The following is a 576,716-nucleotide window of genomic DNA, read 5'->3' as shown; positions in this document are numbered from 1 at the left end:
GTCGGATATCTGATATTAAAAGCAAAATGCTAAATATGGAAGGGAGACTTCGGAGGAACAATATTAGTTTTGTGGGATTGCCAGAGAAGGAGGAAGGTACTGACTCTGAGAAATTCCTTGAGACCTGGCTGACAAAATCCTTTGGGGCTGAGTCTTTTACACCCTTTTTCACCGTTGAACGGACTCACAGGATCCCTTTTCATCCTCTTCCTCCGGGTGCACCACCACGCACGCTCATTGCAAAATTTCTGCATTACCGTGACCGGGTTGCTGTTCTGTCCTTGGTACGCACCAAAGGCCCCTTGTTATGGAACGGTTCCAAAGTCTCTACGTTTCCTGACTTTGCACTGGAAGTACAGAAGGACTGTGCACAATTTATTCCAATTAAAAGGTGTCTTAGAGAACTTAATTTGCAATATGCATTGCTTTTTCCCTCTAGGCTTCGGGTAGTGGCTGATGGGCAGATGAAATTCTTTGCCACTCCTCGTGAAGCTGCCCTTTGGCTGAACCGCTGGGTCCCAGCTAGAAGGGCCCTTGCGGCAGATCCTTAACGTTTTATTTTTATTTTGTCTTGGTTGCCTTTTCTTGCCAATTTATTTACAAATATTGCTGTGTTATGATATTCAGGATACATAATGTTGTTACTTGATAGTATTCTGGAAGGCTCGGGTGGTGTCTCCTCATTGTTCCTGTACGATGGTGGGGGACCTGCACCCAATGTCTTTTGGTCATAATATTTATTGCCTCTCTATGGCCCTCATTCAGAGTTGATCGCTCGCTAGCTGCTTTTAGCTGCAGTGCAAACGCTGAGCCGCCGCCCTCTGGGAGTGTATCTTAGCTTAGCAGAAGTGCGAACGAAAGGTTAGCAGAATAGTGCTGACATTTTTTGAAGCAGTTTCAGAGTAGCTGCAGACCTACTCCTTCCTTGCGATCACTTCAGTCTGTTTAGTTCCTGCTTTGACGTCACAAACACGCCCTGCTTTCAGCCAGCCACTCCCCCGTTTCCCCAGGCACGCCTGCGTTTTTACCTGACACGCCTGCGTTTTTCAGCACACTCCCGGAAAACGGCCAGTTACCACCCAGAAACACCCACTTCCTGTCAATCATTCAATGATCAGCAGTGCAACTGAATAGCGTCGCTAGACCTTGTGTGAAACTGCATAGTTTTTTGTGAAAGTACGTCGCACGTGCGCACTGCGGCCCGTACGCATGCGCAGAAATGCCGATTTTTTTCCTGATCGCTGCGCTGCGAACAATGGCAGCTAGCGATCAACTCGGAATGACCCCCTATGTTAGTTTAGTTTCGTTTTAATTTGTTTAGAGGGAATAACGTTTTTGGGATTAGGTATGCCACAGTTTGGTCGGGTATGCAGGGTGGGGGGTTGGGTTGGGTATTTTGTTGTTTGTCTTTTTTATTATTTGTACTATATGTGGTGTGGTCCATTTAAATATTTTAGGAGTTTGTATGTATGACCTGTGTAGGATTAGCGGGACTTATCTTCTATATTCTCCTATGTTGACTTATGGCCTCTAATCACCTTAGAGTTTTGTCCTGGAATGTCCGGGGGTTAAACGTTAAACGTGCTCTTGTGCTTAGGCAGTTTAAACAATATAGTGCGGATATTATTTGTCTCATGGAGACTCATCTGGTAGGAGCAAAGTCCTGGTCCTCAAAAAGCCATGGGTGGGATGGGCTTAGCACTCCACTCATACCTCCCACTCTCGTGGTGTATCGATTCTAGTGCGAAGGTCAGTCCCGTTTGTCCTTGATCAGGTACAAATAGACCAGTGGGGCCACTATGTTTTTATGAAATGCCAGTTATACTCAATGTCTTTCCTTTTATTTGCCGTTTATATTCCACCTCCTTTTTCATCAGATGTTCTCAAGAAGGCAGCGGACTTTATGGCACTTTACCCTAATGTTCCCATCATGTGTCTTGGTGACTTTAATAATGTAATTGACCCTGTTTAAGATAGAGTTAGAATGTCCTCTATCGCTCCCTTGCCACGACGGGGTGACTTTGCACTCTTGTTGGAGAGCTTGAGCCTGATAGATGCATGGAGAGCTCGTCACCCGGACGCGTGTCAGTATTCTTGTTTTTCCTCTACTTATTCGTCCTTCTCTAGGATAGACCTAGCTTTAACTACTAAATGTTTACTACCGAGAATAGTGAATGTCCAATATGCTACCAAGGGTATCTCGGATCACTCCTTGATAGTATTATGTTTAGATGTGGGTGATTCTAGAGGTCAGTTATTTTCGAAGTTCAATTCTTTTTGGTTAACGCAATTGGGCACTGGGGCAGAGCTGGAGGAGTTGTGGAGCAACGTTTTGGTAATGAATGAGGGCTCAGCATCCATTCCTATATTGTGGGACGCTTTCAAGGTCTATTTACATGGCACCCTGATTAAATCAGTGGCAGTTCTAAAATCGGGCTACAAATGACAGGAGCTGGAGGCTTCATGCAGGCAGTTGTAACTTCAGTATCTTACTGATGGTCTTTTCACTACTAAGGAGAGGTGGTTGCCTGCCCAGGCTGCATGGCGCGATTACCTGACAGATAAGGCTAAGTATCGTTTGTTTTATACTCAAGACTCATACTATGCAACGGGAGATAGACCTGGTAGTTTTATGGCGAAATTGGCGGGTGCTGATAGGGCCTCTACAACTGTAACTGCTATCCGCCCTTGTGACAATGTACTTAATTTTAAAACCCCTGATATTGTGGGATACTTTGTAACGTACTATTAGCAGCTCTATAGCTCTAGAGTAGCATACACTGCCTCGGAAATGTTAACATATTTGGCTGAGATCCCATTACCCACATTGTCCCCTGATGCAGTTGATTTTTTAGATTCTCCTTTGACACTTCTTGAGTTGGAAGCTGCAATTAACTCGTTTCCTGGAGGGAAAACGCCTGGGCTGGACAAAAAACATCTACCGTTTTATGGCCCTAAGCTTCTAAATTTGTTTATTGACTTATTTGAACGGAGGACCCTGCCTGATTCTATGGCGGAGGTCCTGATCCTTGTCCTCCTGAAGCCAGATAAGGACCCGGAAAAGGTGGAATTTTACCATCCGAATTCCCTGTTAACAACCGAGATTTTGGCTAAAATATTGGCGACCAGGTTAAGTTCTGTAATTCTGCAGGTGATCCATGAGGACCAATCAGGGTTTATGCCAGGCCGGTCCACCTTACCCAATCTACGATGGCTTTATACCCATCTCCAGTCCTCTCGCGAGGACTCCTGCTCCTCGGTTATTGTGTCTTTGGATGCTGCTAAGGCATTTGATTCGGTGGAGTGGGGGTTCTTGTGGGGGGCACTGGATCGGTTCGGCATTGGACCTAATTTTCAAAAATGGGTCCAGTTACTTTGCTCCCACAGCTCGGGTTTCCGCTAATGGCCATGTCTCCTCTGTCTTTCCCCTGTGGAGGGGGACGAGACAGGGATGCCCTCTGTCTCTGATCCTCTTTGCACTTGCCATAGAGCCGTTGGCTTGTATTGTTAGATCGTCCCCGCAGGTGTTGGGTTTCCAGCTCGGGGGCAGGACAGACAAAATTGCTCTGTATGCAGATGATATTCTTCTATTTATATCTGACTATTCTACTACTATGCCCCATGTTTTGGATATAATTAACATCTTTGGGGGATTTTCTGGTTTGTCTATTAATTGGGACAAGTCTAGTATCCTTCCATTTAGGGGTCTCTGTCCTGCTGACCCACCTGGGGGCTTGCCGCTTTGCTGGGTAGATTCTTTTAAATATTTGGGCATATGGGTAACTAATCAATCTTCACAATTTACTGTCTTGAACATCCATCCACAACTAGACTATCTGCAGTCGCATGTCAGAGTGTGGGGAATTTGCCACTTACTGTCACTGGTAGTAGGATTAATCTTACCAAAATGGTTGCTTTGCCTAAATTGCTTTATATTCTTCAACATTCCCCTGTCTACCTCCCCCAGAAACTATTTGCTAATATTGATGGTCTTTTATCTTCCCTAGTTTGGTCTAACCATAGAGCTAGGATCATATTGGATAACCTGACAAGACCTCGTGACTCGGGTGGTCTTGCTCTTCCTAAATTTAGGTTATACTATCTGGCAGCTCAGTTGTCTCATTTGATACCCTTGGTTACCGACACTAATAAGGATACGTTAATCTCCCGCCTATTATTGACTACTCATACGAATCTTTCCCCGCTGCAGCTATTATTGAGTGATAATGTTACTGTCCTCGTTATGCCCCTTGTTACACAGGCTATCATGGTATGGAGGCAAGCACATAGTATGTTGCAGGGGGTGGGTTGGGACCCTGACACTCCTTTAACTTACACTCATGCCTTTTCTGAATTTACTTCTTTACAATTGGGGTCAGTGTGGGGACACTGGGGTATTCATTCTATTGGTCACTTATATTTCTCGAGTACTTTTAAAACTTTTGAACGACTCCGAGTGGATTTTAACCTGCCCATATTTCACTTTTACCGTTATCTCCAGCTTCGTCATGCATGCTCTCCTCCCCGTTAAATCAGTGTCTACATGTATCCTCAGTACTGCTAGGTCCTCTTGTTGATTCCGTGGGTGGACATTGTGCCCTATACTATCTGTAGTTACAGGCTACTTCTCTTGAGGATGATCTTTGACTGTGTTTGTATACGTTCCTTCACTTACTGTGATATTGCTCTGTCTGTTCTCTCTACTTGTCTAATTTTGCTCGTTGATAAAATGTGACCACACCACTGTTATGTATATTTTTGTGTTGTATTTTTCTTTGTTTGTTTATGCGTACATACTATGGCTTCTATATTCTCCAGTACCATGTCATATGTTGTTCTTAAGGGCCCTACACGGCCTGATATGGCAGACGGGCGACCTGGCGGCGGAGGGGAGGTGACAGGGGGAGTGAAGTTTCTTCACTCCCACCGTCACCCAGCTCCATAGCAGTGCATGCAAATATGGATGAGATCGTCCATATTGGCCTGCATGCACAAACGATGGGGCACCAACGATGAACGAGCGCGGGGACGCACATCGTTCATCATTGCTGACTCCACACTGAACGATATGAACGAGTTCTCATTCATTAATGAACGAGAACGTTCCTATTGTTTAGTTCTATCGGTCAGTGTGTACTGTGTAGGGCCTATTTGTCTATTTGTCTTAAAACCAATAAAAATGTATTGAATAAAAAAACTAAAATAAAAAAAAATGGGACACAGCAGACCAGTTGAACTGTTTGACCAGCTCTACTACAGTTAAGGAAATGTAACATAACTTACTGGGTGTAAATGAATGTTTATTGTGCATAATATAACAATGTAGTGTGTGTATTTGTTTACAAAAACCATCAAATTGCTTTTAACTAAGAAAAAAGTAATTTTATCTAAATGCCAAGCTTACTATGAGATCACCTGAGCCAAAAGAATGCTGCTAAAGTTGTCTTTTACTAGTTTGTCTTATCTCTGGATCAGCTGTATGTATGCTATTGACTGCACAAACTGCTGTGATCCTTAATCCTGTGAGGCGCATTAACCATAGTAGAAAACAAGAAAAGGTGTGTTCAGGTTTAGCGTTATGGCCATATAAACCTGAAACAGTGGACAGAAATAACAAATATGCTCAATAAAATAAGAATACTACTGTATGCTAAAATGGATGAAGAGGAACTGTGGAATTCAGCAGAGCTTAAAGTGAAAATAAACCAAAGCAAATGAAATTGCACTGGAGTACAAGTATGTAAATTGTCTTCTGACATTTCTGGTGTAATGTAACACCAAACGTGACAGGCTTTTCATTTGTCCAGTGTCACTTTTTGTGTTCTTCCATTACCAGGCTGACCTCTTAGCACTGATGCACACACAGGGACATTTATAAAACTGGCACCTATTGTTCTGATAAGTCCAGGAAATAAATAACCAGTTTTGTTATGTCTTAAGGGGCGAGGGTTTGAATCCTGGCGGTCGGGATCCCGGAGGTCAGTATTCCGATACCGGGATTCCGGCCGTGGGGTGGGCTGCGCTCGCCACAGGTTCTATTCCCACTCTACGGGTGTCGTGGATCCCGACCGCCGGGATATTAACTACATTCCGTCTTAAGTCATATATTACTGAAATATGCGTAGAAATAAAAGTTATATTCAGCAGGCTTCAATACACCTCATGGACTCAGGGGCTAATTCAGTATGGATCGCTTGTGCGACACGTAGGACCCTGTGCAGCAGTCTCTGTCTGATTGACAGCAAGAGGCGTTTGGGGAGCGGACACAGACAACGTTTCTGTAAACAGGGCTGTGTCACCCCCGTTTTCCAGGAGTGGCAAGGCCAAGGTCTGTGTCTCAGATGCAGATTTCTTGGCCTCGCACGGCCCCTGCGATGGCCAGTCTGAGTAAGATGAGGTTTATTCAGCTGGCAACCAAAGAAAAAAGAAGAAAGAAGCATTTTCTTGGACGCACTCTACCACTAATTGTTTACTTAAAATGTCTATTCTTTATTAGATATACATTAAAATTTAAGGAATTGGTGAAATATTAAAATATAGTGTGAATAAGAAAAACAGAATGTGATAATAAAAACTACTCATTTCCGAATGGTGATCCCTCAAAGTATTATCTCAATAAAGGCTATATTACCTATGACATAGGGGTATATTTACTAAAAATCGTATTTTCCCGAATGAGGTTAAAGTTCAATCACGAATGACATTGAAAGTGTAAAACTGCAACTTTTTGAATTTATTACGACTAATTTACTAAACTGTCATATTCTGCATTTTCGTATTTACCGATGTCGATGTCATTCGTATTTTTTGGCAGTGTTTTACGGGAGTGAATTGTAAAACACTGCCGACTTTAACACAATGAATCTCGGCCGGATCTGTGAGATCCGTGCTGGGCTTCATTGTGCACCTTGGGTAAAAAATTAAACATTGTTAAAAATCTAAAAAAAAAATGCGTGGGAACTTTGTGGTCAGCGGTGAGGATACTTTCGGTCAACCGCTGACCACAAAGTTCCCACCATTGGTTACAATGGAGCGCATAGGCGCTACATTGTATCTCTGCCATGTGCTGCCTGACATACACTACAGGAGCACACAGCCAATCAGGAGGGTGCCACAACGTGGCGCTCCCTGATTGGCTGAAGGAACCCTCTTAGACAGAAGTCAGGGGGGGTTCCTGGCAGTCGGGGAAAGGGGTCCCATGTGAAAACATGGGGCCCCTTTCAGTGCGTGGTCGTGTATCCGTTTTTTTATTTTGCAAAGTATGTGGATTACAAATCGAACAGAGGAGGACCCATCTACACTGAATTATGTGAGTAAAATTTTTCCAACAGGTACCCCATGGATTCTACATGGAGAAGAGGACCGACCCTCGTGTGAACATAGGTAAGTATGTATGTTTGTATGCTGGCAGTCTGCGGCGAACATTGAGACTATCGGTTGTGATGTTGATCCCAGGCTGCAATGCGGTCACAGCGCTGGGATCGCAAATGCAGCAAGGAGGTGTTTAACACTTCCTACTGCATTAGCAATAGTAAGGATTGTATTTTGCCTGCGAGCAACTTTAGAAAAGCGATCCATGCTGGCCCCTCAGTTCCAGTTTAACAGCTCTGTTCTATATTGATTGGAACAGCAAGGCGCATAGGCCAAGAAGCCTATCATGTTCTCATACCATTCCGCCACTTAAGCATTCAGCAATGAAGGGGTGCTTTTAGAGGAGAGAGAAAGAGGGCTTGGAGCAGCCCAGTCACCTGCAACACATGACCATGCAACAAGCCCCCTCCTAGTGCGCACACAAACCATTTCTCAAACATAAAAAGTTGTACGGTATGATGTTATAAATCATGTGCAGCTCAGATCATTTGATATATTCTACCATTAGTGTTAAAGACTCTAGAAAAATGACTGGGTATAAGTGGCTCATGTACATGTGGATGCATTTTGTACCAAGATATGCAGGCTCATAATGAGTCATAAAATAATCAGCCATAAAAAATGGATTTTGCAGAGCTGGGCAAATCCAAAGATGACTCCAGCTGTGTAAGGGTAACATACAGTATGCACCTGTTTTATGTCAGGAGATGCATGCTGACAGTGGTAATACTAATGCTAAACCTACAATACACAGTTTGCACATAGAAGCATATTCAATTAACCGCAGGGTTTAACTCACAATAACTCACAGCTGTCGGTGCTGCCCAATTGGATTTGCTGGGAGAACCCTGCACGCTAATTACCAGCGGCAGGATTCTTCCTCACAGCCTCAGAATCTGTGAGGAAATATCCTGCATTTTACCGTGCAGGGAAACCCACTGATTCCGCATTTTACATGGAATCAATGGGTTAGTGCGCATTTACCCAGTGATTACCATGCAGGAAAAGGGTGTGGTATGGAAGGTAGATAGTAACTAGGTCGACTAGGTGACAGTGCACTAATTGGGGTTCCCGGTCACTCTACGAAGAAAACGACACCCCAAAAAATAAAAAAAAACTCATGTCGACCTTTTGAACTGTCGACCTAGACCATGTCGACCTAAAGACCCTGTCGACCTAAAGACCATGTCGACCTAGTTACTGTTGACCAATAGTGGTCGACCTAGACACTGTCGACCTAGTTACTGTCAACCTAGAAACCGGATCCCACAGGAAAAGGCTAATTCATTGAATAGCTTTTCCCCATGCAGCGCCATCAATTAGCTGCAGGGTTAACTCTGAAACTAACTGAACAGGCCCCAATATATTTATTTAATGAAGTCTCTTTGTCTGGATATTTATTAGGAAAGGGTGTCAGGAGACCGCCGGTCAGCATATCGACGCCGGGATCCCAGCAGCATACCGACGCCGGGATCCCGGCGGGGAGGGGCGAGTGCAGCAAGCCCCTTGCAGGCTCGCTGCGGTCGCCACGGGTTCTATTCCCACTCTATGGGTGTCGTGGACACCCACGAGTGGAAATAGTCCCTGTTGGTCGGCATGCCGACCATCGGGATAGTGAGGGGGCGGGATGTCTGTGGAGGTCATGTGACCGTCGGTCTCCCGACCACTGGTCACATGTATACCACCCATTAGGAAATAATAAGTCACAATTACCATTTAAGATACATTTATATACAGATGCAAAAACAACTTTAAAGTACTAATTAAGCATAATTAAATACAAATTTCTTTCCATTTATCATAACAATTAGAAGCTTGCTTTTCTGCAGCAGACCGATAGCCAATATCTAACACTAATAACAGGAGTAATAATATCAGTGGGAGGAATATATAGGCACTGAGCCAATCAGCAGAGTCTGCCGAACATCATCATCATTATCATCATCATCCGTATTTAGCACCCGCAAGGTACTTCGCCTCGCGCACATGCTTCTTTGTTGTGGTTTGCATGGAATGCATTTACGTGAACATCAACTTACTGTACTCGACCAATGGTAGCATCATGCCCCTCAAATGTCTGTTTCGCTTCTCTAAGGATGTTGAAGAGCAAAATTCATCTGAGTCTACATAGGCATTGCTACATAAGGATTTTATCTGTTCCTCTGCAATACAAAAAAAGAGATTTCAGTAAAAAAAGAAACAGCATTTATGCCCAGCTCCACATGGGGTTGGGTCTGATATGCCGTCGGTCAGAATACTGACCGCAGCATCCTGATGGTGAGAATCCTGGCAAGGACAAGGTAAGTAAGTATAGTAGACTTACCTTTCCCCAATGTACCCCTGCAGCCTAACCCTCCCCAGTGGTGTCCAAACTTAACCCCCCCACCCTTCTTGCAACCTAAACCTCCCCCCCCTCCCCCCCACACACACAGCAAACCCTCCCTGGAGGTGCCTAAACCTAATCCCTTCTCCCCGTAGCTTAAACCTAACCACCCCTCCCCGCAGCCTAACCCTGACCGGATCCCTCCACATCAGCACCTTAATGTGTATGGTGACACAGTGCTTTACTTAAATGATTTACCTCCTACAGAGTGTGTGTGTAGATAGATAGATAGATAGATAGATAGATAGATAGATAGATAGATAGATAGATAGATAGATAGATAGAGTGGTAGGTGAGCCGGCACTCCCTGCTATATGAATATACCAGTTACCTCCAGTCAGTGGTGCAAGTAGAAAAAATGTCTTATAGGTACTGTATGCGTGCGTCGAAGGCGCTCGCACCAAAAATGGGTGTGTCCAAATGCAGCATGGGGCGTGGCCTATTAAAATGGGGCGTGATACACATATGGGTGGTGGGCAGATACACGTTGCCCCACAGTGCCAGATATACATTGCCCCAGAGTGTCAGATATACATTGCCCCACAGTGTCAGATGCACATTGTCCCAGAGTGCCAGATACACAAATGCCCCCACAGTGCCAGATACACAAATGCCCCCACAGTGCCAGATACACAAATGCCCCCACAGTGCCAGATACACATTGCCCCACAGTGCCAGATACACAAATGCCCCCACAGTGCCAGATATACATTGCCCCACAGTGTCAGATACACATTGCCACAGAGTGCCAGATACACAAATGCCCCCACAGTGCCAGATACAGAAATGCCCCCACAGTGCCAGATACACATTGCCCCACAGTGCCAGATACACAAATGCCCCCACAATGCCAGATACACATATGCCCCCACAGTGCCAGATACACATTGCTCCACAGTGCCAGATACACATTGCCCCATAGTGCCAGATACACAAATGCCCCCACAGTGCCAGATACACATTGCTCCAGTGTCAGATATACATTGCCCCACAGTGCCAGATACACAAATGCCCCCACAGTGCCAGATACACAAATACCCCACAGTGTCAGATGCACATTGCCCCAGAGTGCCAGATACAGAAATGCCCCCACAGTGCCAGATACACATATGCCCCCACAGTGCCAGATACACATTGCCCCACAGTGCATATACACATATGCCTCCACAGTGCAAGATACACAAATGCCCCCACAGTGCCAGATACACATTGCCCCAAAGTGCCAGATACACATTGCCTCACAGTGCCAGATATACAAATTCCCCAGTGTCAGATACACATTGCCCCAGTGTCAGATATACATTGCCCCACAGTGCCAGATACACAAATGCCCCCACAATGCCAGATACACAAATACCCCACAGTGTCAGATGCACATTGCCCCAGAGTGCCAGATACAGAAATGCCCCCACAGTGCCAGATGCACATATGCCCCCACAGTGCCAGATACACATTGCCCCACAGTGCCATATACACATATGCCTCCACAGTGCCAGATACACAACTGCCCCCACAGTGCCAGATACACAAATGCCCCAGTGTCAGATGCACATTGCCCCAGAGTGCCAGATACAGAAATGCCCCCACAGTACCAGATACACATATGCCCCCACAGTGCCAGATACACATTGCCCCACAGTGCCAGATACACATTGCCCCACAGTTCGATACACAAATGCCTCCACAGTGCCAGATACACAAATGCCCCCACAGTGCCAGATATACATTGCCCCACAGTGTCAGATACACATTGTCCCAGAGTGCCAGACACAAATGCCCCCACAGTGCCAGATATACATTGCCCCACAGTGCAAGATATACAAATGTCCCTACAGTGTCAGATATACATTGCCCCACAGTGCCAGATAACACAAATGCCCCCACAGTGCCAGATATACATTGCCCCACAGTGCCAGATAACACAAATGCCCCCACAGTGCCAGATATACATTGCCCCACAGTGCCAGATAAACAAATGACCCCACAGTGTCAGATATACATTGTCCCACAGTGCCAGATACACAAATGCCCCCACAGTGCTATATATACATTGCCCCAGAGTGCCCCCCCTCCCCCCGCTGCCTCTGTTGCTGCTTTGTGAGGGGAGGAGAGCACAGTGCGCGCCTCTCCTGCCCCTCAATGCTCGTGAAGTCCGGTCTCCGGCGGTGGGTATCTCAAATGAGGCGCTGGTTCATTAACGAATCAGAGCTCGCGGACCGGCAGCCAATCAGGTCCGCGAGCTCTGATTGCCTAGTAAACCGGTGCCTTATTGAGTTTCACCCCGCCGCTGCCGCAGCCGGAGATCACAGAGAATTGAAGAGCAGGAGAGGCGCTGCGCTCTCCTCCCCTCACATAGCAGCCAGCAGGATGCAGGTATAGTGGACGGCCCGGCGGTACGGCGCACCGGCTGGGAATTTCTTACCGTACGCCGTACCGCACCGCACCGCTATACTTGCAGTACTGCCTGCAGTGCAGAGAGGAAACTATAGAGATCCAGACGGTGGCACTCAAATCGGCTTGAACTAAGTACACTCTGCGCCGCTGTAACTATACATAGCAACGTTTCAGAAATATCTTCCTCTTTTCAGGATACAGGTATCATGACAAAATATATTTCTCTAACGTCCTAGTGGATGCTGGGGACTCCGTCAGGACCATGGGGAATAGCGGGCTCCGCAGGAGACAGGGCACATCTAAAAAGCTTTTTAGGTCACATGGTGTGTACTGGCTCCTCCCCCTATGACCCTCCTCCAAGCCTCAGTTAGGTTTTTGTGCCCGTCCGAGAAGGGTGCAAACTGGATGGCTCTCTTAAGGAGCTATTTAGTAAAGTTTTTTTTTAGGTTTCTAATCAGTGATTCCTGCTGGCGACAGGATCACTGCAACGAGGGACTTAGGGGAGAGACTGGCAACTCACCTGCGTGCAGGAGGATTGAAGTCTTAGGCTACTGGACACTGAGCTCCAGAGGGAGTCGGAACACAGGTCAGCCTGGGGTTCGTCCCGGAGCCGCGCCGCCGATCCCCCTTACAGACGCTGAAGAAAGACGGCGGAACGGAGGTCCGGAAACAGGCGGCAGAAGACTTCACAGTCTTCAGAGAGGTAGCGCACAGCACTGCAGCTGTGCGCCATTGTTGTCACACGGCTCACTGACACGGTCACGGAGGGTGCAGGGCGCTGCTGGGGGCGCCCTGGGCAGCAATATAAATACCTATTTGGCAAATAAATACATCACATATAGCCATTAAGGCTATATGTATGTATTTTAACCCAGGCCAGTTATTAAAAAACCGGGAGGAAAAGCCCGCCGAAAAGGGGGCGGAGCTTATTCTCCTCAGCACTCAGCGCCATTTTCCTGATCAGCTCCGCTGGTGAGGAAGGCTCCCACTCTCCCCTGCACTGCACTACAGAAACAGGGTTAAAAGAGAAGGGGGGCATAAATTGGCGATATAATGATATATTAAGAGCGCATATATAGAAACAACACCTTCTAGGGTTGTTATATACATTATAGCGCTTTTGGTGTGTGCTGGCAAACTCTCCCTCTGTCTCCCCAAAGGGCTAGTGGGTCCTGTCCTCTATCAGAGCATTCCCTGTGTGTGTCCTGTATGTCGGTACGTGTGTGTCGACATGTATGAGGAAAATGTTGGTGAGGAGGCGGAGCAAATTGCCTGTAATGTTGATGTCACTCTCTAGGGAGTCGACACCGGAATGGATGGTCTACTTATGGAATTACGTGATAATGTCAACACGCTGCAAGACGGTTGACGACATGAGATGGCCGGCGGACAAATTAGTACCGGTCCAGGCGTCTCAGACACCGTCAGGGGCTTGTAAAAACGCCCATTTACCTCAGTCGGTCGACAGACACAGACATGGACACTGACCCCAGTGTCGACGGTGAAGAAACATACGTAATTTTCCTTTAGGGCCACGAGTTACATGTTAAGGGCAATGAAGGAGCTGTTACATATTTCTGATACTACAAGTACCACAAATAAGGGTATTTTGTAGGGTGTGAATAAACTACTTGTAGTTTTGCCTGAATCAGATAAATTAAATGAAGTGTGTGATGATACGTGGGGTTCCTCCGATAGAAAGTTATGGGCGGTATACCCTTTCCCGCCAGAAGTAAGGGCGAGTTGGGAAACACACCTTAGGGTGGATAAGGCGCTCACACGCTTATAAAAACATGGCGTTACCGTCTCTAGATACGGCCGCCCTCAAGAAGCCAGCTGATAGGAAGCTGAAAAATATCATGACAGTATATACACACATACTGGTGTTATACTACGACCAGCAATCGCCTCAGCCTGGATGTGCAGCGCTGAGGGGGCTTGGTCGGATTTCCTGACTGAAAATTTTGATACCCTTGACAGGGACAAGATTTTATTGACTATAGAGCATTTTAAGGATGCATTTCTATATATGCGTGATGCGCAGAGGGATATTTGCATTCTGGCATCAAGAGTAAATGTGATTTACATATCTGCCAGACGAAGACACGACAGTGGTCAGGTGAGGCAGATTCCAGACGGCATGTGGAAGTATTGCCGTATAAAGGGGCGGTCCATCGGACCTGGTGGCCATGGCAACAGCTGAAAAATCCACTTTTTGTTACCCCGAATCACATATCGGCAAAAAAGGACACAGTCTTTTCAGTCTCAGTCCTTTCGTCCCCATAGGGGCAGGCGGGCAAAGGCCAGTCATATCTGCCCAGGGGTAGAGGAAAGGGAAGAAGACTGCAGCAAGCAGCCCATTCCCAGGAACAGAAGCCCCTCACAGCTTCTGCCAAGTCCGCAGCATAACGCTGGGGCCGTACAAGCGGACTCAGGTGCGGTAGGGGGTCATCTCAAGAGTTTCAGTACGCAGGGGGCTCACTCGCAAGGGAACTCCGGGATCCTACATGTAGTATCCCAGGTGTACATTGGAAATTCGAGACATCTCCCCCTCACACAATTCACAGGCTGTATTCCCAGCAGGTGATAATCAAAGTACCCCTCTTACAACATGGAAGGGGGTAGTATCCCACACTATATTGTGGTACTGAAGCCAACCGGCTCGGTGAGATCTGAAATATTTGAACACTTACATACAAGCGTTCAAATCAAGATGGAGTCACTCAGAGCAGTGATAGCGAACCAGGAAGAAGGGGACGATATGGTGTCACTGGATATCAGGGACGCTTACCTACAGGTCCAAATTTGCCCTTCTCACCAAGGGTACTTCAGGTTCCTGGTACAGAACTGTCACTATCAGTTCAGACGCTGCCGTTTGGGTTGTCCACGGCGCCCCGGGTCTTTACCAAGGTAATGGCCGGAATGATGATTTTTCTTAAAAGGAAACATGGACGCTTTCCTGATAAGGGCAAGGTCCAGAGAACAGTTGGAGGTCGGAGTAGCACTATCTTAAGTAGTTCTACGTCAGCACGAGTGGATTCTAAATATTCCAAAATCGCAGCTTTTTCCGATGACACGTCTACTGTTCATAGGGATGATTCTGGACACAGTCCAGAAAAACGTGTTTCTCCCAGTGGAGAAAGCCAGGGAGTTCTCCGAGCTAATCGGGATCCTCCTAAAACCAGGAAAAGTGTCAGTGCATCATTGCACAAGAGTCCTGGTAAAAATGGTGGCTTATTACGAAGCAATTCCATTCGGCAGATTTCCCGCAAGAACTCTTCGGTGGGATCTGCTGGACAAATGGTCCGGATCGCCTCCTCAGATGCATCAGCGGATAACCCTATATCCAAGGACAAGGGTGTCTCTCCTGTGGTGATTACAGAGTGCTCATCTTCTAGAGGGCCGCAGATTTGGCATTCAGGATTGGATGCCGGTGACCACGGAGGCCAGCCTGAGAGGCTGGAGAACAGTCACACAGGGAAAAAATTTCCAGGGAAGTGTGATTAAGTCTGGAGAATTCTCTCTGCATAAATAAGCTTAGAGCAAATTTATAAGGCTCTAAACTTAGCAAGACCTCTGCTTCAAGGTCAGCCGGTATTGATCCAGTGGGATAACATCACGGCAGTCGCCCACGTAAACAGAAAGGGCGGCACAAGAAGCAGGAGGGCAGTGACAAAACTGCAAGGATTTTTCGCTAGGCGGAAAATCAGGTGATAGCACTGTCAGCAGTGTTCTTTCCGGGAGTGGACGACTGGGAAGCAGACTTCCTCAGCAGGCATGACCTCCACCCGGGAGAGTGGAAACTTCATAGGGAAGTTTTTCAGCATGATTGTGGACCGTTGGCAAAGACCAAAGGTGGACATGATAGCGTCCCGCCCGAAAAACGGGACAGGTATTCCGCCAGGTCATGAGACCTTCAGGCGATAGCTGTGGATGTTCTGGTAACACCGTGGGTGTACCAGTCAGTGTATGGGTTCCCTCCTCTGTTTCTCATAACCAAGGTATTGAGAATTATAAGACATAGAGGAGTATGAACTATACTAGTGGCTCCGGATGGGCCAAGAGGGACTTGGTACCCGGAGCTTCAAGAGATGCTCACAGAGGACTAAGGGCCTGGGGAGCTAAGAAGGGACTTGCTTCAGCAAGTACCATGTCTTTTCCAAGAATTACCGCGGCTGCGTTTGACGGCATGGCGGTTGAATACCGGATTCTGAAGGGAAAAAGGCATTCCATAAGAGGTCATACCTACCTTGGTCAAAGCCAGGAAGGAGGTGACCGCACAACGTCATCACCACATGTGGTGAAAATATGTTGCGTGGGTAAGGCCAGGAAGGCTCCACGAAGGAAATTCAACTAGGTCGATTCTGCACTTCCTGAAAACAGGAGTGTTTTGAGTCTCAAATTGGGGTTCATTAAGATTTAAATTTCGGCCCTGTAGATTTTCTTCCAGAAAAAATTGACTTCAGTTCCTGAAGTCCAGATTGTAAAGGGTGTATTCCATATACAGTTCTTTTGTGCCTCTAGGGGCACCGTGAGATCTCAGCATAGTGTTGGGATTCCTTAAAATCATATTGGTTTGAACCGCTCAAATCTGTGGATTTGAAATATCTCACATGGAAAGTGACCATGCTGTTGACCAATATCTCACATGGAAAGTGACCATGTTGTTAGTCCTGGCCTCGGCCAGGCGATTGTCAAAAAGAATGGGCGGTTTTGTTTTACAAAAGCCCATATTAGAATTTTCCATTTGAACAGGGCAGAACTGGGACTCGTCTCCAGTTTCTTCCTAAAGGGGTGTCAGCGTTGTCACCTGAAACAACCTATTGTGGTGCCTGCGGCTACTGGGGACTTGGAGGACTCCAAGTTACTAGACGTTGTCAGGGCCCTAAAAATATATATATATATATATATATATATAGTTAGGACGGCTGGAGTCAGAAAGTCTGACTTGCTGTTTATATTGTATGCACCCAACAAGCTGGGTGCTCCTGCTTCTAAGCAGTCTATTGCACGCTAGATTTGTAGTACAATTCAGCTTGCACATTCTGTGGCAGGCCTGCCACAGCCGAAATATGTAGATGCCCATTCCACAAGGAAGGTGGCCTCATCCTGGGCGGCTGCCCGAGGAGTCTCGGCATTATAACTTTGCCGAGCAGCTACGTGGTCAGGGGAGAACACGTTTGTAAAATTTTACAAATTTGATACTCTGGCTAAAGAGGACCTGGAGTTCTCTCATTCGGTGCTGCAGAGTCATCCGCACTCTCCCGCCCGTTTGGGAGCTTTGGTATAATCCCCATGGTCCTGACGGAGTCCCCAGCATCCACTAGGACGTTAGAGAAAATAAGAATTTACTTACCGATAATTCTATTTCTCGTAGTCCGTAGTGGATGCTGGGCGCCCATCCCAAGTGCGGATTGTCTGCAATGCTTGTACATAGTTATTGTTACAAAAATCGGGTTATTACTATTGTTGTGAGCCATTTTTTCAGAGGCTACTTCGTTTTGTTATCATACTGTTAACTGGGTTCAGATCACAAGTTGTACGGTGTGATTGGTGTGGCTGGTATGAGTCTTACCCGGGATTCAAGATCCTTCCTTATTGTGTACGCTCGTCCGGGCACAGTACCTAACTGAGGCTTGGAGGAGGGTCATAGGGGGAGGAGCCAGTACACACCATGTGACCTAAAAAGCTTTTTAGATGTGCCCTGTCTCCTGCGGAGCCCGCTATTCCCCATGGTCCTGACGGAGTCCCCAGCATCCACTACGGACTACGAGAAATAGAATTATCGGTAAGTAAATTCTTATTTTCTGAAACTTTGATATATAACAGCGGAGCAGAGTGTACTTATTTCAAGTCGCTTTGAGTGCCGCCGTCTGGCTCGGTAGATTATATATACCTGTATATATATATATCAAATCAATGTACTATTATATGTATGCGCACAGGTACTATTATACAATCTGTAGGTATCAATAGATAGGATGTCTATCCAACTGATATGACCACTTGATCACATGTAAGCACTCCTCAACGTTTAGAGTGGCAGCTATTAACAAGTTAGACAAAAATAATATACGATAAATGAAAGTAACCAGCGCCTATTAGTGCATCATATTCATATATAAAAAATTGTGTACTGGGAATATTGTGAGCCACTTAACTTAATGCTGTAGTCTTCGGTCATCTGACCTGCAGTGACACGTAGTAACATAAAATGCAAAAAAGAAAAAAATAGTGTGTACTGTTTTTACACCTGCATAAATTCATTCATTTTACTGTGCTAGTAAGAGTGTTACTGGGCCATATATTATATCCCATATGTATCACACTCCATAGACTTTAAGCATAAGAAAATAGGATTTTAATTACCGACCGGTAAATCCTTTTCTCATAGTCCATAGAGGCTGCTGGGGTCCACATTAGTACCATGGGGTATAGACGGGTCCCTTGGGATCCATGGGCACTTTAAGAGTTTAATAGTGTGGGATGGCTCCTCCCTCTATGCCCCTCCTACCAGACTCAGTCTAGAAACTGTGCCCGAGGAGACGGACATACTTCGAGAGAAGGAAATACACAGATAGTGGTGAGATTCACACCAGCTCACACCGAAATGAAAAACCATGCTGACCAGCATGCAACATGGAGAAAACATTCTAACTAGCATGTAACATGGAGAAACCATGCAAACCAGCATGCAACATGGAGAAACCATGCAAACCAGCATGCAACTTGAAGAAATAAAGCGAACCAGCATGAAACATGAATAAACCATGCCAACCGGCATGCAACATGAAGCAACCATGTTAACCAGCATGCAACATGAAGAAATCATGCTAAGCAGCACGCAACATGAAGAAACCATGCCAATCAGCAGGAACAGGAAGAAACCATGCCAATCAGCAGGAACAAGAAGAAACCATGCTAATCAGCAGGAAAAAGGAACAGCAACAGCTGAACCAATACTTAACCAAGTATCAATGCAGGAAACCGAAGCGCTGGGCGGGTGCCCAGCATCCTCTACGGACTACGAGAAAAGGATTTACCGGTAGGTAATTAAAATCCTATTTTCTCTTACGTCCCAGAGGATGCTGTGGTCCACATTAGTACCATGGGGATGTACCAAAGCTCCCAGTACGGGAGGGAGAGCGTGGAGGCTCCTGCAGAATTGATTGACCAAACGTTAGGTCCTCAGAGGCCAAATTATTAAACTTGTAGAACTTAGCAAATGTGTTCGACCCTGACCAAGTTGCTGCTCGGCAAAGTTGTAAAGCCGAGACATCCCGGGCAGCCGCCCAGGAAGAACACACGTTTACGAGATTTTGGACACGGCAAGCCTGCCGTAGTATAAGCATGCTGGATAGTACACCTGATCCAGCGAGAAATCGTCTGCTTAGAAACAGGCCACCCAACCTTGTTGGGATCATAAAGGACAAACAGAGTGTCCGACTTTCTGTGATGAGAAGTTCTCTTCACATAAATCTTCAAAACCCTTACGACATCCAAGGATTTTGAAGTAATTGAGGAGTCAGTAGCCAATGGCACCACAATAGGTTGGTTGATATGAAAAGTCGACACAACCTTAGGAAGAAATTACTGACGCGTGCTGAGCTCAGCTCTATCTTCATGGAAAATCAAGTAGGGGCTCTTGCAGGAAAATGCCCCCAATTCTGACACACGTCTAGTAGATGTTAATGCCAACAGTGTGACCACCTTCCAAGTAAGGAACTTGACATCAACCTCCTGTAAAGGCTGAAACCAATCCGACTGCAGGAACTGCAGCACCACATTAAGATACCAAGGTGCCGTAGGAGGCACAAAGAGAGGCTGAAAGTGCAGAACCCCTTTCAAGAAAGCCTGAACCTCAGGGAGGACAGCCAATTGTTTCTGGAAGAAAATGGACAAGGCCAAAATCTGGACTTTTATGGAGCCCAGGCACAGGCCCACATCCACTCCTGCTTGCTGGAAGAGGAGAAACCGTCCAAGTTGAAACTCCACCGTAGGAAACTTCTTGGAATCACACCAAAACACATACTTTTTCCAAATCCGATGGTAATGTTTTCACGTTACTCCTTTCCTAGCCTGTATCAAGGTAGGAATAACTTTGTTCGGAATGCCCTTCCGAGCTAAGATCTGGCGTTCAACCTCCATGCTGTCAAACGTAGCTGTGGTAAGTCTTGATAAGCGAACGGCCCCTGTTGCAGAAGGTCCTCTCGAAGATGAAGAGGCCTCAGATCTTCCAGCAGTAATTCCAGAAGATCCGCGTACCAAGCCCTTCTTGGCCAGTCTGGAGCAATGAGGATCGTCTGAACTCTTGTTCTTTTTATTAGTTTGAGAATCCTTGGGATTAGTGGAAGTGTAGGGAACACCTACACTGACTTGAACACCCACGGAGTCACCAGGGCGTCCACCGCCACTGCCTATGGGTCTCTCGACCTGGAACAGTACCTCCGAAGCTTGTTGAGGCGAGAGGCCATCATGCCTATCTGAGGTACACCCCATCAGCTTGTGACCTCTACAAATACCTCCGGATGGAGGCCCCATTCTCCTGGAAGGAGATTTTGTCTGCTGAGGAAGTCCGCTTCCCAGTTGTCCACTCCTGGAATAAAGATTGCTGACAGCGCCACTGCGTGATTTTCTGCCCAGAGGAGGATTGTTGTCACCCCTGACATTGCAGCTCTGTTCTTCGTTCCACCCTGTCAGTTTATGTAGGACACCGCCGTTACATTGTCCGACTGAACCTGAATGGCCAGATCTTGAAGAAGATGTGCCGCTAGTAGAAGGCCGTTAAACATGGCCCTTAGCTCCAGAATGTTTATTTGAAGGATGGAGTCCAGACTTGACCACTTTCCTTAGAAGTTTTCCCCTTGGGTGACAGCTCCCCAACCTCTGTCAAGAAGGTGAGAAGTTTGCAGCCACCAGAGGAACGAAATTCTGGTTTTCGGCAACAGGTGAATATTCTGGTGCATATGAAGATGAGATCCCTACCGTTTGACTAGGAGATACAGTTGGAAAGACCATGCAAGGAACCTTCCGTACTGTCGAGCCTCATAGGAGGCAACCATCTTTTACATAAGGGGAATGCACTGATGAACTGGTATCCGGGCTGGCTTCAGGACATCCCGGAACATTGACTGGATCACCAATGCTTTCTCCACTGGTAGAAACACCCTCTGCACTTCCATGTCGAGAATCATCTCCAGGAAGGAACGCCATTTGTCGGTTCCAAATTTGAAATTCGAAGCTTCAGGATCCACCCAAGATCCCGGGACAGTTGATTTTAGAGAGCAACACTCTGTAACAACATCTCCCTGGAGGATGTTAAGGTCGTCCAGATATGGAATTATGTCCACTCCTGGCCTGTGGAGTAGGAGCCCAATTGCCGCCATGGCCCTGATGAACACCACCAGTGTTGCGTAGAAGCTAAGTGCAGTGTTTGGAACTGGAAGTGATATAGTTGTAGTGCAACCTTAGATATGTCTAGAGAGACGGCCAGATTGGAATGTGAAGGTAAGCAACCCTGATATCCCGGGATACCAGGGATTCTCCTATATCTCGACCTGAGATCACTGCTCTCAGACTCCATCCTGAATTGAACCCCCACCAGTAGAGGTTCAATGACCTTAGGTTTGAATAGTAACCCCAGTTACGTAAATGAGGTTGAACTGGAATAATGACATTTGTAGAATAGCTTCCAGCAGTAACTGTGAGGTGGGAGTACTAGAAACTCCAGTCTGCACCCCTGGGCAGCTTAATGTTTCCCAGGAGACTAGGCAGGATATCACCTAGATGTTTTACTGAAAACTTTGTAGTCTCTCTCCCACCTGCATGATCCCCAGGCAGCGAGGTCCATTGTCAAAATGAAGGTTTTGAGAATACTGGACCCGAAACCATTCCTAGGAACCTGGCGGTGTAGGTCTTCTGGAATTCCCCTACCGTCCTCTAAAGGAAGTGGAGGGACCCTTGGGTCTATGTGTAAACATTGCGGTTTGAATAGATTGCAGTATAGGTGTCGGATCTAATTTCCTGGACTGCGCAGCTGCGAAGGAAAGATTTGTCCACTTACCCGCAGTTGGCTCGGATATTCCCGTATCCCGAATATCCCAGCAGGGCCTCACCCGTGTAGGGCTGATTCACCATAACTTACTTGGATTCTATATCCACTGTCTATTGGTGTAGCCACCGTCCCCTGCGTGTCGAAACTGCCAGAGCAGTGGTCCCTGCATTAAGCAGGCCAATCTCCTTCATGGCGTCCAGCCGTGAAGCCAGTAGAATTCTGTATATGACATAGAAACAAGTACATGTCACTCCACACATAGAATCTAAATCATCAAGTAAGGAGCCTGACCACGTTACAAAAATTTCCAGAGATCTATGCAATAGTGGGTCTCCGAGTCACACCTGCAGCAGTGCACAGTATTAGAGATTAGTATCAATCTGTGATCAGCCTTTATGGTGGTTGTACCAGGGACAGGTACTGTGTAACACAACATTTTTTGACAATTTAGACACTCGTTAGGGATGTGGATAAATAGTTCTGGGTGTACTCAGGTGTTCCCAAATAAGGAGTGTAACATCCTAAACAGTGGGAAGGCATTTATTATATATATAAATAATATTCCTCATCCCTAATAGCCTCAAACATATGTTGCCGCCCTCATATGTCATGCAGTATATGTGCAAGTTTACGCTTGCTAGGGTAAGTAATTGGGGTGAGAGGCATAGCTGTGGAATGTTAATCCCCAGACTACTCAAAACTGCGTCTTCTACCCAGTATGGGATATATTTGAAGACATAAACTTTAAAGTACACCATATGGAGGCCACCCCAGGGGGATCTGCCACTGAAGCCTGAGAGTTTGTACAGTTTTTGGCATGGTATAGACTCCCCAGGAGAAGATATACATTCTGCAGTACACAACAAAGTCCCTTAAATATGGTACAGTGGGTTACACACACACAGAAAAATGTCAACACAGTTTCCCCCCAGAATATCTTCAGAGAGTCACAGAGTACAAGAAGTCAGCCACAGCGCGCCCTTACAGGCTTTTGTTATGAAAAAAAACCCGCTAACCAGCTTAACCTTAACAGGGTGGCTAGTACATAATTTACTCCTCCCCCCATTGTTTATAACACCTTGTTCCCGCGGTGTATATATGTGGAGGACAGTGCTCCCTGTCAGCGTGTGTCTGCAGGGAGAAAATGGCACTTGTAATGGCGCGTCTTCCTGCACTTATTGTATTATACTGGCCTGAGGTAATTTGCAGCTAACAGTTGGATAAGTCCCTGGTAGCCTTCTGTGACCAGTGTAGGCAGAGCCGGCCTTAGGCATAGGCAAACTAGGCAAATGCCTAGGGCATTTGGTATGCTTAGGGGCACCAGCAGCTTCTGCTGATTAAAATGATATGCGGCATGCCTATATTCTGTGTGTGACTGCAGCTGTATCTGCATACGAAATGCTACGTTGCAGTGTAGTCCTGTGAATCACTGTAATGTAGCATTTCGTATGCAGATACAGCCGCAGTGGCACACAGAATATAGGCATGCTGCATATCAATTTAATCAGCAGAAGCTGCTTGTGCATCCTAGCCACATAGTCATGCAAATATTATGATGCATTTTCATAAACAAAAGGCGACCGACGTTAGCAGAGCTGCCAGCTGACTCATGCCAGGCATCTCCTGCAGAACTAGCGGCGGTGCTAGGGGGCACCAGCCAAAATCTTGCCTAGGGCATCATATTGGTTAGGGCCGGCTCTGAGTGTAGGGTGCTTGCGCTGGCTCAGGACGCCCCTCACAGCACCATACACAGTGTGCCTCTGAGCCCTACTGAGCGCAGCCTGTCAGAGCTGCGCTCCCACCCTTGTGCTGCCATTCCCACCGGTGACCCTCTTACCGGAGCGCCGGCGTCATACTCACCACTCCATCTTCTGGCTCTGTTAGGGGGTGGCGGCCGTGCTGCGGGAGTGAGCAGTCGCCTCGTGGGCTTGCAATCATTACCCTCAGGAGCTCAGTGTCCTGTCAGCGGAGATAGGAGCCATTAACCTCTAGGGTTGGATTCTACTCCCCACCTAAGTCCCACGAAGCAGGGAGGCTGTTGCCAGCAGCCTCCCTGTACCTAACTCTTTTAAAAAACAATAAAACTAGAAAAACTCCTAGGAGCTCCCCTAGCTGTGGGCGCGGCTCCACCGGGCACATTTTCTAAACTGAGTCTGGTAGGAGGGGCATAGAGGGAGGAGCCAGCCTACACTATTAAACTCTTAAAGTGCCCATGGCTCCCAAGGGACCCATCTATACCCCATGGTACTAATGTGGACCCCAGCATCCTCTAGGACGTAAGAGAAATAGTTTTATTAAAAAGAATAAAAATCCACAAAACTTGCTCATGTTTTATGCTCATGTTTCCTTTCGAATGTACTTCATTCCCAATGCTCCAGCTGTCCCCCCCCCCCCCTTCCCCCTCTTTCCCTTATCTTTTTTACGCTTTTATGAATATTATTCACTGCCCCCACCTTTTATTATAAACCAAAATATTTTCTAATATGGTTTATGTCTTTATTAGCTCACCTTGCTCACTGTTATATAACAGTTACATATTATAACATATTTCCTAATTATGTTATCTTTATACACTAGTGCACTTTATGATGTGAAGATCCAAAAGAGATGCCAATACAGCAGAAACGCACTGTATTTATTTTGAAATAATGACACAAGTATCACAAGAAATTGATTTATTTATTAAGCATTACATATTTAAAGATTAAGAACAGGAGGCTATACAAACTATAAATAATATGCTTCAACTATGCTGATCAATATTTACAAAGCGATTGCCTTAAAAAAAACGTAAACATATAGTCCTTTCCACAATAAAAGATGGATTACATTCCAAGTGTTGGAAAAAAGCTGCGGACCTGAAGTACCCAGCGGGAGCTTTGCGTTCCAAGTCTCCATATAGGAAGCCAAATATGCATTCCAGAGCCAGAGTAAAGCCAAGGACCGGAAGTATATAACGGAAGCCGTGCGTTTCAAGCCATTCCAAGGAAGGACTGCATGCGTTTCAGTGCTCTGATATACATTAACGAAGCACTCGAGTTTCCTTTTCTTAAGAACTCTTATATATATTTCTTTGGATAACGGATACCGAATGTCTTTTTTGCTTTATTATAACCTGAATTGATGTAATGAGATACATTTCTATAGTATTGCTATGAACGAATATTCCCATCAGCCCTAGACCGGAAATGATGTAATTTGCGTTTCACATGCGTTCCAAACTCGATTTTGTGTGTTTTGGACCGGTTATAAAGTTATTTTAAACTGTATTAGAATTTTGGATAATTGAGAAGTGATCAAATCATTGACCTTCCCTGTATTAGCCCCTTGTAATGGGATTTGTGTCATTTTTAGTGAGTTTAAGACAGGAAGTGATGTCACCTTGTTTATTCCACGTGCACCCTCCATCTTTGATTAGTACGAGTATAAATACACCTTAAATGTCCCTGCTCTTATTATCCCCATGAAGAAGTCTTAATTATTGAAGACGAAATGCGTTGGTCAACTACCCTGGACCCTCTTATTGATGACAAACAATGGTAAATGCTCGATCATTCCTGGAGATAATTATGTATCAGGTGCTGGAAGGGGGATGGGTCACAAACAAACAGAGGGGGGGGAGGGGGTTGCAAATCCTACCCCTACATTTCCCTTCAACACACTAAAAAAATACCTGTAACCATACCTGAACCTATCTGGTAATAGAAATTCAGAGAATTTGTTTATACATGTTTGCAAACACATGTTTAAGCTGCTGCACCACTTCATTGCTTCTCCGATGTCAGCAGTCCTAACACTACATAATAGCAGTGCCCACATAGGGCAATGTAATTTGTCACAGTAGGCCTCATGATAAAGGCCAGGGTCGGGCTGGCCCACAGGGAAACAGGGGAAACCACCGGTGGGCTCCACTACCTGTGGGCCCTCCTTCTCCTCTGGGGATCAGGTTCCAGACTTTATCTAGGTACACATGAGTTATGCATTATACATATGTTACATTGTACTTCACAAGAATATGGTTTATTATATATTTATCAAGGGGCACAGAACATGTACTCTGTAATGGTTAGCCAAACCTCTGAGGTGGCTGGCCGCACCCCCACTGGAGCCTGGCCACACCCTTAAGTATGGGCCCCTACAACAGCATTCCCCCGGTGGGCCCTTCATGCCACAGTCCGACACTGATAATGGCTATTACTAAAACACATCCAAACAGAGAGCTAACTTACCCAGGAGCCACCCCCAGGATCTCCCATTGGCACTACAAGGAACACCATGCCTTCCAAATACTGCTCCCATTCACTGCCTCTCGCACACAAGCAGACAAACAATGGTAAATGCTCGATCATTCCTGGAGATAATTATGTATCAAGTGCTGGAAAGGAGGAGGGGTCACAGACAGACAGAGGGGGGGGGGGGGTTGCAAATCCCACCCCTACATTTCCCTTCAGCACACTAAAAAATTACCTGTCACCATACCTGAACATATCTGGTAATAGAAATTCAGAGAATTGGTTTACACATGTTTGCAAACACGTTTAAGATGCTGCGCCAGTTCACGGCTTCTCCGATGTCAGCAGTCCTAACACTACATAATAGCAGTGCCCACATAGGGCCATGTAATTTGTCACAGTAGGCCTCATGATAAAGGCTATTACTAAAACACATCCAGACAGAGAGCTAACTTACCCAGGAGCCACCCCCAGGATCTCCCATTGGCACTACAAGAAACAGCATGCCTTCCAAATACTGCTCCCATTCAATGCCTCTCGCACACAAGCAGACAAACAATGGTACAGATAAGCTTTTATGTATTTTGTTCTTGTATGTTTGCTACCTGCTCAAAATTTGTGGATTTTTATTCTTTTTAATAAAACTGTGTGTTTCTTATGCTTAAACTTTGTGGAGTATGATACATATGGGATATATTATATGGCCCAGTAACACTCTTACTAGCACAGTAAAATGAATGAATTTATGCAGGTGTAAAAACAGTACACACTATTTTATTTCTTCTTTGCATTCTCTCGTTTTATGTTACCACGTGTCACTGCAGGTCAGATGACCGAAGACTACAGCATTAAATTAAGTGGCTCACAATATTCCCAGTACACAATTTTTTATATATGAATATGATGCACTAATAGGCGCTGGTTACTTTCATTTATCATATATATATATATATATATATATATATATATAAAATAGGATTTTAATACCTACCGGTAAATCCTTTTCTCTTAGTCCGTAGAGGATGCTGGGGATGCTTCAAGAACCATGGGGTATAGACGGGATTCGCAGGAGACATGGGCACACTACTAGACTTTGATTGGGTGTGAACTGGCTCCTCCCTCTATGCCCCTCCTCCAGACTCCAGTTATAGGAACTGTGCCTAGGGAGACGAACATTTCGAGAAAAAGGATTTATTTAATAATTTTAAAACTAAGGTGAGATACATACCAGCTCACACCACAAACACGCCATACAACATGGCATTTAACAACAACGCATGCAACGGCATGACCAACAACAGTCACAGACTGACTGAACTCAACTCAACATGAGCGTAACTACAACCAAACTGCAGATACAGCCGGCACTGGGATGGGCGCCCAGCATCCTCTACGGACTAAGAGAAAAGGATTTACCCGTAGGTATTAAAATCCTATTTTCTCCTTACGTCCTAGAGGATGCTGGGGTTGCTTCAAGAACCATGGGGTTTATACCAAAGCTCTAGAACGGGCGGGAGAGCGCGGATGACTCTGCAGCACCGATTGACCAAACAAGAGGTCCTCCTCAGCCAGGGTATCAAACTTGTAAAACTTCGCAAAGGTGTTTGATCCCGACCAAGTAGCGGCTCGGCAAAGTTGTAACGCCGAGACCCCATGGGCAGCCGCCCAGGATGAGCCCACCTTTCTGGTAGAATGGGCTTTCAACGATTTCGGTAACGGCAATCCTGCCGTAGAATGAGCCTGCTGAATTGTATTACAGATCCAGCGCGCAATAGTCTGCTTAGAAGCAGGAGCCCCAATCTTGTTGGAAGCCCACAGGACAAACAGAGCCTCTGTTTTCCTAATCTGAGCCGTTCTGGCGACATAGATTTTCAAAGCTCTGACCACATCGAGAGACTTCGATTCCGCCAAGGTGTCAGTAGCCACTGGGACCACAATAGACTGGTTTACGTGAAATGATGAAACCACTTTAGGCAGAAATTGCTGACGAGTTCTCAACTCCGCTCTATCAGCATGGAAGATTAAATAGGGGCTTTTGTGAGACAAAGCCGCTAACTCAGACACCCGCCTTGCGGACGCCAAGGCCAGCAACATGACTACTTTCCATGTAAGGAATTTTAACTGAACCTTACGCAAAGGTTCAAACCAGTGAGATTGCAGGAACTGCAATACCACATTCAGATCCCACGGTGCCACCGGAAGCACAAACAGAGGTTGGATGTGCAGCACGCTCTTCACGAAGGTCTGGACTTCTGGAAGGGAGGCCAATTCTTTCTGAAAGAAGATAGATAAGGCAGAAATTGTACTTTAATGGAGCCTAACCTCAGGCCCGCATCCACACCTGCTTGCAAAAAATGGAGCAAACGCCCTCTTGAAATTCTTCCGTAGGAGCCTTCTTGGATTCACACCAAGACACATATTTCCTCCAAATGCAGTGGTAATGCTTTGCCGTTACTTCTTTTCTAGCCTGAAGAAGAGTTGGAATGACTTCACTGGGAATACCCTTCCGGGCTAGGATTTGGCGTTCAACCGCCATGCCGTCAAACGCAGCTGCGGTAAGTCTTGATACACGCACGGCCCCTGTTGTAACAGGTCCTCCCGAACAGGAAGAGGCCAGGGATCTTCTATGAGCAACTCCTGAAGATCTGGATACCAGGCCCGTCTTGGCCAATCCGGAACAATGAGTATCGCCTGAACCCTTGTTCTTCTTATAATCTTTATCACCTTTGGAATGAGTGGAAGTGGAGGGAACACATATACCGACGGAAACACCCACGGTGTCACTAGGGCGAACACCACTATCGCTTGAGGGTCCCTTGACCTGGAACAATATCTCTGAAGTTTCTTGTTGAGGCGGAACGCCATCATGTCTACTTGAGGAATTCCCCAACGACTTGTCACTTCTGCAAAGACCTCTTGATGAAGACCCCACTCTCCTGGATGGAGATCGTGTCTGCTGAGGAAGTCTGCTTCCCAGTTGTTCACTCCTGGAATGAAGACCGCTGACAGAGCGCTGGCATGTCTTTCCGCCCAGCAAAGAACTTTCGTGGCCTCGGCCATCGCCGCTCTGCTCCTTGTTCCGCCCTGGCGGTTTATGTACGCCACTGCTGTTACGTTGTCTGACTGAATCAAGACGGGCAGACCGCGAAGAAGATGTTCTGCTTGCGTTGTAAATGGCCCTTAATTCCAGAATGTTTATGTGCAGACAAGCTTCCTGGCTTGACCACTTTCCCTGAAAATTCCTCCCCTGTGTGACTGCTCCCCAGCCCCGGAAGCTTGCATCTGTGGTCACCAGGATCCAATCCTGAATCCCGAACCTGCGTCCCTCCAGAAGGTGAGAACTGTGCAGCCACCAAAAAAGGGAGATTCTGGTCCTGGAAGATAGGATTATTTTCGGGTGCATGTCCAGTTGAGACCCGGACCACTTGTCCAACAGGTCCCACTGAAACACCCTGGCATGGAACCTGCCATACGGAATGGCCTCGTAGGCCGCCACCATCTTCCCCAGCAACCGAGTGCATTGAAGAACTGACACCTTTGCTGGTTTCAGACTCTTTTTTACCATGTTCTGTATTTCCAGAGCCTTTTCCACTGGAAGAAAAACTCTCTGCAATTCTGTATCCAGAATCATCCCCAGGAACGACAGCCGTGTCGTTGGAACCAACTGTGATTTTGGCAAATTTAGGAGCCAACCATGTTGCTGCAGAATCATCAGTGAAAGGGCAACATTTTTCAGCAATTGCTCCTTGGATCTCACCTTTATGAGGAGATCGTCCAAGTACGGATAATTGTGATTCCCTGCTTGCGCAGGAGAACCATAATTTCCGCCATTACTTTGGTGAAAATCCTCGGAGCCGTGGACAGACCAAACGGCAACGTCTGAAATTGGTAATGACAATCCTGCACAGCAAATCTCAGGTAAGCCTGATGTGGAGGATATATGGGGACGTGCAAGTAGGCATCCTTTATGTCAACCGACACCATAAAATCCCCCTTCTCCAGACTGGATATCACTGCTTTGAGAGATTCCATCTTGAATTTGAATTTTTTTAGAAAGAAATTGAGGGATTTTAGGTTCAGAATCGGTCTGACTGAGCCATCCGGCTTCGGGACCACGAACAGGCTCGAATAAAAGCCTTCCCCCTGTTGTGACGGGGGTACCGTGACAATTACTTGATTTTGACACAACTTTAGTATCGCAGCGCATACTACCTCCCTTTCTAGAAGAGAAGCTGGCAAGGCCGATTTGAAAATATTGATACTCCAATCTGTACCCTTGGGTTACTATTTCTAATATCCAAGGATCCAGGTCCGAGTGCACCCAGACCTGACTGAAAAGTTTGAGACGTGCCCCCACCGGTGCAGACTCCCGCAGAGGAGCCCCAGCGTCATGCGGTGGATTTGGTAGAAGCCGGATAGGACTTCTGCTCTTGGGAACTTGCCACAGCCTGTGACCTTTTTCCTCTTCCTCTCGCAGCAAGTAAGGAGGACCTTCGACCTTTTTTGAATTTATTGGGCCGAAAGGACTGCATCTGATAGCGGGGCGTTTTCTTCTGTTGCGCAGGAACATAAGGTAAAAATGACGACTTACCCGCGGTAGCCGTAGACACCAGGTCAGTGAGGTAACGTCGCCAAACAGGACACTACCGTTAAATGGTAACGACTCCATCGCCTTCTTAGAGTCAGCATCAGCATTCCATTGATGAATCCACAATGCTCTTCTTGCTAAAACTGTCATGGCATTGGCCCTTGATCCCAAAAGGCCAATATCCCTTACAGCTTCTTTTAAATATGTAGCAGCATCCCTGATATGACCCAGTGTCAAAAGATTGCTATCCCTGTCTAGGGTATCCATCTCAGATGACAAGTTATCTGCCCACTTTTCAATAGCGCTACTCACCCATGCCGAAGCAACAGCAGGCCTGAGTAGTGAACCCGTAGTGACATAAATGGATTTTAGTGTATTTTCCTGCTTACGATCCGCAGGCTCCTTTAGGGCTGCCGTGTCAGGAGACGGAAGCGCCACCTTTTTGGACAGACGTGATAAAGCTTTGTCTACCATGGGGGTTGACTCCCACTTTTTCCTGTCCCCAAATGGAAACGGATATGCCACTGGAATTCTTTTGGGAACCTGTATCTTCTTGTCAGGATTTTCCCAAGCCTTTTCAAAAAGAGCGTTCAGTTCATGAGAGGGAGGAAACGTTACCTCAGGTTTCTTTCCTTTATACATACAGACCCTAGTATCAGGAACAGCAGGGTTCTCTGTTATATGCAACACTTCTTTAATTGCCACAATCATGTACTGAATGCTTTTAGCCAGTTTTGGATTTAATCTGGCATCACTATAGTCGACACTGGAATCAGATTCCGTGTCGGTATCCGTCTCTGCTATCTGGGTAAATGCACATTTCTGTGACCCCGAAGGGGTCTGAGTTTGTGACAATGCATCCTCCATGGATTTCCTCCATGTCTGGTTCTTAGACTCAGATTTATCAAATCTCTTAGTCAACCGAGTCACATTTGCATTCAAAACACTCAACATATTTACCCACTCATCCGTCGGCGGTGCCGACACGGTCACTCTCACAGTATTTTGTCTCCACTCCAGCCTCCTCCTGGGAAGAGCACTCGGCCCCAGACATGTCGACACACATGTACCGACACCCACAACCACACTGGGGCTATAGGAGACAGACCCACAACAAAGCCTGTAAGAGAGACGCAGAGGGAGTTCTGCGAGCTCACAATCCAGCGCCCATCCCGGTACTGAAGCAAGTAAAAAGACTGCCCAGACCTGTTAGCGCTTATATATATATATATATATATATATCAAGTAGCACCAAATCACTTGTGCCCCCCCCCCCCCCAGTTTTGCACCCTGTTACTTGTACAGCAGTGTGGAGGTCAGGGCCGTGTTATGTGTGGGAGCATGGCGCGCTGCGCGGTACCTCAAACGCCGTCTTCTGCCGTCACTGAAGTCTTCTGATCTTCCTGTACTCACCCGGCTTCTGTCTTCTGGCTCTGTGAGGGGGGTGACGGCGCGGCTCCGGGGACAAGCAGCTAGGCGCACCAAGTGATCGAACCCTCTGGAGCTAATGGTGTCCAGTAGCCTAAGAAGCAGAGCCTTTGAACTCAGAGAAGTAGGTCTGCTTCTCTCCCCTCATTCCCACGATGCAGGGAGCCTGTTGCCAGCAGGTCTCCCTGAAAATAATAAACCTAACAAAAGTCTTTTTTCTGAGAAACTCTGTAGAGAGCTCCTCAGTGTGCATCCAGTCTCACTGGGCACAGAATCTAACTGGAGTCTGGAGGAGGGGCATAGAGGGAGGAGCCAGTTCACACCCAATCAAAGTCTTATAGTGTGCCTATGTCTCCTGCGGATCCCATCTGTACCCCATGGTTCTTGAAGCATCCCCAGCATCCTCTAGGACGTAAGGAGAAATATATATATATATATATATATATATATATATATAGATAGATATCCCTTTAGAACAGCGACCACCGGAGGTGTCAAAAGCCCAAGGGTTACTCCCACCCGCCGGAGGGGGGGGGGGGGGGTAGACTAAAAGAACAAAGAAAGGTCACTTTGAACAAAAGGAAGACCTAATTTTCAACTTGTCGAGTATAAGTTTAACTCCTAATGAATCTAGTGTCCTGAATATGGGACATAATGAGTTTAATTGGAAACTTAATCTCCACAAATTCTCTAGACAGATGATACTGAAGGAACATTTCCAATATTCAAGTCATCAAGATGATACCAACTTATTTAGCCCTTTCTTGAAATCCGCCTCTACATCTAATTTTGATCCAATTTCGACTAATCCATCCTTGAAGTCCTTCAATAGACTTTTAGATGATTCAGTGAATCGATATGTTGCCACTCCATGGCAGGTGCGCCCTAACCTTTCCAAAAGTGAATATAAGGCTTTAAAGGATCTTGAATCATATACAGATATTATCATCAGGCCCGCCGATAAGGGCAGGGCCCTAGTCATTCAAGACCTAAAAAAATATAGATCCAAAATAGACAACTGGCGGATCGTGAGGTCTATATGAAACTTGGAAATGACCCTACATCTGTATACCAGAAGGAACTATTTGGGATTCTTGAGGCAGCGCAGAAGGATAACAGACTTCCACCAAAGGTAGTAAAGGCTATGTGTGTACAGTATCCGGTGGTACCGGTACTGTATACGTTACCTAAGATTCATAAGGATCCATTGGATCCACCGGGCAGGCCTATCATATCTGCCCGTGATTCACTGCTTCAGCCTGTTTCTCAATTCTTGGACAGCATATTACAGCCTTTGCTGTGTAAACAAAGAACTTTCCTCAAAGACACTACATCTTTTTTGAACAAACTCTCAGAATTAGGGTCTTTACCACAAGGAACATTATTATGCTGTTTAGATGTATGCAGCCTATATACATCAATTCCGCATGAGGGCGGTATGGCAGCCATGAAGATTTTTCTGGAACAGAATCTTCCATCATCTACCATTGATCATGGACTTTTTTTTGACATTATTGGAACTTACCTTGAGACGGAACTATTTTTTGATTGACAGTTCTTTTTTTCTTCAATTAAGAGGGTGCGTCATGGGGTCTCCTGTGGCCCCCTCTTATGCGAATATTTATATGTTTCTTCAGGAGACATGTATGTTTTTTAGTGATCCCGACATTAGCAAACAGATATTGGCCCTCATTCCGAGTTGATCGCTCGCTAGCTGCTTTTAGCAGCAGTGCACACGCTAGGTCGCCGCCCTCTGGGAGTGTATCTTAGCTTAGCAGAAGTGCGAACGAAAGGTGCACTAGACCGCTGCCCTCTGGGAGTGTATCTTAGCTTAGCAGAAGTGCAAACGAAAGGTTAGCAGAACTGCGCGTGAAAAATGTCATGCCGTTTCTGAGTAGCTCCAGACCTACTATCTTGCGATGAATGCAGTCTGTTTAGTTCCTGGTTTGACGTCACAAACACGCCCTGCGTTTGGCCAGCCACTCCCTCGTTTCTCCAGCCACTCCTGCGTTTTTGCCTGGCACGCCTGCGTTTTTTTAGCACACTCCCTGAAAACTCAGAGTTGCCGCCCAGAAACACCCACTTCCTGTCAATCATACTACAAACACTCGAGCGACTGAAAAATGTTGCTCGAGCTTGGGTAAAACTACAAAGTTTTGTGTGAAAGTACTTAGCACATGCGCGCTGCGTACCATGCGCATGCGCAGAATTGCCACTTTTTCACTTAATCGCTCCGCTGCGAAAAACGTCAGAGAGCGAACAACTCGGAATGAGGGCCATTGTTTTTTACTCATTATATAGACGATGTATTCCTTTTGTGGACAGGGGGTGAACGGAGCTTCCTTAAATTAATGTATGATATCAATGGGTTAGATTCCCCTATTAAATTTACCTTCAGTAGTAGCACTAGTGGTGCTAATTTTTTAGACGTCAATGTGACAGTAGTTGATGGCAAGATTGAGACTAAGGTTTTTGTTAAAAAAAACCTGATAGGAACACACTTTTAAGGGCTTCGAGTCACCATCCACCGGCCCTTAAAAAAGGTCTATCTTTTTCCCAGATGATGCGGGTTGCCAGCATCAATAGTGACCCATTACTACTTCCTGAGGCTTTAGATCAGCAAGTAGTTAAGTTTACGGATAGAGGTTATAATCCTGTTATTTTACAGGAACAAAAACTGAAAGTTTTGGAAATGGATAGATCTACCAAACTCAACCCAGTCAAACGTAAATCTGAAAATATCATTCCTTGGGTGAGTGAGTATACTACGGCTAGCCCCATCATACGTAGGGCTACTATTGCACTCTGGCCTATCGTCAGCACAGACAAAGATCTCCCAGTTTTTAAGAAAGTTAGACCCATTGCTGCATATAAATGTGGCAGCAATCTTCGGGATAGATTGGTGCATGCAGATATTTCTGGGTTAGGTATTTCCAAACCGATTAATACTTATGTCATGCCTCCAGGATATTACAGGTGTAATAATTGTATTACTTGCAACTATATGATAGCCTGAAAACAATTTAAACATCCCCACTGTGATAAGATATATGACATTAGATTTCTTTTGACTGGTAATACCTCTTATGTGGTCTATGTGAAAGTACGTCCGTGTGGGCTTTATTATATTGGACAAACAATTCGTAAATTTAAAGAACGTATGAATGCTCACAGGTCTGCTATCAACATGACACTTAGAGGCAAGGATATTAATCAGCCAGTATCTCGACATTTTAAGGAAGCTGGACACCCCTAGGAGACACTGAAGTATTACATAATAGATCATGTACCTGAATCACTACGTCGAGGCGATCGGGCTAAGAAACTTCTTATTAAGGAATATGAGTGGATTATTAGGCTAGGGACCACTAAACCGTTAGGACTTAATGATAAAATGAATTGGAATAGCCTAATCTAAAGGTAAAGTTCATTCTAGTATGTGACTGGAGGTCCATTTGTCAGATTTTCCTGCTTTTTTGGTATTTTGGTATTTGTTTTGTAGGTTTGTTTATATTTTTATATATATTTTTTATGTATTGTTTATCTCTATGTATGTATAGATCTTTTTAAGTATGTTTTGTGTGTCTTATATATGTGTTACATATCCGTATTCTGTTCCTGCAGCCTTACGGACCCGTATACCTGCTGGTGACCACGGACTGAACCCTTGGGATGCAGGAAGCCGGCCGGTGGAACGCATGCTGAATCATTCCTATGGTGACGGTGGCCCTGTACCCGGAAGTGTGGCTACGGAGACTTCCGTAGGACGGGACTCTGGAGTGTGGCGGTGAGCGCGAAACATACCTGGTGGCAGATATTTAGGTCGGTGAGTATGTCTTTTTCGTTTGCTGTAGAACTTGTATTGGCCTGAGGATGGGGCTTTGGCCTCGAAAACGTTTGCTGGATGTTTTATTCAATACAATGAAACTTTGCATTTAAGACAGTCGCGGAGTGCCTTCAATGTTGGAATGTATATATATATATATATATATATATATAGTCCCATGAGCATCCGCACAAATCCGTAATTCAGAAGCCAACCAGATGGTGCTCAACTCCAAGGAATGGTGGGTTCCAATAAACAGTCATTTATGAAAGAGGGCACTCACCAATTTTTTTAAAAGGTCAAAGGTTATTTATTACCACATCATGAAGTCAGTCAACGTTTCGATCACATCCCAGTGATCTTTGTCTAGACATCAGCAAATTACTGTAGACAGCAGGACACCAAAGGCAGCATGTCCAGCCAGCTCATTAATGTGTGATATTTATACTCCCATCTATTAGAGAGCATCAGACACGCCCACATCCACTTCCTGTGTTGTAACAAACACACCAAACTACGAATACTGCTTGCTCAAATAGCTAGATACACATAGCAATGCAATAGGCACAGGATGGTAGCTGTATTAACCATAAAAAGTGAAGACAATAAGTCACAAGCAGCGCAAAACAAACCAAATGACATAAAACGCCAAACAGGAAGTATCCGTGCGTTCCAGCACCTGGAACGCATGCGGAAGGCGGAAGTGACCCGACTAAAGACGGACGTGACATCACGTCGCCATGGGAACCCGCGACTACCACTATACAAGCAAGGAATAGCTTAATAAACATGACTCATGCGTTCCAATACTTGGAACGCACACAAGGCGGAAATGACACACCATAGACAGGACGTGACATCACGTCGACATGGTGACCGACCTAAATAGAAAACGGACGGGCGGAACAGGCGCCCGTTTATGTAAAATATAAACATATAGATTCGGCACGACGCTCCACTGGAAGTAAACATGAAAAAATAATAGTACAAGAGGTTAATCACGGGCTTCACTGGACTGTAATGGGCATGTCTGATGTCTCTAATTTTGGCAACATACATAACAATATTCTATAACATGAGACCATGTAAAACATAACTTTTACTATTAACATTCTTCCTAACTTTGGTGACAAGCTCGCCTATTTTGGGCGTTATATAGATGATATTTTCATTTTGTGAAGGGTACCGAGAGTGAGTTCTGCAACATGGTCCAATTCCTTAATTGTATTGATAGTCCCATCCGTTTTACACATCAGATTGATTATGAATCTATGAATTTTCTAGATGTCACAATTTTCCGTGAACAGAACCGTTTGGGTTCCACGTTATATCGTAAACAGACTGATCGCAATACATTGCTGTTTGCCACCAGCCATCACTCTGAGAATCTCAAAGAAAGTATGCCGATTTCTCAATTTTTACGTGTATTACGCAACAACTCTTCTTCAGTATCTGCTGAGCAAGCCCCCTCTCCCTCAGACTCCAGTGCATGCGCACAGCGTCTATTCACCGCTGCTCTGTTAAGCAGGGCAGCGAGAGACAGAGACTCCCAACTGCCCCCCCCCACCCCCACCGCGGGTGGGACAGCGGGACAGTCCCCAAAAAACGGGACTGTCCCGCGAAAATCGGGACAGTTGGGAGGTATGCTGGTGTACCACCAGCATAACAAGTTGGAGTGCAGGGATGCATTTAATGTTTTTTTGGCTTGTTTGGGTGAGGTTTTGCAATTTTTTAATTTTTATTTTATTATATATGTGTGTTTGGTCCTGCTTGAGCACTGGGGTCCCAGCAGCATGTCATGTTGGGGTGCCTCTAATAGCTTTTTGGTATTTTTTTCATGTTTCTTTTTAAGTTTGGTCATGCTTCAGCACTGCTGCACCCCAACATGTCATGCTGCTGGCACATTTACTTGCTTTTTGCCAGTTTGGCCGTGGTTTTCTATGTGCGAATGTGTGTATGGTCCTGTTTGGGCACTGTGGTCCCAGCAGCATGACATGTGTGTTTGCATGTAATTATGTAATGTGGGTTAAATTTGTAAAAAAAACTTTTTATTTTTACACCAGAGATGTCCAGGGACAAGCGCCCCCGATCCCCCCCTTCCCCCCACCCCTCAGAAGAATTATCGCTGGACAGCAACGAGGAGTGGGAGCTGACCCAGGAGGAGGAGACGACCGAACAGGCATCCAGCGATCAGCCGCGGTCGTCAAGGGACCAAACGGAAAAGAGAAAGAAAAAGAAAAGGCCTAGACAGGTAATTACTGACAACACCTGCAGACACAATAGCATCCAACTTGACACACCCATGGGCTAGTTTGCGCACTGCCAGGCACACCTACAGGTATCTTTGCGCACTGCCAGGGATACTGACACACTTCCAGGGACATACAGATCATTGTTAGCATTAATTGCATGTTTTTTATCCCTAAAGGCAAGAAGCCAGCCAGAGGATCAGTCGGAGGAGGAAGCCTCTGGTAAAGACACAGGACAGAAGAATCCGCGTGGACCCAGATACACCGAGGCGGAAAACTGTGCCCTAGTGGATGGCATCGACAGGTCCTACGACGTTCTGTATGGACCAAGGGCACAGACCACAGCAGCTAAGACAAAGCGAAACATCTGGGATGCCATCGCGTGACAAGTCACTGCAGTATCTGGAAACCACCGGAGCACCAGAAACTGCATGAAGCGGCACAGTGATTGCCGTAGACAGACCAAGAAAAAGATGGGGATTCAGCGCCGACATGAGACAGCTACGGGATGTGATCCGGCTCTCAATTTGAAGTGGCTTCCCTGGGAGGAAGTTATAAAAAGGCGCATGAACCCTGTCATGGTCCAAGGAGTTCGCGGAGGTGTGGACTCCAGCCGTCCTGCTTGCTTTCACGAGGAGGAAGAAGAACCGCCCAGAAGACGGAAGACGGCGGGAGACAAGCAGTCCAAAAGGAGGCGTGATGGTAAAAATACATTCAGATGAGCTGTACTAAACAATTTTTTTTTTATTTGCTAATGTGTTTGTTCTTTCCCCCAGACATGCCTGCCCAGGGGACATCACCTGCGCGCAGGACATCGGCAGCGCGCGGACCATCACCTGCGCAGCAGGCATCGGCAGCAGCGCGCGGACCATCACCTGCGCAGCAAGCATCAGCAGCGCGCAGACCATCACCTGCGCGCCAGACATTGTCAGCGTGCAGACCATCATCTGCGTGACAGACATCATCATCAGCGCGCAGAAAGTCACCTGCGCGCCAGACATCGTCAGCGCGCAGACCATCACCTGCGCGTCAGACATCAGCGCGCAGAACGTCACCTGCGTACCAGACACTGTCGGCGACCACACCACCAGCTGGGCGCCAAACTACATCTCCTGCGCGCAGGGCATTACCAGCTCGTGATCTCTCCAGGAGCTCTGGGACTGTGACACAAGAGCCTCAAGAAGACACTACCCTTGTGGACCCATCACCTGAACTGTTTGAGTCGACAGGGTTAACTGATGAGACTTTTCTAGGGTTTGATGACAGCCGTGCAGACGCATCCAGCCATACCCAAGAAAAGTCTCCAGAAATGAGGACCAGTGAAGCTCCTGGAGCAGCGGCACCACAGGATGGAGAAGGTAAATTTTTTTTTTTTTTTAGGTGTGGCGGGTCACCATTTTTGTATAGTTAACTTTATTGTTGTGTTTTTTCTTTTGCAAACAGAGGTGCCACGGTCCAGCAGCGGATTTGCGTCAGGGATTGATCCCTACTTCAGGCCGGATCTATTACAGGATGAGTCGGACGACGAGGTTGAAGTGCAGCAGCCCGCTGTTTCTACATCCCTGTGTGAGTAATTATCTAACAAATTGTGAACCTTCAAACATATGTATGAATGTGTATTCTAATTTCTAATTTTCTTTTCAGCTGCACAAATGCAATTGGTGGCAGACATTCAGCAAGGGCAGGATCCCTCAAATGTTCAGAGGGTAAACACCCTGGCAGAGGAGATGAATGCCCGCCAGGATAATTACACGTTTGTCGTTGATACCAGACTGGACGCCATTGAGAAGACAATGGAGAAGATGGCAACGGTATGGTTGAAATGCAAAAGGCTCTTACCGACAGCACGGTAGAAATGCGAAAGACCAGGCAAGCAGATCACAGGGAGAATATGGACATCCTTCACGTTCTGGTCACATCCATCAACCAGCTGGTGGATAACACTGCATGCCAAGCACACAGCATTCAGAATATGTCGGAGAGCCAACGACATTCGGCAGCCAGCCACCAGATCATCGCAACAACGCTACAGATGATCTACGATGAGGTCCCAGAACCAGCTCATCAACACGCTGGTCAACCACCACATCCGCCACCGCAAGCCACACTGAAGCCTCCTGCCCTTGCTCCACCACAATCCTGCTATGGACACACAGCTGTACCAAGGATATACAGGGATGTACCCCACCTACCAGATGCCTCCACCACCAACACCGGCCGCAACATCTACACCAGCTCGGCCACCAAGGCCAACTCAATGCACTCCACAGCCACCCAGGACATCGTACTATTGTTTTAAATTTGTGTTGGCCTCCCCCACCCCCGACCGGGTACTACCAAGGAGCTATATGTCTAGACATACATGAAAGCTCCTTGTGGTTACATATATGATGGGCCAAAGAGCTATTCTGATACCACTTTATTTATTTTTAAAAAACCCTCCATTTTGAATTGGTGTAAATTTGGCTTTCACTGTTGTGTGAATTTACTATTCACTAGTATTTATTTTTGTCTTCTTCATAGGATTGGGTGAAAAATTGAAGTGGACGGCGTAGTTTGTGTTGTGCGTACCAAGGTGAGTAAAGCCATGTTTCAATGTATATATTCAAGAAACTTTGTCCCGCCTGCCCTTGGGGAACAACACAGTCCAGCAATGGGTCATGCTGGACTGCGTGGTTCCACAAGTGCAGGCGTGTCAAAGTGCTGAACACTGACACCACTCTGCCACTTTGGACTGCCTGCCCTTGGGGAACAACACAGTCCAGCAATGGGTCATGCTGGACTGTGTGGTTCCATAAGTGCAGGCGTGTCAAAGTGCTGAACACTGACACCACTCTGCCACTTTGGACCGCCTGTCCTTGGGGAACAACACAGTCCAGCAATGGGTCATGCTGGACTGCATGGTTCCACAAGTGCAGGCGTGTCAATGTGCTGAACACTAACACCACTCTGCCACTTTGGACCGCCTGCCCTTGGGGAACAACGCAGTCCAGCAATGGGTCATGCTGGACTGTGTGGTTCCATAAGTGCAGGCGTGTCAAAGTGCTGAACACTGACACCACTCTGCCACTTTGGACCGCCTGTCCTTGGGGAACAACACAGTCCAGCAATGGGTCATGCTGGACTGTGTGGTTCCATAAGTGCAGGCGTGTCAATGTGCTGAACACTGACACCACTCTGCCACTTTGGACTGCCTGTCCTTGGGGAACAACACAGTCCAGCAATGGGTCATGCTGGACTGTGTGGTTCCACAAGTGCAGGCGTGTCAAAGTGCTAAACACTGACACCACTCTGCCACTTTGGACCGCCTGTCCTTGGGGAACAACACAGTCCAGCAATGGGTCATGCCGGACTGTGTGGTTCCATAAGTGCAGGCGTGTCAAAGTGCTGAACACTTACACCACTCTGCCACTTTGGACCGCCTGTCCTTGGGGAACAACACAGTCCAGCAATGGGTCATGCTGGACTGTGTGGTTCCACAAATGTTCTTGGGAAAGGAATGTGAACATGACATCATTACAGTGTCTTTAATTAATATGGAATTTCTTTTTTTTTTAACAGATACTGTATCTACACAAGAAAAAGGAATTTATAAAGAACAAACACTTCTTTTTTGTTTTATTAGTTTATTTTTTTATTACAAAATAAAATTTAAGTGTAATATTCTGCAATAATTTGAGAAGTTTTGTGTGTTTTCTTTAAACTATTAGTACATGAAATGTAAAATAGGGCATTTCAGAGATGCGGTGGTATCGAAGGTATTGTGGTAGGTAGCCCATGGTACAGCAGGGGAACTGTCGTGTCACCTCACATCCACGCTGGTTAATGCAACTTGGGAAGGATACTCCGTAAGACCTGTGTAAGAGAATAGTATGAGGTTCCAGGTATTTGGAATAGTGTCATCCTTCGTGGAAAAGACAAGGTACCAGCAACATTTGCAAACAAACAGGTTACATCGGCCTTTGTCCCAAATGCAATCCTCCGGCACTTGAGAAACTACACATCCCAGCATGCCCTAACACAGCGTAAGCATTGCTGTGTCAGGGCATGATTTGATATGCAGTTTTGCAAATGACGGAGGGACACAGTTTGGACATACCTGGGTTACTTGGACAAGAGGGAGTTTTGGGCAATACATCTCACCTGAGGGGGGTGTCTGCTACATGGCGGAGGTTCAGGTCCACATCACAAGTAGGTTGCCCATGGTACAGCAGGGGAACTGTCGTGTCACCTCACATCCACGCTGGTTAATGCAACTTGGGAAGGATACTCCGCAAGACCTGTGGAAGAGAATAGTATGAGGTTCCAGGTATTTGGAATAGTGTCATCCTTCGTGGAAAAGACAAGGTATCAGCAACATTTGCAAACAAACAGGTTACATCAGCCTTAGTCCCAAATGCAATCCTCCCGCACTTGAGAAACTACACATCCCAGCATGCCCTAACACAGCGTAAGCATTGCTGTGTCAGGGCATGATTTGATATGCAGTTTTGCAAATGACGGAGGGGCGCAGTTTGGACATGCCTGGGTTACTTGGACAAGAGGGAGTTTTGGGCAATACATCTCACCTGAGGAGGGTGTCTGCTACATGGCGGAGGTTCAGGTCCACATCACAAGTAGGTCGCCCATGGTACAGCAGGGGAACTGTCGTGTCACCTCACATCCACGCTGGTTACTACAACTTGGGAAGGATACTCCGCAAGACCTGTGGAAGTGAAAAAGGATTAAGTACCAGGTAATTTGAGAGCGTTTCCTCCACCCTGGGAAAGAACAAGAGGTCCCAGCAACACTGCGCATACACACAGGTTACTCAGACAAGATGGAGTTTTGGCCATTACATCTCACCTGAAAGAGTGACTCTGTAACATGGCGGTGGTTCAGGTCCACATCACAAGTAGGATGTCCATGGTAGAGGGGGGTAAACTGGCCCAATAACTGCGGCAACCCAACAACAGGAAAAAACTGGGGGTAACAGGGCGTCAACAGGACGAAAATATTCCTGGAAAGGGCCGTCAACAGGACGTAAACTGTGCAACTCTGTAATACATAAATAAATAAAAAAATTTAGAATATGATAATCTCAGTTTCCAGAAAAATACAAATATTACAAGTATACTCACAGGCAGTGGGGAAAAAAGTGTTGATCAGTGTCCTTCGAGAATCATCTCCTTCATCCATACCCACCGGTGGAGCAGAAGAATGGTTCCAGAGTCGGAAAGCCCTGCGACAAAGAGTCACCGGCAAACGGTTTGCGACACATATGTTGTATAAAATATAACATGCATTTACCATGCCGCAAACCTTCGCCGGTGAGTACAAAAGAGCACCACCGGAAGTGTCTAAACATCTAAACCGGCTTTTAAGTACACAGAAGGCAAGCTCAATTACTCCCCTCGATGCAATGTGTGTCTCTTGGTACCGTTCTTCAGCTTCACCAACAGGATTAGACAATGGGGTCAAGAGCCAAGATTTGTTGGGATAACCCGCATCGCCTATGGGACAAAGAAAAACGGTGGGTAATATAAAAAAATAATAATAATAATAATAATAATAATAATAATAAAAAATACCTAACAGCCAGCCACTCTGCATTTTTCCTGTCTCGAAATCGTCAAATAGCAATGACTGGCTTAGGATGAAGGAGTAGTGAGATGACCCAGGAAATCCCACAAAAATATTGGTAAATTTCATATTGACATCACAGACCGCCTGTATATTCATGGAATGGAAGCATTTTCGGTTCTTCCGAATTCCGTGGCGACCTGATCTGCACGTGGGTACAGTCAATCGTGCCCAGAACATTGGGAAATTTGTGTTCGGTGAAAAAGCCTAATTGGATCTCATGCCATCCGCTGACTGTATGTGGAAATCTGATAAACTGGGTCGTCAATTTGCGGAAAGCCCTAATGACTTGGGTTATAAAACGCGACAGTGTCGGCTGTGAAAAACCGCATGTTTGAGACAAAGTAGGCTGGAATGTGCCTGACGCCAAAAAATTTAATGTAGCCAGCAGTTTTTGGAAACCACTGACTGTGCGATTGGTCTGTGCCCGAGGATCCAGGTCGGCCTCCAACAGATCGTACAGCGAATATATTTCGCGAGTCGATAAGCGATAATTTTGAATCACCTCGAACTCGCTGAGATCCTCCAGTTCACGCCTAGTGAGATACTGGCGTGGACGTGGAAATGAAACACGCACTACTGACTCACCCAATGCAGACATTTGCTGACCTTGATCCTGATGTTCAGCAGCCCTTTCTTCCTGCATACTTGCAGCCAGCATGAACATCACAATCTGGTCAGAAAAAGGCTCCATTATTGTAGTCAGTACAAAAATAGGATATAAATGTGGTAAAACGCAGGGATTGTCCTAAAAAAAGATTCCACAAGAGAGCTGACTGTAATGGCTCCTCTCCCTGAAGTCTCAAAAACAGGAGTGAGGAGAGAGGAGTGGCTTTGCAGCAGTGTATCCTGGGTAAAACTGTGGAATCATTGGTACATTTCCCTCAGCCGAGAGCAGGAAAAAATATTCTTTAAAAAAATCAATTAAATAATACTTCTGGGTCATAAATAGACAAAGCAGTAGATAATCCCTTCAAATATAAATATATATACTATTAGCAATCAAAAATGCACCAAAAAATACATGTTATTAAAAAATGTTATCAGCTCACGACAGAAAAATGAGGCGGAATGAAATTGACGAAATGACTGTCGAAAAGCACTGTTGTCGAATCGACATTCTTCAATTGAATATACTTTTGTCGAAAAGCCGCATTTTTACCATTGCAGACATGTCGAATTGAAAAAAAGTCGAATTGAAAAAAAGTCGAAAATTAAACGGCAGGTTTTTTGTCGAAAAGTACTGTATTGAATTGTTGAATCCAATTCGACAGGTTTATTTTGACGAAAATTACCCATTTTTCGACAATTTCATGAATTCGACCGCAATTGAATATACCCCTATCTCTAGATCTGTCATGTTTCGGGGCTGTCGCCAGGCAACACGGACTTTCAACTCCCTCCACAGATTTTCTATTGGGTTGAGGTCTGGAGACTGGCTAGGCCACTCCAGGACCTTGAAATGCTTCTTACGGAGCCACTCCTTAGTTGCCCGGGCGGTGTGTTTGGGGTCATTGTCATGCTGGAAGACCTAGCCACGTTCCATCTTAAATGCTCTTACTGAGGGAAGGAGGTTTTTGCCCAAAATCACACGATACATGGTCCCATTCATCCTCTCCTTAATACGGATCAGTCGTCCTGTCCCCTTTGCAGAAAAGCAGCCCCAAAGCATGATGTTTCCACCCCCATGCTTCACAGTGGGTATGGTGTTCTTGGGATGCCATTCATCATTCTTCTCCCTCCAAACACGGCGAGTGGAGTTTATACCAAAAAGTTCAATTTTGCTCTCATCTGACCACATTACATTCTCCCAATCCTCCTCTGGATCATCCAGATGGTCACTGGCAAACTTTAGACGGGCCTGGACATGTGCTGGCTTAAGCAGGGGGACCTTTTCGGGCGCTAGAGGATTTCAATCCATGACGACGTAGTGTGTTACTAATGGTAACCTTTGTGACTGTGGTCCCAGCTCTCTTGAGGTCATTGACCAGGTCCCCCTGTGTAGTTCTGGGCTGATTCCTCACCGTTCTCAAGATCACTGATACCCCACGAGGTGAGATCTTGCATGGAGCCCCAGGTCGAGGGAGATTGTCAGTGATCTTGTATTTTTTCCATTTTTTAATAATTGCGCCAACAGTTGATCTCTTCTCACCAAGCTGCTTACCTAATGTCGAGTAGCTCATCCCAGCCTTGTGCAGCTCTACAATTTTGTCCCTGGTGTCCTTAAACAGCTCTCTGGTCTTGGCCATGGTGGAGAGGTAGCAGTCTGACTGTTTGAGGGTGTGGACAGGTGTCTTTTATACAGATAACCAGTTCAAACAGGTGCCATTAATACAGGTAACGAGTGGAGGATAGAAGAGCTTCTTAAAGAAGAAGTAACAGGTCTGTGAGAGCCAGAAATCTTGCTGTTTGGTACTGTAGGTGTCCAAATATTTATTTTCCACAAGAATATGCAAGTAAATTGTTTAAAAATCATACAATGTGATTTCCTGGGGCATTTTCTTTCAGATTCTGTCTCTCACAGTTGAAGTGTACCTATGATGGAAATTACAGACCTCTCTCATCTTTTCAAGTGGGTCACCTTGCACAATCAGTGGCTGTCCAAATACTTTTTTGCCCCACTGTATATATATATATATATATATATATATAGAATGAGGGGATATATATGTATATACCCACACGATTTTGGGACCCCCTATCCCTCTCCAGTAGGCCACAAGCTCATAGCCCATCTCTCTCCAGCCTCACTCCTCACATCGCTGTTTGTTTGCAGCCGGTTGCCATGGTCCCCGAAGCCGGACGGGTGATGTCACTTCTGTCGTGAAGAGGGAGCCGTGACCGGAAGTGCCCGTTGCAGAAAGGCGGCCGGAGGGACCAGGGACTCGCTGACGCAAACGAGGAGGGGGTAAGGTCACTAATTTAGTTGTCTATTTATTGTCACTGTTTGCCACATTGCTTTGTCTGAAGAAGGGGAGAAGTCCCCGAAACATCACCACATTAAAGTACACCCTACGGGGTATTTATGCAACTATGCTGCAAGTCTCTGAGTGCAGCCCGTCATAGTGTGAGTATATATATATATATGTGTATATATATATATATATATATATATAATAGGATTTTAATACCTACTACCGGTAAATCCTTTTCTCTTAGTCCGTAGAGGATGCTGGGTCACATTCAGAACCATGGGGGGTATAGACGGGATCCGCAGGAGACATGGGCACTTTAAGACTTTCAAAGGGTGTGAACTGGCTCCTCCCTCTATGCCCCTCCTCCAGACTCCAGTTATAGGAACTGTGCCCAGGGAGACGGACATTTCGAGGAAAGGACTTATTGTTAAACCAAGGTGAGCATCTTACCAGCTCACACCTTAAGCATGCCGCAGAACGTGGCATTCAACAGAACACAAGCCAACTGCATGAACAATTGCTGCAACATGCTGACAAGGGGGGGAATTCCAAGTTGATCGCAGCAGGACATTTTTTTAGCAGTTGGGCAAAACCATGTGCACTGCAGGGGGGGCAGATATAACATTTGCAGAGAGAGTTAGATTTGGGTGGGTTATTTTGTTTCTGTGCAGGGTAAATACTGGCTGCTTTATTTTTATACTGCAATTTAGATTGCAGATTGAACTCACCACACCCAAATCTATCTCTCTCTGCACATGTTATATCTGCCTCCCCTGCAGTGCACATGGTTTTGCCCAACTGCTAAAAAATTTCCTGCTGCGATCAACTTGGAATTACCCCCAAGAACCGCAACACAACATGTGTGTAACCACAATTAATGCTGCAGATAAAGTACGCACCGGGACGGGCGCCCAGCATCCTCTACGGACTAAGAGAAAAGGATTTACCGGGAGGTATTAAAATCCTATTTTCTCATACGTCCTAGAGGATGCTGGGGTCACATTCAGAACCATGGGGTTATACCAAAGCTCTAGAACGGGCGGGAGAGTGCGGACGACTCTGCAGCACCGAATGACCAAACTTGAGGTCATCATCGGCCAAGGTATCAAACTTGTAAAACTTAGCAAATGTGTTTTCCAAGTAGCTGCTCGGCAAAGTTGCAATGCCGAGACCCCCCCATGCAGCCGCCCAGGACGAGCCCACCTTTCTAGTAGAATGGGCCTTCACCGATTTCGGTAACGGCAATCCTGCCGTGTAATGAGCATGCTGAATCGTACCACAGATCCAGCGCGCAATGGTCTGCTTGGAAGCAGGACACCCAACTTGTTGGGAGCATACAGAACAAACAGAGTCTCTGTTTTCCCAATCGGAGCCGTTCAGGCGACATAAAACTTCAAAGTTCTGACCACATCCAGAAACTTTGACTCAACGAAGGCGTCAGTGGCCACAAGCACCACAATAGGTTGGTTCATGTGGAAAGAAGAAACCCCCATTGGCAGATAATGTTGACTTGTTCTCAATTCTGCACTATCTTCATGGAAGATCAAACAAGGGCTCTTGTGAGACAAGGCCGCTAACTCAGACCTCCGCCTTGCAGATGCCAAGGCCAAATGGGATGACCACTTTCCAAGTGAGGAACTACAACTCCAGCTTATATAAAGGTTCAAATCAATGTGATTGAATGAACTGCAACCCACATTCAGATCCCATGGTGCCACTGGAGGCACAATGGAGGTTGGATGGGCAACACGCCTTCCACGAAAGTCTGAACTTCTGGAATGGAGGCCAATTGTTTCTGAAAGAAAACTGCTAAGGCTGAGACTGTACCTTAATTGAGCCCAATTTAGAACCGCATTCACACACCTGCTTGTAGAAAAATGGAGAAAACGTCCTAGCTGAAAACCTTCCGTAGGAGCCTTCATGTATTCACATCAAGAAACACATTTTCTCCAAATAGGGTGGTAATGTTTAGACGTTACCCATTTTGTGGCCAGAAAAATTGTGGGAATGACTTCACTGGAAATACCCTTATGGATAGGATTAGGTGTTCAACCGTCATGCCGTCAAACATATCTGCGGTAAGGATTGATATACGTACGGCCTCTGCTGTAACAGGTCCTCATGCAGGGGATAGGCCAGGGAACACCAATGAGTGCTTTCTGAAGATCTGGATATCAAGCCCTCCTTGGCCAGTCTGGGACAACGAGGGTCACTCATCTTTAGAACTTTTGGAATGAGAGGTAATGGAGGGAATACATATACCGACCGAAACACCGACGGTGTCACCAGTGCATCTACTGCCATTGCATGAAGGTCCCTCGACCTGGAACAATATCCCCGAAACTTCTTGTTGAGACGAGATGCCATCATGTCTACTTGAGGAACTCCCCAACGACTTGTCACCTCTGTGAAGACTTCTTGGTGGAGGCCCCACTCTCCTGGATGGAGATCGTGTTTGTTGAGGAAATCTGCTTCCCAGATGTCTACTCCTGGAATGAAGATCGCTGACAGAGCGCCTGTATGCTTTTTCCTCCCAGCGGAGAATCTGTGTGGCTTCTGCCACCGCCGCTCTGCGATTCATTCCGTCCTGACGGTTTCTACATGCTACTGCTGTTACATCGTCCGTCTGGATCAGTGCGGGTAGATCTTGAAGAAGATGTTCCGCTTGTAGAAGGCCATTGTAAATGGCTCTTAACTCCAGAATGTTTATGTGGAGACAAGTTTCCTGACTTGACCATTCCTTGGAATTTTTCCCCCCTGTGTGTCTGCTCTCCAGCCTCGGAGGCTTGCATCCGTGGTCACTAGGGTCCAGTCCTGGATCCCGAACCTGTGCCTCACTAGGAGGGGAGAGTTGTGCAGCCACCACAGGAGTGAGATTCTGGTCTTGGAAGACAGGATTATCCTCCGGAGCATGTGCAGGTGGGATCCGGACTCTAACAGGTCCCACTGGAATACTCTGGCCTGTAACCTGCCAAACTGTATGACCTCGTAGGCCGCAACCATCATCCCCAGCAACCGTATGCATTCATGGATAGACACACTTGCTGGTTTCCAAATTTATTTAACTAGTCTCTGGATCTCCGGAGCCCTTTCTACTGGAAGAAAAACTCTGTAGTTCTGTGTCCGGTATCATTTCCAGAAATGGCAATCTTGTCGTCGGTATCAAGTATGACTTTTGGAAGTTCATGACCCAACCCTGTTGTTGAAGAACTGTCAGGGATAGTGCAATGTTCTGCCCCAACCTGGCCTTGAAACACTCCTTTATTAGGAGAACTTCCAAGTACAGGATACTAGTGACTCCTTGCTTGGGAAGGAGAACCATCATTTTCGTCACTACCTTGGTGAGAATCCTTGGCGCCGTGGATAGACCAAACGGCAACATCTGAAATTGGTAATGACAATCCAGAATTGTAAATCTCAGGCAATCCTGACGTGGAGGATAAATGGGAACATGTATGTAGGCATCCAGTATGTCTACTGAAACCATGAAATCTCCTTCCTCAAGACTGGAGATCACTGACCTGAGAGATTTCATCTTGAATTTTAATTTCTTTAGGTAGAAATTGAGGGATTTCAGATTTAGGATTGGTCTGACCAAGACGTCTGGCTTTGGGACCACGAAGACGCTTGAATAAAAGCCTTCTCCTTGTTGTGACGGGGGAACCAGGACAATGACCTGATTCTGACACAATTTTTGTATTGCGTCGCATACTACCTCCCTGTCTGGAGGAGAATTGGTAAGGCCGATTTGAAAAATCAGTGAGGGGAAACGTCTCGAATCTCCAGTTTGTACCCTTGGGACACTATTTGTAACACCCACGGGTCCAGGTCCAAACTAATCCAGGACTGACCGAAGAGTTTTAGACGTGGCCCCACCGATGCAGGCTCCCGCAAGAGAGCCCCCGCGTCATGCGGTGGATTTGGCAGAAGCAGAGGATGATGTCTGCTCCTGTGATCTTGAATAGGCTGCGGACCTCTTCTCTCTTCTCCTTCCTCTACCCGCAAAGAAAGGGGAATCCTAACGTCTTGTGTATCTATTGGGCCGAAATGACTGCATCCGATACTGATGCGTCTTCCTCCGCTGTGAGGGAACATAGGGTAAGAAAGCTGACTTACCTGCGGCAGCTGCCGAGATCAAAATAACTAGGCTGTCACCAAACCTGGCTTCACCTTCATAGAGAAGAGACTTCATTTCTTCTTGGAGTCAGCATCAGCATTCCATTGGTGAATCCACAACGCCCTCCTAGCCGAGACCGCCATGGAATTGGCCAGTGAACCCAAGAGTCCTAACCCTTGCAGTCTCACGGAAGTATGCTGCAGTGTCCCTGATATGACCCAACGTAAGGAGTATCCCAACTCTCTCCAGGGTATCTATATCGGATGACAAGGTATCCGACCATTTTTGAATACTACTACTCACCCATGCGCATGTAACTGCAGGACTAAGTAACGTACGTATGTTACTAACCAGAATATAACGTAGGTTCCTGCATACGATCAGCTGGATTTGTGACAGGGCCCCTTGCAGAACAGGGGGTGACTCCCACTTTATTCTGTCCGTGGTGGGAAGGAATAAACAACCGGAATCCTCTTGGGGATTTGCAACCATCTTGTCAGGGCTGACCCAGACTTTCTCAAACAGAGCGTTCAGCACATGAGATGGAGGAACGTTACCTCAGCTTTCATTATAAATCTATATACATATACATATACACATACATATATATAAATATACATATATATACATACATACATACATAGACCCTTATGTCAGGAACAGCAGGGTTCTCAGTGACGTTAATACGTCCTTAATATCCACAATCATGTACTGAATGTTCTTTGCCAATAGTGGATCTAATCAGGAAACATTATGGTCGACACAGGAATCAGTATCCGTGTCGGTATCAGTGTGCAGTAACTGGGCAAATCAACATTTTTGCAAATTCGAAGGGTCTGAGGGAAAAGAAGCATAGTCATGAACATCACATTCTCCATAGATTTTCTCTACGTCTGTGTCTGGGACACAGATTTATCCAACCTTATTCTGATATGAATCATTATCATTCAAACTTTCACCCAGTCAGTTATGGGTGGTGCCGACATGGCCACCCCATACATGTCTGTGTCTCTAATATAGTTTCCTCTTGGGAAAAACATTCAGTCACCGACATGTTGACACACATGTACCAATTACCCACAGATACACTGGCTTATGGGGGACAGACCCACAGTAAATCCGTCAGAGGGAAACAGAGGACTTTTCAACTCACAACCCAGCGCCAAAAGTACAGTCTGGGAAATAATAACTTTATAGTGACAGACTTGTAGTGCTTTATATATTAATAACAAGCACCCATAACGCTGCGGCCCCCCCCCCTTCCCCCCCGTTTTGCACCCTGATCTTGTCAGCAGTGAAGGAAGGACCAACGTCGCTCTGAGGAGAGAATATGGCGCCGAGCAGTGTGCTGGTGAGGTGAGGAAGAAGACCCGCCGCCGTAAATGGCGCGCTTCTGTCCCACTCGTAAATAAATAATTAATTATGCTGGTGGGGTAAGGACAGTGCCGAGGCACTAATGTCCGCTTTTGCCAGCCTTTTGTGAGGATTTAATGCTGCCCAGGGCGCCCCCTCCCCGCGCCCTGCAGTGCCTGTGTTTGTGTGGGAGCATGGCGCGCAGTGTTCCGTTTGCTGCGCGGTACCTCAGAATGCCGTAACTGGAGAAGAAGTCTTATTTTCTTCTGCTACTCACCTGTCTTCTGACTTCTGGTTCTGTAAGGGGGAGACGGCAGGCTGCGGGAGTGAGCATCTAGGCGTACCCAGCGATCAGCACCCTCAGGAGCTAATGGTGTCCTGTCAGCTAGAAGCAGAGCCATTGAACTCACTAGAAGTTGGTCATACTTCTCTCCCCTAAGTCCCACGAAGCAGGGAGACTGTTGCCAGCAGCCTCCCTGAAAATAAAAAACCTAAGTCTTTTCAGAGAAACTCAGTAGAGCTCCCCTGTAGTGCATCCAGTCTCACTGGGCACAATTCTAAAACTGGAGTCTGGAGGAGGGGCATAGAGGGAGGAGCCAGTTCACACCCTTTGAAAGTCTTAAAGTGCCCATGTCTCCTGCGGATCCCGTCTATACCCCCCATGGTTCTGAATGTGACCCCAGCATCCTCTAGGACGTATGAGAAAATAAGAATTTACTTACCGATAATTCTATTTCTCATAGTCCGTAGTGGATGCTGGGAACTCCGTAAGGACCATGGGGAATAGCGGCTCCGCAGGAGTCTGGGCACAAAAGTAAAGCTTTAGGACTACCTGGTGTGCACTGGCTCCTCCCCCTATGACCCTCCTCCAAGCCTCAGTTAGGATACTGTGCCCGGACGAGCGTACACAATAAGGAAGGATTTATGAATCCCGGGTAAGACTCATACCAGCCACACCAATCACACCGTACAACCTGTGATCTGAACCCAGTTAACAGCATGATAACAGAGGAGCCTCTGGAAAGATGGCTCACAACCACAATAACCCGATTTTTGTAACAATTACTATGTACAAGTATTGCAGACAATCCGCACTTGGGATGGGCGCCCAGCATCCACTACGGACTATGAGAAATAGAATTATCGGTAAGTAAATTCTTATTTTCTCTGACGTCCTAGTGGATGCTGGGAACTCCGTAAGGACCATGGGGATTATACCAAAGCTCCCAAACGGGCGGGAGAGTGCGGATGACTCTGCAGCACCGAATGAGAGAACTCCAGGTCCTCCTCAGCCAGGGTATCAAATTTGTAGAATTTAGCAAACGTGTTTGCCCCTGACCAAGTAGCTGCTCGGCAAAGTTGTAAAGCCGAGACCCCTCGGGCAGCCGCCCAAGATGAGCCCACTTCCCGTGTGGAATGGGCTTTTACAGATTTTTGGCTGTGGCAGGCCTGCCACAGAATTTGCAAGCTGAATTGTACTACAAATCCAACGAGCAATAGTCTGCTTAGAAGCAGGAGCACCCAGCTTGTTGGGTGCATACAGGATAAACAGCGAGTCAGATTTTCTGACTCCAGCCGTCCTGGAAACATATATTTTCAGGGCCCTGACTACGTCCAGCAACTTGGAGTCCTCCAAGTCCCTAGTAGCCGCAGGTACCACAATAGGCTGGTTCAAGTGAAACGCTGAAACCACCTTAGGGAGAAATTGAGGATGAGTCCTCAATTCTGCCCTGTCCGTATGAAAAATTAGGTAAGGGCTTTTATATGACAAAGCCGCCAATTCTGAGACACGCCTGGCTGAAGCCAGGGCCAACAGTATTACCACTTTCCATGTGAGATATTTTAAGTCCACAGTGGTGAGTGGTTCAAACCAATGTGATTTTAGGAACCCCAAAACTACATTGAGATCCCAAGGTGCCACTGGAGGCACAAAAGGAGGCTGTATATGCAGTACCCCTTTGACAAACGTCTGAACCTCAGGAACTGAAGCCAGTTCTTTCTGGAAGAAAATCGACAGGGCCGAAATTTGAACCTTAATGGACCCTAATTTTAGGCCCATAGACAGTCCTGTTTGCAGGAAATGCAGGAAACGACCCAGTTGAAATTCCTCTGTAGGGGCCTTCCTGGCCTCGCACCACGCAACATATTTACGCCAAATGCGGTGATAATGTTTTGCGGTTACATCCTTCCTGTCTTTGATCAGGATAGGGATGACTTCATCCGGAATGCCTTTTTCCTTCAGGATCCGGCGTTCAACTGCCATGCCGTCAAACGCAGCCGCGGTAAGTCTTAGAACAGACAGGGTCCTTGCTGGAGCAGGTCCCTTCTTAGAGGTAGAGGCCACGGATCCTCCGTGAGCATCTCTTGAAGTTCCGGGTACCAAGTCCTTCTTGGCCAATCCGGAGCCACGAATATAGTGCTTACTCCTCTCCATCTTATAATTCTCAGTACCTTGGGTATGAGAGGCAGAGGAGGGAACACATACACTGACTGGTACACCCACGGTGTTACCAGAGCGTCTACAGCTATTGCCTGAGGGTCCCTTGACCTGGCGCAATACCTGTCGAGTGTTTTGTTGAGGCGGGACGCCATCATGTCCACCTTTGGTTTTTCCCAACGGTTTATAATCATGTGGAAGACTTCTGGGTGAAGTCCCACTCTCCCGGGTGGAGGTCGTGTCTGCTGAGGAAGTCTGCTTCCCAGTTGTCCACTCCCGGAATGAATACTGCTGACAGTGCTATCACATGATTTTTCGCCCAGCGAAGAATCCTTGCAGCTTCTGCCATTGACTGCTTCTTGTGCCACCCTGTCTGTTTACGTGGGTGACTGCCGTGATGTTGTCCGACTGGATCAACACCGGCTGACCTTGAAGCAGAGGTCTTGCTAAGCTTAGAGCATTGTAAATGGCCCTTAGCTCCAGGATATTTATGTGAAGTGATGTCTCCAGGCTTGACCATAAGCCCTGGAAATTTCTTCCCTGTGTGACTGCTCCCCAGCCTCGCAGGCTGGCCTCCGTGGTCACCAGGACCCAGTCCTGAATGCCGAATCTGCGGCCCTCTAGAAGATGAGCACTCTGCAACCACCACAGGAGGGACACCCTTGTCCTTGGTGACCGGGTTATCCGCTGATGCATCTTAAGATGCGACCCGGACCATTTGTCCAGCAGGTCCCACTGGAAAGTTCTTGCGTGGAATCTGCCGAATGGCTTTGCTTCGTAGGAAGCCACCATTTTTCCCAGAACCCTTGTGCATTGATGCACTGAGACTTGGCTCGGTTTTAGGAGGTTCCTGACTAGCTCGGATAACTCCCTGGCTTCCTCCTCCGGGAGAAACACCTGTTTCTGAACTGTGTCCAGAATCATCCCTAGGAACAGAAGACGAGTCGTCGGAACCAGCTGCAATTTTGGAATATTGAGAATCCAACCGTGCTGTCGCAACACTACCTGAGATAGTGCTACACCGACCTCCAACTGTTCCCTGGATCTTACCCTTATCAGAAGATCGTCCAAGTAAGGGATAACTAAAACTCCCTTCCTTCGAAGGAGTATCATCATTTCGGCCATTACCTTGGTAAAGACCCGGGGTGCCGCGGACAATCCAAACGGCAGCGTCTGAAACTGATAGTGACAGTTCTGTACCACAAACCTGAGGTACCCTTGGTGAGAAGGGTAAATTGGGACATGAAGGTAAGCATCCTTGATGTCCAGAGACACCATGTAGTCCCCTTCTCTTGAATTTGAACCTCTGTATGTAAGTGTTCAAAGATTTTAGATTTAAAATCGGTCTCACCGAGCCGTCCGGCTTCGGTACCACAACAGTGTGGAATAATACCCCTTTCCCTGTTGCAGGAGGGGTACCTTGATTATCACCTGCTGGGAATACAGCTTGTGAATGGCTTCCAAAACTGCCTCCCTGTCTGCTTGTAAAGCCCCAGCGTCATGCTGAGGGCTTGGCAGAGGCGGGAGAGGGCTTCTGTTCCTGGGAACTGGCTGATTTCTGCAGCCTTTTTCCTCTCCCTCTGTCACGGGGCAGAAATGAGGAACCTTTTTCCCACTTGCCCTTATGGGAACGAAAGGACTGCGCCTGATAATACGGCGTCTTCTTATGTTGAGAGGCGACCTGGGGTAAAAACGTGGATTTCCCAGCTGTTGCCGTGGCCACCAGGTCTGAAAGACCGACCCCAAATAACTCCTCCCCTTTATAAGGCAAAACTTCCATATGCCATTTGGAATCCGCATCACCTGACCACTGTCGTGTCCATAACCCTCTTCTGGCAGAAATGGACAGCGCACTTACTCTTGATGCCAGTCGGCAAAAATCCCGCTGTGCATCACACATATATAGAAATGCATCTTTTAAATGCTCTATAGGCAATAATACACTGTCCCTATCTAGGGTATCAATATTTTCAGTCAGGGAATCCGACCACGCCAACCCAGCACTGCACATCCAGGCTGAGGCGATTGCTGGTCGCAGTATAACACCAGTATGTGTGTAAATACCTTTTAGGATACCCTCCTGCTTTCTATTAGCAGGATCCTTAAGGGCGGCCATCTCAGGAGAGGGTAGAGCCCTTGTTTTGACAAGCGTGTGAGCGCTTTATCCACTCTAGGGGGTGTTTCCCAACGCACCCTAACCTCTGGCGGGAAAGGATATAATGCCAATAACTTTTTAGAAATTATCAGTTTTTTTATCGGGGGAAACCCACGCTTCATCACACACCTCATTTAATTTCTCAGATTCAGGAAAACTACAGGTAGTTTTTCCTCACCGAACATAATACCCCTATTGGTGGTACTCGTATTATCAGAAATGTGTAAAACATTTTTCATTGCCTCAATCATGTAACGTGTGGCCCTACTGGAAGTCATATTTGTCTCTTCACCGTCGACACTGGAGTCAGTATCCGTGTCGGCGTCTGTATCTGCCATCTGAGCTAACGGGCGCTTTAGAGCCCATGACGGCCTATGAGACGTCTGGACAGGCACAAGCTGAGTAGCCGGCTGTGTCAATCATTGTCTTTTGTAAAGAGCTGACACTGTCACGTAATTCCTTCCAACAGTTCATCCACTCAGGTGTCGACCCCCTAGGGGGTGACATCCCTATTACAGGCAATTTGCTCCGCCTCCACATCATTTTCCTCCTCATACATGTCGACACAAACGTACCGACACACAGCACACACACAGGGAATGCTCTGATAGAGGACAGGACCCCACTAGCCCTTTGGGGAGACAGAGGGAGAGTTTGCCAGCACACACCAGAGCGCTATATATATATACAGGGATAACCTTATATAAGTGTTTTTCCCCTTATAGCTGCTGTATTGTTAATACTGCGCCTAATTAGTGCCCCCCTCTCTTTTTTAACCCTTTCTGTAGTGTAGTGACTGCAGGGGAGAGCCAGGGAGCTTCCCTCCAACGGAGCTGTGAGGGAAAATGGCGCCAGTGTGCTGAGGAGATAGGCTCCGCCCCCTTCTCGGCGGCCTTTTCTCCCGTTTTTCAGTGTAATCTGGCAGGGGTTAAAATTCATCCATATAGCCATGGGGGCTATATGTGATGTATTTTCGCCAGCCAAGGTGTTTTTATTGCTGCTCAGGGCGCCCCCCCCCTAGCGCCCTGCACCCTCAGTGACCGAAGTGTGCTGAGGAGCAATGGCGCACAGCTGCAGTGCTGTGCGCTACCTTGGTGAAGACAGGATGTCTTCTGCCGCCGATTTTCCGGACCTCTTCTTGCTTCTGGCTCTGTAAGGGGGCCGGCGGCGCGGCTCTGGGACCGGACTCCATGGCTGGGCCTGTGTTCGATCCCTCTGGAGCTAATGGTGTCCAGTAGCCTAAGAAGCCCAATCCACTCTGCACGCAGGTGAGTTCGCTTCTTCTCCCCTTAGTCCCTCGATGCAGTGAGCCTGTTGCCAGCAGGTCTCACTGAAAATAAAAAAACTAAAACTAAACTTTTCACTAAGCAGCTCAGGAGAGCCCCTAGTGTGCACCCTTCTCGTTCGGGCACAAAAATCTAACAGAGGCTTGGAGGAGGGTCATAGGGGGAGGAGCCAGTGCACACCAGGTAGTCCTAAAGCTTTACTTTTGTGCCCAGACTCCTGCGGAGCCGCTATTCCCCATGGTCCTTACGGAGTTCCCAGCATCCACTAGGACGTCAGAGAAATATATATACCCACACGTTTTTGGGACCCCCTATCCCTCTCCAGTATGCCACTAGCTCATAGCCCATCTCTCTCCAGCCTCACTCCTCACTTACATCGCTCCAGCCTCATCTTCAGCTGTGTCTCTCCATCACCATCTGTCTTCAGTTTTATCCCCTACTGCGTCTCTCCATCTCCAGGCATCAACATATCACCTGTGCCGCTCAGCCACATTACCCACCCTGTGTATCTCAGCCTCCCCCATTCCCGTGTCTTCCAGCCCCCCATCCCCGTTTCTTGGTCTCCCTCTTCCTCAGTGTCTCCAAGCCATCCCGTCTCCTCTGTGACTTTCAACCTCCTCATCTCCAGTATCTCTCAGACTCCACCTACTCTCCAGTGCCTCTTAGCATCCCCCTCCTTCGAGGTCTCTAAAGGTGGGTACACACTGGCCGATATATCGGGCGTTCTCTTGAACGGGCAATATATTGCGGGTCCGTCGGCGAGTATGAGCGGCCGATATGTCTGTGAACTCCGTAGTTCACAGACATATCGCGTCAGCCCCGCAGCACAGCCGACGGCCAATATATCTACCGATATATTAGTGCGCCTCTGTGTATGTACGGGCGGTCCACATGCTGCGGCAGCCGGCGGTGATTGACAGCTGAACTGGGTGGGCGTGTGTCCACGCCCACCCAGTTCATGACGTCAGTCCCCGACGTATCGGGCAGTGTGTATGCTCAACACACTGCCCGATCCGTCCATAGATATATCTGCCGATCAATTGATCGGCAGATATATCTATCAGTGTGTACCCACCTTTAGCCTTACCTTGTGTTTCTCTACATCCCCCTCAGTCTCTCAGCCTGCCCTCCCCGCAAGTCTCTCAGGATTCCTCTCCCATGGTCTTTCAGACCTAGCATTCTCTGTATCCAGCACATCTTTTCGCATGTCCCAATTCTCCATGCCACTTCATTTCAATCCTCCTAACCCCCCACCCTCTGCTGCTGTAGTGCTGCTCCTGTGCTCCGTCTTCGCGCCCGCGTGCGGCTCATCTCCTCTCCTCTGCTAACGCTTCCTACAAGGGAAAAACAGACTCCACCCAGCTCCTCTGCTGCCCTGGACACAACGTCATGAAGTCACCCGCCTCACGCGCCCTGCTGCACTCCCTCCCCTCCAGCCAGTGTCGGACTGGGGCATGAAAGGCCCACGGGGGGAATGCAGTGGGAGGGGCCAATGCTAGGAGGCTTGGCGCGAGTGCATATACTGGGCCCCTTGATAAATATATATAGTAAATACTGCTAGTGCATGCATGATAATGTACCAGATTAATAACAGCAATGCACTGTACAAAATACACCATAGTCCTGTGCAGTATATAGTAACACATGCATAATGTATAACTCAAGAGCACAGTCTGGATCCTGATGCCTAGAGGAGGGCCCCCAGGCAGTGGGGCCCACTGGTGGTTTCCCCTGTACCCCTGTGGGCCAGTCCGACCCTGCCTCCAGCCTACCCTGAGCACCCTGTTGCTAAATATAGCCCTGTACAGGCAAGAGCCGGGGGACACAGGAGCTTGATTCATGACGGTTCAGGGCACCCAACAAGTGTCCCATAAAGCCAGGTTTTAGTATGCAGACAGATGACGTTTTTACAGTCTGCTTGAAGATTAGCTCATAGCCAGCACTGTTGACAAAACAAATATGTAATAGGCGTTTCATTATGTTTATTCTGTCAGGCGAATGTTATCGAGTACACAGTGCATGGAGGAGGCCATGGGGCTGGGCTGGGAAATTACAGCTAGAAAAGATCTTCTGGCAAGCAATTGTTAGAGAGAAGTTATGCTGGTTGTGTGTATAATAATATATACCCGGCTGTGAGCATGTATTATAATATATACCAGGCTGTATGCAGAGGCGGATTGGCCATAGGGTTTACAGGGAAGATTCCCGGTGGGCCGACGCACCCGTGGGGCCTGTTTTGAGGACATGTCATTTTTATAGACATAATGAATAAGATGCAAAATAATTTGCATATATGAAAATGACTTTGCCACTTAGCCTGTGATTGTAGATGATCTAGTGTATGCTTTGCTTGCTTGGCTGACATATGATTGAGTGAATAGTGACTGGAATATGGTTGGTGTAATAAGCAAGAAAATATATCTTTCTAAAAAATTATATAGTTTCCATAATTCTGAAGGTGTATCATATAATGTGCTCATAATATTTAATTTTATTTCTTTTTAACTCCCCCTTTGAAGCTGGACATGCCCACTATCTGGAAAGTCTTGGGGAAGGGTGCTGCTGCCATGGCCCATGGCTAGACCTTACACCTCTGGTGCTGCCCATGTGGGGCCATTAGTACAAATTTTTCCAGGGCCGCTTTTTGTTCCCAATCCGCCCCTGGCTGTATGTATAAAATATACCCAGCTGTGAGCGTGTCTAATAATATAGGGTGGTCTTCTATATGCCGGCATACCGACAACTATTCTCCCTCGTGGGGGTCCACAACCCCCCTGGAGGGAGAATAAAATAGTGTGGCGCGCGTAGCGCGCCACCGTGCCCGCAGCGTGGCGAGCGCAGCGAGCCCGCAAGGGGCTCCTTTGCGCTCGCCACGCTGTCGGTATGCAGGCGGTCGGGCTCCCGGCGCCGGTATGCTGGGCGTCGGGAGCCCGAGCGCCGGCATACCGTACGACACCCAATAATATATATATCCGACTGTGAGCATGTATAATAATATACAGGTTGAGTATCCCTTATCCAAAATGCTTGGGACCAGAGGTATTTTGGATATCGGATTTTTCCGTATTTTGGAATAATTGCATACTATAATGAGATATCATGGTGATGGGACCTAAATCTAAGCACAGAATGCATTTATGTTACATATACACCTTATACACACAGCCTGAAGGTAATTTTAGCCAATATTTTTTGTAACTTTGTGCATTGAACAAAGTGTATCTACATTCACACAATTCATTTATGTTTCATATACACCTTATACACACAGCCTGAAGGTCATTTAATACAATATTTTTAATAACTGTGTGTATTAAACAAAGTTTGTGTACATTGAGCCATCAAAAAACAAAGGTTTCTCTATCTCACTGTCACGCAAAAAAGTCCGTATTTCGGAATATTCCGTATTTCGGAATATTTGGATATGGGATACTCAACCTGTATACCTAACGGTGTGTATAATAATATATACCCGGCTGTGAGCATGTAGAATATATATCCGGCTGTGAGCATGTATAATAATATATACTCGGCTGTGTATAATATATACCCGGATGTGAGCGTGTATGATTAATATATACCCGACTGTGTTTATAATATATACCCGGCTGTGAGTGTGTCTAATAATATTATACCCGGCTATGAGTGTGTCTAATATGTACCCGGGTGTGTGTATAATAATATATATCATACACGCTAACAGCTGGGTACATAATACACACATATTATAATACATGTATAATATTTGCCCGGCTGTATGTATCTCCCATATATTAGCCCAACTCTGTGATTCTGTGCCTGGCCGTAACGCTGGGCGGAGTCACAGTGGTGGGTGGAGTTAGCAGCTCCTGCCCTGTCCCAGCACACCACTAGGAGAATGGAGCAGCAGCCATAGAATCCGCCCACCGTCCCCAGCCACCAGTGCATGGACGCCCCACAGTGCCAGGTAACCACGGACACCCCAATGCCACCCGCACAACACACCTCCAAACCCCCTCCTCCACCAGCTCCTACATCCAGCCATGGACTGCCCACCCACCCACCCATCCCGATGCCTGCATAACTCACTACACTGCCCAGCCTAACCCCACATCCAGTGGCAGGGACACGCACCATGGCCGCACCACACTGCACACCGCCCCTCCCGTCAGCCGCACCGCACACCGGCCCTCCCGTCAGCCGCACCGCACACCGGCCCTCCCGTCAGCCACACCGCACACCTTCCCCGCCACGGCCGCAGCACACACCGCCGATAACCCCCCCCTCCCTCGCCTCACCATCTGTCACTTTGCAGGCGCGCAGCGGGCACACAGTCCCGCAGCACACTGTCCACACCACGGCCGCACCCGCCCTCCCCACAACCCCAGCACAAACTGTCTCCCGACCGCGGACCACACTGTACCGCCGGGACCCGCTGCACTCACACATCCCCGCCACCCGCACCTGTCTGTGTGCAGGCGACAGGACTCTCGCCACTCCAGGCCCCAGCGCCACATACACAAAGTCTCTCCCCTCCCAGCACCATACACCCGCACCCAGCCATCCCGCCCCCCTATCAGCCCTCAGCCCCCCTATCAGCCATGACCCCCCTCAGCTATCTCCCCCCCCTGTCAGCCATCTACCCTCCCCCCTGTCAGCCATCTACCCTCCCCCCTGTCAGCCATTTACTCCCCCTGTCAGCCATCTACTCCCCCCGTCAGCCATCTACCCCCCCTGTCAGCCATCTACCCCCCCGTCAGCCATCACCCCCAACCCCCTATCAGCCATTCCGCCCCCGCTATCAGCCATCACCCCCCCCATCACCCATCAACGCCCCATCACCCCCACCACCTGTCACCCATCACCCCCACCCCGTCACCCATCACCCCCACCCCGTCACCCTCCTATCAGCCATCTGCCCCCCCTATCAGCCACCATCCCACCCTTTCAGCCATCACCCCCCCTGTCAGCCATCACCCCATCACACCCCCCCCCCCCCCTCAGCCATCACCGCCCCGGTCACCCATCACGCCCCTATCACCCCCACCACCCTTTCAGCCATCACCCCCACCACCCTTTCAGCCATCACCCCCCCTTCAGCCATCACCTCACCCCCCCCTTTCAGCCATAACCCCCCCATCAGTCATCGGCCCAACCTGTCAGCCATCACCCCCACCCCGTCAGCTGTCACCCCCGCCCCCCTATCAGCCATCACCCCCCCCCCGCAATATGCCATCGCCCCCCCCGTCAGCCATCACCCCCCCTGTCAGCCATCACCCCCACCCCCTGTCAGCCATCACCCCCGCCCCCCTATCAGCCATCACCCCCCCCCCTGTCAGCCATCACCCCCCCTGTCAGCCATCACCCCCCACCCCCGTCAGCCATCACCCCCCCCAATCTGCATCACCCTCCCATCTGCCATCCCCCCTCCCTCACCCCCACCCCGTCACCCATCACCCCCCCATCAGCCATCATCCCCCCCCTGTCAGCCATCCCCCCCCGCAGCCATCACCACCCCGGTCACCCATCACCCCCACCCCCCTATCAGCCATCACCCCCCCTTCAGCCATCACCCCCACCCCCCTATCAGCCATCGCCCCCCCCATCAGCCATCATCCCCCCCTGTCAGCCATCACCCCCCGTCAGCCATCACCCCCCCATCAGCCATCCCGCCCCCCTATCAGCCATCACCCCCCCCCCCCCCCGCAGCCATCACCGCCCTGGTCACCCATCACCACTACCCCCCTATCAGCCATCACCCCCCCTTCAGCCATCACCCCCACCACCCTTTCAGCCATCACCCCCCCTATCAGCCATCACCTCCCCTATCAGCCATCGACCCCCCCTATCAGCTATAACCCCATCACCCCCCCTGTCACCCATCACCCCCCCTGTCACCCATCACCCCCTATCAGCCATCACCCCCCCCATGTCACCCATCACCCCCGCCCCCCTATCATCCATCACCCCCCCCGCAATATGCCATTGGCCCCCCCTATCAGCCATCGGCCCACCCGTCAGCCGTCAACCCCCTGTCAGCCGTCACCCCCCCTGTCAGCCATCACCCCCCCCGTCAGCCATCACCCCCCCAATCTGCCATCACCCCCCCAATCTGCCATTGTCCCCCCCCCCCCGTCAGCCATCACCCCCCCTATCAGCCATCGGCTCCCCCTATCAGCTATAACCCCATCACCCCCCGTGTCAGCCATCACCCCCCTGTCACCCATCACCCCCGTCACCCATCACCCCCGTCCCCCTATCAGCCATCACCTCCCCCTATCAGCCATCGGACCCCCATATCAGCCATCGCCCCCCTATCAGCCATAACCCCATCACCCCCCCTGTCACCCATCACCCCCCGTCAGCCATCACCCCCCCAATCTGCCATCACACCCCCATCAGCCATCGTCCCCCCCTCAGCTATCACCCCCCCCCTCAGCCATGAGCCACCCCCCTATCAGCCACACCCCCCTCTATCAGGCCCCCCCATCAGCCATACACCCCCCTCTATCAGCCATTCCCCTCTTTCAGCCATACACCCCCCTCTATCAGCCATACATCCCCCCCTATCAGCCATCCCCCCCCACCCCCTTATCAGCCATCACCCCCCCCCATCATCCATCCACACACCCCTATCAGCCATCCCCCGAAGGCCATAAATGAGCATGCCTCCCTTTTGCTCACAACCCCGCTCACATCCCACTCATCTCAGGGTGGGGGGGCCCGCGGTGCTGCCTTTTACACCCACATATACCATGGTCTACTATACTTTTACACACACACACACACACACACACACACACACACACACACACACACACACACACACACAGCCTGCACACTCCTAACATAACACACGCACCCTACACCCCCCCAAACACAGACAATACACCTTCCCCATGTGTACACCACCAACACCCACCAACTTTCACACCTACCCCTATCACCCTCACACCAAAATAACATACACAAATCACACCCCCCCCCAACACACCTTCTTACACACACACACTCACCCAAACCCCTCTCCTACACACCCCACACACTCTAAGGTCATCCCACACCCACCATAACCCCATACCTGCCAACCACCCACCACAAATACAACACCCATCCAGCTTCTCCCCCCCAAAAAAAAACAACAACAACACAAAAATTCCTCTACCTTCACCTAATGCCCCCCCCCTTCCATGCACACACCCCTACCCCCCAAAAAAAACAAAAAAACAAAAAAAAAAACCACCCTCCACCCATCCATCACATATCAACACACTCCACCCATGCACACCTCCAACTCCATCCCCCTAACACCCACAACTCCATCACACACTGCACGTCCCGTCACCACCCTCACCCCTACACCAATACATACAGAGGCAGCCACCCACCCCCACGCTATTCCACAAGCACCATACATCACTACCCAACACTTTTTCTTAACCCACACACACACAAACGTACCCCTCCTACATAACACTCCAACACCCACATTCTCTTCCACACACTCCACAATCCTGCACAACACCACACTACCCCTATTACACACCTACCTCTCTCTATATACAACCCATGGATTCTGTAAACCCATCACCACAACAATTAGGCCACAACAGTACCCGTCTCACAACCACTTACCCACATGCCAATTGCTGCCCCCCCAACCTCCCAGCCACACACACCACAATACCCTCCACAAAGCAACCTATGCAGAAAACCCACAGCCATGCCACCTTCCAACAAACTCACCCTAAAGCACACACATACCACTCCACCAACTACTACACCTCCTAAACCCTCACCCACCCCTCATCCCTAGCCCAACTCATACACTGGCCACACCAGATCCACCGTCCAACCTCACTCTGCTCAGCCCCCCAAACACACCATTTTCTCTACACCACGCACAATGTACCCCTTCCACAACAAACTAAACACCAAACATTGTTCCTTCACCCCCCTCCACAATGCAGCATGCAATATATACACCTACCACGTACAAACTCTGACCCTCAACACGGATTATATCTGCCCATAACAACAACAACAGTTACCCCACAACACTACCCATCTACCCTACAAGCAACCACATGCACTACACACATTTACAGGCCCACTCCACACAATCAACTTAACACGCCCTACCACCACTCCAAAAACCTCACAACATTCTTCATCCTCCACAAACCCTATCACAAGAGACCACAACCCAAAACTCATAACTACTATGCCCCTACCCCTAATCCACCTACCTTTACACAAGTACAGCACCTATGCACCCCCTCGACCATGCCCAACACCCCCATTTAAAACCAACCATACACCAAACCATATACACACACACACACACACACACACACACACACACACACACACACACACACACACACACACACACACACACATTCTCCACACAGGACACCCACCACCACTGACTACAGCTACATAGACCTTTTTACACTACACCTCTACAATAACAACCCCATCCACATGTCCCCTTCTATAACCACACAAACACGCGCACAGCCTTCAGCATCACATTCCCTTTTGCCATACTACATCTACCCACAAACAAACCTCCCATTCCACCAACACAAACTATACAACTACTATTCTACACCTTCACTTTTCAGTAGAGATTACGGGGGCGTAGCCCCTTACGACGGTGTGAAGAGCGCCCGTAGGGCGCGATGAATCACCTAGTAATAATATACACACAGCCGGGTACATATTATACATGCTCACAGGCGGGTACATATTATACACACTCACAGCCGCGGATATATATCATTATACACAATCACAGCCATGTACATATTATACACGCTCACAGGCGGGTACATGTTATCATACACGCTTACAGCTGGGTACATATTATTATACACACTCACAGCCAGGTATATATTATTATACATATGGCCGCGTACATATTATACATGCTAACAGTCGGGTACATATTATACATGCTCACAGGCGGGTACATATTATACACACTCACAGCCGCGGATATATATCATTATACACAATCACAGCCATGTACATATTATACACGCTCACAGGCGGGTACATGTTATCATACACGCTTACAGCTGGGTACATATTATTATACACACTCACAGCCAGGTATATATTATTATACATATGGCCGCGTACATATTATACATGCTAACAGCCGGGTACATATTATACATGCTCACAGGCGGGTACATATTATCATACATTATCATAATAATATATACCTGACTGTGAGCTAGTATGATAATACATACCCGGCTGTGAGCCTATATAGCAGTAGACACCCACCACATATACTGTATAATGCATAGCCGTCCTTGTGTACAGCAGCAGCCATCCACCACATACTGTAAGTATATATTGTGTAATGCATAGCTGACCGTGTGTGTACAGCAGCAGCAGCCAACCCACCACATACATACTGTATAATGCATAGCCGGCAGTGTGTACAGCAGCAGCCACCCACCACAACTACATATATAATGCATAGCCGGCCGTGTGTACACTACATACAGAAGTACAGCAGGAAGTGAGAATCGAGTGCAGCAGCAGCAGCAGGCGGGGAGGAGAAGGAGTTCCCTGGCTGAGTGCGGCTGTTGTGCTGAGTGCCCGGCTATGTATGTACAGCGTGGCACTGCTGCTGCTGCTGCTAGTAGTGTGAAGGGAGATCCCGGGCCGCTGCTGCCATCTCTTCAGCTGCGCCCCCTGGCACCGCACCCTGGCATTTCCTCTGAGCTCACAGAGTATGACGCGGCTCCCACCAATCCCTCCTCGGGAAGAGGAAGTTTCTGAATAACGGTCAGAGTCGCTAAAGCCGGGAAGAAGCGCCCGGCACACGCACAGTCTGGTGCGGGCACTGCCAGGGCTGGGGAGGAAGTTCTGCTGCGCCCACCCTGCCCTGCTGCTACCGCTGCCTTGCGGACTGACCATGGGATGACATCGCTCTGCCCCGGAGCAGGATGACAGTATATTCACTGAATCTGAAAGTGTTCTGGCTGCTGGTGATCATCCTGCTGACTGGCATCTGGTGCCTGTTCCTGGCTCTGTGGAGAAGCAGCAATGAGGAGGAGACCGGGGGCTGCCAGGACAACACGCTCAGCAGCTGGCAGCTGCTCTTCAAGCTGGGCTTGGTGATGTTGGTGTGCTATGTGGTGATCAGAGGCTGCAGCCCAATCAAACAGTGCCAGCCTGATGGGAACCCCCTGAATGTGGGCAAGCAGCACCAACAGCAGCTCAGGAAACATCTGCTGGACTCCTTCTATGAGCAGCACATCAGGCTCTCCCCACATGTTCTTGGCCACAGCAAGGCACATGTCAGCCAGATAGTGGGTGAGCTAATCAAAGTGGGCAAAGCCAAGCAGCAGGATACGGGCATTACCTTCAGAGGGGACTTTGTACAGATCGGCAGTGCCTATGAGCAGCACAAAATCAACAGTCCAGACTTCTTTGACATCCTAGTGCCACTTAAGATGCCACAGAGTCTCAAGCTGGAGCCTGTTTTTGCAGAGGTGGGTAAGGAGTTAGTGCCCATGCTTCATGGCTCCATGGTTTGTGGGGTGGCGGCACCAAAAAAGTCAGAATGGGTTAAAACATACAAGCAGTTTAGTGATTGCTTCTGCATGGAGGCAGGCCTCAGGCACCAGCTGTCCTCCACTTCCGTCCTCAAGTGGTTTCACTGGAAGATACAGAGATGTCTCAACATAATCAGGTACCAGTTTCAGGAGAGGTGCCACATTACGCTTTCAGTGTTTGATGATAAACTCATCCTAAAAATCCTCCCAAGGTCAGACTATGTCTGCTGCCATATCTCCATGTCTGTGAGACTTATCCCGGCCTTTAACTTGGGAGACCCAGTCTACCTAATTGCCCAACCTTGGGGAAACATTTCCTGTCAGGAGACTTTACAGCTGGATCCATATTGGGGCATTAACTTCTCCAAATATGAGCAAAAGTTATTGAACTGGTTTAAGGATCAGGCCCCCTCCAACTCTTGTCACCTGAAGTGCCTACAGATCATGAAGAGTTTGAGGGACCTGACCGCAAAGACATTCCAGCCTTCCTTCTCTTCTCAGTGGAAAGCCGTTTTCTCATCCTACAACTTGAAAACAGCACTTTTTTACCTTTTCTTAAAAATTCCTTTTGAAAAGTGGGATGACTCATTACTGATGGAGAGGATGGCCGACTTCTTTACGTTCTTAAAGGAATGTTTGCAAAATGAGGCACTAATGCATTTCTTTCTTGGTAACAGCAATCTTCCTAATTTTATCAATCTGCCAAAAATGTTCAAAGAAGCGCCGCCAGTAAACCTACTTGACGGTTATGGACCTAACTTGTTGGATCAAGCCTGTTTCCAGCTCCTTAATCTATGGGTTCAAATGCCTTGGTTCCTGCGGATGAGTTCACCTCCAAAAATCTTTATCAGGGAGTCTATCCGGTGCAAACACACACATCTCTAAGCTACAGTATATACCAAAATAGAAGGCCAAGATGAATAATTCATTGCACAAAAAATGTATGTGAGCAGTTGTTTAAGCAGGCATTTCAGTCTTTTGCAATGTAGAATATGTTTAAGAATATTTGCTGTGATTATCTTCCTTTTTCCAGAATCCAAGTGCATGATTGTGCTATTAGGTCATAGACAAACTAACATTATTCATGCCAAAGAGATTATTAATACAGTTATCTGCACACTGTTGTAGTACTACATGCAATGCTGTGACACATATTTGTGTAGCATTTGTTGTAGAGTTAATTTCACAGTTAAACCGTGTTAATTTGATTATCTACCATGGTTATGAACCTTTTTTTTTATTTTTATAAGGGCCACCTAACACAAGAAAGAGATCTATCAACAGTGGAATGCAATTTTCAAACGGTGGGGCAGCCATTTTGTTTGCTGAATTGAGTCTATTAGTTCACTATACCTCAGTGATGATGGCACTTGTTGGTCAGCCAGCATAGTGTCTGCCTCCATTGTCTGTAGGTGACATTCATTTTAATATAAAAATTGTGGATGTGGCTCTGTCAATTACTTTTGACTTCTGCTCAGGTAATTCAGTCAGTCATTATTTCAGTTTTTGACAAACAGGCCGAATAAGCTGACTTTTCTAAGCAATTCTAATGCAAGGTCATTTGATAGCTATATTTAACTCTTTAATGACTGATGGTCTTAAAGACAGGGTTCATGTAAAGTTTATCAAACAACTGCATTAATGACACGTTAGCAAGTAACCTTGCATATAAAAAGAAAAGCTGGAAAGTACAGTCATTTAGCATTATGTAGTAATGTATTGAGCCTTGTGGATGATTTGCATTTAGATTGCTAGGATTACAGAATTTGGACTGAAATGTGAAGAAAGGCACAAAGATTAGTATCCGGATGATAGATATATACCGTGTCTAGATAGTCAAAAGTTCAACACCATATGGTCGACATGAATTAGGACGACAGGGTCAAAAAGTAAACAGTGCTCAAGGTCGACAGGTACAAAAGGTCGACATGACAATGATCAACACACATTTGGTGGACACAGGTTTTTTGGGGGGTTTGACATTTTTCAACTTTTCCTTGATTTACTATCCATGTGAACTACAATTGGCAGTAGTCACCTATGTGAAGAGGAGTGGGAGCGGAGCGAGGCACTTTGCCTGAAGCGTGGCAATCGAAGCAACCCTGCAAGGGTATAGGTTTGCACTAATTGTGGTCACATATGATGAAAAATAGAAAATGATACTCAAAATTTTATTTAAAAACTTTTTTTGTGTGTCGACCATTTCCATGTTGGCATTTTGACCATGTCAACCTTTTGAACTGTCTACCTTTTCCATGTCACCCTTTTGACATGTTGACCTATTGGGTCAACCTATTGACTATCTAATTCATGTAGATCTTGTATACCACGCCCAAACAGATCACGGGTGTGGATTGTTGGGTCGACAGTAACTAGGTCGACAACTATTGGTTGACAGTGACTAGGTCGGCACATGAAATAGGTCGACGCTGTCATTAACTTTTTTTATAAATAGTGTTGTTTTCTTCGTAAAGTGACCGGGAACCCCAATTAGTGCACCGTATCCCCTCATATGGCGAGCGACTTCGGGCAAGGTTACTATTCCCAATCATAGTCCACGTGGATCGTAAAGTATGAAAAAGTAAAAAAAGATTTTATTTTTTTTAAAAACCTCATGTCGACCTTTTCACGTGTCGGCATTTGCCATGTCAACGTAATGCATGTCGACCAATAGTGGTCAGCCTAATGAGTGTCGATCTAAGTGTTGTCAACCTAAAGACCGGTTACCACAGATCACACAGTCAGTATGCAAACCTAGAACAGCATTTTGCATCGGTGTAGGCTTAGAACAGGATTCCTGTTTCTTTAACTTGATTACTCAGCTTACAAAAGCTTGTCTATATGCATTTCTTCACATACCTGAAATTTCTATTTTTTTATTATTTATTTTTATAGTGCCAGCCATATTATGCAGAGTCGAACTGCAAAAGATGCAATACTGAATAGCAAAGCCGTGTCATGCCTTTAGGCAAGTGGCAAATAATCCAGTAGCATTTAATGCCCAGATGATGTAAAATTTGGGTTCGCCTTCCCTTAATGATGTTTTAAGTCCTCTTAGTGAAAACTATGGGGAGATTTATCAAACCTTTTAAATGGAGAAATGAAGTTGCCCATGGTAGCCAATAAGATTCAAGCTATCATATACTGTATCTAGTACATTCTATAAAATGAGTGCTAGAATCTGATTGGTTGTTGCTGGCAACTTCTCCATATGTCCTTTTTAGAGTATTTGCTAAATCTTACACTGCACATATCATAAACGTGAATGCAACTCAGAGCACTGTGCCATGGTACATGAAAAGTGTTTACATGTGCAGGCTTTATATAACCATAAATGCTTCTTGTTGTAACTTTCAGATATGTAATGCTTTGTAGCAAGAGCCCATAAGGTATGCAAAACCAGGCATTGCTGGAAACCATTGGAGTGGTAACAATTCGATCATACAACAATAATACAGCTAAAGGCAGCCTAAATTGCTTGTAGTCTTTTATATTAATAATTTTGTCTGTTTTATTTAAGGTGGGTACACACTAGGCGATGTGCCCTATGAGCGACGTCGCCTTGCGTGTTCCCTTCCCTGCCGGGGCGGTCGTCGTAGTGCGTACACACGATATCGCTCAGTGACATCATGCCGCGGCCGGGTATGCAACTTTTGGATGACAGTCCAAATTAAGCTGCATGCGGGTCCGACAGCGAGGATCGTTAACGACCTGTGGGGCCACGCATTGCTCGTCGTTCTGCAGTGTACACACTAGTCGATATGGTGAACAATGTCGCTCAGATAGGGCAAAATGGGCGACGTCATTTACTTTATCGGCAAGTGTGTGCCCACCTTATCACTTTTCCTGTTCTACAAATCTTTGCAAATATACACCATGTTATCTGTGATCTTTAAAATGGCTGCTTCCTTCTTCCCTGTCACTGTCACTTTCTGAACTATTAACTATACTGTAAGTGCATTTGCAAAACAGTGACCTCAGTAATGCCTATATATTTCATATAAGGGGCAATTCAGTAGTCTTTTATGCGGCAATACTTAATGGGAGCCTGACGGGGCAATGTAATTGTTTTTATGTGGCACTATTTAATGGGTGCCCAACAGAGCAATTCATTTATTTTTGGGATACCATTAATTATTATCATTATTATTATTACATTTTATTTATAAGGCGAAACATGTGTTTCACAGCACCGTACAAAGGACAGTACAGGGAGACAAAACTTAGCATTACAGTAAATAAATAACAAAAATAGAGTACAGGTAACAAAGAGCACCACAATTCTCAAAACGTAATACAGCTAAGATGTAAGTAACGAGGGAGTAATCATTGTACTACTTGGGGATGACGGCCTTTACCAGCAGAAGAAAAAGCGGGTAAAGATGGTCGCTGAGTAGAAGAAAAGCTGTGAGTGAAATGTGTCGAGAAGAGGGCTTTGACAACAAGAAGAAAGAGGGGCCTGCTCTGAAGAGCTAACAATCTAGTGGGAAGGGGCAACAGACAGATGACATGAGGTGCAAGCAAGTGGGAGGTAGCCTGTTGGCAGTATGTAAGCAAAGCAGAGATGTTCAAGGCATGAGGCAGGGGGATGGAGGAGCAGCCTCAGGACTAGGTTATGCATCGGAAGGGTACGCTTTGATGAATAGGTGGGTTTTTAGTGCCCGTTTGAAGCTTTGCAAGGTCGGGGAGAGTCTTATACCACTTTCATACCATCTGAGGTGTGTCGCACCTGGGAGCGTGACACGGGAGCTCCCAGTGTGCTACCCGCCTCAGTACCCCCTTTCACACCGCAGACTGCAACCCGGCAACATGCCGGGTTGGTGACATCGGTGGTGATGCGGCGTGGGCGGTTCTGGGAGATCACATGATCTCCAAGCGCCATTTGTCCACACACTGTGAACGGGAAACGGGTTGCACTGACCCGGCTCCCGTTCACACCGCACAGCGAGCTGGGTTGAACACGCGTTCAACCTTGCTCACTAGCAGGGTTGAAATACCGGGTCGCTCAACCCGGTATATTGCCCCTGGTACCTTTCACACCGCACAGGAACACGGGTTATGCGCGCTTATGTGCCAATAATCCATGTTCAAAGCTGCTGGTGTGAAAGGGGTATAATGGAGAGGGGGAGCGTATTCCACTGAAGGGGTGCAGCACGGGCAAAATCTTGAACTTGAGCATGGGAAGCAGTGACCAGGGCAGACGAGAGGCGACGGTCATTGGCCGTAGGGGGCGGGAGGGAGTATGAAGGGAGAGGAGGTTGGAGATGTAGGGAGCAGTGGAATTAGAGATGGACTTGTAAGTGAGGGTGAGGAGCGCTTGTCACGCCTTAAAAATACCAAGTTTAGCCCCGTAAAGCGACCAAACCCATCAAAAGTCTGGTTAGGGCGACCAAACTACAGGGTTATTGCCACCTCATGAGCCTTGTAGCAGAAATGTGTCCACCTGCGGCATTCGCACCCAAACGGAGCAAAAATTTAATTGCTCCATTAGACACCCAAATTTTAGGTTCCATGACAATAATTGTACTATTGCCACTGTTTTATTAAATAGACTTGTCAGATTACTGTTCTTTTCTATCAACCATTGCACCCAACAATAAACTGAAAGATAATAGTAGCGTAACATTATTTCTATATAAAATAGTTATATTTCTGTACTAAAGTGTAAAATAAGACACATTTTGCGTTTTTTTTTTTATTTTAGGGCATTTTTGTAAAACATTATGAAAGAAAATATCTTTTTCTCTGCATGTGTGTACTAATATATAAATATAAAAGTACATTACATGGGAACACAATTTTAAAAATATTTATTAATAAGACTAAAAATAGCACTTAATCAATTTTGATAAACATCAGGACTGAAAAAAAGATGATGCTATAATTGCTGTTGCCACTGACAACAGAGGAGCCTCTATTAAAATATTTTCTGAATGAAAGAAAACACAAGAAGTGTACGAATACATAAAAAGTTAACTTATTTGTTATGCATAAAGTTATATACTGTAATTGATACTTGCATTAACAAGCTTTTATGTTTCTTTGACCTATAACAAGTGCACCTTTCACTGGAGGCCGTGTCTTTTTTGTTGACTTAACCAATAGCCCAGGCCTGGCCAACCTGTGGCGGGTGTGGTATGGAGGGTCGACGGTAACTAGGTCGACAGTGTCTAGGTCGACCACAATAGGTCGACATAGTCTAGGTCAAAAGGTCGACATGAGTTTTTTTATGTTTTTTTGTGTCGTTTTATCCGTACAGTGATGGGGAACCCCAATAAGTGCACCGTGTCCCTTCGCTCACCATGCTTCAGGCAAGGTGCCTTGCTCCGCTACCGATGTGCCCGGCACAGGATACTATTCCCAATCGTAGTCCACGTGGATTGTTAAGTATGAAAAAGTTTTTAAAAAAAAAAGAGAAGTATGAAAAACTCATGTCGACCTTTTGACCTGTCGACCTAGAATATGTCAACCTAGAGACCCTGTCGACCTAGAAACCCTGTCGACCAATAGTAGTCGACCTAGAGACTGGATACCCCTGTGGCTCTCCAGCTGTTGTGAAACTACACGTCCCAGCATGCTCTGCTGCAGTTTTGCTATTAGGGAATGCTAAAATTGTAGTAAGGCATGCTGGGATGTGTAGTTTCCCAACAGCTGGAGAGCCACTGGTTGTCCAGTCCTGCAATAGCCATTATGAAACAATGTGTCTCAGGTTTCAGTGTTATCACATGGTCCTAGTGAATTCTCATGGATGTTCGCTTAGGGGTCTATTCAATGCATGTCGAATCCTCTCTGACGGAGAGGATCCGGCAATGCAGTATTCAATTTGCGGGCAAATCCGACTGGTTTTGCCCATTTGGATTGACATTGTCGAAAACGGGACTAAAACCTGTCGGATTTGGCCGCAAATCCGATAAAACATGTGGATCTGCGGCTAATCCGCCGATCCACATGTTTTCCGACAAGTCGGAAGCTGCCATCTTTTCGTCTAGACGGCAATTCCGACTTCAATTGAATTGGCCCCACAACCTACAAAAAACATTTGCCTTTACTATACTGTATGTTGGTGAATGGAGATAGGTACTTTTAGTATAATAGTGCAATGCCAACCGAGCAGTTACTATATTTATTCAATTTAGTGCAAATCTAGCCTTGCAACCAATCTGTCTATATGCTCTATTTGTTACCATTATACAGTATGACTATTTTAGGCACACATGGATTTGGCCATAATTAACAGATGCAATGTATTATCACTCAGGATGAGTACCAGCACCTTACGTGGGTATGTGTCATGAGCTATAACTGCAGACACAATCAGATTGTCATCATTTGACAATAATCGCACCAGAGGTCATTTTGCCATCTAGACCATAGATAGGACTCTCTTGATAAATCAATGCAGTGGCTCATGACACACGTGCAAATTGTATATATAATATTATGCTTTTTACCTTACAGAAATATATTCATAGGGAACTTGCTTGACTTACTTGTAGAGTTATGAACAAAGCCAGGACCAAGGCAGTAATCCATTATGTTTTAGAATAGCTAGGTTACGAAGGACCGGACTATATATATATATCAATTAACTCCAAATTTGCTGATGTGTTTAGACCAGAGGTTCCCAAACTGTGTGCCGTGGCTCCCTGGGGTGCCTCGGGACACTTGCAGGGGTGCCCTGGGTTGGTGGTCCAGGACTAATTCAAATAATTCATGGTCAATATAATAGGCAAAACCAGTGCTGGTGGCTGCCAGTCATAAAATATGTGGCCAAACAGAAGCAAATCTTGTCCCTCACCACACAACTGACACTAAGGATGACATATAAACGCGATCTACTTAATGTAATATTTCTCTATCGTCCTAAGTGGATGCTGGGGTTCCTGAAAGGACCATGGGGAATAGCGGCTCCGCAGGAGACAGGGCACAAAAAAGTAAAGCTTTACTAGGTCAGGTGGTGTGCACTGGCTCCTCCCCCTATGACCCTCCTCCAGACTCCAGTTAGATTTTGTGCCCGAACGAGAAGGGTGCAATCTAGGTGGCTCTCCTAAAGAGCTGCTTAGAGAAAGTTTAGTTTAGGTTTTTTTCTTTACAGTGAGTCCTGCTGGCAACAGGATCACTGCAACGTGGGACTTAGGGGGAAAGTAGTAAACTCACCTGCATGCAGAGTGGATTTGCTGCTTGGCTACTGGACACCATTAGCTCCAGAGGGATCGAACACAGGCCCAGCCGTGGAGTCCGGTCCCGGAGCCGCGCCGCCGACCCCCTTGCAGATGCTGAAGCGTGAAGAGGTCCGGAAACCGGCGGCTGAAGACTCCTCAGTCTTCATAAGGTAGCGCACAGCACTGCAGCTGTGCGCCATTTTCCTCTCAGCACACTTCACTGGGCAGTCACTGAGGGTGCAGAGCGCTGGGGGGGGGCGCTCTGAGAGGCAAATATAAACCTTATACAAGGCTAAAAATACCTCACATATAGCCCATAGGGGCTATATGGAGATATTTAACCCCTGCCTGACTGGAAAAATAGCGGGAGAAGAACCCGCCGAAAAAGGGGCGGGGCCTATCTCCTCAGCACACGGCGCCATTTTCTGTCACAGCTCCGCTGGTCAGAACGGCTCCCAGGTCTCTCCCCTGCACTGCACTACAGAAACAGGGTAAAACAGAGAGGGGGGGCACATTAATGGCTATATATATATATATTAAAGCAGCTATAAGGGAGCACTTAATATAAGGATATCCCTTGTATATATAGCGCTTTGTGGTGTGTGCTGGCAGACTCTCCCTCTGTCTCCCCAAAAGGGCTAGTGGGTCCTGTCTTCATTAGAGCATTCCCTGTGAGTTTGCGGTGTGTGTCGGTACGTGGTGTCGACATGTATGAGGACGATATTGGTGTGGAGGCGGAGCAATTGCCAAATATGCAGATGTCACCCCCCAGGGGGTCGACACCAGAATGGATGCCTTTATTTGTGGAATTACGTGATGGTTTATCTTCCCTTAAACAGTCAGTTGAGGACATGAGGCGGCCGGACAATCAATTAATGCCTGTCCAGGCGCCTCAAACACCGTCAGGGGCTGTAAAACGCCCTTTGCCTCAGTCGGTCGACACAGACCCAGACACGGGCACTGATTCCAGTGACGACGGTAGAAATTCAAACGTATTTTCCAGTAGGGCCACACGTTATATGATTTTGGCAATGAAGGAGACGTTACATTTAGCTGATACTACAGATACCGTAAAACAGGGTATTATGTATGGTGTGAAAAAACTACAAACAGTTTTTCCTGAATCAGAAGAATTAAATGACGTGTGTGATGAAGCGTGGGTTGCTCCTGATAAAAAGTTGATAATTTCAAAAAAGTTATTGGCATTATACCCTTTCCCGCCAGAGGTTAGGGCGCGCTGGGAAACACCCCCTAAGGTGGACAAGGCGCTCACACGCTTATCCAAACAAGTGGCGTTACCCTCTCCTGAGACGGCCGCACTTAAGGATCCATCAGATAGAAAGATGGAAGTTATTCAAAAGAATATATACACACATGCAGGTGTTATACTACGACCAGCTATAGCAACTGCCTGGATGTGCAGTGCTGGAGTAGTTTGGTCAGAATCCCTGATTGAAAATATTGATACCCTAGATAGGGACAATGTTTTACTGTCGTTAGAACAAATAAAGGATGCATTTATCTATATGCGTGATGCACAGAGGGATATTTGCACACTGGCATCTCGGGTGAGTGCTATGTCCATTTCAGCCAGAAGAGCCTTATGGACACGACAGTGGACAGGCGATGCGGATTCAAAACGTCACATGGAGGTTTTGCCGTATAAAGGGGAGGAGTTATTTGGAGTTGGTCTATCAGACTTGGTGGCCACGGCTACTGCCGGGAAATCCACTTTTTTACCTCAAGTCACTCCCCAACAGAGAAAGGCACCGACCTTTCAACCGCAGCCTTTTCGCTCCTACAAAAATAAGAGAGCAAAGGGCTTGTCGTACCTGCCACGAGGCAGAGGAAGAGGGAAGAGACACCAACAGGCAGCTCCTTCCCAGGAACAGAAGCCCTCCCCGGCTCCTGCAAAAACCTCAGCATGACGCTGGGGCCTCTCAAGCGGACTCGGGGACAGTGGGGGGCCGTCTCAAAAATTACAGCGCGCAGTGGGCTCACTCGCAGGTAGACCCCTGGATCCTGCAGATAATATCTCAGGGGTACAGGTTGGAATTAGAGACGGATCCTCCTCATCGTTTCCTGAAGTCTGCCTTACCAACCGTCTCTTCCGAAAGGGAGAGGGTGTTGGAAGCCATTCACAAGCTGTACGCTCAGCAGGTGATAGTCAAAGTACCCCTATTACAACAAGGAAAGGGGTATTATTCCACTCTATTTGTGGTACCGAAGCCGGATGGCTCGGTAAGGCCTATTCTAAATCTGAAGTCCTTGAACCTCTACATAAAAAAGTTCAAGTTCAAGATGGAGTCACTCAGAGCAGTGATAGCGAACCTGGAAGAAGGGGACTTTATGGTATCCTTGGACATCAAGGATGCGTATCTACACGTTCCGATTTACCCCGCACACCAGGGGTACCTCAGGTTCATTGTTCAAAACTGTCACTATCAGTTTCAGACGCTGCCGTTCGGATTGTCCACGGCGCCTCGGGTCTTTACCAAGGTAATGGCCGAGATGATGATTCTTCTTCGAAGAAAAGGCGTATTAGTTATCCCATACTTGGACGATCTCCTAATAAGGGCAAGGTCCAGAGAACAGCTGGAGACAGCTTTAGCACTATCTCAAGAGGTGCTAAGACAACACGGGTGGATTCTGAATATTCCAAAATCCCATTTAATCCCGACAACTCGTCTGCTGTTCCTAGGAATGATTCTGGACACGGTTCAGAAAAAGGTTTTCCTTCCAGAGGAAAAAGCCAAGGAGTTATCCGATCTGGTCAGGAACCTCCTAAAACCAGGGAAAGTGTCAGTACATCAATGCACAAGAGTCCTGGGAAAAATGGTGGCTTCTTACGAAGCAATTCCATTCGGCAGATTCCATGCAAGAATATTCCAAAGGGATCTGTTGGACAAATGGTCAGGGTCGCATCTGCAGATGCACCTGCGAATAACCCTGTCACCAAAGACAAGGGTGTCACTTCTGTGGTGGTTGCAGAAGGCTCACCTATTAGAAGGCCGCAGATTCGGCATTCAGGATTGGATCCTGGTGACCACGGACGCCAGCCTGAGAGGCTGGGGAGCAGTCACACAAGGAAGAAACTTCCAGGGAGTATGGACGAGTCTGGAAAAGTCTCTTCACATAAACATTCTGGAACTAAGAGCAATCTACAATGCTCTAAGCCAGGCGGAACTTCTCCTGCAAGGAAAGCCGGTGTTGATTCAGTCGGACAACATCACGGCGGTCGCCCATGTAAACAGGCAGGGCGGCACAAGAAGCAGGAGTGCAATGGCAGAAGCTGCCAAGATTCTTCGCTGGGCGGAGAATCACGTGATAGCACTGTCAGCAGTGTTCATCCCGGGCGTGGACAACTGGGAAGCAGACTTCCTCAGCAGACACGATCTTCATCCGGGAGAGTGGGGTCTACATCCAGAAGTCTTCAACATGTTAATAGACCGTTGGGAAAGACCAATTGTAGACATGATGGCGTCTCGCCTCAACAAGAAACTGGACAAATATTGCGCCAGGTCAAGAGATCCACAGGCAATAGCTGTGGACGCACTGGTAACTCCTTGGGTGTACCAGTCAGTGTATGTGTTTCCTCCTCTGCCGCTCATACCAAAGGTATTGAAGATCATACGGCAAAGAAGAGTAAGAACAATACTAGTGGTTCCGGATTGGCCGAGAAGGACTTGGTATCCGGAACTTCAAGAGATGCTCACGGACGAACCGTGGCCTCTACCTCTGAGAAGGGACCTGCTACAGCAGGGTCCCTGTCTTTTTCAAGACTTACCGCGGCTGCGTTTGACGGCATGGCGGTTGAACGCCAGATCCTAAAAGGGAAAGGCATTCCAGAAGAAGTCATTCCTACCTTGATTAAGGCACGGAAGGAAGTCACCGTGAAACATTATCACCGCATTTGGCGAAAATATGTAGCGTGGTGCGAGGATCGGAGGGTTCCGACGGAGGAATTCCAACTGGGTCGTTTCCTACATTTCCTGCAATCAGGATTATCTATGGGTCTCAAATTGGGATCCATTAAGGTTCAAATTTCGGCCCTGTCAATATTCTTCCAAAAAGAATTGGCCTCTGTCCCTGAGGTCCAGACTTTTGTCAAGGGAGTACTGCATATACAGCCTCCTGTGGTGCCTCCGGTGGCACCGTGGGATCTAAATGTAGTTTTAGATTTCCTCAAATCCCATTGGTTTGAACCATTGAAAAAGGTGGATTTGAAATATCTCACATTGAAAGTGACTATGTTACTAGCCCTGGCCTCTGCCAGGAGAGTATCTGAATTGGCGGCTTTATCTTATAAAAGTCCTTATCTAATCTTCCATTCGGATAGGGCAGAACTGCGGACTCGTCCGCATTTTCTCCCTAAAGAGGTATCAGCATTTCATCTGAACCAACCTATTGTGGTGCCTGCGGCCACTAGCGACTTGGAGGACTCCAAGTTGTTGGACGTTGTCAGAGCCTTAAAAATATACATTGCAAGGACGGCTGGAGTCAGAAAATCTGACTCGCTGTTTATATTGTATGCACCCAACAAGTTGGGCGCACCTGCTTCTAAGCAGTCGATTGCTCGTTGGATTTGTAACACAATTCAACTTGCACATTCTGTGGCAGGCCTGCCACAGCCTAAAACTGTAAAAGCCCACTCCACAAGGAAGGTGGGCTCATCTTGGGCGGCTGCCCGAGGGGTCTCGGCATTACAACTCTGCCGAGCAGCTACGTGGTCGGGGGAGAACACGTTTGTAAAATTTTACAAATTTGATACCCTGGCAAAGGAGGACCTGGAGTTCTCTCATTCGGTGCTGCAGAGTCATCCGCACTCTCCCGCCCGTTTGGGAGCTTTGGTATAATCCCCATGGTCCTTTCAGGAACCCCAGCATCCACTTAGGACGATAGAGAAAATAAGAATTTACTTACCGATAATTCTATTTCTCGGAGTCCGTAGTGGATGCTGGGCGCCCATCCCAAGTGCGGATTATCTGCAATACTTGTACATAGTTATTGTTAACTAATTCGGGTTATTGTTAAGGAGCCATCTTTAAGAGGCCCTTTCTGTTGTCATACTGTTAACTGGGTTTAGATCACAAGTTGTACGGTGTGATTGGTGTGGCTGGTATGAGTCTTACCCGGGATTCAAAATGCCTCCCTTATTGTGTATGCTCGTCCGGGCACAGTACCTAACTGGAGTCTGGAGGAGGGTCATAGGGGGAGGAGCCAGTGCACACCACCTGACCTAGTAAAGCTTTACTTTTTTGTGCCCTGTCTCCTGCGGAGCCGCTATTCCCCATGGTCCTTTCAGGAACCCCAGCATCCACTACGGACTCCGAGAAATAGAATTATCGGTAAGTAAATTCTTATTTTCTTTCTAAATTTCTCAATAAGAAATTTTTGGCCTAGGGGTGCCGTGAAAAAGATTCTGATATTCTAGGGCGCCGTGATTCAAAAAAGTTTGGAAACCACTGGTTTAGACATTACTTAAATTTTTAGCAGAGATCATTTACATCGGTCTGCTATTTTCTAACAGTAATATTTGCATTTTAAAATACCTCATTTTTATAAAAAGTTTCACATGACTAATATATTTTATGTAATATAGTAAATTTCCTATTTTTCTGTCAGATGAATTTCTCTAAATATATCTTTATATTTTCTGATCTTATATGTCACATATTTAAGGTTTTATGCAATGTTTTTATGCAATTGTAGGTTTACATTACAAGAGGTTCTCCGATCTATACAGTCAGTGCTATACTGTAAAAATTGAGTATTGTAAAATAAATATGTTTTACATGCTTCATCTTGCTGAGTAAACCAGGGGTACTTTGTTTAAAATTTATCATTTTGTAGCTATAGTTAGTTAGTGTTCTGCTTTTTTTTTTGTGAAAATGTGGCCACTGGGTGGCACTGTCCTATTTCTACAGCATGTTATATATTTTTTACAGAGCAGGTAATATGGAGGGTTCTACTCTTTTTGCAATCAATGTAAAACAGTACAGCCGTGTGAAAAGAGACTATGACAAACTGTGAAAATGCAGGACAGTATATGACTATTTTAAAATCCTGTCCAACACAATGCAGTCATATATACCTAAGTGTGCCAGTCGTCTCAGGGTCACATACATGGCTGATAGTACTGTATGTTCAGCCAGCCTTAGTAGAAGTTTAGATGTGCAATGTATGCATTTGCTGATTAAAAGGTCTGTGCTATTTAGGAACTGTGAACTGGTCATTTTCACATGTCTGATAAACAGACTAAAGTGGTCATTTAGCTTAAACACAAATATGTCCGGAACATTAAAACTAAACTTATAGTGCGGGGTTATGCAATTCTGATATTGGAAGGAGGGGGAGGGGGGGGGAAGGGGAACCGCTGTTCTGCCAAAAGAAATAAGACCAAAGATTACAAATGTTTTTAGTTCTAAAGACAATGTTACATGGTATAATGTATTTAAACACCTATTATTAAAGTTTATATATCTGTTTTTAGGTTATAATGCACTTTCATTGTTGTTTGTCTAAAATGTACAAAGATGACTGTACATTATTTACAACTGAAATAAAAAGTATTGATACAGTGTACATGTTCTTTATTTTACTAATGCCACGGAATCACTGATTTTTGTGAGAAAAATGTAATAAGGCCAATTTTAGTGATTGTATGTGACAAACTCTGATATTTCTTTTTTTGCGATTATGCTGCTGCAGTTTGTGAATGAGCCTAAAGGGGGGAGTTCAAATCTTATCGCACCCCCTAGAGGGCAGTATTCAAATGGCCCCCGTTATTGCGCTGATTGTGCCTATTACAGTTGGGTTTAGGTGCGCAAAGCACCTAAACGCAACTAACGTAATAGGCACGATTGTGAAAAGACCCTTTTAGGCGCTTTTTACACGCATTTCAGCTCGCTATCTGCCCGATGGCAGATACGGGCGACCTGACGGCGGGGGGGAAGGTGACGGAGGGGGGTAAAGTTTCTTCACTCCCCCCGTCACCCGAACCCATAGCCCTGCATGCTAATATGAACGAGATTGTCCATATTGGCCTGCATGCATAAGCGACCCGGCACGAACGATGAACGAGCCCCTCGCATCGTTCATCATTGGTGCCCGCGCATCGTTCATCGTTGGTGCCTACACACTGAAAGATATGAACTGTATCTCGTTCATTAATGAATGAGATCGTGCATATCTTTCACTTATATTTTTAAGTGTGTAGGGCCCTTTAGATTTGGGGGGGTTATATTGTTTCTGTGCAGGGGTAAATACTGGCTGCTGTAATTTTACACTGCGATTTAGATTTCAGTTTGAACACACCCCACCCAAATCTAACTCTCTCTGCACATGTTATATCTAATACCCCCCCCCCTACCCCCCCAGATAGGAATGATATGCCTTTGAGATATAGTGCATCTGCCATGCAGCACAGTCAATGCGATATAAGTGTGACAGACGTGTCTCGCAGATGTATTGCGTGTACAGATGAGCCAGTATACTTAACAATATATCGTTCTTCGGCTGTATGAGTGCTATATCGCATAGTAGGTATCAAGCAGTAGTTTTCATTTACATACTGTAGCTGGTTTCTTGTGCTAAAATCCAAACAGAATGCAACTGGTGTAAACTTCTGGGGAAATAGGGGGTAATTCAGACCTGATCGTTGCTGTGCGTTTTCGCACAGCGGGCGATCAGGCACAAACTGCGTATGCACCGCAATGCGCAGTCACGTCGCACGGGTACAAAGCGGATCGCCGCTCAGCGATGGGTTTGTGCGATGGATTCATTCGTACAGGCCATCGCAAGGAGATTGACAGGAAGAAGGCGTTTGTGGGTGTCAACTGACTGTTTTCAGGGAGTGTCTGGAAAAACGCGGGCGTGTCCATGCGTTAGCAGGGAGGGTTCCTGACGTCAATTCCGGTCCCGGACAGGCTGATGTGATCGCAGCTGCTGAGTAAGTCCTGGGCTGCGCAGAGACTGCACAAAATCTGTTTGTACAGCTCTGCTACACATGCGTTCGCCCACTTGCACAGCTAAAATACACTCCCCCTATAGGCGGCAACTATCCGATCGCAGCAGTGCAAAAATCACCTGCTAGCGATCAGGTCTGAATTAGGCCCATAGTGTGACATAGGGACACATTGGCCAGTATACCACACCCCATCTGCAAAACCCGAGCTGCTCCAATCAGCGCATTCTGTGAGGTCTGTTCATGAAGCAGTGAAAAGAGTGGAGAAGTGAGCCAGTGGAGAAGTTGCCCATGGCAACCAATCAGCTTCCAAGTAATATTTATTAAGTACATTCTATAAAATTATACGTAGCAGCTGATTGGTTGCTATGGGCAACTTCTCCACTGGCTCACTTCTCCACTCTTGTCACTGCTTCATGAATAGAGCCCTGTGTGGACAGAACTCTTGTGCAGATGAGACTTTGGTAAAGATTGGCATCATTGAGCAATATTACAATGTTAGTAAATGGCCTTCAAAATCTCAGAAATAGGGAATGTTATATTAATGCAGAGCCCCAACCAGATTTTGTTTTGAAAAAACAAAACCAAATCCTTATTACATGGGCAGTATAAACAATCCCACATTTAAATCCACTGACAGTTACAAGTAAACACAAAAGAAAAAGGTGCAATTTTCTCCTGGAATAAACCATGTTGTACAATGTGTTTATATTCTTTGTATTCAGGGAAACACTATCTGCTTCTATGTGTACATAGGGGGTCATTCCGAGTTGATCGCTCGCTGCCGTTTTTCGCAGCATAGCGATCAGACTAAAAACCGGCTGTTCTGCGCATGCGTATGGGCCGCAGGGTGCACGCGCCAAGTAATTTCACACAAAACTAAGCAATTTTACACGGGCAAGCGACGCTTTTCAGTCGCTCTGCTGATCGATGTGTGATTGACAGGAAGTGGGTGTTTCTGGGCGGAAACTGACCGTTTTCCCGAGAGTGTGCTATAAAAACCAGGCGTGTCAGGCTAAAATGCAGGAGTGGCTGGAGAAACGGGGGAGTGGCTGGCCGAACGCAGGGCGTGTGTGTGACGTCAAACCAGGAACTAAACAGTCTGCAGTGATCGCAATCTAGGAGTAGGTCTGGAGCTACTCAGAAACTGCAGGAAAAGATTTTCATGAAATTCTGTTAATCTTTCGTTCGCACTTCTGCTAAGCTAAGATGCACTCCCAGAGGGCGGCGGCCTAGCGTTTGCAATGCTGCTAAAAGCAGCTAGCGAGCGAACAACTCGGAATGAGGGCCATAGGGCCTAATTCAGACCTGATCGCAGCAGCAAATTTGTTTTCTAGTTGGCAAAGCCATGTGCACTGCAGGTGGGGCAGATATAACATGTGCTGAGAGAGTTAGATTTGGGTGGGGTGTGTTCAAACTGTATTTACCCTGCACAGAAATAAAATAACCCACCCAAATCTAACTCTCTCTGCACATGTTATATCTGCCACACCTGCAGTGCACATGGTTTTGCCCATTACAAATTTGCTGCTGCGATCAGGCCTGAATTAAGGTGTGTACACACAGTGAGATTTCTCATTTCGATTTTGACTATATAGTTAAAATCGCAAGGAAAGTTAGTGGAAATCGCAAGGTGTTAGGCACCTTGTGATACCGATTCGATCCCGATGCGCACTCCCGCGGGGTTCGGTATCACAAGGCTAGATAGACTGTGCAGGCAAGTCAATCTTGATTGTAAGCTCGCAAGAGCAGGGACTTCTTTCCTCATGTGCTTTTCCTTGTCTTACTTACACTTTCTCTTACATCCTAGAGGATGCTGGGGTCCATTTTAGTACCATGGGGTATAGACTGTTCCGCATGAGCCTTCTGCACTTTAAGACTTTTTAACAGTGTGAACTGGCTCCTCCCTCTATGCCCCTCCTCCAGACCTCAGTTTAGAAAATGTGCCTGGGAGACTGGATGCACACCAGTGGAGCTCTACAGAGTTCTGCTGGAAAAGACTTTGTTAGGTTTTTTATTTTACAGGGAAGCTGCTGGCAACAGCTTCCCTGCTTTGTGGGACTTAGGGGGGGAAGTAGGAGCCAACTTCTCAGTTAGTTTAATGGCTCTGCTTCCGCTGCCTGGCTGCTGCTCACTCCCACAGCACTGCCGCCACCCCCTAACAGCCAGAAGTCAGAAGGCTGGTGAGTATTTACCGGAGGCCTGCAAATAGGGGCCCTCCGGTCTTCATGGTGGCTTAAAGGTACCAGTGCAGCGCGGGACGCTGCACAGCAACATGTCTCTCAGCACAGGGTGCAGAGCGCGCTGGGGGGACACGCTCTGAGGGACATGACAAATCCGTACTCTCACTGGCAAAATGTACATACATGTGAGCCGCTGATGTACACTACCCCCGCCAGTATAAATATTACTGTGGCTGAACCGCGCCATTACAGGGGGCGGGACTTCACCTCAGAATTGCTTGTAACACTCAATTGGCGCCATTTTCTCCTCACAGAGACGCCGGAGCGCTGATCCTGCAGGCTGCTTCTCCTCACACATCGCAGATACAAGTACCAGGGTGTAATAGAAGGGGAGGGGAGCACATAATTTATTGAAGTCTGCGGGCTTCACATTGGATAAAAAAGCGCTGTTTTGGTATATATGTATATTCATTGTATGTAATACATATAGGGCACGTGGTGTGGACTGGCAATTCCCTCTGGGTCCCTCTGACAGACATTAGTGTAGGTCTGTCCCCATTAGCTCCTGTGTGTGTGTGTGTGTGTGTGTGTGTGTGTGTGTGTGTGTGTGTGTGTGTGTGTGTGTGTGGTGTGACTATACACGCGTGAAACATGTCTAGAGAAAGCTCTTCCCCAGAGGAACCCATGTTAGAGGCACAAGAGTGTTCTGAGCCTGTGTGGGTGAGAATGCTGCAGAGTAATATGGCTAAACAAGCGAAGAAATTCTCTGAGTCTGAAGAACAGACAAAGCATTGGAGACAGTCTGTGGAAGATGCTCTATTTGCTGATTCCTCCACATCATCCACTCGGGACCCCTCCAGTTCCCAGAAAAGGTCCCTGGCCCAAATTATGCAAAGGGACACTGACACAGATTCCGACACTGACGTCGACACTGGGGATTTGAGGGGGGTAGACCCCAAACTGGCTAAGAGCATTCAATGTAAGATAATCGCTGTAAAAGAGGTGTTGGAATTTCCTGACACATCACCTCCACCTGAGGAAAAAGATTATTTTAAATTAAATAAAAAACAGGTGGTGACTTTTCCTCCGTCTAAGGACTTAAATACATTTTTTGAGGAATCCTGGGCTAACCCGGAAAAGAAACTTGCTATCCCTAAAAGGTTACGGGTAGCGTACCCTTTCCCAGAAGAGGATAGGCGTAAGTGTGAGTCACCCCCAATGATAGACACCTCAGTTTCTAGGTTGTCAAAGAAAATCATTTTGCCTGCCCCAGGGTCAGCTTCATTAAAAGAACCTGCTGACCGCAAATTAGAGACGACTTTAAAGTCCATCTATGTTGCTACGGGTACGTTACTCAGGCCTACAATTGCTTCTGCGTGGGTAGGTAACGCAGTCGAAAAGTGGGCAGATAACTTAATTGTTAATATTGACACGGTCGATAAAGGTGACATGCTGCAAATTCTAGGTCATATCAAAGATTCTGCAGGTTATTTGGTTGAGGCTATGAAGGACGTAGGCTTATTGGGCTCACCTGCCTCTGCTATGGCGGTTTCAGCCCGCAGGGCACTCTGGATACGCCAATGGAATGCTGACGCAGAATCCAAAAGAAATATTGAGGTGCTCCCATACAATGGTGAGGCCCTCTTTGGAGAGAAATTAGATGCCATGATATCAACTACTACATCTGGCAAGTCAGCATTTCTGCCATCGGCAGCTACGCCGGCTAAAAAAGTAAATAATTCTCATACTATTCAGTCCTTTCGGCCCAACAAGTACAAAAAGGCTAAAAGTACCCCTTTTTTCACAGGAAAAGGGAGAGGAAAAGGTAGAAAACCTACAACACCCTCAGGCTCCCAAGAGCAGAAGTCAGCAACTACTTCTGCAAAAACCACAGCATGACGCTGGGGCTCCTCTGCGGGAGTGCGATCGGGTGGGGGCACGTCTACTATTTTTCAGCCAGGTCTGGCTGCGATCAGACCTGGATCCTTGGGTTTTACAGTTAATATCTCAAGGTTACAAGTTGGAATTTCAAGACCTTCCCCCATGCCGATTTTTCAAATCAGCCTTACCAGTTTCTGCTCAGGACAGCGCAAATGTCCTGAACGCAATACACAAATTATGTCAAGACAAAGTAATTGCCTTGGTTCCTGCCGAACAAAGGAATCAAGGCTTTTATTCAAGCCTGTTTGTAGTACCGAAGCCGGATGGCTCGGTCAGGCCGATTTTAAACCTAAAATCTCTGAATCTTTATTTAAAAAGATTCAAATTCAAGATGGAATCCTTGAGAGCGGTGATTTCCAGCTTGGAAGAAAAGGTATTTCTGGTGTCAGAGGACATCAAGGATGCTTACTTGCATGTCCCCATTTACCCGCCACATCAAGTATACCTGAGGTTTGCAGTTCAGGATTGCCACTACCAATTCCAGACATTACCGTTCGGGCTCTCCACAGCTCCAAGAATATTCACCAAGGTGATGGCGGAGATGATGGTTCTCCTTCGCAAACAAGGAGTCAACATAATTCCATACCTGGATGATCTCCTCATAAAAGCGAGATCCAGGGACAAGCTAATCCAGAACATAGAGTTATCCCTGACGGTACTTCAACAGCACGGTTGGATCATCAACTTTCCAAAATCTCAGTTGGAACCGACGATGAGGTTATCATCTTTGGGAATGATACTGGACACCGAGGTACAGAGAGTATTTCTACCGGTGGAAAAGGCTCAGTAGATCCAGAGCATGGTCACACAACTTTTGAGACCAAGAACAGTATCAATTCATCAGTGCATTCGCCTGTTGGGGAAAATGGTAGCGGCTTACAAGGCGCTACAATATGGCCGATTCCATGCCAGGGTCTTCCAATGGGACCTACTGGACAAGTGGTCCGGGTCGCATCTCCACATGCATCAAAAGATAATCTTTGTCAGCAAAAGCCAGAATTTCGCTCCTGTGGTGGCTACAAATGTCTCACCTCCTGGAGGGACGCAGGTTCGGGATTCAGACATGGATCCTGGTGACCACGGATGCAAGTCTCCGAGGATGGGGAGCTGTCACGCAAGGTGAAAGCTTCCAAGGAAGGTGGTCAAGTCAAGAAACTCGACTTCACATAAACATTCTGGAATTGAGAGCTGTGTACAACAGTCTGCATCAGGCGGCACACCTTTCTATAAGGTCGTCCCATACAGATCCAGTCAGACAATGTAACGGCAGTAGCTTACATAAACCGTCAAGGCGGAACAAAAAGCAGAGTGGCAATGGCAGAGGTGACAAAGATACTCCTCTGGGCAGAAAGACTTGCAAAAGCTCTGTCGGCAATTTTCATTCCGGGAGTGGACAACTGGGAAGCAGACTTCCTCAGCAGACACGATCTCCATCCAGGAGAATGGGCCTCCACCCAGAAGTCTTTGCGGAGGTGGCAAGTCGTTGGGGCGTTCCTCAAGTGGATATGATGGCATCACGCCTCAACAAGAAGCTTCAGAAATATTGTTCCAGGTCCAGAGACCCACAAGCAATAGCGATAGATGCACTGGTGACCCAGTGGGTGTTTCAGTCGGTGTATCTGTTCCCTCCACTTCCACTAATACCAAAAGTTCTCAAGATCATCAGAAGAACAAGGGTTCGAGCAATTCTCATTGCTCCAGATTGGCCAAGGAGAGCTTGGTATCCAGATCTTCAAGAGTTATTACTGGAAGATCCTCTGCCTCTTCCTCTTCACGAGGACCTGCTTCAGCAAGTGCCGTTAGTTTATCAGGACTTACCGCGGCTGCGTTTGACGGCATGGCTGTTGAGTGCCAGATCCTAGCCCATAAGAGTATTCCCAATGAAGACATTCCCACACTTATTCTGGCCAGGAAAGGGGTAACGTCCAAACATTACCATCGGATTTGGAGAAAATATGTATCTTGGTGTGAATCCAAGAAGTCTCCTGTGGTGGAGTTTCAATTAGGACGACTTCTCCTATTCCTACAGGCGGGTGTGGATGCTGGACTGAGATTAGGATCTATCAAGGTTCAGATTTCGGACTTGTCAGTTTTCTTTCAGAAACAATTGGCTTCTCTTCCTGAGGTCCAGACCTTCGTGAAAGGGGTTCTGCGCATCCAACCTCCCTTTGTGCCTCCTGCGGCGCCATGGGATCTTAATGCGGTGTTGCAGTTCCTTAAATCGGACTGGTTTGAGCCTCTACAAGAGGTAGGGTTGAAGTTTCTCACTTGGAAAGTGGTCATGCTGACGAGTGTCTGAGTTAGGAGCTCTGTCACACAAGAGTCCTTACTTAATATTTCATGAAGCTAGGGCTGAACTGAGAACACGTCAGCACTTTCTTCCAACGGTTGTGTCTTCTTTTCATATCAACCAACCAGTGGTGGTGCCAGTGGCTTCTGACACCTCAGTCGTCCCAAAGTCCTTGGATGTCGTCAGAGCGTTGAGGACTTATGTCGCAAGAACGGTTAGGATAAGGAAAACAGAATCTTTGTTTGTCCTCTATGACCCCAACAAGATTGGGGGTCCTGCTTCTAAGCAGACTATTGCGCGCTGGATCAGAGGTACCATTCAGCACGCTCATTCCACGGCAGGATTGCCGTTACCGATTTCAGTAAAAGCCCACTCTACATGGAAAGTGGGTTCGTCCTGGGCCGCTGCCTGGGGTGTCTCGGCATTGCAAATCTGCCGAGCTGCTACTTGGTCAGGTGCAAACACGTTTGCTAAGTTTTATAAGTTTGACACCTTGGCTGCTGATGACCTAACATTTGGTCAGTCAGTTCTACAGGAACATTAGCGCTTTCCCGCCCGTACTGCGAGCTTTGGTATATCCCCATGGTACTAAAATGGACCCCAGCATCCTCTAGGACATAAGAGAAAATAGGATTTTAATAACCTACCGGTAAATCCCTTTCTCGTAGTCCGTAGAGGATGCTGGGCGCCCGCCTAGTGCTCCATTTTTCCTGCTAATTACGGTTAAAAAAATGTTTACATACTTGTGTTTAGATGTTGACAGCTGTTGCTGTTACGTTATACATGCTGGTTGGCATAAGTTATGGTAAAGGCCATGTTAGCCGAAATGATTCTTGTATATGGTGTGAGCTGGTGTGAATCTCGCCACAAGTTTATTAGTAAATCCTCTCTCGAATATGTACGTCTCCTCGGGCACAGTTCCTATACAGAGGTCTGGATGAGGGGCATAGAGGGAGGAGCCAGTTCACACTGTTAAAAAGTCTTAAAGTGCCGAAGGCTCCTGCGGAACAGTCTATACCCCATGGTACTAAAATGGACCCAAGCATCCTCTACGGACTACAAGAAAAGGATTTACCGGTAGGTTATTAAAATCCTATTATCTTATACTCCATACTCCCTTTGATGGCACCTAACCCCGGGTTTTCTATACCTGTCCTATTTTGTCCTGTACTGTAAGTGCGGTTTTCTTGTTTGCTCATTTTATTATGTACTGTGTAATGGGCGCTGCGGATCCCTTGTGGCGCCATATAAATAAAGGATAATAATAATAATAATATCTAGTACGGAGTATAGTCAAAATTGGCACTTAGTCAAAATCATACATAAAACAAAATCTCAAGTACAGATAGATGTGCTATCTGGGCTCATGGGGAGTTCAAGGGAAATCGCATAGTCAAAATCGGGCATAGCAAGGATCTCACTGTGTTTACACACCATTAGGCCCATAGAACAAACACTGGACTGAAGCTAGAACACGTCCCTTCCAGTCATTGGCGTTTCTATAATGGGTGCAGTGTGTGCGAGGCACACGGGCCCCCAGGTCCAGGGGGGCCCACCCCGCACACACTGCACCCATTTGCTTAATACTTACCTCTCTGAAGTCCCCTGTCGAAACCATCCCTTTTTCGGCAGCGCAATAGAGTTTGAACACTAGGGGGAACAAACTCTATTGTGCCTGCTGAAAACCCCAGTAAGATGGCATGGCGGCCATTTTTACGGAGTTTTGCGCGAGCGCAGTAGCAAAATCTTCGGGAAAATGGGCGCGTGCCGTGTTCCCGGAGGTTTGCGCATGCGCTATAGAGTCTGGTCTCAGACTCTATTGCCGCTGCGGAGAAGGATGGCACCGCCGGGGGACACAGGAGAGGTAAGTATTAAATGCTTTGCCTCGGTCAGAGAGGAGGGGGCCCCTGAAGCAGAAGACTGCACACGAGCCTCCTCCTCTCTTAAAACGCCCCTGCTTCCAGTCTATAAATTGCTCTGCACATTTTAAATCTGCTCAATCTGTAGCGCAACATGGTTTTACTAGCAAGGTGCAAATTGCTCCTTTGCTCTCATTCCTGACTCATAATCAGGCCCAGCGTGTGTGTGTGTGTGTGTGTGTGTGTGTGTGTGTGTGTGTGTGTGTGTGTGTGTGTGTGTGTGTGTGTATTTTTCCATAGATAAAATAATCTTCATTCTTGTTTACTAACTCCTGATTAACCAGCCTTTGCAAGTAGCAATGTTCTAAATGTACCTGACCAAATTATTAGTGACAATTCTAATAGCATAATTCCCATTACCTGCATGGCCAGCTAAGTTGTCAAAGCAACTAACACTAATTGGCCTGGATCTGCAGAAAACAGGACTTAATTTGGTGTTATTTAGAAGCGTGAACAGTAAAGGGGGGTACACACGGGGAGATGTGTGCTGAGCGATCTATCACAGACCGCTCAGCACACATCTCTCCCCCCACTCAGCGCGATGTGTGCTGAGCGAGGAGGGGGCGCTCACTTCATATAGCGATGTGTGTGGCCGTGCATCGCTATCGCTATGGAGCATACACACGGAGCGATGGATGCTTCTTTTCTAAGCAATCTAGTCAGATTGCTTAGAAATTAAGCAAAAATTGCTCCGTGTGTTCCCCCCTTTAGAGTTTATTACTAGTTGTTGTTATGGGGAATTCAATTAGCCACTGTCATTTAAGTTAGTGAGCATTAAAAAGAGGTTCAGTGAAAAAGGGGTTGGAATTGAATAGCCCCAGGCAGTAAAGCTTGAGGCTACCACCCTTTTTCACCCCTCGTAAACGGGGTGAAATTTGGATTAAATATTTCCCTAAGTCTTCCAACTTCAGCACATGCTGACAATTCTAATGGGCCCTACACATTTAAAGATCCACCGCTGAGTTGGCGGGGGGCAGTGACGGGGGGAGAGAAGTTTCTTCACTCACCTCGTCACCCGGCTCCATTGAAGTGCAGGCAAATATGGACGAGATCGTCCATATTGGCCTGCATGCACAGCAGACGGGGAACCAGCGATAAATGAGTGCGGGGCCGCGCATCGTTCATCGCTGGTGACTCCACACTGAAAGACATGAACGTTATCTCGTTCAATAATGAACGAGATAATATCGGCCAGTGTGTAGGGCCTATAAGAACATATAGTGATTTGCTGACCCATCTGTGAACAATAATGTACATAGCTCCAGCAGCTGAAGCTGATCTAGATCAGTATTTAGATGTGAAGAAGTTTGCCTATCTATAATTCATATTAAGTACTAAAGTAGACAGACCCTTGCATCTTGTATTGACCTATTTTAGAAGTGCTCCATAATGAGAAATGTATCAAAAAGACAGGACAAAAAAAATATCTACGATAATAAGATTTTACTTACCGGTAAATCTATTTCTCGTAGTCCGTAGAGGATGCTGGGACTTCGTAAGGACCATGGGGAATAGACGGGCTCCGCAGGAGATAGGGCACTTTAAGAAAGCTTTGGATTCTGGGTGTGCACTGGCTCCTCCCTCTATGCCCCTCCTCCAGAGCTCAGTTAGGGAAACTGTGCCCAGAGAAGATGGACAGTACGAGGAAGGATTTTTGTAAATCTAAGGGCGAGATCCATACCAGCCACACCAATCACACCGTATAACTTGTGATAAACTACCCAGTTAACAGTATGAACAACAACATAGCCTCGGTTCAACCGATAAACTAACATAAACCTTATGTAAGCAATAACTATATACAAGTCTTGCAGAAGAAGTCCGCACTTGGGACGGGCGCCCAGCATCCTCTACGGACTACGAGAAATAGATTTACCGGTAAGTAAAATCTTATTTTCTCTAACGTCCTTGAGGATGCTGGGACTCCGTAAGGACCATGGGGATTATACCAAAGCTTCCAAACGGGCGGGAGAGTGCGGATGACTCTGCAGCACCGAATTGAGCAAACAGGAGGTCCTCCTCAGCCAGGTATCAAACTAATACCCCTTTCACACCGCAGCTTGTACCCGGTAACTTGCCGTTTTTACTGGCTTCCTAAACGGTTCGAGCAGAACCGTTTAAAGAACCGTTTCAAAAGCAGGTTTTGCGATGTGAAAGCAGCATAACAGAACTTTGCAAAGGTATTTGACCCCGACCAAGTAGCAGCTCGGCACAGCTGTAGTGCCGAGACCCCTCGGGCAGCCGCCCAAGAAGAGCCCACCTTCCTAGTGGAATGGGCCTAAACCGATTTAGGTAACGGCAATCCTGCTGTAGAATGCGCCAGCTGAATCATGTTACAGATCCAGCGAGCAATAGTCTGCTTTGAAGCAGGGCCGCCAACCTTGTTGGCTGTATACAGGACAAACAGTGCTTCTGTTTTACAGATCCTAGCCGTTCTGGCCACGTAAATTTTCAAAGCCCTGACCACATCAAGGGACTCGGAATCCTCCAAGTCACGCATAGCCACAGGCACGACAATAGGTTGGTTGAGACCACCTTTGGCAGTAATTGAGGACGGGTCCGCAATTTCACTCTATCTATATGGACAATCAGATAGGGCTTTTAGTGAGAAAAGCCTCCAATTCCGAAACTCGCCTAGCCGAAGCCAAGGCTAACAACATGACCACCTTCCAGGTGAAATATTTCAACACCACTGACTTAAGTGGTTCAAACCAATGTGACTTAAGGAACCGTAACACCATGTTAAGGTCCCAAGGCGCCACCGGCGGTACAAAAGGAGGCTAAAAATGCAGTACTCCCTACACAAACGTTTGTACTTCAGGAAGAGAAGCCAATTCTTTTTAGAAGAAAATGGATAAGGCCGAAATTTGAACCTTTATCGATCCTAATTTCAGGCCCAAGTTCGCTCCAGTTTGAAGGAAGTGAAGCAGACGGCCCAAAAGGAATTCCTCCATAGGAGCATTCCTGGCCTCACATCAGGAAACATATTTCCGCCATATTCAGTGATAATGTTTCAATGTCACTTCCTTCCTAGCCTTAATTAGGGTAGGAATGACCTCCTCCGGAATACCCATTACCGCTAGGATCCTGCGTTGTACCGCCATGCCGTCAAACGCAGCCGCGGTAAGTCTGGGAACAATGAGAATTGGTCTCACTCCTCTTTTTCTTATTATCCTCAACACCATGGGTATGAGAGGAAGAGGAGTAAACACAGAGACCGACCGGAACACCCACGGTGTCACTAGGGTGTCCACAGCTTACTGCCTGTGGGTCTCCTCACCTGGCGCAATAACTCTGCGGCTTTGTGTTGAGGCGGGACGCCATCATGTCTATCAGTGGCAGTCTCCACCGAATTGCAATCTGTGCTAAGACTTCCTGATGAAGTCCCCACTCTCCAGGACATAGGTCGTGTCCGCTGAGGAAGTCTGTTTCCCAGTCGTCCACTCCCGGAATGAACACTGCTGACAGTGCGCTTACATGATTCTCCGCCCAGCGAAGAATTCTGGTGGCTTCCACCATCGCCACTCTGCTCCTTGTGCCGCCTTGGCGGTTTACATGAGCTACTGCGGTGACGTTGTCTGACTGGATCAGAACCGGTTGGTCGCGAAGTAGGGTCTCCGCCTGACGTAGGGCGTTGTATATGGCCCTTAGTTCCAATAAGTGAAGACAAGTCTCTTGACTTGACCAAAGACCTTGGACATTTTATTTTTCCCTGTGTGACTGCTCCCCAACCTCGGAGGCTCGCGTCCGTGGTCACCAGGATCCAGTCCTGAATGCCGAACCTGCGGCCCTATAGAATGTGAGCACCCTCCAGCCACCACAGGAGAGATACCCTGGCCCTGGGGGAGAGGGTGATCAACTGATGAATCTGTAGATGTGGTCTCAACCAACCTATTGTCGTGCCTGTGTAGATGTGACCCGGACCACTTGTCCAGTAGGTCCCATTTGAAAGACCTCGCATGGAACCTGCCGAAGGGAATGATTTTCCCCGGACTCGGGTGCAGCGATGCCGACACCTGTCTTGGTTTCAATAAGTTCCTGACCAGAGTCATGAGTTCCTGGGCCTTCTCTATCTGAAGGTAAACCCCTTTCTGGTCCGTATCCAGAATCATACCCAAGAAGGGCAGACTAGTCATAGGAACCAACTGTGACTTCGGGATATTGAGAAACAAGCCATGTTGCTGTGACACCTTCAGCGAAAGTGACACGCTGTTCAACAACTGCTCTTTTGATCTCGCCTTATAGGAGATCGTCCAAGTATGGGATAACTGTGACTCCTAGCTTGCGTAGCAGCACCATCATTTCCGCCCATTACCCTGAAATTGGTAATGACAATACTGTACCGCAATTCTCAGGTACGCCTGATGGGGTGGATAAATGGGAACATGAAGGTATGCAGCCTTTATGTCTAGATACACCATCAAATCCCCCCTTTCCAGGCTGGCCATGATCGCTCTGAGCGATTCCACCTTAAATTTGAACCTTTTCCAGTATAGGTTCAGAGGTTTTAATTTTTAATAGGTCTGCCCGAACCGTACGTATTCGGGACTACAGCCAAGGTTGAGTAATAGCCCCTTCCTTGTTGCAGGAGGAGAACCTTGAGCACCACCTGTTGGAGATACAATGTGTGAATTGTATTTAATATAACTCCCCTGCTGGGGGAGAAGCCGGTAGGTCCGATAAGGAAAACCGGCGAGGAGGCACCTTTCGAATTCCTTTGTAACCCTGAGAACAATTTTTATTGCCCCGGGATCCACCTGTGAGTGAACTCAGATGTGGCTGAAAAGTCGAAGACGTGCTCCCCCTGGGACGGACTCCCTTAGCGGAGCTCCCGCATCCTGCGGTGGATGTAGTAGAGGCCGGGGAGGACTTCTGTTCCTGGGAACTAGCTGTGCCCCGTGCCCTTATCTCTGGTAAGAAAGGACGCTCCTCATACTTTCTTGTTATTCTGCAACCGAAAGGACTGCATTTGATAATGTCGTGCCTTCTTAGTCTGTGAGGGAATATAAGGCAAAAGATCAGAATTACCAGCTATAGCTGTGGAGACCAGGTCCGAGAGCCCTTCTCCACACAATTCCTCAGCCTTGTGAGGTAAACCCTCCATATGCCTCTTTTAGTCGGCATCACCTGTCCATTGCATGTTCCACAGGACAAGTCTAGCAGAAATCGACATAGCGTTGACTCTAGAACCCAGTAGACTAACGTCTCTGTGGGCATGTCATATATATAAGACAACATCTTTTACATATAAATACATATATATATATATATATATATATATATATATATATATATATATATACTAGGGACAATAACATGGCATCCTTATCTAGGGGTTAAACCACCGCTGATAAGGTATCTGACTACGCTGCTACAGCGCTATAAACCCATGCCGACACAATCGCCGGTCTGAGTAGTGTATCAGAATGTGTGTAAATGGACTTCAAAGTACTTTTACTGCATGCTATCTGCAGGATCCCTGAGGATAGCTGTAAAGTCAGCGCTACCTTTTTGGGTAAACGTGTCAATGCCTTGTACACCCTAGGGGAAGATTCCCATCTTATCCTGGCCCCATTAGGGAAAGGATATTCTCTGAGATTCTTTTTGGGAAGCTGCAGCTTCTTGTCTGGAGATTCCCGCTCTTTTCCTTCATGAGAGGAGGGAAATTTACCTCAGCTTTCTTCCCCTTAAACATGTGTACCCTCGTGTCAGGGACAGATGAGTCATCAGTGATATGCAAAACATCTTTTATTACAATAATCATATATTGAATACTTTTCTGCCAGTCTTGGCTGTACTTTGCATTATCGTAGTCGACACTGGAGTCAGACTCCGTGTCGATAACAGTGCCTATTATTTTGGATAGTAAGCGTTGTGAGACTCTGAAAGCATACTTGCCTACTTTTGAAAAAGCATTTCAGGGAGATTGTGAAAGTAACACCTATCAGCGCGGCCGCGTACTGCTACATCGGAGAGGCGTGTCATGAAAATGACTTACATCCAAATGTAAATGAGCCCCAAAGTCAGTAGGATCTATTTGTTGAAGAAAAGACACTGATATTTTGCAGGATTTGTTAGTGTATTGTGTTTTAAAAGATGTTCCATATACTGTAAGTGGCCATAGGGATCATTGTGCCTTACAACCAATGCAGGGAAATGGCACTAATGATCATATTTGAATGTATGTATCTCTGATTTATTTTCCCCCCAAGAATGTAATAGCTGCATAATGGGGGTAAGGTGCAATCAGGGAGATTGCTGGACTTTTCAGGGAGTGAGGGAGATTGCTGCTAACTCAGGGAGTCTCCTGCAGAATGAGGGACGGTAGGAAACTAAGGGGTATATTTACTAAGGTCCCGATTTTGACCGAGATTACGTTTTTTCTTCAAAGTGTCATCTCGGGAATTTACTAAGCAAAAATCACAGCAGTGATGAGGGCATTCGTAATATTTTTGAAGTCCTAGGAAAAAATTACGAATCAATACACCATCGGTCAAATACGCCTGCAATTTGGTAGAAATCGGTAATTTACTAAAAAGTGCAAATCACAAACACTGCCGACAATAGCCAAACACTGCCGTGCTGAAATACAGTTTGTGAAAAAGTGCTAAAAAAAACCAGACCTGCTTTTTTTCCCCGTGTTTGGATAGGCATGCACGGATCCATGAGATCCGTGCATGTTTTTCAGTGGGAAGGGGTGGGAAAGTGTTAATTTTTTTTTTTTTTTTAATGCGTGGGGTCCCCCCTCCTAAGCAAAACCAGCCTCGGGCTCTTTGAGCCGGCCCTGGTTGAAAAAATATGGGGGAAAAAATGATAGGGGTTCCCCCATATTTAAACAACCAGCACCGGGCTCTGCGCCTGGTCCTGGTTCCAAAAATACGGGGGACAAAAAGCGTAGGGGTCCCCCGTATTTCTGAAACCAGCACCGGGCTCCACTAGCCAGATACATAATGCCACAGCCGGGGGACACTTTTATCTAGGTCCCTGCGGCCCTGGCATTACATAACCAACTAGTCACCCCTGGCCGGGGTACCCTGGAGGAGTGGGGACCCCTTCAATCAAGGGGTCCCCCCCCTCCAGCCACCCAAGGGCCAGGGGTGAAGCCCGAGGCTGTCCCCCCCATCCAAGGGCTGCGGATGGGAGGCTGATAGCCTTTTTGTCAAAAAATGAATATTGTTTTTAGTAGCAGTACTACAAGTCCCAGCAAGCCCCCCCCGCAAGCTGGTACTTGGAGAACCACAAGTACCAGCATGCGGTGGAAAACCGGGCCCGCTGGTACCTGTAGTACTACTACTAAAAAAATACCCCAATAAAAACATAAGACACACACCTTGAAAGTAAAACTTTAATACATACATCCACACCTCCATATACACATACTTACCTATGTTCACACGAGGGTCGGTCCTCTTCTCCATGTAGAATCCATGGTGTACCTGTTGAAAAAATTATACTCACAAAATCCAGGGTTGATGGCTCCGCTTTTATTCCATTTGTAATCCAGGTACTTTGCAAAATAACAAAACGGACACCCGACCTCGCACTGAAAGGGGCCCCATGTTTTCACATGGGACCCCTTTCCCCGAATGCCAGGAACCCCCTCTGACTTATGTCTAAGACGGTTCCATCAGCCAATCAGGGAACGCCACGTTGTGGCATCCTCCTGATTGGCTGTGTGCTCCTGTACTGTATGACAGGCAGCACACGGCAGTGTTACAATGTAGCGCCTATGCGCTCCATTGTAACCAATGGTGGGAACTTTGTGGTTAGCGGTGAGGTTACTTTCGGTCAACCGCTGACCACAAAGTTCCCACCATTGGTTACAATGGAGCGCATAGGCGCTACATTGTAACACTGCCGTGTGCTGCCTATCATACAGTACAGGAGCACACAGCCAATCAGGAGGATGCCACAACGTGGCGTTCCCTGATTGGCTGATGGAACCGTCTTAGACATAAGTCAGAGGGGGTTTCTGGTATTCGGGGAAAGGGGTCCCATGTGAAAACATGGGGCCCCTTTCAGTGCGAGGTCGGGTGTCCATTTTGTTATTTTGCAAAGTACCTGGATTACAAATGGATTAAAAGCGGAGCCATCTACCCTGGATTTTGTGAGTATAATTTTTTCAACAGATACACCATGGATTCTACATGGAGAAGAGGACCGACCCTCGTGTGAACATAGGTAAGTATGTGTATATGGAGGTGTGGATGTATGTATTAAAGTTTTACTTTCAAGGTGTATGTCTTATGTTTTTATTGGGGCATTTTTTTAGTAGTAGTACTACAGGTACCAGCGGGCCCGGTTTTCCACTGCATGCTGGTACTTGTGGTTCTCCAAGTACCAGCTTGCGGGGGGGGGGGGGGCTTGCTGGGACTTGTAGTACTGCTACTAAAAACAATATTCATTTTTTGACAAAGGCTATCAGCCTCCCATCCGCAGCCCTTGGATGGGGGGGACAGCCTCGGGCTTCACCCCTGGCCCTTGGGTGGCTGGAGGGGGGGGACCCCTTGATTGAAGGGGTCCCCACTCCTCCAGGGTACCCCGGCCAGGGGTGACTAGTTGGTTATGTAATGCCAGGGCCGCAGGGACCTAGATAAAAGTGTCCCCCGGCTGTGGCATTATGTATCTGGCTAGTGGAGCCCGGTGCTGGTTTCAGAAATACGGGGGACCCCTACGCTTTTTGTCCCCCGTATTTTTGGAACCAGGACCAAGCGCAGAGCCCGGTGCTGGTTGTTTAAATATGGGGGAACCCCTGACATTTTCCCCCCCATATTTTTAAAACCAGGACCGGCTCAAAGAGCCCGAGGCTGGTTTGGCTTAGGAGGGGGGACCCCACGCAATTTTTTTTTTTATTTTAACACTGATTTCCATTTTTAAAAAGGTGCACAATGAAGCCCAGCACGGATCTCTCAGATCCGGCCGAGATTCATTGTATTAAAGTCGGCAGTGTTTTACAAGTCACTCACGTAAAACACTGCAAAAAAAAAAACGAATGACATCGACATCGGTAAATCCGAAAATGCAGAATACGACAGCTTAGTAAATTAGTCGTAATAAATTCAAAAAGTTGCAACTTTACACTTTCGATGTCATTCGTGATTGAACTTTGACCTCAGACGGGAAAATACGAATTTTAGTAAATATACCCCTATGTCTGAAGGTCTCTGTGACATAGGGGCAGACATGGGTAGATTCCCTGTCTGTTCTCTAATCTTTTGTAATAAGGTCATCTTAGCACTTAATTTCACATATCCAATCAGGTGTTGGCGTTGTCGACGGAGAGACCACGCACCCACACAGATTTGCTCCATCTCTTCCTTCGGAGAGCCTTTTACCGCAGACATGTCGACACACACGTACCGACACACTCCACACACACAGGGAATCTCTTATCTGAGGACAGGTTCCCCCCTAGGCCCTTTGGAGAGACAGAGAGAGAGAATGCCAGCACACACCCTAGCGCTATATAACCCAGGAAAAAACACAGAATGTTTACCCAGTAGCGCTGCTATAATGTATAATCGCCAAATATGTGCCCCCCCTCTACTTTAAAACCCTCTTCACCGTGTGTCAAGCAGGGGAGAGTCTGGGGAGTTTCCTCTCAGCGGTGCTGTGGAGAGAAAATGGCGCTGGTGAGTGCTGAGGGAGAAGCCCCGCCCCCTCGGCGACGGGCCTCTGTCCCACTCAAACTTACTAAAATATGGCGGGGGCTCTTTTATATACATGTACAGTACCCACCTGTACATGTATATATACTTTTTGCCATAAGAGAGGTGTTATATTGCTGCCCAGGGCGCCCCCCCTGCGCCCTGCACCCTTACAGTGACCGGAGTATGTGAGGTGTATGGGAGCAATGACGCACAGCTGCGGTGCTGTGCGTTACGTCAGTGAAGCTCTGAAGGCTTCTGCCGCCTGAGACGTCTTCTGACTTCGTTTCTTCTGGCTCTGTGAGGAGAACGGCGGCGCGGCTCTGGGGGTGGACGCCCAGTAAGAACCTGTGTTCACCCCCTCTGGAGCTAATGGTGTCCAGTAGCCGAGGAAGCAGAGCCTATCTTAGACAAGAAGGTCTGCCCCTCTCTCCTCAGTCCCTCGATGCAGGGAGCCTGTTGCCAGCAGTGCTCCCTGTAAAAATGTAGAAAAAATCCAAACAAAAATGCTTTCTAGGCAGAGAACTCAGGGAGCTCCCTGCAGTGCACCCATCTCGCTCTGGGCACAGTGTAAAACTGAGGTCTGGAGGAGGGGCATAGAGGGAGGAGCCAGTGCACACCCAGAATCCAAAGCTTTCTTAAAGTGCCCTATCTCCTGCGGAGCCCGTCTATTCCCCATGGTCCTTACGGAGTCCCAGCATCCTCAAGGACGTTAGAGAAATAAAGTTAACTACTGTGGTTAGACCTTGGCCACCTTCAAGTAAACGCGTCCTTAAAAAATTGTTGCTGAACCATTACACTGTAATTATATTGGAATATGCGAGGCAAGCAGTTAAATCTGGTTGTAGGCCCGTTAGTCTTGTTTGCTGTCCTGGTAATAGCTCTGCCATTTTACATTGGTTATAAAGGTGCATACACACTGAACTGGGGTTTTTGCCCAGCGTGTAAGCACAGCGATGATCGTGGACATCGTTGGCAGGAAAATAGCTCAGTGCATACCCACTGAGCTATTTTCGCTTTACCAGCACTGACCACGGGGGTGGGTGGGGGGGGCTGGGGGGGGAGGTAAAGCACTTTCCACAGTAGGAGACTGTGGAAAGTACTTCGCTCGGCTGTACAAACAGCCCGAAGAACGGCAGCTGCTAGCGATGAAGCGGAGGCGTGCATGACCGCTCATCGCTAGCCCATCCACACAGGACTTCGAGCTCAAAGTAGCTCAAAATGCCAAAAGTTAGCTACTTTGAGCTCAAAATCGCCCAATGTGTATGGGCCTTAAAGCCCCGTACACACGGGGAGAGATGTGTGCTGAGCGATCTAGCACAGACCCGCTCAGCACATGGCACGATGTGTGCTTAGCGAGGGGGAAGGATGGGTGGACGCTCATTTCACCTAGTGGTGAAATGAGCGACCTGCTAGATAGTGCCGGCGATAGCGACACACGTGCCGCACATGTCTATCGCTGTGGGGCATACACACGGAGAGATTAGAGATGAATGGGTTCGGTTTTACTTGGATTTACCCGAATCTCCTTATTGGCTCACGGACGTCTCGTGTTTTGGTTAGCCAATAACAAAAATCCAGAAAAAAATAACTTGCGATAATTCTGGCGTTAAGAACCGAGTAAATCCGCACCCGCTCATCTCTAGCAGAGATCCGTGCTTAACTTCTAAGCAATCTAGTCAGATTGCTTAGAATTTAAGCACGGATCTCTCCGTGTGTACCCCCTTTAATTCCCTGATACTTTCCCTGCCGTAGTTGATTACATTGTTACGTGTGTGAGGATGTTGGTCTCAAATTCTATAGGTTATTGATGAGAAGGAACAAAGTGATCCGTATCATTGTGAGTAGGGAGTTGGGTAGCTGGGATGTAACCGGAATCATGATGTTGCAGATTTCTGGAATTTGAGTTGTTATTCTAAAAGTTCTCAGTGCTAAAAATGGAGTAGTGAAAATAAGTTGTCAGTATGCCGCTAATACCATAAGAGCAAAGCAGGCAGGCATTCCTGTGTGTATACACCCCCACTGTGGGAATGAAGCAATAAATCAAGGTTTTGTGGCTGTAAATAAATGCAGCACCCTACAATACAGTTTCAGTGTTGCTGGTTCCGAGATACAAATTCAGCAATCACCCTATAATGTGCTATTACTTTATATCACATTGTGCAACACACAACTGTTTCATTCTATGACACAGCAGGATAAAACTGCTACTTTCCTTACAGTCTAACTTTAGTCCTTCATCCCCCATGGAACCTTGTGAATAGAAGTTAAACAGATACAGCTAAGGGTTGAGGGAACATTTCCAGTTTTGAATGAACATTGCTCATTGGAACCAAAATTAAGTAAATGACTCATTTCCTTCTCTTCTGAGCTTAATGGTTTAGAAATAAAAGGAAGTGATCCTGCAATAAGCAAGACACACTGAACACATGGCCACTCTTGTTACAGTGTTGTATGTGTGCTTCATGGGCCTAAGTTACAGATGTACATTAATTTGATATTAACCCCCACAGCTCCAATGTTTTTGGAACTGCACATCGACAGAAACTGCACTGCACGTGCGCAGATCCTGGGATACAATGTCACTCACACTGCCCCAAATGCTGCAGCATGATTAACATTATACCAGTGTTTGGGGGCGGCGACGGGCAAGATTACAGAAAACGGGGGCGTGCCAAAGCCAGTGGCTGCGTCCTTGGATGCAGCATCGCTGGCTGTAGCAGTGTGAATTTCCAGGGGGATGCAGTTAAAATGCTGGCTGTCAGGATCCCGGCGTTCAGGAGACTGACGCCGGAATCCCGACAGCTGGTGAAATACTGACAGATGAAATCCCGCCCACCACCCGTTATACCCACTTGGTTGTTGGGTCCACACCACCAACCGAGTGGGAATAGAACCTGTGGTGAGAAAAACAAGCCACAGGGCCTTAAGCGTGGCCAGCGCAGCAAGCCCGCGAGGGGACTCACTGCCAGGATTCTGGCAGACAGGATGCCGCTGTCGGTATACTGACAGCTGGCATCCCGTCTGCTGGTATATCATACCGAACCCTTTCCAGGCCATCCTGAAGAACTTGAGGTTACTCAGATGACTGGTGCACATGCAGATGATCCAGTGCTGCAACCTTCAATGCAGCAGCTGAGCAGAGAAGCCGGCAGGAGGCATTTCATTTAAAATAGGATTTTTAACAACATTGAAATTTCTTTAATATTAGTCCATCATTGAAATGCAGACAATTTAGATAGAGGGAATCAGAGAGATGTTACAAGGAAGAGTCATTACAGTCACTGAAATGTAGCAGTGAGTGAGAAAGTAGAGATGGTGAAATTGTATCCAGTATGTGTTTATATTCTTCTCAGGGTCAAACACAGACACTGGGAGATCCAGTTACCCACGGTAAACTACCGTGGTTAATTTTCTCGCTGGGGGCTATACAGTTAGCCCTGATAAACCGGCGGGGGCAGCAGCTTTTCTGGGATTTTGTTTCACCTGCAACCTAATAGGATAGCCCGAACAAAAATATTGGAGAAACAGCGGGAAAAATCGCAAAAAACATCCCAATGTATCTTCGCAGCTAACTGGACAACAATTTTTCATTAAAGTACACCTATAAGGGTTGATGTACAGCTGAACACAAGTCATGTGTAAGTACTACTCCCAAAATACATATTACAGGTTGAGTATCCCTTATCCAAAATGCTTGGGACCAGAGGTATTTTGGATATCGGATTTTTCCGTATTTTGGAATAATTGCATACCATAACGAGATATTATGGTGATGGGACCCAAGTCTAAGCACAGAATGCATTTATGTTACATATACACCTTATACACACAGCCTGAAGGTCATTTTAGCCAATATTTTTTTATAACTTTGTGCACTGAACAAAGTGTATCTACATTCACACAATTCATTTATGTTTCATATACACCTTATACACACAGCCTGAAGGTCATTTAATACAATATTTTTTAATAACTGTGTATTAAACAAAGTTTGTGTACATTGAGCCATCAAAAAACAAAGGTTTCACTATCTCACTATCACTCAAAAAGGTCCGTATTTCGGAATATTTGGATATGGGATACTCAACCTGTACAAGTTATGGCACAAATTACTACTCTCTAAATATAGGTCACCAAATATAAGGATATATTTTACAGAATACTTTTTATATTTTTAGATCATCTGTGTATTATCTATGGGAATGTGCACTACCTAGTAAAAAGATGTGTGATGATACGTTACACAGGCCGCATACGGGTATATCTGAGGTGATTTCTAATATCAGTAACTAATTACAACAGTATATACATTTTTCCCTACAGTAAACCTGTTTCCCTGCAAGGGGGGGGGGGGGGGGGCGTGTCCAGATATAACATGTACAGAGAGAGTTAGATTTGGGTGGGTTATATTGTTTCTGTGTTTGAACACACCCCACCCACATCTAGCTCTCTCTGCACCAGTTATATCTGCCCCACCCTGCAGTGCACATGGGCCCTCATTCCGAGTTGATCGCTCGCTAGCTGCTTTTAGCAGCACTGCAAACGCTAAGCCGCCACCCTCTGGGAGTGTATCTTAGCTTAGCAGAAATGCGAACAAAAGGTAGGCAGAACTGCAAAGGAAAAATGTCATGCCGTTTCTGAGTAGCTCCAGACCTAGTCCTATCTTGCGATGAATGCAGTCTGTTTAGTTCCTGGTTTGACGTCACAAACATGCCCTGCGTTCGGCCAGCCACTCCCCCGTTTCTCCAGCCACTCCTGCGTTTTTGCCTGGCACACCTGTGTTTTTTTAGCACACTCCCTAAAAACGCTGAGTTGCCGCCCAGAAACACCCACTTCCTGTCAATCATACTACAAATACTCGAGCGACTGAAAAACGTTGCTCGAGCTTGGCTAAAACTACAAAGTTTTGTGTGAAAGTACTTAGCGCATGCGCACTGCGTACCATGCGCATGCGCAGAATTGCCGTTTTTTCACTTGATCGCTGCTCTGCGAAAAACGGTAGCGAGCGACCAACTCGGAATGAGGGCCATGGTTTTGCCCAACTTCTAACATATTTGCTGCTGCGATCAACTCTGAATTAGGCCCATTATGGACTGAATTTTTTCAATGAGTTTAGACGCTAGCACTTTGCATCCAATCATCATTATTAAGTTTGTTTATTTCAATTCAGTGTGTTTTAGGATTTCTATCTTAGGGGGACATTTACTAAGCAGTGATAAGAGCAGAGAAGTGAACCAGTGGAGAAGTTGCCCATGGCAACCAATCAGCACTGAAGTAACATCTATAATTTGCATACTATAGAATGTTACAGAGCTGCTGATTGGTTGATGGGGCCACTTCTCCACTGGCTCACTTCTCCGCTCCTATCCTGCTTAGTAAATGTCCCCTTTATTTCTTTAAGGACTTTGTACTAAATGGGAGTTCACATAGACCAGTTTTCAGGTGCTAGTAGTGAATGTTTCCTATCACTGCCTTCATTTCCAGTGTTTCCTAAGCAATCTCGTGTATGGAGCCTCTAACAAGTTCTAAGTGGAAACAGTTGTTTTATATACCGTAAGTGCTCTGTATTCTTTGGTATATTTTATAGTGGTATACAAAGCAGTCTACTAATGCCTGGGCATCAACAGGAGATATTACCCACAAGCGAATAGCAATGACAAGAGCAGTTATCCGGAGGGGATGTAGTTAGGATCACGGCGGTCGGAATCCCGACCGCCAGAATGCCAGCAGCGTTGCCACAGCTATTTCCACTCCTGGGTGTCCAAGACACCCATGGAGTGGGAATAGATCCTGTGGCGAGCGCAGCGAGCCCGCAAGGGGCTTTGTTGTGTTTGCCCATCTGCCGTCATTCTGACCGCTGGGATCCTGGCGTCGGTATTCTGGCCGCCGGGATCCTGTACCCAACCCATCAGAAGACCATACAGCACTCCAAACTGACGCGTTATGGCCTTTATCAAGGCCTTGATAAAAACTGTGTAGGTCAAGGCTTAGATAAAGGTTGAAACACATCCGAGTTGAATGCTGGATGGTCTGATAACTGCTGTTGTCCCTGCTATTTACTTGTGGGCGTTGTATCCTGTTGATGCCTAGGCCTTAACCATCCTGTAAGGAGTGAACCACTCATGATTTGCGGTGATCAAGTTTGTTTCTGGTAGGCAGCCATCTTTTAAATGTTTTGTGTGTATTTTAATAAAATGTTATTTCTCTTACGTCCTAGAGGATGCTGGGGTCCATATTAGTACCACGGGGTATAGACGGGTCCACTAGGAGCCATTGGCACTTTAAGAGTTTAAGAGTGTGGGCTGGCTCCTCCCTCTATGCCCCTCCTACCATACTCAGTTTAGAAAATGTGCCCGGAGGAGCCGGTCACAGCTAGGGGAGCTCTACAGAGCTTTCTTAGTAAAAGTTTATTTTAGAGTTTATTATTTTACAGGGAGGCTGCTGGCAACAGCCTACCTGCATCGAGGGACTGAGGGGGAAAGCAGGGTCCGCCATGCGGGGTCTGAGCCACTGTCTCCGCTGACTGGACACTGAGCTCCAGAGGGGATAGATCGCTCCCCGCCGCAGGGGAACGCTCACCCCAGCAGCATGCAGCCACCACCTTGCAGAGCTGAAGTTTGTGGCGAGTAAGTCACCGACCCCCCTAGCAAGCGGGGGCCGGTGTGAAGACGGCACCATCAGGGTAGGAGCGCAGTACTAACTGTGCTCCGGGGGCTCATCGGTACTTAGGTGCGGTGCTGTGAGGAGCGCCCTGAGCCTGCGCCTTAACCCTACACTGACCAGAAAGCCTGTCGGGGTCTGCGGATCTCAGCCAGCAAAAAATCCTCAGGCCAGTATAATCTTGGAAGAGCGAGAAGACAGCGCCATTAAGGGGATGGAGCTTCTCAGAGCGGACCCAGCAGCGTTCAGCGCCATTTTCCTGCCTGCAGACACGCTGCCAGTGGAAGAGCAGTCCCTCCAGAGCACCTCCAGCTATCTGTACGGTACCAGGGGGTTGTAGAAGGGAGGGGAGGCTGTGTAAGACTGTGTCACCTATTAAGGGACTCAGTCAGCGCTGGTTAAGGGTCTCCCTATACCTATATAGCGCTGTGTGTGGATTGGCTCCAATCTCTGTGTCTCTCTGCCATTCTTGGGGGGGAAACTCTGTCTGCCCTGTACCCTGTGTGTATGTGTGGTGTACAAGCAAACATGTCTAGAGACTCTGTCTCATATGCTGCAGAGGATTTATCTTCTCAGGAAGATCCCATCCCATGTAATCAGGATTGTACTGTTGTAGCGCAGATCCCAGCTAGAGAACCGTAGTGGTTAGCCTCTCTTAGGGGGGCTATTTCTCAGATTTCTGAAAGGGTTGCAAGGACTGAGCATGCAACTCAGGTATTGCAGTCCTCTATGGCAGTATGGTCCGATACTGCCCCCTCGGGGCCACCTGCGATACATTCTCACAAACGTGCTCTTGCCCAGATTATGCAGGATAACACTGATACCAATTCTGACACAGCAGACGATGATGGGGATGTGTTGAGGGGGACGGCTTCACTTGCTAAGGGTGTGCAGTTGATGATTGAGGCCATGCAGGATGTGTTACATATTTCTGACACACCTCCTGAGCAAGTTGAGGAGGCCTTTTTCACGGACAGTAAGAAAGCCCCTCTCATCTTCCCGGCATCTAAGGAATTAAATGCTATATTTGAAAAAGCCTGGGAAAACCCAGAGAAAAAATTCCAGATCCCTAAAAGGGTCCTGGTTGCTTTTCCCTTCCCGGAAGACGATAGAAAAAAATGGGAGTCCCTGCCTATAGTTGACGCCTCTGTCTCCAGGCTGTCAAAACAGGTGGTCTTACCAGTCCCGGGATCTACCACGTTGAAGGACCCGGCAGATCGCATATTTGTTTTTATGTAACATACAGGATTCTGCAGGGTTCCTGGTACTGGGTTCCATGGCTGCGGGGATCTCCTCCATGTCCGTCTCGGCTCGCAGGGGTCTCTGGCTGCGCCAATGGTCTGGGGACGCAGAATCCAGGAAAAGTGTGGAGAGCCTACCCTATACAGGTCAGGCTCAGGGCCGGATTAACAATGGGGCGGATGGAGCTGCAGCTCCAGGCCCAGCATTGAAAATAGGCCCAGAGATCCCCTGCAATGCAGCCAGTGTTGACAGGAAAAACAATTCCTGTCACCACCAGCGCAGCTCACTCACCTCCCGGTCACTGCAAATAACATAACCCCGGCCCTGACACCAGCCGGCAAACAGAAGCCCCTCCTGCACCAGACAAACGGCACACTAAAGAACAACCTCCTAGACCTGGCTGTGGATGATGCTCCGACTCGTGTACTGCCATAATCCCCGCCCCCGGCCCCGTCTGAAGCCCCGCCCCCGGCCCCGTCTGAAGCCCCGTCCCCTGACCCATTCGAAGCTCCGGTGCCTGGACCCACTGGAAGCCCCGTCTGAAGCTCCGCCACCGGACCCGTCTGAAGCCCCGTACTCGGACCCGTTTGAAGCTCCGGCGCCCGGACCCACTGGAAGCCTCGCCTCCCAGACTTGTCTGAAGCTCAGCCCGTATGCTGTGAGTACTTTTGAACTGCTTTTTAAGCAGCTGTATTGGCAGCAGGGGCTAAGAGCTGGTGACCAGTGGGTATGTCCGGGAAGGAGGGGGGGGGGGGGGGGGTTAGGGGGTGAATAGTGGACATTATGTAGCATTATGTGACCCTATTTCTGCTCCTCCCACTGTCCTGCTTTTCTCCCTGCCCGATGCTCTCATACAGAGAAGCACTGTGACTGGACCGGGTGGTGGGGATTATGTACCTCCAGGTTAAATTCCGCCTAAATGGCCAGGAGGTTTTCCCCTAAATGGCCAGGATCGTCTCTGCCTCCTCCCCACCTGCGTCTCTGCCCTAACCCCACCCGTGTCTCTGCCCCCTCCCCACCCGTGTCTCTGCCCCCGCCCACACCCGCATCTCTGCACCCGCCACACCTGCATCTCTGCCCCCTCCTCACCTGTAACCCTGCCCCTTCCCTTCCTGTATCTCTGCCCCTTCCCCTTCGGTGTCTCTGCCCCCTCCTCATTTGTATCTCTGCCCTTTCCCCCCCCCTGTGTCTCTGCCCCCACCACACCTGCGTCTCTGGCCCCCTCCCCACCCATATCTCTGTCCCTTCCCCTCCTGTGTCTCTACCCCTTCTCCAACTGTTTCTCTGCCCCCTCCCAATCTGCATCTCTGCCCCCTCCGCACCTGTGTCTCTACCCCTCCCCCCCTGCGTCTCTGGCCCCCTCCCTACCCATATCTCTGCCCCTTCCCCTCCCGTGTCTCTGCCCCTTCCCCTCCTGTGTCTCTGCCCCTTCTCCACCTGTGTCTCTGACCCCACCACACCTGCATATCTGGCCCCCTCACCACCCGTAGCTCTGCCCCTCTACACCTGTATCTCTGCCCCCTCCATAGCTGTGTCTCTGCCCCTTCTCCACCTGCGTCTCTACCCCCTCCCCATCTGCGTCTCTACCACCTCTCCACCTGTATTTGGGATCCGGTCTCTAGGTCGACAGTAACTAGGTCGACACTGTCTAGGTCGACCACTATTGGTCGACAGTAACTATGTTGACAGGGTTTCTAGGTCGACAGGGTCTCTATTTCGACATGTTTTAGGTTGACAAGTCAAAAGGTCGACAGCAGTTTTTAAAATTTTTTCTTTTTCATACTTAACGATGCACGCAGACTACGATTGGGAATAGTAACCTGTGCTGAGCGCAGCGGTAGCGGAGCAAGGCACCCTGCCTGAAGCATGACAAGTGAAGCGAGCCATGTGAGGGGACACGTTACACTAACTGGGGTTCCTGTTCACTGTACGGAGAAAACAACACCAAAAAAACATACAAAAACTCATGTCAACCTTTTGACCTTTCGACCTAGACCATGTCAACCTTGAAACCCTGTCGACCAAGCATCCCTGTGGACCAATAGTGGTCGGCCTAGACACTATCGACATAGTTACTGTCGACCTTCGATACCACACCCCCTGTATCTCTGCCCCCTCCCCACTGGTGTCTCTGCCCCTTCACCACCTGTGCTTCCGCCCCTCACCACCTATGTCTCTGCCTTCTCTCTACTTGTGCTTCCGCCTCCCTCTTCACTTGTGTCTCTGCCACCTATACTTCCTGTGTGTCCACCCCTCTTACCACTTGTGCCTCGTTCCCAACTTGTGTCATTGCTACTTTCACATCTGTGCCTCTGCCTCTTTCTCCATGTGTATCTCTGCCTCCCTCCCCACCTGTGTCCCTTCCCCCTTCAGCACCTGTGCTTCCGCCCCTCTCACCAATTGTATCTCAGGGTATTTTTACGAAAAACATCCTGAGAATCGTGGTAACAGGATTCACAGGGATAGAGCTTTCTCACAAGCTCTGTTCCTGTTTGCGATAATTGATACATCCCTGCGATATATTCAATAATTGCAATGTGATTTTTGTCAAAATGTATCACATCTGCATCTCTGATGTGGATTGTGATAAATATGGCCCATAGTATGAAGATGTAGTGTAGTAGTGATATAGTGAAGTGAAGTAGTGTATGGAGGAAGTGCAGTGATGTACAGCAGTATGCCACCACCACCATGCCCACACAGCAAGAAATTATCTGTGGCGCCAATCACACCCACTGCACGGTAACAATAGGCCCTTCATAAATTTCAGCTCCAGGCCAATGTGGACCTTAATCCGGCACTGGTCAGGCTCAGTTTGTGGGGGGCACTGGATGCGTGGATTGCCACGGCTACTGCAGGTAAGTCTCCTTCTCTCCCCTCAGCTGCACCGGCTACGAAGAAGCCTTTTACTCCCACCACGTCACAGTCCTTTCGGCCCGTTCGGCCTAGAAAGAACAAGCCTTCTCACACCTTCTTTAGAGGTGGTCGTGCCAAAGCCAAAAAGCCTGCTCCCGCAGGTTCCCAGGACCAGAAGCCTGCTGCTGGTGTCGCAAAGTCCTCAGCATGACGGTGGACCGCACAGCCTGGAGGTAGGTCAGGTGGGAGCAAGACTCCGGCATTTCAGCCACGTCTGGGTGTCATCTGGCCTTCTGGCCTGGACCCTTGGATACAAGATATAGTGTCCAGGAAGTACAGGGTGGAGTTTCAAACTCTCCCACCTCACTGTTTCTTCAAATCAGGCTTGCCAGCTTTGCCAGTGGACAGAGCGATTCTTCTGGACGCTATCCAAAAATCGGTAGTGTCCGAGGTCATTGTTTCAGTTCCGCCTCATCAGTTGAACAAAGGTTACTATTTGAACCTTTTTGTGGTACCGGATGGTTCGGTAAGGCCAATTCTGAACTTGAAATCTTTGAACCCTTATCTCAGGGACTTCAAATTCAAGATGGAGTCTCTGAGAGCAGTTATCTCAGGACTGACGGAGGGGGAGTTCCTGGTGTTCCTGGACATCAAGGATGCGTACCTCCATATTCCCATTTGGTCGCCGCATCAGGCCTATCTCAGGTTTGCACTATTAGACGATCACTATCAGTTTCAGGCACTGCCGTTCGGTCTCTCCACGGCACCAAGTGACTTCACCAAGGTGATGGCAGAGATGATTGTTCTCCACAAGCAGGGGGTGAACATAATTCTGTATCTGGAGGATCTGCTGATCAAGGCATCGTCCAGAGAGAAGTTGTTAAGATCCATTGCTCTCACAACGCATCTGCTCAAGGAGCACGATTGGATCCTGAATCTTCCAAAGTCTCATCTGGAGCCAACAAGGAGGCTGTCTTTCCTGGGGATGATCCTCGACACGGAGGTGCAGAGGGTGTTTCTACCAGTGGAGAAAGCGTTGGTGATTCAAACAATGGTCCGGGATGTCTTGAAGCCTGGCCGGGTATCGGTTCATCAGTGCATCCGCCTTCTGGGGAAGATGGTTGCCTCCTCCGAGGCTCTGCAGTATGGAAGGTTTCATGCTCGATCCTTTCAGCTGGATCACTTGGACCAGTGGTCGGGATCTCACCTACATATGCACCAAAGGATACGTCTGTCACCGAAAGCCAGGATTTCGCTCCTCTGGTGGCTACAACTACCACACCTTCTGGAGGGCCGAAAGTTCGGAGTTCAGGACTGGATCCTTCTAACCATGGATGCAAGTTTAAGAGGTTGGGGAGCAGTCGCTCAGGGGGAAACCTTCCAAGGAAGGTGGTCAAGTCAAGAATCCCTTCTCCCGATAAACATCCTGGAGCTAAGAGCCGTATACAACAGCCTTCTTCAAGCAGCGCACCTTCTGCAGGATCGGGCTGTTCAGGTCCAGTCGGACAACGTGACCACAGTGGCCTACATAAACCGACAAGACAGAACGAAGAGCAGGGCTGCAATGTCAGAGGTGACAAGAATCCTCCTCTGGGCCGAAAGGCACGCGGTGGCGATGTCAGCAATCTTCTTTCCAGGAGTAGACAACTGGGAAGCGGACTTCCTCAGCAGACACGATCTCCATCCAGGAGAGTGGGGCCTCCACCCGGATGTGTTCGAGGAGGTAACCGGTTGGTGGGGGCTTCCTCACATAGACATGATGGCCTCCCGCCTCAACAAGAAGCTGCAGAGGTACTGTTCCAGGTCGAGAGACCCACAGGCAGTGGCGGTGGACGCACTAGTAGCACCGTGGGTGTTCACGTCAGTGTATGTGTTCCCTCCACTTCCTCTAATTCTAAAAGTTCTACAAATTATAAAAAAAACAAAGGTTCTGGCAATCCTCATTGCTCCGGACTGGCCAAGGAGGGCTTGGTACGTGAATCTGCTGGATCTACTGCTGGAAGATCTAAGGCCCCTACCTCTTCGAGAGGATCTTCTACTGCAGGGGCGATTCGCTTATCAAGACTTACCACGGCTACGTTTGACGGCATGGCGGTTGAGCGCCAGATCTTAGCTCGGAAATGTATTCGGAGCAAGGTTATTCTTACCCTGATACAGGCTAGGAAGGGGGTAACGTCTAAACATTACCATCAAGTTTGGAAAAGACATGTGTCTTGGTGTGAATCCAATTTCCGGCGGTGGAATTTCAACTTGGACGTTTTCTCCTTTTCCTGCAAGCAGGTGTGGATATGGGCCTGAGATTGGGCTCCATCAAGGTCCAGATCTCAGCTTTATCCATTTTCTTCCAAAAACAATTGGCTGTCCTCCCTGAGGTTCAGACCTTTTTGAAAGGGGTTCTGCACATCCAGCCTCCCTTTGTGGCGCCAACGGCACCTTGGGATCTTGATGTGGTATTACAGTTCCTGCAATCGGATTGGTTTGAGCCTCTACAGGAGGCTGAAATCAAATTTCTCACGTGGAAGGCGATCACTTTGTTGGCCTTAGCTTCTGCTCGACGCGTGTCGGAATTGGGGGCTTTGTCCTGTAAAAGTCCCTATCTGGTCTTCCATGAAGATAGGGCGGTACTCAGGACTCGTCCGCAGTTCCTTCCTAAGGTTGTGTCAGCTTTTCATATCAACCAACTTATTGTGGTGCCAGTGGCTACTGACTCCTCAATTGCTTCAAAGGCCTTGGATGTTGTGAGGGCTTTGAAGATTATGTGAAGAGGACTGCTCGTCATAGAAAATCTGACTATTTGTTTGTCCTCTATGATCCCAAGAAAATGAGGTGTCCTGCTTCTAAGCAGTCGATTTCACGCTGGATCAGGTTCACCATCCAGAATGCATATTCTATGGCAGGATTGCCGTGTCCAAAATCTGTTAAGGCCCACTCTAGTCGTAAGGTTGGCTCTTCCTGGGCGGCTGCCCGGGGTGACTAGGCTATACAGCTTTGCAGAGCAGCTACTTGGTCTAGGTCGAACACGTTTGCTAAGTTTTACAAGTTCGATACTTTGGCCTCTGATGACCTCAAATTTGTTCAAGCAGTTTTGCAGGAGCCTCCGTGCTCTCCCTCCCGTTCTGGGAGCTTTGGTACATCCCCGTGTTACTAATATGGACCCCAGCATCTTCTAGGACGTAAGAGAAAATAGGATGTTAATTACCTACCGGTAAATCCTTTTCTCGTAGTCCGTAGAGGATGCTGGGCGCCTGCCCAGCGCTTCGTTTTCCTGCAGTGGTTATTTAGTTCAGTACTGCCTGGTTCCTAGATAAATTCTGCGTTCTTTATTGTTTCAGTACTGTTTCAGCTGTTGCTGAGTTTTCCTGCATGTTGGCTGGATTTGCCTTGTTGTGTGAGCTGGTATGAATCTTGTCACTATCTGTGTATTTCCTTCTCTCGAAGTATGTTGTCTCCTCAGGCGCAGTTTCTAGACTGAGTCTGGTAGGAGGGGCATAGAGGGAGGAGCCAGCCCACACTGCTAAACTCTTAAAGTGCCAATGGCTCCTAGTGGACCCGTCTATACCCCGTGGTACTAATATGGACCCCAGCATCCTCTAGGACTACGAGAAAATGATTTACCGGTAGGTAATTTAAATTCTATTTTTTTAATTATTTATTTGCATATCAATTGTTATTGTAACCTAAAGGTTGTGGTCTAAAGTCACGTTTATTAGTGACCTGACACACCACACTGTATTATTTTTATTCTTTTTTTCTTTCTGGGATACTCCTGGTGAAAATGAATGAGAAGGAGGGTGTTCGTTGCATGAGAGGCACTGGACTATGGGGGTAATTCAGACCTGATCGCTAGGGTGCGTTTTTTGCATCCCTGCAGTCAGGTAGTCGCCGCCTACAGGGTCGCATGTGCAGGAGAGCTACAGAAACAGAAGTTTCTGAGCTGCATTGTAGGACGCAGCATTGCATCAAAGCACCCACCATCTACGGAGATCCCTGGCCTCTTTTCACCCCCTAAACGGCGGAGATATGCCTCCCTTTTTCCATACACGCAGAATGGGTCCTGCGCATGCACAAAGTGACGAAAATCTGTACTTTTTTTGCCGATGGTCTCAGGTGCAACTGCACCTGAATGACCTCCAGTGTGTGAATTGTCTTTTGTTTATATCTCACAACAACACATTGGCTATTATATACAATTACTTTTATGACAATCCTAGATTCCATTTAAGTGTAATACAGTTCTAAAATCTCAGGGCTAGTAGTTCCTGACCAGCCATATCATTTGCGGCAGGTGTTTATTATTTGCAAAAAATCCAACTAAAATTTTACCAGACAATAGGGGCTGGATGTAATAGGGTGCAATTTTTTCAGGTTAAAACGGAATTTGCATGCGATTATTGCCGATTTTTAGTAAAGGAAACGTGATTATTAGTAATAAAAACATGCGGTTTTTAGGTCATGTTTTTATTACTTAGAAGCATGCACAGATCAGGGAGATCCGTGCATGCTTCTGTCTGTAAATGTGAATAAAGTGTCAAAAGTTAAAAAAACAAAAACAAACAAGGTGTAGGTTCTCCCCAAAAGGATAACCAGCCCTGGGCTCTCGGAGCCGGTCCTGGTTGCAAAAATACAAGAAAAAAATTGACTGGGGTTCCCCCGTATTTAAGCAACCAGCATCGAGCTCTTGGACCGATCTGGTTCCAAAAGTACAGGGGATAAAAGAAGTAGGGTTACCCCGTATTTTTGAAACCAGCTCCGGGCTCCACTAGCCAGGGAGGGGATGCCACAGCCGGGGTACACTTTTATATAGATCCCTGCGGCCAAAGCATCACAAACCCCCCAGCTAGTCACCCCTGGCCGGGATTCCCTGGGGGAGTGGGGACCCCTTAAATACAGGGGTCAGGGATGAAGCCCGAGGCTCTCCCCTCCATCCGTGGGCTGTGGATGGAGGGCTAATAGCCATGAAAGAGTTAAATTTGAGTATTGTCTTTTGATGTAGAACTACAAGTCCCATTTAGCCTCCCCGCATGCTGGTACTTGAGGAACCACAATAAGTATATTTCATTAAAGATGTGAAAAGTTTGCTGTAGATATTTCCCAACAAAGTCACTTTAGAGCAAAACCATAGTGTTACTGTACTTGGAGCTAAATAAGAGATGGGAGGGGACAGAATAATAACTTTGCTATAATTATTCTTTTGTAACACATCCATGAGGTATGGAGAAACCAGGACCAAAGTGATCATGTGTAGATCGTGTGATCTTTTAAAAAGACACAACTTTCATGATAGATGCACTAGTGGAAGCGGTCACATATGTGGGCAAAACTATTGGGAGATCAAGTTTTTCATGTCAAACAGCTAAAGGGTGCACCGTCCAGAACCCAAGATGTATAAGAATGTCCGGATGCCCTATAAGTAAAATTCACAAAACTGCAAAGGGAGTGAAATGGGAGGGAAGAGAAGTAATCGGAAGTAGTCCCAAAGTGAAACTTGCAGTGGTCCCATATTTGGCATGTGGAGGCAATAACTGAGTGTGACGCATCAGAGGGGGCTTGCTTGTATTAGAGACTTCCACAACTGGTGTCAGAGGAATGTTTTTGCAGGAAGCGATCCACAAGTTTATCCATCATGCTACTTGCTTATTTGCAAACCAGGCTGTGGCTTGCCTTAGGGGTTTGCAAGATTATAGAGATGGATATCTCAAACCCCCCTAATAGAGGTAGCCTTGTTTTGATTAGAAAAACTTCTGGAGGTGTATATTCTCCCACATAAATTGGAGGGACCACCTATGTAACAGCACAGTAATGGATCTGGATGCCTTCAAAGGAAGGGTGTGAAAGAGTTAGAGCAGGCGGGACCAGGGACGGACTGGGGGCCGAAACTGGCCCTGGCATGCGCATGCGCACATGACAGGGGCGCACGCAATGCTAAAGAGGGCACGCGGACACTAGCAATGTGGGCATACCGTGAGTCACGGGACGTGGACTCACGGCACCCCCCATTTCCATGGAGACGGGGCGGGGGAGCGTCCATAACATAGAGGCTCTTTTTTTTTTTTTATTGAAGCATAAATGTAAATAGTGAATACAATAAAATATCAACATTACACATACAACAGTGAGATGTCATTCATTAATTATCAATCGATAGTAAAGAAAATAATGAATAATTGTGTGACAATCCTAAATTATGGGTTATACAAATTCAATTTAAATCCAATAGGGTGTGCGACCTTCACTCACCACTAGTGATAACCGAATCCGCTCATCACTACTCACCACATCCAAAAAAAGTCAGAGAAAACATATTATTCAAGAACAACTGGAGGGTCTCCTTCTAACATTCATAGCCCATACCATGAAGTCAGACGTGGGCTCCTATGGATTCCCCTGCATACTGAGATGGTTTGTGTTGCCATGTAACTTTCCCAAACTTTGAAGAATGGGCCAGCCCGTTTTTCTTTTTCAAACATAGGCCAATATTTACTAAAAATCCAAGTTTGGTCGATTTGTGTGTTTTTTTCTAAGTCCCAATCCGGAAATTCACTAAGCACCAGTCTCGGCAGTGTCTGGTCTCTTCGTAATGGTTTGAATGACAACGTCCCTAAATACGAATGAATAGACCATCGGTCAAACGCGGCTGTTATTTCATAGAATACGGGTATTCACTATTCATTCGTATTTGGGTGTTAGTCTCTGAGTGCTCAAATGCGGTCGTATTTTTTTGCGATTCGTTAAAAAAAGCGGCAAAAAAATAGACCTGCTTTTTTCAGTCGTGTTTATATGTGTTGCAAATAAAAAATCACTCACACCTGAATTAGGATGCCTATAAAAGGATGTTAGGCCCATTTCAATACACCTACACTCAGAAATGGCAGCAGGACTGTGGGCCAGTGATCTTTTGTGTGCTGTGGGATTCCTCAGACTCAGACATCAGCCTGTAAGTACCCAGGGCCAAGAAACTGAACATGGTCAGCAGGTTGTACAGGTTCCGCGGAGGCTGCGCAGGCCTCGTTTTTTTAGGGGGCGTTTAAACTTGAACGCATTGTCCGATAATAAGGTCATACAGATGTTCCGTCTAAATCGCAACAACATTTTCCGTCTGTATGACCTTGTCAAACTGGGCCTAGACCCTGAGACAGCACGCTCTCGCCCTGTCTCAGGCCTGCACAAACTCCTGGCTGTGTAGCACTTTATGGCTACTGGCAGCTTTCAGGCTGTGTCTGGGGGGGTGGTATTCATGTGACCGCCGGTCAGCTGACCGACAGTCACATGACCTCCTCCGTGAGCCCGACGGCTCACTATTCCGATGGTCGGCATGCCGACCAACAGGGACTATTTCCACTCGTGGGTGTCCACGACACCCATAGAGTGGGAATAGAACCCGTGGCGACCGCAGGTCGCCACCGAGCCCGCAGCGAGCCCGCAAGGGGCTTGCTGCACTCGCCCCTCCCCGCCGGGATCCCGGCATCGGTATGTTGCCGGGATCCCGGCGTCGGTAAGGTGACCGGCGGTCAGGAGACCGCCGGTCACCAGTAATACACCCGTCTGGGGATGTCATAGGAATCTCACAGCCCTCATTTTCAAGAATCTTAACACAGGTGATGTATACCTAACGACCTCTTCTGTTTTTTGTTTGTTTTAATTTCTCGGTGGCCAGTTCTGTCCTAAAATCTCAAGTTTATTGTTCTTTAAAATGTTCACACAGGTTTTGGCTGTTTTGCAGCCCCACATCGAGGCCTCAATCTGCTTCCCTACCCAGGAGTCTCAGTGGCATGCCGTCAGGGTAGATTTCTATGAGCTGGCTGGCATGCCCAATGTGCTTGGAGCCATAGATTGCACACACATTCAGCTGAGACCACCTAGGGGCAGGCAGCACATATATACAAACCGCCATTTTGAACACTCAACAAATGTGCAGGTGGTTTGTGATGCAAATCTCAAAATAATGAGTGTTGTTGCTGGTTACCCTGGGGGCTGCCATGACTCCTTCATCCTCAGTCAGTCGTCCCTCTTTGATAAGTTTGAGGACGGACAAATGCCAGATGGATGGCTGCTGGGTATGTAATTTGATATGTGTAGGCCTGCGTATACTTTGTCCAAATACAGGTGCAGATGTATTAACCTGTAGAAGGCATAAGGAAGTGAGAAACCAGTGATCTGTGCAAGGTGATAAAGGCACCAGCCAATCTGCTCCAATATGTAAATGAACACTTAGGAACAGATTGTCTGCTGCCTTTATTACCTTGCACATATCACTGGTTTTTCAATTCCTTATGCCTTCTACAGGTTAATACATCTGCCCCACAGTGTGTTACTTATGTGTTGCTGTATCTTAACATGAATCACGTTACTTTATCTGTCTTTTAGGTGATGGAGGATATGGCTGTTTCTCTTGGCTTCTAACTCCATTGTCCCGACCTGATACCCCTGCTGAACACAATTTCAATAATGCACTTAAGTCCACGCGGAATGTGATAGAAAGATGTTTTGGTGTGCTGAAATCTAGGTTTCGGTGTCTGGATAAGTCTGGTGGCCTTTTGTTGTATAGTCCCTCCAAGGTGACTCAAATTGTGTTCTGCTGTTGCTTTCTTCATAACATGTGTTTGCAACAACATCTGCCACATGTTGAGGAGGAGGAGGAAGAAAGCAGCCAGCAAGCAGAGGAATTAGAGACATCTGGTGATACTTTGAGTACTGATGTAGGGAGGCAGGTTAGGCAACAGATCATCAATCGCTATTTCTAAGGTAAGCTTGGTTTGCTTATTTCATTTGTTGTGTCTTCATAAATAGAGGTTTTTTTGTTTTTTTTTAAATCCATTACTCTGAATGTGTCTGTCTCCTTGACACATACAAACATACCCTCGCTATATGATAAACAAATGTCGCATGTGTATTGTGTGTATTTTTAATTTCAAAACAACAGATTATGAGTGGCATGCATTAAGTCTGGATAAGTGTTCGAAATATTGCAGTGCTAATTTCTTACAAGCCCACATCATCCATTTAGTATTTTACTTTATCATTGTGTGTAATGTCCTAATGCACAGGTTCACAAACTCGGCCCTCAGGACCACACACAGTGCATGTTTTTCTCGTAACCCAGTAGAAGCACAGGTGTATGAATTACTCACAGACATATGTTAAAAGGTTCACAGGTGGAGCTAATTATGTCACTTGTGATTCTGTGAGGAGACCTGCAAAACATGCACTGTGTGGGTTCCTGATGGGCGGGTTTGAGAACCCGTGTTCCCAAAAAACACTCCTCAACATATAATATGTTAGCCTTGAGGAATACATGTGTCCCTATGTGTGATGCACCATCATATTTAAGACTCACAAACTTACTGTAATCAGGAATAATTTATTTCCTAATGTTTGATGCTGTAAACTTGATGATGTGTAAGTAAATACACAGTTTGCCACACATATACATTATTATACACAGTTCTTTTTGTTCTTGGAAAAAGAACATATTTGTTTGTTTCAGCATCATGTGTAAAAACATGCTTAATAATTTTTCACACACACAAACATGTCCCAACAATACTGACATTCATTTGGACAATGTTTTTCAAACAAAACAAAGGCAACATATTACAAGCTTTTTACGCCACTCAATTGTGTTCATCTTGTAATGTTGTATAGATAAGATAGCTAATATATGTATCAATAACATTGTAATTTGGATTGTCTGCAGGCAAAGAGAATGATTGGAATCTAGAAAGAGTAATGATTAGAAAAAAATCAAGTGGTCAGTTTACTTCCTGCTAAAGACATTCTGCCTGGCTGGCAATTATTGTATCTGCAGGCAAAGAGAATGATTGGAATCTAGAAAGAGCAATGATTAGAAAAAAATCAAGTGGTCAGTTTACTTCCTGCTAACATGTATGTGTGGCTCCATCAACATTTTCCTCCTCCAATACCCAAAAAAAATGATAGGGAATAAATGTGCGTACTATTTTTAACAATTATTTTGGTCCACTTATAATTAATGATGGGTCAAAAAGGGTCAAGGAGCTAAGTGTGATATTTTGTAAAGCATCAAAAACACTTGCTAACTATTTTGAGTTACTTATCACAAATGTCTAACTTGTTTTTTTACGTTTTTTTTTGGTGGCTGCTTGTCCTGCCCTTTGCCTTTAGCACTGTCATGTTGGCGTGGTCTGGTGGACCGTGTTGGTGGTGATGAGACTGGGGTGATATTTGGAGTAGTCGTACCAGAACTGCTGGTTGTTTGCTGTTGGTGCATGCATCTGAGTGTTTCATTCAGGTTAGTGAGGGTGGCATTGAGTTCACGTGTAGCAGCATTTTGATTGTCTACTATTCTGAATAAACTTTCATTAATCTTTTGACTGTTTTGAAAAATGCTCATATAACTTTGCTGTTGTCTGTGCTGTTCTTCCATTAGTCTGTGCTGTTCTTCCATTATGCGCAGTAAGTTGCCCATGACCTGTGTAATGTCTGTACGCATGAGTTCCATGGTATTGCCTATTCTGGTTGTTTGCTCATTTTGTCGACTCAGATTTCTTGAGATTCTTCTGAGGTGAGATGGTAGGCTTGCAAACATTTGTGTCTGCTTACTCAGGCAATCTTCATTAGTGGCCTGCTGTCTAGCCCAAATAGTCCAAAACACCTGATCAGGGCCTTGTGTTCCTGGTGTTGTTTGGCTGTGTTGTGGTGGTGGTGTGCTTTGCTGTGGTGGTGTACTCACAGGTGCTGGGGGGATCATTCCTTGCATTAATGGCTGCATTTCTAAGATGTTTGTCTCCTCCATGTCACTGTGTTGATGTTGTTGCGGAGGGATGCTGTTCCCAGGACTCGAAGCTGAAATGTTAAACATATCTCCGTTAGCTATCCATATGTTTGTGAAATGAAAAAAAAAAAAAACACTACACATGAAACACATGTCATTCACTGTTGCTTTCAACTATTCTGCCTAGCAACATCATCACTCATAGCTTAAAAACATACATATGCCTGTTTGTGGAAAATGTGTCTGGTTACTTAATTGTGAAAGCAAACACTTTAGTTTAATTGTAGCTCACACATACTCCACCATAAAATAAACATTGAAATCCATAATGTGTTACCTTATAGCTTTGTTCAAACAAACATAGTAATGTTTTTGTATGTATTTTGCAATGTTACCTCAAGCACACATGACATTTTTTGAAAAACAAACTCACTTTTTACAAACAAACCAACATGCTTTTTTGTTGCAGCATCTTATACCCAATGTCATACTGTATGACTCAAGTGGACATATCTTTACTGGATGTGGACAAGGCCATTTAGTTTGGATTCCATTTCAGCTTTTACTTACTGCGGTAAGTATTTTTGTTTTGGATGTGTTTTGACTTAATGCGGTTATGACTGATTATGATTATGTTCTGACATTTTTCACTTTTCTTACAGTTTGATACTCACAATCAAGATGAGGAGAGTGTGGATGACGTCTTGGAGGTGTGTCCAAAATTTGGAGTGGGGGGACAGAACATACGGACGATAATCTTCGTGGCGGGGTAGCCTGCTGTGTTTGTGCCGGGACAGACGTCCTTGCTTTCTTTTCGGCCACAAATTTCTTGTGGTGATGTCTTACAGAAGAGCCACTTCTGCTGCTCCATACTTCTTTTGATGGACCTTTTAATGAAAGTGCAATTTTGTTATGGACATTCCTTTACAAGCATATATAATACAATGGACACTTTACCTGCTTCCGCAGCGTCATCATCATCAGATGTGTTAGGATTTACTGGCCGACGAGTAGTACTGCTTTTTTCAGACACTGTATAAAATGAGATATATTCATAAATCATGCTATTGTGTATAGATCCACCCATTATGCTTATAAACATTTTTACATTTATAAATGCTTGGTTTTTAATTCAAACAAACATAAGGACCAGAAATACAAAAAATTAAAAAAATTAAAAACCAAAATGTCAGGTCCGGGTGTTTTTGTGAATCCGTAAACCCTGAACCAACCACAGGTGTAGGTGCTAGTGGGAAATGAAAGCAGGGAGGACGAAGGAAGTTCCGTTTCATATTTTATTAGAAATAACAATTCAGTAAGGTGTTAAATGGCAAGTTGTTAATCATCATATTATACTGAAGTATTGCAGGAATGGCAGAAACAATATGCAGGATAACACTCAAAGATAAATAAAAGAAATGTTCATGAAACTGTATGCAAAACAAGCTGATGAATAAATGTAGAATTGTCCAAATATAAACAAGCTTTGATGCTGAACTGCAGAATGTGTTTAACTGGTTAATGCAGACATGAAGAAATAACTGTAAGGGTTCGCAATGGAGTTTTGAGAGTTAACTGAGAGACTGTGAAGAATTATCCTTGAAATGACAACATAACAAATAAAAAGTTCTGAATTGGGTTACTTGCGGGTTCCGGAGATCACTGTGAAACTGTAGTAGATGACAAGGTGATGAATGGGTTAAATGCAGAGTTGAACAAACGAACAGCTGAGAGAAACAGAATCCTCCAGACTTTGAATGATAGGCAGACTGACAAGGTAACCTCATGCAGGACACTGGGAATCCAACTATTTCCAATAGGAGTGCAATTAACTGACAGCACAGCAGAGAGCCGGTAGATCTTTCAGCAGTGAAGGCTGCAGACGGACCTCTGGGAACGGAGGCGATATCTGGACCACGGGAATCACACAGGAATGCATGGAGAGAGCTCAGAGCTAGAGCACAGCTTTGATACAACAAAGCACTGGCCCAGAGTGACATAATCCCAGCCTACTTAAAGGCAGCACAAGCACGGGATTGGCTTACACCTGCCCACAGGTGTTTTCACAAGTGCTCAGTATTAGCTATTTGGTCTCCAACATGGCCACCTCCTATACAGCAGACACACCGCAGTGCCTTAGGCCATTTGGTCCCCGCACTCACAGTTCCCAGACTCTGCATTACCTGTGCCATTGATCACGCCGTGTCCCCACACGGGCGCACAGCACCGCGAGCAACCGCACTGGCAACGGATGAACCCCAGAACCCGCAAAGGTGAGAGACCGGTTCGTGACAGTACCCCCTCTTCTACGGGTGGTCTCCGAACACCTTTGAACCTTGTCAGGATTTTTGGAGAAGTATTTCTGTACCAGTCTTGGAGCATGAACATCTTCAGAGAAAACCCAGGATCTCTCCTCCGGACCGTAACCCTTCCAGTCGACCAGAAACTGTAAACGTCCATATCGGGAACGTGAGTCCACAATCTCCTTAACTTCAAATTCCTCATTCTGCAAAGAGTGAACTTTAGGAGATTTGGACTGGGTAGTACGGAACTTATTGAGAATCAAAGGCTTCAGTAAAGATGTATGAAAGGCGTTAGGAATTCTCAAAGACGGTGGCAGCTTGACTTTGTATGACACAGGGTTGAGTACCTTTACAATGGGAAATGGACCAATAAACCTGGGAGCAAATTTCTTAGAAGGAACTTTGAACTTGAGATTGCGCGTAGAAATCCAAACTTGGTCTCCCACTTTGTAATTCGGTACAGCTTTACGTTTTCTATCTGCAAAAGATTTATAACGAGCGGAAGTTTTGACCAAGGACTTACGTACACAACTCCAGATGCTAGATAGACGTTGAAGCTCTTGATCTGCCGCTGGGACCTCTAGGGCTGGCAATGGATGAAACTCTGGCACACGAGGATGAAAGCCGAAGTTAATATAAAAGGGTGTAGATTCTGAAGATGAATGGAAGAGATTATTATGAGCAAATTCTGCCAATGGAAGGTAGTCAACCCAGTCATCCTGTGAGGACGATATATATAGCCGGAGAAATGTTTCAAGGTCTTGGTTGACTCTCTCAGTTTGTCCATCTGTCTGAGGATGATATGCAGAAGAAAAGTTCAACTTGACATTTAAAGATGAACAAAGCGACCTCCAAAACTTGGCCACAAACTGTGTTCCCCGATCAGAGATAATTTCTCGAGGAAGGCCATGCAACTTGAAGATTTCAGAGATGAACAATCTGGCTAGTAAAGGGGCTGATGGTAACCCAGTTAATGAAATGAAATGTGCCATTTTCGAAAATCGATCCACTATCACCCAAATGGTATTTCGCCCTTTTGATGGAGGTAGATCGGTCACGAAATCCATTGAGATATGAGTCCATGGTTGTTTGGGTATGGATAGTGGATGTAGTAGACCTGGTGGAGAACTTCTTGGACTCTTATGTTGGGCACATTTAGGACATGCTGCTATAAACTCTTGGACATCGGCTTTGAGACGTGGCCACCAATAAGACTGTTGAATAAATTTGAGAGTCTTTAGAACCCCAGGATGACCCATGAAGGAAGAAGAGTGAGCCCAGGTAAGCAGCCGTTTTCGAAGACTTGTGGCGACAAAGGTCTTGCCAAGCGGAGGAACTGGAGAGGTTCGAGTCATTAAAAAGGACGTAGGATTCACAATGGCTTGATTCGTGGTAGCATCGTTTAATTCAGAAGAAGCAAAGGACCGGGAAAGGGCATCTGCCTTTTTGTTCTGAGACCCTGGACGATAGGTGAGTTTGAAATCAAATCGTGAGAAGAAAAGCGCCCATCGAGCTTGTCGTGGATTCAAACACTGAGCTGACTGCAGATACAGAAGATTCTTATGATCAGTATAAACTGTAATGCGATGTTGTGCTCCTTCTAGAAGGTATCTCCACTCCTCAAATGCCAACTTGATGGCAAGTAACTCTTGCTCACCGATTGCATAATTACGTTCTGCCGGGAGGAACTTACGGGAGAAATATCCACAGGGATGGACCTTTTTATCTTCAAAGACTTGTGACAACACAGCTCCTACTGCTTCTGTAGATGCATCCACCTCTAGTAGAAAGGGACGATTCAAATCAGGCTGTCGAAGAATGGGGGCTGACCCAAAGGCTTGCTTTAAATCAGAGAAGGCTTTGATTGCTTCAGAAGACCAGTTCGTAGGATTTGCTCCCTTGCGAGTTAGGGCTGTGATGGGAGCAGCTAACGTAGAATAATTCTTGATGAATCTCCTATAGAAATTCGCAAAGCCAAGAAATCGCTGAATCCCCTTGAGAGTTGAAGGAGTGGACCAATCTCGGATAGCTTGTACCTTACCTGGATCCATACATAGCTCTGATCCAGAAATGATGTAACCAAGGAACGGTATGGAAGATACTTCAAAAGTGCACTTCTCTAACTTACAATAAAGTTGAATTTTTCCTCAGACGTGTCAGAACCTCTTTAACTTGGTGACGGTGAGACTTTAGATCCTTAGAGAATATTAGGATATCATCCAGGTACACTACTAGACACTTGTAGAGAAGATCACAAAAAAGTTCATTCACATAGCTTTGAAAAACTGCAGGTGCATTACAAAGACCAAAGGGCATTACGAGGTATTCGTAATGCCCATCCCGGGTATTAAAAGCAGTCTTCCACTCGTCCCCTGCACGGATGCGGATTAAATTGTAGGCCCCTCGGAGATCCAGTTTTGTAAACACAGTAGCTCCCTTTACCCGGTCAAATAATTCTGGAATTAAGGGTAATGGATACTTGTTTTTCACAGTGATCTCATTGAGTCCACGGTAATCTATGCATGGTCGTAACCCACCGTCCTTCTTCTTAACGAAAAAGAATCCGGCTCCTGCAGGTGAAGAAGATGGTCTGATAAATCCTTTGATTAGATTTTCCTGTATATAGTCAGACATAGCTTGCGTCTCTGGGATGGATAGCGGATAAATTCGTCCCCTAGGAGGGGTTTTGCCTGGAACCAGGACGATTGGGCAGTCCCATTCGCGGTGAGGAGGTAGAGAGTCTGCTGCTTGTTTACTGAAAACATCTGCAAAAGATTGATACACCGGAGGTAGGTCGGGAAGGCTAATTGACCGGAGAGGTACAATTGAGGCTAAACAGTCCTTGGTACAAGATTTACCCCACGAAAGGACTTCCATGGTTTGCCAATTGAGTTGAGGATTATGTTTCTGCAGCCAAGGTAAACCAGTATCACATCTTGAGAGGCTTTGGGAATCACGTAGAAGGAGAGGTATTCGGAATGGAGCACACCAACTTTCATCTTGAGACATACGGTTCGATGAGTAATTATACCATCTGGAATTCGACTTCCATCCACTGCTGTAACGGCAACTGCTGCTTCCAGAGGCATGGTTTGAACTTTAGACCGCATGACAAAGGCTGAGGAGATGAAGTTCTCGGCTGCCCCGGAATCTAGGAGAGCTGAAACCTTCACTGTAGAACTTGGAACTTCTAATTGAATAGACAAGGTCGGCTCTTTCCCAGAACGTGGTTCTAAAGTAACTCCTAGCTTAAGCTCCCTTGAATAAGCTAGGAGCGAGAGTTTTCCAGGCCGGAGTTTGCAGGATTTAACTAAATGTTCGGAGGACCCACAGTACATGCAGAGGTTACCCTGTCGACGATGAAGTCGTTCCTCCTCTGTGAGGCGAGAGCGCCTAATCTGCATAGGTTCTTCTGTTGTTACCGGCGACTGTGATGAAGAATCTTGTCGAGGCCTAGGATGATAACGTGGACTAGATCGCTCTGTCCTGGATTTCTCTAAAGATCGCTCTCTGTAGCGTAGGTCAAGTTTGTTACAGAGAGAAATCAATTCATCCAGTGTAGTAGGCACATCCCGGATGGTTAAATCATCCTTGATTTTCTCTGAAAGTCCATTCCAAAACGCGGCGATCAGGGCCTCCTCATTCCAATTTAACTCTGAAGACAACGTACGAAACTGAATAATATATTGACTGACAGGACGTAAACCTTGACGCAGACGGAGAATCTCTAAAGATGCTGAGGTGGTTCTGCCTGGTTCGTCAAAGATTCTCCGGAAGGATGATACGAACTCCTTGTAATTAGAGAGGATAGGATCACCTCTTTCCCATAATGGAGATGCCCACTCCAGAGCCTGACCGGAGAGGAGGGCAATAATATATGCAACCTTAGAACGAGCTGATGGGAAACTGACGGACAACAGTTCAAACTGGATCTCGCATTGATTCAGGAATCCTCTGCAAAGTTTTGGGGTTCCGTCAAACTTACTTGGAGAGGGTAACTGCAAACAGGACGTAGGTAGCGTCTCAGGAGAAGCTGTAGTGGTAACTGGGACAACTGGAGTTGGAATCTGGACTAGAGACGTTTTAATAGCTGTATGAAGAATCTCTAAACGGTCTGCCATAGTTTGCATAAACTGCACTATTTGTGTCTGTATAGACTCCTGGTTTTCCAGACGGGAAAGGATATCTGATGTAGCACCGCCTCCTGCGAATTGGTCACTTGACGGATCCATGTGGCCAGTGCTTACTGTCAGGTCCGGGTGTTTTTGTGAATCCGTAAACCCTGAACCAACCACAGGTGTAGGTGCTGGTGGGAAATGAAAGCAGGGAGGACGAAGGAAGTTCCGTTTCATATTTTATTAGAAATAACAATTCAGTAAGGTGTTAAATGGCAAGTTGTTAATCATCATATTATACTGAAGTATTGCAGGAATGGCAGAAACAATATGCAGGATAACACTCAAAGATAAATAAAAGAAATGTTCATGAAACTGTATGCAAAACAAGCTGATGAATAAATGTAGAATTGTCCAAATATAAACAAGCTTTGATGCTGAACTGCAGAATGTGTTTAACTGGTTAATGCAGACATGAAGAAATAACTGTAAGGGTTCGCAATGGAGTTTTGAGAGTTAACTGAGAGACTGTGAAGAATTATCCTTGAAATGACAACATAACAAATAAAAAGTTCTGAATTGGGTTACTTGCGGGTTCCGGAGATCACTGTGAAACTGTAGTAGATGACAAGGTGATGAATGGGTTAAATGCAGAGTTGAACAAACGAACAGCTGAGAGAAACAGAATCCTCCAGACTTTGAATGATAGGCAGACTGACAAGGTAACCTCATGCAGGACACTGGGAATCCAACTATTTCCAATAGGAGTGCAATTAACTGACAGCACAGCAGAGAGCCGGTAGATCTTTCAGCAGTGAAGGCTGCAGACGGACCTCTGGGAACGGAGGCGATATCTGGACCACGGGAATCACACAGGAATGCACGGAGAGAGCTCAGAGCTAGAGCACAGCTTTGATACAACAAAGCACTGGCCCAGAGTGACATAATCCCAGCCTACTTAAAGGCAGCACAAGCACGGGATTGGCTTACACCTGCCCACAGGTGTTTTCACAAGTGCTCAGTATTAGCTATTTGGTCTCCAACATGACCACCTCCTATACAGCAGACACACCGCAGTGCCTTAGGCCATTTGGTCCCCGCACTCACAGTTCCCAGACTCTGCATTACCTGTGCCATTGATCACGCCGTGTCCCCACACGGGCGCACAGCACCGCGAGCAACCGCACTGGCAACGGATGAACCCCAGAACCCGCAAAGGTGAGAGACCGGTTCGTGACACAAAACACATATGCACTATGGCAACATCAAGTCAGGCAAACATGTACAGGACACTGACATAGGCCACAAGTTCAAGGAAATGTTTTTTATTTTATAAAAAACACACAACTTCATTTTATATTGTTTTTAAAAATATTACAGATGCAATATCTAATTTGCTCTGTGATGTGGCACTCCAAAGACACATTACCACTATATGACCAAAAACAAAAATGCAGGAAATTTTTGAATTTCCAAAAATGCAGTATGGTGTCACGGTACAAATACAAGCAAAAAAAAATGACATAAAAAAAAAACAACAAAAAAAAAACATTTTCTAAAGATGACATTACACATGTAAGTGGTTTACAAACCACTTTCCAGTACTCCAGCCTCTAACATGACAACGACTTTAAAAAAAAAAAAAAACATGGATCACTTATATATAAAACATAGTCATAATTTTTTACGTAAAAAACGCCCAAAAGGAAAACATTATTGCAGGACAAATCAGAGACACACCAAGTCCAAACTACACATGCTAAATATCTGTCTGAAAAACACATGACATACAATAAAGTAAGATGTTACATTGGCTTTTAGCTAACACATGACCCAAAACAATGTATTTGCTGACACACACTTGAAGATGGGAGTAATATGCAACGTCACATGACACAGATTACAAAAACATTACATAAAACATTTTAAAAATAAAATAAAAAAATAATACACATGCTCACAATTCTTCCTTGGCCTATCTGAATCCTGGACATGGGTTGCAGAGACAACTTAAGGAGGTATTACACTCCGCATGGGCTCCTCATACTCCAGATAACTTGCAATATAGGGCTGGCCACCACCGGTTTGCCGAGCCGACTTGGCCTCCTTGGCCATTTTGGACTTGACACGTCGCTTTATGTCATAGTACCGTTTGCGGCATGTGTCCTCCGTCCGCTTGACCACCCCCTCACTATTGACAGCAGCAACTACTTTCGCCCACAACACCGTCTTCCTCCGTGTTGGCACCTTGGCGGACTCAGGGCCAAATAGCTGCCTCTGATACTTCATCAGCTCACGCACCAATGCCACATTTTCAGCAAAACTAAACTTAACATTCCGCCCAGTCTTAGTAGTGGTGCGTGGCTGCGGAGCACTCTGACTGTCACTGTCACTTGAGGCTGCTGCAGCAACCTCACCCACCTCCTCCACCTCACTAACCTCACTAACACTCACCTCCTCCACCTGACCGACCTCCTCCCCCTCACTCACACCCTCCACCTCTGAGTCACACATAATTGTGTGTCTAAACAGTTAACACAGGGGAAAAAAAAGACAAACAACACACTCCTCCACTACCACTACACAACTCACACACACACACACACACACACACACACACACACACACACACTGACAAGGGACTATAAAGAAAAATAACTTGGACTAAAAATGAGACAAAACCACAAAATACAAGACAACAAGAATGACAAGATGACTTTCAAACACAATACCACACTCAGAAATCGCTACCAACACTCCTCTTCAAACCACAAATTCACCTACCTCCACAGCACAACCTCCCTCCTCCTCACCACTAACTAAACCCACGAGGTGCGGACGGTTTGGGGCGTATTTATATGGTTGCGCAGAGACACTCCTACCATCTGAAACACAACCAATCACGAACGGGGATGAAAATCGAAACTGAAAGTGAAAATGCGGCCGCGGGAAAAAAAAACCCTGCCGCGTTTAACTTAGGGAAAAAACCAGCAAATCCAACAAAAACACGTACGCAAACGACAATGACGGCCGTAAATGTGCCAAAAAAAAAACGACTGCCATCGACATCGGAAAACACGAAAACCATAAAGGCGACTGCTTCGTAACTTTGCGTATATGGATTCAAAAAGTTGCATGAAAATGCACCCGATACAAAACGAGTTTAAACACTACACAAACCGAATCAAACACAAATATTAGTAAATATTGCCCATAGTTTCCACCCAATCCATTCTAAAGATATTATGCAGGTTTTCTTTGCATAGGGACTAGGTTGTATCCAGTTTTGTAATATTGTTTTTTTTAGCTGCTGAGCTTATGGCCAGTAGCAACTTTTTCCCTCCTTTAGCAATGCGTTGAGATTTTGGGGGGAATCCAAAAATTGTCCATTCTGGGGAAAAGGGGACATAGTTAATTAATGTAGTTTCTGCATCACGCTTGATTCTCAACCAAAATCCTCTGATTATTGGGCAATCCCAAAGGCAATGGTATAAATCTGCAAGGCCCCGGGCGCAAACCATCAGATGGAATCAGACCCATGAGGTACTGTCTGTTAGGTAAAAGATAGGTTCTGTGTATTATGTTGTAAAATAGTTCTTGGTACATACTAGAAGATAAAAGATTGCAAGACACTGTAAGAAAACATAAAAGGTCCTGGGTCAAGAGGGTCGGAAAGTGGACCAACCACTGACTCATCCCAAATTGTATGGCGTTATGGTCAACAGGGTTACCCAGGAATGCTTAGTGAGATGAAATCACTTTTTGCAAGAAGGCCCACGACGTATAAGATTATCTAAGGGGTTATCCCAATCTGGAACTTTAAATTCCCTTATCACAGAAGAGATATAGTGTTGTGCTTATAGAAATGCCACTGGGTAACTTTGGAGTATTTCAAATCTAGCCACCGCTTCTAAAAATGTTAGAGGTCTTTTATCTTGTAGATGGACCAAATGCCCAATCGATAGTATTCCTCCTAACGCCATAGAGTGAAGGGGTGGTCCGCCATGCCGCCTTGAAAGTCTGGGTTTTAGCAAAAGGGAAGTTGTAGGGAATACTAAGCGTTAAACCCATTTTTGTTTCTCAGAATATGCCAGACCTTCCTCGTACTCCAAAGAAGAGGGTTATCTTTGTATTATTGGCCCTCATTCCAAGTTGTTCGCTCGATAGCTGTTTTTAGCAGCATTGCAAACGCTAGGCCGCCGCCCACTGGGAGTGGATCTTAGCTTAGCAGAATTGCTAACGAAAGGTTAGCAGAACTGCTACTATATAATTCCCTGCAGTTTCTGAGTAGCTCCAGACCTACTCCTAGACTGCGATCACCTCAGTCCGTTTAGTTCCTGGTTTGACGTCACAAACACGCCCTGCATTCGGCCAGCCACTCCCCCGTTTCTCCAGTCACTCCTGCATTTTTACCTGGCACGCCTGCGTTTTTTAGCACACTCCCTGAAAACGGGCAGTTTCCGCCCAGAAACACCCACTACCTGTCAATCACACTGCGATCAATCAAGCGATGAAAAAACGTTGCTCGAGCATGTGTAAATCTACAAAGTTTTGTGTGAAAGTACTTAGCGCATGCGCAATGCGTACCATGCGCATGCGCATTTTTGCAGTTTTTTAATCGGCAGCGAGCGATCAACTCGGAATGACCACCATAGTCGGAATATCCTGATCACAGGTATGCAAAAAACTAAAAAGTGTTCAAATCACCTAGTAGTTGAGATTCAAGTAAGGAGTTTGCGTATACATTAGTGCCATGAATCCAATCAGTTAAATACCTCAAATGGGCTGCATGACTATAACGCACCACGTCAGGAAAATGAATTCCTCCATTGGCCCTAGTCTGGCATAGCTTGAGTAAACTAATGCGAGGTCTCTTCCCACGCCATATAAAGGGTTGAAATTGACTGTTAATTTGTATTACATCTTTTTGAGTAAGCAACAGGGGAGAACCTGCAGTAAGTAGAGTAATCTAGGGAAAGTGATTATTTTGATCAAATTTGCTCATCCGAGTTAGGAGAGTTAAATTATTCCATTCCTTTAGCTCATTAGAGATGTTTTGAATTGCTTTGGTAATATTGCATTTATATAAATCAGAAGGGTTTCTAGTTAAGGTTATACCTACTGTAGGTAAGTTAAAGAGGAAGAAGCCCACATTATGGGAAGCAAATGACTCCACTGAGGAATAGACCTACCCGGACCGAGCAACATCCCCACCGATTTGTCTGCGTTTATAACCAAGCAAGAGACGTCGTCGCCATAAGAGTGGATTTTATCCAAAATAAGTGGAACTGTTTTATGGGGGTTATTGATATACAAAAGGAGATCATCTGCGAACGCATACATTTTAATATCACATGAAACAATCTGCATGCCATGGAATTGTGGCCAGTTTTGAAGAATCCTTAATAGTGGATCAAGCGATAGATTGAATATCATGGGAGAAAGAGGGCATCCCTGATGAGTGCCTCTGTAAAGAGTCAATTTATTACTTCTCAAATCATTAATCAGAAGCGAAGTAGTGGGAGAGTGATAAAAAAAAAAAAATTAATCTTATGAAATCTGAGTCAATGTCCCTATGTTCTAATATAGAGAACAAATGTGGCCAACATGGGGATAATTTTCTCTGTAGCGAGAGGTTATGTATTCCCAAAATATTTAATTTCAGCCGACCTCCTTGAAAAATTATAATTACTCATCAGGAATGTCCTCCCCAGACTCCTGTAACTATTTCAGACCGTACCAATCCGTATACCCCTATTTAAATACATGCAACTTACCACCTCTCAGTTTATGTGGGCAAAAAAATCCCTTTAAGTTTGTCTTTATATTCTGCAGAGATCTGCGCAGGTAGTTGGCCTCGGTATTCCTAATTTCAAACATTACAGCGCTGCACTTTTAGCTCATTGTGTCCTGTTAATCAAAGAATATTAGAATATAGGCACAAATTGAGGCGGAGAGTCTAGGAGTTGTATTCCTCTCCTCCATCGCGTGACTCCCATCGATAATGGTGTGATTTAAACGGATAGATGCTATATGTACATGGAGATGGAATCCCTACTGTATACCTCTCCAGCCAGGATAGGTATTAGAAATGTATTGCTACCTAGTTTGCTTGGTTAGAGTACAAGTAGAAAATTAAAATCCTTGTCAATCCTCAGAAATGAGACTACATTTCAGTCTTATTTCCTTGCAGCACCACACAGCACTTACAGGGGGTCATTCCGAGTTGATCGCTCGCTGACGTTTTTCACAGCGCAGCGAACTGGTTACTACTGCGCATGCGTATGCACCACAATGCGCACGCGCATCGTACGGGTACAAAGCAGATCGTTGCTAGGCGATGGATTTAATGAAGATCCAATCGCACAGCCGATCGCAAGGAGATTGACAGGAAGAGGGCGTTTGTGGGTGTCAACTGACCGTTTTCAGGGAGTGTTTGGAAAAACGCAGGCGTGTCCAAGCGTTTGCAGGGCGGGTGTCTGACGTCAATTCCGGGACCAAAAAGACTGAAGTGATCTCAAGGGCTGAGCAAGTCCAGAGCTACTCAGTAACTGCAAAAAACTTTTTTGTCCTGCTCGGCTGCACGCACGTTTGCACACTTGCAAAGCGAAAATACACTCCCCTGTGGGCGGCGACTAGGGGTGGATCCAGAAGAAAATGATAGGGGGGCACCATGGAAGGGACAAGTACATTTGCGTGCGGCTTCGGTGCAGTGTGCAGGGGGCAGCGTGTGAGGGTCAGGGTGCAGGGGGCAGTGTGTGAGGTGCTGGGTACAGGGGGCAGTGTTTGACGGGCAGGGGGCAGCGTGTGAGGGGCAGTGGGCAGCGTGTGAGGGGCAGAGGGCAGTGTGAGGGGCAGGGTATAGGGGGCAGTGTGTGAGAGGCAGGGGGCAGCGTGTGAGGAGCAGGGGGCAGGGTGTGAGGGGCAGGGGGCAGCGTGTGAGGTGCAGGAGGCAGCATGTGAGGGGCAGGAGGCAGCATGTGAGGGACAGGGTGTGAGAGGCAGGGTGCAGTGTGTGAGGGGCAGTTGGCCCCCAGTAATAATGTCCCCCAGTAGATGCCCCCCAGTAATTATGTCCTCCAGTAGTTTGCCCCCAGTGGTAATGCCCCCCAGGAGTTTGCCCCCAATAGATGACCCCCTCAGTAGTAATGCCCAGAGTAGATGCCCCCCAGTAGTAATGCCCCCAGTAGATGCCACCAGTAATAATGTACCCCAGTAGTTTGCCCCCAGTAGCTGCCCCCCAGTAAAAATGTCCCCCAGTAGCTGCCCCCAGTAGTAATGCCCCCCAGGAGTTTGCCCCAATAGATGACCCCCCAGTAGTAATGCCCCCAGTAGATGCCCCCCAGTAATTATGCCCCCAGTAGTAAAACCCCCAGTAGCTGCCACCAGTAATAATGTCCCCCAGTAGTAATGCCCCCAATAGATGACCCCCCAGTAGTAATGCCCCCAGTAGATGCCTGCAGTAATAATGCCCCCAGTAGTTTGCACAAGTAGTAATGCCCCCCCAGTAGTAATGCCCCTTGTTGATGCCCCCCAGTAGTAAGGTCCCCCCGTAGTTTGCCCCCAGTAGATGCCCCCACTGCACTAAGGAAGAAAAAAACCATCATACTTACCGAGCCCCGTTCCCGCTTCCAGACCGCTTCAGTCCTCCTACTCTCTGGGCGTCCGCTCCTCAGTCAGCACAATGGGGGTAATTCTGAGTTGATCGCAGCAGGAACTTTGTTAGCAGTTGGGCAAAACCATGTGCACTGCAGGGGAGGCAGATATAACATGTGCAGAGAGAGACAGATTTGGGTGTGGTGAGTCCAATCTGCAATCTAAATTGCAGTGTAAAAATAAAGCAGTCAGTATTTACCCTGCACAGAAACAAAATAACCCACCCAAATCTAACTCTCTCTGCAAATGTTATATCTGCCCCCCCTACAGTGCACATGGTTTTGCCCAACTGCTAAAAAAATTTCCTGCTGCGATCAACTTGGAATTACCCCTATGAGAGAGACGTCATGACTGACGTCTCTCCCATTGCGCACGCTGCACAGTGACAGCGCCGGAAGCCGGAGCTCAGTAGTGAGCTCCTGTCTCCGGCTCACGGTGAGGAGAGACGGGTGGCCGCTGGTAACACAATCTCAGCGGGCGCCCGTCATCTCCCTGTGCGGCGCCGGGGACGCATAGGGTTGGGGCCACAAATGACAGGGGGAGCACGGGCCCGAGTGCCCGCCCCTGGATCCGCCACTGGCGGCAACTATGCGTTTGCACAGCTGAAAAAAGTAGCTAGCGAGCGATCAACTCGGAATGACCCCACAATGCAGATTGTATGTAAATTTCTGCTAAGACCTTGGGCCTAATTCAGAGTTGATCGCAGCAGCAAATTTGTTAGCAGTTAGGCAAAACCATGCGCACTGCAGGGGGGGGGGGGCAGATATAAGATGTGCAGAAAGAGTTAGGTTTGGGTGGGGTGTGTTCAAACTGAAATCTAAATTGCAGTGTAAAAATAAATCAGCCAGTATTTACCCTGACCAGAAACAAAATAACCCCCAAATCTAACTCTCTCTGCAAATGTTATATCTGCCATACCTGCAGTGCACATGGGGGGTAATTCCAAGTTGATCGCAGCAGGAAATTTTTTAGCAGTTGGACAAAACCATGTGCACTGCAGGGGGGGGGGGGGGGGGGGGCAGATATAACATTTGCAGAGAGAGTTAGATTTGGGTGGGTTATACTGTTTCTGTGCAGGGTAAATACTGGCTGCTTTATTTTTACACTGCAATTTAGATTTCAGTTTGAACACACCCCACTCAAATCTAACTCTCTCTGCAAATGTTATATCTACCACACCTGCAGTGCAAATGGTTTTTCCCAACTGCTAAAATATTTGCTGCTGCGATCAACTCAGAATTAGGCCCATGGTTTTGCCCAACTGCTAACAAATTTGCTGAATTACCCCCCCATGTTGTGACCCACAAATCTAGTTATTTATTATTGAAAACTCTATACATTATTAAGAAATACTGTCTACTCCAATATTGGACAAATACATGAGAATTACTACAGTGTTGGATTCTTTACATCCAATAACACCTTGACAGTAAATCTACTGGCACAATGCATCTATGAAATACCTACAGTATCTCTCTACTGATTAGATTACTGCGTATAAAACTCACCTCTAATGGTTTGGTGGTGTACTCAGAATGCGGTTAGCATACCAATCGTCAGGATCTTGGCTATCACAATACCGACACTGGAATCCCGACGGGGCACCATACTCACGCCGGTATACCGGCGAGGTACCGTAGGTGATTCTCCCTCTGTGGGTGTCCACAACTCCCATAGAGGGAGAATAGAACCTGTGGCAAACGTAGCTCGCCACGGAGCCCGCACGGAACTTCGTTGCACTCACCCCCTTGCCGGCATTCTACTGCTCGGGATGCCGATGTTGGTATACTGATATTCGGCATCCCGTGCGGCAGTAACTCAGACCAAACCCGTATACTCTTAGTTGGCTGTGCTCTCTACACATGATACTTTGCTTCTCCCCTACGAGCTGCCCTTCCTCTCCCGTACCTATTGTTTGCTTCATGGATTGTCTGTTCATACGTTCTCCATTCCCTTATCTCCTGTTTCCTCTTCTTCTTCTTCTTCTGTAGATAGTAAAAGTGCATTCACAAGTTGCTTCTACAGGATTGGATTTGTTCACTGTGTTTTAATGTGTATGGCAAGAAACATTGATTACATAAAAGATAAGGAACATTCATTATAAATCGATAATTACTACTGCAAGTGTTGGACAGGGCCAGGGATTCTGTTTTAGAGAGATTTATTTAATATCCTATTAACTGTAAGTTCTTCAGCTGAGCAAGGCTGGGGAGTGGGCATTTTAGCCAAATAAACATACAAAATAAATTATTTATAGATAGTAAAGGATAATATATATAGTTTTTCCATCTATTCCATTCATCAATACCCTTAAGCCTGGTAGACATTTTCCACTCGCCTGCTTCCCCATTGTCTCTCTAGCAGTAATGATTTTACAGATGTTACAAACACCTAGCATTAGCCATGACATCATTCTGCCACATCTGAAATATCATTGTGTACTGGATGAAATCAGTCATGTTGGAATATCTATTTATGCTAAACTCATTATTAAAAAAGTCTTATTTAACGTGTTTTGATAATTGGCAAGCTGTGAAGCCTATATTTGAGATGAGTAGTGGCTACCAACCCACCATGCATTTATGGTGGACAGTGGCCAATTCCTTTTTTATGTCATATTTTCCTGTCACATTAAGAAAGATGGTTGCTTATTCCTCAGTGTCATTTACAGGTAGGGACCTGGTGTGGTATGTGGTATATCGATCTGCATAAGGTTGACATGAGAATCTCGACATGCTTAGCATGTCTACACGAATGACATTTCAACATGATAGAATGTCCTCCTAATGTCCCTGGTGGTCCAGTGGTCACTTACCTGGTACCGGCGGCAGAGGTTACTCCAGTGTCTTCTTCCAGGTCCTGGCTGTCATGTTAGCAGCACTTCTGGCGCAGACAGCTGACTCAGCGGTGATCCAGTCAGTATTTTCACCCTATCCCTAAGCCTAAACCTTAGCTCTCTTCCTAGTGCTCAGCGGTGATCCAGTGGGTATTTTCACCCTATCCCTAAAACTAATCCCTAATCCTCTCCTTAGTACTCAGTGGCGACCCAATGAGTATTTCCCCCCTATCTCTAAACTTAATCCCTAACCCTTTCCCTAGTGCCTAACTGCAGCCTTTAGGCCTTGCACTCTGGGCAAACTAATGTACTGGGTCCCCAACCTAAACATTCATAGGAATAAATGAAAAATAATAATCATAAACTACCCCTCCTGCGGTCTAGTTCTGTCTTTCCACATACTTCCTTACGGAGAAAGACTTTCAGCCCTTTGATTGGTGGAGCTCCAGCCATTCACAGTCCGGCTGTAGGCTGGGAGGCAAGTAGAGAATGCTGTCTTACTGATTTTATTGCGTGTAATTCTCTACCTGCCTCCCAGAAACTCTGGGGGCACCATCCCAGGGGGGGGGGGGGGCAGATGCTGTTCAGCCCACCTCTGCTCAAAGGCTCCTAAAATCATGGGGTCCTGGGCAGCTGCCCAGTGGGCCTATATATTAAGTGTTTAACCCTAAACCCAAAACCTATCAGCAGGATTTTGAACATGGGGATTCTGGTGCCGGGATTCTGACCATCATTTCTGCGGAAGCAGCAGCACCAGCACAGGACTCCGGAGAGGTAAGTAATTGAACATGGGTGCAGAGTGTGCGGTGTGGGGCCCTCTGGACCCAGGTACCCGTGTACACCGCACACATTGCACCCATTATAGATACACCCATGAATCGCTAACACCTCCCAATACCAATATAGGGCTCCTGTTACCTACACAAAGTGGTCCATCTGTATGACTGACTGGTGAAGAGAGCCCACAGCAGCCTGGCCACGCCCATGTATAATAAAACGTGGACCTGTAAGACAAACTGATAGGCATGGGAGTGTATGATGCAAGCAACAGCATAAAGGCAGCATATCCTCACACCAAGTTTTGTGGTCTATGGCAGGGAATACTTCCCTCACAGCAGGGGCAGATTGGGGCTCTTAAACAGCCCTGGCATCACAGTCTGCGTGTGCTCAATTCAGACATGCACACGCACAACAAGGGAGCGTGGTCACATCTCATGGGCAGTGGTCACATCTCATGGAGGCCTGGCCTCACAGCACGCCACTGCGGGCACCAGGAAGTGGAGCTGCTCGGCCAGCCTCTATCTTTCTGTGTGCTGTGCAGCTGAACAGAGCTGCTTGGGCAGGCTTTTAGGCTAATGACCCTTCTGGCATTTTCCCGATGTGCCAGTTGGCCAATCCAGCCATGCCTCACAGACACTTTTCTCAAACAAGTGCTTAGGCCAGAGGATACAGAAACATTGTATAACCTACCAAAATTGAAATACCTGGCGGTGATCTCTGATTGAGTTGTGACCTGGCCTCTTATTGGGCTGCAGATCCAACTAGCCTTAATACACTATGTAATGTGAGACACACAGTGTGAGTTACCTGCCTGGCCTGAGCAGGTGGCTTTTTTTGCATATTTTAACCTGAAAAGGCATCTTAGTCACAATGTTATGCGACTGGGATGCACCAGGTGACTGTGCTGATTAATTTGATATGTCTGTACAAGAAGCACAATGGAACTCGGCATGAGGGGAAAAAACATGGCCCCTACATCATAGCACTCCATATGCAGATTCAGAGAGACATTCTGTCCCTCCTGGAGAGGGTCATGTTGGGAGGTATGCATGTTGGCATCTACAGTGTGTTATTGATCGACACACTTTAAATGATGATTTGGAAATTTTAGAGATCCATATCCATTAATGAAAGTTCTGCACAGGCACCTGTAGACACTGCCGGGACTTGTATAATGACAGTGTGCTGCTGTGAGATACAATCACTTCATTAGGCAGCACCATTGTACACTATTATTATTCCAGCATGACAAGTTTGCATGTAAACCTTGGCATTTCTTTCAGCTGTGCACAAACCCTCTGTTTGGTCTGATGTTATTTGACCCTGTTATTTTCCATTTTATTCGTCAGCAGCAGCTTCTCCTTTGTATGTGTAGCATGTCGGTTTGTCTCTGCATATGCAATGTCATTATTTTTGCCTTTGTAGACAGCTGTAATCAGGAAATGCATTTCATCATCTGAACATTTTGCAAAGACCAGAACAGGAGGTCAATGATTACAATTAACTATTTGTAGTCCTACAATCTGTCACTACAACAAAGACGCTTAACCAGTTTGTGTTCCAGCTTGAAATGTATTTTGAATACATCTGTGTTGATTATTCCTGCACTGAATACATGTCCATTTCTAAAGCAAGATGTTTCTAAGCCAGTGGGAATTCTCTATCTGGAATTTAACTGTCAATTATTATAATCTTAATGATGTAATTGGCTTAATGCAGGTTCTCACTCAATACAATTTGCCTCTACATTCCCAATTAAAATTACTGTTTTATATTAATAACTGTCTTTGATAGCAAATTATATTTATATCTAAGGGTACGTCCTGTCTGCTATTATATTGGAGTGTCGGTATTACAGTATTCAACAATTCAAATCCTAAAGGTGTGTACACACAGTGAGATATGTACTTACGATTTTGACTATATAGTCAGAATCGCAAGGAAAGATAGTGCATATCGCAAGGTGAAAGCCACCTTGCGATCCCAATTCAATCCCGATGCGCGGTCCCGCAGGGTCGGTATTGCCTAGATAGACTGTGCAGGCAAGTCAATTTTGACTATCTAGTATAAAAGTATAGTTAAAATTGGCACTTAGTCAAAATCGCACATAGCCAATATCGCAAGCACAGTCTATCTAGGCTTTGCGATACCGACCACAGTCCACATAGCATAATGAGAATCGAAAAGTCAACATCTCACCGTGTGTACACACCTTAAGATGTTCCCAAACTGCCTGTCAATTTACTTAAATGAGTTTATAACATAAAAAAAAGTCCATTAAAAGTAAAAAAAAAAAAAAAAAAAAAACCACTCTGGATGTACAGTAGATCTTCACAAAAAATAACCATAAAATGTGGGTATACAGTGAAATAGATTTCGCATTACAGCATTGTCCCAGTTTTGGATTAGGCCCCATACACACTGGATGATTTTTTTGAACTATGTGGACAATAACGACACATCGTTACGATAATCGTCTAGTCATAGGGGTTTCTATATGCACCCATATATACTGCTTAAAAACATAAAGGGAACACTAAAATAACACATCCTAGATCTGAATGAATGAAATATTCTTATTAAATACTTTGTTCTTTACATAGTTGAATGTGCTGACAACAAAATCACACAAAACTTATCAATGGAAAACAAATTTATTAACCCATAGAGGTCTGGATTTGGAGTCACACTCAAAATTAAAGTGGAAAAACACACTACAGGCTGATCCAACTTTGATGTAATGTCCTTAAAACAAGTCAAAATAAAGCTCAGTAGTGTGTGTGGCCTCCATGTGCCTGTATGACTTCCCTACAACGCCTGGGCATGCTCCTGATGAGGTGGTGGATGGTCTTCTGAGGGATCTCCTCCCAGACCTGGACTAAAGCATCCGCCAACTCCTGGACAGTCTGTGGTGCAACGTGCCGTTGGTGGATGGAGCGAGACATGATGTCCCAGATGTGCTCAATTGGATTCAGGTCTGGGGAACGGGCGGGCCAGTCCATAGCATCAATGCCTTCATCTTGCAGGAAAACTGACACACTCCAGTCACATGAGGTCTAGCATTGTCTTGCATTAGGAGGAACCCAGGGCCAACCGCACCAGCATATGGTCTCACAAGGGGTCTGAGGATCTCATCTCGGTACCTAATGGCAGTCAGGCTACCTCTGGCGAGCACATGGAGGGCTGTGCGGCCCCCCAAAGAAATGCCACCCCACACCATTACTGACCCACTACAGAACCTGCTTTCATCTGTGTAGAGCACAGGGCGCAAGTGGCGAATTTGCCAATCTTGGTGTTCTCTGGCAAATGCCAAACGTCCTGCACGGTGTTGGGCTGTAAGCACAACCCCCACCTGTGGACGTCGGGCCCTCATACCACCCTCATGGAGTCTGTTTCTGATCGTTTGAGTAGACACATGCACATTTGTGGCTTGCTGGAGGTCATTTTGCAGGGCTCTGGTAGTGCTCCTCCTGTTCCTCCTTGCACAAAGGCGGAGGTAGCGGTCCTGCTGCTGGGTTGTTGCCCTCCTACGGCCTCCTCCACGTCTCCTGATGTACTGGCCTGTCTCCTGGTAGCGCCTCCATGCTCTGGACACTACGCTGACAGATACAGCAAACCTTCTTGCCACAGCTCGCATTGATGTGCCATCCTGGATGAGCTGCACTACCGGAGCCACTTGTGTGGGTTGTAGACTCCGTCTCATGCTACCACTAGAGTGAAAGCACCGCCAGCTTTCAAAAGTGACTAAAACATCAGCCAGAAAGCATAGGAGCTGAGAAGTGGTCTGTGGTCACCACCTGCAGAACAACTCCTTTATTGGGGGTGTCTTGCTATTTGCCTATAATTTCCACCTATTGTCTATTCCATTTGCACAACAGCATGTGAAATTGATTGTCAATCAGTGTTGCTTCCTAAGTGGACAGTTTGATTTCACAGAAGTGTGATTGACTTGGAGTTACATTGTATTGTTTAAGTGTTCCCTTTATTTTTTTGAGCAGTGTAGTATACTTACCTCTCCGGAGTCCTGCGGTAGAGTCTCTGCAGTTTAGGCACAAATCACTTGTCAAATGGCCGCTGCGGCCATTTCCGAGTGATTTGCGCATGCGCACTGGAGATGTCCCCAGGAACAAGGCGCGGGCACCATGCTCCCGGAGACCTGCGCATGCGCAGTAGACTCTGGCATTATTTCAGAGTCTACTAGCTGCCGGAGAGGAGGGGGCCTGCAACGGAGGCTGCACGCTGGTCCCCTCCTCTCCTGAAACACCCCTGCGTCCAGTGTGTATGCACAACATCGTTAACAATATCACCTATCGTCCAAACATGCAGGTCAAAATGACGATATCGGCAGAAATTGCATGTTCGGGGTTGTGGCAGGATAATGTCACTGAACAATGAGCCTAATTCAGAGTTGATCACAGCAGCAAATTTGTTAGCAGTTGGGCAAAACCATGTGCTCTGCAGGTGGGGCAGATGTAACATGTGCAGAGAGAGTTAGATCTGGGTGGGTTATTTTGTTTCTGTGCAGGGTAAATACTGGCTGCTTTATTTTTACGCTGCAATTTAGATTTCAGTTTGAACACACCCCACCCAAATCTAACTCTCTCTGCACGTTATATCTGCCCCACCTGCAGTGCAAATGGGGGGGTCATTCCGAGTTGATCGCTAGCTGCTGTTGTTCGCAGCGCAGCGATCAGGCCAAAAATCGGCACTTCTGTGCATGCGTATGGACGTACTTTCACAAAAGCCAATGCAGTTTTGCACAAGCTCTAGCGACGCTTTTCAGTCAGACTGCTGATCGTTGAGTGATTGACAGGAAGTGGGTGTTTCTGGGTGGTAACTGACCGTTTTCGGGGAGTGTGTGTAAAAACGCAGGCGTGCCAGATAAAAACGCAGGAGTGGCTAGGGAAACGGGGGAGTGGCTGGCCGAACGCAGGGCGCGTCAAAACAGGAACTAAATAGTCTGAAGTCATCGCAAGGTAGGAGTAGGTCGGCAGCTACTCTGAAACTGCACAATCTTTTTTAGTAGCAATGCTGCGATCCTTTCGTTTGCTTAGAGTTTGCACTGCTGCTAAAAGCAGCTAGCGAGTGATCAACTCGGAATGAGGGCCATGGTTTTGCCCAATTGCTAACAAACTTGCTGCTGCGATCAACTCTGAAATAGGCCCAATATCATTAGCGATACTGTTCAGTGTGTATGCAGTATGGGCCTAAATCAGCATGGAATGTAAATGTCCGAAAAATCGCACATCTACAACCCATTACACTGACATGCAGGGGGACGCGCAGCACAGGTCAAGTCCACCCCGCATGCCAGGTCCTGACCCCACCCGCGCATAAACACAGCCGCCGTGGCCCGCCCCGCAAACGGTCCAGACACACCTGCATTGTCTGGACCGCGCCCCCCAATACTGCTTCGTCGCCCACAAAATGCAAATGCAACACCACCTCCCGCCCCGCGTACGCTTCTGCCTCTCAATCAAGCAGAGGCGTTCGCACATGTGAGATGTCTTTGCATCTTACAGTGTGCATACGCGCAGTGCAGCATGAACCCTATGTCATTTGCCCGGGAGTTCAAGGGTAAACACTGACGATATTGCTCATGGAACATATCGTCTAGTGCGTACCCAGCTTTAAGAGTGCTGTGAGTCACATATGTTACATTTTTTACAAGTAAAGAGAGAAGAGATAATCATTGATCACTGTGACCATAATCCATCTTGCTTCATCGGCATGTATTCTGTTGCTTCATCGGCATGTATTCTGTTGCTTCATCTGCATGTATTCTGGGCCAGTGACTCTCCATGGAGATCACTGATTCGTACGCAAGTATCTGTCTCTTTGTAGAGATGTGCCCTGTATCACAGAGCACATCAGAACAGTGGCGGAGTGCAGGGGATCTGCGTCCCCTGCAGGGTGCGGCGGTGGCCAGCGCAGGGGCGGTGTGTCTGTCAAAGTACATCGATGGGCAATGCCGCGGAAGCGGTGCTTCAAATTTGGCGCCGATTCGGCAGCCAATTGGAAGCACCGCCTGCGGCCTTTCAAAACTGACGCCCTCCGTGAGCCTTTCACGGCTTGCGGAACGGCAGCCAATGGGAAGCGACCGCAGCGGGCCAATCGGAGAGGCTTGAAGATGCGGGCGTTGGCGGAGAGGATGTCCAGCAGCAGAAGACTGAGACGCGGACCGGAGAGGCCACCAGTGTTGAAAGAAAAAGAGCTAACGAAGCTCATCCCTGGTGCTTCTCCCACCGGTACAGGTAGGCCCTCGGTGAGGGCACCTGTCACCACCCCCTTCCACCCTAGACCACTGGGTTGCCTGGCACTAGGCCTGTGGACACAAACAGGCAATAGGCCTGAAGGTCAGTTAGGAGTGGGGCCCAGTTCTTATAGTGATCTTGGCGCTAGGCTAAGATCACTTGCGGGACATACTGGGCGGGCACTAGTCCCGTGGCAAATATCAGGCAATTGGCCTGCACCTGCATTAGAGGGCATTAGTCCCTAGTTTAACTATTGCGCATTAGGAAATAAGATAACCCTGGGCATTATGTCCAGGTCACCCATCTGGCCCCAAGTTAGGCGGGCGCTAGGCCCATGGGTAAAGTCAGAGCTCTGGCCTGTGTGCAGTTAGGGGGCACTAGGCCCAGTATAAAGAGAGTGCCCCTTGCAAGGTTCTGGGCATTAGGCACAATTGAGCAGGGGAAGTGGGCAGGTTGTGCGGCACCCACTTCCAAGTGAATTAAAGTACGTTTCCCCTGTGTGAACGGTCCAGCTCCACACACGCAGCCCCATCAGCTTTAGGAGATAGGGATTTAAAGGGACAGGACATTGCTATTTCTTGTACTGTACTGTTGTGATTGTTTTTTTATGCAAATTGAGTTTTTATTAATAAAGAGATAACAGTATACAGCTCAATGGAATTGCATGTAATACAAGTATTCATATAGCAGAAGCTGTTGTTCCATTCGTAGACTAAGAATACAAAAAACAAAAGCAATGTATGACATCATTAGCCCACTTAGCTAAGGACAATCAGTATTATCTTCAAATATTAATAACAAGGAAAATAGGACATATAAGAAGCATACAGGACAGACAGAGAAAGGGAAAGGAAGAGAAAAAGAGAAAGAGGGAAGAACCGCCATCACCATCACAGCCCTAAGATGTCGTAGGGGAGGAGAGTAGCACAGAAGTTTCGTATTCCTGCATTCCTTTGAATTCCAGCCAGTCAAACCAGACGGCTGTGAATCGAGACACAGACTGTTCGGAAGAAGACGTCAAGTCTTCCATTGCCATATAATAATCGATTCTTTGGAACCACTTGGCAATGGGAGGCTGTACCTGAGATCTCCAGAAGCACGGAATGGTCGCCCTAGCAGCATTCATTAAATGTCGCAATGGAGAGTTTTTAAACTGGGATAATGGTAGGTCAATTAAATTAAGTTACCAAAACTCAGGTGTCTTAGGTATTGGGAGTCCTGTGATACGCCTGGTAATAGAATGAACCTGTTGCCAGAAGGAAGCCAGTCCCGGGCACCGCCACCATATATGGCAAGGAGTGCCACGAGACCGGCCACACCTCCAGCAGACATCCGAAACACTCGGAACCATGTGGTGGACCCGATCTGGACATCTATACCATCTCGAGACCACTTTGTATTGTGTCTCCAGAACTTGGAGTGAAGGAGAACTAGCAAATGTGAACTGAAAAATGCGCGACCATTGGTCAGAGGTCAACTCCCTACCCAGGTCCTCATGCCAAGCCGTAACGAATGCCAAAGGTCGAGCGGGAGTGCTCGCAAGGCAGTGTCTGTACAATAAAGATATTAGGTGTCGTGGCAAATTCTCAGAGAGACACAAGGATTCAAAAATCGTCGGTCTCCATCCCACCGCACGAGCTGGTGTCGCAGTAACGTAATGCCGAATTTGTAGGTAAGCCCAAAAAGAATTAGGTGGTAGACTAAAAGATCGTTGCAAGTCTGCGAAGGGATGGAATCCCGCCGAACCAATCAGGTCACTCAACCGAGAAATGCCAGCTTTAGCCCATACTGAGGACGGAGACATGGAGAGGGGGTTCGCGGGTAGGTCTGGGTTAAATAATAAAGGTGTCGGCAGCAAGGGGCTCGGACTAAAAGAGTCTAAGTACCTAAATTTCTTCCATATCTTAAGGGTCGAGTCTAGGGTGGGATGTTTTATGCGTGGGATTTTTCTAAGCCAGGGGAGAATAAATGAGTACCCGCAGCCGTTTCAGCTATTAATGGCCATTGCTTGGTATAGGGAGATCTGGACATATCAATAACTCTGGACAAATGCACAGCGTAATAATAGCTAATAAAATGAGGTAGTTGTAAACCACCTTCTCTACGAGTACGGATCAGTGTGAATTGGGAAAGTCGGTGCCCTCTCCGTCCCCAAATGAAACGACCGACAGATGACTGCAAAGTAGTGAAAAAGGAAGTAGGTACTGTTATAGGCAACGTTTGCAGCAAATACAGAACTTTAGGAAGGATCGTCATCTTTACCGTGTTAATCCTACCCAGCCAAGTAAGTTGAAGTGCAAACCATTTATTAAGATCCGTGGTAATCTTATGCAGTAAAGGAAGAAAATGTACCCGGTATAAATCAGTGAGGTCTTTAGTCAAGAGAACTCCTAAGTACTTTAGCTGAGTAGGATGCCACTGAAACGGGAACGAATCTCGAATTCCTTCAAGTACTCGTGCGGGCGTTGAAATATTCAAGGCAACAGACTTAGTGAAATTTACCTTGAAATTAGAAAGCAAGTTGAACCTATTGAATTCTTGCATAAGAGCTGGAAGTGAAGTTACCGGGTCCGTCAAAGTAGCCAAAAGGTCATCCGCATACAATGCCAATTTGTGTTTCCGCTTTCCAGCCCATACACCGTGAATATTCGGATTGGCCCGAATTGCTCTCGCAAGTGCCTCCATGCAGAGAACAAATATAAGCGGTGACAGGGGGCAGCCTTGCCTTGTTCCGTTTCGTATCATAAAGGGAGCAGAAAGGGCACCATTCACACGGAACCTAGCTGATGGTAACTTATAAAGAGTCAATATACGACTAAGACAGGTCGGACCCAGACCCATGTGATCAAGAAGACCTTCCATGAACTGCCAATCTATCCTGTCAAAGGCCTTCTCCGCGTCAGTGGACAGGAGGACCATATGGGAGGACCCGCTCTGAGCAAGGTGGATAAGATCTATAACTTTGGAAGTGTTATCTTTAGCCTCTCGTCCCAGTATAAATCCCACCTGGTCCCCATGAACCACCAGCGGGAGAAGGCGGCCCAAACGGCCCGCAAGCAGTTTAGCAAAGAGTTTAATGTCGCAATTGAGGAGGGAAATAGGTCGGTAGCTCGAGCACTGGGTGGGGTCCTTACCCTCTTTTGGGATTACAGTTATATGTGCTTCCAGGGTCTGCGGAGAAAAGCCTTTCTCGGCAGAGATGGAGTTGCACGCCTTCAAGAAGAGGGGCAACAAGGATTGCTTAAAGGCTTTATAGTATCTGACTGGGAAACCATCCGGGCCCGGACTCTATTCAGTCGGTGTAGCCGCCAAGGCTGTTTTCAGTTCTTCTATGGTAAAGGGTTGATCCAGAGCATCCAGATCTGATTCAGGGAGTTTTGGAAATTCAACTTCCGCTAGATATCTCTGTATCAATACCCTCAGATCAGAGGCAGCCTGAGGGGTTTGATCCTTTCTAAGATTATAGAGGGACTCATAATAATTTTGGAAGGAATGAGCAATCTGAGGCAATGTATATGCAGCACGTCCCCCCGGCTCATGGATAGAGCGAACATAAGACTGCAGTCTTTGGGTTCTTTATGCCCTAGCGAGCATAGCACCTGGTTTGTTGCCCCACAAATAAAATTTATGGCGACATTTGGTCATTCCTAATTTAGTTTTATCCCATAAAAATGTATTAAGGGCTTGACGAGCCTCAGTTAGTTCTAGAAAAACCCCTGCATCAAGGGAGGACTGGTGCGAGGCCTCTAAAGTCGCTATTTGTTCAATGAGCTGCAGCCTCTGTGCCATTCGCTCCTTCTTGAGCTGAGAGCCAAGCTGTATACATCTTCCCCGAAATACACATTTGTGTGCCTCCCAAATTGTAACTGCACTAACATCTGGGGTGTCATTTGTCGCAATATAGTCCGAGATGGCGGAGGTGAGCTTAGCCTTTAAACAAGGATCCTGGGTCAAGGAAGTATTAAACCTCCATGACCATGGTGTGGTGGGGGGCTGGTGAAAGCTCAACAGAGATATATACCGGGGCATGATCTGACCATGTGATGAGCCCAATTGCGCTTGAAGGAAATAAGTGTAAAAATCTATGCTCAACTAAGAAGTAGTCTGGGCATGAGTACATAGTGTGAGGAGAAGAAAAGAAAGTGTAATCCTTCCCTGTCGGATGTTGAGTTTAAAGGCTTTATAGTATCCGACTGAATCAACTGAAACTCACGAAGAAGTCGGCTCACGCGGCGGTGATCACGTGTCAACCGTCTAGTCAAGGAAGGAGAACAGTCTATCCCCGGGTCCAAGGACCAGTTAAAGTCGCCCCCCACAATCAGATGCCCTACTTTAATGGGTTCTATTTGTCGCAGTATTTTGGTGAAAAACTGTCTTTGGCGTTGATTAGGAGCGTATATATTAACAAGAGTATAAACCTGGTTATATATTGTGCATTTAACAACCTGGCACCGACCTTCTTCCAGAATTAGGTGAGAAACATCTGTGATCGGGACCCGACGTGCCATTAAGATCGCTACCCCCAGAGATTTATTGACGGACTTATTGTTACAAAAAACCTGCGGATAATAGTAATTTCCTAATTTAGGGGAGGCTCGATTTTTAAAATGGGTCTCCTGGAGAAAAGCAATGTCTATACGCTCCGCCCATAACTCCCGTAGCAGGGTGGACCGCTTTTCGGGGATATTAAGTCCCTTCACGTTGTAGGAACAGAGCCTAAGGTCAGAAGACATTAAGAAGGCTGAATTTGTTGTCTACAATGAGCAATAAAGGTAACATTGACTTACCGAAGATGCAAGGAAGGTACAGGGTCCGATCGCAATGGGTACCTCAGGCTGCAATGGAGATAGGCGGAGAGACCAAGAGAAAAGAGGAAGGAAGAAAGAGCAAGAAGAAGAACACAAGGAGAAAAACCAATACAGAGAACATAGAACTATATGACAATAATATTACGTCTTGTAGAATGGCAATTTCACCGCCGTTAAGTCGTAGGGAGGTCATACCCACAACTTAAGAGCCAAAACAGGCAGGCGGCCTAACCCAACTGGGGTACAGTAGCGACAACACAACCCCGGGACAAGAATAGAACAGTGCATAACCAAGGAGACTCCAAAAACAACCATCTGACTTCAGTATTATACATACAAGGGTCCCCCCATCTTGTAGTAAACGCAGCAGGAACAAGCATCTCCACATAAACAATTGAAAAATAAGATTTTACTCACCGGTAAATCTATTTCTCGTAGTCCGTAGTGGATGCTGGGAACTCCGTAAGGACCATGGGGAACAGCGGCTCCGCAGGAGACTGGGCACAACTAAAGAAAGCTTTAGGACTACCTGGTGTGCACTGGCTCCTCCCTCTATGACCCTCGTCCAGACCTCAGTTAGGATACTGTGCCTGGAAGAGCTGACACAATAAGGAAAGGATTTGGAATCCCGGGTAAGACTCATACCAGCCACACCAATCACACCGTATAACTCGTGATATTATACCCAGTTAACAGTATGAAATATATCTGAGCCTCACTAGCAGATGGCTCATAACAATAACCCTTTAGTTAGGCAATAACTATATACAAGTATTGCAGACAATCCGCACTTGGGACGGGCGCCCAGCATCCACTACGGACTACGAGAAATAGATTTACCGGTGAGTAAAATCTTATTTTCTCTGACGTCCTAGTGGATGCTGGGAACTCCGTAAGGACCATGGGGATTATACCAAAGCTCCCAAACGGGCGGGAGAGTGCGGATGACTCTGCAGCACCGAATGAGCAAACTCAAGGTCCTCCTCAGCCAGGGTATCAAACTTGTAGACTTTTGCAAAAATGTTTGAACCCGACCAAGTAACAGCTCGGCAAAGTTGTAAAGCCGAGACAAGAAGAGCCCACTTTCCTCGTGGAATGGGCTTTTACAGATTTAGGGTGCGGCAGTCCAGCCGCAGAATGTGCAAGTTGAATCGTGCTACAGATCCAGTGAGCAATAGTCTGCTTAGAAGCAGGAGCACCCAGCTTGTTGGGTGCATACAGGATAAATAGCGAGTCAGTTTTCCTGACTCCAGCCGTCCTGGAAACATATATTTTCAGGGCCCTGACTACGTCCAGTAACTTGGAGTCCTCCAAGTCCCACGTAGCCGCAGGCACCACAATAGGTTGGTTCACATGAAAAGCTGATACCACCTTAGGAAGGAATTGGGAACGAGTCCTCAATTCCGCCCTATCCATATGAAAATCAGATAAGGGCTTTTGCATGACAAAACCGCCAATTCTGATACACGCCTGGCCGACGCCAAGGCCAACCGCATGACCACTTTCCACGTGAGGTATTTTAGCTCTACGGATTTAAGTGGCTCAACCCAATGCGACTTCAGGAAATCCAACACCACGTTGAGATCCCACGGTGCCACTAGAGGCACAAACGGGGCTGAATATGCAGCACTCCCTTAACAAAAGTCTGAACTTCAGGCAGTGAAGCCAGTTCTTTTTGGAAGAAAATGTACAGAGCCGAAATCTGGACCTTAACGTAACCCAATTTTAGGCCCGTAGTCACTCCTGACTGTAGGAAGTGCAGAAATCGACCCAGTTGAAATTCCTCCGTTGGGACCTTCCTGGCCTCACACCAAGCAACATATTTTTGCCATATGCGGTGATAATATTTTGCGATCACATCTTTCCTAGCCTTAATCAGCGTAGGAATGACTTCCTCCGGAATGCCTTTTTCCCTTAGGATCCGGTGTTCAACCGCCATGCCGTCAAAGACAGCCGTGGTAAGTCTTGGAACAGGCAGGGCCCCTGCTGCAGCAGGTCCTGTCTGAGCGGCAGAGGCCATGGGTCCTCTGAGATCATTTCTTGAAGTTCTGGGTACCAAGCTCTTCTTGGCCAATCCGGAACCACGAGTATAGTTCTTACTCCTCTCCTTCTTAGTATTCTCAATACCTTGGGTATGAGAGGCAAAGGAAGGAACACATACACCGACTGGTACACCAACGGTGTTACCAGAGCGTCCACAGCTATCGCCTGAGGGTCCCTTGACCTGGCGCAATATCATTTTAGCTTTTTGTTGAAGCAGGACGCCATCATGTCCACCTGTGGCCTTTCCCAATGGTGTACAATCATTTTGAAGACTTCTGGATGAAGTCCCCACTCTCCCGGGTGGAGGTCGTGCCTGCTGAGAAAATCTGCTTCCCAGTTGTCCACTCCGGGAATGAACACTGCTGACAGTGCTAACACATGATTTTCCGCCCATCGGAAAATCCTTGTGGCTTCTGCCATCACCATCCTGCTTCTTGTGCCGCCCTGCTGGTTTACATGGGCGACCACCGTGATGTTGTCTGACTGGATCAGCACCGGCTGGTGTTGAAGCAGGGGTCTAGCCTGACTTAGGGCATTGTGAATGGCCCTTAGTCCCAGAATATTTGTGTAGGGAAGTCTCCTGACTTGACCATAGTCCTTGGAAGTTTCTTCCCTGTGTGACTGCCCCCCAGCCTCGAAGGCTGGCATCTGTGGTCACCAGGACCCAGTCCTGTATGCCGAATCTGCGGCCCTCTAGAAGATGAGCACTCTGCAGCCACCACAGCAGCGACACTCTGGCCCTTGGAGACAGGGTTATCAGCCGATGCATCGGAAGATGCGACCCGGACCACTTGTCCAACAGATCCCACTGGAAGATCCTTGCCTGGAACCTACCGAATGGAATTTCTTCGTAAGAAGCTACCATCTTTCCCAGGATTCGCATGCATTGATGCACCGACACCTGTATTTGTATTAGGAGGTCTCTGACTAGAGATGACAACTCCTTGGCCTTCTCCTCCGGGAGAAACCCTTTTTTCTTGTTCTGAGTCCAGAACCATACCCAGGAACAGTAGACGCGTCGTAGGAACCAGCTGCGACTTTGGACTATTCAGAATCCAGCCGTGCTGTTGTAGCACTTCCCAAGATAGTGCTACTCCGACGAACAACTGCTCCCTGGACCTCGCCTTTATAAGGAGATCGTCCAAGTACGGGATAATTATAACTCCCTTTTTTCGAAGGAGTATCATCATTTCGGCCATTACCTTGGTAAATACCCTCGGTGCCGGGGACAGACCAACGGCAACGTCTGGAATTGGTAATGACAGTCCTGTACAACAAATCTGAGGTACTCCTGGTGAGGAGGGTAAATGGGGACATGCAGGTAAGCATCCTTGATGTCCAGTGATACCATGTAATCCCCTTCGTCCAGGCTTGCAATAACAGCCCTGAGCGATTCCATTTTGAACTTGAACCTTCGTATATAAGTGTTCAAGGATTTAAATTTTAGAATGGGTCTCACCGAACCGTCTGGTTTCGGTACCACAAACATTGTGGAATAGTAACCCCGGCCCTGTTGAAGGAGGGGTACCGTGATTATCACCTGCTGGAAGTACAGCTTGTGAATTGCCGCCAGTACTACCTCTCCTCGAGGGCAGCCGGCAAGGCTGATTTGAGGTAACGGCGAGGGGGAGTCGCCCCGAAACTCCAGTTTGTATTAGAGATGAGCGCCGGAAATTTTTCGGGTTTTGTGTTTTGGTTTTGGGTTCGGTTCCGCGGCCGTGTTTTGGGTTCGACCGCGTTTTGGCAAAACCTCACCGAATTTTTTTTGTCGGATTCGGGTGTGTTTTGGATTCGGGTGTTTTTTTCAAAAAACCCTAAAAAACAGCTTAAATCATAGAATTTGGGGGTCATTTTGATCCCAAAGTATTATTAACCTCAAAAACCATAATTTCCACTCATTTTCAGTCTATTCTGAATACCTCACACCTCACAATATTATTTTTAGTCCTAAAATTTGCACCGAGGTCGCTGTGTGAGTAAGATAAGCGACCCTAGTGGCCGACACAAACACCGGGCCCATCTAGGAGTGGCACTGCAGTGTCACGCAGGATGTCCCTTCCAAAAAACCCTCCCCAAACAGCACATGACGCAAAGAAAAAAAGAGGCGCAATGAGGTAGCTGACTGTGTGAGTAAGATAAGCGACCCTAGTGGCCGACACAAACACCGGGCCCATCTAGGAGTGGCACTGCAGTGTCACGCAGGATGTCCCTTCCAAAAAACCCTCCCCAAACAGCACATGACGCAAAGAAAAAAAGAGGCGCAATGAGGTAGCTGACTGTATGAGTAAGATAAGCGACCCTAGTGGCCGACACAAACACCGGGCCCATCTAGGAGTGGCACTGCAGTGTCACGCAGGATGTCCCTTCCAAAAAACCCTCCCCAAACAGCACATGACGCAAAGAAAAAGAGAGGCGCAATGAGGTAGCTGACTGTGTGAGTAAGATAAGCGACCCTAGTGGCCGACACAAACACCGGGCCCATATAGGAGTGGCACTGCAGTGTCACGCAGGATGGCCCTTCCAAAAAACCCTCCCCAAACAGCACATGATGCAAAGAAAAATAAAAGAAAAAGAGGTGCAAGATGGAATTGTCCTTGGGCCCTCCCACCCACCCTTATGTTGTATAAACAAAACAGGACATGCACACTTTAACCAACCCATCATTTCAGTGACAGGGTCTGCCACACGACTGTGACTGATATGACGGGTTGGTTTGGACCCCCCCCCAAAAAAGAAGCAATTAATCTCTCCTTGCACAAACTGGCTCTACAGAGGCAAGATGTCCACCTCATCATCATCCTCCGATATATCACCGTGTACATCCCCCTCCTCACAGATTATCAATTCGTCCCCACTGGAATCCACCATCTCAGCTCCCTGTGTACTTTGTGGAGGCAATTGCTGCTGGTCAATGTCTCCGCGGAGGAATTGATTATAATTCATTTTAATGAACATCATCTTCTCCACATTTTCTGGATGTAACCTCGTACGCCGATTGCTGACAAGGTGAGCGGCGGCACTAAACACTCTTTCGGAGTACACACTTGTGGGAGGGCAACTTAGGTAGAATAAAGCCAGTTTGTGCAAGGGCCTCCAAATTGCCTCTTTTTCCTGCCAGTATAAGTACGGACTGTGTGACGTGCCTACTTGGATGCGGTCACTCATATAATCCTCCACCATTCTTTCAATGTTGAGAGAATCATATGCAGTGACAGTAGACGACATGTCCGTAATCGTTGTCAGGTCCTTCAGTCCGGACCAGATGTCAGCATCAGCAGTCGCTCCAGACTGCCCTGCATCACCGCCAGCGGGTGGGCTCGGAATTCTGAGCCTTTTCCTCGCACCCCCAGTTGCGGGAGAATGTGAAGGAGGAGATGTTGACAGGTCGCGTTCCGCTTGACTTGACAATTTTCTCACCAGCAGGTCTTTCAACCCCAGCAGACTTGTGTCTGCCGGAAAGAGAGATCCAAGGTAGGCTTTAAATCTAGGATCGAGCATGGTGGCCAAAATGTAGTGCTCTGATTTCAACAGATTGACCACCCGTGAATCCTTGTTAAGCGAATTAAGGGCTCCATCCACAAGTCCCACATGCCTAGCGGAATCGCTCCGTGTTAGCTCCTCCTTCAATGTCTCCAGCTTCTTCTGCAAAAGCCTGATGAGGGGAATGACCTGACTCAGGCTGGCAGTGTCTGAACTGACTTCACGTGTGGCAAGTTCAAAGGGCATCAGAACCTTGCACAACGTTGAAATCATTCTCCACTGCGCTTGAGACAGGTGCATTCCACCTCCTATATCGTGCTCAATTGTATAGGCTTGAATGGCCTTTTGCTGCTCCTCCAACCTCTGAAGCATATAGAGGGTTGAATTCCACCTCGTTACCACTTCTTGCTTCAGATGATGGCAGGGCAGGTTCAGTAGTTTTTGGTGGTGCTCCAGTCTTCTGTACGTGGTGCCTGTACGCCGAAAGTGTCCCGCAATTCTTCTGGCCACCGACAGCATCTCTTGCACGCCCCTGTCGTTTTTTTAAAAATTCTGCACCACCAAATTCAAGGTATGTGCAAAACATGGGACGTGCTGGAATTTGCCCATATTTAATGCACACACAATATTGCTGGCGTTGTCCGATGCCACAAATCCACAGGAGAGTCCAATTGGGGTAAGCCATTCCGCGATGATCTTCCTCAGTTGCCGTAAGAGGTTTTCAGCTGTGTGCGTATTCTGGAAACCGGTGATACAAAGCGTAGCCTGCCTAGGAAAGAGTTGGCGTTTGCGAGATGCTGCTACTGGTGCCGCCGCTGCTGTTCTTGCGGCGGGAGTCCATACATCTACCCAGTGGGCTGTCACAGTCATATAGTCCTGACCCTGCCCTGCTCCACTTGTCCACATGTCCGTGGTTAAGTGGACATTGGGTACAGCTGCATTTTTTAGGACACTGGTGACTCTTTTTCTGAGGTCTGTGTACATTTTCGGTATCGCCTGCCTAGAGAAATGGAACCTAGATGGTATTTGGTACCGGGGACACAGTACCTCCAACAAGTCTCTAGTTGGCTCTGCAGTAATGATGGATACCGGAACCACGTTTCTCACCACCCAGGATGCCAAGGCCTCAGTTATCCGCTTTGCAGTAGGATGACTGCTGTGATATTTCATCTTCCTCGCAAAGGACTGTTGAACAGTCAATTGCTTACTGGAAGTAGTACAAGTGGGCTTACGACTTCCCCTCTGGGATGACCATCGACTCCCAGCAGCAACAACAGCAGCGCCAGCAGCAGTAGGCGTTACACGCAAGGATGCATCGGAGGAATCCCAGGCAGGAGAGGAATCATCAGAATTGCCAGTGACATGGCCTGCAGGACTATTGGCATTCCTGGGGAAGGAGGAAATTGACACTGAGGGAGTTGGTGGGTTGGTTTGCGTGAGCTTGGTTACAAGAGGAAGGGATTTACTGGTCAGTGGACTGCTTCCGCTGTCGGCCAAAGTTTTTGAACTTGTCACTGACTTATTATGAATGCGCTGCAGGTGACGTATAAGGGAGGATGTTCCGAGGTGGTTAACGTCCTTACCCCTACTTATTACAGCTTGACAAAGGGAACACACGGCTTGACAAATGTTGTCCGCATTTCTGGTGAAATACTTCCACACCGAAGAGCTGATTTTTTTGGTATTTTCACCAGGCATGTCAACGGCCATATTCCTCCCACGGACAACAGGTGTCTCCCCGGGTGCCTGACTTAAACAAACCACCTCACCATCAGAATCCTCCTGGTCAATTTCCTCCCCAGCGCCAGCAACACCCATATCCTCCTCATCCTGGTGTACTTCAACACTGACATCTTCAATCTGACTATCAGGAACTGGACTGCGGGTGCTCCTTCCAGCACTTGCAGGGGGCGTGCAAATGGTGGAAGGCGCATGCTCTTCACGTCCAGTGTTGGGAAGGTCAGGCATCGCAACCGACACAATTGGACTCTCCTTGTGGATTTGGGATTTCGAAGAACGCACAGTTCTTTGCTGTGCTTTTTCCAGCTTGAGTCTTTTCATTTTTCTAGCGAGAGGCTGAGTGCTTCCATCCTCATGTGAAGCTGAACCACTAGCCATGAACATAGGCCAGGGCCTCAGCCGTTCCTTGCCACTCCGTGTGGTAAATGGCATATTGGCAAGTTTACGCTTCTCCGACGACAATTTTATTTTAGGTTTTGGAGTCCTTTTTTTACTGATATTTGGTGTTTTGGATTTGACATGCTCTGTACTATGACATTGGGCATCGGCCTTGGCAGACGACGTTGCTGGCATTTCATCGTCTCGGCCATGACTAGTGGCAGCAGCTTCAGCACGAGGTGGAAGTGGATCTTGATCTTTCCCTAATTTTGGAACCTCAACATTTTTGTTCTCCATATTTTAATAGGCACAACTAAAAGGCACCTCAGGTAAACAATGGAGATGGATGGATACTAGTATACAATTATGGATGGACTGCCGAGTGCCGACACAGAGGTAGCTACAGCCGTGGACTACCGTACTGTACTGTGTCTGCTGCTAATATAGACTGGTTGATAAAGAGATGTAGTATGTATGTATAAAGAAGAAAGAAAAAAAAACCACGGGTAGGTGGTATACAATTATGGACGGACTACCGAGTGCTGACACAGAGGTAGCTACAGCCGTGGACTACCGTACTGTACTGTGTCTGCTGCTAATATAGACTGGATGATAATGAGATGTAGTATGTATAAAGAAGAAAGAAAAAAAAACCACGGGTAGGTGGTATACAATTATGGATGGACTGCCGAGTGCCGACACAGAGGTAGCTACAGCCGTGGACTACCGTACTGTACTGTGTCTGCTGCTAATATAGACTGGATGATAATGAGATGTAGTATGTATAAAGAAGAAAGAAAAAAAACCACGGGTAGGTGGTATACAATTATGGATGGACTGCCGAGTGCCGACACAGAGGTAGCTACAGCCGTGGACTACCGTACTGTACTGTGTCTGCTGCTAATATAGACTGGATGATAATGAGATGTAGTATGTATAAAGAAGAAAAAAAAAACCACGGGTAGGTGGTATACAATTATGGATGGACTGCCGAGTGCCGACACAGAGGTAGCTACAGCCGTGGACTACCGTACTGTACTGTGTCTGCTGCTAATATAGACTGGATGATAATGAGATGTAGTATGTATAAAGAAGAAAGAAAAAAAAACCACGGGTAGGTGGTATACAATTATGGACGGACTGCCGAGTGCCGACACAGAGGTAGCTACAGCCGTGGACTACCGTACTGTACTGTGTCTGCTGCTAATATAGACTGGTTGATAATGAGATGTAGTATGTATAAAGAAGAAAGAAAAAAAAACCACGGGTAGGTGGTATACAATTATGGATGGACTGCCGAGTGCCGACACAGAGGTAGCTACAGCCGTGGACTACCGTACTGTACTGTGTCTGCTGCTAATATAGACTGGATGATAATGAGATGTAGTATGTATAAAGAAGAAAGAAAAAAAAAACACGGGTAGGTGGTATACAATTATGGATGGACTGCCGAGTGTCGACACAGAGGTAGCTACAGCCGTGGACTACCGTACTGTACTGTGTCTGCTGCTAATATAGACTGGATGATAATGAGATGTAGTATGTATAAAGAAGAAAGAAAAAAAAACCACGGGTAGGTGGTATACAATTATGGACGGACTGCCGAGTGCCGACACAGAGGTAGCTACAGCCGTGGACTACCGTACTGTACTGTGTCTGCTGCTAATATAGACTGGTTGATAATGAGATGTAGTATGTATAAAGAAGAAAGAAAAAAAAACCACGGGTAGGTGGTATACAATTATGGATGGACTGCCGAGTGCCGACACAGAGGTAGCTACAGCCGTGGACTACCGTACTGTACTGTGTCTGCTGCTAATATAGACTGGATGATAATGAGATGTAGTATGTATAAAGAAGAAAAAAAAAACCACGGGTAGGTGGTATACAATTATGGATGGACTGCCGAGTGCCGACACAGAGGTAGCTACAGCCGTGGACTACCGTACTGTACTGTGTCTGCTGCTAATATAGACTGGATGATAATGAGATGTAGTATGTATAAAGAAGAAAGAAAAAAAAAACCACGGGTAGGTGGTATACAATTATGGATGGACTGCCGAGTGCCGACACAGAGGTAGCTACAGCCGTGAACTACCGTACTGTGTCTGCTGCGACTGGATGATAAATAATGATATAAAAAATATATATATATCACTACTGCAGCCGGACAGGTATATATTATATAATGACGGACCTGCTGGACACTGTCTGTCAGCAGAATGAGTTTTTTTTATTTTTTATAAATCTGTTTATTTTGATTTTCATAGAGTATAAGGTCAAACAGGAACAAATCGGTAGCATTTGATGAAGTAAACAATTATATCATGTAGGTAGGTACATCAAACTGTATCGAAAAGAAAACATACAATCTTATCTGAGCATGGGAATAAAAGTAGTGAAAAAGGCATATGTTCCCGTGTTTCAGGTATGCACTATTTGTACCATAAAACCCTCAGGAAGATGTTCCTTAAAGCTAACCATTAAAACATCATTCAAAAATCAATTTGTTTTCACATGAAGATGAGAAAAAAGTACAGAGAGAGAAGAAAGAAGATGGGGTAGGGAAATACATTAGGGTAAATGGGGAAGGAGGGAAAGATGCTCCTGACAATTGAATCGAGGAAAAATAGCAGTGAATATATCAATCTCCTGGCAGGGTCTGGAGGAGGTCAACCCTAGGACTGAGTAGCCTAAACGGCATGGATGGTTATGAGGTAGATTCTTCTAATAGTTTCCTATGGAGAAACCATTCAGTTTGTTCAAAGACTTTAAATATCTGGGCTTGTGTGGACTGATCTCGTGACTCTATATAAAGAGACCCCACTTTTTGTAAAAAGTTTTAACCCCCACCTCTATATTGGCTTGGACCGATTTCCTATCATAGTATAGTATCTGTAGAAGTTTACCATGAACTTCCCCGAGTGTAGGGGGAGAGGGTGATAACCAGTGTGATAAAATAATTTTCTTTGAGACTGTTACCAAAATTGTGAGAAATGGTATAGTTCGCCGTTTCTCAGGTCCTAAATGCCATTCAGAGAAATTTGCACACAAACAAGATAGGGGTGTTGCTGTTACATGTATATTCAAAAGCTTATTAATGTAAGCCAGAAGTTTGTTCCAAAAACGTTTAATCCGACCACATTCCCAAAACATATGATAGAAGGAAGCCGTACGTATATGACATTTGGGACATTCCCCAGTTTCCGTGGGGTGAAACTTAGCATGTTGGCTCGGGGAAATATAGGCTCTCTGTAACGTACGGAGGTGGACCTCCTGTAAGTAAGGTGAGGCCAGGGCTTTCAAGCTAGAAACATAATGATCACTGAGTTGGTGATGGGCAGTCAGAGTAGGTATATCTTTACTCCATTGGTGAAGTAGTCTTTCCCATCTACAGTCTGTTGTGCTAGATGTCAGAATAGAGTATATTTGTCTAATGCGTGTCGGGCCTATTCTATGTGTTTTAAGCGAAAGCTGTAGTGGGTTAGTAGATAAGGGAGTTTCTTGTGAGGTAGTACTCCTGTGGGTAGCCAAGCCTAGATAGTGTCATGTCTGTAGATACATGAAAAAATGAGAGTGGGGTAGGCTATATTTCTCTTGGAGCGATGTGAAGGAGTACATGGATCCTCCCGGGTCAAATACTTTGGAAGAGTTTGAGAGTCCTTTCTCTTTCCAGAGTCGGTAATTTGAGTTAAGGAGGGACGGGGGGAAAGCTGGATTACCCCATAGCGGGATGCATATAGATTCCTCAGGATTGCATTTAAATTTCTTGTGTAAAGCGCGCCAGTTATAATAGATATCCCTAAAAAGGGGGTTAGCAAGGATGTGGGTCGGGATCAGTGAGGGTTTAGATAGGAGTAATGCCCCCGGGGAGTAAGGAGTGAATAGTGCCTCATCTAGAGCGGAGTCTGTATAGAGTTCCCTGTCAAACAGCCAGTCAGCAGCACATCTAAATAGGGATGCCATTGAGTAGGATGCGTAATCTGGAACACCAAATCCGCCTGCGGACTTGGGTGCCATCAGTTTATCCAAAGCAATGAACGCCTTCTTGCCTTTCCATAAAAACTTTGACATAATTTTCCGTAGATATTGAATATCATGTTTAGTAAGGCGGACTGGGAGCATCTGCATGAGGTAAAATATCTTTGGGAAAACAATACTTTGTAACACAGCTATTCTCCCTATCAAGGATAGAGGTAACAATTTCCAACCATCCAGTAGTGCGGTAATACGTGCAAGAACAGGGGTAAAATTTTCTTCATAAAGCCTGGAGAGGTTTGCTGGGATTTGAATCCCTAGGTATGTGATCTTAGTGAGGGCTATTTTGAATGAGAGATCTGGGAGTAGTGTGGAAATAGTACGTGAGGAGGGACCTAATGGTAAAAGTTCTGATTTGGCCACATTGACCCTATACCCCGCCCTAACTCCGAATGCCTGTATCATTCCAAGGATCTCTGGGATAGAGGTCGATGGATCTGAAACAAATAGTAGCATATCATCGGCAAAGAGGGCAAGGCGAAGGTCAATATCTCCTATTTGAATTCCTTTAATTACACTTGATTGGCGTAGGGCAATCGCCAGGGGTTCCAATGCTACTGCAAACAGTAAGGGTGACAGTGGGCACCCCTGCCTGGTACCTCTCTGAATCTCAAAGGGAGAAGAGAGAACTCCATTGCAGGATATCTGTGTTTGTGGGGCCGTGTAGAGAAGTTTTAGAAGATTTACAAAATCTACTGGGAAGCCAAATTGTAGGAGTGTGGAAAAAAGATGATCCCAGTTCACCATATCAAACGCTTTTTCCGCGTCGAGTGATAGAATAACTGGAAGGGAGGAAGGGGTATTTGAAGAGGAGGAGGAGACATAAATGGCAGAAAGAACTCTCCTTACATTGATCTCCGAGTGTCTGCCCCAAATAAACCCAGTTTGATCTTTATGTATGATATGAGGGAGTAATAATTTAATCCGGTTAGCTAAGATTTTAGTAAGTAGTTTGTAATCAAGATTTAAGAGTGAAATTGGGCGATATGACCCTGGTTGGGATAAGTCTCTACCAGGTTTAGGGAGGACTTTGAGGATGGCAGTGTTAAAGTGTTTAGGAAGAATATCAGAAGACAGAATCGCATTGAGGACGGACACCAGTGTGTCCCCTATTTGGGGTAAAAGAATTTTATAAAAGTCGGCACTAAAGCCATCAGGGCCCGGTGCCTTATCTCTGCCAAACTGTCCAATGACACTCCGGACTTCTTCCAATGAGATGGGCGCCAGCAATGGTGATGTCATGGAAGCCTGAAGCTGGGGAGCAGAAAGGTTATCCCAAAAGTTCTTGGGCCATGGTGACTGGGTGGGAGGAGTAGAAGGGGTGGAGTTTGAGGAAGAGGAATATAGATCCTCGTAAAATGTTTTCATAACATCAGAAATCTCCTGATTATTAGTAGTTAATGTGCCAGCAGGGGTATACAAAGGGTGAGTGACCATGGGAGGGCGGGAGCCCATGAGGAGTGTCGTCAGCAATTTGCCCGTTTTATTACCAAATTTGTAGAACCGATAGTTCACCGAGAATGAATACCTATTACCCATGGAGGACATGAATTCATCAAAGTGGGCTTTGGCTTCGATGTATATAAGGCGATTTTGAGGGGTCGGAAAGGATTTGTATTGCTGATAGGCTGTAGACAAGGGTCTCTGGAACTCCAAATATTGAGAGGCATATTTTTTATTGGTAGCTGAGACATAGGATATAATGTCTCCCCGGAGAACTGATTTTGCAGTCATCCAAAATAGAATTGGATTTTCCTCTAAATGTGACGCGTTGTTAGTTTTAAAGGCCTCCCAAGAGGATTCCAACCTTTGCTGGAATTTCAGGGAGTGAGCGAGATAGGAGGGGAATCTCCACAATCTGGGAGAGTGAGGTATGTCTGGGAAGTGGAGCGTTGCAGTGACTAGGGCATGGTCCGATAAGGAGATTGTCTCAATTTGTGAATCTGATACGTTCGGTAGTAGAGCATGGGACAGTAAAATATAGTCTATCCTAGATAGCGTGTGATGGGCCGCTGAGAGACATGTGTATTCCTTCTCTGTGGGATGTAAAGCTCTCCAGATATCTACCGTCTGTAGGCTGTCGGCTAATAGAGGGACCCCGAGTTTGGGTAGTGAAAGAGGTTTTGTTGGTGTGTGGGATCGGTCCAAATAGGGGGAAGAGATAAGGTTCAAATCGCCACAGAGTATTAAGGGGTCTGTGAGAAGGGGGGTTAGTTTGGCGAGTAAAGACTGAAAGAAATTTTTGGAATAAATGTTGGGTGCATATACGTTACATAGTGTGTAAACTCTACCATTAAGCTTAACAGACAGTATCACATAACGACCTTCAGGATCAGTGACTGTGGTCAGGATTTCAGTGGTCACAGAACGTTTCGCCAATATGACAACCCCTCTGGCTTTGGAATTGTAAGAGCTGAAACCTAAAACCCGCCAGTTCAGGGCATTCAATTTTGCCGTTTCCTCTGGAGTTAGGTGCGTTTCTTGTAGGAATGCCATGTCTATGTGCTGTTTACCTAAATATAGGAGTATTTTCTGTCTCTTTGCTGGGGAGTTAAAGCCCCCGACATTCCAAGATCCCACTATCAGGTTAGGCATAATTCAGAGGAAGGGGCAAAACAGAGGACCTGTAAACCATTCACATAAGGGGAATGAGCATCATCACCTGCCTGAGGACGGGGGGTGGGAAGGAGGGGGGAGGGAAGAGACAAAACAGGTGGGGAAAAGAGGAGATAGAAATAGAAAGTAGTATTATATAACAGGCCATACAATTGAAAAGAGGATACTGTGATAAATAGCCAATATTTCTGTGACCAGTGACCTCCGGTCAACGAGCATGGGCGACTACCAGTGGTGGCAATCTCGAACCCCGGCATTAAGCGGTGTGTACCAGCAGGAAAGGAGGAGCCCCTCCCCACCGCGATATACATAAACAAATCCCACCCAGAGACCCCTAGTAACTGAGCTATATTACCAAATGCTCCAAGAAGCAATATAATATTATGATATAATATATGCAATATGCAGTGAGCGGTATATAGTATACAACCTGTGGCTAATGTAGTGGAGACGGCTGTATAACATGAAAATGCAGCATAATGGGATATGTCCCGACCAACATAGCGCTTTTTCAATTTGTATCTGTAAAGTATGCGCTTAGGTTAGAATATTTCAAAAGGAAAAAGCAGAGAATCGGTCAAAACAACATCTAAGAGCAGTTAAAGTAATTGTGGAGTAGCGATAGCTACCATAGTGCCTGTGAGTCATTGTTGCTCTAACAAAATAGATCAAGGCAGTCTATGCCTAATGAGCTACTAAACTGCAGGTGAACATTCAGCAGGAAATGATCAATTTGTCGCTGAAGGGAGATCAGAAATGTCCGCGCTGTCTTCTCTGGATATATTACGGAGGTAGGCCGCTGCGTCAGCAGGTGTTAAGAAATCTTTGTGGGAGGTACCTTCGTAAATGCGATGGCGAGCGGGATATAACAGGCCAAACTTGCGGCCCTCTGAGACAAGTTGAGTGCAAATAGGGGAAAAAGCTTTGCGGGCCCGGGTCAGTTCCACTGAATAGTCCTGGAATATGAAGAGCTTGTTACCCTCCCACTGGATATCCCTCATTTTGCGAGACGCGGACCAGAATGCTACTTTATGAAGGTAGTTCAGACAGCGGAATAGAGTTACACGTGGGCGCGGTTTATTGGGGGTGGGCATAGGACCCACACGGTGAATTCTTTCAATTACTAAATCATTGCATTCCCGTTCTATATTCAAAATTGCGGGAAGGGTGACTCGGGCAAAATGAGCCAGTGCCGTGCCTTTAAGTGATTCCGGCAGTCCCACAATTCTGATATTATTTCTTCTTGCGCGATTTTCCATATCATCTAATTTATTCCATATCTGATAGTTCTCTGTAGTTAGAGATTTCACTGAGTGGTGCAGCCCTTCTATGTCATGTGTGGCAGCATGCAGTTGAGATTCAGTGTGTGTGACCCTCTGCTGTAAGTGCTGCAGCTGTGTTGTTATATCACTGACAGCCTGTGAAAGCAGGGGGGCCATAGTGGCTTTTATTGCTGCCACAACGTCTCCATATGTTACCGGAGCCTCCGGATCTCTGCATACCTGTGAGCCTGCATATTCAGTCCCCTCCGCCGCGGCTTTCTTAGAGGCAGGAGAGGTGACTTCAGGTCCGGCGCCAGGCGCCATATTGCTTCCCGCGCGGCGCTTCTCCAGTCTCGTGGATGCGCCAGCTGGGGCCTGTGTAGCCGCGGTTACGGGTGTCACGAAACGATCCATCGTGATCACGGGTCTCACCAGGGGTAATCTGGGCGGTGTGGAGGCTGTAGCAGCCTTGAAAAGGTTCAGTGCGGCGGGCTGTAGGACGGAGCTCCGGCGATGAGAGACTCACTCCATGGGTCCCGGAACCGGAAGTCTCCAGAATGAGTTTTTTATAGAATAAAAAAACACCACACAAGTCACACGACGAGTGTTTAACTTTTTCAGGCAATCACAATATAGTATACTATACTGGTGGTCAGTGTGGTCAGGTCACTGGTCAGTCACACTGGCAGTGGCACTCCTGCAGCAAAAGTGTGCACTGTTTAATTTTAATAATATGTACTCCTGGCTCCTGCTATAACCTATAACTGCTCCCCAGTCTCCCCCACAATTAAGCTGTGTGAGCACAGTCAGATATTATACATAGATGATGCAGCACACTGGGCTGAGCACAGATATGGTATGTGACTGAGTCACTGTGTATCGTTTTTTTCAGGCAGAGAACGGATTATATTAAATAAAACTGCACTGGTGGTCACTGGTCAGTGGTCAGTCACTAGTAAACTCTGCACTCTCTAGTACTCCTAAGCTCCAGTAAATCAAGTGTCTCTGTCTCAATCTCACTCTCTCTCTTCTAATCTAAATGGAGAGGACGCCAGCCACGTCCTCTCCCTATCAATCTCAATGCACGTGTAAAAATGGCGGCGACGCGCGGCTCCTTATATAGAATCCGAGTCTCGCGATAGAATCCGAGCCTCGCGAGAATCCGACAGCGTCATGATGACGTTCAGGCGCGCTCGGGTTAACCGAGCAAGGCGGGAAGATCCGAGTCGCTCGGATCCGTGTAAAAAAAGCTGAAGTTCGGGCGGGTTCGGATTCCGAGGAACCGAACCCGCTCATCTCTAGTTTGTATCCCTGTGATACTACTTGCAGAACCCAGGGATCCACCTGTGAGCGAGCCCACTGGTCGCTGAAGTTCCCGAGACGCGCCCCCACCGCACCTGGCTCCACCTGTGGAGCCCCAGCGTCATGCGGTGGACTCAGAGGAAGCGGGGGAAGATTTTTGATCCTGGGAACTGGCTGTCTGGTGCAGCTTTTTCCCTCTTCCCTTGTCTCTGTGCAGAAAGGAAGCGCCTTTAACCCGCTTGCTTTTCTGAAGCCGAAAGGACTGTACCTTATAATACGGTGCTTTCTTAGGCTGTGAGGAAACTTGAGGTAAATTTTTTCCTTCCCAGCTGTTGCCATGGATACGAGGTCCCAGAGACCATCCCCAAACAATTCCTCACCCTTATAAGGCAGAATCTTCATGTGCCTTCTAAAGTCAGCATCGCCTGTCCACTGCCGGGTCCATAATACCCTCCTGGCAGAATGGACATTGCATTAATTCTGGATGCCAGCCGGCAAATATCCCTCTGTGCATCCCTCATATATAAGACGACATCTTTAATATGCTCTATGGTTAGCAAATAGTATCCCTGTCCTGACAGGGTAATAGACCACGCTGCAGCAGCACTATCCATGCTGAGGCAATTGCAGGTCTCAGTATAGTACCTGAGTGTGTATATACAGACTTCAGGATAGCCTCCTGCTTTTTATCAGCAGGCTCCTTCAAAGTGGCCGTATTCTAAGACGGCAGTGCCACCTTTTTTGACAAACGTGTGAGCGCCTTATCCACCCTAGGGGATATCTCCCAACGTGACCTATCCTCTGGCGTGAAAGGGTACGCCATCAGTAACTTTATAGAAATTACCAATTTCTTATCGGGGGAACCCACGCTTCTTCACACACTTCATTCACTCATCTGATGGGGGAACAAAACACTGTCTGCTTTTTCTCCCCAAACATAAAACCCCTTTTTTTGTGGTACCTGGGTTAATGTCAGAAATGTGTAACACATTTTTAATTGCCGAGATCATGCAACGGATGTTCCTAGTGGATTGTGTATATGTCTCAACCTCGTCGACACTGGAGTCAGACTCCGTGTCGACATCTGTGTCTGCCATCTGAGGTAGCGGGCGTTTTTGAGCCCCTGATGGCCTTTGAGACGCCTGGGCAGGCGCGGGCTGAGAAGCCGGCTGTCCCACAGCTGTTACATCATCCAGCCTTTTATATAAGGAGTTGACACTGTCAGTTAATACCTTCCACCTATCCATCCACTCTGGTGTCGGCCCCACAGGGGGCGACATCACATTTATCGGCATCTGCTCCGCCTCCACATAAGCCTCCTCATCAACCATGTCGACACAGCCGTACCGACACACCGCACACACACAGGGAATGCTCTGACTGAGGACAGGACCCCACAAAGTCCTTTGGGGAGACAGAGAGAGAGTATGCCAGCACACACCAGAGCGCTATATAATGCAGGGATTCACACTACCCACAGTGATTTTTTTCCCTTATAGCTGCTATAATACACAGATTTGCGCCTAAATTTAGTGCCCCCCCCTCTCTTTTTAACCCTTTGAGCTTGAAAACTACAGGGGAGAGCCTGGGGAGCTGTCTTCCAGCTGCACTGTGAAGAAAAAATGGCGCCAGTGTGCTGAGGGAGATAGCCCCGCCCCTTTTTCGGCGGACTTTCTCCCGCTTTTTTATGGATCCTGGCAGGGGTATTTTTCACATATATAGCCTCTGGGACTATATATTGTGATTATTTTGCCAGCCAAGGTGTTAATATTGCTGCTCAGGGCGCCCCCCCCAAGCGCCCTGCACCCATCAGTGACCGGAGTGTGAGGTGTGCATGAGGAGCAATGGCGCACAGCTGCAGTGCTGTGCGCTACCTTGTTCAAGACCGAAGTCTTCTGCCGCCGATTTTCAGGACCATCTTCATGCTTCTGGCTCTGTAAGGGGGACGGCGACGCGGCTCCGGGACCGGACGATCGAGGTCGGGCGCTGTGTTCGATCCCTCTGGAGCTAATGGTGTCCAGTAGCCTAAGAAGCCCAAGCTAGCTGCAAGCAGGTAGGTTCGCTTCTTCTCCCCTTAGTCCCTCGTAGCAGTGAGTCTGTTGCCAGCATATCTCACTGAAAATAAAAAACCTAAAATAAACTTTCTTTTCTAGGAGCTCAGGAGAGCCCCTAGTGTGCATCCAGCTCAGTCGGGCACAAGATTCTAACTGAGGTCTGGAGGAGGGTCATAGAGGGAGGAGCCAGTGCACACCAGGTAGTCCTAAAGCTTTCTTTAGTTGTGCCCAGTCTCCTGCGGAGCCGCTATTCCCCATGGTCCTTACGGAGTTCCCAGCATCCACTAGGACGTCAGAGAAATAAAAAATAAAATAAAAATCTTATAGAAAGCCATAGAATGCAACAAATCCAAACAGCAGGAGTGTCAGGGAAAGGGAAGGTGTGGGAGCATGAAAAGGCAATATCACTAAGTGATTAAACTTTAAAGCAGAATCTCTGGTGTGGAGGAAGAGCAATGGCCTAGCGTTGTGCTCCAGGATTGGCTCTACCAGACATCGAAGGACCAAGCAGAGCCGCTTAAAACTAAACTTTATCAAACAACTTTATACCAAGGAGAAAGAAAAATGTTATAAATCAAGTCCCAGCCTCGCCATGATTCGGAGGTGACCGAGTCGAACCCCATTTCCTGTTGCTGACCGGGGTCCATGATGCCCGCGGGGCTGGAGGCTTCGGAGGATCAAAACGGTGATAAGATTGAGTCCAATCCGTTAAGGCAGGTTTAGGTATAGACTGTGCAGAACAAAAATTGTCCAAGTCGTCTGGCGTGTGCAGGAAAACCTGTCTTCCCTCAAAGGTGGCTTGTATATTAAAGGGAAAGCCCCATCGAAATCGTATACCCTTCTCTTTAAGAGCCTCTGTCAGGGGTTTGAGAGATCTACGTTGCTGGAGCGTAGACCATGACAAGTCCGGAAAGATCTGAATCACATTATTATCGAATTCCAAACTATCTAATTTGCGGGCTTTAGTAAGAATCTCCTCCTTTATGTGATAGTAGTGAAGACAACATATAACATCTCTGGGAGCCTCAGAAGAAAGACCTTTCGGCCGTAGTGCTCTGTGAGCCCTATCAAACAGTATGGTGTTGTCCGGTTTTGCATCCATGATCTCATTGAAGATCGTGGTAAGGGCGTCCGCAAACCCCGGACCTTGGACATCTTCCGGCAACCCCCTGACGCGTAAGTTGTTTCTCCGACCTCTGTTGTCAACGTCGTCCTGTCGACGCCAAAGAGTCCTCAGTTCCTGAGCCTGAAGTGCGACAGTATCACAGAGCTTCCGTTGAAATGAGGAAACTTCATCGACGTGGTCTTCCATATCTGAAACTCGGTGGGATATTTGGGAGATATCTGCCTGAAGTACGGAGATCTCAGATTTGACCGTGTCACGTATCTTTTGTTCCAGATCCAAAAAGTCTCTTTTGGTAGGCAGATCTTTTTTAGTAGGAAGTGAACGCAAGTAGGTCAAAACATCAGCCATAGAGGCTTCAGGCCCCTTGTCCAACGGTGAAGAGTCGGCTCCCGCCATCCCTCCGGTGTCGGCAGGAGAGCCAGAAACAGAGGATGATGAACGAGTGTCCTCGCTCTCAATGTCCGGTTGAAGATAGCGAAACAAATTAGATTGTAGGGACTTGTCACCAGATTTCTTAACTGCAGATGATTTACCTCCCCTCTTAGTTTTCCCCATCAGCAGATGTTATACATAATAATATACAGTGAAACAGAGGAAAGTCACATAGGTGGATCAGAAGCACTCCATATCCGACTTGTTGAGTCCCCGCTGCGGTATGAGTGTCCCGGGTTATGTCATCAGCCACTAGACCCCATTGTATGCGGGTGATTCAGGGGGTCATGGCGTGGAGCAAAGGCTAAATTCAAGGCATTAGAGCTGCAGGGGCTGTGAGACAAATTTGCAGGTATCAGTCATAAAATGCATATAAACACCAGGCACCACAGGGAGCAGCTGAAGGTGGATGCAGCTAAAGTATTGCAGCAGCACTGGGTGTGAAGTGAATTTATGGAGATAAGATAACACAAGCCAGGCTGCTGTGGGAGATCTCAGTCTCTATGTAGACAGTATGTGCTGGTAGATGAGGATTAAAATAGCCGCCGCAGCAAGGACAGGCAGGGAGTCACAGTGCTGTATCTGGGAATTGCAGGCCCTTAGGAGGATGCCCCCTGATGGAGAGGTACCTGAAGGTCCAAGGAAGGTCTCTGCTTCGTTGGGAGGGTGAGGGATGTCCACAAGGCGCCACACGGGGCCACACTGTAGTTCACTCTCAGCCGTGGGCAGGCCTCAGGGGGGCAATCGGACCCCAGGGGACAGCAGGAAAACGGCTTTTGGGGCAAAGTATGCTGGAGCCCTGCTGCTGCACGTCTGCCCAGGGTTACAGCCAGGCCACGCCCCCTGTTGTGATTGTTGTTTCCGTGCAGGGCAAAGTTGATTTAAAGTTTGTGCATAGTTTGTGTTGCACTACATACACCTGAGCTAGTTTGAGGGCTCTGTTAATGAAGCTAGTGTAGTGGACGCACACTAGGTCAGCTGTTGGCCCTGCACGGCTGTTGTTTGTTTTGCCTCCTTACAGGGACCTGTAAGTGAAGAGGAAGATCGGAGTACAGGATTGGCAACGGTGATCATCATCTGTGTGTGTCTGTCCCTGTGTCCATCTGTCTCCTGAGCGCCGAGTCGGTGGACCTTGCATGGCTGTGCGAGGTCCAGAGTACACCCCAATACGTGAATGCTGCTTGGGTGAAAATTGGGTGGCTGAGGCTTTATGCCGATGATGATATTCACCTAAGCAGGGCCGGACTGGGACCAAAAATAGGCCCTGGCATTGTTGAAGCACACAGGCCCACCTCGGTGTCAGCATCTGACTCCTCCCCTTACTTTTCCCGACTCCTCCTACTTCTTAGTCTATGCTCTTACAAATATAAATTAATATTATAACAACATACAAGTGTACATCATTCTGTATTAAAATACACACAACCATTGGTTGAAGTGGAAATGTTGAAGTGGAGGTATGGAAAAATAAAGGTTGTAACTAAGCGCGTGCGCTCCAGAAAAGGGGCGTGGACACGCACGCGCCCCATTCACTAGAATGAGAGCGTCTGTGTGCACTCCCGGCGGGGCTAAGCGGTGACCAATCAGACAGAGAGTGTCCCATAGAGGTACTGTGTGCGAAGGCGCGTGCGCCAAGAATATGGGTGTGGCCAATTAAAATGGGACGTGATACACAGACATATGCCCCCAATAGTGCAGTGCCAGATCCACAATTGCCCCCACAGTGCCAGGTATACAAATGCCCCCACAGTGCCAGGTATACAAATGCCCCACAGTGCCAGGTATACAAATGCCCCCACAGTGCCAGGTATACAAATGCCCCCACAGTGCCATATCCACAAATGCCCCACAGTGCCAGATCCACAAATGCCCCACAGTGCCAGATCCACAAATGCCCCCACAGTGCCAGATCCACAAATGCCCCACAGTGCCAGGTATACAAATGCCCCCACAGTGCCAGGTATACAAATGCCCCCACAGTGCCAGATCCACAAATGCCCCACAGTGCCAGGTATACAAATGCCCCCACAGTGCCAGGTATACAAATGCCCCCACAGTGCCAGCCAATTGCCCCCACAGTGCCAGGTAAACAAATGCCACCACAGTGCTAGGTAAACAATTGCCCCCACAGTGCCAGCCATTTGCCCCACAGTGCCAGGTATACAAATGCCCCCATAGTGCCACGTGATCAATTGCCCCCAGAGTGCCAGCCAATTGCCCCCACAGTGCCAGTTAAACAATTGCCCCCACAGTGCCAGCCAATTGCCCCCACAGTGCCAGGTATACAAATGCCCCCACAGTGCCAGGTGAACAATTGCCCCCACAGTGCCAGCCAATTGCCCCCACAGTGCCAGGTATACAAATGCCCCCACAGTGCCAATTGCCCCCTTACCGCTGCTGCTCCTCCGGCTGGGATGTGACTGTCAGCAGCTGAGAGCGCGCTAGCGCGGCTATGTCTGGCGGCGTGTAGCGGACTTCAAACCAGCCGCCGTTTCGTGAGCCAATCAGAGCTCGCGGACCGGCAGCGGCGGCTCCTGATTGGAGTATCTCACTGCTTACCTCGCGCTGCTCTTTCACCTTCAGGTCACGGTACCTTCATTGGACCTGGAACCTTCGCTTGGACCCGGACACGGCGATCCCCTTTCAGAAGCAGACGACGGCCGAGCTAGGAAGGAAAGGAAATCAATAAAGGGTCTCATGGGCCTCATGCCTCTGTGATGTCAACAGTTCCTAGTATAAACTAGGCTGCATTCTCATGAATATGGGCATGCCTCCCAACTGTCCCAATTAGAGGGATCAGTCTCGATTTTGAGGGCATTTTCCAAGTGTCTGGGAAAATGCAATTGATGCATGCACCTGCCATAGAGTGCATTCTGTTCAAAGGGAAGAGAAGAGGAAGGGGCGTGGTCCAGCATGTGGCCACACCCTGTGCACTTCGGTGAAAACAATTAGATATTTCTGTATATAATTTGAATAAATAACTACCCGTAGATCGAGGCAGCACTATTTTAATCAGTACACGTAATTTAATAACAAATGTGCATTTGAAAAACCATGCTAATTCCTCTATATTAACCATACAATATCATGGAATTACTCAGCAAAAGTCTCATTATAATTGGAAGAAAAATACAATTTAGATCATGTAATATATATTACAGCATCTAGCCGCCAGCCATTTTCCTTCATGAACATCATGCACCTACAAAGGTTTGAGGATTCATTAAAACAATAGACAATGGAACGTACACTACCCCAAGGGCACAGTTTAGAATAGACAAGCTTTGTATTTAAATTCTGTGGGGATGACCAAAGTTATCATCTAAAAGAAGAAATAATAGTAATTATGTATAGAGATAGTCTATTAAAAGCTTCACTTAAAAATAACCAGTTTTCTGACATGAGGCACCATTATAACCAACACTGGGTGTGCTGAATGGAGGAGGACATGGTATAATCAGATTTATCCATGTGTATGTGGTCTGGGCTGGATCCCATTACACCATTATGTGAAGATGCCTTGTGGACATGACAGCAAGCAGATGTTTTTAGATTCATACACACAGTTTGAATAAACTGGCAGTGAATAGGGCAACGTATGTTATTATGGATTAATACTGTAATGTACTTGACGTAGAAATAGTTGCATGTAAACTGGATGTTCAGGATAATTAGATTAAACCCTTTATTGTGTAAAGGTGTAATCGAAATCAGCTTGCTACAGTATATTTTTCATGCTGGGTAACTAGCCAATGGGATTCTGGGAGTGGGCTTATACGGGAAGGAGAACTAAAGCTGAGTGCTATTTGCTTTCAGAGTGCAATCACACAGCGCTGCTGACCCTGAGGTCACGTGTAAAATTAAAGGTGTGTTTAGATGTTTAAACAGCACTTGCTATGTGTTGTCTGCACTGCAGCGCAAGGGCAGCAGCCACCATTGATTGCTGGGCTGCACCCAACCACGTTCTACTGCAAAGAACGCTGTGGCCTGTGGGACTGTCCCGCCAAGTTTTGGATGATTGAAGGGTCTCACAGTAGAATAATGATCTTGTCACCCATAATTAATTATGCACCCATATGCGAATAACAGCAAAAATACCATGGGGTATATTTACTAAGCTCCCGATTTTGACCGATTTGGTGTTTTTTCATCAAAGTGTCATCTCGGGAATTTACTAAACTGAAATCTCGGCAGTGATGAGGGCATTCGTATTTTTTGGGAAGTCAAAGAAAGAAAATACGAATAAATACACCATCGGTCAAATACGCCTATTATTTTATACAACTCGGTAATTAACTAAAAATTTGAATTCACAATCACTGCCGGCAATAGCCAAACACTGCCGGGAAAAAATACATATCGTAAAAAAATCAGTTTTCAGATAGACCTGCTTTTTTTTACCGTGTTCTGATAGGCATGCACGGATCCGTGAGATCCGTGCATGTTTATCAGTGGGAAGGGGTGGGAAAGAGTTAAAAATCAGAAAAAAAATGCGTGTGGTCCCCCCCCCGCATGCTGGTACTTGTGGTTCTCCAAGTACCAGCTTGCGGGGGAGGCTTGCTGGGACTTGTAGTACTGCTACAAAAGACAATATTCTTTTTTTTACACACAAGGCTATCAGCCTCCCATCCGCCGCCCTTGGATGGGGGGGGGGACAGCCTCGGGCTTCACCCCTGGCCCTTGGGTGGCTGGAGGGGGGGACCCCTTGATTTAAGGGTACCTCTGCCAGGGGTGACTAGTTGGTGATTTAATGCCAGGGCCGCAGGGACCAATATAAAAGTGTCCCCCGGCTGTGGCATTATCTCTCTGACTAGTGGAGCCTGGTGCTGGTGTTAAAAATACGGGGGACCCCTACGCTGTTTGTACCAGGACCAGGCGCAGAGCCCGGTGCAGGTTGCTAAAATATGGGGGAACCCCTGTCAATTTTCCCCCCGTATTTTTACAACCAGGACCAGCTCAAAGAGCCCGAGGCTAGTTATGCTTAGGAGGGGGGACCCCACGCAATTTTTTTCTGAATTTTAAACACTTTAAACACTTTTTTAAAGGTACACAATGAAGCCCTGCACGGATCTCACAGATCCGGCCGGGATTCATTGTGTTAAGTTCGGCAGTGTTTTACTAATCACTCCCGTAAAACACTGGCCGAAATTACGAATGACATCGACATCGGAAAAAACGAAAATGCAGAATACGACAGCATAGTAAATGAGGCGTAAAAAATTAAAAAAGTCGCAAATTCACACATTCGATGTCATTCATGTTTAATCTCCCTCCAAATCCCGACAATTACGAATCTTAGTAAATTTACCCCCATGTGTCAATAGTCCTTGCTTGTGAAATACACTTTCTTTTTTTAAAGACTATTCTACACTCATTGGGGGTATCTAATTAGCCATGAATAAACATTAATTGCGAAAAACATAGGCAATTTTTCCACTTGGTTCTACTTATTTTTTTTCGTGATGTCCTATTAGCATTATCCGGAAAAAAATTTTCTATCGAATACACACAGGTTCACTGACACCTGAGTGTTTTCACTGGCCGCGAAAACTGACCTGCTTTCCGGGATTTGGTTTTACCTGTCTGAGGCAGATGAAACAAAATCCCAGATAAACCACGGCACCCGCCAGCTTATCAGGGCTAAGTGGATAACCCCCAGCAAGACAATTGGATACCCCCTGTTGTATGTATGTATGTATGTATGTATGTATGTATGTATGTATGTATGTATATATGTATGTATGTATGTATGTATCAGTTTCTTTTGCGCTTTTTCTCTGGCTTTCCATATTGATCTTCTATTACTTCACGTATCTTTTATTGGAATATTTCCTGTGTGGACATAATTTCAAAAGGTGTTTAAAAAGTTGGTGATTTACTATTCTCTTTTACCAGCACTTGTTGCCAAAATCACAGGCCCTAAGTAGGGAGTGATAAGTGGGACTTTAGCTGAAATGAGTGAGTTGGATACATACTGTAACTATGCCAAGAACGTGCACACAAGAATGCGTCTGCTTACTGTACATCCAGAGCATATACAGTCACCTGATAGCTAGTGCAAATTGTAGATGTGTCCAAAGTGTAACAGTCACAATCATCAAGTTTTTCCAGGTTCCTAACTCAGGGAGACCAAGGGACTCAAACACCAAACTAAAGTTTATAGAACTACAGAAGCTGTGAAAGAGCAAACACGTTTTGGTTGGCTTCCTGATGGTATTGCCCTTATTGTACATTTAAATGAGGTTCCTTTAGAATGACTCTCCTATTTGCTCCCTCCACTCTTGGAAATAACGGAATAAAGGGGGTAATTCAGAGTTGATTGCAGCAGTAAATTTGTTAGCAGTTGGGCAAAACCATGTGCACTGCAGGGGGGGGGGGGGGGGGGTAAGACAGATATAACATGTGCTGAGAGAGTTAGATTTGGGTGGGTTATACTGTTTCTGTGCAGGGTAAATACTGGCTGCTTTATTTTTACACTGAAATTTAGATTTCAGTTTGAACACACCCCACCCAAATCTAACTCCTTGTCTGATGAGGATGGCGTTCATACTGACCCCACAGATTGTGATTCCGACGCTTCTGATGGGGAATCTGTTTCACAGGTGGATGTTCCTGACTTGTTGGAAGCTATCAGGACCATTCTTCAAATTACTGATGACTCGGAGCCTGATGCTGCCCCTAAGAAACCAGACAGGTTTAAACGTTAGAAAGTGGTTAAACAAGTTTTACCTCATTCTGACCATTTAGTTGAAATACGTCAGGAATCCTGGGAAAATCCAGGAAAGAAATTCACGCCTCACAAGAAGATGCTGGCTCGCTATCCCCTCACAGCGGAGCTAAGTAAAAATTGGGAAACACCCCCGCCAGTGAATTCGCAGGTGGCGCGGCTGGTGGTATCCTCAGCTCTGCCGGTAACTACCGTCACGTCTCTGAAAGAACCGTCGGATAAGCATGTGGAGGGTTGTTTAAGGGCAATTTACACCCTAACTGGTGCTGCGCATAGGCCCACCATTGCAGCGACATGGGCTGCAGAGGCTGTTGAAGCGTGGGCTCAGGAGCTGGAGGCGGAGTTGCCTTCCAACGCTTCTGATCATGCTAGACAATGGCTGTCTTAAATTGTTACAGCTTCTCATTACATTAAGGAGGCAGCTTCTGATGCCGGTATTATGGCGGCCAAGGCTTCTACCATGTCCATTTTGGCTCGCCGGATTTCTCTGGTTACGGTCCTGGTCTGTGGATCTGAACTCCAAAAAAACCCTGGAGGTACTCCCCTTTAAGGGAGACATTCTTTTCTGAGAAGACCTCAACAAGATAGTGGCTGACTTAGCTTCTGCTAAAACAGCATGTCTACCTAGTACTGCTCCTTCGGTGCCGAAGGCTAAAAGTACTCCATTTCGCTCCTTTCGTCCTTCAGGGAAAGCAAAGGTCAGGCGTGCCCGAAACAGGTTCGCACTTCTAAACCCAATAAGCCCAAACTCAAACGGGCCTGGCTGCTCATCAGCCTGCTTCCAAAACTGACAAGCCTGCCGCATGATGGGGCGGGCCTCCCTCTGGGGGATCCCAGGGTGGGGGGCCGACTTCTAGGGTATACCCAGTAATGGTTGAAGACCACTTCCGATGCCTGGGTACGGGTAGTCATCACTCGAGGTTACGCCGTATCCTTCAAGAATCGTCCCCCTCTTTGATTTTGCCTGACAGATGTCCCTTCAGATCAGGTGAAGGCAAAAACTCTTCATTCGGTGGTACAGTCCCTCCTGAACACAGGAGTGGTAGTACAGGTGCCTCTGGCTCAGAGAGGCAAGGGGTACTATTCACCGCTGTTCCTAGTCCCGAAACTGAACGGGTCCTCCCGGCCCATTCTCAGCTTCAAGTCCTTGCACAAATTTGTGAGGGTCTCCAAGTTTCGTATGGAAACTCTTCACTCTATTGTTCTGGCATTGGAACCTGGGGATTATATGGTCTCCCTGGACATACAGGATGCTTACCTGCATATTCCCTGAGGTTTGCGGTTGGCAACCTCCATTACCAATTTCGGGCGTTACCTTTTGGTTTGACCACGGCTCCGCGAGTTTTCACCAAGGTCATGGCGGTAATGACGGCTGTGCTCCGCCATCAAGGGGTCAGGATCCTACCGTACCTGGACGACTTGTTGATCCTGGCAAATTCCCCAGAAATTCTCCTACGCCATCTGGATCTGACTATCCAGTGTCTGCAAGCCCACGGGTGGCTCATCAACTGGAAGAAATCTTCCCTGGTCCCTGCTCAGAGCATGGTGCACCTGGGTGCATTGTTGGACACCCACAACCAGCGGTTGTTCTTGTCTCAGGAGAAAGTCCTGAAGATTCAGGACAGGATTCGATGCTTCCTATCTCGTCTGCAAGTATCGATACATTCGGCAATGCAAGTGCTAGGTCTCATGGTGTCGGCTTTCGACATGGTGGAGTTTGCTCAATTCCATTCCCGCCCTCTGCAGAAGCGAATTCTTGCCAAGTGCGATGGCCTGCCTCACCGGATCAGGTCTCAAATGATCTCCTTGTCTCTGGAGGTCCGTCTGTCACTGACCTGGTGACTTCAGGACCAACGATTGAGCAGGGGTCATCCCTTTTGGATCTTCAACTGGGTCCTTCTGACAACGGATGCCAGTCTGAGAGGTTGGGGCGCGGTGTTGGAGCAACACTCCCTTCAGGGTCGGTAGACCAAGGAGGAGTCTCTCCTCCCGATAAACATTCTGGAATTGCGGGCAGTGTTCAACTCATTGAACTTGGCCCAGCATTTAATACAGAACAGACCTGTTCAAGTACAGTCGGACAACGCCACCACGGTGGCATACATCAATCATCAAGGCGGCACTCGAAGCCGCATGGCAATGAGGGAAGTATCACGGATTCATCAGTGGGCGGAACGCCATCTGCCAGCCATATCGGAAGTGTTCATTCCGGGGGTCCTAAACTGGGAAGCAGACTTTCTCAGTCATCAGGACGTACACGCCGGAGAGTGGAGCCTCCATCCAGAAGTGTTTCAACTCTTCGTGGACAGGTGGGGCCTTCCAGTTGTGGACCTAATAGCGTCTTGACACAATCACAAGGTTCCAGTCTTCGGAGCAAGGACAAGGGATCCTCAAGCAGCGTTCGTGGACGCACTGGCAATTCCATCGAACTTTCAGCTGCCATAAGGGTTCCCTCCGGTGTCACTCCTGCCCAGAGTAATAAGGAAGTTCAAGCAAGAAGGAGGAATCCTACTTCTGATCGCTCCTACGTGGCCCAGACGGCATTGGTTCTCAGACCTTCAGGGTCTCTCGATAGAGTGTCCTCTTCTACTTCCACAGCGCCCAGATCTCCTCATTCAGGGCCCTTGTGTATATCAGGATTTAGCCCGGTTGGCTTTGACGGCGTGGCTCTTGAAGCTTCCGTCTTGAGGGCCAAAGGATTTTCTGAGGCGGTCATTCAAACCATGTTGAAGGCCTGGAAACCGGCTTCTGCTCAGATTTACCAGATTTTCTTGAATTCTTACTTTGCTTGGTGCGCATCTAACAATCATGACGCTTACAAGTTTAGTACGGCCAAACTTTTGGCCTTTCTACAACAGTTTCTGTTGTCATTATGATTTTAAAAGAGTAAACACAGTTGTTTGACAATAAATGGCATCACCCAACCACTAACCATGAGTGAAAGAAAAGTTTGTGAGTTATCATTCATATTCTCTGACAAATGGCCAGAAAATCACAAATCCTGCTAGGGTATGTAAACTTATGAGCACAACTCAGCTCAGCTCAGCAATGTGGAAATCAAACTACTTAACAACGGTTTATCCTTTGTGCCGACCAACAAATTTGACGAATTAGGATGGCAAATCGAATTACATAAGTTTGCTCGCAAGCTTCGACTACAAGAATTTTTCCAACAGCACACCTCTTCATCTAACCCGGATCCCCATCAAGCATACATCAGTTCCATGCGCAAATCTCAATTTGACCCTGCGTCGTCCAATGCATCTATCAAGTCTTTTATCAGACTGGTAGATGATTCGGTAATTAGATATACAGCCACACCACCTGTGGCACACTACAATTTATCCAGATCCGAGTTTAGAGCCATGAAACAACTGGGTTCCTGCAGGGACATAGTCATCCGCCCCGCGGACAAAGGGGGCGGGATTGTCATAATGAATTTGGCAGACTATAAGTCTGAAATATACAGACAACTTTCAGACCAAACGGTTTATCAAGAATTAGCCCAGGATCCCACCAGGATTTTCAAGCAGGAGATCGATAGTATCTTGGATACAGCAGAAGAGACGGGTAAGATCTCCAAGAATTTATGCATGGCTCTTAAACAAGAATTTCCTGTGGTACCGGTATTGTTTACAGTGCCAAAAATACACAAGGACACAAAAAAGCCTCCAGGTAGGCCTATTATTTCTGCACATAAGTCACTTTTTCAACCTATTTCAATTTTTTTAGACAGTATATTACAACCATTAATTGGCCAACAACCCAGAATCATCAAGGACACCACTATGTTTTTGAACCAATTGATGGCGCTACCGGATATTCCAGCTGACACTCTAATTTGTACCATTGACATCTGTAGTCTTTATACTAGCATACCCCAGTCTGCAGGCCTTAGGGCCATGAAGGAATTTTTATTACATGCAGGCATGGATGCACTGGATCGGGACTTATTTCTTACTTTGTTAGAAATGACCCTCACAAGGAACTATTTTTTGTTTGACGGTAAATTTTACCGCCAAACCAGTGGGTGTGCGATGGGCAGCAATGTGTCGCCGTCCTTTGCCAATACCTTTATGTTGCAGGAGGAACAATCTATATTTTTTAATGATTTAAATATTTCCCAGCACATTTTTTACTACTCAAGGTATATAGATGACATATTTATTTTATGGACTGGCGGCCAATCTAGGTTTGACGCATTAATTGCCCACATCAATGAAAGGGATTCCCCCATTAAAGTCACAGCAGCCAGTGACTACGTCACATTGAATTATCTAGACGTGAGGGTCTCCATCGACAACAACAGCTTACTAACAGAAGTATTTTATAAGCCCACTGACAGGAACACATTACTTAGATATAACAGCCACCACCCTGGTGCTTTAAAGAAAGGGTTACCTAAATCCCAACTTATCAGGGCGGCAAGGATCACCAATGATCCCTCCAAATTGGATGGTGCGTTAACTAAAGTATCTACACGGTTCATTGAAAGAGGGTATGAGCGCAAGATGCTTCAGGCATACCAACAGGAAGTTAAAAACCTACGCAGAGAGGACCTATTGGTCCAAAAAACCAAGGAAGACTCACAGCTGATGCCATTTGTCACTAGGTACAATAGTGCCAGCCCTGTAGTGCCTAGGGCCCTACGAGGACTGTGGCCCATCATAGCCACTGATAAAGCTTTACCCTCGTTACACAAAAAAAAAAAAAAAAAAAAGACCCATGGTGTGCCACACCAGGGGCAGGAGCATCAAAGATCAAATTGTGCACACAGACATCACAGGATTTGGTATCCCCACGTCCACCACGTTTTTATCCAGACCCTCAGGATGTTACAAATGTTTGGGGTGCGAAACATGTAGGTTTATGACTGCTGGGCCCACGTTCACTTCTAGTGTAACCGGTAGATCATACAGTATCAGACATGTACTTACCTGCACGAGCACTTTTGTGATATATCTGATCACGTGCCCCTGTAATTTACAATATGTGGGCAAGACTATTCGCAGTGCCCGCGAACGTCTTGCTCTACATAGATCAGCTGTCAAATCTGCACTAGCGGGCAAAACGTCTGAGCAACCAGTAGCCCGCCACTACGCTGAACATGGTCACACAATGGGGGATCTGAGGTTCCAGATCATTGATCACTGCACAAAGAGCCTAAGGGGTGGTGACAGAGCGGGGGACTTGTTAAGAATGGAGGCCAGATGGATGTATCACTTGGCTACCATCAAGCCAAAAGGACTAAATGATAAAATACAATGGAGTGTTTTTTGAAAATGCTGCTTCATGTTGCCCTTTGTAGTTATACACATTATTTATATTATATACATTTATTATTATTATGTTTTATATAAAATGAGTTACAGAGCAAGTTGGCACCTCAGCGGGTAGTCTGTCAGTTACAGACACCACCTGTGGGACACCAGGTTACTGTATAATTACAAATATATGTATAATGTTTGTGCATAGTGCGGTGCTGTTTCCAGGTCTCCAGGTTACAATTGTACATCTGAATCATTTAGCAGTTCGTTTATACATTTAACATAAACTTATGCTGCTTTGCACTTTAATCTTTCTAAATTTCCAAGTCACTTCACTGTTTTTATGTTCACAGTGCCGACATTGGTACCGCCGTGACTGGATTACCCGCAACACTCTGGGTTGCCTTGGTTACGGAAACAGCTGCCCGGGAGGTCAGCGTCGCTGTAAGTGGTTGCCAGGTTACACGGACGTTCCATGTCACGACGCCGGACCATGTGACCGGCACTGGTTGATGACGTCACTCTAATGCACACAGGGAAGCGTGGTAGCGTCTTCCCCTGATTGATTGCCGCACGGCCCGCAGGCGGGTTTCATCTCACATAAAGGCAATTATTCTTCTCACTACTTCACTTCTCACTTGTTGTCCTTGAAGAAGGGGTGTTCGCGCCCCGAAACGTTGGATGTATTTTGTTTTGTGAAATGGATTAAAACTCTGTTCACCGTTTATTACGCTTGAGTCAGTCCTTGAGTGCCGCTGCTTGCCAGGATCCGTTGAATATACTATTATTACCAGAAGGCACCAGGGCATTAAATCCAAGGAAGGGTGAGTGCCGATCCGACTCTATATATATATATATATATATATATATATGTATATATATATATATATATATATATACACACACACACACACACACACACACACACACAGCACTGGGCAAAAGAAATACAAGCGAGTGCTTATCCATCATGCAGTACCATAATTGAATCGTCTCACCACACCTGCATAAAATGTTTTCACAGTACTGTATATATTTATATGCACCAGGAGCCATTTTGTTTTCACTGAAAGAGTGTCCACTGCTATAGGAAAAAAAAAATGTATTTATGTGTATGTGTATATATATATATACAGTATATATATATATATATATATATATATATATATACAGTACTGTGCAAACATTTTAGGCAGGTGTGGTAAGATACTTCAGTGATGGTACCACATGATGGATAAGTACCTGCCTGTATTTCTTTTGCTCAGTGGTGTGTGTGTGTGTGTGTGTGTGTGTGTGTGTGTGTGTGTGTGTGTGTGTGTGTGTGTGTGTAAATAATATGAGGTAAAGGCAAGAACACACTAGACGATTTTGAATTTGAACCAATAGAGATGAAGATTTCCCTTGAAATGTCCCCAGCAGCAGAATTAATGATATAGGGGGTCATTCCGAGTTGATCGCTAGCTGCCGTTTTTCGCTGCATAGCGATCAGTGGAAAAAACGGCTAATCTGTGCATGCGTATGCCCCGTAATGCGCACGCGCGTCGTACGGGTACAAAGTCCATTGTGGTTTTGCACTGGTTCTAGCGACGATTCCAATCGCATAGCCGGCCTCAAGGAGATTGACAGAAAGTGGGCGTTTCTGGGTGTCAACTGACCGTTTTCAGGGAGTGCTTAGAAAAACGCTGGTGTGGCAGAAAAATGCAGGCGTGGCTGGGCGTTCGCTGGGCGGGTGTGTGACGTCAAAAGCCGTCCCACCGTCATTAGAATCAACGCACACGAAGAGTAACTACAGGGCTGGTCTAGTTTTGCACAAAAAGGTTTTGCAGGCGCTCTGCTGCACAGGCGTTCGCACTTCTGCAAAGCGAAAATACACTCCCCAGTGGGCGGCGACAATGCGTTTGCACGGCTGCTAAAACCTGCTAGCGAGCGAACAATTCAGAATGACCCCCATAGAGCATACACACTGAACAATATAGTGAAATATATCGTTCAGTGACATCACCCCTCCCATCCCTGAACATGCAGTCAGGAAAGATATAGCCTAACTTGGACTGCATGTTCAGTTGATAAAGATAAGTGATAACGACCTATGTGAGCGTGAATCATTATCGTTATCGTGCATACAACTTGATGATATGCACGATAATATCTGTATTGTGCATATCGTCCACCTGACGATAGGGGCATCATAGTATTGGCTTTCTCTGGGATCAGTTATGTCATGCCCCTTCCCGACGTGGGCATGCGTCTAATGTCCATATTTGAAAATTGTGTGTGTGTGTGTGTGTGTGTGTGTGTGTGTTAGGGGAGGGGGGGGGGCACCAATTCTCATTCTGGCACAGGGCACCACAAAGTCTAGCTATGGCCCTGTGTAGAACAAATCACTATTTCTGTTCCATAGAATTATACTTTATCCACAAGGTGGCATTGTAAAGCCAATCTTTGGGACAAGACACCTTCCTCACTTCATCATTTCATTAGGCTTCTCATATTAATGGTACAGTTGCTCTTTATAATTTCATATATTTACATTGCAAATCAGCATAACATACATACTTTATGACACGTTTACTATTGACAATGACAAACAATCACATTTAAGTATAGGTACAGATGTGTCTTCATTCACCTAGCCTTAATACGCCATATGGAGTGATACGCCCACTGCGACTGAGCTACTCTGAGAGGTGTAGCGGAGTGTCTTTTTCTTTAAATGCTGCATCCTACTGGAATTGCAGATGCAGCAAAACACCACTCACAGGTGGTCATTCCAAGTTGATCGCTAGCTGCATTCGTTCGCTGTGCAGGCGTGCCAGGAAAAATGCAGACGTGGCTGGGCGAACGCAGGGAGTGTTTGTGACTTCAAAACAGGAATTGAATGGTCTGCAGTCATCGCCAGCGCTGAGTAGGTATTGCGCTACTCTAAAACTGCACAAAAAATCTTTGCCACCGCTCTGCGATCCTTTCGTTCACACTTCTGCTAAGCTAAAATTCACTCCCAGTGGGATGCGGCATAGCATTTGCACAGCTGCTAAAAACTGCTAGCGAGCGAACAACTCGGAATGACCACCACAGTGTACTAGAGATGCAGGGCTGCAACTTTAATTGCACAGGAATTAGTTTTAGACACGTACAAAGTCACAGATGAAGCACAAAGGAATTTGGCATGAGAAAAGCTTTCTATACAGATTCAGACTCATTCTCACACAGAGAATAACTTATTTAGGTGGTGATTCAGACCAGTTCGCTGGGCTGCTAAAATTGTTGTGCTGTGTTCAGATAGTCACCGCCCAAGTAGGGTGTATATTTGCCGTGCATGTGTGTGATCACATGTGTACGCCGAGCTGCTAAAAATCCCTCAGTCAGCAGACAGCTGCAAATCCGTTTGCACCTCACTCACCATTGAATTATTTTTCTACTGTGTGCAGTCTGTGCGCAGCCCAGGACTTACTCCTACAGTGCGATGAGAACAGGCTGATCGGGGCCGGAGCTGACGTCACACAGCCTCCCTAAAAACGCTTGGGCATGTCTGCGTTTTCCCTGTTACGGAAATGGTTAGTTACCACCCACAAACGGTCTCTTGCTGTCAATCAGAATGTAAATGGCTGTGCAATTGCATTTTTCGCACAAGCCAGTTGCTGACCGGCGATGCCTGTTGTTGTGTGCCGACGCACGTGCTTATTGCGGTTCATATGCATGAGCAGTCTATTGCTGATCGCCCGCTGTGCGAGAACGCACAGCAGTGATCAGGTCTGAATCGGACCCTTAGTCTACAGTATTTAGTGACTGATTTTGGGGTGGGGCCCCTTCACCTTGTGGGCCCCTGGACATTTGCCAGTCTAGCCACCCTATAGTTGGGCCACTAGCCAAGAGGGACTGTACAGAGCGAATGAAGCCACCGTGTATAAGGGCACATACATAGGTGTGCGCAGGGGGGGGTGCCTGGTGCGCACAGGCACCCCCTAATGGACTGACACCCGATCTCACATGCCTGATGCAGCAATAGCCGAGCAGGCTGATTACTGTCTCCTCTGCGCTGCACCCTATCAGGACTGCATTACTGACCGGATGCCTGGGTTAATCAAGGGTGCCACTCCCACCGGCTTTCAAACTCCCGGCTCCACCTCCATGTACAAAAACAGCGTGATGTGAGTACGTCATGTTGCTCGCATGCCCACCCACCACATGCCCACCTCTCTCCTTCTATGCTGTGCCAACGCCAGCCACTGATGAGGAGCAGCATGCAGCCAGTGTTCCTCTTAGGAAGACAAATTCAATACTGGTAGGCGGTCGGCAGCAGCATTGACACGTCACTCGTTTTTCCAGCAGCAGCAGTACTAGTCTGCGACTGTCAGTGAGTGACTGACTTGTAAGTAAGCTGCTGCAGCTTGCAGGGGAAAGAGAGAGGGAGCCAGACCAGGCTGAGGAGGAGCACTGTAATTGCAGTGAGTGCCATCAGGGGTGTTTGTTTGGTGCACACCACAACATCTGACAATGTATCTGCTTTATTAGGATTGGTACAAGGGTGGATATTTTATATTGCGCTGACCGTCAATAGATGGTGCTAGACACACCCCTCCAACGGTGCACCCCCTAATAAAATGTGCTGCGCACGCCTATGGGCACATATGTAGAGGGGATGCGGTCAAGATCCCGCCGGACGGAATCCCGGCGGTCGAAATACCAACACCGGGATCCCGACCGGCAAAATCCCAACATATTCTCCCTCTGTGGGTGTCCACGACACACATAGAGGGAGAATAAATTAGTGTGCCGAGCGTGGGGAGCGCAGCGAGACCGCAAGGGGCTGCGTTGCGCTCGCCCCCCTGTTGGGATTGTGCCAGTCAAGATCCCGGTGTCGGTATTCCAACCGCCGGGATCCCGTCCGGCGGGATTTCATACTGATCCCATGTAGAGAGATGATACTGAGCTATAATGCCATTTAAAAAAAAAATATTGTTTCAATTAAATATAATTGTTGAGATTAAATTAGACAACTTGTATTGCTTCATGTGATGTAGGGTGTTCCTTTTATTTTGTGTATCAGCATATCTACAAATGAATCTATTAAATATATGTACAGTAGTATGCTTTTAAGAATGTGTTAAGTTTAAACATAATTATTTAAACAAAGTACTAATTTGAAGACAATTATAAAAGCCAAGCAGTTTGACTTTAATGCATTTGAGAAGTCACATTACAATAGATGCCTCAGTTCTTTGCCATAAAGGGCTTCTAGAAAGTAAAATAATAATTTAAAATAATATTGGTGACCACTAAGTGGCGACAGTGAGTTTGTGCTGGAAAGATAGGCACAATTCAAAACAAAACAGGGAAAAGCAAGCAAATAAGACTTCTAATCAAAGCTGCAGAGCCTGTAAGTGACAGGGAGGAGGGAGCCATTCCCAGGAACAGGCTTAGCCAGTGGAGCAGCCCCCCCAAAATAATCCAGGGTGCATCTGATGTGACATCCAAGCCACAAGTAAGAGTAGCCTATCTGTTCAGAGGAAGTGTCACCATGAGGAAGAACAACCCAGCTCTGAACTGATCAACTAAACAAGTCACGTCTATTTTTCCCTTGTGTGTGTATTTTATTGAGGGCAAAGAGGAGACAGACAGAGGGAAACGCTATGAGCTGGCAAATTTGGGACCTGGAGGCACTTTGAGTGAAGATGGCGTACATACAGGTAGGTGTCATTCACACTTCTCTTGCACATTGCTGAAAATGAAGTATCAGGTTAGAACTTGTGCAGCTTCAGCCAATGAACAAGTCACTGGTGCACGCTGAAAAGGATGGGTTTGACTGGCAGGTAATCCACTGTACAATGGCACATAATATTATTATTACTTATATAGCGATGGCATATTTTGTTTCGCTTTACATTTAATAGATCAGTGTGATAAGACAGAAGGGATTGTGATGTACATGTCTTAAGGTGCATACACACTGGACGTTTTTGCTGTAGCAGTAGAACTTTATACCACAAATTTTACAGAGGGAATTGTAAAAGAAGTTTTACAGTCCAACAAAAATGCAAAGGTGTACCTATGAGTTATATAGAAATATAGGGAATGCTATATTCTTCTATAAATATAACACAAATATATAAAGCATATATGTATGTGTGTGTGTGTGTGTGTGTGTGTGTGTGTGTGTGTATATATATATATGTGTGTGTATATATATAAAAAAATATATACATACAGTATATATTAGCAACATAGTGATGATAAATATATATATATATATATATATATATGTATATATACACTGTGAATGTGTGAAAATATATATACATTCATACAGTATTTATTAGCATGATAGTTATAATAATAACAACTATATATATATATATATATATATATATATATATATATATATATATAATTATTACTAACTATGGTAGTTTTGATATAGAAATACTTTAGGATTGCAAATAATTTATCTGTCAGTAAACATTTTGGAAGGATATACAATGGTTACATATGGGAAGAGTAATGAAATGAGCTCTTGATGTTTGTCCTGTCTTGCAGCTTAGGTTGGTTTATTTTTCATCATGAGGTTAATTGGGATGTGACACAAATTGTCACCGGGCAGCGTATTACAGGCAGGGTTCTTATGGTTTGTGTCTGACTTGAAGTGAGTTTTGATGTGCCTCGGGTGGAGCTGAGAGCCTGATTGGCTGATGTATTGATGCACAGACAGCAGACATTATTTGCAAAGCAACAGTTGTTTATGCTGGGAGCAGATGTTGTTCACTTGCTGCAAATTGCCTGCACTTTGAGTGTCACGTTACCTCAGTTTTACTGTAACTAATAACCGATTATGTACAATAAACACAGTACATATGTTATCTCTGTTCATTCTGTCTGTCACATGGGGATTATCATTGTCAAATAATGTGCATTATGCTGTGACATTCTATCAATATCTACTGTACATCACTCACCTTAAACATAAATGTATTAGTTATTATTATGACACATTATAAACTTACTGAACACACATTATATATGTATGTTATATGTACATTGCCAGATTCTAGAACATCTTTTCTCACAAAAACAATTTCACATACTGTACATTTTCTATTATATCTGCTTACTGTAACCAGCGTGCAGATATACAATCTATTCTTTGTTTTCAGGACATGATCATGCAGCTATGAAGTAATGACCTTCTAGATTGTAAGCTCTGGGAAGCAAAGGGTTTCTTTTGTGTATCATATATGGATTCTGTATTGTCATAAATGTAATTGCTTTGTCTGGTCGTAGTGCTCTGGATTATGCTTATGTTGTATACTTATTATCATGACTACTACTAATAATTATATATACATTTGATATTGCTTGCTCTGTCTAAAAAATAGATGTGATGATTCCTGAGAAGATGCACATTGCTGTGCGTTCTATGGAATAAATACAGTATCATAAAGCAAAATGTTGGGCCTCTGCATGGCAAACACTATGGAAAAACACTTGTTGCGTTTGATGACCATTCCTTCCATATCCTACCTCTTTTATTCTTGACATAGTGGGGCAGATGTATTAACCTGGAAAAGGCATAAGGAAGTGATAAACCAGTGATAAATGCAAGGTGATAAACGCACCAGCCAATCAGCTCCAATATGTAAATTAACAGTTAGGATCTGATTGGCTGGTGCGTTTATGACCTTGCATTTATCACTGGTTTATCACTTCCTTATGCCTTCTCCAGGTTAATACATCTGCCCCAAGTGTCTTCAGTTTGTCATTCCCCTTTTTGACCCCACTGCATTTGTTCTGCACAGCCTTTCTTCTCCCTTTCTTACCCTACATTTCATGTCAGACCCCTTCAGTTATTCACCATTTTTGGCTTTACAACCATACCATAGTCCTTTTTGGCCTACCTGGACTGCATCCTGTGACCTTCACTGCCATCTCTGTACCACACCTCTCCTGCGTTTAATGGCCCTCATTCCGAGTCGTTCGCTCGGTATTTTTCATCGCATCGCAGTGAAATTCCGCATAGTGCGCATGCGCAATATTCGCACTGCGACTGCGCCAAGTATCTTTGCTATGAAGATAGTATTTTTACTCACGGCTTTTTCCTCGCTCCGGCGATCGTAATGTGATTGACAGGAAATGGGTGTTACTGGGCGGAAACACGGCGTTTTATGGGCGTGTGGCTGAAAACGCTACCGTTTCTGGAAAAAACGCAGGAGTGGCCGGAGAAACGGGGGAGTGGTTTGGCGAACGCTGGGTGTGTTTGTGACGTCAAACCAGGAACGACAAGCACTGAACTGATCGCACTGGCAGAGTAAGTGTGGAGCTACTCTAAAACTGCTAAGTAGTTTGTGATCGCAATATTGCGAATACATCGGTCGCAATTTTAAGATGCTAAGATACACTCCCAGTAGGCGTAGGCTTAGCGTGTGTAACTCTGCTAAATTCGCCTTGCGACCGATCAACTCGGAATGAGGGCCCATGTTCCCCCTGGACTGCTACTAATCCTTGGTACATTTTTAATGTGGAATATTCTTAGAGAACCTGACTTTCAGTGGTTTCTTTTGACCACTTCTCAACCCTTTTAATGACCCCCTAGAAAATCAATTTCGAGTAATCTTTGTAATTCTTTCTGTATTCCACCCACCTATTATGTTGCTCATCATCCCACCACATATGATACATCATCCTGGGAGTACTCCACTGATTTTATTTTCTATATCCCCTTCTGTTATTTTCCATTCTTTTTAAATTAAAGGTTACCAGTCATTCACTATCCATCTTTTATTTCCTACTTCCTGGGCTGTGATAGAAATGTTTAGAAAAGATGGGAGGTCCCAAGAAGATGGAAATAAATACAGTTTATGGCATATACAATACCCTGTAGCTCATTATTAGGCCTCCAAACTATAGTCTGTGGCAAAAGTTTACTGCAATAATCCCTTTTATTGCCACACTTTTTGTACACCACATCTTTCCTGCCATTCTGTCTAATGCCATTATTTTTATTTTCATGCTTCAAGTCCTACCAACTTTTCTGTACCACTCTTCACCATTATATTCTTTAACACTTCAACTCCCATTCTCCAGTGCTTTACCATCCATTGTGGACTCAACCTCTTCTATACTTAACCACTCCTTCTAGACCATGCTGCCAATATTCTAGACCATCCTTCATGTACACATGTCTCCTGTCCTTCTTCAAGCTTTTTATATCCCATTACTGCTGTTAGCCATTTTTTACCCCATCTCTAGTCCTTTGATTTGCTTCCTGGGCTCTGTTTTCACCATTCTACTGCATCACAACCCTTCCACTCTTAACTTTTGCTCATCGAATTCATCGTCATTGTTCATTGCCATTTTTCCTGTGGTATTATTAACAAATTTTACTGTGTTCTTTATCCCACATCTTCATTTCCTTTATCATACTTTCTGTACCTCTTCAATTTTTAAATATATTTTCCATGCACCACTTCATCAATCCCCCACAGACCATTTTTTTAGTCCACTGCACTCCATACTTTCTGTACCCACAGTACCCACAGTTCTTCTGTCTGTCATCATGCTTTTAGTACAGGTTCAGCATATTGCCAAAAACTCTACATCCCAACTCTCCCGTCCGTAATCCTCTGTTCTTGTGACTGTCTTTCAGTACTCCATTTTTTCATTCATTTACAATACTATCTGTTTCCAATCTTTTTAGCCTTCTGTCATACTTTCTGTACTGTTTCAGTTTCTAAACAAATTTTCTGTTGCACATCTTTTGAGTTCTTTTCAATAAATCATAACTCCTAACATTTGTAATGGCTGAGAAGCAGTTGACAAAACATACCTCCCTAATTGCCAAGCAAATTGGAACACTGCAGTCCCAATTGGTGAGGTTTGACAGATCCTCCCTAATTGCAAAAGAAATTGTAACACTGCAGTCCCAATTTGTGAGGTTTGACAGATCCTCCCTAATTGCCAAGCAAATAGGAACACTGCAGTCCCAACCAGTGATGTTTGACAGACCCCTCAAATAAGGACTGTCCTGAGGTATACTCCATCTCTTCTGTCCTCCACATTACTTTCTGTATACCACCTCTCCTGTCTTCCACATTACTTTCTGTACCCCATCTCTTCCGTCTTCTACCTTACTTTCTGTACTTCACCTCTTCTGTCTTCTACATTACCTTCTGTAACCCATCTCTTCTGTCTTCTACCTAACTTCCTGTACTGTCTCAATTCTGTCTACTACTTTACTTTCTGTACCCCACCTTTTCTGTCTTCCACATTACTTTCTGTACAACACCTTTTCTGTCTTCCACATTACTTTCTGTACCCCATCTCTTCTATATTCTACCTTACTTTCTGTGTTTCACCTCTTCTGTCTTCTGCCTTACCTTCTGTAACCCATCTCTTTTGTCTTCTACCTAACTTCCTGTACTGTCTCAATTCTGTCTACTACTTTACTTTCTGTACCCCACCTTTTCTGTCTTCTACCTTATTTCTGTAGCCAATCTCTTGTGTCTTCTACCATGCTTCCTGTATTCCATCTCTTCTGTCTTCCCCCTTACTTTCAAGACCCCCATCTCTTCTGTCTTCTAGCTTACTTTCTGTATTGCATCTCTTCTGTCTTCTCCCTTGCTTCCTGTGCCCAATCTCTTCTGTGTTCTACATTAATTTCTGTACCCCATCTCTTCTGTGTTCTACCTATCTTTCTGTACTCCATTTCTTCTGTCTTCTCATTTGCTTCCTGTACCCCATCTCTTCTGTCTTTCACCTTATTTCAGGACCCCATTTCTTCTGTCTTCTACCTTACTTTCTGTATTGCATCTCTTCTGTCTTCTCCCCTCCTTCCTGTGCACAGTCTCTTCTGTATTCTACCTTACTTTCTGTACCCCATCTCTTCTGTGTTCTACCTTAATTTCTGTACTCCATTTATTCTGTCTTCTCATTTGCTTCCTGTACACAATGATTCTTTTACCTTACTTTCTGTACCCCATGTCTTCTGTGTTCTACCTGACTTTCTGTACTCAATTTCTTCCTTCTTCTCATTTGCTTCCTGTACACAATCTCTTTTGTCTTCCACCTTACTTTCTGTACCTCATCTCTTCTGTCTTCTCCATTGCTTCCTGTACTCTACCTCTACATCCTTGTACCATAATTTCTGTACCCCAGCTGTTCTGACCTTCACTATCTGTTTTGTTCTCCTTTTCACCTCCCACCCTTAACTCCTCTGTACCATATATTATTCCTCCCACCCGGTTTCTCTCTATACATCTTCTTTTTCATCCCTACCCATTATTCTGCATATATATGAAGGATTCTGTGGTATAATCTAGCAAGCACATAGTTAGCCATTGCTACGCAACTATCTCACTGTAATCAAACATAATCTAATATATCAGTGGGTCTGGAATATCAGTGCAGCACACTCACAGTCCGCCTTTGCATTGATTACCAAAGACAATGATTGTAAGTATTCCTATATCATATAACCACCGAATATATTTTAATGTTTAATATTATCATGTGTCATGTATTTATTGTGTGCCTATTTTGTATTGATAACAATGAAAGAAGGTTGCCTTTTTTAGTAACTGATTAATACATACTACGTATATTTCTATATTTGAGATTGTGGGAGAACACTAATCGCTCTGATATGCTGGTGACTTGCATTAGTTTAGTCTGCAGATCATATAACTCATCCTATTACTATTATGCTTTTTAAAAGCTGTCTGCTGTTTGTCTCTGTAAGCAGAAAAAGGGTGTGGGTGATTGACAAGTGACTACTGGAAACAAGGTTTGCTGTCATTATAATAGTTAGCACCTTACAACATTTACTGTATGGGGGAAGGTGTAAAACCAGTTTTATATTTGAATTTGTGCTTTCTGTCATGATGAAAAGGGGATGTTGTCCTACAGGTAACAGCTAAGGGGAGGCTTTAATGAGTTAAAGCTGTGTTCTACATCATTACATTCATTTATCTGATGGTTTTTAGAGCAGGAGCCTTTGTAGTTTATAATGGAAAACCTGAGAACTAACGTTTATGCAAACAGAAAGTCAGGGGATTACAGAAAAAAAGTGGTAATAATCAGGTCATTAAATCCTAAATTATTTCAACCCCATGGACAGAGCTGAAACTGTTGCATTTATAAAATAATCTTACACACTGCCTTTGGTGTTGGAATAATTTAGGAATCTCTGAACTTCAAGCTCATTATGCAAATATTATGAATTACTTTCATCTAGGTACCATTGCTATTTCCCTGAGTATAAATGCAGGTAATTACTGTATACAGTATAGGTATAGGCTGTTATATTATCAATTTCTCTTAAAACTAGCCCCATAACTAATTCGGAAATAACTCCTAATTAGTTATTTCAGACTGTTAGTGTCTCACCTTTATCTATATGCTTTAACTGTGTATAATAATGTCTCTACCAGAAAAAGCAAGGTATTTAATAAACTTGTATTTGCACTTTATTTATAATTTGGTAGTTTTCACCATATTTATTTCATTAGAGTCTATGGAGGAGGCAGCGTGTTTAGGAAACAGTGAAAAATATGTGATAGCAGTGATTTCTCTAATATTTTCACTGCACTTAAATATGGAGAAATATAATAATACGTTTTCCTTCTTTTTATGCTGGAAAAATTCTATAATTATGTTTAATAAATGGAGTACTAAGGGGGGAATTCAATTAGCGCCAATAATTTAATTAATCAGGTGCAAAAAAAGGGAATTCTTTCCTGCATTTTTTTTTAGCTTAGGGCAATTCTATTAGAGCCCATTTTTGAATCAGAAAAAATATCTGTTGAGAAGAAACTTACTAATTATCAGGGATTTTTTTGAGACTGCTTTGGTCCCAAAAAAATCCCCAATATGTGCTGCCTGCAGCAACCTCCTCCTCCTGGTGCCCCGGCTAGGACTGTATTGCTCGCTTCCTACATTTTAAGGATCGCATCTTGCCCACACTGTCAGGCCGCGGCACTTACCGCTGCGGCGGTGGGTCCTGGGGTCCGTCCAGGCTCGGTCGGCTGTCTGCAGCGCTGGGCTGCGGGGGAGCGCGGCGCGGTCGTCGGCGGGTGTGACGGCTTCCTGGAAGGTAGGAGGGAGTACCTTGTGGCCGAAGCTTCCCTATGTGTCTGCAGTATGGGGGCGGCCATGTTGGAGACCAAAGTGCAGCACCAATGAGCGTGATGGGTGAGTGATCCTGATAACCTGCTGCCTATAAGTAGGCTGGGATTTTTGCATTCTGTGCCAGCGCTTTGTTGTAGTTACTCTGTGCCTTAGCTCTGTGCTCCCGCAGCTTTTTCTGTGCATCTCCGGTTAATTGGTCCCGTCTGGCTCTCCGAGTCCTCTGCCAACTCTTGCTGTACAACGCCCGTCAGCGCTCTCGTGTGCAGTCACAGTTGCCCGCTCTCCCACCAGTGCCTTCGGATTCTGCAGGATCCCCGTTGTAGTTCGCCAGCCTCCAGGTTTCACAGTTCTTCATCCTCTTTTTCAAATCATCCAGCAACCAGTCTTCACAGTTCTTCAGTCTTGCCACTGCATCATTCTGCAAACTCACTTCACAATTCTTCAGTCTCGTCCTTATATCAACCTACGAACACTCTTCACAGTTATGCAGCCTCGGCCTCATATCATTCAGTGACTTGCTTCCCAGCAGTTTCCCAGTCCTGAACTAACTAGCCCTAGCTCCCTGCAGTTTCATTCATATCTGTTGTTCTCAATAAATATATGAAAAGGAATTACCTTTGTCCTCCTTGTTTCCAGCTCTCATGGGCATTTGCTCCTTCGGTTGGACTGAGTCCAACGGATCCACAAACACCACCTGCCTTGACAGTAAGCACTGGCCCCATGGATCCGACAGGCGACCAGGCCTCCGGAGGCGATGCTATGGCCCACATTCTCTCACGTTTGGAGATTCAGGAATCTACTCAGTCGCAAATTGTGCAATTCATGCAGACCATGTCAGATCGGAAAGAGGCTCTTCACGTGACCATTAGGGCCCCACAGTCCCCGACTCCGGTAGCTTCTTCCTCTGCAGTGGTTTCTCCAGTGACAGTCTCAACATCTCGACTGCAGCTACCTCCACCAAGAAAGTTCGATGGCTCTCCGAAACTTTGTAGCAGATTCCTTAACCAGTGTGAAATCCAGTTTGAGCTCCAGTCTGCCAATTTCCCTTAGGCCCGCACCAAGATTGCATATATCATTTCTCTCCTCACTGGTCAAGCGTTGGAGTAGGCTTCTCCACTTTGGGAGAACCACCTCAGCGTCTCTTGAGATCCTTCGTCTTTGGCAGGGCTCGCGTCCCATCAGTCAGTATGTGATCCAGTTCTGTACTTTATCTTCTGAATTGAAGTGGAATGAGGAGGCCTTAATTGCTGCCTTTCGGAACAGCCTTTCAGACAGGATTAAGGACGACTTGACGGTTCTGGATGTGCCCACGAAACTAGATGATCTGATTTCTATTTGCAACAAACTGGATTTGCGGTATAGGGAACGTTGTCTGGAGAAATCCAAGCTGGAACGTCCAAGTCCTCATTTGCGGTTAAGACCTAGACAAGATCCCTCATCATCTCCATCCGTTCCAGCAACTGAAGAGCCGATGCAAATCGGTCTCTCTTGGCTTTCGGAGGAAGAACGTTCTCGTCGCCGCCAGGGGAACCTCTGTATGTATTGCGGTTCTTCAGATCACTTCGTGAAGTCCTGCAAACGCCGGCCGGAAAACTCCCGCTCCTAGCTTACTCCAGAGAGGTTAAGCTAGGAGTTACCTTGGAATCACGTACTGGAAAGGAGCCAACTTTTTCCATTTATTTGGAAGTTCCATCTTCTGTCCTTTTAGTCTCAGCTGTATTAGACTCCAGAGCAGCGCGGAACTTCATTTCTTCCACCTTCGTCCAGCAATTTAAGATTCGGACTGTGCCCTTGGAACAGGCAATCGCGGTTACGGCGGTGGACGATAGTCGAATCCCTGAAGGTATCATCACCTCTCAAACTACCTACTAGGGAGGCCAATCCCGGGCCGTTTTTTCAATCCCGGGATTCGGGATTGAAAAACGGTCAATCCCGGGATCCCGAGATTGCAGTAGGGACCAGTGAAGGTTGTAGGGAGCAGCGCTGGAGGGAGGGTGTAGGTAGTGGTGCGGGAGGTAGGGAGGGTGTAGGTAGTGGTGCGGGAGGTAGGGAGGGTGTAGGTAGCGGTGCGGGAGGTAGGGAGGGGGTAGGTAGCAGTGCGGGAGGGTAGGTGTAGGTAGTGGTGCGGAAGGGAGGATGTAGGTAGCGGCGCGGAAGGGTTGGTAGCGGCGCGAGAGGGAGGGTGGGTGTAAGTAATGACACTAACTGTTAGCCGTGCGGCCGCGGCAGCCATGGACTCACTGAACGCGGGAGCATTTCAAATGAAGCGCCGGCCGCCAGCCAACCAGAGCTGGCGGACCGGCGGCCAATCAGGGAAGCGGTCGCAGCAGTGGCTCCCGATTGGCTGCCGCTGCTGCAGCAGCTTCCCTGATTGGCTGCCGAGCCGCCAGCTCTGATTGGCTGGCGTCCGGCGCTACATTTGAAGTGCTCCCGCGTTCAGTGAGTCCATGGCTGCCGCGGCCGCCCGCCTAATAGTAAGTGTCATTACTTACACCCACCCTCCCGCACATGCGCACTGTAATACCTTGAATCCCAGGATTGGAAGCTCCAATCCCGGGATTCAAATCCCGGCATTTTTGGGCCCAAATCCAGGGATCCCGCCGATCCCGGGATTGGCCTCCCTACTACCTACCTTAGAATAAAAATGGGCGTATTACACTCTGAAAACATCTCTTTCCTCGTGATTCCCAAAGCTTCTCATGACATAATTCTCGGACTTCCTTGGTTACAAAAACACAATCCGAAACTTTGCTGGCGAACTATGGAGATCCAATCCTGGGGAGAATCCTGCACCGATACTTGTTTGGCCTCTGTTAAACCACTTTGTTCGCTTCATGTCTCTGGAATACCCACAGTTTACAGTCTTACCGGAACGTCTTCAGTAAACAAGGGGCAGATTCTTTACCACCTCACCGTGAATGGAATTGCCAGATTGATTTAATGCCAGGCAGGACTCCTCCCAGGGGTCGAATTTACCCGTTGTCAATCCCTGAGACTCAAGCTACAGCTGATTACATACAAGAGAATTTGGCCAAAGGGTTTATTAGACTGTCGTCATCTCCTGATGGATTCTTTTTTATCAAGAAAAAAAATGGAGACCTGCAACCATGCATTGACTACCGGGGTCTCAATGAGATCACTATCAAAAACCGGTATCCACTTCCGTTGATTCCTGAACTGTTTGATCGAGTGAAGGGGGCCACAGTTTTTACTAAACCATTTTTCAGAGTTATGTAATAAACTTTTCGGGACCTTCTCTATAATTGCTTGGTGGTGTACTTGGATGATATCCTAATATTCTCCAAAGATCTAGAGTCTCATTGTCTCCAAGTTAAGGAAGTTTTAGCTCATCTGAGGAAGAATCGTTTATTCTGTAAATTGGAGAAATGTACCTTCGAGGTAACATCCATTCCTTTTTTGGGTTTCATCATTTCCAGATCGGAGCTTCGAATGGATCCTGCCAAAGTTCAAGCATTTTATGACTGTCAGCTCCCACGTCCCTCAAAGGCATTTAACGCTTCCTTGGCTTCGCCAACTTCTACAGAAGTTTATTAAGGATTACTCCACCTTGGTGGCATCCATCACAGCCTTAACGCGTAAAGGAGCGGATCCCTCGAATTGGACCCCTGAAGCCAATAAAGCCTTCCTCGATTTGAAGCAAGCCTTCACGTCTGCTCCCATTCTTCGTCAACCTGACCTTAATCGTCCATTTCTCGTGGAAGTGGATTCTTCCACAGAGGCAGTTGGGGCTGTCTTATCCCAAGTTTACGAGGACAAGAAGATCCATCCTTGCGGTTATTACTCTTGAAGATTCCTGCCTGCTGAACGAAACTATGCCATCGGGGAACAGGAATTGCTAGCCATTAAATTAGCATTCGAAGAATGGAGATATCTTTTAGAAGGAGCTCAACATCCCATTACAGTATACACCGATCATAAAAATCTACTGTCTTCAGACGGCTCAATGTCTCAATCCGCGACAAGAGAGATGGGCTCTCTTTTTTACCTGGTTTAACTTCAAAGTCACTTATCGTCCTGGATCCTTGAATAAGAAAGCTAGTTCCGCCTCTGACAGTGCACCCCTTTCCCAGCACCATCACACCTCACCCATAGAAGTCCTTATTTTGGTGTTCCTACCCCCTATATTTTAAATAGGAACAGTGTGCCCATTCGGTGCACAGCCCAAAAAGGGGTGTGTTTTTGCTGGCAAGGGGCATGGCTACACAATAGTACCCCCAATTCAAATTACGCCACACAGTAGTGCAACTTTATTCACATTTTATCATGCGTTAGTGTCCCTAATTTACGTAACATAACACAGTAGTACGACTATACCTTATATACATTACTCCTCACAGTAGTGCCCCTTATTCACATTACAACACACTAAATTGCTCCTTATTCACATTACACCACACCGTAGTGCTCTTTATTTACATTAGACAATACAGTAGTGCCCTTTCTATACATTAAGCCACACAGTAGAGCACCGTATACACATAATGCCACACATTAGTAATGCATTTATACATATAATACCACACAGTAATGCCCCTTACACATATGACACACATTATTATTGTCCTTATAAACATAATGCGCCTAACGCATTATGACAACCTTTATTAATGCCCTTATACATATAATGTCCCTTACACATATGCCGCACATTATTATTGCCCTTATACACATAATGACACATATAATGTCCCTTACACATATGCTGCACATTATTAATGCCCTTATACACATAATGACACAAACAGTGCTCCTTACATATTTGCTGCACATTATTAATGCATTTTTACACATGAGACACATAATGCCCCTTACACATATGCCGAACACTATTGCACAACCAACCCACCTGCACAGAGCACTCACACGGCCGCTAACACTGTGACCTCTGCCTCTGCTTGAATACAGATATGTCCTCATAAATCTTGCCTCAATGCTAACGTCGGGCGCCTTTTTTTATGAAAACGCATCGTATTTGCATTGCTATGTGGCTAGGATGCACAAGCAGCTTCTGCTGATTAAAGTGATATGCAGCATGCCTATATACTGTGTGAGACTGTGGCTGTATCTGCATATGAAATGCTACACACAGAATATAGGCATGCTGCATATCATTTTAATCAGCAGAAGCTGCTGATGCCCCTAGACATACCAAATGCCCTAGGCAATTGCCTAGCTTGCCTATGCCTGGGACCGGCTCTGTGGACCATGATTTGTGGTTGGTGGCTCAGAGGCAGTGGTCAGACTACCTTTTTGATAACTCCAAATGTACTGTAGGTTGCTGTTCGCTCAACATATACAATATTCTCAAGCTGAGATAGGGGGTAGTCTGGCATTTTTAGCTAAGGAAGATGCTGGTAGCCATAACATTACTGTAATTCTAAATCCCCATGGTCAACCATGTAATTCCGGGCAGGATATTGCGGATGTTTTTTACCATTATTATTCTATGTACACCTCTAGAGTCTCCTATACTGTGGTGCAGCTTCAAGAATATCCCAGTAAACTATTTACTTCCTAGAGGCTCCTTTCACACTGGAGGAAGTGGAGGCTGCAGTCTCTTCATTCACAACCTCTAAGGCTCCTGGTTGTGGCGGGATTCCTGTAGAGGTCTATAGGAAGTTTTGAGACTTTTTCATTCCCAATTTACTAGAACTATTTAATTATTTGTATGAATGGGGCTCCATTCCCCCCTCTATATCTGAAACTATCATTATAGTATTGGCCAAGCCTGGGAAAGATCCCACTCTTTCTGAATTTTATAGGCCTAGTTCCCTATTATCCACAGATGTAAAGGTGCTAGCTAAAAATCTTGCAATGCACCAGAATTCGGTAATTACTTCTATTATCCACCCAGATCAGATGGGGATTATGCTGGGGAAGTCTACAGCTCAGAATCTTCGGAGATTGTTTTATCACTTGCAAGGGAGGGATTTGGTTGGGTCTGGGACTGCTTTTGGTTCTCATTTTGTAATGTGGATTCAGTTGCTGTACTTTTCCCCAGTGACCAGAGTCTCAATTAATGGTTATACTCGAGCCCTGTTTACGCTTGCTTAGGGAGGCTAATCCCAGATGTTTTTTTCAATCCTGGGACCTCAGATAATATTTGGGTGCTGAAGGGTGTTCCTTCCCTATGTCAGTTGTTTAGGGGAGTTTTTTTAAAGTAATTTTTACAGTTGAAGAGCAAATTTGATATATCTAATACAACTTTTTTTTAGATACTTGCAACTGTGGCATACGGTGAAGGCTCAGTTTGGCTGTACCTATTCTGCTATGTCACCATCCCCAGTTTAATTATTGGTTGGGAGTTTGGGCTCTAGGAGTCAAATTTTCATAGTTTATGCTACATACAATGCCAGACTCTTCCCAGGCCTCCTTGATCCAATCAAACTTAAATGGGAGACAGATATAGTTTTGTTCTCTAATGAGCACTGGGTATAAATCCTGGATTCTAGAAAATATACCACTTCCTGTGTTAGATATCAGTAGGTGTTTTTTACGTTCTCCACAGGGTATATCGTACACCAGTATCTTTACAACGAGCTGGCCTGTGGTCTTATGCTGCTTACCCCGTAATGTGGCATAGAAGACTGAGGCTGTTGGCACCTGTTTTGAGATTACCCTATGGTGTCCCCCTTCTGGGTCACAATGTGGGGTGATATTATATGTACGGCTTCCTCTCTTCCTCCATTATAACCTAGAATTTGTCTGTTTGTTTTAGATTTAGAGAAGACACATTCCCAGGTGCTTTACCGCTATACTTTATTCCTTACTACCATGGCTAAGATTATTGTGGTGAGGTCTTGGTTTGCACATAATCCTTCTGACCCTTATAAATGGAGAGCCTTAGTATGTGATGTGGCTAAACACGAAGGGCAGCTATTTAAAAGCTGCAACTCTTTATCTAAGTTCCATGATAAGTGGGATAGATGGTGTCTTTCCAGGATAGGTAGTGAAGAGGGCTCATCAATGGACTCCTAGACTATTTGTATTATTACAGTGTCCAGGTTGTGGTGGTGTGTCTCCTTGCCGGCTTTCAATACTTTAACACCTCGTCTCTTCCTGGGTTTTCTCTAAATTGTATTTGCACATTTGTTGTTTTCCTGACGGATGATTTACTGCGCACCCTGTAGTACCTGTAACTAGTTTCTAACTGCAATGCACTTTCTGCACTTATGTTCTGTGTACTTTGCTGACGATAAAATGGTTGTTGTTTGTTTTTGTTTTATATTATTTACTTCGAATATTAATAAAAACAATACCTGATTTTTTTGAAAAAAAAAGAGTTGGTGGGTGAAACCTTGCACTGGAACAAGGTCCTGGAACTCGGTCCTCAGGATCCCAAGCAGTCAGCGTTTTCCAGGTAACCCAGCAGCAGATGCACAGGCGTATTTATTACTCACTGACACACTTTAAAAGGTTCACAGGTGGAGCTAATTATTTCACCTGTGATTCTGTGAGGAGACCTGCAAAACGTGAACTGTTGGGGGTCCCTGAGGACCGAGTTTGGGAACCACTGCTCTATAGAAAGCACAGAAGTCTATAAAAGATATAAGAGATAATCGAGAATTAGTCGCTGACTAGCATGCAGTAAAGTATACAGCAGCGCACAAACTATTTTTATTGTAATATCTTTGGAATGGGCCCTAGCCATGAAATGTGTATATTCTACTTTAATCAGATCCTATAAATTTGCCTTTTATTATAACCCCCCTTCTTTTATTATTCATATAAATGAATAATCATGATGTTGTAAGTGGGCACTATATATTATATGTATAGTAGTACATGTTATTATAATTACATGCTCTCCACTGTGCATCTGCCCTGTGTGACGTCACCTTTCTGGTTTCAAATATCTGATATCACTGTTTTTTTAAATAACCTTGCCAATAAATCATTACAATCCTTCCCTTTTCACTGGCTCAGTCCGATGTTTTGATATGGTCTATGTTTAGTTTAATGCCAGCAAGCACCAGTGGGGATTTATGTGATAAAACAGTGTACATCAAGAGGAGTGTCTGTTCTTTTTTTTGTTTTTAACTTGTTGCAAACGCTACAGGCATACATCTGTGGCGTCTGATTCCCTGTCTCCCAGGAGAGGTGAGAGGGTCTGCAGCCGTGCCATTCTTTGCAGATGTTTCTATGGTTACAGACTCTGCTAATTTCTAAGTAAGATCTGGCCTCTGATGGAAGAAACAATACAGGGATCAACCATCCCCTCCCCCCCGTACTACTTGATGATGTACCGGGAAGACAAACTTGTCACTACAGGGTCACAGGTTATAGTGACAATTTCCCAACTCTGGGCTTCAATATATTCCAGGACACAAAATCCTTACTGAACCTCCCACCTGTTTTCATCTGATTACTTTCCTTGTCACTACTGCCTCCTCATTACCAGTTAAGCAGATTAAACCACAACATCATTTTTCTTTCTGTTTCATAAAAACTTTACTTCATTGATTATATTTTGCTTTCACAATAAGACAGGAGCTTTGCAATAATTGGTGTCATCTAATAAAATGCATAAATCATTTAATAATCTACGCTGGTGGTATTGATGTAAATAAACCATAATACAGATGTGAAAGTATAAATATACTGTACGATATTGTTACATTTTGAAAGATATATATTTTTTAATGGCATATCTTGTTATATGAATTAATTTGTGATGAATTTTAAATTTCTATAAAGTGCAAAGTTTGACTGTGAACTATAAAGTTTGTAAAAGAAATGTATATATTTATTAGGTTATTTAACTTCCTCTTTTTGAGCATGTATCACATTTTGGCAAGTAATTCAGAGTTGTTTTTCATTTGGCATTTTAACATTTCCAAGCTGATCATTAGCACCAAACAATAGGATTTATGTCTACTTTCACCACATACATCAATGGCCAAATGGGGAGAAATTCAAGACCTCATTGATGGAGCTGGTTAATGCCATCAGAATATAGTGGCACACAGGCAGGGCCAGTGCAAGGTTTGTAGGTGCTCTAAGGAAAGCTTCTCATTACCACCCACACTCCCTCAAGACACTCTTCCAAGCCATACACATAAAACCACACTCACGTTTACTAAAGTCTGTGACAATGGTGGCCGGGTGATAGGTTGACTGTAATAAGGTCGACAGTCAATAGGTCGATCACTATTGGCCGACATGCATTATGTCGACGTGGACAACACTGATTTCATGAAGTGGATATGTCTTTAGGATCATCTGGTTTTACTGTGTATCTATATGTTAATATGTGTGTTTTATATGTATTATGTAGATGTGATCCATTGGTGTGATACCCCCGTGAGGTTTATTATTATTGCATCTTTTTAATAAAGAACAGTTAATATGTACTATTAAGCGCCACCTGGATTCTTTTATATAATTTATATAACTGGTAATAAAATAAATAAACATAATAATAATTGTCTGTTTTCCAGGGGTTTTCCAGGTGGCTGATGATATACAGAGCAACACTAAATACTGCCCTCCCCTGTTACCTCGGGGGTAATTCAGACCTAATCGCTGGGCTGCTAATTTTGCTGTCCTGCGTTCAGATAGTCGCCGCCTCCAGGGGGAGTGTATATTCGCTGTGCAAGTGTGCTATCCTATGAGTACGTCAAGCTGCTAAAATCTACTTTGTGCAGTCTCTGCGCAGCCCAGGACTTACTCCTACAGTGCGATCACATCAGGCTGATCAGGGCCGGAGCTGACGTCCCACACCCTCCCTTAAAACGCTTGGGCACACCTGAGTTTTTCATGGACACTCCCAGTAATCGGTCAGTTACCACCCACAAACGGCCTCCTCCTGTCAATCACTTTGCGAACGCCCGGCGAACGGATTTTTCGTACCATCCCGTCTCTGACCGGCGATGCCCTTTGTTGCTGTCCAACGCGTGTGCGCAGAGCCGGCCATAGGCATAGGCAAACTAGGCAATTGCCTAGGGCAATTAAATATGCCTAGGGGCATCAGCAGCTTCTGCTGATTAAAATGATATGCAGCATGCCTATATTCTGTGTGTAGCATTTCATATGCAGATACAGCCACAGTCTCACACAGTATATAGGCATGCAGCATATCATTTTAATAAGCAGAAGCTGCTTGTGCATCCTAGCCACATAGCAATGCAAATAAGCTGCATTTTCATAAAAAAGGTGCCCAACGTTAGCATTGAGGCAAGATTTATGAGGAGACATCTGTATCCAAGCAGAGGCAGAGGTCACAGTGTTAGTGGCAGTGTGAGTGCTGTGTGCTGCATGTGAGTGGGTTGGTTGTGCAGTAGTGTTCGGAATATGTGTAAGGAGCATTATGTGTGTCATGTAAAAATGCATTGATAATGTGCAACATATGTGTAAGGGGCACTATGTGTGTCATTATGTGTATAAGGGCATTAATAATGTGCGGCATATGTGTAACAAGGTACTACTGTATGTGTGTCATTATGTGTATTTGGGCACTAATAATGTGCAGCAAATGTGTAGGGGGCACTATGTGTGTCATTATGTGTAAAAGCGCATTAATAAAGGTTGTCATAATGTGTAAGGCGCATTATGTTTATAAGGATATTAATAATGTGTCTCATATGTGTAAGGGGCATTACTCTGTGGCATTATGTGTATAAGGTGCTCTACTGTGTGGCGTTGCGTATAGAAAGGGCACTGCTGTGTCGTCTAATGTGAATAAAGAGCAATAGGGTGTGGTGTAATGTGAATAAGCAGCAATTCAGTGTGATGTAATGTGAATAAGGGGCTCTACTGTGAGGAGTAACATTTATAAGGTAAAGTGATACTACTGTGGGATGTAATATGAATTATGGACACTATCGCATGATAAAATGTGAATAAAGTTGCAGTACTGTGTGGCGTAATTGGAATTGGGGTTACTATTGTGTGGCCATGCCCCTTGCCAGCAAAAACACACCCCTTTTTGGCCTGAGCACCAAATGTGCAAACTGTTCCTATTTAAAATATAGGGGGTACAAACACTAAAATAAGGACTGCTATGGGTGAGGGGTGATGGTGCTGGGAAAGAGGTGCAAGGTCAGAGGCGGAACCAGCGGTGGTGTTAGGGGGCACCAGCCAAAATCTTGCCTAGGGCATCATATTGGTTAGGGCCGGCTCTGCGTGTGCGCATTGCGGTGCATATGCATGAGCAGTTAGTAACTGATTGCCCACTGTGCGAAAACGCACAGCAGCAATCAAATCTGAATCACCCCCCTTGTACAGTGTATACCCAGCTTAAGTCTCACTAAGGAAAGATTTTTATTCCAAGGGCGTAGCTACCATAGGTGCAGGGAGTGCAGTTGCTATGGGTCCCAGAGCTGAGAGGGGCCCATCTTTTCTGTCACAGTTACATGTGTTACACACATTTTTGATATATATGCTATTTGCTATAATGCGTAATATAACTATAGTCCTATTCTTCATATTGTGCCACTATAATGTGGCACAATATGAAGAATAGGGGTGGTCTTCAGTATGCCGACTGTCGGGATCCCGGCGCACAGTATACCGGCGCCAGAATCCCGACAGCCAGCATACCGACACTTTTTCTCCCTCGTGGGGGTCCACGACCCCCCTGGAGGGAGAATAAAAAGCGCGTAGGGCGCCACCGTGCCCGCAGCGTGGCGAGAGCAGCTAGCCCGCAAGGGGCTCATTTGCACTCTCCACGCTGTCGGGATGCCGGCGGTTGGGCTCCTGGCGCCAGTATGCTGGTCGCCGGGAGCCCGGCCGCCGGCATACCATACTACACCCGAAGAATAGGACTATATGCATAATATGAACTGTAATGTGACAGAATATGAACTGGGGACACTGTATGGCATAATATGAATTGAGGGTACTATGTAGCATAATGTGTACTGGCAGCCCTACAATGTGATATAATGTGACCTAGGGCACTACTATGGCTCATAATATAAACTAAGGCAATACTATGGGGCATAACATTAACTAGGGCACTACTATGGTTGAGCAAATGGACTTAGGCATTATTACGGGACATAACATTAACAATTGCTGAGGAGAGGTGACTCTCTAGAAGCATTGGGACAGGGGCCCCTTCAAAAACTGCTGTGGGGCCCACAAAGTTCTGGCTACACCCCTGTTTTATTCCTTTCCCAATAATGTACTGTACAAGTGAATTGAATCAAAGATGTCTTCCACAAACATTGTCTGTGACATAGAGAAGGTTACTGTGAGGCTCTTACCTGGACAACAGATGAGGCCTTTCTCTACCTGTTTTGCTTTCACTTATACACCTTAGACAGTGTGCGATAATCAATTGTTATATCGCGCCCGATCTCTTGTCTAAAGTGATGGGAGATCACAGGGTGATATTCAATTGATCCATGTTGTCGCGCATATTGCGCCCATAGCAGTTGGGTTTGGCTATGTAAGCAGTGGCGCACCCAGGGGGGTTTCCGAGCACCCAGAAACCCCCCTCCACCCAAAAAAATTTTTTATTTTTATTTTTTTTGCTGCATGAGTATTATTAATGGCTGTCTAACGTCCTCTGCAGCCTGCTGTCTTCCTGGTGGCACTTGTAAGTGCTTAATAAAAGTTTACTTTATTTTAATTATAGTACATATATATCCATGTGCTTACATATATACATACATACATATATACACACACACACACACACACACACACACACACACACACACACACGATATATATACATGTGTATATACAGTAGACGTGTACTGTATGTATGTATGTATGTATATATATATATATATATATGTATGCATGTTCAATATATATATATATATATATATATATATATATATATGTGTGTGTATATATGGTATATATATATATATGTGTAGATATGTATGTGTGTATATATATATATATACACATATATATATACACATATATATATATATATATATATATATATATATATATATGGAGGTGGATCGGCACTCCCACTGATGGCCATAGTAAGCATCGGTGCCCTCTTGAAACAAATACTTACAAATACGGAAAGGAGAAAGCGCCACTCTGCGTCTTTAAACAGGCAAAAAGTGTATTCAACAACACATCTACAGGTCCTGTAGATGTGTTGTTGAATGCACTTTTTGCCTGCTTCCTCCTTTCCGTATTTGTGTGTGTATCTCCTATATATTTGCCCAAGTCTGTGACTCTGTGCCCGAAACGCTGGGCGGAGTCACAGGCACAGATCTGGCCAGGAACAGTCCCCTCCCTCTCTCCGCCCAGTCCCCCCCCCCATCTCCGCCCAGTCCCCTGTCTCCCTTCTCCCCGTACACTCTCTGGTGACATCGCAGCCGCTGACTGTGAGCGGAACTCACACTACCTGCCTCACAGAGTAGCGGCTGCTGCAGAGTTCAGAGGGACATGCTGAGCACTGGCAGCTGCTCTCGCTCCCTCTCCCACCCGCGGCAACCACCCGTCACTTACCCGCGGTCGCGGGTGAAAAGGGGGCGTGGCTTCGTGGAAGGGGGCGTGGCTCCGCGTCCGGACCCCCGTTTTCGGCACAACTCGCCCCCCCTCCCACCCGCGGCTACCACCCGCATCTGCCCCCCACCCGCGGCATCCACCCGTCACTTACCCGCGGTCGCAGGGTAAAAGGGGGCGTGGCTTCGTGGAAGGGGGCGTGGCTCCGCGTCCCGATCCCTCGTTTTCGGCACAACTCGCCCCCCCTCCCACCCGCAGCAACCACCCGCATCTGCCCCCCACCCGCGGCATCCACCCGTCACTTACCCGCGGTCGCGGTGAAAAGGGGGCGTGGCTTCACGGAAGGGGGCGTGGCTCCGCGTCCCGACCCCCGTTTTCGGCACATTGTGGGTCGGGGCATACGGCCTTCACCCGGACACTGCTGAATCTGCAGTGCTGGCTTCTGGACTGTGACAGGAGCCGGCACTTTGGTGTCACCCCTCAGAGGGTAACACCCGGGTGCGGGCCGCACCCCCCGCACCCACGTTGTGGCGCCACTGCTCCCGCCCCCACCCGTAGCACAAACACCCGCCGCATCCACCCACCACCCGCGGCACTCCCGTCCCCTCCCCCACCCAGAGCACAAGCACCTGCGCCACCCACCCGCGGAACTCCCGCCCCCTCCCCCACCCGTAGCACCAACACCCGAGGCAACCAACCGCATTCGCCCCCCACCCGCGGCACTCCCACCCGCAGCACCAACACCCGTGCCACCTACCCGCGACACCCACCGCATCCACCCACCACCCGTGGCACTCCACCCCCTCCCCCATCCGCAGCACCAACACCCGCACCACCCGTGGCACTCTGCCCCCTCCCCCACCCACAGCACCAACACCCGCTGCCCTCCCCCTGCGGCACCCAACGCATCCCCCACATCCGCTCCCACCCGCGGCACTCACGCCCCCACCCGTAGCTCCCACACCTGCAGCACCCCCCGCCTCTCCCCCACCCGCTGCAACCCCGCCCCTCCCCCATACCCACCTCTCCCCCCTGCTGCACCCTTCACCCAACCCGCACCACCACCGCAACTGCCCCATCCTGCACCCACCCCTCCTGCACCCGCACCACCGCCCCAACCCTCGGAACCCCAGCAGCTGCCTCCCACCACCCAACTGCACCACCACTGCTCCAGCCCCTGCCCCCCCTCCGCACCTGTCCCTCCACCCCCAGCACCCCCCCTCCCCCATCCACGGCACTCCCACACCAGCTTCTCCCACAGCCCTCCCACACCCACATCACCCCTGCTCCCAACCCCCCACCCATGGCACCCCCGCCCCTCTCCTACGCACAGCACCCCTGCTCCCGCACCCCCACCCCTCCCCTACCTGTAGCACCTGCCCCTGCAACCGTGGCACCCTCAAACCCACCACCCCCCCAAATGCACCACACCGGCAAACTGCCCCCTCCCCCACCCGTGACACCCCCCCACTCCACCCCCTTACCCACCTCTCCCCCCGCTACACCCGGTTAACGGGGCGTAGCCCCTAACGACGGTGTGAAGAGCGCCCGTAGGGCGCGATGAATCACCTAGTATATATATATATATATATATATACATACACACACACACACACACACACACACACACACACACTAGTTTTATGGACCCAGCATATACTGGGTCACCTCAGTCCCCATCCCCGTGATTGGCTCCACCCAGTTCTGGAAACCCCCCCATGCAAATCCTGCGTTTGCCACTGGTAAAGCAGCTAAACCCGTCAAAACGAATGGGCGGGATCGTGAAAAGTACCGTTAGCGCATTTCAGGGGTAGCTAGCTTAGATGATATCGCACCACCAGCAGACACATTTGAAGTTTATCTACATTGCTGGACAAGTGAGCCATCTTATTGCTCAGTTACATGGCCCATTTATTTGCTTTGATATTCGTTCTTATATTAGACGGGGACGCCAAAGAGGGGGTGGTGGGTACAAAGTAACTGGGCCGGGACCTATCTGGGGGCCTTCCACAATCCAGAACCTGCCACAGAGATGCAGTTATGCTCCCAGCAGCATGTAAATAGGGCCCATTATATTCACAACCAGGTATGTGGGCACTCCCTCAGTATAACTTACTTTTATCCAGTTAATTGTTATTCTACTTTAATCCTGTCTATCGATACGGGTTTGGAATGGAAATCCTGACATAGGGTGTTAACCTTCCCCTCCCTTTTAGGTGCCTAACCCTCCCCTCCCCTCCCCCCCACAGCCTAAGACTAAGGAGGACATGTACTAAGCAGTGATAAAAGTGGAGAAGTGTGCCAGTGGAGAAGTTGCCCACCAATCAGCTGCTCTGTATACTGTATGTTTATAGTATGCAAATTATAAATGTTACGTCAATGCTGATTGGTTGCCACGGGAAACTTCTCCACTCGCTCACTTCTCCACTTTTATCACTGCTTAGTAAATGTCCCCCTAAACCCCCAGGTAGGGCCTAAACCTAACCCCCTATCCCGTACCCCATCCCGCATCCTATCCCTACCCCCCATAGTGCGCCTGCGCATGCGGGACGGCCGAGGGCCGTAGCAGGATAGCGATCACCTCTGCCTGATTGACAGGCAGAGGCGATCGATGGGCGGGAGGGGGCGAAACGGCGGCATTTGGCCGCCGTTTTGTAGGCACGGTTCGGCCAACGCAGGCGTGTCCAGACCGAACGGGGGGAGGGCCGCAGCGGCTGCATGAGGGCCGCAGCAGCTGCAGGCCAGGGAGCGAGGAGTAGCTCCCGGCCAGCTCGCTAAAGCTGCGCTGGTCGGGAGTTACTCCTGCAGTGCAAAGGCATCGCCGTTGTGCGATGCCTTTGCACTTCTGCAAGGGGGGCCGGACTGACATGCGGGGCGGACTAGCCCCATGCTGGGCGTCCCCCCGCATGTCAGGAAAGATGATCGTAGCTGTGCAAAATTTTGCACAGCTACGATCAACTCGGAATGACCCCCTGAGCAGGCCTGGCGCTACCCGCTCAGCGAAGGGATGCAGTGCAGGGAGGCGCTGGGACGGAGAGGCGCCTTCACTGCTCTGCATCTCTTCCCTGCTGCGCCGTCCTGGCCCCCCTGCTGCTGCTGCTGCTGTGTCTGTCACTGTATGACAGTCACTGGCAGCGGCTCCTGCAGCATGAAAAGCCTCCTCCCTCCCCTCCCCTCACCTGTGTGACAGCGGCTGTGTACGGGACGGAAGGGGGCGGAGCTACATGGGACGGAAGGGGGCGGAGCTAAACGGGACGGACGGAGGCGGAGCTACATGGACCAGGCTGATGTACAGATGGAGACTGGCTTAGGTAAATGTAGGGTGAGAGAGAAGTGTGTGTATATATGGTGGGTATGTGTATGTGTGTATATGGTGGGTGTGTGTGTATATATGGTGGGTGTGTATGTGTGTGTATATATGTGTGAATTGTGTGTGAGTGAGGTATGTCTGTGTATGCACATTTTATGGATGCTAGTACTGGGGGGACATTACGTATAATGACGCTACTACTGGGGGGGGGGCATTACATGTAAAGACGCAACTACTACTGGGGGGGCATTTTGTGAAACGACGCTACTACTGGGGGGGCCATTACGTATAAGGACGATACTACTACTAGGGGGGAATTAATTACGTATAAGGATGCTTCTACTACTGGGGGTGCACTACGTATACGGACGCTACTACTACAGGGGGGGCATTACGCGTAACGACGCTACTACTACTGGGGGGGCATTACGTATAAGGACGATACTACTACTAGGAGAGAATTACGTATAAGGACGCTTTTACTACTGGGGGTGCACTACGTATAAGGACGCTACTACTACTGGGGGGGGGCATTACGTATAAGGACGATACCACTACTGGGGGGGCATTATGTATAAAGATGCTTCTACTACTGGGGGTGCACTACGTATAAGGACACTACTACTACTGGGGGGGGGGCAGTGATCGCAAAAACGCGCTATAGCGCGTTTTTTACTCGTTTTTGAAGACATGGGACTCCAAATTACAAAGTGGGAGGGTCCCCGGGGACGTGCTCCTCATTCCGCCAATCTGTAAGGGGGATTTGTTTAACTGACACGCTGGCCTCGGGCTGAATGATATAAAGAGGAGGTGGAGCCAGTTTCCCCTCCTCTTTGGCGCCTGGCTGCTTGCGGAGGCCGGGTGACTCGGTGTCGGTGAGTGTATATTGCGGCTGGTGGATGGGGGATGGGGGTTTCCACAGGGACTCTGAGAGGTGCTGGCAATGTGCAGGGATCGGCGTCCGTGATCTAGTGGGTAAAGCTGGGCAAAGTGACTGGGGCTTCCCGCGGTGCCGTCTAAGGCAGTGACCGCGCTGCCGCTCTTGCCTTTGAGGTGTTCTCTCAAAGCAAGAGCGGCAGTGCTGCCACTGCCTCAGACGGCACCGCGGGAAGCCCCAGTCACTTTGCCCAGCTTTACCCACTAGATCACGGACGCCGATCCCTGCTGACGTGTGGTGCATTCCCGTGAGTCAGTCCGCTATGGCCACCCGGTGAAGTATTGGTGGCGGTATTATGTATAGCTGCGGCCGTGACGCGTGTTAGTCACGGCCGTGTGAGTGTCTGCCTGGGTTTGCTGAGGGGTCCGGGGTTCCCGCGGCGACAGTGCAGCTGGTGCCGGGAGTAAGAAGTGGTTGGTGACTACTAGCTTTATTGCAGCTGTAAAGGTTCCCTGGCTGGCGTCTTCGGAGGGAGGGGGGCTGGAGCTGTGGTCGGCTGTGTTTTTCCCCATCACCACAGGTGATGTGGTGATGGATTGCCTGATAGCTGGGGGGGTTAGGTGTTTTGTGGAGGGTTTCAGCTTTTAAATGCATTTATTACATGCCATGTTGTTTAGGTTGGCATTACCTAGCTAGCAGCAGGAGTATTTGTTTAGAAATGACAATTGATCAAGTCTTTATTTATTTTTTTTTATTTTTTTTAATATGGTAAGCCAGGTAAGGAAAGGTTTTAATTTTCTCCATAATATACTACTGAGGTCACTATCTGCTAACAGCCTCGGATTTACGTTCACATCATTAAATGTTAGTTGTCCTTGTGTAATGTGTATAACGTGCTGTACCTGGCGCAATGTGTATAACATGCTGTACCTGGCGCAATGTGTATAACGTGCTGTACCTGGCGCAATGTGTATAACGTGCTGTACCTGGCGCAATGTGTATAACGTGCTGTACCTGGCGCAATGTGTATAATGTGCTGTACCTGGCGCAATGTGTATAACGTGCTGTACCTGGCGCAATGTGTATAACGTGCTGTACCTGGCGCAATGTGTATAACGTGCTGGACCTGGCGCAATGTGTATAACGTGCTGGACCTGGCGCAGTGTGTATAGGAGGTTCTACCTGGTGCAATGTGTATAACGTGCTGTACCTGGTGCAGTGTGCATAGGAGGTTCTACCTGGTGCAATGTGTATAAGCGGCACTACTGTGTGGTGTAATGTGAATTGGCACTTATGTGGTCACGCCCCTTCCCCGTGAAGCCACGCCCCTAAAATTTTGTGGCGCGCCTTCGGCGCGCATTGCCTATGCTTTGCGGTCTGGGAGGTGGGACACCAATTCACTTTCTGCCTATGGCCACAAAATGTCTATTTACAGCTCTGGTGCAGGGTGTCCTGCATGCTACACAGCCCAGCAGCATTGTCGCCCCATCCTCCCCACCTTGCACCACTTTTGTAGTGTCCAAATAAGATTAAGATTAATTAAAACCTTCATTCCGATGGGACCCAGAAAAAGACCGGTAGGACCCCAATTTTCAAAAGTGAGGGGTCCCTGGGACCCACTTTTATTTGGGCTCAGCGCGATCACTGGGGGGCATTACGTATATGGACAATACTACTACGGGGGGCATTATGTATAAGGATGCTTCTACTACTGGGGGTGCACTACTTATAAGGATGCTACTACTACTGGGGGGGGCATTATGTATAAGGATGCTACTACTACTGGGGTGCATTACATACAAGGACGCTACTACTACGTGTGGGTCATTATGTATAAGATGAATAAGATTGTGCTACATTGTGGCGTAATTTTAAATGGGGGTACTATTGTGTGGCCATGCCCCTTACTTGTGAGACCACACTCCTTTTCCCGGCGCGTGCCAAAGGAATATGGGAGGGCGCAAATTTATAGTTTGCAGGGGGGCGCCGAACACCCTAGCACCGGCCCTGCCCCTGAGGGCGTAATTCAGCGTTGATCGCAGCAGCAAATTTGTTAGCAGTTGGGCAGAACCATGGGGGTCATTCCGAGTTGTTCGCTCGCAAGGCGATTTTAGCAGAGTTACACACGCTAAGCCTCCGCCTACTGGGAGTGAATCTTAGCTTCTTAAAATTGCGAACGATGTATTCGCAATATTGCGATTACAAACTACTTAGCAGTTTCAGAGTAGCTTCAGACTTACTCGGCATCTGCGATCAGTTCAGTGCTTGTCGTTCCTGGTTTGACGTCACAAACACACCCAGCGTTCGCCCAGACACTCCCCCGTTTCTCCAGCCACTCCCGCGTTTTTTCCGGAAACGGTAGCGTTTTTATCCACACGCCCATAAAACGCCGTGTTTCCGCCCAGTAACACCCATTTCCTGTCAATCACATTACGATCGCCGGAGCGAAGAAAAAGTCGTGAGTAAAAAAACTATCTTCATAGCAAAAATACTTGGCGCAGTCGCAGTGCGAACATTTCGCATGCGTACTAAGCAGAAAAACACTGCGATGCGAAGAAAAATACCGAGCGAACGACTCGGAATGACCCCCCATGTGCAGTGCAGGTGGAGCAGATGTAACATGTGCAGAGAGAGTTAGATTTGGGTGGGTTATTTTGTTTCTGTGCAGGGTAAATACTGGCTGCTTTATTTTTACACTGCAATTTAGATTTCTGTTTGAACACACCACACCCAAATCTAACTCTCTCTGCACATGTTATATCTGCCCACCCTGCAGTGCACATGGGGGGTCATTCGGACCTGATCACTCGCTAGATGTTTTTGCAGTCCTGCGTTCGCATAGTTGCTGTCCACTGAGGAGTGTATTTTAGCTGTGCAAGTGTGCAATCGCATCTGCAGCCGAGCGGTACGAAAAAACTTTGTGCAGTTTCTGAGTAGCCCAAGACTTACTCAGCCACTGCGATCACTTCAGCCTGTCTGGGGCCGGAATTAAAACCCATCGCACAGCAACGATCCGCTTTGTACACGTGCAACGCGCTTGCGCATTGTGGTGCAAACGCATGCACGGTTCTGACCTGATCGCAGCACTGCAAAAAACGCTAGCAAGCGATCAGGTCTGAATTACCCCCATGGTTTTGCCCAACTGCTAACAAATTTGCTGCTGCGATCAACTCTGAATTAGGCCCCATATGACAAAATATATAGTTGATGAGCTGTGCAAAGCTGTAAAGACCTGTCAGGCTTGGAATAACAAAAAATAGATATACTTATTGCCCCTGATAAGTGAGTGCTTAATGTGTACGGTAAGATGAAAAAGGGTTGTCACCTTGGCAAGAATATAATTTATAACAATTCGCACATAGCACTATAAGGATTTGTTCCTCACTGTTCCTCACCAAAACAATGGTTACATTATGCTTTGTTTTCACCAAGAATCTTCTTTTACATTTTGCTTTTAACAAGAACATTTTCTAGGGCTTTATTTTCTTCTCAGATGGCAATTAATATCTTTCTCATTTATGAACAGATTACATTTATTGGACAGACATAAAATGTAAAGCCAGAAGCTTACATGGTCCATTTGCCAGCACATAGCACCTGTGAATAGTTTGCTCATATGCTCTATGGCTGGGGTGGCCAACCAGTCAGAGGCAAAGAGCCCCAAAATATCTGTAGTCAAGTTAAAGAGCCGATAACATGCGCGCCCCAAAGGTGTGCAGAAATGGGGCGTGGCCTAGCTGGCTCAAGGCTACGCCCCATTTTTTGCACTTGCGCCTTCAGTATGATGTTTGTAGGAGCATGACAGTGTCCCCCCCATCCTCTCCCCCCCCATTTTTAATCAAGCAGGGTGTGAGCCCAGCACAGTGAACATAATACATAGGATGCACTGTGACAGGAGTAGGGACCCTGACTAAATATGTATAATTACTATTGCATACTTTGCAGCTGCTGGAACTCCGTGTCAGTGAGGATACAGAATGCAGGACACAGCACAACATGCTGTAATAAGACATTACTTTTCTGGTGAGCAAGTGCTGCTGCTGCTGCAATCAGGTCACTGTTCCTTACCTGCCGGGCGATGCCACTCACTGAGAGGGTGAATGGCTGGCCTCACAAGTACAATCCCACCTTGCACACTATCCCGGTACACAGAGACCTGCACTCACCGGATATCATCAATGTACTCAGCCTGCATCGCTTGGAGCTGGCCTGACCCAGCGCCCAAGCGCAGCAGAATGCCCCGGGACCGCTGCTCCACCACACACAGTGTTTGATGCAGCCGCTGGTACTGCCTTTCCTGCTTAATGAGAGGGGGGGGGGGGGAAGGAATGGGGGGGGGGGGAGATAGACTGCTCTCAAAGCCCCATAAGGAAGAAGAGCTGCACGCTGCCGCTCCCTATAGATACAGCTGAGCCAGACATCTCTATATAAAAGAGGAGCTGCCGCGGTAGCTCACTGTTGCAGCTGCCAGTTCGAAATTCTATAAGGATACATACTTACTGCGGCATCCTCTCCTCATGGCAGCGGCTCCGCATCTTATCATGCGATGTGACGTCACATTGCGCACAAAGCAAAGCAGTGCCGACACCTCCCAAGCCTCCTGTGAACGGCTGTCAGAGGAGGCAGGCTGATAGTGGTGCAGTGTGAGCCGCATCACATGAAGGAGAGAGCCGCAAGTGGCTCGAGAGCCGCTGGTTGGCCACCGCTGCTCTATGGGCCTGGTTCATGTTTTTACAGATATGTCCTCTTACATCCTTTCTCCGTACACTACAAGTCGCATTACACATAACGCGTGAGTGTCATATGACTCTGTAGAGCTGAGCATCTTTTTTTGTGTTTTTTTTCTGTGAAATTGTAATAGGGCACACAAGCAGCTTCTGCTGATTAAAATGTTATGCAGCATGCCTATACTCTGTGTGTGACATACATATGCATAGAAAATGCTATGCTGCAGTGTTTTCATGGAAAACACTGTAACGTGGCATTTCGGATGCAGATATAGCAGCAATTACACACAGAATGTAGGCATGCCGTATATAATTTTAATGAGCACAAGATCTGCTTGTGAGTCCTATTACATTACTTTGCATCTAAGACGCATTTTTGCAGGAAAAATGCAAACCGAGTCCCGCCACAGCATGCCGCAAACATCAAGGGCTGTTTAGTGTGACTGCAGCAAGGATGTAAGAGGACATATCTGTAAGTAAAGCAAAAAAGGAAGCAATTGGGCAAAACCAAGTTGCACTGCAGGTGGGGCAGGTGTAACATGTGCAGAGAGATAAATGTATTTGCTACCCTGGCATGACAACATGGTTTGTTCCAGACACTGGCTAATTCAAACGGCTACGATCAGCCACCCTGACATGCAGGGGTACGCCCAGCACAGGGCTAGTCCGCCCCGCATGTCTGGCCCTCCCCCTGCCGCACAGGTGAGATAGCATTGCTGCGGTGGTAGGCGACTTTTCTCCGCGTCCCGGGCAGGGCCGTCTTTTCGTATGGGCTCAATGGGCTCTTGCCCAAGGACCCCAGGAGTATAAGGGCCCTAGGCTGATAGCTGAGTGTCTCGTCTTTCCAGAGGTACCAGATTTTTGAAAATCGGTCCTAGGGAACCGGAGATATCCAACTTGAAAGCATTGCTCCCAATCCCAGCCTCTTAATTGCTCTTCCCAGCCAGATATCTCGAGTTCTGTCTGACTTAGACTTTTTCTGAGGGTATACTCCAAAAGCTGGGACTCTCCCCTTGTGGTGGATACTGTCAGCTTGTCTCTACTATGCCCAGAACCAGAGATATCAGCCTTCAATCAGCTGGTCCCTGATCCAGCTCCACATGCCTAATATGCAGTTTTATATTTTCGTTGGTGGATTGCTTTGGCTCCTGAACTCTGATCCCCAAATCCCCAGTACCTCCTGAAAGGTGTGCCCAGTACCTCCTGAAAGGTGTGCCCAGTACCTCCTGAAAGGTGTGACTCTTTAATTTTTTATTCCATTTAAAGCTAAGAAATCTACTTTCAGGAACTTGAGGTATCTGTAGTCAAGCAAGCTGCACTCCCACCAGAAAATTAAGCCCACTCCACTATCCACCCTTACCCTAAGTATTAAGCACCCCCTACCACCTGCGGCACATTAAAGCTGCCGCTGATATCACCCCCCACCCCTACCGCTGGAGGATGGGTAGGGGGCCCAGTGCTTTGCTGTGCCCAAGGGCCTACATTGCTCTTAAGACGGCCCTGGTCATCAGGTTGCAGCGACTGCGTGTGACGTCACGCAGCCGCCCGGCCCGCCCCCTCCCACCCAGTGAACGCCTCTGCCTGATTGACAGGCAGAGGCGATCGCTGGGCTGAGATGTCGACCACATCTCTGGCATGCATGCGCATGCGCAGTTCAGACCTGATCGCCCGCTGTGTGAAAACACACATCAGCGATCAGGTCTGAATTAGCCCCACAGCTACTTACTTTTTTGCTTTAATTACAAACATGAATTACTGTAGGCCCTATATTTGTTGCTCGTCGGGTTCATGGAGCATTATCATATAGAGTGCAAGGAAATAGTGTTTACATTGCCTGTAATTACTATTATTATACTATGTATATCCCATATTATAATGTATACTATTGCACTTTACAGATAATATTTATTCACTCACATACATTTTTTTTCCCACTTATAGAAGTTCTATAGTAATTAGACAGTCATTAGGTCGACATGCATTAGGTTGACAGGTCAAAAGGTTGACAGGGTTAGAATGTCGCGATGGAAAATGTCGACAGGTACAAAAGGTTGACAGGGTCAAAAGATCAACATAGAAATGGTCAACACAGGAAAGGTTGACACAAATTTGTAAAAAAATTTGGGTGTCATTTTCTATGTTTCATCATATGTGACCACAGTTATAGAAAACCTATACCTTCGCTGGCTCACTACGCTCGTCGCACCATTGCACCTGGCTCAGGTTACTATTCCCAATCATAGTCCATGTGAATGTAAAATCAAGCAAAGGTTGAAAAATATGTGAAAACCCCAAACATTGTGTTGACCATTGTCATAGCGACCTTTTGACCCTGTCAACCTTTTGTATAGTACATATCGACCTTACTACTGTCTACCTTTTACCTGTGGACCTTTTGACCATGTCTACCTATTGACTGTTAATCTGGACAGTGTAGATTTATCATCCGTATACCCACTAACACAAGGGTCAGCCCAGTTTTGTTAAAAGTCCTCTGTTGGAAACCCGGAGGGATCTCATGAGGACACGGGGGGACCATAAAGGGCCTGATTTCGGAGTTGGAGGCAGAGATGCCTGAGTCGGTGTCTTTATGTTAATACAGTTACAAGCCCTGCCTGGTGTACAAGCTTATGACTGAATGTGCAAGGACTAAGACGCCCACTTCAAGCTTCTACAGAATCTGCAATCAGACTTAATGCATACTGTTTATGCCACCATCGGGTGCACCATCAAAATTTGCAGAACTCCAATATGAGCTGCTGGGGGTCCATTTATCAACAAGTTTTAGCTATTTAGAACTTGTTGCATATGATAAATGGTGCTCCATCCAATCAGAACTTAACTGTCATGTGTTTGAAAAATGATAGTTGGAAGCTGATTGGTTGGAGCACCATTTATCATATGCAACAAGCTTATAATAGATATCAACTCATTGATAAATGGGCCCCTAAGTGTCTGGGTATGCAAACACTTTGGCCCTCATTCCGAGTTGTTCGCTCGCTAGCTGCTTTCAGCAGCCGTGCAAACGCTAGGCCGCCGCCCTCTGGGAGTGTATCTTAGCTTAGCAGAAGTACGAACGAAAGGATCGCAGCGCTGCTACAAAAAAAGATTGTGCAGTTTCTGAGCTGCTCGAGACCTACTCCTAGCTTGCGAACACTTCAGACTGTTTAGTTCCTGTTTTGACGTCACGAACACGCCCTGCGTTCGGCCAGCCACGCCTGCGTTTCCCCAGGCACGCCTGCGTTTATATCTGACACGCTTGCGTTTTTCCACACACTCCCCGAAAACGGTCAGTTACCTCCCAGAAACACCCACTTCCTGTCAATCACTCTGCGGCCAGCAGTGCGACTGAAAAGCGTCGCTAGACCTTGTGTGAAACTACTTCGGCTGTTGCGTAAGTACGTAGCGCGTGCGCATTGCGCCACATACGCATGCGCAGAAGTGCCGCTTTTTTACCTAATCGCTGCGCTGCGAACGAAAACAGCTAGCGAACAACTCGGAATGACCAACTTTATACAAAGACAAGGTTGCAGGTGCTTAATTCAAACAGTCAGGAGCAGTTCTAGGCACGGGCAAGTAGGGAGGGCAACCGGGGTGCTGCGGCCCGCCCACCCACCCACCCACCCACCAGCACCCCACATCCCGCTCCCTGGCTGCAGCAGGCACCGTGGACTGTGTGGGCGCAAGCTGCAGTCAGCGCCACTGTCAGACGCTAGAGGTCATAATTGACCTCTAGTGTCTGTGCAGCGCTGCTATGGGAGAGACGTCATCCTGAGATGGTGATAGCAAAAGAAAGATTGCAGCGGTACAGATATGTCCTCATACATCTTTGCTACATTCGCACCAGACAGTTCCTCTTGGCACGCCAGGTCCCACAACACTTGTATATCTGTGCGACTAAGTCTTTGGGCGGTATTCAATTGTTATATTGCGTGGTCGTGCTGATCATGCTCATTAGTGTCGGGTTTTGCCGCATAAAGCTAAACTAATGGGCGCAACATGAAAAGTCCCATGTGAGCGCTCCAATGGGTCACTTTTTTGCTTATTTCAGCTCGCCACCCCCACAGACTCTCGTCTTCAAAACACATATATAAGTGTCACATATCATATTAATCAGAGCAGTCTCCCCGAGCAACCTAGTCACAACAGACAATAAGGAAGTGTTCCGTGCGCAACAGCAGCTAGTAATGCTCAAACTCCTGTGAGGCTTCTTCCAACCCCTCACCACAAGTGCACAGAATATAGAAAAAATGGAGAATAAGACTTAACCAGCGCTTGTGTTTAGACGTCCAACTCTGACGTATTTCTTATATGTTCGTCCTCATAGTATACCATATGAAAGGAAAAAGATGTATATAGTATAACACCATTTATTTTACACAAAAACAAAACTGAATAAAATGCAGCATAAATCCTGGAGTATCTACAGGTGCAGTGGGTAATTACCAGATGTTCCAGAACTGTGATTAAACAGTTCTAAATGGGCATGAAGATATAACTGGTGGGATTCCGGATTTCCCCCAGTAGTCGGTTAGATGTTGCTACAGCCGAATCTCCACTCCACTGTGAACCTGTGATCGACTCCCTGGATCTCACCAAAATATTAGCATAACTTGGGGCGAACCTGGTGCCCATAGCTGTACCGATGTTTTGCAGATAAAATGAGTTGTTAAAAGAAAAATAGTTATTCTCTAAAATAAATAAAACACCCTTCTGAATAAAATCCTGTAATCCTTCATCCAGTTCACTTTTCTCTAGGGCTGTTGTCAAGGATTTCATACCTGCTTGATGCTCTATAATTGTATAGAGGGACCGGACATCAGCCGTAATTAACAAAAGTCCCTCTTCCCATTGTATTTCTGCAATTTCCTTTAAAAAATCTTTTGTATCCTTCAAATGTGATCTGTTTTTAAAAATCAAGGGTTGTAAATAGAAATCAATGAATTCCGAAAGGTGAGAGGTAATTGAACCTATCCCTGATACAATAGGGCGGCCTGGAGGCCTCAATGGGTCTTTGTGGACCTTGGGTAAAATATACAGGACTGGAATAATCGGTTCTTCTATACATAAAAATTTCTTCTCTCTTTCTATGAGGATGCCTTTCATGGTGGAATCCTCCACCATTTTGAACAACGCTTTATGTATGTTGTTTGTGGGATCTGACTTCAATTTCTTGTATGTTTCGCCCTCTTCAAGTTGTCTTAAAACTTCTTTTTCGTAATCCTCTCTTGTCATAATGACCACACCTCCCCCCTTATCCGCGGGTTTTATCACCAAATCATCATTATCTCTCAGGTTTTTCAACGCTTCCCGTTCTTTAAATGTGAGGTTTGGTTTGGGAACCTTCGTTTCCATTTCTTGTATGTCGTCAGACACTAGTTTTAAAAAGGTTTCAATAAAATTCCCCCGTACATTGTGACTAAGATGCATTTTCATAAAAAAAAAAAAGATACCTAATGCTAGTGGAGTTGAATGGGCCCTGACAGCTCTCTCACTCCAGGCATCTCCAGCTGTACATGTACTGGTGGAATCCTTGTTAAACACACTTTCAGGCTAACACCACATACTGAGTACTGCACTTCACATTGCATGTGGCACATGGACGGAGGAAGCGTACCACAGCTGTACTGAGTACTGCACTTCACGCTGCATGTTGCACATGGACGGAGGAAGCGTACCACAGCTGTACTGAGTACTGCACTTCACATTGCATGTGGCACATGGACAGAGGAAGCGTACCACAGCTGTACTGAGTACTGCACTTCACATTGCATGTGGCACATGGACAGAGGAAGCGTACCACAGCTGTACTGAGTACTGCACGTCACACTGCATGTGGCACATGGGCAGAGGAAGCGTACCACAGCTGTACTGAGTACTGCACTTCACGCTGCATGTGGCACATGGACGGAGGAAGCGTACCACAGCTGTACTGAGTACTGCACTTCACATTGCATGTGGCACATGGACAGAGGAAGCGTACCACAGCTGTACTGAGTACTGCACTTCACGCTGCATGTGGCACATGGACGGAGGAAGCGTACCACAGCTGTACTGAGTACTGCACTTCACATTGCATGTGGCACATGGACGGAGGAAGCGTACCACAGCTGTACTGAGTACTGCACTTCACATTGCATGTGGCACATGGACGGAGGAAGCGTACCACAGCTGTACTGAGTACCTCACTTCACGCTGCATGTGGCACATGGACGGAGGAAGCGTAGCACAGCTGTACTGAGTACTGCACTTCACATTGCATGTGGCACATGGACAGAGGAAGCGTACCACAGCTGTACTGAGTACTGCACTTCACGCTGCATGTGGCACATGGACGGAGGAAGCGTACCACAGTTGTACTGAGTACTGCACTTCACACTGCATGTGGCACATGGACAGAGGAAGCGTACCACAGCTGTACTGAGTACTGCACTTCACATTGCATGTGGTACATGGACAGAGGAAGCGTACCACAGCTGTACTGAGTACTGCACTTCACACTGCATGTGGCATATGGACAGAGGAAGCGTACCACAGCTGTACTGAGTACTGCACTTCACATTGCATGTGGCACATGGACAGAGGAAGCGTACCACAGCTGTACTGAGTACTGCACTGCACATTGCATGTGGCACATGGACAGAGGAAGCGTACCACAGCTGTACTGAGTACTGCACTGCACATTGCATGTGGCACATGGACGGAGGAAGCGTACCACAGCTGTACTGAGTACTGCACTTCACACTGCATGTGGCACATGGACGGAGGAAGCGTACCACAGCTGTACTGAGTACTGCACTTCACACTGCATGTGGCACATGGACAGAGGAAGCGTACCACAGCTGTACTGAGTACTGCACTTCACACTGCATGTGGCACATGGACAGAGGAAGCGTACCACAGCTGTACTGAGTACTGCACTGCACATTGCATGTGGCACATGGACAGAGGAAGCGTACCACAGCTGTACTGAGTACTGCACTTCACATTGCATGTGGCACATGGACAGAGGAAGCGTACCACAGCTGTACTGAGTACTGCACTGCACATTGCATGTGGCACATGGACAGAGGAAGCGTACCACAGCTGTACTGAGTACTGCACTGCACATTGCATGTGGCACATGGACGGAGGAAGCGTACCACAGCTGTACTGAGTACTGCACTTCACATTGCATGTGGCACATGGACAGAGGAAGCGTACCACAGCTGTACTGAGTACTGCACTTCACACTGCATGTGGCACATGGACAGAGGAAGCGTACCACAGCTGTACTGAGTACTGCACTTCACACTGCATGTGGCACATGGACAGAGGAAGCGTACCACAGCTGTACTGAGTACTGCACTGCACATTGCATGTGGCACATGGACAGAGGAAGCGTACCACAGCTGTACTGAGTACTGCACTTCACATTGCATGTGGCACATGGACAGAGGAAGCGTACCACAGCTGTACTGAGTACTGCACTGCACATTGCATGTGGCACATGGACAGAGGAAGCGTACCACAGCTGTACTGAGTACTGCACTGCACATTGCATGTGGCACATGGACGGAGGAAGCGTACCACAGCTGTACTGAGTACTGCACTTCACATTGCATGTGGCACATGGACAGAGGAAGCGTACCACAGCTGTACTGAGTACTGCACTTCACGCTGCATGTGGCACATGGACAGAGGAAGCGTAGCACAGCTGTACTGAGTACTGCACTTCACATTGCATGTGGCACATGGACAGAGGAAGCGTACCACAGCTGTCACATGGACGGAGGAAGCGTACCACAGCTGTACTGAGTACTGCACTTCACACTGCATGTGGCACATGGACAGAGGAAGCGTACCACAGCTGTACTGAGTACTGAACTTCACACTGCATGTGGCACATGGACAGAGGAAGCGTACCACAGCTGTACTGAGTACTGCACTTCATACTGCATGTGGCATATGGACAGAGGAAGCATACCACAGCTGTACTGAGTACTGCACTTCACACTGCATGTGGCATATGGACGGAGGAAGCGTACCACAGCTGTACTGAGTACTGCACTTCACATTGCATGTGGCACATGGACAGAGGAAGCGTACCACAGCTGTACTGAGTACTGCACTTCACACTGCATGTGGCACATGGACGGAGGAAGCGTACCACAGCTGTACTGAGTACTGCACTTCACACTGCATGTGGCACATGGACAGAGGAAGCGTACCACAGCTGTACTGAGTACTGCACTTCACATTGCATGTGGCACATGGACAGAGGAAGCGTACCACAGCTGTACTGAGTACTGCACTGCACATTGCATGTGGCACATGGACAGAGGAAGCGTACCACAGCTGTACTGAGTACTGCATGTGGCACATGGACAGAGGAAGTGTACCACAGCTGTACTGAGTACTGCACTTCACACTGCATGTGGCACATGGACAGAGGAATCGTACCACAGCTGTACTGAGTACTGCACTTCACATTGCATGTGGCACATGGACAGAGGAAGCGTACCACAGCTGTACTGAGTACTGCACTGCACATTGCATGTGGCACATGGACAGAGGAAGCGTACCACAGCTGTACTGAGTACTGCATGTGGCACATGGACAGAGGAAGTGTACCACAGCTGTACTGAGTACTGCACTTCACACTGCATGTGGCACATGGACAGAGGAATCGTACCACAGCTGTACTGAGTACTGCACTTCACACTGCATGTGGCACATGGACAGAGGAAGCGTACCACAGCTGTACTGAGTACTGCACGTCACACTGCATGTGGCACATGGGCAGAGGAAGCGTACCACAGCTGTACTGAGTACGGCACTTCACATTGCATGTGGCACATGGACAGGAAGCGTACCACAGCTGTACTGAGTACTGCACTTCACATTGCATGTGGCACATGGACAGAGGAAGCGTACCACAGCTGTACTGAGTACGGCACTTCACATTGCATGTGGCACATGGACAGAGGAGCGTACAACAGCTGTACTGAGTACGGCACTTCACATTGCATGTGGCACATGGACAGAGGAAGCGTACCACAGCTGTATTCAAGGATGACACTGCACAGAAGAAAACACACAGCACCCAAATGGGAAGCAGTTTACAGACACAAACAGAAGCAGTGGTGTAGTATAATAATTGTGTAATCAGATTGTTACAAGTTGCAGTCGCTCCTTGACCTTTAACAAATGTGTATTCAAAGACCAGGCAGCCCTCGCCAATCATGAAGTTAGATATTGAGAGACAAATGCAATATTTGGATCAGTCAGAGCAGCCATTCCTGAGGAATAACCGCATGAATTGTTCCGTTTTGAATAATCTTTTTAAAATACATCAAATAGTAATACTTGAATTATCGCCTCTGTTTAAATATGCATATTAATATCTAATCACAGTATACATTGTAATTTTAATTGGTCTGTTTTACTAACTTTACTAATACTGCTAACATTTGATAATTGTACATTCCAAACAGCAATAATTCTTACTTACATCCCACAGTACACTATTACTACAGACATCTCACATGTTCCTGTGGGAAATCTACCCTTTACCACAATAATAACATGTTTTGGGGTAGAGGTACAGCACTAAATAAGGAGTCTATTTACTAAAGCCCAGTACTCACGGGCCGATATAGGAGAGATGTGTGCTGAGCGAAGCGCTCAGCACACATCTCTCCTGCCGCTCAGCACAGCGCGATCTGTGCTGAGCGTGCGGGGGGAGACGGGGGGCCGCTCACTTCACCCAGTGGGTGAAGTGAGCGACCCGCTAGATTGGCCTGCATGCAGGCCAATCTAGCAGCGGCGATAGCGATGTGCGGGGCCGCGCATCGCTATCGCCGAGGGGGCTACACACGGAGCGATCATCCCGATATTCTAAGCAATCTAGTCAGATTGTTTAGAATATCGCTCCGTGAGTACCCCCCTTAAGCCTTGGATGGAGATAAAGTTGCTGGAGATAAAGTGTGACAGCTAGGAGCCGATTGGCTGGTACTTTTTCTCCAGTGACTTTATCTCCATCCAAGGCTTAAGGGGGGTACTCACGGAGAGATACATGCTTAAAATCAGATCACTCGTATGTATCCCCCACAGCGATAGCGATGTGCGGCCCCGCGCATCGCTATCGCCGGTGCTAGATTGGCCTGCATGCAGGCTCAATCTAGCACGTCGCTCATTTCACCCGCTGGGTGAAATGAGTGGCCCCCCCGTCCTCCCCCGCATCGCTCAGCACACATCGCGCTGCGCTGAGCGGCGGGAGAGATGTGTGCTGAACGGCAAAACTGTGCATGCGTATGCACCGCAGTGCGCACGCGCGGCGTACGGGTACAAAGAGCATCGTGGTTTTGCACAGGTTCTAGCGACGCTTTCAGTCGCACTGGCGAATGCAGGGAGATTGACAGGAAGTGGGAGTTTCTGGGTGTCAAGTGACCGTTTTCTGGGTGTGTTTGGAAAAACGCAGGCGTGGCCGGGCGTTTGCTGGGCGGGTATCTGACGTCATTACCGTGTCATTCGTCGCAGCAATCATCGTACAGAATAAGTAACTACAGGGTTGGTCTTGTTCTGCACAAAATGTGTTTGCTGCCGCTCGGCTGCACAGGCGTTCGCACTCCTGCAAAGCGAAAACACTCCCCTGTGGGCGGAGACTATGCGTTTGCACGGCTGCTAAAAGTACCTAGCGAGCGATCAACTCGGAATGAGGGCCATTGTTCCTATTTCAACTGACTTCAATAATCTGCCATCTTCAACTGGGCCTTCTACTCGAAAGCCTAATGAATTGCTTCTTTATCATCCTGATAGTGTTATCTACTTTAAAGAATTAGGTGTCTATTTACTAAAGTGGACGCAGATAAAGACCTGCCAGCCGGCTCCTGTCATTTTTAAAATCCAGCCTGTGACATGACAGTTAGGTGCTGGTTGTCTGGTACTTTTTCTCCGTCCACATTAACGCAGTTCAAGGCTTAGTAAATAGACACCATCATCTCAGACTGTTTCACTATTAGTAATCATCCTGATATCGTTCTAGCCACTCTTGGACATGCCCATAAGGCATTTCATTAACTTAGCATCCAGACACAAAAAGAAGAGATGCCCACACTTTCTATACCCCTTCACTTGTTGGACTGCAAACTAGTGATGAGCGGGTTCGGTTCGTCGGAATCCGAACCCCCCCGAACTTCACCTTTTTTTACATGGTTCCGAGCAGACTCGGATCCTCCCGCCTTGCTCGGTTAACCCGAGCGCGCCCGAACGTCATCATCCCGCGGTCGGATTCTCGCGAGATTCGTATTCTATATAAGGAGCCGCGCATCGCCGCCATTTTTCTCTCGTGCATTGGAGATGATCGTGAGAGGACGTGGCTCGCGTCCTCTCAGTTTCTATGTTCAGTGGGCTGCAAATATCTGTGCTCAGTGTGCTGCAAATATCTGTGCTCAGTGTGCTGCAAATATCTGTGCTCAGTGTGCTGCAAGTGCAAACATCTACGTTCTCTGCCTGAAAAACGCTCCATACCTGTGCTCAGTGTGCTAATTGCTTTATTGTGGGGACTGGGGACCAGCAGTATTATATAGTAGGAGGACAGTGCAGAGTTTTGCTGACCAGTGACCACCAGTATTATACGTTCTCTGCCTGAAAAACACTCCATATCTGTGCTGCATTGTAGTATATAGTAGGAGGACAGTGCAGAATTTTGCTGACCACCAGTATAACTATATATATAGCAGTATGGTACAGTAGTCCACTGCTCTACCTCTGTGTCGTCAAGTATACTATCCCATCCATACCTGTGGTGCATTTCAGTTTTGCACAGTTTGCTGACCACCAGTATATAATATATAGCAGTACGGTACAGTAGGCCACTGCTCTACCTACCTCTGTGTCGTCAAGTATACTATCCATCCATACCTGTGGTGCATTTCAGTTTTGCACAGTTTGCTGACCACCAGTATATAATATATAGCAGTACGGTACAGTAGGCCACGGCTCTACCTACCTCTGTGTCGTCAAGTATACTAACCATCCATACCTGTGGTGCATTTCAGTTTTGCACAGTTTGCTGACCACCAGTATATAATATATAGCAGTACGGTACAGTAGGCCACTGCTCTACCTACCTCTGTGTCGTCAACTATACTATCCATCCATACCTGTGGTGCATTTCAGTTTTGCACAGTTTGCTGACCACCAGTATATAATATATAGCAGTACGGTACAGTAGGCCACTGCTCTACCTACCTCTGTGTCGTCAAGTATACTATCCATCCATACCTGTGGTGCATTTCAGTTTTGCACAGTTTGCTGACCACCAGTATATAATATATAGCAGTATGGTACAGTAGGCCACTGCTCTACCTACCTCTGTGTCGTCAAGTATACTATCCATCCATACCTGTGGTGCATTTCAGTTTTGCACAGTTTGCTGACCACCAGTATATAATATATAGCAGTACGGTACAGTAGGCCACTGCTCCACCTACCTCTGTGTTGTCAAGTATACTATCCATCCATACCTGTGGTGCATTTCAGTTTTGCACAGTTTGCTGACCACCAGTATATAATATATAGCAGTACGGTACAGTAGGCCACTGCTCTACCTACCTCTGTGTCGTCAAGTATACTATCCATCCATACCTGTGGTGCATTTCAGTTTTGCACAGTTTGCTGACCACCAGTATATAATATATAGCAGTACGGTACAGTAGGCCACTGCTCTACCTACCTCTGTGTCGTCAAGTATACTATCCATCCATACCTGTGGTGCATTTCAGTTTTGCACAGTTTGCTGACCACCAGTATATAATATATAGCAGTACGGTACAGTAGGCCACTGCTCTACCTACCTCTGTGTCGTCAAGTATACTATCCATCCATACCTGTGGTGCATTTCAGTTTTGCACAGTTTGCTGACCACCAGTATATAATATATAGCAGTACGGTACAGTAGGCCACTGCTCTACCTACCTCTGTGTCTTCAAGTATACTATCCATCCATACCTGTGGTGCATTTCAGTTTTGCACAGTTTGCTGACCACCAGTATATAATATATAGCAGTACGGTACAGTAGGCCACGGCTCTACCTACCTCTGTGTCGTCAAGTATACTAACCATCCATACCTGTGGTGCATTTCAGTTTTGCACAGTTTGCTGACCACCAGTATATAATATATAGCAGTACGGTACAGTAGGCCACTGCTCTACCTACCTCTGTGTCGTCAAGTATACTATCCATCCATACCTGTGGTGCATTTCAGTTTTGCACAGTTTGCTGACCACCAGTATATAATATATAGCAGTACGGTACAGTAGGCCACTGCTCTACCTACCTCTGTGTCGTCAAGTATACTATCCATCCATACCTGTGGTGCATTTCAGTTTTGCACAGTTTGCTGACCACCAGTATATAATATATAGCAGTATGGTACAGTAGGCCACTGCTCTACCTACCTCTGTGTCGTCAAGTATACTATCCATCCATACCTGTGGTGCATTTCAGTTTTGCACAGTTTGCTGACCACCAGTATATAATATATAGCAGTACGGTACAGTAGGCCACTGCTCCACCTACCTCTGTGTTGTCAAGTATACTATCCATCCATACCTGTGGTGCATTTCAGTTTTGCACAGTTTGCTGACCACCAGTATATAATATATAGCAGTACGGTACAGTAGGCCACTGCTCTACCTACCTCTGTGTCGTCAAGTATACTATCCATCCATACCTGTGGTGCATTTCAGTTTTGCACAGTTTGCTGACCACCAGTATATAATATATAGCAGTACGGTACAGTAGGCCACTGCTCTACCTACCTCTGTGTCGTCAAGTATACTATCCATCCATACCTGTGGTGCATTTCAGTTTTGCACAGTTTGCTGACCACCAGTATATAATATATAGCAGTACGGTACAGTAGGCCACTGCTCTACCTACCTCTGTGTCGTCAAGTATACTATCCATCCATACCTGTGGTGCATTTCAGTTTTGCACAGTTTGCTGACCACCAGTATATAATATATAGCAGTACGGTACAGTAGGCCACTGCTCTACCTACCTCTGTGTCTTCAAGTATACTATCCATCCATACCTGTGGTGCATTTCAGTTTTGCACAGTTTGCTGACCACCAGTATATAATATGTAGCAGTACGGTACAGTAGGCCACTGCTCTACCTACCTCTGTGTCGTCAAGTATACTATCCATCCATACCTGTGGTGCATTTCAGTTTTGCACAGTTTGCTGACCACCAGTATATAATATATAGCAGTACGGTACAGTAGGCCACTGCTCTACCTACCTCTGTGTCGTCAAGTATACTATCCATCCATACCTGTGGTGCATTTCAGTTTTGCACAGTTTGCTGACCACCAGTATATAACATATAGCAGTACGGTACAGTAGGCCACTGCTCTACCTACCTCTGTGTCGTCAAGTATACTATCCATCCATACCTGTGGTGCATTTCAGTTTTGCATAGTTTGCTGACCACCAGTATATAATATATAGCAGTACGGTACAGTAGGCCACTGCTCTACCTACCTCTGTGTTGTCAAGTATACTATCCATCCATACCTGTGGTGCATTTCAGTTTTGCACAGTTTGCTGACCACCAGTATATAATATATAGCAGTACGGTACAGTAGGCCACTGCTCTACCTACCTCTGTGTCGTCAAGTATACTATCCATCCATACCTGTGGTGCATTTCAGTTTTGCACAGTTTGCTGACCACCAGTATATAATATATAGCAGTACGGTACAGTAAGCCACTGCTCTACCTACCTCTGTGTCGTCAAGTATACTATCCATCCATACCTGTGGTGCATTTCAGTTTTGCGCAGTTTGCTGACCACCAGTATATAATATATAGCAGTACGGTACAGTAGGCCACTGCTCTACCTACCTCTTTGTCGTCAAGTATACTATCCATCCATACCTGTGGTGCATTTCAGTATTGCACAGTTTGCTGACCACCAGTATATAATATATAGCAGTACAGTACAGTAGACCACTGCTCTACCTACCTCTGTGTCGTCAAGTATACTATCCATCCATACCTGTGGTGCATTTCAGTTTTGCACAGTTTGCTGACCACCAGTATATAATATATAGCAGTACGGTACAGTAGGCCACTGCTCTACCTACCTCTGTGTCGTCAAGTATACTATCCATCCATACCTGTGGTGCATTTAAGTTTTTGTGCGCAGTATATTTAGTAGTAGGCCATTGCTATTGATAAATATATTACTGGCATATAATTCCACACATTAAAAAATGGAGAACAAAAATGTGGAGGGTAAAATAGGGAAAGATCAAGATCCACTTCCACCTCATGCTGAAGCTGCTGCCACTAGTCATGGCCGAGACGATGAAATGCCATCAACGTCGTCTGCCAAGGCCGATGCCCAATGTCATAGTAGAGAGCATGTAAAATCCAAAAAAACAAATGTTCAGTAAAATGACCCAAAAATCAAAATTAAAATCGTCTGAGGAGAAGCGTAAACTTGCCAATATGCCATTTACAACACGGCAAAAGCACAGCACAGCAAAGAACTGTGCGTTCTTCTAAATCACAAATCCCCAAGGAGAGTCCAATTGTGTCGGTTGCGATGCCTGACCTTCCCAACACTGGACGGGAAGAGGTGGCGCCTTCCACCATTTGCACGCCCCCTGCAAGTGCTGGAAGGAGCACCCGCAGTCCAGTTCCTGATAGTCAAATTGAAGATGTCACTGTTGAAGTACACCAGGATGAGGATATGGGTGTTGCTGGCGCTGGGGAGGAAATTGACAAGGAGGATTCTGATGGTGAGGTGAGACACCTGTTGTCCGTGGGACGAATATGGCCATTGACATGCCTGGTCAAAATACAAAAAAAATCACCTCTTCGGTGTGGAATTATTTCAACAGAAATGCGGATAACTGGTGTCAAGCCGTGTGTTGCCTTTGTCAAGCTGTAATAAGTAGGGGTAAGGACGTTAACCACCTAGGAACATCCTCCCTTATACGTCACCTGGAGCGCATTCATCAGAAGTCATTGACAAGTTCAAAAACTTTGGGTGACAGCGGAAGCAGTCCACTGCCAACTAAATCCCTTCCTCTTGTAACCAAGCTCCTGCAAACCACAGCACCAACTCCCTCAGTGTCAATTTCCTCCTTAGACAGGAAATCCAATAGTCCTGCAGGCCATGTCACTGTCAAGTCTGACGAGTCATCTCCTGCCTGGGATTCCTCTGATGCATCCTTGAGTGTAACGCCTACTGCTTCTGTTGTTGCTGCTGGGAGTCGATCGTCATCCCAGAGGGGAAGTCGGAATACCACTTGTACTACTTCCAGTAAGCAATTAACTGTCCAACAGTCCTTTGCGAGGAAGATGAAATATCACAGCAGTCATCCTGCTGCAAAGCGGATAACTCAGGCCTTGGCAGCCTGGGTGGTTAGAAACGTGTTTCCGGTATCCACCGTTAATTCACAGGGAACTAGAGAATTGATTGAGGTACTGTGTCCTCGGTACCAAATACCATCTAGGTTCCATTTCTCTAGGCAGGCGATACCGAAAATGTACACAGACGTCAGAAAAAGAGTCACCAGTGTCCTAAAAAATGCAGTTGTACCCAATGTCCACTTAACCACGGACATGTGGACAAGTGGACAGGGCAGACTCAGGACTATATGACTGTGACAGCCCACTGGGTAGATGTATTGCCTCCCACAGCAAGAACAGCAGCGGCGGCACCAGTAGCAGCATCTCGCAAACGCCAACTCGTTCCTAGCAGGCTACACTTTGTATCACGGCTTTCCATAAAAGGCACACAGCTGACAACCTCTTACGGAAACTGAGGAACATCATCGCAGAATGGCTTACCCCAATTGGACTCTCCTGGGGATTTGTGACATCGGACAACGCCACCAATATTGTGCGTGCATTACATCTGGGCAAATTCCAGCACGTCCCATGTTTTGCACATACATTGAATTTGGTGGTGCAGAATTATTTAAAAAACGACAGGGGCATGCAAGAGATGCTGTCGATGGCCCGAAGAATTGCGGGCCACTTTCGGCATTCAGCCACCGCATGCCGAAGACTGGAGCACCAGCAAACAGTCCTGAACCTGCCCTGCCATCATCTGAAGCAAGAGGTGGTAACGAGGTGGAATTCAACCCTCTATATGCTTCAGAGGATGGAGGAGCAGCAAAAGGCCATTCAAGCCTATACAGCTACCTACGATATAGGCAAAGGATGGGGAATGCACCTGACTCAAGCGCAGTGGAGAATGATTTCAACGTTGTGCAAAGTTCTGCCACCCTTTGAACTTGCCACACGTGAAGTCAGTTCAGACACTGCCAACCTGAGTCAGGTCATTCCCCTCCACTAGGCATGTGGGACTTGTGGATGGAGCCCTTAATTCTGTTGAAATAAGAGCACTACATTTTGGCCACCGTGCTCGATCCTAGATTTAAAGCCTATGAGGTATCTCTCTTTCCGGCAGACACAAGTCTGCAGAGGTTCAAAGACCTGCTGGTGAGAGAATTGTCAAGTCAAGCGGAACGTGACCCGTCAACAGCTCCTCCTTCACATTCTCCCGCAACTGGGGCTGCGAGGAAAAGGCTAAGAATTCCGAGCCCACCCGCTGGCGGTGATGCAGGGCAGTCTGGAGCGAGTGCTGACATCTGGTCCGGACTGAAGGACCTGCCAACGATTACTGACATGTCGTCTACTGTCACTGCATATGATTCTGTCACCATTGAAAGAATGGTGGAGGAATATATGAGTGACCGCATCCAAGTAGGCACGTCAGACAGTCCGTACGTATACTGGCAGGAAAAAGAGGCAATTTGGAGGCCCTTGCACAAACTGGCTTTATTTTACCTAAGTTGCCCCCCCTCCAGTGTGTACTCCGAAACAGTGGTTAGTGCAGCCGCTCACCTTGTCAGCAATCGGCGTACGAGGTTACTTCCAGAAAATGTGGAAAAGATGATGTTCATCAAAATGAATTATAATCAATTCCTCCGTGGAGACATTCACCAGCAATTGCCTCCAGAAAGTACACAGGGACCTGAGATGGTGGATTCCAGTGGGGACGAATTAATAATCTGTGAGGAGGGGGATGTACGCAGTGAAAGGGGTGAGGAATCGGACGATGAGGAGGAGGTGGACATCTTGCCTCTGTAGAGCCAGTTTGTGCAAGGAGAGATTGATTGCTTCTTTTTTGGTGGGGGCCCAAACCAACCAGTCATTTCAGTCACAGTTGTGTGGCAGACCCTGTCGCTGAAATGATGGCTTTGTTAAAGTGTGCATGTCCTGTTTATACAACATAAGGGTGGGTGGGAGGGCCCAAAGACAATTCCATCTTGCACCTCTTTTTTCTTTCATTTTTCTTTGCATCATGTGCTGTTTGGGGACTATTTTTTGAAGTGCCATCCTGTCTGACACTGCAGTGCCACTCCTAGATGGGCCAGGTGTTTGTGTCGGCCACTTGGGTCGCTTAGCTTAGTCACACAGCTACCTCATTGCGCCTCTTTTTTTCTTTGCATCATGTGCTGTTTGGGGACTATTATTTTGAAGTACCATCCTGTCTGACACTGCAGTGCCACTCCTAGATGGGCCAGGTGTTTGTGTCGGCCACTTGGGTCGCTTAGCTTCGTCACACAGCTACCTCATTGTGCCTCTTTTTTTCTTTGCATCATGTGCTCTTTGGGGACAATTTTTTTTAATCTGCCATCCTGTCTGACACTGCAGTGCCACTCCTAGATGGGCCAGGTGTTTGTGTCGGCCACTTGGGTCGCTTAGTTTAGTCACACAGCTACCTCATTGCACCTCTTTTTTTCTATACATCATGTGCTGTTTGGGGGACTATTTTTTTTAAGTGCCATCCTGTCTGACACTGCAGTGCCACTCCTAGATGGGCCAGGTGTTTGTGTCGGCCACTTGGGTCGCTTAGCTTAGTCATCCAGCGACCTTGATGCAAATTTTAGGACTAAAAATAATATTGGGTCAGATGTATTAACCTGGAGAAAGCATAAGGAAGTGATAAACCAGTGATATGTGCAAGGTGATAAACACACCAGCCAATCAGCTCCTAACTGTTCATTTACATATTGGAGCTGATTGGCTGGTGCGTTTATCACCTTGCACTTATCACTGGTTTATCACTTCCTTATGCCTTCTCCACGTTAATACATCTGCCCCAATGTGAGGTGTGAGGTGTTCAGAATAGACTGGAAATGAGTGTAAATTATGGTTATTGAGGTTAATAATACTATGGGATCAAAATGACCCCCAAATTCTATGATTTAAGCTGTTTTTGAGGGGTTTTTGTAAAAAAACACCCGAATCCGACCAAAACACACCCGAATCCGACAAAAATATTTCAGGGAGGTTTTGCCAAATCGCGTCCGAATCCAAAACACGGCCGCGGAACCGAATCCAGAACCAAAACACAAAACCCGAAAAATTTCCGGTGCACATCACTACTGCAAACATAAACATATTGCCCGTCATTCAGGTGCGGTCGCTAGGGCGCCTTATGCTGCAAAGTACTGATGCTCAGTAATTTGCGCATGCGCAGGACCCGCTCTAAACGTGCGTGAATGGGTCCTGCAACGTTGCAAGCAACCCAGCATCAAACTCAGTAGCGGCTCTTGCCACGGACAAGCAGGCTTTTTGCCCGGGGCGCTGCTGTCCCGAGTGCGCCACTGCCATGCGGTGCGCCTGACGTCATCACGCACCACATGGCATTGTGGGAGCAGACGCTAGAGGTCATAATTGACCTCTAGTGTCTGTGCAGTGTGCGGCGCTATGGGAAAGACGTCATGACGTATCTCCCATAGATCCGAGGAGTGGCAGCCGGAAACGGAGGACAGCAGCAGTGGTCGGGTAGCAGGAGCGGGGCTGGTGAGTAATTTTTATTAAAATTTTTTTTAAGCGCCGCTACTAGGGGCACAGCAACAGGGGCACAACTACTGAGAGCACAGCAACAGGGGGCAAAACTACAGGGGCACAACTACTGAGGGCACAGCTACAGGGGGCAAATCTACTGGGGGCACAGCTACAGAGGGCATAACTGACCACGCCCCTTCCCTATGAAGCCACGCTCCTATTTTCTCTAACGTCCTAGTGGATGCTGGGGACTCCGAAAGGACCATGGGGATTAGCGGCTCCGCAGGAGACTGGGCACAAAGTAAAAGCTTTAGGACTAGCTGGTGTGCACTGGCTCCTCCCCCTATGACCCTCCTCCAAGCCTCAGTTAAGATTTTGTGCCCGAACGAGAAGGGTGCAATCTAGGTGGCTCTCCTGAGCTGCTTAGAGTAAAAGTTTAAATAGGTTTTTTTATTTTCAGTGAGACCTGCTGGCAACAGGCTCACTGCATCGAGGGACTAAGGGGAGAAGAAGCGAACTCACCTGCGTGCAGAGTGGATTGGGCTTCTTAGGCTACTGGACATTAACTCCAGAGGGACGATCACAGGCCCAGCCATGGATGGGTCCCGGAGCCGCGCCGCCGGCCCCCTTACAGAGCCAGAAGAGTGAAGAGGTCCGGAAAATCGGTGGCAGAAGACGTCCTGTCTTCAATAAGGTAGCGCACAGCACCGCAGCTGTGCGCCATTGCTCTCAGCACACTTCACACTCCGGTCACTGAGGGTGCAGGGCGCTGGGGGGGGGCGCCCTGGGACGCAATGAAAATACCTTAAATGGCTAAAAATACATCACATATAGCTCCTGGGCTATATGGATGTATTTAACCCCTGCCAGTTTTCCACAAAAAAGCGGGAGAAAGGCCGCCGAAAAAGGGGCGGAGCCTATCTCCTCAGCACACAAGCGCCATTTTTTCCTCACAGCTCCGTTGGAGGAAGGCTCCCTGACTCTCCCATGCAGTCCTGCACTACAGAAACAGGGTAAAACAAGAGAGGGGGGGCACTAAATTGGCATATTAATATATACAGCAGCTATATTAGGGAAAAACACTTATATAAGGTTATCCCTGTATATATATATAGCGCTCTGGTGTGTGCTGGCAAACTCTCCCTCTGTCTCCCCAAAGGGCTAGTGGGGTCCTGTCCTCTGTCAGAGCATTCCCTGTGTGTGTGCTGTGTGTCGGTACGCTGTGTCGACATGTATGAGGAGGAAAATGGTGTGGAGGCGGAGCAATTGCCTGTGTTAATGATGTCACCCCCTAGGGAGTCGACACCTGACTGGATGGTCTTATGGAAAGAATTACGTGATAGTGTCGGCACTTTACAAAAGACTGTTGACGACATGAGACAGCCGGCAAATCAGTTAATACCTGTACAGGCGTCTCAAACACCGTCAGGGGCTATAAAACGCCCGTTACCTCAGGTCGATACAGACACTGACACGGACACTGACTCCAGTGTCGACGGTGAGGAAACAAACGTATTTTCCAGTAGGGCCACACGTTACATGATCACGGCAATGAAGGAGGTTTTGAACATTTCTGATACTACAAGTACCACAAAAAAGGGTATTATGTGGGGTGTGAAAAAACTACCCGTAGTTTTTCCTGAATCAGATGAATTAAATGAGGTGTGTGATGAAGCGTGGGTTTCCCCCGATAAAAAACTGCTAATTTCTAAAAAATTATTGGCATTATACCCTTTCCCGCCAGAGGTAAGGGCGCGTTGGGAAACACCCCCTAGGGTAGATAAGGCGCTCACACGCTTATCAAAACAAGTGGCGTTACCGTCTCCTGATACGGCCGCCCTCAAGGAACCAGCTGATAGGAAGCTGGAAAATATCCTTAAAAGTATATACACACATACTGGTATTATACTGCGACCAGCAATCGCCTCAGCCTGGATGTGCAGTGCTGGGGTGGCTTGGTCGGATTCCCTGACTGAAAATATTGATACCCTGGACAGGGACAATATATTATTGACTATAGAGCATTTAAAGGATGCATTTCTATATATGCGAGATGCACAGAGGGATATTTGCACTCTGGCATCAAGAGTAAGTGCGATGTCCATTTCTGCCAGAAGAGGATTATGGACGCGACAGTGGTCAGGGGATGCGGATTCCAAACGGCATATGGAAGTATTGCCGTATAAAGGGGAGGAGTTATTTGGGGTCGGTCTATCGGACCTGGTGGCCACGGCAACGGCTGGAAAATCCACCTTTTTACCCCAAGTCACCTCGCAGCAGAAAAAGATACCGTCTTTTCAGGCTCAGTCCTTTCGTCCCCATAAGGGCAAGCAGGCAAAAGGCCACTCATATCTGCCCCGGGGTAGAGGAAGGGGATAAAGACTGCAGCAAACAGCCTCTTCCCACGAACAGAAGCCCTCCCCCGCTTCTGCCAAGTCCTCAGCATGACGCTGGGGCCTTACAAGCGGACTCAGGCACGGTGGGGGCCCGTCTCAAGAATTTCAGCGCGCAGTGGGCTCACTCGCAAGTGGACCCCTGGATCCTGCAGGTAGTATCTCAGGGGTACAAATTGGAATTCGAGACGTCTCCCCCTCGCCGGTTCCTGAAGTCTGCTTTACCAACGTCTCCCCCCGACAGGGAGGCGGTATTGAAAGCCATTCACAAGCTGTATTCCCAGCAGGTGATAATCAAGGTACCCCTCCTACAACAGGGAAAGGGGTATTATTCCACGCTGTTTGTGGTACCGAAGCCGGACGGCTCGGTGAGACCCATTTTAAATCTGAAATCCTTGAACACTTACATAAAAAGGTTCAAGTTCAAGATGGAGTCACTCAGAGCAGTGATAGCGAACCTGGAAGAAGGGGACTATATGGTGTCTCTGGACATCAAGGATGCTTACCTCCATGTCCCAATTTGCCCTCACCAAGGGTACCTCAGGTTTGTGGTACAGAACTGTCACTATCAGTTTCAGACGCTGACGTTTGGATTGTCCACGGCACCCCGGGTCTTCACCAAGGTAATGGCCGAAATGATGATTCTTCTTCGAAGAAAAGGCGTCTTAATTATCCCTTACTTGGACGATCTCCTGATAAGGGCAAGGTCCAGAGAACAGTTAGAGGTCGGAGTAGCACTATCTCAAGTAGTACTACGACAGCACGGATGGATTCTAAATATTCCAAAATCGCAGCTGATTCCGACGACACGTCTGCTGTTCCTAGGGATGATTCTGGACACAGTACAGAAAAAGGTGTTTCTCCCGGAGGAGAAAGCCAAGGAGTTATCCGACCTAGTCAGGAACCTCCTAAGACCAGGCCAAGTGTCAGTACATCAATGCACAAGGGTCCTGGGAAAGATGGTGGCTTCTTACGAAGCGATTCCATTCGGCAGATTCCACGCAAGAACTTTTCAGTGGGATCTGCTGGACAAATGGTCCGGATCGCATCTTCAAATGCATCAGCGGATAACCCTGTCTCCAAGGACAAGGGTGTCTCTCCTGTGGTGGTTACAGAGTGCTCATCTCCTAGAGGGCCGCAGATTCGGCATTCAGGATTGGGTCCTGGTGACCACGGATGCCAGCCTGAGAGGCTGGGGAGCAGTCACACAGGGAAGAAATTTCCAGGGCTTGTGGTCAAGCATGGAAACGTCACTTCACATAAATATCCTGGAACTAAGGGCCATTTACAATGCCCTAAGTCAGGCAAGACCTCTGCTTCAGGGTCAGACGGTGTTGATCCAGTCGGACAACATCACGGCAGTCGCCCACGTAAACAGACAGGGCGGCACAAGAAGCAGGAGGGCAATGATGGAAGTGGCAAGGATTCTTCGCTGGGCGGAGAATCATGTGATATCACTGTCAGCAGTGTTCATTCCGGGAGTGGACAACTGGGAAGCAGACTTCCTCAGCAGACACGATCTTCACCCGGGGGAGTGGGGACTTCACCCAGAAGTCTTCCACATGATTGTGAACCGTTGGGAAAAACCAAAGGTGGACATGATGGCGTCCCGCCTCAACAAAAAACTGGACAGATATTGCGCCAGGTCAAGGGACCCTCAGGCAATAGCTGTGGACGCTCTGGTAACACCGTGGGTGTACCAGTCAGTGTATGTGTTCCCTCCTCTTCCTCTCATACCAAAAGTACTGAGAATCATAAGAAGGAGAGGAGTAAAGACTATACTCGTGGCTCCGGATTGGCCAAGAAGGACTTGGTACCCGGAAATTCAAGAGATGCTCACGGAAGACCCGTGGCCTCTACCTCTAAGAAAGGACCTGCTCCAGCAGGGACCATGTCTGTTCCAAGACTTACCGCGGCTGCGTTTGACGGCATGGCGGTTGAACGCTGGATCCTGAAGGAAAAAGGCATTCCGGATGAAGTCATCCCTACCCTGATCAAAGCCAGGAAGGATGTAACCATACAACATTATCACCGTATTTGGCGTAAATATGTTGCGTGGTGCGAGGCCAGGAAGGCCCCTACAGAGGAATTTCAACTGGGTCGTTTCCTGCATTTCCTGCAAACAGGACTGTCTATGGGCCTCAAATTAGGGTCCATTAAGGTTCAAATTTCGGCCCTGTCAATATTCTTCCAAAAAGAACTGGCTTCTGTTCCTGAAGTTCAGACGTTTGTCAAGGGAGTACTGCATATACAGCCTCCTTTTGTGCCTCCAGTGGCACCTTGGGATCTCAATGTAGTTTTGGGATTCCTAAAATCACATTGGTTTGAACCACTCACCACTGTGGACTTAAAATATCTCACATGGAAAGTGGTAATGCTGTTAGCCCTGGCTTCAGCCAGGCGTGTCTCAGAATTGGCGGCTTTATCCTATAAAAGCCCTTACCTAATTTTTCATACGGACAGGGCAGAATTGAGGACTCGTCCTCAATTTCTCCCTAAGGTGGTTTCAGCATTTCACTTAAACCAGCCTATTGTGGTGCCTGCGGCTACTAGGGACTTGGAGGATTCCAAGTTGCTGGACGTAGTCAGGGCCCTGAAAATATATGTTTCCAGGACGGCTGGAGTCAGGAAATCTGATTCGCTGTTTATCCTGTATGCACCCAACAAGCTGGGTGCTCCTGCTTCTAAGCAGACGGTTGCTCGTTGGATTTGTAGTACAATTCAGCTTGCACATTCTGTGGCAGGCCTGCCACAGCCAAAATCTGTAAAAGCCCATTCCACACGGAAAGTGGGCTCATCTTGGGCGGCTGCCCGAGGGGTCTCGGCTTTACAACTTTGCCGAGCAGCTACTTGGTCAGGGGCAAACACGTTTGCTAAATTCTACAAATTTGATACCCTGGCTGAGGAGGACCTGGAGTTCTCTCATTCGGTGCTGCAGAGTCATCCGCACTCTCCCGCCCGTTTGGGAGCTTTGGTATAATCCCCATGGTCCTTTCGGAGTCCCCAGCATCCACTAGGACGTTAGAGAAAATAAGAATTTACTTACCGATAATTCTATTTCTCATAGTCCGTAGTGGATGCTGGGCGCCCATCCCAAGTGCGGATTGTCTGCATTACTTGTACATAGTTATTGTTACAAAAATCGGGTTATTGTTGTTGTGAGCCATCTTTTCAGAGGCTCCTTCTGTTATCATGCTGTTAACTGGGTTCAGATCACAAGTTGTACGGTGTGATTGGTGTGGCTGGTATGAGTCTTACCCGGGATTCAAAATCCTTCCTTATTGTGTACGCTCGTCCGGGCACAGTATCCTAACTGAGGCTTGGAGGAGGGTCATAGGGGGAGGAGCCAGTGCACACCAGCTAGTCCTAAAGCTTTTACTTTGTGCCCAGTCTCCTGCGGAGCCGCTATTCCCCATGGTCCTTTCGGAGTCCCCAGCATCCACTACGGACTATGAGAAATAGAATTATCGGTAAGTAAATTCTTATTTTTTCACGCACGCCTATGGCATGCACAATCCCTGTTTTTACCTGTTTGGGGGAGGGGCGCCAATGGAAACTTTCGGCCTGGGCGCCACAAGGTCTAGAACCGACCTTGATCAAACTGTCATTGATTGTGAAAATGGAGGCGTGTCACTGCCGTTTAGGGTGGAGGGAAGCGGTCAGGAATCTCTGTCAAAGGACCGAATTTTCCTGGCCTCTGTGATAGGTAGCTTGCGTGGCACCATGGGTGCTGTAAGCTGCCCGATGGTGGGTGTCTGATCCGATGCTGCGTCCTAGGACGTAGCTTGGATCATTACTGTAACAGGAGGCGTCTGCTTGTAATAGAAGCATCCTGCTACATAACCATACAGCACTATCACTGCTGCTTTCAAGGAAGCTGCAGTGATAGCAACTCCAACCGCACATGAATGACCCTTATTGTGACTGCACCCAGGGCAGTTGTAGACCAAGTAGCGCACAGGGCTAAACCCGACCCCCTGCGCCTTAACAAAAATGAACACACTGTATCTCAGTTTAACAATTGGTGGAGCAGTGCATGATGTGGGTCACTCGTATCAGTGTGATCTGTGCAGTGCTTCTTTTGCAAAAGTAGTGAAAGTGTTAAAAAGGTGTTAAAAAAAGTGTGTAGGATCCCACCCAAAACATTATCAGCAGTGGGATTTTTGGGCCAGTCCTGGTTCAGGAAATAGGGGGAAAGAATAGCGTGGGAGTCCCCCATATTTCAATAAGCCATCCCCGGGCTATTGAGCCGGTCCTGCTACTGGAAATACAGGGTAAAAATTGCATAGGGAACCCCCTTATTTCCAGACCAGCACCAGGCTCATTACTTGCAGAGGGGTAATGCCACAGCCATGGGACACAATTTATTGGTACCCCCGACCAAAGCATTCTCCCCACTAACTAGTCACCCCAGCCCTGGAATTCCTTGGAAAGTGGGGACCCCCTTAATAAAGGAGTCCCTCCTCCTGAAGATCCACCAGGGATAGGGTGAAGATCCTGGGCTGTGGGTGGCAAGTTGATTGACAGTCAAGCCACTCACAGCCAATCAGTGGCATGTTCCCACAGTAGCGACTGTTGATTGGCTGGTGGATTTGCAAGTGACAGAAGTCACGTGGGTTCCGCCACTTGTGCGGCTATGCTGTATGCACAGCATGTACATACAGCAAAGCTTGTGTCCGGCATGGATCAGGAGTGTTTGGCTGCAGGCAAATAGAACAAACATGGCAGACAAACACGATTATATACACCACCTGGAAACACCCTTCCGGAAAACATGGGATCATACTAAATTCCCATGTTTGATTTTGAAAAATTCACCCATGTCCGATCGATCAGCAACATGTTTAAACTCAGGTAAATACGTGTCAGACATGATTCTTAGTAAATTTGCCGTTTCAGATGTTCAGATGTTTTTGGACTTGCTTCTCCCTTGTTTGCACTCTCCCTTTAATTAGATACTTAAGGGAGTTCAATTTCTCAAGGAAATGTTGGAGGCTTGAACAGTTGTGATCCATAAGGAAGGTAAGGACTCGCAAAACTGTGCCAGATATAGGCAGGTTTCTTTAATCAATAATGCTGTTTTGATTTATGCCAAAATTGTGGCTAAACTCTGAAATCAATTTTTTCCATCCTTACTTCAGTATGATCAAGTTGGCTTGATCTAGGGATGACATGCATGGGAGAATACCAGATGAACTATAGATATTGTACAGTTTGTGAATTCCTAAAGATCTCTGACTGCATTTGAATGGATCTCCTGGTGATTCATGACCTCTACTCTACTCTCGAAAGTTGGGTGTTTCTGGGCACTTTCTGCATGGGGTGCTGGTCTTGTACTCTTGTCCTTTGGCACATATTCTATTTAATGGAACTCTCTTTGGTAGGGTTCAGATTGTAATATTACTAGACAAGAATGTTCATTAACTCCCTTGGTTGTTTGCTTTGGAGACTGAACCACTGGCAGCTCAGTGTGAACACATAATTCACTAGAGTGGAAAAATAGCAAAGCCAGGTACTAAAAATTCAGTATTTGCAGATGATATTCCTTTGACATTACCTCACCCTAGTATTTCCTAATACATTACTATGGCAATACCTCACAATATCAGTGAAATTTTAGGCTTTATATTCTTTCCAGATATAAAATGTTATATTGGGAACACATCCCTCAGTTCAGGCTTTATATTCTTTCCAGATATAAAATGTTATATTGGGAACACATCCCTCAGTTCAGAGCCGTATTGTAAGGGGAGGCGGTCAAGATCCCGCTGGACGGGATCCCATCGGTCGAAATACCGACGCCGGAATCCCGACCAGCACAATCCCGACATATTCTCCTTCCGTGGGTGTCCACGACACCGATAGAGGGAGAATATAATAGTGTGCCGAGCGTAGCGAGGCACCGTGCCCGCAGCATGGCGAGCGAAGCGAGCCCGCAAGGGGCCGCACTCCGCTCGTCACCCCTGTCGGGATTGTGTGGTCGGGATTCCGGCGTCGGCATTTCGACCGCCGGGATCCCGTCCAGCGGGATTTAGTACTGGTCCCATTGTAAGAGGGGCAATAGGGGCGGTCATCCCGGATCCCACCAATACATTAGGGGACCCCACACACTCTCAAGATATGCAAAATGGAACAGTCTTACATGCGCTGGGGTAGACGTTACAGTCTGTCAGTTCTGTGTCTGTTCCCGGAGGGGGCACTAGTGGGTCAGTGGTGGTGCGGTAGAGGAAACGAGGAGGCTGCAGTGAGTTCCTGCGCATGTGCGCAATTATGTTTTATTTAGCACACAGATATATAAACAGCAACTGGATCAAATGTCAGTACAGATGGTTCTCAGCGAGGAAGCTGACAGAGGTACAGGTAACAGTCACAGGTAATGAGCTGCCCTGGAAGCCAGTGTGATTAACAAACAGCGATGGTCGGCCTGGAAGCCGATGACAAACATCGATGGCCGGCCTGAAAGCCGATGGTAAACAGGATAATATGCAGAAGGTAAGTAATGCAACCAATGACAGTAAATACAGGAAAAAAGTAACTCCGGTATTCGGTCTGGAAACCGACAGCAATTAGAATCACACAGTCAGTTGATATGCACAAAGTCCACAGAGCCAAGCAAGGCTATTGCAGGAGACGGGTGGTCTTCTGTTTGCCGGCGGACGGGCTCCCGACTACCAGCATTCCGGCGCCGGAATCCCGAACGCCGGCATACCGCCATTTTTTCTCCCTCTTGGGGGTCCACGACCCCCTGGAGGGAGAATAGATAGCATGGCACACATAGCGCGCCACCGTGCCCGCAGCATGGCGAGCACATCGAGCCCGCAAGGGTCTCATTTGCGCTCGCCCAGCCGTCGGTATGCCGGCGGTCAGGTTTCCTGGCGCCGGTATGCTGGTCGCCGGGAGCCCGGCCGCCAGCATACCCTACTACACCCCAGGAGACAGTTGGTAATTACAAGCTGGTTGTTTTAAGTGCTGGATGCAATAGCACAGTGCTGAAGGAGAGAGTATTGACTGCATAGGAGAGGAAAGAGTTAAACATCTGGGGAGGGGTGGACCTAGCTGTGAGGAAAGTACAGCCTTCTTTAGGGGGAGGGTTTGCTATATATAGGGAAGGAGAGGCCATCTTAAGTCTCTTGGTGATTTGCTTTTGATTTGCAGTGTCTGGAGTCAGTGTCTCGGCACATGAGTCATGACTCATCTGTAGTGGAATGTGTTGCAGAGACTGCACATGAATCAGTGAGTTGCCAGTGCTGGAGGATCAGTGCTGGACTCATGGAGTTATTCAGCTGCAGTGATTGTACAGTGTATCTGGGGGAGGCAGCTGCTTATGCCCTGATTGTTAATAATATGTTAACACAGATTTACTGTTATGTTGATATATTATTAATAACCACTTATTGCATACTAGTTATAGAATATGACATTACTTTTGGCTGAGGAGAGAAAGCTTAACAGCCATGAAACACATCATTCATTCTGTAACTAAACCAAATAAAAACGTTTTTTGTTTTTTTTTTATCTTGCATACTTTGCTAATTGGATGATTTTAGGTGGCCTTGGATTTATTATATTATACACTAGCCTCCAGGGAGTTTGCCACCCACAATCACACTGAGCAGGATCAGTGAGCACTGAGCCGAGAGCCCTGTACCACAGGGGCTCCACCTCCTGCTGCATGAATCAGATTCATTCACTGAGTCACTGAGTCTACACAGTGTACAACTGTCTCCCTCACTGGCAGACTCAGGATGAATCATGATTCATGACATGGGTCAGGCACAGCAGCAGAGCACTCACTGACTGGTGAGTCGTGACTGCTCCCTCCCCCCTCCCACTGGGTGTCACCTGGTATAGCCTCTGGCCAATCACAGCTAAAGACAGCAGAACACACTGACTGAAGGACACAGGACACAGAGTTTCCTCCCTCTGTCTGAGAGAAGCTGCTGCTGCTGCTGTCTCCACTCATTACACAGTGAGTGACTCGAATCATTCACACTTCCTGATGATTCCAGTCACTGTGTTGAGACAGAGAGTCAGTAGCCATCTCTATTGTCAGCTCCCTGCATTTAGGTCACACATCAGTGCTCTGGCTGCCACTCGCCCACGACGGTCCGCCGGGACCCCAGCCCGTTACCGCTCATCGGGCGGTGGGGGCTGGTTCCGGGGGCGAGCTGGCTGGCCCTGGGGACGGCGTCCCGTCTCCTAGGGCCTCCTCGAGGGATCTGGCGGAAGCCGGGCCGGATGTGACTGGCGGGAGCGGCCGACGAGGAGGATCAGAGAGGGAGTCAGGCCGCCCGGAGGTGGGCGGGCAGCAGCCCTTGCCTCCGGGCATGGCCGGGGAAGCCCCAGTGCCGGGTGCCCGCGGGAGCGCGCCGCGCGCTCATCCAGGGACCGGAGACTGAGTTCGATGCCCAGCTCTTCCCCCTTGCCGGGGCCGGCTAGTGGTTCCAGGCGGGGGGAGGGCACTGGGCGGGGGACGTGGCCAGCCGAGCGAGGCCTGTCGCAGGGCCTCGCACGGCGTCATCCCCAAACGCTTAGGCTGAGAGAGCACGGACCGGAAGCGGTGGGACGCGCGCGCGGCGCCGCTCGCGCACGTGTGCGCGCAGCGGCGCCGCTTTCCTCCTTGTCTCCTCAGCCCTCTCCCCCGCAGCCGGAACACGGTGAGGAGCGGGGAGGGAGGGGGAGAAGCAGTGATCAACCAGGTTAAGCTAATGGAGCTCTTAATGCAGGAGCCCAGACAAGAGGCCTTGTGGTGACAGAGAGCAGTGGGGCGCGCGCCCACGCTCGCCTCTGGCGCCGCTAGCCGCGCACGTGTGTGCGCAGCAGCGCCGCCGGCCCTGCTGTCTCCCCTGCTATCTCCCAGGCAGCCGGAGTCCGGCGGGAGCCGGGGGGAGAGGGGAGACAGGGCAATTATGATCACTGGCAGGGCAGTGCGATACCAAGGAGAAGGGGTGCGGCAGCAAGAGGTCACCGGGTGCGCGAGCCCGTGTCCACTGAAAGCGCAGCAGTGCGCGCGCGCTCTGCTGCGCCGCGGGGTTCCCGGTCTTTTCAGATCACTCCCCCAGGGCCGGAATCTAGCGGCCTGCGGGGGAGGAGGGGGGACAGGGAATGGGTTAGTGGCCGCGGGGCTGCTGCACGCGCCGCAGGAGCTCGCGGCGGTCCCACCCCCCCCCCTCTGCGGCATCGGATAGTTCCGATACATGGGAAGAGGGGACAAATTCGGAGGCGAGGGCAGTGCGGGCGTCGACAGCGGTGCCTCCGCTTTCCCGCAAGGGCAGCGTGCGTCGGATGCCCGGCACACGCATGTCGGGCGGCGAGTGCGTGGTAGGCACGCGGGCCCCGGCGAAGGACCCAGGACCGCGTTTTGGGGCAGTCACGACCCCTCCGGAGCGCTGGCTCGGCCCTGGCCACAGCGGTGAAGGTGTTAGGGCCGCTAGCCGCAGCTGCCTCCCCTAGAACGGCTGTTCGTTCCGGCGGGCTGCGGGCTATGGCGGCGCAGCGGGTGGCACGCGCCTGCCGTGAGCTCGGGACGGTCGCCGCAGAATTACAACAGGGTCCAGGGCAGGACGCGGGGGAGCTCACGGCCGCAACGCCCCCAGCACTGAGGCCGCGGCATGTGCCGCGAGTGCTGGAGGGGTCCTCCGCTTCTTCCTCTTTTTCAAGGGAGCTCGGGGATGAGGCGATGGCAGATTTCGAGGAGGAAGGCAACAATTTGGACGCGCCGGAAGATTCCATGTCGGGGCAGTCAGGAATTCAGGGAACAACAGGAAGGTTTGCAGGTCATGGACTTCGGGTTCAAGGACGTTGAGGTTGGGCTCAAGGTCACCCGGGCTTCGCTACAGGCGGAGGAGCCCCGGAAGCCGGGGGCGGACGGGCACCACGCAGGGTCGTCCTCCCAGTGGTTCGGCGCGGACGGCGGATTGGCCAAGTCAGGTAGGTCGGCAGTCCGCGCAGGGGGGCGTGCCACCACAAAAGGAAAATGTTTCACGTTTAACAACGCGGCGTGTTCCTTCGGGGGATGACTTGGTCATCTCTCCAGTGGGGGTGGTTCCTAAGAAGACTCCAGGCGCCTTCCGGCTCATTTGAGTTCGCTTTTAGGTGTGTACTGCCGGAAGCTGTGAAGGGCGACTGCGGGGTGTGCCAGAACGCACCATTTCGTGCGTTTGTCCTCAGAGATTAAGAGGGATTTGGCAATATGGGCCTCGTTCCTCGAGGACTTCAACGGGGTGTGTATATGGCAGGCCCCAATGGCGGACAGCGCTAGGTTGCAGCTGTTCACCGACGCAGCGGGCGCCTCTGGATTCGGTTGCCATCTGGAGGGATCTTGGTGCGCGGCCTCGTGGCCGGCAGAATGGCATCGTGGGGGTTTCACGAAGGACCTTTTGCTTCTGGAGTTTTTCCCATTATGGTGGCGTTGGAGGTCTGGGGCGATCGGCTGGCTAATCGCAGCATTTTGTTTAGATGCGATTATCTGGGCGTGGTGCATGCGATTAATAACCAGAGGGCAAAGTCGTTGGTGGTTATGCGGGTGCTAGGGCAATTGCTTTTGACATGCTTGCATAGGAACCTGTGGTTCCGCGCGCAACATGTGCCCGGTTTGGAGAATGGGATTGTCGACGCTTTGTCGCGAGGACAGTGGGAGAGGTGTTGGTTGTTGGCACCTGAGGCCAACGAGCAAGGTTTTCATTGTCCCGGTTAGGTTTGGCAGGTGATCGGGCCGGACTGGAGGGTCTAGCGTTGCGGTCAGTAGCGCCAGCCACGCTCAAGGCTTACGAACAAGCTTGGAGTGAATGGGAGGAGTTTGTCCAAGGGCGTCAGCATCAAGGTAAGAGTAGGCATCGGCTGATGCTTTCTTTTATGTGGCAGCTTTACGTCTCCGGTAGGTCACGAGCAGTGGTATCGCGGTATTTGGCAGGCATCTCATTTTTCTGCAAGCTGCGAGGCGTCCCTGACGTAACAAAAAGCGAGGTTCTGCGGAAGGCAATGAAAGGGTGGGCGCGAGTTGCGCCGTCGCCACCGGATAGGAGGCGGCCCATCGATGCGGCTTTGTTGCCAGCCGTCATCGAGGCGGTAGGGCGAGTCGCGTCGTCCAGGTTTGAGACGCTTTTGTTTAGTTTGGCGTTCTCAATGGCTTACCACGGGGCCTTGCGAGTTTCTGAGTTGGTAGCGCCTTCCAAGAGAGCAGATTCGCGCATGCTGGTCGGGGACGTGGTAGTGGGTGAGAGGTCCTTGCTGTGCAGGTTGCGACGCTCCAAGACGGATCAAGTGGGGAGAGGGCGCTGGGTTACAATGGTTCCAGCGCTAGAGGAGAGCGTTTGCCCAGTTGGCTGGCAAGGCAATATGTGGTGGTGCGACCCGTTAAGGAGGGGTCTTGGCTGTTGCATTATGATGGGCTGCCAGTCACGAAATACCAGTTTCGTTGGATGCTGAGTCGTTGTTTGGCGGGCTTGGGCCTCCCACCCACTGCTTTCGGTACCCATTCCTTTCGCATAGGCGCAGCGACGTCGGCTGCTGCGGCGGGTTGCTCCAGAACTGAAATCCAAGCGGTGGGGCGATGGAAGTCGTCAAGTTACAGACGATATATTCGCCCCGTCACATGAGAGGTCGGTTTGCGCTTGGGGCTTTGTTTAAATGGCAATGTATTACGTTGTTCCAGTTCTGTGATTTTATGGTGTTGTGCGTCTGTTGGTGTTCCCCCTTTTATATCCTACTCAGGGATTAGCTACTCGCCGTTGCTGGCATGAGTCGGCAGCGGGGGTCTGGAGTTATTTGCGATTTTTTGCCTGACTTGACGGACTGAATTCTAATCTATAATTCGGCTAATTTGGTCTAATCAGAGTCCCTCAGCAGGTCTTTACGTTTCACCTCCAGCTGAGTTATTACATGTGTTTCCCATTTTATATCCCCCCCCCCCCTTTTTTATTTCGTTTGTTTTATTTGATCCTTCCCCTTTGTGTCTTTAATTGCGCTTTAAATTGGCAACGGAACATGGTGCAGTCGGCTAGGCCGTGACTGCTGCAATGGCGAGATCTAAAGTTTTCTTTTTTGGCAGATCCTTCAGTATAAACAATTAATAAGCCTCTTAGTAATCAATTCTACCCCTCTTTTTCCCTTCAGGATGGTTCGGAGACTATTTGCACATTTGGGTGGTTGGCCACTCTTACATTTACTGGGCGGCCAGGTTTGTGGCCTCGGAAGGGTCTCAGGCATTGCTAGGAACACAGGGTGTCAGATGGCTTGGCTGGCGAGGAATGATGTGGGGTGAGCTGAGGAGTAGGTTAGTGAGTCAGGCCAGCAAGCATGGAGTCCCTAGGGTTTTGGTTGTCCATCTAGGTGGCAACGACCTGGGGAAGAGGACATCCTTGGATCTGCGGTGGGCCATGATACAGGATCTGGCAAGTGTGACCGCGGCATGGACCAATTGTGTGTTGTTTTTTTCCATGATGGTGCCAAGATTGTGTTGGAGGGGTGTGGCGGATGGTCGCCAGATTGATGAGGCCCGGAAAAAGGTGAACGGAGCGGTGGCAAAGTGGGTGCTGTCCCACGGTGGGAGGGTGGTTCGCCACCCGAGGATACGGTTCAGAGACAGCCACCTTTTCCGGCGCGATGGAGTACATCTATCCAATGAGGGGATGATGTTTTTTCTGGAGGATCTAGGTTTCGCTTTGCAGGAGTTAGGGTAGGTTTATGGTGGCGGTGCGAAAGACTTTGGGGATGAGTCATTCGCTGTTGGCGGCAGTTTTGTATTGTAGGGAAAACTGTAGTGTTTTTTACAGTTTGTTGTGGTTTAGGTGCACTCACCTCCATCGACTTATGGCCGCTTGACCACCCGTCCGGGAAGGCAGCGGCAGGGCACCCAGGAGCGGTGGGTAGTCACTGTGGGGGTTGAGTTGTCACCTATTACCGGTTTATAGTAAGTTTTAGTAAATTTATAGGGTTAGTTATTTAAAGTTAATTCAGATTAATTGAGCCGTTCTTTTGGGCCGCCACCATATGCCAGCTGGAGCGGCATATTAAATTAATTTCTTTATTACAGGTTTCCTAATGGATAGGGACAAATAAATAGCTAGCAATTTTCTGCCAAAATTCAAGTCTCAGTGTCGTTATTTCTGGTTCTAGGTTATGAATGCTTTACTTTCAAAGAAAGGGGTCCACCAAATATCACTAAGATGTTTAGGAGAGAGTATTGACTGCATAGGAGAGGAAAGAGTTAAACATCTGGGGAGGGGTGGACCTAGCTGTGAGGAAAGTACAGCCTTCTTTAGGGGGAGGGTTTGCTATATATAGGGAAGGAGAGGCCATCTTAAGTCTCTTGGTGATTTGCTTTCCCACCCTCCCGCCCTGGTATTAAGAATTTGTGGCACGTGGGCTTTGGCTTTAAGTTGTTTGCTGTTTTCGTTGGCTATTTATTGGCGGAAAAGAACGGCAGTTTTGTATTGTAGGGAAAACTGTAGTGTTTTTTACAGTTTGTTGTGGTTTAGGTGCACTCACCTCCATCGACTTATGGCCGCTTGACCACCCGTCCGGGAAGGCAGCGGCAGGGCACCCAGGAGCGGTGGGTAGTCACTGTGGGGGTTGAGTTGTCACCTATTACCGGTTTATAGTAAGTTTTAGTAAATTTATAGGGTTAGTTATTTAAAGTTAATTCAGATTAATTGAGCCGTTCTTTTGGGCCGCCACCATATGCCAGCTGGAGCGGCATATTAAATTAATTTCTTTATTACAGGTTTCCTAATGGATAGGGACAAATAAATAGCTAGCAATTTTCTGCCAAAATTCAAGTCTCAGTGTCGTTATTTCTGGTTCTAGGTTATGAATGCTTTACTTTCAAAGAAAGGGGTCCACCAAATATCACTAAGATGTTTATGCAGATTAACAAACAACACACCATGAGAATGGTAAGGCAGCACCTGGAGAGAGTCTCTTACTGCATGTAGAAGTGGAAGCAGACTGTGGAAGGAGTTGTAGCAGAGCTGGATGGCTAGTGCCTGTAGTTTCACTGAGAAACTAGAGCTAGGAAATCACCGGAGATAGGAGACTGGAGCAAGGAGACGCTGTGCACTGGATGTGACGCATTGTTCAAGGCGATGAGACTGAGCCAATGTTCTGGATTTATACCCCTTGGTCAGCAGGCATTGGAAGCTTGGATCATGTGTGCAGACACAGCGCAGGATTGGGTGTTGCAGGTCAGCTGACCGCAAGTGTCATGGCGGCGCCCATGCTGTACAGATGGTGGGCACACAGCGGGGTACACGCTGGATGGACTTCAGGGGTACACAGTAACAATGATACTGTGCTCCGCGGACAGGGCATTCATGCAGCAACAAACTGGGGCCGTGACCTCCGGAGGCCTGCACACCAGCGCGCTGGTGAGATACCACTGAACTCTGATTCCTGACACAGTCCAAATTTCAAATCCAATGAATTTCTCTCAATGTTCCTTATGATGAATCATGGGGAAAAAAAGGAGAGAACATATATAGTGTAACAACGTCAGATGATAAAAATACACCCTGCGTGCTAGTTCCTTTCTGTCAAAAAGGTGTAAAGAGTCCTCTTCCAAATGAGATTCCACTCCCGATAAGACTCAGAAACCCAGAATCCTCTTCTATGGTCACCACACACTCAGTAATTGGAATAGTGGGATACTCACATGTATGCTTACTTTTTGTAAACAGCCACTGTGCCGATAAAGGTATCTTTAGCCCTTCTCTCCTTTTAGCATGGGAAAGTTGCATCCATATAATACAGGACAGTCAAGCAGTAAAAAATAAAAATGTATTAAAATTATTAAAAAACAATTAAAAAACAAACAAGAGGTCTGAATCACATTATGTTCAATCCAAATTACACAGAAGGGAACAGCAGATGTGACTCGGGTATATATATATAGGGATAGTCCCCTGTGTTTATGAACCCTTAGTGCCGTACCTCATAAAAAAAGACACTTTTTCTACGCATTTCAGCGCTCTGCTGCGCCTTTTTCAAGATGAGTGTCAAAAGGTGAAAAAAGGGGCCTCCATATATGGCCAAAGATACTGCCTCCAACCAAATCTGATTAGCAGAAAGGGTAACTGCGCTGTTTGCCAGGCACACCTGGCACACAGGTAGTTACGGCGCTGCCTTTGGCTCCTCCTTTCTGTTGTTGACGGCGGGGACTGTCTAATTGTGACAACAGATTCCCCATCGGATAGCCGCCCGGCTCCCTGTCCCTGCCAATACTGAGTGAACCAAGCCACCCTGGTAGGCAGCACACTTTTCAGCCACCCAGTGGGGGAGCGGGAACTCTTTCCTCAGGCTGGATGCAGGGGCCCTGATCCCAATGCTCCCCCTTCCCAATTCCAGACAGCAGGGAGAGAGAGTACTTATACTGTACTATTTGTTGGGGGCCCCCACAAGTTAGTAGCTCAGGGGCCCCCACAGGCCTTAATCCAGCTCTACCTCAGTTATACAGTATATTTCAATCAGACTTGACTGTGTGGAACCATCTAATCATTTTGTGCGTGGGCAGAATTATAGCACTAAAAATAAATGTTATTCCTAAATGGCTTTATCTCTTCTAAACTATCCCAATGGCTGTACCTCTTGTATTTTCAACTAAGGTTAGGGAATCACTACTTCGCTATATCTGGAATGGTATATCCCCCCAGAATATCTTCAAACATTCTTAAACAGCTATTCAGAAAGGTGCTAGGAGCCCTCCTGATGTGAAATTATCATATTTTTGCAAGTTGAAGCTTGTCAATTCTGTGGAGTATCCCCGTTCCTTTTGCCATCTGTTAGTAGATTTGTGGTTAGACTTTGGGATCAGTATTCCATAAATGAAACTTCTCTACTCGTAATTCCTCATCCTGCATCACCTGGCTCTCCCTCCAGGCATGTTTACACCCCGATTTATTGATTCGATCCAAGCTGGCCTTAAACAATGGCAAATGCAGGATTTCTAGAAGGTTGTTTCCAAATGCAATCCACAATCTCCCACTCTGCCGAACATTGGAACAAGTGCGCAAGTCTGAGGGAGTGGTAGAAGAACTTAGTACCGACCATGAGCATTTATGTAAACATTGGTCTTTTTATACATTGGATATTGTATGGAATACAGTATTAATATTTAACACTATAGATCAGTGGTTCTCAAACAGTGTGCCATGGCACCCTGGGGTGCCTTGGGGTACTTGCAGGGGTGCCCTGGGTTGGTGGTCCAGAACCAGTTCAAATTATTTACAGTCAATGTAATATACAAAACCAGTGCTTGTGGCTTCCAGTCATTAAATATGTGGACAAACAGAAGTGAATCCTGTGCCTTACCATATAACTGAACCTAAGGATGACATATAAACACTACTGAAGTAATTTAATATTTTTCTCTAACTTTCTGAGCAAGAAATGTTTGGCCTAGGGGTGCCATGGAAAAATTCTGATACTCTAGGGCGCCGTGACTCAAAAAAGTTTGGGATCCATTGCTATAGATTGTCTATAGTATAGGCTGTATCAAACATATTTAACTAATATAAATAAATGGTCAGAAAAAGGTTAAACATACCATAATAAATAAATACACAAACGTAATAGAACCAGTACTGCACTTTCATAGCACACATTCTCCTCCCACCTCATGGTAAGGCTCCTGTTTCTTCTACCTGGCAGCTACGCTCTGATCTGGTGCACTGATTGAGGACTCAGATCCACACACACAGCAAATCTGGAAGATGTAGCTGCTACCACTGGGCATGTGCAGCAGCTCTGCTCTGTCCCTTAAACTGCATGATGTGGTGGCAGCTCTAGCTCTCCATTGTTATTGCTGTCATAGTTTGAGCCACTTGCCAAGAGTAGGGGGGTTTTCGGGTCCTCCCTCCCCCCGCGTTTACCTCTGTTGAATTTCCAAGTGACTCTGCTGAGCAAACATTGGCCGTCTCTAAATGAGCCCCAACAACAGTTTCCCTCATGTCCTAGAATTCATCTACATTTTTTGTTTTCTCTTCTCTCCTCATCCACCCTAAGACCCTCAACTGTTTCTGATGAGTTATTCCACTCTCACATCTATTGTACCAAGCTTGAACCAAGATTTCTCTGCTTCAGAGCCATCTCTACACCACTTGGTGCCCTATGCCAAAAAGAGTGTTGGTGTGTGTGTCCTCATATGTTAAAAAGGGACAGGACACGCCTATAAAACTGAGGGGGATTATAATTAAATCATATGCCATTCCAGCATTATTGGCAGAGTACATAATATTTTAACATACACATTTTACAGTATTTTCAATGACTCACAGCAAAGCCAATGCACATTTCACTCCCTAAGAGCTTTGTGAACTCTATAACTGTCAAGGCCTTGAAAAAGCTCTTAGGGAATGACATGTGTATTGGTTTTGTTGTGTGTCATTGAAAGTATTTAAATGTGTATTTTGATAAATGAATAATGCGCTGAGTATTTTAAAATATTATGTACTATGCCAATAATGCTGGAATGGCATATAATTTAATGATATAGGTCAGAGGTTCTCAAACTCGGTCCTCGGGAGCCCACACAGTGCATGTTTTGCAGGTAACCCAGCAGGTGCACAGGTGTATTAATTACTCACTGACACATTTTAAAAGGTCCACAGGTGGAGCTAATTATTTCACTTGCGATTCTGTGAGGAGACCTGCAAAACATGCACTGTGTGGGCCCCCGAGGACCGAGTTTGAGAACCTCTGATATAGGTAATAGGTAATATGAGGCTATACCAAGAACAGTATCAGGACTTAAAAGTTTCCCCAATGCATTTAAATATTTCTGACTTTATATTTATCTAGTGGGAAGAACCCTGATAAATTATGTGAAGTCCAGTTTAAATTCCTGTTTGGGTTTTATATAAACCTGCAGTATGTGACACATTTGCATTGCTCTCACTTATGGGGCCAAATTCAAGGTTGATTGCGAAACAACATTTCTCATACGTCCTAGAGGATGCTGGGGACTCCAAAAGGACCATGGGGTATAGACGGGATCCGCAGGAGACATGGGCACTTTAAGACTTTAAATGGGCGTGAACTGGCTCCTCCCTCTATGCCCCTCCTCCAGACCTCAGTTAGATTATGTGCCCAGAGAGACTGGACACACACCAGGGGAGCTCTCCTGAGTTTCTCTGAAAAAATACTTTTTTTTTAGGTTTATTTTTTTTAGGGAGCACTGCTGGTAACAGGCTCCCTGCTTCGTAGGACTGAGGGGTGAGAAGCAGACCTACTTCTGTGAGTTAAAGGCTCTGCTTCTTAGGCTACTGGACACCATTAGCTCCAGAGGGTCTGATCACTTGGTATAGCCTAGCTGCTTGTTCCCGGAGCCGCGCCGTCCCCCCCCCTCACAGAGCCAGAAGAAAGAAGCCAGGTGAGTAACCAAAGCAAAGAAGATTTCATTACTGACGGCAGAAGGCTTTCGGAGGTACAGCGCAGCGGTCGCGCTGCGCGCCACTGCTCCCACACACAAGCGGCACTACATGGGTGCAGGGCGCAGGGGGGGCGCCCTGGGCAGCAATTATACCTCAAATTCAGCCTGGCAAAAGTAGTATACAGTGCATAGGCACTGTATACAGACCCCCGCCAGTATTTTAGAAAATAGCGGGACATAAGCGCGCCATGAAGGGGGCGGGGCTTGGTCCTTCCAGCTCTACTCAGCGACATTTTCTCTCCACTGTGAGCTACAGAGACGCTGGTCCTGGCCTCCTCCACTTCTGTCACAAGTAACAGGGTGCTAAACGGGGGGCGGGGGGGGGGCACAGCAAATTTTGGTGTTGATTATTATTTTAAACAGCGCTGACAGGTCTGGGGCATTATTATTTACTTTCAGACCAGGTTGGGCGCTGGGTGTGAGCTGGCAAACTCCCTCTGTGTTCCTCTGAAAGGACTTATTGTGGGTCTGTCCCCTATAGCCGGTGTGATAGTGGTGTCGGTACGAGTGTCGACATGTCTGAGGCTGAAGGCTCTTCCCAGGAGGAGGCTGGTGTGGGGACAGAACAGTGTGGGGGAGTGAATCTGTCGGCACCGCCGACTGCTGATTGGGTAATATGTTGAGTGCCTTTGTTAAATAAGAGATTGGATAAATCTGAGGCTCAGAACCAAACATGGAGACAATCCATGGAAGATGCTTTATCCCAAACGCGGTCTCCCTCAGGGTCACAGAAACGACCGTTTACCCAAATAGCAGGCACAGATACCGACACGGATTCGGATTCCAGTGTCGACTATGGTGATGCCAGGTTGAATCCTAAACTGGCTAAGAGCATTCAGTACATGATTGTGGCAATAAAAGAAGTGTTACATATCACGGAAGACCCTGCAGTTCCTGAGACAAGGGTCTGTATGTTTAAAGGAAAGAAACCTCCGGTAACATTTTCTCCCTCTCATGAACTGAACACTCTTTTTGAAAAGGCTTGGGAAAATCCTGACAAAAAGTTGCTTATTCCCAAGAGAATTATTATGGCATACCCGTTCCCCTCTGAGGATAGGAATAAGTGGGAGTCAACCCCCAATGTGGACAAGGCTCTAGCACGGCTGTCCAAGAAGGTGGCGCTTCCGTCCCCTGACACGGCGGCCATAATGGATCCTGCGGATTGTAAGCAGGAAACTACTTTTGAAATCTGTTTACACCACTACGGGTACGCTGCTCAGACCTGTCGTAGCATCGGCATTGGTGAGTAGTGCAGTTGAAAAGTGGGCAGATAACTTATCATCTGACTTGGACACCCTGGATAGGGATAGCATTCTTTTGACACTGGGTCATATCAGGGACGCGGCAGTCTATCTAAGGGAGGCTGCGAGAGATATTGGTCTCTTGCGATCAAGGGCCAATGCCATGGCAATCTCGGCTAGGAGAGCGTTATGGACTCATCAATGGAATGGTGATCCGGACTCTAAGAGGGCTATGGAGGCTCTGCCGTATAAAGGTGGTGTTTTGTTTGGTGAGGGCCTCGCGGACCTGGTATCTACAGCTACCGCGGGTAAGTCATCTTTTCTACCGTATGTCCCTCTTTATCAGATGCAGTCCTTTCGGTCTAATAAATTCAAAAAAGGACGAGGGTCTTCCTTCCTTGCTGCTAGAGGTAGGGGAAGAGGAAAAAAGTAGCCGGCTGTGGCAAGCTCCCAAGAGAAGAAGTCCTCCTCAGCTGCTGCCAAATCCACCGCATGATGCTGGGGCTCCACTGCTGGAGTCCGCACCGGTGGGGGCACGTCTTCAACTCCTCAGTCAGGTATGGGCTTGTTCGTCCCTGGATCCTTGGGTGCTATAAATAGTGGTCCAAGGATACAAACTGGAGTTTCAAGACGTGCCCCTTACCGATTTTTCAAATCGGACTTACTAGCTTCTCTTCCGGAAAGGGAGGTAGTATGCGCTGCGATACAAAAGCTGTGTCTACAGCAAGTTATTGTCACGGTCCCCCCGTCACAACCGGGAGAAGGTTTTCATTCAAGCCTGTTCGTGGTCCCGGATGGCTCAGTCAGACCGATTCTGAACCAAAAATCCCTAAATTTCTTTCTAAAAAAGTTCAAATTCAAGATGGAATCTCTCCGAGCAGTAATCTCCAGTCTGGAAGGGGGGGAATTTATGGCGTCAGTCGACATAAAAGATGCCTACTTGCATGTCCCAATATATGCTCCACATCAAGCTTTCCTGAGGTTTGCTGTTCAGGATTGTCATTACCAGTTTCAGACGTTGCCGTTTGGTCTTTCCACGGCTCCGAGGGTTTTCACCAAAGTAATGGCGGAAATGATGGTGATCCTGCGCAAGCAGGGTGTCACAATTATCCCGTACTTGGACAATCTCCTGATAAAGGCGAAATCAAAGGAGCAGTTAATAAGAAACGTTGCGATCTCCCTGACAGTCCTGCAACAACATGGTTGGCTCCTAAATTTGCCAATGTCACAGTTGGTTCCGACAACACGGCTCTCATTCTTGGGCATGATCCTGGACACGGAACTGCAGAGAGTGTTTCTCCCAGTAGAAAAAGCTCTGGAAATCCAGAACATGGTCAAGGAGATTCCGAAACCGGCAAGAGAGTCGATTCATCAATGCACGCGGGTGCTGGGGAAGATGGTGGCAGCATACGAAGCCACTCCGTTTGGCAGATTCCATGCCAGGGTGTTTCAGTGGGAGCTGTTGGACAAGTGGTCCGGGTCTCACCTGCACATGCACCGGAAAATAAGCCTATCCTCCAGGACCAGAGTATTTCTTCTGTGGTGGCTCCACAGTTCTCACCTCCTGGAGGGGCGCAGGTTCGGGACCCAGGACTGGGTCCTGGTGACCACAGATGCAAGTCTCCGAGGCTGGGGAGCAGTCACACAGGGGGAAAATTTCCAGGGAAAATGGTCAAGCCAGGAAGCTTGTCTGCACATAAACATTCTGGAATTGAGAGCCATCTACAACGGCCTTCTACAAGCGGAACATCTTCTTCGCGGTCTGCCCGTCCTGATTCAGTCGGACAACATTACAGCAGTGGCGTACATAAACCGCCAGGGTGGAACAAAGAGCAGAGCGGCAATGGCGGAGGCCACAAAAGTCCTCCGCTGGGCGGAAAAACATGCAAACGCTCTGTCAGCGGTCTTCATTCCGGGCGTGGACAACTGGGAAGCAGACTTCCTCAGCAGACACGATCTTCATCCAGGAGAGTGGGGTCTGCATCAAGAGGTCTTTGTAGAAGTGACAAGTCGTTGGGGAATTCCTCAAATAGACATGATGGTGTCTCGCCTCAACAAGAAGCTTCAGAGGTATTGTTCCAGGTCGAGGGACCCTCAAGCCAGTGCAGTGGACACCCTGTTGTCACCGTGGGTGTTTCAGTCGGTATATGTGTTCCCTCCGCTTCCACTCATTCCAAAGGTGATAAGGATCACAAGAAGAACAAGGGTTCAGGCGATACTCATTGTTCCAGATTGGCCACGGAGGGCCTGGTATCCGGATCTTCAGGAATTACTCATAGGAGATCCCTGGCCTCTTCCTCTGAGAGAGGACCTATTATAGCAAGGGGCGTTCGTGTTCCAAGACTTACCGCGGTTGCGTTTCTACTTAAAGCTAGAAAGGAAGTAACGGCGAAGCATTATCACCGTATTTGGAGAAAATATGTGTCTTGGTGTGAATCCAAGAAGGCTCCTACGGAAGAATTTCAGCTGGGTCGTTTCCTCCATTTCTTGCAAGCAGGTGTGGATGCGGGCCTAAAGTTGGGCTCCATTAAAGTGCAGATTTCGGCCTTATCGTTTTTCTTTCAAAAAGAATTGGCCGCCCTTCCAGAGGTTCAGACTTTCGTGAAGGGAGTGCTGCACATCCAGCCTCCATTTGTGCCCCCGGTTGCACCATGGGATCTTAATGTGGTGTTGCACTTTCTTATGTCACACTGGTTTGAACCTTTACAAAAGGTTGAGTTAAAATTTCTCACTTGGAAAGTCGTCATGCTTTTAGCCTTGGCGTCCGCAAGGCGGGTGTCGGAATTAGCGGCTTTGTCTCACAAGAGCCCCTATTTGATCTTCCGTGAGGATAGAGCGGAATTGAGAACTCGTCAACAATTTCTGCCAAAGGTGGTTTCTTCGTTTCACGTGGACCAACCTATTGTGGTGCCTGTGGCTACTGAAGCCTTGGCTGATTCAAAGTCCCTCGATGTAGTAAGAGCTTTGAAAGTTTATGTAGCCAGAACGGCTCGTATTAGGAAAACAGAGGCTCTGTTCATCCTGTATGCTCCCAACAAAATTGGGGCTCCTGCTTCTAAACAGACTATTGCACGCTGGATCTGTGATACGATTCGCCATGCTCATTCTACGGCTGGATTGCCGTTACCGGATTCGGTGAATGCACATTCTACTAGGAAGGTGGGCTCATCTTGGGCGGCTGCCCGAGGAGTCTCGGCAGTTCAAATTTGCCGAGCAGCTACTTGGTCGGGTTCAAACACTTTTGCTATGTTCTACAAGTTTGATACCCTGGCTGATGAGGACCTCATGTTTGCTCAATCGGTGCTGCAGAGGCGTCCGCACTCTCCCGCCCGGTCTGGAGCTTTGGTATAAACCCCATGGTCCTTTTGGAGTCCCCAGCATCCTCTAGGACGTATGAGAAAATAGGATTTTAATACCTTCCGGTAAATCCTTTTCTCTTAGTCAGTAGAGGATGCTGGGCGCCCGTCCCAGTGCGGACTCTGGCTGCAGTACTTGTTAATAGTTATTGCTTAGGTTACACGACGGTTGTGTTTCGGTTAAGATCAGCCTGTTGCTGATTTTGGTTCATGCCGTTAACTGGTGTTAGTTAAAACCCATGTTGTACAGTGTGTTGTGGTGTGAGCTGGTGTGTATCTCACCCTTGGTTTAACAAAAATCCTTTTCCTCGAAATGTCCATCTCCCTGGGCACAGTTCCTATAACTGAGGTCTGGAGTAGGGGCATAGAGGGAGGAGCCAGTTCACGCCCATTTAAAGTCTTAAACTGCCCATGTATCCTGCGGATCCCGTCTATACCCCATGGTCCTTTTGGAGTCCCCAGCATCCTCTACGGACTAAGAGAAAAGGATTTACCGGTAGATATTAAAATCCTATTTTTCCTCTAATGGGCAAAACCATGTGCACTGCAGGGGGGGGGGGGGGGGGATATAACATGTGCAGAGAGAGTTAGATTTGGGTTGGTTATTTGGTTTCTGTGCAGGGTAAATACTGGCTGCTTTATTTTTACACTGTAATTTCGATTTCAGTTTGAACACATCCCACCCAAATCTAACTCTCTCTGCACATGGTATATCTGCCCCCCCCCCTCCCCCCCCACAGTCCACATGGTTTTGCCCATTAGAGGAAAATGTTGTTGTGCAATCAACATTGAATTAGGCGGCCCATAATCTGTACTACAGGCTGTGAATGTGATACAAAACCTGAAGCTACAATAGCCTAGTAATGCTGAAGATTGGTAATTAGACACAGTTTGTTGCATACAAAGAGATACTAAGGGGGTATATTTACTAAAGTGTGGGGTTTTAGAAGTGAAGATGTTGCCCATATCAACCAATCAAATTCTAGAAGGTGCTAGATAAATGATAAGTAGAATCTAATTGGTTACTATGGTCAACATCCCCACTTCTAAAAACCTGCACTTTACTAAATATATTCCTAAATATTCTAATGAGTGTAGGTTGTCTTTTGTAAGCTTATCAGAGCACTTGATTTTCTGAGATACATCAGACGTTATCAATGTTATTTTTTGAAAACTCAGACACATATAAATTATAAACAAAGAAATAAAGATGAGACACAGCCTTGTTTTTAATAATCTTTTATTCATGTAACTTTTTCTTTAGCACACTATAATACTTTTCTGTCAATTGTTTTTTAACGCTTTGTTCCAATAGTCCTATCATAGGACATATTAAGCAATCAGTAATAAAAGCAATAAACAGCCTTTGACACATTCAGTATGGGTACAAAACAAATACCTTTTTAGCATACCCAATACGGAGTGTTTTTATAATTTATGTTGGTAAGGGAACCAATGCCCCCTTGTATAAACTGATTATCTCTTCTTTCCAAGTAAATATTGCCTGTAGATTTGAATCAGTGGCTAGCACCCAGTATATGCATAATTATAGGGGAACGTTAATGATCCATCCGTTCAGAAAGGAGATTAGTAAATTCCCTTTTGAATAGTTCTCATATTAACAATTTGTTGTATTTCTGGTGAAGGATTTTTTTGTATTGATTTATTGTGTGCTTTCATTGACATGACTGCGATATTCCCATATTAAGCCCATTGAATGGACCATTTTTTTATGACATTACTAGCCACCTCCCAGTCACCGCCTAGGAACACCCATCACTTTTCAGCCACCTTACTGACCCCTACAAGAAAAACAGTTTATAGGCTTTGAGCACTGGACAGCTATTTGTATCTATGTTAACTGTATGTGTATACCACCTCAAGATAATTTTGTATGATTAATACAATAGGGAAATTAAATTAACACCCACTCTATAAGGGTGCAAAATAGAGAAAGAAGTGGCAACAGTCAACATATTAAAAATAATTAGTAGCTTAGTAGCTCTTCCAACACACCCATGCGGTGGCTGCCCAGTGTCATTTTTGGTTTCGGAGTGACGCCAATAGCCCTGATCCCCAGCTCTCCTTTCTGTTCACTTTTAGAATCACTTTTTCGCTGCAAGATGGGTTTAAAGTTTTCCTTCTGTAATCAATGTTGCTATTCCAAGGCTTTTGAGTACACTACATTTTTTGTCTTCCCACCTTCATTTCTTTCAGTTATTTTAGTTCATTGATTTATGGTTATTTCAGTCAATTATTTCAGCTACCTGAATTATGGTTATTTCTGTCAGTCATTATAGTTCATTAAAATTTTCATCCAAACCCATCCAGTGGAATGCCCAGAACAGGCTCCCCGTGTCAGGGTTCTGCAAAGCTGCAAATATGTTCTGTGTACACCAACAGGAGGACCAACAGGGACTCCATACCCCTAGTATATCTTCTGGGATCCAATGTTACAACTCTGTGCTGTTTTCCTCAAAATGTATCCATTGGAAGGTTCAGAACAGACTCCCCGGTTTAAGGTTCTGCCCAGCATACAACAATGGAAGGTCCGAATGGGACCTCAACCCTCTAGTATATCTTCTGGAATCCAGTGTTACCACTCTGTGAAGTTTTCTTCCAAATCCATCCAGTGATAAGCCGAGAACAGGCTCCCTGTGTCAGTGTTCTGCCCAGCGTACACCAACGGTATTTCCAGCAAAGACCCCAACCCCCTAGTACTGTATGTCTTCTAGGATCCAGTGTTACCACTTTGTGAAGTTTTATTCCAAATCCATCTAGTGGAAGGCCCAGAAAAGGCTCCCTGGAACCTATTTCTGCGCGGTGCATTCCGCCAGAGGTCCAACCAACTCCCTAGTATGTCTTCTGGGATGCAATGTTTCTACTCAGTGAAGTTTTTTTCCAAGTCCATCCAGTAGCAGGCCCAGAACAGGCTCCATAGGTTAAAGTTCTGCCCAGCATACACAAGCGGGAGGTCCAGTTGGGACTCCAACCCCCTAGTATGTCTTCTGGAATCCAATGTTACCACTCTGTGAAGTTTTTTTCCAAATCCATCCAGTGGAAGGCCCAGTACAGGTTCCCTGGGTCAAAGTTCTGCACGGCGCATTCCTCCGTGAGGTCCAAACAACCCCTAGTATGTTCTGGGATCCAATGTTGCCACTCTGAAATTTTCTTCCAAATCCATCCAGTGAAAGGGCCAGAACAGGCTCCATGGGTCAAAGTTCTGCAATGCCCATTATACTGTGAGGTCTAACCGGGACCCTAACCCCCCGAAAACTTGTCCAGGATCCAACTGGACCAACTCGCATTGGTTTCATCCCTATCCGTGCAGAGGTGTACGAATGCATAACCGGTCAGACAAGCAAACAAACAAACAAAGAAAGAGAAAAATACATTTTATATACTGTATAACAGGGGTGGCCAAACAGTCGATCGCGATCGACTGGTCGATCGCGGACATGCGACCAGTCGATCGCGATCCGCTGCCCAGCCACCCGAAGCCGCGCCTCTCCTGCCTGCCGTCCTGCCCCTCAGTCTGGTCTCCGGCAGTGACGGCGGAGTGTATAGCTCAAATCAGGCGCCGGTTCGTTAGCCAATCAGAGCTCGCGAACCGGCGCCTGATTTGAGCTATACACGCTGCCGTCACCGCCGGAGATCAGACTGAGGGGCAGGATGGCAGGCAGGAGAAGCGCGCGCTGCGCTCTCCACACAGCACGGTGAGCACTGTGGGGGCATATCTGGCAATGTGGGGCATATGTGGCACTGTGGGGGCATATTTGGCACCGTGGGGGCATATCTGGCACTGCGGGCACATGGCACAGTGGCGGCATATGTGGCAATGTGGGGCATATGTGGCACTGTGGGGTCATATCTGGCACTGTGGGGGCATATCTGGCACTGCGGGCACATGGCACTGTGGGGGCATATCTGTAATCTGGCACTGGGGGCATATCTGGCACTGTGGGGGCATATCTGGCACTGCGGGCACATGGCACAATGGCGGCATATGTGGCAGTGTGGGGCATATCTGGCACTGTGGGGTCATATCTGGCACTGTTGGGGAATATCTGGCACTGTGGGGTCATATCTGGCACTGTGGGGGCATATCTGGCACTGTGGGGGCATATCTGGCACTGCGGGCACATGGCACAGTGGCGGCATATGTGGCAATGTGGGGCATATCTGGCACTGTGGGGTCATATATGGCACTGTGGGGGCATATCTGGCACTGTGTGGGCATATCTGGCACCGTGGGGGCATATCTGGCACTGGGGGCATATCTGGAACTGCGGGCACATGGCACTGTGGGGGCATATCTGTAATCTGGCACTGTGGGGGCATATCTGGCACTGTGGGGGCATATCTGGCACTGGGGGCATATCTGGAACTGCGGCCACATGGCACTGTGGGGGTATATCTGTAATCTGGCACTGTGGGGGCATATCTGGCACAATGGGGGCATATCTGGCCCTTCGGGCACATGGCACTGTGGGGGCATATCTGGCACTGTGGGGGCATATCTGGCACTGGGGGCATATCTGGAACTGCGGCCACATGGCACTGTGGGGGTATATCTGTAATCTGGCACTGTGGGGGCATATCTGGCACTATGGGGGCATATCTGGCACTGCGGGCACATGGCACTGTGGGGGCATATCTGGCACTGTGGGTGCATATCTGGCACTGGGGGCATATCTGGAACTGCGGCCACATGGCACTGTGGGGGTATATCTGTGATCTGGCACTGTGGGGGCATATCTGGCACTATGGGGGCATATCTGGCACTGCGGGCACATGGCACTGTGGGGGCATATCTGTAATCTGGCACTGTGGGGGCATATCTAGCAGTGTGGGCACATGGCACTGTGGGGGCATATCTGTATCTGGCACTGTGGGGGCATATCTGTATCTGGCACTGTGGGGGCATATCTGGCAATGTGGGGTCATATCTGTATCTGGCATTGTGGGGGCATATCTGGCACTGTGGGCACATGGCACTGTGGGGGCATATGTGTAACTGGCACTGTGGGGGCATATGTGTTTGTGGTTTTTACCTGTGGGGGCCAATGTGTTATTTCGTGTGAGACAGTCATTACACTCTGTGCAGCAAGGCTACGTCCCTTTTTTTGTTATACCACGCCCACTTTTTGTTATACCACACCCACTTTTTGTTATACCATGCCCCCTTTTTATATAAGGCCTAGGCAGGGCCAAGTATCTTGTGATTTCAGTGAATTAGATTTACCATGAAATAAGTTATGGGCGACACAGCATGGATTTCCATGAGCCGACATTAGCAATTATAGAACATATGTGACATCTATGATATAACAATATGGTTTATTCAGTTATCTGAGTTTATGTAAATATCTAATAGGTTTTCCCAATTATGCTATGGAAGTTTAGGTTTTCCGTCCTGTGTCGCTATATCTTCTTTCCCTATATATATATATATGTTTTTTAATAAGTATCCAGTGAGTTTTGTCTGTATACCATGACTGCCACGCTCCATGTATAGCGCCTATTTGTATTTGTATCTCTGAACATTCTTGCTAGGTGTGATTATACCAGCACGAATCGGCAAATGGACTGGTTCATATGACTTAAATATTTTTGTTCCCATTAGCAGATAAGGAATTGCATGAGTATGCATCTTTTAGATTTTACATCAATCTCGTGACCACCCAGTATTATCTAGAGATTTTATCCCCCTTAGTATTGGATCACCGTGGTTATTCCTCCCATTATAATGTCTATTGTGGTGTGCCAGATGAGGGAACCTTTCTTTGCACCTAATTGGCAGCATTAAGCTCCTGAATAGCGGAGCGGATTATGTCTATGGATGAAAACGAGTTTTGTTTTGTCCCGCAATGGTCTCCGTAGACTATGACACGAGTGAACATGGCACTTCCGGATTTTGAGCTGTGGAACGCATTGCGTTCCACCCGCGGCGCGATCAGGTATTAGACCGCACCGAGCTGTGTTAAGCAACTCGGATGGTCTCTATGGCTACACTGTAAGTAAGTTTGGCCAAGTGGAAATGTGCACATGTGGGATATTCACACTTAAGTGAGAAAAGTGTGGAGGGGAATTTACTATGGGCCGTCCCGGTACTTCCGGGGTAGGGGTATATAAGTCCGGTCTGTTTGCTTGTCAAAATTGTGGCTGTAGAGGGTGTCAGCATTTCTCACACTGTGGGTGAGTACTGAATCATACTTGAAGGAGCTGTTGGTAGACCTATATACTTTTGGCTATAGGAGGATGTATGAATTGTTTGTATTATTTTTACAGTGATTTCCTATGTTGTCTGAGTTGCCCCGTGATTGTGTGTCTAAGTAACCACACCAGTAAGTATTGCAGTCTATGTTGTCTCACTGGTGGTACTTGGAATATGGGGACTTATTGACTCTAATGGTGTATGTGGTTATGCACATGCAGTTGTGTATATGTGTGTGTATGTATATTTGTATATATATGCACTTATATATATATATATATGTGTGTGTATATATATATGTATATATGTTTTATCTAACTCATTTTTGCAGAATCCTGTTAGAAGTAAGCCTGACTAAACCATACAGCACATTTATTGTCTGAACATGACATATTGATTTTCTGAGTAAGTGGATGTTGTCATTAACACCCCCTGCACAACAGCTGTTGCACATTTCTGAGAAATCTATACCTCACATTGGTGTTAATTGATTAGTATCAGGAGCTGGTGTGCACACTTGGCAAGCATAGACAGAGGCGTGGTATTGTATTTGAACCACATTGGGTGTTAAGAAATTTCTGCATTTAAATACTGTTGGAGTGTGGTAGTCCATATATGTGTTTTGTGTTTGTTCCTTTAAGTGAGTTATTTTATTTATTTTTCTTTGTTCTTTTGTAGTAATCAATATATGATGCTTTCAAAATATTGTATGTAAATCGAAGCCTGTCTTGAGAAAGATCCCTGAATGAGGATCGAAACGTCGACCTAATGAGCCGAATATAGACTGAAATAAAGCTGTTGTGAACAAATTGAAGTCGCTGACTGTTTGAACTCGACGAGTGCACCTCCACACTGTTGGACTTTTGTTTAAATATTGTGGGTCTACCCTGTTAGGGAGATCTCCACTAGGGAGCACCTCACTGTTGTTTATTGTTCCGATGTGAGTGCAGGAACATACATGTTATATATATATATATATATATATATATATATATATATAAATATATATAGGAATACACAAAGTAATAAAAAATCACTGTATAAAGACCGGACGAGTGCCGCCTCATCCATTCGCATGGATATCTATATCTATATCTATATATATATATACAAAACACAATAGTATCTTTATCTCGCGCCAACCTGGGAGCAGCACTTCGGGAGAGATCTTTGTTGGAAGACCTCAAAACATACAGAATAAAATACAAATTCCCAAGTGCGCTAGGATGGAATGTATTTACACACTTCTTCAGGCGATAATTTCGTCAGAATGTAGACTGGAGGATGTTTAAAACTGGGTACCTATAACCGACACCCCTCACCAAAATAGTAACCCAAACAAGAGGCCAATCGGCCAATTAGTAAAAAGTTATTTTAATAACATGTAATTGAACATATGAGTTTTTACACAGTTCACAATATAAAATTATATGAATAAAATACAACCAAAAGAATACACAGCCAACACGTTTGCGAGATGGATCCTAGATACCCCTCACCTTTTGCAAGGTGCGAACTCGACAGGGAGTATCTTCACAAACTAGATTGTGATCCTTTGACTGACAAACCCAACGCGTTTCGTCTTATCGACTTCATCAGGGGCAACGAGTATAGAAAGAGGACTAATTTGCTCTCGATGGATTTGTATAAATAATCCTATCCTCAAAAGAGGATTATTCGAAATATGTCGGGACTTAATAAGTGGAGCTCTTATATTCGGACTCCTAAATGGATATTTCCAATTAAGTGATGATGTTTTATGGACTGCCTTAAAGATAGTTTTGGCGTAAAATCTTTGTCAGACCGCCTATAGGAATTATTGATTCTAGCCTCCTAGGAGTGCTGACAACCGTATATCGGCATTTTAGTAAACTACCTAAAAAATGGTATCCACCTTTAAGAACCGAGACTACTTCTAATTCAAATATTGACCTTCATACAGTAGAAAACTCCAGAATTAAATGGCTGGTTTGACAATCTCAAAAAGGTATAAATGATGTGGCTTCCTCAATAGGTCTCACAGAATGGATCCTGGAGACTTCCACATGCAGCTAAAGTTTTCCCAGGATCCATTCTGTGAGACCTATTGAGGAAGCCACATCATTTATACCTTTTTGAGATTGTCAAACCAGCCATTTAATTCTGGAGTTTTCTACTGTATGAAGGTCAATATTTGAATTAGAAGTAGTCTCGGTTCTTAAAGGTGGATACCATTTTTTAGGTAGTTTACTAAAATGCCGATATACGGTTGTCAGCACTCCTAGGAGGCTAGAATCAATAATTCCTATAGGCGGTCTGACAAAGATTTTACGCCAAAACTATCTTTAAGGCAGTCCATAAAACATCATCACTTAATTGGAAATATCCATTTAGGAGTCCGAATATAAGAGCTCCACTTATTAAGTCCCGACATATTTCGAATAATCCTCTTTTGAGGATAGGATTATTTATACAAATCCATCGAGAGCAAATTAGTCCTCTTTCTATACTCGTTGCCCCTGATGAAGTCGATAAGACGAAACGCGTTGGGTTTGTCAGTCAAAGGATCACAATCTAGTTTGTGAAGATACTCCCTGTCGAGCAAGCACCTTGCAAAAGGTGAGGGGTATCTAGGATCCATCTCGCAAACGTGTTGGCTGTGTATTCTTTTGGTTGTATTTTATTCATATAATTTTATATTGTGAACTGTGTAAAAACTCATATGTTCAATTACATGTTATTAAAATAACTTTTTACTAATTGGCCGATTGGCCTCTTGTTTGGGTGACTATTTTGGTGAGGGGTGTCGGTTATAGGTACCCAGTTTTAAACATCCTCCAGTCTACATTCTGACGAAATTATCGCCTGACGAAGTGTGTAAATACATTCCATCCTAGCGTACTTGGGAATTTGTATTTTATACTATATATATATATATATATATACAGACAGGGATGGTGTCCGGCACTCCAATGCAACTATAATCAGCCAGTCTGGGTGCCCTTCCAAAGTGCTGTATAGGATGGGGTGTAACGGACGGCACTCCAGCGTATAGATAAATGAACAGAAGACCAAAGTGGTAGCCACTTTGGTCTTCTGTTCATTTATCTATACGCTGGAGTGCCGTCCGTTACACCCCATCCTATATATATATATATATATATTGCATTGTAGATGTCCGCACTCCCAGCTATATCACAGTCATCAGTGGGGTGCACCTCAAGGAGGCCTATATAAACCTCCACATATACCAGGTTATCTTCAAGACCCTAATGAGGGTTTCAAATAGAGGGCACTCACCAATCAGTTTCCATAGATAAAAAGATTTATTTAGACCATTGAAGTCATCACATACATGTCGACGTTTCGGCTTCGCAGAGCCTTTCTCAAGACCACCACAGGAGACATCTGTTCAGCACGCCAGAGAGCAGCTCTGGCGTGCTGAACAGATGTCTCCTGTGGTGGTCTTGAGAAAGGCTCTGCGAAGCCGAAACATCGACATGTATGTGATGACTTCAATGGTCTAAATAAATCTTTTTATCTATGGAAACTGATTGGTGAGTGCCCTCTATTTGAGACCCTCATTAGGGTCTTGAAGATAACCTGGTATATATATATATATATATATGTGTGTGTGTGTGTGTGTGTGTGTGTGTGTGTGTGTGTGTGTGTGTGTGTGTGTGTGTGTGTTTGTGGCCCTGGCCCTAAAAAAGTGTGGTGTTTATTTTTTTTAATCCCTGCAAGTATTCTAAGTTGGATAATGATGTGTACTATGTGTACCAAGTTTGGTCAAGATCCATCAAGCCATGTAGGAGCCTATGAAGAACATACATACATACATACATACATACATACATACATACATATTTTCACTTTTAGTGTATTTATGCATGCTCCTAATGATGGGGTTTTGCTATACACCGAAATAGCAGAGCTGACCAGAGCTATCAGAACTGAGGGAATGGCTAACTACGATCCTGTGATGCTCATTTTGATAAGTATTTAACATGTATGATGCCATGAAAAATTATGCTATTGTGCCTCATTTCCCTCACAACGCACTTTATGTACTTTTGAATGCAAAGAACCTTATTATTTGATAAAGATTTTGTTAAAACTATGGATGTGCCGGCTTCTCTCTTCTCTTTTTCCTCTATCGGCAACATTATATGAGACCAGGCACTCCTTCCTGTCCAATGAAGTGTGTGCAGACTGTCTAAGACTGAGATATAGATATTCTGGCCAGAGCACACTGACATCACTATCTGTCCCTCTTAAGCGGCAGCAGAACCAGCAGCCAGAATGCGAGCAGGACAGTATGCAGTGCAGGCAGAGATACAGGAATATCATGTTTCATGAGCTACCGATGGAGCTTTCTGTCCAGAGGAGAGATAGAAGGGTGGAGAGAGCTGTAAGTGACACAGGGATCCCAGCTTCTCCTCTTCCCCACCTGGGTGTCTGAGTCCTGTGTAAACTGTTATGCAGCTAAACCATTTGGGTCTAGAGATAGAGACACACACAGGGAGTCCTCCTAAGTCCTGTCCCAGTGTGTTAGTAGTACAGAGGCTGCTGCTATTCTTGCATGTGACAAGATAAATTATTTTATTTTTCTATGTGTATTTTAAGGTTAAGTTGTCTTTGTTACACTATAAGAAAAGTTTATAAAATAGTTGTCTTTCAATTAGCTGGAGCTATAAAGAGTACCCAGGCATTATTAAACTATTAGTCAAAACTAATATACACCATTGGTTTAAATGTAAAATACGCAGTCTATACCTCCCACCATGACCCATTCCAGGAGGGACAAAATGCTCTCTACCTGGACTTCCTTCTTAATTTTTTGACTACAATCACCTGTGTTGAAACACCTTTCTTATCAATTAAATAGTTCACACAGGTGACGCCAATCATATATTAAGTGGTAAGTCCAGGCGTGTCATGGCCGTTCAGACCGCGTTTTCTGGGTGTGCATAAATTAGCAAGTGCAAACTCACTTGCTACTAAAGAGCCCTCTACGTCCCAGGAGAGCAGGTCAGCCTGCGCGTCTTCGGAGGTACTCAGAATCTGTGTGATGACTCGATCTGCGATGATGGTAATGAAGGTAGCAGTGGGGGTCCCAATACTCAGGTAAGCTTCTGCCCATATTAGCTTATAGTCACGATTGCGGACGAGAAGAAATAGCAACAGCAATTGCATCAGCAACCACATCTAAATGAGGCCCCATGTTTGTACTCTTTGATATTGGTGATCTTCTAATTAGGACTATACCCTGTTTTTAAAGTGTTTTTATTTTGCATATTTGTTTCTCTATATTTTTAGAGCATACCAATAAAAATGAATATTGATAGCATATTACTAACATTTGAGTGCCCCAGTATAGGTGGTCATTCCGAGTTGTTCGCTCGCTAGCTGCTTTTAGCAGCATTGCACACGCTAGGCCGCCACCCTCTGGAAGTGTATCTTAGCATAGCAGAATAGCGAACGAAAGGTTAGCAGAATTGCTACTAAATAATTCCTTGCAGTTTCTGAGTAGCTCCAGACCTACTCCTAGATTGCGATCACCTCAGTCCGTTTAGTTCCTGCTTTGACGTCACAAAAACGCCCTGCGTTCGGCCAGCCACTCCCCCGTTTCTCCAGACACGCCTGCGTTTTTTAGCACTCTCCCGGAAAATGCTCAGTTACCACCCAGAAACACCCCTTTCCTATCAATCACTCACCGATCAGCAGTGCGACTGAAAAGCGCCGCACGAACAACAGCAAAACTGCTACGTTTTTAGTTAAATAACTAAGCGCATGCACACTGCGTACTATGCGCATTTAGCAGCAAATCGCAGCATAGCGAAAATCGGCAACGAGCGAGCAGCCCGGAATGACCACCATAGAGTACTTTGACACATTTTTATTTCTTTTTTTGCTCCTCTCTGTTACCATCTGTCCCGTTTGTGCGTTCACTCTGTGTATCCCATGCACCATAGGGGTTTTCAGAATTTTTCGTGCATGCGCAGTAGCAAATAATCGCTCATCTAGAAGAAGATCGGCAGAAAATTTGGCTCTGAAAATTAGTGTCTCTACGTATGCATATTTTATACAAATAATAGAATATATAGCTATTTTACAAGATTTAAAAAAATCGAGTAATAATAATAATAATAATAAAAAAAAACACCAAAATATTGCATATCTAGGATGTACACAGAGACCCCTGTCTATAAAATAATGTTAGAATTGTATATTCTAACATTGTGGCTTGTGAACCATTTTTATTTTATATATGTTCTGTGTATGTATCTTAATATGTATTTTAATATACTTATATATTGTAACTACATAATTTAATCCACTGTTTTATCCAGTTATGATTTCACATAACGTTTAGGCCATCAAGATTACCCTGTTTCTCTTATGCTTAAATTGACTTTATGTTGGATGAGGTTTAAAGACAACATTTTAACTGTAATAAAAAAATCAAAACAAGGAAATAAGTAAAAATAGTACGTTTCTATTGTGAACACATTTAAGCTGTGAATCCAATCTTTTATCCAATTTTATTTATTTTTTTATTTTATTTTATATAATACAGGTTGAGTATCCCATATCCAAATATTCCGAAATACGGAATATTCCGAAATACGGACTTTTTTGAGCGAGAGTGAGATTGTGAAACCTTTGTTTTTTGATGGCTCAATGTACACAAACTTTGTTTAATACACAAAGTTATTAAAAATATTGTATTAAATGACCTTCAGGCTGTGTGTATAAGGTGTATATGAAACATAAATGAATTGTGTGAATGTACACACACTTTGTTTAATGCACAAAGTTATAAAAAATATTGGCTAAAATGACCTTCAGGCTGTGTGTATAAGGTGTATATGAAACATAAATGCATTCTGTGCTTAGATTTAGGTCCCATCACCATGATATCTCATTTTGGTATGCAATTATTCCAAAATACGGAAAAATCCCATATCCAAAATATCTCTGGTCCCAAGCATTTTGGATAAGGGAGACTCAACTTGTACTTGTTCTTTAAGCTTTGTTGTATAAGCGATATTGATAGAATGATGAGATTCTTATTTCAGGTTACTCATATATGAAATGTATTCAGTAGTAAATATGTAGAATACACCAGATGGAAGCTAGCTTGAGATGATTATGATTGCTGTATATTCGTATTGGACGTGTCTCTATATTAGATTTTCGGTTGTATATATGTTAAGACGCATGTATCTCATATTACAGATACTGTAGGCAAGTGAAAATGTACATATGCATATTTGCCAATGCCATTTGGGATCCAGTCATGTGACTGGCGCTCGGGATCCCGGCAGTCACCATGCCAACGCCAGGATCCTGAGCGATCAAAAGCCCTACAGCTGGCATGCTGACTAACAGGGACTATTTCCCCCCCCCTGCTGGCATTCTGCAGCCGGGATCCCAGGGTCGGTATGCTGACCGCCGGGATGCCCACCGCTGGTCACCCAGCCCCAACCCTGCCATTTCTATGTTAGAACTTTAGAAAAGTTGAGAATTAACGAGGCAGCTACCAGTCCGTTGAGAAAGTGGAAGCTCTGAGAACATACAGTAGAAACCTGTGTTCCATGGAGATTGGTCTGTGAGACTCATTAGTTAGAGGCACATGAGGAAATTTAATTGTAAATTATCCAGAAACACTGATCATTAGACTCTGATTATTAAAATACTAGGCACGAGAGTTAGAGTTTAATACCACTGTATGTCTTTGTGGTGAGTAACCAATAATGACCAATGATTGAAGTGGGATCTAAGGGCTCGACCAGACAAGCGGTTTATGATGCTTAGTAAGAATATGCCAGTGTGGCACTCCACAAGGAATGCAACATAAGGAAACAGCTCTGAGTAGTGCAGGTAGCATGATCTCTGATCTTCATGCCTGTACATCGCAGCTCTCATACAGTTCAAACAGCAGTGCACGATGTACGTGCCAGCATTTGGGGCTGGCGTGTTTTAGCTTCAACGATACCTATCCTATATTTTGAGCTGTGTGATCCATCTGGAATACTGGTCAGCTAAATGAGTCCTAATGATTCCATGAGAGCAGCAAATTATCTCACAAGATACAAGCCTACCAAAATTCATACACAGTAAAAAGACAGGGTATACGTTCTAGAAGAGAGCTGCAGTGATACGAAGCTAAATAAATTCATACTGGAGACTAATGTACTATAATAATGATAGAAATATAATAATAAATTGCACCAATATTTGATCATGCAAAAAGGAAAAATCACTAAATTGGTGTTGTTGTCTCTTTTATGTTTCTCCATTTGCTTCATTGCGGATATCAAAAAGGACAGTTGGAGCCAATAAATGAGGTGAGTGTATTTGACATTTCATTCTAAGATTCCATATTTGAATGTTATATATGGCAGCACTCCCATGAAAAGCCAGATTTTTATGTTACATAAAACAAAACTTTATAAGCATTTAGCCAGCAGAGTTTGGGGTCATTTGTTAAAAAAAAAAATTATGACAAAAAGGTTACACAAATAAATACATCTTGAAGGTAATTTATGAACTGTAAAATTTATTTGAGTATAAATACAATTAAAACTAACCACACACCTAAAGATGAGCTATCCAATTAGCCAACTAATTGAGCTGGTTGGAACGAAAATCTGTTAATGTATGGGAGAAAATTGCAATCAACCATTCACCCCAAACACTAGAAAACGGTAAAAAAAAATCTTACGTGGCCATGCTGCATTCGGCTGCATGGTATCATCAACGACATGCCCTTATTGATCTGCATGTACAGATGACAGGGGATGTCATGACTATTTGCGTGAGCACACATCATCTGCGATTTAGTCACAGTGCATACACACAGGATGATGTAAATGATAGTACGTTCTGAAATTATGGAATCAGGCATATCGTTCATATCATTCATAATATCATCTAGTGTGTACCCAGCATAACTTTTGCTGTTCCTGTGTTGGAAACAGGTCTCCTGCCAACAATAATAAAATCCCTAGAATGAAACAATCCTGGGAAGTATCTCACTAAAGCTGAGCAGCAAAGCATTTGTAGTTCCTCTATCACTTTGGTGGTTTCATCAGACTTACCATCCTTCTTGGGATTTTTTTCTTCTATGGATTTACTATTGCTAGCATGAGATCTATTTCCAACACATGAATTTTGCTTCTCCACCAATGGTAAAACTGCATTGCATACCAGACATCTCAGCAACCAATTAAGCTGCTGTTATTGGGACTCGTTTTTCTTTACAGGGCTGTCTATTCTACTTTTTGCTTGTTCCTGTCATTCATTGTAAAATTTTCATTTTTATACTAAAATACTGCCTTAAATAATGTATTACTAAATTGTATTTATTGCATGTGTCAATCGAATGTTTTTATTACCTTTCAATGTTCAAGTGAATAAGGCATCCCATTGAAAGTATAGAATGAGGCCTGATTTTCACCACCTCTGAAGACGTGTAAAATCTGAAGAAATGCTGAGCAGCTTCCCACAGTTCAACACTTTCCGTCACTTAAAGCTCATTGAAATAATGAAAATTGCTCAGCAAAATAAAATCCAATTTTTGCATGTTGCTGTAAAATGAGGGGTATAAGTGCTCTCAGCCTGTTCCTCCTGCTGCTATCATTAGAACATACAGTACACATTTTTTGTACCTTTGAATCATGTTACTTTGTTGTGCAAACTCCTTGCACGTATTTGTTCTGCAGAGACTGCACTTTTTAAATTACCTTTATGGTAATGAGAATATTCCACAAAAGAAGAAATCTGTAAAATAGTAAACATGGGGGGGTCATTCCTAGTTGATCGCTAGTGCCGTTGTTCTCTGCGTAGCGATCAGTGTAAAAATCGGCTAAACTGCGTGTACGTATGCACTACAATGCGCACGCGCGACGTACGGGTACAAAGAGAATTGTGATTTTGCACAGGTTCTAGCGACGTTTTCAGTCGCACTGGCGGCCGCAAGAAGATTGACAGGAAGGGGACGTTTCTGGGCGTCAACGGACCATTTTCTGGGAGTGTTTGGAAAAACGCAGGCATGCCAGGGAAAACGCAGGCGTGGCTAGGCGAACGCTGAGCGGGTGTGACGTCAAAAGCCATCCCTCCAACGTTACAATCAACGCACACGAAGAGTAAGTACAGGGCTGGTCTTATTTTGCACAAAATGTTTTTGCAGCCGCTCTGCTGCACAGGCGTTCGCACTTCTGCAAAGCGAAAATACACTCCCCGGTGGGCGGCGACAATGCGTTTGCACGGCTGCTAAAAACTGCTAGCGAGCGAACAACTCAGAATGACCCCCAATGTCTATTAAGTTACTATTATAACAAAAAAAATTGCAGTTTTGAGTCCACAAGTTTATTCTCCATCTGGTTCTTATTGCCAGACTTTATTCTTCAGCTGTACTATTTTTATGACCTGCAAGATTAAATAACATAACATGAGCAACATTAGGACAAACACAGCCAGTATAAAACCGGGGGGACATCTACACATACATTACTGGCAACTAGCAAGGGTTGGCCGTGGAGAATGATGGCAGGAATAACAGGAAGGGGACGGGTATCTCACATGAAGCTGGAAAACTTAAAAAAAACACTAGCAGCCAATCAGATTCCTTTTTAAGGAAAAGTTAGGTAAAGCAATACATCCCCTCAAGGCATGCAGGTAATATGCATTCTGGGTTGCCCATACAGAGATTGCCATAAACTCAGTGTACGTTACATTTATAAGCCGTTAACTTTCAGCAGCCAATGTCCTGAATGGACACAACAGGAAAAAACAGTTTGTGTTATGCAAGTATCCAACCCTGTCCGGAACGAATATGTGCTGTAATCCAAGGCTTAAATTCCAGAATTTCTAAGCAATGCTTAAACACAGCAATGAACTGGTATTGTGCTGCATCCACATGAACAAACCTTTGGGCACACTGCATCAACCTCAATTTCATATAGGTGGCATCCAGCACAAGCGGGCAAATATCTGGAGCTGTGTGAGCCTAGAGCATTTCAAGTGTGGCCAATCCCGTGATCAGGATCAGCGGGATCCTGGAATTTTGGCCTAAAATTGGCATCATTTGAATCCCGGGATTGGAGCTTCCAACCCAGGTTTTCGGGATTAGTGAGCACATGCGGGGTTTACTGTATTTTTTTAATGCCGGGCAGCCCTGAGCACCTGCTGCACACTACTCAGATGCTGCCCAGCTGACCCCGGCCGTGCTGCTGTACGCGGCGTGACATGATGTCTGAGGTCACGCTGTGCGGCCCCACACTAGCCACGCCTGCCCATACCACGCATAAGTGAGGAGGACTGCTGCAGCCAGAGAGAAGAGGGGCACAATTGGAGGAGGGTTCATCAGTCTGACGCCTGGCTGGGACTCGGAGTCAGTACTTGGGAGGGAGGCCATAAGGTTTGAGGGACAAGAGGAGGCGGTTGTCCTGATGCTGCGTGCCACAGTGCCACCACTGCCCAGCCCAATGTCCAGTGTTGCTCTGCCAAATGCCAGAGGTAAGCAAGCAAGCCCTTGGTCAGCCTGAGTCAGCCAGAGCCAAGAAGCTGCAGCCTGTCAGCGACAATTTGCTGAAGCTGAATGACTTCTGAACTGTGCTGCCGCGTGTGTCGTCAGTGTCAAGTGTCGATTGGTTGCTGCTGCCTGTTCCTGAGTGAGTCAGTGAATCATGTTTTCATTTTTGTCTAAATTGTGTGTGTATGGGGGGGGGGGGGGGGGCAGGGGCGCTGTATATTCAGTGACCAACTCAATCCCGGGTATCCCAGAATTGAGCAATTTTCAATCCCGAGTCCCAGAATTGAAAAAAACGACCCGGATTGGCTTCCCTATGCGTATCCAAAAGCCCCTTGTACAAGTGGTCTGTTTTGGGATGTATGAATGTTACATAAAGTCATATCATTTTAAGCAACATGTGATAACAAAGGAGGCTATTAGACACTGGATCATATTAAGTAAGGATTGCAAAATCTGCTTATAAGCAGAATTTGCAATCCTTTTGATCGCATGCTGAGGGCCGCCCATCGCAGGGCAAGGCCACCCAGCATGCTAACTGCCATCTCCCCCTGCGACCACACTGTAATTGCGGTCGCACTGCAATTTCAGCATGTAGAAAGTAGGGCAGCCTGCTGCCATCTTTTTGATCGCATCGGCTGCGTTTGACGTCACGCAGCCTCCCCGATCACGTCACACCACGCCCCCCATTCATCTGCCACCAACCCAGTTTCCCAGATGCCGTCCCCACAATGCTCCGTCTCCACCTGGGAAACGGAGTGCCCCCCCCCCCCCCCCCACCCGGCCCACGAGCATCTCTGCCTGATTGAGGGAGAGGGGGGGGGGTAAGGACACAGGTATGGTGGGAGCAGGGACACATGTGGGGAGGAGGCAGAGGCATAGATGTAGGGAAGGAGCAGAGGCAGGATTACTAAAGGGGACAGTGGGAGAGACTGTGTAGGAGAGAGGAGCAAAAGTTCCTCTGTGCACAGCAGCCGCAAACTCCCAATTCCATTCTTCAGTGCAGTACACACTATGGGGGTTATTCAGGTCGCATTGCATGCGCAGGTACCATTGTGTGTGGCTGCCAAAAGCGTTTGGGTCGCAGCGGGTGTAAACGCCTCTGCCTGATTGACAGGCTGAATGAAGAAAATTTAGAAATACAAGCAGTAGTGATACTACACAGTGTGTGTATATACAGGTATATATATATATATATACCACTCAAATATGCTCCGGTGCCATCTTAGTGGGAACGGCCTCCCACACATGCAGCAGTAGGGTAAGAAGCGGCACTCAGAGTCTCCAACAAATGGTGCAAACCAAGATAAAAAGCTTTATTGGATCAACGTTTCGGGGTTTCCCCCTTCGTCAAGATAACTTACAAACCCACAATGTAAAAAATATATACATGCCACCACCTATCCGATCACCTACCAGCTCCCGCCAACCGTCCCGGGCCCGGCCGCCCCATCCCCCCCCCCCCCCCCCTCCCGACGTCAGACGCGCCCTTACACGGCCGGCGTTGGGCCGCTGACAGGGAATCTGCACGTCACTATGTTGTCTAGGCAACACATAAACAGAGCGTAAAAACGTGTATTACATATAGTACACCATAGCATCAGGAACAGTACATAAAAAAATCAACATATATTAAATAGTGTGACTCGCTGGTTTACATACACTGCTCAAAAAAAATAAAGGAAACACTAAAATAACACAGCCTAGATCTGAATGAATGAAATATTCTTATTAAATACTTTGTTCTTTACATAGTTGAATGTGCTGACAACAAAATCACACAAAAATTATCAATGGAAATCAAATTTATTAACCCATGGAGGTCTGGATTTGGAGTCACACTCAAAATTAAAGTGGAAAAACACACTACAGGCTGATCCAACTTTGATGTAATGTCCTTAAAACAAGTCAAAATGAGGCTCAGTAGTGTGTGTGGCCCCCACGTGCCTGTATGACCTCCCTACAATGCCTGGGCATGCTCCTGATGAGGTGGCGGATGGTCTCCTGAGGGATCTCCTCCCAGACCTGGACTAAAGCATCCGCCAACTCCTGGACAGTCTGTGGTGCAACGTGGCATTGGTGGATGGAGCGAGACATGATGTCCCAGATGTGCTCAATTGGATTCAGGTCTGGGGAACGGGCGGGCCAGTCCATAGCATCAATGCCTTCGTCTTGCAGGAACTGCTGACACACTCCAGCCACATGAGGTCTAGCATTGTCTTGCATTAGGAGGAACCCAGGGCCAACCGCACCAGCATATGGTCTCACAAGGGGTCTGAGGATCTCATCTCGGTACCTAATGGCAGTCAGGCTACCTCTGGCGTGCACATGGAGGGCTGTGCGGCCCCCCAAAGAAATGCCACCCCACACCATTACTGACCCACTGCCAAACCGGTCATGCTGGAGGATATTGCAGGCAGCAGAATGTTCTCCTTGGCGTCTCCAGACTCTGTCACGTCTGTCACATGTGCTCAGTGAGAACCTGCTTTCATCTGTGAAGAGCACAGGGCGCCAGTGGCGAATTTGCCAATCTTGGTGTTCTCTGGCAAATGCCAAACGTCCTGCACGGTGTTGGGCTGTAAGCACAACCCCCACCTGTGTACATCTGGCCCTCATACCACCCTCATGGAGTCTGTTTCTGATCGTTTGAGTAGACACATGTACATTTGTGGCTTGCTGGAGGTCATTTTGCAGGGCTCTGGCAGTGCTCCTCCTGGTCCTCCTTGCACAAAGGCGGAGGTAGCGGTCCTGCTGCTGGGTTGTTGCCCTCCTACGGCCTCCTCCATGTCTCCTGATGTACTGGCCTGTCTCCTGGTAGCGCCTCCATGCTCTGGACACTACGCTGACAGACACAGCAAACCTTCTTGCCACAGCTCACATTGATGTGCCATCCTGGATGAGCTGCACTACCTGAGCCACTTGTGTGGGTTGTAGACTCCGCCAGCTTTCAAAAGTGACCAAAACATCAGCCAGAAAGCATAGGAGCTGAGAAGTGGTCTGTGGTCACCACCTGCAGAACAACTCCTTTATTGGGGGTGTCTTGCTAATTGCCTATTATTTCCACCTGTTGTCTATTCCATTTGCACAACAGCATGTGAAATTGATTGTCAATCAGTGTTGCTTTCTAAGTGGACAGTTTGATTTCACAGAAGTGTGATTGACTTGGAGTTACATTGTGTTGTTTAAGTGTTCCCTTTTTTTTTTTTTGAGCAGTGCATAATGCAAACTCTAGACCTAAAACATAAAAAACAAAACTAAACAATAATAAACGGAAACAAACCGTGTCATCATACCACAGAACTATGCATTTACACAGGGCTCATCGACAGGCTATTAAATCAGTAATAATGTAACAGCTCTGGCTGTGATAATCTAAATCAAATAACACTGCTCAACAGCCACACTTACCTACTATTGGTCGAAATAATATACCGTTTTGCAGAAAATGGATTTCAATACTTAACAAATGCTCAATGGACTTGATCGACTGGAAGGGCCATGGCCCTGAGGAACGTTCCTGGACCAATGCTTCTGATGTCCATGCTCCTACACTGGTTCGGAATTTCCATTCAAAGTTTCCTCTGAAGCCAAAGAAGTGTCCTGGGGCCACTCCTAAAGGGGGGGGGGGGGGGTCCTGTCACGATCCGGACTACTGGACATTATTTTTTTACCTTTCAGGTGTCTTCTGAGGCTGGCTCAGCGTCCCAGGGCCGGGTCTCAGTCATGATGTTATGTCCCTACTTCATATTCCTTCCCCGTTGGCTTGCAGGCGCTGTCATAAGAAGCTCTTAAATGGAATGGCGTTTCTGAATCATCATGGCCCTTCGCCGCCATTACTGGACTCTCAGCTTGTGGACGGCTCTGCATTACACATCCTGTCAGCTGCGGCCTCCGCCGCCTTTGCTGCGCTTCTAGCGTGTGGATGGATCCGTGTAACGTTTCCTGTCAGCCACGGCGCTTGCCGCGATTACCTTGTTAGTACACTACGGATCTGTGCAGCGCCTCTCACCTGCCGTAGCGTCTGTTGTTGGCACTGGGGAAATGCTGTGCAGTATTGTCATTCTCTGGGTCCTGCGGCCACTGCCGCCATTGCTGTGAAAGTCCATATAGTATACAAGCCAGGGTTCCCTCCAAGAATCAGTATGGGCGCAGCCATGTTGGTTCTGATCATGTGACACTGTTTCTACCAATCCACAGTCCTGCTGAGCTTGCCTAATTGCTGATCCAATCCCTGCACTGCTGAGGGTATAAAGGAACTGATCTTAGACCTGTAAATCGTCAGTGCTTTGGTTGTCATCACCTAGTGTATCCTGTCTCTGCTCTCTGTGACTCTAACTGTGTTCCAGGTATTCCAGCTCCTGAAGTCTCCAGTTCTACAGAGACCAGCGCCAATCATCACCCTGCGGTGCCTGCCTGACTTCCTTGTATCATCAGTGTTCTCTGAGAGTAGCAGTGATTCGAGTTAACACCAGCTTCCAGCATTGTGCTCCCAGTGGTGTTCACCTATCTACCGTCATCAGTATTCCTGACATTTACAGTACCAAGTCATCTGTTTCTCAACTCATCGATCTCTAGCATCACTTGTGTTATTTACTTCCATTATCCGTTTCATCCGGACCTGCACTTCATCCACAGTTCTTCACCATCCGTTTCATCCGGCAAAACCGGCAGTCTAAAGATATTAATTCTTCTACAGTGAATTCAGCCTCCGTATTCCATCTACTGATTAGTTCCAGTTACCATCTATTCTACAGCACCTAGGTGTTGGTAAGGACTGTCCATCTCCTTAAACTCCCAAGCTAGTCTTGTGCGGATACCACACCTAAGGAAACATTGCAGCTGTTGTTGTTCTTGGAATCATGTACTGTTTTTTAATCATCTTTCATTTCATCTTGTGCTAACTGCCGGTGTACCACCAGAACTGTGTCTAATAAATGAACATTTATTTTTATCTTTGTTGTCGTGGTCACATCTTCGGGCATTGGAGGTAGAAGTCCTCTATGTCTCGGAGTCCTATTCAGCCACCTAGATTCATCTGTACACCAGCCCCTACAACTGAGGTAGCCTCACACCAACACCAGCCCTCAGTTGTGACATCTACTTTGGTACACTGTTCCCAGATCTCTGTCAGTGGCAACAATGGGCCATATCTGTCTGGCTCTCTTACTCAGGTGGCCACTACTCAAATTAAACTGGGTGACCCGGGGCAATCTCCCTTTAAGCAATTTTTTAGGTTTCTGTTCTAGTAGTGCCCCGTGAGAGAATTTGCAAGCCTTAACTCTGGCTGACTCTAATATTTCGATGGGATAACCCCTTTGGAAGAACCTCTGTGTCATGGTGGTAAGCTGTTTATCCCTCATTTCCAAATTGCTGGTAATCCTACAGACATGGAGAAACTGTGAATAAGGTAGCCCCAAAGCTGTTTCTCTAGGGTGGGCACTGTCAAATTTAAGGATGTTGTTGCGATCCGTTGGCTTAGTATATAAGCTAGTAATGATTTGATTATTCTCCAAACGGATGCAAACATCCAAAAAGTTGATCTGCTCATTATCCATCACCATTGTAAACTTAATGGGACTGCTAGTGTTGTTATGTATATTGATCATCGACTCCAGCTGTTCCCCACATCCCTTCCAAAACACCAAGACATCATCTATATATCGCTGATACACAAAAAGATGATCACTGACACAAGGGTCCAAAAAGAACAATTCCCGTTCCACCTCCCACGTAAAGGTATTGACGAACGACGGTGCGACCGTCGACCCCATAGTGCACCCCGTGCGCTGGATATAAAAACCCTTATCAAAAAGAAAATAATTGTGGGACAGGGTGAAAGCAATCAATTCCAGGAAAAACTCAATATCCGGACCTGTATACAGACGGTTATTAGTGATCAGTCGCCTTACTGCTGCTAAACCTGCCCCATGAGGGATGCAGGTGTATAAGCTGGCGACATCAATAGATGCCAACACAACCCCATCAGGTACCATTTCCACAGAATGCAACAAACGTAAAAGGGAATAGGTATCCTTTAGATGCGTAAATGTATCCTGTATGCAGGGTTGGCGGTATGCATCACAAAAAAATTGCCAAGGGATCCCTGGCAGAAATAATAGGTCTGCCAGGGGGATTGTGGGAATCCTTGTGCAATTTGTGAATCGTATAGAATACTGGAACAACAGGAAAATCCCTGGTTAACATTTTTGCCACTGTATCAGATATAATATTGGCTGCAACTGCCCTAGATAATAAAGAGTCAATTTCTGACTTAAACTGTACTGTGGGGTCAGCTGTTAGACGGCCATAGGTACTTTGATCACTAAGCAGCCGAACACATTCCTACCGATACTTACAAGTGTCCATAACTGCAATGGCTCCACCCTTATCAACATTGCGTATAATGATATCCTCACGCTTACCCAGTGCTTTAAGGGCTCCAAATTAATCTCTGGACAAATTGGGGTGCAACTTTGTAGTAGATTCATTACCAGCTGATTCCAGTAATCGATGAAACGTCTTGATGGAGGTATTATGCGATATTGGGTCGAACGTTCATTTAGAGAGCTTTTGGACCTGCGTAGGAAGAGAGAATCCTTTGTGGTTGGACTGTGTCTTGAAATGTTCTTTTAATCTGATAGACCTAGAGAGCTTATAAGTGTCAATCTTCCACTGCAGAGGATTAAGAGAATTTGTGGGTATGTAGGATAGACCTTTACTCAATACCCTATCCTCTACTGGAGTGAGCGGCGTAGAGGATAAATAAAAAATTAGCAGCGATTCCCCCTCGGGGTTGGGAGTTTGTTGCTGCTCCTCGCCTGCCTCCTTGTTTGTCCGCCGCGTCTCATCTGGGTATTTCTCGTCCGGCTATGATGGCTCTTGTACGAACCCCTAAAGGGACCTCACGTTGCTGACGTGTACCTTCAAATGATGTCTCCTCTGGCTCGCTAGCTGATGTGCTGGATTGATGAAAACCCTGCAACCTACGCCTATTGGCTTGAATAAAAGGCTTTTTCTGTCTCTCTGAGTTGCCAAGCCATGCATATACCTTATGCTGCTCATAGTCCTGCTGTACCCGAGACAGTTTTTGTTTCTTGAATTTAATAAGATTGGTTTTATAAAGCTCCAATTCTGAGGTCATCTTATTCAACCATTCAGGTGGTGAATCTTGTTGTATTCCATGCTCCACTTTAAAGCTGGAGATTTGCTCTTTAGTGGATTGCAATTCACATGTAGATTCCTCAGTGGCTTATTTATCAATAATTTTTTGTTTTGTACCTGATCATTATAAATCTTATCATTGCTATTCATGGCAATAAAAAATTATTTAATGTATAAACATACACATGCATGGATAGAGGCTCTACTGCACATGGGGTTTTCACAGAGAAAATACCACCCACTTATCCCCCCCCCGCCCGCACACACACACCCCAGCTGTGGGCCCCCATAGCACGTGCACTACTAAATCATATATAGGAGAATGCTTTTTAAATGTATTTGGGGTGATCACATTACTGCCCAGTGGGAGTTTCATGGTTACACAATTATAGGGGGTGCTAAAGCTCCCACAGAGCTAGCTCATATGGCATCATGCATCTTCCACACTGACCCATCTCTGTTGAGCAAAAACTGTCTGATGCAATGTGCGGCAGTCAGGGCCCGTGAGCTGTAATGAGGCTGCCCCCATAGGTGTGTTGCTACCCGGAATCTGGTACAGTAGAGATAACTGGGAGATATGATACAGATGGTCCTGTGTAACCCATCTGTCACATTACTGTCTCAGGATATGTCCTGCTGACACATGGACAATGCTTAATGGTTTCTACCAGGTTATGGGGAGCTCCTCCTAAATATTAATTTGTGAATTTAGAAAAAGTTTATTCATATTTTATCACATTATAGTCTGTGGTTGGGTCCAAAATACCAATGGTCAGAAATCCAGTGTATCCCAATAAGTATTTTAACCCTATCACTAATCCTAGTACCTAACCCTAACCACAACCGCAGTACTTACCTTCAGGATCCGTCTGCATTCTGACTGTCGGGATTCCACTATCGGTATTGTGACCAAATCTCATAGTCTGTCTTCTCTGTCTGGCTTTGTAAACAGAGAAGATAAAGGATGAAACATTGTTCTATGCATTAATCAGTAATTTCTCAGAAAAATTTACTTTCTATACACATTACAGATCCTAACCCTGCCACAGCCAACTACTGAATACGGCTCTGCCTCTACCCAATTCACAATCTGATCACTGGGCAGATAAGTGGGCACCCTACACCCATCAGCTGCCTACTGGTAAACCTAAACAAAAAAGAGAAGACAGCAACTTATACAGACACCGCAGAACTTTACAGAACAAAGATTACTAGTAACATTTAATCATATTACCAATGAATTAAGCAACAGGTAGGGCCTCTATTTTGTAATATCTCTATGTTCTTGAAATGGCCTCCTGAACCTGTTTATCACCTATAAACTGGCAAATCAATATGAGGGCATTGGGTATTGAGAACTGAGGGCATTCACAACAGCCAGCAGAAGAGTCACAATCGTTCTCATAATGTGAACACGGCAGGAGTAGGGATTATAGAGCATTAACTGCTGGGCTGGATGGTATGACATTACATGAATCATCCATACAGTAAGGACGACCTGATTCATTATCAGCATTCACACACACTCAAGTTTATGTATCTATACATCTACGTATAACTTTGTTTCAATAACGTCACAGCAAATTTTTTCCCCTTTGGAGACTGGACTGGTTCCATCTGTACAACAAGTACCCCCAACACTTTGTTCAAAAAGTAAAATAGTATCTAAACAAGTGTGCAGACCAAAAGCTGCCTGTAAATCCTCCTTCTTTTAGCATCACCCAAAACTACCATATTACTAACAGGAAATTAGAAAAATAGGATGGGATCCAAAAGGCACTTACAATAAAGTTACAGTGTATGAAAGAATGAGAGTAAAAATAAAAATATATATTTAAAAATAAAATACATTGCTGTTGTATGCGGTGATCAGGATCCTTGAGCCATGTTAATTTTTCAACAAAGCTAATGTATTGGTTAGTCCAACACATGTAAAAGTGATAATAAAACCACATAGTGTAGTATGTCCAATAATGATTTTCCACTGTGCAGGGCTGTATGGTCAAGTGAATAGATTAGATGTGATCTGCCACCTACAGTATATTCTTAATCTGTGTTAAGGGTAACCCCCAACTTCTGCACACTTACAGCAGTATTACTTCCCAAACAGCAGATAAAGGTATCTCTTCCACAGGGATGCAGTCACCATCCCAGTGTCACGATCCTGACTGTATTTCTCATATTCTGGGGCTTACCTCAGCGTATCCTGTAACATGCATCTGTTCAGCTCATCAGGAAGACTGCAAATCTGTGTTTGCTTACCTTGATTAGCCACCTGAGTAGGAATTCCTCTAAGTAATCAGTAATCAGCTGTGTGCATTATTTTGATTCTTCACTGTGTGCATTCTGGAGTTTAGGCCTAAAAGTCAGCATCCTCTGTTCATTTGCAGAAGTTCAGGCTTCAGTGTTTTTTGGCCTGCTAAGCCTCACTCCACATCGGAGCCTAACCTGGAGTACTGACGTGACAGGGTCTGATCACCTGACCTGGAGCTATCCAATCCTGTGCCAGCCTGAGACTCTCTGAATCACCAATGACCAAGGACCCGGAAGTATAAGTAAAGAGACTTGTGCTACAGATTGTGCCAGTTCCTTGTGTCAGACAGCTTTGTGTGAGCTTAGTAGCTGAGCTCTCTAAAAGGTAACACTTTTACTTTGGTTCCTGTAAAACTCTGCTCTTTTGCTACCCAGTCTGGATTACAGTTGTGTTACCAGTTATATCCAGTATCAGTCTCATCTTAAAGCCACAGCCGCAGTATTCATCAGTCTCGTCTTAAAGACACAGCTGTAGTACTCTTCAGTCTCATCTTAAAGCCACAGCAGCAGTATTCATCAGTCTCATCTTAACGACACAGCTGCAGTACTCTTCAGTCTCGTCTTAAAGCCACAGCCGCAGTATTCATCAATCTCGTTTTAAAGCCATGGCCGCAGTATTCGTCAGTCTCGTCTTAAAGACACAGCTGCAGTATCCATCAGTCTCGTCTTAAAGACACTGATGCAGTATTCTTCAGTCTCGTCTTAAAGACTCAGTCACAGTCTTCAGTTCATCTTCATCCTTGTTTTAAAGTCAGCCACAGTCATTGTTCTACATGCAGTTGCGTTCCAGTTATACTGGTACCCAGCCCGGTTAACAGTGCGGTTTTCAGTCTCACCGGTAATCAGCCCGATTCTCAGTTTCACGGGTAACCAGTCCAGTTCAACGTCATCAGCTCTCATCTCAGTTCTGCGCAACTCCAGAGAACCTATTTCATAGTAACCTTGTGTACACAAACACCTACTCCTGTGACAGTTTATCCAGTACATTCTCACCAATACATTCACCATCCTGCTATCAACACCAAGTCCCTGGTGATCCAGTGGTCATGATACGGCTCCCCCTGCTGAGGCCTGGGTTCGACCCCCAGTCAGGGATTGCTCCTTACTACTTCATCTTACTAATTCCCACAGACCAGCCAAATATACACGTAGTCATAGTTACATAGTTACATAGTCAGTGAGGTTGAAAAGAGGCAAACTGCCCATCATCCTCCAGTTACCTGCATGGACTTCACATACACGCTGGGTTCACAAAAACCACAGTCATGACACCCGGCGGTCAGGATCCTGGTGGTCAGCCTTCCACGTACTGTATCTAGATAATGCTGTTAAACAGACTCCCATTCCAGTTATGGATAGATAAGCGGTTTACATAAAAGCAGAAAAAACACTATGTAGTTGTTACAATTCACCTGCCTAAACGTTTGGCAGGTGAAATACGAGAACAGGATAAATGCTGGAGTTGCAGGCAGATGCAGAGTGGCACAAAAATGGTTAACCAGACTTGACTGTAGAAAAGTGAAGTGTCTTGAGCGAGGTATAGCAGGATGTAATGCTTAGCAGACTATGGACTCTACCTTTAAGACTGGAATGTGCAGCACCATTTTTTAACACTGATGATAAACAGCAGATGAGTACAGTAGTTACACAGCTATGAGCCAGGGCTTGAATACAGGACCAGAATGTATCACAATCACTGTTGTAGGTAATGAATGTCCACAGAAGTCAAGGAATACTACTGTAATTACTTTATTGAAGCAGTGGTATGATTGTCCAGTATAAGATTTGCAGCAGAGTAATGAAATAGTTATAATCCACAAAACTCAGATTGCAGGACTTGCACAATTAATCAGAAATGCATGCAGGCATAGATGAAGTCCACAGTAATATGTAAACAAAATGAATGAATGCCTGGAGAATCCACAAAGCACAGTGAAAGTCCGTAAATACTTAGCCAAGGTGGTCCTGGAAACACAAACTGGCAAAAATAGGATTTTAATTACCTACTGGTAAATCCTTTTCTCATAGTCCATAGAGGATGCTAGGGTCCACATTAGTACCATGGGGTATAGACGGGTCCACTAGTAGCCACTGGCACTTTAAGAGTTTGAGAGTGTGGGCTGGCTCCTCCCTCTATGCCCCTCCTACCAGACTCAGTCTAGAAACTGTGCCGGAGGAGACGGACATCTTTGAGAGAAGGATTTTACACAGATAGTGGCGAGATTCATACCAGCTCACACATACAAGGCAAACCAAGCTAACTAGCTTGAAACTCAGCAACCGCTGAAACAGTACTTACCAAGTAACAATGCAGTACTCAACCAAAGTTGTACTGAACCAGATAACCACTGCAGGAAAACGAAGCGCTGGGCGGGCGCCCAGCATCCTCTACTGACTACGAGAAAAGGATTTACCGGTAGGTAATTAAAATCCTATTTTCTCTTACATCCTAGAGGATGCTGGGGTACACATTAGTACCATGGGGATGTACCAAAGTTCCCAGAACGGGAGGGAGAGCGCGGAGGCTCCTGCAGAACTGATTGACCAAACTTTTAGGTCCTCAAAGGCCAAAGTATCGAACTTATAGAACTTAGCAAACATATTCGACCCAGACCAAGTAGCCGCTCGGCAGAGTTGTAAAGCCGAGACGCCCCGGGCAGCCGCCCAGGAAGAACCTACCTTACGAGTAGAGTGGGCCTTAACAGATGTAGGACACGGCAAGCCTGCCGTAGAATACGCATGCTGGATAGTGAATCTGATCCAGCGAGAGATCGTCTGCTTAGAAGCAGGACACCCAATTTTATTGGAATCATACAGGACAAACAGAGAGTCCGATTTTCTGTGACGAGCAGTCCTCTTCACATAGATTTTTAGAGTCCTTACAACATCTAAGGACTTTAATGAAATTGAGGAGTCAGTTGCAACTGGCACCCCAATAGGTTGGTTGATATGAAGTGCCGACACAACCTTCGGAAGGAACTGTTGACGTGTCCTGAGCTCAACTCTATCTTCATGGAAGATCAAGTAGGGACTTTAACAGGACAAAGCCCCCGACACACGTCTAGCAGAAGCTAAGGCCAACAAAGTGACAGCCTTCTACGTGAGAAACTTGACCTCAACCTCCTGTAGATGCTCTTACCAGTCCGACTGGAGGAACTGCAACACCACGTTAAGATCCCAGGGCGCCGTAGGCGGTACAAAGGAAGGTTAGATGTGCAGAACTCCCTTCAAAAAAGTCTGAACCTCAGGGAGTGCAGCAAATTGTTTCTGGAAGAAAATGGATAAGGCCGAAATCTGTACCTTTACGGATCCCAACCTCAGGCCCATATCCACTCCTGCTTGCAGGAAGAGAAGAAAACGTCCCAGTTTAAACTCCACCGTAGGAAACTTCTTGGACTCGCACCAAGATACATATTTTTTCCAAATACGATGGTAATGTTTAGACGTTACTCCTTTCCTAGCCTGTATCAGGGTAGGAATAACCTTGTTCGGAATGCCCTTCCGAACTAATATCTGGCGCTCAACCTCCATGCCATCAAACGTAGCCGCGGAAAGTCTTGATAGGTGAACGGCCCCTGTTACAATAGGTCCTCCCGAAGAGGGAGAGGCCTCAGCTCTTCTAGCAGTAGATCCAGAAGATCCGCGTACCAAGTCCTTCTTGGCCAGTCCGGAGCAATAAGGATTGCTTGAACTCTTGTTCTCCTTATGAGCTTTAGAATTCTTGGAATGAGTGGAAGTGGAGGAAACATGTACACTGACTGGAACACCCACGGAGTCACCATGGCGTCCACCGCCACGGCTTGCGGGTCCCTCGACCTGGAACAATAACGCCAAAGCTTCTTGTTGAGACGAGAGGCCATCATGTCTATTTGAGGTTCAACCCAAAGATCTGTTACCTCCCTGAACACATCCGGATGGAGACCCCACTCCCCTGGATGGAGATCGTGTCTGCTGAGGAAGTCCGCTTCCCAGTTGTCTACTCCCGGAATGAAGATTGCTGACAGCGCCAACGCATGTTTTTTTGCCCAGAGGATGATTCTTGTTACCTCTGACATTGCAGCTCTGCTCTTTGTTCCGCCCTGTCGGGTTATGTAAGCCACTGTCGTTACATTGTCCGACTGCACTTGAATGGCCCGGTTTATCAGAAGATGGTCCGCTTGGAGAAGACCGTTGTAGGCGGCTCTTATTTCCAGAAAGTTTATCAGTAGGCCGGCTACCAGATTTGACCAACTTTCTTGGAAGGTTTCCCCTTGAGTGACTGCGTCCCAGCCACGGAGACTTGCATCCGTAGTTAGAAGGATCCAGTCCTGAATCCCGAACCTGTGGCCCTCCAGAAGGTGAAGTAATTGAAGCCACCAGAGGAGTGAAATCTTGGCCCTTGGCGACAGACGTATTCCCTGGTACATGTTTAGATGAGATCCCGACCACTTGTCCAGGAGATCCATTTGGAAGGGCCGAGCATGAAACCTTCCGTACTGCAGAGCTTCGTAAGAGGCCACCATCTTTCCCAGAAGGCGAATGCAATGATGAACCGGGACCCGGGCTGGCTTCAGGACAACCCGGACCATTGTTTGTATCACCAAAGCTTTCTCTTCAGGAAGAAACACTCTCTGCACTTCTGTGTCGAGGATCATTCCTAAAATGGACAACATCCTGGTCGGTTCCAAATGTGATTTCGGAAGGTTCAGGATCCAACCATGTTCTCTGAGCAGATGAGTCGTGAGAACAATAGACTGCAACAGTTTCTCCTTGGACGATGCCTTTATCAGCATATCGTCCAGATATGGGATTATATTCACCCCTTGTCTGCGGAGGAGAACCATCATCTCCGCCATCACCTTGGTGAACACCCTCGGTGCTGTGAAAAGGCCAATGGCAAGGCCTGGAATTGAAAATGACTGTCTAACAGTGCGAATCGGAGAAAAGCTTGATGCGGCGCCCAAATTGGAATGTGGAGGTACGCATCTTTGATATCCAGGGACACCAGGAATTCCCCCTCCTCCAGACCTGATATCACCGCCCTCAGAGACTCCATTTTGAACTTGAACTGCCTCAGAAAGGGGTTTAGCGATTTTAAGTTCAAAATGGGCCTGACCGAACAATCCGGTTTCGGTACCACAAAAAGGTTTGTATAGTAACCCTTGGTTTGCAAATGGAGTGGAACTGGTACAATGACCTGTGACTCCACTTTTGGATGGCTTCCTGTAAGACAGCCCTGTCTGCCAGCAGAGTTGGCAAGCCTGATTTGAAGAACCGGTGAGGTGGGAGATTTTGAAACTCCAGCCTGTACCCCTGGGACACAATGTCCTGTACCCAGGGATCCAGGCCGGACGACACCCAGACGTGGCTGAAATGCCTGAGTCTCGCCCCCACCAGCCCTGCCTCCAGGCCACGCGGTCCACTGTCATGCTGAGGACTAAAGCGTACCTGAAGCAGGCTTCTGTTCCTGGGAACCCGCGGCAGCAGGTTTCTTGGATCTCAGTCGTCCTCCCCTAAAGAAGGTGGTAGACGGCATGGCCTTTCTTGCTTTATCAGCCCGAAAGGACTGTGATACAGGAGGAGTAAAATGTTTCTTCGTAGCCGGTGCAGCTGAGGGAAGAAAAGGTAACTTACCCGCGGTAGCCGTGGAAATCCACGCATCCACGCCTCCCGAACTAGAGCCTGACCTGTGTAGGGTAGGGTCTCCACACCTCTCCTGGATTCCGCGTCGGCAGACCACTGGCGCAGCCAAAGTCCTCTGCGAGCTGAGACAGACATGGAAGATATCCCTGCAGCCATCGAACCCAGGTCTTTCATGGATTCCACCATAAATCCTGCAGAATCCTGAATGTTACGTAAAAACAGTTCAACATCACTTATATCCATTGTATCTAAATCTTCAAGTAACGTGCCTGACCACTTTACTATTGCTTTGGAAATCCATGCAAAGGCAATAGTAGGACGTAGTATCGCCCCTGAAGCCGTGTATATGGATTTGAGTGTAGCGTCAATTTTGCGATCAGACGGTTCTTTTAACACGGTAGATCCTGGGACAGGTAAAACCACCTTTTTTGAGAGTCTGGATATAGACGCGTCAACTATTGGTGGATTTTCCCATTTCTTTCTATCCTCCTCAGGGAAAAGGAAATCAACCAGAATCCTTCTAGGGATCTGAATTTTTTTCTCCGGGTTCTCCCAGGCCTTCTCAATAATAGCATTTAATTCTTTAGATGCAGGGAAAGTTAGCGAGGCTTTCTTATTGTCTGTGATGTAAGCCTCCTCAACCTGCTCAGGTGTTGTATCAGCAATATTCAACACATCTCTAATGGCCTCTATCATCAACTGCACCCCTTTTGCAGTACATCCCTATCACCGTCTGCCGTGTCAGAGTCAGTATCCGTGTCATCCTGCATTATTAGGGCAAGAGCACGTTTTTGGGAGAGTACGTCAGGGGGCCCCGAGGTAACAGAACCGGACCAAACAGCCATAGAGTTCTGTAAAACCTGAGTTGCAGACTAATTTTGTGCAACTCTATTAGAAATCTGAGAAATCATGGTTTTAAGAGAGGCTAACCACTCAGGCTCCCTTGCTGGGACCTGTGCTAACACAGTGCAATCCTGATTATATGGAATGGGATCCTCCTGAGAGTACATATTCTCTGCAGCATATGACACAGAGTCCCTGTACATACGTAGCTTAATGGAGACCACAAACACTCCACACACACACAGGGAAAGGCAGACAGTTTCCCCTCAAGAATGCCAAGAGAGACACAGAGATTGGAGCCTACCCACCCAGAGCGCTTTCTGGATAGATAGAGAACAGCCACTACCCAGCGCTGACTGTGTACCTTAATAGGTTACACAGTCTTTACACAGCCTCCCCCCCTTCTACAACCCCATGGTACCTTTATAAAATAGCTGGAGGTGATGAGGAAGGACAGCTCTCCCTTTCAGCGTCTCTGCAAGTAGGGAAAATGGTACTGAATGCTGCTGGGTCCGCTCTGAGGAGAAGTTTCTCCCCCTTTCATGGCGCTGCTTCCCGCTCTCTGTTCGAATTATACTGGCCTGAGGTATGTGCTGGCAGTGATCCGTGGTCCCTGACAGGATTGCCGACCAGAGTAGGGTATGGAGCGTAGTACTAACTGCGCTCCGAAGCTCAGCGGTACATAGTGCGGCGCTGTGAGGGGCGCCCCTCACAGCGCCGCACTATGTATCTCTGAGCTCCGGAGCGCAGTTAGTACTGTGCTCCATACCCTGTTGCCGCCATCTTCACACCGGCCCCCTGCTTGCTAGGGGGGTCAGTGACTAACTCGCCACAAGTCTTCTGGCTCTGTAAGAGGGGGGGGTCGGCATGCTGCCGGGGTGAGCGATCCCCTGTGGCGACGATCGATCAGTCCCCACAGGAGCTTAGTATTATGTCAGCGAAGTTAGTGACTCAGACCCCTTAGGGCGGACACTACTCCCCCCCTTAGTCCCACGAAGCAGGGAGGCTGTTGCCAGCAGCCTCCCTGTAAAATAATAAACTCTAAATAAAACTTTTACTAGGGAAACTCTGGAGAGCTCCACTAGTTTATGACCGGCTCCTCTGGGCACATTTTCTAAACTGAGTCTGGTAGGAGGGGCATAGAGGGAGGAGGCAGCCCACACTCTCAAACTCTTAAAGTGCCAATGGCTCCTAGTGGTCCCGTCTATACCCCATGGTACTAATGTGGACCCCAGCATCCTCTAGGACTTAAGAGAAAACAGGAATTGCTGGATAACATAAACCATCAGACCAGGCTTTTAGGCATGAACAGGAGCTTGGACTAAAGACACCAGGCAATTCAGATAGTTATGGCACTAAAATAATTATAATATAACCGGCGTGGGAGAACTCAGCTGGCTGGTTTAACCAGTGACAAAAGTAGTGATGAGCGGATTCGGTTTTACTTGGTTTGACTCGGTTCTCAAAACGGCATCTTATTGGCTCACGGATGTCACGTGTTTTGGATAGCCAATAAGATGCCGTTTTGAGAACTGAGTAAATCCGAGTAAAACCGAATCCGCTCATCACTAGAAAAAAGCCAGGCTGGGAGTGTTAACTTTAATTACAAACCCTGTGCATCTGCAGAGCTGCATGTACACAGAGAGCCTAAGTAACAGAACACACAGGAAAGACACTGAAGGATTGTTAATGTCAGCTGATACCAGGGGGTAAATTTACTAAGATGGGAGTTCTGTTTAAGATGGGATGTTGCCCATAGCAACCAATCAGATTCTATTTCTCATTTATCTAGCACCTTCTATAAGACAATACCTGGAATCCGATTGGTTGCTATGGGCAACATCCCATCTTAAATAGAACTCCCATCTTAGTAAATTTACCCCCAGGTGCATACTGAATAGTTAGTCAGCTGACCCCCGGTGCATTCTGAACAGAGGGGATACATGCACCAACAGAATCATAACAGTAGTACAACACTGCTATAAATAACAGTGCCAATGCCAACATCAGATTTAGTCGGCCACCACCTTTATATTCAATATGTGCTATGTCGAGCCCCCAAATCTATGCACTCACAGTAGTATTTCTTTCTGTAAATGGTTTCTAACCACCGTTGAGCGGACTCTCTTCCTGGTTTATCATGAAATATTCAAATAGTATAATACCGCTTTATTGTGACACAAAGCTAAAAATAAAACCAACTCTTGCATAACAATAAGCATGCAATCCTGAGCTAGAGAGACTGCATGCCTACCAGCCTGGAGGTAAAGTTCAGCGTGATAAGCCAGATGGATCAGCCTGGGCAGCAGTATACTCATTTCTCTGCCCTTCTTAACTGTGTTGATTTATGGAATCTTATATAACATATATTTATTATATCATATATTGATATAATGGTTTATGTATTTTAGATCTGCAAATATATTGTAATAGGCTTACAAATAGGTGGGCTCATAACAAAAGGGGTGATGTTTAGTACTGGTCCAATCACACAATATGTTATGCATGGACGTTCCTATTTAATACCTGTGATTGGCTCAGATTTAAGGAGCTATATCTCTACTGTCCAGGAAATATTTCCAGGCAAAGCCTAAATATACTTTACAGAGATATATAATCCTGGCTCATTGAACATATAAGTACTATACTTTATGACTACAAGTCAATTGTCCCAACTTGCAGAGCCTTATATAATATATGCAGATTTCATGTATAACTTTAGTGATTCCGAAAATGAGTTCAAGACTTGGAATACCAGCTCTATTTTGTCTAGTACATTTATTATAGGTGATACAAAATACAAGATAAGATAACACAATGATAATAAATCTTATAATTTATCTATACTTCCTTAACCATGGTACATACATAAAACACAAACAGTTTTACAAACTTAAACAATTAATACACATACTATACACTTGCAAGAATATGTGAGGGCATAATTCATAGCTACCGTCTTAGGATCCTGACTCCCTCTGGACTTCGTTCCTTCCTCCTCTCCTTCTAACTCTCTATCTATCAGACTGCCCCTTTTATCCTATATTCTACCAATTCAAAACTAGTATATCCCCACAGTTTCCAATGGAGTAGATAATTATAGGTTTTGACAGATTCCAAAGTGTCATAAAACGTTCTCTGCTAACTCCGTCCCACGGTGGTGAGCATGTAGGGAATTTGGGATCATAAAATTTGGTATTTCTTTATCCATCAGAGATCTACCTTTGTATGGATGTGTAAACGATCTATTTCGCCTAGGCCCTAGGGTGTTAGCATAAATAATTGTGACCTGTTTATAGTGGGTTTGATCCTATATTATCATTGCCTCTGGCCAGCAGTATAACTGGACAATAGGCCAGCTGGTTGATATATTTTCTAAAGGTATGAAGATCTTTGATTGTGAATTCCAATGTACCCTGTTCATACCAGTAACTGTTTGCATATTATGAGACCTGAGCTAGGTGACCTATTGACTTTATCCACCAAGTTATAATTATTTATTTGCTGTGTGTGAATCAAGTATACAGTATACATATATCTACATATCATGTAAACTTTGATTTAATTGTACTTGGTATAGCGCAGATCAGACGTTAATCCTTTGATTAATACAGATATGAATAATGGCATGGAAGGGATGAATTTGTGTAATGCTCAATGTATTGTGTATTCTGGCTATATGGCTTACACAGAGAAAACCTGTCTCTTACATAATAACCCATAATCTTGCAGTAAAACACGCAGAAATACATGCTACTAAATTCTCAAAACATAAGACTAATACATTCAAACCTATTTAAGTTATACCTTACAATAATATAGATATACACACACTCTTAACTGGTTAAAATCACATTGGGTAATAAATCATATTATTTAATTTACATAATTTGTTCTAACTTTGGTACCTACTAAATTATATTGTTATGTAATGGTCTATATGGCAACAGTCGCCCCCTTGTGGCCGTGAGAATTGATGATGATGGCCACACATACATTAACATAATAATTGCTTATATCTTGCATCTACCAGTTTTTCTAGCTTACTGCGTTCCTGCCTTATAAGGCGCTTAAGCCACAATATCAGTGAAATTAAAATGATTAGCAAGATTGTTTGACCGATCAGCAAGCCCTTTAAACCAATCTCCAGCCAGGTGTTTGTCATGGTTATTTCAAAATCTCCATCATGCAGTAATTTATTTAGTGTGGAATCTGCCTTCTCAACCATGTTATTAATTTGAACTATGTGTGTGTCTTTCCTATCCAGGAGTTTCTGTAAATCTAAGGTTAAACTATCTATGTGTATGTTGAACACAGGTATATATTCTCCAAGGTTTGAGATTTCTGGTTCACTATCTATATTTATGTCCTCTTCATAAACGGGGATTGGGGTGATAACCGTCTGACCAATGGTGGTATACTCATGTGGGCTAAAGTAGAAATTTGGGTTTGGCACTGGACATGACTTTTCCCCATACAAGAACTCTCCGTGATTTGTGACTATGCAGTACTGTCCATTCCTGTTGTATGTAACCTTCACCGCTGGAGTTCTCCATTTTGTTAGCTGCACTGGACAAGCAATGTCTCTGGCTGTATAGCTGGTTGATGTATTTGGCTTTGCACTGTGTTCAGGTCCTCCCATATCCATATCTTTGCTGGGAATGGTGGCAAGTTCATTTATATCTGTGATTAAGGTACTTGGTTTACTTGATTCTAGGCCGCAGATTGGCGTCTCAATTTCGAAAACGTTACAGCGACACAAGTATTGGTTTCCCTTGACTGCACAGCAAGCAGTATATGGAACTTTCCAGGTGTCGTCGACTCGGACCAGTAGTTCTGGTAGATCCAGCCGTTCTTTGTAAATGTCCTTTTCCAAATATCCAATGGAGTGAACTGTAGACAGTTTGTCAAATAAAGACTTGCTTGGGTCGAACACAGGTAGAGAAATGGTAAAGGAGACATATAGGATATCGCTGACTGCACAAGGTTGCTGCTTGTTGTAACAATGGGGTGAACCTCTATTTGGGTGGGGGGTCACAGTGCCTAAATTCCTAATTGTGGAGATGGGCAGAGGTCTGCAACCATCTCTTGGGGTATTTTCCCCATGCCCAATGTCAGATTGTGAGCAATACCAATTGGTCAGGTCATTATCTCTTAAAATGTCAGGTATTCTACCAGATTGTAGGTCTCTAATTACATGTGTGATTGCGTTGAGGACATAATTACCATATGCAGTGCATATTATTTCTTTCCCCACCTGATTTTGTCTGGCTTCTCTATTGTTCAGTTCAATGATTTCGTTTATCTTGGCTTGGGTCTCTGATAACAATCTTGCTATATCATGCATGTTATAAACAGTAAATTTTTCTTCACTGGCCAGACCCTCAATGCCCTGCAGGACAGGCTTCAAAACATATTGCCCCTCTTTCTGCTCAAAATTGCCTATGTGTCTGCGGATGACTTCCAAATCCGCCCTATTCCAAATTGACATCCCGGAACCAAACAGTCCAGGGATGGATCCAATGATCCCATCTAAGCTTTGTAATTTCCTGGATCTAAAAATACCTTTTTGGTTAGGGGTTGCCTGTCCTGTGTATGGGTCTTGAGTTCTGCTCTGGTGAGAAGCAACAATATCTACTAGTAAGGAAGCATAGAATAAAGAAACATTACTATTTACACAATAACCAAATTCCGCCATATTCCATTTTGATAGATTTAGGACTACTGGTACATGTATATATTGTACATTGTTTATCAAGGAACCAGGAATGGAGGTGGCAGTAAGGCCACTTGTGGGTCCTTCACTTGTTGGTGGGCACTCAGCTGTTTTAGTAGATGGCAGTGATTTAGCCTTTGTTGTTGTTGTGGTACTTGGGGGAGTAGGGTCTCTTTTCTGGGACACATTCAGTGTGATACTCCCAGGAACATAAGTCCTCTTTACTGTGGGTGGATTCCCATACATGGGAATGGGGATGATAAAACCATATATCCAGGTTCCTGTGTCTGTAGGGTTTGCATGGCTAAGCAATAGTGATCCATTTGGAAAAACATGTATTCTACCCATGTAATGTGGTGAGTTTCCTGCGTTTCCATTATCCCAGGCTTTAATTTCTTTGTCTGCTGGGCCCCACCAGGATACCTGTTTCCCTGTTGTGCCTTGTACTGACACTGGAAGGAGGATGGATTCTCCCTCTTTACAGTGAATCGGATTGGCTTCCACTCTAATTGAAATGTTGACCTCACTGGTACACTGGATCTGGAGGCTCACCACGAAGGACAGGACCAAAGTTGGGATTCTCATTTTTCTGTAAAACCAAAACAAAACAAAATAAAATTATAAGAAAGAAAGAGATGCGCTACTCAGTTGACCCTTCTCCTTTGTACAGTTTCATCTGATTGGCATGTACCCATTTGTCCTGCACTTTCTTTGCATCGTTGATTCTTAATTTGTATACTGAGGGACTCAGTCTGTTCACTATTGAAAATGGTCCTCTCCATTTCTTGCCCAGACCATGGTCTGTGGGTCGGAGTTCTAGAAACATGACCCTTTCTCCAACTTCCCAACAATTTTCTCTTACACCTTTGTCAAAATAAGCCTTTGCTTTTCTCTGTGCTTTCCCTAACTGCTGTGCTGCAAACAGATGAACCTCTGTGAGTGCTTTTTGCAGTTTTGTAAGGTACTGATCCATTGACAGTCTATCAATAGTAGGGGTGTGTAGATCTATCCAAATGTGCTCTGGCAATCTCATTTGCCTGCCTGTCATTAATTCAAAGGGGGTCAATCGGGTCGCTGATGAAGGTGTGGCCCTTATTGCCATTGCCACTAGGGGTAACAAATTATCCCAGTTCTTACCATTTATGCCAACAAACTTTCTCAACATAGTTTTGATCTGTCTGTTGGCACGTTCCACCTGTCCAGAAGATTCAGGATGAAAAGGGACATGGAAGCTTTGTTTTATTCCCAGCATTTCCAGGCATGTTTGCATCACATTACCTGTGAAATGTGAACCTTGGTCTGATTCAACCGATGTTGGAAGGCCCCACCGTGTGAATATCTGATCAACCAGAATTTTTGCTGTGCTCAGAGCTGTGTTACTTTTAGAGGGAAAAATTTCTACCCATTTTGAAAATAGGTCAGTCACAACCAACACGTATTTGTTATTTTTAGCTGTGGCAGGCAGAGGGCCCATGTAATCAATTTGTAAGGCATTCCAGGGACCTTCCCTTCTCTGGATTCTCAGTGGAGCATTTATCTTTCTAGGTGCTGGGTTAACTTGGGCACATACCACACAGTTGTCACAGTATTGCTGTACATCTTTTACCATATCTGGCCACCAACCTATTGTTTTTAGTCTCTGCTGTGTCTTTTCTACACCCTGGTGTCCACCTGTGGGGAGGTCGTGTACAAGATATATCATTTCATTCCTGTACTCTTTTGGGACTACCCATGTTGTATCTTCCCCATTGTGGATAAACATTTCCTTGTCCTCTGTTAGTGTTAGATTTGGTGTGTGTTTTGCCAATGTATTTCCCTCTGTTAAGTCCAACTCCTCATTCCTCAACTTTTGTATGATTTCTTTAATTTCAGGGTCCTGCATTTGGATCTCTGAAATGTCTGGTGCATTTATCATCTCTGGCCTTTTTGCCACTGCACATACAAGAGGGCACACTTTTGGCTCTGGGCTTGCTTTCGGTATCTGCCACAGCTCCCCCTCTTGTGCCCCTTGTTTGGCTAAAAGGTCAGACATTTCATTCTGTTCATGGTGTGGTGATGTAGTTGAATGCCCTTTGACTTTACAGACCCAGGGGACATGTGTTAGACTCTGTGCCAGGGAAACTATGTACTGGAGAAGGTCTGCATATTTAAGAGGGCTTCCATCAGATGAGGTATACTGATGAGTTTGCCAAAAGGGCAAAAATTCAGTAAGGGCATTACACACCCATGCTGAGTCTGAGTACAATGCGATTTCATGTTTGTGGTCTTGGAATAATTCAAGGGCATGTGCTACTGCTGCCAGCTCAGCGTACTGTGCAGATTTTACATTGCAAGATCGAAAAACAGATTGTGGTGTGGTTTGGGGATGCATTATGTACAGACCAAAACCTGCATGGGGTGACCCATGTACATAAAAACATGAACCATCTGTAAAGATCTGGGTGGTTTGTTCAGGGGCTGTAGCCTCCTGTGGCATTGCTCTAAACAAATGTTTTGAATGGTCAGCTGGGAGTAAGTCACATGTGTGTGTCAGTCCCTGGTATATTAGTCCATATGCACAGGTGGATGGACTGTTAGTTGCCTTCACTGTTATATCTCGATCCTGCAACAAAAGGGCCCAATGTGCTAACCTGGCATTAGAGACATTCCCATCTTTGATTCTGTCTGTGAGGAGGAACCTTGTTGGTGTGTGCGTGGAATGTAAGATGATAGGGTTCAGGCCTATCATGTATGTGAACTGTTTTACTGCCCAAAATGTGGCAAGAAGGTGTTTTTCACACACGGAGTATTTTAATTCCACTGGTGTCAGTAACTTTGATGCATAAGCTATGGGCCTTTGCTGTGCATGTATTTCCTGTGACAGGACTGCAGACATGGCTGTTTCTGTTGCTGCTGTCTCTAAGTGAAAGGGTAACTGTGGGTCTGGATTTGCATGGGCAGGGGCACTAGCTAGTGCTTCTTTTAATGTTTCTACTGCCTTTGTGTGACTGGGGGTCCATTCCCATTTTACATCCTTTTTGAGGAGAGAATAGAGAGGTGCAGATATTTGTGAAAAATCAGAAATGAAGGACCTAGAGTAATTTACCAACCCCAGGAAGGATCTCAGTGTAGGTATGCTGACAGGAAGGGGTAAACGAAGGATGGTTTTTACCTTATCTGCCGATATTGTTCTCCCATCAGCCGTAACACTGATCCCCAGGAAGGAAACAGATTCCAGTAAAATCTGAGCTTTAGATGGGTTACATTTCAAACCTGCGTCTTTGAGGATGCCAAGGAGTTCTCCCAGTAGCTGAAGATGCTCTTCCTTTGTCTCTGTTGCTAATAAGAGATCATCTACATACTGCAATAAATTCTTGTGGGAAGAAAAATCTGTTAAAATTTCTCTCATCGTAGTATGGAAAAATGATGGAGAATTATGGAAGCCCTGTGGAAGACACGTAAACGTGTATTGCTTTCCCAGAAATGTGAAGGCAAATTTGTATTGACACTCTTCAGATAGAGGCAGAGACCAAAACCCATTTGAAATGTCTAAAACTGTGAACCATTTATGCTCTGGGCTTAACATTTTTAGAATGTCTGGCATTGACGCAACAGTGGGTGCGCAGCTATGCGTAAGGCCATTAAGTTTGCGGTAGTCAATTGTGAGCCGCCAGGAACCATCCGGTTTCCGTACTGGCCATTTTGGCGCATTGTTAGTGGATACACATGGTCTGATTACACGCTGCTCTAACAGAGAGTCAATTGTTTCTTGAATGAAGCTTATGGCCTCCTGTGGGAAATTGTACTGCTTCTGTGGGGGAGGGTCAAGACCACTGACTTCAATCACCTTGTTTACCTTCCCACAGTCATGTTTGTGTTTAGCAAAAGCATCCTGAAACTGTTCAAGTAATGGTAATACCAAATCTTTGTCAGGATGATCAACATTAGCCTTAAGCACATCATATTTCGCATTATTGGGTTTTACAGCAGCAATTACATGGGAATCTGGTATAATTACAACCTCAGGTGTTACATTAGGAGAACTCTGCAGAAGTAAAAGGTTAGTCAGATCCAATATACACCCATTAGGGATCATAAAGTCAGACCCTAATAAATTAGTTTCACTTGGCAGTGAGGCTAATGCAAATGTGTGAATTGCAGATACATCTCCTATTTGTATTTGGAGAGGGTTTGACAGCACTGTATCTACCTTATTCCCTGCAAAGCTTTGGAGATGTATTGTTTTTCCTGCTGACAGAGGAGAGTGATGTGGCTGATCATCATGTAGGATTGATATGGCGGCACCGGTGTCTAGTAACATTGGCCCTCATTCCGAGTCGTTCGCTCGGTATTTTTCATCGCATCGCAGTGAAATTCCGCTTAGTACGCATGCGCAATATTCGCACTGCGACTGCGCCAAGTAATTTTACAATGGAGATAGTATTTTTACTCACGGCTTTTTCATCGCTCCAGCGATCGTAGTGTGAGTGACAGGAAATGGGTGTTACTGGGCGGAAACAGGCCGTTTTATGGGCGTGCGGGAAAAAACGCTACCGTTTCCGGAAAAAACGCAGGAGTGGCCGGGGAAACGGGGGAGTGTCTGGGCGAACGCTGGGTGTGTTTGTGACGTCAAAACAGGAACGACAAGCACTGAACTGATCGCAGATGCCGAGTAAGTGTGGAGCTACTCTGAAACTGCTAAGTAGTTTGTAATCGCAATATTGCGAATACATCGTTCGCAATTTTAAGATGCTAAGATACACTCCCAGTAGGCGGCGGCTTAGCGTGAGCAACTCTGCTAAAATCGCCTTGCGAGCGATCAACTCGGAATGAGGGCCATTGTGTGCTGGTGGCCCCTGACCAGAACCGAGACTTGAGGGCGCCCGCACCTATCTAAAGTGATTGGTGCAACTATCCTTGGGGCCACTGACTGTCAATTTTTCTCCTTTTGTGTGTCAGCTTGCTGCACTTTGTTTGCTTTTTCTAAATTCTCATACTTCTCTTTTATGGCCTGTAGCTGGTGTCTTAGCTCTGTGTAAGTGGGACCCTGGTGTTTAAACTCTGTGTCCTTTCCTCTGTTCCCAAAATGTTGTGAGTAACCCATGTGTCTATTCCAAGCTCCATCATTTGAATGTCCTTGGTATCCTCTACCACCACCTCTAAAAATGGATCTCTCTTTAAAAATTCCCCCTCTCCTTTGTGACCCTGTGTTCCATTGTGGGTTAAATGGTGTGTTTACCTCCCCTGGAATGTGGGGCCCTTCAACCACCATTGGTTTACCTTCTGACTGTAATGCTGCAACCCTCTTTATAACACATTTCTCATTCCTTTCTGCCATCTTACGTTGCTTACTGGCCTGTACTGCTTGAAAGGACCGCTGCATTAATCCCATTATTTTATCATAGCTATGCTTTACGGTATCTATCAAGTGTTCACACTTAGCTTTAATTGTGGGGTGCGAGTTATGCACCAACAAGTTTTTGAAATCTTTGCTGTTTTTCTGACTGTTGTCATTTTTGCTGTTTCCTGCACTGTATGCTGCCCACAATCTATTTGCATATATTAATGGGTTCTCCTCACTTTGCTGTTTGATTTCATATGCAACCATTGTGCCTGCTACTGAAGGGTTAATTATCTTTTGTAGCTCCTCTACAGTTTCTTCATATGTACCTTTACCTTCTTTAATCAAATCTGGCAAAGCACTCCAAGCAGCTAATGGAATTGTTAATTGCAGTACCTTAACCTGATCAGTGAGATTTCTAATTCCTAGAAGTTCACACCTCTGCTGAACATTAGCTGCATGGGAGGTGATGTGTTCTCCTGAACTCATTTTTCCAATCATATCTGCCACTCCCATAAGTGTTTTTATGGGTTGTGGGGGATGATTGGCACTAGGGGCCCTTGAGTGAATGGCCTCTCCTTCACTATTGAATCCCAATAGGGTGTTCCTACTCTCAGTGAGGAATGCTGGCTGTTTATGAGCCCTGTGTGCCTCAATTTCTGTCTGTACTTCTTCATCACTACTATCTGTGCCTATTAATATAGAGCACTCCCTATTCGCCGCTGATTCTGCAAACTCTCCCATTGCTATGGGTACCCTGAGGGTAGATTCAGTAGAATTCCCCTCTCCCTAGCAGTCCTCTCTGTCCTCATGATTTGTGTCCCATTGTTCTCTTTCATATGCATAGATAGGATATGGGGCAGTGGCTGCAGTTCCTATCCTAATGTTTGCAGCAATATGTCCTTTCAGAACAGATATCTCTTGCATAAGCTGCATCTCCCTGTCCATACAAGGGGCATGGTCAATCGCTTTCCCTTTCATACATTCTGTGAGCTGTCCCTGCATAACTTTATATGCACTTATTATCTCATCTCTCTGTTGTAACCTCTGTTAGAGCTCTCCTACATTCTGTGGATTCCCTCTGAGCATTTTTATGTTTCTGTAACACTTCATCCTGGGAGATTTTACCCATGTCATTAAGTGTTGTTAAAGTTTTAATTTGGATATTTAGCTGATCTATTTTTTCTTTGCTTTCTGTTTATTTTAAATTAGATTCTTCTCTACATTTTTGTAGGGTTTTAGCTAAACTGCTTAATTTAGCATCCATAGCCAAACAGGCTGCATACAAACCTGCAATGGCTATTCCTTTCTGTTTCCTTTTCTTTGATGATTTAATTTCATCATCAAACAAACCCTGGACATAGCTCCATGGGTTTTCTTTTAATTTGGCATCACAAGCAAAGTCTGTACACTTTTGCTTTGTGATGTATTTCACTACAAAGCTGTCTATATTTGACATTGTAGCCATTTTACAGATTTATTCCCTTTCGTTATATGTATTCTATCACTGAGAATTACAAATTTTAAGTATTTGGGAACAATATTTTCTATATTTTGCATGTGGTATCCTCCCTTATCTGTTCGCTAGCCTGATAAGTTAAACTCTAACACCCGTGTTTTTAATTTCTTACTTTAGGCCTTTTTTAAACAAAACAGTTTCTCTAGTCATTTGCAACCTATTCCACTGTGATCTTGTATTTTGCCCAGCGAGCTTATAGCCCTTGTGCTGCTCCTAAATATTGTATTTAGTCAAAATCGATACTGAATAATTCCAAGTCCCTTCCGTGGTCGCCAATGTTGATTTATGGAATCTTATATAACATATATTTATTATATCATATATTGATATAATGGTTTATGTATTTTAGATCTGCAAATATATTGTAATAGGCTTACAAATAGGTGGGCTCATAACAAAAGGGGTGATGTTTAGTACTGGTCCAATCACACAATATGTTATGCGTGGACGTTCCTATTTAATACCTGTGATTGGCTCAGATTTAAGGAGCTATATCTCTACTGTCCAGGAAATATTTCCAGGCAAAGCCTAAATATACTTTACAGAGATATATAATCCTGGCTCATTGAACATATAAGTACTATACTTTATGACTACAAGTCAATTGTCCCAACTTGCAGAGCCTTATATAATATATGCAGATTTCATGTATAACTTTAGTGATTCCTAAAATGAGTTCAAGACTTGGAATACCAGCTCTATTTTGTCTAGTACATTTATTATAGGTGATACAAAATACAAGATAAGATAACACAATGATAATAAATCTTATAATTTATCTATACTTCCTTAACCATGGTACATACATAAAACACAAACAGTTTTACAAACTTAAACAATTAATACACATACTATACACTTGCAAGAATATGTGAGGGCATAATTCATAGCTACCGTCTTAGGATCCTGACTCCCTCTGGACTTCGTTCCTTCCTCCTCTCCTTCTAACTCTCTATCTATCAGACTGCCCCTTTTATCCTATATTCTACCAATTCAAAACTAGTATATCCCCACAGTTTCCAATGGAGTAGATAATTATAGGTTTTGACAGATTCCAAAGTGTCATAAAACGTTCTCTGCTAACTCCGTCTCACGGTGGTGAGCATGTAGGGAATTTGGGATCATAAAATTTGGTATTTCTTTATCCATCAGAGATCTACCTTTGTATGGATGTGTAAACGATCTATTTCGCCTAGGCCCTAGGGTGTTAGCATAAATAATTGTGACCTGTTTATAGTGGGTTTGATCCTATATTATCATTGCCTCTGGCCAGCAGTATAACTGGACAATAGGCCAGCTGGTTGATATATTTTCTAAAGGTATGAAGATCTTTGATTGTGAATTCCAATGTACCCTGTTCATACCAGTAACTGTTTGCATATTATGAGACCTGAGCTAGGTGACCTATTGACTTTATCCACCAAGTTATAATTATTTATTTGCTGTGTGTGAATCAAGTATACAGTATACATATATCTACATATCATGTAAACTTTGATTTAATTGTACTTGGTATAGCGCAGATCAGACGTTAATCCTTTGATTAATACAGATATGAATAATGGCATGGAAGGGATGAATTTGTGTAATGCTCAATGTATTGTGTATTCTGGCTATATGGCTTACACAGAGAAAACCTGTCTCTTACATAATGACCCATAATCTTGCAGTAAAACACGCAGAAATACATGCTACTAAATTCTCAAAACATAAGACTAATACATTCAAACCTATTTAAGTTATACCTTACAATAATATAGATATACACACACTCTTAACTGGTTAAAATCACATTGGGTAATAAATCATATTATTTAATTTACATAATTTGTTCTAACTTTGGTACCTACTAAATTATATTGTTATGTAATGGTCTATATGGCAACAACTGGATCACAGCCCGTCGTCTCAAAGGGGGTCATTCCGACCCGTTCGCACACAGCGGTTTGTCGCTGCGGTGCAAACGGGTCCGGAATGTGCATGCACGGCGGACGCACTGCGCATGCGCGACGTTGCGGGTTACGTCAAGAAGAACGAACAAAGCGGTCGCAGAGCCGACCGCAAGAGTATTGACAGGAAGAAGGCGATCCTGGGCGGCACAAAGCGTTTCCAGACGTTTTTGGGGAGTGGAATTGAAAATGCAGACGTGTCCAGAAGAACGGAGGGCGGATGTCTGACGTCAAAGCCGGCCCCAGCATCGCTGAGATCGTCACACAGGGTAAGTATGTCCAGGGCTGGTCTTGTATTACTTTAAATTTTTTTAGCTTAGCAGGGCTGCACAAGCGATCGCAGCCCTGCTAAGCTAAAATACACTCCCCCATAGGCGTGTACAAGTTGATTGCAGCAGCAGCAAAAAGTTGCTGGCTGCAATCAACTCGGAATGACCACCAAAGTTCCAAAACATGCACCCTCTAACCAACACGATATCTATCGCACTCCCTCCATTTCCGACAGCAGAAGCAGCCCAAATTCAGATTTCCAATCCAGTGGGTTTCTGCACCTACTGTATGCATCTAGACTGAGGCATCCAGCCTTAATCCTGCCACCCAGTATTGCCAGTGTCTGTCAGCCTGCAACATTTCCTTAGTAAATTGCGTTAAAAAAAAAAATCTGTCTTGGTGATGCAGTTTAATACATAGGCATGTTAGAGTTACTGTGCTACCTAAGACTATACTGATCTTTCTCGGTCAAGGTGACTACAGAGGGCCTAATTCAGACCTGATCGCAGCAGCAAACTTGTCAGCTAATGGCCAAAACCATGTGGACTGCAGGGGGGGGCAGATATAACATGTGCAGAGAGAGTTAGATTTGGGTGTAGTGTGTTCATACTGAAATCTAAATTGCAGTGTTTACCCTGCACAGAAAGAAAATAATACACATAAATTTAACTCTCTCTGCACATGTTATATTTGCTCCCCCCCCCCCCCCCCCCCTGCAGTGCACATGGTTTTGCCCATTAGCTAACAAATTTGCTGCTGCGATCAGGTCTGAATTAGGCCCAGAGTTGGCACAACACTGTCCATGCTACATAATTATTGTGCTATAATTATTGCATTCTAATTAATAACCTCCTCATACTAAACCAATAAAATGGACTGACATCATCGGCAGGGCCGGTTCTAGACCTTGTGGCGCCCAGGGCGAAAGTTTCCTGTGCCCAGAGGCGGATTGGCTATAGGGTTTACTGGGAAGATTCCCGGTGGGCCGACGCACCCGCAGGGCCTGTTTTGTTTGAGGACATGTGGTCCTTTTTATAGACATAATGAATAAGATGCAAAATAATTTGCATATATGAAAATTACTTTGCCACTTAGCCTGTGATTGCAGATGATCTAGTGTATGCTCTGTCTGCCTGCTTGGCTGACATATAAGATTGAGTGAATAGTGACTGGGATACGGTTGGTGTAATAAGCAAGAAAATATATCTTTCTAAAGAATTATATAGTTTCCTAAATTCTGAAGGTGTATCATATAATGTGCTCATAATATTTAATTTTATTTATTTTTAACTTCCCCCTTGATGCTGGACATGCCCACTATCTGGAAAGTCTTGGGGGGGAGGGTGCTGCTGCCATGGCCAGACCTTACACCTCTAGTGCTGCCCATGTGGGGCCACTAGTACAAATATTTCCAGGGCCGCTTTTTGTTCCCAATCCGCCCCTGCCTGTGCCCCCCTCCCCCAGGTAAAATACAGTCGGTGCATGCCCCAAAACAGGGGCGTGGCTTCTTCATAGGGAATGGGCGTGGCTTCTTCATAGGGAAGGGGCGTGCCCACAGTTATACCCCTGTACTTGTGCCCTGCTGTAGCTGTGCCCCCAGTAGTTGTGCCCCCAGCAGCTGTGCCCCTAGTTAATTTCCCCCCAGTAGCTGTTCCCCCTGTAGCAGTGCCCCCTTTGGTAGTGCCCCCTGTAGTTGTGCCCCTTATAGTAGTGCACCCAGTAGCTGTGCCCCCAGTGCAGTGCCCCTTATAGTAGTGCCCCCAGTAGTTGTGCCCCTTGTAGCTGTGCCACCAGTTGATTTGCACCCTGTAGCAGTGCCCCAAGTATGTGCCCCCTGTAATTGTGTCCCCAGTAGCTGTGCCCCCTGTACTTGTGCCCCCCTGTAGATTTGCCCCAGTAGCTGTGCCCCTAGTAGTTCTACCCCCAGTACTTGTGCCCCCCTGTAGATCTGCCCCCAGTAGTTGTGCCCCCTGTACTTGTGCCCCCCTGTAGATTTGCCCTCAGTAGCTGTGCCCCCAGTAGTTGTGCCCCCTGTAGATTTGCCCCCAGTAGCTGTGCCCAGTGGTTGTTCCCCCAGTAACTGTTCCCCCTGTAGTTGTGCCCCCTGTAGCAGAGCCCCTTGTAGCAGTGCCCCCTGTAGCAGTGCCCCCAGTAGCTGTGCCCCTTGTAGCTGTGCCCCCAGTTGCTATTCCCCCTGTAGCATTGCCCCCAGTATGTGTCCCCTGTAGTTGTGCCCCGTGTAGATCTGCCCCATGTAGCTGTGCCCCCTGTAGTAGTGCCCCCATTAGTAGCGCCGCTGTGAAACCTTAAAAAAAAAGAAAACACACAATACTTACCAGCCTCGCTCCTGTTTCCGGATCGCTGCTGCTGCTGTCTCCGGGCGCCGGCTCCTCTCTATGGGAGAGACGTCATGACGTCTCTCCCATAGAAGCGCCGCACTGACACTAGGGGTCAATTTTGACCTCTATTGTCTGTCAGCGACGCCGGCTGCAGCGGGCGCACACAGCGCTCGCTGTAGCCGGGGAGCGGGGAGGGAGTGAGGGTAGATTAGCAGCGGCTCTTGCCACGGTGGCGGCTGCGCCCTCAGGGTAGCGGCGTCCCGGGCAAAAAGCCTGCTTGCCCGTGGCAAGAGCCGCTACTGATCATCGGTCACATATAATGTGTTATGTATGCCGATTTGTACTCTGAAGTCAGCATTTTGTACACTAGGTAAAATAAGCAATGATTATTGTAACACTGTGTTGTCCCTTCTCAGGCATAAATGATTGGTTATCAATTTTACTTTATATAATATATGTTATCATTGTAACAACTGCGGGAGTTGATGTATAAAATAAATGTACAGTATACTTACATAAAACTTGCGCGCGGCATGGCCATGTTCTGGCATTTGTATAACAACATGTTATGAAAGCAAAACAATACACACCACTGGGATATTTTTTCAATCATTGCGAAATGATTGCCGATGTAAGCTGTATTCTCAGCAGGCCTTTTAACATCGTGCTGTGTGTTTCCATCTTTTGGCACAGGGGTTCCTGTCCAAAATTTCAGATCTGCTGCTGTGCCGGTGGACGTGCAGGAACTGCTGTCAGAAGTGTTACGAGTGCAGCTGCTGCCAATCAAGTGAAGATGAAGTAGAGATCCTGGGGCCCTTTCCCGCACAAACACCACCCTGGCTGTTAGTATGGCACAGACAATGTTTTTCCTATCACTGCACTTTAGCTTTGGGTTTTAGGGAGAAAAAATAGAATCAACAAATTGTAGAATAAAAATATGATGCAGAAAGAGTTTTTCTTTGAGACAGCGTTCCACAGTGTTTTGGGATTGTATTGTTAGTTCTTATTTTTTTGTATTTTAGAAGAAAGGGGAGCCTTGTAGTGTAGGAAAACTCCATTATGAATCAACCTTATTGCGAGCACTTATACAGTCCTTGTAAGCTGAATCTAGTCATATAGCAAGTCAGGTACTGTTAGATACAGTGGGGCATACTCAGAGGTTGGAACAATTGGGATGCGGTCAAGATCCCGCCGGACGGAATCCCGGCGGTCGAAATACCGTCACCAGAATCCCGACCGGCACAATCCCGACATATTCTCCCTCCGTGGGTGTCCACGACACCTATAGAGGGAGAATAAATTAGTGTGCCAAGCGTAGCGAGGCACCGTGCCCGCAGTAGCGAGGCACCGTGCCCGCAGCGTGGCGAGCAGAGCGAGCCCACAAGGGGCTGCGTTCCGCTCGCCAACCCTGTCAGGATTGTGCTGGTCGGGAATCTGGTGTTGGTATTTCGACCGCCGGGATCCCGTCCAGCGGGATTTCGTACTGATCCCGAACAATTATGCTTTGAGGCTGACGCAACTATGAGTGATAAAGAGTCATATTCAACTCAGTTATATCTTCACTTGCAGTTTAAGTGGGTGGTAATTACTATTATTATTATTTTTATGATGATGATGATGATGATTGTTATCCATTATTTATATAGCACCACCAGGTGTCCACAGCGCCTTACAAATTACATAAACAAACAGAACAAGAAAAAAGTGACTCACAGCACAGAACGTTGCAGAACATGAGCAGTCATAATACCCAAATTAGCAGCAGATCTGCAGAACCCAAGTTACAGGCAGTAGGCAGTATGGAGAAGATGATGGTATAGACAGGCAGTAGGCAGTATGGAGAAGATGATGGTATAGACAGGCAGTAGGCAGTATGGAGAAGATGATGGCATAGACAGGCAGTAGGCAGTATGGAGAAGATGATGGTATAGACAGGCAGTAGGCAGTATGGAGAAGATGATGGTATAGACAGGCAGTAGGCAGTATGGAGAAGATGATGGTATAGACAGGCAGTAGGCAGTATGGAGACGATGATGGTATAGACAGGCAGTAGGCAGTATGGAGAAGATGATGGTATAGACAGGCAGTAGGCAGTATGGAGAAGATGATGGTATAGACAGGCAGTAGGCAGTATGGAGACGATGATGGTATAGACAGGCAGTAGGCAGTATGGAGAAGATGATGGTATAGACAGGCAGTAGGCAGTATGGAGAAGATGATGGTATAGACAGGCAGTAGGCAGTATGGAGAAGATGATGGTATAGACAGGCAGTAGGCAGTATGGAGAAGATGATGGTATAGACAGGCAGTAGGCAGTATGGAGAAGATGATGGTATAGACAGGCAGTAGGCAGTATGGAGAAGATGATGGTATAGACAGGCAGTAGGCAGTATGGAGAAGATGATGGTATAGACAGGCAGTAGGCAGTATGGAGAAGATGATGGTATAGACAGGCAGTAGGCAGTATGGAGAAGATGATGGTATAGACAGGCAGTAGGCAGTATGGAGAAGATGATGGTATAGACAGGCAGTAGGCAGTATGGAGAAGATGATGGTATAGACAGGCAGTAGGCAGTATGGAGAAGATGATGGTATAGACAGGCAGTAGGCAGTATGGAGAAGATGATGGTATAGACAGGCAGTAGGCAGTATGGAGACGATGATGGTATAGACAGGCAGTAGGCAGTATGGAGAAGATGATGGTATAGACAGGCAGTAGGCAGTATGGAGAAGATGATGGTATAGACAGGCAGTAGGCAGTATGGAGAAGATGATGGTATAGACAGGCAGTAGGCAGTATGGAGAAGATGATGGTATAGACAGGCAGTAGGCAGTATGGAGAAGATGATGGTATAGACAGGCAGTAGGCAGTATGGAGAAGATGATGGTATAGACAGGCAGTAGGCAGTATGGAGAAGATGATGGTATAGACAGGCAGTAGGCAGTATGGAGAAGATGATGGTATAGACAGGCAGTAGGCAGTATGGAGAAGATGATGGTATAGACAGGCAGTAGGCAGTATGGAGAAGATGATGGTATAGACAGGCAGTAGGCAGTATGGAGAAGATGATGGTATAGACAGGCAGTAGGCAGTATGGAGAAGATGATGGTATAGACAGGCAGTAGGCAGTATGGAGAAGATGATGGTATAGACAGGCAGTAGGCAGTATGGAGAAGATGATGGTATAGACAGGCAGTAGGCAGTATGGAGAAGATGATGGTATAGACAGGCAGTAGGCAGTATGGAGAAGATGATGGTATAGACAGGCAGTAGGCAGTATGGAGAAGATGATGGTATAGACAGGCAGTAGGCAGTATGGAGAAGATGATGGTATAGACAGGCAGTAGGCAGTATGGAGAAGATGATGGTATAGACAGGCAGTAGGCAGTATGGAGAAGATGATGGTATAGACAGTCACAGGCAGTAGGCAGTATGGAGAAGATGATGGTATAGAGAAGGCAAAGCACATGAGAGAAGAGGGCCCAGCTTGTGAGAGCTTACATTCTAAAGGGGAGGGGCAGTAAGATAATTAGGTGAGAGCCAGGTTATTGTGAGAAGGGAGGGGCAGTTAATTGGGTGTTCGCACATAGGCAATGATGATGCATCAACTCCCCACTTTACTAGGGAAGTGGGCGGGATCTTCACCACAACAGCTCTTAAACCATCATTCCCTTATATAAAGGAAATTATTGTTTGTTTGTTTGTTTGTTTTTTGTTATCCTGCTGTGTGTTCAGTTTTATTTGCAACTGGCCATTGTAGATATTAAGTGTTGTCAACAACTTAAAGTGTTCATATCTGATGTGTTGTTAACTTCTTACATGTCATGTCTACTGTACTAATAATATACGTAAAATAACGGATATCTTTCTAGTGTTCTATTAAAAAGTATAAAATATATAAATATTGTTTTTAAAAACAATTTTATTCATAGGATAAACAATCGCAGTGATGACAAGGAAGATTCTGATAATACAACTAGTGAGCCTCCTCAAACACCACAGGAAACGTCACCAGACAGGAGACGGTCATCTTCGGATACATCTAGATCTACATATAGCCTCACAAGACGCATTTCAAGTATGATTCTATACATATCATATGAGTACATGTATTCCTGAAGAAGAACGCCAGCCATCCATTTTATTTTTTGTTGATTAATGACAGATATTCTCCATTGAAAATACCTGCACCTACTGTAAAGCTTCTTCTTTTCTCACGACATAGGGAGGTTCGCATGTAAGCAGTGATCCAGTTACTGATTTTACAAGCTGCTACAGATGTGTCCACAAACAGCTATCCTCACATCCAGCCAAATAGCCCTGTTTAGTGCACTATGGACTTTGCAACTTAGCCGAGTCAAAACACTAATCCTAAGTAACTAGTACACTATAAAGTCATTTCATTGAGGAAAATGGTAGCACAACCTAGGGCAGTGGTTCTCAAACTGTGTGGCACCCTGGAGAGGAGACACTTGCTGGGGTGCCTTGGGTTTGTGGTCCAGGACCAATTCAAATTATTTATGGTCAATGTAATAGGCAAAACCAGTGCTAGTGGCTGCCAATCATAAAATATGTGGACAAACAGAAGCAAATCTTGTCCCTCACCACATAACTGAGCCTAAGGATGACCTATAAACACAATTTACTTCATATAATATTTATTTCTAAATTTCTCAATAAGAAACTTTTGGCCAGGGGTGCCATGAAAAAAAACGAGTTTTATGGTAAGAACTTACCCTTGTTAAAACTCTTTCTGCGAGGTACACTGGGCTCCACAAGTCTGGACAATGGGGTGTAGAGTAGGATCTTGATCCGAGGCACCAACAGGCTCAAAGCTTTGACTGTTCCCAGAATGCACAGCGCCGCCTCCTCTATAACCCCGCCTCCCAGCACAGGAGCTCAGTTTAGTTAACCAGCCCAATGCAGTAGCAGGAAAAGAGACGACAACGGTTAGTAGCCACATACACCACACTCTCATGACAAGAGAAGTGTCAGTGGCTAATGCCATATCAACCCAAAGAAGCTAAGTGCGTCAGGGTGGGCGCCTTGTGGAGCCCAATGTACCTCGCAGAAAGAGTTTTAACAAGGGTAAGTTCTTACCGTAAAACTCGTTTTCAGCTGCGGGGTACACTGGGTTCCACAAGTCTGGACAATGGGGATGTCCTAAAGCAGTTCCTTATGGGAGGGAACGCACTGTAGTGGGCAAAAGAACCCGGCGTCCAAAGAAAGCATCCTGGGAAGCGGCAGTATCGAAGGCATAGAACCTTATGAACGTGTTCCCGGAAGACCACGTAGCCGCCTTGCACAATTGGTCAAGGGTCGCACCACGTTGGGCCGCCCAAGAAGGTCCAACAGACCGAGTAGAATGGGCCGTAATGTGAACAGGAGCTGACAGACCAGCCTTCACAAAAGCATGCACAATCACCATTCTAATCCAGCCTGGCCAGGGTCTGCTTGTGAGCAGGCTAGCCACGTTTGTGAAATCCAAACAAAACAAAGAGAGAATCAGACTTTCGAATAGAAGCAGTTCTCTTCACATAGATACGGAGAGCCCGTACCACATCCAAAGACCGCTCTTTGGGAGACAAATCAGGAGAAACAAAAGCTGGAACCACAATCTCCTGATTAAGGTGGAACAAAGAAACCACCTTAGGTAAATATCCTGGACGAGTACTAAGAACCGCCCGGTCACGGTGAAAAATCAGATATGGGGAACTACAAGACAAGGCACCCAAATCCGACACTCTTCTAGCAGGGGCAATAGCCAGCAAGAACACCACCTTAAGGGAAAGCCACTTAAGGTCAGCTTGAACCAAGAGGTTCAAATGGAGGCTCCTGCAACGCCTCCAAAACCACCGACAAGTCCCAAGGAGCCACAGGCGGGACATAGGGAGGTTGGATACGCAACACACCCTGAGTGAAAGTATGAACATCAGGTAAAGTCGCAATTTTTCTCTGAAACCACACCGACAAGGCAGAAATATGAACCTTGAGGGAGGCCAGACGCAGGCCTAAATCTAGGCCCTGCTGTAGAAAAGCCAAAAGTTTGGCTGTACTAAACTTGGAAGCGTCATAATGGTTAGATGCGCACCAAACAAAGTAGGAATGCCAGACCCGATGGTAAATCCGAGCAGAGGCCGGTGTCCGGGCCCACAACATAGTTTTAATGACCTCTTCAGAAAAACCTTTAGCTCTTAAGACGGAAGCTTCAAGAGCCACGCCGTCAAAGACAGCCGGGCTAAGTCCTGGTAGACACAGGGGCCCTGAACGAGGAGGTCTGGGCGTTGTGGAAGTAGAAGTGGACGCTCTGACGATAGGCCTTGCAGGTCTGAGAACCAGTGCCGTCTGGGCCACGCCGGAGCTATGAGAAGCAGATTTCCTTTTTCTTGCTTGAACTTCCGAATTACCCTGGGCAGGAGTGACACCGGAGGGAACACGTACGGCAGCCGAAACCTCCACGGCACTGCCAGCACATCCACGAATGTTGCTTGAGGATCCCTTGTCCTTGCTCCGAAGACCGGAACCTTGTGATTGTGTCGAGACGCCATCAGATCCACATCTGGAAGATCCCACCTTTCCACGAGGAGTTGAAACACTTCTGGATGGAGGCCCCACTCGCCGGCATGCATGTCCTGACGACTGAGAAAGTCCGCTTCCCAATTGAGGACTCCCGGAATGAATATTGCCGATATTGCCGGTAGATGGCGTTCTGCCCAACGTAGAATCCGTGAGGCTTCCTTCATTGCCAAACGGCTTTGAGTGCCGCCTTGATGATTTATGTAAGCCACTGTGGTGGCGTTGTCCGACTGTACTTGAACAAGACGGCTCTGAATCAAATGCTGGGCTAGGTTCAACGCATTGAAGACCGCCCGCAATTCCAGAATGTTGATCGAGAGGAGAGATTCCTCCTTGGTCCACCGACCCTGCAAGGAGTGCTGCTCCAGCACTGCGCCCCAACCTCTTAGACTGGCATCTGTCGTCAACAGGACCCAGCTGGATATCAAGAAGGGACAGCCTCTACACAATTGTTGGTCCAGGAGCCACCAGAGCAGCGACAGACGGACCTCCGGAGTCAAAGAGATCATGTGAGACCTGATCCGGTGAGGCAGGCCGTCCCCCTTGGCTAGAATCAGCTTCTGGAGGGGGCGAGAATGGAATTGAGCATACTCCACCATGTCGAATGCTGACACCATGAGGCGCAGCACCTGCATTGCCGAATGTATCGACACTTGCGGACGAGAAAGTAAGCAACGAATCCTGTCCTGAAGTTTCAGGACTTTCTCCTGAGACAAGAACAACCTCTGGTTGTGAGTGTCCAACAGCGCTCCCAGATGCACCATGCTCTGAGCAGGGACCAGGGAGGATTTCTTCCAGTTGATGAGCCACCCGTGGGCTTGTAGAAACCGGACTGTCATATCCAGATGACGCAGGAGAAGATCTGGGGAATTTGCCAGGATTAACAAGTCGTGCAGATACGGCAGTATCCTGACCCCTTGACGGCGGAGTACCACCGTCATCACCGCCATAACTTTGGTGAAGACTCGCGGAGCCTTTGTTAAACCAAAAGGTAACGCCCAAAACTGGTAATGGAGGTTGCCAATAGCGAACCTCAGGTATTGTTGATGTGACACTGCTATAGGAATATGCAGATAAGCATCCTGTATGTCCAGGGAGACCATGTAGTCCCCATGTTCCAAGGCCAGAACTATAGAGCGAAGGGTTTCCATACGGAAATTGGAAACCTTCACAAATTTGTTCAGTGCCTTGAGGTTGAGAATGGGCCGGGAGGACCCATTCGGTTTCGGGACTAGAAACAGCGGAGAATAGTACCCCCGGCCCCTCTGAGCAAGAGGCACCTGTACTACGACTCCTGTATCCAGGAGGGTCTGTACCACCGAATGCAGAGTGTTTGCCTTTGTCTGGTCCGACGGGACGTCTGTCTGGCAAAATCGATGAGGGGTCGGTTTTTGAAGGCTATGGCGTAACCTCGAGTGACGACTTCCCGTACCCAGGCATCTGAAGTGGTCTTCAACCATTCCTGGGTATACCCTAGAAGCCGGCCCCCCAACCTGGGATCCCCCAGGGGGAGGCCCGCCCCGTCATGCGGCAGGCTTATCGGTCTTGGCTGCTGGCTGACGGGCAGCCCAGGCTCCTTTGGGCTTCGGCTTACCAGGTTTGGAAGTGCGGGCCTGCTTATGGTACGCCTGACCTTTTGCTTTACCTGAAGGACGAAAGGGGCGAAAGGACGTGCCTTTGGCCTTCGACACAGAAGGAGCTGTATTAGGCAGACAGGCAGTTTTGGCAGTAGCCAAGTCAGCCACTATCTTATTTAAGTCCTCCCCAAACAGAATATCCCTCTTGAAAGGGAGTACCTCCAGGGTTTTTCTAGAGTCCAGATCCACAGACCAGGATCTCAGCCACAATATCCTGCAAGCCAGGACTGACGTAGTAGAGGCCTTGGCTGCTAGGATACCGGCATCAGAAGCGGCCTCTTTAATATAGCGAGAAGCTGTGACAATATATGACAAGCATTGCCTAGCATGGTCAGAGGAGATTTCAGCCTCTAACTCCAAGGCCCATGCTTCAATAGCCTCTGCAACCCATGTAGCTGCAATAGTGGGCCTTTGTGCAGCACCCGTGAGGGTGTAAATCGCTTTTAGACAACCCTCGACACGTTTATCCGTAGGATCTTTTAGAGACGTGACGGTAGTGACAGGTAGAGCTGAGGAAACCACCATCCTAGCCACATGTGAGTCTACTGGAGGAGGCATTTCCCAATTCTTAGACAGCTCTGGCGCGAGGGGATAGCGAGCCAGCATCTTCTTTTGAGGCACTAACTTCGTACCCAGGCTTTGCCAGGGTTCCTGACGTATATCCACTAGGTAGTCAGAGTGAGGTAAAACTTGCTTAATCACCTTCTGACGCTTGAACCTATCTGGTTTCTTAGAAGGAACGGATGGCTCGGGATCATCCATAATCTGCAGAATTAATTTAATAGCCTCCAAAAGATCAGGAACATCCACATGTGAATTACCCTCCCCATCAGCCGTATCTGAGTCAGAACCTGTGGGGTCAGTGTATGTGCTGTCTTCATCAGACGAGGTGTCAGTGACAGCAGTGGATTGTGAGGAGACGAGCGCTCGCTTAGAGGACCTCTTGGACTTAGGCGAGCGTTGGTCAGACTTTTTAGTAGTCAGGGACTGGTTCAACTTCTTTAATTGAGCAGATAAATCGTCCGCCCACGGCGGGTTAGCTGCAGGGACCACATACGGTTGTACCAGCATTGGGGGTCCCATAGGGAGTGTTAGTTTATGAACTAGCGTATTCAGGAGCGTGGAAAAAGCGTCCCACGGAGGGTCAGTATGGGCCTCCGTTGCCACAGTCCCACTGGGGGGCAAGGAGCCCCCAGAACCAGAGCCCAGAGCTGCTATATTCTCCCCATATGTGCCTGTGGCTTCAGCAACACCAGCAGTGTGTTCCGCCCCAGAACCGTTACCCTCAGAAGCGGACATGATATAACTTGCAGTATGAGGTAACACAGTACAATTATTAGCAGCACTATATCCCTAAACCCAAACCCCTGCGCAGTGTAGTCAGCACCAGCAGAGATAAAGGAGAGATATGGTGACTAAATCACAGAGAAAAATACGTAATACAGTATATCTTTTTGAAAATCCTATATTAAATAACACCTGACGCACCAAGCCCCCTCAGGTTATAGAATATAGGGGTAGCAAGTTGAGTGAAAGACACGAGATGGACACCACTCAGCTATCAATGCACACACAAATAGTCACAGTTTGTACAATGCAGAGGTTATTACAGACAATAATACTGCACTGGACTAGCTTACACAGCTATATAGGCAATAGATATAACACTACACAGTAAGAAACTGGATGTATATCACAGGGTAATTGTACTATAAACCCCTGTCTAAATGCACTCTTTCTTACTAACACTGACTAAAAAGGCAGTTAGAATACTTAAGTGTCATGTAAAGTCACAGCACTGACAACCAGGCGGCTTTACATAGGAGGATTTGCCCAAGCAGTCCCAGGAGCAGTGAGCTGATAAGTAATGGCGCCGCAGACACTGACAGAGTGAGGAAAGACAGAGATGCAGCTCCAGGGCGGGAACACTTGCTGGAAATGGCGCCCTGGGGCTGGGGGAGGGGCTTCAGGTCTAAGCCTTATCCCCCTTGCTGGCAAAACCACCGGGTACTGTGGGCGATATTAAATTCGGTTTTAAGAGAAAACCTGACCTGCGCCCATGCCCTGGTGATCTAGTGGGATCGCCTGTATCCACAGTGTCCACCGCCAGCGCGCGTGGCCCGCCTCCCACTGACCGCGCCGGATCGCGATAAAGACCGGGTCCCGCGAGCGGGACCCATTATCACCTCCCGAAGCGCGGCCACGCGATCCTGGAGAGCCCCAGCCGTGTGTGCCTAACGTGAAGTAAACCGGAGCCTCCGCTGTAGGTACCCGGCAACCAGGGCTCGGGAGTGTACAGCGCCGCTGGGGAGAGCTGGAGCTGCAGCAGAGAATGTCAGAAGACATTACCCCTGCTGCTGCCCTTGAAGTCTACACTTTTTACCTCATAAAAAGCTTTTCTTAGGGCTGCCTGGAGCAGCCCCTCTGTTAAGTGCCTGCTTACTGCAGCACCAACTGACAAACTGAGCTCCTGTGCTGGGAGGCGGGGTTATAGAGGAGGCGGCGCTGTGCATTCTGGGAACAGTCAAAGCTTTGAGCCTGTTGGTGCATCGGATCAAGATCCTACTCTACACCTCATTGTCCAGACTTGTGGAGCCCAGTGTACCCCGCAGCAGAAATTCTGATACTGTAGGGCGCCGTGAACCACTGACCTAGGGTTAAAAGCTAAAAGACAGGTCCGATACGATAGACCAGTGACATTTATTTTTATGCTTACTGTGCAACTTTATACTATTTCCTTTGCTACTGAAATACTAACCCTATATACCTAGTGCACTATAATCAGAGTAAAACTCAAAATTGAGGAAAAAGTAATCTGCGGCTTTATACTACAGTAGTTCCTTTGTGTCACAAAAATGTATCCTATTTGTCTCATATACTGTAAGTGAACTAAGATGCAAAACTAGCAAAATATGAGGAGAAAGTGCAAAGCATGGGACTCACACCAGGCTTCACTCGCCATATGATGCAATAAGGATAAGTGTAGGAGGACACATCTGCATCTCAATATTTCAGGCCTCTCTACTTACATTGTAGTCCATGAGCAGCATCTAATAGAGATACCTCTCCTTAAGTGTAGATGTCCTAGAGGTCCCATAGAACCTTGGTGGTTGTACAGGTAAGGAGGTTTACTGACCACGAAAATTGTTTTGTCTCTTTAGATTTTTTTTTCCTTTTATATGATGTTGTATTGTTATGATATTAAGCTAGATTGTAATAAAATACAAGCTAATGGAGCCCATACATCTGTGACTGGTTGCCGCTATTACCCGTTCTGCTAACAGTTGGCTTAGGGGATCGGAGAAATTTTACATGTTGGATTTCCTTGACTCACCAATTCCAACCAAGAAATGGTTGAGATGGGCAAATCAGAAAGTTCTGACATGTTGAATTTCCATTATTCCAAAATAGATTGCTGATTATCAATGCCACTGATCATGGATTAGATCACCCATTGGCAGAACGGATTGGCAGAATGGGGAATCATGGCCATAGATGTATGGCCCGCATTAGCAGATCTTCATTTTTCCAAGTCATGATACCTGGGACCTTACTTAGTATCTCCCTAGACTGTCATCCTCCTGTTATTAATCTGTGCTGCTTGTGGGCCTAGGTCTTGAATTATCTCTGCATCTATTAAAAAAACATGATTCAGTATTTTGTGTTCTACAGGCTGTATAAGCGTATATCAACAATATGTTGTGTTGTTTATTACAACAATTGTATCTTCATTATCAGTAAATGTTATATATCATTATCTCCTAGGTTTAGAATCTAGAAGACCCAGTTCTCCATTAATTGATATTAAACCAATTGAGTTTGGTGCATTAGGAGCCAAAAAAGAAACCGTACAACCAACAGTACTAAGGAAAACCTATACCCCAGAGGACTATTTTAGGAAATTTGAACCACATTTATATCCAGTTGATTCCAGTAATGATGATGTAGACTCATTAACTGATGATGAAATTCTGACCAAGTATCAATTAGGTATGATGCATTTTAGTACTCAGTATGATCTACTGCACAACTATCTGATTGTCAGGGTAATAGAGGCCAGAGACTTGCCACCTCCCATATCTTATGATGGTTCTAGACAAGACATGGCTCATTCTAACCCATATGTGAAGATATGCCTATTGCCAGACCAAAAGAACTCTAAGCAAACCGGGGTGAAGCGTAAGACCCAGAATCCAGTATTTGAGGAGAGATATACTTTTGAAATCCCATTTTTAGAAGCCCAAAGAAGAACATTGCTCTTAACTGTGGTGGATTTTGACAAGTTCTCACGACATTGTGTTATTGGGAAAGTCTCCATGCCACTGAATGAGGTTGACCTTGTTAAAGGAGGACACTGGTGGAAGGCTATTATACCGAGCTCTCAGGTAAGATGAAGGACAATGTACATATTAAATAATACACTTTTCTTTTATTAATTATCCCTGAATTGTTGCTGGATATTTTTATCTACACAAATAAATTAGATGTTATATAATATACTGTATGTAGTACATTTTAAACAAAACAACTACATAACACAGGAGAGAGGAGTAGGATCAAAGAGTTGGTAGCAGTCAGCAAGAGCAGTACATCAACCATGCTTATAGGCAAATTGGAAGGTCTAGGTTTATTATTTCTTATCTGTAACTGAATAAATAAAAAAAAACCTCTCTTTTAATTATAAAATATTGAGGCCTAAATTTAAGTCTGGAGCTTACATATTGGTCTGATAATGTCAGTTATTACCTTTAAACGTAAGCTATATACTTTTTACGGACTAAGTACGCTATTGGCGCACAGAGTACCGTAAGGGTACGCACTAAGCGTAGCAGACGCTAGGCCGTGGGCGCGACGCAAGAGCGACACGTACGCTCACGGAATGATACACAGTAAACCTTAGTAATAACACACCGTAAGGGTATGCTTACACTTTAAACCTTGGCAATGTAATACTATAATGATGTAATGCTTATTAACCTTGATAATATAAAAAGCTGTTTGAGCGATTGAGATGCTAAGAAAACCCTTTACAGTAACTAGTGAATACGGAAGACCTTGTTTTGATTTAAAAACCTCTCAGGCTCTAACACCTTCGTGGATTGCTTTAGAGTAAAAAGGGGAAAACAATACAGCTTATACACTACAGAACTAACATAAAAATCTAAACAGAATAACAAGGAATAATATGAACAATAGCGAACGATCGCAAACACAAGCAAACAGAATGAGTACACAATGAGAACAAATGGCAAACACAGAGGATAACAAAATGGCTACAGAGAACTTACACACGTGGGAATGATTCGCAAGCGCGTCCTGGATCCAGCCCTCAGCCTTCAATGTGAAAACCTTGCAGAGAGAGTGAGTGACTGGACAGGCAATGGTGGTCTTTATATACACAACATACAGTAACAATACAATGGTCCCTATAATCTCATGGTTCATTGGACACAGGAATGTGTCTCTGCATTATAACAAAAGGTCATAGGTGGGTTCGAACAGGTGGGCTGTGTCTCTCCCCAACTGCTGTAGTGGGTGGTATCCTCAGGATTCCCGCCGCATGGATAATGAACAGCAAATACAGTAAATGTCTATAAACTACTTTTGTACATAACTATACGCAGGAGCGAGCAATCTCTTCCTAACCAACACCGAAATGTTACTATTAAAATACTCTACAGCTGGATACTAGAAACCACTGTTCAACCTTTATCTGACCCTTCCTATCATGCAAAGAGGAATTTCTCTGTCCAGGAACAGTTTAAACTAAACATACTTGCTGACATTGTTAAGGGGAATATTCACTATAAAACACACTATATGGGTTAAATATGCTATGATCGAGTCGCACGCTAGACGCTTACAAACTCTACCGTAAATGCGCATACACCGCGCGTGATCGCCGGAGCGATCTTCCGCAAATTGCGGATATGTGCACGCACGGCAGAGCGTGTACACGTGTAGCGGGCATGTGCATGGGGTTAGTACAAGGCATGTGATTCATGATATTTTTCGACTTTGACAGTCCACCCTTTGGCAGTCAACAATAACTGCCACTATCTAAACAATTTAAGCAGAAAAATATATATTACCATGAAATACCTTATTATGATTGGGAGTAGGGAGGAGAGGAGAAGGTGGGAAATGTATGACCTAGTGAGATAGTAAAAAGCATGTATGTATGAAATCCATGTCTGAGGGGTCATGTATCATCGTGCCGTACATGTTCTAAAAATAAGCTTCGAGGTATTGCGAAGTATACATTGAATCCTTCTTATCCCATATTAAGGGTCTGTAAGTGGGCTAACAAACTCTACCGAGCTCTTTTCGGCTTTTAGTTCCAACAAATGGGGTGCACATTAGTTGATGATACATGAAGGGGGAAAATATGTGAGTGCTAATATATGTGTCTATATCACCTGTCGACTATGTGTGCCACTACCTGAAGATAGAAGAGATGAAGATAAGAAACATGCGTTATAAATGCATTCGTACGATTATATATATATGGTCGTCCTTGGGCGTCTGTTGGAGTCTTGTTGAAGTCTTGTCCGGATTGCTGTATCTTTGCTGTGTGGCAAGCAAAGCTCTTCAAGTGTCCATAAAAATTAAAGTCTCTAAGGGTTCATCAATTGTCGGTGAAACAGTTCATCAATGGTCTGTGTAGAAGGGTCATCAAATTCTTCTTCCAAGTGGATGTCTTTGTACCTTGGAGAAAAACAAAGGAGAAACGGGTGAAAGAAACGGACCGTGGAATCACGTCTTATCACAGCATTGTCTCGATTGATGGGTCATAAATTAAACCAGATGTTGTTACAATGCCCTCGCTCCTCAAACTCATCAATTTGGTACTTCGCTTGCAATTCATTAAAATTTGAACACATCTGAATATCAAACCAATCATTATGACAACTCCTAGGATACATAAGAGGAATTTCCCTACAGCAACGATACATTTTGAGCCCATTCTCCTAAACCTGAGAACCAATTGCATGGGTTCAACCATGAAACCCAGCCGGCCAGTTCATTACCCACAGAAGCAAGGGTAAGGTTGTGTCTCCTTCGGAACTCCCACTTTAATTGCAAGATATCGTCCATCTTTTGATCTATGACCTCGGTTGGGTCCTCAGTGCTGTTTGTGATATACGTACAACACTTTACACCATACTGAGTTGCTAGGGTGACACAATACCCGCCTGTCACTACTGTGATGTAATTGAGAACCATCCTGTGCTGGATCAGTTCCGTTTTGTAAGCTTGCAATTCTCTCCCAGTATACCTAAAGGTGTCATCATACATCTCAGTGATATTGTCTATCAGGTTCGCTAGCGCGGTAATATACCTAAAATTTATACCTCCTCTGGCGGTACGGGTGATATCTAACGCGAGTAGGAGTTGAATCCCGGTGGATTCGTGGATCAAATCAGAGGCTGCATGCTCTGTCCTATCTATAAGGTGTCTCTTTACAATGTGTTCGTAATGGGTGTGAGTGTAAGGAGCTTGAGCATTGCGGTGAACGTCTTTCATTCTATCATGGGTAATAGTCATTACTTCCGGTAACACTCTTCCAATGTAACACAATCCCTCTGAGTTTGGGGCAAGCCACTTATACGCCTTCCTCCCACATATGAAATATGCATCATCGGGGAGGACATATGGGACAGAAAATGACATCACCATATTACAAACCTTCCAGGTGAAAAATCCTATCCCTAACTCTCTCATTTGTCTAGTACACGTATCAGGTTGTATGATATGTGCACAGTATCCTGGTGATACTTCTCCAACTCGCATGGGCCTACTTCCTAATGTGTACCTATATTGGAAATATCTTCCACTGTTGGCTATTTGGCGTATAAGCTCTGAGTCTATGGGCATTCTATCGGCTCTGTGTGAGAATGTCATGGTTTGGTTGTTCCATGTCACTTCCCAATTTCCCGGCTTTCGGGGATTGGAAATGTTAAAACATATTAAGGACCTATCCACATTAATCCACCCATTAATTCAAGTACCTCATCTATCGTTAAAGAGTATGGCACTAGTCCTGACTTTCTATGACCTTGAGGTACTTCTGAGCACACCCAGCATTCCGTTTGGTTTAAAACCTTACCCACTAATGAGTGATAGTCACTCAATGGATGACGGTCCATATTGATATTAATGCTGGACTGACATCTCTGGATGCACCCGTCCTCAACTATGTTGTCACAATTCCTACATATACAATTCTCTTCAGCTAACAATCCTTCACAATGTCTGTTAGTGTCATGGCTACCAGATCGTTTTCTGATACTCGCCTTTGCTCGGTGATTGTGTTGCTCTTGGAATTCTACGAATAAATCCTGGTCATCAGAACCCATTCCAGATCCTTTCTCGACCTCACTGGTACTCTCACCGAAACAGACTGCTCTGGTCAACAACAGGGTCAACAGGAAAACACGGACTGCAGTCTCTTGGGGCGAGTCCATCTTACAGGAGGAGAAAGAAAGAGTTGTAATGGGGGTACAGAAAATAATTGAAGGGAAAGAAACTTGTTACGATATTTCCGTTCACCATCAGGCTGTCACACCAACATGTCCATCGGTATCTCTGCACAGTCTCCCCCACCAGTATTTCCACTCTCCACCCTTTGTGTTTGGCCAGACACAACGATGCTGGTAAGATATACTGGGGTTGGGTAGACCTCTGAAAAGACCAAGTAGACATGTGACGTTTGAGCTGTCTGGTGAACGTCAGAGATGAAAAGGAAATATTTAAAGATAAATCACAGAGTTTACCTGGCCGCCCTTGTGTCTACAAGGAATGACCTACCAATTACATCGACTGTAACCTCAGGCTTACTATCAAGGCTAATAATCAACTTCACTGGCTGCAAATTACAGGTGCGGCCCAAAATTTTTCCTATATGATCCCTGATTACAATTACGTGTGTTATGTCGTTGTCTAGGGGGTTTATATACCTTATGTGGGTCTCTAAACATACAATTCCGTGCATAATGCCCTTCCCTCTGGCAGTTATAACATTTTATCACATTCGACTTACCCACAGGGGTCTGGGGCTTAAGCTGATGTGGCTTCGTTGTCAGGGCCTGTCTACTTATTGTCATTTGCTTACCGCCCTGTGACTCCCTGTGTCTTACGATGTTCCGATCATGCTCAATAGCGGTCTTTCTCAAAGCAGCCACCGACATACCTTTCCAGTTAGGTTGAGTGGTCTGTACCCTTGTTCTCAACTCTTCCTTTAAACCATCCATTAATACAGAAACCGCTACCTCTCTATACTCTACAATGTGAGGTGCAATTGTCTGTGCATAACATACAATACCGTACTTACCTGTGGACACGACCTCACCTGACCCTCCGTAAGGGGGCTTGACTACTGCCTTTACCGATTGGGCCGTGCCCACCTGGGTGTCTCGTATGATGGCTGCTGGAAAAAGTGCCGACATCGTGCTGGGCTCACTTTCTTGCTTGTGATCCTGAGGGAAGTTTAACATGGGGTGCAACTTGCACGGGTTAGAATTTGTACATTTATCAGTTTTACTTCTATCATTATTACATTTATTACGCTTACTATTATCATCATTAATACATTTATTAAGTGCACTATTATCATCATATCCCAGTATGCCATTCTCTGTAGCCATTGTTTCTCCAGTTGCCATCAGTTTCCTGCTAAGATTGGAACCAGCTGCTTGAGCTAATCCCCGTTGTATCTCACCTTCCTGTTGCCATAACTGTAAATAATCATAATGTCTAATCCGTTGCTTCCCGGATTTTATCAGACATATCCTTCTCCTTAAATTTTGCAAAACCTCAGGATTAAAACTGCCTACCCTGGGAAACTTCTCCCCATCGTTCACAGTCATACGTTCCCACTCATTGCATAAAACCTCGGCGTGTGATCCATATTTTTCACATTATGTACCTCGCCGACCCTGTTGGCCGCGGAATAATATCAACCTGAACCTTGGTTGATCGTCCCTTACTTGAGCAACTGGCCCCCATTCTTTGCAGGTATTGCCTTCTCAGCGAATTCCTACAAAAACCACGTTCTCAGAGGTAAGGCAACGGTGAAAGTCCAACGAGTGCCTTCACCCACTCTCACCCACGTCGACCAATATGCCCACACACTGCTTCAGCGCTGGCGTACTCAACCCAGGGCCCCTATGTAACCTCTATTTACTGGGGCGTGTGGGAGTATGCTACCCTCCCCAGTAAGTATCAGTTGCTGGAGAATTCGTGAGTGATCAGCGAACCTCCCTTAAAATAAAAAAAAACCTACACAAATCACGTCAAAGTGTACAAATAGTGTTTATGATCCCGCAAAGCGTATGCAAATTGCGTAATGGGTATCAAGGTAACCAACTAATGCACACAATTACATGCGGTACAGTCGCACTGCGTATAAGTAACTATTACTAATCCACAGAACGACCAGCGGAATCGGTTGTTTAGGCTGCGAAACCTTCAGCCGGAGCGTATTCTCAAAACGGGCCTATATGGGTACTGCGCCAACCCCCAGGGCTACGCTCACTACCTCTGACCTTTCTTAAGTCAGGGTCTTCAGAACTTCGTATAGGTACTTTTAACGGATTTCTGACTTTCGCGACCTCTTGGTCTGCTGTAACACTAATTGCTCCTTTTACCTTATTCACTGTTAACGTGAGATGGCCTTCTCCCACGCCACCACGTGTTCACTTCACGGGTATCCTTCTACGAGATCTCGAATTCCGGGGTTCACACCAAAGAAAACTTTACTTGCATACACACGCTCTTTCACTTCATATATACCGTATATACTCGAGTATAAGCCGACTTTTTCAGCACTTTTTTTTGTGCTGAAAAAGCCACCTCGGCTTATACTCGAGTCAGTGCAGGCAGAGGCAGAGCAGTGTGAAGGAGGGACATGGAGCGCACAGCGCGCGGCGCTCCTGTGTCCCTCCTGCATCTCCGGCGGCAGCAGCGGCGGTTCTATTACAGGAAATACCCGTTCGTGACCTCTGATCACGAACCGGCACTTCCTATAATAGACCCGCCGCGGCCGCCGAAGATGCAGGAGGGACACAGGAGAGCCGCGCACGCTGTGTGCTTCGTGTCCCTCCAGAAGACAGCGCGGGATCGACGGAGGGGTAAGTAACAGCACTGTGGGGCATACCTGGCACTTGGGGAGGGAACGTATCTGGCAGCACTGTGGGGGCATATCTGGCAGCACTGTGGGGGCATATCTGGCAGCACTGTGGGGGCATAACTGGCAGCACTGTGGGGGCATAACTGGCAGCACTGTGGGGGCATATCTGGCAGCACTGTGGGGGCATATCTGGCAGCACTGTGGGGGCATAACTGGCAGCACTGTGGGGGCATATCTGGCAGCACTGTGGGGGCATATCTGGCAGCACTGTGGGGGCATATCTGGCAGCACTGTGGGGGCATATCTGGCAGCACTGTGGGGGCATATCTGGCAGCACTGTGGGGGCATATCTGGCAGCACTGTGGGGGCATATCTGGCAGCACTGTGGGGGCATATCTGGCAGCACTGTGGGGGCATAACTGGCAGCACTGTGGGGGCATATCTGGCAGCACTGTGGGGGCATATCTGGCAGCACTGTGGGGGCATATCTGGCACTATGAGGGCATATCTGGCACTGAGGGCTGTGTACGGCTAGAGCTGCATTTCCCACCCTAGGCTTATACTCGAGTCAATAAGTTTTCCCAGGTTTTTGTGGTAGAATTAGGTGCCTCGGCTTATATTCGGGTCGACTTATACTCGAGTATATACGGTACTTTGATTTTTCTGTACAGAAAATTTCTTTCATTCAGGTAACACAGGCTAATCCCAGAGGTAATGCAACAAGAGGAGGATCTTTTTAAACTAAATTTTGGAAACTGAACAAATTTGTGCTATTATCTCGTGGCTTCCGTATCTACTACTAAAACAATGCTATCGTGTGATTTGCATTTAGTGGGCGTATCCGTACGCACGTTGCGTGATATACGCCACGTGTGTAGGCCTTTGCGTTGCGTACGCTGTCTCGCACTTGGTCAGAGACACGTGTACACAGGCCGGATACGTCCGCAATAACACAAATAACACGCTTCTATAAATGCAAACGATATTTAACTATAATCGTTTACCAAGCACCACACAGTATCTCCTGTATAACCTTTATAACTGGGTCAGGCTGCGTGCGTGTTTTACAATTACTCCCTTAAGTATTAGTTTTACTTTTAACTAAATAGCAACAAATTTTCTCAGCACGTGATCAATGCTAATGGCACACAAGAAGGTAGATATGCGGAATACACAAAATGCAGGTCTAAATTAATCTACTAATCAATGCTTCCAATAGTATGATTCATATTGGATAGCTATCTTGCAGAACATACATTGATATAAACACACACACATAATTATAATATTATATCTATGTACTATTCACTGGTCTCCGGAGACCCATTCACTCCTCTAATTTGCATATGAATGTGCCTTTGACTGTCTGTGAAGGTGGCCTTTCACTGCCAGGAAAAAAAGCTGTTGCACAGGTTAATTTGCATTTCAATGGCTTATCTTACAACAAGCAGAGTTTAACAGAATCCTAGGGGTAAAGAAGAAAAAAAAAACTTTGTTTTATATCTGTGTGTCGTTCTTACATCAAATATTAATCTTACTATTAACTTTTATTAAACCCCATCTGAATCTATTTGTAATTGACTATGGCATGGGTTAAATAAATGCATTGGTAACTCATAAATGGTGATTTATTTTTGACCAAGGACGGCTGATTATTCCTGAGCAGACTGAACATCAGCTATTTAGAAAAGAATTGACCTTCCCAAATTGGCCGCTGCTCCTCCCCCTTCCACATCCATGAGGGTTACACAAAATGGAGGACAGACCATGCGGCTTCCTTTGTCACAAAAAAAATCACCATGCAAGCCCCTGGAGTTATTTTTAGGCCTGAGTTAAAAAAAAAAAAACAACACTATATCAAGGCTTTTGCAGCAACTTTTAAATATACTTTTAAACCTACTTAAACAGATAAGCAATCCAATCTGAATCAAACACAATATGACTCATTTGAACCTTGTTTTGCAACAATATGGTCAGATATGCAGAGTACAGGTGTGTGCGTGTGTTACATGTGTTGCGTGCGCAGTTGGCACCAAACAGAAATTAAAACAGATTTAAAAGACAATAGCTTAACTTTCTTACCTTTCGGTTCCGGATCCCACCAGCATCCCTACAAACCAAGCGGAGCAGGCGCTTATCTAATCAGCACTTACCGTATCCCCGACCACCGAACGGCTAACAGGGGATACTACCTTCCTGCCCTTTGCTGATGGATAAAGTCTGCCTGGTTCCGCTAGGCTGTGGATATGAGGAGGCCCGGACGATTGCCCCCAATTGATAATGTCAGTTATTACCTTTAAACGTAAGCTATATACTTTTTACGGACTAAGTACGCTATTGGCGCACAGAGTACCGTAAGGGTACGCACTTAGCGTAGCAGACGCTAGGCCGTGGGCGCAACGCACGAGCGACGCACGAGCGACACGTACGCTCACGGAATGATACACAGTAAACCTTAGGATTCCCGCCGTATGGATAATGAACAGCAAATACAGTAAATGTCTATAAACTACTTTTGTACATAACTATACGCAGGAGCGAGCAATCTCTTCCTAACCAACACCGAAATGTTACTATTAAAATACTCTAAAGCTGGATACTAGACACCACCGTTCAACCTTTATCTGACCCTTCCTATCATGCAAAGAGGAATTTCTCTGTCCAGGAACAGTTTAAACTAAACATACTTGCTGACATTGTTAAGGGGAATATTCACTATAAAACACACTATATGGGTTAAATATGCTATGATCGAGTCGCACGCTAGACGCTTACAAACTCTACCGTAAATGCGCGTGATCGCCGGAGCGATCTTCCGCAAATTGCGGATATGTGCACGCACGGCAGAGCGTGTGCACGTGTAGCGGGCATGTGCATGGGGTTAGTACAAGGCATGTGATTCATGATATTTTTCTATTTTGACAGGTCATAACTGGTAAATCTTCAGAACTTTTGGCGTGCCAATTAAAACTGTTACACATTCCGCATTTGGCACGGGTGCAGTGATGTTGCTGACTTAGGGGGTCATTCCGAGTTGATCGCATGCTGCCGATTTTCGCAGCACAGTGATCAGGTAAAAAAATTGCAAAACTGTGCATGCGTATGCACCGTAATACGCATGCTCGTCGTACGGCTACAAACAGCATCGTTGCTGTGCAATGCTTCTAGCGACGATTCCATTCGCACAGCCGATCGCAAGGAGAGTGACAGGAAGAGGGCGTATATGGGTGTCAACTGACCATTTTCTGGGGGTGGTAGGGAAAGCGCAGGCGTTTGCAGGGCGGGTGTCTGACGTCAATTCCGGGACCAGACAGGCTGAAGTGATCGCAAGGGCTGAGTAAGTTCAGACCTACTCAGAAACTGCAAATAACTTTTTCGTACCGCTCGGCTGCACATGCGATCACACACTTGCAAAGCGACAATACACTCCCCCGTGGGCGGCGACTATGCGTTTGCATGACTGCAAAAAGTAGCTAGCGAGTGATCAACTCAGAATGAGGGCTTTAGTGATTCTAGTATAATAACACATCAGCAGTTTGACAAGAGTGAATATTGAAACATGAAGTGCAACAAACTAGTAATACCGTACTTGCAGTTTCAGAATGTCTTCCCTTTAAATATAGCTGGATCAAATGCTGAAATATATACCATATAGGCTTCCTCTAGAGCTTTATACTACAGTTAGGTAGCCCCCTACTAGTATTTTGTTGCAGATGGGTGGCCTTTTTGTTAGGGGTGGCGGTGGGGGGAGGGGGGGGTGGTTTGGGGGTACTTAAAATAACAAGTGTATTTGATGAGCACTTGTATATACTGTAAAATCTCATTACAGCAAAGTGCTAATATTTGGACTAGATAATAACAAAGTTTTGTTCATATTACAGAGCAAATAAAGTAATACTTTCCCTGTTTTAGGGATTAGTGAGCAGTATTCTTTTACCATTCTACTGCTACCACATACTGTGTTGCAAATATATGACCTTCCTGATCACATTTGAGGAAAAGAGCAGCTGAGCCTTGAGGCATTAAATATTAATAATAAAAAAATAGACTTTTCTTTAGTCCTTGCCTTGGTACAGTATGACTCATGGAAGCACTAGAATGTAGCCACATTGTAATACTATATTATATATGTGTTGTCTTCAGGTAGTTATTATATTATTGCAGTCTGCAAACGTGATGCTTTGGAGCTTCTGAAAGCCGCTATCTCTTATTACAAAAACGTATTTACTTTTATCTGCCAATTTATAAAATGGAAAATATGTAATATTTCACTTGGGAAGTGTGCCAAAATAGCAATATATCATTGTTCAGACTCAATTTTAACAAAATAATATGAATCTACTGGAATGTGACAAATTTTGTTATGGAAATATATGAGATAGGTGGGCACATTTTGTATTAAAAGGAGATTTAATAGAGAATTATTGCTATCACTATTTAGCAGATAATTTATCTCTATGAACTTTAGGCTATACTCACAAATTCCCTAAGACCATATAATTGATTACTATGTTTTCTGGAAATATCTAACAATTGCGGTATTTTGTGCTTTCTACCACACTGATATACGCTATATATTGAAAGAAATTACCAATTTAGAGATGACTGAAGGATGGGCTTATATTGTACCTGCAGACAAACAGAGATTTTGGCAGTTGGCATAGTTCACTTAAATTGTCAGATTCATATTTGTGGACAATTTAATATAAACAACATGGCTTATTAATGTACTGTCAATAAATATTTGTAGGGTTGACACTGCATACTTACATTTGAATCTGGTCATACTGTGGCCAATTCAGAGTTGAAAGCAAATCATCTGTTATGTACTGTACTTGATAATTGCTATCTAGAAGCTTCCTGATTACTTTTTCTTTACTTGTCTACTTCCCCACTCATTAGAAGGTTTAATACATTCCCCCTTAATGCTTATATTCACCAATAGGAATCTCTGTGGCCAGACCACCTCAATCCGTGCACTTGGTTCCATAAACATCATCATTATCAGTAAACACTGGGCTCGGTATGGTTTGGCGACATTCACAATGATAACAATGACATTGTCTGCCGGTTAATGTGGAGCACAGTATGCCGACACGGTAGTAATATTAGTTAAAGCACTGCAACCGTGTTGGCTCTATAACTTTAAGCATGATGGTAAAGCATGTTTAAAGTTAACTCATTGTCAACATTGTAAATGTTGCCAACCCATACCGATCCCAGTGCCTGGTAAAGCATCATGTTTAAAGGTATGATGCTGACCAGGTTACAGTGCTTTAATTAACATTAATACTGTGTCATTGTCATTGTTGCATGACATTGAATGTCTGCATATTAACTATGCTTGCACTAGTCCTCTCCTTGGTGCAAAAGTTATATTTAAAAACAGACCTATATATATGCATAATAACACAACTGTCTAGCCCGCAATTCCATTGGCACACCCTCACTGAACTTAGCCTATGTAAGGATGCCCTTTCCTGCCTAGACAGCCTACTCAGTCAGTGGGTAGGCATCTGAGATGCACTACTCTATTTCGCTCAATAGCGACACCCAGAATCACCCAGTGCGCCAAATAGAACCTGTCCGCACCGAAGACATGCCCACCTGAAAAGGGAACAAGGCATTGCTGGGAATGGGCATGGCTGTGTCACATCACTCTGGGGCTTGCCCAGCACTCCCGAAGATGCTGGGCTGCCGCCGAGACTCTCCTGCCGCCGAGACTCTCCCTGCACTGACGGCTCCTCTGCAATGATTAAGAGGCCGGCACTGCACAACAATGTCACAGTACAGCACAAGGTCTCGGTCACTGAGTTGGAGCTGACATTTTGGTGTCACACCCTCGGTTGGCGACACCCGGTGCATTCCACACACCCTACATCCTCCTACTGAAGAAACTGGCTTCGCTTATAGTTGCATATGATTGGTTCCAGAACAGTGTGAAAACACACAAGATATGCGCCGCAGGAGGACTTATGTTTGTCGCTGTATCATCCCCACGATAAGATCAATTGGAATTTCAAGTGCTTGGCTCATTCCAGGCACATAATCCTGAACATTGTGTTCTGCATGGATTCTGTTTTGCTCTTTGCACTGCATCACAAACAGGTGCGGCAGCATATGTCTCAGCTATGGCAATGAGGAGGTTTGTTGGCTATAGGGATTCCCGATACTGACCAGAGTGGTATCCAGGCAACTAATGTACAATTACAGGTTCTCTTACAAACAGCTGTTTCTGTTTTATGTTCATTATCAGCCAAATACTGCAATGTTTCTTACAAGTCTTAAGTTAGGATTTGTATATGTTACTAGATGTGTGGAAAGGGATATGCCATACAATAATAAATAAACATGAAAAAACTAATATTTGCATGTTCTTTAACTGTAAAGAGGTAACTATTATCAAAAGGTATCAGCTAGATATAATCACAACTTTACTTAGATAACATTTTGCACAAATTGTCTACATTTATACCATTGTATTGTGGGTTTTGCAGTTCTTGTATTGTGTTGCCTCTCTGCCTCAATCTCAAAGATTAGTTTGCAGCAAACAGTAGGTGCTTATGGGTCTATGTCCCAAGGTAAATATAGAGGGAAGAATGGAGAATTTTTCACTCTTTGTTCCATATTTGCCTTCCGTGGGTGTGGCTTGAGGGGGAGTTGGTATGGATTGGGGACGCCAATGCATGGTAATGAGATTGCATGGCGCTTGCTGTGCTGCTCCCTTCCCTACTTCCAATGCTGAGATGTTCTGTCATCTTCTAGGTGGTGGAAGTCAGCTCTTATACTGCCCAACATAGCAGGTCTATGAATAAGGACAAAAGGGCGGGGTCATGTCACAATAATCCCATGGTCACGTCACAAAGGGTTCATGACCACACTCCATGGGCCTATACCACAAATGCCCATTCATTGCCATGCTCAATAATAGCAGGTGCATGGCACACGTTCTTCATCGCTCTGTTATGCTATTGCAAATGTCCCACCTAAAGCTACATTGTATATAATAACTCAGTGTTACATTGGGCTCTATGAATTAGGGGAAGTCCATTTGGTTTTGATAATACCCCATCTTAAAAAATCTCAATGCTGGTTCTAAGTTGCCCTGTGCATGCCCCACCCCCTAAGCGTATAGCTTCATGATGTAGCACAGAGGGAATGAGACCGTAAAGCACCTGGATATGCAGCACCATGATGCTCCAGGTGGCTATACAGACTGCAGCGTATGTGCCTGGAGCATTTAAAGGGGCGCTGTCGCAGGGATACTGGATACCTAGACCTGCTCCAGGCACCCTGGTAGCCAGGAGCAAGAGCCATGGGGCAACGACAGTGCTGCCCACAGAACCATTTCCTCTGTGCCACAGCACTGCTCGCACACCCTTAGTTATGGCCCTGATTCCGCCAGCCCCCATATAGCACATGAGGGACCCATCTGATACTTAGAGAGTTAGATAGCTTGCCTCTTTCTGTACTCCCAAAGTAGCACATGCAAGCTGCCCATAGCACTTTACTAGAGAAACTGTATAAGTCCCAGAGGCAATAGAAGTGTCCACTTATTTACTTTAAGATGTCAGTCCAACTCGGCCCGACCCAGAAAAGACATGAATGTGGCATTGGTGTATGACAGGGGCACAAGTGGGAAAACTGTGCTTCCTCACATTTTGCTACAAGGGGCAAAACTAGGGTTGCCACCTCATCCCTTTGATTCTGGACACATATTAATTACACAGGTTCTGTGGCTAATTAAAACCAGGTGAAATGAAGCCTTGAAGTCAGCCAGCCATAGAATCTGTGTAATTAATATGTATCCAGAATTAAAGGGATGAGGTGACAACCCTAGGCACAGCACATTATGTGCATATTCCACATGTGGGCCCAGGGCTCAGCTCTGCTTTTAATGCCTCTAATCGCCCCTGGTGTGCTGCACCATGCACATGCAAGTAAATCACACATCAGATGAGACACGGGGATGGTGTGGAGGAGACCTTACCTCCAGATATTTGGTGAAAAGTGATCTGCAGTTGCAATAATGCTATGAGAGTGCCTGTGTTACAATTGTTGGGGGGGCTCTATTGGTGGGAAAACTGACGTCTAGGTGCTGCAGATGGCCTTCTACCACTGTTTTGGGGAAGCACTATTGAAGGACGAGTCCTTCAACACGGAGATCAATTGTGAGAGCCTGGTAATCAGATTCATTTAACTGAGGTTTCTAGAGGGGAAGGAAAGATTCACTAAGTAGAGGTTATCCAAACCTGACTGCCAGTTCAACTGTTTGTGCTCAGCCGAATCTGGGATATATTTCTATTGTACTGACCTTGTGCAGAGAAATGTGGTAAGAAGATACACAGTGTTCTATAGTTAAAAACAATAACATAAAACCAAGTAAAAACAAAAGTATTATTTTTGCCAGTGACAGTAACAATGTGATGTAACTGCCAACTCGGCACGATTATAGATTGCACACACAAGTGATACTGTGCGCATCACAGGTCCGTGGTGATTACTGTTCAAACAGATCATTAACTGAAACATCTTTGTCCATATGGTGAAGAGAATATTTGCTCATATAATTAGAGAAGCACAGATGGACAAAAATGGTGCCCAGTCTAGATCAGTGCTCACTTATGCGCCTTGTTTAATGCTTGTGAGTAAACTCTCCCTAACTATCATCATAGGAATTAATAATTCTAAAATTTAAAGCTAGTGATTGTCCAATAGAAACAAATTTCTGCATAGCAGACAGTATAGGTAACATGCACAGCACAACTGTGCATGTATACAAGTCCTTACTCTAATTTAGAATATTTTATTAATTTACTCTATGGGGGTATCCAATTAGCCGCGATAACGCGGTTTTGCAAATTTGCGATAACTCAGCGAAAAGTCTCCATAGGGTTCATCACAAATTTCTCTTCACCATGTCTGAGCAGGGGATAAGTAGTGTAAAATCCCTATTTTAAGTTAAAAATGTTGGGATTTGGGGGTAATTGGTCTATTTCCATTTTTTTTTAAGTCCGCTAAAATTATCCAAATATATACTTATACCCATTTTTAAGTACCCTAAATTTAATGGAAGCAATTATTTTGCTGGGGGAAAAAAAAATTCTATAATTTTTTTCACATTTAAAAAAAAAATGCATATAACAGCCATTCAATCCAATGTAATCACACCAAATAGTTTTATTGTGGCCACTAATAGACTTCTATAATGTTTTCCTATATTAGTTTGGCTTTTTGGAGGTACAGGGGGTCATTCCGAGTTGTTCGCTAGCTGAAAATGTTCGCTGTGCTACGATTAAGGAAAAAAACAGCACTTCTGCGCATGCATATGCGGCGCAGTGCGCACGTGCGACGTACTTTCACAACGGCCGATGTGGTTTCACACAAGGTCTAGCAAAGCTTTTCAGTCGCACTGCTGACCGCAGAGTGATTGACATGAAGTGGGCGTTTCTGGGTGTCAACTGACCGTTTTTAGGGAGTGTTAGAAAAAACGCAGGCGTGCCAGGAAAACGCAGGCGTGGCTGGCCGTACGCAGGGCATGTTTGTGACGTCAAATCCGTAACTGAATGGTCTGAAGTGATCGCAATCGCTGAGTAGGTCTGAAGCTACTCAGAAACTGCACAATATTTTTTTGTAGCCACTCTGCGATCCTTTCGTTCGCACTTCTGCTAAGCTAAGATACACTCCCAGAGGGCGGCGGCTTAGCGTTTGCACGGCTGCTAAAAACTGCTAGCGAGCGATCAACTCAGAATAAATCCCCACAGTATAGGCAGATTTCCCTATTTTGTCCTATACTTAGCTCTGGTTTAGCTGGCTAGAATTATCACATGGATCCTGTTCTCACCTTTTTGGAATAGGATAGGTGCGAAAAATCAATAAAAATGAGCAAAAGGCAATACTCCTGTTCAAGAGGCAAAGAACACCCATGTAGAAATCACAGGAAAAGTGTTGCTTGTTGAACAATAGGGGCAATAATGCCTACATAAAAAGGATATTACCTTCATAACTGTGCAGAAACTAAGAGAGCGCCAATAGGGGATGCTTAAAGATTTTTATTTATAGAGGATTGAACAGAACAGGGAGGAAGAGGGGGAAGGAGTGAATGCCTCTCCAGCGATGCACCTCAGCAGAACTTCTGTGGGTACATGAGCTTGGTTCCAGGGTTCCCAAGTTTTGTGGAATGATAGCGAGGAGTGCCAGAGTATGCTAGACAGGAGCTCCATTTCATTGGAAAAGCATATTTTATACCTGAGAGCATTAATGGATGGCGGGGGACTCAGACTTCAATGTACAGAGCCAGCTGGCAGCACTCATTATGTGACATACAACTTTATTGACATGTTTGGGGTTATGCCATGATAGCTTGAAATTAGGAACAAATTGATTATTTGGGGCAAGTCCAGTGGACAAATAGGGGAATATGTACAAATAAAGGTTCTGTGCTTACGCATCTTTTACAGTTTCTTAAATTATCTTTAGGGCTATATCTATTGCTGAGAGGTATATATGCACTTTCACATAAATGTATCCTTTCACAGGCCCTATGACATTCAGGGCAATTACAGCTAGTAGCTATGGAAAGACTGCTGCGGCATTGGGCAAAATGGTGGATTATACATAATTAAAATGAAATGGACAAATGATATTCCCAGGCATGGACATTACTTAGACATGCTTATATAATACAGGTATACTAGCTTTAACCTTTCTGTCATATAATTAAGGTAGGCTCTACTCACCCTAGAATCAGCCATTTTGTTAGCCAACCCAGTATTCATTAAAATGCAGCCCAGTGGTGTCATAGGATGGATATCACTTCAGCCCACAAAATGGCTGCAGCACCCTTTACAGTCATTTAAAAGAATAACTTTTTTACCCATCGTAGGGATGGGCTCCTTTAGAAGCCCGTCTCTGCATGTGTTATTTAGTACATTTGGTGGAAAGTTAATTTCTTATTGACGTGAATATAGCAGCAATAAAAAATTCTAATTATTGGGTTTGAAATCCGATTAGTAAATATGCCCCTTAATGAGGAATGTGAGAATAAATTCATTTGTCAGACTGCTACAACAAATATTCATGGTATAATTTTATTTGAGGACTGGCACTGTTATTGATCCCTATTTGTGTTTATACATTATCCCATATGTCTCTCTATAGGCAGAAATAGCAACAGCGCCATCTCCAGAGTCATGAATGGAAAAATACAAAGTAAACTTCTGTCCAAAGAACAGAAAGAAGCATACTGATAAAAGACTCAGCAACAGGCTGTGCAGTCAGAGCAGTAGCGGCTCTTGCCACGGGCAAGCAGGATTTTTGCCCGGGGCACCGCTGTCCCGTGGGCGCCGCCGCCGTGGCAAGAGCCGCTACTAACTAGGATGGCAGTGGCGATGGAGATGAAAAGGTCCTCTCCGCGAAGGGAATCTATACGCGCAGTGAGGTAGCATCTAGTTTCCCTTCGTGGAGGGGACCTTTCTGTGCGGCGCTATGGGAGAGACGTCATGACCCATAGATCAGAGGAGCGGCGGCGGCGGTGGAGATGGAGTGCAGTGGTCGGGAAGCAGGAACGGGGCTGGTAAGTATTTTTTCTTTTTTTACTAGAGGCACAGCTACTGGTGGGCACACTAAGGGGGGCACAACAACTGGGGCCACAACAACTGGGGCCACAACTAATGGGGGCACAGCTACTGGGGGCAGAGATGCAGGGGGCATAACAGCTACTGGGGGCACAACAGCTGCAGGGGGCATAATAGCTACTGGGGGCACAGCTGCAGGGGGCATAACAGCTACTGGGCACAGCTCTACAGGGTGCACAACTCTACAGGGGGAAAAACTACAGGGAGCAAAACTGACCATGCCCCTTTCCCATGAAGCCACGCCCCCATTTTTTTACGCGCGCCTGTGGCGCGCACTAACCCTGTTCCACCGTCGGGAGGTGCGCCAAAGGAAACTTTCACCCTGGGCGCCACAAGGTCTAGAACCAGCCCTGAGTCAGAGCCACGAAGGCTGCAGAAATGTTGTTAGACTAGTGATGTGTAATATTCTGCGGCCAGGAAACTAAAAAGGTTGGGTGAAAAGAGACAATGTAGAAAAGACATAAGAAACTCAATTATAATTTAAAAAGTCAATTGCTGAGTAGACAAAGTATATGTTTCTTGTTTTTGTGACATGAATATGTTTTAGTGACTAAAATCACTTATTTTGCCATAGACACATTATAAAAATACCACAGCTACATATGAACTATATTTACTTAGTGTTTAAAAAAGGATAATTAGAGAAATGTCAGGATAGATTTAGGAGAATATCCAATTACTGCGGTAATGATATCGCCCAGGACTATCCTATTGGCCTGATAAATCGGCTCACAGGGCTGGTTGCCGGATCACGGGGCAGAGTTCCAGCTCCCGGGCGTCCTCCCTGCTGCTGGAATAGAGGGAGTCGGCGTGGCTTATCAAGCGAAACAAAATCCCAGATAAGTGCCGGCGACTACGGCGACGAAAACACAGAGGTTTCACTGAACCTGTGTGTTTTCGGACCAAAAAACATCATTGAATACCCCATAATGTAGTTGGATACCCCATTAAAAAAAATATCGGTGAAACATCTGGAAAAATCGCTAAAAACTCCAGTTTTTCACTCCCAATGTTTCAGCGCACCTAATTGGATACCCTCTTTAAACTTGACTATTATTGCTTATAATTCATTTACATTGTCAGCATAATACCATTATATTTTGTAGCTCCGTTCGTGGTAATTATCATTATGTGGCTGGCAAAAGAAAAGATTTTCTGTTGATCACCATTTATTGCAGTGCTCTATTGCTGCAATCACAGAGCGTCCGAGTATGGGTCATTGGGTCGACAGTCATTAGGTTGACCACTATTGGTCAACATGCATTATGTCGACAGGGTCATTAGGTCGACATGGGCTTTTTTTACTGTTTTTGGTGTCGTTTTCTTCGTCAAGTGAGGGAGAACCCCAATTAGTGCACCGTGTCCTTTCGCAGGGCTCGCTTTGCTCGCCATGCTTCAGGCTAGGTGCCTCGCTCCGCTACCGCTGCACTCGGCACAGGTTACCATTCCCAATTGTAGTCCACGTGGATCGTAAAGTATGAAAAAGTCCAAAAATGTAAGATTTTTTTTAAAACATCATGTCGACCTTTTGAACTGTCAACCTAGTACATGTCGACCTAATGACCATGTCGACATAATGCATGTCTACCAATAGTGGTCAACCTAATGGCTGTCGACCTAAGTGGTGTCGACCTAATGACCGTATCCCGAGCCTCCAAGGCGGCCGGGATGCCGCTGTTGATGGCCAGGATCCAGCTGCGGGTAAATCACACTGAACCAGTGATAAACACTTATTAATGTTATTTTACATTTCCTAGTTGACCTGATGACTATTACATTACTAGTTAAATGCCCGTCAAAATGACGGACACCAGGGTTGGATCATACAGGGGAGGGGGTGTTTATTACTCACACAAGAGCTGCCGGGTTTCTAAAAGTCCTGCTGCTGGGAGCCGGGGCTCTGTCATGCTGAGTGTGTGTGTTAGTGAATCAGTGAGTGTCTGTGTGTGTTTAGCGTTAGCCTTTTATATATATAGATGCTGTATATCTGTAATGGGCAGGCTATAATGATGCTTCACTATATACACCAGTACTGGCACGTGTCTGGGGGTAGAGGACACCAGTAGCCACAAGCAGCTGACCAGAGGATCTGTGCATGGCCTGTGGGGGGTGTGGGAGGGGCGAGCACAGGACCCTGCCCCTCCATCAGCGCACAGAATATATAAAGCAGCTGAGCCAGTTATCTGCATCTTCCTTACCTGCATGATCTGTATCCTCAAGACCGACCTCTCCTCCTCCTCCCGGTCACCACACAGTGTCTCACCCCTTCCTGATGGACTGATTCATCTTCTCCCCCTGCCTGTAAGTGGCCACATGTGTCCCCAGTACCTCTGCTGTGAGTGATGCGGGACCGTGTGGTGGTTCCTGTATCCGTTTCTTGGTTACTGCTGCTGTACTTCTGATGAAGCTGCTGATACCGTAAGGAGGCGGGTAAATGTGTTAAGACGACACCTTATCCAAACACCATTTGTGCCGGAGCTCTCATTTACAGTAGTCTACAGCACCACCGATCATTCTGCATTGGTCTCTCAGAGATGTCTGCGTCCAAAGGTTAACAGCACCAGCAGCCGGGCAGACACAAGATTGGTGAGACCAAGGCTAATAACTGTCTGGTCAGACATAAATGAACTGCCTATTGTAATCCTGCCACTGGACTCCTGTTTGGACACTGATTACAGAGGAGTCTGTGAGTTAACTTGATTCAGCTGCAGCAGTGTTTACTGTTATCCACAGCAGTTGATTTAAATCCACTTGAAACAAAGTTTCCATCTGATGTGCTAAAGTGTGTCAATACTGAGTGATAAACCACAAGCTATTGGGCTACAAAGAGGAAACATTCCTGCTACAATTAATGTGGAATTGATATTGCTCTATATTTATATAACTCCTGCAGTTTAAATTATAGTGCTTATGGAAATGATGGAGAATGTACAATTTAAAAGCCGGACGGTGGATGTGACTTTCATGTATTTTATAAATATTGTATTTTAATAAATAGGTTATTAATTCCTGAGCGCTGCAATATTTCTTTTTTTTTTTTTGGATCTTCTTGATGCCGAGTCCCGGGATGGCAAGTAACCTGGGGTTGCAGCATAGTATATGAAGAGTAGGTGCAGAGTATGCGGTATATGGCAAGAACAGTATATGAAGAAGGGGGTGCCCTGTATACAGGGGGGCACTATCAGTAGCGGATCTTGCTACGGGCATGCAGGATTTTTCCCAGGGTGCTGCCTTCCGGAGGGCGCCGCCACCATGGCAAGATCTGCTACTGGTGGTGCATCCCCGGTGCTGTGCGATGCTGACTGTGCGGTGTGCAATGAATTCATGGCACACCCGCACTGCATTGTGGGAGCGGCACATAGACACTAAAGGTCATGACTGACCTCTAGTGTCTATGCGGTGCTATGGGAGTGACGTCATGATGTCTCTCCCATAGATCAGAGAAGCAGCGTCCGGACACGGACACGGAGAGTATTTTTTTTTTTTTGTAAGCGGCACAAACTAGGGGGCGTAACTCTAATGGGGGCAATACTACTTGGGGCACAAACTAGGGGGCACAACTCTACTGGGGGCCCAAACTAGGGGGCACAACAACTCTAATGGTGGCAATACTACTGGGGGCATAACTGACCACGCCCCTTCATGATGCCACACCCCTATTTTTTTCCACAAGAGCTAGATCCGGCCCTGGGCACTATATCTAGGGGTATGGGGCTGCAGTATATGGTGGGGGTGCAGTGTACATAGGGTGTGTGTGCTTGTGCATGTCCCGAACAGAGCTCCATTGGGTGCCCCCCAGTAGCAGGCAGCTGCACCACAGTGGTGGCTATATTGAAAAGATCTGCATCTCTCTCTCCACTTTCCCTATCTGCCCCTATCCCACTCTCTCTCTCCCCAGCCCCAATACTCAGCAAGTGTGAAACAGTCAGATCAGTAGTGTTAATATATATAGGAGGCTGTAACATCTCCCTGCTGTATCACTTTCACTTTCAACTGTAAATCATTTGTTCCATATTGTAGCCTCTAATGGCCGCTGATGCACATAACAGAGGTGATGAGAAGCCTTAGCCTATTAATATATTGGATGTACTATGGTTGATCACAAAAAAATGTCAGTGTTTAGAGTATATCACTGAGTCCAAATATCTGCACACAGGGCTGCCATCAATGGGGGACAGCAGATACATACTCTCCAACTGTACCTTTTTAATAGGTACAGTACCTTTTTTTTATGGTCTGTACCGATTTTTTGCTCTCCAAACTTCCATTAAAAGTATAGGAAAAGGGGCGTGGCCACGCCCCCTTTACCCGCGACCACGCCCCTTTTTCGGATTCGTACCGATTTTTGGTGGTCATTCCGAGTTGTTCGCTCGTTGCCGATTTTCTCTATATTGCGATTAGTCGCTTACTGCGCATGTGCAATGTTCACAGTGCGTCTGCGCCAAGTAAATTTGCTAAAAAGTTAGGTATTTTACTCACGGCATAACGAGGATTTTTCATCGTTCTGGTGATCGGAGTGTGATTGACAGGAAGTGGGTGTTTCTGGACGGAAACTGGCCGTTTTATGGGTGTGTGCGGAAAAACGCTGCAGTTTCTGGGAAAAACGCGGGAGTGGCTGGAGAAACGGGGGAGTGTCTGGGCGAACGCTGGGTGTGTTTGTGACGTCAAACCAGGAACGAAACTGACTGAACTGATCGCAGTGGCAGAGTAAGTCCCGAGCTACTCAGAAACTGCAAAGAAATTTCTATTCGCAATTATGCGAATCTTTCGTTCGCAATTCTGCTAAGCTAAGATTCACTCCCAGTAGGCGGCGGCTTAGCGTGTGCAATGCTGCTAAAAGCAGCTAGCGAGCGAACAACTCGGAATGAGGGCCCTTTGCGCATGCGCAGTAAGCGACTAATCGCAATATAGCGAAACTCGGCAACGAGCGAACAACTCGGAATGACCTTCTTTCTGTGTAAGATGTTGGAGGGTATGCAGATACATTAGTCCAGGGCGTTTTTATTTATCGGGCCCATTGGTAGATGGACGTACAGAGCCAGCAGAAGACGGAAGGACAGACCCAGTGGCGCCTTGGCTGTATTTTTAATTCAGTGCTGGCTGTGAGCCAATAGGAGCTCCGATTAGCTCACGGGCGGCATTGAATTCAACATATTGCCACTGGGTCTGGCCTTCCGTCTGCTACTGGCCCCGGCCCTCCATCTGCCAGTTGTCCCAATAAATTAACAGTCCTGCCACCCAGGCCCCCTCAATGCGCCCAGATTGGTAAGTGTGCGTGTGTGTGTCAGCATGTGTGTGTGTGTGTGGGGGGCTGCCTATTTTGTCTGTTGCAGGCCCCATAAATTCCGATGGCAGCCCTATATGCACACAACTGCCTTAGTTAACAGTGCCAGCTGCTTACTGCTTTAATATGTGGACATTCATGCCTCTCACAATAACTGTCAGTCCAAGACCTGCGATTATAAATTTGGGGTTCCAACCTGAAGTAGGAGTGTGTAGAATCGCGCCATGCCGCATTTAAATATTTAGGCCTCATCTGCTAAGGCTACCATGTTGGGGTTGTGATTGTGCCTCTATGGCAGACTCAGAACAACTTTTCGGCACCTGAGTTCCTCACAGTTGGTAGGTCTTCAGCAAGAACCTACTTTTCATTGTGTGTAATGTAACCCAGCCTGGTCCAAGCTTCTTTGATTGTACTTAAAAGGAAAGCCAGCATTGTGCACTGTATAGAGAGTCATTTAACAGCTGGGGGATATGCATCAAAGCTTGGAGACAGAGAAAATGGAGAGAGATGAAGCACTAACCAATCAGCTCATAACTGTCATTTATAAACACAGCTTGTAATTTGGCAATTAGATGCTGATTGGTTGGTACTTTATCTCTCTCCATGGTTTGATACATCTACCCCACAGTATGGGTAATGTGTCCCGTGCAGAGGCGGAACTACCGCCAGTGCAACCAGTGCGTTGCACTGGGGCCCGCCTCTGTCCAGGGGCCCAAAGCATGTAATGAGTCAAACTGACTCATTACATGCCGCTGTGCGCTGCGGGCAACCGCTGCCCGCAGCGCACAGCCGCCCGGAGAGGAGCAGCGATAGTGTACGGGGGAGAAGGAGGAGGAGGGAGCCGAAGGAGGGAGCCGCAGCAGCGCTTTACTACTGGTGGAGGCGCTGCTGCTGCTGCCCCTCTGCTTCACTATAGGCTGTCTTCCGAGAACAGCCTATAGTGAAGCAGAGGGGCAGCAGCAGCAGCGCCACCACCAATGACACAGCGCTGCTGCGGCTCCCTCCTCCACCTCCCTCCTCCTCTCCAGCCCGGGAATCGTCTGACGCTGCACCGAGGAGCCTGAGCCAGCGGAGAGGGTAAGTATAATTCTTTCTTTCTGTCTCTTTCTTTCTTTGTTGGGACTGCCTGCCGCTATGTGTAAAAATGGGGGACTGCCTGCCGCAATGTGTAAAAATGGGGGATTGCCTGCCGCAATGTGTAAAAAGGGGGAATCTGCCTGCCGCTATGTGTAAAAAGGGGGAATCTGCCTGCCGTAATGTGTAAAAAGGGGGACGCTGTCTGCCGTAATGTGTAACAAGGGCACGCTGTCTGCCGTAATGTGTAAAAAGGGGACGCTGTCTGCCGTTATGTGTAAAAAGTGCACGCTGTCTGCCGTAATGTGTAAAAAGGGGGACGCTGTCTGCCGTTATGTGTAAAAAGTGTGCGCTGTCTGCCGCTATGTGTAACAAGGGCACGCTGTCTGCCGTTATGTGTAAAAAGGGGACGATGTCTGCCGTTATGTGTAAAAAGTGCACGCTGTCTGCTGTAATGTGTAAAAAAGGGGACGCTGTCTTCCGTTATGTGTAAAAAGTGTGCGCTGTCTGCCGCTATGTTTAACAAGGACACGCTGTCTGCCGTTATGTGCAAAAAGTGTACGCTGTCTGCCGTTATGTGTAAAAAGTGTACGCTGTCTGCCGTTATGTGTAACAAGGGCACGCTGTCTGCCGTAATGTGTAAAAAGGGGGACGCTGTCTGCCGTAATGTGTAAAAAGGGGGACGCTGTCTGCCGTAATGTGTAAAAAGGGGTACGCTGTCTGCCGTAATGTGTAAAAAGGGGACGCTGTCTGCCGTAATGTGTAAAAAGAGGAATCTGTCCACTGTAAGGTATAAAAGGGTCTCTACCTGGTGTAGTGGTGCTACTGTGCGGCGTAATTTGAAGAATGGAGACTACTGTGCACCGTTTTATGAATTGGTATTATTTTGTGGCCACACCCCTTCCCCACGAAGCCACGCCACTATGTATTTTTGCGCGCGCACTGCCCCTGTTTTGCATGCAGGGGTGGGGCTCCGATGTCGTTTCTTGCACACAGTGCTAAAATGTCTAGTTACGGCACTGTTGCTAGGTATCCATTTCTCTGGCCCTGAGCAGGTCCCCCTCACCAGAATCTCTCCAGGGGCGAGGGGGTGGACTTGGATGGGATGTGGGGGGGCCCAAAGCATTTTGTCGCACCTGGGCCCACCGCTCGCTAGTTCCGCCACTGGTCCTGTGTATCTGCATATTGGAAAATATGCCACTGTCTGCTATTAAATATTATTCCAACTAAGGCTCTCAGCTTTCTGCTTTGGTATTGCCTGTGGATGTTACAGTATATTAGACAATGCATCTAGATTACTGTGTCTAGGTGCTGTTCGTCTTGCAGGAATGTTGCTGTAGCTCAGTTATTACAAGCAGCACGTTATTTCTGGATGAAATATTCTGAGTATCTCCATCAACATGTCATATTTTTATTATGGTGAGCGTGAGTCACGGAGCAAAGGCTGTTTGCATAATCATCATCCCTCATATTCCTTGTCGAAAATTGATTTTTTGGCTTGGTGCTTTCTGTTTAGATAAATATATTTTCAGTGTAGAGATTGTGTGTATAATTAGTTTTACACTCGCTTACTCATATTCTCAGCATGTTGCTGTGATTGTAATATTTTTTAACAATTGCTCTCAAATTACGGGCCTGATTCATATCCCGTTGCTGTTGCATTACATGTCGCAAAGGGGCAGATGTATTAACCTGGAGAAGGCATAAGGAAGTGATAAACCAGTGATATGTGCAAGGTGATAAAGGCAGCAGCCAATCAACTCCAATATGTAAATTAACAATTAGAATCTGTTTGGCTGCTGCCTTTATCACGTTGCACATATCACTGGTTTATCACTTCCTTATGCCTTCTCCAGGTTAATACATCTGCCCCAAAGTACCAATGTTCAGTACTTCGCGCATGTGCAGGACCCATAGTGAACAGCTTCATTGGATGAACTACAGCTGCAGACGTCAAATGACTGACCGTCTGCAGTCATTTGGGGGCAGGTAGGAATCCACGATGGCTTCCATTTCCCAAAACCGAGTAGTGCCCCCTTTGTTTTGGGGGAGTGCTGAGGCCAGGATCTCTGTCTTTCAACAGAGATTTCCTGGTATCTTGGTGGGAGCTCTGGAAGCCGACTTGTCTGACCCCATGGGTCATGCAGCTGCCGATGGTGTCACATGTGATACAATGCTGCGTAGGGAGCACTGTGATAATAATGATATCTGGAAATAGCATTATCCAGGCTTTCCTCCGATTCCTCAAGTTCTGCACAGCCTTTCCCACTTGCTGGCAGTGAAGGCTGAGCTCAGATCTAGGGGGTAATTCAGACCTGATTGCTAGGGTGCGTTTTTTGCATCCCTGCAATCAGGTAGTCGCCACCTACAGGGGTAGGGGGAATTCGCTGTGCAGGTGTGCGATCGCATGTGCAGGAGAGCTGCACAAACAGAAGTTTGTGCAGTCTCTGCACCGCCCAGGACTTATTCAGCCACTGCGATGATCGGGGCCCAGAGTTTACGTCATGATTCCTCCCACAAAACGCCGGGTCCCCTCTGCGTTTTTCCAGACACTCCATGAAAATGGTCACTTGCCACCAACAAACGCCCTCTTCCTGTCAATCTTCTTGCTATCTCCGGTGCAATCAGATTTTTTGCACCATCTCGTCGCTTCCCGGTGCTCCCCGTCACGCCTGTGCATTGCGGTGCATACGCATGCGCAGTTCAGACCTGATCACCCGCTGGGCGAAAACGTACAGCAGTGATTAGGTCTGAATTAGCCCCCTGGTCCCTGTGATCAGCCATGCGTGTCTTGATCACTGTGTTAAAAGTAATAATAAAAAATTTTTGGGGAAAAAAGCAATACCTGCACTCAGGGACTGATGATTGGTGATCTGGTGAGGACAGCCATGTCATCTGATCGCTGTGCTCCTCCTGTGTCCCCCACTGCAATAAAGTGATGCTGTGAAGCTGGCATCACCGGGGATCACAGCTGAGCACTGGATCAGATGACCGGCTGCCCTCCCGGATCACCGATCATCAGTATTGGCTGCAGGAAAGTGTAAGCGGAGGTGTATTTCAGTGTATTTTGAGCAGTTTGGCGGAGGATTTGCAGGGACAGAGCTTTTTCGCTTTCTCGCTTTCACAATTATTGCTTTTCTTTTTTGGGGCAAATTTATTACATCCCATCCTCATCTTAGATATAGATTGTGATAATATGCCCCAAATAATGAATAAGGACCTCATTCAGAGATGTATGCAGATCTTGCTTCCCGCAGCAAGATCTGCGTCCATCTACTCACATGTTGGTGGGCCGCCAAGCACAGGGCAAGGCCGTCCAGCATGTGTGTGGCGCCACCTCATGATGTGTCTGCAATTTAATTGCGGATGCATCGATCTGAGGTTGACCCCTGCCTGTGTAGCCTGGCTGCGCTGGCAGGCGGTCCGGCGTAATTTCTTTTTGGTGGAGGGGGGCGTCTGCTTTGTGTCATCACACAAATGCCCCAAAAACGATCTCGATACGTCCCCGTTTTGCCCAACACACCCCACAATGCCGAAACACCAGCCCCCAAACGCCCACCAGTGTCAATCACCTTGCGGTGATGCGGCCACAAGGTGTAGGGTCACGCACTGCGGCCAGTGCCTGCGTACAGACGCGCGGCTGTGTCCAGGTCTGAATAGACCACTATGTGCATGTAAATAAGGCCTGAATATGTGTAACTGTTCAATCACTGTGTTGTGTTGATTTTCTGAAAGTCCAGCCATAGACTGAGATACTGTATGTAATGCAGCTCTGGTACATTGTACAAATGATATACATGTTTCAATGGAAGAATTCTTGTTTGAAGAGTTTGTCTTTGTCATTTAATATAGGGGTAGGTGACACCTCTGTACCATTGGGGGTGCATCGGTTTAGAGCACTTGGGAAGTTTATATATAATTTTAGATATTTTGTCTGTTTATAACCAGAATTTAATGAATTTTTAGTTTATTGTATTTGCATAAGTTATTCTGTACTTAGAACCTACTACTATGTGTTTATCTGAATTCATATTGGTGAGAGCTGCCACAGGCTTTTTCTGCTGAATTCATATACATTACTATAAAGTATCAATCCATAAATTAATATTGTGGAAAATGCTAGAACGCTGAACAGTATTGCCAAACAATGCAATTACTCTGCCAGACATGGAAATAGCAAACAAGATGAAACTTGCATAATGTAAACATATATTCATTTTACAAATGACCATGTGATATTTGATACAGAGAAATGATTGTCTATGTAACCCTTAACTGTGTCCAACCAGAGATTGTGGCAGCTAAATCACACTCATAAGCAACCAGATGCATAGTCATGGCCAGTACTTATCCCAATGTCCAGCATGTATCCTGATACCCAGCACCAATCTCCATGTCCAGTACCTATCCTCATGTCCGGCAACTCTCCCCATGTCCACAGTCCAGCAACCCTCCCCATGTCTAGCAACTCTCCCCATGTCCAGCAATTATCCCCTTTTCCTGAAACTATCCCCATGTCCAGCATGTATTCCCATGTCCAATATCTATCCCTATGTACAGCACCTATACCCATGTACAACACCTATACCCATGTACAACACCTATTCCCATGTACAACACCTATTCCCATGTCAGCACGTATCCCCATGTACAACACTTATCTCCATGTCCCATGTCCACCACCTATCTCCATGTTATCCCCATGTACTGTGACTATCCTCATGTCAAACACCTATCCCCATGTCAAACATCTATCCCCCATATCTAGCACCTACACCATGTCCAAAACTATCCCTATATTTAGCACATATCCTCATGTCTAGCATGTATCCCCATGTCCAAAACCTATCCCCATGTTTAGCACCTATCCCCATGTCCTGCAACTATCCCCATGTCCAGCATCTATTCCCATGTCCAGCACAAATCCCCATACCCAGCACCTATCGCCATGTTGAACACTTATCCCCATGTCCAGTACCTATCCCCATGTCAAGCACCTATTCCTATGTACAGCTCTTATCCAAATGTCAAGCACGCATTCCCATGTCCAACACCTATGCCCATGTCCAGCACTTATCCCCATGTTCCGCACATATCCCTATGTCCAGCACATATCTCCATGTCCAACACATTTACCCATGTCCTGCAACTGTCCCCATTTCCAACACCTGTCTCTGTGTCCAACACCTATTCCCATGTACAGCACTTATCACCATGTCCAGCATCTATCCACATCTCCAGCATATATCTCCATGTCCAGCACCTATCTCTATGTCCAGCACATATCCCCATGTCCAGCACCTACAGTATTGCACTTTACACAACTAGCCGCATGTCTCGCGGCTATCCCCTGCTTTACAAGTTGCCACAAAGTGATGTCGGAAACATAACTGTTAAACTATTTCAATTTTTAGTCTTTCTTGAATTGGGGAATTGTATTCACATGTAGCAATGTAGCAACTATATTCCTCTCAACTTGACTAAGAGGTCTATGTATAAAGCCTTGTAGAAAGATAAAGAGGGTCATTTTTCAAATACAGCCTGTGACATGACAGGAGTTGATTGGCTGGTATTTTATCTCTGTCCTCTTTATCTCTCTCCAAGCCTTAGAACCCTTTATCCTGAGTCTGTCTTTGCCATGTCACAGTCTAGTGGGCTTAAGCACATCCCCAGTGGGATTGACAAACTCTAGTGGGTCTGCACCGTACACTATTGTATTGCTGTACGCACTGAAGGTAACTGCTTCCGAATTACACCCTAAAATGCCTTTGGAACAAGGGATAACAAAATAGAGCCCACAAGTGGTATGCAGCCCACCAGGCAATTATATCTGACCTGTTGCTTGTTATCCCTCCAATCTATTTTGCCTCTGTCACTTGATACTGCATATACATACATTAATACAGCATAGTATGTGACTACATTCTAGGCCACCGAAAGTGGAGCATGGCTGGAGTATTTATTCTGCCTGACCAGCTTCAGGCCAGCTGCCTGACTCAGTACTTTCTCCTAGTGACTGTGCCTCTCCACGTTCACAGTGCCACCAGGTCTTGCTCTGTAGCTCAGTAACAGAATGAGAGAGGGGCCCATTAGTCATAGTGTTATGATACCAGTACGTCTGACCAGAGGTGATATTATGACGGAGGTCAGAGTACTGGAATGGAATGCTGGTTACGGGAGCAGGAAAGCCTAGTAACCCCTGGCGCCCTAACTCCGTTGTCTCGCCCGTGTTATCAGAAATCCCTTGCGAGACTATGGTTGCTTGAGCCCATGGCAGCCGCGTTTGAAGGGCGGATTATGTCTGCCCAACTCCGATGCCCCCTCAGGTCTTAATGGGAGACAAAGGGAAATCCGAGACAGGGTGATAACAAGGGGCCCTCTGACTAAGCAACCAGGCCAGGGGCTACAAGCTAACTAACTTAAACCAGAAGTATGTGCGGACAAACCGCCAGGGAAAAGGACAACCAAAAATCCACGAATCCGTTTCTCCTATCCAGCACCGCTGGATACCAGAGTGGATTTTGTGGGAGCGAAATCCTCCGCAAAAGCTCCGAAACACAATATAACCAAATAATAAATAGTAAGCGGTCAAGCCGCAACACACGGCTACGCCGCGACTCACGAACACCACAGGATGTTAAAGGTGCTCGGTCAGGACTCCAGGAAAAGATGACAACTTCCGAGTATTGGACCACTGAGGACAGGAACGACCGGATAGACAGGACTGGAAAACTCTCTGCAACAGACACAGCAAACAGGAAGCTATTACCGGCGTCTGTGAGAAGTCCAGAGAGTGCTTTTAACTGGGAGCTCTCCAATCAGGAGCCAGACAGGGTAATTAACAATCATGCCGTGCAGCTGCATGCTGCACGGCCAGGATACCAATGAGGTGATTAATCTAGACCCAGCAACGGGGAACGCGGTCCGACAGTGGCGTCCCCGTTGCTAGGGTCTGAGCGGCTCCGTGCGCCCGGCGTCCAACGTTGCTAGGGAGCCGGCGGCTGTCCGCATGTGGCGTCCCTAGTTGCTAGGCGCCGGGCCGCACTGACGGGCGGACCCTCGGCGCCTAACAGTACCCCCCCCTTGAGGAGGGGTCAAGGAACCCCTAAGGCCAGGTTTCTGAGGAAATTCTCGAAAAAATGCCTTTTTGAGCCTCGGGGCATGGAGATCCTCATCCAGGACCCAAGACCTTTCTTCTGGACCATAACCTCTCCAATGTACCAAAAAATAAAGCCGACCCCGGGACAACTTGGAATCGAGAACCTTCTCCACCAAGAACTCCTGCTGACCCTGTACATCTATTGGTGATTTCCCCTGAGAGATCTTCCGAGGAAATCTACTGGAAGAAACGTATGGTTTCAACAAGGAGCAATGGAAAGTATTTCCAATCCGGAGAGTTCTTGGTAAACGTAACCGGAAAGCAACTGGATTGATTTTTTTTATAATATGAAATGGTCCAATAAATTTAGGGCCCAATCTGCCTGAGGTTTGTCGAAGTCTAATGTTGCGAGTCGACAACCACACCCTATCTCCAACTTTAAAAGTGCACGGCCGCCGGAGCCTGTCAGAAAAATTTTTCTCCCGAAATGCCGCTTTTCTGAGAGCAAGGTGCACTTTTCTCCAAATGAGTCTGAGATGAGCGGTCAAGGTAAGTGAGGAGACAGAGGAATGTTGAAAAAAGGAATTAGCTCTGGGGTGAAAACCAAAAACTGTAAAAAATGGAGACACATTGGTGGAGGAATGACAGGCATTGTTGTAAGCAAACTCCGCCAACGGAAGAAACTCGGACCAGTCATTTTGGAGTTTGGCCGAGTACAAACGCAAATATTGTTTTAATGATTGATTAACTCGCTCAGTCTGCCCGTTGGATTGGGGATGGTAGCCAGACGTTAAAGACAATTTCATCTTTAAAGAGGCACAAAAAGACTTCCAAAATTGTGCAATGAATTGTGGACCCCGATCAGAAACAATATCAGTGGGTAACCCATGGAGTCTGAAAACATGGCGGAGGAACAAAACTGCCAATCTCTGGGCAGATGGCAATCGGGGAAGAGCAATGAAATGGGCCATCTTGCTAAAACGGTCAACTACCACCCATATGACTCGGCATCCGGCTGACAGAGGGAGGTCCACCACAAAATCCATGGAAATATGAGACCATGGCCTGAGAGGAACATTCAAGGGCATAAGTTGACCGATAGGCAAGGAACGGGGAACTTTATGCTGTGCACAGACCTGACACGAAAAAACAAACTCCTTAATGTCTTTGGAAAGACCAGGCCACCATACTGAGCGGGAGACTAATTCCAAAGTCTTAGCAATCCCCGGATGCCCGGCAACTTTGCTATCATGAAACTCCGTCAAAACAGTTGCTCTCAAAAACTCAGGGACATAAAGACGACCAGCAGGAGTATTTCCAGGAGCTTGATGTTGAAGCTGCTTTAACTGGGTAAATAAATCTTGTGTGAGGCCTGCCCGAATGACTGAAGACGGAAGTATGGGAGTAACAGGACTGTTATCATGAACTGGAAGAAAACTGCGTGACAGGGCATCCGCCTTGGCATTCTTGGAACCTGGCCTGAAGGTGATAATAAACTTGAAACGAGTAAAAAATAAAGCCCAACGAGCTTGCCGGGCATTCAGCCATTTAGCTGATTCAATGTACTGAAGATTTTTGTGATCAGTCAAAACTGAAATGGTATGTGTTGCTCCCTCAAGCCAATGCCTCCACTCCTCGAAAGCCCATTTAATAGCCAGTAATTCCCGGTTACCAACATCGTAGTTGGATTCAGCAGATGAGAATTTCCTGGACATAAAGGCACAAGGATGTAATTCTAGAGAATCCGGATCCTTCTGAGATAGGATAGCCCCTACTCCAACCTCCGAGGCATCAACCTCAACAATGAAAGGCAATTCTGGGTTGGGATGTCTGAGGACCGGGGCTGAGACAAAGGCTTGTTTCAAGGCCTGAAAAGATAACTCAGCTTCACGTGACCAGTTGGTTGGATCCGCTCCCTTCTTAGTCAGTGCCACAATGGGAGCAACTAGGTCGGAGAAAGAGTGAATAAATCTTCTATAATAATTCGCAAACCCTAAAAAGCGCTGAATTGCTTTTAAGTTGGTGGGTTGCGCCCAACTAAGGATGGCTTGGAGCTTCTTCGGTTCCATACAGAATCCCCGAGGGGAAATAATGTACCCTAAAAAGGATACCTCCGTGACATGAAATTCACACTTCTCCAGCTTGGCATATAGGTGATTTTCACGTAATTTTTTTAGAACCTGACGCACCTGGGTAACGTGTTGTTCAATAGAGTCAGAATATATCAAGATATCGTCTAAATAGACTACTACGAATCTTCCAAGAAAATCACGGAGCACATCGTTAATGAGATCCTGGAAAACTGCCGGAGCGTTAGACAGGCCGAATGGCATAACCAGATACTCATAGTGACCCGACTGAGTACTGAATGCCGTTTTCCACTCATCCCCTGACTTGATTCGGATGAGGTTATATGCTCCTCTCAGGTCAATCTTAGAAAAAATCACAGCCGAACGTAGCTGATCAAAGAGGACAGAAATCAGCGGCAAAGGGTAAGTATTTTTTACTGAGATTTTATTCAAGGCTCTAAAGTCAATGCAAGGTCTGAGTGATCCATCCTTCTTCTCCACAAAGAAGAAGCCTGCACTTAAAGGGGATTTAGACGGCCTGATAAATCCTTTCCCTAGGCTTTCTTTAACATATTCATTCATGGCCACAGTTTCTGGTCCGGACAATGCATATAACCTTCCCTTAGGCAAAGTGGCACCAGGAATTAGCTCAATAGCACAATCATAAGGCCGATGGGGAGGCAGAATGTCCGCATTGCCCTTGGAAAATACATCAACAAAATCCTGGTATTCCACAGGAATGGGTGCGGGAATGACAGCAGCTATTCTGATGGGAAGCGTAATACATTCCTTATTACAGATGGTACCCCACTGTGAGATCTCCCCCGACTGCCAATCAATGATGGGATTATGAAAGGCCAGCCAAGGGTGACCCAGAACCACTGGAACTGCTGGGCAATGGGTAAGGAAAAATTCAATTTTTTCGGAATGAAGAGCTCCTACCGAAAATAGTACAGGAGGTGTACAGAGAGAAATAACCCCATTGGACAAGGGACTCCCATCTAAACCATGCATGGTGATACACCTACCCAAGGCTAACTGAGGAATACCTAAGGCCTTGGCCCACGTTAAGTCCATAAAGTTCCCTGCAGCTCCACTGTCAACAAAAGCCGACACCGAGGAACAGAGGCTACCAAAGGAAACTTTAGCTGGGACTAACAGTGAATTATTTGAGGAGATAAGCTGCAGACCAAAGTGAACCCCCTCACAATTCACTTGGTCGAGGCGTTTCCCGACTTGTTCGGACAATTACGGGCAAAATGTCCCTTACTCCCACAGTACAAACAAAGACCAGAATTTTGCCTTCTGGTTCTTTCTTCAGGAGACAGCTTGGAGAGACCTATCTGCATGGGCTCCTCTATGTCCACAGGAATGGAAAAAACACCAGGAGTAGACCCGACAGATGCTCCTTTTTCAGCCCTCCGCTCTCTGAGACGACGATCAATCTTAATAGAAAGCTCCATGAGTTTATCAAGAGTCTCAGGAGCGGGATACTGAAGGAGACTGTCTTTTATAGACTCAGATAAGCCGAGGCGAAACTGACTGCGCAGGGCTGGGTCATTCCATCCACAGTCGTTCGACCAACGGCGAAACTCCGTACAATAAATCTCTGCGGGATTCTTACCCTGTCTGAGAGCACGCAAATGACTCTCGGCGGATGCCTCTCTATCAGGGTCATCATACAATAGCCCTAAAGACCCCAGAAAGGCGTCTACAGACAACAATGCCGGATCGTCTGTTCTTAAACCAAAAGCCCAGGTCTGGGGATCCCCCTGAAGTAAAGAAATAATAATTCCGACCCGCTGAGATTCCGTACCTGAGGAGACTGGTCTTAAACGAAAATAAAGTTTACAAGACTCTTTAAAATTAAAAAACTGCTTTCTATCCCCAGAAAAACGGTCAGGCAAATGCATTTTTGGTTCAGGAACGACCCTCGGGGAAGTCCGTAACAGATCTTCCTGTGACCTCACCCGAAGGGATAGATCCTGAACCATCTGAGTAAGTTCTTGAATCTGACTAACTAGAAGCTGGCCAGGATTTGGCCCTACACCAGGGGGATTCATGAGGCCGACAAATCTTCCAAACTGAAATAAGGGAAAAAATCAAACCCTGTTTAATTTTAAATTTTAGTCTGGCCGGTAATAATGTTATGATACCAGTACGTCTGACCAGAGGTGATCTTATGACGGAGGTCAGAGTACTGGAATGGAATGCTGGTTACGGGAGCAGGAAAGCCTAGTAACCCCTGGCGCCCTAACTCCGTTGTCTCGCCCGTGTTATCAGAAATCCCCTGCGAGACTATGGTTGCTTGAGCCCATGGCAGGGCGGATTATGTCTGCCCAACTCCGATGCCCCCTCAGGTCTTAATGGGAGACAAAGGGAAATCCGAGACAGGGTGATAACAAGGGGCCCTCTGACTAAGCAACCAGGCCAGGGGCTACAAGCTAGCCCGCGTTTGAAGGGCGGATTATGTCTGCCCAACTCCGATGCCCCCTCAGGTCTTAATGGGAGACAAAGGGAAATCCGAGACAGGGTGATAACAAGGGGCCCTCTGACTAAGCAACCAGGCCAGGGGCTACAAGCTAACTAACTTAAACCAGAAGTATGTGCGGACAAACCGCCAGGGAAAAGGACAACCAAAAATCCACGAATCCGTTACTCCTATCCAGCACCGCTGGATACCAGAGTGGATTTTGTGGGAGCGGAATCCTCCGCAAAAGCTCCGAAACACAATATAACCAAATAATAAATAGTAAGCGGTCAAGCCGCAACACACAGCTACGCCGCGACTCACGAACACCACAGGATGTTAAAGGTGCTCGGTCAGGACTCCAGGAAAAGATGACAACTTCCGAGTATTGGACCACTGAGGACAGGAACGACCGGATAGACAGGACTGGAAAACTCTCTGCAACAGACACAGCAAACAGGAAGCTATTACCGGCGTCTGTGAGAAGTCCAGAGAGTGCTTTTAACTGGGAGCTCTCCAATCAGGAGCCAGACAGGGTAATTAACAATCATGCCGTGCAGCTGCATGCTGCACGGCCAGGATACCAATGAGGTGATTAATCTAGACCCAGCAACGGGGAACGCGGTCCGACAGTGGCGTCCCCGTTGCTAGGGTCTGAGCGGCTCCGTGCGCCCGGCGTCCAACGTTGCTAGGGAGCCGGCGGCTGTCCGCATGCGGCGTCCCTAGTTGCTAGGCGCCAGGCCGCACTGACGGGCGGACCCTCGGCGCCTAACACATAGTATGTCTTCCAGCTTTCTCCCCATGCAGTACCTGAACTCCTCCATCTCAGCTGGCAATCCCTGCACAGTACTTTTCTTAATCCTCCTGGAGACTCCTGTATGCTAACGGATTCAGTATGTTTTACCAGCGGACGGGTTGCCGGCTGTCAATATCCCCACAGCGGCATCCCGCACGCCAGAATAAGTAATTGCCTTTAGAATTAGCAGTGACCAGATCATTCACTATTTCAGTCAGTGCTGTTGCTATGGAGTGTTGGGAAAAAAAGCCTGACTGAAGTGGGTCCAGTAAGTTGTGTAAGTTAGGAAAGTGTGTGAGGTGAGTGTAGGTAAGTCTCTCAAGTAACTTGGAGGGCACGAGAGTTGAGAGATGGGACAGTAGTTTAAGAGTTTTTTCCAGAATGGGAGTAATCACTGCATGCTTGAACAGTGATGGAAAGATACCAGTAGACAGATAGAGATTACAGATTTTAGTTAAGGTTGGGATGAGGACAGAAGACGTTTGTGAGGGCATAGGATCAAGAGGAGAGGTAGTAGAGTAGGAGGAAGAGGAGAGTGTTGATAATAGAGGGTAATGTCTGTGTAGGGGGGGAGAGATAGGTAGGTGTGCGTGTGAGCAACCCCCTCCCCTCCAGTACAGCAATGTCACAGTAGAGCCCCTTATATATGTTACAACACAAAAGAGCCCCTTATACATATTACGTCAGGTAGAGCCCCTTATACACATTGTGCCAGGTACAGTCCCTTATAACCATTATATGCCAGGAAAAGCCCCTACATTATGCAGGAAGAGGCCCTACACCTCATTCCTCCTCCTTTCTCCATCACATCATTCCTCCTCCCGCAGGGTGTAGTGTCAGTGAACAGAGTGTGTGTGTATGAGCTGAGTGTAATGTCAGTAGACAGGGTATGTTTGTGATTAGGGCATAGTGTCAGTGGGGGGAGAGAGATGTGTGTGTGTCAGGAGGGGATGGGGGGGATAGTTGTGTGTGTGAGCAACACCCCCTACCCCTCCAGAGCAGCTATGGTTGGCTTACTTCATCTGTGCTGAGCAGCAGCAGGTTACAGTACTCGTAAGTCAGTGTAGACAGGAGAGGAGGAGGGGGCATGAGGGAGGGGGGTAATCAGGGGAGAGGTAGGTGTGTGTGTGTGTGTGTGTGTGTGTGTGTGTGTGTGTGTGTGTGTCAGGAGGGGGGGGTAGTTGTGTGTGTGAGCAACACCCCCTACCCCTCCAGAGCAGCTATGGTTGGCTTACTTCATCTGTGCTGAGCAGCAGCAGGTTACAGTACTCGTAAGTCAGTGTAGACAGGAGAGGAGGAGGGGGCATGAGGGAGGGGGGTAATCAGGGGAGAGGTGTGTGTGTGTGTGTGTGTGTGTGTGTGTGTGTGTGTGTGTGTGTGTGTGTGTGTGTGTGTGTGTGAGCAAACCAACCCTCCCCGAGCAGCTATGCTGTGGCATGCTTTAACTGTTCTGAACAACAGCAACCAACTCCATTACCCGTGAGTCAGTGTAGACAGGAGAGGAGGGAGAAGTAGTGGGTTGGTGGGAGGGGGGGGGGGGGTAGATGTGTGTTTGTGAGCAACCAGCTCCCCTGGTGCTGTGGCTAACTTTAACTGAGCAGAGCAGCAACAGCCGGCTCCAGTACCCGGAAGTCAGTTTTGACAGGAGAGTGGAGGGGGTGGGGAGGGGTGGCGGAGCAGAGCACACAGGGGGTTGGGGAGACTCATTAACTGGCCGTGCGTCCAGCAGAGAAGGAGCCAGGCACAACACTAATATTCTACATTACAGTGGGCAGTGCTGCAGCTGGCAGTGGTGGTGGCCAGTCGGGGTGGATGCAGACAGTGCGCCCACAGGGCAAAAGTGAGCTTAGCACTATCTACACCACCCTAGTTATGGTCCTGAAGTAGGCTCTACCTTGATCAGGAACAACCCAGTGCAGGGCCCTGGGGATCATCGATCCCTGATAGACTAATGAGAGACAGCGTAACAAAGCTGTGTGCTCAGGAAAGGAGGGTGTAACTAGCTTGTTATGCACAGAATGCTTCAATTAGTGCGCTACATAGTTCTGTACAAAACTACTAAAATAATCTATTTAGCAGAGATTATAGGTCAGTGAAACAATATGTTTTGTGACAAAAAGGTGAATATTTAACCTGTAATGTTATAAAATGGATGTTAGTGTGTGATGCATAGCAAGACACATTTGGGGTCATTCCGAGTTGATTGCTTGCTAGCTACTTTTTGCAGCCGCGCAAATGCATAGTCGCCGCCCACAGGGGAGTGTATTTTAGCTGTGCAAGTGTGCGAACGCTTGTGCAGCCGAGCAGTACAAAAACAGTTTGTGCAGTTTCTGAGTAGGTCTAAACGTACTCAGTCGCTGCGATCACTTCAGCCTCTCTGGTCCCGGAATTGACGTCAGACACCCGCCCTGCAAACGCTTGGACACGCCTGTGTTATTCCAACCATTCCCTGAAAACGGTCAGTTGACACCCACTAATGCCTTCTTCCTGTCAATCTTCTTATGATCGGCTGTGCGATTCTCCGTTAAATCCATCATCCAGCAAAGATCCGCTTTGTACCCGTATGACGCGCCTGCGCATTGCGGTACATACGCATGTGCAGTAGTGACCTGATCGCTGCGCTGCGAAAAACGTCAGCGTGCAATAAAGTCGGAATGATCCCCTTTGTACAGCCAGCATATCCTAGCTTACCCTTCATAACAGGAGTTATGGCGTTATTTGGTGACACTGTTCAGGTTATCAGGTGTGGGGCAGCGTGGTGCAGCATTTGTGCTGATAAAAATGGCATCATCATGCTCCTGCTCGCACAGTGCTTACAGAAATGGGCATATTATTGATAGGGTGATTTATGGTGTCATAGGACATACCACGCAACGCACTGGTCTGCTGGAGCACTGATTTGTGGGTCTACTGGGAATTCCAGGAGCTAATCAACTATAAACTTTGGTTTAGCCTAATATATATATATATAGGGCCTGATTCTGAGATGTATTCAAATGCCGTCGTAGCTGCTATTCAGTACACAGCGGCTGTGCGAAAATATGTCAATATTGCTGCCCCTGAGATTTACGTTGAGATGCCCCCTGGAGATGTCTGAGATCCGCCATTTGTGTATGAAGTCGCAACCATCGGACGCAGATTGCTCGATAGTCGACTGAGTAACCACGATCATCAAAAGAATGCTGAAGCCACTTTAACTACAGTATATATGGGATTGCAGTCACAGGCTGTGACTTTATCCCCAAACGGTTATGACACCACTCCCCCGTTACCTCCCACAACTGCTCCTGGGCTGCAATAGCAAAGACTCCACTGCTTACCACATTGATATTGGCCCTCATTCCGAGATGTTCGCTCGCTAGCAGATTTTAGCAGCATTGCACGCGCTAGGCCGCCGCCCTCTGGGATGTATCTTAGCTTAGCAGAATAGCGAACGAAAGATTAGCAGAACTGCTAATAAATAATTCCTTGCAGTTTCTGAATAGCTCTAGACCTACTCACAGATTGCGATCAGCTCAGTACGTTTAGTTCCTGGTTTGACGTCACAAACACGCCCTGCGTTCTGCCAGCCACTCCCCCGTTTCTCCAGACACTCCCACGTTTTTCCCTGACACGCCTGCGTTTTTTAGCACACTCCCAGAAAATGCTCAGTTACCACCCAGAAACGCCCCTTTCTTGTCAATCACTCACCAATCAGCAGTGCGACTGAAAAGCGCCGCAGGATCCACAGCAAATCTACTAAGTTTTTAGTTAAATAACTAAGCGCATGCGCCCTGCGTGCCTTGCGCATGCGTATTTTGCAACAAATCGCATCATAGCGAAAATCGGCAACGAGCGAACAACTCGGAAAGACCCCCATTGTGTCCATCTCTGAATCAGGTCCATAGTGTTGGTATGGCTACTACACAAACCACAAAGGACACAACTTAGTGACTCTGTATGTGGCTTGCTATCTAAGTACTGTATACCCGAGTTTATGGCATTTTGGAATATATTTTTTTCTACCTTGATCTGATTTTATATGATGTTAGGAATATCTGTAGATGAATAGATTCATCTGCTGCCTGTGATAAATTCTGCATATAATCTTCAGAGAGAGGAGTCTCTGAACTTTGTTTGGGTTTATTCCTAGAGGCCTCTTTGTGATTTGCAAAGTGCCAGACGTAATATGCAGTTTTTTCATCCAAAACCACAGGATTTAGTAGCCTGCACTTTGGAAGGTGAAAACTCTGAGAACATTTTTTGTGGGGTGGTTTGGACACCCTGTAAACGCATGTAGTTTAGACAAAACTGCAAGGTAACTGGATGGGAAACATCAGGTTTTGGTCCTCATTCATACCCCAAAAGATCTGCACCCCATGCCACAAAGTACCGATGTTCTGGGCCCTGCGACAACTGAAGCAATCCGGCATCTGACTGTCCGTGATTGACAGTGTGATGCCATCTGGGGGTGGAGAGGGGGCAGTGACAGCCTCCTTTTCTCCAAACGGAGTCGTGTAGCTGTCATTGCAGGGGAGATATGAGGCCACCATCTTTGTCTGAGAATGGAGATTTCCTGGCCTCTTGGTATCTCCTGCGGCACCCGGCTTGCGTGACCCCATGTGTCACACAGCTGTCTAATGGTGTTGCAGATGATCACACAGCCATCCGATGGTGTTGCAGATGATCCAATGCTGCGTCCATGGGTACAGCTCGGATCACTCTTGCACGCAGGAGGTGTGACGTCCCCTGCTGCATTACCATATTAGTGGTATCGCACCTGCTTCTATGTAAGCAGCAGCGACAGCTCCTCCAACCACATCTGAATGAGGGGCTTTATGTCTTCTAATGTCTAAAAGCCAAACTCATCATCAGACCAAGTCCTCCAGATGGGGTTGCCGAATATCTGAAAAATGTATCTGGCTTGTGCATCTAAAGAGTAGAAAGCCCGTGACTGATATAGAAGCTGAATTTTATTATGTGCTTATTGGTCTGGCTTATATATTTACTCATACCCTGTCCTTCCCTGATCTATCTGCCTGTTTCTGCATATTATAAGTACACTCATTTCAGCCTCTACACAGTCTCTGGTGATCCAAACTTCAACAGTGGTACATCAAACAGGCCTGCTACCTACAGAAGTGCTCCTGCAACGCTGTGCGCCCCTGGAGGAGATCTTGCTCCAATTCATCTGACAACACTGTTGTTTCACATGATAAGCAACTTGCTTCACAATGTCAATATTCTGTCAGCATTGACATTGTGAATGTTGATATTCTATACATGTCGACATTCAGGCCATTTTGGCATTCTGGTGTCATCATTATGAATTTTGACAAATGCTGCCATCTACACTTGTAAAACCTTTGTGCATTTTGTACAGGGAAAATGGCAGGTGCATATTTTGCACTTTTCAAATTGACCCTTGTTGCCCCTCTCATATTTGTGTATAGGATGATGTATCTAGCAAAGGATAATGTAAATAATAGCTTACTAGAAGTCATCTCCATTTATCTGTGTGTATAAACTTGGTCATACACATTGATCCAGGTCATACTTGCCTACTCTCATGTTTGTTTGTTTTTCGGGCAGTCCCCTGCACCCACGGAAGAGTGTCCGATCTCCCGCATCCTGGCTGCTTCCTAGTGATGTGGGCAGGATTAAGAGATTATACCTGAGATTCCCGCTCCATATAGATGGGGTGGGGCTACATAACTCAAATTCCTATCATTTAGCCCTGCCTCCTCTCAGCGGAGCCACGAATCGCTGCATTTTGCCATGACAGGGGTGTGGCTTTGCGACGAGACAGCCCCCTGAAGTGTCCTGCGGTGTCTCCTCTCTGTGCTTCTCCCAGAGAGGAGACCAGAAAAGGAGGTAAGTATGCTCGAGGTGGCTTCAAATATAATGTACTGCAATTTATTAATAATTCCGTGCTATAAAGTATAGAAATTATAGAAATAGATGTAGTTAGCATATAGAAGTCATTGTACATGTGCATCACAAAGCCGCATACTGTATCCTCAGCAACACTTGACAAATCTATGCACACAAGATGTTTTGCTCATGTATCGTCTTGTTTTAGAATGAAGTTGAACTGGGAGAGCTGCTTCTGTCTCTTAATTACCTGCCAAGTGCTGGGAGATTGAATGTGGATATTATCAGAGCAAAGCAGCTTCTTCAGACTGATATGAGCCAAGGATCCGGTAAGTCTGATTTGTTATGTCAAAAGAATTTATTTTACATGAAAATGATCTGGCATAAAAAAACAAGAGTGCAAGCAAGCACATCTACTGTGCATAATAAGGCAATATTGTATAGCAAATGGCTGAGGAGACCCATTAGGGCATCATGTATAAACAGTATAATACATAACACTGCTTGTTACACCACAGACGATAGGGTGAGATTATCAGAATGTTTTTATTTGTTGTACTAATGCACATGTATTCTGGCACAAAGCGTCTAACTGAGATGTAGAAGGAGGGGCTATCGTTACTACTTACATGGAAGCAGCAACGATAGCACTAGTATGATGATGCAGCAGGAGGCGTCACGCCTCCTGCTTGCATTAGTGATATGAGCTGTGTCCTAGGAAGCAGCATCGTATCATTTGTGATACCATCAGCTGACTGCGGGACTGATGGTCATTATTACGGTATCTAATTAAGTTTTTACCGGTCGAAATTGGACCCGCGACCAATACGATAATACATGGGATCGAGGATAAGTTCTCGATCACATGTGTTTTGGCGTCTCCGGCAGCTGCTTTTTGGAGATTATGCGCATGTGAAGCATAATACCTAATAAGTGGCGGCATTGGGGGAAAAGGACGGCAGCATCAGGGATAACAGTAATCCCCCAGCGATCCTAGTAGCAGCGGTAAAGTACTTCAACTGTGCATGCACATCTTTTCTAAATCCGCATTTTTTTTGTCTCAAGTCTTATGGGCACTACACACTGCACGACCCGCCGCCGAGCTGCCCGACCGCCGATACGACCCGGCGGCGGGCGGCAGGTGACGGGGGAGTGAAGTTTCTTCACTCCCTCTGTTACCCGGCTCCATATGCAAATATGGACGGCATGCACAAGAGACGGAGCAACAGCAATGAACGAGCACGGGGCCGGGCATCGTTCATCGTTGCTGCCTCCACTCTGAAAGATATGAACGGTATCTCGTTCTTTAATGAACGAGGTTGTTCATATCTTTCAGTAATATCGCCCAGTGTGTAGGGCCCATTAGTCTTGACACTGTCTGCGACTAGGGGTTAGAGGTCAGGACTGAAGAGGGCATTTAATCGTGGGGAGTGGGCATGAATGTGACTGGAAGGCTTTTTTTTAATTCCGACCATGGTGTAAGTGTAAAGTTGATAGTGATGATTACGAAGATTCTAAGGATGACTTCATTCGATTGGTTGCAAATGTGAAAAACACACCAATTTATCCAAATATATGACAACAGCTGGAGCAGGGCTTAAAAAAGACACTTTGCATGGCAAGAAGCCCTCGTTTTTCAAGAATAGAGAATAACTCATGCACAATTTGGGAAGCAGAAGGCTAAGCCTGCACGTATATTTATTAGTGTGGAGATGAAAACAAAAACTACGTATTTGTGTGTGCTTGGTAAAGTTAATCAGATGCCCCAACCATCATGCAATCCAGTTACAAACTCGCGCAAGAGAGAAGATACGGAAAAACGCTAATTTAAGGTTAAAATGTTGGGAAACAGCGCAGAATCCCCCCCACTCCCCCCCAAAAAATGACTAACTAGGCAATTGGAAGTTTGCAATTAGCTTAAATAGTCCAACAATTGCATGTCATTTTTGGGGGTTTAAGAAACAAAATTACCACGAATTACCCCAAAATCAACTTTTTTGTTGCTTGTGCACCCCAAATTTAATGACAGTGGGGGTCATTCCGAGTTGTTCGCTCGTTGCCGTTTTTCGCAACGGAGCGATTAAGGCGAAAATGCGCATGCGCATGGTACGCAGTGCGCATGTGCTAAGTATTTTAGCTCAAAACTTAGTAGATTTACTCACGTCCGAACAAAGAATTTCTATCGTTGAAGTGATCGGAGTGTGATTGACAGGAAGTGGGTGTTTCTAGGCAGAAACTGGCCGTTTTCTGGGAGTGTGCGGAAAAACGCAGGCGTGCCAGGATAAAACTCGGGAGTGTCTGGAGAAACGGGGGAGTGGCTGACCGAACGCAGGGCGTGTTTGTGACGTCAAACCAGGAACGAAACGGGCTGAGCTGATTGCAGTGTAGGAGTAAGTCTCGAGCTACTCAGAAACTGCTAAGAAAGTTCTATTCGCAATTCTGCTAATCTTTCGTTCGCAATTCTGCTAAGCTAAGATACACTCCCAGAGGGCGGCGGCCTAGCGTGTGCAATGCTGCTAAAATCTGCTAGCGAGCGAACAACTCGGAATGACCCCCCGTATTTGTTTTAATAATTTCTTTTTATATTTTTTTTTTACATTTTTGTAAAGTCACCTCAATGTACCCCTAAAGAATCTTTTTCCTACTTTGTTTTTGCATTTGTAATTTTTTCTGTATGAAAGTAAATAAAAAAGGTTGGACTTTATACTTTTTTTTTTTTAAAAAGGCACAAATCAGCTATTTGACACCATTAAAATATCTCCAGTAATTTCCTTATAACCACTAACAGCCTTCTGTATGAGTCTGCATCCAAAATTTGTCATTCTTGGGAAGTCCAGGAAAGTCACTTTTTCAAGCACTTCTCTCACATTGCATATGGCTGACAATTCGCACACCACTGCTGCTAGTAACACAAATAAGTATTTTTTATTGGATTGGACAATTCTCAGGAGTGCGCATTCATACGAATGTCTGAGAGTCTCATGAAACCACTCACACCTCACACCTAATAGGATTGACCACTTAGTATGCATTTAATTTAAGATGGTAAAAGAAAACACATGTATTATAATTTTCAAGTGCAAATTCACTTATGAAAACCTATGTGTAGAATCCTTGGAAAGGTAGATGAAAAAGAAAGCAAGACCCGCAAATGATTATATACACAGTCCAGAATAAGCTGGCATTCTGTATGAAAAAGTATGGTACCTGTGTGCCCCTGCTGCAATGGTAAGGTATCTAGGAGGTCATTCCGAGTTGTTCGCTCGCAAAGCGATTTTAGCAGAGTTGCTCACGCTAAGCCGCCGCCTACTGGGAGTGAATCTTAGCATCTTAAAAATGCGAACGATGTATTCGCAATATTGCGATTACACACCTCGTAGCAGTTTCTGAGTAGCTTCAGACTTACTCGGCATCTGCGATCAGTTCAGTGCTTGTCGTTCCTGGTTTGACGTCACAAACACACCCAGCGTTCGCCCAGACACTCCTCCGTTTCCCCGGCCACTCCTGCGTTTTTTCCGGAAACGGTAGCGTTTTTTCCCACACGCCCATAAAACGGCCTGTTTCCGCCCAGTAACACCCATTTCCTGTCAATCACATTACGATCGCCAGAACGATGAAAAAGCCGTGAGTAAAATTACTAAGTGCATAGCAAATTTACTTGGCGCAGTCGCAGTGCGAACATTGCGCATGCGCATTAAGCGGAAAATCGCTGCGATGCGAAGATTTTTACCGAGCGAACAACTCGGAATGAGGGCCCTAGTGTGGTAGATGAGAAACCAGGCATGACACTACAGGAATTTGAAAAAAAGTGTTTTTTATGTGCAAAAAGGCATATTAGCAGCAAAGAGCAGTACACAATGTGGGTTGGGTAGTGCCCTTTGCCGCTAATATTCACACACACATATATATATATATATGTATATATATATATATATATATATATATATAGTAATAATAATAATAATCCACACATTTGCTTGTAGTTCTCTTTACCTGCTGTTTCAATTAAAAAAAAGCCATAAAAAAAGAAAAGGAAAAAAAAGTTTAGATCATATTGCGTATAATGTTTTTAATGGTTTAAAAGACTTACGGTTTAAAAGAAGACTTACTGTATTTTCGTAAAACTGAAAGGGGTAGATTTACAAAAGCGTCTTAAACAGGCAAGTGGTAGTGATGTCCATTACAACCAATCAGATCCTGTTTATCATTTTCTAGAATGCAAAAGTGATTACACTCCCCCCCCCCCCCCACTCAAGTGCAATGGTGTGCTCCTGCAGCAGATAAGTGTTCGTGAAGGTGTAAAATGGGTAAAGGGGCACTGATTACATTATTTGCTAATAAAATGGCTTGCTGGAAGAATCTAACCAAGTTTGAAAAGGGGATCATCGTAGGTTGTGTGATGTCATATTTCCAGGACGACGCTGGACTAGTATACAGAAAATTCGGTAACCTGGATGTAGTGGCCAGCTCAGTGTCTAGATCTTATCCCCATTGAGATCCTATGGGACGAACTGGAGTTACAGGAGCGTTCTAGACCGACTCGACCTTCTTCAGTGTCGCAGTTGGTCACTGTACTTAAGGTGGAATAGCAGAACATACCACCTGCTTTTAACCAGGGACACGTGGACAGTTTGCCAAGAAGGGTGTCTGCAGTAATCACTGTACGTGGTGGATCTCCATAGTGCTGACGCCAGTATAATCTTGTTGATCTATTTGCTGTCAGTGTCCAATCACTTTTGTTTAAATAGTGTAGAATCTGAATGGTTGCAAACTGCATAAACAAATTTGTGACATAGACATTGCCCAAAAAGTGGCACAAAAGGCTCAGCACAGGGGTGAGAAAACCCTCAGCAGTGTAACGGTTAAATATATGAAGGGAAACTTGTCAACACTTATCAACATCAAATGCTTATTGAAGCATGAGCTTTCTTTAATCCTTGCTGTGAAACGACTGCTTGTGTATAAACGTACGTTTTTAACCTAAAATAGAATGTGTTTCTTTTAGATCCCTTTGTGAAAATTCAATTAGTCCATGGGCTAAAGTTAGCAAAAACCAAAAAGACATCTTGCATGAAAGGCACCATCGACCCATTCTACAATGAGTCCTTCAGCTTCAAGGTCCCACAAGAAGAGCTTGAGAATGCCAGCTTGGTATTTACAGGTAAGTGAACGTTACTGAGTATTTAGCTATTCATAAGAAAATAAAGGAAGTTTCATTATTGTAAGATCTCCGCAGGAAGACTTCTTCCAGGAACAGAACGTAACATCATTTCTGGATAATTATCTCTAGGATCCAGCAACCAAGTACACTAGTGACAGCAGGTCAAACTGTCCCAGACTACAGGGCTCAATGACTTCTGGGCTTGGAAGACTGTGATGAGTTCTGCTGTTACGTGTCAATCACAGAGTACAGTGCAGGAAAGCCTGTGGCTGTTATAGAAGCTGTCTGGTCACTCACTGCCAGATTTCATTATGATCATCATCATACTAAGCGCAGCTCATCCGGCAGTGTATTGTAGAGAACCATGGCACACACTGGCTTACTTTAGCCCAGACGAAGTAAGGGCCTGATTCAGGTATGTAAGCAATGCCGATATTTACACAGTTATACGATTATCAGCTGACTACGCATGCATCACGGTCGCACTGCGCACGTGCCAAGGAAACCTTGTGATGCTGCCTGCAGTGAGGATTTTTTCCCAAGGTGATTGACAGTTGGGACCTTTGGGAAAGGCACCTGCTATCTTGTCTGCAGAAAATATGGCGCCAGCATCTTAGTGCTTCGACCATTCTGCGCACCGCTGATGCGTGTTTGTATGCAGTTGCTGTGATTTGCTTAGCCACCACTGGGCGTCTCAATACATTTCCAGGTGGTGGCAGCATTACCATATTGTCACACATCTGCTGCATACATACAGGATCGCAGGGGATCGGTATGAGTTACTGATGGCCAAGATGCCGGGTGTCATTATACCGACGCTGGCATACCGGCCATCAGGATGCCGGCAGAGTGGCGATCACTAGTAAGCCCCTTGCAGGCTCCCTGCAGGTTATATTCTCCCTCTATGGGTGTTGTGGACACCCATAGAGGGAGAAAAGCCTGTGGCGCCAGCATTCCAGCGCCGGCATTGTACCGCTGTGCGGTACCGCATTGTGAGTGCCGAGATCCCATGCAGCTGTATGTTACCCGCATACTGATCAAAGTTGCGAATGCAGTAGCAACTACATCTGAATCAGGCCCTACAAGCCATAGATCTTGTCACAGTGCTTGCCGTGTTATACAATTTTATTGCAGCAAAATGTACCTGTGTATGGCGTTTTTATTGTCTACACACAGTGGAAGCAGTCATTTTAACAAACTGATCCTATTAATTCATTGGTAAACAATGACATCACTAAGGCATGGAATGATGTCACTAGCATACCTCCCATCCTTGGACAGATGGGAATCAGAACAGGCAGTTGAAATGGCAATGTCTTGATAACGATGTGGCCACATCTACAGCAGTACAATGCTTTTTAAGCCATAGATGACCTCCCCCCCACCCCTCCACCTTTCCTCTCTTAACACACATTCATTGCGCATGCATCAGCGGCAGGTGCATGTACATCACTGTAAGCCCAAGTGTAGCATGCTTGTGCCTGCACATATATCTCTCCAGAGGCGGGCTAGGCAAAGCACTACATTAACTCTTTAGCCAGTGTTGCTGTCAATATTTTCTTGATACATTGCATCCATTTTTTTTCTTCTTTTTTTTTTTACCTTTGCTCTAAGCAGTCACAGATACATAAATCAAGCTTTATCACTGTAAATGGACCTTATAGTAACTTCCTATTGGCTTCATTGCAGAATGGCAGCAAGTAGAGTTATTGTGTTGGAACAGACCAGCATGAAGCATATTGATAATGTCCATATTATCTTAAACCATAAAGCTATACCTTATAACACACTTTTACCATGGAGCCACTACGGCCGCTAAACTTAATATTCACTCTATATACCTTTTACGCTATTTGCGTAATGAGTCCCGAACCACGTACGGACTCTGCGTACAAACGCCGCGCTGAGGGTACAAAGTACACACAGCGCGTACACACTCAATTGACACACCTTAAACCTTATACAGATAATCAATACAATAATGAATACACTTTAAACCTTATGCAACAATGCAGTGTGATGCTATTACACTTTAAACCTTATGCAGCAATGCAGTGCAAGGATATTACACTTTACACCTTATGCAGCGCTGACGGTACAAAGTACCCGCAGCGCGCACACACCTTATTAATACACTTTTGAATCTTATACAGTTAGAAAAGAGGACACAACACCGATTTGTAGTCAAACACTGGGGGGGGTCATTCCGAGTTGTTCGCTCGGTAAATTTCTTCGCATCGCAGCGATTTTCCACTTAGCGCGCATGCGCAATGTTCGCACTGCGACTGCGCCAAGTAAATTTGCTATGCGGTTAGGAATTTTACTCACGGTTTTTTCTTCGTTCTGGTGATCGTACTGTGATTGACAGGAAGTGGGTGTTTCTGGGCGGAAACTGGCCGTTTTATGGGTGTGTGTGAAAAAACGCTACCGTTTCTGGGAAAAACGCGGGAGTGGCTGGAGAAATGGAGGAGTGTCTGGGCGAACGCTGGGTGTGTTTGTGACGTCAAACCAGGAACGACAAGCACTGAACTGATCGCAGATGCCGAGTAAGTTTCGAGTTACTCAGAAACTGCACAGAGATGTCTTATCGCAACATTGCGAATCTTTCGTTCGCAATTTTAAGAAGCTAAGATTCACTCCCAGTAGGCGGCGGCTTAGCGTGTGCAAAGCTGCTAAAAGCAGCTTGCGAGCGAACAACTCGGAATGACCCCCTGGGTTCCGACACCACAGAGTAATATATCTGAAAGGGGGTTAACAATACAATTCATACACTACAATACAACAGAGTAAATGGCTACAGTTAATGTACATACGTGAGAATATTCGCTTGCGCTTCCTGGTCCAGTCCTCCGTTAATCAAATAGATAACGTTTGTGAGTCTTTGTGTGACCAAGCCTGCTGCAGGCTCTCTTTATTCACTTCATCCAAAACATAACACAATGGATACTGTAATCCCTTTGTCCATTGGACACAGGGATGGTCATTTACAGTACAGGAGAGGTCATAGGTCTGTTTGAATAGGTGGGCGATGTCTTTCTTAACTGCTCTTGTGGGTGGTCTCCTCTGGATTCCCCCCGCATACGTAATATACAGTAAATACAGTTTATATCTATATTCTATTTCTCTAACGTCCTAGTGGATGCTGGGGACTCCGTCAGGACCATGGGGAATAGCGGGCTCCGCAGGAGACAGGGCACATCTAAAAAGCTTTTTAGGTCACATGGTGTGTACTGGCTCCTCCCCCTATGACCCTCCTCCAAGCCTCAGTTAGGTTTTTGTGCCCGTCCGAGAAGGGTGCAAACTGGATGGCTCTCTTAAGGAGCTATTTAGTAAAGTTTTTTTTTAGGTTTCTAATCAGTGATTCCTGCTGGCGACAGGATCACTGCAACGAGGGACTTAGGGGAGAGACTGGCAACTCACCTGCGTGCAGGAGGATTGAAGTCTTAGGCTACTGGACACTGAGCTCCAGAGGGAGTCGGAACACAGGTCAGCCTGGGGTTCGTCCCGGAGCCGCGCCGCCGATCCCCCTTACAGTCGCTGAAGAAAGACGGCGGAACGGAGGTCCGGAAACAGGCGGCAGAAGACTTCACAGTCTTCAGAGAGGTAGCGCACAGCACTGCAGCTGTGCGCCATTGTTGTCACACGGCTCACTGACACGGTCACGGAGGGTGCAGGGCGCTGCTGGGGGCGCCCTGGGCAGCAATATAAATACCTATTTGGCAAATAAATACATCACATATAGCCATTAAGGCTATATGTATGTATTTTAACCCAGGCCAGTTATTAAAAAACCGGGAGGAAAAGCCCGCCGAAAAGGGGGCGGAGCTTATTCTCCTCAGCACTCAGCGCCATTTTCCTGATCAGCTCCGCTGGTGAGGAAGGCTCCCACTCTCCCCTGCACTGCACTACAGAAACAGGGTTAAAAGAGAAGGGGGGCATAAATTGGCGATATAATGATATATTAAGAGCGCATATATAGAAACAACACCTTCTAGGGTTGTTATATACATTATAGCGCTTTTGGTGTGTGCTGGCAAACTCTCCCTCTGTCTCCCCAAAGGGCTAGTGGGTCCTGTCCTCTATCAGAGCATTCCCTGTGTGTGTGCTGTATGTCAGTACGTGTGTGTCGACATGTATGAGGAAAATGTTGGTGAGGAGGCGGAGCAAATTGCCTGTAATGTTGATGTCACTCTCTAGGGAGTCGACACCGGAATGGATGGTCTACTTATGGAATTACGTGATAATGTCAACACGCTGCAAGACGGTTGACGACATGAGATGGCCGGCGGACAAATTAGTACCGGTCCAGGCGTCTCAGACACCGTCAGGGGCTTGTAAAAACGTCCATTTACCTCAGTCGGTCGACAGACACAGACATGGACACTGACCCCAGTGTCGACGGTGAAGAAACATACGTAATTTTCCTTTAGGGCCACGAGTTACATGTTAAGGGCAATGAAGGAGCTGTTACATATTTCTGATACTACAAGTACCACAAATAAGGGTATTTTGTAGGGTGTGAATAAACTACTTGTAGTTTTGCCTGAATCAGATAAATTAAATGAAGTGTGTGATGATACGTGGGGTTCCTCCGATAGAAAGTTATGGGCGGTATACCCTTTCCCGCCAGAAGTAAGGGCGAGTTGGGAAACACACCTTAGGGTGGATAAGGCGCTCACACGCTTATAAAAACATGGCGTTACCGTCTCTAGATACGGCCGCCCTCAAGAAGCCAGCTGATAGGAAGCTGAAAAATATCATGACAGTATATACACACATACTGGTGTTATACTACGACCAGCAATCGCCTCAGCCTGGATGTGCAGCGCTGAGGGGGCTTGGTCGGATTTCCTGACTGAAAATTTTGATACCCTTGACAGGGACAAGATTTTATTGACTATAGAGCATTTTAAGGATGCATTTCTATATATGCGTGATGCGCAGAGGGATATTTGCATTCTGGCATCAAGAGTAAATGTGATTTACATATCTGCCAGACGAAGACACGACAGTGGTCAGGTGAGGCAGATTCCAGACGGCATGTGGAAGTATTGCCGTATAAAGGGGCGGTCCATCGGACCTGGTGGCCATGGCAACAGCTGAAAAATCCACTTTTTGTTACCCCGAATCACATATCGGCAAAAAAGGACACAGTCTTTTCAGTCTCAGTCCTTTCGTCCCCATAGGGGCAGGCGGGCAAAGGCCAGTCATATCTGCCCAGGGGTAGAGGAAAGGGAAGAAGACTGCAGCAAGCAGCCCATTCCCAGGAACAGAAGCCCCTCACAGCTTCTGCCAAGTCCGCAGCATAACGCTGGGGCCGTACAAGCGGACTCAGGTGCGGTAGGGGGTCATCTCAAGAGTTTTCAGTACGCAGGGGGCTCACTCGCAAGGGAACTCCGGGATCCTACATGTAGTATCCCAGGTGTACATTGGAAATTCGAGACATCTCCCCCTCACACAATTCACAGGCTGTATTCCCAGCAGGTGATAATCAAAGTACCCCTCTTACAACATGGAAGGGGGTAGTATTCCACACTATATTGTGGTACTGAAGCCAACCGGCTCGGTGAGATCTGAAATATTTGAACACTTACATACAAGCGTTCAAATCAAGATGGAGTCACTCAGAGCAGTGATAGCGAACCAGGAAGAAGGGGACGATATGGTGTCACTGGATATCAGGGACGCTTACCTACAGGTCCAAATTTGCCCTTCTCTCCAAGGGTACTTCAGGTTCCTGGTACAGAACTGTCACTATCAGTTCAGACGCTGCCGTTTGGGTTGTCCACGGCGCCCCGGGTCTTTACCAAGGTATTGGCCGGAATGATGATTTTTCTTAAAAGGAAACATGGACGCTTTCCTGATAAGGGCAAGGTCCAGAGAACAGTTGGAGGTCGGAGTAGCACTATCTTAAGTAGTTCTACGTCAGCACGAGTGGATTCTAAATATTCCAAAATCGCAGCTTTTTCCGATGACACGTCTACTGTTCATAGGGATGATTCTGGACACAGTCCAGAAAAACGTGTTTCTCCCAGTGGAAAAAGCCAGGGAGTTATCCGAGCTAATCGGGATCCTCCTAAAACCAGGAAAAGTGTCAGTGCATCATTGCACAAGAGTCCTGGTAAAAATGGTGGCTTATTACGAAGCAATTCCATTCGGCAGATTTCCCGCAAGAACTCTTCGGTGGGATCTGCTGGACAAATGGTCCGGATCGCATCCTCAGATGCATCAGCGGATAACCCTATATCCAAGGACAAGGGTGTCTCTCCTGTGGTGATTACAGAGTGCTCATCTTCTAGAGGGCCGCAGATTTGGCATTCAGGATTGGATGCCGGTGACCACGGAGGCCAGCCTGAGAGGCTGGAGAACAGTCACACAGGGAAAAAATTTCCAGGGAAGTGTGATTAAGTCTGGAGAATTCTCTCTGCATAAATAAGCTTAGAGCAAATTTATAAGGCTCTAAACTTAGCAAGACCTCTGCTTCAAGGTCAGCCGGTATTGATCCAGTGGGATAACATCACGGCAGTCGCCCACGTAAACAGAAAGGGCGGCACAAGAAGCGGGAGGGCAGTGACAAAACTGCAAGGACTTTTCGCTAGGCGGAAAATCATGTGATAGCACTGTCAGCAGTGTTCTTTCCGGGAGTGGACGACTGGGAAGCAGACTTCCTCAGCAGGCATGACCTCCACCCGGGAGAGTGGAAACTTCATAGGGAAGTTTTTCAGCATGATTGTGGATCGTTGGCAAAGACCAAAGGTGGACATGATAGCGTCCCGCCCGAAAAACGGGACAGGTATTCCGCCAGGTCATGAGACCTTCAGGCGATAGCTGTGGATGTTCTGGTAACACCGTGGGTGTACCAGTCAGTGTATGGGTTCCCTCCTCTGTTTCTCATAACCAAGGTATTGAGAATTATAAGACATAGAGGAGTATGAACTATACTAGTGGCTCCGGATGGGCCAAGAGGGACTTGGTACCCGGAGCTTCAAGAGATGCTCACAGAGGACTAAGGGCCTGGGGAGCTAAGAAGGGACTTGCTTCAGCAAGTACCATGTCTTTTCCAAGAATTACCGCGGCTGCGTTTGACGGCATGGCGGTTGAATACCGGATTCTGAAGGGAAAAAGGCATTCCATAAGAGGTCATACCTACCTTGGTCAAAGCCAGGAAGGAGGTGACCGCACAACGTCATCACCACATGTGGTGAAAATATGTTGCGTGGGTAAGGCCAGGAAGGCTCCACGAAGGAAATTCAACTAGGTCGATTCTGCACTTCCTGAAAACAGGAGTGTTTTGAGCCTCAAATTGGGGTTCATTAAGATTTAAATTTCGGCCCTGTAGATTTTCTTCCAGAAAAAATTGACTTCAGTTCCTGAAGTCCAGATTGTAAAGGGTGTATTCCATATACAGTTCTTTTGTGCCTCTAGGGGCACCGTGAGATCTCAACATAGTGTTGGGATTCCTTAAAATCATATTGGTTTGAACCGCTCAAATCTGTGGATTTGAAATATCTCACATGGAAAGTGACCATGCTGTTGACCAATATCTCACATGGAAAGTGACCATGTTGTTAGTCCTGGCCTCGGCCAGGCGATTGTCAAAAAGAATGGGCGGTTTTGTTTTACAAAAGCCCATATTAGAATTTTCCATTTGAACAGGGCAGAACTGGGACTCGTCTCCAGTTTCTTCCTAAAGGGGTGTCAGCGTTGTCACCTGAAACAACCTATTGTGGTGCCTGCGGCTACTGGGGACTTGGAGGACTCCAAGTTACTAGACGTTGTCAGGGCCCTAAAAAAAAATATATATATATATATATATATATATATATAGTTAGGACGGCTGGAGTCAGAAAGTCTGACTTGCTGTTTATATTGTATGCACCCAACAAGCTGGGTGCTCCTGCTTCTAAGCAGTCTATTGCACGCTAGATTTGTAGTACAATTCAGCTTGCACATTCTGTGGCAGGCCTGCCACAGCCGAAATATGTAGATGCCCATTCCACAAGGAAGGTGGCCTCATCCTGGGCGGCTGCCCGAGGAGTCTCGGCATTATAACTTTGCCGAGCAGCTACGTGGTCAGGGGAGAACACGTTTGTAAAATTTTACAAATTTGATACTCTGGCTAAAGAGGACCTGGAGTTCTCTCATTCGGTGCTGCAGAGTCATCCGCACTCTCCCGCCCGTTTGGGAGCTTTGGTATAATCCCCATGGTCCTGACGGAGTCCCCAGCATCCACTAGGACGTTAGAGAAAATAAGAATTTACTTACCGATAATTCTATTTCTCGTAGTCCGTAGTGGATGCTGGGCGCCCATCCCAAGTGCGGATTGTCTGCAATGCTTGTACATAGTTATTGTTACAAAAATCGGGTTATTACTATTGTTGTGAGCCATTTTTTCAGAGGCTACTTCGTTTTGTTATCATACTGTTAACTGGGTTCAGATCACAAGTTGTACGGTGTGATTGGTGTGGCTGGTATGAGTCTTACCCGGGATTCAAGATCCTTCCTTATTGTGTACGCTCGTCCGGGCACAGTACCTAACTGAGGCTTGGAGGAGGGTCATAGGGGGAGGAGCCAGTACACACCATGTGACCTAAAAAGCTTTTTAGATGTGCCCTGTCTCCTGCGGAGCCCGCTATTCCCCATGGTCCTGACGGAGTCCCCAGCATCCACTACGGACTACGAGAAATAGAATTATCGGTAAGTAAATTCTTATTTTCTGCACATAACTATCAGCAGGAACATGCGATCTTCCGCAGACCAACACCGGAATGTTTCCCTTAAAATACCCTACAGCTGGATACCAAACATCACCTTATAACCTTAGTCTATCCCCTCTTATCCTGCAAAGGTGAATCCCTTTGTTCTGCAACCATTTAAACAGCTATAACTTTCTGATGTGGTGTAAGGAGACTATGTGTACATTGTGCATTATTTGGATTAAATATGTAATGTGTTTTGATAGCTCTCCATGCGTTCACAAACTCCGCCGTAAATACCCATACCACGCGCAGGACCGCGGGAGCGACCATACGCAAATTGCGAGTATGTGCACGCACGGCAGAACAAGTACACGCGCAGAGGCCATCTGTGTGTGGTTTGTACGTGATGTGTGTACTGCAATATTTTCCGACTTTGACAATATAGACAGACAGCAATGTCACTGATAAGTTCCATTTGCTGGTTAAGCTGCATACTGTACAACATGAATTCTGTCCACGATCCTCATACTCACATTTCCTTCTGATACATTTTTGATGGCTATGCAAGTTGCTGGTAATAATTTAATGTTATGGAATCCCAACTGTGGGTCTGATTCATAAAGGATTGCAAATGCAAAGTTACATGCAGCAGCTTTGCCTTTGCAATCCTATGCAATGCAAAGGCAGGAGGAAGTGCATATTGCCTAATACCTGCACTTGTTCATCCGAGACGGCAGGCTAAGTAAGCTTCAGTTTACTCAGCCTTGCCATCGCCGACAGGACTGCGAGGCCAAGGAGTCCTTGGCCTCTCCACTCGCGGAAAATGGGGGTGATACGCTCCCATTTTCCCCAACACCGGCTGCCCCCATCCCTCCCCGTGAACGCCTCCACCTATCAATCAGCCAGAGGCATTCACATATCTGTGCCACGTTCTCAGGACCCAGTCCTGCGTGTGTGCAGGACTCAAACAGCAGGGATTTGAAAAGAGGATTGCGTATGTGATCCATAATAAATCAGGCCCTGTATCCCCACTGTAAGGCACTTTGCAGACAGAGCTGTGTCATTAGGTTGTCTCAGGTTACAAGGTGATACACATGTAGCTGATGAGCCATTTAATGCAACAGGCAGAAGAGCACGCTGTGAAGACTTTGTCCTACAGATGCCACAGGGGCAGGGCCGGTGCAAGGTTTCTCAGCACCCTAGGCAAATAGTCAGCACCACCCCCCCTGCCAAAATACAGAGCCCTCAGGTAAAACTTAGGGATAGGATATTAGGGTTGTTTTAGCAGTTTGTGTTAAGGCAGAGGATCCCAAACGCGGTGCTCAAGGCACCCCAACAGTTCAGGTTTTAGGTATATCCATGGCTCTGCACAGATGGATAAATCAAATTGACTAAGGTGCTAATTAAGTTACCTCTGGCCAAGCATGGATACATTTAAAACGTGTGTGTGCGTGTGTGTGTGTGTGTGTGTGTGTGTGTGTGTGTGTGTGTGTGTGTGTGTGTGTAGGTGTGTGTGTGTGCGCGTGCGTTTACACACACAGTGGTCGAAGTGGAAATTTTGAAGTGGAGGTATGGAAAAGTGCGTGGCCACTCAATAGGGGGCAGGCCTTCAGTGTAGTTTACCACCCCTTATACACATTTTGCACCACAATAGTAGGACCCCTTATACTTTCTAGTACTGGTGCCCCTTTCACATTATACCACACACTTTGAGCCAAAAATCACATTATACCACACGGTATGAGCCGAAATTCACTTTATAGCACACGGTATGAGCCGAAAATCACATTACAGCACACGGTATGAGCCGAAAATCACATTATAGCACACGGTATGAGCCGAAAATCACATTATAGCACACGGTATGAGCCGAAATTTACATTATAGCACACGGTATAAGCCGAAAATCACATTATAGCACACATTTACATTATAGCACACGGTATGAGCCGAAAATCACATTATAGTACACGGTATGAGCCGAAAATCACATTATAGCACACGGTATGAGCCGAAAATCACATTATAGCACACGGTATGAGCCGAAAATCACATTATAGCACACGGTATGAGCCGAAAATCACATTATAGCACACGGTATGAGCCGAAAATCACATTACAGCACACGGTATGAGCCGAAAATCACATTATAGCACACGGTATGAGCCGAAAATCACATTATAGCACACGGTATGAGCCGAAAATCACATTATAGCACACAGTATGAGACGAAATTCACATTATGCCACATAGAATGAGCCGAAATTCACATTATGCCACACACATAGCCACATATCTACATACTCACCGGCACATACAGTATACACACATGCATATATATATTTACACACACAGCCACATTTACACACATACACTGTCCCTACCCTGACACTCTCCTCCATCAGTTACCCTCTGCTCACCAGTTGCCGGGTAGCCGGGGGTGTCAGCATACGGAAGCCAGGCAGCTGTGCTGTGGAGCGGGAGCCGGCCATCGGAGTTGTTATCAAAGAAAGAGAAAGCCGGGCAGCGGAGCTGTCAGGGGGGCAGGAGCCGGAGCCTTGGCGTAATCATGCTGCATGCGGGAGCCGAACCTTGCAGCCGCACTTGTCAGGGCTCAGGGACGAGTGCCGGGCACTGTACTATTTCAAATCTGCCGCGGACCGGCAGCCAATCAGGAGCTGATGCTACTGATTGGCTGCCGGTCTGCGGCAGATTTGAAATAGTAGCGCCACGGTCAGCTTGCTGCGGCGGGGGACAGTGTTCGAAGAAGTGCCGGTATACCAAACCATAGTATACCGGCCCACTTCAGGCACTGTAATATATATATATAGAACAGAATTGATACTGCGGCAGTCGGAGTCGTTTAAAACGAGCAAAGTGCAGTCAAAAAAAATGTACATCACATAGTCCAATGTTTTGGGGTGTCTAACCCCTTTTTCACACCTTGACAAAGGGGTTAGGCACCCCGAAATGTTGGACTATGTGATGTACATTTTTTTGACTATACTTTTCTCGTTTTAAACGACTCCGAGTGCCGCAGTATCAATTCAATATACTATCTTCCTCACTGAGGGCACCGGGGCCAATCAACATCCAAAACGGAGTGCCGGGCTGATTGTAATATATATATATATATATATATATAAAAAATATGGAATACATATATCTTGGCACTTAGGATGCCAAAATACCGTCAGCGGCATCCCAGAGATTAAAATCCTGACACTTACTAATTAAGTAAACTAACCCTGATCCCTAACCCCCCCCCCAAACCCTAATACACCTTTCCCGCAGCCTGACCCTAATTGTCCCCCCTCCCCCCCAGCTTACTCCTAACCCTAACCACCCCCTTCCTGCAGCCTAAACCTCCCCAGGTGTGCCTAACCCTCCCCCCACAGCCTATACCTAACCTAAACGTCCCACACGGCGGTCACGGTGTAAGAGGGTATGGCTCAATCCCGGCTGCACGGAGGACACAGGTGCAGGCCAGGGAGAGCAGACGCCGGACGCTGCCAGGAAGCAATGTATGGCGCGGCGATTGGCTGTCCCTCCCTGCACTGCTACTCACTTCTCGGCAGCATGAGGATGAGTTGCGAGGTGAGGACTGGCGGAGGGAGGCGGACAGGGGCGGAGGGAGGCGGACGGAGGGCGGGGGTGGGAAAGCCCTCTCCACGTCGGGTGAAGGTACCGCCGAACCCCCCCCCCCGGCTCGAGCAGCTTTGTTGTCTCCGGCGCAAGAGGGGGAGGTGGTAATAGCTTATCTGACACACCGAGTTAACGGGTAGCGGTTGCCTGACATCCCAATTTTTTATTTTTTATTTCTCTAACGTCCTAGTGGATGCTGGGGACTCCGTCAGGACCATGGGGAATAGCGGCTCCGCAGGAGACAGGGCACAAAAGCAAGCTTTTAGGATCACATGGTGTGTACTGGCTCCTCCCCCTATGACCCTCCTCCAAGCCTCAGTTAGGTTTTTGTGCCCGGCCGAGAAGGGTGCAATCTAGGTGGCTCTCTTAAAGAGTTGCTTAGAAAAAGTTTTTAGGTTCTTTATTTTCAGTGAGTCCTGCTGGCAACAGGCTCACTGCATCGAGGGACTTAGGGGAGAGATTTTCAACTCACCTGCGTGCAGGATGGATTGGATTCTTAGGCTACTGGACATAGCTCCAGAGGGAGTCGGAACACAGGGCTCGCCCTGGGGTTCGTCCCGGAGCCGCGCCGCCGACCCCCCTTGCAGATGCTGAAGATGAAGAGGTCCGGAACCAGGCGGCAGAAGACTCTCAGTCTTCATCAGGTAGCGCACAGCACTGCAGCTGTGCGCCATTGTTGTCATCACACTTCACACAGCGGTCACGGAGGGTGCAGGGCGCTGGGGGGGGGCGCCCTGGGCAGCAATGTATAATACCTGTATGGCGAAAAATACATCACATATAGCCCTTGAGGCTATATGGATGTATTTAACCCCTGCCAGATATCTAAAACTCCGGAGAAGAAGCCCGCCGAAAAGGGGGCGGGGCCTATTCTCCTCAGCACACAGCGCCATTTTCCCTCACAGAAAGGCTGGTGGGAAGGCTCCCATGATCTCCCCTGCACTGCACTACAGAAACAGGGTTAAAACAGAGAGGGGGGGCACTGATTTGGCGATATGTATATATATTAAAATGCTATAAAAGGAACACTTATATAAAGGTTGTCCCTGGATAATTATAGCGTTTTGGTGTGTGCTGGCAAACTCTCCCTCTGTCTCCCCAAAGGGCTAGTGGGTCCTGTCCTCTATCAGAGCATTCCCTATGTGTGTGCTGTATGTCGGTACGTGTGTGTCGACATGTATGAGGAAAATATTGGTGAGGAGGCGGAGCAAATTGCCTGTAATGGTGATGTCACTCTCTAGGGAGTCGACACCGGAATGGATGGCTTATTTATGGAAATTACGTGACAATGTCAACACGCTGCAAGCCGGTTGACGACATGAGAGGGCCGGCGAACAAATTAGTATCTGTCCAGGCGTCTCAAACACCGTCAGGGGCTGTAAAATGCCCATTTACCTCAGTCGGTCGACACAGACCCAGACACGGACACTGATTTCAGTGTCGACGGTGAAGAAACAAACGTATTTTCTTTTAGGGCCACACGTTAAGGGCAATGAAGGAGGTGTTACATATTTCTGATACTCCAAGTACCACAAAAAAGGGTATTATGTGTGAGGTGAAAAAACTACCTGTAGTTTTTCCTGAATCAGATAAATTAAATGAAGTGTGTGATGATGCGTGGGTTTCCCCCGATAGAAAATTATTGGCGGTATACCCTTTCCCGCCAGAAGTTAAGGCGCGGTGGGAAACACCCCTCAGGGTGGATAAGGCGCTCACACGCTTATCAGAACAAGTGGCGGTACCATCTACGGATAGGGCCGTACTTAAGGAGCCAGCTGATAGGAGGCTGAAAAATATCCTAAAAAGTATACACACACATGCTGGTGTTATACTGCGACCAGCGATCGCCTCAGCCTGGATGTGCAGAGCTGAGGTGGCTTGGTCGGATTCCCTGACTAAAAATATTGATACCTTTGACAGGGACAGTATTTTATTGACTATAGAGCATTTAAAGGATGCATTTCTATATATGCGAGATGCGCAGAGGGATATTTGCACTCTGGCATCAAGAGTAAATGCGATGTCCATATCTGCAAGAAGATGTTTATGGACACGACAGTGGTCAGGTGATGCAGATTCCAAACGGCACAAAGATGTATTGCCGTATAAAGGGGAGGAGTTATTTGGGGTCGGTCCATGGGACCTGGTGGCCAGGGCAACTGCTGGAAAATCCACCGTTTTTTACCCTAAGTCACATCTCTGCAGAAAAAGACACCGTCTTTTCAGCCTCAGTCCTTTCGTCCCTATAAGAGTCATATCTGCCCAGGGATAGAGGAAAGGGAAGAAGACTGCAGCAGGCAGCCCATTCCCAGGAACAGAAGCCCTCCACCGCTTCTACCAAGTTCTCAGCATGACGCTGGGACCGTACAGGACCCCTGGATCCTACAAGTAGTATCCAAGGGGTACAGATTGGAATGTCGAGAGGTTTCCCCCCTCGCAGGTTCCTGTAGTCTGCTGTACCAATGTCTCCCTCCGACAGGGAGGCAGTATTGAAAACAATTCACAAGCTGTATTCCCAGCAGGTGATAATAAAATTACCCCTCCGACAACAAGGAAAGGGGTATTACTCCACACTATATGGTGGTACTGAAGGCTAGGTGAGACCTATTCTAAATCTGAAAAATTTGAACACTTGCAAGGGTTCAAATCCAGATGGAGTCACTCAGAGCAGTGATAGCAAAGAAGGGGACTATATGGTGTCCCGGGACATCAGGGATGCTTACCTCCATGTCCCAAAATTTGCCTTTTCTCACCAAGGGTACCTCAGGTTCGTGGTACAGAACTGTCACTATCAGTTTCAAGACGATGCCGTTGGATTGTCCAAGGCACCCCGGGTCCTTACCAAGGTAATGACCGAAAGGAGGATTCGTCTTCAAAGAAAATGGACGACCTCCTGATAAGAACAAGGTCCAGAGAACAGTTGGAGGTCGGAGTAGCACTATCTCAAGTAGTTCTACGACAGCACGGGTGGATTCTAAATATTCCAAAACCGCAGTTGTTCCGACGACACGTCTGCTGGTCCTAGGGATGATTCTGGACACAGTCCAGGAAAAGGTGTTTCTCCCAGAGGAGAAAGCCAGGGAGTTATCCGAGCTAATCGGGATCCTCCTAAAACCAGGAAAAGTGTCAGTGCATCATTGCACAAGAGTCCTGGTAAAAATGGTGGCTTATTACGAAGCGCTTCCATTCGGCAGATTTCACGCAAGAACTCTTCAGTGGGATCTGCTGGACAAATGGTCCGGATCGCATCTTCAGATGCATCAGCGGATAACCCTATATCCAAGGACAAGGGTGTCTCTCCTGTGGTGATTACAGAGTGCTCATCTTCTAGAGGGCCGCAGATTCGGCATTCAGGATTGGATGCTGGTGACCACGGAGGCCAGCCTGAGAGGCTGGGGAGCAGTCACACAAGGAGTGTGATCAAGTCTGGAGAATTCTCTCCACATAAATATACTGGAGCTAAGAGCAAATTTATAATGCTCTAAGCTTAGCAAGACCTCTGCTTCAAGGTCAGCCGGTATTGATCCAGTGGGATAACATCACGGCAGTCGCCCACGTAAACAGAAAGGGCGGCACAAGAAGCAGGAGGGCAGTGGCAAAACTGCAAGGATTTTTCGCTAGGCGGAAAATCATGTGATAGCACTGTCAGCAGTGTTCATTCCGGGAGTGGACGACTGGGAAGCAGACTTCCTCAGCAGGCACGACTTCCACCCGGGAGAGTGGGAACTTCATCGGGAAGTTTTCCGCATGATTGTGAACCGTTGGGAAAGACCAAAGGTGGACATGATGGCGTCCCGCCCGAACAAAAAATGGGACAGGTATTGCGCCAGGTCACGAGACCTTCAGGCGATAGCTGTGGACGTCCTGGTAACACCGTGGGTGTAACAGTCGGTGTATGTGTTCCCTCCTCTGCTTCTCATAACCAAGGTATTGAGAATTATAAGACATAGAGGAGTAAGAACTATACTCGTGGCTCCGGATTGGCCAAGAGGGACTTGGTAACCGGAACTTCAAGAGATGCTCACAGAGGACTAATGGCCTCGGGAGCTAAGAAGGGATTTGCTTTCAGCAAGTACCATGGCCCTCATTCCGAGTTGATCGGTCGCAAGGCGAATTTAGCAGAGTTACACACGCTAAGCCGCCGCCTACTGGGAGTGAATCTTAGCTTCTTAAAATTGCGACCGATGTATTCGCAATATTGCGATTACTAACTACTTAGCAGTTTCAGAGTAGCTTCAGACTTACTCTGCCTGTGCGATCAGTTCAGTGCTTGTCGTTCCTGGTTGACGTCACAAACACACCCAGCGTTCGCCCAGGCACTCCCACCGTTTCTCCGGCCACTCCTGCGTTTTTTCCGGAAACGGTAGCGTTTTCAGCCACACGCCCCTGAAACGCCGTGTTTCCGCCCAGTAACACCCATTTCCTGTCAATCACATTACGATCGCCGGAGCGATGAAAAAGCCGTGAGTAAAATTACTTTCTACATAGCAAAGTTACTTGGCGCAGTCGCAGTGCGAACATTGCGCATGCGTACTAAGCGGATTTTCATTGCGATGCGATGAAAAATACCGAGCGAACAACTCGGAATGAGGGCCCATGTCTGTTCCAAGAGGAACCGTGGCATCGGCCTTTAAGAAAGGACCTGCTCCAGCAGGGACCTTGTCTGTTCCAAGACTTACCGCGACTGCGTTTGACGGCATGGCGGTTTGAACGCCGGATCCTAAGGGAAAAGGCATTCCGGAAGAGGTCATACCTACCCTGGTCAAAGCCAGGAAGGAGGTGACCGCACAACGTTATCACCACATGTGGTAAAAATATGTTGCGTGGGTGAGGCCAGGAAGGCCCCACGAAAAAATTTCAACTAGGTCGATTTCTGCACTTCCTGCAAACAGGAGTGTCTATGAGCCTCAAATTGGGGTCCATTAAGGTTCAAGTTTCGGCCCTATAGATTTTCTTCCAGAAAGAATTGGCTTCAGTTCCTGAAGTCCAGACGTTTGTCAAGGGAGTATTGCATATACAGCCCTTGTGTGCCTCCAGTGGCACCGTGGGATCTCAACGTAGTGTTGGGATTCCTCAAATCATATTGGTTTGAACCACTCAAATCTGTGGATTTGAAATATCTCACATGGAAAGTGACCATGCTGTTGGCCCTGGCCTCGGCCAGGCGATTGTCAAAATTGGCGGCTTTGTCTTACAAAAGCCCATATTTGATTTTCCATTCGGGACAGGGCAGAACTGCGGACTCGTCCCCAGTTTCTTCCTAAGGTGGTGTCAGCGTTTCACCTGAAACAACCTATTGTGGTGCCTGCGGCTACTAGGGACTTGGAGGACTCCAAGTTGCTAGACGTTGTCAGGGCCCTGAAAATATATATATATATATAATTCCAGGACGGCTGGAGTCAGAAAGTCTGACTTGCTGTTTATATTGTAGGCACCCAAAAAGCTGGGTGCTCCTGCTTCTAAGCAGACTATTGCTCGTTGGATTTGTAGTACAATTCAGCTTGCACATTCTGTGGCAGGCCTGCCACAGCCAAAATCTGTAAATGCCCATTCCACAAGGAAGGTGGGCTCATCTTGGGCGGCTGCCCGAGGGGTCTCGGCTTTACAACTTTGCCGAGCAGCTACTTGGTCAGGGGCAAACACGTTTGCTAAATTCTACAAATTTGATACCCTGGCTGAGGAGGACCTGGAGTTCTCTCATTCGGTGCTGCAGAGTCATCCGCACTCTCCCGCCCGTTTGGGAGCTTTGGTATAATCCCCATGGTCCTGACGGAGTCCCCAGCATCCACTAGGACGTTAGAGAAAATAAGATTTTACTTACCGATAAATCTATTTCTCATAGTCCGTAGTGGATACTGGGCGCCCATCCCAAGTGCGGATTGTCTGCATTACTTGTACATAGTTATTGTTACAAAAAAATCGGGTTATTATTGTTGTGAGCCATCTTTTTTAGAGGCTACTTCATTGTTATCATACTGTTAACTGGGTTCAAATCACAAGTTGTACGGTGTGATTGGTGTGGCTGGTATGAGTCTTACCCGGGATTCAAGATCCTTCCTTATTGTGTACGCTCGTCCGGGCACAGTACCTAACTGAGGCTTGGAGGAGGGTCATAGGGGGAGGAGCCAGTACACACCATGTGATCCTAAAAGCTTGCTTTTGTGCCCTGTCTCCTGCGGAGCCGCTATTCCCCATGGTCCTGACGGAGTCCCCAGCATCCACTACGGACTATGAGAAATAGATTTATCGGTAAGTAAAATCTTATTTTTGCTGCACCCAGCGCCGCCTTTCAAGTGCTGCCGCCCATAGGCAGCTGCCTAAAGCTGCCTAATGGTGGCGCCGGCCCTGCACAGGGGCTGAGCGATAAGTCTGCATTCAGCATTATAATGACTCCGCAAACATTACGGTACAGCTGATGGGTAATTTCAGAGTTGCCCTTTAAGCTGTGAGATAGCTGAAAGTATTAAGAGCTTGTTAATATTCCCACCATGTAGATTCGTGTGACTAAACCACTGGTTGTAACTTCAATTAATGGATTTCTTAATGCAAAATCCTTTTAATGTGCTCTGACTAGGTGAAGCCAGGTTATTACTATGAAAAGTCACTCAATTTCTTTCCGGCTTTTTGCCTAAATATTAGGGATTGTCTATTAGGGATCTAAACACTAAAGGGGGCTAAACACATAGCGATTTTTGCTTACTTTCTAAGCAATCTGATTAGATTACTTAGAAGTTAAGAACAGATCGCACCGCGTGTATGCCACATAGCGATAGTGATGCGTGGCCCCGCCTGTCCCTTTCACATTCAGTCAAGATCTGGCTAGATCGCCAGGCTCTCGTTGAGCCTTGCGGTCTAGTAAGGATCGGGTTAGCTCACATCGCACTGAGCCCGAACAGTATGTGTGTACCCCCCTTTAGAGACATCAGGCTAATGGAAGCAATAGGAAAAAAAAATCATACTTATCACCGGAGTCATATCGATAACTAGGCTCCAGTGTCTTAGTGGTATGCGATACAGGTAAACAAACTCATCACTCATCACTCATCACTGACTGACTCATCACTAATTCTTACTTCCCGATGTGTTAGAAAGATGAAATTTAAAATAAGTATTCTTCAGGTGGAAAATAGGAAAACTACGTAATTAGAATTGTAATAAACCTCCGCTAAGGGGATGAAAAGGGGGTTGACATAATGACGTCATTACCGATGCGCGGCTTGCGTTACGTGAACGATAATGCAGAAATGGACAATTGGATCAGAATTTTGATTGCACCTCCAGTGTGTAGAATTTAATAAACTATAAAAATGGTCCTGTCACTTTTTACTGCATCTGCTGCGGGTGCTCCTCAGGTAACGCCAAGAACCATGGATTAATATTTACTTACATTAAGACGTCTCTGATTTACATCTCTTTAGATTTACCAAATTTTGAACACTCATTTATATTTACGACCGTGAACACCAGAAACTCCCATGCAAAGAACGAGTAGAACCGCCAGTTTTATTTATAAACAGTTTCTTACATAGTCCAGCAAACTTTGTTGCGCTTTACAACTGGAAACAGCAGTGATAAAACATCTCTGGGTAATAACAGACAGTCATAGAGGTAGGAAGGCCCTGCTCACAAGCTCGCAATCTATACTGCAATAGGTATTGATACACAAGGATAGGTGTTATCTATTGCATAATGGTCCACCAGATTGCAAAAGTTCTTGGAGGGCTGTATAATATTGTCACACAGCAATGTTGGCCTAAGGTCAGGAGCAGGGCCGGTTTTACGCACACGCTGGGTACACAGCTGAGTAGGGCACAGCATAGAGGAGGGCTCCCTACTCAGCTGTGCCAGCGACATGTGTAACTTCAGCCCTGCTATGCCCCCTGTGCACTGCAGCGCCTGCCCAGAGACTCACCGAGCAGGCAGTGGTGTTGGCGCCACTGCGCCGTGTCCGCTCCGGCAGCGCACCTGGCTACAGTAATTTGAAGTACTGTATCGAAAAATAAACTACCACTCCCAGAAGCCCTTGCTGCCGGACAGCAAGGGCTGCTGGGAGTGGTAGTTTATTTTTATATTGTTCACAGTACTGTACATGCAAAATAAACTACCACTCCCAGAAGCCCTTGCTGTCTGGCTGCTAGGAGCGGTAGTTCTTTTGAGATTCTTCATAGTACTGTAGCCGGGTGTGCTGCCCAACACGGAGCGATGGCGCCATCACCATTGCCTGCTCGATGAGATTCCGGGCAGGGCCTGCAAAGAGGGCATATAGTTTAATGTGCAAGAGGCACTTTTACAGTGGGCAAAATATGTAAGATGCACTTTTACAGTGGGCAAAATCTGTAAGGGGCACTAAAACCGGGCTTTTTCCATGAGACATGCCCCCTTGATTTTAAAAAAATTGGCCTCTGCCCGGCCCTGGTCAGGAGGATGGGATAGTGAATAAAGAGAAGATATGTGTGGACTGTACAGTGGGGATGTAATTGGATAGGAAAGTTTCTGAAGGTTATGTGGGCGGTTATGGAATTTGATAGGCTTGGCTGAAGAGGTGAGTTTTCAGGAAACGCTAAAAGTTTGGAGACTAGAGGAGAGTCTTATTGTGCATGGGAGGACATTCCCCAGAGTAGGTGCAGCCCGAAGAAGGTCCTGCAATCATGCATAAAAGCGTAGATCTTGATCTCAAATCTATTAATGCCCAATAGTGTCTTTATTTCATTCTTGTTTACTCGGAATGCCTGAAAGTCTCCTGAGTTTCCTGAACCCCAGGAAAAATGCCATTTTCCTAAATCCCGCTTCTCTTTCTTGTGAAGTGGCCTTTATTCATTGTTTTGCATCATTAGTTCCTAACCATCTATGTTTTCGGGCCTAATTTTGATTGCCATTGCAAGATTGTGAGGGTTGCCACCATCGCTTGCTAAATTCCCATGAATTCTGTTTTTCTTTCGCTGTTTGGTGATGTCATACACCACAATGAGGAACACTAACGTAGCGGCAGTCCTTAGTTGCACATATGCAAACTAGCTCTCTCATTTGTGCATGTGCATGGCTCAATCCATGGAATGGGTTTTCAAATGATGGTTACATGCAATCTTTAGGCAAGTAATGATGGTAGCATAATGAAACAATTGCATGCTGCAATTTGCGGGGTGGCCGGGCCTGATGATATGATAACCTGAATCGTGTCATTGCACAATGAGGAGCTGAACTGTGATTATGTAAATCAAGTTATTGCTCTTGCCCTTGGTCCTCCCCACTAGTATCTCCTGGAGAGGAAGTTCAAGAGGGTATGGGTCATAGGGTCGACATGCATTATGTCGACAGTCATTAGGTCGACCAATATCGTTCGACAGTGACTAGGTCGACACCCGGAATAGGTCGACAAAGTCATTAGGTCGACATGAACATGGTTGACATAGAAAAAGGTCGACATGAGTTTTTTTACTTTTTTGGGTGTCGTTTTATTCGTAAAGTGATGGGGAACCCCAATCAGTGCACTGTGTCCCCTCGCATGGCTCGCGAGGTGCCTTGCTGTGCTCGGCACAGGTTACTATTCCCAATCGTAGTCCACGTAAAGCAGGGGTGGGGAACCTTTTTTCTACCGAGGGCCATTTGGATATTTATAAAATCCTTCGGGGGCCATACAAAAATTTTCAACTTAAAAAATTACCCTGCCCCCCAGTAGGTCTGCCCCTTAGAGTTACTGTGTGTGCGCGCCGGAGGCGCGCACGCGCCAAAAAAATGGGTGTGGCCAGTTAAAATGGGACGTGATACACATATGCCCCCAATAGTGCGGTGCCAGATCCACAATTGCCCCCACAGTGCCAGGTATACAAATGCCCCCACAGTGCCAGGTATACAAATGCCCCCCACAGTGCCAGGTATACAAATGCCCGCACAGTGCCAGGTATACAAATGCCCCCCACAGTGCCAGGTATACAAATGCCCCCCACAGTGCCAGGTATACAGATGTCCCCACAGTGCCAGGTATACAGATACCCCCACAGTGCCAGGTATACAAATGCCCCTCACAGTGCCAGGTATACAAATGCCCCTCACAGTGCCAGGTATACAAATGCCCCTCACAGTGCCAGGTATACAGATGCCCCTCACAGTGCCAGGTATACAGATGCCCCCACAGTGCCAGGTATACAGATGCCCCCACAGTGCCAGGTATACAAATGCCCCCCACAGTGCCAGGTATACAAATACCCCCCACAGTGCCAGGTATACAAATGCCCCTCACAGTGCCAGGTATACAAATGCCCCTCACAGTGCCAGGTATACAAATGCCCCTCACAGTGCCAGGTATACAAATGCCCCCCACAGTGCCAGGTATACAAATACCCCCCACAGTGCCAAGTATACAGCCCCCACAGTGCCAGGTATACAGATTCCCCCACAGTGCCAGGTATACAAATGCCCCCCACAGTGCCAGGTATACAAATACCCCCCACAGTGCCAGGTATACAGACCCCACAGTGCCAGGTATACAAATGCCCTCCCCTCTCCCCTCCGTGCTGCTTACCGTGGACGCGACGGAGGAGAGCGAGGCTGTCGGGTGAAAGCGGCGGCGTGTAGTACTTCAAATCAGCCGCCGGTTCGAGAGCCAATCAGAGCTCGCGGACTGGCAGCCGCGGCTCCTGATTGGCTGCCGGTCCGCGAGCTCTGATTGGCTCACGGACCGGCGGCTGGTTTGAAGTACTACACGCCGCTGGTCCCATTCTACAGCCGCGCTCTCCTCCGTCTCCCTGCTCTGACAGCTGAGACACGCTGCCGCCCGACTGAGCGGCAGCGTGTCTCACTGACACAACCAGGTGGGCCGGACCAAACGGCTTCGCGGGCCGTATACGGCCCGCGGGCCGTATACGGCCCGCGGGCCGGAGGTTCCCCACCCCTGACGTAAAGTATGAAAAAGTAAAAAAAGAAGGAAAAAATAAGAATTTACTTACCGATAATTCTATTTCTCGGAGTCCGTAGTGGATGCTGGGGTTCCTGAAAGGACCATGGGGGATAGCGGCTCCGCAGGAGACAGGGCACAAAAAGTAAAGCTTTAGGATCAGGTGGTGTGCACTGGCTCCTCCCCCTATGACCCTCCTCCAAGCCTCAGTTAGGATACTGTGCCCGGACGAGCGTACACAATAAGGAAGGATTTTGAATCCCGGGTAAGACTCATACCAGCCACACCAATCACACTGTACAACCTGTGATCTGAACCCAGTTAACAGTATGATAACAGCGGAGCCTCTGAAAAGATGGCTCACAACAATAATAACCCGATTTTTGTAACTATGTACAAGTATTGCAGATAATCCGCACTTGGGATGGGCGCCCAGCATCCACTACGGACTCCGAGAAATAGAATTATCGGTAAGTAAATTCTTATTTTCTCTATCGTCCTAGTGGATGCTGGGGTTCCTGAAAGGACCATGGGGATAATACCAAAGCTCCCAAACGGGCGGGAGAGTGCGGATGACTCTGCAGCACCGAATGAGAGAACTCCAGGTCCTCCTTAGCCAGGGTATCAAATTTGTAGGATTTTACCAACGTGTTTGCCCCTGACTAAATAGCCGCTCGGCAAAGTTGTAAAGCCGAGACCCCTCGGGCAGCCGCCCAAGATAAGCCCACCTTCCTTGTGGAATGGGCATTTACATATTTTGGCTGTGGCAGGCCTGCCACAGAATGTGCAAGCTGAATTGTATTACACATCCAACTAGCAATAGTCTGCTTAGAAGCAAGAGCACCCAGTTTGTTGGGTGCATACAGGATAACAGCAAGTCAGTTTTCCTGACTCCAGCCGTCCTGGAACCTATATTTACAGGGCCCTGACAACATCTAGCAACCTGGAGTCCTCCAAGTCCCTAGTAGGCGCAAGGCACCAAAATAAGCTGGTTCAGGTGAAACACTGACACCACCTTAGGGAGAGAACTGGGGACGAGTCCGCAGCTCTGCCCTGTCCAAATGGACAACCAGATATGGGCTTTTTTGAGAAAAAAAAAAAAACCACCAATTTGACACTCGCCTGGTCCAGGCCAGGGCCAAGAGCATGGTCACTTTTCATGTGAGATGCTTCAAATCCACAGATTTGACTGGTTTTAAACCAATGTGATTTGAGGAATCCCAGAACTACGTTGAGATCCCACAGTGCCACTGGAGGCACAAAAGGGGGTTGTATATGCAATACTCCCTTGACAAACTTCTGGACTTCAGGAACTGAAGCCACTTCTTTCTGGAAGAAAATCGACAGGGCCGAAATTTGAACCTTAATGGACCCCAATTTGAGGCCCATAGACACTCCTGTTTGCAGGAAATGCAGGAATCGACCGAGTTGACATTTCTTCGTGGGGCCTTTCTGGCCTCACACCACGCAACATATTTTTGCCACATGTGGTGATAATGTTGTGCGGTCACCTCCTTTCTGGCTTTGACCAGGGTAGGAATGACCTCTTCCGGAATGCCTTTTTTCCTTAGGATCCGGCGTTCCACCGCCATGCCGTCAAACGCAACTGCGGTAAGTCTTGGAACAGACATGGTACTTGCTGAAACAAGTCCCTTCTTAGCGGCAGAGGCCATAAGTCCTCTGTGAGCATCTCTTGAAGTTCCGGGTACCAAGTCCTTCTTGGCCAATCCGGAGCCATGAGTATAGTTCTTACTCCTCTACGTCTTATAAGTCTCAGTACCTTAGGTATGAGAAGCAGAGGATGGAACACATACACCGACTGGTACATCCATGGTGTTACCAGAACGTCCACAGCTATTGCCTGAGGGTCTCTTAACCTGGCGCAATACCTGTCCCGTTTTTTGTTCAGACGGGACGCCATCATGTCCACCTTTGGTATTTCCCAACGGTTTACAATCATGTGGAAAACTTCCCGATGAAGTTTCCATTCTGCCGGGTGGAGGTCGTGCCTGCTGAGGAAGTCTGCTTCCCAGTTTCCATTCCCGGAATGAAACACTGCTGACAGTGCTATCACATGATTTTCCGCCCAGCGAAAAGTCCTTGCAGTTTTTGCCATTGCCCTCCTGCTTCTTGTGCCGCCCTGTCTATTTACGTGGGCGACTGCCGTGATGTTTTTCCCACTGGATCAATACCGGCTGACCTTGAAGCAGAGGTCTTGCTAAGCTTAGAGTATTATAAATTTACCCTTAGCTCCAGTATATTTATGTGGAGAAAAGTCTCCAGACTTGATCACACTCCCTGGAAATTTTTTCCTTGTGTGACTGCTCCCCAGCCTCTCGGGCTGGCCTCCGTGGTCACCAGCATCCAATCCTGAATGCCGAATCTGCGGCCCTCTAGAAGATGAGCACTCTGTAACCACCACAGGAGAGACACCCTTGTCCTTGGATATAGGGTTATCCGCTGATGCATCTGAAGATGCGATCCGGACCATTTGTCCAGCAGATCCCACTGAAAAATTCTTGCGTGAAATCTGCCGAATGGAATTGCTTCGTAGGAAGTCACCATCTTTACCAGGACCCTTGTGCAATGATGCACTGATTTTAGGAGGTTTCTGACTAGCTCGGATAACTCCCTGGCTTTCTCTTCCGGGAGAAAACACCTTTTTCTGGACTGTGTCCAGAATCATCCCTAGGCACAGCAGACTTGTCGTCGGGATCAGCTGCGATTTTGGAATATTTAGAATCCACCCGTGCTGTTGTAGCAGTATCCGAGATAGTGCTACTCCGACCTCCAACTGTTCCCTGGACTTTGCCCTTATCAGGAGATCGTCCAAGTAAGGGATAATTAAGACGCCTTTTCTTCGAAGAAGAATCATCATTTCGGCCATTACCTTGGTAAAGACCCGGGGTGCCGTGGACAATCCAAACGGCAGCGTCTGAAACTGATAGTGACAGTTCTGTACCACGAACCTGAGGTACCCTTAGTGAGAAGGGCAAATTTTGGACATGGAGGTAAGCATCCCTGATGTCTCGGGACACTATATAGTCCCCTTCTTCCTGGTTCGTTATCACTGCTCTGAGTGACTCCATCTTGATTTGAACCTTTGTAAGTGTTCAAATTTTTTTTTTTTTTTTTTTTTTTTAGATTTAGAATAGGTCTCACCTAGCCTTCTGGCTTCAGTACCACAATATAATGTGGAATAATACCCCTTTTCTTGTTGTAGGAGGGGTAATTTGATTATCACCTGCTGGGAATACAGCTTGTGAATTGTTTCCCATACTGCCTCCTTGTCGGAGGGAGACCTTGGTAAACCAGACTTCAGGAGCCTGCGAAGGGGAAACGTCTCGACATTCCAATCTGTACCCCTGGGATACTACATGTAGGATCCAGGGGTCCTGTACGGTCCCAGCGTCATGCTGAGAGCTTGGCAGAAGCGGTGGAACGCTTCTGTTCCTGGGAATGGGCTGCCTGCTGCAGTCTTCTTCCCTTTCCTCTATCCCTGGGCAGATATGACTCTTATAGGGACGAAAGGACTGAGACTGAAAAGACGGTGTCTTTTTCTGCAGAGATGTGACTTAGGGTAAAAACGGTGGATTTTCCAGCAGTTGCCGTGGCCACCAGGTCCGATGGACCGACCCCAAATAACTCCTCTTCCTTTATACGGCAATACACCTTTGTGCCGTTTGGAATCTGCATCACCTGACCACTGTCGTGTCCATAAACATCTGCTGGCAGATATGGACATCGCACTTACTCTTGATGCCAGAGTGCAAATATCCCTCTGTGCATCTCGCATATATAGAAAATGCATCCTTTAAATGCTCTATAGTCAATAAAATACTGTCCCTGTCAAGGGTATCAATATTTTTAGTCAGGGAATCCGACCAAGCCACCCCAGCTCTGCACATCCAGGCTGAGGCGATCGCTGGTCGCAGTATAACACCAGTATGTGTGTATATACTTTTTATGATATTTTCCAGCCTCCTGTCAGCTGGCTCCTTGAGGACGGCCCTATCTATAGACGGTACCGCCACTTGTTTTGATAAGCGTGTGAGCGCCTTATCCACCCTAAGGGGTGTTTCCCAACGCGCCCTAACTTCTGGCGGGAAAGGGTATACCGCCCATAATTTTCTATCGGGGGGAACCCACGCATCATCACACACTTCATTTAATTTATCTGATTCAGGAAAAACTACGGTAGTTTTTTCACATCCCACATAATACCCTCTTTTGTGGTACTTGTAGTATCAGAAATATGTAACACCTCCTTCATTGCCCTTAACGTGTGGCCCTAATAAGGAATACGTTTGTTTATTCACCGTCGACACTGGATTCAGTGTCCGTGTCCGTGTCTGTGTCGACCGACTAAAGTAAACGGGCGTTTTAAAACCCCTGACGGTGTTTCTGAGACGTCTGGACCGGTACTAATTGTTTGTCGGCCGTCTCATGTCGTCAACCGACCTTGCAGCGTGTTGACATTATCACGTAATTCCCTAAATAAGCCATCCATTCCGGTGTCGACTCCCTAGAGAGTGACATCACCATTACAGGCAATTGCTCCGCCTCCTCACCAACATCGTCCTCATACATGTCGACACACACGTACCGACACACAGCACACACACAGGGAATGCTCTGATAGAGGACAGGACCCACTAGCCCTTTGGAGAGACAGAGGGAGAGTTTGCCAGCACACACCAAAAACGCTATAATTCTATAGGGACAACCTTATATAAGTGTTTTCCCTTATAGCATCTTTTATATATTTCTAACGCCAAATTAGTGCCCCCCCTCTCTGTTTTAACCCTGTTTCTGTAGTGCAGTGCAGGGGAGAGCCTGGGAGCCTTCCCTCCAGCCTTTCTGTGAGGGAAAATGGCGCTGTGTGCTGAGGAGATAGGCCCCGCCCCTTTTTCGGCGGCCTCGTCTCCCGCTCTTTAATGGATTCTGGCAGGGGTTAAATATCTCCATATAGCCCCCGGAGGCTATATGTGAGGTATTTTTAGCCAAAAAAGGTTTTCATTTGCCTCCCAGGGCGCCCCCCTCCCAGCGCCCTGCACCCTCAGTGACTGCCGTGTGAAGTGTGCTGAGAGGAAATGGCGCACAGCTGCAGTGCTGTGCGCTACCTTAAGAAGACTGAGGAGTCTTCTGCCGCCGATTCTGGACCTCTTCTCGTTTCAGCATCTGCAAGGGGGCCGGCGGCGAGGCTCCGGTGACCATCCAGGCTGGCCCTGTGATCGTCCCTCTGGAGCTAATGTCCAGTAGCCAAAGAAGCCAATCCATCCTGCACGCAGGTGAGTTCACTTCTTCTCCCCTAAGTCCCTCGTTGCAGTGATCCTGTTGCCAGCAGGACTCACTGTAAAATAAAAAACCTAAGCTAAACTTTTCTAAGCAGCTCTTTAGGAGAGCCACCTAGATTGCACCCTTCTCGGCCGGGCACAAAAATCTAACTGAGGCTTGGAGGAGGGTCATAGGGGGAGGAGCCAGTGCACACCACCTGATCCTAAAGCTTTACTTTTTGTGCCCTGTCTCCTGCGGAGCCGCTATCCCCCATGGTCCTTTCAGGAACCCCAGCATCCACTAGGACGATAGAGAAAAATGCATGTCGACCATTTTCCATGTCGACCTAGTGCATGTCGACCTAGTGACCATGTCGTCCTGATGCATGTCGACCAATAGTAGTCGACTGAATGACTGTCGACCTAAGTGTGGTGGAACTAATGACCGTATACCGTTCAAGAAGTGGAGAAGATTAGATTGCATTGAGTAGTTGTTCTATAAATAGAAAACATTTCTACCATGTACAATGTAGATCATACTTACCTACTCTCCCGGAAGCTGCGGGAGGCTCACGTTTTTTGGGGTAGCCCCCCGCACCCCCGGAAGAGTAGGCAGGTCTCCCGCATCCTGCTCGCACCCTAGTGATGCGAGCAGGATGGAGAGATAATCTCCCGTTTTCGCGGGTCCGTCGGGTGGGGAAGGGGTTAAAATGACGCAAATTGCGTCATTTTAGCCCTGCCCCCTTCCCACGAACCCGAGAAACGCGGCATTTGCCGATGTAGGGCAGGGCTTGGTGATGTCACCATCCGGCCTCGCCCCCCCGAAGACTCCTGCAGCGTCTCCTCCCCGTTTTCTCCCGGAGAGGAGAACTCAAATGTAGGCAAGTATGATGTAGATACAGTACTTATATCTACATTTCTTCCAAAAATTAGTGAATACTTTTCCTTACTACAGTACTTGAGAAATGTCTGTGAGCAAGCAGGCCAATCAGAAGTTGCAATGTCCATGATTTTGGCTTCCCATTCTGCTCATACCTCACCCCAAATTGTCAAACCACCTGGGTTTAATCTGTGGCTGAAATAGATCAGAACTTCTGCCTGAAGCAGTCATTGGGACTCCACCCATGCACCTGATGATACTTCAGCTTCAAGTTGTATTATCTCCTTAGTCTCTGTGTTAGCATGCCACAGCCAGCAGTATTGTTAGAAATAAATAATACACTTTTCCCCCCTATATACTGTATATTTATGAAACATAACATTTAGCATATTTTATCCTGGAGAAAAACATGGAAGAGGACAACATTGTAGCTGTTTTTTCTTTTATTTATATTCTGGCGTTTTGCCTCTAGTTTTAATCGTTATTTTCTTTCATCTGCTAAAACGACTTTTCCACCTATTTATTTATTTTTTGCTAAATCAGAAATTTCAAAGAAAAGTACTGATTATTGTTGGTGAAGGGCCGTGTGTTCGCTAATATGGCAAAATCCACCGTTTGAAAGTCGCTCACCAGCTAGGATCTTACAAAAGCGACCTGGAATGAAAGAGGCTTAGTACATTACTCAGCGCATTGGTAGCCAGCATGGGGTTCTAGGAATAAAAATTCAGTTCTTCACATTAAGGGGTTTATTGTGTATAACCCATGGTGATTAAAGTCTTGTGTTCTGTTCCTCTTCCCTTAATGCAGTCCTCTTTTCAGAATAGGAAATACATCATGTATTTCCTGCTGTTATCCTTTATAAATTCTTATTAAATATTTAACAGCAACCTGAGGCTTAGCTGAATTCATTATGTCAGTGTTGCCAGCTCTAGGCAACCTGCATCACTAGATTTCCATCTAAAGCTGAATATATATTCATTATCGTCACTTTACAGTGATATACTGTAACATGTGATTTACTAAATGTAGAATGCGTTCACATAGAGTATTTAATACTGAAGTGATACTCCTTCTTTCTGCATGTAACATACATAAGGGCAAACTCCCATTATGCTTTTGGCAACACTCCCCTTCCCCTGTAGAAAGGAATCTGGGCAGTGGTGCAAGTAGAAAAAAATTCTTAGTGGAACTGAAAATGGGTGTGGCCACATGAATGTGGGGGCGTAATACACATATGACCCAAATAGTGCCAGATATGCGCCCACAGTGCCATATATGCCCAAACAGTGCCAGATATGCCCCCACAGTGCTAGATATGCCCCCCTCAGTGCTAGCTATGCCCCCACAGTACTAGATATGCCCCCACGTTGCCAGATACAAATGCCCCCACAATGCTAGATACACATATTCCCCCACAGTGCCAGATATGCCCCCACGTTGCAAGATACACATGCCTACATAGTGCCAGATATGACCCCACAGTGTCAGATATGCCCCCCAGCAGTGCAACTCTCTGTTGTTACCGCTGCTGCCTCTGGCCGGCACTGGCTGCTGCTGCTGCTGTCCGGGAGAGGAGAGAGGAGAGCGGTCTCTCCTGCCCTCAGTCTGGTCTCCTCCTGCGGCGGCATCCTGTATTTCAGATCTGGCGCCGGTCTGCGAGCCAATCAGATTGGCTCACAAACCGGCATTTGTGTAATACACGCCACCACTGCCGCTGCCCTCAAAGGGGGAGAAGCCACCAGTCACCAGACTGACTGACAGCAGGCAGGAGAGGAAAGGCGCATGCTGCGCTCTCCTCTATCCGACACTGTACATGCAAGGTGGCAGCCCAGCGGTACTGCGTACCAGCTGGGAATTTCTTACTGGTACGCCGTACCGCCATACTTGCAGCACTGAATCTGGGTAACCTATTAGTGAGATTGCTGTCCCAGTTGGACGTGGGCATAGTGCAAAGAGTAAAACAAATGATAAAGGAAACTATACAATGACTGGAGGGAGTACTTACAGTTTAGATTATTGTTTTAGAAATCATGAGTAACAGTGTGGCTCCAGGAAGGAGAATTGGTAATCTCTGTGCTTCTAACATATTTGTGTAGCAGTAGGAGAATGGGGGTGAGAGTCCGCCAAGTGGCAGCATGTGGTACTTTCACCACTATGCTGGTTAGGGGAAAATATGTAAACTGTACAAAAAGTTACTGTGTATATGGTGGAGCGCTATAGGGGAAAAAAGAATAGTTAGTAATACCAGTATGTTTATAGCTCTTTTAAGACAATTTGATTAATATCCGGAATTTGATTGAGAAGCAGTGTATTAGGATTCCGTGCATATGCCTTATGGGATGTTTGCAGTAGGTAGTTATTGGCTAACTGTCCCTAACTATACCTTGCTTATGCGGTTGATTCTTATTCCCACGGCTGGTTTCCAAGTCTCTGCTCTCATGCGAGCACTTCCGGTCGCGGCGGCGTAGAACTTTTGGTGTGATGAATGTTATAGCACCCATTCATCACATCACTGGTAACTCTATACTGCTACACTTGCTGTAACTGCAGTACACACACTTTACTGTTATTAAATCTGCACCCATAGGTGCACCAGTATCCTGATTCACCACTAGAAGACTGAGGTGTAAGGGCAACAAAGTTAGATGTTATGGACAATTATACCATCCCCAGCCAGAAAGAAAAAAAAAATATTCTCTTTCAAATTGGTTACGTAAGACAAAATAATAATGGAAGCATGTCAAGTTCTAGACTCGGTGGCGCCCAGGGCAAGGGAAAGTTTCCTTTGCCCCCCAATGCAAAACAGGGGTAGTGTGTGTCAAAATAGAGGTGTGGCTTCATGGGGAAGGGGCGTGACCACATAATAGTACCAATTCACGTTACGCCGCACAGTAGTGTCAGTCAGTCAGGGATATGCGGTGAGGTAAATGGCTCAGGAGGCATTGGCTTGTACCAAAGCCAGATTTACACACAATATATGAGCCGAAGGGTGCATGTGGGCATAGGCCCTCATTCTGAGTTGATCGCTAGCTGCCGTTGTTAGCAGCGCAGCGATCAGGCAAAAAATCGGCACTTCTGCGCATGCGTATTGTGCGCACTGCGCATGCGCAAAGTACTTTTACAAAAGCCGATGCAGTTTCACACAAGGTCTAGCGATGCTTTTCAGTCGCACTGTTGACCGCTGAGTGATTGACAGGAATGGGGCGTTTCTTGGAGGTAACTGACCGTTTTCCGGGAGTGTGCTGAAAAACGCAGGCGTGTCAGATACAAATGCAGGCGTGCCTGGGGAAATGCGGGCGTGGCTGGCCGAATGCAGGGCGTGTTTGTGATGTCAAAGCAGGAACTAAACTGTCTGCAGTGATCGCAATGTAGGAGTAGGTCTGCAGCTAAACTGCATGAAAAAAATTAGACGCCGTTCTGCGATCCTTTCGTTCGCACTTCTGCTAAGCTACACTCTCAAAGGGCCGGCGGCTTAGCGTTTGCACTGCTGCTAAAAGCAACTAGCGAGCGATCAACTCGGAATGAGGGCCATTATGCACAGGTGCAGTAGTATATAATGTTGGAAATTTGGTGAGGTTTGAGCAGAGATGTACGGAAAAGGTATGACAGGAAAGGCTCTGCATCACCCTACCGCATGTCACTGCTGTCAGTCACATTACACCACACCACACAGTAGTACCCCTTATACACATTACGCCAGGTAGAGCCCCTTATATAGCACAGGAAAAACAAAAAAACACAGGAAAAAAACCTGATTCATGCCCTTTACATTTTTTGTAATTTTTCCTCCTTATCGTAATGCTCCTTACACATTATGGCACACACCAAAATGCCCATTACACATTAATCCACACACCATAATGCCCATTACACATTATGCCACGCACCGTAATTGCCATTACGCATTATGCAACACACTGTAATGCCCATTCCACATTATGCCACACACCATAACACCCATTACACGTTATGCCACACACCACAATGCCCATTATGCATTATGCCACATACCGTAATGCTGATTACACGTTATGCCACCCACCATAATGCCCATTACACGTTATGCCACACACCGTAATGCCCATTACAGGTTATTCCACACACCGTAATGCCTATTACAATTTATGCCACACACCGTAATGTACATTATATGTTATGCCACTCACCATAATGCCTATTCCATGTTATGCCACACATTGTAATGCCCATTCCACAGAAAATACACCGTAATGCCCATTCCACATTATGCCACACACCGTAATGCCCATTACATACAGTATTATGCCATACACTGTAATACCCATTACACATCATGCCACATACAATTATTCCTGTGACACCATTTTATGGCCCACACACAAAAACGTCCCTTACAAATTATGCCGCAGAGTAATGCTTTTAATTACTTTTTAATTACCTGCTCATTGCCAGGGGTCTAATACTGGTTGCCGAGGGTTTCCTGCTCTGGGTTCCAAGCTCATTGCCAGGGGTTTAATGCTTGTTGACAGCGGTCTCATGCTCGTTGCCAAGGGCTTCATGCTCATTTTTAGGGGTTTCATGCTCTGGGTTCCACACTCATTGCCAGGGGTTCTGCTTGTTGCCAGGGGTTTCATGCTCATTGCCGGGGGTCTCATGCTTGTTGCCAGGGGTTTATTGCTTGTTGCCACGGGATTTCCTGTTCATGGCCACAGGGTTTCCTGCATGTTGCCACGGGGCTCATATTTCCCCCGCACCCCGGCTGCAGCAGGTGCCGTGGGCTGCGTGGGCACCCGCTGTCGCCGACACCATTAAGGGAGACAGCCGGACTCTAGAGGTCCCACTTGACCTCTGCCATCTGTTTCCCTGCTCTCCTCCAGACGCTAGAAGTCAAGTGAGACCTGACTGTCTCCCTCAATGGTGTCGGCTGCAGTGGGCGCTCACGCAGCCCACGGCACCTACTGCAGCCGGGGTGTGAGCAGGTGCCTGCGGGGTGACTGCGGCCATGCCCTCAGGCTGCAGCACTCCGGGCGCCCACCCTGCTTGCCCACACCTAAAACCACTCCTGCATAGAAGCATATGTTCCAGGATCAGAATGATCACATTTATAGACTGACCCAAGGAGCTGAAGGAGCATGTACTGGTTTCATTATTCATACACACTGGTTCACATTTATATTTACTAATATAGGTCTCTCACATACTTGCATTAATGCTAGTTAATTAATGTCAGACACTAACACATGTCCCCTCAGGGAAGGCCTCCCAGCATTTACCGATGGTATCTATCACTGCTGATTTTCTGTGGTCCAGCCATTGGACACATACGAGAAGAGATGTAAGTGGAGCTGAGTGATGAAGTACACGGTGCACTCTGCTATTTATAGTGTTGTGTATGTTCCATATCGCACAGCAAGCAGCACAATGACAGGACTCCAAGTTCCATGGAACTCACAGTCCTGCTTAATGCAAAGATTCAGTATCTTGGTTACATTGCAGTCTGTTTTCATTAAACACCTCATCACTTTACCAGCATGATAACTGGAAGTGTCTCTGATACAGACAGCTCTAGTGCTAAGTCGCAAAAAAGCCATTCAGTGTTCGGTGCTGTTATTGGAGATTTAGAACAACAGTCATTCATGTAGTATATATTTTTATATGGATTCGGTATGAAATCCCGACTGTCAGAATCCTAGGGGTCAGGAGACCGACGCCAGAATCCCAACAGTCGGAATCCCAACCTTGAGCGCAATGAGGCCCTTCGTGGGCTCTCTGTGCACCCACGATTCGGGCTATTATATTCCCCCACGTTTGGTGGTGTGGACCACCACTCAAGTGGGATTACCAGCCGCCGGTGGGGATTTCAACCGCAAGCATTTTCCCTACTGTGGGGATTCTGGCGTTGGTATTTCGACAGCCAGCATTTTCCCTGCTGTCGGGATTCCGGCACCGGTATTTTGACCGCTGGGATCCCGTTGTTCGGTAAATTAACTTCGTCACTTGCAGAGCTTGACCACTTTCCTTGTGAATTCGGCTGTATAAGGTCTTGATGACACAATATAATGAGTGGGCGGGAGCCATGATAACATAAAATGCGTTGCCACACTGCTCTCACTTCCTATTTGGCTCTCCCCTGTTTGAGCTCTTGGAGGGAACATTTTAAAAGTATGGTACATACCTTCACATACACAATAATCTAAATGCAGAGAAGAATTACAGTGAGAGAAGAGCATAAGTTCATATCACCATCCCTATTTGGTTATATAGAGGGCACACGCTCAATGTGTGTCAGACACTTACACAGACCCTTGTTGCATACCTCATAGGACTCTTATGTTGTACCCTCTCTCCTTACCCACAACCCTCAGCAATTTCCCATTAGGCACGTGAGGCACGTGCCTAGGGGCAGCACTTGTTTTGGGGGTGACACTTGGATGCTTGTGTTAGTACTATCAGCCAAAAAAGTGCCAGTAACTGCAAAATATTTCCACTGTACTGTATATACATATGCCATCTTGCGTGGGGTGTAAATGGGTAGGACATGCACATTCTGCCCCTGTAAGCTGTCCTACTTAATTAATATGTTTACATCATTAAAAATAAAAAATATGTCATAGTGGCTTTTTATTATTCTGTTAAATTGGGTATCCTAAAATCAATAAAAATAATAAAATTAATCAGGCGAGGGCATCTGTTACTGTTGTGACTAGGGGCACCCTAAACCCTAAATCCACTCCTGTCTCCACTCTATTACTCTCCAAGGCTTAGTACATCTGCTCCAGTCTTTTTGGAAAGATGATTATGTGGGAGGTGTGCACTGAGGAGATGGAAAGTGTAGCAGCCTCCAACTCCCACCCTCAAGTCAAGGAGAATAGTCAGCGGATGGAAAAATGGTAGGTTGACAAGCAATAGACAACAGCGCCTCCTGCTGGTTGCTGTGTGATAGTGCAAGATGCCTACAGTTCTAGGTCTCCCATCCAGAGCACTGATAGGGGTTTTTGCTTCTTACAGTAGCTTCCCATCTAAGGCAGAACCAGGCCCTGCTTGGGCACCAGAACTGTAGGCAAACACAGCTTCTCATTTGGTAATTTTCAACTTTCATTATGCAGCATGATTCACGTCCATACATTATTATGTTGAAAATATTTGTTGTTTTGAAAAATAAATTCCAGTGTTTATAATGGGACAATGAGATGCAAATACTAGTACACTAACCCTTCTGATGCATTAACAGTACAAAAGTATGTGATTCACAGTGTTTATTTTTAAAAGTGGCTCCACATACACTCAGTAGCATGATACTGGACGTAATAGGGGGGGCAGTGTCAGACTGGGCCATAGGGGCAAAGCCCCCCCCCCCCCCCCAGTGGGTCTCACTGCCTGAGGGCCAACACCCTCCTCTAGAGGCTTTACTTGAATCATACATATATTACATTATACTGCACAGGACAAGGGTGTATTCACGACAGTGCATCGGTGTTATTAATCTGCTACATTATCATACAAGTTGTAGGAGTATGTAATATATACGCCCCTAAGAATGGGCCCCTACCACTGCAATTCCCCGATGGGCGCTTCATGCCCCAGTCCAACACTGATAGGGGTAGATGTACTAAGCCTTAGAGAGTGAAGAAGTAGCAGCTAATCAGCTCCTAACTGCCATGTTATAGGCTGTCTGAAAAATGACAGTTAGGAGCTGTCTGGTTGGCAGTTTATCTCTCTCAACTCAGTGGTGAGTTTCCCATTACTAGGCACATGAGGCACGTGCCTAGGGGCGGCACTTGTTTGGGGGCGGCACTTGGATGCTTGCATTGGTACTGTTAGCCCAAAAAGTACCAGTAACTGCAAAATATTTCTAGTAAACTGTATAGACATATGCCGTCTTGAATGGGGCTTAAATGGGTAGGACATGCACATACTGACCCTCTAAGCTGTCCTACTTAATAAATATTAGAGATGAGCAGGTTCGGTTCACAGAGAAACTACCCCCCCCCCTCCCTGAACAACACGTTCTGAGCCCGGGCCCGAGTCCGGCTCGGGACTTCACGCCAGACTTGGAAACCAGAAGGAGGCAAAACGTCATCATCCCGCTGTCAGATTCTTGCGAGTTTTGGATTATATATAAACAGCTGCGCGTCACTGCCATTTTCACTCCGGACTTGGAGAGTGAGGGAAACAGACCTCTGTCTCCCTGTGGGTGGTGGCGTTGGCTGGGGTTAGTGTGTGCTCTGTAGGGGTGCTGCTGCAGTCACTGTGGTGTACCTGTGCTGTGTTAGGGGTGCTGTCCTGGCTTCACTGGTGTTTCATGTGCTATTACGTGTGCTGCAGCTGTACATGGGTATAGCTGTCCTCCTGTATGCTGTAAAATATAGGGGGTGCTGCAATTCACTGGCCTTGTATGCTGTAAAAATTTAGTGGTGCAGTTGTTAAAAATTAAAAGCACACTGGTCCTGTATGCTGTAAAAATATAGGGGTGCTGCTGTTAAAATAACATTACACTGGCCCTGTATTATGTAAAAATTCAGGGGTGCAGTTGCTAAAAATTAAAAGCACACTGCTCTTGTATGCTGTAAAATATAGGGGTGCTGCTGTTAAAATAACATTACACTGGCCCTGTATGCTGTAAAAATTGAGGTGTGCAGTTGTCAAAAATTAAATGCACACTGGTCCTGTATGCTGTAAATATATAGGGATGCTGCTGTTAAAATAACATTACACTGGCCCTGTATGTTGTAAAAATTCAAGGGTACAGTTATTAAAAATTAAAAGCACACTGCTCCTGTATGCTGTAAAAATATAGGGGTGCTGCTGTTAAAATAACATTACACTGGCCCTGTATTCTGTAAAAATTCAAGGGTGCAGTTGTTAAAAATTAAAAGCACACTGGTCCTGTATGCTGTAAAAATATAGGGGTGCTGCTGTTAAATTAACACTACACTGGCCCTGTATGCTGTAAAAATTCAGGTGTGTAGCTGTTAAAAATTAAAAGCACACTGCTCTTGTATGCTGTAAAATATAGGGGTGCTGCTCTTAAAATAACATTACACTGGCCCTGTATGCTGTAAAAATTCAAGGGTGCAGTTGTTAAAATAAAAGTACACTGGTCCTGTATGCTGTAAGAATACAGGGGTGCTATGAAAATAAAGGGGTACTAATCTGTGTGCTGTAATAATAAAGGGGTGCTGTCCTGTGAAATGGAGAACAACAATTTGGAGGAAAAATTAGTGGAAGATTAGGAACCACTTCCAGTTCCTAGTACTAGTGCTGAAGCTGCTGCTGCCACCAGTCATGACATTGACAATGCAATTCCATCAACGTCGTCTGCTAAGGCCGATGCCCAATGTCATAGAGGGCATGTAAAATCCAAGAAGCAAAAATTAATAATCAGAAAGGAAAAAAAAAGAAATTATCTGACAAGAGACGTAAAATTGGCAATATGCCATTCACGACACAAAGTGGCAAGGAAAGGCTAAGGCCTTAGCCTATGTTCATGACTAGTGGCTCAGCTTCTCATGAGGATGAAAGCCCTCCGCTCTCTCAAAAAATAAAAAAAATTAAGCTTGTTAAAGCACAGGAAACAAAAACTGTGCGTTCAGAGATATCACAAATCCCCAAGGAGAGTCCAAGTGTGTCTGCGGTTGCAATGTCTAGGCCTGACCTTCCCAAGATCTTATGGAAAAAGAAGGCTCCTGCCACCATTTGCACACCCCCTGCAAGTGCTGGGCAGAGCACCCCCAGTCCAGTTATTGAGATTGAGGATGTCACTGTAGAAGCACACCAAGATGAGGAGGATATTGGTGTAGCTGGTGCTGAGGAGGAAGTTGACGATGAGGATTCTGATGATGATGTAGTTTGTTTGAATAAGGCAACAGTGGAGACAGTTGTTGTCCGTGGGATGAGAGAGCCCATTGTCATGCCTGGGCAAAATACCAAAAAAGCCACCTCTTCGGTGTGGAATTATTTCTCCACAAATCTGGACAACAGGTGTCAAGCCATGTGTTGCCTTTGTCAATCCTTAATAAGTAGGGGTAAGGACGTTAACCACCTAGGAACATCCTCCCTTATATGTCACCTGCAGCGCATTCATCAGAAGTCATTATCAAGTTCAGAAACTTTGGGTAATAGTGTAAGCAGTCCACTGACACCTAAATCCCTTCTTCCTCTTGTACCCAAGCTCCTGCAAGCCACACCACCAACTGCCTCAATGTCAATTTCCTCCTCAGTCAGGAACGTAAGTAGTCCTACAGGCCATGTCACTGGCATGACTGATGAGTCCTCTCCTAACCGGGATTCCTCCGGAGGATCCTTGAGTGGTACTCCTACTGCTGCTGCTGCCGCTGCTGTTTTTGCTGCTGGGAGTCGATCGTCATCCCAGAGGGGAAGTCGAAAGACCACTTGTACTACTTCAACTAAGCAATTGACTGTCCAGCAGTACTTTGCGAGGAAGATGAAATATGACAGCAGTCATCTTGTTGCAAAGCGCGTTACTGAGACCATAACAACTATGCTGGTATTAGACGTGAGTCCAGTATTCCCCATTAGTGCCGTGGGATTTAGACAGTTGATGGATGTACTATGTCCTCGGTACCAAATCCGTCTATATTCCACTTCACTAGGAAAGCGATTCACGGACTGTACAGGTACATTAAGAAAAGTGTCCCCAGTGTCCTGAAAAATGCGGTTGTACACAGTATCCACTTAACCACGGACATGTGGACAAGTGGAGCAGGGCAAACTAAGGACTATATGACTGTGACAGCCCACTGATTAGATGTATTGCCTCCTGCAGCAACAACAGCAGCGGCACCAGTAGCAGCATCTAACAAACGCCAACTCGTTCCTAGGCAGGCTATGCTGTGTATCACTGGTTTCCATAAGAGGCACACCGCTGACAACCTCTTACGGAAAATGAGGAACGTCATCGCACAATGGCTTACCCCACTTAGACTCTCCTGGGGATTTGTGATATCGGACAACGCCACCAATATTGTGCGTGCATTACATCTGGGCAAATTCCAGCACGCCCCATGTTTTGCACATACAATTAATTTGGTGGTGCAGAATTTTTTGAAAAATTACAGGGGCGTGCAGGAGATGCTATCGGTGGGCTGAAAAATTGCGGGCCACTTTCAACATTCAGCCACTGCGTGCCGAAGACTGGAGCACCAGCAAACACTACGGAACCTGCCCTGCCATCACCTGAAGCAAGAGGTGGTAACGAGGTGGAATTCAACACTCTATATGCTTCAGAAGATGGAGGAGCAGCAAAAGGCCATTCAACAACCAAAAGTAGAGTAGTCCACAGGTGCTGCTAAAAAATAATTAATTATATCAGTCCTTGATGTTTTTTCCAGAATATTATAGATTCTTATGGGACAGGAACCTTCATGGTTTGAACCCCTTTTAGACCTCGCCTTTGTAGAAAGGATTCGCACCTTTGGACTGACCTCCTCTCAATAAGATACATGCATCAAAAGGTTTCTTTCAATTCCTCCCATACACTTTCACTTCAAATGTACTGATGACCATCCCGTCCCTCACAAAGGGCACTCACCTCGTTACGGTTCCCTATGTTCCTTGAAAGGTTTCTTTTACTTCCTCCTAATGCCAGGATACGGACTCTAATCCACCACACTGATTGATATATGGATAATAAAAGCCAGTGAATATTCAAAAGGAGAACATTTATTGCACATCACAAAGGTACATCCGTCATAGTAGAAAACCATCAAAACAATTAAAAAACATTAAAAAAACGATACCCTGGATAAAGTATGAATTTGCTCCACCATACATCCCTAAGGAACCAAGCACTATATTTTTCCTTTGTTTAAAAATAAGGATAAAAAAAAATAAGTCTCTCGCAAAGACAGAGTACTGGTCCTAACAGGGAATAAAAAAGTGGAAAAGCCAATCAAACCTGGGGTACAGGTAGCACCTACGCGTTTCGGATTAACTATCCTTCCTCAGGGTGTATCATGGAGCAAACCCAGTCGGCCATTTACACCTCCTGGCCTGCCCATGCAATCTTGACATCCAATCAAAATCCATTCATTCAGAAACCTTATACCAAAATCTCTTTATGAAGTTTTTATCCACATATTCATTTCATATCTTCAAATATAAAAACAATGAAAAAATACATCTAATATCAAGCTCCATAAGTTAATTGTTAAACATTAATATGTGTGTTGGATTCTTGGAACGTTCTTCTTCCTGCAGTGTCCCATATTGATAACTATAAGCGATTCGGAATCACACACCACAAATTATTTTTGTGAAATGTAGCTGATGGCTTCCGTTTTGGTTACCCATAACGCTTTTCGTTTCAGTCAAACTTTATTCATCCGTCCTGTATTAATCCCAAACGTCCTTAGTGGCCTTGCATCTCTGTCCCTCCCATCGCAGGCTCCATCCTGTATTGGCCACCGGAAGTCACAACTACATATTTCCGGCCGCTGGAACGCACTTGTGGAATCTCTGGCTTTCCCGGAAGTTTCCATCACGTGTTTCCGGTATATGGAACGCAAACGGGAAATCCCATTTTTCTCAATGGAACACATCGCATCATTCCGTACTCCAACCATTACCATAGAAACGGGCTCATGTAAAAGAACAAATAACAATCCATTAATAATGCAATTCGCTTTCAATGCAGGAATGCACAATAATGTAATAGGATTAAAAAGGCAGGAATATATAAACGTAGGTACCAAAAACCACTATTTCTACAAAGGCCCCACCATTGAACATGATTATTCCTTAATATTATGGGAAAGAAAAAAACAATACACTCCTCATTGTAAGAACCACTTCATTTAGAAATATACATTAAGTCCCCTGGGATCCAAGGTCCGTAATTCATAAATAGCCCGCATTTCGGTCTTAGCTAATTTCGTTTCTCCATCGTTGGTACTCCAGTTGGATACGATAGATTTTATCCCACAAAAACTAACTAGATGTTCAATACTGCAGTTATGCATCTTTTTAAAATGTAAAGAAACATTATGGGTTTCCACACCCTTCTTTATGTTACGAATGTTGTCTGCCATACGTGTTTTCAACATGCGGGTGGTACGTCCCACATATTGAGCACCGCACAAGCACTCTAAAAGGTATATAGATTTTTTAGTATTGCAGGTCACAAAATCACTAATTTTATAAGTTTTGCCAGTTTGGGTTGATCTGTATTGGGTAATTTTACTTTGTTTGCTTACACAAGTGCGGCACATAATACAAGTGCCGCATCTGTAAAAGCACTTTGATACATTTCTGGGGAGCATTCTCACACTTCTTACCACGCTTTCTTTTATATTTCTTGCTCTTCTATATATAAAGCTGGGTGTTTCAGATATATACTCCATTAACAATGGATCCCTACTTAAATGGGACCAATGACGTTTAATTATTTGTTCGACTTGTCTGTGTTCGACATTATGTGACGTTCGTAACATAAAGAAGGGTGTGGAAACCCATAATGTTTCTTTACATTTTAAAAAGATGCATAACTGCAGTATTGAACATCTAGCTAGTTTTTGTAGGATAAAATCTATAGTATCCAACTGGAGAACCAACGATGGAGAAACGAAATTAGCTAAGACTAAAATGCGGGCTATTTATGAATTACGGACCCTGGATCCCAGGAGACTTAATGTAGATTTCGAAATGAAGTGGAGTTTATTGTTTTTTTCTTTCCCATAATATTAAGGAATAATCATGTTCAATGGTGGGGCCTTTGTAGAACAAGTGGTTTTTGGTACCTACGTTTATATATTACATTATTGTGCATTCCTGCATTGTTATTCGTTACAATGAAACAAAATGAAAAGCGTTATGGGTAACCAAAACGGAAGTCATCAGCTACATATCAGAAGAGTAATTTGTGGTGTGTGATTCCGGATCGGTAATAGTTATCAATATGGGACACTGCAGGAAAAAGAACATTCCAAGAATCCAACACACATATTAATGATTACCAATTAACTTATGGAGCTTGATATTAGATGTATTTTTTCATTGTTTTTATATTTGAAGATATGAAATGAATTGTTTTTTATTGAACATAGGAATATGTGAATAAAAACTTCATAAAGAGGTTTTGGTATAAGGTTTCGAATTTTGATTGGATTTCAAGATTGCATGGGCAGGTCAGGAGGTATAAATGGCCGACTGGGTTTGCTCCATGATACACCCTGAGGAAGAATCGTAAATCCGAAACGCGTTGGTGCTACCTGTACCCCAGGTTTGATTGGCTTTTCCACTTTTTCATTCCCTGTTAGGACTAGAGATGAGCTGGTTCGGTTCTACTCGGATTTACCCGAATCTCCTTATTGCTATCGGACGTCACGTGTTTTGGTTAGCCAATAAGAAAAATCCAAAAAATAAGAAATGGCGATAATTCTGGCGTAAAGAACAAAGTAAATCCGAACCCACTCATCTCTAGTTAGGACCGGTACTCTGTCTTTGCGAGAGACTTTTTTTTTTTTAATCCTTATTTTTAGACAAAGGTAAAATATAGTGCTTGGTTCCTCAGGGATGTGGAGCAAATTAATAATTTATCTGGGGTATCGTTTTTTAATGTTTTTTAATTGTTTTTATGGTTTTTTACTGTGATGTATGTACTTTTGTGATGTGCAATAAATGTTCTCCTTTTGGATATCCACTGGCTTTTATTATCCATATATCAATCAGTGTGGTGGATTAGAGTCTGTATCCTGGCATTAGGAGGAAGTAAAAGAAACCTTTTAAGGAACATAGGGAACCATAACGAGGTGAGTGCCCTTTGTGAAGGACAGGACAGTCATCAGTACATTTGAAGTGAAGGTGTATGGGAGGAATTGAAAGAAACCTTTTGATGTACATATCTTATTGAGAGGAGGTCAGTCCAAAGGTGCAAATTCTTTCTACAAAGGCGAGGTCTGAAGGGGGGTTCAATCCACGAAGGTTCCTGTCCCATAAGAATATATAATATTCCGGAAAGAACATCAAGGACTGATATAATTAATATTTTTTTTAGCAGCGCCTGTGGACTACTCTACTTTTGTTTGGTGTATCGTTCAAGGAGTTGTGCTCTTGAGAGTTTGGTACCGGGCTGCAGCTAGGGCGCGAGTTACTTTTTCTTTTTTTTTGTTAAAAAAGGCCATTCAAGCCTATACACCCACCTACGATATAGGCAAAGGAGGGGGAATGCATCTGACTCAAGCGCAGTGGAGAATGATTTATGTCTTGTGCAAGGTTCTCCAACCCTTCGAACTTGCCACACATGAAGTCAGTTCAGACACTGCTAGCTTGAGTCAGGTCATTTCCCTCATCAGGCTTTTGCAAAAGCAGATTGAGAAATTGAAGGAGGAGCTAAGACGGAGCGATTAGCTAAGTATGTGGGACTTGTGGATGGAGCCCTTCATTCGATTGTCAGTGATTGGCATAGGCATTGGCATCTCCAAGATGATGTTCATCAAATTGAATTATTAATTCCTCCAGGAAGACATTTACCAGCAATTGCCTCCAGAAAGTACACAGGGACCTATGATGGTGGATTCCAGTGGGGACGAATGAGGCTGTACTGTACACACTAAAAGGGGTGAGGAATCAGAGGATGAGTACATCTTGCCTCTGTAGAGCCAGTTTGTGCAAGGAGAGATTAATTGCTTCTTTTTTGGAGGGGGGATTTATTTGCATCTTTTTTTGTGGGGGCCCAAACAAACCAATCATTTCAGCCACAGTTGTGTGGCAGACCCTGACACTGAAATGTTTGGTTTGTTAAAGTGTGCATGTCCTGTTTATACAACATAAGGGTGGGTGGGAGGGCCCAAGGACAATTCCATCTTGCACCTCTTTTTTTTTCTTTGCATTATGTGCTCTTTGGGGCCTAGTTTTTAAAACATCCTGTCTGCCACTGCAGTGCCACTCCTAGATGGGCCAGGTGTTTGTGCCACCCACTTGTGTCACTTAGCTTAGTCATCCAACGACCTCGGTGCACCTCTTTTTTTTTCTTTGCATTATGTGCTTTTTGGGGCCTAGTTTGTAAAACTGCCATCCTGTCTGCCAGTGCAGTTCCACTCTTAGATGGGCCAGGTGTTTGTGCCACCCACTTGTGTAGCTTAGCTTAGTCATCCAGCTACCTCTGTGCAACCTTTTGGCCTAAAAACAATATTGTGAGGTGTTCAGAATAGACTGGAAATTAGTGGAAATTAATGTTATTGAGGTTAATAATACCATAGGATCAAAATTACCCCCAAATTCTGTGATTTTAGCTGTTTTATGTTTTTTTTTCCAAAAATCATCCAGATCCAAAACCCAAAAGGGTGGTTTTGGCAAAACCAATCCAGATCCAAAACAATAGCGGGGATCCAGATCCAACACCAAAATACAATGTTTTACCTACAGTATATTGAAACATGGCTCAGAGCAATGCAGGATTTCTGGAGGGGTGTTTCCAAATGTTTAATTTTACAGCTATTGTCACCAGCCCATGAAGGATGCATACTTGGCATGTTACATGTTATAATCTGCCCCAAACAACATGTAGTTTATATAATACAGTACTTCAGACATATGCAGGACCAATGATCATGGTAAGCCACTTACCAAAATCTCTGTCTGGTGTAATGATTGAGTATTCAGATCCACAGACACACACAGCAGACTTGGTTGGGAAATATGCTGCCACAGGGCATGTGCAGCAGCTCCATTCTGCTCTTTATACTGCACGTAGTAGCCGCTGGTTAGGATGTGGGGTAGAGAGGTTTCCAGGCAACTGGAATCCCCCCTTTCTCCCTGCATTTGCCTATGTGGCTGGAACCACCTCCTGATCAAGTAGTAGAAATATTTCCATTTCATGCTGTATGACTGTGGACAATAGAAAGAGAACTTCTCCGAAACACAACTGGGTAAACGATCAGTATGCCTTCTCAATCTTAGTAAATGGCCCTGCATACTTTTGGAAAATAGCACAGTATTACTATGTCTGGCACAGTAGCACACTGTGAATATAAAACCAGGCACAGTGGGTAAAGGAGGGAACTGGCAATTATACATGAGACCAGGAACGGGCAATCTTCAGCACTCAAGCTGTTTGTGAATTACATCTCCTATCATGCAGATGGCTGAGGTTATCCATGGCTGCCCTTCATTTATATATTGTTCAATGTTACAAGCAACAATATGCAATAAGAGTCATTTGAATGTTGGCTACATTTGTTCCTTCAAATTCTGGACAGCCAGGTGCCCATGGGAGCTGTAATTGGCCACACTCCACTAAATAGAGAAAATATATTTATTTCTTTGTTCTATTATATTTCCTTGAAATAGTCACTGCCGTAACAAAACAAGGACATATGCCTGGCATGAAAATTCAGGAGCTTTGCAAACATGATATTTGTAATTTACAGAGGCGGTAGCATATCATCTAAGCTCATGTCTCCCCCAAGATAGCTCAGCTCCTGCGGCACATTATAATTCAATTACAAAGACTCTTAAGAACGTACAATGCAAAGTGGCAGATGTGCCTTCCGTGCAGATACACTGTACTTGATTCTGTACTTGTGATTCTGAGTGTGCCAGACCTATTATTCCAAGGCATAGCTACAGTATGATGTTCCTGATAATGAGACGTTGTAACAGCTGGGTGGGTCCTGTCACCATAATGATAAATAGGCAATGGTCTCCAGACTCTCCACCTATCTACAAAATTTCAAAAGGGCTCTCAAGACCAACTTCTTTATCAAATGTCCTTTTATTATATGGTTCAACATATGGTGCCACAAGGGGTCATAGTAAGGAACATGGGGGCAGATGTATTAAGCCTGGAGAATCGATAAAGAAGTGATAAAGCAGTGATAACTGCAAGGTAATAATGCACCAGCCAATCATTACGGATTTTAAAAAAATGACATTTAGGAGCTGATTGGCTGGTGCGTTATCACCTTGCACTTATCACTGCTTTATCATTTCTTTATCCCTTATCCAGGCTTAATACATCTGCCCCCATGTTCCTTACTATGACCCCTTGTGGCGCCATATGTTGAACCATATAACTAAAGGACAATAATAACAATAATAATAATAATAATAATAATCAGCATCATCGTCATCATAATTATGAATGTACCTTTTTCCACTATTTAAACTTAGATATTAGTATTTCTTTTATTAATAATAATAATAATAATAATAATAATAATGGTATTTATATAGCACTTTTCTCCTAGTAGGGATCAAAGTGCTTTACATTTGCCTTTATAGCACAAAATACAAAATAAGCTTAACAGTAGATATTGGTAAAATGTCTGAGTAAATTAGAGATGAGCGGGTTCGGTTCGATCCGAAACCCCCAGAACTTCACATGTTTTACACGGGTCCGAGGCAGCCTCGGATCTTCCCACCTTGCTCAGTTAACCCAAACGAGGCCAAACGTCATCATCCCACTGTCGGATTCTCGCGAGATTCGTATTCCATATAAAGAACCGCGCGTCGCTGCCATTTTTACTTGTGCATTGTAGATTGAGCGGAGAGGACGTGGCTATGTTCTCTGCCTGAAAAGCTCAATATCTGTGCTCAGTGTGCTGCATTGTGGTGACCACCAGTATATTATAGTAGTACAGTACAGTAGGCCATTGCTGTATCTTGCAGCTCTGTGTCAGACTCAGTTCTAGTATCCTGATCAGTGCTCAATATCTGCTGCATTGTTGTGACCAGTATATAGTAGTACAGTGCTGCATTGTGGTGACCACCAGTATATACTAGTACAGTACATTAGGCCATTGCTGTATCTTGCAGCTCTGTGTCACTTCTAGTATCCATATCTGTGCTGCATTGTTGTGACCAGTATATAGTAGTACAGTGCAGCATTGTGGTGACCACCAGTATATAGTAGTACAGTACAGTAGGCCATTGCTGTTTCTTGCTGCTCTGTGTCACTTCTAGTATCCTGATCAGTGCTCAATATCTGCTGCATTGTTGTGACCAGTATATAGTAGTACAGTGCAGCATTGTGGTGAACACCAGTATATAGTAGTACAGTACAGTAGGCCATTGCTATTGATATTTCTCTTACGTCCTAGAGGATGCTGGGAACTCCGTAAGGACCATCGGGTATAGACGGGCTCCGCAGGAGACATGGGCACTCTAAAGACTTTAGATGGGTGTGCACTGGCTCCTCGCTCTATGCCCCTCCTCCAGACCTCAGTTAGATCCTGTGCCCAGAGGAGACTGGATGCACTGCAGGGGAGCTCTACTGAGTTTCTCTGAAAAATACTTTTTGTTAGGTTTTTTATTTTCAGGGAGCACTGCTGGCAACAGGCTCCCTGCATCGTGGGACTGAGGGGAGAGAAGCAGACCTACTTAAATGATAGGCTCTGCTTCTTAGGCTACTGGACACTATTAGCTCCAGAGGGTCGGAATGCAGGTCTCACCCTCGCCGTTCATCCCGGAGCCGCACCGCCGTCCGCCTCACAGAGCCGGAAGATAGAAGCCGGGTGAGTATGAGAAGAAAGAAGATTTCAAAGGCGGCAGAAAATCAAGCACTTGCTGAAGTGCTTGGTTTGTTAAACTGTGCATGTCCTTTTTAATATCAAACATAAAGGTGGGTGGGAGGGCCCAAAGACAATTCCATCTTGCACCACTTTTAATTTCTGCCACTACTGTGTGGCAATGTTTCAGAAATGTGCTATAAACTGCTGTGTGTGCTGCTATAAATTGCTGTGTGTGTGTGCCGCTGTTCTGACGCTTAGTAACCAGCCAGGTCGCTGCAGCCTTTGGCCTAAGCTGGATGCAAACAATATTTATTTGGCGCAGTGAGTATATTTTTATAAAAGCGCTGTACTGACTGGGATTTTATTCCAGTGTCCGGTGGCGCTGGGTGTGTGCTGGCATACTCTCTCTCTGTCTCTCCAAAGGGCCTTATTGGGGGATTGTCTCCATATATATATATATATATATATATATATATATCTATCTATCCCTGAGTGTGTGGGGGTGTCGGTACGTGTGTGTCGGCATGTCTGAAGCAGAAGGTTCATCTAAGGAGGAGGTGGAGCAGATGATTGTGATGTCTCCGTCGGCGACGCCGACACCTGATTGGCTGGATATCTGGAATGTTTTAAATGCAAATGTGTCTTTATTACATAAGAGAATGGACAAAGCAGAGTCCAGAGAAAAGACAGGGAGTCAATCCATGGCTTTAGCTGTATCACAGGGCCCTCCAGGGTCTCAGAAACGTCCCCTGTCCCAAGTAGCAGACACTGATACCGACACGGATTCTGACTCCAGTGTCGACTACGATGATGCGAGGTTACACCCAAGGGTGGCCAAAAGTATTCATTATATGATTATTGCAATAAAAGATGTTTTGCATATCACAGATGACCCCTCTGTCCCTGACACAAGGGTATGCATGTTTAAGGAAAAGAAACCTGAGGTAACCTTTCCCCCATCTCATGAGCTGAAAGCATTATTTGAAAAGGCTTGGGAAACTCCAGACAATAAACTGCAGATTCCCAAGAGAATTCTTATGGCGTATCCTTTCCCTGCACAGGACAGGTTACGGTGGGAATCCTCGCCCAGGGTGCACAAGGCTTTAACGCGCTTGTCCAAAAAAGGTGGCGCTACCGTCTCCAGACACGGCAGCCCTCAAGGATCCTGCTGATCGCAGACAGGAAACTACCTTAAAATCAATTTATGCACATACGGGTGCCTTGCTCAGACCGGCAATAGCGTCGGCTTGGGTTTGTAGCGCAGTAGCAGCTTGGGCAGATAACTTGTCATCTGACATTGATACCCTAGATAGGGATAGCATTTTATTGACCTTGGGTCACATTAAGGACGCAGCCTTATATATGAGAGACGCTGCGAGAAACGTTGGGCTGTTAGGTTCAAGAGCCAACGCCATGGCAATTTCTGCTAGGCAAGCCCTGTGGACCCTCCAATGGACGGGTGATGCCGACTCAAAGAGACATATGGAAGATTTGCCTTGCAAGGGTGAGGTTTTATTTGGGGAAGGTCTTGCGGACCTGGTTTCCACAGCTACCGCGGGTAAATCTACTTTTTTACCTTATGTCCCCCCACAGCAAAAGAAAACACCACAATATCAGATGCAGTCCTTTTGGTCGCATAAGTCCAGAAGAGGTCGGGCTCTTCCTTCCTCGCCAGAGGTAAAGGTAGAGGGAAAAGAATGCCTGCTACGGCTAGTTCCCAGGAGCAGAAGTCCTCCCCGGCTTCTACTAAATCCACCGCATGACGCTGGGGCTCCGCTGAGGGAGTCCGCGCCGGTGGGGGCACGTCTTCAACTCTTCAGCCACGTCTGGGTTCAGTCAGACGTGGATCCTTGGGCGATGGAAATTGTATCCCAAGGCTACAAGCTGGAATTCGAAGTGGTGCCTCCTCGCCGATTTTTCAAATCGGCTTTACCAGCTTCTCCCCCAGAGAGGGAGATACTTTTAGCTGCAATTCAAAAACTGTGTCAACAACAAGTGATTATCAAGGTTCCCCTAGGTCAACAGGGGAAGGGATACTATTCAACCCTGTTTGTGGTCCCGAATCCGGATGGCTCGGTCAGACCCATTCTAAATCTAAAATCCCTAAACCTGTACTTGAAAAAGTTCAAATTCAAGATGGAATCGCTCCGGGCAGTTATCTCCAGCCTGGAAGGGGGGGATTTTATGGTGTCACTAGACATAAAGGATGCATACCTTCATGTCCCCATATATCCCCCTCATCAGGCGTACCTGAGATTCGCTGTACAGGACTGTCATTACCAGTTTCAGACGTTGCTGTTTGGGCTTTCCACGGCCCGAGGATTTTCGCCAAGGTAATGGCGGAAATGATGGTGCTCCTGCGCAGGCAGGGAGTCACAATTATCCCGTACTTGGACGATCTCCTGATAAAAGCGAGATCGAGAGATCAATTGCAGAAAAGCATGTCGCTCTCCCTGAGAGTGCTGCAGCAGCATGGCTGGATTCTAAATCTACCAAAGTCACAGTTGGTTCCAACGACTCGGCTATCTTTCTAAGGCATGATTCTGGACACGGAACTAAAGAGGGTTTTTTTCCCCGATGGAAAAAGCCCAGGAACTCCAGAGACCTGTTAAAACCGAAAAGAGTGTCAGTCCATCAATGCACTCGAGTACTAGGAAAAATGGTGGCGACCTACGAGGCCATCACCTTCGGCAGGTTCCATGCGAGGACGGTTCAGTGGGACCTTCTGGACAAGTGGTCCGGGTCCCATCTTCAAATACATCAGAAAATAACCCTGTCCCCCAGGGCCAGGGTGTCTCTCTTGTGGTGGCTGCAGAGTGCTCACCTTCTAGAGCAGAGGTTCTCAAACTCGGTCCTCGGGAGCCCACACAGTGCATGTTTTGCAGGTAACCCAGCAGGTGCACAGGTGTATTAATTACTCACTGACACATTTTAAAAGGTCCACAGGTGGAGCTAATTCTTTCACTTGCGATTCTGTGAGGAGACCTGCAAAACATGCACTGTGTGGGCCCCCGAGGACCGAGTTTGAGAACCTCTGTTCTAGAGGGTCGCAGGTTCGGCATTCAGAACTGGGTTCTGGTGACCACGGACGTGAGCCTCCGAGGATGGGGAGCAGTCACACAAGGAAGAAACTTCCAGGGACTATGGTCAAGCCAGGAGGCTTGTCTACACATCAACGTACTGGAATTGAGGGCCATATACTACGTCCTGCGTCAGGCGGAGAATCTTCTTCGCGACATACCGGTTCTGATTCAGTCAGACAACGTCACAGCCGTGGCGTAAGCGCTCTGTCAGCAGTCTTCATTCCGGGAGTGGACAACTGGGAAGCAGACTTCCTCAGCAGACACGATCTCCATCCAGGAGAGTGGGGACTTCATCGGGAAGTTTTTGCAGAGATAACAAGTCAGTGGGGACTTCCACAAATAAAAATGATGGCGTCATGCCTCAACAAGAAGCTTCGGAGGTATTGTGCCAGGTCAAGGGACCCTCAGGCAGTAGCGGTGGACGCCCTGGTGACACCATGGGAGTTTCAGTCGGTCTATGTGTTCCCCCCTCTTCCGCTTATCTCAAAAATACTGAGAATCATAAGACGAAAAAGAGTGCAGACAATACTCATTGTTCCAGATTGGCCTCAAAGGGCCTGGTATTCAGATCTTCAGGAAATGCTCACAGTAGATCCGTGGCCTCTTCCTCTCAGGGAAGACCTGTTACAGCAGGGTCCCTGCGTGTTCCAAGACTTACCGCGGTTACGTTTGACGGCATGGCGGTTGAACACCAAATCCTAGCGGGGAAAGGTATTCCGAAGGAAGTCATCCCTACTCTGATTAAGGCTAGGAAGGAGGTGACGGCGAAACATTATCACCGCATCTGGAGGAAGTATGTATCTTGGTGTGAAGCCAAGAATGCTCCTACTGAAGATTTCCATCTGGGACGTTTTCTCCACTTTCTACAGACAGGAGTGGATATGGGCCTAAAGTTAGGCTCCATTAAGGTACAGATTTCGGCCCTATCAATTTTCTTTCAGAAGGAATTGGCTTCTCTTCCAGAAGTCCAGACTTTTTTGTAAAGGGAGTGCTGCATATCCAGCCTCCTTTTGTGCCCCCAGACCTTAACGTGGTGTTACAGTTCCTAAAGTCTCACTGGTTTGAGCCTCTTCAAACAGTTGAATTAAAATTTCTCACTTGGAAGGTGGTCATGTTGTTGGCCTTGGCATCTGCAAGGCGGGTGTCCGAATTGGCGGCTTTGTCTCACAAGAGCCCCTATCTGATTTTCCATGTGGATAGAGCAGAATTGAGGACTCGTCCATTTTTGCCTAAGGTGGTTTCATCTTTTCATATGAACCAACCTATTGTGGTGCCTGTGGCTACGGGTGACTTGGAGGATTCCAAGTCCCTTGATGTAGTCAGGGCCTTAAAAAATTATGTAGCCAGGATGGCTCGGGTTAGGAAAACAGAGGCACTGTTTGTCCTGTATGCAACCAACAAGGTTGGCGCTCCTGCTTCTATGCAGACTATTGCCCGCTGGATCTGTAACACGATTCAGCAGGCTCATTCTACGGCTGGATTGCCATTACCAAATTCGGTAAAGGCCCATTCCACTAGGAAGGTGGGCTCTTCTTGGGCGGCTGCCCGAGGTGTCTCGGCATTACAGCTTTGCCGAGCGGCGACTTGGTCGGGTTCAAACACTTTTGCTAAATTCTACAAGTTTGATACCTTGGCTGAGGAGGACCTCATGTTTGCTCAATCGGTGCTGCAGAGTCATCCGCACTCTCCCGCCCGGTCTGGAGCTTTGGTATAATCCCCATGGTCCTTACGGAGTCCCCAGCATCCTCTGGGACGTAAGAGAAAATAAGATTTTAAACCTACCGGTAAATCTTTTTCTCCTAGTCCGTAGAGGATGCTGAGCGCCCGTCCCAGTGCAGACTAAATTCTGCAAGACTTGTATATAGTTATTGCTTACATAAGGGTTATGTTACAGTTTTGATCAGTCTCTGGCTGATGCTGTTTTGTTTCATACTGTTAACTGGTTCCTATGTTCCAAGTTGTACGGTGTGGATGGTGTGGGCTGGTATGTATCTTGCCCTTAGATTAACAAAAATCCTTTCCTCGTACTGTCCGTCTCCTCTGGGCACAGTTCTCTAACTGAAGTCTGGAGGAGGGGCATAGATGGAGGAGCCAGTGCACCCCCATCTAAAGTCTTTAGAGGCCCATGTCTCCTGCGGAGTCCATCTATACCCCATGGTCCTTACGGAGTCCCCAGCATCCTCTACAGACTTGGAGAAAAAGATTTACCGGTAGGTTTAAAATCTTATTATTACTGGCATATAATTCCACACATTAAAAAATGGAGAACAAAAATGTGGAGGGTAAAATAGGGAAAGATCAAGCTGCACTTCCACCTAGTGCTGAAGCTGCTGCCACTAGTCATGGCAGAGACGATTCAATGCCATCAACGTCGTCTGCCAAGGCCGATGCCCAATGTCATAGTAGAGAGCATGTAAAATCCAAAAAACAAAAGTTCAGTAAAATGACCAAAAAAAATCTAAATTAAAAGTGTCTGAGGAGAAGCGTAAACTTGCCAATATGCCATTTACAACACGGAATGGCAAGGAACGGCTGAGGCCCTGACCTATGTTCATGGCTAGTGGTTCAGCTTCACATGAGGATGGAAGCACTCATCCTCCCGCTAGAAAAATGAAAAGAGTTAAGCTGGCAAAAGCCCAGCAAAGAACTGTGCGTTCTTCTAAATCACAAATCCCCAAGGAGAGTCCAATTGTGTCGGTTGCGATGCCTGACCTTCCCAACACTGGACGGGAAGAGGTGGCTCCTTCCACCATTTGCACACCCCCTGCAAGTGCACGAAGGAGCACCCACAGTCCAGTTCCTGATATTCAAATTGAAGATGTCACTGTTGAAGTACACCAGGATGAGGATATGGGTGTTGCTGGCGCTGAGGAGGAAATTGACAAGGGGGAATCTGATGGAGAGGTGGTTTGTTTAAGTCAGGCACCCGGGGAGACACCTGTTGTCCGTGGGATGAATAAGGCCATTGACATGCCTGGTCAAAGTACCAAAGAAATCACCTCTTCGGTGTGGAATTATTTCAACAGAAATGCGGACAACTGGTGTCAAGCCGTGTGTTGCCTTTGTCAAGCTGTAATAAGCAGGGGTAAGGACGTTAACCACCTAGGAACATCCTCCCTTATACGTCACCAGGAGCGCATTCATCAGAAGTCATTGACAAGTTCAAAAACTTTGGGTGACAGTGGAAGCAGTCCACTGACAACTAAATCCCTTCTTCCTCTTGTACCCAAGCTCCTGCAAACCACACCACCAACTCCCTCAGTGTCAATTTCCTCCTTAGACAGGAAAGCCAATAGTCCTGCAGGCCATGTCACTGGCAAGTCTGACGAGTCCTCTCCTGGATCCTTGAGTGTAACGCCTACTTTTCCTGGCTCTGCTGTTGTTACTGCTGGGAGTCGATCATCATCCCAGAGGGGAAGTCGGAAGACCACTTGTACTACTTCCAGTAAGCAATTGACTGTCCAACAGTCCTTTGCGAGGAAGATGAAATATCACAGCAGTCATCCTGTTGCAAAGCGGATAACTCAGGCCTTGACAGCTGTGTTGGTGTTAGACGTGCGTCCGGTATCCGCCGTTAGTTCACAGGGACTTAGAGAATTTCTTGAGGTAGTGTGTCCCCGGTACCAAATGCCATCTAGGTTCCACTTCTCTAGGCAGGTGATACCGAGAATGTACACAGACGTCAGAAAAAGAGTCACCAGTGTCCTAAAAAATGCAGTTGTACCCATTGTCCACTTAACCACGGACATGTGGACAAGTGGAGCAGGGCAGACTAAGGACTATATGACTGTGACAGCCCACTGGGTAGATGTATTGCCTCCCGCAGCAACAACAGCAGCAGCGGCACCAGTAGCAGCATCTTGCATACGCCAACTCGTTCCTAGGCAGGCTACGCTTTGTATCACCGCTTTCCATAAGAGGCACATAGCTGACAACCTCTTACGGAAACTGAGGAACATCATCGCAGATTGGCTTACCCCAATTGTACTCTCCTGGGGATTTGTGACATCGGACAACACCACCAATATTGTGCGTGCATTACATGTGGGCAAATTCCAGCACGTCCCATGTTTTGCACATACAATGAATTTGGTGGTGCAGAATTTTTTTAAAAACGACAGGGGCGTGCAAGAGATGCTGTCGGTGGCCCGAAGAATTGCGGGCCACTTTCGGCATTCAGCCACCGCGTGCCGAAGACTGGAGCACCAGCAAACACTCCTGATCCTGCCCCGCCATCAGTTGAAGCAAGAGGTGGTAACGAGGTGAAATTCAACCCTCTATATGCTTCAGAGGATGGAGGAACAGCAAAAGGCCATTCAAGCCTATACATCTGCTTACGATATAGGCAAAGGAGGGGGAATGCACCTGACTCAAGCGCAGTGGAGAATGATTTCAACGTTGTGCAAGGTTCTGCAACCCTTTGAACTTGCCACACGTGAAGTCAGTTCAGACACTGCCAGCCTGAGTCAGGTCATTCCCCTCATCAGGCTTTTGCAGAAGCAGCTGGAGAGATTGAAGGAGGAGCTAAAACGGAGCGATTCCGCTAGGCATGTGGGACTTGTGGATGGAGCCCTTCATTCGCTTAACCAAGATTCACGGGTGGTCAATCTGTTGAAATCAGAGCACTACATTTTGGCCACCATGCTCGATCCTAGGTTTAAAGCCTATGTTGTATCTCTCTTTCCGGCAGACACAAGTCTGCAGATGTTCACAGACCTGCTGGTGAGACACTTGTCAAGTCAAGCGGAACGTGACCCACCAACAGCTCCTCCTTCATTTTCTACCGCCACTGGAGCTGCCAGGAAAAGGATCAGATTTCCAAAACCACACGCTGGCGGTGATGCAGGGCAGTCAGGAGCGAAAACTGACATCTGGTCCGGACTGAAGGACCTGCCAACGATTACTGACATGTCGTCTACTGTCACTGCATATGACTCTGTCACTATTGAAAGAATGGTGGAGGATTATATGAGTGACAGCATCCAAGTAGGCACGTCAGACAGTCCGTACGTATACTGGCAGGAAAAATAGGCAATTTGGAGGTCCTTGCACAAACTGGCTTTATTTTACCTAAGTTGCCCCCCCCTCCAATGTGTACTCCGAAAGAGTGTTTAGTGCAGCCGGTCACCTTGTCAGCGATCGGCGTACGAGGTTACTTCCAATAAATGTGGAGAAGATGATGTTCATCAAAATGAATTATAATCAATTCCTCCGTGGAGACATTTACCAGCAATTGCCTCCAGAAAGTACACAGGGACCTGTGATGGTGGATTCCAGTGGGGACGAATTAATACTCTGTGAGGAGGGGGATGTACACAGTGAAAGGGGTAAGGAATCGGAGGATGATGATGAGGTCGACATCTTGCCTCTGTAGAGCCAGTTTGAACAAGGAGAGATTGATTGCTTCTTTTTTGGTGGGGGCCCAAACCAACCAGTCATTTCAGCCACAGTCGTGTGGCAGACCCTGTCGCTGAAATGATGGGTTTGTTAAAGTGTGCATGTCCTGTTTATACAACATAAGGGTGGGTGGGAGGGCCCAAGGACAATTCCATCTTGCACCTCTTTTTTTATTTATCTTTGCGTCATGTGATGTTTAGGGCCAATTTTTTGAAGTTCCATCCTGTCTACCACTGCAGTGCCACTCCTAGATGGGCCAGGTGTTTGTGCCGCCCACTTGGGTCGCTTAGCTTAGTCATCCAGCGACCTCGGTGCAAATTTTAGGACTAAAAATAATATTGTGAGGTGTGAGGTGTTCAGAATAGACTGGAAATGAGTGGAAATTATGGTTATTGAAGTTAATAATACTATACGATCAAAATTACCCCCATATTCTATGATTTAAGCTGTTTTTGAAAAAAAAACCACCTGAATCCAAAACACACCCGAATCCGACAAAAAATGTTAAGGGAGGTTTTGCCAAAACGCGTCTGAATCCAAAACACGGCCGCTGAACCGAATCCAAAACCAAAACATAAAACCCGAAAAATTTCCGGTGCACATCTCTAGAGTAAATAGGTAAGCATTGTATCTATTTTTGAAGGATTCTAATGTGAAGGCTTCTCAAACTATGCGGGAAGGTGAATTCCATAGAGTCATAGAGCCACAAAGCTGAAAGCTCGACTTCCAGATAAATCACGGGACATTCTAGGTACTGTTAATAGTCCTTCATCTGCAGATCACAGTAATCTAGTGGGACAGTAAGGAGTCAGACGATGCCTCGGGCCCTGGTCAAGTAGGGCTTTGAAAACCAAATAAGTTTTTGCACTGAAGTATCACATGTTCCATAAAATACACATTAATTAAGGACAAAGTCCCCCCCCCAAAAAACAAAAACAAAAAAAACAAAAAATGAATTATATACACCATGAACAATAAAAACATTCTTACATATAGTAGTATATCATAGCCGAAAACATATATCGACAGTAAATAAATAAGCAATGTAAAATGTCTTCAATGGAGATAATTATAATATGTAGATTGGACAAACAGATTCAAATATACAAAAAACAAACAAATTAAAAGGTGTCCTCTGCCTCCCCTACACGCAGCCTTTAGGGGAGTCCCTATTGCTGGTTAAAAAGAAAAGGGGCTATCTTTCCAGCTCAAAATAGAATAGGAGGATCACCGCTGACCTCACAAGTGAAATACCAAGTGGTATAGTGTAGACTTTTATATATTTGGCCTTTAATTTCAGGTGAATGGATACTTATGTAACTCTCCCACATGTCAAAAAACTTTTCAGTGTGAGGTTTTTTTTTTTTTGCAAGAAGCACCACTATGTCAAGCTAGGTGGGAGAATTTAAATGGCTACAGAGAGTGCATGTATGTTTTATTAAATTTATATTTTCACAATTTGTGTGTCTTGTCTTTATTTTAATATTTATTTCTCTAACGTCTTAAGTGGATGCTGGGGACTCCGTAAGGACCATGGGGAATAGCGGCTCCGCAAGAGACTGGGCACATCTAAAGAAAGCTTTAGGACTATCTGGTGTGCACTGGCTCCTCCCCCTATGACCCTCCTCCAAGCCTCAGTTAGATCTCTGTGCCCGAACGAGAAGGGTGCACACTAGGGGCTCTCCTGAGCTTCTTAGTGAAAGTTTTAGATTAGGTTTTTTATTTTCAGTGAGACCTGCTGGCAACAGGCTCACTGCATCGAGGGACTAAGGGGAGAAGAAGCGAACTCACCTGCGTGCAGAGTGGATTGGGCTTCTTAGGCTACTGGACATTAGCTCCAGAGGGACGATCACAGGCCCAGCTTGGATGGGTCCCAGAGCCGCGCCGCCGGCCCCCTTACAGAGCCAGAAGGCAGAAGAGGTCCGGAAAATCGGCGGCAGAAGACGTCCTGTCTTCAACAAGGTAGCGCACAGCACTGCAGCTGTGCGCCATTGCTCTCAGCACACTTCACACTTCGGTCACTGAGGGTGCAGGGCGCTGGGGGGGGCGCCCTGAGACGCAATAAAAACACCTTGGATGGCAAAAAAATGCATCACATATAGCTCCTGGGCTATATGGATGCATTTAACCCCTGCCAGAATCCATAAAAAAGCAGGAGAAAAGTCCGCGAAAAAGAGGCGGAGCCTATCTCCTCAGCACACTGGCGCCATTTTCCCTCACAGCTCCGTTGGAGGGAAGCTCCCTGTCTCTCCCCTGCAGTCACTACACTACAGAAAGGGTTAAAAAAAAGAGAGGGGGGCACTAATTAGGCGCAGTATTAACTATACAGCAGCTATAAGGGGAAAAACACTTATATAAGGTTATCCCTGTATATATATAGCGCTCTGGTGTGTGCTGGCAAACTCTCCCTCTGTCTCCCCAAAGGGCTAGTGGGGTCCTGTCCTCTATCAGAGCATTCCCTGTGTGTGTGCTGTATGTCGGTACTTTTGTGTCGACATGTATGAGGAGAAAAATGATGTGGAGACGGAGCAGATTGCCTGTAATAGTGATGTCACCCCCTAGGGGGTCGACACCTGAGTGGATGAACTGTTGGAAGGAATTACGTGACAGTGTCAGCTCTGTATAAAAGACAGTGGTTGACATGAGACAGCCGGCTACTCAGCTTGTGCCTGTCCAGACGTCTCATAGGCCGTCAGGGGCTCTAAAGCGCCCGTTACCTCAGATGGCAGATATAGACGCCGACACGGATACTGACTTCAGTGTCGACGGTGAAGAGACGAATGTGACTTCCAGTAGGGCCACACGTTACATGATTGAGGCAATGAAAAATGTTTTACACATTTCTGATAATACGAGTACCACCAAAAAAGGGGTATTATGTTCGGTGAGGAAAAACTACCTGTAGTTTTCCTGAATCTGAGAAATTAAATGAGGTGTGTGATGATGCGTGGGTTTCCCCCGATAACAACTGATAATTTCTAAAATGTTATTGACATTATATCCTTTCCCGCCAGAGGTTAGGGTGCGTTGGGAAACACCCCCTAGGGGGGATAAAGCGCTCACACGCTTGTAAGGGCTCTACCTTCGCCTGAGATGGCCGCCCTTAAGGATCCTGCTGATAGAAAGCAGGAGGGTATCCTAAAAGGTATTTACACACATACTGGTGTTATACTGCGACCAGCAATCGCCTCAGCCTGGATGTGCAGTGCTGGGTTGGCGTGGTCGGATTCCCTGACTGAAAATATTGATACCCTAGATAGGGACAGTATATTTTTGCCTATAGAGCATTTAAAAGATGCATTTTTATATATGCGTGATGCACAGCGGAATATTTGCCGACTGGCATCAAGTCTAAGCGCGTTGTCCATTTCTACCAGTAGAGGGTTATGGACACGTCAGTGGTCAGGTGATGCGTATTCCAAACGGCATTTGGAAGTATTGCTTTATTAAGGGAGGAGTTATTTGGGGTCGGTCTTTCAGACCTGGTGGCCACGGCAACAGCTGGGAATTCCACGTTTGTACCCCAGGTCGCCTCTCAACATGAGAAGACGCCGTATTATCAGGCGCAGTCTTTTCGTGGACAAGCGGGCAAAAGGTTCCTCATTTCTGCCCCGTGACAGAGGGAGAGGAAAAAGGCTGCAGAAATCAGCCAGTTCCCAGGAACAGAAACCCTCTCCCGCCTCTGCCAAGCCCTCAGTATACGCTGGGGCTTTACAAGCAGAATCAGGCACGGTGGGGGGCCCGTCTCAATGAATTTCAGCGCGCAGTGGGCTCACTCGCAAGTAGACCCCTGGATCCTTCAGGTGATATCTCAGGGGTACAAATTAGAATTCGAGACGTCTCCCCCTCGCCGTTTCCTAAAGTCGGCTTTACCGATGTCTCCTTCTGACAGGGAGACAGTTTTGGAAACCATTCACAAGCTGTATTCCCAGCAGGTGATAATCAAGATACCCCTCCTGCAACAGGGAACGGGGTATTATTCCACACTGTTGTGGTACCGAAGCCGGACGGCTCGGTGAGACCGATTCTAAATCTAAAATCTTTGAACACTTACATACAGAGGTTCAAATTCAAGATTGAGTCACTCAGAGCAGTGATTGCGAACCTGGAAGAAGGGGACTACATGATGTCTCGGGACATCAAGGATGCTTACCTTCATGTCAAAATTTACCCTTCTCACCAAGGGTACCTCAGGTTTATGGTACAGAACTGTCACTATCAGTTCAGACGCTGCTGTATGGATGGTCCACGGCACCCCGGGTCTTTACCAAGGTAATGGCCGAAATGATGATATTCCTTCGAAGGAAGTGAATTTTAGTTATCCCTTCCTTGGACAATTCCCTGATAAGGGTAAGATCCAGGGAACAGTTGGAGGTCGGTGTAGCACTATCTCAGGTAGTGTTGCGGCAGCACGATTGGATTCTCAATATTCCAAAATCGCACCTGGTTCCGACGACGTGTCTTCTGTTCCTAGGGATGATCCTGGACACAGTCCAGAAAAAGGTGTTTCTCCCGGAGGAGAAAGCCAGGGAGTTATCCGAGCTAGTCAGGAACCTCCTAAAACCGAGCCAAGTCTCAGTGCATCAATGCACAAGGGTTCTGGGTAAAATGGTGGCTTCCTACGAAGCAATCCCATTCTGCAGATTCCACGCAAGAACTTTCCAGTGGGACCTGCTGGACAAATGGTCCGGATCGCATCTTCAGATGCATCAGCGGATAACCCTGTCACCAAGGACAAGGGTGTCCCTCCTGTGGTGGTTGCAGAGTGCTCATCTTCTAGAGGGCCGCAGATTAGGCATTCAGGACTGGGTCCTGGTGACCACGGATGCCAGCCTGCGAGGCTGGGGAGCAGTCACACAGGGAAGGAATATCCAGGGCTTATGGTCAAGCCTGGAGACATCACTTCACATAAATATCCTGAAGCTAAGGGACATTTACAATGCTCTAAGCTTAGCAAGACCTCTGCTTCAAGGTCAGCCGGTGTTGATCCAGTCGGACAACATCACGGCAGTCACCCACGTAAACAGACAGGGTGGCACAAGAAGCAGGAGGGCAATGGCAGAAGCTGCAAGGATTCTTCGCTGGGCGGAAAATCATGTGATAGCACTGTCGGCAGTATTCATTCCGGGAGTGGACAACTGGGAAGCAGACTTCTTCAGCACAACCTCCACCCGGGAGAGTGGGGACTTCACCCAGAAGTCTTCCACATGATTAAAAACTCGACAGGTATTGCGCCAGGACCAGGGACCCTCAGACAATAAGCTGTAGACGCTCTGGTAACACCGTGGGTGTACCAGTCAGGGTATGTGTTCCCTCCTCTGCCTCTCATACCCAAGGTACTGAGATTGATAAGATGGAGAGGAGTAAGCACTATATTCGTGGTTCCGGATTGGCCAAGAAGGACTTGGTAACCGGAACTTCAAGAGATGCTCACGGAGGATCCGTGGCCTCTACCTCTAAGAAGGGACCTGCTCCAGCAAGGACCCTGTCTGTTCCAAGACTTACCGCGGCTGCGTTTGACGGCATGGCGGTTGAACGCCGGATCCTGAAGGAAAAAAGGCATTCCGGATGAAGTCATCCCTATCCTGATCAAAGCCAGGAAGGATGTAACCGCAAAAACATTATCACCGCAATTGGCGAAAATATGTTGCGTGGTGCGAGGCCAGTAAGGCCCGACGGAGGAAATTCAACTGGGTCGATTCCTACATTTCCTGCAAACAGGAGTGTCTATGGGCCTGAAATTGGGGTCCATTAAGGTTCAAATTTCGGCCCTGTCAATTTTCTTCCAAAAAGAACTAGCTTCAGTCCCTGAAGTTCAGACGTTTGTAAAAGGGGTACTGCATATACAGCCTCCTTTTGTGCCTCCAGTGGCACTTTGGGATCTCAATGTAGTTTTGGGTTCCAAAAGTCACATTGGTTTGAACCACTTAAATCTGTGGAGTTAAAATATCTCACATGGAAAGTGGTCATGCTGTTGGCCCTGGCCTGGGCCAGGCGCGTGTCAGAATTGGCGGCTTTATCCTGAAAAAGCCCTTATCTGATTTTCCATTCGGACAGGGCGGAATTGAGGACTCGTCCTCAGTTTCTCCCCAAGGTGGTTTCAGCGTCTCACCTGAACCAACCTATTGGTGGTGCCTGCGGCTACTAGGGACTTGGAGGCCTCCAAGTTGCTAGACGTTGTCAGTGCCCTGAAAATATATGTTTCCAGGACGGCTGGAGTCAGGAAATCTGACTCGCTGTTTATCCTGTGTGCACCCAACAAGCTGGGTGCTCCTGCTTCTAAGCAGACTATTGCTCGTTGGATTTGTAGTACAATTCAGCTTGCACATTCTGTGGCAGGCCTGCCACAGCCAAAAATCTGTAAATGCCCACTCCACAAGGAAGGTGGGCTCATCTTGGGCGGCTGCCCGAGGGGTCTCGGCTTTACAACTTTGCCGAGCAGCTACTTGGTCAGGAGCAAATACGTTTGTAAAATTCTACAAAATTGATATCCTGGCTGAGGAGGACCTGGAGTTCTCTCATTTGGTGCTGCAGAGTCATCCGCACTCTCCCGCCCATTTGGGAGCTTTGGTATAATCCCCATGGTCCTTACGGAGTCCCCAGCATCCACTTAGGACGTTAGAGAAAATAAGAATTTACTTACCGATAATTCTATTTCTCATAGTCCGTAGTGGATGCTGGGCGCCCATCCCAAGTGCGGATTGTCTGCAATACTTGTACATAGTTATTGTTACAAAAATCGGGTTATTATTGTTGTGAGCCATCTTTCAGAGGCTCCTCTGTTATCATGCTGTTAACTGGGTTCAGATCACAGGTTATACGGTGTGATTGGTGTGGCTGGTATGAGTCTTACCCGGGATTCAAAATCCTTCCTTATTGTGTACGCTCGTCCGGGCACAGTATCCTAACTGAGGCTTGGAGGAGGGTCATAGGGGGAGGAGCCAGTGCACACCAGATAGTCCTAAAGCTTTCTTTAGATGTGCCCAGTCTCCTGCGGAGCCGCTATTCCCCATGGTCCTTACGGAGTCCCCAGCATCCACTACGGACTATGAGAAATAGAATTATCGGTAAGTAAATTCTTATTTTTACAGTAGGACTACAGGTTCGGGCCCTTTAATGCTCCGCATGAAGGTACTTGTGGTTCTCCAAGTACCAACATGCAGGGGAGTCTTGTAGTCCTACTGTTAAAGACAATATTATTTCTAACTTCTAGACATCAAAGCTATCAACCCAGCACCCACCATACGGGTGCCGAAAATAGCCTTGGGCTTCAGCCCTGGCTTTGGGTGCCCTACAGGGGAGGGGACCCTTTTATTGGGAGGGCCCCTGCTCCCCAAAGAATCCCCAACCAGGGCTAACTAGTTTGGGAGGGTAATACTTTGGCTGTGTGGACCAATATAAGCATTTCCCCAGGCTGTGGCAATACCTCTCTAGCTATTGGAGCCTAGTGCTCGTTTAAATAATATGGGAGACTCCTACTTCTCCCCCCCCCCCCCCCCCCCCCACACACATATTTTTGGAAACAGGACCGGTTCGAGAGCCCGATGCTGGTTGTTAAAATACAGGGGACCACAGTTATGTTCTCCTCTGTATTTGTTCAGCCAGGTCCAGCTCAAAGAGCCCGAGACAGGTTATGCTTTGGGGGGGACCTCAAATTGTTTTTGTTTTTTTACTTTTAACCTTAAGCGTTTACTGACAGAAGCATGCACATATCTCACTGATCTGAACATACTTCTGTCAAACTCACACGTTGCAATGAAACTCACATTACAATGCAATAGTTTTCATACGAGAAAAACTCGCTCGCACTTGCGCAATGTAATAGCCTCGAATATAAAAACTTGCAGGATGTTACATTGGCCAAATTTTGGGACAAACCGGAACATTTTAATATGTGAAAAGATGCGAGTTTGTCCCGCACAAAAAAATTGAAACCTATTACATTTGACCCCTTGTACAGAGTGTCCTCCTTCATCGTTGCTGCAGTCATATTAAACAGTGCTTCTAGTTGCACCTAGTCGTGAGTGCGTTTACCAAAGCCGGGTATATTTTTTGTGCATTTTTCATTGAAGATGTGAATTATTCATTTTGCCAGAATATGATACACAGCAGACTACTGATTAAAATTATATGTGGCATATCTACTGTATATTCTGTGTGTGTGACTGCGGCTGTATCTGCATACAAAATGCTACGTTACAGTGATTTCCTGGAAAACACTGTAACGTAGCATTTCTTATGCAGTTTCAGACGCACACAGAATGTAGGCATGGCGCATATCATTTTAATCAGCAGAGTCTGCGTGTGCATCTTATTCACATACCGATGTGAATAAGACACATTTTCAACAGAAAAGATACCAGACGTTAGCAGAGTTGCACAGGAGCTGCCGGCTCACTGATGCCAGTTATCTTGCAGTGCATGGCGTGCTGATGCAAGATGTATGAGGACACATCTGTATATACAGGTGTGTCCTCATACATCTCTGCTGCAGTCACGCCAAACAGCACCCTGTTGGCATGCCAGGTCCCGTGACACTCTGCAAGCATCTTTTTTGTGTCTTTCTTGTTAAAAATACTCCTTAGACGCAACGTGATGTGACCAAGACACACCAGGAGACTGTGCTGACTAATGTGTGACATTGGTATATGTGACACTTGTATATCTGCATGCAAGTGAGTCTCTTAATCTGTATACGAAATGCTACGATGCAGCCGCTGACTCAGATATTACAAGTGTCTCTTATCAAATTTGTAAGCACAGTCTCTTAGTGCAATTAATAAACATTACAACATGTTTGAGATACATTTTCGGCAAAAAAGACGCCCAACGCTAGTGGAGTTGCATGGGACCTGTCGGCTCACTCCTACCTGGTATCCCCCGCTGCATGTCGTATTGAGGTAAGATGTATGGAGACCCATCTGTACTTTGTATATATTTAATTTGCTGTATTTACAGTATGATTCAGTGTCTATTATTTTTATCGGTTTCATTGTTGAATTCTTTCAGGTGCTTGTTTTGTATCTTATGGTATTATTTGGTGTATATTACAATTTAGGAGATGAATAATTAATATGTCATAATTGAATAATTGGGTGTACCTTTTCTGTATACAGTACACTACTGGTGGAACTATGTTGAGATTGTGAACAACCTTCTAGAAAAGTATAATCAATTAGGCTACAACATGTCACTCAAAATCCACTTTCCAGCGGTGTTTCTAGAGAGGAGGGGACCCGTGTGCAAACTCCGTGTGTGGGCCCCCTCCTCTCCTGTAGCCGTCACCGCCGTTGTTAGCTCTCTCAGCGCTGAGATTCTGGCACAGTGCCAGAGTCTACAGCGCATGCGCAGGACTCCGAGAAATGGCTGCCACGCCATTTTTTCGGAGTCCTGCGCATGCGCTGTAGACTCTGGCACTGTGCCGGAGTCTCTAGCGCTCAGTGCACTAGCAGCGGCGGTGACGGCTACAGGAGAGGAGGCGGCCCACACACAGTCACCGATGGACGCAGGAAAGGTAAGTATAGAAGAAATGTGTGCGGTGTGGGCCCCCTCTGGACCCAGGAGCCCGTGTGCACCGCACACAGTGCAGCCATTATAGACGCACCAGTGCCACTTTCTCTATCAGACAGATGTCCCAAAAGACGAGTACAAGCGACAAGCAAAGAGAAATTAATAGGATACTAAATGAGTTTCTTTCGGATGCTGTATGTTGTTTTGTTATGTGTTCTTATTTGCTCTTGATTGAATTGAAAACTGTTATTTATATTGTATCAATAAAATATCAAATTGTTTTATATTACTGAAGTACATATAGGGGTATATGCAATTGCGGTCGAATTCCCGAAATTGGCGAAAAACTGGACTTTTTCGCCCAAAAAAAAAAAATCGTCAATGCAATTCAGTACTTTCCGTCAAAAAAACGGACTTTCAAAATTCGACTTTTTGAAATTCGACTTTTGTCAAATTCGACTTTTCTGCAATGATACAAGTGCTGCAATTCGACCAAAGTATATTCAATTGAAGTTTGGAAATTCGACAACAGTGCTTTCAGACAGTAAATTCATCATTTTCAATCCGCCACACTTTGGTGGGTGAAACTAATAAAAAAAAATTAAAACATGTTTTTTTTTGGTGTTTTTTTTATTGGTAATAGCATATCTATTTATATTAGAAGGGATTAGGTACTTGGTTTGTCTTTTTTGGAGGCACAAGTATTTTTTATATATTTTTAAAAATAATATTTTTTTTTAATATATTTTTTTAGATGGAATGGTAAAATCCCGGTAAAAAATGGCGTGGGGTCCCCCCTCCAAAGCATAACCAGCCTCGGGCTCTTCGAGCCGGTCCTGGTTCTAAAAATCCGGAGGGAAAAATGACAGGGGATCCCCCGTATTTTTAAAACCAGCACCGGGCTCTGCGCCTGGTGCTGGTGCAAAAAATACGGGGGACAAAAAGAGTAGGGGTCCCCCGTATTTTATACACCAGCATCGGGCTCCACCAGCTGGACAGATAATGCCACAGCCGGGGGTCACTTTTATACAGCGCCCTGCGGCCGTGGCATTAAATATCCAACTAGTCACCCCTGGCCGGGGTACCCTGGGGGAGTGGGGACCCCTTCAATCAATTTTTTTGGGGGGTTTTCCCGTTTTTTCCCGTTTTTAAAAAACCGGATCAAAATCCGTCAAATCGGCCGTTTTTCGGCCGCGGGACTGTCGAATCCGTTTTTTATTGCATATGGTCAATTTCGACACCCACTTGCCGAAATTAGCCTGTCGAATTGTGTCGAGTTGAAAAACGGCCGATAATTTGCCGCTAATTGCATATACCCCATAGTGTAAGTAGTATAGCTCAAAAACTAGGGCTAATAAAAACACACGCTCCCCCCCGGCTTACTCTACTGCTGTGTGTAAAGCCGGGAAGGAGAGCACAGCGCTCACCTCTCCTGTGTCCCTCCGGTGGCGGCGGCGTGTCTCTTAAATGTGGCGCCGGTTTGTGAGCCAATCAGAGCTCGCGGACCGGAAGCCAGTCAGAAGCGGCAGCTGCTAGTCCGCGAGCTCTGACTGGCTCATGAACCGGCGCCTCATTTGAGAGACATGCCGCCGGAGACACAGGAGGGACAAAGGAGAGGCAAGGGCTGCACTCTCCTCCCTGGCCTCACACACAGCACAGCGCTCGGTACTGCTGAATGGAAGTTTTTCAGAATCAATATGTAGGCCCATCACAGGTGCATGAAAGGGAGGGTTAATCTAAACAAGAACAAATTCCCCTAGCACACTGCGGGATCAGTACTAAATCCCGCTGGACGGGATCCCGGCGGTCAAAATACCGACGCCGGAATCCCGACCACACAATCCCGACAGGGGTGGTGAGCAGAATGCAGCCCCTTGCTGGCTTTCTTCGCTTGTCACGCTGCGGGCACGGTGCCTCGCTACGCTCGGCACACTATTATATTCTCCCTCTGGGTGTCGTGGACACCCACGGAGGGAGAATATGTCGGGATTGTGCCGGTCGGGATTCCAGCGTCGGTATTTTGTCCGCCGGGATTCCGTCCGGCGGGATCTTGACCGCATCCCCACACTGCAACAGGCCACCAAAAAAGACTACATAATAATAAAATTCAGAGCTCTCAGTTACACAATTTGACCCTTGTATTGCCATTTTGTAGGATCCTGAGGTGCCTCCAGGTGAGTTGCAATGTGTGTACCTGAAAACGCTGCATTTTATTATTGTGTAGGATGCAAGTCTCTTTTGCTGGCCCACTAAAGTGTGCTGGGGGAATGTCTGTCTTTTGACTAACGTCACTTGTCAGGTTTGTTGATGCTTTATTTGCTGAGGTGCCTTATTTGATGGAAAAATTTTTTTCTAAACTCTGTATATTCCTCAGACTTTATTTTGAAAGTGACACGAGCTGTGACTACTGTTGTATGAATAAGACATCTGCCTCTTATCCTTGTATTGAATGTTAATCATTAATCCTGGTGAGGGCAGCAAAGTTCTTGTTTGTAAAAAAAAAGCTAAAACATATTTATAGAGACTCTCAGAGCTGCAAGTTAGACGGAGTCCTAATTTATAATCCTATGAACCTATGAAAATAAGTGCCCACCTATTAAACCTGCAAAACAATCCCCAGGAGAAAAAATTACAGTTAGTGATTAGAAATAAACTAAGTCAGAAGATATATAAATATTCAGAAGTAATATAACATTTGAAGTATTTTAGGTGTATTTTGCCAAAAACATCCAAAACATTATTTCTGCTTACTGTGTTCGGTCACTTTGTGCTTGGGCTTGTGTCACACCAGCAGCTGTATGACAATTTGGACATGTGAATACAAATAGGGTTAGATTTTTATGTGACCTTTTCACTTTTCTCACGCTGCACTTATCCCATAAATCTAGTTGCAAAAAGCATTTTTACCAGGTGTCTCCAATGACCACAAAGTGATTGAGTACAGTAAAGTGTGTGGCTGATGGGTAGGCAACCCATGGGCATATAAGGAAGCACATAGAGGTGTGCTGATTTTTGTAAATTACTTTTACTATGGGGGTCATTCTGACCCGTTCGCTCGCTGCGTTTTAACACAGCAGAGCTGCGCATGCGCCGGCGCTGTAGTGCGCCGGCGCATGCCAGACGGCCGAAGGCCGTAGCAGGGATACGATCGCCTCTGCCTGATTGACAGGCAGAGGCGATCGCTGGGCGGGAGGGGGCGGTCTTGTGGGTTTGGTCTGGCCAACGTAGGCATGGCCGGACCAAACTGAGGGTGGGCCGTAGCGGCTGCGTGACATCACACGCAGCCGCTACGGGCCGGGGAGCGATGAGTAGCTCCCGGCCAGCACGCTAATGCTGCGCTGGCCGGGAGCTACTCTTGAAGTGCAAAGGCATCGCCGCTGTGCGATGCCTTTACACTTCTGCGAGGGGGGGCCGGACTGACATGCGGGGCGGGATAGCCCTGTGCTGGGCATCCCCCCGCATGTCAGGGAAGATCGTAGCTGTGCTAAATGTAGCACAGCTCCGATCAACTCGGAATGACCCCCTATGTGCTTCCTCCTAAGGATGGTCAAGGAAGGTCGTTCTTTTGCAAAAGTTCAATTTTGTCCTATACATTGTGATTTTGGGATCGATCCTAGAGTGTATCAATAGGATTTATCCAGAAAACTTGAAGGTGGCAGCAATGTTTTACTCTTAATCTTCGGCATCTCTATTGTTACTGTGCACATGTGACATTTTTGTTTATTTTTCAAATGCACTTGCACAACTTTTTCTATCTAGGCAACTGTGCATGCATGAAAATAATATCAGTCCTGTAAAAAATGTATATCATTTGACCGATGTTTACAAGTATTAAATACAATGAGGCCTATCTCATATCAGTCAGAAAGATTGGTCACACAATACGGTGGGGACGGCAGGATTATTAGCTGGAGTAATTTGTAACTGAAGAACTGACTTTCTGCTTTGCTGTGCAGAGCGGCAGTGATCACAGGCTCCCCCACCAACTGCCAAGTTCCCCCTGCCTGCGGGACACTGCAACCCGCAGGAGGGACAGCGGCGAATAGCAGTTGGGAGGTATGTAAGTAGCTGAGTAAATGTATGTGCACTGCCAGAGGGGACACAGGGCCTAAGGGGGATCGTATCCCTCTTCGCAACCTCGACCTCTCTGAAAACTTTCAGTTTTTGTAGTTTTCTGAATATAGGGTGGCCACACTGGACCCCTAATAATGAATGGGCTTGTAATTTGGAAACTAGTGTCCGCATGTGTAACGGCCCCCAAAGTGACCATGAATCAGTCCCCAAATCATACCTGCCTCTTCATTTTATACCTAGTATATGTGTATCCGATAGATATAAAAGTATTATATTATTCACAATCACATACATTTAGATACAGAATAGTTCATTAGTGAGTCAGAATGGTTCTATTACAGGACTTCTGAATGTGACATACTGTATTTGTGGAAAGGTGAAGAAAGACATAGAAAAAGGTAGGTATGAAAAAAGGAGTGTTAACAAGTAATTTGGATGTAATGGTGCCCACACACACTATCAGCAATGACTGGTAATCTTTCTAATGCGGCATTGTAATGTTGCTCTTTTGCTTTAATGAGCAATTAATAAAGGTTATATACAGTATGACAGGTGCAACGTACAGTAAATTTAGCTTCTTAAATATACAGCTGTAATCTGTTATCCTTATTAAATGAATATTGTGGCTGACTGGCAGGAGTATACTGCTAATAGCTGACCTATAAAAAACACATACAATATATTGGTATTGGAGAGCTGCACTACTCATCTGTAATCTGTGGCTTGCTTCAGAGTTGGATGCAGCGTCGCTGACGGACGCAAGTGTTTTAAGTTTGGGTGTGTGTCCCGTGCGAATTTGGATACAGAGAAGTAGAATTTTAATGGGTGTTTCTAGTTGTTGTCTCTGTACGCATTTCAGCAGCTGCAGCGTAAATTTGCAGCCGCACTGCATAAAAAGACGCAGTCGCGCCCGCATTTGCGTCCACCTTTGAATGAGGCCCTTCGTCACTATTGTGCTGATATTAATTTTGAATGCATTTGATTTCAAATTCTCAGGCGTTTTAATGTATTCATTAAAATACCATAATTGTGTGCATAGGCAAAGTTGCAAAGATTCTAAGATGCATGCAGGGCTGCACCAGGTTTCATCAGGCAACATCAGGTACACTTGCACACAATTTTTTAAATATTTGTTTTGATAGTGAAATACAATTTGATGCATTTGTTATGGGGTTTGAATAACATTTTAAAACCTCTTTGATACAGCAGGCATAATCTCATGTGTTTAAAAAAAAAATATGATTAAAAAATGCTCACAAAAGCACATAAATATATGCACAATGAATGTAAAAAGCACCTATCAGCTTCATGGTGAATCTTCAAATAGCCAATCAGAAGCGGCTTGTCAGCCATTATCAGCACATATATTTTTGCACCGGCCCTCAGACAGCCACAGTTGATACGGCAGCTAGCAGGTGCATATGCAGCTCGAACATGCCCATACTGTAGTGGGGGAGTGGTAGTTTAAAGGGCCCTAGACACTGAGCGATTTGGGTGATTTGAATGATGAACGATATGAACTATTTTTTCAGTAACGATTTTTTGCATACACACTGAACGATTTGTATGAACGATTTCAACGATCTGACATTGCAAACATCAATATCGTCCAAACTGGCTTGCAATGACAAACAATGATATACCAACGATGAACGACTGTGGGGACGCGCATCGTTCATCGTCGGTGCCTCCAGACTGAACGATTTGGACGATATATCCTTCATTTTTGAACGATATCTTTCATATCGTTCTAAAATGTGGTTCAATGTGTAGGGCCCTTAACATACGCTGGGTCTCCCAGCCCCAACCCTTGAGACTACCACTTCCCTCCCATATCCTTCCTCTCCTAGCATGAAGTCAGTGATACAACTACTCTATGTATACGCTCCAACTGCTTTCTGTGCGTTCACACAACCAACATGCAGTACACACACTGCAACACAGTATAGCTGCTTTCTAACAGTGTTGTGCGGTTCTCTCCAAGCATAGAAACCATGATTATTTGAGTTTCTCTCATTTTTTTACATTTGGGTAGGCTAAAAATGATAGCTGTGTAGAAACCTAGGGAGTCATTCAGACTTGGTCGCTTGCTAGGGTTTTTTTTGCACTGCTGCAAACAGATAGTCGCCGCCCATGGGGGAGTGTATTTTCGCTTTGCAAGTGTGCGATTGCATGTGCAGCCGGGCGGTACAAAAAAGTTTTGTGCAGTTTCTGAGTAGCTCAGAACTTACTCAGCGGCTGCGATCACTTCAGCCTGCCCGGGGCCGGAATTGACGTCAGACACCCGCCCTGCAAAGGCTTGGACACACCTGCGTTTTTCCAAACACTCCCAGAAAACGTTCAGTTGACACCCACAAACGCCTTCTTCCTGTCAATCTCCTTGTGATCGGCTGTGTGAACGGATTCTTTGTACAGTCCATCGCTGGCCAACGATCCGCTTTGTATTTGTACGACGCGCCTGCGCATTGCGGTGCATACGCATGCGCAGTTCTGACCTGATCGCAGTTTTAGATCCTATATCTGGTTTACAGTTAGGATTTACAGTATACAGTATATACACAAGAGTAAAGGAGAAAATTCTTGCTGTAGGAGATAGGGATTCTCCATATTATTTATCATGTATTCTAGCAATTGCTGGGGCTCCCCATGCAAAGCATAGCAACACTAGTTATTGCATATTTAATAAATAATACTAGAGATGAGCGGGTTCGGTTCCCTGAGAACCGAACCCCCCCGAACTTCACTACCCGAGCCCGGATCCGAGCCCGGCTCGGGTTTTCCCGCCTGATTCGGAAACCAGAACGAGGCAAAACGTCATCATCCCGCTGTCGGATTCTCACGGGTTTTGGATTCCATATAAGGACCCGCGCGTTGCCAACATTTTCACTCCAGTCCCGGAGAGTGTAACGAGAGGACGTGTCTCCGTCCTCAGTGTCTGTGCGGGAGGGAAAGTGGGGTGGCGATTCCAGTGCTGTCTTGTGCTGCTCAGTCCAGTGTAGTGTCTTATGCTGCATCATTCTAGTCACAGTGGTGGTGTCCTCTGCTGCCATATGTCCAGTGTAGTTGTATAAGTCCAGTACAGTGGTGCTGTGTTGTCCTCAATCAGTACAGTGGTAGTGTCTTGTGCTGCATCAGTCCAAACACAGTGGAGGTGTCCTCTGCTGCCATATGTCCAGTGCTGCTGTATAAGTCCAGTCCAGTGGTGCTGTGTTGTGCTGCATCAGTCCAGTGGTGGTGTCTTGTGCTGCATCAGTCCAGTCATAGTGGTGGTGTCCTCTGCTGCCATATGTCCAGTGCTGCTGTATAAGTCCAGTGGTACTGCTGTATATGTCCAGTGATACTGTCGTATAAATCCAGTCCAGTGGTACTGATGTAAGTCCAGTGGTACTGCCGTATATGTCCAGTGATTCTGCCCTATATGTCCAGTGGTACTTCTGTATAAATCCAGTGGTACTGGCGTATCAATCCAGTCCAGTGATAATGCCATATATGTCCAGTGATACTGCCGTATATGTCCAGTGGTACTGCCATAAAAATACAGTGATACTGTCGTATATGTCCAGTGGTACTGCCATATAATTCCAGTGATACTGCCGTATATGTCCAGTGGTACTGCCATATAAATCCAGTGATACTGCCGTATATGTCCAGTGGTACTGCCGTATAAATCTAGTGATACGGCCGTATATGTCCAGTGGTACTGCCGTATAATTCCAGTGATACTGCCGTATATGTCCAGTGGTACTGCCGCATAAATCCAGTGGTACTGGCGTATAAGTCCAGTGGTACTGCCTTATAATTCCAGTGATACTGCCATATAATTCCAGTGATAGTTCCATATAAATCCAGTCCAGTGGTACTGGCTTAAAATCCAGTGGTACTGCCGTATAATTCCAGTGGTAATGGCATATAAATCCAGTGGTACTGCCGTATAATTACAGTGATACTGCTGTATAATTCCAGTGATACTGCCGTATAAATCCAGTCCAGTGGTACTGCCATATAATTCCAGTGATACTGCCCTATAAATCCAGTCCAGTGGTACTGCCATATAAATCCAGTGGTACTGCCGTATAATTCCAGTTGTATTGCCTTAAAATTCCAGCGGTAATGGCGTATAAGTCCAGTGGTACTGCCGTATAAATCCAGTGATACCACCATATAATTCCAGTGATACTGCCATATAAATCCAGTCCGGTGGTACTACCGTATAATTCCAGTGATACTGCCGTATAATTCCAGTGGTACTGCCGTATAAATCCAGTGGTACTGCCGTATAATTCCAGTGATACTGCCGTATAATTCCAGTGATACTGCCGTATAAATTCAGTCCAGTGGTACTGCCGTATAAGTCCAGTGGTACTGCCATATAATTCCAGGTGATACTGCCGTATAATTCCAGTGGTACTGGCGTATAAGTCCAGTGATACATCCATAGAAATCCAGTCCAATGGACTGCCGTATAAGTCCAGTGGTACTGCCGTATAATTCCAGTGATACTGCCGTATAATTCCAGTGGTACTGCTGTATAAGTCCAGTGGTACTGTCCTGTGCTGTATATTATTTACTCCATTTAAAGGGGTTATTAATATTTGATCCAAATAACTTTTACAGGGTTTGCCCTGTGTGGTGTAGGTATACGCTGTCCTGTGCCGCATATTATGTTATATAACTCCAGAATAATAATGGAGAACAAAAATTTGGAGGATACAATAGGGAAAGATCAAAACCCACTTCCTCCTGGTGCTGAAGCTGCTGCCATTAGTCATGACATAGATGATGAAATGCCATCAACGTCGTCTGCCAAGGCTGATGCCCAATGTGATAGTAGAGGGCATTTAAAATCCAAAAAGCCAAAGTTCAGTAAAAAGACCCCCAAAAATTAATTTAAATGGTCTGAGGAGAAACGCCAACTTGCCAATATGCCATTTACGACACAGAGTGGCAAGGAACGGCTAAGGCCCTGGCCTATGTTCATGACTAGTGGTTCAGCTTCACATGACGATGGAAGCCCTCATCCTCCCGCTAGAAAAATGATAAGAGTTAAGCTGGCAAAAGCACAGCAAAGAACTGTGCGTTCTAAATGGTATCACAAATCCCCAAGGAGAGTCCAAGTGTGTCGGCGTTTGCGATGCCTGACCTTCCCAACACTGGACGGGAAGAGGTGGCTCCTTCCACCATTTGCACACCCTCTGAAAGTGCTGGAAGTAGCACCCACAGTCCAGTTTCTGATATTCAAATTGAAGATGTCACTGTTGAAGTACACCAGGATGAGGATATGGGTGTTGCTGGCACTGAGGAGGAAGTTGACGATGAGGATTCTGATGGTGATGTGGTTTGTTTAATACATTCACCGGGGGAGGCAGTTTTTGTCCGTGGGATGAATAAGCTCATTGTGATGCATGGGCAAAATACCAAAAAAGCCACCTCTTCGGTGTGGAATTATTTCTCCACAAATCCGGACAACAGGTGTCAAACCGTGTGTTGCCTCTGTCAATCCATAATAAGTAGGGATAAGGATGTTAACCACCTAGGAACATCCTCCCTTATACGTCACCTGCTGGGCATTCATCAGAAGTCAGTGTCAAGTTCTGAAACTTTGGGTAAGAGCGTAAGCAGTCCACTGACACCTAAATCCCTTCTTCCTCTTGTACCCAAGCTCCTGCAAGCCACACCACCAACTCCGTCAACGTCAACTTCCTCCTCAGTCAGGAACGTCAGTAGTCCTGCAGGCCATGTCACTGGTAAGACGAGGAGTCCTCTTCTACCCGGGATTCCTCCGGAGGATCCTTGAGTGGTACGCCTACTGCTGCTGTTGCTGCTGTTGTTGCTGCTGGGAGTCAATCGTCATCCCAGAGGGGAAGTCGGAAGACCACTTGTACTACTTCAAGTAAGCAATTGACTGTCCAACAGTCCTTTGCGAGGAAGATGAACTATGACAGCAGTCATCCTGTTGCAAAGCGGATAACTGAGGCCTTGACACTTATGTTGGTGTTAGACGTGCGTCCGGTATCCAGCATTAGTTCAGAAGGACTTAGAGAATTGATGGAGGTAGTATGTCCCCGGTACCAAATCCCATATAGATTCCACTTCACTAGGCAGGCGATACCGAGAATGTACAGAGACGTCAGAAAAAGTGTCTTCTGTTTCCTAAAAAATGCAGTTGTACCCACTGTCCACTTAACCACGGGCATGTGGACAAGTGGAACAGGGCAGACTAAGGACTATATGACTGTGACAGCCCACTGGGTAGATGTATTGCCTCCCGCAGCAACAACATCAGCGGCACCAGTAGCAGCATCTCGCAAACGCCAACTCATTCCTAGGCAGGCTACGCTATGTATCACCACTTTCCGTAAGAGGCAAACCGCTGACAACCTCTTATGGTAACTGAGGGACATCATCGGACAATGGCTTACCCCACTTAGACTCTCCTGGGAATTTGTGATATCGGACAACGCCACCAATATTGTGCGTGCATTACATCTGGGCAAATTCCAGCACGTCCCATGTTTTGCACATACAATTAATTTGGTGGTGCAGAATTTTTTTTAAAATGACAGGGGCGTGCAGGAGATGCTGTCGGTGGCCCGAAAAATTACGGGCCACTTTCGACATTCAGCCACCGCGTGCCGAAGACTGGAGCGCTAGCAAACACTCCTGATCCTGCCCTGCCATCACCTGAAGCAAGAGGTGGTAACGAGGTGGAATTCAACACTCTATATGCTTCAGAGCATGGAGGAGCAGCAAAAGGCCATTCAAGCCTATACATCCACCTACGATATAGGCAAAGGAGGGGGAATGCATCTGACTCAAGCGCAGTGGAGAATGATTTATGTCCTGTGCAAGGTTCTCCAACCCTTCGAACTTGCCACACGTGAAGTCAGTTCAGACACTGCCAGCTTGAGTTAGGTCATTCCCCTCATCAGGCTTTTGCAGAAGCAGCTGGAGAGATTGAAGGAAGAGCTAAAACGGAACAATTCCGCTAGGCATGTGGGACTTGTGGATGGAGCCCTTCATTCGCTTAACCAGGATTCAAGGGTGGTTAATCTGTTGAAATCAGAGCACTACATTTTGGCCACCATGCTCAATCCTAGGTTTAACGCCTACGTTGTATCTCTCTTTTTGGCAGACACAAATCTTCAGAGGTTCAAAGACCTGCTGGTGAGAAAATTCTCAACTCAAGCGAAACATGACCCGTCAATAGCTCCTCTTTCATTTTCTCCCATAACTGGGGCTGCGAGGAAAAGGATAAGATTTCCTAGCCCACCCGCTGGCGGTGATGCAGGGCAGTCAGGAGTGAGTGCTGACATCTGGTCTGGACTGAAGGAACTGCCAACGATTACTGACATGTCTACTGTCACTGCATATGATTCTGTCACTATTGAAGGAATGGTGGACGATTATATGAGTGACAGCATCCAAGTAGACATGTCAGACAGTCCGTACGTATACTGGCAGGAAAAAGGCAATTTGGATGCCCTTGCACAAACTAGCTTTATTTTACCTAAGTTGCCCCCCCTCCAGTGTGTACTCTGAAAAGAGTGTTTTGTGCAGACGGTAACCTTGTCAGCGATCGGCGTAGGAGGTTACTTCCACAAAATGTGGAAAAGATGATGTTCATCAAAATGAATTAGAAATTCCTCCAGGAAGACCTTTACCAGCAATTGCCTCCAGAAAGTACACAGGGACCTGTGATGGTGGATTCCAGTGGGAACAAATTAATACTCTGTGAGGAGGAGGATGAACACACTGAAAGGGGTGAGGAATCGGAGGATGAGGATGAGGTTGACATCTTGCCTTTGTAGAGCCAGTTTGTGCAAGGAGAGATTGCTTCTTTTTTGGTGGGGGCCCAAACAAACCAGTCATTTCAGCCACAGTCATGTGGCAGAACCTGTCGCAGGCGTTTCATGATCGTTTTCGGGGAGTGTACCTTCTGATGGCTGCATGATCATACGTGTAAATACATGGCATCTGAGTCACTACTGCTGTGGCCAGTCTGCATAGCCATAGACCAACCTTTAGCTTTGATGCTCTCTATAATTGCGTTTGAGTTTGTGATGGCTCCGATGGCGTCTCTGTTCATTCCTGGGCAGTAACTTCACTTGCAACATTAGCTGCTCCATAGCCTAGACAATCGCAATTGCATTTGTGTACAAACATGAACTAGGCCTAGGCCAGGCGTAGGCTTAATGACAGTTAGTTACACTTGTTTTATATGCCTCTCAGTCAGACCTAACATCCAGCTGGAGCTGCTAAAGGTAGATGTGTACCCTCATAACTTTGCTAATGATTTGTGCTGGGTGGTTTGAGGAGCAATAATAAATAAAAAGCAGAAGAATACTATAATAAGGTGCAGTGATCAGGGGTGCACACTCCGGCCCTACCACCTGCCCCAGAGATCTCTATCCTGTCTGTGGGACACAGGCTAAAGTGCTGCTGATACATGGGCATCATCTTCCAGAGGTGAGCTGAGGTAATCCCAGAATGTAGCCTCTGCAGGTCTCATCAGTTTCTCAGAATAGCTATAAGTACTAATGTATACTCGTATATAAGTATGCCAATAATCATGACCTCACTGGTGGAAAATATCCTTATGAGATTAAGTCCAGCTCATAGGAGCTAATGACAAGTAATGTAATATTAAAGGATATTTTTAGATTATTACATTTATGTTTCATATGCACAATTTTCCAGTGAATTGCAGAGCTGGTGACACTAATACATAGCTCTCTCTCTCACCGGCTAGAGGCACCTCTATTGTTCCATAATATTTTCCTGAGTGTTTGGCTATGAATCCAGTTCTTATTATAGCCATCAATTTATATCCAAATAATCCGGGACAGCGACCTGTGTTTGAAAAAGGTGTTTTTTTGCTGAAAAATTGCTGTGTTTAATAAAATCAGATGCTATTACTGTACGCTCCCCTTTTATGTCTGTCTATCCACATGTTACATTGTGTCCCGAATATCAAAGAGGGTCTAAAATCCTTTATGATCTTTTTACTGGATCTCCTTAAGGCAGATACCCTAATTCCTGTTTGTGCGCACATGCCTAGCAGCTGCATTTTACCAGCCTACGGACTTGGTAATTATCGCGTGTGAAGCTGCCACTCATCGCAATATCCTGCGCAGTTGCATACACATATGCAGCATCGTCGCAAATAATGAGGAACATTGACTCATCATGTGAGTCTATTGACACCCAGACGGGGTGCGTCAGTAGTGACGCTGGTGCCATGTTTCTCTACAGTCATTATCGCTGCGATACACACCCCAAAAATGACCGTGACACGCCGGCGATTTTGCTGACATTCCCTGTTACCTCCCCCAAATGGTCCCTTCCTGTTAATCGCTCAGCATTTAAATCCGCACTGTGAGCAGAATCACACAGGTACTTTGGTGCCTGCGCAGTGCAATCGTGGCACATATGCAGTCTGCTGGTAATTACTCAGTTGCGTAGGCATTGGCATTGCGTACAAACATTAATTAGGCACAGGGTGTCCCAGACTCCCCCATTACAGTCCAGATATCCATGCTTGAGTCCAGATAGGTAAATCAAATTGATTGAGGTACTAATTAAATTACCTTTGCTCAATCATGGTTAGCCTTAAAACCTGGCCTGCAGTGGCAAAGTTTGGTAATCTCTGCCTTAAGCTTATGACTTATAAAGCATACATGAAAAACCAGGTAGACAAATACTTTACCATTTACAGTGCTACAGATTGCAGCCATTTATACTTAAAGTGACGCAGCAGACTCTGAAATTAAAGTACATTTCATAGCTTGTTGTACATGATATACAAATCCAATATGACAGGGATTCTCAATTATTCATGGTTTAATACATACAGCACTGGAAGAGACATTACATCATTGACGCCTATTAAAACAGTCTTTTTGGTTTAGGTGTTATCATTAGACTTAGATCTGGTCCCAAGTGGAGCTTTTATTCATTTGATTAGTTTGATTTTGTAAAGCATATAAACCCATGGTGCTTATACAGTGTAATTTTTGGGGGGCATTTGGGAAATCTTCCTAATTAACGTCACAGAGTGAAGGTCCAGAGCATAGCAATGTGTGGTTTGTAATAATTCAATAATAGGTCATTTTTCTGACAAAGTGATTACTTAGAAATGCTTTCAATCCTATTGTACTAGGCTGGGTTTTATGAAGTTTTAGTTAACTCATTCCCTACTTAGCTGGTGCCAGAGAAAGAAAAGTTGTGGAAATACTAAAGGAAGACATTTGGTCTTTCCCACTGAGAGTCTTTATCAAGCTATAGATAGGATTGTGTTGACCCAATGATTTGACAAAACCTTGAAAACTGGGAACACGTGTGTTGTCACATTAATGTTTTCCATTGATTGTTAATCCAGAACAAATGGATAATTGTTGAAAATTAATCCTATTGCTATTACAAATTACTGACTCCCCATGGCTTATCTACATAGGGCTGGCAAGACATCTCGTGGGTGCTAGAGAAGGGGGAATGGCCTAGCACAGAGTGTAGCTACTAACCACTCTGAAATGTATTCCTTGCGAAAATTGTGTGTGCTGCTGCGAAGCAAAGGAGGTGTTAGTAAATTGCTATGGCAGGCTCAGGTCCTCCTAAACAAATCCAGGAAATCATTTTTCACTGCCCCCTATTTTAGCACCCATCTCATTCACTTTGTGTAGTTTTAAAGCCAAAAGCAGACCTCCTAGAGGCCTGTAGCCATTGCTGTTATACCAGGCAGCTGTAACAGGAGAAATAAAAAGTAGAGTAGATATTGGGGGGTTTGACTGGAGTTGGGGATCCGCTGGAAGAAGGTTAATCCAATCTATTGCTAAAATTACTCCTCAAGATAAGTAAAGTTACTACAGATAATTCTGCAAATCTTGAGGTGGAAAGTTGATAAAAATTGTTTGAGTGGTACATAAGATAAAGGGATGTTGTTTACAGTGACATTGGTTACTGTAACTTCATATAAAAATATATATATTTTATGTATTAGCTTTTGCAGACCTTTTATTATTTCACGTTTACTACAATTTTTAGAACAGAAAACAAATAACTGTCAATTTGGGATTTAATCAATAGCTTTTTACATTTTTGACTGTGAGAAATACTGGAAAGCATATGTGGGATGATCCCAAAGCAATAGGGTAGGGAAGGGTATGAAAAAGAAAAAATGTACACCAAGGCCCAATATCCCAGAATGAGTAAGGATCTGGGAGATTTCTGAACAGGGTCAGTCTGGCCCATGGTTCACAGTAGCTATAGTAGGGTTATACACTGCATCAAATGGAGCATCTTATTAAAACTCAAATTCTCTGCTTAAAATACGCACTTATATTTTCTATGCCATTGACTTGGATTAACTTGTTGACTGGGTAGATAGATGTAGAATATTGGTGCAAGAGCCTGATATTCCTCATCTACACGTGCTTCTGAGACACAATGCGCATCCATTCCGATGGTTGACATTGGTGGATGCAAATCAGAATTGCATGGAAAGCCATGTAGTTCCGATAGGTGTTCCTGGGCGGTAAAGGGTGGTGGCTGGTGTTGGTGGAAGTGTCGGGGGCATGTCAATGTCAGGGACTATGTTGAAAGTCACAGCCGCTAGTGCCATAGCATACACCTCTGAGTCACCCCCTGAGTTTCTTCCAGGGAGCTTCCATTGTAGAATATGAGCCACTAATTTAATGAGAAAAGGAAAAATGGGAAGTGCACTATCACATTTTAGAATAAAGTAATTGGATTTGGGGGGAGCATCGTGCCAAGGGCCCCTACAGCAGAAAGTAAAAGGTGATTGCATCAGTGATCGATTGACGTTACAGATGTCAGGGACAGGCTCCTATCAGAGCCCCTGTCCCTGGATGTGTTTCATAATACATCCAAGGCAAAACATCATTATTTATTGTTGTGAATAGAGGCGATAAGAAATTATAATTAGGTTTTATTGCCCATTTAAAAGATTGTCATTACATCTATCAGTCAGCAATGGCTCTAATTGAAAAATACCTGCTATAAATGAATGTTTTTTTTACCAATATCAAGGAAAATCCATTCTATGTTTTTAGCTAAACAAGGAATTGGAAATGAAGATTTTTTGTTGAATGTTGCTAGCAAGTTTCTTGTCATTAACAGACATGAAAGGGTATGGGGGATTTATAAGGAACAACAACACTACGTGAGTTTACACACCCTTGTATGGAGAAACAGAGCTATAATTTAGTCCATCAAAATAGCATTAGTTAACTGATTGCTGTTGTTGTTTATTAAAACATTTGTTGTATTATGGGATTGGCCAGGTTGCAGATGGTCAATTTATAATATGTATTTCAGTATGAAGAACCTGGAATCCAAGTTTAAAAGTATTTATACTATTGGATAATCCTTTCTGAATCAATCATGCAGGTCATTAAATATAGTAAATAGAAAAACTGTCTGCATTGCCTGTAGCATTAATGGGCATGCTGTCAGCTGTCCATGGTGCCTAAATAGAGCAGTGAGGTGCTATCAGTGCACAGTATGGAATTGTCCAGCGCAGAGATTCAGATTTAGGTAACAAGCAGGGTACCAGGCTCCCTCAGTATTTGATTTATATGCGAGACAGAATTCTTTAAGAATTCTTAAAGTGGTCACCACCTATTAATTACAGAGGAAGGCATTTTAAGTGTGTGTTACTGACATTGATCCTCATTGGGGCAGTGTTAATTTTGACAAGGATTTTCAAATTAATTTTAGTCTTAGTCACTTACTTAGAATTATAGTTGGCTTAGTAGACTTTTTCTTTTGCTTCGTTTTAGTCAAGATTTAGTCAGTGGTTGTCTGTTTTAATTTTAGTATTATGTTAGTCAGTGTTTAAGTCATAATGTTTGCAAATAGTTTAATGATGCTGTAATGGATGAGAATTTTGTATACCTTTATGTATTCAGTAATCTAGGCTAAGTAGGCTGGGAATGTGTTACATACTTAGTATGACTTACTGTAATGCTCCCATATATCATATGCAAATTAATGCCTTAAGTTTCTTAGAACAAATAAGTGCAATACACAATCCTATTTCCTTCACATCAGGTGATATTTATTTTCCACAAATATCTAGAACACATAATAGTTCTTCAAAAATGTAAAACCCTATTTCCAGTGTTAATTTTAACAAGGATTTTAAATTTAGTCGTAGTCGCTTTTTTCCCTTTGTTTTAGTTAAGATTTAGTCAGTGGATCTCAGTTTTTATTTTAGTCTAATTTTAGTCCTGAAATAAACTGTAGTCGACAAATACTTTTAGTAAAAATTTTCATCAACAAAATTAACACTGCATTGGGGGATCTTATTTACCAAACATTTAGTTGACAGTTCCTGTAATTGTAACACTTCCACACGTCTCCTTCATCTCACTGTTCCTTTCTATCTCAACATTGTTATCACTCTTTAGAGCACTCCATTCTCCAAATCAGCGGCGCATAACAGGGCGGCAGTGAGCTCTGTGCCTGGCCCCGCACCCCAAGGCACATGACATGGCGTAGAGGGGGTATGGCATTGGGAAGTGCAGCACTACCCGGAGTGTCCTGATGATGCTCTGAGTGTCATCCTAATGATTTCCCTCATAATAAAACACCAACCCTCTCATCCATGGATCTCCTCATTCTCATGAAGATCATTTAACCTTTGCATTGTAGGTGAATATCTCATCCTCAGCACAATAATATCAATCTCTCCAATTAACCTGTCACAATCATTAACTCCTTTACCATTCTCCTCATCATTAATTAATCTCATAATCATTAACACCTTCAGCCTCATTATAATACATTCATCCCGTCACTTTTCAATACCCACATAATAAATATATATTACTGAAATACATTGACTCTCTCAATCATAACCTTCCTCGGCCTCATAAATGTATAATTATCTCCATTATTATCATTAGCACATGTCAGTTCCCCTTTATGTTCTTCCCAGTTGCTGAAGTTCCGGAGACAGGGAAACAGCTTCTGGCACAGCATGCTGAGAAAAGGGGTCTCTCTCTGTGTCCATTGAGAGGGTGGAGCTACCAGAAAAAAGGCAGGTGGCCCCATGCTGTAACAATAGCATACCTTTCGGCGGGTCAGTCCCAAATTGAAGGCTCTACCCCACTGTCACGATTGGGACTGCATTGTCCCAATCGCAGGGCAATTGGGTAAGTATGTCTGTCCACAGCTGTTGTACATAGCTTTTCAGCACTGGCCAAGCGGATGTGGCCATGCCCGGCAGTGATGCAGACATGCTGCAATATACTCATCTCCAATGTTTAGAATTATCACAATAGGATGCACAGCCCTTACCTCAGGGACTTAAGTTCATCCCAGTTGCGCGGAGGAGAGTTGGAGTTTGGTGCCCCCCCCCCCCTTCCCCCACCAAAATAAATAGCTAAAAAAAATATGGTATGGTGTGTGTGCGTGTGCTCTCAGCCGGTCTACAGCAGGAACTGGACCTGCAGTGAATTTGTAGGGCTCCAGCTACACTGTGATTCAGCTATCTACAGCATACAGAATCAGCGTTCACTGGCGGGTAACTTTTCATAGTCCAGCAGCAGCGGTGGGTGCACCATCACTTGCTGCAGTGCAGGCTGAGCGGTATCATGCGGGAGCTGTCCTGTCCCCTATTGCAGGTGTTAGCAGGGCTCCTGGAACAGAGCCGATTACTCTGCAACAGCAGGCGTGCTGCGGCGCACCATTGGAAGAGCAGCGGTCACACTTGGATCCTGCTGTGAACCACACAGGTGCTGCTGTACATGCAGGTGCCCCTTCAGGACTGGGAGCCTGGAGGCAGGCATCTCCATTGCCTCTGGGAGTTATGCCCCTGCCTTCCCTTCAAAAATACAGTGAAAAAAGTAGAAGGAATTAAGCTGTCCGGTTATATTTTTTCTCTCTCTTTTTTATAAATAGTAAAATAAAAATTCCTTGTCCTGGCATACACATAAATACATACTGATACGTTTATTGGCTTTTGACAAAGTCTGACAAAAGTTACCTGGTGTATGGATGTTTACTCTTCACTGGGGCAGTGGCTGATGTAGAATGATCAAATATTCTCTTTAAAGTGATGTGTAATAGGTTGGCATAATAATTACAAAATAAAACATAAAATATTGTTCTCAGACTCAATATGTTACATAAATGGGAAAGGTTCCTAAACCTACTTGATTTAAAGCAAATGGCAACTTTTTTTCAGAGAATTCTTCACGGTCAAAGCAGTAAAAATGTAAAATGAGCTGTGAGTGCGTTAGGGGGGGATGGGGGTGGTGGTGCTGCAATTATATCAACCAATTTCCTGCCCTCCGCTATTTAAGGGATGATTTGCAGCATTTTACAGCAGGAGATGAGACCACGGTGATGCGATTCAAACCCCCAGGCCGCTCGCCCACTTCAGTCAGGAAGCGAATAGCTTGTGGCATACTAAAATAAAACACATAAAACACACATTTTTATGGAAAAAATATGTTCATTAAACTTGTTTTGGTCATGTCAATGACATCTTTATTTCCTTAGGCAAAGTGTTGTTATGGATGTTTACATTATAATGTACTCAGTATCTTCCGATAAAATACAGAAATCATTGCAGTGTTATATTCAGTTTCAAAACAAAGTTGGTAGATTGTTGATATGCAACACGGTCTTGGATAATATGATATATCTCAAAATAATATGTTCTTTTGCAGTTTATGGACACAACATGAAAAGCAGCAATGACTTTGTTGGAAGGATAGTGATTGGTCAGTATTCATCGGGATCCCCTGAATCCAACCATTGGCGGCGCATGTTGAATTCCCATAGGACAGCAGTGGAGCAGTGGCACAGTCTGAGATCCCGGGCTGAGTGTGACAGAGTCTCCCCAGCTTCACTAGAGGTGACGTGAGGCCCAAAGGCAGTGATGACACAACGCTTACTTGCAAGGAACCACAGGATTGGGAGCAACTATCTCAGCTGCTTCTGATTAAATGGCAGCATTTAGCCTATGTGCCTCAGCCAAAATTCATGATGCAAATCATTTGTTAAATGTTGGTCTAATCAGCTGTGTGAAATGTCTCACAATATGCTGATTATTCTTAGAATTGCCATGGCATTGCACGTCCATTACAGTTTCCATTCCATCTACCATAAAATGACACAGATCTAGAGCGATTTCAGATATCTGAACTCTTGTGTAATATTAGCTAGTAGCACTAAGGTGAGCTTGCAATAAGCTTACTGAACACTGCAGTCCATGCAAACTATCATATTCCATTTTGAGGGAGGTATTGGTATCTGTGGTCTAATTTGTGAATGTGCTCAAACACCTAAAAATACAAAAAGAGTGAAAAAATATGTTGCACCTATATGAAATACAGTTTTGTCCTTATACATGTTGAATTCTATACCTGTTAATGTGTGTGAGTATGTTTGTGTATAAACACATATCTATATTTATACATTTGTTTATACAGTACAAATTACAAAATCATATTTATAGATATTGATTTAAATATATAATATTATACCCAGGTACCTATATTATATATATATATACATATATATATGTGTGTTAAATCAGTATATTAAGAACAGAGTATATGTAATTAAAAGTTCCTGCAGACTACTGTAATACAGTTATCAGGAATAGTTTATGAAGTTGCCCAGAGAAAACTTTAACGATGGTGGGTTGTAGCTTATTGCTGCAGCCAGGACTGAATGAGATGTTCTAGTGCATTCACCGAAAGATGAGGGAAGAGGCTGTTCATTCTACTATAAACATTTCAATAATAGCCTCTAACAACTGCAAAATACTGTGTTGTATATTTCATAAGAAGTCTAGTCTAAGAATGTATATTTATTAAAAAATAAATATATATTTGTGCCATCAATATCTTGTAAGTGTGCAATTAATTACATAGATACAATTTTTATTGACTAAGTTTAATGCTTTTTGAGCTGTAATTGCGGATAAGGATGTTTATATGCCTTATTTATTGTATTAACAGTTTCTTATATAGTGCAGCATATTCCACCATGGTGTTGGAAGTGGAGCATTTAGCTTCTGGCCTTGATGCCTCTGGTCTCGTCTTTCTTTGTTGAGCTCCATGGTGCCAATATCACAATTCCAGGGCTTTTTCCTTTGTAAAAGTCCCATTGTTTTGTCTGAGAAAATGCATTGAAAGCAGTGCCACCAAGAATAAAGACTGGAATCTAGTATCATAGGGGGTTTCCATTTCATACAGATGAAACTTGCTTTTTCTGGACAAAATGCATAGTGAAGCACTTCACACGCAGCAGAAAATGTGCTAGATTTTGTGGTACTACACCGACCCACTCCATAAAATGGCTATTATAGTGCAGTAAGGTTTGTAGCCACTTGGATGTGCCATTTGACCAGAATGTGCTCCATTGGTAAATATATATATATATATTTACAAAACCACCTCTTCCTCTTTATATTACTTTGGTTTGTGTTACTTTCAAATAGACGGGGCCCTTACTGCTCAGTTTCCCAGATTCCCAGATAGCGGAAAGTGAAAAGGCCCCTGACTGAGTCAGGGGCCTAGAAAGTGGTTCGCTGCTTTGTTGCCTAAATGTATCCTGAGGTGGTCCTCTTTTACATATAAGTTAAACGTCCCTGGTTGGAAAAATGGAGTATTTTAAACCACATCCCCAGTGTGTCCAAGTAATGTGCCTTAAACACAATTATGCCCCCATTCTGGACTGTTGTGAGGTACAGTATGACGAGTGTAGTATGGTATGCCGGCGGTCGGGCTCCCGGCGACCAGCATACCGGCGCCGGGAGCCCGACCGCCGGCATACCAACAGCGTGGCGAGCGTAAATGAGTCCCTTGCGGGCTCGCTGCGCTCGCCACGCTGCGGGCATGGTGGCGCGCTACGCGTGCCACGCTATTTTATTCTCCCTCCAGGGGGGTCATGGACCCCCACGAGGGAGAAAAAGTGTTGGTATGTTGGCTGTCGGGATTCCGGCGCCGGTATACTGTGCGCCGAGATCCCGACAGTCGGCATACTGAAGACCACCCCAGTATGACATAGACCCTTTGCCAATGTGAAGGGTGAAGTATTTTGTCTTTTGTGTAAACAACCTATACTTATGGATAAGTCTCTTTTTATGGCATTCTAAGAAATTACTCCTTTACATGTCCCCCAGCTTAGTGTAATCGCAAGCGACCACTACAGGTAGGAAATTACGCAGTTACTGATCCTATTTCTGTCACTCATGGTGATAGCACCTTCTTGACAAAATAAATAGGCCAGCTTATTATATAGATCTTATTTATATAATGCAAAGTCTCTATGCTTTTTGATACAGTTATCTGCTCCTGACCCTCCCTCTTCATTTTTTATTGCAGTTACCTAGCCTGAAGTAATCAATAGATCATTATAAGTGTTCCTTTCATTAATTAATTTAGCCCAGGTAACTGCAACTTACTGTAAGTGTGATGTTTAGGAACACAGCATGTTGTGGAAGAGGTTTTGTTTCCATCAAGAGAATGGATTAAAAAAAGTGACCTTGTATTGACATTGTCTTTTGACTGTCTTTAACATTTACTATAAAAAAACTCTTCATTTGGCGAATAGACATTACAGTACTGATAATGCGAAAGGATAAACTTTGCGCTCACTTCATGTGGTTATATGCTGTGGGCAGCAATTAGCAGATGAAGCTACCCCTTATAGACTTCAAATATATTATTACATTTACGATAAGTTCTGCAATTGCGCCTGAAGTGTGTAAGATATATAATGAAAAACAGTGATTTAGTGAAAGCAAGAAAACTTTACTGGATAAGCACACAAAAATAAATATTAAATATGGGGGGGCAAGAAAAAAATGTGTTGGGGGGGAAATAAAAAAATATACAATAAGAGTAAAAAATGGGTAAACACAATATTGGAAAGGAATTCATCTGGATCGTGTCCATTTAGAGGGTGGCGTCCCACCACTCTGTTTTGTGGGTATACAAGACTATACCAACAAAACAGAGTGGTGGGACACCACCCAAGTGGACACAATCCAGATGAATTCCTTTCCAATATTGCGTTTACCCATTTTTTACTCATATTGTATATTTTTTTCATTCCCCCCCCACACATTATTTTCTTGCCCCCCCCCCCATATTTAATATTTCTTTTTGTGTGCTTATCCAGTAAAGTTTTCTTGCTTTCACTAAATCATTTTTTTTTTTCATTATATAGCTTACACACTTCAGGCGCAATTGCAGAACTTATCGTAAAAGATATTACAGTACTGTATATCGCCATCCCCATAACACTATATAATTTTCATACATAAAAACAAGAAAATAAGAATGAAGACATTGACACATTTCAAATAAAGTATGAGTGAAGGTTCACATAAAGAAGATCTATATAAATTATCCACTGAGTATGCTCCTAATTTACAGATACTTCCATTAGTGGTGAATGTGACCACTGAAAAACACAAGTTATTGCTTAAAATGAAATATGAACCAAGAAACAATGCAGAAGGACGACGTTTCCACAGTATATTCAAGTTGGTAATCGTTTAGTTATACCTGACATATATTACTGTACATGTATAGGTCTCACAGAATTTTTTAAATGACAAATTGGGAACATATGTAATTTGTAAAAGTCCCCTTGGGCCATAAAATTAGCAACATATTCTGTCAAAGAGGTTAAAATGGTTATAGGAATCTATTACGTGTCCAATAATGTAGATTCATCATCAGATTTTTCATGCAACCAAAATAAATATTGTACATTACAGATCTGGGGCAGAAAAAAGGGAAATATTCTACAAAAATGTATATGCTACCTCCTAGATTTGCATCTTAGGCTGTGAATTTGTAAGAATACTAAGTATCATCCATATTTTGAAAAACTATAATATGTCCATCTGTAAGCTTTATTTAAATAGGGAAGCATACATTATAGATGAGGACCACTATAGTCCTCTATGCTGGGTAGTTTTTTGCACGGTGCACAGCAGTTGCTCACATATTGGCCCTCATTCCGAGTTGATCGGTCGCAAGGCGAATTTAGCAGAGTTACACACGCTAAGCCGCCGCCTACTGGGAGTGAATCTTAGCTTCTTAAAATTGCGACCGATGTATTCGCAATATTGCGATTACTAACTACTTAGCAGTTTCAGAGTAGCTCCAGACTTACTCTGCCTGTGCGATCATTTCAGTGCTTGTCGTTCCTGGTTGACGTCACAAACACACCCAGCGTTCGCCCAGGCACTCCCACCGTTTCCCCGGCCACTCCTGCGTTTTTTCCGGAAACGGTAGCGTTTTCAGTCACACGCCCCTGAAACGCCGTGTTTCCGCCCAGTAACACCCATTTCCTGTCAATCACATTACGATCGCCGGAGCGAAGAAAAAGCCGTGAGTAAAAATACTTTCTTCATAGTAAAGTTACTTGGCGCAGTCGCAGTGCGAACATTGCGCATGCGTACTACGCGGATTTTCACTGCGATGCGATGAAAAATACCGAGCGAACAACTCGGAATGAGGGCCATAGTCCCAATAATCAGAAATGCTTCAGGTGATCTTCAGAGACTGTACAAAGAAGGGAAACTAAAATGGAGCATGACCTACATCACAAAACATACCCAGAAAGACTAAAAAATCTCAATATGTATAGTTTGGAGCAGAGAAGGGAAAGGGGGGACATGATAGAAACTTTCAAAAATATCAAGGGTTTTAACAAGGTCCAGGAGGGAAACATTCTCCAAATGAAGAGAAGTATTAGAACACGAGGGCATGCACTGAAACTGGAGGGAAGGAAATTACTTCACAGAAAGGGTAGTGGACAGGTGGAATAGCCTCCCATCAGAGGTGGTAGAGGCTAAGGACCTGATTCAGAGATGGACGCAGATTGCTGTATACGCAGTAAGATCTGCGTCCATCTCCACACATGCTGGGGGTCACCCAGAACAGGGCAAAGCCGCCCAGCATGTGTGGTGCCGCCTCCCGATGCAATAGTGGATGCATCAAATTAAGTTTGACCCCTGGCTGCGCTGTCAGACGGTCAGCCACCATTTTTTTAATCAGATCGGCTGCGTGTGATGTCATGCAGCCGTACCGAATACATTCACTGGCACGCCCCCATTAGGCTCACCGTGCTCACTAAACACCGCGTCAGCGCCCTCCCAACGTCTGCCGCTGTCAATCACCTGCTGCGCATTTGCGTAGACCACCGAAGGCAGCCGCAGCTTACAGAAGCGCAGCTGCATTTGGGTCTGAATGACCTCCTAAGACAGTAGAGCAATATAAACATGCACGGGATAGACATAAGGATATCCTTACAAAGAAATAAGGATCAAATAAGATTTGAGATACAAATATGGTTATAAAGGGGCAGACTAGATGGGCCAAGTGGTTCTTATATGTCATCAAATTCTATGTTTCTATCTTGCAATTCAATGACACCAGCAACTATGGAATAAAATGAAAAAGAAAAGTAATGTAGCGTAAATCTGTCATGCTGAATGAGGAGAATAAGTGACTACACCAATAGGAAGAAGAGCTGGTCTATAGAAGTCCCCAAATGTATGTGTCCTTTTGCCAATAAGCATTTCTATATATACCACACATACTAATGTGTTAGCTTGATAGAAGGTAATCCACCAATATGGACAAAACACCAAACAGTTGGACCAAAGTTCCTATACAAAGGACTTTACCAAACTCAAACTTGTATCATTTCCTTAAGGTATCTTTGACACCTATCCTGTAGGAATGATCTCTCAGGATGGAACAGCAGCATTTGTCAGAATATCTTGAAAATGCCTAGAAAGCTCATAGGGTAATATGTTTAAAAACTTTTAATGTATATATAAAACATATAAAATATATGGCAAAAGTCACTTCCTACCAGAAATTTGATAACATGCAAAGAAACACTTTGACTGAGATGGAACTTGGGTTATAAGTCCGTGTGATGCCATCCACTGAATGCCCTTGCTGGAAAGATAGTCTGCTCACCACTTGACTGACGCATTTCGATTTCAATGAAATCTTTATCAAGGTGAGTGGCTACAGCCCAGCCCAGTATTTTACTCCGTGGACCGGAAATCAAACACCAGCTTCAGAACTCCTTAGTGCACAAGAGCAATAAAGTTAAAAGTGCACATGATGTTACTCCGTTCAAACTACTCTGATTGGAAGGTGGATGAGTTTTGCATATCATGGTCACTATGGCCACGATTGTCATAGCAACCTGCACATATTATCTGCCCTTAGCCTGCTTATTATATACAGTAACAAGGTTGATTTGAACAAAAGGTAAGGATGTCGACATGTACATAAGGTTGACATGTCATATGTCTACATTGACAGTGATGACACTGGCATAATGGTGCATTGCCAGAATATTGACATTGTGAATGTTGACAAAAGGGCAGCCTAACCCTAATCTAACTTTCACCTGAATTGCAGCTTAATCCCAAACTCTAAAATAACGTGTCAACATTGTGGCTGCATAGTGCATACCATATTACAGTGTGAATTCACTTCACCATCGCTTGCTTCTCTGGATTATATACGGTCAGTGAGCCAATATATCAGTTTATTATTCTGACTCTTTTCTCTTTCTCTCTAAGGGGTCTATTTACTAAGCCTTGGGTGGAAATAAATCCGATGGAGATAAAGTCCCAGCCAATCAGCTCCTAACTGCCATGTCATAGGCTGGGTTTGAAAAATGACAGTTAAGAGCTGATTGATTGGTACTTTGTCGCCGTTGGATTTATCTCCATCCAGGGCTTAGTAAATAGACTACTGTCTCACCAATTTGCAACCATTGTGAGGTGAGGTAGAAGCCACACGTTAAGGGACAGACTCTATTAGCTGCTAAGTTGGCCGTGTGAGTTTTTACCATGGGAAACACTTTCGGCCTGGCCTTCTTACTATTCAATTAGAATCCTTGTCATAAGTTAATGGGGGTTTCAATGGGTGAAATGTAATTTAATGTAACAATGTCAGGACACAGTGCATTACCTTGGAATGCTCGCCCAAGGTATAAGAATGTATTTAGAGGTGTTTAAACAGTAGAATATATTCAATAAAGAAAGTTTTTTTTCATGTAACTTCCTCGGAAAAGCAGAAAAAATTGTGTCATTATGTGGGACATATATGTTGAAGTGTTTTATTAATGGCAAATGGATCATCTAAATGTACAGTACCGCAAAATACTCTAAACCCTCTGATTTGCTGAAATACACATGCAGACACATCATGTTTCCTTCAGAAGCAAAAGTTGTAAAAATTATCCATTGGACATTTTTTAAATACCTCTAATACTTTGCTTATGGCCATTAACAGCCTTCGGCTATCTCACTTGACACTTTTTGGGGGGTTCAGGATTACTTAGTCACCCGGAGCAATGACGTGACTTGTCATTCCTAAATGAATCGACAAGTGATCATTTTGGCAAAAATATCACAAAAACAAAATGGGACCTCAAAGTATGGAACTTGCAATTTGCCCCGGTGTGTGGGTGTGGTATAGAAGGTCTTCACTGTCTAGATAGACAGTCATTAGGTCAACCCCATATGGTGGACATGCATTAGGTCCACAGGGTCAAAAGGTAGACTGTGTGTAAGGTCGATAGGTACAAAATGTCGACATGACAATGGCATACACAAAAAAGGGTCAAGTTTTTATTTTATTTTTTGGGTGTCATCTTGTATGTTTCACCATATCTAAGCATTAGTGGAAACGTTACCCTGGCGGGCTCGCTTCACTTGCCGTGCTGTGCTCACTACAAGTTACTATTCCTAGTTGTAGTCCATGTGGATAGTAAGTCAAGCAGAAGTTGGAAAAACATGCAACCCCCCACAAAACTTGTGTCGACCATTGTCATGTTGACCTTTTGAGCATATGGAGCTTGTGTACTTGTCGACCTAATGTATGTTGACCATATGGGGTCGACCTATTGACTGTCTAAATAGATTCTGTTGACCTATATATTGGAGCCTCTATGTGCTACCACTTTGTATTTTTATTTAGTGTTTAAAGCATTTATGCCCTTATTTATCAATGAGTGATACATTTCACTGTAAGTGATAAATTGCACAAGCCAATCTTCTCCTAACTGTCATTTTTCAAACTTAGGGTTGTATTCATGAAGCAGTGAAAACAGTGGAGAAACAGACCAGTGGAAAAGTTGTCTATAGCAACCAATCAGCATCCCCCTTTCATTTTATAGAATGTGCTTGGTAAAGGCTACCTTCAAGCTGATTTGTTGTTGGTGCAATTTATCACTCACAGTGAAATTTATCACTTATTGATAAATAAGGGCAAAAAAAATAAAATAAAAAAATCATTGTGGTACAAGGAATTTCACGTTTTGCAACAGGGGCACCCTAATAAATGTTCTGCGGAGCAGTTCTGGCCTCAATACTGAATACCCTATATGCTATTAATCCCAGTAGTAGTGTGACTTTAGTGGTTAAGAAAACTGAATACAGCATGATGGTTTTACATTATATTAGCATATTTACATTTTAGAAATAAAACATCTGCAACAGAAATCCTTTGAGACCTTTATTACTTCTAAAGAAGGGCTGCTAATCTGTGCACAGATGTTATTGGCTTAAATATGAGGATATCTTATAACAAACAATATTATAATACAGTATGTATAATTATTTCTCTGTAGGATTAATTGAACACCGAAGGGAATATCACAACTTTTACATTGATTTTATGGTCCTCTCACTTAGGGGGGATTCAAGGTGAGTATAATATATTTGTTTTTGCCTGGCCACCTTGCACTACATGTTTTTTTATTCTCACATGGCTGGAAGTATACCATGTGTTTTTACAGGAGTTAAGCCAGCAGCACATTTATTGATTTAAAAATAACTTGTTAAAGAACAATGCACATTATATTCTTTTCTATGTTTTGTCCATTCTGTGCCCGGGACATCTTTATGAGTTTCAACATATGTGGAATGGCACTGGAAAATGCCTTCAGCAATAGGAGCTGCAAACTTGGATTGTTTTATTTAAAATCCACTGTTCCCTAAATACAACATACTGTATCACCTCTTCTGTGTAGACCTGCATCAGGGAATGGCCAAATGACCTTCTGATAATAATGAATTTGCCGTACCTCAAGGTCTATAAATGTAACTTCCTGTGACACATTGCCAGTTTATTGAGCCTATCTTTGAGAACCGATATTTTGCAGCTCACTGGCTACTTTCCTATGTTTTGACATTTGCCTTTTGAACGACCGACTCTCTGGAATGAACCTGGGCTCTCACAGAAAAAACACCCACTATGAATTTTATCTTCTTGCTCTTGATAACTAGTTCTCTGTTATTATTTGAATCTTCAGACTTACAAACAGTATCCTCTTAAATGTATATCTTTTCACAGCAGACTCTTTTGTATCTGGAGCATAATTCTTGAGATCTGTGAAAAGACAAGGATCAACAGAAAATAAGAATTTACTCACCGGTAATTCTATTTCTCGTAGTCCGTAGTGGATGCTGGGTACTCCGTAAGGACCATGGGGAATAGACGGGCTCCGCAGGAGACTGGGCACTCTTAAAAGAAAGATTAGGTACTATATCTGGTGTGCACTGGCTCCTCCCTCTATGCCCCTCCTCCAGACCTCAGTTAGGATACTGTGCCCGGAAGAGCTGACACAACAAGGAAAGGATTTGGAATCCAGGGTAAGACTCATACCAGCCACACCAATCACACCGTACAACTCGTGATAACTATACCCAGTTAACAGTATGAACAACAACTGAGCCTCACGAACAGATGGCTCATAACAATAACCCTTTAGTTAAGCAATAACTATATACACGTATTGCAGAAAGTCTGCACTTGGGACGGGCTCCCAGCATCCACTACGGACTACGAGAAATAGAATTACCGGTGATTAAATTCTTATTTTCTCTGACGTCCTAGTGGATGCTGGGTACTCCGTAAGGACCATGGGGATTATACGAAAGCTCCCAAACGGGCGGGAGAGTGCGGATGACTCTGCAGCACCGAATGAGCAAACTCAAGGTCCTCCTCAGCCAGGGTATCAAACTTGCAGAATTTTGCAAAAGTGTTTGATCCCGACCAAGTAGCAGCTCGGCAAAGTTGTAAAGCCAAGACCCCTCGGGCAGCCGCCCAAGAGGAGCCCACCTTCCTCGTGGAATGGGCTTTTACTGATTTAGGATGCGGCAGTCCAGCCGCAGAATGTGCAAGTTGAATCATGCTACAGATCCAGCGAGCAATAGTCTGCTTTGAAGCAGGAGCACCCAGCTTGTTGGGTGCATGCAGGATAAACAGCGAGTCAGTTTTCCTGACTCTAGCCGTCCTGGAAACATAGATTTTCAGGGCCCGGACTACGTCCAGCAACTTGGAATCCACCAAGTCCCGAGTAGCCGCAGGCACCACAATAGGTTGGTTCAAATGAAACGCTGATACCACCTTTGGGAGAAATTGGGGACGAGTCCTCAATTCTGCCCTGTCCATATGGAAAATCAGATATGGGCTTTTACAGGACAAAGCCGCCAATTCTGACACACGCCTAGCTGAGGCCAAGGCCAACAGCATGACTACCTTCCACGTGAGATACTTCAACTCCACGGTCTGAAGTGGCTCAAACCAATGTGATTTTAGGAAATCCAACACAACGTTGAGATCCCAAGGTGCCACTGGAGGCACAAAAGGGGGCTGAATATGCAGCACTCCCTTAACAAACGTCTGAACTTCAGGCAGTGAAGCCAGTTCTTTTTGAAAGAAAATAGACAGGGCCGAAATCTGGACTTTAATGGATCCCAATTTTAGGCCCTTAGTCACTCCTGACTGTAGGAAGTGCAGAAATCGACCCAGCTGAAATTCCTCTGTTGGGGCCTTCCTGGCCTCACACCAAGCAACATATTTTCGCCATATGCGGTGATAATGTTTTTCTGTCACATCCTTCCTAGCTTTAATCAGCGTAGGAATGACTTCATCTGGAATGCCCTTTTCCATTAGGATCCGGCGTTCAACCACCATGCCGTCAACCGCAGCCGCGGTAAGTCTTGGAACAGACAGGGCCCCTGCTGTAGCAGGTCCTGTCGGAGCGGCAGAGGCCAAGGGTCCTCTGAGATCATTTCTTGTAGTTCCGGGTACCAAGTTCTTCTTGGCCAGTCCGGAACGATGAGTATAGTTCTTACTCCTCTCTTTCTTATTATCCTCAATACCTTTGGTATGAGAGGAAGAGGAGGGAACACATAAGCCGATTGGTACACCCACGGTGTCACTAGTGCGTCCACAGCTATCGCCTGAGGGTCCCTTGACCTGGCGCAATATCTTTTTAGCTTTTTGTTGAGGCGGGACGCCATCATGTCCACCTGTGGCCTTTCCCAACGATTTACAATCAGCTTGAAGACTTCTGGATGAAGTCCCCACTCTCCCGGGTGGAGGTCGTGCCTGCTGAGGAAGTCTGCTTCCCAGTTGTCCACTCCCGGAATGAACACCGCTGACAGTGCTAGCACGTGATTCTCCGCCCATCGAAGAATCCTTGTGGCTTCTGCCATTGCCATCCTGCTTCTTGTGTCGCCCTGTCGGTTTACATGGGCGACCGCCGTGATGTTGTCTGACTGAATCAGCACCGATTGGTTTTGAAGCAGGGGTTCTGCTTGACTCAGGGCATAGTAAATGGCCCTTAGTTCCAGAATATTTATGTGTAGGGAAGACTCCTGACTCGACCACTGTCCTTGGAAGTTTCTTCCCTGAGTGACTGCCCCCCAACCTCGGAGGCTTGCATCCGTGGTCACCAGGACCCAGTCCTGAATGCCGAATCTGCGGCCCTCGAGAAGATGAGCACTCTGCAGCCATCACAGCAGAGACACCCTGGCCCTCGGGGACAGGGTGATCAACCGATGCATCTGAAGATGCGATCCGGACCACTTGTCTAACAGATCCCACTGAAAGATCCTTGCATGGAACCTGCCGAAAGGAATTGCTTCGTAAGAAGCTACCATCTTTCCCAGGACTCGCGTGCAGTGATGCACCGACACCTGTTTTGGTTTCAGGAGGTCCCTGACCAGAGATGACAATTCCTGGGCCTTCTCCTCCGGGAGAAACACCTTCTTCTGTTCTGTGTCCAGAATCATGCCCAAGAACAGCAGACGCGTCGTAGGAATCAGCTGCGACTTTGGGATATTCAGAATCCAGCCGTGCTGTTGTAGCACTTCCCGAGATAGTGCTACTCCGACTAACAACTGCTCCTTGGACCTTGCCTTTATAAGGAGATCGTCCAAGTACGGGATAATTATAACTCCCTTCTTTCGAAGGAGTATCATCATTTCGGCCATTACCTTGGTAAATACCCTCGGTGCCGTGGACAGACCAAACGGCAACGTCTGGAATTGGTAATGACAGTCCTGTACCACAAACCTGAGGTACTCCTGGTGAGGTGGGTAAATGGGGACATGTAGGTAAGCATCCTTGATGTCCAGTGACACCATAAAATCCCCCTCTTCCAGGCTTGCAATAACCGCCCTGAGCGATTCCATTTTGAACTTGAACTTCCTTATATAAGTGTTCAAGGATTTCAAATTTAGAATGGATCTCACCGAACCGTCTGGTTTCGGTACCACAAACATTGTGGAATAGTAACCCCGTCCCTGTTGAAGGAGGGGAACTTTGATTATCACCCGCTGAAGGTACAGCTTGTGAATTGCCGCCAGTACTACCTCCCTTTCCTTGGGAGCAGCTGGCAAGGCTGATTTGAGGTAACGGCGAGGGGGAGACGCCTCGAACTCCAGCTTGTATCCCTGAGATACCACTTGTAGAACCCAGAGATCCACCTGTGAGCGAACACACTGGTCGCTGAAGTTCCGGAGACGCGCCCCCACCGCACCTGGCTCCACTTGTGGAGCCCCAGCGTCATGCGGTGGACTTAGTGGAAGCAGGGGAGGATTTTTGTTCCTGGGAACTGGCTGTCTGGTGCAGCTTTTTCCCTCTACCCCTGCCTCTGGGCAGAAAGGACGCGCCTCTGACCCGCTTGCCTTTCTGAGGCCGAAAGGACTGTACTTGATAATACGGTGCTTTCTTAGGCTGTGAGGGAACCTGAGGTAAAAATGTCGACTTTCCAGCTGTTGCTGTGGATACGAGGTACGAGAGACCATCCCCAAACAATTCCTCACCCTTATAAGGCAAAACCTCCATGTGCCTTTTAGAATCAGCATCACCTGTCCACTGCCGAGTCCATAACACTCTCCTGGCAGAAATGGACATTGCATTAATTCTAGATGCCAGCCGGCAAATGTCCCTCTGTGCATCCCTCATATATAAGACGACGTCTTTAATATGCTCTATGGTTAGCAAAATAGTATCCCTGTCAAGGGAATCAATGTTACCTGACAGGGTATCAGACCAAGCTGCTGCAGCACTACACATCCATGCTGAAGCAATTGCAGGTCTCAGTATAGTACCTGAGTGTGTATACACAAACTTCAGGATAGCCTCCTGCTTTCTATCTGCAGGCTCCTTTAAAGCGGCAGTGTCCTGAGACGGCAGTGCCACCTTTTTTGATAAGCGTGTGAGCGCCTTGTCCACCCTAGGGGATGTTTCCCAACGTAACCTGTCCGTTGGCGGGAAAGGGTACGCCATTAGTAACCTCTTAGAAATCACTAATTTCTTATCTGGGGAACACCATGCTTCTTCACACAATTCATTTAACTCATCAGATGGGAGAAAAGTCACTGGCTGCTTTTTCTCCCCAAACATAATACCCTTTTTAGTGATAACCGGGTTAATGTCAGAAATGTGCAACACATTTTTCATTGCCGTAATCATGCATCGGATGGCCCTTGTGGACTGTACATTTGTCTCATCCTCGTCTACACTGGAGTCAGACTCCGTGTCGACATCTGTGTCTGCCATCTGAGGTAGCGGGCGTTTTTGAGCCCCTGATGGCCTCTGAGACGCCTGGGCAGGCGCGGGCTGAGATGCCGGCTGTCCCAAAGCTGTTACGTCATCAAACCTTTTATGCAAGGAGTTGACACTGTCGGTTAATACCTTCCACATATCCATCCACTCTGGTGTCGGCCCCGCAGGGGGCGACATCACACTTATCGGCTCCTGCTCCGCCTCCATGTAAGCGTCCTCAGCAAACATGTTGACACAGCCGTACCGACACACCGCACACACACAGGGAATGCTCTGACTGAGGACAGGACCCCACAAAGTCCTTTGGGGAAACAGAGAGAGAGTATGCCAGCACACACCAGAGCGCTATATAACAGAGGGATTTACACTAACACAAAGTGAATTTTCCCCCAATAGCTGCTTATATCACCTTTTGCGCCTAAATTTATGTGCCCCCCCCTCTCTTTTCTACCCTTCTTGTAGTGTATACTGCAGGGGAGAGCCTGGGGAGCGTCCTTCCAGCGGAGCTGTGAAGAGAAAATGGCGCCGGTGTGCTGAGGGAGATAGCCGCGCCCCCTCCGCGGCGGGCTTCTCCCGCTTTTTTAATAATATTAATGGTGGGGGATTAGGCACATATACAGTCTATAACTGTATTATGTACACATTTGCCAAAAAGGTATACTTATTGCAGCCCAGGGCGCCCCCCCCCCCCCCAGCGCCCTGCACCCACCAGTGACCGGAGCGTGTGGTGTGCTGTGGGAGCAATGGCGCACAGCTGCAGTGCTGTGCGCTACCTTATTGAAGACCTGAGTCTTCAGCCGCCGATTTTCTCCTGGTTCTTCCGTCTTCTGGCTCTGCAAGGGGGACGGCGGCGCGGCTCCGGGAACGGACGATCGAGGTCGGGCCCTGTGTTCGATCCCTCTGGAGCTAATGGTGTCCAGTAGCCTTAGAAGCATAAGCTAGCTGCAAGCAGGTAGGTTTGCTTCTCTCCCCTCAGTCCCTCGTAGCAGTGAGTCTGTTGCCAGCAGATCTCACTGAAAATAAAAAACCTAACAAATACTTTCTTTTCTAGTAAGCTAGGTGCATCCAGCTCTGGCCGGGCACAGATTCTAACTGAGGTCTGGAGGAGGGGCATAGAGGGAGGAGCCAGTGCACACCAGATATAGTACCTAATCTTTCTTTTAAGAGTGCCCAGTCTCCTGCGGAGCCCGTCTATTCCCCATGGTCCTTACGGAGTACCCAGCATCCACTAGGACGTCAGAGAAACTAACATAACTCGCTGCTTCACACACATCCAAACACACATATACACTCATGGATGCCATCAGGGGGGTACTGCAGGGACTTTTGTCCTGGACCCCGACAGACAGGGGGCCTGGGCTGCTTCTGAAACTGTGGATGGGTGTGTAACTTTATATAAGTGTCCTCAACAAAATAGCTACCACCATGAAGGAGACAAAACAACTGAAAAAATGGACTGACAAACACATAGGAACACAATGAAACATCACAGTTAACAGTAGTCAAAAATAATGCAACATTATGTCTGCAGAAACACAGCAGACCAACTATCAAACTGGGAAACGCCGGCTGCCTGACAGCATAGATGCGAGAGGAAGGTGGAGAGGACAGGAGCATATATGTGTGAGAGGTAGGTGGCTGAGGGATGTGTGTGCGAGAGGGAGGTGGATGAGGCAGGGCTGGAGTATATGTGTGAGAGGTAGGTGGCTGAGGGATGTGTGTGCGAGAGGGAGGTGGATGAGGCAGGGCTGGAGTATATGTGTGAGAGGTAGGTGGCTGAGGGATGTGTGTGCGAGAGGGAGGTGGATGAGGCAGGGCTGGAGTATATGTGTGAGAGGTAGGTGGCTGAGGGATGTGTGTGCGAGAGGGAGGTGGATGAGGCAGGGCTGGAGTATATGTGTGAGAGGGAGGTAGCTGAGGGATATGTGTGCGAGAGGGAGGTGGATGAGGCAGGGCTGGAGTATATGTGTGAGAGGGAGGTAGCTGAGGGATATGTGTGCGAGAGGGAGGTGGATGAGGCAGGGCTGGAGTATATGTGTGAGAGGTAGGTGGCTGAGGGATGTGTGTGCGAGAGGGAGGTGGATGAGGCAGGGCTGGAGTATATGTGTGAGAGGTAGGTGGCTGAGGGATGTGTGTGCGAGAGGGAGGTGGATGAGGCAGGGCTGGAGTATATGTGTGAGAGGGAGGTAGCTGAGAGATGTGTGTGCGAGAGGGAGGTGGATGAGGCAGGGCTGGAGTATATGTGTGAGAGGTAGGTGGCTGAGAGATGTGTGTGCGAGAGGGAGGTGGATGAGGCAGGGCTGGAGTATATGTGTGAGAGGGAGGTGTCTGGGGCAGGAGCATATCTGCATGAAAAGTACAGATGGAGCCATCTTTATCTTGGCCTTTAATAGGATTAACTGAGCCAGGGCAGTCAGACTTAATCCCCTGCTGTAATGACTTAATCCCCTGGTGTATTGTTCTCTCTGTATTGTATTGCAGCTGAGAACAATAGATGAAGGGTTTATGCTAATAAGCCATGGTGTGCCTAGGCGCAGCAGAGAAGGCTAGATGAGTGTGGCTGGGGTATAGGTGTGTGAGAGGGAGGTGGATGGGGCAGGGCTGGGTATAAAATAATAATAATTTTATTTATATAGCGCTCTTTATCCAACAGGACTCAAGGCGCTTATATATATGTGCGAGAGAAGTGGAGCTGCCATTAGAGTATTTACTGTATGTACAGATGCAGCAGCATCATGTAAGCTGCGACTAGTCGCACCTGCAATGTTTGCTATGGGCTGTGTGCGTGTGTGCATGCACGTGCATATATTTGCACATGTTGCGCATAGACTTTCTATGGTGCGATCATGGGTGCGACTTGTGCGCAGCACAGCACACTTAAGGGTCTATTTACTAAACCTTGGATGGAGATAAACTCGCTGGAGATGAAGTACCAGCCAATCGGCTCCCAAAAGTCATTTTTCAAACACAGCCTGTGGCATGGCAGTTTGGAGCCGATTGGCTGGTACGTTATCTCCAACGACTTTATCTCCATCCAAGGCTTAGTAAATAGACCCCATAGTCATTGCCTTGATTAGTATACATGTGCTTACACATCACAGCAATGATGGCGGCTGCTACGTCTGTATACTAAGGTGACTGAGGCAGGGCAGGGTATCATATCATTTATATAATAGATGAACATGTTATAATAACACCCACCCCCACAGCCCAAACTTTGACAATTTTTTTTAAACTGGTTTACACACCATTTTTTGCCCCACCCCTGCTGTAGCTCCACCCACAGTATCCACAGCTCCGACCCCCTATTTTGTCAGTCCCAGGCCACACAATTTCTGATGGCAGCCCTGGATACACCACTATCACAGAACTTCAAGTTCTAGCCAGGTAGACACTGCTCGGAATGCAGACGCTGGCATCCTGACATGGATAAAAATACCGGTAGTCCTCAGTGGTATGCCGCGGTGAGTGGGGGGTGGTGTGGTTTAGAGGAAGGTTAGGTTTAGGCTGCGTGAGGAGTCTTAGGGTTATGCTGCAGGGTAGGTAGGGTTACGGTTAGGCTGTGAGGAGGCCCTCCCCCCTCCTCACAGCCTAACCGTAACCCTACCTACCCCGCAGCATAAGCCTAAGGGGGTTAGGGTTAGGCACCCCCAGGGAAGCTTAGGCTGCAGGGGATGGAGGGTTAGGCTGCAGGGAGGGGGGTTAGGTTTAGGCACCACCGGGGAGGGTTAGGTTTAGACTGAATGCGGGGGGTGGGTTAGACGGAGGAAAGGGAGGGTTAGGGGGTTAAGAGGGGAGGGTAAACATACTTACCTGACCCCTGTCAGGATCCTCTGCATCAGGATGCCGCTGTCGGTCATATGACCACTGGCATCCCATCTGCCAGCATATAGTAATTATTTCTGTAAGAATATTGGTTAGCTTTCTTATTCTGTGAAAGAGTTGCCTGAACAGTATTGAAATGATCTAGAAATCAAATTGCAACTCATTTTCATATGACAGCGCTTGGTTTATACAGTACTTGCCTTAGCCGTACAAGTACAATATACTGTACAATGCAGTACTGGAAATTAATAATGCACATTGCAATCAAGGGGTTAAGTGATCAACAAGAATGCTTTTAGCTGCTGTGTTTGTGTACTTATTATTATTATCTGGAGAACACTATAATACTAATTGCATTCCTATGAACACATTGTAGTTATGTCATTCAATTTATTAGTAATAATCAGCTGCCTTTAATTGTATTGCACATTTTGCATTGCATTTCTATATAAGTAACTCCCTTGTCTAAGCTTCATCATCAATTTCAATTTCAGATCTGAAATTCCGGATGATTTTCTCTATAGTAAACTGGAGCTTCTTGTACAAGTTTGGTTATGAGAGAGACAGTAATATCTCTATCAATTGCTTGTGACAGTTTTAAAAGTTTTTAGGACATATGGTAATATAAGGTATAATCTATTATTTGCGCCACTAACGCTTGTTCTAAACCTTTGTTGAAAAATGGGCACAATAGATGCTGATGTTCTGTATCTACTGCGATCACAAATGCACTAATGGCTGATATTGCCATGGTTACTCCTCTTTTATATTACACATTTATACAATTTAACTTCTAAAATAAAACATGCAACAACAGGAGTTGGCTTCAAATCACATTTTATTTGATATAATTATGGTATAAATATATTGCTTAGTCAGTATGGTGGTGGACAACGTTGAACATGAAACCTGTTTCATGCATGCAAAAACTCAGTCATTGGTGTACAACTCTCCCATATAAGACACACTCAGATGACCAGTGTCAAATGCCCTAATGGGACGTAATCATTGGTTAAGGAGATCGTTACCACTAAACAAAATATCAACTCAAATAAAAAGGTTCTTACTGCCAACTGCAAAGCCACACCACCGCCACCATACCATGCTAAACGAACTCCGACATAACCTTCAAAATCCTTTCTTGTCTATAAGTATACCATCAGGCCTATACAGATGAGCATCCTTGAATTAGAACAGCCTATGCTCCACCACACAACCATTCAGGGATATCACACAATGAGACACCACCTACGGAAATAACCTTCTTTTTAGCTTCATCCATCGCCTGGTCAGGTTTCTTGGAACACCATACTTGGTGAGTCACAGTAGTATATCTGCTGTTTATCTGTACATCTGCAGAAGGTCCATTGGGACAGCAATTAAAAAATTATTTATAGTAGTCCAACACAAATCCAACAACATGTGCTTGCACAAATTATTGCCACCTAAGTGACAGACCGAAATATTGGGTACTCCATACTACCATACCGCAGCCAGCACATCAGAGCCCCTCACAACATTCCATAAAATCCTAACCATTTTCCTTCCTGAGCCTGAGGAAAAAGACAGGAGTCATGGGCTATAGGTGTTAAAAAAGCTCAGAAACGTCAGCTAACTATTGTTTTCTAAATGGAAAGGAACAACCTGTAATATATGCACACCGGAGAAATGACTGCGTCAGATGACGCTGACTCTTACTTCTATTATATAATGCTGATGGATAAAGCTTCCATTTACCCCAGGACAGGCATCACCAACCAGCGTGGCATGATGCCCAATGTGACAAAATTTAACCCAATTAAACTTTGACAGGGAATTTGCAATGCTATTCTCAACCCCAGGGATGTATCTGACCTAAAAAGTAATACAGACTGAGGGGGACATGTACTAAGCAGTGATAAAAATGGAAAAGTCAGCCAGTGGAGAAGTGGCCCAAGGCAACCAATCAGCTGCTCTGTATACTTCTATAGCTTGCAAATTCTAAATGTTACATCAATGCTGATTGGTTGACATGGGCAACTTCTCCTCTGGCTCACTTTTCCACTTTTATCTCTGCTTAGTACATGTTCCCCTTTGTCTCTCTTACCCAAAAATCCAAAACATTCCAAAATCCAAACATTTTTGAGCACAACTGATAAATGACTGCTTTGCTTACTGATGGTTCAGTGTACATAAACTTTGTTTCATGCTCAAAATTCTTAAAATGATTGTATAAAATAACCTTCAGGCTGTTTGTATAATGTATATATGAAACCTAAATGCATTCTGTGTTTAGACTTGGGTCCAATTCCCAAGATATCTCATTATGGTATGCAAATATTCCAAAACCCAGAAAAATCAGAAATCCAAAATACTTTTGGATATCACGCCAAAAAAAGTGTCCTAGCACAATGGAAGTGTTCCCCCCACTTTCGATAAATGACAGTTGGATAAAGCTTGAGCAAAAGGAGATTCCTCGTCAAGCAATCTGATGAGGGGGTAACAGGCGAAAGGCTAACTCAACATCAAACTTTGCCAAAATTCACCTGGACATGTCTTGTTGTTCCAATATCAACCCTTATACTTATTAACTACATTAGTTTGATTATTTATACCGCTTTTGTACAGTTAGGTTATATATCAACAATAGCATGTGTTTAATATATTTTTACTGCTGTCTAAATATCCCCACCTGGACATTCAATATCATTTGTATGAGTTAATTAATCCTATTGTGCTCCCCTTCTAGTTGGTTATTTAATCCTATTGTGCTCCCCTTCTAGTTGGTTATTTAATCCTATTGTGCTCCCCTTCTAGTTGGTTCTTGCACCATTTAGAAAAAAACACTGTAGTATATTTGGATAGCAAAAGGCTACAATAATTACCTAAGTTTACATTAGTAAATGGCCTCCTGTTGTTTTTTTATTTGATTACATAATAAATTGCATTCAGCAGTTGAGGTATGTGTGCGTGTGTGTTTTGCCCATAGCAACCAATCAGCTTGTTATTTATCTAGCACAGTCTATAAAATGAGAGTTGCAAGTGGATTGGTTGTTATGGGAATCTTCACATCTGTATCTCTTTCGAAGGTTTGATACATTTCCCTCACGGAGACAAGAATTGGAAGAGAAAAAAATTCAGCCAATTATAGAGATAAGGGGTTTGGATTCCTTGGAACCTGACCCTTCTTGAACTTACAGGATCCAAGTCTTCCTAAGCCGCAGCTCGGGTTTTCCAGCCAGACTCGGATTCCACTTTGAAGCAAAATCGCATCCTCCTGGCATTGGATCCTTGAGGGTTTTGGATTCTATATAGGGTGCCGCTGTTAGGACTTGGTGCCATTTCACTCTCAGGCATGCTGCTATATGTTGCACTGTACTCTGCTGTGTTGGCTGTGCCCACTGCCCAGACTTACAAGTGGCTGTGCGTTATATATAGTCAGTGTATAGTGGGCATGCTGCTCTATGCTGTGCTGTACTCTGCTGTACATTGGCTGTACTGTGTACATCTAAAGTGGCTGTTCACAATCAGCACTACATTGTGTATTATAAATATTTTTCTATTGTTTGTACTATTTGGTACGATTTACCTTAGTGCGCTTTGTTCACGTGCACATATAAGCCCTGTGACTCCACACAGTTTAAACCTAGCTGCAAGTTAAAAAATGTAAAATAATTACATCTATAGATCTATTGTTTGTACTGTTTGGTGTGCTTGACCCTAGTGCACTTTGTTCACGTGTATATATAAGCCCTGTGACTTCTCGCAGTTTGAACTGAGCTGCAAGTTTTAAAAAAATTAAATTATAATACATATATAGATCTATTGTTTCTACTGTTTGGTGTGCTTTACCCTAGTGTGCTTTTTTCACATGCATCTATATCCCTGTGACTCTACGCAGTGATCTGCAAATTGAAAAATGGATAACGATAAAATGGATAACGATCAGTTTAGATGAGGGCCACCAAATACTATCTTTGCAACTGTTGCCACCAGTCATGCACCACCTTTTATTTCTGCCACTGCTGTGTGGCAACATTTTGTAGATGTGCTATAAGCTGCCATGTGATTGTGCTGCTGCTCTGTCACCTAGTAACCAGCCAGCTCGCTGCATCCTTTGGCCTAAAGCAGATGAAAACAATATTGTGAGCTATGAGGTGGTCAAAATTGATTGAAAATAAGTGGAAATTAATGTTATTGAGGTTAATAGTACTCTAGGAACAAAAATGCCCAAATTATGTGATTTTAGTTGTTTTTTTTAAATAAAACCAAAACCAGTCACGAATGAAAACCAAAACCGGATGACAAATTAGAGCCAAAACCAGCAAAAAAGGTCCGGCACATATATCTGCTTATTAATTGATAACAATCCAAGAACTGCATAGCACAGCCCACTACTTAGTGCAGTTCAACTATGCAAACCCAGCTACAACATTTGCCTTGTGGGTGGTATCCATCCTATGGGTGCCCTTATAACTTTCCACCATATATATTAAACATTATATACCTGGAAAGGTGGATTATCTGCCCCCATGATGGTAGTCCAGACTTCTCAAATGATCTTCATGAAGGTGCTTATTTATCTTGTCCACACGAACAAATACAGGAATCTGTATTGTACTGATATGTACACCCAACTGCACCCGTGCTAGTGATTAGCCATACTTTCAACTACAACTACAAAGAAATAGGCTCAAGCACTAAAGCCATGGTTTTATATAACATAAGCAAGCCACATCCCTGGCACTAGCTATATGTCCACCACTCAAGCCAGGGTTATGACAGCCTTCTGTTATGCTAAATTAGAGTCAGTCAATCTCTCTATTCAAAAACAGCCTATAATATGACAGACATTACTGTTTGGTACTGAATTTCTCTTTACCTTATCTCTCTCCAAGCTTTGATACTGTAAATCTCCCCCTATGTCATAACTCCAACATTAATAATTCTTGTTCTCCCACCTTATTTCAAAGGTTTACGTCACTAGTTACTATCAATATTAAGTTTGCTATTTGGTGTGTGGATGTCTCCAGACCAGTGTCGGAGTTATTAGCAGCTGGAGCACTGTTGTGCTGTAAACTGGGTGGTTGGAAAAAATTTTATTAACAGTTTCTTATATAGCGCAGCAAATCCATTGCGCTTTACAATTGGACAAAGTTCCTTCTCATAGAGGGGGAGATGTACTAAGCCTTGAGAAGTGATACATTTCACAGTGATAAAGTACCAGCCAATCAGCTCCTAACTTCCATGCTACAGACTGAGTTTGAAAAATGCCAATTAGGAGCTGATTGGTTGGTACTTTATCACCGTGAAATGTATCACTTTTCAAGGCTTAGTACATCTCCCCCACTATTGTCGATGCCACTTTACCCCAGGAGGGACTATGGGTTACTAAACTAGGCCCAGGTAGTTGACTAGACTCAGATCAGAGGCGCGGAGTGTTCCCCCATCAGTGGCCTTCTCCAGAGAACCCCGCAAGGGTATTTGGGTTTCACTGCTCCTGACAGGCCAGGTGCAGCCCCCTGTCTCGGTTACCCGGGCTAGCACTATAAAGGAACTGAGCTGAGGGATCTGGTAAAGGACTGTTGGAAAGTGTAGCAGACAGTGGCTCAATGAGCTTGCTCTGGTGGCTGTAGTTATCGGGCTTGCACCAGTGGCTGAAAATATTGGACTTGCAGTGATGGCTGAGGAATATCTGACTCGCACCGATGGTCAATGAGCATCGGCCTTGCACCGATGGTCAAGAAGTATCGAACTTGCACCGATGGTCAAGAAGTATCGGACTTGCACTGAAGGCTGAGGAAAATCAGACATGCATCGGTGCCTGAGGAATATCGGACTTGCACCAATGGCTGCGGAATATTGGACTTCCACCGATGGTCAAGGATTATCGGTCTTGCACCAATGGTCAAGGAGTGTCGGACTTGCACCGATGGTCACCATGATAAGATCTCATAGCAACACAGGATGGCAACTGGAAAAATTGAAGAGCGCATATACTGTATAAAGCTCACACACAGAGCTGTGTTCATTTCAAAATTGCAGGGTGGAAAATAGAATTGTGGCTGTAACAGGATAAGTGTAATTTCCAAGCTAGGGTGTTACCCAAAAAAAGGTGGATAGCTATAGGCCCATTTATTTCCTTATTGTAGACTTAGAGCTTTCCGCAAAAATCTTGGAGAATACATTTGGGTCTGTCATATATTGGGCTGCCCATAACCACCCCAACTAAATGAGCTATTTCGAGCAGACGAGGGACAGGGAATACCAGACCATCATTGACTTCATTCATATTGCAAATTGTAAGGCTCTGTTGGTGGCTCTTGCCTGTAACAGGTTTTATGGCCTTTATTCAGCAGATCCTGGTTAGAATCAAAGGAATCTTTTGTAATGGCTTGGATGCTCTATATTATAACCCATCCACCTCAGTGCTTGCCAATTGCTTCTCTTCTGCTCCATTTCCGAACTGAATGGTAGACTGTGTTTCTGTTGTCATGTAACTGCTTGCAGCTTTGTTTGCAGAAATTCTGATGTATCAAACATCGAGGTTGTGGCTTAAAAGCAGAAAGTAGTCTTATATGCCGATGGCATTCTATTATCTATTACCAAACCGCATCTCACACTTCCTAATCTGTTTAAGGAAATCCAAATATAGAGGGGGAGATGGATCAAACTATGGAGAGAGAGAAAGCGTAGAGAGATAAAGTACCAACCAATTAGCTTCTGCCATGTTACAGGCTGTGTTGACAGTTAAGAGATGATTAGTTTGTACTTTATCTCTTTCCATACTTTCATAAATTTGACTTAAATACACCAACTGATGAGTTACTCATGTTTAGAACTATGTAGATTCAAAATAAAAAAATATTATCGGCGCATCTACTTAACTAAATCTTACCCTCACCTATATCCTATATACTGTCAACTTTTCTTGGCTAATAGATTCTATCAACTTGGATGTGGAAACATACACCAAGATCACCATATATTGGACTAGTCATATTGTGGCCTTTAAATTAAACGCCCTTCCTAAACCCTTATATTTATGGCAGACCCTACCAGGTAGGGTCACCATTAGGGCCCCTCAATGACATTCAGCACTCCTTCTCAAATTTAATTTTGGCAGACAGGAAGCCTAGGGTAAATATGAGAAAGCTATACAAAAAAGCTATACAAATCTCACAAAGGAGGATCTGGATACTCTAACATTATAAATATTATAATATTGCACATAAGGCCCGGTATATTTTGTGGCACCTTCTTTCCGCATCTGAGGTTGATCTCATACATTCTTTCTCATTATACATGTAGGGCCATCATAACAGCATTGTAGGCCCTAGACAAAACCATGCACTGGGGCCCCTGCACACCCATTCACAGTAATACAATAAAAAAAATCATAACTTGCCCCTCTTGTGGTCCTGCGTAGTCTTTCCACATTCTACCATACAGTGAATGGCTGTCAGCAGCCATCCACCATTCAGCATGTTGACAGACATTCACTATCTGGCTACAGGCTCGGAGGCAAGTAGAGAATGCTGCCCTGCTGCTATGAATATGTGTAATTCACAATCAGAGGTTTCTCTACCTACCTCCCACAAAGCTACCGAGGCACAAGCTTGCCAATGTTCAAAAGCCAATAGAATTGTTGAGCCCTGGGCAGCAGCTCAGTGAGACAATACATTAAGATGGCCCTGCATACATGTGGAGTGAGTCTAAGCTAAACCATTGTATGTGAGGTTGAGTCCCACGTTGAATTTTTTGATGATGATTTGGGATCTCTGCACTAAAATCCATTAAATGAGGTCACGTCACATCACCTCCGTTTAGTCTTGTTATGGAACAGCCAGACTTTCACTTTTGGATTGATGTACAACAGCTTCAATAACTGGACCCATCATAAGGTGATCCATCCTTTAAACGTTGCACGGTTAAGATCTTTCCAGGAGTTTGAGGACATCTGTTCCCGTTATCCAATAGTAGCTTTTAACAATACAGAGTAAACACTTTTATCATTCTCAGCGCCCACTGGAGAGAACTAGTCAATGTTATATTAAAGAAAAAACACATCTGGACCTACAGGAAAACTGTCCCCCCGGCAAGTTAAAAGTGGGAACTTTTATTTTCTTTAACTGGCATAGACTGGCTCCTCCACCACAAAAATGGCTGAATTTTGATGTCAATTATAAATTAGGTACCGTGGCATTCTACACACCATGGGCTAGATGCATCATCGCTTGGAAAGTGATAAATTGGAAAGTGAAAAAGTACCAGCCAATCAGCTCCTAACTGCCATTTTTCAAACAAAGCCTGTGACATGGCAGTTAGGACCTGATTGGCTGGTGCTTTTTTACGCTCCATTTTATCACTTTCAAAGCGATGATGCATCTAGCCCCATATATCTAATTTGTACACCTGCAATGCAAAGGTTGGTTCTTATTCACATACTTAGAGGTCTTAGATGCTACCACGTTGCATTCATGGAGAAAGAGGCATGTATATTTGCTCATATGCATAATTGTATGTAACTTGCAGTGTGCCCATTCCCTATCTGTATACTTGGCTTGATGGAAACACCGACACCACACCTGCTATCTGTACATAACCTGTACTGCTGTATATGGCCTCCTCTTATGGTGCGCATTTTATCGAATCCACTACGGTCCGGACTACTTGCAAACAGATGGAGGACTGTACACAAGCCAGAGCTATGGGACTTTGTCTATCAGGTTTAGAGGTAACCCCTGTAGTAACTGGGAACAATAAATGTACCCCAATCCCCCTCCTACAATTGTACAGGACTTTTCCTAGGATTCCCCTTATTATACAGGGCGAACTACAGTAAGCAGCTTGGTAAGTTCATAAGCCCAGTAAACTCTCTAATTGCCTGTAGTAGGTAACTAAGGACAATTTGTGATGCACACTTTGTCTAATGCAAGTTCATGTAATGCTGGATCAATTTAATACAGTACCATTTAAACTAATTATATGCAGTGGAGTGTCATGTGCAGCATCAGCAAATCTGTCAGTTCAGCTTTCAGCATTTATCAAGCACCTGGATGCTGCTGCTGCTCTCTCTTCTTTGTATTTCAGGTTGTTCCTGGTAATTGGGATACTAGCTGCACAGCTAATGTGGAGTAACTTGTTAACTAATATTAGTCATGTTTTTCTGGTTATTCTTATGACTTACCTCTGCTTCAGTTTGTGAAACTACAGGTCACAGCTAGGTCCTGCATAGTTCTCTCCCACTGCCTCAGCTCCTGCATTCAGCAACTGACTCCACAGGTGTCTGCATTCTGTAATTACAGCTGCTCAGTCTGCACTGCAGCTGCATGATATATTAATTACTGGGGGGCCTGTCTGGTGCTCTCAGCTAATTGGTCCAGCTTGTTCTTTTAAGCCTCTCAATCCCAAGATGATTTGCCAGTTATAGCTCATGCTTCCTGTGTTCAGCTCCATGGTTCATGTCTCTGGTTCCAGCTATCTGTCCAATGGGTTTTGCCTTGTTCCTGCATTGAATTCCAGCTTCACCATGTTGCTGACGAACTTAGTCTGCCGACTACCATTACCCTGTCTCCAAGTGTCTGCACCCTAGTCCGTCCGTGTACCGCTACCTCCTGTGTCTCTCCTAGAGTTCCTGCTGTTGTCCCATCTCCACGGCCCCAGTATACCATCTGGCTGTGTGCACCCTGCCACCTTCTCCAGTTCCTGCTTGTTCCTGCATACCCCTGTGGTTTGTCACATACATCTGGACTATCATACAACACCTCTGACATAATTCTAGTCCAGTTCAGGTATCAAGTGACCAAGACTGGGGGCCGCGACCTGCACGTCGGGAGCCGCGAAGCCCATATCCCCTTGCGTGGTTCCCTGGTGAAAACTTCCTGGCGTGTTAGACTCCGCGCCTCTGTTCTGGGTAACGTCAACCACTTGGTACCTGACCCCACGTTCCAGATTCTGCACCAAGTCTCTGACATTCAACCAGTCCCTGACATTGATCCAAAATTCCAGATTCTGCACCAAGTCTCTGACATGGAGACTGAAACTAATATTTTATATATTAACATCTGTTGCTATTTTATACCTTTTTATACTTGAGGGCTTTGTTATCTACTTGTATCATACAATATTACTGATCAGTGATAATTTTGTAAATGAAATTTTGATGATAAGTAATCGTTGATAACAGTCAGAGGCGGATTGGCCATAGGGTATACAGGGAAGATTCCCGGTGGGCCGACGCACCCACAGGCCCTGTTTTGTTTGAGGACATGTGGTCCTATTTATAGACATAATGAATAAGATGCCAAACAATTTGCATATATGAAAATGACTTTGCCACTTAGCCTGTGATTGCAGATAATCTAGTGTATGCTCTGTCTGCCTGCTTGGCTGACATATAAGATTGAGTGAATAGTGATTGGGATACGGTTGGTGTAATAAGCAAGAAAATATATCTTTCTAAAGAATTATATAGTTTCCTAAATTCTAAAGGTGTATCATATAATGTGCTTATAACATTTAATTTTATTTCCTTTTAACTTCCCCTTGATGCTGGACATCCCTACTATCTGGAAAGTCTTGGGGGTAGGGTGCTGCTGCCATGGCCCATGGCTAGACCTTACACCTCTGGTGCTGCCCAAGTGGGGCCACTAGTACAAATTTTTCCAGGGCCACTTTTTGTTCCCAATCCGCCCTTGATAACAGTTTTATTTCAGGACTAAGATTTGACTAAAATGAAAACTGAAATTCACTGACTAAATCTTGACTAAAACAAGGCCAAAAAAATGGCGAAAACCATGGTTCCCAAACTTTTTTGAATCACTGCGCCCTAGACTGTCAGAATTTTTCTCACAGCATTTTTTTCTTATTAAGAAATTTAGAAAGCAATATTAAATTAAGTAATATATGTCATCCTTAGGTTCAATTACTGTGGTGAGGGACAAGATTTGCTTCAATTTGACTACATATTTTATGATTGGAAGCCACAAGCACTGGTTTTGTCTATTACATTGACCATAAATAATTTCAGTTGGTCCTGGACCACCAATCCAAGGCACCCCTGCATGTGTCTTTAGGCACCCCATGGTACCTAACCACACAGTTTGAGAACACTAGACTAAGACTAAAACTACATTTAAAATCCTTGTCAAAATTAACACTGGAAGTAGTGTTTACAGCTTGAAAGAACAATTATGTGTTCTAGATATTTGTAGAAAATAAAAATAACTAGCTGTGAAGCAAATATGATTGTGTACTGCACTTGTTTCTTATGACAAACTTAAAGCATTAATTTGTATATGATATATGGGAGTATTACGGTAAGTAAGACTCGGTACGTAACACATCATCAGTCTACTGAGCCTAGATATCTAAACAAATACAGTAGTTGCAGGTATGCAAACTTCTCATGGGAATGTTAGACAAATATTTTTCAGCAACATCCATTACAATATCATTATACTACTGTATTTGCAAAAGTTATGACTAAAACATTGATTAAAATTAGACTAAAATGAAAACTGAGATTCACTGACTAAATCTTTAGTAAAACAGAGCAAAAAAAAAAAAAGGGACTAAAATATGACTTTAAAACAACTACAATTTTAAGTATGCGACTAAGACTAATACTAAATTTAAAATCATTCTCAAAATTAAAACTGCTGCATATGCAAAGGGACTGTCTTATATGCTCATTTGTATATTGTATTTAAAATAATCCTCCACCATTCTATGGATATTTACCATATCAGATTGGGTCACGGCAGAGGTGTCACAAACGTTGGGCAATTCTTTGAGATCTGACCAGATATTAAAATATTGTGGGTCTATTTACTAAGCCTTGGATCGAGATAAAGTACCAGCCAATCAGCTCCTAACTGTCAGTTTTCAAACCCAGCCTGTGACATGTCAGTTAGACAGTGATTGGCTGGTACTTTATCTCCGTCCACTTTATCTCCTTATATGAAGGAGATAAGTACTGGTACCGGTACTGAAGTGAGCATTGTATCCAAGGTATTATCCCAATCACCTTCATGTAAGCAGAGGGATATGTGCAAAATGAGGGGATCTTTTCAGATGCTTGGGCATCTTTTAGATTTTGTATCGAAGAAGGTACCAATGTTCGTCAAACCCTCAGGCCATAACTTAGTAAATTTAATTGCTTGCTTCACACCTTGAAACTCCGGGATTCCTAAAAATAGCAAGAATATTGATTCATGGGCAGTGTCGGACTGGGGCATGCAGGGCCCACCGGGGGGAATGCAGTGATAGGGGCCCATACTTATGGGTGTGACCAGCCTACAAAGGGGGTGTGGCCAGCCTCCACAGAGGCTTGAAATGCACAATAGTCTTGTGCAGTGTAATGCAACATATCTACCATGTATAATACAAGTGCGCAGTCTGGACCTGATCCCTAGAAGAAGGAGTGGGCACTCAGGCAGTGGGGCCTACCGGTGGTTTCCCTGGTACCCCTGTGAGCCAGTCCGACCCTGTTCATGGGAATTAAGGTTACGTTTGTGTCTAAGTGTATGCCAGAAATTCCTTGTTGACCATAACAAAGGATTCATTTGTAATTGTTCTGGAATCTCGTACATGTGTAAAAATCCTATAAGACTACAGTCCTCCAAAAATTGCCCCTCAATCGATGTGTTCACGTAGAGATCTTGACCATGCAACCAATCGCGCAGAAACCACAATATGGCTGCATGATTGTAGTTTAGGATGTTTGGAAAGTTGATGCCACCATGGATTTTTAGTTGCTGTGATGTTATCAACCCTATACGCGGGTATTTAGATCCCAAAATAAACTTTCTAAAGTAAGAATTCAATCATCGTAAGTTTTTTTGAGTTAGCAAGAGAGGCAACGCCTGGACTATGGGGGTAATTCAGGCCTTATCGCTAGGCTGCGTTTTCATACAGCGGGCGATCAGGTCTAAACTGTGCATGCGTATGCACCGCAATGCGCTGGCGCGTTGCACGGGTACAAAGCGGATCGCCGCTCAGCGATGGGTTTGTGCGAAGGATCCATTCGCACGGACATTCGCAAGGAGATTGACAGGAAGACGGCGTTTGTGGGTGTCAACTGACCGTTTTCTGGGAGTGTTTGAAAAAATGCAGGCGTGTCCAAGTGTTTATAGGGCGGGTGTCTGACGTCAATTCCTGTCCTGAACAGGCTGAAGCCATTGCAGTGGCTGATAAGTCCTGGGATGCGCAGAGACTGCACAAAATCTGTTTGTACAGCTCTGCTACACATGCGTTCACACACAGCTAAAATACACTCCCCTGTAGGTGGCGACTATCTGATCGCAGCAGTGCAAAAATCACCTGCTAGCGATCATGTCTGAATTAGGCCCTATATCACCATTTTAATCAGGTTAGCTCTGCCACTATGGGGGGTACTCACGGAGCGATATTCTAAGCAATCTGACTAGATTGCTTAGAATTTGAGCATTATCGCTCCGTGTGTACTCCCTACAGCGATAGCGATGCGCAGCCCCGCGCATCGCTATCGCTGGTGCTAGATTGGCCATGCAGGCCAATCTAGCGGGTCGCTCACTTCACCCGTTGGGTAAAATGAGCGCCCCCCCGTCTCCCCCCGCACGCTCAGCACAGATTGCGCTGTGCTGAGCGGCGGGAGAGATGTGTGCTGAACGGTTCGCTCAGCACACATCTCTCCCGCATCGGCTCATCTATATGGGCCTTAAGATAGCAGGAAGTGTCATTAGTTGTTTTTTTTTTAAATATAGAAGATACCTGTGAAGACCCGGAGTTTTAGAGTCTAAACTCACAAAGTATACCCTGTGACTTCTGGTTCACGTCAGGCAGACAGGAGACAGATAAAGATAAAACAATATATTTATTAGAGATTATGGGGGTCATTCCGAGTTGATCACATGGTAGCAGTTTTTTGCAGCTGTGCGATCAGATAGTCGCCGCCTATGGGGGAGTGTACTTTAGCTTAGCAAGGGTGCGAACGCTTTTGCAGGGGAGCTGTGCACAAACTGTTTGTGCAGTTTCTGAGTAGCTCTGAACTTACTCAGTCACTGCGATCACTTCTGCCTGTCTTGTCCCGGAATTGACGTCAGACGCCGGCCCTGCAAACACCGCGTCACGCCAGCATTTGCCTCACCACTCCCAGAAAACGGTCAGTTGCCTCCCAGTTACGCCTTCCTGCTGTCAATCTTCTAGCGTTCACTGCTGCAAATTCTTCCATCGTAGGTGCCGTCGCTGCCTGGTGACGGCCGTCACCGGGCAACGATGCGCCAGCGCATTGGCGGCCGTGTGCATGCGCAGTTCGGACTCATTCGCACAGCTGCAAAAAAAAAAGCAGCGTGCGAACAGGTCGGAATGACCCCCTTAGTTAATATAAGCTCTCTAAATCAGATATAAGATAAACACATAATAAATTAAACTAAAACAACAGGTCCCAATAAACACCAGTTTACCGTCAGACTCCCCAGCACTCTCCCACACTGTTTTGTCCGGATGCAATATAATTGTGCAGGATCACAGGAGTTTGATTAAGTTTCTGTATAGCAGAGTCAACAAGTCTGTGAGACCACAATTGTAGCATACACCAGGCAGAGCAAACCCTATATTTTAAATAGGAACAGTGCACACATTCGGCGCACAGCTTAAAAAGGGGTGTGTTCTTGCTGGGAAGGGGCATGGCCACACAAAAGTACCCGCAATTAAAATTGCGCCACACAGTAGTGCAACGTTATCCACATTTTATCATGCAATTGTGTCCCTTATTCACGTTACATCACACAGTAGTACCCCTTTACCTTATATACATTACTCCTCACAGTAGTGCCCCTTATTCACATTACATCACACTGAATTGCTCCTTATTACACCACACCATATTGCTCTTTATTCACATTAGACCACACAGTAGTGCCCTTTCTATACATTACGCCACACAGTAGAGCACCTTGTACACATAATGCTACACATTAGTAATGCATTTATACACATAATACCACACAGTAATGCCCCTTACACATATGACACACATTATTAATGTAGTTATAAACATAATGCGCCTTACACATTATGCCAACCTTTATTAATGCCCTTATACACATAATGTCCCTTACACATATGCTGCACATTATTAATGCCCTTATACACATAGTGACACACATAGTGCCCCTTACACATATGCTGCGCATTATTAATGCATTTATACACATGACACACATAATGCCTTTTACACATATTCCGAACACTACTGCACAACCAACCCACCCGCACACAGCACTCACATGGCTGCTAACACTGTGACCTCTGCCTCTGCTTGGATACAGATGTGTCCTCATACATCTTGCCTCAATATGCCATGCAGCAGGAGATGCCTGGCGTGAGTCAGCTGGCAGCTCTTCTAACGTTGGGGGCCTTTTTTGATGAAAATGCATCTTATTTGCATTACTATGTGGCTAGGATGCACAAGCAGCTTCCCTGATTAAAATGATATGCGGCATGCCTATATTCTGTGTGCGACTGTGGCTGTATCTGCATACAAAATGCTACATTACAGTGATTTCCAGGAATACACTGTAATGTAGCATTTCGTATGCAGGAACAGCCACAGTCACACACATAATATAGGCATCCCGCATATCATTTTAATCAGCAGAAGCTGCTTGTGCCCCTAGACATACCAAATGCCCTAGGCATATGCCTAGTTTGCCTATGCATAGGGTCGGCTCTGCTGGTCCATACAATGGCCCTCATTCCGAGTTGAACGCTCGCTAGCTACTTTTAGCAGCCGTGCAAACACATAGTCGCCGCCCACGGGGGAGTGTATTTTCACTTTGCAAATGTGAGAACGTGTGTGCAGCCGAGCGGGACAAAAAAGAATTTTTGCAGTTTCTGAGTAGCTCTGGACTTACTCAGCCCTTGCGATCACTTCAGTCTTATTGGTCCCGGAATTGACGTCAGACACCCGCCCTGCAAACGCTTGGACACACCTGCATTTTTCCAAACACTCCCTGAAAACGGTCAGTTGACACCCACAAACGCCCTCTTCCTGTTAATCTCCTTGCGATCGGCTGTGCGAGTGGATTCTTTGTTAAATCCATCGCCCAGCACCGATCCTCTTTGTACCTGTATGCCGTGCCTGCGCATTGTGGTGCATACGCATGCGCAGTAGTAACCTGTTCACTGCGCTGCGAAAAACGGCAGCGAGCGATCAACTTGGAATGACGCCCAATGTTCAGAATTACTGTGAATGTCATATCCAAATAGTGTAATAAAAAGTTTTATTGAAAAACAAACATTTATTGAATATTGACTTAGCTCTTCAGCGATTAATCCAAATGATGAAACAGTTCTTAGGATAGGTAAGAACAGAGGAGTAAGATTGCACAATAACACAGAAACCAAAAAAACAGTTGTCCTCTCTACCACCTCAAGGTCATTAATGACTTGTGTTAATTACAGCCGGCCCCACCACCTTCCATTAAAAAAATTGCTCTGTGTCAGTGGGCCTAATTCAGACCTGGTCACACATAGGCTCTTTTTTGCACTGCTGCGACCAGGTAATCGCCGCCTATAGGGGAGGGGGTAATCGCTGTGCAGGGGTGCGATCAGCTGTGCAGTCAGCTGCACAAACAAAAGTTTGTGCAGCTTCTGCACAGCCCAGGATTTACTCAGCCACTGTGATAATCCATGGAAGAAGCCGACGTCAGGAACCCTCCCTGGAAACGGCCGGGCACGCCTGCGTTTTCCTGGACACTCCCTGAAATGGTGAACGGCCTCTTCCTGTCAATCTTCTTGCGTTCGCCGCTGCAAATGATTTCTTTGTTAGTTCCGTCGCTCCGTGGCGACGGCCGTCGCCGGAAACCGACACGCCTGCGCATTGTGGCCCACGCAGATGCACTGTTCAGACCCGATCGCATGGCTGCGAAAAAAGGCAGCGTGCGATCGGGTCTGAATGACCCCCAATGTTAGATGGGTTAAATAAGTTATTGAAGCTCCTGAGTGTGCACACATGGAGAGACATAGGTAGGTTCACATACAAAACAAGTGCTAATGAACCATTACTATAGAGGTGGGGCTGTAGTCTGCAATCTAATAGCCAGTACTCACGGAGAGATTTTATCCAGGGATGTGTGCTGAGCGATCTAGCACAGACCACTCAGCACACATCTCTCCCCTGCTCATCACTCGATGTGTGCTGAGCGAGGGGGGGTGGGCGAGGGGTCATTGTGGCATGCTCATTTCACCCAGCAGTGAAATGAGCGATCTCACTAGATCTGGTCTGCATGCAGGCCAATCTAGTACCGGCTATAGCGACGTACGGGGCCGCTCATCACTATTGCTATGGGGCATACACATGGAGAGATCCGTGCTTAATTTCTAAGCAATCTAGTCAGATTACTTAGAAATTAAGCACGGATATCTCTGTATGTACCCATTTTAAGTGACTGCATGCTGCTTTCTCACTCATTCTGCCCATTTACAGTGCTTGAACAGTTTATCTAATCCAGCTGCCCCTCAATTGCTATCCTTTTACCTCACTCTTGGAATGAATATTCATATATTGGGGATAATGATATTAAAGTTTCGATCTTTGTCTGATTCCAATTCGGTACAAGCAATGGTTCAAATTGCATTGTTTGCATTGCTTACCCTGGGGCACATGTATTAAGCCTATAGAAATGATAAAGTGGAAAGTGATAACGCACCAGCCAGTCAGCTCCTACCCGTCATTTTTCAAACCCAGCCTGTAACTTGACAGTTAGGAGCTGATTGGCTGGTATTGTCATACCTTCCACTTTATCACTTCTCCAAGCTTAATACATCTGCCCCAGTGTGTTAGAGAAGTGTTCTGCTGCATTCCGTGAATGAAGAGGGTTTCCTCTATGTACACATGAAATAGGATTGTGTAAAAATATAAACTGATCAATCCAGACCCTTTCATTGTCCATCCTCACTGCACTCTACAATAATTGATAATGAGCTGCATATGTGTTACAATGTAGAGAAAAAGGGGGTCCTGGCAGTGCTGCTATGCCGAATAGGCTGCATGGCCCCTACTTTCTCAATGGTGACAGAAGGAGGGGATTAAAGAAAATGCTTCTCCTGGATGGGAGCATCAGGAGGTGGTGTTATGAGACAATCCCTCTAAGTACGTGCCTGTATGGTTATTGGAACTTTCATTCAAGTCATTGTGGGCTTGAAACATGTTTCAAACTAAAGTGATTGTGTTACATTCAAATTCCTTTTCACAAAAGGCTTGGGGCCAAAGGTCATTCCTCTTAAACTAAACCATGGACCCAACGGAGATGTGGTATTTTACTGTGCAGGAGTTGGTAAAACACTGGGAGAATTTTGTCCAGCCTATCCCACAAGTGGTTGACAGTTCTTATGTTAGGGGTGTGTTCTGCATGAAGATCACATCTGCTTTAGGAAACTTAAATGTGCAAAGCAAAGGCTTCCAAGTCTGACTCCAAGAGGGTTTGACATCTCACTAAAGCTGTCTTACAAACCTGAAAATGAGACACTGTCTGCCTGCTCCAGCACAATGGGACGTGTTCACAATCCTTGCATTATTTACACTCACAGCACAAGCTTTTCCCCAGACAGAGATTAAACTCAGTCAAGGTGAGTGCACTTCATTTGGACATTCCATTTTTCTCATAACATCTATATAGATCACATATGAAAAACAAATAACTATTAAAACTAAGATATACCGACACATGCAGCACATTATTTCCTGTTACCATGTGTTGTCATAACATTTAATGATCCACTGCATATGTTTTAAAGGGTGTTACCATACATATAAAAAATAAAGAAGTCTTTCTGTCCATTAGGATAAAGTTCCTTTGGTTCACGTTTACTAGACAGAAGGATCTCGGATTGGCATCTGCTGTCACTAGTGATTATTGTAGTGATAATTGTGACATAATTATTTTTACAGATGAAAAGATGGTGCCTACTGTATATGTCATAATGTTACTTGTATGCAGAATCAACATATTATGTTATTAATATTCTATTATCAAATGATAGATAGAATGTAGAATCTATATTTATATGGCATAAATCAGGTAAAGGGTTGCCTTTATTTCGTAGATAAATGGATCTGACTGGTTGATATACAGTAGGTTTTAGGACAGTTAGTATATTTGGCACTATGCTATTAATTCTGTCTTGAAGTGCACTGAAGTGTACATTATTTGTAAAGCACTAGAAGTGTAGTATACTACTATGTTTTAAAGCTGACATCATATCACATAAACAGGAAACAGTGTAAAGATATCCCTATTGAAGGTCCTGATAAGATAATTAGGAAATACAGATATCAGGGCAGTCAGTATTAGATGGGTGCTGTGGGAGTTAGAACCTTTCCTTCTAGTCTAGCATTAGAGCCCTTACCCTGACATCACTTGTGCTGACTCACAGACATAAAGTAGCACTTTTCCAGCTAGAAAGCATTCATAGCACTTATATCACTCAGTGCTGGCACAGGGAACAGAATAGGGAACGGTCATACCTGGTCACACAGTAAATGTGCATGAGTGTGCGTGCTCCTGTGTAACAGGTGATGAGCGTTCCCTATTCTGTTCCCTGTGTCAGTACTAAGTGATAGGATGGCTATGAATGCCTTCTATGAATGCTGTACATCACAAAATTCTCCAAGTTGCCTTTAATTCTCCAAAGGTTTCTTGGAAACCAGAATATGCGATATGTTTGTAAAGTGCAGGGTATGCAGATAACATTGCTATTCAAGTGCCACCAAGATAGGATTTCCCAGGCTGTTATCTCAGAGCAGGAACAGCTGGACTTAATCAGTATACTATGTCTAGGTATGGCTCCTCATATGGACATAAATTACTTCTTCTGCTACTGTGCCCTTGAATATAAGAATCCAGGTTGATTCCCCATAGAGAAACATTTATTAAGCGCTATTTGCAGAAAATCTTTAGAAAAGTGCAGTTTTTGGATGACTTGCGTATTAAATATCTCTCTGATGTTTCAAAAAGACCAGAAGTCCCCACAGGATTCTATAGTATTCTATGGCAACTGCTATATTTTTATTTATTACCAGTTATTTATATAGTGCACACATATTCCGCAGCGCTTTACAGAGAATACTTGGCCATTCACATCAGCCCGTGCCCCAGTGGAGCTTACAATCTATATTCCCTATAACATGTTTAATTTTGTTGGGAGCCAAAAAACCTACCAGTATATTTTTGGAAACCCACGCAAGCACAGGGGAGAATATAGTATACATCTGTACAGTCAGGGCCACAATGGGAATTGAACCCATGACCTTAGTGGTGTGATGCAGTAATGCTAACCATTACACCATCCATGCTGCCCATGGCAAATGTAGCTTTTTATGGCTTTAGTCATTGTAGCCTATAAGGAACAAATTCGGATCCCTATACAGTAATGACAGCTTGCACAGTAGCACTGCCTGGTCTGAACTTGGAAGTAAAGTGATCACATTTACATTAATTTTTAGACTTCGCAGGAACCAGTATCTCTGCATGAAGATTTTTTATACATAGTCCCATTAGATATTTACTGATTGCCATAATATACAGTGATAATTTTAATTATCACGGTTCAAATAAGGGGCCTTATTCATTAGCAGACTCAACTGATATGTGATTGCATTTCCACATTTTCAGGACTGCACATGCGTGTGGGGGCAGGGAGATGCGATCACATCTCTGTAATGCGAACGCCTTGGGACTGCCCTTATATACACTGTAATGCTTCTGACACATTATGCTACATACCCCAATGCCGTGATACATTATACCACACACCGTAATGCCTGTGATACATCATGCTACACACTGCAATGCCCGGAGATACATTATACCACACACCTCAATGCCCCTGACACATTATACCACACACTGCAATGCCCGTGATACAGTATGCCACAAAATGTAATGCCTGTAACACATTATGCCACACACCGCAATGCCAATTATATATTATGCCACACAGTGCAATACCCATGATACATTATGCCACACACTGTAATGGCTATGTAACATTATGCCACATACTGCAATGCCTGTTATACATTATGCCACACACAGCAATGCCCATGATACATGCCCCACAGTAAGGCTTCAAATTACTTTTAAATTACCAGCTCATTGCCAAGGATTTCCTGCTCTGGGTTCCATGCTTGTTGCCAGGGGTTTCATGCTCTGGGTTTCATGCTTGTTGCCAGGGGTTTCATGCTCTGGGTTCCATGCTCGTTGCCAGGGGTTTCATGCTGTGAGTGTATTGCTCGTTGCTATGGGTTTCCAGCTCTGGGTGTCATGCTCATTGCCAGGGGTGTGATGTTAAATGCCAGGGGCATAAATGCCTGGGGAATTTCATGCTCTGCGTGTTATACTTATTGCCAGAGGTGTAATGCTCAGATGTTAGAGGTCAAGGTTGACCTATAGCATCTGTCTCCTCCAAAGCAGCAGCCATTTTAGGAGGGACATTTAGCAGATTTACATGCGGATGGCTAGTCCACATGGAAATCTGCTGCTTAAACAGCGGCGGCGCCCCCCAAGCCTCCGATGTGGCTGTGGGGGCTGTAGTTATGCCAGTGGCCAGACCGCAGAGCCCCTTATAAATATATTAAGAAAATCCAAAGGGGGGAGCAGCAGCAGCAGCACCATCTCTGCAGACAAATCCCCTGTGGCAGCTCTGGAGTCGAGGGGATCACACAGGGGACTCAATAGCCCGAGCTGCGCCAGCACCATGGAGAGATGGAAGCAGAGCATGAGCAGCGGGGAAAGGAGAGAGCAGCGGACAGGCAGAGCCAGGGACAACACTGCGTCCCCACATCATGGTTTCTCTTAAATACAATCAGTGGCCATGGTAACAGGCCGATGGTTGGCTGAGCCAGTGACATAGCTGCAAGTACTATTGGGCTGATTAGATACTGGCCCAAAAGCATTCACAGCAGCTGCGGCCTGGTGGGCACATGGCACCCTGCCCCCCAACCCAGCCTGCAACTGGTTCTTGTGCAAATCATCATGAAACTGGCTGCTGTATCATCTTCCCTGTGATTCCTGTCTGCAGTGCCAGGTGCCGCAGGACTCTAGAGGGGTAGGTATACTTATAAAGGTGCAAGGTGTGGACTTCCCTGGACCCAGGGGCCCATGTGCACTGCACACCTTGCACCAATTATAGATACACAAATGGATATGTGGTATTATTCAGCAGTGGGCTGGGACGGGTGGTCTTCAGTATGCCAACTGATGGGATCCCGGCGCACAGTATACCGGCGTCGGGAATTCCGACAGCCGGCATACCGACAGCTATTCTCCCTCGTGGGGGTCCACGACCCCCCTGGAGGGAGAATAAAATAGCGTGGCGAGCGCAGCGAGACCGCAAGGGGCTCATTTGCGCTCGCCACACTGTCGGTAAGCCGGCGGTCGGGCTCCCGGCGCCGGTATGCTGGTCGCCGGGAGCCCGACCGCCGGCATACCATAGTGAACCCGGCTGGGACATAATTAAGCAATTTCACATAATTTGCAGCATGGAGCTCTGCTTATTTCACTAGGGAAGTTGGCAGGGTGGGTTGCCTGGTCTTCAGGGAGTTTGTGAGATCTTCCCAAAAATCCCAGGGAAGTATGCTGTTAGAGGTTTTTGCTTTTCCCATTTGTGCAGAGCTTCACAAGTCCAAGCTACACAACATTACATCTTTACACCATAACTCAACAGATTGTATTTTATCTCTATTTATTATTATTATTATTATTATTAATAATAATATTTTTTTTTAAATGTTATCTGGTAAGTATATAGATAGCAGACACTATAGACCTCCTTCAACACCGCTAGAAAGTGCTTAGGAAAAGGTTCAGTATGATTTACTAACAGTCGAGATGTCGGCCATCAGTACACCAACAACGGCATCCCTGCTGTCAGTATGCCGGCAGCCCAGGCAAGCGCACCTTGTGGGCTCAGTATCTCGCCGCAGGTTCTATTCCCACTCTATGGGTATCGTGGATACCCACGAGTGGGAATAGCCCCTGTGCACCGGGATTCTGACTGTCGGTATTTTAAGCTGTCGGGATTCTTGTATCAGTATCCTGACCGCCGGGATCCCACCTACCAGCAAAGTAACTGCGTCCCTCAGGTAACACCACCTTGTAAATCCTGCGTTTGCCCCTGGAGATGATTTCTGAAGCATGACAGATGCTCAGCAAAGCCTTCGTGTTGCACTAGTGCATCTAGGTATTCACCCTGCGCACTTTAAGGGACACGCCTATTCAGGGACCGCAGGAGAAGCCTCTGCTAACTAGACGCGTGTTTCAGTGTTGGAGAGACAGAACAGCCTGTAGAGTGAACTACATAAAAGTGTAAACTTCCCTATATGGCCAGGGCCGTCTTAACAGTAGTGTAGGCCCCTGGGCACAGCAACGCACTGGGCCCCCTACCCATCTTCCAGTGTTAGGGGTGCTATCAGCGACAGCTTTGATGTCCCGTGGGCGGTAGGGGGTGTTCTATCTTCCGCTCAGCATGTAGGACCTGGAGCAGTAATTTCTACTAATTACTCCTTTACTGCACAGATAGGGCAGGAGGTAGAGCACTAAACTGTAGAAGGGTGCATTGGGCTGAATGAAGGGGCCCTGGTACATGACTTCCAGGGTGCTAGGGGGTGTTTAATACGTAGGGGAGGGGTGGATAGTGGAATGGGCTTAATATTCATCATTTTCTGGTGGGAGGGCAGCTTGCTTGACTGCAGATATCTCAAGTTCCTGGAAATTGATTTCGTAGCATTGAATGGGATAAAAAAAAGCTATAGAGCCTCCCTTTCAGGAGGTACTGGGGACTTGGGGATCAGAGTTCAGGAGCCAGAGCAATCCACCAATAAAAATATAAAACTGCATATCAGGCGTGTGGATCTGGAGCAGGGACCACCTGCTTGATGGCTGATATCTCTGGTTCTGGGCATAGTAGAGACAAGCTGCCAGTGTCCACTGAAAGAGGAGAGCCCCAACCTTTGCAGTATACCATCAGAAACTCTCTAAGTTAGACAGAACCTGAGATATCTGGCTGGGAAGAGCAATTAACAGGCTTGGATGGGGACCACTGCTTTGAAGTCAGATATCTCCGGTTCCCCAGGGCCGATTTTCAAAAATCTGGTACCCCTAGAAAGAGGGGACCCTCAGCTATCAGCCTAGGGCCCTTACAGTCCTGGGGCCCTTGGGCAAGAGCCCATTGAGCCCATACGTAAAGACGGCCCTGTATATGGCAGACATTTACTGCAGCTCTTTCAGTCAAACTTTAAATGACATCACCTAATAATATAGGCTGACCATATTATCCCTTTACCAAATACAAAAAAACTCTTTCGGGACCTCTAAATTGCGCAAAGATCACAAGGCAGCCTACTAGATACTCGCAATCTCCAAGGTACCCCTCCAAAGTACCTAAAGTCTATTATAGGAAAAGAATCAGATAGTGGAAAAAGTATTCCCTCAGGCGCCCACCACAATTAACCAAAATAATGAAAGGAGTAATACATCCATTATTTTGTAGAGGAGATCCAGAACACAACTGAAATCCGTCTTCACTTATCAATATCTCACGAATACAGGAGAATATGTAAAAAAAGAAATCATAACGTGTAGTACAATCACAATTTAATAATATGACACTGACACACATTAAACACAAATCCACAAAAAAAGCTCTCCAAAAATTTTGCTGAAAGCAGGAAGCCAGAATAATTACCAGCAAATAATGAGAACTGTTTTTTGTCAGCTCTCAAAATAGCAGTTTGTAATACAGTCACCAAGCGTCTCTCCGGAAAAGGCCACTGGAACTGGTGTTTGGCAATCAATACAGCTTTCCAGGTCTTTTGGCAACAGCAGCTTTGGAATCCGGTCTGTCCCTTAGATACCAACGCGTTTCTACCAGCAATGCTGCAGGTCTTTCTCAAGGTGAAGTAAGGGACAGTGTTCTAATCCGTATATTTATTTAAATGTCCACCAATAGAAATCCTAATACTCTATTACACATATGCCCCCAGCAGTGCCAGATACACATATATCCCCAGCAGTGCAGTGCCAGATACACATTATATGCCCCCACAGTGCCAGATACACATAATATGCCCCCACAGTGCCAGATACACATAATATGCCCCCACAGTGCCAGATACACATGTTATGCCCCCAGCAGTGCAGTGCCAGATACACATAATATGCCCCCAACAGTGCAGTGCCAGATACACATAATATGCCGATACAGTGTCAGATACACATTATATGCCCCCACAGTTTCAGATGCACATTATATGCCCCCTAATTGTCAGATACACATTATATGACACCACATTGTCAGATACACATTATATGCCCCCACATTGTCAGATACACATTATATGCCCCCATCAGTGCAGTGCCACATACACATAATATGCCCCCAGTGTCAGATACACATAATATGCCCCCACTGTGCCAGATACACATTATATGCCCCCACATTGTCAGGTACACATTATATGCTCCCAGCAGTGCAGGGCAAGATACACATAATATGCCCCCAGTGTCAGATACACATAATATGCCCCCACTGTGCCATATACACATTATATGCCCCCACATTGTCAGATACACATTATATGCCCCCAGCAGTGCAGTGCAAGATACACATAATATGCCCCCGGCAGTGCAGTGCCAGGTACACATAATATGCCCCTGTGTCAGATACACATTATATGCCTGCAGTGTCAGATACACATTCTATGCCCCCACAGTGCCAGATACACATAATATGCCCCTACAGTGCCAGACACACATAATATGCCCCCACATTGTCAGATACACATTATTTGCCCCCACATTGTCAGATACACGTTATATGTCCCCACAGTGCCAGACACACATAATATGCACCAACAGTGTTGGATACACATAATATGCCCCCACAGTGCCAGATACACATAATATGCCCCCACAGTGTCAGATACACATAATATGCCCCCACAGTGCCAGATACACATAATATGTCCCAGCCGTGCCAGATACACATAATATGCCCCCTCAGTGTCAGATACACATAATATGCCCCCACAGTGTCAGATACACTTAATATGCAACCACAGTGCCAGATACACGTTCCCTCTCACAATGTCAGATACACATGCCCACCACAGTGCCAGATACACGCACCCCCCACAGTGTCAGATACACGTGCTCCCACAGTGTCAGATACACGTGCCCACCACAATGCCAGATATACATGCCCCCCACAGCGCCAGATACACATGCCCACCACAGTGTGTCGGATACACGTGCCCACCACAGTGCTGGATACACGTGCCACCCACAGTGCCAGATATACGTGCCCACCACAGTACCAGATTCACATGCCCACCGCATTGCCAGATCCACATGCCCCCCACAGTGCCAGATACATGTGCCCACCACAGTGCCAGATATATACGTGCACCCCACAGTGCCAGATACACATGCCCCCCACAGTGCCAGATACACGTGCCCACCACAGTGCCAGATCCACATGCCCACCACAGTGCCAGATACACACGGCCCCCACAGTGCCAGATACATGTGCCCACCACAGTGCCAGATACATGTGCCCACCACAGTGGCAGATCCACATGCCCACCACAGTGCAAGATACACGTGCCCCCCACAGATTCCAGATCCACATGCCCACCACAGTGTCAGATACACATGCCCACCAACAGTACCATATACACATGCCCCACACAGTGCCAGAAACACGTGCCCACCACAGTGCTAGATCCACATGCCCAGTGCTTAAAGTGGTCCTAGAGAGGTGGTGGAACTCACCTCCCCCTAACCCCCGGCGCCCATGCAATAAAGGTATTACAATGCCCACAGTAGTAGTGATCCTTATGCAATGTCCACTGCACTGGTAGTGCCCACAGAGGAAGTGCCCCTTATATAGACTTAGAGCCCATAGCAATGGTGCCCCTTATGCAATGCCCCCAGTAGTAGTGCCCCTTATGTCCCCAGGAGTGATGCCCTTTATGAAGTGCCCCCTTTACAATGCCCTCATTAGCAGTGCCCCCATTAGTAATGCCCTTAATGGTAATGCCCCTGTGTAGCATTGCCCCCGGTAGTAATGTCGCCTGTAGTAATGCCTCCAGTCGTTTAGCCCCTGTAGTTTAGCCCCATGTAGTTTGCCCCAAGTAGTAATACCCCCTGTAGTTTAGCCCCTGTAGTTATGCCCCAGTAGTAAAGCCCCCAGTAGTAATGCCCCTGTAGTTATGCCCCCAGAAGTAATGCGCTCTTGTAGTTATGCCCCCAGTAGTAATGCGCCCCTGTAGTTATGCCCCCAGTAGTAATGCACCCCTGTAGTTATGCCCCCAGTAGTAATGCACCCCTGTAGTTTAGCTCCATGTAATTTGCCCCAGTAGTAATGCCCCCAGTAGTTTGCCCCCTTGTAGTTAGCCCCCAGTAGTTAGCCCCATGTAGTTTGCCCCAAGAAATAATGACCCAAGTAGTTTAGACCCCTTGTAGTTTGCCCCCTTGTAGTTTAGCCCCCAGTAGTAATGCCCCCCTGTAGTTTGCCCCCTTGTAGTTTACCCCCCCCCCCCCCTGTAGTTTAGCCCCCCTGTAGTTATGCCCCCAGTACTAGTCACACATGTTTTAAAAAAACCCCACCATACTTACCAAGCCCTGCTCCCGCGTCTGACCACTGTGATCCTGCTGGCGTCCGGCTCCCCAGCACTATGAGAGAGACGTCATGACAGATTCGGAAGCCGGAGCTCAGTAGTGAGCTCCTGCTGCCAGCTTCCGCTGTGCAGGGAAAGCTGGGCACCGCTGGTAACACAATCTCCGCGGCGCCCGGCATCTCCCTGCGGCGCCGGCACACATCGGGTGAGGTGAGCCAGAGGAGACGGAACTGTGTTCCGTCTCTAAGTGGAACTGACGTAACGCAGTTCTGCCCCATACTGGCTCACTTTAAACCCTGCACATGCCCCCTGTAGAGCTGCTCACCGCTATCGGCCTTCCTGCTGCTCCCGCGCTGCCGCTGCCTCCGCCGCTGCTCTCTGTGTGAGGGGAGGAGAGCACAGCATGTGCCTCTCCTGCCCTTCACTCCAGACTCTGGCGGCACCCTGCCTGAAGCTGCGGGTCCGTCAGCCAGACAAAGCTCGCGGTCTGGCAGCGCGAGTTCTGATTGGCTAACGGACCAGCGGCTAATTTAAAATTGTGGCCGGCTACTGACCACCCTTAGGAGTCGGCGCCCTGTGCGGCAGCTCCTAAGGAACGTGCCTGGAGCTGGCCCTGGTTCTGTGGCTGGCTGACTACAAGCCTGCATTTCACCTGGTTTTAAGCAGCCACAGAACCTGTGTAATTCATGAGTGTCCCAGGTTAAAGGGATAATATGGTCAGCCTACAAATATCAAGGTTGGGGTATATTCAATTGAAGTCGAATTACGGCGTGGATTCGTCAGTTTTTGGATTCGACACTATTCGACAGCCGAAACCCTCTACCCGGGACACTGAATTCTACATATTACATTAAAAACGGATTCGACACGCCCTCTGTCGAAAAACGGACCAATCGATTTAGACTTCCCGCCGTTTGGAATCCTATATAGGGCTTGTTTGCTGCGTGCTCAGCAGCCATTTTGTGAACCTGCAAAGCAGAGTGAAGCTGCAGAGTGATCAATCTGGTCAGAAAAAGGCTCCATTATTGTAGTCAGTGTAAAAAAATAGGATATATATGTTGTAAAACGCAGGGATTGTCCTTAAAAAACGATTCCACAAGAGAGCTGACTGTAATGGCTGCTCCTCTCCCTGGAGTCTCAAAAATGGCAGTGAGGAGAGAGGAGTGGCTTTGGAGAAGTGTATCCTGGGTAAAACTGTGGAATCATGGGTACATTTCCCTCAGCCGAGTACAGGAAAAAATATTCTTTTAAAAAATCGATTATATAATACTGTGGGTCATAAATAGAAAAACCAAATAGATAATCCCTTCAAATATAAATAGATATGCTATTAGAAATCAAAAAAGCACCCCAAAAAAAAGTATTTAAGATTTCTTATCAGCTCACGACAGAGAAAGTAGGCGCAATGAAATTGACGAAATGACTGTCGAAAAGCACTGATGTCGAATCGACATTCTTCAATTGAATATACTTTCGTCGAAATGACGCATTTTTAACATTATAAACATGAAATTGTCGAATAGTAAAAAGTCGAAACTGAAACGACAGTTTTTTTGTCGATAAGTGCCATATTGAATTTTTTGGTCGAAAAAGCTCAGTTTTTCTTTCTTTTTTTAAACATTACATTTTTATTGAAGAGTTTACACACAGAAATGGGGAACAGAAAAAAGAGATAAGGGAAACACAGGGGAAGTCCGGAATGGTTACCATATGCAAATACAAACAACGCACAGTCGGATGAATATACAATTGGCTACATTAGGCGTACAGATACAAGAAAAGGAGAAAGCACTAAGAAAAGACATGGAGAAAAAAAAAAAGAAAAAGAAAAAAAAGCAATAAGGACCAAAATACAATAAACATAGAAACATAGAAAATATCTGGTATCACAGCATTCTCGTAGAGGTCAATCTAGGAAGGGCCAAGCACAGACATATCAATTGGAGAGCTGTAAACGGTTAGCCTACCTTCTCTACTCCTATAATCGGACCATCCTAACCATTTCAAGTGGATAGAGTTAGCCGAGGAGGAATATTTAGCCTCCGCTGTTTCAAAAATGAAAATGTTTGTGAATCTTATTTTGGATGAACGCTAAGGTGGGAATATTCTCAGATTTCCACAATTGTGCTATACCAGCTTTAGTGGCTATCAAGATATGCCCCAAGACGTAGCGATCACCTGCGGAGAGGCGATCTACGTACAAATGACATAGCGCTAGAGCTGGGTCCATGGGGATGCTGAGCCCTAACACCATGCTAGCCATATTTAAAACTTCTCTCCATAGTGGTTGTATACGAGGCCATGCCCAGAAGATATGAAAGATATCTCCCGTAGAGCCGCATTTCCTCAAACATGATTTAGATTGTGAAGGCCAGATTCTGTGTTGTCTTTCAGGGGTGAAGTAGGCCCTCTGTATAAGCTTGTAGAACATTTCGGAGTGGTTAACACATTTGGAGACTTTAAAACAAGATCTAAATATACTATCCCAATCTGCATCAGTAAAGGACCTATTCAAATCTCTTTCCCAGAAAGTCTGAGCTTTTAATTTTGTCTGTGTGCCGTTTGTCAATTGAAATTGATACCACCACGTAATCCCATATTTATGCGAGGACGTCTCCAATCGGCTTATAATATAAGCCGGAAGAGAAGGTTTGTGGAGATGTGAGGGAGTAAATGAGTGTAACCAACTTCTCACCTGCAGGTATTTGAAAAAATCCTGAGTCCGAATCCCAAATCTCTCTTGCAATTGAGAAAAGGACATCAAGACGTCTCCTACAAATAAATCGCCCACAGTGGAGAGCCCCTTCCGAATCCACTCCTCTAGGGAAACATTAGGAATCAATGACATAAGGGCAGTTAACGACAGGCAGGGGGCGGGTAAATTAATTTAATAGACTTGCAGGATCCGGCCCTACTCCGAGCAGCAGACAGTGGTAACCAAAACAAATCAGGGAGAGAAACAGCGTCCAAGCATGAAGCTTCCAGAATAACCCAAGGTTTCAGACTCGAGGTGTCAAACCAGTCTCTAGACTGACTTATCAGACATGCAGCATGGTACTTTTCTATATCTGGGAAAGCTACCCCACCAAACAATTTGGGCAGAATAAGAATTTTTTTAGCAATTTTCGGTCTAGAGCCTCCCCACACATATCTGATCAGGACCTGGTTAAATTTATTATGGAAGAGTCTGGGAAGGGGCCTTGGTATGGCGCGAAACAGGTACATTAATTTCGGCAATAAGACCATCTTGGCAGCAGCAATCCTACCCAACCAAGACACTTCCTGTAGCATCCACTCCCCAGTCAGCTCCGTAAACGCTTTTAAAAACGGGGCATAATTACACTCAATCAAGTTATCTTCTCTGGTTAAGTTAATCCCTAGATATCTCAAGGAGTAGGACTTCCAGGCATATTTGTACAAATCCTTCAACCTAGAGCCCACAGTCGGAGGTATATTGAGTGGGAGGGCTTCAGTTTTATTTGTATTTAATTTATAAAAAGAAACATCTGAATAGCTTTGAAGGACGTCATGCAGAACTGGCAAGGAAGCCTCAGGGTCAGAAAGACATAGCAGAATATCGTCCACAAACAAGCTAATTTTGTGAGAAATGCCCCCTATAACAGGGCCACTAATCGCGTCCCGGGATCTAATGCAAGCAGCCAAGGGTTCTATCGCCAACGCAAAAATAAGAGGGGATAGCGGGCAGCCCTGACGCGTGCCGTTAGAGATATTGAAGGGTGATGAAAGGCATCCGTTAACAAAGACCCGCGCACTGGGTGAGGGATAGAGAGCCAGGATAGAGTCTAAGATCCTTCCAGAGAAGCCAAATTTGTCCAGAGTTAATCTCATAAAATCCCAGTTCAATCTATCGAACGCCTTTTCGGCGTCCAGAGACAAAACTAGGAGGGGTTCTCTTCTACAGGCAGAATGCTCAATCACATTAATCACCCTACGCGTATTATCCGGGGCCTGTCAGTTTAAAACAAAGCCCACTTGATCAGGGTTGATAAGAGAGGGGAGCAGGGAACTGATACGGTTGGCAATTAAGTTGGCATAAATTTTTAGATCCGTATTTAATAAAGCAATTGGTCTAAAATTTTGGACGGAGGTAGGGTTTTTTCCCAGTTTGGGAATGGTGATGAATTGATTTGAGCTTCCAGCATCCCTTTGGGGAAGTGGCCTGCTTCTAAGGCTTCATTAAACACCAACAAGAGCACCGGGGCCAAGCTTTCCTTAAAGGATTTATAGAAACCAGAAGGATAACCGTCGGGTCCCGGGGCCTTATCCACTGGAAGGGAGTCAATAGCCTTTTCAACTTCGGCTAAAGTCCAAGGCACATATAGAGAGCTACAAGACTCCGACGACAGCGAGGGGAGAGGAAAGTTGCTCAGAAAATTCTGAACATCTACGCCTGTAGGTTGAAAAGTAGAAGAATCCCCCTTCAAGTTGTATAATTTAGAGTAATAGGATGCAAAGACATTTGCAATTTCGTCAGGATCGTAGACTCCTTTACCCCTATCCGAGTGGACAATATGAATTTTTTCTTTAGCCTTCCTACCCCTCAGCTTCCTTGCCAGTAGTCTACCAGCCCTGTTAACATAAACATAAAATTTTTGGTTCAGTCTATGTAGGTTGCGTTGGACCTCCGCTAGATAGAAAACATTCACCGCCTCCCTTGCTTCTTTCAATGACTTAAGGAGGGCTTTATCGTGTGGATGTGACTTGTGAGAACTCTCCAGGGAAGCGACTGTAAGCTCAGCTTGTTCAAATTTTTTACGAGATGCCCTTTTAAGTTTAGCCGCTGTTTGAATCGCCGTCCCTCGTGCCGCTGCTTTGAGGGCGCACCAGAATGTGAAGATAGACGTCTCCTGAGGAGAGTTCTCAGAAAGATAATAATCCATGGTGGATTGGATCGCCTGCGTAGTCTCCGGCTGAAGAAGACTGAGTTTACCTAAACGCCAGGGGGCCGGGGTAACCTTTCTACTATTTATATCCCATTCGATGAATAGTGGGGAGTGATCCGACCAGGACATGGGGAGAATGGAGATTTTACGGATGGACTGTAGAGTCCACTTATCTGCTAATGCTAGATCTATTCTAGAATAGGATGCATGCACTGGGGAGTAAAATGTGTAATCTCTGTCCATTGGATGCTAAACGCGCCAGAGGTCTAAAAGATCATATTCCGCCAGTAGCTGGCTAAAGCCCTTTGCATTCCTATGGAGCTGACTGGAGAGCGAGGGCCGCTTGCAAGAGTTATCAACTAAAGGGTCCAGAGTCAAATTAAAGTCCCCCATTAAGAGTAAAGCGCCCTTAGCCAATTGTTGCACCTTAGCGCAGAGTTTCCTGCAAAATGCTAGTTGCTTGGTGTTAGGAGCAGAGCAAGAAACTAATGTCACCTCTTTATTTTCAAGAGTACCAACCAGAATTAGAATTCTCCCCTCAGGGTTGCAATATTGCGAAGTGAGGGAAAACGCGCAGTGCTGAGATATCAAGATTGCCACCCCCGCCTTCTTTGCTGGCCCATTAGCCAAATAGCAATGGGGGAATCTCCCATTAGTAAACCGTGGAGGGGCAGATTTAATAAAATGAGTCTCTTGGACGGCTAAGATTTGAGCTTTAAATTTATGGAAATAATTAAGCGCTAATCTCCTCTTATGTGGGGAATTAAGACCCTTTGCATTTATAGAAACAATGTTAACCATATTGTAAAACTGTTGGGGATTGCGTAGCTATCAACAACCAACTGGCAGGTAGAAAGTGTGTGTAACATACCCGGACAAAAGGAGAGGAAAAGGGAAAGAAAGGACAAAAAAGATGAAGGATAACAGGAAGAAGAAATAGAACATTAACCCCTCACGGGGGCACATTCGGACGCCTAACCATGGCGACTCAGGGTTAAACGGTGGGGGGTGTTAGGAATATTTGTGTTTTGTTTTGCCTTGCATTACCTCATTCCTGCCTCTAGGGGTCTCACTTGTTGCCTCAGGTCTGAATGGCAGTTGCACACTGCCTCTGCAGGGTAATTACCTGATTGTGTGCACCTGGAGCCCAACACCCTGCTGCTATTTAACTCCAGCTCACAGGCACTTAGTTGCAGATCATTGCGGTTCCGTATGGAGTGAGACTGGGCTCTCTCCAGTAACCCTGTCCAGATTCTGCCTTATTTGCTTCTTGGAGACTTCCCTGCAGTTTTCTAAAACGCATGTGCCTTGCTTCTGGACTTCTTACCCTGCCAGTTCAACATCTACATTTCTGGACTATTATTTGCAGTTTGTTTCCATTCCTGCCTGATCACTTCATTTTTGGTATGTTATTTTTCCCCTGCTTGATTTAAACCCGGATTTCTTCATGTTTATTTTGCATCTATGTTTAACCTGAAATATTCCATTTATCGTGTTTTGTTCCATGTAATCAAGCATCCAGTTTATATTTATTTTTACCACCACTTTTTCCACAATAAACTTTACTTAATTTTCACCTGGCTTCAGCTGACATCTTTCCAAGCACGCACACACAGAGAACTCTAGAAATCGTTACAGAATGATCTGCCAAAATAAACGTGTGCAGGAGTTTTGTTTTGATTCAGCTGAATCTCATAAAATGGCTTCACTTCAGAAAGGTTCCCTGCCTCTCAAGTTTTTGAGTTCTGCATTGCTGGTGGATTTCAGAGAGAAACTGGAGGGTATTCAAATCCTATCTTCAGAGATACTGTCTGCTCTGCCTGAAGATTCAGTAAGGTTACCTGCTCCCTTTAAGGAGACGCAGGAAAAAAGGGGAAAAGATCAGTCTGGTACTCTCAATTCTGGCTGCTGTTTTTCTAGCGTAAGCAAAGGCAAGTTTTGGAGTTTTCCATGACCCAGTCTCTCTGAGGAAGAAAGGAGACATAGAAGGGATAAGAAGCTCTGTTTTTATTGCGGCAGGTCGGGACATTTTATTCAGTTATGTCCTGCTCGCAAACATAAAAAGAGCTTTCCTCATTCTGCCATAGTGCCAAATTCTGCTCAGTTATGCCACTGTGGTGCTCAAATTTCGAAAAGGAGGGGTGTCCGGCCAAGCGACCCCAGGAGGGGTGTCCGGCCAAGCGACCCCAGGAGGGGTGTCCGGCCAAGCGACCCCAGGAGGGGTGTCCGGCCAAGCGACCCCAGGAGGGGTGTCCGGCCCAGCGACCCCAGGAGGGGTGTCCGGCCCAGCGACCCCAGGAGGGGTGTCCGGCCCTGCGACCCCAGGAGGGGTGTCCGGCCCTGCGACCCCAGGAGGGGTGTCCGGCCCTGCGACCCCAGGAGGGGTGTCCGGCCCTGCGACTCCAGGAGGGGTGTCCGGCCCTGCGACCCCAGGAGGGGTGTCCGGCCCTGCGACCCCAGGAGGGGTGTCCGGCCCTGCGACCCCAGGAGGGGTGTCGGGCCCTGCTGCCCTTGCCTTCGGGCATGAGGTCCCTGCTGCCCTTGCCTTTGGGCATGAGGTCCCTGCTGCCCTTGCCTTTGGGCATGAGGTCCCTGCTGCCCTTGCCTTTGGGCATGAGGTCCCTGCTGCCCTTGCCTTCGGGCATGAGGTCCCTGCTGCCCTTGCCTTCGGGCATGAGGTCCCTGCTGCCCTTGCCTTCGGGCATGAGGTCCCTGCTGCCCTTGCCTTCGGGCATGAGGTCCCTGCTGCCCTTGCCTCACGGCATGAGGTCCCCGTTGCCCTTGCCTCACGGCATGAGGTCCCCGTTGCCCTTGCCTCACGGCATGAGGTCCCCGTTGCCCTTGCCTCACGGCATGAGGTCCCCGTTGCCCTTGCCTCACGGCATGAGGTCCGAGAGGTGCCCGCTTCGCCAGAGGTCCGAGAGGTGCCCGCTTCGCCAGAGGTCCGAGAGGTGCCCGCTTCGCCAGAGGTCCGAGAGGTGCCCGCTTCGCCAGAGGTCCGAGAGGTGCCCGCCTTGCCAGAGGTCCGAGAGGTGCCCGCCTTGCCAGAGGTCCGAGAGGTGCCCGCCTTGCCAGAGGTCCGAGAGGTGCCCGCCTTGCCAGAGGTCCGAGAGGTGCTCGCCTTGCCAGAGGTCCGAGAGGTGCCCGCCTTGCCAGAGGTCCGAGAGGTGCTCGCCTTGCCAGAGGTCCGAGAGGTGCCCGCCTTGCCAGAGGTCCACGCCTTGCCAGAGGTCCGAGAGGTGCCCGCCTTGCCAGAGGTCCGAGAGGTGTCCACCTTGCCAGAGGTCCGCCTGTCCAGCCCCAGGAGGGGGTTCCGCCTGTCCAGCCCCAGGAGGGGGTTCCGCCTGTCCAGCCCCAGGAGGGGGTTCCGCCTGTCCAGCCCCAGGAGGGGGTTCCGCCTGCCCAGCCCCAGGAGGGGGTTCCGCCTGCCCAGCCCCAGGAGGGGGTTCCGCCTGCCCAGCCCCAGGAGGGGTGTCCGGCCCTGCGACCCCAGGAGGGGTGTCCGGCCCTGCGACCCCAGGAGGGGTGTCCGGCCCTGCGACCCCAGGAGGGGTGTCCGGCCCTGCGACCCCAGGAGGGGTGTCCGGCCCTGCGACCCCAGGAGGGGTGTCCGGCCCTGCGACCCCAGGAGGGGTGTCGGGCCCTGCTGCCCTTGCCTTCGGGCATGAGGTCCCTGCTGCCCTTGCCTTTGGGCATGAGGTCCCTGCTGCCCTTGCCTTTGGGCATGAGGTCCCTGCTGCCCTTGCCTTCGGGCATGAGGTCCCTGCTGCCCTTGCCTTCGGGCATGAGGTCCCTGCTGCCCTTGCCTTCGGGCATGAGGTCCCTGCTGCCCTTGCCTTCGGGCATGAGGTCCCTGCTGCCCTTGCCTTCGGGCATGAGGTCCCTGCTGCCCTTGCCTTCGGGCATGAGGTCCCTGCTGCCCTTGCCTTCGGGCATGAGGTCCCTGCTGCCCTTGCCTCACGGCATGAGGTCCCTGCTGCCCTTGCCTCACGGCATGAGGTCCCCGTTGCCCTTGCCTCACGGCATGAGGTCCCCGTTGCCCTTGCCTCACGGCATGAGGTCCCCGTTGCCCTTGCCTCACGGCATGAGGTCCCCGTTGCCCTTGCCTCACGGCATGAGGTCCCCGTTGCCCTTGCCTCACGGCATGAGGTCCCCGTTGCCCTTGCCTCACGGCATGAGGTCCCCGTTGCCCTTGCCTCACGGCATGAGGTCCCCGTTGCCCTTGCCTCACGGCATGAGGTCCGAGAGGTGCCCGCTTTGCCAGAGGTCCGAGAGGTGCCCGCTTCGCCAGAGGTCCGAGAGGTGCCCGCTTCGCCAGAGGTCCGAGAGGTGCCCGCTTCGCCAGAGGTCCGAGAGGTGCCCGCCTTGCCAGAGGTCCGAGAGGTGCCCGCCTTGCCAGAGGTCCGAGAGGTGCCCGCCTTGCCAGAGGTCCGAGAGGTGCCCGCCTTGCCAGAGGTCCGAGAGGTGCTCGCCTTGCCAGAGGTCCGAGAGGTGCACGCCTTGCCAGAGGTCCGAGAGGTGCCCGCCTTGCCAGAGGTCCGAGAGGTGCCCGCCTTGCCAGAGGTCCGAGAGGTGTCCACCTTGCCAGAGGTCCGGCCAAGGCCTGTCCAGCCCCAGGAGGGGGCTCTGCCTGTCCAGCCCCAGGAGGGGGCTCTGCCTGTCCAGCCCCAGGAGGGGGCTCTGCCTGTCCAGCCCCAGGAGGGGGTTCTGCCTGTCCAGCCCCAGGAGGGGGTTCTGCCTGTCCAGCCCCAGGAGGGGGTTCCGCCTGTCCAGCCCCAGGAGGGGGTTCCGCCTGCCCAGCTCCAGGAGGGGGTTCCGCCTGCCCAGCCCCAGGAGGGGGTTCCGCCTGCCCAGCCCCAGGAGGGGGTTCCGCCTGCCCAGCCCCAGGAGGGGGTTCTGCCTGTCCAGCCCCAGGAGGGGGTTCCGCCTGTCCAACACCAGATAGAGGTGCCTGCCATGCCCGAGATCCAAGATTTGCCCGAGGATCTGCCTTACTTTTATGGAAATATCTCTCACTGTTTAGCTCTCTTCAGATATTATCTGAGTTTTGATGACTTGTCCCCTATTGATATCATTGCTAACGTATGTATGAGATTCAGAGGGAGGGCCTTGAAGTGGGTAAATGGTCTTATAGATAAGGGAGATCCAGTGTTACAAGATTTGCCCGGTTTCCTCAAGGCTGTGACCGAAAGATTCAGTCCACCAACTGTCCTCACGCTCCTAGATGAATCTACTAAGGTGTGCCCCTCTGAGAACCTGCCTTTGCAGTCTGGGGAGCACCCTCAGTTTTTCATATGTGGGCAGGTATCTCTAGGTGTTCACGCAGATTGCTCGGCAAGTTTAACATCTACAAGTTTACCATCCGCTCTTGATTCCATCCAGGAAAATAAGAGGTCAGTTCTACCGCTGGGTGGTGGCTCCGACTCTGAGAGTGAGCTTCTGGATGATCCGAGACTCGTTTTTGATGGACCTGTATTGCCTAATAGTGTCTTTGTGACACCTTCAAATAGGGTTAGGCAACCCAGAAAGAAAAAAGGAAAAAAGAAGAGAAGGTGAACTTTGAGGCGTCTGGAATCCGCCTGTTTAAGGGGGGGATAATGTTAGGAATATTTGTGTTTTGTTTTGCCTTGCATTACCTCATTCCTGCCTCTAGGGGTCTCACTTGTTGCCTCAGGTCTGAATGGCAGTTGCACACTGCCTCTGCAGGGTAATTACCTGATTGTGTGCACCTGGAGCCCAACACCCTGCTGCTATTTAACTCCAGCTCACAGGCACTTAGTTGCAGATCATTGCGGTTCCGTATGGAGTGAGACTGGGCTCTCTCCAGTAACCCTGTCCAGATTCTGCCTTATTTGCTTCTTGGAGACTTCCCTGCAGTTTGCTAAAACGCATGTGCCTTGCTTCTGGACTTCTTACCCTGCCAGTTCAACATCTACATTTCTGGACTATTATTTGCAGTTTGTTTCCATTCCTGCCTGATCACTTCATTTTTGGTATGTTATTTTTCCCCTGCTTGATTTAAACCCGGATTTCTTCATGTTTATTTTGCATCTATGTTTAACCTGAAATATTCCATTTATCGTGTTTTGTTCCATGTAATCAAGCATCCAGTTTATATTTATTTTTACCACCACTTTTTCCACAATAAACTTTACTTAATTTTCACCTGGCTTCAGCTGACATCTTTCCAAGCACGCACACACAGAGAACTCTAGAAATCGTTACAGGGGGTAGTGGTCAATCCGCCCGCACCCGAACCAAACTTAAACTAAATGTAGTTCCTCGGCACCTCATCTGGTCCCCCGACAGCCACTGGGATTAAAGGAAACTCAGGTAGAATTCCCAGCCAACAAAGAAATGTGGGTGGCAGTCAGGGCAGCAGAGATATACAGTAAACAGTTAATCGGCGGTGAGGAGGCAACACTGAAAAACAATCTAATAGCACTCAAATATCACATAAACACCCTCCTCAAACAATCGCCAAGGAGCTGGTACAACGTAGGAAATACGACATGACAAACCGATTAGAAAAACATGAAATCAATGCAAGTGTAGTAAATCAAACAATACTCAAAGTTCTACAGCCGAAGAGGCCCAGTCCCGCTGAAGGCCCCGTTCGGGAGAGGTGTGTGTAGGAGAACTTGCAGAGTTCCACGATGCTAGGATCTTTTTACCCTCCTCGACGTTCGTTATAACAACTGTGGAACCTTCTCGAGAGATAAGCAACTTAGTAGGAAATCCCCATCTGTATAGAATGTTCTCTTTACGTAGCACTGAAGTGATGGGGTAAAGAGAGCGCCGTTTCGCTAAAGTAGCAGGGGACAAGTCTTCGAATATCTGAAGTGAGCCCAAAGCCTCCGACGCAGCATCGGAGAGTCTAGCAGCTTTCAAGATTGCCTCCTTCACATGGAAATAGTGTAACCTCATAAGGACATCCCGGGGGACACCATCAGGAGCGTTCCTGGCTTTAGGGAGCCTATGGATATGATCGAGTAGGAAGTCCACGGAGCGGTACGAAGGAAGGAGTTTGCTGAAGAGGTCAACTGCAAAATCGTTTAGAGCGCTATTAGCGACAGCTTCCGGAACACCACGTAGCTTTATGTTATTACGTCTCGATCTGTCCTCTATATCCGAGAGTTTGTCCCTGAGCGCCGTGACCTCATTTTGGAGCAGTTCATGTGAAGAGATCAGGTCGTTGTGCGACGACACCACTTCACCCATTTTTGTTTCTAGGTGATCAGTGCGGCCACCAATCTCGTCAATAGATCTCTGGCATTCCTTCATAGTCGCTCTAAATTCTACCGCGACTTCATCCTTAAATTGTGTTAGGAGATGCTTTATAGCGCCCACCGTAAGCGAGTCGCTGTCGTCAATGGAGCTGGTATGTGCAGTGGCAGGGGCGGACGCATCTCTAAGTGGTGAGGGCACGAGAACAGCAGGCTTAGAGGCGCCACCCCGTGCATCCTTTGCTTTAGCGGCCTGAGGAGAAGGTTTAAAGAACGCCACCTGGGAAACAGTTTTAGCGGCCTTATATTTCTTGGGAGGCATTACAACGCTGAACGACAAAGGTAGAGGAACTGGAAGCAAGAGGCGTCTGGAATATCAATCGAGGAAGGATCCACAGAAAAGTCGAGTTGTCATATCATGTCATAGGAGCATTCGGGCATAGGCGGAGTTATCTCAGAGCGGTCACATCATAATATCGTGGTCATTCAACCATGGGGACATCACGGCCGATCGTCTCGGCGGGTGCCGGGAAATCTGCGGTCCTATGAAGTCTGCAGAGCAATATGTATTATATATGCAGCACACTGTGTGAGAAATGTATGCTATTACATCCAGAGGCCACTAGATGGGGCAGTTACAGTAGAAGATAATAGTGCCAAGTAAAAGGCTATTTCTCCCCACAAAAGTAAATGCACAAATCCCTCAACAGGGGCCCCAGAGTAAGAGCAGGGGGAGAACAGTGCCAGAGGGCCACCAGTCCTGGTGTAGCCCTAATCCAGAGACCCCCGCAGTTATACAGGCACACTGCTACCTCAGATCCAGCTCCTCCAGTAGAAATAAAGATGGCCGCCGCGTCTCCCTGGGCTTCAGATCCACCTCTGTCCCCCGCTGCCAGCCATCTCCCCGACCTGCTGCCTCAGGGGGTGTCCACCCTGGGGGTCAGGGGAAGGCTTCTGGATGGTCCGAAGCGCGTGTGTGGGGTCCATGCCGCTTCCCGGCGCCGCATTCCCGCCGTGGAGCTCAAATCGCGGGCGCCGGGAGTACGCAAGTCCCCGGCTTCCGGGGGTGTATAGGCCGCAACCTGCGAGAGCAGTGAAAACTGCTCCCTGGCTCCGTGGCAATCACAGCAGGGCTGAGGAGGCCTACAGGGAGGGAAGGGGAGCCCCCAGAGAGAGAATACAGGGGTTGAGCACTCAGAATAGGGTGTTAAAGAACTCTGGAGAGAGGAGGCCAGCAGAGACACGTCTGCTCTCTTCTCCAGCCAAGCCACGCCCAAAAGCTCAGTTTTTCAACAATTTCAGAAATTCAACATCAATTGAATATACCCCTAAGCCTCATTTACTGCTTATATTAACTATCAGATTGCTTTTGATCGGCAGATTGGATCAGGAAATCAGGTAAATACAGTATGGCCAGCATAACTTGTACTGGGATCTGCCTGTTTGGGCTTCATAAATGAAGTGAATATACATTGTTTTACATGCACACAATATGTAATCACATGTACCAGTGTTACTTTGATGGAGTAGAGATAATAAAATAATGGATTGTTTGTTTTTAAAACAAAGAATCATTTTTTTTTATTCTTTTCCCCTCAGCATTTACAGATGTTGGCCAGTCATTTGAGTGCCCCCTGTTTTGGACAGAGTACAGTGGGAACTGCTACAGATTCTTCCCAATGAATAAAACATGGGCAGAAGCCGACTTTTATTGTGCTGAGTTTTCACTCGGCAAGACATCTGCCAAATTAGCTTCTATCCACAGGTACTGTATATAGCTACTCCTCTGCAGGAGCCAAAACATGAGCCTCCTTTATTACCTTCACCTCATAACAGCTAGCTAAATAAACAGCCATTACTGTGCATTATAAACCCGAGCCTTGTTCTGCAGAAGCATTCATTCCTTGATTTCCTCCCGCCTCACAGTTGAGGCTATTCTATTTTTACTTGACTTACACTTATTAATCCTAGTATGAAGTTTGTTGTTTCTGTACAGCACTGAATTCTGTATAAGTGTGGAAAACAATATGCGATTTTTGTTATATGTTTCATATGGTTTTTGTACATTTTACATTTACAGATTTGGTTAAAAACATAATTGTTCTAATGAAACAGCAATAGATATGTGCTCATGTGTTTATGTCATGGGGACGGATGGAATGAAGCCCGAGCTGGCTGGAGGTGTGGGTTCCCGGCCGAACTCTGACTTTTTTTTAAAGCGCCAATCATTTACAATGCATGGTTTTGCCTTGTACATGATTGCGACTTTAAAAAAAACATTTGTACGACCGGGAGCAGTCAGAACTCCGATAATCCAATGATCTGCAACCAATACTGCATCTTTGTAAACAGTCGCTGACATCTGCGAGGTTGCCGGTGGACGGTTCTATACATTTCCAAGTGGCTACAGCATTAGCGTATATTTAGCTGCGCACAAATTGGCAGCTGCGAATGCATTGATATACATCTCTGAGTCAGACACATAGTACACATTTAATATGTTTAGCAGCACATAATAAAATACATGGTGGCCCAAGACAATATTTTTTGTTGAAAGCCTGGTGATGGTTTATCAGTTTTGTGGGACTGCAGGTATTAATATAGTTTTTAATTGCACTAAAATAGATTTGCAATTTGTCTATGGCATTTAAAAATAGTAACTAACAACATACAGTATATTGTATAATGTAATATAATGGGCGGGATGTACTAAAGAAAAAATGCGGTAAAACCCCCGTTTTTTGGGGGTTTTACCTCATTTTCAAATGCAATAACCCCCAGCCACCAGCTCTACGATTCGTGGGATGATACCCTATAGAAGCCTATGGGCTTCTTACCGCATCCAGCCGCCGCATCCCGCCGCCTCCGCTGACCTGTGACGCTCACGCCAACCTCCTCCATCCTTTTCCTCCCCCCCCGCCCCCCCGGTATCCCGGGCAGCCCATGGTCCCAGAACCTAAACTCCTCCTCCCCCAGCAACACAGCCAGAGGTCCTTCCGGCTGCAGGGAGGAGGAGAAGGAGCCCGGGACTGACAACTAAAGCACACCTTCTCACGGGTATCGCAGGGAACCTCTGTCACCAAATTGCGATGTTAATCACATATTTTAGTACATATGCGATTAGCATCGCTGCGGTGGGCTGCGGTGGGCTGCGAGGGGCGGCGATATATTTGAATACATCCCGCCCAATGGGGGTAATTCTAAGTTGATCGCAGCAGGAACTTTGTTAGCAGTTGGGCAAAACCATGTGCACTGCAGGGGAGGCAGATATAACATGTGCAGAGAGAGTTAGATTTGGGTGTGGTGAGTTCAATCAGCAATCTAAATTGCAGTGTAAAAATAAAGCAGCCAGTATTTACCCTGCACAGAAACAAAATAACCCACCCAAATCTAACTCTCTCTGCACATGTTATATCTGCCCCCCCTGCAGTGCACATGGTTTTGCCCAACTGCTAAAAAATGTCCTGCTGCGATCAACTTGGAATTACCCCCAATGTGTGGGAAAATACTTTAACATTTGCGATGTAATATACTTTTCATTTAGCAAATATAAAATATTACACTAACTCTCTATACATTATACACATAATACTTTATTTATATTAGTCAGTGATTTTGCAGCCCAAACATCAGGGACGTGTGGTGAGGTAAATGGCTCAGGAGGCACTGGCTAGTACCAGAGCCAGATTTACACACAATAGTGTATATGAGGCGAAGGGTGCATGTGGGCAATACACACAGGTGCAGAGGTATAATCTCCTAGGAAAGTTAGGCAGGGGAGACACTGCCTCACCTGCCATAGACTCTCAACTTCAGAGTTTTGACTATACAAATGATTAGAATAATACAAAGAAGATATTTCAAACATATTTGTATTTTTCATATATTTTATACAGTCAAAACTCTGCCGCAAACGTTAGTATAACAGGAAAGGCTCTGCCTAAGTATACTTCTGAGTAGGGGTAGGGGTAGTGTAGGCAAATATACATTTTTATATCCTAGGGCAGTGGTTCCCAAACTGTGTGCCGTGTCTCCCTGGGATGCCTCAGGACACTTGCAGGAGTGCCTTGGATTGGTGGTCAAGGACCAATTTAAAGTCAATGTAATAAGCAAAACCAGTGCTGGTGGCTGCCAATCATAAACTATGTGGACAAACAGAAGCAATTCCTGTCCCAAACCACACAATTGAACCTATAAAACACAATTTACTTCATTTAATATTTATTCTAAATCTCTCAATAAAAAACTTTTGGCCTAGGGGTGCCGTGAAAAAAATTCTGATACTCTAGGGCAGGGCTGGCCAAACCGGTCCTCGAGATCTACCAACAGTTCATGTTTTCCAGGCCTCCTGGAAATCTGTAGAATTGTCAGTTAGGAATGAATGCAGCACATCTTAATTAGTAATGACTACACCTGTGAACCAGCTAGGTGGTCTGGAAAATGTGTACTGTTGGTAGATCTCGAGGACTGGTTTGGCCAGCCCTGCTCTAGGGCGCCGTGATTCAAAAAAATTTGGCAACCACTGGCATAGGGTATAACATTGGGAAAAGCTACATGTGGCACTTACATGCAGAAGCCACCACTGGAGGTTCCCATCTTAATGCAATACTTCCTAAAAGTCTTCTATTTTCCTTCTTTTCAGCTGGGATGAAAATATTTTTGTATTTGATCTTGTGAACAGCCAAGTCCCGGGAATACCCACAGATATCTGGATAGGATTAAGTGATAGAAGACAGGTAAGGGTCATATTACACATGGACAGAACACACATTATGTTCATGTCTTATTTTACACAAAAACATAATGTATAAATGTGAATGTGTTATAGTTACAAGTTCATGATAATGGGGGTAATTCCAAGTTGATCGCAGCAGAATTTTTTTTTAGCAGTTGGGCAAAACCATGTGCACTGCAGGGAAGGCAGATATAATATGTGCAGAGAGAGTTAGATTTGAGTGTGGTGTGTTCAATCTGCAATCTAATTTGCAGTGTAAAAATAAAGCAGCCAGTATCTACCCTGCACAGAAACAACATAACCAGTGGCGGAAGTCCCGGAGGCAAATGAGTCATTTGCCGCTGGGCTCCAGCCCTCAGGGGGGCACAGATGAGCAGACCCTGCAACACAGGCGCGGGTTGAGCTAGGAGGCGAGCAACTACGCTCCCGGGGCTGGCCATATCCTATATACACAGCTAGCAATGCCCGTCTGAAGCCCCGCCCCCATGACAGCTGGCCCCGCCCCCGACCTGCACAAACTCACTGTATAGGATGGTGAACTGCTTTCTGCAGATCACCACAGGGATCCCTGGCACTTAGGATTGTTGCCCTACTCACTCTTACATGCAGGTCGGGTCCCCACTCTCTGGGATCACAACGGATCCCTTTCAGCTCTGCGTCTACAGCTGCCTGGCCCGCTCTCCTCCACTCCTCCCTCCTGCTCCCATTTCCAGGGCATAGTGTGCAGCTCTGCACTCAGTGCACTGTACACACACAGAAGATACCATTGCAAGTGGGACAGCGCTGCAGGGCACAGAGGTATATCCCTTCTCTGCTGTACAGTATGTTTCACTGTCCTCCTTACCATTCCTGCCTCTGTCCCTTCCCCATACTGTATATGTGCACTGCCCCCTCCCCATATCTGTCCCTCTGCCCCCCTCACTTCTGTCCCTCTGACCACTCCCTGTCTGTGAGCCCCTGCCCAGTGCCCATTCATCAATTCTGTGCCTATGCCCTCTCTTTATGTGTGCTTTTGCCCTTTCCCATCTAATCTTTGCCCCCTCCCCATATCCATGACTCTACCCCCTCACTTATGTTGCTCTAACCACTCCCTGTCTGTGTGCCCCTGCCCCATATTTGTACCTATACCCTCTCTGTATATGTGCTTTTGCCCTTTCTCATGTAATACTTAAATCTTCTGTATTATGTGCATTGTGTGAGCTCTAGTTGGCGCCGCGGATGGCTGCCTCGGTGCTGCTCTGCCAAGCAGCCTTAGTTTTTAGTCTTAAATGTATAATATGTCTACTGTACAGTTGCATATGTGCAGTATGAACTCATATGTCTAATGTTTGTAATGTATGCTACGTTTTTTCCTCCATGTTGCTGCTTGGCGATGCATTGTACCACAAAGAATTCCTAGTGTACGTCAGTACACCTGGCCAATAAAACTGATTCTGAAAACTGATTCTGATCTTTCCTTTGCCCCCTCCCCATATCCTTGACTCTGCTCCCCTTATATCTGTGCCTCTGTCCCCATCACTTCTGTTCCTCTGTTGCCCCTCATCTGTGCCTCTTCTCCCTCCCTATCTGCCCCTGACCCCTGTTTACCACTGCCCCTTTATCCATGTTTGCCTCTGCTGCCTCACCCAATGGCTTTTCTGGCTGCCGATCAGCCACTGGTGGGGAGGGGCACCACCGTCAATTTCGCCTCCGGGCGCCAGGTATAAACTTACGCCCCTGAACATAACCCACTCAAATCTAACTCTCTCTGCAAATGTTATATCTGTCACACCTGCAGTGCACATGGTTTTGCCCAACTGCCTACAAACTTGCTGCTGCGATCAACTCAGAATTACCCCCAATGTACAATAGGCTGACATTTACATAGTTTATAAGACAGGCAAGAAATGTGCAACTGTCCATCTGTGGGTGAAATATATTTTAAAAGGAAATCTAGAACCATTATATATTGTAAGAAAACTGTCTGATCTTTAAGCAACTCTCATATGGGGCGGGATGTACTAATGTACATCGCCGCCCTGCGCCACGATGCTGATCGCATATGTACTAACATATGCGATCAGCATTGCGGAGGATAGCTCTTCCGATAAGAGCTGTCCTCCGCGATGCGCAGCGACAGCCTGACTTCCAGGATTCGGCCCCAGAAGTCAGTCTGCGCTTGCGCGGGGTGACGGGGGCGGCCACAGGGCATGCTGGGAGGGATCCGATCGGATCCCTCACACAGCGCCGCGGAGAGAAGCCCATAGGCTTCTATGGACGTACGCCAGCTAAAGCGTACCCCGCCGCGGCGCTGTCCTGCCGGCCGGGGGTTAGTACATCAGGAAAATGCGGTAAACACGGAGTTTACAGCATTTTCCGCTTAGTACATCCCGCCCATGGTCCATTAGTCTTTGCTAGTTCTTCTTAGACCTTTAATCCCTTTCACTAATTCCAACCATATTCTACTCCCAAGGCCACCCTTATAATGAAAACAGTAAGTTTCATCCCTATGTATGGGAAGCACAGTACTGCACACTATTACTGATTCACAGCGCTGCACTCATGAGCACAATTCTGACCAGAGCTGAATAAGTGTGGGGTTTGTATGTTCTCCCCATGTTTTGTGGATTTCCTCCATGTGCTTCAGTTTCTTTCCACTCTCCAAAAAGATCCTGATTGGTTAGGAAGCAGCAGTGATAGCACCTCCAACCACATCTGAATCAGGCCCTATATGTGTTGAAAATGTAGAATATCCTTTTGTGGCACTGAGATGCTGAGTGAGTGTGTTGACTTGTCTTCTCAATGACAGGAAGGTGAGTTTGAGTGGACTGATGGAACGGCCCATGACTATAGTTATTGGGATGGAAATCAACCAGATGATGCTAGCAACAGCAGTCCAGAAGATGAGGACTGTGTACAGATATGGTACAGATACTACAGTGGTAAGTACTACGGCTGTGTGTACAGATATGGTACAGATACTACAGTGGTAAGTACTACGGCTGTGGAGCTCCTGCTTTTTATGTCATTTAAAAACATATTCCATGCATCTTAATAGCGTTTCTTTAGTATTGGGAATATTGAGGAGGAAATTTAAATAATGTAAAGAAGTAGTTACTTGCAAAGGTAAGTAGATGTGAAATAAGAGCTCAAATACCATTGCAGACATTATTTACCTTCCGTATTGATAAGAAATATAGAAGAGTCTGTAGGTAGAAGAGGAGGGAGAGGAAATATGGGCAAGGGGGAAATCCAGCCCCTGAAAGAAGTGGTATGCTAGCTGCAATCTATATAATCCCATTATATTAAACTACCATCAATATGCTCCCAGTAGTTTTGGTTGAATTAATTAATAAAGGGATCATTGCCCAGAAGCAAGGAGCCACTTACACATTTGCCGACCTTCTGGGGGGGAAACGGGGGGTGCGGGGTGCAGTCAGGCCGTCTCAGAGGGGTCAAGCAGAGTGCGTGCAGCATCGGATTAAACACATGGAGGCTCCCAGGCAGTCAAAATCTCGCCCCCCTCGCAAATTATCTCCTAATTCATTTTTAGTTATTTTACCAACCAACAGTCTACGATCTGGAAAACTGTAATGTGAATCTGATGTCGGTGGTTTATGTACTTTAAGTTGTTAATGGGTGCATTGCATTAATACAGTATTTTCTCTATAGGGTCTTTAATGTAAAGTTTTTGTTTCTTTGAGTTGATTCATTTTTTCTATCGTTTGTAAACACTTTAAGAAAGTTTGATTGAAACTTTCTTTCAAAATCACATCAATATTTTTTTGGTCCGTTGTCGAGGGCCCCTAAAAGACCCTGCGACAACGGTGCCTACTCAATGGTGCTTATTTGGTAATTTGGCACTGTGTGCGTGACTTGATAAGGTGGTGGCGCTGGGGCGTGATGTGGCTAAGGAGGCTGTGCAATTGCGCCATTGTGGCCATGCCTCTATTATATAATACCAAGATACGCCCCCACTTTACCGGCATTGTAAAGTGGGGGCGTGGCTTTGGTGACGTGGTATTGCACGAATCGTATCATCGTCCACCTGGTCTGACCACTTTACTCCATAAGCAGACGACAGCGTGGCGGGTGAAGGCCAGATCTAGTAGACTTGCCAACTTCTCTGGGCAACCAGAAGTGCCACTACATTTTCAGGTGGCCCAGCAGCCATTTCAGGAGGGTAGGCAAGTATTGCTACTTATATAGAAATTCATAAAAGTTAATGCAAACAAAAATTATCTGATATATATAAATTCTCTGTGGTCACCCCTTGGATAGTTTCTGGGGAAACTTAATTCATTTAAACAGTTGGATTTCCTTCAGAATATTGTTAATGAATAGGCCACACAGTATTTAGCAGCTTCATATCTCCTAAGCATTATCATATGCACACCACCAAGTGTCCTTCTTTCAGAGGTACCAGCCCTCCCTTTGCCCTTCTTACATCTTTGTATTTGGTCAGATGTACAGATCTTTATAGATAAAACCCCCATTCACTCCTGGGGGTAGATTTATTAAAACTTCTAAAACAGACAAGTGGTGGTGTTGTGTGAAGCGGGTGGTATTCATGTGACTGGCGGTCGGGAGACTGACAGTCACATGACCTCCTCCACCATCCCGACCCCTCACTATCCCGACCGCAGGTCGCCACCGAGCCCGTAAGTGGCTTGCTGCACTCGCCCCTCCCCGCCGGGATCCCGGCGTCGGTATGCTGCCGGGATCCCGGCGTCGGTAAGCTGAGCGGCGGTCTCCTGACCGCCGGTCAGCCGTACTACACCCGTGTGAAGCAACCAATCAGATTCTGTCTATAATTTTCTAGAATGCAATAGAGAAATGATCGCTAGAATCTGACTGGTTGCTATGGGCAACACCACCACTCATCTGTTTTAGAAGCTTTGGTAAATCCCCCTCCACCCACCCCTGAACTGCCCATTTGTCTTCTAATTTCAGTATCATGGTATCATATGTTTTTAATTTGAGTGATATAAGTTGTGGCAAAGCTGTAATTTCTGTGAGCCTGGATGTGAGGAACTGCTGAGATGCGTGTAGAAAAGTTAATCTGTAACATTCCCTCTGACCTTTTCAAATGATGGGAAGTATAGATGTGACCTAAGGCACTTACGGGGGTATTTACTAAGCCTTGAATGGTGATAAAGTGGTTGGAGATAAAGTACCAGCCAATAAGCTCCTAACTGCCATGTCTCAGGCTGGATTTGAAAAATGTCAGTTAGGAGCTGATTGGCTGATACTTTATCTCTGTCCACTTTATCTCTATTCAAGAATTAATAAATAGACCTCTAAGGGGTTATTTATAAAGAAGTGGTGATAAAGGTGGATTTCCTATCACCATAACAAAAAAAAATAACCTATTGCTGCTATTGATAAATTGCAGCAATAGGTAATTTTTTTTCGTTATGGTGATAGGAAATCCACCTTTATCACCATGTATAGAAAAGTAGATAACAATGTGTATAAAAAATGTAAATATTGAAAAAAATACTGACAATTGTAAATGTTTATTCAAATAATAAAGCATTTTTATAATTTATCTCACTTTATTATCATTATCCTGAGGTGGTGATTACAGAACAAGTACTGTGGCTTGTCTTTGCAAAGTTATCACTGATGAAACCCAAAATATTACTGAACATTTCTATAGGCCTAAATTGCAGCTTTTTAAGCACCAATTCTCCAGAGCTTTCACCACTGGATTCAAAAAAGCAATGGTAATACATGCAAAATAAGCCTGATTTTGCAATTATTATTATTGGCTTTTTAAGTCCAGTGGTGAAAGCCACCAAGATTCAGTGGCTGTTTAGTAAATATTCCAAGACTGCTTTCTGTCAGTAAATACTGTATCTGTCAGTAAATAGCCTCAAGATGGGTGTGATTCGGGATCCCGGTGGTCGTTATGCCGGCGTCACATAACCAACCATGAGAATGCCAAAAAGTGGACAGAGTAATTATTTTACGCCTCCCCTGCCCCTCACCCCTAACTCTAACTCGCCTGGGAATGGCGGCTAGGGCTAAGACCCAGGGGGTAGTGGCAAGGGCTAAGACTCTGGGGGGTGGCGACTACGGATAACCCCCTTCCCCCCAGTGCCTAACCATAAACCCTCCCCAATCCTAACAGCGGGCCTGATACTTACCATCAGGATGTCAGCGCTCAGTGGATTCTGAGTGGTATCGGGATTCCAGCAATGGTCACATAACCGCCGGAATCCCCAGTGCTGGGATGTTAACTGCTTCCCCTCAAGACAACTTAGACTGTTCCCACTTTAGGAGAAGCAGATTTCCTAACATTGCCAATACCAAAATGTACTACATGAAAATAATTTACTAAAACATATGGTTTAATGGGGCATGACCTAATCTCTAACCCTATAACCGAATTCTGATTTTTTTAAGTAAGCTCCCATACAATTTAATGTGTACAGCTGTTGTCCATATGTCTTTAGTGTCTTCTCGACAGATATGGTTAATGCTACTAGATTATATGTACAGATGCAATCTTACAGGCTACCTCATATATCTCAGTGCAGTCTTGTGATGATTGAGTACTAAAATGTTTCATGTGTATCATAAAGGGTAATGGATACATAGTAAAATATAACGAACAGTCTTTTATAGGGATGGGGATAAGCCACAGACTCTTAAGGGGCGTACACACGAAGAGATTTCTCCCAGAGATGTGTGCTGAGCGATCTAGCACAGACCGCTCAACACACAGCGCGATGTGTGCTGAGCGAGGGAGGGGGGTGCGTGCTGTCCCGCTGCAGCGCTCTCAGCGTTCTGAGTATATCCAAAGTGTGTCTCTCCACAGAGTTTTACTTCCACTCAGCATTCTCATACTCAGACTGAATAACAAGTTCCCTTTCAAAACTCAGACATGGGGGCAGCCATGTTGGATGCGGTCACCTGATCGATTTCAGCCATTACGATTGCTGCTCTCAGCCAGCTGATCGCAGGAGACAATCTCTGCTCCCTAGCAAGTATAAGAGGGGCAATCTTGGGAAGTCAAAAACTGCCAGTGCAATGATATTCGCAGCCTAGCTGTGTTTCTTTAGTTAGCTCCTGCAAAATTGTTTCCTATTCAGGGACTCCAGTGCAGATTTCCATCCTACTAGACCACCTCGTTCCAATCGGTTCCAGTCCGACACTCGCTCCAATCGTTTCCAGTCTAATACTAGCTCCATCAGTTCCAGTCCGATACTCTCTCCATTGGTTCCAGTCTGATAAGTCTTTCCATCGGTTCCAGTCTGAAAATCTTCCCAACGGTTCCAGTCCAATTATTGCTCCATCAGTTCTAGGCTGATATCTATATTCACAGTTCCAGGTAGTCACCAGCATCTCTGTTCTCAGTCCAGCATTCCAAGTCTCTGGATCTCAATTAGTAAATATACTCCTCAGTCTCCTGTCTCGTTACTCCTCATACTCTATCTAGTGCTAGCCCCTTGACTAGCACCAGTCAGGGGTCTGCGACCTGCATGTTGGGCGCAGCAAAGCCCAAACTAAATGCACATGTGCGGAAGACACGAGGGGGTTCTGTAGATAGAAGTCGAGTGATAACAGACAAGGACACTTTACTTCCTCCTGACCGCCGGGAAGGGCTCTTATCGGAGCCTGTGTCCTGGCGATTCTAATTGCTACATTCAAGCAGAACAAGAATCCTTATTGCTGAGATTTGCAATGATAAGGATCCAAGGGTTACATGCCCCTGTGTGACTATAGGGCATATGCCCTTGTGTGACTATAGGGCATACTCGTTCCCTAAAAAGACCCTCCTTTGTCACGTACACAAGGGGCAGTTGATGTGGCCCTATCAGGTAAGCGCGATAGTTCCCTCATTCAATTGTGCTGCCTAGCTTGTGACAGTTGGGAGATACGCAACACCAGATTTTGGTGAACAAGATAATAATAAATGTAGCCATACCATATAAATGTCACTGTAGCAAAATTCCACAACTCTATAGATTGTAAGCTTGCGAGCAGGGCCTTCCTACCTCTATGACTGTTTGTTATCACCCAGTTTGTTATATCATTGTTATTTCCAATTGTAAACCGCAACAGAATTTTCTGCGCTATATAAGAAACTGTTAATAAATAAATAAAGAAATAAACTTATGGATATTTATGAAATCTTGGCGAGAGATAAAGTGGATGCAGATAAAGTAACAACAAATCGGCTTCTTTCATATTTCTGGCCCAGTCCTTATGACAGAAGTTGATTGGTTGGTACTTTATCGCTCTCCGTTTTATCTCTCTCTGATATTTGCTAAATCCCAAATCATTGTGGGGCTGTTGCAGCACCTTCCTGGCAGAACCCCAAACAGGCCCATGTACTTTGCATACTCCCACAACCCACTTGGTGCCCCTGAGGTCGCCTACCACTGATCTCAGATTTACCTTTACTACATATTTCAGACTACACTGCTCTCCCCCTGTAAGAGCGACATCTGCATTAGTTTATCATTAATAGAAGCTTATCTAGAAACCGCTGGTTATCAATCCCCATGCCAGGTCATGTAGTCTGCATACATGAAACCAGCACACGCCTAAAGAAATCCCCCTCAGTGAGATGCTGATGTATTACTTCGTAACCCTTTCACTACCAGGTAGTAAAAGTGCTGCATGTAATAGATATAGTACAGTATATAGCAGAGGTAAGATCTTCCTCTTGTCATCTCTATCTGCTTAGTATATCAGAGGGCTGCCTTCCATAACATTCCAAGCATCACAATTGTAAGCTTGCTGCTGTTGAGGGTGACATTATGTGTCTGTGCCAATGCAATCTGCATCTGAGGGTGGATGCTTGATTCTTCCCTATTAGCATATTCCATCTAAAGGTTACTCATTTGCATACCTCCTGTCAGGCTCCAGGAGCTCAGAATCATGTCTCTATTTTTTAGATTGCTTCACTTATTCCCCTTTCTGTCACTAAGGCAATTAAAACAGTAATATGAATTTATCATAACAAGGCTTGTGGGGTTTATGCATCTCCAGCACAGCAGCTGCTTAAGAAAGGACACGCATAATTATATCACAGCAAAACAAGATACGTTTGCGCTTTTTAATGTTTAGAATGAGTGTTATTTATTATTAAAGTATGGTATCTGGAAGGGGAAAGACCAGAAGTTACTGTTGAGGGAAGAAAAATCCAATACAGAGTATTGGAAGTAGGGGCAATATATTCATCTGCCTGTAAAATAGGATTGCAGTGAGCTGACCCTGGATAAATAGGTTGTAGGAAAATAAATACACGTAAGTCTACATTCATCAGCAGCGCTGTGTACATCAGACACCATGCGGCACCCGGGACTCAGCATAAGGCATGATCACAGTTTTACTAAGCCTGCCCCCAGACTCTTGAGAAACTAGTCAATAGGAGTCTGGGGGCGGGCTTAGAAGGACTGTGTTGTGTTATGCTGAGTCCCGGGTGCCGCATGGCACCTGATGCACACAGTGCTGCCGATCCCCGGGGGAACCAGCATGCACATATATTCAAATACTAATACTAGTGTCTGGCGCTATTGATAATAATTATGTTAAAACAGTTGTGGATGGGTGTCTAGATCTATACTCACACCCAATCCACACAAGACAATCTAAACTTGCTCACGCAACTCATGCAATCTGAATAGCCGCAAACAGGGTATAGTGGCCTGTGGATGTGGCCAACACAATCTCACCTGATTGAAACCAGGTGTACCAAAAGCAAAACTGAATAACCCCTTGCGCTAATTAATTGAAGGCAACATGACATGAAAACACAGAAGTTAATTAATTAAGATAATTTTAATGTCTATAAAATCAATCATATATGAGTTAACTAGACACAATCATAAAAAATTGAGTTAATTAGTATGCGCATACAAAAATAAAAAAGCTAAATGCTAGACCTACTATTTGAGCATAAGAGGTGGATCATATAGCTACTTGTGACCACAAATGACTGATTCAATAATCATAGGTAGACAGTGTCCTGAATTTTCTTCTCAAAAAAGGACAGTCCCATTAGATGTGCTCATATAAATTTGTTTAAGTAAATACCAAATGTTAGGTTGAACCAAATAATCAAATGTGGATGGTTCTTTTACATGTGATAAAGCTATCCAGACAACATGGAGGAAATAGGTACAGTATATCACCCAGGGCTTGGTGCACGGCAAGCACCTATAGAAGAAAAGCTCCCGTCTGCCACCTGTTGGACTGTCCTTTTTTGAGAAGAAAATTCAGGACACTGTCAACCTATGATTATTGAATCAGTCATTTGTGGTCACAAGTAGCTATATGATCCACCTCTTATGCTCAAATAGTAGGTCTAGCATTTAGCTTTTTTATTTTTGTATGCGCATGCTAATTAACTCAATTTTTTATGATTGTGTCTAGTTAACTCATATATGATTGATTTTATAGACATTAAAATTATCTTAATTAATTAACTTGTGTGTTTTCATGTCATGTTGCCTTCAATTAATTAGCGCAAGGGGTTATTCAGTTATGCACATATATTCATACTTGCCTACCTGACCCTCTCCATGAGGGAGAAAATGCTCTGTTCCTGGACTTTCCTTGTAATGTATGATTGACATCACCTGTGGTGAGCCAGTTAGTTGATAAGAAAGGTGTTTCACCACAGGTGATGGCAATCATACATTACCAGGAAAGTCCAGGAACAGAGCATTTTCTCCCTCATGGAGAGGGTCAGGTAGGCAAGTATGCATATGTTACATACATCAGAACATGTATGATTATATGTGCTATGCAGTTTCCCCCTGCACTATGTGGTCAGCGCTGCAGCCGCCGCTGTTCAGGAGTTTGCTCTGGTTCCTCCAACTGATTTTCCAATTCTGATTACACTAAAGCAGTCGTTCTCAAACTCGGTCCTCAGGACCCCACACAGTGCATGTTTTGCAGGTAACCCAGTAGGTGCACAGGTGTATTAATTACTCACTGACACATTTTAAGAGGTCCACATGTGATTTCACTTGTGATTCTGTGAGGAGACCTGCAAAACATGCACTGTGTGTGGTCCTGAGGACAGAGTTTGAGAACCTGTGCACTAAAGGATTACCAAACCTTGGATTATATTACATAGCTCTCACTATTAAACAGACCCTCCAACATGAACCGCCCCACTAGGTACAAAATGCTCTGTTTCTGGACTTCCCTCTTAATTTATGATTTCTATCACCTGTGTTGAACTAGTTAAATGATAAGAAAGATGTTTCTTCACAGGTGATGGCAATAATAAATTAAGAGGGAAGTCCAGAAACAGAGCATTTTGTACCTAGTGGGGCGGGTCATGTTGGAGGGTATGTATTACATACCTCCCAACCAGACCCTCTCCAGGAGGGACAGAATGCTCTGCTCCTGGACTTCCCTCTTAATATATGATTGCCATCACCTGTGCTGTAACACCTTTCTTATCCATTCACCTGTTCAACACAGGTACCGGCAATCACACATTAAGAGAAAAGTCCAGGAGCAGAGCATTCTGTCCTTCCCGGTGAGGGTCATGTTGGGAGGTATGTTATTATTCATAAATATATGCATTACCAGTTAAAGGTTTTAGAAGACCCTAATTTTCACAAATTTGAAATGTTTGCACTTTAATTTCTCAGTATACTCTTTTGGAGATAAAAAAAAGAAATCATAGAAACATTTCATTTGTAAAATGTAACGTCATTTTTTGATGCATCAAAATAATCACCTGTTACAGATATATTACCGACTTATACGATTTCGGAATTCTGCCTACAATGGACATCACATATTTTTTGTGACATTCCCACGGATGTGTTGCACTTATAGGTTGCTTTGCTTTCATCCTTCTGCCCTATTCATCCCAAATTACTGTAGCTCAGTCTGGAGTCTGTACTGGCCATTTCATGCATTGAAGCCTACTGTCTTGTTCTGTTCCTTAAAGGTAGTTCTGACGGGATCAGTATGATTCACTGAGGATCAGGATGCCAGCCGTCAGTATACCGACAACAGCATCCCATTCGCTAGTATGCCGGCAGCGGTGCAAGCGCAGAGAGTCCCCTTGCAGGCTCGCTGCGCTCACCACAGTTTCTACTCCTGCTCTATGGGTGTCGTGGACACCCACGAGTGGGAATAGCCCACTCGTATCCTGACTGCCGGGATCCCGACTACCGGCAAATCAACTGCATACCGTTCTGACATATGGTATTGCATGGCACTGTAAGAAGCTGTGGTAGTCCTTTTGATTCTGAATGCTAGTTACCCTGTGTAAGTCGCCAACTTGGGACCCAGAAAACAAGCCCCAGACCATCACACTTCCTCTGTATGTTTGGCAGTAGGTGTCAAAGGGTTTTATTTAATAAGCGACATCTTGTAAAATTGCTTGTAAAAATATGTTTAAACCCGTTTTACTGGGCTAAGCAGTCGGATCATATGTATTGTCACTGAGTACTGTTAGCGGGAACCTGCTATATTTCTGATTCCATTAATTGGCAGGATCAGTATGGATGACCGCCGGACGGGATGCCGGTGGTCAAAATACCGACATCGGAATACCTAAAGGTGAAATCCTGACAGGGGTGAGTATGCTTTGCTAACCCCTCTTCCCTACCTCCTAACCCTAACCCTCCCTCCCCACAGCCTAAACCTAACTTCCCCCTTAGTGCCTAACCCTAACCTCCTGCTGGTGGTGCCTAATCCTTACCCCCCCCTGCCCGGCAGCCTAAACCTAACCCTCCGCCCCTTTGAGCCTAAACCTAACCTCCTACCCCCTGCAGCCTAACCGTAACACCCCTTGAGTTGCCTAAACCTGACCCCTCCACGCCCGACACTAACCTGAGCGCTGCGCTACTTACAACTGTTGGTATCCCGGCTGTCGGAGTTCCGGTGCCAGTCTTCTTAACCAGTCTGGATTCCGATGTCTGCGTACTGATGGGTGTCGGGATCCCGAAGACGGTATTTTGACTTCCGGGATTCCAACCTTAACCGCATACCTTAATTGGCACGTGGTCACCTCAGGGTCATGCTTATGTAGTGGTTAAAGTGGGGATGGGACGACGTGGAGGAACTGAGTTCCACCACGTGTAATGGTAGGGGGAACTAGTTCCACCACCTCCATTTCCCTGCACAGTAATTACAACAGAAACACCTGCCCCATCACCTACATCAATAGATGATGTAGGCTGTGCTAGTGTTGCTGATGAGCTGCAGCCATCCCCCACCCCCTTTCCTCAAGTCCTGGTGGCTCCATGGTCCTCCTCCATTTACAAGCCACCCTTCCTGGTACTCACACGCACTGTGGGGGTCATTCCGACCTGTTCGCACGCTGCTGTTTTTCACAGCGCAGTGATTAGGTCACTACTGCGCATGCATATGCACCGCAATGCGCAGGCGTGTTGTGTGGTTACAAAGCGGATCGTTACTGAGCGATGAATTTAACGAAGAATCCATTCGCACAGCCGATCACAAGGAGATTGACAGAAAGAAGGCGTTTATGGGTGTCAACTGACCGTTTGCTGGGAGTGTTTGGGAAAACACAGGCATGTCCAAGCATTTGCAGGGCGTGGTGTCTGACGTCAATTCCGGGACCAGACAGGCTGAAGTGATCGCAGCGGCTGAGCAAGTTCAGACCTACTCAGAAACTGCACAAAATGTTTTTGCAGAGCTCGGCTGCACAGGCGTTCGCACCCTTGCAAAGACAAAATACACTCCCTTATAGGCAGTGACTATCTGATCACAGCTCTGCAAAAAGTAGCCAGCGAACGATCAACACAGAATGACCCCCTGTGTCTGTTGGACAGCATTCATCCACTCCTTAGGTCCCAGTGGCTTCCTTTTCCAGCACGGCGTATGTGATGTCATGCTGTCACCACTGCTGAAGTGAAGAGGAGCCGTGAAGAAGAGCAGCCTCTGTGCATCTTGAAGACAAGATGAGAGGGGGCTGGAGGGACAAGAGAGGTGGGGAAGCTGCTGGAGGGATACAGGGCATTGCGCTGCTGGAGGGGCACAGGCGGTGAACTGCTAGAGTGACATAAGGGGCACACTGTGGGCATTATGTGTATAAGCAGCACTACTGTGTCATTATGTGTAAGGGGCACTACTATTGTGGGCATTGTGTGTAAGGGGCATTACTACTGTGGGCATTCTGTATATAAGCGACACTACTACTGTGGGCATTTTGTATATAAGCGGCACTTCTGTGGGCATTATGTGTATAAGGGACACTACAGTGGTCATTATGTGTAAGGGACACTACAACTGTGGCCATTATGTGTAAGGGGCACAACTACGGTGGGTACTGTATGTAAGGGGCACTACTGTGTGGCATAACATATATAGAGGGTACCATTGTGTAGTGCAATGTGCATAAAGGGCACTACTGAGTGATGTAACCTGAATAAGTGGCATTACTATGTGGTTTAATATGAATCAGGGGCACTGCATACGGTGTAATGCGAATAAGATTGTGCTACTATGTTGTGCAGTTTGAATTGGGTGTACTATTAAGTGACCATGCTGCTTCTTTGTAATATCAGCGTCCCTTTATAAAGTATGGAAAGTAGGGCACTAATTTATACAGTAGTTTGCAGGGGAGTACCGAAAACACTAGCACTGGCAATGGCTCCGCTAAATGTGAGGGGGAGGGGGGTAACTTCTCTTTATAGTTTAGCAGTCCTTACATTAAATAATGTCAAATATGTTTACTTAGTGAAATCCTTAGAAGTATGTAGTTAGTTACCACCAGTATTATTCACGTGGCTGCAGCAAAGACCTCAGACTAGCATGGATTTTCCCATGTGGGCACTGTAGAAGGTAATGTGCCGAGCATATGGATAAAGCAGGTGATGACATATGTTATTTTGTTGAAAAAAAAAAAAATGGCAATGATACTGAAATAAGGAACAAATGCCAACTTGAACTCACCTCTGTGCCCAGCTAAGTGTCTCTCCAGTCCATAAAGTAGCTGCGGTAAGGAGCTTGGAGTTCCAGCACAGAGGTTTAAATTATAATAATGATGAGCGTAAAACTTTCAGTTTCATAAATAAAAAAAAGGTGTCGGCATTGGCTAGCACTATAGGAAAAGCGCTGGATGCTTTGCTCCTACAAACATTTGCAAACATGTCAGGTCTGGTTAAAGTGAACTTGTGTGCATCAAATGAAAGTATCTACAAGTTTTGTAAATATGTAGGACCCTATTCAGTAAGAGTTGCAGATTCTGCTGAAAAGCAGAATCTGCAACTGCTTCTGTAGCATGCTGGGGGTCGCCCAGCGCAGGGCAAAGGCCACCCAGCATGCTAATTGGCGGCCAGCGATGCGATTGCAAAAACAATTGCGATCGCATCACTGTGGCAGAATTTAAGAATGACCCCCCTGCAGACACAGCTAGGTTGCGTATGCAGTCAGCCGTCGCCATTTTTCGGGTTGCAGCGGCAGCGTGTGATGTCACGCAATTGCCCTGAAAACGATCCGCCCCCTTTTCGCAACCACATTGCTGCAACACTGCCCCCTGCTGTCAATCACATTGTGGACACATCCTACGGGGATGCGACCGCAATGTGAGTACTCGTGCATGCGCACAGCGCCCACTGCGTATGTGCAGTTTAGCAAAGATCGCTTTTGAGATTTTTGCTAAACAGCAATCCAAGATGAATGAGGGCCTTAATGCCAAACTTGCTAAAGTGATGCTTGTTCTAAACATTTGCTGATGTTTAGAGTTTACAATACATATGACTCCTTTATTACCTTTCCCTCCCCTTATATAATTCCTGTACTGTGGATTATCCCCTATTTTCCACTCCAGATGCTGGCTCCAAGCACCAATACTCTCCACAATATCTGTCCCGTGATTGTGTACCTTTGCATCTTCATCTCTAAATTCTTTCCTTACGTTAGTCCAGACCAACAGTCAATCTCTCACTTGCTGATCTTTACCTTCCTGGCAAGTGTGCCTGCCTGACCCCCTTTAATTTCTTACCTGTCATTTCCAGAAGATCCTGAATTTTAACTAGGAATAATGTCATTCCAATTTATACTTTTCAAATAACAGTTTCCAATAAAACAGCAGACAACACCATGAGTTTCAGAATCTAATTATGAATTGCCCATCCTCCCCTGACCTCTCCCCTGCTCTCCTCACTCGTATCTCCAACTGTCTCTCTGCTATCTCCTCCTAGACGTCCCAGCGTTTTCTTAAACTTAACATGTCTAAGACTGAGCTGATCATCTTCCCTCCCTCCCACATAACCTCACTTCTCACAATTTCATTGCACAACTATCTCCTCTAGCCCCCAAGTGCGATGTCTTGGAGTAATCCTTGACTCCTCGCTCTCCATCAAACCACACATTCAGTACCTCTCACAAACCTGCCATTTCCATCTCAAAAACATCTCCAGGATCAGACCCTTTCTTACCCAGGACACTACTAAGACCCTCATCCACTCACTGGTCATCTCCAGATTGGACTACTGCAATCTCCTCCTATCTGGCCTCCCTCAAAAATGCCTCTCTCCACTCCAATCTATCCTCAATGCTGCTGCCCATCTCATCTTCTTCACCAAACGTACTACATCCACATCCCCTCTCTTGCAGGACCTTCACTGGCTCCCCTTCCCATTCAGAATCCAATTCAAGCTTCTCACACTCGCCTACAAAGCCCTTACCCACTCTTCTCCCTCTTACATCTCTGACCTTATCTCTCTTTACATTCCCAACATCCTCTTTGCTCTGCTAATGCACGCTGTCTCTCCTGCAACTGATTACCTCCTCCATCTACTACCTACAAGATTTTGCAGGTGCTGCTCCCTATCTCTGGAATGTTCTACCTCTCCCCATCCGACTCTCCACCTCTCTACAAAACTTCAAACGGGCTCTCAAGACCCACTTCTTCACCAAACCCAGCCAACTCTTCTCCTAACCCTCTTGTCTATGCTCACTGTCTACCCCTTCTATGTCACCCCAGTCTACGAAAAGCTTACTTCTTCTGAGCTTGGTCTTTTGGCTGCGTTAGCTGTTAAAATAAGGGCTCGTACTATACCTATGGATCCCTCTCTGGTAATGGCCGCTTGCACATGTGTGGTTGGATCTGAACCTGGAAGTAAAGTGATTGCGCAAGCTCCCTGCAAGTCTTTGTAAATACATTGTCCCAATACATAATTCCGTATATATTATACAGTATGAGACATTTTATTTATCACGTCATTTATGTGGACAATGATAACTTGTCCCCTTAGGGGAGATTAATCAAAGCTTGGAGAGAGAGAAAATGGAAGCTTTGATAAATCAACCCCTTAATGTTTTATTTTCTGCTTCTGTAACTAAGGGTCTGATTCATATACATCCTGTGTCTTTGTATGCAGTGGCTGAGCTAAAATATGCTAATGCTGTAGGAAGTGCCTTGTGTTGGCTTCCGTGATCCGCTGTTAGAAGACGCAGCATCAGATCACTCTGCATTAGCATCGGTCATCTGAGTATCCCTCAGGTTACCCAGGAATGCCAGTGTTTTCATGCAGTGGGGGCCCGTGTACACAGCCACTGAACTTAGCACACCCAGAAAATGATGCTGACGCGCCCCCATTTTCTGTAATGCTGGCTATCGCTGTCCCTTCCCTGCCCCCAAATGACTGACATGCTGCGGCTTGGGTGGAACTGCGACCTTAGTCACAGACAGAGGCCTGCACATGCTCAGTACATATTCTGACATATGCATATCATATGTACATGCAGATCTCAGAACATTGGTGATGTACTGTATGCAAACCATTGGGTTTACGTTCATCTCTGAATCTGACCCTATGACATATTTGTTGTGCTGTATACCTTTTTAAGTTAAATATTACCCCATTATCCATGTTTCTATTTTCACATTTTATGACATATAATACAGTTATGTAAGTCATCTCATTCTAGTAGATGTGCTGTGTCACAAGTCTATTTACTAAGCCTTGGATGGAGATAAAGTTGAACTGAGATAAAGTCCCAGCCAATCACCTTCTAACTGGCATGTCACAGGCTGTGTTTGAAAAATGACAGTTAGGAGCTGATTGGCTTGGACTTTATCTCAAGTTTGGCAGCCATCTTGAGGTCGGGAATTGGGAAGGTAGTCATGTGACATATCAAGTAGATGCAGAATTTCATAATAAAAACAATGATGTTCTTAATTTTAATGTATCTTTATTCATTCTCGAGTTTTAAGTGAGTTTTCTTTTGCAGGTACTATGGGGGTCATTCCGAGTTGCGAGCTAGTTTTAGCAGCCGTGCAAACGCTATGCCGCCGCCCACTGGGGAGTGTATTTTAGCTTAGCATGTGCAGGCGAGCTCTGCAAAAACAGTTTGTGCAGTTTCAGAGTAGCTCTGAACCTACTCAGCGCTTGCGATCACTTCAGCCTATTCGTGTCCGGAGTTGATGTCATACACCCGCCCAGCGACCACCCAGCCACGCCTGCATCTTTTCAGACACGCCTGCATTTTTGCAAACACTCCCTGAAAACGGTCAGTTGACATCCAGAAACGCCCCCTTCCTGTCAATCTTCTTGCGGCCGTCAGTGTGACTGAAAACTTCTAGAACCTGTGCAAAACAACAAATGGCTTTGTACCCGTACGTCACGCGTGTACATAGTGGTGCATATGCATGTGCAGAAATGCCTATTTTTAGACTGATCACTGCGTTGCGAACAACGGCAGCTAGCAATCAACTCGGAATGACCTCCTTTATGCAAAAACTTGAGAATTAATAAAGATATGTTAAAATGAAGACACCATTTTTTTAATGAAATTCTGCATCTGTTTGATATGCCACATGACTACCTTCCCAATTAGAAAATTAGAGTTGTATCCAAGATGGTCAATTTCAAGATGGCCACCATGCTGATGACATACCCTAATTTTTTTTTTACCCCACTCCCTTATCACATGTGTAGACACTGGATTAATATTTCCTTACTCATTTTCTTTTAATAATGGTGTTTCCACACTTATGGACCACCATGTATATACTGCGTGTAGATATATATTGTGACATGGAACACATACACCAGGTAATAGTTCCACAGTGCAGGTTTATTGTCCACAGCTTTTCCAAAAGTACGTAATTAACAGATGAACATTAGCATTTACTAGGAAGTCGCAGGTTACAGAATAATTCACAGCAGTTCTTTGCATACAAAGTGTAAATTCTCAACAGACCATTGATCCACTACACCTAACAGTAGCCACCTCGCTGTCCTATCACCTGGGCGACTAATTCACCATCAGGACCACTGTCTATTGTGTCTGAAACCATTTTAACAGCAGGCTGACAGGTGTCTGCTATTCATGCTTGCTATTGCTCAGACTGGATCAAACTGAATATCTGGACTGGACACACCCTGCTGTTCCACATCCACGGAAGGCATGTTTATGTTGTCCCTGTCACAATGTCTGTCTATCTATCTATCTATCTATCTATCTATCTATCTATCTATCTATCTATCTATCTATCTATCTGTCTATCTAAAATATATCTATATCTATATATATATATATATATATATATATATACATATATTAGAGATGAGCGGGTTCGGTTCGTTGAGATCCGAACCCCCCCGAACTTCACCTAATTTACACGGGTCCGAGGCATACTCGGATCTTCCCGCCTTGCTCGGTTAACCCGAACGAGGCCGAACGTCATCATCCCGCTGTCGGATTCTCGCGAGATTCGTATTCTATATAAAGAGCCGCGCGTCGCCGCCATTTTCACTCGTGCATTGGAGATTGAACGGAGAGGACGTGGCTGCGTTCTCTCCCTGAAAAGCTCCGTATCTGTGATCAGTGTGATGCAAATATCTGTGCTCAGTGTGCTGCAAATATCTGTGCTCAGTGTGCTGCAAATATCTACGTTCTGTGCCTGAAAACGCTCCATATCTGTGCTCAGTGTGCTGCAAATATCTGTGCTCAGTGTGCTGCATTGTGGGGACCACCAGTATATAATTATAGTAGTACAGTACAGTAGGCCATTGCTGTATCTTGCAGCTCTGTGTCAAGTATACCATCCATATCTCTGCTGCAGTATATAGTAGGACAGTACAGCATTTTGGTGATCAGCAGTACACATATAGTACAGTACAGTAGGTCATTGCTGTATCTTGCAGCTCTGTGTAACTTCTAGTATCCTGATCAGTGCTCAATATCTGCTGCATTGTTGTGACCATTATGTATACAGTACTGTGCGATGTGTGTTATACACCTGGTGATTTTATACATCCTGTAATTTGTACTGAGCGATGTGTAAAATACACCTGGGGATTATACACCCTGTATTCTGTACTGTGCAATGTTTGTGATACACCTGGTGATTATACACCCTGTATACTGTACTGAGCGATGTGTGAGATTCACCTGGAGATTATATACCCTATATACTGTACTGTGCGATGTGTGTTATACACTTGGTGATTATACATCCTGTAATCTGTACTGAGCGATGTGTGAGATACACCTGGGGATTATACACCCTATATACTGTACTGTGCGATGTGTGTGATACACCTGGTAATTAATTATACACCCTGTATACTGTACTGTGCGACGTGTGTTATACACCTGGTGATTATACATTCTGTAATCTGTACTGAGCGATGTATGAGATACCCCTGGGGATTATACACCCTATATACTGTACTGAGTGATGTGTGAGATACACCTGGGGATTATACACCCTGTATACTGTACTGTGCGACGTGTATTATACACCTGGTGATTATACATCCTGTAATCTGTACTGAGCAATGTGTGAGATACACCTGGGGATTATACACCCTATATACTGTACTGTGTGATGTGTGAGATACACTGGGGATTATACACCCTATATACTGTACTGTGCAATGTGTGTGATATACCTGGTAATTAATTATACACCCTGTATACTGTACTGTGCGACGTGTATTATACACCTGGTGATTATACATCCTGTAATCTGTACTGAGCGATGTGTGAGATACACCTGGGGATTATACACCCTATATACTGTACTGAGTGATGTGTGAGATACACCTGGGGATTATACACCCTGTATGCTGTACTGTGCAACGTGTGTTATACACCTGGTGATTATACATCCTGTAATCTGTACTGAGCGATGTGTGAGATACACCTGGTAATATCTGTGCTCAGTGTGCTGCATTGTGGGGACCACCAGTATATAATTATAGTAGTACAGTACAGTAGGTCATTGCTGTATCTTGCAGCTCTGTGTCACTGCAAGTATCCATTCCATATCTGTGCTGCATTGTTGTGAGCAGCATATAGTAGGACAGTGCAGCATTTTGGTGACCAGCAGTATACATATAGTACAGTACAGTAGGCCATTGCTGTTGATAATGTCGATTATCTTTACAGGAATAAAAGCTATACCTTAAACACACCTTAAATACACTTTAAACCTTTAGCCGCTGTGGCCGCTATACTTAATTCACACTACGCACCTTTTACGCTATTAGCGTAATAGGGTTCCGTAGTGTACGGACATCGCGTACACACGCCGCGCTGACGGTACAAAGTACTCGCAGCGCATACACACCCAGAGATACACTTGAAACCTTCACAGTAATGCAATGCAATGATATTACACTCTAAACCTTATGCAGCAATGCAGTGTGATGCTATTACACTTTAAACCTTATGCAGCAATGCAGTGAGATGCTATTACACTTTAAACCTTATCAGGGCAATGAGCACCAGACACCAATTGTGATTAACCGCTGGGTTCCGACACCACAGTGGATTATTTCTGGAAGGGGGTTTACAATACAAATTATACACTACAATACAAGACAATATATATAACAGAATAATGGCTACAGTCAATGTACATACGTGAGAATATTCGCGTGCGCTTCCTGATCCAGTCCTCCGTAATCAAATAGATAACGTTGTGAGTCTTGTGGCTGGCCGGCCTGCAGCAGGCTTTATTTATACAAGTCTTCCAAAAGCAATACAAAGGATACTGTTCCCTTTGTCCATTGGACACAGGGATGCACTTTTACAGTACAGGAGAGGTCATAGGTTGATTTGAAAAGGTAGGCGATGTCTTTCTCAACTGTTCTTGTGGGTGGTCTCCTCTGGATTCCCGCCACATACATAATATACAGTAAATACAGTTTATATCTATATTCTGCTTCTGCACATAACTATCCGCAGGAACATGCGATCTTCCGCAGACCAACACCGGAATGTTTCCCTTAAAATACCCTACAGCTGGATACCAAATATCACCTTATAACCTTAGTCTGTCCCCTCTTATCCTGTAAAGGTGAATCCCTTTGTTCTGCAACCATTTAAACAGCTATAACTTTCTGATGTGGTGCAAGGAGACTATGTGTACATTGTGCACTATTTGGATTAAATATGTAATGTGTTCTAATGGCCCTCCATACGTACACAAACTCTGCCATAAATACCCATACCACGCGCCGATGCGCAGGACCGCGGGAGCGACCATACGCAAAGTGCGTACATGTGCACGCACTGCAGAACAAGTGCACGCGCAGTGGGCATGTGTGTGCAGTATATACGTGCTGTGTGTTCTGCAGTATTTTTCGACTTTGTGGTGACCACCAGTATATAGTAGTACAGTATAGTAGGCCTTTGCTGTATCTTACAGCTCTGTGTCACTTCTAGTATCCTGATCAGTGCTTAATATCTGTGCTCAGTGTCAGTGCTGCATTGTGGTGACCAGTATACTACAGTACAATAGTCCAGTGCTGTTCTCGCTGCTCAGTGTCAGTTCTCCGTAGTATCATCAGTGATCAGTATAATCAGTTCTCAGTATAATCAGTGCGCTGTTAGACGTGCGCCCGTTTTCCGCCATTAGTGCAGTGGGATTTAGACAATTGATGAAGTTATTGTGTCCCCGGTACAAAATCCCATCTAGATTCCACTTCACTAGGCAGGCGATAGCGAGATTTTACCAATTAATATATCAGTGATTTATAATTATTAATTACAGTGATCTTGCCAAATATTTTCAGTGATTTTGTCATTTTCTTTCAGTGATTTGCACCAATAATACCATTGATTAGAACGAATAATTCCAGTGATTTTGTCATTTTCTTCCAGTGATTTGGACCAATAATACCATTGATTAGAACAAATAATTCCAGTGATTTTGTAATTTTCTTCCAGTGATTTGGACCAATAATACAATTGATTAGAATGAATAATTCCTGTGATATTGAGGTGTTTGTGTCGCTTAGCTTAGCCGTCCAGCGACCACAGTGCACCTCTTTTTCTCTTTTCTTTGCATCATATGCTGTTTGGGGCCAATTTTTTTAAGTGCCATCCTGTCTGACACTGCAGTGCCACTCCTAGATGGCCCAGGTGTTTGTGCCGGCCACTTGGGTCGATTAGCTTAGTCATCCAGCGACCTCGGTGCAAATTTTAGGACTAAAAATAATATTGTGAGGTGTTCAGAATAGACTGGAAATTAGTGGAAATTGTGGTTATTGAGGTTAATAATACTATAGGATCAAAATTACCCCCAAATTCTATGATTTAAGCTGTTTTTGAGGGGTTTTTGAAAAAAAACACCCGAATCCAAAATACACCCGAATCCGACAAAAAAATTTCAGGGAGGTTTTGCCAAAACACGTCCGAATCGTAAACACGGCCACGGAACTGAATCCAAAACCAAAACACAAAACCCCAAAAATTTCCAGTCCACATCTCTTAGCTCATCTAGATATATATATATATATATATATATATATATATATATTGAGAATGCTGATTTTTATACAAAACTAAAAGCAACACTTTAAAAAGACATTTCATACACTTTAAATGAAGCCGCTGCGGCCGCTATACTTAATCCGCAACCTACGGACTTTTTACACCGTCAGCGTACAGAGTCCCGTACCGAGTACGGACTTTGCGTACAAATGCCGCGCTGGCTGTACAAAGTACACACAGCGCGTACACACCCAACGATACACCGTGAACCCTTAACAGCTATGCAATGCGATAATAATATACTTTAAACCTTATCAGGGAAAGGAAGACACGACACCAGATTGTAAGTAAACTACTGGGTTCCGACACCACAGCGTATTATTACTGAAAGGGGGTTACAATAACAAAGCAATACAATACAAAAGAATAATGGCTACAGTCAATGATACATACTTGTTTGGATTTCGCCGCGCTACCCAGTCTGGTCCTCGGTCATCTAGATAGATAACTTTGTGAGTCTTGTGTGACCAGGCCTGCAGCAGGCATCTTTTTTACAATCTTCCAAAACTTAACACAATGGACACTGTAATCTCTTTGTCCATTGGACACAGGGATGGTCATTTACAGTACAGGAGAGGTCATAGGTCGGTTTGAATAGGTGGGCGATGTCTGTTCAAGATGCACTTGTGGGTGGTCTCCTCTGGGTTCCCGCCGCATACTTAATGTACAGTAAATACAGTTTATATCTATATTCTGCTCCTGCACATAACTATTCGCAGGAACATGCGATCTTCTTCAAACCAACACCGGAATATTACCCTTACAATACCCTACGGCTGGATACCAAACACCACCTTATAACCTTGTTCTGTCCCCTCCTATCCTGTAAAGGTGAATCCCTTTGTTCTGTTACCATTTAAACTGTTGTAACTTACTGATGTGGTGCAGGGAGACTATGGGGTATATTTACTAAGGTCCCGATTTTGACCGAGATGCCGTTTTTTCTTCAAAGTGTCATTTCGGTAATTTACTAAGCAAAAATCTCGGCAGTGATGAGGGCATTCGTAATATTTTGGAAGTCCTAGGAAAAAATCACGAATCAATACACCATCGGTCAAATATGCCTGCAATTTGGTAGAAATCGGTAATTTACTAAAAAGTGCAAATCACAAACACTGCCGACAATAGCCAAACACTGCCGTGCAGAAATACAATTCGTGAAAAAGTGCTAAAAAAAAACAGACCTGCTTTTTTATCCCGTGTTTGGATAGGCATGCAGGGATCCATGAGATCCGTGCATGTTTATCAGTGGGAAGGGGATGGGAAAGTGTGTATTTTTTTATAAAAAATTGCGTGGGGTCCCCCCTCCTAAGCAAAACCAGCCTCGGGCTCTTTGAGCCGGTCCTGGTTGCAAAAATATGGGGGGAAAATGATAGAGGTTCCCCCATATTTAAACAACCAGCACCGGGCTCTGCGCTTGGTCCTGGTTCCAAAAATACGGGGGACAAAAAGCGTAGGGGTCCCTCGTATTTCTGAAACCAGCACCGGGCTCCACTAGCCAGATACATAATGCCACAGCCGGGGGACACTTTTATATAGCTCCCGGCGGCCCTGGCATTACATAACCAACTAGTCACCCCTGGCCGGGGTACCCTGGAGGAGTGGGGACCCCTTCAATCAAGGGGTCCCCCCCCTCCAGCCACCCAAGGACCAGGGGTGAAGCCCGAGGCTGTCCCCCCCATCCAAGGGCTGCGGATGGGAGGCTGATAGCCATTGTGTAAATAAATGAATATTGTTTTTAGTAGCAGTACTACAAGTCCCAGCAAGCCTCCCCCGCAAGCTGGTACTTGGAGAACCACAAGTACCAGCATGCGGAGGAAAACCAGGCCCGCTGGTACCTGTAGTACTACTACTAAAAAAATACCCCAATTAAAACATAAGACACACACCTTGAAAGTATAACTTTAATACATACATACACACCTCCATATACACATACTTACCTTATGTTCACACGAGGGTCGGTCCTCTTCTCCATGTAGAATCCATGGTGTACCTGTGGAAAAAATTATACTCACATACTCCAGTGTAGAAGCCTCTTCTTCTTGTAATCCATTTGTAATCCAGGTACTTGTCAAAATAAAAAAACGGACACCCGACCTCGCACTGAAAGGGGCCCCATGTTTTCACATGGGACCCCTTTCCCCGAATGCCAGAAACCCCCTCTGACTTATGTCTAAGAGGGTTTCTTCAGCCAATCAGGGAGCGCCACGTTGTGGCACCCTCCTGATTGGCTGTGTGCTCCTGTACTATATGACAGGCGGCACACGGCAGTGTTACAATGTAGCGCCTATGCGCTCCATTGTAACCAATGGTGGGAACTTTGTGGTTAGCGGTGAGGTTACTTTCGGTCACCCGCTGACCACAAAGTTCCCACCATTGGTTATAATGGAGCGCATAGGCGCTACATTGTAACACTGCCGTGTGCCGCCTGTCATACAGTACAGGAGCACACAGCCAATCAGGAGGATGCCACAACGTGGCGTTCCCTGATTGGCTGATGGAACCCACTAAGACATAAGTCAGAGGGGGTTCCTGGCATTCGGGGAAAGGGGTCCCATGTGAAAACATGGGTCCCCTTTCAGTGCGAGGTCGGGTGTCCGTTTTTTTATTTTGACAAGTACCTGGATTACAACTGGATTAAAAGAAGAAGAGGCTTCTACACTGGATTTTGTGAGTATAATTTTTTCCACAGGTACACCATGGATTCTACATGGAGAAGAGGACCGACCCTCGTGTGAACATAAGGTAAGTATGTGTATATGGAGGTGTGTATGTATGTATTAAAGTTATACTTTCAAGGTGTGTGTCTTATGTTTTTATTGGGGTATTTTTTTAGTAGTAGTACTACAGGTACCAGCGGGCCCGGTTTTCCTCCGCATGCTGGTACTTGTGGTTCTCCAAGTACCAGCTTGCGGGGGAGGCTTGCTGGGACTTGTAGTACTGCTACTAAAAACAATACTCATTTTTTTTACACAACGTCTATCAGCCTCCCATCCGCAGCCCATGGATGGGAGGGACAGCCTCGGGCTTCACCCCTGGTCCTTGGGTGGCTGGAGGGGGGGGGGACCCCTTGATTGAAGGGGTCCCCACTCCTCCAGGGTACCCCGGCCAGGGGTGACTAGTTGGTTATGTAATGCCAGGGCCGCCGGGAGCTATATAAAAGTGTCCCCAGGCTGTGGCATTATGTATCTGGCTAGTGAGCCCGGTGCTGGTTTCAGAAATACGGGGGACCCCTACGCTTTTTGTCCCCCGTATTTTTGGAACCAGGACCAGGCGCAGAGCCCGGTGCTGGTTGTTTAAATATGGGGGAACCTCTATCATTTTTTCCCCCATATTTTTGCAACCAGGATCGGCTCAAAGAGCCCGAGGCTGGTTTTGCTTAGGAGGGGGGACCCCACGCATTTTTTTTTTTAAATTTAACACTGATTTTTTTTTTTTTTTAAAGTGCACAATGAAGCCCAGCACGGTTCTCTCAGATCCGGCCGAGATTCATTGTATTAAAGTCGGCAGTGTTTTACAAGTCGCTCACGTAAAACACTGCCTAAAAAAACGAATTACATCGACATCGGTAAAACCGAAAATGCAGAATACGGCAGCTTAGTAAATTAGTTGTACTAAATTCAAAAAGTTGCATATTTACACTTTCGATGTCATTCGTGATTGAACTTTGACCTCAAACGGAAAATTACGAATCTTAGTAAATTTACCCCTATGTGTACATTGTGCACTATTTGGATTAAATATGTAATGTGTTTTGATAGCTTTCCATGCGTTCACAAACTCTACCATAAATACCCATACCACGCGCAGGACCGCGGGAGCGACCATACGCAAATTGCGGATATGTGCATGCACGGCAGAACAAGTACACGCGCGGAGGCCATCTGTGTGTAGTTTGTACGTGATGTGTGTACTGCAATATTTTTCGACTTTGACAATATATATATATATATATATATATATAAAAGCAGGACTGGAAGATTACATAGTCAGAACTACAGTGTGATCTATACAGGCAGCAATCAGATTTGACAGTTTCTTGAAACATACAAATATATATGTCCAGTTTAGGCACAAATGACGGCTTATGAAACATGTGGATGCACATTGCCATGTTAGTGATAGATTTGCAAAGGATCAGTGGTACGTGGTATGATTTCAGAGATAAAGCATTGGAGGCACATCTTCACCTAGGTAATTGCTAAGGGGCCATAAATTCCAGTTACATGTTTGGGAATGTTTTCTCTACATTATTAGTTGTAATATGTGACAAGTGAGACATTTAATGCAAGAACACATTTCTCTTCAGTCAAGCACCACTGGCTGCTGTTTCAGCTGATTCCAGTAGAAATGTCAAAATATGATCTTACATATCTACCAATATTTAAAAACAAACCATTTGTTGAGAAGGAGGGGTATTTGCTTGATGTATTCTATCCAATGATCGCTGCTTTGCCCAATACAATTCTGTATACAGATTTAGGGGCTAATTCAGACTGGATCGCTGCAGCAGCAGCGATCGCAGTCTGAATCTTTTTGTGGAGTGCGCCCGCGCAGCGGCCGCACTGCAAGTGCGCACCCCGGGTGCCCAATGAGATGCTATCTGCATCATTGGACTGTGATTGCCTCAGCCTGATTGACAGGCAGAGGAGGTCGCAGGGCAGGAGGGGGCGTGCCAAGATGGGACGTGGTCCGGACAACGGAGGCGTGTCTGGACCATTGGGTGTGCAGGCCGCGGCAGCTGCGTGATGTCACACGCAGCCGCTGCGGCCAGTAGCTCTCTGCCAGAGCACAGGAGCTGCAGGAAGCTACTTATCAGGTACAAAAGCATCGCCGATGTGCGATGCTTTTGTACCTGTGCGGGAAAGGTAGGGCCTGGCACGCGGGGTGGACTAGCCCTGTGCTGGGCGTCCCCCTGCTTGTCAGAGTAACTGATCATAGATGTGTTAAATGTAGCACATCAATGATCAACTCTGAATTACCCCCTTAAAGCACATCACCTGCCCAACATGAACTGTCTCTGGGATCACAAAAGAATTCTATATTATGCAGCTACACAACATGATCTAACACTGTATACAGTAGAGCATTTCACATACCCACAATTACAGAACTTGATTTTAATATAACACTCTCACGCACTATACAAACACAAGGCCTAATTCAGATGTGGATGGAGTAACTATGGGGGTGATTCAGACCTGATGGCTGGGCTGCAGACTTTGCTCTCCTGCATTCGGATAGTCACCGCCTCCAGGGGGAGTGTAAATTTGCAGTGCAAGTGTGCGATCCCATGTGTACGCTGAGCTGCAAAAATCTACTTTGTGCAGTCTCTGCGCAGCCCAGGACTTACTCCTACAGTGCGATGAGAAGAGGTTGATCGGGGCTGGCGCTGACGTCACACATCCTCCCTGAAAACGCTTGGGCATGCCTGTGTTTTTCTGGACACTCCCAGTAAACGGTCAGTTACCACTCACGAATGGCCTTCTCCTGTCAATCACCTTGCAAACGCCTGTGCGATCAGAATTTTCGCACCATCCCGTTGCTGACCGGCGATGCCCTTTGTTGCTGTCCGACGTGCGTGCGCATTGCGGTGCATACGCATGCTCAGTTAGTACCTGATCGCCTGCTGTGTGAAAACGCACAGCAGCGATCAGGTCTGAATCACCCCCTATGGCTTACATAGAAGCAGCAGTGATAGCACTAATATGGTAATGCAGTAGGAAGCATCATGCCCCCTGCTTGCATTACTGATCTGTGCTGCGAGCTAGCATGCAGTATTAGATAATCTCTGACACCATTGGCTGGCCGCCGCAGGTGTTGCCAAGAGGCCAGGAAATCTCCATCCTCTGAGGAGATCCTGGCCTCGTTCCTTCCCCACAATGCCGACGACAGGCATCCATTTTGAGAAATGGAGGCCATAGCCGCCCCCACTCCACCCCAGTGGTGCAAGTAGAAAAAATGTCTTATAGGTACTGTGTACGCGTGCCAAAAAATGGGCATGGCCAAATGCCACATGAGATGTGGCCAATGAAAATGGGGGCGTGATACACATATGGGGGGTTGGGACAAATACACATATGACCCCACTAGTGCCACATACACATTGCCCCACAGTGCCAGATATACATATGCCCCCAATGTGCCAGATACACAAATGACCCACTGTGCCAGATATACATTGCACCACTGTGCCAGATATACATTGCCCCACTGTGCCAGATACACAAATGCCCCAAAGTGACAGATATACAATGCCCCCAGAGTGCCAGATATACATTGCCCCCACAGTGCCAGATATAATGTACATTACCCCCACAGTGCAAGATATACAATGCCCCCACAGTGCCAGATATACATTGCTCCCACAGTGCCAGATATACATTGCTCCCACAGTGCCAGATATACAATGCCCCCCTGTGCCAGATATACATTGTCCCTCTGTTGCAGATATACAATGCCCCCACAGTGCCAGATATACATTGCCCCCTGTGTCAAATATACATTGCACCCACAGTGGCAGATATACATTGCCCCCCTGTGCCAGATATACATAGCTCCCACAGTGCCAGATATACAATGCCCCCCTGTGCCAGATATACATTGTCCCACTGTTGCAGATATACAATGCCCCCACAGTGCCAGATATACATTGCCCCCACAGTGCCAGATATACATTGCCCCCCTGTGTCAAATATACATTGCACTCACAGTGGCAGATATACATTGGCCCCCTGTGCCAGACATACAATGCCCCCACAGTGCCAGATACACATTGCCCCCCTCAGAGCCTGCCCTAGGCATAGGCAAACTAGGCAATTGCCTAGGGCACCTGGTATGCCTAGGGGCACAAGCAGCTTCTGCTGATTAAAATGATCTGCGGCATGCCTATATTCTGTGTGCAGCATTTCGTATGCAGATACAGCCACAGTCACACACAGTATATAGGCATGCCGCATATCACTTTAATCAGCAGAAGCTGCTTGTGCATCCTAGCCACATAGCAATGCAAATAAGATGCATTTTCATAAAAAATAGGCACCCGATGTTAGCAGAGCTGCCAGTTGACTCACGCCAGGAACTATATGTGTCATTACGTGTATAAGGGCATTAATAATGTGTAACATATGTATAAGTGGCACTATGTGTGTCATTATGTGTATAAGGGCACTAATAATGTGCAGCATATGTGTAAGGGACTTTATGTGTGTCATTACGTATATAAGGGCATTAACAATGTGTGGCATATGTGTAAGGGAAATTATATGTATAAGGGCATTAATAAGGGTTGGCACAATGTGTAAGGCGCATTATGTTTTTAAGGACATTAATAATGTGTGTCATATGTGTAAGGGGCATTACTGTGTGGTATTATGTGTATAAATGCATTACCAATGTGTGGCATTATGTGTATAAGGTGCTCTACTGTGTGGTGTAACGTATAGAAAGGGCACTACTGTGTGGTCTAATATGAATAAAGAGCAATATGGTGTGGTGTAATGTGAATAAGGAGCAATATGGTCTGGTGTAATGAGAAGAAAGAGCAATATGGTGTGGTGTAATGTGAATAAAGAGCAATTCAGTATGATGTTATGTGAATGAGGGGCACTACTGTGAGGAGTAACGTATATAAGGTAAAGTGGTACTACTGTGTGATGTAATGTGAATAAGGGACACTATCGCATGATAAATTGTGAATAAACTTGCACTACTGTGAGGCATAAGTTGAATTGGGGGTACTATTGTGTGGCCATGCCCCTTGCTAGCAAAAACACATACCTTTTTGGGCTGTGCGCCGAATGTGCACACTGTTCTTATTTAAATTACAGGGGGTAGGAAAAAAAAAAAAAGGGCTGCTATGGGTGGGGGGTGATGGTGCTGGGAAAGGGGTGCAGGGTCAGAGGCGGAACTAGCGATGGTGCTAGGGGGCAACACCAAAATCTTGCCTAAGGCATCATATTGGTTAGGGCCGGCTCTGGCCCCCCTATGCCAGATATACATTGTCCCACTGTGCCAGATATACAATGCCCCCACAGTGCCAGATATACATTGCCTACACAGTGCCAGAAATACATTGCCCCCCTCACCGCTGGCTCTGTTTCTTCTACGTGAGGGGAGGAGAGTGCAGCGCCTCTCCTGCCCCTCAATGCTCCAGAAATCCGGTGATGTCTCCAGCGGCGGGGTATCGCAAATGAGGCGTTGGTTCATTAGCTCTGATTGGCTAGCAAACTGTTGCCTTATTCAGATTGACCCCGCCACCGCCGCTGGAGAGTGAGACGGTGAGATCAGGCATCACAGAGAATTGAGGGGCAGGAGAGGCGCTGCGCTCTCCTCCCTTCACACAGAATGAAGCCAGCGGGATGCATTATGATGGACGGCTCGGCGATACGGCGTACCAGCTAGGAATTTCTTACCTGTACGCCGTACCGCCCCATACCGCCATACTTGCAGCGCTGATACACATACACACACTTATTAGTATAGTTATATTTAGGGCTACAGCTGCTGCTGTACTTGGAATCACCATCTCCACTAGTTGATTACATTGTAAATACCAGTGGGCATGGTGAGTTGAAGTATAGCAGCAGCTGCAGCACCAAATATAACTATCCTAATTAGTGTGTATGTGTGTGTATATATATATATATACACACACTGCCCCAGGCCGCTGACACTGTTTTAATAGTGTTTACTAGACTAGTACAGACAGTACACTGTACCTCAGGCAGTCAGGCTGCTCCCATCCGGGAGATGAGGTGCTCCTAATGCAGCGCGGCTCCCCCTGAGTGACCCCTGCAAGTTGCCGACTTGCCGCTGCTCAAGCCGCCTCACGCGCCCAGCCAGCCCCCAGGGTCCTCTGCGCACCCGCCGCCCCAGCCGCGGGAGGGTGATGACATCACAATCACGCTCCCAGCAGGCTGGGAAGGGGAGGCACCAATACGGAGGCGCACAGTGGCAGCAGCGGTACCCGCCCACAGCGGCAACTGGTGAGCGCATCAGCACAGTCACAGTGAGCGGCGGCCCGGCGGGGTGGGTACGCCGTACCCGCGGCTAAATTCTTAAGGGTACGCCGTACCCGCCCACTTGCACCGCTGCTCCACCCCCAAATGATATCAGACTGTCACTGACAGTTTGATGCTGTACTGCATCCGGCGTCGCAGACCCGCACTGCACAGATCCGGCGCATGCATAAAGTACTGAACATCGATACTTTGTGATATGCTCCACACCCTGAATAAAGCCCACAGAACATTACATCTTCCAACATGATCTAATTTTGGTGTGAGTTCCTTAGCCTTTGTCCTATCACAGAAGGTGTTGTAGTAGACTGTACAGTGAGCTTGATTCTGATTTTCAAGCAAAGGAAAAAGGCAAGCAACTGGGCAAAACCATGTTGCAATGCAGGTAGGGCAGATGAAACGTGTGCGGAGAGAGTTAAGCGGGGTACTGACGGGAGAGATGTGTGCTGAGCGACCTTAACACAGACCGCTCAGCACACATCCCCCCCCCCCTCAGCACAGCGCGATGTGCTGAGCGAGTGTGGGGGTGGGTGGGGGGGTTTTGACGACGGGGGGCCGCTCACTTCACACAGCGCTGAAGTGAGCGACCCGCTAGATTGAGCCTGCATGCAGGCTCAATCTAGCACTGGCGATAGCCCCGCGCATCGCTATCGCTGCGGGGCATACACACGGCAGATCCGTGCTTAAAAACTAAGCATAGTCAGATTGCTTAGATTTTAAACATGGATGTCTCCGTGTGTACCCCCCTTTAGATTTGGGTGAGGTGTGTTCAAACTGAAATCTAAATTGCAGTGTGAAAATATAGCTGTCTAACATTTGAGGGCTACATGCAAAAGCATCCAGTATTTACCCTGCACAGAATAAATATAAATGTATTTGCGCCTCTTGCATGGAAACATGGTTTGCTCCAGACACAAAGTTACATCATTTTTTTGCTTTACTTACAAATCTGAATCAGGCCCAGTTTCTCTTATTGGTTGTTTGTCTCTTCATTCGGAGTGTTTATTGTCTTGCGTTAGAAGCCCAGCTGTAGTAAGCAATCAGGGGTTAGTTAGGCTGACCATATTATCCCTTTAACCTGGGACACTCATGAATTACACAGGTTCTGTGGCTGGCTGACTACAAGCTTGCATTTCACCTGGTTTTAAGCAGCCGCAGAACCTGTGTAATTCATGAGTGTCCCAGGTTAAAGGGATAATATGGTCAGCCTAGGTTAGTATAATATAGCACGCTCAAGCATTTTATGTCCTGACCTTCTCTATTTCTGCATACCACCCACCAGTCCCGACTTCAAGGGACCGTCCAGATTTTAGGGAACTGTTCAGCCGTCAGAATGTCAATCGCAATTTGCTATATGTTGGCAGGTATTTCCATAAAATGCAGAGTCACCATAAATGGTATTTTTATGTGAAAGCTCCAAACGAGGTGCATGTCCAGAATCACCATCGCCCGATGTTGGGAGGTACGCTTTCACATTAGTCTCTGATCTGGCATTCAGCTTTCCCAGACCTGCAATCCCCTGTTGAACAATTCACAATGGAAATGATTATAATTGTATTCTATTACACTCTATGCAGAAATGTTTGCCTAACCAACATATCCTGACCACTGGGCTGATTTTCAGGGGTTGTAGCTTATTGTTTGCCTGAACCTCGTCATTCCCAGCAAAAAATGCAACATGATGTACAGTATTATATAGCTTCTTGTTTTAGTTGAATGTCAGTTGTATAACGTTATATTGTACATTCAATCATTTTATAGTTATCTGTTTTTCTCCCGCCAGCTTTACGTTCCTGGAATGACAACAGCTGCAACCGAGAATTTCCTTTTGTCTGCAAGGTTCAATCTATGACACACATGTGACTCCTCTATTGATACACATGTGACTCCTCTATTGATGGTCATCTGAACTTTGGACAATTGTTTACCCTACATAATCCTCACAATTTGACGGAAAGAAGCGATTTTAATACAGAATGTTTATATCACTGTTTGTTTTTTTACATTTTTATTAGACTAAGGTAATGTTGGGTAGAGGAAAATAGAAAGGTGGTAAGAGGTTGTAACAATGTATAGATAAATTATCATCACAGTACAGGTTTGAATCAAGCAAAAGCAGTAATTTTTCACATTTATGAAATATCATATGCACATAAATTGTAAATAATAAAGAAAACTTATACAAAGATTTATGTTCCGCAATCATTCAGAGTAATAATGTCAAAGGGGTCTTCCAAGGGAGCAATAAGTGGGGATAAGGACAGGGAGAGTAGGGTCACTACACAAAGGCCAAAAACATACATAATAAACATGATACTTAATACAGGGGTGGATTATTTTTAATTAAAAACAAAAGTAATGATAGCACAGTTTGATTCACAACCTTTTTAAAAGAAATATGCACACAAAGATACACATTGTGTAGTGTACACTGTGTGTGTCCTGCCAAATCCTACCTCTATGGGTATATATGCATATAAGAGGTGCCAGTTACAATCAATGCTGCACTTACTGACACAACATTCATCAGAGTAACCAGAGACTCTGCCTAGTTTGAGCTTTCTGGCCGGCAGTTGTCCAGCCCTTATCAGATATAAATAAAAAAGAATTTCCTCCTTCCTCATGTGCAAGCTTATATGATCTAATAATTTAGTACAGTTAGATATAATTAAGCAGTAATGTGATACTCTGAATAAGTGGAAGGTAATGTTTTCTATTGATGCTTCTGTCATGGTGTTGCTTGGCCGCACTCCATCCTTGAGCATGCAGTCACCGCTGTCTTTCCCAAACCAGAGAGGCTGAAAGGCAGGAGTTCTCATCCCAACACAGCAAATGACACACCCAGAGGTGGATTGGGATGGAAAACCAGCCCAGGAAATTTATGGACGCAGACCTAATGGGGGCGGGGTCTGATAAAGAGGAGGTCTTTGTTGTGGGGGCAGGATACTTCCTCATAGGGCCTGATTGGATGCAATTGCGGCCTTCCTTGTGACTTTTGCTGCAGTTGTGTCTGAGACCAGGGGAGGATTGAGAACTAAAAGTGGCCATGTAAAATTAAGCAGAAGTGGCCGAACATGGGCAGTATGACTGCATGGCAGAGTTGCTGTACTGCAGAGATGGAATAACAGAATTAATGGGGACAATGCAGTGTTCTGAGTGCAGTGGGCTGCCTGTCATGTGGGGGAGGGGCCACATGACAGCACACAAAACAAGCCCCACAGACATGTCAACCTACCAGGAATCTTCCTGGTGAGCCCTACGGCCAATCTGCCCCTGGACACAACCAAGGAGACCAAAATTGACTTTAATTGTATTGCCAATGAAGGATGGAAAATGTATTTAAATTACATCTAATAACCTCAAATCTTTTACTTTGTTACTTTTACTCTGAAAATCAGCAAAACGATAATTTAATTTTCAAACAGTAGCATACTGTAGTTTAAACAACATAACACACATATATTAGATTACTTATTGACATAGAACAGTGCAGCTTATAATCATAGTTAAACAAACACTAATTATTTTTCCTACAGCAGATCTGACTTTAGTACTGATTATCCAAAATGTATCTACGTCTGTATTTTTATGAACTACAATATATGTATGCTAACATTACAACCTCAAAAATCTACATTTGTAACCATTTCTGTGGTAATATTGGGCCTAATTCAGACCTGATTGCTCCTCTGCATTTTTGCAGAGGTCTGCGATCAGATAGCCTCCACCCATAGAAAGTGAAAACCCACCCCGTGCAAGTGTGAAAACTTCACCAGACAGCGGAAATCTGCATATCCATTCGCAACTCACTATCCATCGAATGATTTTTCCAGTCTGTGCAGTCACACACCCTCCCTTAAAACGCTTGGGAACGCCTGCGTTTTTCCTGACACCCCCAGAAAACTGACAGTTACCACCCACAAACTTCCTCTTCCAATCAATCACCTTGGATACGCCTAGCGATCGAAATTTTCACACCATTCTGTAGCTGTTTGGGCTTGCGCATTGCGATGCATATGCATGCGCAGTCATTCGATAATCTGCCGTTGTGCAATTTTGCAAAACAGTGATCAGGTCTGAATTAAGCCCATGGTCAGCCATCTATAAAATAATTAGTCTCTATTCACTAAGCAAACTAATTCTTGTACGTTGCAACTGAAGTTAGTGCACATTAAATAAGGAAATACACTGAAATCTGCTCCATTAATTTATAAGCTTGGGTGACCTTATAAATGAATAGGTAATATACTTGAGCCCAGAGCTGGCCCTAACCAATATGATGCCCTAGGCAAGATTTTGGCTGGTGCCCCCTAGCACCACCGCTGGTTCTGCAGGAGATGCCAGACATGAGTCAGCTGGCAGCTCTGCTAACGTTGGGCGCCTTTTGTTTATGAAAATGCGTCTTATTTGCATTACTATGTGGCTAGGACACAGAAGCAGCTTCTGCTGATTAAAATGATAAGCAGTATGCTTATAATTCTGTGTGCGACTGCAGCTGTATCTGCATATAAAATGCTACATTACAGTGATTTCCAGGAATACACTGCAACGTAGCATTTTGTATGCAGATACAGCCGTAGTCACACACAGAATATAGGCATGCCGCATATCATTTTAATCATCAGACGCTGCTGGTGCCCCATAGCATACCAAATGCCCTATGCATTTGCCTCGTTTGCCTATGCCTAAGGCCGGCTCTGCTTGAGCCACTGTAAGAAAAGAATCACTGCGCTGATACGTACCTTTCTTGTAACATTTTTGATAAAGACTGATACATTTTTTTCCACTTTATTAAAATTGTATACTTTATATTACAAAAAACGCACAAATAAAAAAAATCTTAACTTCTGGTGCATCTTATGCACCTAAAGAGTATGCACTTATTAATTTATTTACTATATTATTTGGTCCCAGGACTTTATGGGGAGTAAATGCTCACACTATGGGGGTAATTCAGACCTGATCGCTGCTGAGCATTTTTGCACAGTGGGAGATCAGGTCCAAACTGAGCACCGCAGTGCGCAGGAGCGTTGCACGGGTACAAAGCTGATGGCCGCTCAGCGATGGGTTTGTGTGACGAATCCATTCGCACAGGCGATCGCAAGGAGATTGACAGGAAGAAGGCGTTTGTGGGTGTCAACTGATCGTTTTCAGGGAGTGTCTGGAAAAATGCGGGCGTGTCCATGCATTTGCAGGGAGGGTTCCTGACGTCAATTCCGTTCCCGGACAGACTGATGTAATCGCAGCGGCTGAGTAAGTCCTGGGCTGCGCAGAGACTGCACAAAATCTGTTTGTACAGCTCTGCTACACATGTGTTCGCACACTTGGACAGCTAAAATACACTCCCCCACCCCCGGCGACTATCTGATCGCAGCAGTGCAAAAATCGCTTGCTAGTGATCAGGTCTGAATTAGACCCTATGTGCAAAACCAAGTGCATATACTGATGTCCTTGAGAATTGTTTATTGTATGTTTATGTCAACAATTATATTTTTTGTGTGAGAGTGTGTTTGTTGTAATATAATTAATTTAAGACATTAGAATAATTTGAGTTTTTACACGAAAGATCAGCGCAGTTATTATTTTTCTATGGTTCACACTGTATGTGAGGATGGATATTACACATTTTTTGTTCATTGCTGCAGAAATATACCTTATTGTCTTTGATGATACTCAGAAGCTTGGCTATCTATTTAGAAACTGACTATTTATGAATGCAGATGTAGTATATAAAATGTTCCTAATCTTTCCTCAGCGTTCTCACGGCTGACATGGCATACATGTATACAACTTGTCAATTACCTCTCTGTCGGACACTTCAGAACCTTATTTTTCCAGTTAGCAGGTAATCTGTCTTTTAATCTGTGGGCCAGCCTTTGCTGTAGCACCTCACAGGTAATGTCCCTCCATGGCAGGGTTAAAGTGGCCCTGGAGAAGCGGTGGAACTCATCTCCCCCGCAGCCACCTATACCACCACCACCACCAATCCAACCATATTAGGCAGAGCCATCCTGAGATATGCCGTGCCACTACCAGAGGTGCAACTAGGGTTGATGGTGCTGAGAAAAAAAGTTGCCCCTTAAAAACTGTTCTTTACATTTCTAGCTGTATACTTATGTTACTATATACTGACATACATATTGGGTACGTGCAAGGTAAAAGGTAAAGTAAGGTGCAAAGGTAAGTGTAAAAAAGGTAAGGTGCAAAGGTAAGTGTAAAAAAGGTAAGGTGCAAAGGTAAGTGCAAGGTAAAACTTCAATATGACTGGGATAATTACCATGTGCACACACACTGTTGTGAGTATAAAAATTTAAAGTGTATGGCCATGGGCCTGGGGGTCTCATAGAATCCACAAGCTTTAGGGCATATGATAGTGTGAAATACATTTTAAGTGCTTGTTTTTTTTTTTTTTTTAGCCTTCCTGCCACCAGTATAGACTACGGCCCTCATTCCGAGTTGTTCGCTCGCTAACTGCTTTTAGCAGCATTGCACACGCTAGGCCACCGCCCTCTGGGAGTGTATCTTAGCTTAGCAGAATAGCGAACGAAAGATTAGCAGAACTGCTAATAAATTATTCTTTGCAGTTTCTGAGTAGTTCCAGACCTAGTACTCACAGATTGCGATCAGCTCAGTCCGTTTAGTTCCTGGTTTGACGTCACAAACACGCCCTGCGTTCGGCCAGCCACTCCCCCGTTTCTCCAGACACTCCCGCGTTTTTCCCTGACACGCCTGCGTTTTTTAGCACACTCCCGGAAAACGCTCAGTTACCACCCAGAAACGCCCCTTTCCTGTCAATCATTCACCGATCAGCAGTGCGACTGAAAAGTGCCGCAGGATCCACAGCAAAACTGCTAAGTTTATAGTTAAATAACTAAGCACATGCACCCTGCGTGCCTTGCGCATGCGCTATTAGCAACAAATCGCAGCATAGCAAAAATCGACAATGAGCGAACAACTCGGAATGACCCCCTACAATGTTAGGTCACTTAAAATGTTCTATGCCTCCATTGTCACGCTTAATTATTTTAATTATTTTTTTGCCACTTGGGTGCCCCATGTTTGTTTTATTTATTTTTTTGCAACCCCTACTTAGCCCCTGTGCCTGAGTCTTTTCTTACCTATATGGTGGTTTTTTGGGACCACTGAATAATTTGAGCCTCCCTAGGCAGACAGTACTCACCTGGCTATACTCCCCACCCCCACCCCCCAAAAGGAGCAGTCAGTATGTTAGCAAGGGGTAAATGTATGAAACAGTGATAAGAGTGTAGAAGTGAGCCATTGGAGAAGTTGCCCATTGCAACCAATCAACTGCTCCGTACAATTGTATAGTATGCAAATTATTAATGTTACTTCAATACTGATTGGTTGCCATGGGCAAATTCTCCACTGGCACACTTCTCTATTATCACTGCTTTATACATTTACCCCCCAAATATGATAAAGCCATGCCTCCAGTTGAATTCTTACTGATCTGACACAGTCACGTAAATACAGATGGAGCCACATTTATCTTGGCTTCTTCTCTGTGCCTAGGCACACCATGGTTTATTAGCATAAACCCTTCATCCATTGTTCTCAGCTGCAATACAATACAGAGAGAACAATACATCAGGGGATTAAGTCATTACAGGAGGGGATTAAGTCTGACTGACCTGGCGCAATTAATCCTTTTAAAGGCCAAGAAAAACATGGCTCCATCTGTATATTGGAACTGTAGTTGCAAATTTGTATATGCATCTAACTCTGAATAGATTGCAAAATCAGACTTTTTACAGATACAATTTGAAATACCGATTGCATACAACTCTGAATAAGATCTTATGCAGATGTTGGGTTTACTAAGCAGTGTAGGAGCAGCTGTCTAATGCGATTTGGAGCATTGGTGCTGTTTGTGGTCATATCAAGTTGATCTTATTGTAAATCGTAAGAGACTAACCACCTGTGAATGCTGTGGTACATCACCATAAGATGGTGTAACTACAGGAAGCACAAACTGGAAACACATTTATGTTTACAAAGAATAGAATGTCACACAATAGTTTATGTTAGTATCTTCATACACGGAACACATGTTAGAACACAGGTTCTCAAGCTTTTTTTGGCGATTTCCATATAGCGGCTATGGGAATAAGTCAAGTATCACTTTGCAGAAAGTATGAATTTATAAACATATAAATATTCATAACATTCATTCCACATAGTACATTGCCCCCTCCATAGCTCTCCCTGAGTCACTGCCCCTCCACATAGCTCTCACTGCCTCCTCTACAGACCTCTCTCTGGTCTATCCATAGGGTAGAAGTCTATCCCTAAAATCCACCCTCCACCTTCCCAGTTGGCCCTTACAGCTAATGGAAAGAGAAACTGACATCAATCACACACTTTGCTAGGCTCCTACATATGAAAATATGCTGTCTCTCCAGCCTCAAGCTTTTCTTTCTCACTCCAGCCCTATACCACTCTGTCTCTCTCCAGTCTCATGTCTCCCTGTCTCTCTCCAGCCTAATGTTAATGCAGTGTCTCTAGCTTTATGACCACTCCTGTGTCTCCAGCCTCAAAATCCCCCCTGTATCTCCAACCTAATGACCACCCCATGTCGCCACAATCATGACAGCTCCCTGTGCCTCAAGCTTCTTGATCCCCTGTGCCTCTAGTTTCATCCCCCATGTGACTCTCCGGCCTCTCCCATCGCCTAAAATGCGCTGCAGCCCCTCTAACTTTCTGTATGATGTTCTGGCTGCCTGGGCTGCTCTCTCCTCTACATGATACGGTTCCATTTTTGAGCTCCAGTTCTTCCTTTCAGCTGCAAAACCCACCCAAAAAAAACATGACTTGGAGATGCTCCACTGTCTCCAGGCATAGTTGGACTGTGCTCTATACTTGGCCACGAACTTGGAGCACCTGCTATGGGTGGGTAACTACAGAAGTCACAATGGAAGACTGTGGTTGACGTCTTGACTACCTCTGGTGTAGGTGTTACTCAAGATCGATTTACCGCCTAGACTTGCTAATTGTATCACTGGTTGTAAGTGTACCATCATTTGAGAACCTCTATTATAGAGTAAGCACAAAATAATATATCATTAGGAAAATACAACTGAGTTTGTGTTTGCTTAAAAAGACAGGGGCAAACGCAGTGTTTTTACGGTAGGATGGGTAGGGGGTTCCCATGTGTGTTTGTGTGTGTGTGTGTGTGTGTGTGTGTGTATACACACACACACACACACACACACACACACACACACACACACACACACACACACACACACACACCAGGGACGTGCGGTGAGCTAAATAGCTCAGGAGGCACTGACTAGCACCAGAGCCAGATTTACATGCAATATATCAGCCAAAACGTACACCTGGGCATTATACACAGGTGCAGCAGTATAAACTCCTGGAAATTTGGTGAGTTTTGATCAGAGATGTGCGGAAAAGTTAGCCAGGTGTGGCACTGCATCAGTGGCGGAACTAGCGAGCGGTGGGCCCAGGTGCGACAAAATGCTTTGGGCCCCCCCCCACATCCCATCCAAGTCCACCCCCTCACCCCTGGAGAGGATCTGGTGAGGGGGACCTGCTCAGGGCCAGAGAAATGGATACCTAGCAACAGTGCCGTAACTAGACATTTTAGCACTGTGTGCAAGAAACGGCATTGGAGCCCCACCCCTGCATGCAAAACAGGGCCAGTGCGCGCCGTAGGCGCGCGCAAAAATACATAGTGGCGTGGCTTCGTGGGGAAGGGGTGTGGCCACAAAATAATACCAATTCATAAAACGGTGCACAGTAGTCTCCATTCTTCAAATTACGCCACACAGTAGCACCACTACACCAGGTAGAGACCCTTTTACACCTTACAGCGGACAGATTCCTCTTCTTACACATTACGGCAGACAGCGTCCCCTTTTTACACATTACGGCAGACAGTGTCCCCCTTTTTACACATTACGGCAGACAGTGTGCACTTTTTACACATAACGGCAGACAGCGTCCCCTTTTTACACATAACGGCAGACAGCGTGCCCTTGTTACACATAGCGGCAGACAGCGTACACTTTTTACACATAACGGCAGACAGCGTGCCCTTGTTAAACTTAGCGGCAGACAGCGTACACTTTTTACACATAACGGCAGACAGCGTCCCCCTTTTTACACATTACGGCAGACAGCGTGCACTTTTTACACATAACGGCAGACAGCGTCCCCTTTTTACACATTACGGCAGACAGCGTGCCCTTGTTACACATTACGGCAGACAGCGTCCCCCTTTTTACACATTACGGCAGGCAGATTCCCCCTTTTTACACATAGCGGCAGGCAGATTCCCCATTTTTACACATAGCGGCAGGCAGTCCCCCCTTTTTACACATTGCGGCAGGCAGATTCCCCCTTTTTACACATTGCGGCAGGCAGTCCCCCGTTTTTACACATTGCGGCAGGCAGTCCCCCGTTTTTACACATTGCGGCAGGCAGATTCCCCATTTTTACACATTGCGGCAGGTAGATTCCCCCTTTTTACACATTGCGGCAGGCAGTCCCCCTTTTTACACATTACGGCAGGCAGATTCCCCCTTTTTACACATAGCGGCAGGCAGATTCCCCATTTTTACACATAGCGGCAGACAGTCCCCCCCTTTTTACACATTGCGGCAGGCAGATTTCCCTTTTTTACACATTGCGGCAGGCAGTCCCCCGTTTTTACACATTGCGGCAGGCAGTCCCCCATTTTTACACATTGCGGCAGGCAGATTCCCTTTTTTTACACATTGCGGCAGGTAGTCCCCCATTTTTACACATTGCAGCAGGCAGATTCCCCATTTTTACACATTGCGGCAGGCAGATTCCCCCTTTTTACACATTGCGGCAGGCAGTCCCCCATTTTTACACATTGCGGCAGGCAGTCCCCCATTTTTACACATAGCGGCAGGCAGTCCCAACAAAGAAAGAAAGAGACAGAAAGAAAGAGACAGAAAGAAAGAATTATACTTACCCTCTCCGGCGTCTCCGCTGACTCAGGCTCCTCGGTGCAGCATCAGACGATTCCCGGGCTGGAGAGAAGGAGGAGGGAGGTGGAGGAGGAAGCCGCAGCAGCGCTGTGTCATTGGTGGAGGCGCTGCTGCTGCTGCCCCTCTGCTTCACTATAGGCTGTTCTCGGAAGACAGCCTATAGTGAAGCAGAGGGGCAGTAGCAGCAGCGCCTCCACCAGTAGTAAAGCGCTGCTGCGGCTCCCACCTTCGGCTCCCTCCTCCTCCTTCTCCCCCGTACCGCTGCTCCTCTCCTCTCTCCGGGCGGCTGTGCGCTGCGGGCAGCGGTTGCCCGCAGCGCACAGCGGCATGTAATGAGTCAGTTTGACTCATTACATGCTTTGGGCCCCTGGACAGAGGCGGGCCCCAGTGCAACGCACTGGTTGCACTGGCGGTAATTCCGCCTCTGCACTGCATCACCTGCCATAGACTTTTTACTCCAGAGTTTTGGCTTTAAAAATTATTAGAATAATGCAAAGATGATATTTCAAACATATGTTTTGTATTTTTCATAAACTTTACGCAGTCAAACCTCTGGCACAAAGGTTAGTATGACAGGAAAGGCTCTGCCTCACCTGCCTCACCCCACCGCATGTCACTGATATACACACACACACAGTATATATAAATATATGCAAATACATAGTCCAGAATTGCCCAACCTCTATCCTGGCAGCTAATCCAGGTCAGGATTTCTAGAGTAGGGTTTCTAAATGCAGTCCACAATCTTCCATTCTGCGGAACATTGGAGCAAGTGCAGGAGTTGTGGGGAGCAGTAGAAGCAGCGCCGTAACTACGTGTGTGCCAAGGGGGCTTGGCACACAGCGCAGTTGCCCTGAGGGCGCAACGGCCAGCGGCATGTAATGAGTCAAATTGACTCATTACATGCCGCCTCTGTGTGCGCCGTGCACGGCTGGAGGGAGAAGAAACCAGCGCCGGGTTCAAGGAGGAGGAGGGAGGGGGAGCAGGGAGCCGCAGCAGCGCTATTTGATTGGTAGTAAGCGCCGCTGCAGCATCCCCCTCTCCTTCTGTATTGGCTGCCCGGCGCTGCTATGGATGCTGGGATGCGGTTCCTTCATCCCAGCATCCATAGCAGCGCCGGGCAGCCAATACAGAAGGAGAGGGGGATGCTGCAGCGGCGCTTACTACCAATCAAATAGCGCTGCTGCGGCTCCCTGCTCCCCCTCCCTCCTCCTCCTTCTCATCTCACTGCCTGCACCGAGAGGGAGATGCCAGCACGAGGAGCCTGTCAGCGGGGAGAAGGTAAGTATATCCCTCTCTCTCTTTCTTTCTCTCTCTCTTTCTCTCTCTCTCTCTCTCTCTCTCTCTCTCAGGGGGACACCGTCTGCCGCAATGTGTAAAAAGGGGTCCTGGCTGCCGCAATGTATAAAAAGGGGGTCTGGCTGCCGCAATGTGTAAAAAGGGGGGGGGGGATGGGTCCTGGCTGCCGCAATGTGTAAAATGGGATCCTGGCTGCCGCAATGTGTAAAAAGGGGTCCTGGCTGCCGCAATGTGTAAAATGGGGTCCTGGCTGCCGCAATGTGTAAAATGGGATCCTGGCTGCCGCAATGTGTAAAAAGGGGTCCTGGCTGCCGCAATGTATAAAAAGGGGGTCTGGCTGCCGCAATGTGTAAAAAGGGGGGGTCCTGGCTGCCGCAATGTGTAAAATGGGATCCTGGCTGCCGCAATGTGTAAAAAGGGGGGGGTCCTGGCTGCCGCAATGTGTAAAATGGGGTCCTGGCTGCCGCAATGTGTAAAAAGGGGTCCTGGCTGCCGCAATGTATAAAAAGGGGGTCTGGCTGCCGCAATGTGTAAAAAGGGGGGGTCCTGGCTGCCGCAATGTGTAAAATGGGATCCTGGCTGCCGCAATGTGTAAAAAGGGGGCCTGGCTGCCGCAATGTGTAAAGAGGGGGCCTGGCTGCCGCAATGTGTAAAAAGGGGTCCTGGCTGCCGCAATCTGTTAAAAGGGGGCCTGGCTGCCGCAATGTGTAAAATGGGGTCCTGGCTGCCGCAATGTGTAAAGAGGGGGCCTGGCTGCCGCAATGTGTAAAAAGGGGTCCTGGCTGCCGCAATGTGTAAAAAGGGGGACTGGCTGCCGTAATGTGTAAAAAGGGGGACGCTGTCTGCTGTAATGTATAAAAGGGGCTCTACCTGGTGTAGTGGCGCTACTGTGCAGCGTAATTTGAATAATGTAGACTACTGTGCACCGTAGTATGAATTGCTATTATTTTGGTGCCACGCCCCTTCCCCGTGAAGCCACGCCCCTATAATTTTTTTGCGCGCCTACGGCGCGCACTGCCCCTATCTTGCATGGGGGGCGCCACTGTCATTTCTTGCACACAGCGCTAAAATGCCTAGTTATGGCACTGAGTAGAAGAACCTACAGACGTAGCCATGTTCAGCTTTGCCGCAATGTGGCATGCTCAATGATGTTCCAGGCTGTGACTACTCACAGCCGGTGATCACTCCATTAATTCCTATGGACGTACGTGTGTGTACACATGCGCACATCCTGGCCGCGAGCAGACTAGTCGCATCAGCTATGCTGTAATGCACGCGCAAAGTTGAGTGTGAGTACACCTGTAGTACTGACCCTGGAAATGAATATACACTAGATACTGTATAGAATACAGTATCACTATTTAAAACTATAGATGGTCTATAGTATAGGCTGTATCAAACATATTTTAACTAATATAAATAAAATAACAGGTAAGGAAAAGTTTAAACATTCCATAACATAATAGAATCAGTAGAAGATAGAGCTGCACTTTCCGCTCTGACCCTTGAACTGCATATGGTGGCAGCAGCCCTAGTAATCGCATTAAATAGTATTGCTATTTCTGTCATAATCTGAGCTGCTGGCCAAGAGGAGGTGGTTTCCGGGCAACCAGAAACCCTCTGCATTTGCCTATGCAGGTGTGCAATGAAGTAGTTTAGACTAAAAGAAGGATTAGAACAGCACTCAGAATACACAACAACACTTAAAGCAAGTTTTAAGTCAATGTTTCAGAGACTTTACTTCACAGCACTGTCCAATATACACTATACACACAGCACTGGGCAATATACACTACATACTTACCGACAATCTGGCTGCCCACTCCGGGAGGAGGCAGCCAGGTCGGAGCAGCAGGGGTGTGGCGATGATGCAGGAGGATGTTTAGGGGCGGGGTTGGGGGCATGGCCGCACAATCACGTCATCGTGGCCCAGTGTCGGACTGGGGCAAGTAGGGTCCACCGGGGGAATACAGTGGTAGAGGCCCATGTTTAGGGGTGTGGCCAGTCTCTAGAGGGGGTGTGCCCAGCCGCCAATTTGGTTTGCCTAACCATTTTGTATGGTTGGTCCCCTAGATTAATATATACAGTAAATACTGTAGTGCATGCATGATAATGTACTAGTTTAGTAACAGCACAGTCTGGAACCTGATCCCTAGAGGAGAAGTTGGGCCGCCAGGCAGTAGGGCCCACCGGTGGTTTCCCCTGTACCCCTGTGGGCCAGTCCAACACTGTCGTGGCCCCACACCCTGTCTAGCAATGCCTATAATATTGGCATTGCAAGGCAGGGCCAAGATGACGCGAATCACGTCATCTGACTCCCAGACCGTCCACTTTGACTGCGCCACCGGTTTGCTAGGGGATGCGGGGGGGTTGCGGGTGGTAGGGCCGGGAGCTCCACCCGATTTTCGGGAGCCTCCCGGCTATTCCGGGAGAGTAGGCAAGTATGAATTATACACACAGCACTGTGCAATGTACACCATACACATAGCACTGTGCAATATACACTATACACACAGCACTGTGCAATGTACACTATACACACATCACTGTGCAATGTACACCATACACATAGCACTATGCAATATACACTATACATCAAACCCAGTACTGTGCAATACTACACTATACAAATCAGACATATACACAGCACTGTGCAATACACAATATACACAGGAGGCATTCAATTTACTGGCTGTCGGATCCTGGCTGTCCTGAGACCGGTGCCAGAATCCCGACCGCCGTCCGAAATCCCCACTCGGGTGTTAGTACTTGCCACCACGCGAAGGGGAATATAACCCTGTGGCGACCGGAGGTCACCACTGGGCCCGAAGCGTGGCGAGCGCAGCGAGCCTGTGAAGGGACATGCTGCGCTCGCCGGTGTTATTCTGGCTGTCAGGATCCCGGCGTCAGTTCTTTGATAGCCAAGAAAATTGAATGCCTCCCGTGTATATGGCATATTGCACAGTGTTGTGTATATGTCTGATTTATATCATACTGAATCCATATACACATCACTGCAATATTTAACTTATCTAACTTCCTGCAGTGCCTCCCCAATAGGTTTAATCAGGAAGCTGTCAGAGGGAATCTATGGAAATTTGAGAACAGGTTGCTTCATTCATTGTGAAGCTCCACAGTTTACCTGTCGGCATAATGCAGCAGCAGCTCCTCCTGATATCTTGACATCTTCATGCTGTGCCTGTGAATTAGGCCCTGCCCCCTCCTGAAAGATCCTCAATTGCTGTATTTTACGACGAGGCCCTAATTCAGTAACTGCGGGGTACAAAATTACATTTCTAATGGATCATATCATGTTGGTTCCGCCACCCTCCACATTAACATGAGATTTGTGAGACTCCGATCGCGGGCATCAAGGTCACGGACATTGTAAAAAAAAAAAATCTTCTGGCACTCAGCGGTGGGGGCTCTGAGTACTCAGAAACCCCTCCTGCGCGTGCCACAGAAAGACATACGCATACTAAACACATCTATAAAGGTAGTTTAGCAAGAAATAATCTTAATGGTGGATGCTATATACAATTAGGCACTTAGGGCCTAAACTGCTAACAATCACATGTGTAGAGCCGCTCAGAAAGCATAAAAGACGCCCATCGATCTGCAAATCTGCTTATGAATTAACAGAATCGTAATGCATACAGAAAAAAGGAGCACAAATGATGGTTGCGGCTGACTGTTGCCCACACAAATTAATGTGAATGCAGTCGCACCGGGCGCCATGTTCTTCATCGCAGCATTCGCAGATGGTGTCAGATACACGCCCCGAAAACATCCATGACACGCCTACATTTTCCCAACCACTCCCCACAAATGCCATGTTACCACCCACAAACGGTCACTTCCTGTCAATCAAATTGCGTTCTCTTTACAATTAGGCTGCATACGCAGAGCAATGCATTTTGACCTTTGCACATGCGCAATGCGTTCTCAGCACATGCTCAATCTGCTGATAAACGCTTAGTGCATGTATTCTCACATTCGCAAATGATAGTGAATCAGACCCTTAGTTATACATTTTTGAGAGCCAAGCAGCAATATCGCAGTATGTACCGCTAGTCTTCCTGTGGGTGTAGTACGGCTGACCGGCGGTCTCCTGACCGCCGGTCAGCTTACCGACGCCAAGATCCCGGCAGCATACCGACGCCGGGATCCCGGCGGGGAGGGGCGAGTGCAGCAAGCCCCTTGCGGGCTCGCTGCGCTCGCCACGCTGCGGGCTCGGTGGCGACCTGCAGTCGCCACGGGTTCTATTCCCACTTTATGGGTGTCGTGGACACCCACGAGTGGAAATAGTCCCTGTTGGTCGGCATGCCGACCATCAGGACAGTGACCCGTCGGGCTGGCGGAAGAGGTCATGTGACTGTCGGT

At 46.1% G+C, this 576,716-nt stretch overlaps 3 protein-coding genes and 1 long non-coding RNA gene across 6 annotated transcripts; 3 read left to right on the top strand and 1 right to left on the bottom strand.

Moving 5' to 3' along the window:
• Nucleotides 1-42,219: 42,219 nt before the first annotated feature.
• LOC134943663 (uncharacterized) lies at nt 42,220-43,224 on the bottom strand. Its single transcript, XR_010181672.1, has 3 exons — nt 43,094-43,224; nt 42,669-42,805; nt 42,220-42,380 (listed from the first exon to the last, which is right to left on the bottom strand). It is a non-coding gene; the product is annotated as an uncharacterized LOC134943663 (long non-coding RNA).
• A 24,740-nt stretch (nt 43,225-67,964) lies between these two features.
• Nucleotides 67,965-76,875, top strand: ITPRIPL2 (ITPRIP like 2). The gene has a single exon (XM_063934396.1). The coding sequence runs from the start codon at nt 68,361-68,363 to the stop codon at nt 69,855-69,857; it is 1,497 nt and encodes a 498-aa protein (XP_063790466.1). The 5' UTR covers nt 67,965-68,360; the 3' UTR covers nt 69,858-76,875.
• A 114,253-nt stretch (nt 76,876-191,128) lies between these two features.
• Nucleotides 191,129-465,922, top strand: SYT17 (synaptotagmin 17). 3 transcript variants are annotated; one of them, XM_063934394.1, is made up of 8 exons: nt 191,129-191,495; nt 281,101-281,118; nt 318,049-318,197; nt 321,289-321,434; nt 329,335-329,954; nt 373,190-373,310; nt 377,987-378,142; nt 464,741-465,922. In XM_063934394.1, exons 1-8 carry the CDS (start codon nt 191,481-191,483, stop codon nt 464,935-464,937), a joined length of 1,422 nt encoding a protein of 473 aa, XP_063790464.1. In that variant the 5' UTR covers nt 191,129-191,480; the 3' UTR covers nt 464,938-465,922. The 3 variants fall into 3 exon arrangements, with proteins under 3 accessions (XP_063790464.1, XP_063790463.1, XP_063790465.1); XM_063934393.1 differs by lacking the exon at nt 191,129-191,495 and adding an exon at nt 191,540-191,618; XM_063934395.1 differs by lacking the exon at nt 191,129-191,495 and adding an exon at nt 196,925-197,250.
• Nucleotides 465,923-501,159: 35,237 nt separating this feature from the next.
• CLEC19A (C-type lectin domain containing 19A) lies at nt 501,160-562,217 on the top strand. The gene is made up of 5 exons (XM_063932379.1): nt 501,160-501,358; nt 524,140-524,305; nt 527,183-527,276; nt 530,064-530,196; nt 561,815-562,217. The coding sequence occupies exons 1-5, from the start codon at nt 501,250-501,252 to the stop codon at nt 561,892-561,894; spliced, it is 582 nt and encodes a 193-aa protein (XP_063788449.1). The 5' UTR covers nt 501,160-501,249; the 3' UTR covers nt 561,895-562,217.
• The last annotated feature ends 14,499 nt before the right edge of the window (nt 562,218-576,716 follow it).

Source organism: Pseudophryne corroboree, chromosome 7, assembly GCF_028390025.1.
Source record: "Pseudophryne corroboree isolate aPseCor3 chromosome 7, aPseCor3.hap2, whole genome shotgun sequence".
Classification (NCBI taxonomy): domain Eukaryota; kingdom Metazoa; phylum Chordata; class Amphibia; order Anura; family Myobatrachidae; genus Pseudophryne; species Pseudophryne corroboree.
The sequence above is the reverse complement of the archived record's forward strand: the minus strand, read 5'-3'. Positions and strand labels throughout refer to the sequence as shown.

What these genes read in the sequence shown, in the direction of transcription:
- ITPRIPL2 (XM_063934396.1), top strand. Translation starts at nt 68,361, where the DNA reads ATGACAGTATATTCACTGAATCTGAAAGTGTTCTGGCTGCTGGTGATC.
- SYT17 (XM_063934393.1), top strand. Translation starts at nt 191,571, where the DNA reads ATGAACAAGTCACTGGTGCACGCTGAAAAGGATGGGTTTGACTGGCAG. An exon ending in CCTCACAAGACGCATTTCAA is followed by an intron (nt 321,435 to 329,334) that starts GTATGATTCTAT and finishes ATTATCTCCTAG; the next exon opens with GTTTAGAATCTAGAAGACCC. An exon ending in TGATATGAGCCAAGGATCCG is followed by an intron (nt 373,311 to 377,986) that starts GTAAGTCTGATT and finishes TGTTTCTTTTAG; the next exon opens with ATCCCTTTGTGAAAATTCAA.
- CLEC19A (XM_063932379.1), top strand. Translation starts at nt 501,250, where the DNA reads ATGAGACACTGTCTGCCTGCTCCAGCACAATGGGACGTGTTCACAATC. An exon ending in AGAGATTAAACTCAGTCAAG is followed by an intron (nt 501,359 to 524,139) that starts GTGAGTGCACTT and finishes TTTTCCCCTCAG; the next exon opens with CATTTACAGATGTTGGCCAG. An exon ending in ATGGTACAGATACTACAGTG is followed by an intron (nt 530,197 to 561,814) that starts GTAAGTACTACG and finishes TTCTCCCGCCAG; the next exon opens with CTTTACGTTCCTGGAATGAC.